Here is a 523,914-nt window from a genome sequence, read left to right as displayed (position 1 = left end):
GTAAAAAAATAAATTACTGTTTTATTAAGAATGTCAAGGTGTCGCCCAGTGCATTTTTTGTCTTGTTTGTGTGTCATCTTACAATGAATAGCTAATAATCAACCTTCTGGTTACTGATGACTGACTTAGTTGTTGTACAATTACGAAACATGCTGTATCCAGGATATAGAAATGCCAAAACCATGTATCTCTCACCTCAATCTCTGTTTCCTGTACTTCACTCTAGGATCAACAAAAACTGAATTGACATACACTAAGCTATTATATTTACTCATAGGTACGGTTTTGCGCTCCAAAAGTATTGGGGTAGTGACACATTTTGTGTTGTTTTGGCTCTGTACTCAAGCACTTACGATTTGAAATGATACAATGACTATGAGGTGCGGACCTTAATTTGAAGGTATTTTCATCCATATCGGGTGAACCGTTTAGAAATTATAGCACTTTTTGTACATAGTTCCCCCATTTTAGAGTACCAAAAGTATAAAAAATTACTCTGGTACTAAATAGTACAGCATGTTGCTTGTTTCAATGAATCCCTAAAACACAAAAATCCAAAATGCAGGTAGTAGTAAGCTACCACCACTTTACTAGCCTGGGGAGAAGGTTTAAATACCTGGGGCATCATTTATAAACCATGTATGTACAGTGAACAAAAATATAAAGTAAAGTGATGGTCCCATGTTTCATAAGCTGAAATAAAAGATCCCAGAAATTATTCATACGCACAAAAAGCTTATTTCTCTGAAGTGCACAAATGTGTTTACATCCCTGTTAGTGAGCATTTCTCCTTTGCCAAGATAATCCATCCACCTGACAGGTGTGGCATATCAAGAAGCTGATTAAACAGCATGATCATTACACTGTGCACCATGTGCTGCGGACAATAAAAGGCCACTAATATATGCAGTTTTGTCACACAACACAATGCTACATATGTCTCAAGTTTTGAGGGAGTGTGCAATTGGCATGCTGACTGCAAGAATGTCCAACAGAGCTGTTGCCAGAGAATTGAATGTTCATTTCTCTACCATAAGCCGCCTCCAACATCGTTTTAGAGAATTTGGCAGTACATCCAACTGGCCTCACAACTACAAACCACGTGTATGGCTTGAAAATCAACAACCAACTTGACAGAGCATGGAGAATTTTTTTAAGAATAATGGGCAAATATTGTACAATCCAGGTATGCAAAGCTCTTAGAGATTTACCCAAAAATACTCACAGCTGTAATCATTGCCAAAGGTGATTGTAACATGTATTGACTCAGGGGGTTGAACACTTATCTAATCAAGATATATTTGTGTTTTATTTTTCATAAAACATTTTAATCGTATAATTTTTATTCCACTTTGACATTACAGAGTATTGTGTGTGGATCGTTGGCAAAAAATGACAAATCAATTTTAATCCCACTTTGTAACATAACGAAATGTGTAAAAAGTCAAGGGATGTGAATACTTTCTGAAGGCCCTGTATACACAATCACACACACACTACACTGACACTCACACAAAACCCAAACAGATTCACATACACACACACACATACCGACAACACACTTTTACACTCATCATACGCTGCTGCTACTCTGTTCTTTATTTTACTCTTATTATTATCTATCCTGATGCCTAGTCACTTTACCTTGCCTTCATGAAAAATGTATGCACTCACTAATTGTAAGTCGCTCTGGATAAGAGCGTCTGCTAAATGACTAAAATGTCAATTGGATCACAAAAAAAAATGTCAAGTCGGAAGTTTACATACACTTAGGTTGGAGTCATTAAAACTCGTTTTTCAACCACTCCACACATTTCTTGTTAACAAACTATAGTTTTGGCAAGTCGGTTAGGACATCTACTTTGTGCATGACACAAGTAATTTTTCCAACAATTGTTTACAGACAGATTATTTCACTTATAATTAACTATATCACAATTCCAGTGGGTCAGAAGTTTACATACACTAAGTTGACTGTGTCTTTAAACAGCTTGGAAAATTCCAGAAAATGATGTCTTGGCTTTAGAAGCTTCTGATAGGCTAATTGACATCATTTGAGTCAATTGGAGGTGTACCTGTGGATGTATTTCAAGGCCTACCTTCAAACTCAGTGCCTCTTTGCTTGACATCATTGGAAAATCAAAAGAAATCAGCCAAGTCTGGTTCATCCTTGGGAGCAATTTCCAAACGCCTGAAGGTACCACATTCATCTGTACAAACAATAGTATGCAAGTATAAACACCATGGGACCACGCAGCCGTCATACCGCTCAGGAAAGAGACGCATTCTGTCTCCTAGAGATGAACGTACTTTGGTGTGAAAGTGCAAATCAATCCCAGAACAACAGCAAAGGACCTTGTGAAGATGCTGGAGGAAACAGGTACAAAAGTATCTACAGTGAGGGAAAAAAGTATTTGATCCCCTGCTGATTTTGAACATTTGCCCACTGACAAAGAAATGATCAGTCTATAATTTTAATGGTAGGTTTATTTGAACAGTGAGAGACAGAATAACAACAAAACAATCCAGAAAAACGCATGTCAAAAATTTTATGGGAGACCCATGGGGCGGCGCACAATTGGCCCAGTGTCGTCCAGGATAGGGGAGGGAATGGCCGGCAGGGATGTAGCTCAGTTGGTAGAGCATAGCGTTTGCAATGCCAGGGTTGTGGGTTCGATTCCCACGGGGGGCCAGTATGAATTTATTTTATTATAATAATGCATGCACTCACTAACTGTAAGTCGGTCTGGATAAGAGCGTCTGCTAAATGGCCTGCTAGCTCCCCTACCTCTACAGAAGCACAGTTCCCGCTCAGCCCAGTCAAAGCTATTTTCTGCTCTGGCACCCCAATGGTGGAACAAGCTCCCCCACGATGCCAGGACAGCGGAGTCACTGACCACCTTCCGGAGATACTTGAAACACTACCTCTTTAAAGAATACCTGGAATAGTATAAAGTCATCCTTCTACCCCCCCCATGAAAATAAAATAAAATAAAAAGTGGTTGTCCCACTTGCTATCATAAGTTGAATGCACCAATTTGTATGTCGCTCTGGATAAGAGCGTCTGCTAAATGATGTAAATGTAAATGTACTAATTGAGTGTATGTAAACTTCTGACCCACTGGGAATGTGATGAAAGAAATAAAAGCTGAAATAAATAATTCTCTCTACTATTATTCTGACGTTTCACATTCTTAAAATAAAGTGGTGATCCTAACTGACCTAAGACAGGGAATCTTTACTAGGATTAAATGTCAGGAATTGTGAAAAACTGAGTTTAAATGTATTTGGCTAAGGTGTACGTAAACTTCCAACTTCAACTGTACATACTGTATCTACAGTACCAGTCAAAAGTTTGGACACCTACTCATTCAAGGGTTTTTCTTTATTTTTACTATTTTCTACATTACAGAATAATAGTGAAGACATCAAAACTATGAAATAACACATATGGAATCATTTAGTAATCAAAAAAGTGTTAAACAAATCAAAATATATTTTGTCACCCTTTGCCTTGGTGACAGCTTTGCACACTCTTGGCATTCTCACAACCAGCTTCACCTGGAATGCTTTTCCAACAGTCTTGAAGGAGTTCCCACATATGCTGAGCACTTGCTGGCTGCTTCTCCTTCACTCTGCCGTCCGACTCATCCCAAACCATCTCAATTGGGTTGAGGTCGGGGGATTGTGGCGGCCAGGTCATCTGATGCAGCACTCCATCACTCTCCTTCTTGGTAAAATAGCCCTTACACAGCCTGGAGGTGTGTTGGGTCATTGTCCTGTTGAAAAACAAATGATAGTCCCACTAAGCCCAAACCAGATGGGATGGCGTATCGCTGCAGAATGATGCTGTGGTAGCCATGTTGGTTAAGTGCGCCTTGAATTCTAAATAAATCACAGACAGTGTCACCAGCAAAGCACCCCCACACCATAACACCTCCTCCTCCATGCTTTATGGTGGGAACTACACATGCAGAGATCCTCCGTTCACCCACACCAAGACTCACAAAGACAAGCAGGCTTGGGATAAAAAGTGGGGTTCTAGGATGTACTGTAATTTTCTAGAAAAGTCATGAATGTATTCCCCACCAGTTACAAATAATAATGTGAAACTTTATATTGAATGTCCCTGACTTGATTCAAAAGAGAACAGAGGATAATTGAATAAGCTAGCAAATGTGCAGGCATGTTTATTTGATTAACTCACAGTTATAAATTCACCATAAGGCTATTTTGCAATAAATAGCCTAGAAAAATAAATCTCAATCTATCACTTCAAAAACAACCTGTGTCGAAGAGTAGGAGTTCGCATTTGAAACATCAACCCCGCCCAATACTGATGATAGCGAAGTCATGCGGTTTTGTGTTTCTGTTTAGGCCTCTCCTACATACTGTTTGGACTCATGCAATTTTTGACACTGACAGCGCTCATATTGGACCACACCACAGTCACCACTCCTACTAGCCAAAGTGAATGCGACGAGATAATGTTCAGCCACTGACTGTAAGCGGGTGGTGACTTGTGTGTACTGGAAGTGGATTTGGGGGGAAGCTGATACCGTATTCGGTTTCCCCCGTTTCGAGGAAATGGAGATTACGGCGGAGGCTGAAGCCGAGGAACGCAGGTGAGGGACTGGGTGGGGAATCGGCTAACCAAGCTAGCTGTTGATGTTTGCTAGCTAGCTAGCTTAGCTGGCTAGCTCGTTGGTTAACTAACTTGCTACATTAAGGTTGTTCACGATTGAAAACAAGTCTGAATTGGCCAATGAACTTCAAATGTTGTCCTCAGTTTCATGCCATATCCAATAATGTCCATGACAATATTTATTTGCTAACTAGTAACTAGCGTTAACTAGTTTGTTGACTAAATTAGCTATCGTTAGCTAGCTAGCTTGAGTTAGCATTATTAGCTAGACGTTAGCTTAATAAGTAACTAGCTAGCAAACTGGAAGGTAGTGCAATTTTGGTATGGCTAATTCCTTGTATGACAGGTGCTGTACAAGAGGGGTATTTATAGAGTTCACCGGGCGTTAGCCAGGTGCCCCGCTCTGTCCCGCGGCGAAATCGGCTGAAAACAAAAGTGGGATATTTAAACACGTATAGTAATGAGTAGGATTCTGCATTTTCCCATAGAAAAGCGATTGCTTTTGATTTAAAAATTTGAAATCTTTATCTCCTTCCCAATGAAAACTAGTTTGAAAATTCTAACATTTATTTTATACAACAAGAGTTGTGTGTTTCTGGATGATTCACTATGCTGTCTTGTTGACAACATGACGGAGAGGTGCAGATTACTGTTCGATTTAAGAAGGGCGATCCTCCTTTCCTGTTTTGGCCTGATGATGTGACTGGCCATATCACGGTGTACGCCGGGCCAGATTAATCTAACGCCTCAGTGATCGAGATACGGTACTGTAGGTGAGTGTCAACATGACATGGGCACTTTGGGGTGGACCCACCGGTTTCAATCAATGAGAGAATATTTCAAATAGATAAAATGGCGACGTACATATTGTTGGATTACTTCATGGACCAAAATGTTTATTTATTTTAATAACGGAGCATCTTCTAAATTCAAACGCACCACCTGCAACTGGACACATACATTTTAGAAGATACATGTTTGGCCGAGTCAAGAACGAAGATAGTATCGCCAAGTTAAGGTTGGTAGAAAATGATCTCAATCTGTGCTACACTAAACAGTACCTTACCTGTAACTCTCATTAATGGATACCAAAAAACGTTGGTTAAATCACTGTCTGGTATAACACTCTATAATCACTGACAGACTCCTTCAGTAGTCATGAAACAGTGGCACACACTTCAGTTGGTTCATCCTTAACCCCCTTTCTTCCAACCCTGTAACCTGACTGAGCCCTGGATTTTTTAGGCCTAATTTCTGTCATACTTTGCTGCAGATTTGAGTAATGTTTAGTTTTTCATAGGATACTTTTTACAAGGAAACTAGATCTTCCTAAAATCTTCCTTCTGGTATTGTTCTTCATTGTTCCTCATTACTCAAGACTATCCTCCCAAGTGTGTGTGGGAGAGTGTGTGTCAGCATTGAGTTCCAGCTAGCTGCTGACTTGAGGAAAAAGGAGGAAGTCCTGGATATGAGCTTGCACTTTGTCTGTTGGTCAAAGGGATTTCGGCTCAGCCTGATTTTATTTTCTCACCATCAAATAGGCTACTTTAAGGCATATATATTCACTTTTGATTCTGCTGCTCTTTCAATCCAAGTGGAAAGTGATACACAGTTCTATTCACTCACCCAGATCTGTTAACTCTTTGTACTCAATACTGTTGTTTTAAAGAGTTTGCCATTAGCCTATGTCCATTGGATGTTGTAGCCCACATCACCTTTACCTAGGCTATATAGGCTAGGCCTAGTGTCTTACCTACAGTGCATTCGGAAAGTATTCAGACCCCTTGACTTTTTCCACATTTTGTTACATTACAGCCTTATTCTAAAATTGATTAAATTGTTTTTGTTCCTCATCAATCTACACACATTACCCTATAATGACAAAGCAAAAGCAGGTTTTTAGAAATGTTTGCTTATTTATAAAAAATAAAAACCTGAAAGATGATATTTACATAAGTATTCAGACCCTTTACTCAGTACATTGTTGAAGCACCTTTGGCAGCGGTTACAGCCTCCAAGTCTTCTTGGGTATGACACTACAAGCTTGGCACACCTGTATTTGGGGAGTTTCTCCCATTCTTCTCTGCAGATCCTCTCAAGCTCTTTCAGGTTGGATGGGGAGTGTCACTGCACAGCTATTTTCAGGTCTCCCCAGAGATGTTAGATCAGGTTCAAGTTCAGGCTCTGGCTGGACCACTCAAGGACATTCAGAGACTTCTCCCGAAGCCACACCTGCGTTGGCTTGGCTGTGTGCTCAGTCTGAGGTCCTAAGCGCTCTGGAGCAGGTTTTCATCAAGGATCTCTCTGTACTTTGCGCCGTTCATCTTTGCCTCGATCTTGACTAGTCTCCCAGTTCCTGCTGCTGAAAAACATCCCCACAGTATAATGCTGCCACCACCATGCTTCACCGTAGGGATGGTGCCAGGTTTCCTCCAGACGTGACGCTTGGCATTCAGGCCAAAGAGATCAATCTTGGTTTCATCAGACCAGAGAATCTTGTTTCTCATGGTCTGAGACTCTTTAGGTACCTTTTGGCAAACTCCAAACGGGCTGTCATGTGCCGTTTACTGAGGAGTGGCTTCCGTCTGGCCACTCTACCATAAAGGCCTGATTGGTGGAGTTCTGCAGAGATGGTTGTCCTTCTGGAAGTTTCTCCCATCTCCACAGAGGAACTCTAGAGCTCTGTCAGAGTGACCATCGGGTTCTTGGTCACCTCCCTGACCAAGGCCCTTCTCCCCCGATTGCTCAGTTTGGCCGGGCGGCCAGCTCTAGGAAGAGTCTTGGTGCTCCAAACTTCTTCCATTTAAGAATGATGGACACCACTGTGTTCTTGGGGACCTTCAATGCTGCAGAAATTTTTTGGTACCCTTCCCCAGATCTGTGCCTCGACACAATCCTGTCTCTGAGCGCTACGGACAATTCCTTCGACCTCATGGCATGGTTTTTGCTCTGACATGCACTGTCAACTGCGGGACCTTATATAGACAGGTGTGTGCCTTTCCAAATCATGTCCAATCAATTGAATTTACCACAGGTAGACTCCAATCAAGTTGTAGAAACATCTCAAGGATGATCAATGGAAACAGGGTGCACCTGAGCTCAATTTCGAGTCTCATAGCAAAGGGTCTGAATACTTATGTAAATAAGGTATTTACGTTTTTTATCTTTAATAAATGTGCAAACAGTTCTAAAAACCTGTTTTTCCTTTGTCATTATGGGGTATTGTGTGTAGATTGCTGAAAAAAATAAATATTTAATCCATTTTAGAATAAGGCTGTAACGTAACAAAATGTGGAAAAAGTCAAGGGGTCTGAATACTTTCCGAAGGCACTGTATGCTCTGCACAGTCACACTGTTGTACCGAAGATATTCAACTACTACTTCCTCAACCACTAAGAAACACTTCTTTGCTAATAAAAACTAGGCTACAGTAACAGTATTAAAGACTTCCCCGGGATGCATTTCTGTTGCACCATTTAGGACACTATATGTCTATGGTCTCAGTATACTTTAGAATACTTAGCCTTTATCTACTTAGCCTAGTACAATGCATTTCATTGGGTGCTGTATATGCAGTGCACAGCCATTAGTTTGTAGTCACCATGGTTCATTCGCAGTCATTGCACTGTAGTTTGTTTGTTATGGCAGAATCTTACTGTGTGATTTCTTCTCAGTCAGTCAGTCAATGCTGGTTTTCATTTTTCTGCTCAACTGTCTACTCTTGAATGTTTGGGTGAGGCGCAAGTTCAGTCAAGCCTATACCTACCTCTTCACTCTTTTCCTCCCTTCCCTCCATTCTCTCTCTCCCTCCTCCCTCTCTCCTCCCTCTTTCCAGGCGGGAACACTGGAAGCTGCTCTCCAGTCTGAAGACCACGGTGGAGGGCCTGGTGTCCACCAACAACCCTAACGTATGGTCTCGCTACGGTGGTCTGCAGCGGCTGCACAAGGACATGAACCATATCCTCAGCCACGGCCTCAAGCACGAGCAGGTCAGTCCTCAGGAACAACTACTCTTTTACTTACTCTTAACTCTTTTACACTATCATTTGTACTTTTGAAAAAGGTAATAATAAGGCCTTATTATTTGGCTGTTTTTCAGCCTCTTTATTTAAATGCACTTATATTGTTGCTCTGGATAAGAGCATCTGCTAAATGGGAGTTCAGCGTTTGTTCCCTGCACTTTCTTTGAGGCTGCTGAGAATGAACATTTCATTATTCTACTGCTTCTTCTCTGAATCTGTTTTATGACATTCTGTTTTTATCCTGTCCTGGTAACCCAAATGTATGATGAATAGCACATTGTGGCCTTTAATCGGCCATAAGTAGGACAATACCATTGTACTGTAGTAAACGCCGGTTTTGTGTTGCAGGTGTACTACAAGCAGAAAGACTACTGGCCCTTTGTGTGGTGTGTCCGCTACATCAGCCCTCACCTGGCCTCACATGTAGAACAGGTATTGTACTCTAGCAATCTACCCTGATGTTATTCATGCCTATCTCTTTACAATGATTATTCATCCCGTGTATATGATGGGGGAGCCAGTACAGTTTGTTGTGACCACAGAGATTGGCTGCGTCCCAAATGGCACCCTATTCCCTACATAGTGGACTACTTTTGACCAGAGCCTAGTGCTGAGCAATTAGTGCTTTTTGAGGTCGGTTCGGTTCAGTCTCGGTTATAAAAAAAGAATCACGGTTTTCGATTTCGTGTTCAATATTTTTTTTTAAACATCAAATGCATTATAGAATAATGACAAATTATCTTGGAGCTTTTTTAATGGAAATCCCAAAGCCAAAAATAGTGAACATTCAATTGCTAAAACATTGAAAACATCCCATTGTCTTTGTCAGGTCCACATTGGCTAGACATCAATAGAAAAATAGGATATGACTATGAAATAAAATATTTTGGTTGTGTATATTACTTAGCTTTTATTTAATTATTTTTCATTCTTTAAAGGTGCACTATGCAGAAATCGCTCTGCCATTTCCCGGTTGCTAAAATTCTAATAGTTCACCTAATTTTAGTTTGTGACAAAACAAGTATAGAGAATCATTGTACCATCTAAACCGCTTTCAAATATATTTTCCATAACCAAAAATATTGTATTTTCAGCTGTTTGAAGCTGGTGTACAAAACCGAAAGTAAAAGACGCAAAAACAAAACTTAAGATTGGGAAGCATAGAAGTAGCGCACATAGAACAAATCTCCCGCTTCTTGCTGCTTTAAAGTAATCTCATCTCTGCTCAAGCAGTAGCAGCCAGACAACATTTCTACATTTACATTTTAGGCATTTAGCAGACGCTCTTATCCAGAGCGACTTACAGTTAGTGAGTGCATACATTTTCATACTGGCCCCCCGTGGGAAACGAACCCACAACCCTGGCGTTGCAAGCGCCATGCTCTACCAACTGAGCTACACGGGGCCCTACTGCCATCTAACATTATCTCTGTGCTCCCCATAGTAGCTGCCTAATTATTCTGCAGAGCTGTCTGACAAAATCATTTGACTAGTTCTTCAAAGTACGTAAGGCATACGTTCAAGACTGCTTATTACCAACTACAACTATCAATCGTGTTGAGCTACCTCACGAACTGTCTCTATCCCTCTCATCTCTGTGTTGTTTACATTCCTCTTTGTGTTGTTTACATTCCTCTCTCATGTGGTCTGTGTGTAGGCTATCAGTCTCCATCGAGCCGGGAAGAACATGCACAATGGATTATGGTCATTGTAGTTAATTACCACGTTTCTTTGCTGAACTAGGTTGAATGTTTGCCTAATGAAACTACTCCCTTCAGCTCCCTTCAGCCCTGCATCCCAGAAAGAAAGTTCTTGACTTAATTTATCTTGTGAATTATTTGATTTCTTTCTAGAGAAACAGCGCATTGAGCTCACAAAAAAATTAACTAAATGGAATTTAAGCAATTGAACTGATGTTTTTAATTTTTTATAAAGACCTTTTTACATCAGCAGATGTCACAAAGTGCTTATACAGAAACCCAGCCTAAAACCCCAAACAGCAAGCAATGCAGATGTAGAAGCACGGTGGCTAGGAAAAACTCCCTAGAAGGCAGGAACCTAGGAAGAAACCTAGAGAGGAACCAGGCACTGAGGGGTGGCCAGTCCTCTTCTGGCTGTGTCGGGTGGAGATTATAACAGTACATGTGTGAATTTAAGTATGCTCCCTCTAATTTTCTCTCTCTGTTCTGATTGTTCTTCAAGATGTTCAAAAATTGACCAGCAGGGGCAAATTGACCAGCAGGGTCAAATTAATAATCACAGTGGTTGTAGAGGGTGCAACAGGTCAGCACCTCGGGAGTAAATGTCAGTTGGCTTTTCATAGCCGAGCATTCAGAGGTCAAGACAGCTGGTGCTGTAGAGAGGGAGAGTCGAAAACAGCAGGTCCGGGACAAGGTAGCACGTCCGGTGAACAGGTCAGGGTTCCATAGCCACAGGCAGAACAGTTGTAACTGGAGCAGCAGCACGACCAGGTGGACTGGGGACAGCCAGGAGTCATCAGGCCAGGTAGTCCTGAGGCATGGTCCTAGGGCTCTGGTCCTCCGGGAGGGGAGGGAGGGAGGGAGAGAGAGAGAGAATTAGAGGGAGCATACTTAAATTCACACAGGACACCAGATAAGACAGGAGAATTACACTAGATATAACAGACCTAGCCCCCCGGCACATAGACTATTGCCCTCTGAGCCCTGGTCAAAAGTAGGGTACTAAGAGGGGTCGCGTTAACGCAGAATTATGTGTATTTCACACAATTAAAATATATATATAATGCATAAGAAATATCTTCCTGCGTTCTGTAAATGCAGATCTAAAGTGATTCTTATTGGAATTTCTGATTGGCATCAGACACATTTTGTGCTTCAGTTGCACTTCTCCACTCAGATGAGAGAACCAGCATTCTATCAGTAGACAGCACTCTGACTGATGTGTAGCTACTTTTCCTTCGGTACTTTTCTCAGTGTAGCCTGCCTACTTTTCTCTGGTAAAATGAAAGATTAACTTGAAGCAAAACTTTAGGAAATGTAGCTGACTACATTCTTTCTATGATAACATTAGAAATATGATGGCCATGCATCATTTAGCAAAAAATACCTTGCCTTTTCATTGTAAGCTCATTTACTTGTGTGGTTGCCAGCCAAATAGCGTTGCACTTCTGTTGTCATCAGTTGAAAATAAAGCTATTTTCTGCCAAATGTGTTGCACTAATGTATTTTCTTTGAAAGAAAACTGTAGTTGCACTCCCCTGCTCACTCTATACATTTTGTAAAACTATTAACATTCAATATAAAATCCAGGTGAAATGGTTTAAAACGTAGATTTTTGCAAGGTCTGCGTTTTGAAAATGCAGATTTCTGAACTCTAACGCGACCCTTACTATATAGGGAATAGGGTGCCATTTGGGAGGCAAAAATTGTTTTATCTATATGGTTGTGACAACAATACAGTGATTAGCCATTGTGTAGCCTAATGATAAGTAGTGGTTCTAAGTTGATGCTAAACCTGAGCTTAATGGTAGGCTGGCTCACAGTTGACAATGAGTTAAAAAGAGGCAAGGATAAGCTTTAGTGAATGAATAAACATATAACTTTCACTCAGTAACCTTTGCACTCTTACCAGGGTAATGCTTCATCAACACCCTTCTCACATGCTACTGTTGTGAAAGCCCAATGCCCTTTAACCTTTTAGCCCCTGACCTCTTTCCCCTCTTGTTGATGAGCTAATGTTTTTTTGTGGAAATCTGCTGTATCTTCACAAAACACTCTTGATGATCTCAGCTACCCCCTGTTACATTAACATAGACGGCACAAACAGATCTGGGGGGGCCAGCCAGCCAGCCAGCCAGCCAGCCAGCCAGCCAGCCACATGTTCACCTGTTATATTTAATGGTAATCTCTCACCATCTCTTCTCCCTATCTCTTTCTGTATTTTTCCTCACCCTTCCCCTCCCATCACTCCCCCTCGCCCTCTCCCCTTCGCCCTCTCCCCCTCACTCTCTCTCCCATACACTCCTCCTTCTATTTCCCCTATCCCTCCCCCCTCCGCTCTCTTTCTCTCACTCTACCCTCACCTCTCTCCCTCTCTCTCCCTCCCCTTTCTGGACCCTGTAGTTCAGTAAGCTGGAGCCCGTGCTGAGCAGTGGTATGCAGAGTGTTGGGGAAGGCTACAAGGCAGAGCGCTGGCTATTGCACAGCCTTCAGGTCCACCTGCTCTCCGCCCAGCTCAGACCCCTGCTCAAACACCAGGGACACACGCGCAAGTACTACAACGGTAAGGCTGCGTGTGAGTGTGTGTGCCCCGGCCAAACCAAGACCACTGTAGTTAAGTTTGTAGATTTGATGAAGGAATTATGTAATTAGGGCTGGCACAGTAATTGTATGATCGTGTAACCGTCGATTCTGGATGAAAATAAAATAACCTTTGTAACACTTGTTGTTTTTTGCTATACAAACGATTATAACGGTGACTGTGGTCATTTTACTGAGAAAAAAAAAGTCTTCCAAAAGTCCATGACCATCACAGCCCTAGACGTAATCAATGTTTTGGGCCTGTGATATCGATTGGACTATATCTGTGGTATTTCCTTGTCCTATTGACCTTCCCTTCTCGCTCGCTCTCCCTCTCTCTCTGTCTCTCTCTTTTTCTGTCTCAGAGGAGGCCTTTCTCCTGAAAGAGCCCCATGTGACGGCCATGTTTCAGTATCTGGAGGCCGTGGAGCAGAACAACCCCCGTTTGCTGGCACTCGTCGACACAGTCAGGGTGGGCACCTCTCACGCACACACACACACACACACACACACACACAGTTGAGCACCACACACCAATCATACTCTCTCTCTGTCTGTACATGTTAATGTCTGAAGTTCCTGTCCCTGATATCCACTTCAGCATTAGTGGCTGATCTCGCTCCCTCCATCTCTCTATTTGTCTTCTCTTTTCCGATACCTCTCAACCATGCCTGACACATAAATTGTGTCTCTTGCCATGTTGTTTTGGGTTTTTTCTTTCCCCATGTTTTTACTATAACTTTTTCCTATACCTAAGGTTCTGTGCCTGTGTTGATCTCTTACCATCTATCTTACTGTACCGCTCTTTCACTCTCTAATTTGTCTCTAATCCTCCCCCTCTGTTTTTCTCTTTCTTTCTCAGCTGTCCACTCTGAAGGGCCCTCAGTGCGTGGGGGGCCTGTTGAAGAGCCAGAGTCTGTGTGTGCTGCCTGGGGCCGGAGGAGGCTGGAGGGCCGGGCTGGGCAAGGGCCAGGGGCCCCCTAGGGAAGAGCTCAACCGCAGGCTCACCACCTCCCAGTGTTCCCTCCCCCACCAAGACAGAGGACATACACTGAACAGCATAAACACAGGGGTCATCTCAGAGAGGAACTCAGGTGAGGAGAGAGTGATGGGAGGGGTGGAGGGAGGATAGGAGAGCGAGAGAGACAGGCTCACCGCCCCCAGTGCTCCCACCGAGACGAAGGACACACACCCAGCAATAACACAGGGGTCATCTCAGAGGGTAACTCGTGTCAGGTGAGGAAATAGGGAGCTGAGGGAGGTTAGCGATGGGAGAAAAGGAAGAATGTAAGGTGAGGGATGGGAATGAGGGTGTGAGAGTGGGAAAGAGAAAGTGGTACCCAACACTGACACCACTACGGTCGGCCACATTAGAGAGCAACACAGGTCAGGAGAGAGGGGTAGGAAGGAGAGATGGAGGGATTAGGGTAGGGAGTGAGAACATGGGACAAAGAGCAACACCAACACAGATCAGGAGATATTGGGTGTTGGAGGAAAGCAAAGGGATTGAGTGTAAGGAAGGCAGACCAGAAAGAAAGGGGAGGAGTAATAAATGAAACAGATTAAAGCAGGGAATTAAGTAGAGGTGGATTCTGAGAAGGAGAGGAGCAGCATTGTGAATGGAGGTTAGGCAGGACGTGCCTCGTGTTATCGCATTATCATTTCAAAAGGTCAATGTCCACAATAAGTCACAATAGCTGAAACATTCAGAAGGTTGAAGATAGAATTGGGAAGTATAGAAGTGACACTGAGAATTATGTCTGCTCTGTTATGTTACAGTTTTAGTTGAAAGTCTCAGAAAATGTCAACCACCTTATATAAGCGGCTTCCCCTGATGCCTAAATTCCCTAGTATCTGCTTTTGAGTTCACCGAGTCTACACCGACATGATTGTGTAAGGAAATGCGATTTGAATAAAGCATTGAAGAAGTTTCTTCGAACAATCAGTCTAACTGAAACTCTCTTCTTGTTCCCCCTCTACAGACACTATTCCATCAGCCAGCGCCCCGGGAGCCCCCTGGGGGTGCGTGTCAGGGTCAGGGGGGGAAGGCGAGCGGGGCGTGACTCCTCCTCCCGGCCCCTTGGCAGCTGTCCCCCGCATCGCCCTGACCGAGCCTGCCTCTCCAGGCCCTGTCCACTCCGACACCCTAGACTCCGGCGAGGGCGACGACGGCCCAGAGTACCTGGCCATCGGTAACCTGGGGCAACGCTGCAATCGGCGTGAATCCCAGAGCTCCACCCCCGGCCACGAGCCCAGCAGCGAGCCTAGCGGCGGTGGCGAATTAGGTGGCGAGGTTCCGGTCCAGCCCCCTAGGCGGAGCTCCCTGGCTGTGGTCCCGCCCTCTGCTCCCCGAAGGTCATCCTTCTCGGAGGGACAGAGGGGGCAGGGTCGGGGGGGCAGCAGGGGGCACATCCGCTCGATGTCTGACACGGGGATCAACCACAAACATAGACATGGTGAGCATGTGTGTTTGCTTGTACAGCAGGTGAGAGGCTAGGGTATGTTTGCTGAGCATGAGTGCAAGCCAATAAGTGTATGTTTTAATTTCAAATAAGTCATTCAAATGTGTTTGCATGCAGCAGGTGAATGGCTGCAAGACTAGTGTTTGTATAAGAGTGTGTGTATGCAGCAGGTTAGCGCCTGGGAGAGAGAGAGAGAGCTTGCGCGTGTGTGGGGGTGTGTAGGTGTAGGTGCAGTGTTATGCGACATGGACCACATCCAGCACATTTGTCTTTCTCTGATGCTCGGTTGCCAGTTGCCACAGTGCTTTTTCCTTTTCCTCTATTTTCTCACTGCTAACCTCTCTCTCTCTCTCTCTCTCTCTCTCTCTCTCTCTGCGTGAAGGAGGGGGCCACAGGAAAATCACCATTATAATAGAGGACCCTGTAGCAGGTTGGCAGTGCAGTTCTTCTGTGCTCCATCTCTCCCTCTCTCATCCCCCTTTCCCTGCATGATAATTCCCTACTTCCCCTTCTCTTATCTCTGGCCTTGCTTTTGGTTCCTCATTTGTGCTGTTCTTGGTTGCTGTTTTGGTTGTTGTTTGGTTGGTTTTAGGTCAAACCAAGGTCACTCAAGACCCTAGGCCTTTGGTTAAAGTTTGGCTAGTTTTAGGTCCAACCAAAATGAAGACCCTAGGCCAAAACAGCTTGCCATGTTCATTAATTGTGTTGGTTAAGGTTTGAATCCACGCTACTTTCATTACATTGTGACGTTTTGATGTTGTTTTTTTGGTCATTCAGTGAATGCATCATGATTTTACTATACATTTTTACGAATGTTTCCATTTCTCTGTTTTTGATTTCTAAGGTCAGTATAACTTTAATTTATTAGTTGCTAATGTGGTCAGAAACACTGTCAGCAATCATAAGCTTATCATCACAATATTCGCCTTGGATTTGCAGTGGAGAGGAGACCATAGTACTTCATATTTGATAGATTTTTCATTGATACATTTACTTTCGATACATCCTTTGTGGGTGTCTGACTGAGCATATCTCAACATGGATATTAAAGTTGAAATCTCAAGACTACTACGACACTGTTCAGTTAAGTCTGTTTTTGCTTTAGCCAACTTTAGCACAAATGTTGAATACAGAAAAAATCTGGTAACCAGGCTAGTTGGCCCTTGATGATAAGACACTGATCTTTCTTCATTTTTGTGGTCAATCTAACGTCTGCTGTGTGTTCTGTTTGTCAGAATCGTTGGTTGGAGAGGACTGCTGTGTGAAGGCCTACAGCCCCTTCTGCCCTGTCATCAGTGATGTCAGCACACCCAGCTCCCTCTATTTGGAGTCAAGTGAGTACACTGGTTCAAACATAATAACTACCTAGCTGGCAAAAGAATATGAATTGTCACTATCCATCACCTTACCTGAGGTATATATTCCTGTGACACCAATACCTTCAACATACAGTGTTTGAGGCTTGTGTCTTTACTGAAAGTGTGTGTGTGTCTCTGCATGTGTGTGTGGTCTCTCTGCAGATGGCTCCCAGTACAGCGGTATTCCAGACGGCATGTTCCGGAAGCCGTCAGAGGGCCAGAGCCTCATCAGCTACCTGTCGGAGCAGGACTTCGGCAGCTGTGCTGACCTGGAGAAGGTGAGCCTGGGGAGGGTTCATAATCCCACATCATCTGACCCCTGACCTTTGAGTGATTAGAATCTAATGTCTAAACATTCCAATTCTCCCGAAGTCCTTTTAAAGGAAGTGTATGAGTGCACACTAAGGACAGAATAAGCAACATGGTCGAAGAATGTACTGGTTGGCAAGGAGGATGGGTTTCTTTGATGAAATCAATAATCTAATACGATTGGATTGGTATCATTTAAGAGACCCTTACTCTGTTAAATCAATCATAACTTCCTTTTGAAAGTGTTACAGCAAGGCCTCACTCTCCCCCCGCTTATCTGCATGTCTCATTCCAGGAGAATGCCCACTTCAGCATCTCTGAGTCTCTTATTGCCGCCATCGAGCTGATGAAGTGCAACCTGCGGCGGCGGCGGGAGGAGGAGGAGGATGGCGATGACAGCGACTCAGAGATCCAGCAGTTAAAACAGAAGATCCGCCTGCGCAGGCTGCAGATCCGACGCAGCTGCCTGCCGCTCTCGCAGCACTGTAAGAGCTTACGCATGGCCGGACATACACTTGCACGGGTGCATGCACACGCACACACACACACACACACACACACAACGACTCCCAAATTAGTCCCCATGTCATCGCTTTGCTGGTATTGATTTTAACCCTGTCTCCCTTCCTCCAGTGTTCCACTCCACAGACAGCGGAGGCTCCCGCAGGAGCTCCCAGGATTCCTTTCACATGTCCGACTCGGGCTCTGCCGAGGAGGTGGAGGAGTGCGAGCTGAGAGGTAGAGAGAGGGAACGTTAGGAAGGATGAGTGTGGACTTGGAGGGAGGGAGGGAAGAGGTTTACATTATACACATATCATGCAAGCTTTGTGGGAAGTGGTGTCATTTTTAGTTTGTGTGCCATTTTTAGTTTGTGTGCCATAAGTTCACAACCTCATTGTCATGTGCCCCATATCATTCATCCACCCACCAAGGCTGGAAACATCTCCCATTTTTAATGGTAGTCATTAACATTGCTCTCTCGACTGTTGGGGCAAGGTAGCTAGGTCGTTGGTAAATGTGTTGGCAGGGTAGATAGGTGTGTGTGTGTGTTTGCCTGTGTGTTTCTAAAAGTAGCCTTCATGCATGTGTGTGACTACGTCCTCCTGTTTATGTGTGCGTATAGACAGTACTACTGTGTGTAGTTATACAGTGCATTTGGAAAGTACTCAGACCCCTTGACTTTTTCCACATTTTGTTACGTTACAGCCTTATTCTGAAATTAATTACATTAAAAAATGTTGTCATCAATCTACACACAACACCCCATAATGACAAAGCAAAAACAGGTTTTTATAAATGTTTGCAAATGTATTAAAAATAAAAAACAGAAATACCTTATTTAAGTAGTCAGACTCTTTGCTATGAGACTCGAAATTGAGCTCAGGTGCATCTTGTTTCCATTGATCATCCTTGATGTTTCTACAACTTGATTGTAGAAATTTACCTGTGGTAAATTCAATTGATTGGACAAGATTTGGAAAGGCACACACCTGTCTATATAAGGTCCCACGATTGACAGTGCATGTCAGAGCAAAAACCAAGCCATGAGGTCGAAGGAATTGTCCATAGAGCTCCGAGACAGGATTGTGTCGAGGCACAGATCTGGGGAAGGGTACCAAAAAATGTCTGCAGCATTGAAGGTCTCCAAGAACACAGTGGCCTCCATCATTCTTAAATGGAAGAAGTTTGGAACCACCAAGACTCTTCCTAGAGCCTGGCCTAACTGAGCAATCGGGGGAGAAGGACCTCTGGTCAGGGAGGGTGACCAAGAACCCAATGGTGACTCTGACAGAGCTCCAGAGTTCCTCTGTGGAGATGGGAGAAACTTTCAGAAGGACAACCATCTCTGCAGCACTCCACCAATCAGGCTTTTGTGGTACAGTGGCCAGACGGAAGCCACTCCTCAATAAAAGGCACATGACAGCCCGCTTGGGGTTTGCCAAAAGGCACCTAAAGACTCAGACCATGAGAAACAATTCTCTGGTCTGATGAAACCAAGATTGAACTCTTTGGCCTGAATGCCAAGTGTCACATCTGGTGGAAACCTGGCACCATCCCAACGGTGAAGCATGGTGGTGGCAGCATCATGCTGTGGGGATGTTTTTCAGCGGCAGGGACTGGAAGACTAGTCAGGATCGAGGGAAAGCTGAATGGAGCAAAGTACAGAGAGATCCTTAATGAAAATCTGCTCCAGAGCGCTCAGGACCTCGGACTGGGGTGAAGGTTCACCTTCCAACAGGACAACGACCCTAAGCACACAGCCAAGACAATGCAGCAGTGGCTTCAGCACAAGTCTCTGAATGTCCTTGAGTGGCCCAGCCAGAGGCCGGACTTGAACCCGATCGAACATCTCTGGAGAGACCTGAAAATAGCTGTGCAGCGACGCCAAATACAGGTGTGCCAAGCTTGTAGCGTCATACCCAAGAAGACTCGGCTGTAATCGCTGCCAAAGGTGCTTCAACAAAGTACTGAGTAAAGAGTCTGAATACTTATGTAAATGTGATATTTCCGGGGGGGTTTGCTGTTTTTACCTAGTCATTATGGGGTATTGTGTGTAGATTGATGAGGAACAAAAACAATTTAATCAATTTTAGAATAAGGCTGTAACGTAACAAAATTTGGAAAAAGTCAAGAGGTGTGAATACTTTCCGAATGCACTGTATATAGTATATGTGGTGTGGGGCCAATGCTGAGTGTAGTCTCTGTCTCTCAGATGGCTGTGAGGGCCAGTCCCTGATGGATGTGTCAAGGAGCGGCCTCTCGCTGTCGCTCGCCTCGCTCTTCTCAGGTATCTGGGCTGGTGGGGAGGGACAAGAGACAGGGCTAGGGGTGCAGGGGAGCTATGGATGTGGGAGGCTGGACAAATGTAGCTGGATTCCATGGCTCTTTCTCAATGAATCTTTCTGCGATTCCTCCCATCCTATCTCTTCAGCTCCTTCTCAACTGTATTGAAGGAGAAGATTCGAGGTCCTATTGAAGGAGAAGGTTCAAGGTCCCTCCCCTCTGAACTTCTTCTCCAATGTGTTTTGAGGAGGAGGCGTGGAGAGGAAGCGAGGAATTTTGGAGAGATGAATTGAGGAAGAGCCCTTACCAAAAAATGTATTTCCCTTTACTTTCTTTTTTTGAGTGATTGATGTTCACGGTTAGCGTCATATACCTTTTTCTTTGAGCTTTCATTTTAATTTGGTATAATTTCTACCAGATTGCTGCCCATTGGTACCTAGTCATTTAAGAGGTTTTCAGTTTGGAATCCAGCTAGATGCTGGCCTGGCTTGTGTGCTTTATATTGCCTTTGCTGCTCCAGGGTTAGGGAGACCGGCGATGAGTGTGAGTGTATGTACATCTATGGTTTGATGGGGGTTAGGGTCTTCAGTAGACTAGTATATTTGCTGGCAGCAGTGTATAGCTACTGCTGCTATTGGTCATTCATTCCATTCCATTCATTCATTCCTTCATTCATTCATCCATCCATCGATTCACTCAACAATTAATTTAGGCTTTCTGTGTGCATGAGATGGCATCACTGATGCACATCCAGTGGTGTTAGTACTCAACACGGTCTCACTGCTTTTGAGTTCCCACTAGAAACAGGAACTACTTAATATTAATTCCACCTTGCCAAGTTTCCCATTTCTATCGTGCTGCAGTGGTAGCAATGAAATAGTCTGGCTTGCATTAAAAGAAACATCAGATATTACACGTGAGACTAGATTTAACGGCTTAACAATGAACTGCAAACAAAATTACTCCCACCAAATGTTATTATATATAAGTATAGCTATTGATAAGATTATAATTAATTTGTGTGAGATGCTGCTGCATGGTATGCTTTCATAAGACAAAGGACACTTGCTGAATATGTCCTCATTTGTTGCAGCCTAAAATTCTAATCTAGCATCCCTTTGGCATATTGTTGTTTTGAATCTTGCCAGAAGGGCTTTGGATTTGCATCGACTGCACAAACCCACATATGAACGTATTTTGAAATAGACAAAACATAGTTTTAGACTGAACCCCTGGACTATATTGGTCAGAAACTGGGTTGCAGTTGTACAATGCAGTTGTGGATTTGAGATTGGGCCATTGTCTGCTGGCCTGCCTGTCAATGACATATATTGAATATGCTAGTTCTTTCATCCCCTAGCCTAGTGATCCATAATAGCCTAGTTTCCATTAGATTTTCCCGAGGCTTATAGCTCTTTATCAGATTCATGTTCTTCGAAATCCCTCATGTTTTCAACTAGCCAAGGCTTTCTGGCTCCAACGTCCCATAATATTCCACCCGAAATCTCTCACCAGCAGCACACTAATATGACTCCTTTTAAAAGTCCCTATGTGAACTCTCTGCCACACATTTAATGTCTGATGCTTTTGTGCCTTCTCTAGGACTTGTCATATCTAAGACACATTTTTTTTCTCCTGAAACACCACCCTCAAATTTTAGCTGTACATGTTTTTCTTTGTGATAGTAGTGTGATTGATGTGCTTTAAAAGAACTGAGCCTAACCTCTCTCTCTCTCATACAGATGCAGACATAAAGCGCAGTGTGACTTCCAGTGGCCGCTCATTCCTCAGCTCAGAGTCTATGTAATAACTGCCCCCCCCCACACACACACACACACACACACACACTCTAGCCTTATAGATGTAGGCCCAGTCCCAAATTGACCCTATGTCTTGTCTTGTCTGCTGATCTGCCTGTCCATGTCAATGACATATAGGTCATATGCTAGTTCTTTCATCCCCTGATCCTAGTGATCCATAATAGGCTTGTCCCCTGTAGCTCAGTTGGTAGAGCATGGTTCGTTTCCCACGGGGGGCCAGTATGAAAATGTATGCACTCACTAACTGTAAGTCGCTCTGGATAAGAGCGTCTGCTAAATGACTAAAATGTAAAATGTAGCTTCCACAAATTTTCCCCAGGGCTTATAGCTCTTTACCAGATTCAGGATCCTCAACCTCTCATGTTTTCAACTAGCCAAGGCTTGCTGACTCCAACATCCCATAATTTTCCACCTGAAATCTATCACCAATATTGAATATTTTGACATTGATTGCACGTGTGAATCTCCTGCATCTCACCTTGGCCACACCCTTTCTCCCATTGGCCCAATGAAGAATGGTAGTCCGTGGAGTGGGCCGGACTATAGACAGAATGTTTAGGTTTCGATCAAGCCCATATCAAGCACAGAGGTAACAGTAGAAAAAGAAAAGGCATGGTAGTTAAAATTAGGCTATTGTTCACGGTAGTTGAAATTAGTCTATTGTTCGCGGTAGTTGAAATTAAGCGATTGTTCATGGTAGGCTACTTGGAAACTATGCTGTCATTTGCGGTAGTTGAAATTAGGCTGTTCGCGGTAGTTGAAAAAAAAGGCTATTGTTTGTGGTAGTTGAAATTTGATTATTGTTCGTAGTAGTTGAAATTAGGCTATTGTTTGTGTTAGTAGAAATTAGACCATTGTTTGTGATAGTGTGGCTATATTTTGCAGTAGTGGAAATGTGTTTGGGATATGCTTCTTTACTCTTCCTACTATCACTTTCTCTCTCTCTCTCTCTACTCAGCTCTCCGTCGTTCCTCCAGTCTAACTCGGCTGAGTCGGTGGCCATGGGGCTGCTCAGGCAGTTTGAAGGCATGCAGCTCCCCGCAGCCTCGGAGCTCGACTGGCTGGTCCCAGAGCAAGACGCACCGCAGAAGGTACTCTCACACAGACACACACACGCAGACACATACATGCGTGTATAAACACACACACACACACACACACAATATCCCCCACACATACACTCACACAAACTAACCTGTATTCTCCCTCTACCCTTCAGCTCCTGCCCATCCCTGACTCCCTGCCCATCTCTCCTGATGATGGAGAGCATGCTGACATCTACAAGCTGAGGATCCGGGTGCGAGGGAACCTAGAGTGGGCACCGCCCCGACCCCAGATCATCTTCAACATCCACCCCGCGCCCAAGTGAGTCCTTAACACACACACACAGTGACTTCTCACTATTCTCTGTCTCTCTCCCCCTTCTTGTTTGCCTCTCCCTCTTTTTGTTTGCCTGTCTGTCGCTCTAACCCTCCTATATCTCTCTGACTGTCTCCCTCTATTTTTGTTACTCTGCTTGTCTGTCTGTCTCTAACCATCCTCTCTCCCCCTTTTTCTCTCCATCAGGAGGAAAATAGTTGTGGCGAAGCAGAACTACCGCTGTGCAGGCTGTGGGACTCGCATAGACCCAGGTATAAACCACATTGAAGACCCCCCACTCCCCCTCCAAAACACAACCACCCATGTTATCCTTATCCCACGGTGGTCATTTTGTGTCAAACCTCACCCCTGCCTCACTCTGTTACCTCTACTCCCCTTCACCGGACAGACTACATTAAGCGAATGCGCTACTGCGAGTACCTGGGCCGCTACTTCTGCCAGTGTTGCCACGAGAACGCCCAGGCAGTGGTGCCGGGCCGCGTGCTGAGGAAGTGGGACTTCAGCAAGTACTACGTTAGCAACTTCGCCCGGGACCTGCTGGGCAAGATCGCCGGAGACCCCCTGTTCAACCCCAACGACATCAACAGTGGACTCTACAAGAAGAACAAAGCCCTGGAGACTGTCCGGGTGAGAGGACTGGACCTGAGCCTGGTTTAGTTTGGATTAGTCTAGTTTGATGCTTATCTTATCTTTTAGGTTTGGTTTGTTAGGTTTTACAGTATTTTATTTTACTTTAGTTTAGCCTACTTTAGTTTAGCCCACTCATACTAGAAAGAAAATGTGTTCCGGTTATGGGTTGTGGTTTGAAATGTGTTCTATGAACTAAGTGCATTTTCCTACTATTCTTCAGGTTTTGAGGGTCCAACTCTTCCACATGAAAAACCTCTTCAAGACATGCCGCCTATCTAAAGAGTAAGTTGTGTGCGTGCATGTGTGTGCCTCCTCCTGCAATGAATGGTATTGTTGGTATGTGACAGTCCCTTTCCTTTACATGTGTTACATGCCTCCTAAAATATTCTTCCTGTAATGAACTGTGCTATTGCTATGAGACGACACTGTGTCTGCACTGTCAGGTAAATTATTGCAGTAATGGATGGTATTGCTGGTAGGAGTTCCCCTCACGTGTGTCTTTGCGTTTGACCCCATAGCGTGCTGGACCAGTTTGACAGCCTCCCAGGTCACCTGACTGAGGACCTGCACCTGTTCTCCCTCAACGACCTCAGTGCTGTGCGCAACGGAGAGCTGGCCACCCGGCTTCGAGAGCTGCTGAAATTGGGTTCTATGCACGTGGCTGGCTGTGTGGTGAGAATGCGTTGAATTATCCTGAACTACATACTCTTCCTGTAATAGAGACATTCATTTTTATACTGTGATGTACATTTTGAATTGTCATTCTATACAATAGCAAATATGAGTCAAATGACAATTTGCGCCATGTGTTACAGTGGACTTGAGGGTGTCATAAAGTGACATTTCCATTCTCAGTGCATCCCCTCAATGTCAATGTCTTAATTTCCTCTCTCTCCCTCTTTGTCTCTCACAGCTGTGTCAGGCCAAGGGTTTCGTGTGTGAGTTCTGCGGCAACGACAAAGACATCATCTTCCCCTTTGAGCTGAACAAGTGCACGCGCTGCGAAGGTGAGCCCCCCCGTATCCAGATTGTCATACCTTCATACTGACCTTGTGCCATCCCAGGATATTCGGTAATACCAGCACGCTATTTTCAATCCAAAGGTTAGCAATGCTAATAAGTATATGTAAAATCCCATAGTGAATGCTAGCTAAATGCTAACGAATGCATGCAAACATTTTATACAGTCTCTGACAAACTATTTGCAGGACAGACATCCCAGCACATAAAGTTCTACAAGTAACTAAAAAATGCTACTCACAGTTTAGCTGACAAACATTTAGTTGTGAATTCCATATTGTAACTAGATCACCTGGCGCGTGCTGCACAACAGTCAGTGGGACTCATGAGGTTCTGTTCTCTCACCGTGACTGGACTACCTGTAAGCTTCATACTGAAAAATTATACGACCGGTGACATGAAGAACACCTAAAAAAAGAAGAAAAAAAAGAAATGAAGAACGCAATCTGCTTTATCTCCTAACGTATTGCACAAGTTGACTGCAGATATTTACTTAAAAAGTAGCTACAAATATCAAATAAATAGTTTCAGTGCTATTGATGGTATTGATAAACCATCCCGTGACTATTTCCAAATACCCCGCTATACGGTATATACGGTATACCGCTCAAGCCTAATCCCAAGACAGGAGAGAGGGAGTGGGAGGAGGGGAAAAGAGTGAGGAAAGGGAAGCTAGTAGTGAGGGAGCAGATGACCAAAACAAAGGGACTGGAGAGGGAGAAGAGGAGGGAGAGACAGGAGAGGAGTCTGAGAAGGGGAGAGGAGGATGTTATTCAAAGCTATCAAACAGGGAAGTCTGGTCAAGGCATTTTGAATTAAAGGAAGGGAGGAAGATGAGGAGGAGATAAGAGAAGAAGAAACCGAGACGGGGACAGGAGTGAATGAGGAAGGAAAGCATGAAACTGAGGAGGTGGAGGACAAAGAAATTGAGTAGAGGCCAGGCCTTAAATATGGCAGAAACAATCGGGCCTGGGTAGGGTAGGGCCTGAATGTCGTGGGCATGGTTATGACTCGGGTTTAAAATTCATGCACGTGCAGGGCTCTTAATAAGGATATGGGCCTATTTCATATGTATGTAATGGCAGGATGAATTGGAGTGATCAAAGGTGTTTTTTTTCTTTTGTGCGCCTACCTGTTCACATTATTATTTAAGCCTCAACTTCTCTGTGTGAATGTAAAATAAACACATTTGTGAATTTCAGTTGCTTTGTCATTTCATTATCAAGGGGACAATATATTCATTTGAAAATGTAGTAATAAATATGTACAATTGAAGCTTCCACACAGGTGTTATCTGAAATGGTTCAGTCACACATTCATAGCTTTAGAAGCTGTATGTCTCTTTTGGGAATAGGCTTCTCATTGTGGTTGTGTCTGAACTGGTTTGAGTGGTGCACTGACTCTTTGCAAGTTTCTCTGCATTTTACCACTCCTCTCCTCCCTTCTGCCTTGCCACCCCGCCTCACCTCTTCTTTTATAGTCCCATGTCACCCCTCCCCCTTGCTTCAGAGACTATCATTGGCTATTCTGCCGTGACATCACAGCACCTCAGTCCTCTTCCCATTGTGAACAATGTTGTCAAACCGGTTATTAGTGTTGTGGGAGCACTCCCCCATGTTTGCTTAGAGCTGGTTAACAGGTGAGTTATGGGGTGGAACATCCCTCTAGGGAATTAGGATGTTGTCCATATATCTTCATGCGTCTTTCTTCTACACATCGACAAAACAATGTATTTTTGAACAGGACTCCACCCATGTTTGTGTGTCTGTATCTTTTATATAGCGTTTCAGTGTGGTTGCTTTTGCATTGACATTTCTCTCTTGTGTTGTCTTGTCTTTCAGAGTGCAACGCGTGTTTCCACAGCAAATGTTTCCAGGCAGGCAAGGAGTGCCCGCGATGCCAGCGCCTGGCAGAGAGGCGGGAGAGGATGGCACGCAAGAACATGGAGGAGCAGGAGGATAAGGAGGAGGACGAGGGAGGCGGGAGCTAGGATGACGAACTGAGAAACAAAGGAGCGAGGACTGGAAAAGAAAGACGGGGGAAAAACGAGAACACAACAATGATTTTAGTGACTGACAGTGACCCTTATTCTTTCAACTCCTCCCGCCATCCCTCTCTTTTCCCTGAAATTGCAGCTTCTGGCTACTGGACGAGCTCTGATGATTTTGTTTTTCGGTAGCTTTAGTGAAAGATGAGATTTTTTCCTTCTTCACCCAAACTGACAGGATACTTTATTTTGTTTTTTGAACGCATTGTCAATATGCTAAATAGCATATTATATTAATATATTGGCTTTATTTTTCTGCTTTTATGGTTTGCTGCTCTGATTCCAAGTGCAGATATCATAATATGATAGTCCTGCCATGTACAGTATGTAAAGAAGTGATCATTTTTAAATAGAACAAGGTAGGTAGAAGTACTGAAATGTAAGTACTTATTACTCTAACTCCATCCCATTTTATGCTATTTTAGCCAAGCCTATGTGCCTCTGTCACCAATGTTCTTGTACTGGCAGAGCTAGTGCCCCATTGGTTGTTTAAGAGAAGTTGGAATGACAAGTCTTTAGAGGAGGTCTCTCAATCAGTGTTGCACAGAGTTGTGAATATTTTAAGACGAGGCAGTGGAGACGGCATGTTTGTGCTGCTTTATGTGTGCGTGTGTGAGAGATGTATGCGTGTGTGCATCTACTAAAAAGGCGTGTGAGCGGAAGTACTATGGAGTGTGTGTGTGTGTGTGTCTCTGTACCTACTGTATATGCATCTGTGCAGAAACGTTTTGCACCAGCCTAATCAGGCACTTAATATATCACTTTTTGTCTTTGTGTAAAATATGAAGCCTGTTTATTTTGTTTTATTGCACTGGTATGTCTGGGGTTGTGGAGGTGGCAAGTCACTCTCGGGGGTATTGTTCATCTCACACAAAGCACATAGGGCTTTCACATTTTATAGTACCTTTCTCACTCTTCTTACTTACCATCCTGATCTCGTGAGCTTACATTCTGTATTGCTACATGGATTAAACTTTGGCCTCTTCCAAAATGTCATCCTTTCCTAATATTTCCTTCATGATTGCTGTCTTGAATGGGCATAATGGGTTTCCACACTGTGTAAACCGATCATCCTTTCACCATTTATTGGTTATGATGAGGGAAAGGAGATAAGGAACGGTGTCCATTGAAGAGTTTTGGTACAGAACGGGGCTTGAATGGCAGTCTATGGCAGGAGTGGCGCAAACAGATGCCGGTTTTAATTGGCTGATCTGTCCATCACCATCTAGCACCTCCCCTTCTGGCTACTGGACGAGCTTTGTGGGCAAGTAATGCGCTAAACAAAGAAGTGAGTTTGGGAAATCTGAAAATAAATAGTTTTCACATATACATTTTATATGCCTGAACACAGAACCAATCGATTTTCTCCATCTAATACAGCTGTAGTCCCAATTTGTTGCACAGTGTTACCAGGCTCTATGTGTCAGCAATTCGAGCCTTGGGATGAGGTTAGCTATCCCCTGACTGTCATAGACAATGACAGTGTGTATGGGGCATATGCACGTTCACAAGACTATTATTAAGACTCTACATTTTGGCCTGGTTTTCCAGACACAGAGGGAACTTAGTCTCTGACTAAGTTCCATTAAACAGGCTTTCTGTGTCCGGGAAACTAGCACATAGATCACAGGACTAGTATTCAGAAAGTATTCAGACCCCTTGCGGGCTGTCATGTGCCTTTTACTGAGGAGTGGCTACCGTCTGGCCACTCTACCCTAAAGGCCTGATTGGTGGAGTGCTGCAGAGATTATTGTCCTTCTGGAAGGTTCTCCCATCTCCACAGAGGAACTCTAGAGCTCTGTCAGAGTGACCATCGGGTTCTTGGTCACCTCCCTGACCAAGGCCCTTCTCCCCCGATTGCTCAATTTGCCCGGGCAGCCAGCTCTAGGAAGTCTTGGTGGTTCCAAACTTCTTCCATTTAAGAATGATGGAGGCCACTGTGTTCTTGGGGACCTTCAATGCTGCAGACATTTTTTGGTATACTTTCCCAGATCTGAGCCTCGACACAATCCTGTCTCGGAGCTCTTCGGACAATTCCATTCGACCTCAAGGCTTGGTTTTTGCTCTGACATGCACTGTCAACTGTGGGACTTTTATATAGGCAGGTGTGTGCCTTTCCAAATCCTGTCCAATCAATTTAATTTACCACAGGTGGACTCCAATGAAGTTGTAGAAACATCTCAAGGATGATCAATGGAAACAGGATGCACCTGAGCCCTATTTCGAATCTCATAGCAAAGGGTCTGAATACTTACGTAAATAAGGTTTTTATTTTTATTTATAATACATATGCAATTAATCTAAAAACCTGTTTTCACTTTGTCATTATGTGGTATTGTGTGTAGATTACTGAGAATGTTATTTTTTCAATCAATTTTAGAATCAGGCTGTAACATAACGTGGAAAAAGTCAAGGGGGTCTGAATACTTTCTGAAGGCATAGCTCTGTTAACACATGAAACCGTATCCACAAAGCGACTCAGAGTATCAAATTGGTCATAAGTGCTGAGAATAGAGACCTTTTACTCCTACTCTAATGGGTAAAAATAAAAGCTATGCATGAAGCCTCTTTAGTCATAACACTCCCACCTAGTCAACATATATTTAGGACACCTCATAAGGTGTCCTAACCAGTTAAGAGTTACCAGCAGGTGTCTTCATAATAGAAAAAGTAGTCAGTGGTTCCTGCACCACATGCAATTTCTGTAGAGTTGTTGAAAGAGTGTTTTGATATTTCTGTATGATCAATCCATAAATAATCTAGACCTACATGCTTTTGAAAATGATTTCACATTATATACCAAAATACTTAACTACATAGGCTAATAATCATATTTTTCTATCAATTATTTAATTAACCAACATGTTATTTCAAGTTATCCCTTAGTGGCGCAATAATGTAAAAAAAATGTAATGCCGAAATTGGGCATGCATATAAATTGGGCTATTAAAGGCACCTAGGGCCTATGTTAACTTTGATTGTGTTCAATGAGCCCGTATACACAAAGCATCTCAGAAAAGGTCCTAGGAATTCTGTTAAAACCTGTTCTAAGACTAAAAAAACTCCCAGCTCAAGAGTAGGTTTTAGGATGATGTTAAGACGCTGCCCAGACAAGAGCCAGGACAACTCATAAAGTTTCTCAGCTGGTAATCACGACAGTTTGAGGTTCCACAAAGGAAAGAAAGTAATTACGCTGATTGACGTTGTTGCAAATGATGGGGAATAACCAAACGCTTCAGACAACCACGGCGAAGATGACTGTTCAACAAATGTTGCAATGGTAAAACGTTTGATATCATTTTCGCCTGACACGATCATTTAGCCTAATATGTTACCATGCATAACCTTTTATTTTATTTATTTTTCGACCAATTCTGAATATTACCGTTAACATATATCAACACACAACTCTAAATCGCTTTGCCACAGTAGGCATCAAGTCACTTGCCAATAATGTTGCATTCAACGTTTGAAAGCTCTATCATTTTCATCGAACAGAATCAAAGTTAACATAATTCCTAGATGCCTGCAATTGCCCGACCTATAGGCATGCCCAATTTAGGCTTTTATTTATTTTTATTTTTACATGAAGTTGCGCTCCAAAGGGATAACTTGAAATAACATGATGTAGGTAATTAAATAATCGAAAGAAAAATGTGTTTATTTATTGGTTATAAGTATTTAGGTATATCATGTGAAATCAAGAGATACTGTTGCATGTAAGTCGAGATTGATTAGTCATATAGAACTCAATTATCAAGACACCTTCTGGTAACTCTGGTCTCCTAAATATCTGTCGACTAGGTGGGACTCTTGGGACAGCTCATGAAGTCTCCTAAATATCTGTCGACTAGGTGGGACTCTTATGACTAAAGAGGCTTCATTAATAGCTTTTATTTGTACCCTTAAGAGTAGGAGTAAAATGTCTCTATTCTCAGGATTTACGACCAATTTTCTACTCTGAGATGCTTTGTGGATATGGCCCCAGATCTCTACTTGATTCTACTGATGGCCTCCCCGACCCAAGCACACTCCTTATTGAATATAACAAACTGCCTTTTTATGTAGAGGTTGCGCGTGGAGGTTTAAGTAATTCTTATATTATGATGACAATAAAAGACTGGTCAGACTGTTTCTACTGGTGTCATTGCTGGTTCCTGGGGGATTATGGGATGGATGGGTGGTTTGTACCGTGACCCTAAGGGGCAAAGTAGCTTTGGGTTGTATCCCAATAATCTCTTCTTTCTCCTGAAGTGTGCACTGGTTCACTTCACTCCATGGAATTGAAAGGAATTGACTTCTATATGGAAACTCCCTCTAGCCAATGCCTACACATTTCCAATGCTTTTAAACGTGTGGGGAGTAGTGAATGAGTGAGAAGCAACCATGGCTTGTGATGTTTTTCTACCAGAAGACACTGCATCTTTATTTAGACACAGGAGGCCAAAGAAGCGAATGGAGTCATGCAGACCGCAAGACACTTAGGAGCTGTTTTCCATGTTGTTATTTAGCAGCCTTGCAGGTTGGTAGAGATGTGATCTACACCTCGATTACGCTGATAGAAATCCTCATTATTTTGTTTCATGATTTTCAGTTTGAGTGTCATTATTTCTATATAGGCTACACGTTCTCGTTCTGAACTTCTAACACGAGTGGGGTGGGTGTGGCTTCGTGACAATGATCACTAGAGCAGCTGCTCCAACGCAGTTCCACCGCCAAAACATCAGCTATGCAGGTGTCGGCTATCGCCGGTTAACGCTTGATCTGATTGAATCTAGTCCTTAGTTGTGCAAGACATTTTATAAATATACTGTAAACGATAAGTAGCATATTGTTTTTAAACGTGTGCATGCTTTTCTCCTACAAAACAAAAGCTGATTCAAAGTGGGTGTGGAAGATTTCAAAACTCATCAGCGAAGGACTCCGGTAGGATAAACATGACTACTAACGAATAGACATCTCTTCGACCACTTGTTGGTTTCCTGGTCATGGAGGATAGAGCACGGAGGATGGACTTTTGCCCAAATGAGAAAAGACACACAACACACACACATACACAGAGAGAACACACACAAAACACAGATCTCACAGTGAAGATGAAACTGTTTAGTTATTGTTCAGAATGTACAAAATGTATTCAGACTTCAGGGCTCATACTATTTCAGTGGGGTGTTATTATTGGTGTAGATAGTATCATTTCACAAATCTCCACATACAGTGTAGAAAGTATTCACACCTCTTGACTTTTCCACATTTTGTTGTGTAACAGCCTGAATTTAAAATTGATTAAATTGAGATTTTGTGTCACTGGCCTACACACAATACCCTATAATGTCAAAGTGGAATTATGTTTTTAGAAATGTGTACAAATTAATAAAAAACTTGTCAATAAGTATGGAACCCCTTTGTTATGGCAAGCCTAAATAAGTTCAGGAGTAAAAATGTGATAAAAAATGTAATAGTGTTTAACATGATTTTGAATGACTACCTCATCTCTGTACCTCATCTCCCACACATACAATTGTCTGTAAGGTCACTCAGTCCAGCAGTGAATTTCAAACACATATTCAACCACAAAGACCAGGGAGGTTTTCCAAATCCTTGCAAAGAAGGGCACCTATTGGTAGATGGGTAAAAATAAAAAGCAGACATTGAATATCCCTTTGAGCATGGTGACATTATTAATTACACTTTGGAGGGTGTATCAATATACCCAGTCACTACAAAGATACAGGCATCTTTCCTAACTCAGTTGCCGGGGAGGACGGAAACCGCTCTGGGATTTCACCATGAGGCCAATGGTGACTTTAAAACAGTTACAGAGTTTAATGGCTGTGATAGGAGAAAACAGGATGGATCAGCAACATTGTAGCCAGTAGCGGTGCATGGGTAACATCACTGGGGAAGCCAAGCCAGGGAAAAAAGCCATATTGTGATAAATGCGTTGTTTGCTCTATAACCTGTTAGTTCATATGCTTTGCACTGTGATATATAGGCCTAAGGCAGAGAATAAGAAGACAGTGGCAGAACAAATTCAACCACACCTTTGTTTCATCACAAAATCGGAGAGCAACATCTGTCCTGTGGAGTCCACAAAGCATATTGCATGTAACAAACAGTTAAATGACCTACAGTATGGTCAATCAAGTTAATGTTTCCGACATTTTCGGACTACTAAACAACTATTGATTTAGAACAAATACCGCAAATCGCAAAGAAAACAGGAGCTGGCTTCACTATTCCAGCACCATTTCAACTTCAACATTTAAAGTAGAAAAAACATGTTGACTCACCCTACTTGTAGAGAAACGCCAATACCATCCTCCTCTCTTTCATGTTACCGAAACGGTCTATGACTGTCATACAGTACACGCTTTTAGTTTTTGTTGTCCTAGGCTACCTGGTTAAAATGCTTGCTTGCTAGCCTAACTTCCTTTCATGGGCAACGATTAGTTAGCTAGTTAACATTAGCCTACCACATATAGCTACATATTGAACTTCCATCCTATCAGGCCAGAGGCACAATGTATGAATTTATGGTTGGATCAGAATTGCCATTATAATAATTGGCCAGTACCGATAATTAAGTAAAACCACAAGTCCAAATCCCTATCTCCCTCCATGGCTAATTTAGGAAAGGGCCAATTTTAGCTAGCTAGCAACTGGAGCACAATAACACAACGAGATGCAACAATTCAAGTTTTTGACAATGACTTTTGGCTTGATGTGATGTGATTGGTGTGAAGCCAAATCCAAACTGGCTTCCCTTGACACTTTTTTTGGTGCACCAGGACCATTCAAGGTTGAGCTCACTCAGTTTAGCTCAACACTGATTGGCTATTATTGTATAAAAAAATTATCAAGGGAGGCCAAATGCTCGCTGGCTTCCCTTGCATTCAATGCTACGGGCGCAACAATATCATACTCTTTTTGACCAGACAGCATCAAATAGATGAGCTACACATACAGAGACAGAGGGGCGCTGTTTCGCTCGCTCGGATGCTTTATCCGGTGAGATACATTGTCTCTTGCGAATTTAAGCAAAATTATGAAACACAGAGAGACGGAAGATATTATTTTCTTGGGGGGGGTGGCTGGGTTCCCTTGGCATCCATGAATACATGCCACTGATTGCAGTTACTCCACAATTCTAACCTAAATGACGGAAGGAAGCATGTACAGAATACAAATATTACAAAACATGCATCCTGTTTGCAATAAGGCACTAAAGTAAAACTGCAAAAAAATGTGGCAAAGAAATGAACTTTATGTCCTGAATACAAAGCATTATGTTGGGGGCAAATATATCACAACACATCACTGAGTACCATTCTTTATATTTTCAAGCATGGTTGTGGCTGCATCATGTTATGGGTATTCTTGTCATCAGCAAGGACTAGGGAGTGTTTTGGGGTATAAAAATAAACGGAATAGAGCTAAGCACAGGCAAAATCCTAGAGGAAAATCTGGTTCAGTCTGCTTTCCAACAGACACTGGGAGACAAATTCCCCTTTTAGCAGGACTATAACCTAAAACACAAGGCCAACACTGGAGTTGCTTACCAAGACGACATTGAATGTTCCTGACCTGAGTGGCCTAGTTACAGTTTTGACTTAAATCGGCTTGAAAATCTATGGCAAGACTTTAAAATGGCTGTCTAGCAATGATCAACAATCAACTTGACAGAGCTTGAAGAATTTTTAAAAGAATAATGTGCAAATATTATACAATCCACATGTGCAAAGCTTTTAGAGACTTACCCAGAAAGACTCACAGCTGTAATTGCTGCCCAAGGTGATTCTAACATGTGTTGACTCAGGGGTGTGACTACTTATGTAAATTAGATATTTACAGTGAGGGAAAAAAAGTATTTGATCCCCTGCTGATTTTGTACGTTTGCCCACTGACAAGGAAATTATCAGTCTATAATTTTAATGGTAGGTTTATTTGAACAGTGAGAGACAGAATAACAACAAAATAATCCAGAAAAACGCATGTCAAAAATGTTATAAATTGATTTGCATTTTAATGAAGGAAATAAGTATTTGACCCCTCTGCAAAACATGACTTAGTACTTGGTGGCAAAACCCTTGTTGGCAATCACAGAGGTCAGACATTTCTTGTAGTTGGCCACCAGGTTTGCACACATCTCAGGAGGGATTTTGTCCCACTCCTCTTTGCAGATCTTCTCCAAGTCATTAAGGTTTCGAGGCTGACGTTTGGCAACCTCGAACCTTCAGCTCCCTCCACAGATTTTCTATGGGATTAAGGTCTGGAGACTGGCTAGGCCACTCCAGGACCTTAATGTGCTTCTTCTTGAGCCACTCCTTTGTTGCCTTGGCCGTGTGTTTTGGGTCATTGTCATGCTGGAATACCCATCCACGACCCATTTTCAATGCCCTGGCTGAGGGAAGGAGGTTCTCACCCAAGATTTGATGGTACATGGCCCCGTCCATCGTCCCTTTGATGCGGTGAAGTTGTCCTGTCCCCTTAGCAGAAAAACACCCCCAAAGCATAATGGTTCCACCTCCATGTTTGACGGTGGGGATGGTGTTCTTGGGGTCATAGGCAGCATTCCTCCTCCTCCAAACACGGCGAGTTGAGTTGATGCCAAAGAGCTCAATTTTGGTCTCATCTGACCACAACACTTTCACCCAGTTCTCCTCTGAATCATTCAGATGTTCATTGACAAACTTCAGACGAGCCTGTATATGTGCTTTCTTGAGCAGGGGGACCTTGCGGGCGCTGCAGGATTTCAGTCCTTCACGTCGTAGTGTGTTACCAATTGTTTTCTTGGTGACTATGGTCCCAGCTGCCTTGAGATCATTGACAATATCCTCCCGTGTAGTTCTGGGCTGATTCCTCACCGTTCTCATGATCATTGCAACTCCACGAGGTGAGATCTTGCATGGAGCCCCAGGCCGAGGGAGATTGACAGTTATTTTGTGTTTCTTCCATTTGCGAATAATCGCACCAATTGTTGTCATCTTCTCATCAAGCTGCTTGGCGATGGTCTTGTAGCCCATTCCAGCCTTGTGTAGGTCTACAATCTTGTCCCTGACATCCTTGGAGAGCTCTTTGGTCTTGGCAATGGTGGAGAGTTTGGAATCTGATTGATTGATTGCTTCTGTGGACAGGTGTCTTTTATACAGGTAACAAGCTGAGATTAGGAACACTCCCTTTAAGAGTGTGCTCCTAATCTCAGCTTGTTACCTGTATATAAGACACCTGGGAGCCAGAAATCTTTCTGATTGAGAGGGGGTCAAATACTTATTTCCCTCATTAAAATGCAAATCAATTTATAAAAATGTTTACATGCGTTTTTCTGCATTTTTTTGTTGTTATTCTGTCTCTCACTGTTCAAATAACCCTACCATTAAAATTATAGACTGATCATTTCTTTGTCAGTGGGCAAACGTACAAAATCAGCAGGGGATCAAATACTTTTTTTCCCTCACTGTATGTATTTCATTTTCAAAACATATTTTCACTTTGTCATTATGGAGTGTTGTGTGTAGATGGATGAGCAAAAAAATATGTAATCTATTTTGAATTCAGGCTGTAACACAACAAAATGTGGAATAAATCAAGGGGTATGAATACTTTCTGAAGTCACTGTACATTTATAACTGTCACGTTAGATGTTTGTTTCCTTACATTTTGCATAATTCCGTTACATCATTAGTTTAAATATATTTTCTCCGTCACGTTCGTGTCGTTGTTCCTGAGGATCGCTAGCAATAGTGGAACATATTAGGCTAATGTCGTGTATTAGGATTATGCCTTTGTTAAATGTTTTTCATGAAGAAATGGAATGTTGTTTATGTTAGGTCAAATGTGGCGTTTGTGGGGTGACGCCCCAGGGGAGACTGGTGATTGGCCAGAAGAGGGAGCACCCATCTTTTTGCATTGTTTATAAGTAGGGGCTAGACAAAGAAAGGGCAGAGCGACCATTGCAATCCGGGCCGTCGCTCTCCGGATGTCATGACATCTGTCACTTATGCTGAAGCTTGTGATATGAATAAACCTTATGATCCAAGTTCAGTATGAGCGGACTCCTTTGTTCATCAGCAATAATTGCCAGCTTCACCCGATACGACAAATGGCGCCCAACGTGGGGCTGGTCTGCAAATCTCCTTTGCTTCATGCGTAGCCGCCAAGCTAACTCGATCTGAAGTGCCAGAAAAGGGTGAGTTTTCCTCACAGCTTTGGAGGTTGTTGGTTTGGATGCTATGTGATTGTACACTGGAGAAATGTACCATACGACCGTGCCTCGTGTGGCGTTATTGCTGATAACTGGGGGTCTGGCTAATCATTATAAAAAATTTAAAAACAGCGCAAAAGTGGGTAGAGCTTATGGATTGTTTATAGAGATGTGTTGCTTGAATAGTAAGTCAAGAACAATCGGGGCCAAGATATGTATACAAGTTAGGACATTGCAGGATTTGATAAGCCCTCGGAACGAACGAGGCGACCCCTATGGTGGGCCATAAATCCTGGTAACGCGCTATGTGTTGTCAGGTCAGTCTTGAACTGGAGTTTGGTTGTAGATTTAGTGGGGGTTGCTTGCCCATCTTCTATTCGACGGGATATCTGCTTGGGGGGGGACCGCTCATAAAATATCCAGAACTCACGGCAGCCTAAAGTTGGAAAAAAGGAAAAAGTAATTAAAGACGCAATGTCAGGTGCATTGTTTTTATGCTACATGGTGCATACAGGCTAAGGCTAAATGCTAATGCTAAATGCTAATATGCTGCATGCTAACATGTGACCGTAGAGGTCCACTGCGATGGGAGAAAGCCTCTTAAATTATGTTTGTCTGTGGAATTTCGGTTCTATGTTTTGTGAGCGCTGTTAAATGTTGTTTGACTATGAGGGGGAAACGGAGGTACAGCAGGACTGTTAACCGTCTATTTGGGGTTGGGGAGAGATCTAAGAATCTCCCTTCCACGGTGAAAAAGTATTTTTGAATGTATCGCGCATGCGTGGGATTTTACTAAACAACACATCTGTTACACTGCAGGGGGAGACAGGGAGACACAGACGAGGGAACAAAGAGGAGAGATTTTAACACGAATCTTATAGTTTTAAAGCGGCTGGTGTTTGAACATGAAACTATTTGTTGAGATGTAGTGAATTTATACATTAAATATATGTTGACGGAGTATAATGAATTAAATTAAATGACGGATTAAAAGAAAATAAAAATGTTTTTGAGCGATCTATTTAGTTCTGAGTTCAGTCTTATAGCGAATGTGAACGAAGGAATATTGAATATGGTTGAAATAACTCAGTATTGCATTAACTACTAAAATCTTTTTCTGTGTATGTTCTTTTGTCATATGAGAGGAGCAATAGGACGATACGACAGGAGAGAGAGAGAGAAAGAGAGGGGGTGCTGACGTACACGTCACGTGACGCGACAGAGGATCAAGTCAAAAAGGTTTTGGTACTGATTATGGTTACAAAATCTTCCCCTACAGGATATTTGATGTTATGACAATTTCACATAGGCTTGGCAAATAAAAATTGCATTTTGGAGGCTATGTGCATCACTGGGGTTGATTGGAGTTGTGTTGGGAATCAAGGACTGACATTATTCTGTAAATTTAAGATAATTAGGTGCGTATAGAGCATGGGGGTTATGGGAATTGTAGTAATGGTAGGGTTACAGGTTTTGTTTATGGGTATTGTAGTCTGAAGTTGACTACTTGCATTTGATGGGTTGTGGTAAGATACCACTAATTGATAAATTGGTGACATAGGATGTAGAAATAAAAAATTTGTTTTAATTATTCATAATTTTTAATTGAGTTTTTAATTGAGTTTTTATTTTAATTAGAAATGGTTTTTGAATAAAAATTTTAATTGAATTTTTTCATATTCATATTTTTATTGATTTAATTAATATTTTTTGGGGGGGGTTGTTAGGTTTATATTAATAATTAAAGGGGGGAAGCCATAGGCTATATAGTCTAAAATAAAATAATTCACGATAAAGGAATATAAAAGGGGTGACTGTTATTCTGGGTTACATTCTTACACCAAGGGATTTCAGGCTAGGCTAAAAGGTGTTTAGTCGTTTGCCAAGTCTGTGTGTAAAGAAGTCAGAAGCATGTGGGGACTTTCCCGATCACATATTCTAAAAATTGGTGGTAAATGGATTTTGTGAATAAATCAGTGGAAAAGGTTTTTAAAGGTTAGGAGAAAAGATTAGATTAAAAAGTTAGGAGAACTAGGTTGAAGGAACTCTAAGACAGTAAGCTAAGTTTCAAAGTTAGTAGTAAGAGAGAGAGAACAGTGGTGAAGGACATTTTAGAGTAGGAAGATCAAGGTAATTATAGGTGTATTTTTTATAATCAAAAGTTTGAAAGTCAGGGATTAGAGGTAGGACTGAGAGTTGGGAAAAAGTGACACTAGTGGGGATAGATGGAAGTACAAGCAAATACTTCAAAGCTTTGGGGAAAATGGATGAAGTAACTAAGGACATTAACACTTCAGTCTATTAAAACAACAGTGAGAAGCAATTTAACTCTTTCAACATTGATAGTTATTAAAGCCATAAATATATCGCATTTGATTATAAGGGAAGCAATAGCTCCAGCACCAATTTTAGACGAAAATACTTATTAGGGTTAGGATGGGGACGTTCCTCCCACATGGAGAGATAATTATGGAGAAGAAGTATTGTTATCAGGACCAGATGTAGAAGCGGTGTCCCCTAATCAAAGGAGGTATAGTTTGTACAACAATATGAAGTGGAAGAGGTTATGAGTGATTATTCACTTATTTTGCGTAATGTTACAGAGAAAGATCAGGGAGAATATATGTGTACTTATCTAGTGCAAGCATTAAAATTTGTTCCGGTTAAGAATTATTGGTTAAAAGGCTATGTAATTCGTAAAGTGACGCTTATAATGGAAGATTTGAAGTCTGTTGAAGTTTCCGCAGTCACCGAGGGAGTTCAGGAGGAGTAGATTACAGTAGTCACTCCAACAGTAAATAATGCACATAGGATATCGGTAGCTTTCCCACTAGAAGTAGTTAAGAGTGTTAATACATCAACTAAATCAACTACTTTAATGGTAACTTTGGAAGGAATTAATGATACGATGGCAATAGCAAATGTAGGAAGTATGACACCGACAACAACTTTTCTGAAATTAAAGGGGGTAGCAAGAAGGACTCAGGGGTTTATGATACGGATAGAGAGTCAATACAGATTCATCTGAAATAGTACAGGATACTATCATGGAGGTACAGGATGAGGTCTTTGATTTTAATGACAGACAAGGAGAGGTATCTGATCAGTACCGCTCGTTGGGGAAGAGAGAAACTATATGCATGTGGTTTGATTCTTCTGTTGTGAAAATTAGAGATAGATGGGCAGCTCATTCTGTAAGATCAGTGAGGAATCTTGAGGGTCCATGTCTGTTGAGAATTCCAGCACCAAACATGTTAGAGACGGTCGCTTTGTCATGACTGTTGTATCAGCAACAACAATCAGTAACAGATAAAATAATGTCGTTGTCAAAACATTTGTTTAAGCCTAGGTTTAAGGGTTATTGGGTTAAGTGAATTAACTTGTGTGAATTTGTTAGATGTGAAGGAAAGTCAGGTAACAGCGAACCCTGAAGCATTTGAGGTGAAGCAGTGAGGGCTAAAAGTTGTTTGGTTCTAATAAAACATATGAGGTAAGGGGTATGTTTATGGGAATATCAGATTGTGATGATTATATGATAACTTTGGGTAAGCATGACCTTAAGGGTAGTAATGAGAAATATAATGTTACTTTTTATGTACCAGGTAGTAAGAAGAGCAGGACTTTGATGGTGAAAGATCAGCTTTTGCCTGACAATGTGACTATTGGGAATGTTAAAGATATTTAGAGGGTTTGTGGTGATAAAGCATATATATTCTTACCCTATTGATGGATAGGATGTTGTTACATGTCAACGTTGAAGCTTCCATATGAGGTTTTTACCATTAAAAGAGGGGTAGCACCGGACACAGATAAAGCTGAAGCTAGGTTTGAAATAGGGTGGGAAAAAGACATGGCTACATGTCATAGTCTTCAAGCCTATCATTGAAGGATAAAGTTAAGGGAGAAGGGGGGACTTTTTCCATGGTATGGTGTAACATTTGGGAAGATCCTATTGATAATGTTAGTTATACTTTGAGTCCAGATAGTTCAGATATTATCACTAGGGTTATATATGCATTGAAGAATATAAGGGATGCATTTGGTAGATCTGAAGGAGCGGAAGTCAGCGAAGACTTGGTTGCAAGATCAGGTAGGCCCAGTAGGGGCAGTGATGGTTCAGATTTTAGTTGCAGCTTTGATAACACTGTGTGTGATGTTTGTAATTTGTTACTGACCTTTGAGAAAGCTATGATATTGAGATAGGTTGGAGAGTGATGCCTGGAGACAACACTCAGATGCCGGTGTTGACTGTTCCTGATCTGGATGAAGATGGACAAGTGGAACTGAATGGATAAATATCATTTTTGATGATTTGATCATTTTCCAATTTTTTTTCAATATTAGGGTGATTTTAGTATGATTTTATGAATCAAAGGGGGGAAGTGGGTTAATGTGATTCATACATCATTTATATATCATTTTTATATTCTTAGTTGATCTTGATGTTTAATTTGAAAGTGTTGTTTTGCAAAAGATACTGTTTGGTCTTTTATTTTCTTCCAGAAGCATTTGGGGGAACATGTGGAGATTGAAATACTCAAACAAGGACAATATGAAGGGACAATATGAAAGGACAATGACTGGAGGAGATGAAACAAGAAAGGTGTGGAGAGATTCCGATTCCATCATCAACAATCCATTGGAAGTCGAGACTACGGGGAGATGAAGTGTAGTGGACTACATTCCAGTGTCTGCAATGGAATATAGACATATTTGCATGTGTAAATACATAATTTGTGTCATATTCTTAGGTGTTAATTTTTGTAGAATGATATTTGATGTTTTTGAATACATGTGAGGATCTTAGATGTTTTTGTTTATTTCGTGAATGCTTAGGGACAGGGAGTCTAGGCAGGGAGAGGTCCACTGTAGGGTCCAATGGGTTGACCAGCCTTAGAGTGGATATTTTTTGGATAGGATTTTGTTTGCAGGGGCTTACATGTGTATTTAATTGCATCATAGTTTCAAATGCATTTACATGGTTTATGAGTTTATCTGGAGTATCTAGGTGGTTGCCTGGGGCAGAGGGACCGTGAGAGAATTTTACTGTCTTGATTGATAACGAAGGTTGCCGGACAGGTTTTTCGCTCTCACACTCCATAAAGATTTGTTCATATTTCATAGTAATGTTTTTCATGAAGACACACTTCATAAACAGTTAGTCATATTTCATAGAAAGGTATTTACACTCTAGAGGAGAATGTTTTTGGTTTAAGGTTAAAGATACTCAATAAGATAAATTGTTACTTGTCATAATCCTATTCTGTTTGTTTTCGAGACTGTTTAGTCTCGAAGGGGGGAAATGTCGTGTATTAGGATTATGCCTTTGTTAAATGTTTTTCATGAAGAAATGGAATGTTGTTTATGTTAGGTCAAATGTGGCGTTTGTGGGGTGACGCCCCAGGGGAGACTGGTGATTGGCCAGAAGAGGGAGCACCCATCTTTTTGCATTGTTTATAAGTAGGGGCTAGACAAAGAAAGGGCAGAGCGACCATTGCAATCCGGGCCGTCGCTCTCCGGATGTCATGACATCTGTCACTTATGCTGAAGCTTGTGATATGAATAAACCTTATGATCCAAGTTCAGTATGAGCGGACTCCTTTCTTCATCAGCAATAATTGCCAGCATTCACCCGATACGACACTAACGTAATTTGGGACATGTTGCCTATTTGAATCATTATGGAATGCAGACCATACATAGCAGTTTAAACCTGGAGCCTGGTGCACGGTTCATGACGACTGGACCATTATCATCACAGTTCCATGATTAGTGAGGATTATTAGGGTAGATTTATAGAACTACTGTTCAACCCCTATTGTACACTTTTCTCAATTGAATATGGCAACTTCAAACCATTCTACTTTTTATTCATCAATATATTTAGTGCATAAAGGCTCTCCAAACCTTTAAAAAAAATTTCTTATTATTTATTATTCATAAATACTTCCCTAACCCCCCCAAAAAGATATACAAGATCAGAGTATTTTTAAATCTATCAATTGGTGCTGAAAAGGAGACGAATATGCATGTATTTACATGGCTTTCTTTCATTGCTCGCTAATATTCTGAACTGTTCTCTCCATATACTCTCCATGGTGAGTCTGCTGAGAAAAATCGAATTAAAGGTACAGGGATGGCTTTAGATAAATGTACTGAAAACCCTATTGAATGAAAACTCGACGAGATAATCTGTTGCCCAGATTAAAAACTCTGTTGGCCAGAATAAATTACATTTACTCAGCCCGTGCAAGCGAACCACACCTGCAAAGCCTGTTATTCACCTGCATAAAATAAATCTGAATAACAACTACTGAGATGTGTATAGGAAAGGCATGCGTAGGAAAAGCGTACATTTCCTAAGCCTGAATCCGTCCCTACTTGATTATCAATTTACAGCAGTCGAATTAAGTAATAGTCAAATGTATTTTAACACATGACAAGACAATCATATCAAAAGTAATGTGAGCATTGCATTGTGAAAGCAATTACTTTATTTGAACATGTATTGCAATGTAAAACATGTATTTCTAGATGAAACACTGATTAAGTTTGGTGAAAAAGTGACTGTATGATTTTATGTGTTGAATTTACTCAATTGAAAATGTGCTTAGTGTTTTGAAACAACCGCCTTTTTGATGATCTGTTTTGAATTTTGTACTAAGCTAAAATGTACCACATACTTGTGAAAATTGCACCAAAGAGTTTGAAAAAAATTGTAATTGCCAGAATCATCAGTATCCCTTTAAGACCAATGGAATCCAATCAAATGTATTGGTCATATACACAGATTTGCAGATGTTATCGCAGGTGCATGAAATGCTTGTGTTTCTAGCTCCAACACTGCAGTAATAACTAGCAATAAAAAAAATCAATACACACATAATCCAGAAAAAATAAAAATAATAAGTTACACTGCCTTCGGAAAGTATTCAGGCCCCTTGACTTTTTCCACATTTTGTTAGGTTACAGCCTTATTCTAAACTTGATTAAATAGTTTGTCCCCCTCATCAATCTACACACAATACCCCATAATGCACAGCAAAAAAAGTTTTTTAGAAATGTTAGCAAAAAAATACCCTGAAATATCACATTTAAATAAGTATTCAGACCCTTTACTCAGTACTTTGTTGAAGCACCTTTGGCAGCGATTACAGCCTCGAGTCTTCTTGGGTATGACGCTACAAGCTTGGCACACCTGTATTTGGGGAGTTTTTCCCCATTCTTCTCTGCAGATCTTCTCAAGCTCTGTCAGGTTGGATGGGGAGCGTCGCTGCACAGCTATTTTCAGGTCTCTCCAGAGATGTTCCATCGGGTTCAAGGACATTGAGACTTGTCCTGAAGCCACTCCTGTGTTGTCTTGGCAGTGTGCTTAGGGTTGTCCTGTTGGAAGGTGAACCTTCGCCCCAGTCCGAGGTCCTGAGAGCTCTGGAGCAGGTTTTCAATAATGATCTCTCTGTACTTTGCACCGTTCATCTTTCCCTCGATTCTGACTAGTCTTCCAGTCCCTGCCGTTGAAAAACATCCCCAGAGCATGATGCTGCCACCACCATGCTTCACCGTAGGGATGGTGCCAGGTTTCCTCCAGACGTGACACTTGGCATTCAGGCCAAAGAGTTCAATCTTGGTTTCATCAGACCAGAGAATCTTGTTTCTCATGGTCTGAGAGTCTTTAGGTGCCTTTTGGCAAACTCCAAGCGGGCTGTCATGTGCCTTTTACTGAGGAGTGGCTACCGTCTGGCCACTCTACCCTAAAGGCCTGATTGGTGGAGTGCTGCAGAGATGATTGTCCTTCTGGAAGGTTCTCCCATCTCCACAGAGGAACTCTGGAGCTCTGTCAGAGTCACCATCCGGTTCTTGGTCACCTCCCTGACCAATGCCCTTCTCCCCCGATTGCTCAGTTTAGCCGGGTGGCCAGCTCTAGGAAGAGTCTTGGTGGTTCCGATCTTCTTCCATTTAAGAATGATGGAGGCCACTGTGTTCTTGGGGACATTCATTGCTGCAGAAAATGTTTGGTACCCTTCCCCAGATCTGTGCCTCGACACAATCCTGTCTCTGAGCTCTACGGACAATTCCTTTGACTTCATGGTTTGGTTTTCGCTCTGACATGCACTGTGGGACCTTATATAGACAGGTGTGTGCCTTTCCAAATCATGTCCAATCAATTGAATTTACCACAGATGGACTCCAATCAAGTTATAGTAACATCTCAAGGATGATCAATGGAAACAGGATGCACCTGAGCTCAATTTCGAGTCTCATAGCAAAGGGTCTGAATACTTATGTAAATGAGGTATATTTTTTAAATTATTTGTTAATACATTTGCTAAAATTTTAGAATAAGGCTGTAACGTAACAAAGTGGAAAAAAGTCAAGAGGTCTGAATATTTCACAAATGCACTGTATACGGGTATGTCTGGATGTATTGTGATGGAAGGTGTGGTGTGCGTTTTTGTGTTTGAAAAAGTGTGGCGTTATGTGAGTGAGAAAGGAAATGGTTGCATATCCCGGAACCAATGTGTGTCTGTGAGCAGGGTTTGTGAGAGAGGGCTTTCAATTAGATGTGTACATCTATTTATTAATTTTTTGGAACGGTCCCCAACCCTATATCCTAGACACCCATTTGAGTTACCCATACACATTTACATTTACATTTTACACCAAAGAGAAGTCCACATCTGTTTTATGGCCCTGCTGTAAATTGCCTATATGCAGCCAAAACAGAAAGATAAATGCAGTCAGAGACCTACTAGAGCAGCACCACCCCCTCAAGATTCTGAGCCTGTCTGGCAGGGTTGGTCCTACAAAGCCAGAGCCCCCTGATGGGAGAGCATAATATACAAGGACATTCTCAAAGCTAATAATGAGAACCTTGACGACCTTTTACCTAGCCGGTGGGGATTCCGGTGCGGTACCCCCACACAGGTAGTGGCAGTGCTGGCAACACTGGCTGCAGTAAACCATGGGGAGGGGGACACATTCGGACAATCATAGAGGGGGTATATTATTGTGGCCCTGGTGGCACAAAATAATCAAAGGTCTGACTACACGGAGATGCTTGGGAAAATGGTTACAACGGGGGACTAGAGTGTGTGTGTTTCAGGGGAAGAGGGTGGATCTGATCTCCATCACCTAGGACTTGACATAGGTTAATCAGATCTCACATTTTTGTCAATTTTTGCTCAATCTTGCATGCTTTCTCAAACAGCTGTAACTGTATATGCATTCGTAAATGAGGTCCTTTCTTGAGTTGGCTCTGGGACCAAACAACCGTTGAGCATCTGAGCTTATGGTTGATTGTGGAGGAAAGGGGTTGAGTGTGTAAGAGTGTGTGTGTATGTGTGTGTGTGTGTATCCCACATCTGTTGCAAGGGGGTAAGGATGTTAGGGAGTATATAGGATGAACCACAATAATTGTTTGCTAAAATAATAATTGCTTGACAAAAATGTAATGTAATGCAATGGCAATCCGGATTATAGGTAACAATCCTTCACATGAACTGCTGACATAATTACACATATTAATTGATAATGATAGAAATTAAGATATGAAAGATATTTGAATAGATATATATTTTTAATAGCTATATATATATATATATATATACAGTGGGGGAAAAAAGTATTTAGTCAGCCACCAATTGTGCAAGTTCTCCCACTTAAAAAGATGAGAGAGGCCTGTAATTTTCATCATAGGTACACGTCAACTATGACAGAAAAAATGAGGGAAAAAAATCCAGAAAATCACATTGTAGGATTTTTTATGAATTTATTTGCAAATGATGGTGGAAAATAAGTATTTGGTCAATAACAAACATTTCTCAATACTTTGTTATATACCATTTTAGTCATTTAGCAGACGCTCTTATCCAGAGCGACTTACAGGAACAATCAGGGTTAAGTGCCTTGCTCAAGGGCACATCGACAGATTTTTCACCTAGTCGGCTTGGGGATTAGAACCAGCGACCTTTCGGTTACTGGCACAACGCTCTTAACCACTAAGCTACCTGCCGCCCCATATACCTATACCCTTTGTTGGCAATGACACAGGTCAAACATTTTCTGTAAGTCTTCACAAGGTTTTCACACACTGTTGCTGGTATTTTGGCCCATTCCTCCATGCAGATCTCCTCTAGAGCAGTGATGTTTTGGGGCTGTCGCTGGGCAACACGGACTTTCAACTCCCTCCAAAGATTTTCTATGGGGTTGAGATCTGGAGACTGGCTAGGCCACTCCAGGACCTTGAAATGCTTCTTACGAAGCCACTCCTTCATTGCCTGGGCGGTGTGTTTGGGATCATTGTCATGCTGAAAGACCCAGCCACGTTTCATCTTCAATGCCCTTGCTGATGGAAAGAGGTTTTCACTCAAAATCTCACGATACATGGCCCCATTCATTCTTTCCTTTACACGGATCAGTCGTCCTGGTCCCTTTGCAGAAAAACAGCCCCAAAGCATGATGTTTCCACCCCCATGCTTCACAGTAGGTATGGACTCCCGAGTGGCGCAGTGGTCTAAGGCACTGCATCGTAGTGCTAGCTGTGCCACTAGAGATCCTGGTTCGTATCCAGGCTCTGCTGTAGCCGGCCGCAACCGGGAGACCAATGGGGCGGCGCACAATTGGCACAGCGTCGTCCAGGGTAGGGGAGGGTATGGCCGGCAGGGAGGTAGCTCAGTTGGTAGAGCATGGCGTTTGCAACGCCAGGGTTGTGGGTTCAATTCCCACGGGGGGCAAGTATGAAAATAAAAAAGTATGTATAATAAATATAATAAAAAGCATAATAAAAATAATGTATGCACTAACTGTAAGTCGCTCTGGATAAGAGCGTCTGCTAAATGCCGTAAATGTAAATGTGTTCTTTGGATGCAACTCAGCATTCTTTGTCCTCCAAACACGACGAGTTGAGTTTTTACCAAAAAGTTATATTTTGGTTTCATCTGACCATATGACCATATGACACAAAAGGCAAGACGTCGGGTAAGCTTGGCTTTATACATAGCTTGGGCTTTGTCGAGTAAGGCTTAAACTATGTATTTAGATTGTAGTTAGGTATTGTAGGTAGTTATCGTGGGTTGTTGTATGTAATTATTGTAGGTTAGTATTGTATTCGACTGTGCCCGGTGTAGCACGAAGCTAGCTAGCTAACCCACCACCTGGACTAGCTGGCGAGTAGCTATTAGCAACGGTATAGTTGTTTCACGCCTGAGAGTGCCTGTAATTACGCCTGCTGGCTGCCTACAATAATTACATACAATAATTGCCTACCATTCAGCTGTTTTCTAACCTCATTGTCTGAACCGTTAACGTTAGGTAGCAAGTGGCTACTGTGCTTGAAATTTAGCTAGCTTGTTGCTACCTGGATAGCTACTAGTAAACAATAGCTGGAACGACCTAGCGAACAGACGCGAACTGGCTGAGTCAATTCAGTGGCTAGCTTTGCACTTGGCTAGCTAACAGTAGCTGCTAGGGGTAAGTCATAACCTACATTTGTGTTTTGTTTTTTACATAGTGGTAGCCCGAGTCGTTCAAGGAATTCGGGACATGGGTGACTAGTTAACGTTAGCTTGGCTCTCTCTGTGTTCGTGCCGTGAAAGGAGGGGTTCTTCTTTGTCTGAAAGCAATGGCTAGCTAGTTTGCTAACTATTCTAGCTAACTAACTGGCTGAATAAGTTGACGACGGACTCGCTCAAGCTGTCGGGACTAACCCACAACGTTAGACACGGACACGAACGATCTGCTTGCGTGTTGATACACTGGTGGTTTGTTGTGGCGCTAAAGTATTGGCGCTAAACCTTGTTGTTGGAGTCCGGCATGCTAGCTGGCTGTGGCGTCTTATGACTAGGTGCCCGGACGTTTTTCACGGAATAATACTGTACCTAGTTAGCTAGCTGAATAAACTAAGTTAGTCTATTTCTAGAAAACATTAAACCGCTGTAGTTTACAACAATTATAGTTTCTGAGGTGGAAGTTGGGAGAGTTATATTTGGGAGTTGTGGTGAGGGAGGCCCCGCTCTCTCCTTTCCCAGATGTTTAGTTCATTTCATTCCGATCTCCTCTGCATTATTGTAGCCATTTGCTGCAGCCTGTCAACTATGCCTCTGCCTATCCCTGTTCTCTCCTCTCCGCACAGGCTATACAAACGCCTCACACCGCGTGGCTGCTGCCTCTCTAACCTGGTGGTCCCTGCACGCACCACCCACGTGGAGTTCCAGGTCTCAGGCAGCCTCTGGAACTGCCGTTCTGCTGCAAGGCAGAGTTCATCTCAGCCTATGCTACCCTCCAGTCCCTTGACTTCTTGGCGCTGACGGAAACATGGATTACCACTGAAAACACTGCTACTCCTACTGCTCTCTCCTCGTCTGACCATACCCCGAGAGCATCTGGTCAGCGGGGTGGTGGCACAGGAATCCTCATCTCTCCCAAGTGGACATTCTCAATTTTTCCCCTGACCCATCTGTCTATCTCCTCATTTGAATTCCATGCTGTCACAGTCACTAGCCCATTTAAGATTAATATCCTTGTCATCTATCGCCCTCCAGGTTCCCTTGGAGAGTTCATCAATGAGCTTGACGCCTTGATAAGTTCCTTTCCTGAGGATGGCTCACCCCTCACAGTTCTGGGGGATTTCAACCTCCCTACGTCTACATTTGACTCATTTCTCTCTGCCTCCTTCTTTCCACTCCTCTCCTCTTTTGACGTCACCCTCTCACCGTCCCCCCCTACTCACAAGGCAGGCAATACGCTTGACCTCATCTTTACTAGATGCTGTTGTTCTACTAATCTCACTGCAACTCCCCTCCATGTCTCCGACCACTACTTTGTATCCTTTTCTCTCTCGCTCTCCTCCAACACTACTCACTCTGCCCCTACACAGATGGTAATGCGCCGTCGCAACCTTCGCTCTCTCTCTCCCGCTACTCTCTCCTCTTCCATCCTATCATCTCTTCCCTCTGCTCAATCCTTCTCCCTCCAATCTCCTGATTCTGCCTCCTCAACCCTCCTCTCCTCCCTTTCTGCATCCTTTGACTCTATGTCCCCTATCCTCCCAGCCGGCTCGGTCCTCCCCTCCAGCTCCGTGGCTTGATGACTCATTGCGAGCTCACAGAACAGAGCTCCGGGCAGCTGAGCGGAAATGAAAGAAAACTAGACTCCCTGCGGACCTGGCATCTTTTCACTCCCTCCTCTCTACATTTTCTTCATCTGTTTCTGCTGCTAAGGCCACTTTCTACCACTCTAAATTCCAAGCATCTGCCTCTAACCCTAGGAAGCTCTTTGACACATTCTCCTCCCTGCTGAATCCTCCCCCCCTCCTCCCTCTCTGTGGATGACTCGTCAACCATTTTGAAAAGAAGGTTGACGACATCCGATCCTCGTTTGTTAAGTCAAATGACACTGCTGGTCCTGCTCACACTGCCCTACCCTATGCTTTGACTTCTTTCTCCCCTCTCTCTCCAGATAAAATCTTGCGACTTGTGACGGCAGGCCGCCCAACAACCTGCCCGCTTGACCCTATCCCCCTCCTCTCTTCTCCAGACCATCTCCGGTGACCTTCTCCCTTACCTCACCTCGCTGATCAACTCATCCTTGACCGCTGGCTATGTCCCTTCCGTCTTCAAGAGAGCGAGAGTTGCACCCCCTTCTCAAAAAACCAACACTCGATCCCTCTGATGTCAACAACTACAAACCAGTATCCCTTCTTTCTTTTCTCTCCAAAACTATTGAGCGTGCCGTCTTTAGCCAACTCTCTTGCTATCTCTCTCAGAATGACCTTCTTGATCCAAACCAGTCAGGTTTCAAGACTGGTCATTCAACTGAGACTGCTCTTCTCTGTGTCACGGAGGCTCTCCGCACTGCTAAAGCTAACTCTCTCTCCTCTGCTCTTGTCCTTCTAGACCTGTCTGCTGCCTTTGATACTGTGAACCATCAGATCCTCCTCTCCACCCTCTCCGAGCTGGGCATCTCCGGCGCGGCTCACTCTTGGATTGCGTCCTACCTGACCCGTCGCTCCTACCAAGTGGCGTGGCGAGAAGCTGTCTCCGCATCACGTGCTCTCACCACTGGTGTCCCCCAGGGCTCAGTTCTAGGCCCTCTCCTATTCTCGCTATACACCAAGTCACTTGGCTCTGTCATATCCTCACATGGCCTCTCCTATCATTGCTACGCAGACGACACACAACTAATCTTCTCCTTTCCCCCTTCTGATAACCAGGTGGCGAATCGCATCTCTGCATGTCTGGCAGACATATCAGTATGGATGACGGATCACCACCTCAAGCTGAACCTTGGCAAGACGGAGCTGCTCTTCCTCCCGGGGAAGGACTGCCTGTTCCATGATCTCGCCATCACGGTTGACAACTCCGTGGTGTCCTCCTCCCAGAGTGCGAAGAGCCTTGGCGTGACCCTGGACAACACCCTGTCGTTCTCCGCTAACATCAAGGCGGTGACCCGATCCTGTAGGTTCATGCTCTACAACAATTGGAGAGTACGACCCTGCCTTACACAGGAAGCGGCACAGGTCCTAATCCAGGCACTTGTCATCTCCCATCTGGATTACTGCAACTCGCTGTTGGCTGGGCTCCCTGCCTGTGCCATTAAACCCCTACAACTCATCCAGAATGCTGCAGCCCGTCTGGTGTTCAACCTTCCCAAGTTCTCTCACGTCACCCCGCTCCTCCGCACACTCCACTGGCTTCCAGTTGAAGCTCGCATCTGCTACAAGACCATGGTGCTTGCCTACGGAGCTGTGAGGGGAACGGCACCTCCGTACCTTCAGGCTCTGATCAGTCCCTACACCCAAACGAGGGCATTGCGTTCATCCACCTCTGGCCTGCTGGCTCCCCTACCTCTGCTCAGGCATCCCAATGGTGGAACAAGCTCCCTCACGATGCCAGGACAGCGGAGTCACTCACCACCTTCCGGAGACATTTGAAACCCCACCTCTTTAAGGAATACCTGGGATGGGATAAAGTAATCCTTCTACACCCCCTTACCCCAACCCACCCCCCCACCCCCCCCAAAAAAAACATTAAAAAAAAAAACACATTGTAAAGTGGTTATCCCACTGGCTATAAGGTGAATGCACCAATTTGTAAGTCGCTCTGGATAAGAGCGTCTGCTAAATGACGTAAATGTAAATGTAAAAAATCTCCCAATCCTCTTCTGGATCATCCAAATGCACTCTAGCAAACTTCAGACGGGCCTGGACATGTACTGGCTCAAGCAGGGGGACACGTCTGGCACTGCAGGATTTGAGTCCCTGGCGGCGTAGTGTGTTACTGATGGTAGGCTTTGTTACTTTGGTCCCAGCTCTCTGCAGGTCATTCACTAGGTCCCCCCGTGTGGTTCTGGGATTTTTGCTCACCGTTCTTGTGATCATTTTAACCCCATGGGGTGAGATCTTGCGTGGAGCCCCAGATCAAGGGAGATTATCAGTGGTCTTGTATGTCTTCCATTTCCTAATAATTGCTCCCACAGTTGATTTCTTCAAACCAAGCTGCTTACCTATTGTAGATTCAGTCTTCCCAGCCTGGTGCAGGTCTACAATTTTGTTTCTGGTGTCCTTTGACAGCTCTTTGGTCTTGGCCATAGTGGAGTTTGGAGTGTGACTGTTTGAGGTTGTGGACAGGTGTCTTTTATACTGATAACAAGTTCAAATAGGTGACATTAATACAGGTAACGAGTGGAGGACAGAGGAACCTCTTAAAGAAGAAGTTACAGGTCTGTGAGAGCCAGACATCTTGCTTGTTTGTAGGTGACCAAATACTTATTTTCCACCATAATTTGCAAATAAATTCATAAAAAATCCTACAATGTGATTTTCTGGATTTCTTTTTCTCAATTTGTCTGTCATAGTTGACGTGTACCTATGATGAAAATTACAGGCCTCTCTCATCTTTTTAAGTGGGTGAACTTGCACAATTGGTGGCTGACTAAATACTTTTTTTCCCCACTGTAAAGCAAATTGAGGTGAGAGCATTGGAAATGCTTTTGGCGGTTGACCTGCTTCTGTTTTGTGGGTGGCACTGTGTGCTGTTTTGGAAGGATGGGTCCTGGCCTCTCGGGGGGCCTAGGGATCCAGGGGGACAGGGGGGGTCTGCCGATCACTGGGATGACAACCCAACTTGGGACGGGAAGGCGCTTTAGCGGGGGGAATAGTGGAGAACAATTGGAGGTTTATTTAGTAGCAATGCAAATATCATGGTACGGCTATATGGACACTCAATCACTATGGTACTTTTTATTGGTAAATTTACAAACATATATTATGATAAATAGATTTGAAACTTATCTCATTATGGTAAGTGGTGAAATAAGTATAGCCAGTTATAATTGTAATGGCTTAGCAGATAATAAGAAAAGAAGAACAATATTTACATGGATCAAAGAGAAGGAATATAATATCTATTGTTTTCAGGAAACTCATTCAACAATTCTAGATGAAGTTGTGTGGAAAAAGGCCTCTGGAAAAATTGTGTGGAAAAATTGCCCATGGGCAATTAAACTCAAAAGGGGTGATGATATTAATTAACAGTAATTTTTATCCGAATGTGCAAATTGTCCAAACAGATCCGCTAGGTAGATGAATGATTTTAAATATGTTATTGGACCATAAACAGATATGGCTCATTAATCTTTACGGACCAAATAATGATGATCCACGCTTCTTTGACAATATATATAATACATGATCAACCCTGCAAGCAATACAAGACCCTATTATTATGGTGGGAGATTATAATAATGTTTTAAATAGCTCAATGGACCATAAAGGGAATCACACTACAAACTATCACCCTCATGCTCTTAAGGAAATCATGAATGTCATGGATACATTAGAAATAGTGGATATATGGAGGCTTAAATATCCTGACCTAGTGAGATATACATGAAGGAGACTCAATCAATCTAGTCGTCTTGACTTCTTTCTTATGTCATTCTCGTTGGCACCAAAAGTTTAAAAAGTGTTGATAGGGGACAGAATGCGGTCGGACCATCATATAATTAGCATTTACATTACTCTTACTGAATTTCCACGCGGGCGAGGATATTGGAAATGTTATCAAAGACTATTGGATGATAACTTGTTTTTTACTAGGACAGAGGAATTTATAACTGAATTTTGCCGACATAACATAGGTACAGCAAATCCCCTTATTGTATGGGACACTTTTAAATGTGCCTTTAGAGGCCACAGCCTCATAGAGGATCTAGATACATTTTCTAACCTCTCTGGATTACAACCAAATTATGATAAATGTACTATATTATGTATTGGATCATTTAAAAATACAATTTTTACATTACCGTGTAGTTTACCAATAAAATGGTCTGATGGTGTTGTGGATATATTCGAAATACATATCCCAAAATAAATAAATGATCTCACTCCAATTAACTTTAATAGAAAGTTAGCAAAAATAAATAAGATCTTGCTACCTGTCTATTTGTGGAAAAATCACCCTGATTAACTCTTTTAGTATTATCCCAGTTTACCTATTTGCTTATGGTCTTGCCTATGCCTAGCGAACAGTTTTTTTAATTATATGAGAAAAAAATATTCACATTTATTTAGAATGGCAACCCAGACAAAATTAAACGGGCCTATTATTCATATATAATGAATATGAATATGAATATGAATGGACAGAAATGATTAAATATTAAAGCATTAGACCTATCACTAAAAGCTTCAGTCATACAAAAGTTATACTTAAATCCGAACTGGTTCTCTAGCAAATTAGTAAGGTTGTCTCACCCCATGTTCAAGAATGGCCTTTTTCCCTTTATTCAGATTACAACCTCTCACTTTCAGTTATTTGAAAATGAAATCATCTCCCAAATATCACTATTTCTAAAACAAGCCATAGAAAGTTGGTTGCAATTTCAATTTAATCCTCCAGAAACGACAGAACAAATAATGCAACAAATATTGTGGTTAAACTCAAATATACTAACAGATTTAAAAAAACATTTATAAAAAAAAAAAAAAAAAAATGTATAATCTTCGTAAATGATATCATAGGTAGGACTGGTGGAGTTATGTCGCACATGCAGCTAACAAAACATATAGAAATGTCTGCTCTACCCAAAATTACAATCAAATAATTGCAGCATTACCGCAAAAATGGAAGAGGAAAGTGGAAGGGGGAAAAAGTAAGGAACTTGTCTGTCGGCCCTGCATGAAAGACCATAATTGGTTAAAGAAGATTGTGATGAATGTGGTCCTCTGTAGCTCAATTGGTAGAGCATGGCGCTTGTAATGCCAGGGTAGTGGGTTCGATCCCCGGGACCACCCATATGTAAAAATGTATGCGCACGTCGCTTTGGATAAAAGCGTCTGCTAAATGGCATATTATATTATTATTTTGAGACGCGAAGTTGAGCCAAGGTGCATCCTGTTTCCATTGACCATCCTTGAGATGTTTCTACAACTTGATTGGAGTCCACCTGTGGTAAATTCAATTGATTGGACATGATTTGGAATGGCACACACCTGTCTATATAAGGTCCCACGGTTGACAGTGCATGTCAGAGCAAAAACCAAGCCATGAGCTCGAAGGCCAGGTTGTCTGCTGCAGCACTCCATCATTCTCCTTCTTGGTCAAATAGCCCATTACACAGCCTGGAGGTGTGTTTTGTCAAAAGTCCCACTAAGCACAAACCAGATGGGATGGCGTATCACTGCAGAATGCTGTGGTAGCCATGCTGGTTAAGTGTGCCTTGAGTTCTTTAAACTTTAAAGTTACACTATGCATAAATCGCTCCGCCATTTCCTGGTTGTTAAAATTCGAATAGTTAGCCTAATTTCAGTATATGTGACAAAACAAGCAAGTATAGTGTAGATCATCATTGTACCATCTAAACCGCTGTGAAATATATTTTCCATAACCCAAAATCGTGTATTTTCAGCTATTTGAAGCTGGTGTACAAAACCAAAAGTAAAAGACACAAAAACGAAACTTGAGAATGGGAAGCATAGCAATAGTGCGCATAGAACATGTCTAGAGTTGCTTTCAATGAGAATGACAGATCTATAACTCACATTTCTATGTGAATTTAGTGGGGTCACCAGAAAAATTGCTGACAGTGAAACTCAGGAAGCCCATCTGTCCTTTCTTAGGCAAAAACGTCTCAAACATCAGTAGTACTGACAAGCTTCCACTCCTCTGCCCCTCTTTCTTACTGAACATCATTTTGGCCTCAACCACTGTACCTCCCTCTACATTTTATTTTATATAATCTATGGACATAGATAGTTGAACCCCAGAAATGACCCCTCTCAACTTAGCAGAAGCTCCAGGGACATGTTCTTCTTCCCATTGAGAGTTTTCATTTGAAGAATCTTCCCTTGCTGAATGGCTAGCACAGAATATTAACAGTCTACCATTACCATTGAGCCGGGCTAGTTTGACTTCACCTATCTCTTTCTTTATGACATTGGTTAGACTAAGAGGTTGTAGATGAGACCCTATGGTCGCATCAAACACTTTTACAACTTATCACTCTGACACTTCATTACTTTTGTTATTCACTACCTTCTTCACGCTCTCTACACTAGAAGCGCCACTGCTGTCAGTAACGCTTGAAGCAGGACCATTATTTTTACTTTTACCTTTCACCACAGCCCATCCAGGTCCTTGACTCTACTCATCCCCACCCATACCATCAGAACTATCATCCATGTGAACAATATTGAACGATTGATTCTGTTTCGTTTCTCAACAAACACTCAAATTTCCCGCTCCCCTCTGCAGAGGATTAATGGTCATGCAATTTATAGATATTGTAATTATGTCCCCCAATGACTGCAATGATAATGTAACTGTTCACATCCCTGACATTGCTTTCCCATACATTGTGTTTGCACTGTGCATGTTTCAGCCATTGGAGTCAGTGGAGTAGTAGACAATAACAGGGCATATCAAAGTCCATTGATTGCCAAAATTCACAAATTGCATAGGAAAGAAAGTATACCCTGCCTTCAATGCGAAGACTTAATCATAAAGGCTCAACCTGAAAAATATGTCATTTTCTGATAATAAATGAATAGCCTATGGCCCCGATTCCGACCCGAGTTAAGGGTGCGTAAATGGAACATAGTTCAATTTTTATGCACTTTTCTCCTTATGGGTATTCTGGCCTTGAACTTAAGCATGAGAACAGCATGCTATTCAGCCGCTATTTGTTTGGGGTGGAGATCTAAGAAATGAAGGTGTGGCAGAGGTGTGTAGAGATAAGCCGTATTCTGACCTTGACTTAATTCCCTCATAATTCCACCACCTTTACGCGTGAGGAAACCATGAATAAGGTCGAGCGAACCTGCCGGTTCCAAGTGGAAAAAGGATATATAATAACAGCATTGTCCGTGCACTGTAATTTATAAATGGATAAGAGCTATTGATAAGAGCAAGGTAAATGAGTCATCCGTTTGGAGAAGGGGATTGTAAATACACATAGCAATTGTTTTAGATAATTTTTCCTTATGATTCCTAGAGATGAATGTGAAACCAGCCAGCAAACTGAAAATCATATCAACATGACGTGCATTGCGGACCCTTTTCCACAGTGAAATAGGCTATAAATAGCTGTGCCGTTTCTCAGAATCTTAATTGTGTGCCCTCATAATTTGCGTGGGCTGGACCTGCTGAGTTGATGTAGAATGTTTTAATTATAGCCTATGCCCGGGCTTTTCTCCATTTTATTTTATAATTTGTATCATGTTAAATATTAGCCACTATCGGGAGCCACCCTCAGTAATACCCACATACATTCATAACTGTCAATTTAGTGTTAGTTTCCTTCAATTTGTAGCTTACATTTTGCATCATTCCATTCCGTTTACCTTTCTTTCCTCTGTCATGTCCGTGTAAGTTGTTCCTGAGGATAGCTAGCATTAGTGGATCATATTAGGCTAACGTTGTGCAATAATTTGGGACATGTAGCCTATTTGAATCATTATGGAACTTAGACCACACTAAGCAGGTTAAACTGGGAGCCTGGCACACGGTTCACGGGTCACGATGACTGGATTGTTGTCATACAGTGAGGGAAAAAAGTATTTGATCCCCTGCTGATTTTGTACGTTTGCCCACTGACAAAGAAATGATCAGTCTATAATTTTAATGGTAGGTTTTGTAGTGTCGAGTCAATGCTGCTAATTATTGCTGTGAAACAAAGAGTCCGCTTATACTGTACTTTGATTATAAGTTTTATTTATATCACAAGATTTCAGCATAAGTTTACAGACGCCTGCAGTGTCTGGAGAACAGTGTCCCAAAATAATATGTCTGTTCTAACGTCCTTTGTCTCTAGCCTATACTTATAAGATATACAAAAATATGGGTGGCTCCCTCTACTGTCCAATCACCTGTCTCCAACGAACAGGGGTGTCACTACAAAATGGCTCCCTCTACTTTAAACATTAGCAAAGTCATACTTCTTCATATACCATATTCCCCCCTTCGAGACTAACTAAAAGTCTCGAAAACAAAAAGAATAGGACTAGGACAAGTAACAATTTATCTTATTGAGTATCTTTAACAATAAACCAAAAACACTTTTCTCTGGAGTGTAAATACCTTTCTATGAAATATGAACACATCTTTATGAAGTGTGAATACATTACTATGAAATATGAACAAATCTTTATGGAGTGTGAGAGCGAAAAACCTGTCTGGCAGCCTTCTTTCCAAATATCCATCCATCAATCAAGACAGTAAAATTCTCTCACGGCCCCGCTGCCCCAGGCAACCACCTAGGTACTCCAGATCAATTCATAAATCTTTATCAATGCATTTGAAACTATGATGCAATTAAATACACATGAAAGCCCCAGCAAACAAAATACTATCCAAAATGTCCACTCTCAGGCTGGTCGACCCATCGGACCCTACAGTGGATCTCTATCCCTGCCTAGACTCCATGTCCCTAAGCATTCACGAAATAAACAAAAACATCTAAGATCCCCACATGTATTCAATAACATCAAATATCATTCTACAAAAATTAATACCTAAGAATATGACACAAATTATGTATTACACATGCAAATATGTCTATATTTCATTGCAGACACTGGAATGTAGTCCACTACACTTCATCTCCTCCGCAGTGTCGACTTCCAATGCATCTTCGATGATGGAATTGGAACATTTCCACACCTTCCTTGTTCCATCTCCTCCAGTCCCTTCATATTGTCCTTTCATATTGTCCTTGTTTGAGCATTTGAATCTCTACATATTCCCCCATATGCTTCTGGAAGAAAAGAAAAGACCAAACAGTATCTTTTGCAAAACAACACATTCAAATTAAAACATCAATATCAACTAAGAATATAAAAATGATATAGAAAATGATATATAAATGAATCACATTGTATTTCCCCCCTTTGATTCATAACAAAATACTAAAATCACACTAATATTGAAAAACATTTGAAAAATGATAAGATAATCAAAATTGATATTTATCCATCAATACTCCATCCAGTCCCACTTGTCCATCTTCATCCAGATCAGGAACAGTCAACAACATCATCTGAGTGTTGTCTCCAGGCATCACTACTCCAACCCATCTCAATATCATAGCTTTCGCAAAGGTCAGAAAACAAAGTACAAAAGCAAAACATCACACACAGCGCTATCAGAGCTGCAACTAAAATCTGAACCATCACTGCTCCCACTGGGCCTAACTGATCTTGCAACCAAGTCTTCGCTGACCATCCAGCTCCTTCAGATCTACCAAACGCATCCCTTATATTCTTCAATGCATCTATAACACTAGTGATATTATCGGAACTATCTGGGATCAAAGTATAACAATCATCCCCCGTCAGATTCATAGCCAAACATAAGCCACCTTGTTTTGCTAAAATATAGTCAAGAGCCATGTCATGTTTCAACAGCGTCAGTCTGTGACTTCTTTGAGTATTTGACAGAAGGTTAAACCCTCTTATTGTTTCATTTGCAAACCCCTGCAAAGTATAGGTAATATTATCAATACGATCTGGCAAAAATTTTACACCATACCATGGAAAAAGTCCCAGTCCCCACTTCTCTCCTAGACTTATCCTCCAATGGTAGGCTTCAAGACTATGAAATGTTGCCATGTCTCTTTTCACCCTATTTCCAAACCTAGATTCAGATTTATCTGTGTCCGGTGCTACCCCTCTTTTAATGGTAAAAACCTCATATGGAAGCTTCAACGTTGACATGTAACAACATCCTGTCCATCCATAGGGTAAGAATATATATGCTTTATCACCACAAACCCACCAAATATCTCTAAAATTCCCAATAGTCACATTGCCAGGCAAAATCTGATCTTCCACCATCAAAGTCCTGCTGTTCTTACTAACGGGAACATAAAAAGTAACATTATATTTCTCATCTCTAACCTTATGTTCATGCTTACCCAAAGTCATCATATAATCATCACAATCTGATATTCCCATGAACATACCATTTCCATCATATGTTTTATTAGAACAAAAACAACTTTTAGCCCTCACTGGTTTCACCTCCAATGCTTCAGGGTTCGCTGTTAACTGATTTTCCTTCCCATCTAACAAATTCACATAGGGTAATTCATTTAACCAAGAACACCTAAACCTAGGCTTAAACAAATGTTTTGACAACGACATTATTTTATCTGTTAATGATTGTTGCTGATACAACAGCCATGACAAAGCATAAGATTGACACGTACTTGATAGAGGTTGAGCGACCGTCTCTAAAATGGAACCCCACGTGCCTGGTGCTGGAATTCTCAACAGACATGGACCATCAAGATTCCTCACTGATCTTACAGAATGAGTTAACTGTTGGAACCAAAGATTCCTACCTGCCCATTCATTTTTAATCTTCAAAACAGAAGAATCAAATCCATATGCCTTCCATTTAGTTTCTCTTTTCCCTAACGAGCGGTATTGATCAGATGTATCTTCCGATGTTCCGTTGAAATCAAAGAACTCATCCTGTACCTCCATGATAGTATCTTGCACTATTTCAGATGAATCTATATTCTTCTCTACCACCATCTGCTCTCCTATTTTAACCCTTTCCTTACTACCATTGACAGCACTCTCCATCCGTATCATAAACTCCTGAGTCACTCTTGCTACATCCTTTAATTTCAGAAAAGTTGTTGTTGGTGTCTGTGTCATACTTCCTACATTTGTTATTGCCGTCGTACCATTAATCCCATCCTCGTCGCCAATTGTAGTGTCGAGTCAATGCTGCTAATTATTGCTGTGAAACAAAGAGTCCGCTTATACTGTACTTTGATTATAAGTTTTATTTATATCACAAGATTTCAGCATAAGTTTACAGACGCCTGCAGTGTCTGGAGAACAGTGTCCCAAAATAATATGTCTGTTCTAACGTCCTTTGTCTCTAGCCTATACTTATAAGATATACAAAAATATGGGTGGCTCCCTCTACTGTCCAATCACCTGTCTCCAACGAACAGGGGTGTCACTACAAAATGGCTCCCTCTACATTAAACATTAGCAAAGTCATACTTCTTCATATACCATAGTTTATTTGAACAGTGAGAGACAGAATAACAACAACAAAAATCCAGAAAAACGCATGTCAAAAATGTTATAAATTGATTTGCATTTTAATGAGGGAAATAAGTATTTGACCCCCTCTCAATCAGAAAGATTTCTGGCTCCCAGGTGTCTTTTATACAGGTAACGAGCTGAGATTAGGAGCACACTCTTAAAGGGAGTGCTCCTAATCTCAGCTTGTTACCTGTATAAAAGACACCTGTCCACAGAAGCAATCAATCAATCAGATTCCAAACTCTCCACCATGGCCAAGACCAAAGAGCTCTCCAAGGATGTCAGGGACATGATTGTAGACCTACACAAGGCTGGAATGGGCTACAAGACCATCGCCAAGCAACTTGGTGAGAAGGTGACAACAGTTGGTGCAATTATTCGCGAATGGAAGAAACACAAAAGAACTGTCAATCTCCCTCGGCCTGGGGCTCCATGCAAGATCTCACCTCATGGAGTTGCAATGATCATGAGAACGGTGAGGAATCAGCCCAGAACTACACGGGAGGATCTTGTCAATGATCTCAAGGCAGCTGGGACCATAGTCACCAAGAAAACAATTGGTAACACACTATGCCGTGAAGGACTGAAATCCTGCAGTGCCCGCAAGGTCCCCCTGCTCAAGAAAGCACATATACATGCCCGTCTGAAGTTTGCCAATGAACATTTGAATGATTCAGAGGAGAACTGGGTGAAAGTGTTGTGGTCAGATGAGACCAAAATCGAGCTCTTTGGCATCAACTCAACTCGCCGTGTTTGGAGGAGGAGGAATGCTGCCTATGACCCCAAGAACACCATCCCCACCATTAAACATGGAGGTGGAAACATGCTTTGGGGGTGTTTTTCTGCTAAGGGGACAGGACAACTTCACCGCATCAAAGGGACAATGGACGGGGCCATGTACCGTCAAATCTTGAGTGAGAACCTCCTTCCCTCAGCCAGGGCATTGAAAATGGGTCGTGGATGGGTATTCCAGCATGACAATGACCCAAAACACACGGCCAAGGCAACAAAGGAGTGGCTCAAGAAGAAGCACATTAAGGTTCTGGAGTGGCCTAGCCAGTCTCCAGACCTTAATCCCATAGACAATCTGTGGAGGGAGCTGAAGGTTCGAGTCAGCCTCGAAACCTTAATGACTTGGAGAAGATCTGCAAAGAGGAGTGGGACAAAATCCCTCCTGAGATGTGTGCAAACCTGGTGGCCAACTACAAGAAAGTCTGACCTCTGTGATTGCCAACAAGGGTTTTGCCACCAAGTACTTAGTCATGTTTTGCAGAGGGGTCAAATACTTATTTCCCTCATTAAAATGCAAATCAATTTGTAAGATTTTTGAAATGCTTTTTTCTGGATTTTGTTGTTGTTATTCTGTCTCTCACTGTTCAAATAAACCTACCATTAAAATTATAGACTGATCATTTCTTTGTCAGTGGGCAAACGTACAAAATCAGCAGGGGATCAAATACTTTTTCCCTCACTGTACAGTCCATGATTATTGAGAATTAGGGTAGATTTATAGGGCTATTGTTCAACCACTATTGTAAACTTTTCTCACCTTCCAATATTTAATGGATTGAACTTGAATATGACAACTTTCAGGTAGAATCAAACCACTGTATTATTTCATTCATCAATATATTTAGTGCATGAAGGCTCTCTAAATATATCAATTTTTTTATGATTCATACATACTTTACTAACCCTAAAATGTGCCTAAATAATCTAGAAGATCAGAGTATTTTTAAATCTCCAGTTGGTGCTGAAATGGAGATGAAGATGCAGAGATGGCATTCTTTCCTTGATCCTAATTTTCTGAAGCCGTTCTCTCGATGTGTTCTAGTCTGTCGACAATTTTTTAAATTAAAGGTACATTGTATTTAAAGGGATGGTTTAAGATAAATGTACTGAAAACCCTATTGAATGAAAACTCCACGAGAAAATCAGTTGGCCAGCAAGTGGGAGAGTTTTAGGCTGTTGAATTACATTTATTCAGCGTGCGCAAGGGAACCATGCCTGCAAAGCCCATAACGCACCTTCATAAGGTAAGTCTGAATACCAACTACTGAGAAGTGCGTAGGATAGGTGTGCGTAAGAAAGGCCTAATTTCCTAAGTTGGAATCGGCCCCAAAGGCATAGACAGTGCACAGACCATTTTTAAAGGCCCTAAGGGTAAAATAAGGGTTGATTTTAGTTATTGGAGTATATCGCCATAGCAAGCAAAATATAATTGTTTCTGACCTTTTATCACAAACCATAATCATATAACTAAAGCAATCCTCAGGAGTATCAATACTGAGGCAGCAGAAGATAATCAATGACCTTGGTTTCTGTCGACTGATTATCTAGTGAAACAATTGATATGACAATTGAGACACACAACACACTTGAGGCCATGCTTCATTTTATTCAATGCTAAAGAGAAACAAACAAACCTACAATGTTCAGCAATATGTTGAATGACAGCACACAGTCTAATAAACAAAATGGAAGCAATGCTTCATCAGGAGGATGGACAGATGAACTTACGGCAACACTGTACAATGTCCACTCATTTATAAATAAATAGCCATTAATCTTGGCCTTAAACAGCCAAATAAGACAACTGTAACAGCAGTCCCATAGCAATATCATTTTCTACAAAATTCCTGGAACTTCGTCATATTAATGTTTACATTTCCAGAGACACATAGAACTTCTCTTTTGGTAATTCTAGAAATATACCCCAATGAAAACCAAACACCAATGTTTGTATGTTTGAACCGTATAGGGTGTGTGTGGAGTACTGTATGTTTGTGTTATCTTCATCCCTTAACCCCAACCTACACAAGTTGTTGCTCGAGGAGGAAAGTGTTGACGCTGGTGGGAGACAGTAAGAAGCCTCTACCCGTATGGAGTGACAAACTTTGCCACATTCTGCCTTCAGTAAGCTATTACAGGAAAAAAACCTGAATCTTTGCCTTACAGATCATCAGTCTGGTTTCCATGTGTGCAGTAGATGTGGGGTCTCTAAAAATTTACTCATACCAAAGTACTTTATCTTACCAAATGAGTATGGCACCTACCACAAAATGTGATACATAATTGTCTTTAAATACTTAAATGCAAATTAAATAAATATCTGTATTTTTCTATACCTGATAAGTATGCAAAATAATACAAAGCTGTGTCAAGTCTCACTGTCAAGCAGTATCCTATAAAAAACTTTTGACAAGGAATTTGACATTATGTAATTCTGAAAACATTTTAGATCAACTTAACTAAAACAGAATCAACAATAATTACTGTTTATGTTATAATAAATAATAATGGTACCTAACTAGGGTTGTAGTCCATTTTCATAGTCCAAAATCTAAATCACAATCCTTAATAACAATTTATTTTTCTATATCATGGGTTTATATCCATAATTATGATACTTAGCATTTTCAAATGGCCCAAATCATTACAGACAGACGTGGACAACACTAGCTGTATGCTTGTTGGTAGTTTGCTCTTCTTTTTTGGCCCTCAATGTTGTGTATAGCTTACGCAGACTTATTAGGTTGCATTTGAACCGAAAACATGGAAAAAGCGTTCTCACCTCAGCATACAAAAGTCTCTCTAAAGTATAGCTTTACAATCAGCTCATTGCACTGACATACAAAAACAAAACAAGCGTAAGGCCACACATGTTAACTTATAAGCAAAATTCCGTCTATACAGATGAGTAACATTCAGTGCTTCAGTGTGCCAAATAAAACATATGGCATTCATACCTTTTCTTTTTTGTCCCTCTTTTGGCATATACAAAACCACATACACACACTTGCTGTAATAAAATGACTAAAATAAGACAATCTCTTGTACTAAACACATCAGTGATATCTATTTACAACTCTTAATTAAATAGTGTTTTACATTCCAGTTGTGCATATCTTTAACTGAGTCCCCATGTCCAGTTTGGAATTTTAAAGGAAAATTAACAGGAATGAAAAGAGATAACAAAACAACAAAACAGAAGTATGCATTAATCTAACTGGCATTGCAGGTGCTGAATCCTCATGGATATGTAAAGTGAAGTGCACATTGAATGTGGACTGTTCCATTTGAAGGGAAATGGCGGGGGTGGCTGGGAGTGTACGGTAAGTTCCATTAGGACTTGGCAGGTACCACTTTCTTCGGGGTGGCTGGTTTCTTGGTTTGCCACAGGTGGCCGTAGATCGTGATGGCGTCCACGCTTGCCGACATGGTCTTGGCGGGGATCTGGCTGAACTGCTTCCTGTCTGAGTTGTACTTGTAGAGGCCCTCGATCATCTTGCGCATGATGCGATTGGGCCCGATGCCGGTCAGCTTGGTGGCCTCGTCCGTCTCGGGGCAGTACGTGTACAGAGAGCGGAATTGGCAACCCCCGTCCCGGAACAACACCAGGAAGTTGTTGGCCTCGGATTTCTCCATTTCCTGCAAAAAGGGAGCAAATAAATTATCATTGTCCTCATACAGCATAATAGAAGACAACAGACGTGTCTAGCGGTTAAGAGGGTTGGACTAGTAAACGAAAGGTCACTGGTTCGAATCCCCGAGCCCACTAGGTGAAAAATCTGTCGATGTGCCCTTGAGCAAGGCACTAAACCCTAATTGCTCCTGTAAGTCGCTCTTGTTCAGAGCGTCTGCTAAATGACTAAAATGTAAACAATTTAATGATAATAGCTTGGTGACCAGCAGTTGCTGCATAAAAAATAGATCCCCTATGAACATATTCCTAGTAAACATCACCATAATCAAATTAATATAATGTTAAGAAAACATTCATCTGAGATGTTATTTCATTGTATTGAAGTACTACCAACACCGTAGAAATAGAATGACCAGATTGTAGAGAACACATTACCTCTAGAATCTTGCTCTTCTGGCCTTCGTTGACCTTGCCTGCCAGGCAGCAGTGGGCCAGTGCGTTCTGGATGATATGCTTATTCGATTTGGCACTCGGCTCCTTGTACAATTTGGGCCCTGTGCAAACATAGGGAAGATGATCAGTCGTCATAGCAACCATTCTATCTGGGGCCTCTGACTTGTCCCAGCAGTCTGTGAGTAAATCATTTATAGGTATTATCTTAACATTACTCATCATGGAATCTTTAGACTAAGGGCCCACTACGCAATCATCATCTGATAATTTCTGACTGAAATTTCGCTAAGAGTTCATTTCGCTCCTCTGTTTTGATTGTCTCAAGTCAAAAACATAATCATTAATGCTGAGCAATCATGGCATTAGATTCAACATGTTACCCAACCAATGTGCAGAGTGACAAAAACTGAACCTGTTAAGAGTGGTACTTCCAACTTTAAAGGGTCTCTTGGTAAAATGCAACCCCCTTGTGGAAACTAGGCGAATTGCAACAACACAGCCTGAACTGAAACAACTCTCCCCTGCCTTGAAGCTGCAATATGTAACTTTTTGGGCGACCAGACCAAATTCACATAGAAATGTGAGTTATAGATCTGTAATTGTCATTGAAAGCAAGTCTAGGAAGCGGTAGATCTGTGCAATGTGTGCTAGTTCTATGCTTTCTGTTCTCACAGTGGGGAAAAAAATAATTTAGTCAGCCACCAATTGTGCAAGTTCTCCCACTTAAAAATATGAGAGAGGCCTGTAATTTTCATCATAGGTACACGTCAACTATGAAAGACAAATAGAGAAGAAAAAAATCCAGAAAATCACATTGTAGGATTTTTAATGAATTTATTTGCAAATTATGGTGGAAAATAAGTATTTGGTCACCTACAAACAAGCAAGATGTCTGGCTCTCACAGACCTGTAACTTCTTCTTTAAGAGGCTCCTCTGTCCTCCACTCGTTACCTGTATTAATGGCACCTGTTTGAAGTTGTTATCAGTATAAAAGACACCTGTTCACAACCTCAAACAGTCACACTCCAAACTCCACTATGGCCAAGACCAAAGAGCTGTCAAAGGACACCAGAAACAAAATTGTAGACCTGCACCAGGCTGGGAAGACTGAATCTGCAATAGGTAAGCAGCTTGGTTTGAAGAAATCAACTGTGGGAGCAATTATTAGGAAATGGAAGACATACAAGACCACTGATAATCTCCCTCGATCTGGGGCTCCACGCAAAAATCCCAGAACCACACGGGGGGACCTAGTGAATGACCTGCAGAGAGCTGGGACCAAAGTAACAAAGCCTACCATCAGTAACACACTACGCCGCCAGGGACTCAAATCCTGCAGTGCCAGACGTGTCCCCCTGCTTAAGCCAGTACATGTCCAGGCCCGTCTGAAGTTTGCTAGAGTGCATTTGGATGATCCAGAAGAGGATTGGGAGAATGTAATATGGTCAGATGAAACCAAAATAGAACTTTTTGGTAAAAACTCAACTCGTCGTGTTTGGAGGACAAAGAATGATGAGTTGCATCCAAAGAACACCATACCTACTGTGAAGCATGGTTTGGGGCTGTTTTTCTGCAAAGGGACCAGGACGACTGATCCGTGTAAAGGAAAGAATGAATGGGGCCATGTATCGTGAGATTTTGAGTGAAAACCTCCTTCCATCAGCAAGGGCATTGAAGATGAAACGTGGCTGGGTCTTTCAGCATGACAATGATCCCAAACACACCGCCCGGGCAACGAAGGAGTGGCTTCGTAAGAACCATTTCAAGGTCCTGGAGTGGCCTAGCCAGTCTCCAGATCTCAACCCCATTGAAAATCTTTGGAGGGAGTTGAAAGTCCGTGTTGCCCAGCGACAGCCCCAAAACATCACTGCTCTAGAGGAGATCTGCATGGAGGAATGGGCCAAAATACCAGCAACAGTGTGTGAAAACCTTGTGAAGATTTACAGAAAACGTTTGACCTGTGTCATTGCCAACAAAGGGTATATAACAAAGTATTGAGAAACTTTTGTTATTGACCAAATAATTATTTTCCACCATACAGTGAGGGGAAAAAAGTATTTGATCCCCTGCTGATTTTGTACGTTTGCCCACTGACAAAGACATGATCAGTCTATAATTTTAATGGTAGGTTTATTTGAAAAGTGAGAGACAGAATAACAACAAAAAAATCCAGAAAAACACATGTAAAAAATGTTATAAATTGATTTGCATTTTAATGAGGGAAATAAGTATTTGACCCCTCTGCAAAACATGACTTAGTACTTGGTGGCAAAACCCTTGTTGGCAATCACAGAGGTCAGACATTTCTTGTAAGTGGCCACCAGGTTTGCACACATCTCAGGAGGGATTTTGTCCCACTCCTCTTTGCAGATCTTCTCCAAATCATTAAGGTTTCGAGCCTGACATTTGGCAACTCAAACCTTCAGCTCCCTCCACTTGTCTATGGGATTAAGGTCTGGAGACTGGCTAGGCCACTCCAGGACCTTAATGTGCTTCTTCTTGAGCCACTCCTTTGTTGCCTTGGCCGTGTGTTTTGGGTCATTGTCATGCTGGAATACCCATCCACGACCCATTTTCAAAAACCTGGCTGAGGGAAGGAGGTTCTCACCCAAGATTTGACGGTACATGGCCCCGTCCATCGTCCCTTTGATGCGGTGAAGTTGTCCTGTCCCCTTAGCAGAAAAACACCTCCAAAGCATAATGTTTCCACCTCCATGTTTGACGGTGGGGATGGTGTTCTTGGGGTCATAGGCAGCATTCCTCCTCCTCCAAACAGTGCAAGTTGAGTTGATGCCAAAGAGCTCCATTTTGGTCTCATCTGACCACAACACTTTCACCCAGTTCTCCTCTAAATCATTCAGATGTTCATTGGCAAACTTCAGACAGGCCTGTATATGTGCTTTCTTGAGCAGGGGGACCTTGCGGGTGCTACAGGATTTCAGTCCTTCACGGCGTAGTGTGTTACCAATTGTTTTCTTGGTGACTATGGTCCCAGCTGCCTTGAGATCATTGACAAGATCCTCCCGTGTAGTTCTGGGCTGATTCCTCACCGTTCTCATGATCATTGCAACTCCACTAGGTGAGATCTTGCATGGAGCCCCAGGCCGAGGGAGATTGACAGTTATTTTGTGTTTCTTCCATTTGCGAATAATCACACCAACTGTTATCACCTTCTCACCAAGCTGCTTGGCGATGGTCTTGTAGCCCATTCCAGCCTTGTGTAGGTCTACAATCTTGTCCCTGACATCCTTGGAGAGCTCTTTGGTCTTGGCCATGGTGGAGAGTTTGGAATCTGATTGATTGATTGCTTCTGTGGACAGATGTCTTTTGTACAGATAACAAACTGAGATTAGGAGCACTCCCTTTAAGAGTGTGCTCCTAATTTCAGCTCATTACCTGTATAAAAGACACCTGGGAGCCAGAAAATCTTTCTGATTGAGAGGGGGTCAAATATTTATTTCCCTCATTAAAATGTAAATCAATTAATAAAAACTTTTACATGTGTTTTTCTGGATTTTTTTGTTGTTATTCTGTCTCTCACTGTTCAAATAAACCTACCATTAAAATTATAGACTGATCATTTCTTTGTCAGTGGGCAAACGTACAAAATCAGCAGGGGATAAAATACTTGTTTCCCTCACTGTAATTTGCAAATAAATTCATAAAAAATCCTACAATGTGATTTTCTGGAAAAAATTCTCATTTTGTCTGTCATAGTTGACGTGTACCTATGATGAAAATTACAGGCCTCTCTCATCTTTTTAAGTGGGAGAACTTGCACAATTGGTGGCTGACTAAATACTTTTTTCCCCACTGTAAGTTGAGTTTTTGCATCTTTTACTTTCAGTTTTGTACACCAGCTTCAAACAGCTGAAAATACAATATTTTTGGTTTTGGTCTACACTATACTTGCTTGTTTTGTCACATAAACTGAAATTAGACTAACTATTAGAATTTTATCAACCAGGAAATGGAAGAGCAATTTCTGCACACCAGTTTCAAACAGCTGACAATACAATATTTTTGCTTATTGAAAATATATTTCACATCGGTTTAGATGATACAATGATTCTCTGCACTATACATTGCTTGTTTTTCCTCACATAAACTGAAATTAGGCGAACATTATAGAATTTTAGCAACCAGGTAATGGTAGGGCAATTTCAGGGGGTCCATACTTGCGAACATCAGAAAAGGTTTCAGTTTAAAATGCGCATCTGCTGATTAAAATCGCCGACGTAGTTGCATGTGATAAAACGCTACATGTTAGCTGTTCCCATTGGATAACCTGGCACATTTAGCCCTATGCTAACCTGACCAGCTGGCCATGATTGAACACTTGTTCATGAAAGCGTCCTTAACAGAAGTCCAATGTCACGTTCTGATAATCAAAGAGGGTCAAATATCATATGTCCAAGAAATGCGAACCTCTCACCATTACAAATAACAGGGGAGGTCTTAGGGGTATGATCTTTGACATTATTCACAATTCATTCAGGATTATCCGTAATCATGGTAGCATCCACATTAATGTAGAAGTGTTTAGAAACATATTCTAATCTTATTTACAATATGTGACTCCAAAATGACACAATACATGATTTACCATACATTTCTATTGGGCACAAAATAATCTGAAACACAACCAAAACTAACTGCAAATGCATCCAACAAGTTTGGAGAGTCAAAAGCTTGATGTAGTCATTGCGTGATAGGAATATGGGACCAAATACTAAACTTTTGACTACTTTATTTATAAGAATCTTTAGGGGTGTCAATAATTTTGATGCCTACCTTTTACCATTTATTGTATTTCAAAAGAGATATTGAATTGTGTTTGGTTGTCAATGCAACCAGGAGCGTCATGCACCAATTATAGGGAACATGAAGTACATGTGGATGGGGGGGGGGGTCCGGAGGGGGGCTGATGTTGGAGAATATAGCATTTTTCAAACAACTGAAACAGCTTTTTCCCGCAATCTAGAGCCATAATCATTATGCCAAAACAAAATGACAAATCTGAGGGGGGAACGTGCCCTTGTGCCCCCTATGTACATGATGCCTCTGAACGCAACCAAATATCAACAAAGAATAGGACTAAATGTAGACAAACTGGAATTAAAGCCAGAGTAAGTTTGTGGCACAGATGGAACTATTCAAGCAGAAAATACATCTCCTTCAAATGTTACTATTTGACCAAACACATTTCAATGTCACTAAATATCTTTAAACTTGAAATCAACCACAGCTTGAAACCCTAGGCCTATGTATTGTCTATTTTTAGTTTAATCCTAGGTTTAATTAAACAATAGTTGTTGATGACATTGTAAATGCTATATAGGCCTAAATAGCATCATTGATGATATATGAGTGATAAAGTATGGTCACATTTAATTTGCTCTGTAAAACCTACACTTTGGAATGACTTTGATAGCAACAGTGAATCTATTTAGTTTATAAGTGGAGATCTCTCAACAATCATTCTTACCATAGCACATTGGTAATAGTCAGTGACAAATTTCATAGCAAAGTAAGGCTTGGTTAAAACCCTGGATGGGATACCAAAGGGTAGCTGTAGATAGATCAATTCTCCAGTAGGAGGTGATGCCCAGCCTATTGTTTTTTTTTCTGATAGTGGATATAACGTTAAAGATATGACATTGTTTTAAAAGGTACAAATTCAACATATTTAATACAAGATTTTTCTATGTTGAAATTTGGTTAAGTTTAGTAGACACTCTTACCCAGAGCGACTTACAGGGGGAATTAGGGTTAAGTGCCTTGCTCAAGGGCACATCGATAGATTATTCACCTTGTCGGTTCGGGGAATCGAACCAGCAACGTTTTGGTTACTGGCTCAACGCTGTAACCGCTAGGCTACCTCTTTTCCATCCAACCTTTTTATGCGAGTGAAGTCTGATAAACATTTCACGACAGGCCTGATAGAATTTATCGGTAAACTTTCCAAATGTCGACAAAACAAAATATGCTAGACAAGGTGGGATTTTTTTGTGTTGGTAAAATTAATTATGCAAGAAATGGCGGTGGAAACGCTTTTACAATTGAAGTCAGAAGTTTACATACACCTTAGCCAAATGCATTTAAACTCAGTTTTTCACAATTCCTGACATTTAATCCTAGTAAAAAAATCCCTGTCTTAGGTCAGTTAGGATCACCACTATTTTAAGAATGTGAAATGTCAGAATAATTGTAGAGAGAATTCTTTATTTCAGCTTTTATATCTTTCATCACATTCCCAGTGGGTCAGAAGTTTACATACACTCAATTAGTATTTGGTAGCATTGCCTTTAAATTGTTTAACTTGGGTCAAACGTTTCAGGTAGCCTTCCACAAGCTTCCCACAATAAGTTGGGTGAATTTTGGCCCATTCCTCCTGACAGAGCTGGTGTAATTGAGTCAGGTTTATAGGCCTCCTTGCTCGCACACGCCTTTTCAGTTCTGCCCACAACTTTTCTATAGGATTGAGGTCAGGGCTTTGTGATGGCCACTCCAATACCTTGACTTTGTTGTCCTTAAGCCATTGTGCCACAACTTTGGAAGTATGCTGGGGGTCATTGTCCATTTGGAAGACCCATTTGCGACCAAGCTTTAACTTCCTGACTGATGTTGCTTCAATATATCCACATAATTTTCCTTCCTCATGATGCCATCTATTTTGTGAAATGCACCAGTCCCTCCTGCAGCAAAGCACCCCCACAGCATGATGCTGCCACCCCCATGCTTCACGGTTGGGATGGTGTTCTTCGGCTTGCAAGCAACCCCCTTTTTCCTCCAAACATAATGATGGTCATTATGGCCAAACAGTTCTATTTTTGTTTCATCAGACCAGAGGACATTTCTCCAAAAAGTACGATCTTTGTCCCCAAACCGTAGTCTGGCTATTTTATGGCGGTTTTGGAGCAGTGGCTTCTTCCTTGCTGAGCGGCCTTTCAGGTTATGTCGATATAGGACTCGTTTTACTGTGGATATAGATACTTTTGTACCTGTTTCCTCCAGCATCTTCACAAGGTACTTTGCTGTTGTTCTGGGATTGATTTGCACTTTTCGCACCAAAGTACGTTCATCTCTAGGAGACAGAACACGTCTCCTTCCTGAGTGGTATGACGGCTGCGTAGTCCCATGGTGTTTATACCTGCGTGCTATTGTTTGTACAGATGAACGTGGTACCTTCAGGCGTTTGGAAATTGCTCCCAAGGATGAACCAGACTTGTGGAGGTCTACAATTTTTTTTCTGAAGTCTTGGCTGATTTCTTTTGATTTTCCCATGATGTCGAGCAAAGAGTCACTGAGTTTGAAGGTAGGCCTGGAAATACATCCACAGGAACACCTCCAATTGACTCAAAGGATGTCAATTAGCCTATCAGAAGCTTCTAAAGCCATGACATCATTTTCTGGAATTTTCCAAGCTGTTTAAAGGCACAGTCAACTTAGGGTATGTAAAGTTCTGACCCACTGGAATTGTGATACAGTGAATTATAAGTGAAATAATCTGTCTGTAAACAATTGTTGGAAAAATTACTTGTGTCATGCACAAAGTAGATGTCCTAACCGACTTGCCAAAACGATAGTTTGTTAACAAGAAATTTGTGGAGTGGTTGAAAAACGAGTTTTAATGAATCCAACCTAAGTGTATGTAAACTTCCGACTTCAACTGTATGTGCAAATATTGATATAATAACGAAATAATCTTGGAGTAATGCGATGACATGTTGTGTGTCCTCCCACTACGGCTTGAGAAATTATGATGAATTTCATAGGGTGATGAAGGTGAAAGGTGATGAGCTTGATTCTGGTGACATGATGATCGATGCTTGGCTGCCGTTTGACAAATAAAAATAATCTCGCTCTTTTGTCCATAATAATCTCATCATGTAGGCTATACCTGCACTGTAACTGCGAGCTGTTGGCTAAGGCAATAACAGAGTGGGCACATTTGCTATATAACACAATTGTTTTGGTGACAAAACAATCAGAAGAGTTGAAAATGAGATGGAAACCCATTTAAACCCCCCATTGGGTATCGTGCAATTTATGTATTATGGTGAGTGTGGAATGTACAGTGTCTATTTTGTATACAGCAGTACTGTGTCTCTAAGACAATTACCCCCTCAGGGACATTAAAGTTAATCCTATATCCTATCCCATATAATAGCAGCTTAGATTGATGAATTGGACCCAAATCAGATATCTTAAAAGCATGAAGTACACTCAGTTAGCAAAGCCAATCACAAAGAATTATAATACAGCTAATAAAAATAATACAATAATGTGTCACTGGTGTGTGTAATGAGTTGATCACCCACCTGTGTACTCTGTGTTGGATTTAACAGACGAGGTGGTGGAACCGTTCTCCCAATCGTCCTCCCCATTCCGGCTCCCAGATCGACAAGGGGACAGAAAACCATCTGCAGAATCAGGCCTGACACACAGACACACACACACACACACACACACACACACACACACACACAGAGAGAGAGAGAGAGAGACACAGGCACTTAGGTCACCTCTTTCCATGGGTACTACAGTTTTGTTACCACATATAGAATGATGTGCAAGGACTTCCCGCTTTCCATGGGAAAACTGTACAAGCTATTTGTGTGCACAGTACAAACAGTGTGTACCCAAGTAAATTTGAACATCGCTAACAGGGATTGGCTTTGGATACTACGGTTCTTTGCTTATCAAAACCTTAAGTTCAAGCTCTCTAAAGGGCTTTTCAAACAACTGAACCAAACCAAGCTATACTGAGCTGGCCTGATTACGCATCCACCATAGTTGCTGGAACCATACTGAAAGGGAAAATGTGTAAACGAAATATCTGAGCCAGCACAATTTGGTTTGGGTCGGAACGATAGCGTGAAAAGGGTATATCTTTACTCTCATACAAGCATGGGTAGCAGTGAAGCAATGTGACGCAATCAAGTGTTCTTGAGGGATAGATACTACAAGCACCTATATCTCGAAGCATCTTATCTAGATACACTTAACATAGGGAAGAGGTTACGAAGCAGCAGGAATATAGGCAGTGACAATGTGACATAGGGAAAACAGAACAATTGTTCTGTGTAGTGCATTGGGGAAAATGCATTTACGCAGGGGTTGATGGTGAGATCTCTGTCACATTGAAGGGGGGTGGTGGGACCATGAAGCATCACATGGGTCGTGTTCATTAGACACCAAATGGAACGAAAACGGACTAAAACAGGGAGGGGACTACCTGGACTTGTCCAATAAGAAACACCTTTTTTTGTTTTCTGTTGCAAAAGGTTTTCCTTTGCGTGTCCTAATGAACAGGACCCTGGACTTGGTGTTGCCCCAGTGTCTTAAGACTTCCCATAAGAACTCTCGTTCTTATGCTACAGAAGCTGGGACAGTGAGGTGGATTCAGGGTTAAACTACTACACAGGAACTAACCTTCTCCTTCTCAGTTTATGAGAGCTCAGAAAGAAGCACAGACTGCCAGAGTGTAAGCTAGCACTTCTGACAGTTCCAAAACATTAGGAGAGAGTGAGATAGTAGGTAGGAAAAAATTGTGTAGAGAATACAGAAAATGTTAGGTTAAAAGCCATTGGCTAGAGAGAGGGTTAAAAATCAGGTCAGAAGTGATACTCAAGTTCAATGAAACAGATTATAAATAAACATTTTGGGATTTTTTTTTAACTTAAGTAAAATGGTCACCCATTGACATCAATGCATGACTAAGTGAAAATGAAACTTAAGTCGAAGTTACGATTCACCCCTTAAAGTAGAATAAATGTTAAGATGAAATTCATGTAGGCGTATGCAGAAGTGTGTTTCATATACTGTTAATAGAAAGGAATCTTACCTTGGTGTTCTCTTCTCAGAGTGCACACTGTCACTGTCTCCCAGGTTGAGCGAGGCCAGAGACAAGCTGGAGACTGAAAAAACACGAGGTCGTGAACCTGGATGTGAAACACAAGTTTTGCACAAGATGGGACAACACCGTTACACCACGACCACAACAACAACACGAGTCCGTCCACAGTACTTTGTGCCCACCTTGTCACAGCTATCTGCAGCATCATTTGATGTGTGCAAACACACACACCTCTGTATTTTGATTTTGAGTTCCTTTTCATAGTCAAAGACTGATGATGGTTGTCATGGAAACCATCCAAAGTCCCACATAGCATAATGAGATGTCCTTGCCAAGCTATCAGAGATCGATTCAAGCTACACATTGCATTACAAGATCAAATTGGTTGAATTGGTTTGGCAAAGCAGTTAAGAAATCAGGCAGGGTTAGCTACTGAATTGAAAATAAGTTGCTTTCATAATGAAGCAATTTCTTAATAGTACTAGTTGGCATGCAGATCTCAACCAGAACTAGTACACTCTGTAGTCTACCATAAGAACCCACGCTGAGCTGCAGAGAAACAGTGTTTTATCGCAAGTGGCACAAAGCTAGCTGTGGCGCCAGACGGCGGCACATGGGCGGCACATGGGCAGACACACCACACCAACACGACACCAACAGTGATCCCTGAGAGAGGTTTCCATGGTTACCTGCCGCCCTGGCCAGGGTTCTGGGGGAGTCCATGCTGTCCCGGTGGATGGACTTGGGCCGGGCTCTCCTCTGTTTGGCGCAGGCCAGTCGCGGTTTGATCACTGTGTCCATGTCCTCCATGAGCTTGAGCTGCTTCCTCCTCATGTACTCCTGCTTGATGAACTCCCGGCGGGCCTTCTCCTCCTCCTTCCTCACGCGCTCCTCCTCTGCTTTTACTCTGAGAGGAAGTGGAGAGGGCAAAGGAGACATAGTAGATGATGACCAAGAATCAAGAACATCTCAAACTATGACCGGGAGCAATCAGATGGTATGCAATTGATCAAAGTATGTGAATACTGATTGATGCACATTACCAGACAATCAGTAGTAATGTACTTTTGCTAATTGCATTAGCATTTGATATACTTTGACAAATACAATTTGATTGACTAACGTAAAACAACACGATACTATGTGAGGGGCTTTTAAAATAGCTCAAGTGGGAGTGTCTGTACGTGGGTGTGAGTATGAATACATACCGTGCCTCCTCCTTCTTCTGCTCTAGCTCCGCCTCCTGCTGCAGCTTCTTCTGCTGCGTCTCCTTCTCCCTCCTCAGCCTCTTCTCCACGAGAGCAGCCCTTTTCTGAGCCATGTTGTCCTCCCCCTTACCGTCATCCTGGGGACAGGTACACACAAACAGTCAGTGGTATTCTTTCATAACCAATGATGTACAGTTACAGGATCCCTCAGGACTTCCCTGGTTAATGTGAGATGTTGTTTCTTCTGGTACATTTAAAGGGGCATCTGCACAGACCAAGATTATACCTACTACTCTGGACTTGAAAGCACTTTTAGTGGAGACTTTTCTTTGAACATGCTAGCACTTTCAATGGAGACTATTAATTGAACATGGTTTTTAGTCTAAGAGTAGGCTGCCCTAGGTTTAATCTGAGTCTGACCAAAAGCCACTTGCTCTGTGTATTTCCTAAGTAACTTTACAACTAAACTGGGAGCGGTGCTCTCTCTAATAGCAACACCCCTCTACTGACGACTATTTCTTACTATGGCACACAAGATCCAATACCATGTGCAAAATCTGATAATTTGATCTGAATGCTGAAAATTGCATGTGAACCTCATCAGAACTATCCTACAACTAGCTCAACATCTCTACGAACCCACTTCTCAGCAGCTGCATTTGAATTATTTACAAGCTCCAGTTTCCTGACCTAGATAAAGGCACAGACGACTGTAGCTAGCTAGATACCCTCCCCACAACAGGAAAGACCATGTTGTCCTCGGCTTGACCTATTTAAAAAATCATGAATCATCTCATATTAAAAACAGAGTATTTCCTTCCAAAAAACAAAGATGGCCGCCAACAGAACCAAAGCAAATTTGCTTTTGTTTACAGTGAGGGAAAAAAGTATTTGATCCCCTGCTGATTTTGTACGTTTGCCCACTGACAAAGACATGATCAGTCTATAATTTTAATGGTAGGTTTATTTGAACAGTGAGAGACAGAATAACAACAAATCCACACTTTGGCCAGGGCCGTGTGTTTTGGGTCATTGTCATGCTGGAATACCCATCCACGACCCATTTTCAATGCCCTGGCTGAGGGAAGGCGGTTCTCACCCAAGATTTGACGGTACATGGACCTCCCATCGTCCCTTTGATGCGGTGAAGTTGTCCTGTCCCCTTAGCAGAAAAACACCCCCAAAGCATAATGTTTCCACCTCTATGTTTGATGGTGGGGATGGTGTTCTTGGGATCATATGCAGCATTCCTCCTCCTCCAAATACGGCGAAATGAGTTGATGCCAAAGAGCTCCATTTTGGTCTCATCTGACCACAACACTTTCACCCAGTTCTCCTCTGAATCATTCAGATGTTCGTTGGCAAACTTCAGACGGCCCTGTATATGTGCTTTCTTGAGCAGGGGGACCTTGCGGGCGCTGCAGGATTTCAGTCCTTCACGGCGTAGTGTGTTACCAATTGTTTTCTTGGTGACTATGGTCCCAGCTGCCTTGAGATCATTGACAAAATCCTCCCGTGTAGTTCTGGGCTGATTCCTCACCGTTCTCATAATCATTGCAACTCCATGAGGTGAGATCTTGCATGGAGCCCCAGGCAGAGGGAGATTGACAGGTCTTTTGTGTTTCTTTCATTTGCGAATAATTGCACCAACTGTTGTCACCTTCTCACCAAGCTGCTTGGCGATGGTCTTGTAGCCCATTCCAGCCTTGTGTAGGTCTACAATCTTGTCCTTGACATCCTTGGAGAGCTCTTTGGTCTTGGCCATGGTGGAGAGTTTGGAATCTGATTGATTGATTGCTTCTGTGGACAGGTGTCTTTTATACAGGTAACAAGCTGAGTTTAGGAGCACTCCCTTTAAGAGTGTGCTCCTAATCTCAGCTCGTTACCTGTATAAAAGACACCTGGGAGCCAGAAATCTTTCTGATTGAGAGGGGGTCAAATACTTATTTCCCTCATTAAAATGCAAATCTATTTATAAAATTTTCTACATGCGTTTTTCTGGATTTTTGTTGTTGTTATTCTGTCTCTCACTGTTAAAATAAACCTACCATTACAATTATAGACTGTTCATTTCTTTGTCAGTGGGCAAACGTACAAAATCAGCAGGGGATCAAATACTTTTTTCCCTCACTGTAAGACAATAGTCATTCTTGGCAGTCAAATGTCCAGAATCTGCCATTTACACACTAATGAAATGGCTAAAATAACACACTAATGTAATAGCTATTATTTTGGAGATTATTCCCAAACATAAAAAGGTCCCGAACAAAAAAGTGGTCTCTTGGCACAACTTACCCCGGGTACGGGGTAAATTGAGTGCGGGAAAGGGTAAGTAAAGCTGCTTTTTCTGTACTGAATGAAATATTACCAATACGTTTTTAAAACCATGTCTATTTTTATTTCCCAAACACAATTCAACATAATCACAATAGCTTTTTTGTCTTTTAATAATTTTAAGCAACTTTTAACACAGGCTTAACACCTAACAAAAATGTTGTACTTTTTTTTTTTTACACTTTTAACACATGCCAGGCCCTATTGTTACCTCATATCCCAGCGATAATGTCTTTCAATTTGTTCAACTTGCCATTGGCTCAACTTACCCCAAGGCAAACATTTTGACTATATTAGCCGACACAGCTACAAGGATGACTTTCATGATAGGTTTAGGACCTCATTTGTAGCTTATAGAAAGCCCAACTGATGTATAGAACAATCTTAAAATTATCTACTTTGATTAGATACAAGCATCATAAAAAAATCAGTTTTTTGTCTTACCAATTTTTCCATGTGTTTTTTTTTCTTCACAGACTCCATGAAATGATGACCTCTTCCAAAATATTTGGTCAAATGATTCATTTTGTGTATGGTTTCATAGAAACAAGGGTGGCTCAACTTACCACTTTGGCTCAATTTACACCACTCTCCCTTACACACCACGTATTTATATAAAGTATTTCACTGCACCTGCTAGAACACCTGCAAATCTGTGTACGTTACCAATAAACTTTAATTTGATTTGAAATTGGATGATATTTGGATGAAACCAGATCAAAGTAGGATGACCAAAGTATGAAAAATGACTGTTGCTTCTACATTGATAAAGTTTGATCATAAAGTTACTGGTCCCATCCCCCATGTCAAACACTTCAATTCAGGAGGCATGATTATGAAGGGCTTTTTGTGACATCACAATAAGCCTCTCATTTTAAAACACAAATGGTAATGTCTTAACCTCTTACCTCATTTAAATAAGTACCACCTTGTAACCAACATCACAGAAGGTGTGTTTGCAGAGGGGCGTTGTTTACATAGCTAGTTAGCTAGTCTACTGGTGCCAAAATGTTACTGCAGCGTGTCAGCAAATATAATAAGAGGTTTCCCCTATTCATCTAAGGCAAAAATATGCTTTAATCTGTGTTTGGTGTTAGCTAGTAACTGGCTAGCTAGGTCTTCTGCCAGGGGCCCTAAGATAGATTTGGTTGGGGGGCCCCCCACCTCACAGTAAAACATTTTAGTGGCACCCCTCTTGAAGGTGGATAATTTGTTTTGATTTAAAGTTAATTTCCTGCAATTCTACACATTTTGCAATTACTTATACCATGTTAATATGATATCTGAGTGAGAATGACTAACAAAATCAATGGGGGCCCCCTGGAGGTCAGGGCCCCTGGGCACGTGCCCTGCGTGCCCGGTCGGTATTCAGCCATGATTAATACAAGTTTAGAAAGCTGGCTAGACTAACTACCAATCAAACAATTGTTAGCTGACATGGCTAATTCAGTGACTGTCAGTGACTGACAGAATCGGATATTACAAGCCACATTTCAAACCATCTTCGTAGGTGGTTTGAAGTCAGATACAAATCTGATTCCTGGCCATGCGACTTGTGTATGAATGGTCAAATCTGTTGCTTGCTAGCTACTCTGTTGACAGTTTGACAAGAACATGACGTGGTAGCTAACTAGCTTATAAATAAATTAGTGAATGTGCTAGAAAGCTAAACACAAACCTAGCTAGCTAGTTAGAGTGCTCTGGCTAGCCAAAAATGAATAGTTTTGAAAGTTGGATCATCTTATCCTGAGAAGCTTTAAAAGTGTTCTTACACTATGATTTTGAACATTCAAAGCAACAGGGAAACATCCATGGCAGGCAATGTTGTCACCTTAGCTTGTGGTGGTGCTCGTGTTAGGAAGCACGAGCACCACCACCAATCAGCCCACACCACTGTGCACACACCCGTCATCACTATGACAACTAGCGCAGCCATTTCAGCAAATGTCTGAACACACACAAATCCGATTTGGTCACTTGCTGTTTGGACAGTCAGTATTCCAAAACGGATTTGAAAAACAAAAGTGATTTGAGCATTAAGGCCTGCAGTGTGAACGAGGCTTTAGTGGCCTCTTATGTCGCTTGTGCCTGGAACCGGCCCTATCAGCCAGCATGGAACAAAAGCGGGGGAAGGGTTGCCCAAAACTCAGATGCAGTTGTCATGTCATTACATCAAGAGACATGCCAAACGGGAGATTCATACTTCTTGACATCATTGATAGTCATGATACAGTATATGAACATTGTTTGGCAGTCAATATATATATATTTATTGAAATGTACCCAGACCTTACCCTGTAAAGTTTCAACTGAAATTGTTCAAGATGAACTAGCTAGCTAGCTAGCTTGATAAACAGTGCTGACAATTCCATTTGGGCTAGCTAGCTAAATTATACGGCCAACATTTTGTCTATATTGATACTGTTACAATAACCAAACAGTTGGATAAACAAATCATTTGTGAAATCATGAATTTATGTATGACAGAAACTGTTGTTTGAGTTGCTTTGTGTATTAGCAAATTTGCTTGAGATAATCTCAGTGCAAAAATGCTCACTGCATGTTGCTTGAATAGGTGTTTTCAAAGAACCATCATTCAAGGTGAGCTCCCTGCCCACTCAGCCTACCAACTCCCCGCTCACTCACTCTGTCTTTTCAGACTTCCTGATAGTTTGACATGAGAGAAAAATTACTTTTTCTAAAATGTTGAGCATTTATATCGGGAAGAAATATTATGGGTGATGTTTTAGTCACTCAAAAGGCTATTTTACATAGAAATCAGAATGACTGTTTAAGAGGCTGTAAAGAACTTTTGCCTTGGAGTACTCTTGAGCCAAAAGGGTTCCCCTAAATGGACATAAATATTGTGTAGAGATTAACTCACAACTATTAGCAACTAAACTTCTATCGTGTATCTTTAACTTCCTACCTTAAAGAAAAAGCCACAGGAATTTTTTTTGTCATCGCCATAGGTCCCCTCCATGTCTCCACTCTCCTCCATGCCTTCTCCCTCAAGTGGCTTGAGCACGTACAGAGGCACCTCAATCAGGTTGCTTCTGGCACCGCCAAAGAGGTCTGAGATAAGGGGGGTCTCGGTGGGGGTGACCGTAAAGGTCTCTTTCACTGGCTGGGCCAGCACTTCAGATACAGTCGACACTATTATGGGTTTGATCTCATCCATTTTCACCTGCTTCTTCTCCTCTACTTCCATCTCCTCATGTTCCTCCGCTTCATCCTTCTTGGCAATCTCTCGGGTCCCTTCTTGTCTTTTCTGGTTGTCTTTGGCTGGGGAGGCACTACCAGCCTCTCCCTCTGGGGATAGCAGGGGTTCAGTGTCCATGTCCCTATCCTTGTCCTCGGTCTCTGTGGTTTGACCGGTGGGTTTCTCCCCCATGTAGGCAAAGGCCATGGGCTGGAATGGGGAGAACCGGCGCAGGCGGGGGAGGCTGTCCACGGACTGGGGCGCTGTCAGGCAGCGGTTATAGGGGGCCAGCTTGAGCTCGCTGGGGCGTGGCGTGCGGGGGTTCCGTGAGTGAAAGGAGGCCGACTTCCTCTTGATGCTGGTGGGCGAGCGGTGGGCGGAGTGGGGTGAGTCGGCCGGGGAGGGTGAGTCGGAGGAGCGGGCGGAGGTGCGGGTGTATTTCTGGGGCGAGGTCTGGGGAGGGGGGATGACCCAGGCCTTTTGTTGCTTTTGTTCTCTCATGGCCATGATGACCTCCTGTTGTTGGGCCAGGCGCTGCATCTCCATCTGCAGGAAGCCCAGTGAGTGGTTCAGCTTCTCAATGGAGCGTGTGTATTCAGCTAGATCCACCTCACCGGGTCCTTGACCTCCGACGGGACCTTGACCTCCCTCTTCTCCTCCTCCTCCTCCTCCTCCTCCTCTTCCTCCTCCTCCTCCGGAGGAGGATTTCAGCCAGCGGGCTCCGGAGGGTCCATGCCCCTGCTCAGCCCCGTCGGGTGTGTCCGCTTTGCTCCTCCCTATTTTCCTTTCATCCTCCGTTGTCGTCTTCCCCCCTTCCTCCTGTCCTCCTACCCCCGAGGCGCCATCACCCTTCCTCTTGACCACGTCCAGGAAGGCGGAGCGGCCCATCCTCTGGCGGTGGCGAGTGAATGCGGCCTCCACCTTCTTCTTCTGCGCCTCAATGGCTTTTCGCTTCTCCTCTAGGCGCATGCGCAGCTCCACCATCTCCGTCGCCATGGCCTGGGCCGGGTCACTAGGGGGAGGGCCCTGGGCTGGCCCAGTTGGAGGGTCTTGGGTGAGGGGCGCGCTCTGTTGATGGACGGGGCTGTGTTCCAGAGTGGGTGCCCAGGAGACAGACAGCGGGAGGCCCAGTTCTGAGCCCTCGGGGGTGGTCTTGAGGGAGCTGCCGCCCCCGCTGCTGCTGCTTCTCTCCCCTGATTCGGGGACACTGAGCTTCCGGAACTTCTGCTCGGCGAAGCTGGTCATCTTGGTGCCGGAGCTGGTGGAGGGAGATTTGGTGTAGCCGGAGCTGCTCGGGCAGGGGCTGGGCGTGTCCATGTCCAGTTCCATGCTCAGAGCTTCCCTCAGCGATGAGTCCTCGTCCAGGGTCTCGGCGATGTCCTCGGTCCTCACGTGGATGCCCGTGTCCACCTCCGTGGTGTCCATGATGCTCAATGAATCCAGGTCGCTGTTCTCCGGTCGAGCATTAGGGTCCAGGCCGACTACGCCACCTCCTCTGCCCTGGTTTGGACTGTGCAGGAAGAACCCGTTTTTGATGTCCTCTGCCAGGGAGCACTGTGGGAGCTGCCTACCGGTGTTGTGGATGATCTGAAGGGCTTCCTCCATGCTGGGGGTGGCGGTGCTATTTCCGTGCCTGTCCAGGGTTGCGCCGCCGTTGGGGAACCTCAGTGGGCCTCCAGGGGGTTGAGGCCTGCCAGGCTGTCTGGGCAGATCGGGCCCTGCCAGGCTGTCCGGGAGGCCCTCCTCCCCGATGCCCACACCCTGCCCGTTGATGGGCTGGAAGGACAGGTTCCTCTTCATGCCCCGGGGCATCTGTTGAACCTTGAAGACATCTGTGCTGGTAGAGCGAGTCATGCCACGGCCGGGGGGAGTGGACGTCTGGGCGTTGTCTTTGTCAAAAGGGATGTCGAAGGATACCCCGTAAGGCCCAGACCTGGCAAAAACAAACAGTCAGTCAATCAGTCAAATGCTATTGGTATTGCACTTTTTTTACCAATACGTTATGACAATCATGTACCAAACAATAATTGCCTATTTAAAAGTATTTTGTCTGTTAAAAATCATTAATTGACTTGCTACATGACACTAACCTTTTCTCCTTGGGCCAAGTTCCTACACAGCCATCCACAAAGGACATTGAGGTTGATCTCTTTATTTCACCTGGATGAGAATAAGCATCTCATATCAGATCCATCAATTTGTATGATATTTTAATCTATTTAATGATCAATTGGTAGAAGCCAAAACATCTAGTGATCTAGTTACCTGAGTTCCTAGGTTGGGGTCGGAGAGGCAGGCTAGAGGGAGGAAAAATATATAAAATATAATTGACAATCATGAACACATACAAAGGTGAAAACATACTGGTTTCGAAATGACCAAGACATTATCACCTCTGTTGAGAGATCGGAATGGGGTCTTTTTTAAGCTTGGCACCATAGCTTGAGCGCTGTATGTACAGTATGCGCCCACCCCAGACTACTTAATACATTCCAGATGGGTTTGCTAAACCTCTGATCAGTATCCCCTGCAGATGGCTTTGACAGCCAAGATAACCACATCAAAATAATCCTGATGGTCAGAAGAGATTGGGCGTTCTGTACTGTACTATAGAGTCATTCACAGGTCCAAAAAGTTGGATCTGTTCCGAAATGGACCTGGGGCTTTCCCACCCAGACCCGATATGCATAAATACATTTGTTAAATATAGAGACCCGTTCCAACTAGACTTGTTCCGTAAAGACCTTGTCGGATCCAGACCCGGTCCAATCTGAGTGAGGGAAGCAGCAGAAAAGTCCATTTTTAAGCTACTTTATTAACTGGAGCTGATAAAGCGCGAGGGAGAGGAGGTAGAGAGATGTGACGCTCTAGCAGGGGCCATTCTTACAATAACAGGGGAGATTAGCATTTTTGGGGGGGTATGATATTTGTGCATCTGTAACTTTCTCACTCATCATTATTCACGATTCATTCAGGATTACCCGTAATTATGATAGCATCCACATTCCTGTAGAAGTGTTTAGAAACACAATTATATTCTTATTTAAAATAAAAGTGACTCCAAAATGACAAAATACATTATTTTCCATTAATTTTTATTGGGCACAAAATATTCTGAAACACAATCAAAACCAACAGCAAATGCATCCAACAAATTTGTAGAGTCACAATATAATGTAGTCATTGCGTGCTATGAAATTGGACCAAATACTTAATAAGTGAATTTGTCCCAATACTTTTGCTACCCTAAAATATATATGTGTGTATACATTTTCGTATGGGTGCCCCCAATGGGAATCGAACATGACGTACCAACTGAGCCAAACGGGACCATAAATTAATAACAAATATTACCTGGGTTGTTCTTGGCTGGGCGGTCTCTCCATGAAGCTCTTCTTGGTGACATTGGAGATGGGAACAGAGGGCATGTTCCTTAACGACGTAAGGGCTGGCTCTGAAAACCAAACACAAACACTTTACTCTCATTAAAGGCCCAATACAGCTGTTTTTATATCATTATCAAATAATTTCTGGATAACAGTTAAGTACCTTACTGTAGTAGATTTCCATTAAAATGGGCAAAAATAGTTTTTTTAGCAACAACAAAAAAAGAATTTTGCTAGGACTGTCTGGGAGTGGTCTGAGCGGGGAGGGGAAAACTGAAAACTAGCTGTTATTGGCAGAGAGGTTTGGAAATGTCTTTGTTATTGGTCTATTAACTAATTTAGATTAGAAGGTCCTGTGTAGATTGTATTTTCAACCAGCAACTACCAGGAAATAACACTGATAAAATTGTTTCACAGTTTTACAGTGTTAGTTTCATCAGCTGTTGTACAATATGATATAAAATACAGGAAAAGACTGTACTGGGCCTTTTAAACCAATAAATAGAACAGGAATTATTTAACCGAGCTGTCTGAAGGTTTGCAAAAATACAAAACAGTTCTGAAGTACAAAAAATTGCTTCGCCTGACTTACCTTCAGTGTCCAGAACTCTTGGTTGTACAAAGGAGGGCTTCACCACTTCAAACCACCAGAACAGCTCGGCCATGAACACAAGGTAGTTATTCTGGAAAATACAAAAACAGACAGGATATGGTGGTAAGGCTGAGGTTAATAGAAACAGTACTGCAACATCAACATTTCACACCAGGCAAAAGACTACTGCAACATAAACTCTTGGAGAAAAGCATGACAGTTCAAAACTGTCAAATGCAGTATACCTGAGCTTCCACAAGATGTCTCTGTTAACTTCAAAAAGACAAACCCTTGCAGAAAGGTAGTTATTTTTTTTATCTGTCAGTGCACATCACAAATACTTTGAGATCAGTCAGTTAGTACATTTACATTTTCTTAACAAAAACCTTCATAGACCAAAAATAATCCAACTGGTTAGAGTAAAGAGTGAGCTAATTTAGTCACTTCGCTTACCTTGTTTATACAGTGTTTCCCCCATCACTTTAATCACCATCAAAACAGAGGTGCTGTTTCACATTTCTCAAGGGGTCACATTATTTTACAGTACACAGCCAGATCCCTTTAGTTAATACGTCATTTACATAATGGTATGTGGTACTGTTGGTACTAGAATGTGCCTGTGCATGAAAAAATAACCATTAGCCTAGTTTCTGCTCCTCTCGAGATGGGCTAGGGAACCAATTAATACGTTTGACCCACAAGGACCTGTTTGGCCAGATCACCTGTACACAAAGAGCGGAAAGCTTTTTTTCCTTTCCCTTGCTATCCTTATATCGGATTGTTACACCATTAGAACTCATGCCCTGGTCAGAAACCAGGTCAGAAAGAACAGTGGCAGAGAAAAATCCACAGAGACCTAAATATATTCAAAGAGCTGCTGTCAAAAATATTTACTCATGACACTTTCGAATTATGATAAAACACAATTTTCTTCATCATACATGTTGAAATTGAAAATCAACGAATCCCAGAAATGGCATATGATATAGGCCTAGTACACACTTAGATTGTCACGGTTTCGGCCGAGGCTGCTCCTCCTCCTTGTTCAGGCAGGCTTCGGCGGTCGTCGTCTCCGGAGTACTAGCTGCCACCGTTCTTTGTTTTCGATGTTTGATTGGTTTGGTCTGTTTAGTACACCTGTTCATGTTTAGTGTTGATTATGTGTCCTATAAGTTCTCGTTGTTTCTGTCATGTGTTGTGTGTAATTGTTTTTCCTGTCTGTTGGTGTTCTACTGTTGTTTGGACAGACGCTAGTTATTACCGTCGCACTTTTGTTCGTGCGTAGTCGGTTTTTGTATTTTACGCACTGTTGCGTATTGTTCGCCTCCGGGTTAGTTTGACCCGTTCATTTTGTGCCTTTCCAGTAAAGTCAAGTTTGACTGAGCTCATGTGTCCTGCACTTGATTCCACACCACATTCACATCAGAACCCTTGACAGAATTACACACCATCTATGGAATCAGCAGGAGCGACAGCAGCGCCTGAGTCGTTGGAGGAGCGCGTCCGCAGCCAGGATGATCAGATCCAGCGAATGGGGACCGCTCTGCAGGACGTCATCAACACCTTGCACCGATGGGAGTCCAGAGGGTTACCCACACCTCCACCTACCTCACCACCACCATCGGTCAGTCCGGCCGCCCAAGTTCCGGAACCCAGTGGGATTCGGCTCTCGCTCCCGAGGGCGTATGACGGCACAGCTGCCGGGTGTCAGGGGTTCCTCCTGCAGGTGGAGCTCTACCTGGCCACTGTACACCTGGTGCCCTCGGGACACGAGACCGTTTCCGCCCTCATCTCCTGTCTCACCGGCAAGGCGTTGGAATGGGCCAACGCCGAATGAAGGAGGATAGACGCCACCACCATCTCCTATGCGGAGTTCTCCCGTCGCTTCAGGGCCGTGATCGACCATCCACCTGAGGGGAAAGCGGCGGGGGAGCGTCTATTCTACCTCCGACAGGGGAGGAGGAGCGCCCAGGAGTTCGCACTGGAGTTCCGGACTCTAGCGGTAGATGCAGGGTGGAATGAACGGGCCCTCATCGATCACTTTCGATGTAGCCTACGGGAGGACGTCCAACGTGAGTTGGCTTGCAGGGACACCACCCTTACGTTCGACCAGTTGGTCGACATGTCCATCCGTCTGGACACCCTGCTGGCCACCCGTGGACGTTCCGAGTGGGGTCCGTCCATTCCATCCTCCAGCACCTCCGAGCCGAGCCCTATGGAGCTCGGAAGTGCTGGCGCTAGAGAAAGGAGGAGAAGGAGCCCGAGGGAGGCTGTCCCCTGTACCACTTGTGGCCGTGGAGGGCACACTGCGGCCAGGTGCTGGGGAGGGTCTCCAGGGGGAGGGGACAACAGGCCACGCACTGGGGAGCCATCCCAGGTGAGTAGACGCCCCACTTACCCAGAGCTTTCTGTTGTACATTTTTGTATACCTGTAAGTTTTCCACAGGTTGCACCTCATTCCCAGCATAAGGCGCTAGTAGATTCAGGCGCAGCTGGGAATTTTGTTGATCGGAAATCTTGTTTAGATTTAGGGATTCCCCTCCTTCCGGTTGACGCTTCATTTCCCGTTCATGCATTAGATAGCCGCCCGTTGGGTTTGGGGTTGATTAGGGAGGTCACAGCACCACTTAAGATGTGTACGCAGGGGGGTCATGAGGAGAATATTCAGCTATATCTGATCGACTCTCCTGCGCACCCGGTGGTGCTGGGAATTCCCTGGTTAAGTACCCATAACCCTTCCATTTCGTGGCAACAGAGGGCTCTCAAGGAGTGGTCTGCTCAGTGTGAGGGGCGATGTCTGGGTGTTTCCGTGGGGGCGACCTCGGTGGAAAGTCCAAACCAAGTGCCCGCAATGCACATTCCCCCTGAATATGGGGATTTGGCACTTGTGTTCAGTAAATCGAGAGCGACGCAGTTGCCTCCTCACAGACAGGGGGATTGTGCGATAGACCTCCAGGCAGGAGCGGCGCTCCCGCGGAGCCACGTGTATCCGTTGTCTCAAGAGGAGAAAAGGGCTATGGAGACTTACATAGCCGAATCTTTGAGACAAGGATACATACGGCCCTCCACTTCCCCTGCGTCCTCAAGCTTCTTTTTTGTGAAGAAAAAGGATGGAGGGTTGCGCCCGTGCATTGATTACCGTGGTCTCAATCAGATTACTGTGAAATACAGTTATCCACGCGTTTCTTCACAAAACTGGATCTCAGGAGCGCATATAACTTGGTGCGCATTAGGGAGGGCGATGAATGGAAAACAGCCTTTAGTACCACCTCGGGTCATTACGAGTATCTCGTCATGCCATACGGGTTGATGAACGCTCCTTCGGTCTTCCAATCCTTCGTGGATGAGATCTTCCGGGACATGCAGGGGCAAGGTGTGGTCGTGTACATTGATGACATTCTGGTGTACTCTCCTACCCGAGCCGAGCATGTAGCCCTGGTGCGTCGAGTGTTGAGGAGGCTGTTGGAGCACGACCTGTATGTCAAGGCAGAGAAATGTCTGTTTTTCCAGGAGTCGGTCTCCTTTTTGGGTTATCGGTTGTCCGCGTCAGGGGTGAAGATGGAGGTGGACCGTGTGTCAGCCGTGCGTAATTGGCAAACCCCAACCACTGTTAAAGAGGTGCAGCAGTTCTTGGGCTTTGCAAATTACTACCGGAGGTTTATCCGGGGTTTTGGACAGGTGGCAGCTCCCATCACGTCTCTTCTGAAAGGGGGTCCGGTGCGCTTGCAGTGGTCAGCTGAGGCGGACAGGGCTTTTGGGAAACTGAAGGGCCTGTTTACTTCGGCCCCGGTGCTGGCGCATCCGGATCCCGCCTTACCATTTCAGGTAGAGGTGGACGCGTCTGAGGCCGGTATAGGGGCTGTTCTATCTCAACGGTCCGGCACGCCACCTAAACTCCGCCCCTGTGCTTTTTACTCTAAAAAGCTCAGCCCGGCGGAGCGAAATTATGACGTAGGGGACAGGGAGCTGTTAGCCGTGGTACAGGCCCTAAAGGTGTGGAGGCATTGGCTTGAGGGGGCTCAACACCCTTTCCTCATTTTGACTGACCATCGGAACCTGGAGTACATCCGGGCAGCTATGAGACTGAACCCTCGCCAGGCTTGGTGGAACATGTTTCTAGCCAGGTTCGTATTTAAAATCACGTACATCCCTGGGTCCCAGAACGGTAAGGCAGACGCCCTGTCCCGGCGGTATGATACAGAGGAGAGGTCCGTTGAGCCCACTTCCATACTACCGGAGTCTTGTCTAGTGGCACCGGTTGTGTGGGAGGTCGATGCTGAACTCGAGCGGGCATTGCGTACCGACCCTAGCCCTCCACAGTGTCCTGTGGGTCGGACGTACGTTCCGCTCGAGGTTCGGGATCGACTCATTTATTGGGCTCACACGTCACCCTCCTCTGGACATCCTGGTATTGGCCGGACAGGGCACTGTCTTAGTGCTAAGTACTGGTGGCCCACGTTAGCCAGGGATGTGAGGGTTTATGTCTCCTCCTGCTCGGTGTGCGCCCAGTGTAAGGCGCCTAGACATCTGCCTAGGGGTAAGTTACAACCCCTGCCCGTTCCACAACGACCATGGTCTCACCTCTCGGTGGACTTCATCACTGACCTTCCCCCCTTGCAGGGGAATACCACTATACTGGTCGTTGTGGACCGGTTCTCTAAGGCCTGTCGTTTGCTCCCTATGCCGGGCCTTCCTACTGCCCTACAGACCACCGAAGCGCTATTCACCCACGTTTTCTGGCACTACGGGGTACCCGAGGATATTGTGTCTGATCGAGGTCCCCAGTTCACCTCCAGAGTCTGGAGAGCATTTATGGAGCGTTTGGGGGTCTCGGTGAGCCTTACCTCGGGTTACCATCCTGAGAGTAATGGGCAGGTGGAACGCGTGAACCAGGATGTGGGTAGGTTTCTTAGATCATACTGCCAGGGCCGGCCGGAGGAGTGGGCACGGTATGTTCCTTGGGCAGAAATGGCCCAGAATTCCCTACGCCACTCCTCAACTAACCTAACCCCTTTCCAATGTGTGTTAGGTTACCAGCCGGTTCTGGCACCATGGCAGCAGAGCCAGATCGAGGCTCCTGCGGTGGATGAGTGGGTGCGGCGCTCGGAGGAGACGTGGAACGCTGCACACGTCCATCTGCAGCGGGCCATCCGTCGTCAAAAGGCGAGCGCCGATCTCCACCGCAGTGAGGGGCCGGTGTACGCACCTGGTGATCGAGTCTGGCTCTCTACCAGAAACCTGCCCGTTTAAAGTCCTGAGAAGATTGAACGAGGTGTGTTACAGATTACAACTGCCTATTGAGTATAAGAATATTAACCCCTCGTTCCATGTGTCTCTTCTCAGGCCGGTGGTAGCTGGTCCACTCCAGGAAGATGAGATCAGAGAGACTCCTCCGCCCCCATTAGACATCGAGGGGGCACCGGCGTACACCGTGCGGTCCATCTTGGATTCGAGACGTCGGATGGCGGGTCTCCAATATCTCGTGGAGTGGGAGGGGTACGGTCCGGAGGAGCGGTGCTGGGTGCCGAGGAGGGACATCTTAGACCCGTCTCTTCTGACTGAGTTCCATCGTGGTCATCCCACGCGCCCTGCTCCGCGTCCTCCTGGTCATCCTCGAGGCCGGGGTCAGCGCACGCGCGCGTCAAGGGGGGGTGAGGCTGCTCCTCCTCCTTGTTCGGGCAGGCTTCGGTGGTCGTCGTCTCCGGAGTACTAGCTGCCACCGTTCTTTGTTTTCGATGTTTGATTGGTTTGGTCTGTTTAGTACACCTGTTCATGTTTAGTGTTGATTATGTGTCCTATAAGTTCTCGTTGTTTCTGTCATGTGTTGTGTGTAATTGTTTTTCCTGTCTGTTGGTGTTCTACTGTTGTTTGGAAAGACGCTAGTTATTACCGTCGCACTTTTGTTCGTGCGTAGTCGGTTTTTGTATTTTACGCACTGTTGCGTATTGTTCGCCTCCGGGTTAGTTTGACCCGTTCATTTTGTGCCTTTCCAGTAAAGTCAAGTTTGACTGAGCTCCTGTGTCCTGCACTTGATTCCACACCACATTCGCATCAGAACCCTTGACATAGATAGATTGGAAAATAAACGATGGCCACATCCTCATGACCAGTCATGGTGTGTTATTGTTATTCCTTTGTTACCATCCTCACCCACTGACACTTAGCCCAAAGTCATGTTCATAGCCACCAAATAGAAGAAAACACACTGCAACAGGGACTACCTTGACTTGTCCAATAATAAACGCTTATTTCCATTTTCAGTTGCTAAACGTTTTGCGACGGTTTGCCCTAATGAACATGACCCAGGGTTCCCCAAGGAGGCTTGCACACACACGTGTTCCGATATGACCTTGAGTATCTGCGGTGTTCATCAGGTCAGCAACACAATTTCAGACAAAAGGAACATTCCCTTACTCAGTGCAAAAGCAGTGTGTGTGCGTGCGCATGTATGTGTGTGTGCGCATGTGTGTGCGTTTGTGTGTGTGTGAGTGCATGTGTGCGAGTGTGTGTGTGAGAGATTCACCCCTTCAGCAATATTTACCCTCAGCCATTTAACAGTATGTCAAGACAGCAGAAGCAGCTAACTAGAGGTGACTCCCCAAAGTGACTACGCTGCATTTTAAATGATTGGTACCGTGAGCAGTTTTTGGTCATGCAGAGTATAGCTCCCTGAGATAGCATGTGTCCATATCAGAGCACAGCCTATTCTATTGTTACAAAGCCAATAATCTCTGCAATCCAAATATACAGTGACGCAAAACCAGCGCACAGGAATCATCTTTGCTCATATTCCAGGGTGTTATGTCATAACAGACATTTTAATGTTTTCTTCTGTCATGACAGACTATACAGTTGCCAAAACACTGACAAACGACCATCCAGCCAGAACACTGACAAACACACAATTATCCAATGTCAAACTCTGTAGCAACTGAACTACAGTAAATTATCAAAATAACTATAGCAATCTTTAATCCTATCACTCCAACACTATAACATACAGTATAGCAAACAATCACAACAACCATTTTTATAGCCTGGTTACAAATCTGGTAATGTTGTTTTGCCAACTCCTGTCTCACCAACACCAGATTGCAAGACAGCACAAACAGATCTGGTACCAGGCTACAATTTCTATTGCAGTGAGCTACAGTAGCCTACCCCTAGGTCTGTTCAGCTGCAGCATGAGTGGGGTCCTCCCAGTCCCAGTCCGATAGAGAAACGATAAATAAAAGAGAAAGAGAAATGGTCTCGCATAGCCCAGATGGCAAAAGCCTGTCCTCTCCCTCCATCTGTCTGTCTACCTGCTTCCTCTCACATTAGATTGGGAGCGTTATCTCTCCTAACACCCCCGCCAGTCAAACATCCATTCTGTTCTGCCCCCGATTTTCTCCTACTCACAACACTGCAACCCTGTCGCCTGATATTACCTTGCCCAGTTGCCAGATTGTCCGATTTTACTGTCACTTACTGTTCTCTGGCGGGTTGCCAAGTTTGGAGATTGCAGCGTGTCACTCCATGTCTGAGATGAGAGCTCATTGGTGCTGACTGCAAACAAAGCTGACGCTAAAGCGGGGAAATTGATAATCTGTTTAGTAGGGACCACACTGGCAACCCCGCCCCCCTCAGTCCTCAGTGGGTGCCTTGGCTACCATGGGCTATGATGTCATTAATCACTTCACATTAGCCAAGGGGCTGATTAGACCAGAGACCTGTGTGTCTGAGGCCGTATTCATAGTCTCAGGTCCCCCATGTCCATAAATGATATGATCTCTCTCTCTCTCTCTCTCTCTCTCTCTCTCTCTCTCTCTCTCTCTCTCTCTCTCTCTCTGCTCATAAAAGTAAGAGGTTTGGGCTGGGTGAGTGTGAGATTTTGGGGTCACACAAGCTGCACAGAAATAGCAACTAGAAGCTCAAACTCCCAAGAAGAGGTTCAAATGAAGTGCATATCTATGGCTTTTGTCAGTGGCTAGTATACAGGTTGTTGTGGCCATAGAAATAGAATTACTAGAAGGGACAAGCCTCTCAGACTACAGCAATTTGACTGGAACACTCATGGGTACACTCAATATGGCCGCTGGTCCACCTATCACAGAACATTGACTTCAATGGGAATGTAGTTCTAGTAATTATATTTCTATTGTGGCTAGCATTAGCCCAATGTTAGTGTCATGATAGATGCAGTAGGACTTTTTTGCCTCTTCAGCCCAAGGGCTCTGTTTTACCTGGCCCGCAGCCTGAACCAACTCCTTTCCAAGCCTTCTGTGAAGTGACTTATTCAGGATCTGCCATTGTGTCTGGGGTTGCTTAAAGGGACGTGTCAGACACAGCTGATTCCAGCTCACTACTATTCACCCACCTTGTGAACTGTGTGCTTTAACAGCTACTAGCAACACTTCTCCACCGAAAGGACCAGCACAACTGACAGCTGGGTAGACTCCAATACTCAACACCCAGACAGGGCCAGTGGTACACTGTTGTTTGCAGCACTCAAGGCACACACACACACAACACACACACACACACACACTCACAACCACATTTGAACTCACCCCCAACTCACCTTTCCTCCATTATGACACTTCTCTGCCACAAAAAGCAACACATACCATTTTTCAGTACAGTACTTGTGAGACCATACTGTACAAGAATAGAGAAAATGGGGAATGCAGAGCTGTTTGTTTCCCACCAGTTTCTATGACTGTCCCAATACATTGGCAACAACACACGTGACCAACACCCACTATTCACAGCCTGGGAGCCAACACAAAGACACAAGCCAAGTGTTATGTGTTCATCCATACTGTACATGAATACAATACATACCTATATAATAGCTTCCAGTGAAAAATTGAAAAAGAGAGGAGAGAAAGAAATAAAGAGAGAGAGAGAAGAGCGCAGAAGAGAGAGATGAGAGAAAGGTATATAATGAGAGGAAAGAAGGAGAGAGGAGAGAGGAAATAGAGAGAAGTAGGGAAGGCAATACAGACAAAAGAGAGGGACAGACAAAACAGACACACATCTAGCTCAAACAAACCAGATACTGTGGTTTGTGAGGACAGAGAGTTTATAGGACCTATTTAAGACAGATCCCATTTTCCACCAGGCTTTCTCCAGCTGTATTACATAATATGAATATACACGACTCACCAACTCTGGCAATGCTGCACACACTGTAGCTGCCAATACTTCTGCCTAGTTTTACCCATTGTCCTTAGCTCTTTGGACTATCTTCCTTCCAAATTGATTATTTTCTTTGCAAAATGTCTTAGAACTTTTGCTGCCCTTTAAAAATCAACAATTCAAACCGAGTTGGCTGTAACCACGCCAGTGCAGTAATACCCTTTTCACACTACTGAGCTGAGCCAAGCCATGCTGCGCTGTACTGCGCTGGCGTGGTTACACATGCAACCTAGTTGCTGGAACGGTGCGGGAAAGGACCACGTGAAAAGGAAATATCCCAGCCAACACTGTATGGTATAGACACAATAGTGTGAAAAATATAAAAATGTGTACCTCAGAGATTCTTTCAAAACACACTTAAAAGCCGTAACTTTGCCTTGTGGACTTACTTTGACTGAAGAGGAGGCGTAGACCATGTCCTCCAGACTGAAGTGGCAGCAGCGGTTGAGGTGCTCCTGACAGAACTCCTGCACCAGCTGAAGGTTGTACAGGCTGTCCACCAGCGACATGCTCTCCTTAAGGCAGATATCTGACAGGGACAGGCCACAAGGACACATCATTGGCTAAGGTGGTTAAAGGGGGTCTGAGAGACAAGTGCTGCACAAATCCCTTGGAAGTGAATCAGGAAGTGAATGTCCATTAGGAGTAAGGCGGCTGGAGGTATTTGTAAGGTATTTGTCCCTTTTTATCTGGGATTGACCAATCAGGGATCAGGATACTGTATGTTTTCCAGAAGGTACTCAAGACATTTTGATGCGAAAACAGAATCTTATGGAGTGCCTTTAAATCAATCATTACTCTGAGTTTGGGGTACTGAGCCGTGTGTGTGTCCATATCAGATCCCATCCACTTCATCAGTGGGTTGATGAGATTAAAGGTGAGTTGATTATGAGGTTTGATGTTCATCACTAATGGATGGCTGATGGCTCACTCACTCCTCCTGGGACATGAAAGGCTAGCCAGGGGAGAGCCCTTAACACCTCCAGACTAAGTGATGGAATAACTCAGACAGCTATAGGCCTCTCATACATACATACATTGGTCATTTAGCAGACGCTCTTATCCAGAGCGACTTACAGGAGCAATTAGGGTTAAGTGCCTTGCTCAAGGGCACATCGACAGATTTTTCACCTAGTCGGCTCGGGGATTAGAACCAGTGACCTTTCGGTTACTGGCACAACGCTCTTAACCACTAAGCTACCTGCCACCCACTCTCGATAGGGTAATGTGTTGATAGGGAACCACAGACACACACACCACACACACCCCCCCCCCATCCCCACGGTCAGAATACAGTTTAGTACTGTCTAGTTAGTGTACCTTCCAGTCTGACTAGCTGTGGGCAGTAGAAGTGCAGCAGAGTGGCCAGGGCGCAGCCGTCAGTGGTGTCCTTCAGCAGGTTGTCCACAGGGGGGATCCAGGGCACCTGCTGGGCCACCGCATGCTCCTTCCTGTAGCGAGCCTGGAGCACCACAGGAAAGACAGACAGACAATGGGTCTTGGCAGGTAGAGAGATGGGACAAGGGAGATTCATACACACACGGACAGACAAAAAAATACACTGACAGAGGCAGACACGTGGGAATGCAGATTACCATATCGATGGAGTGCATCTCTCATTGGAGATGAACAATGATGATATTGCATCATGCAGGGACTAACGACACACAGACCATGGGAATACTTAATCGGACATCAAAACATTACAATGTAATATCAAGTTTATAATAGAGAACATCACCATGCATCAATCAGATGTTCAGTAACCTCCAAGTAACTCAAATAATCTTTATTAAATCAAATTCAGGGAAACTGAGGGAAACTGAGTTAACCGCACAAAAAAGCGACACCAATAACTGCAATCACATGTTGACGTTCACTTGTAGAATGATAACATTTACCATGGGGACAGTCACCATGGAGACATTATGGAGATGGCGGTGAGAGACATTCACTATGGAAATGGACAGATGAAAGAGGGATATATAAGTGTAGCGCTGGTCAGCTGACTTACAGGCACCAGTTTCATGTACCATTTGGTCGGAGACTTCAGGAGCCAAGACAGGAAGAGAGAGAGAGAGAGAGAGAGAGAGAAGAAAAGACAGAGACACATAGGAGAGAGAGGAGATAGAGAGAGATACATGGACAGAGGAGGGGCATAGAGAGAGAAAGAGAGAGAAAGAGAAACAAACAAAGACAAGTAGAGAGGAACAATCCAGTCAGCATTGGACTTTGGGTCTAAGATGTCAAAGAGAGGATTCTCTCATGTCAAACTGACATCTTTCCTTGAGACAGCTAGTAGAGTACACCCACAGCCGCAACCAGGGGGATTTGTTGTGAAGCCTAAAACGTGACTGTTCTCCCAGTTGAAAAAACAACAACATGTTTGTGTATTTGTACTTTGTTTGTTTGCCTGAATTGGTGTTGAAATTGCTTTGTGCTGCCTTCATTGACATTGGCCCTTTTTGTGTCTGTTTCTAAGAGACAAGTAAGCTAAGTTAAACCCAGTATTACAGTACATTGGCAATAAGCGCTGACTGAGTTTCCTTTAAAGACACGTTTGTAAGCACCATTCCTATTGGGTGGCAACTGCTTTCTTCAAACACCAACCGTCAATGGTAGCAAAACAACTAAGCTACAGTACATTTTCAATGTCGCAGTTCCAGGTTGATGAAAAGGTCAGATTTTTGCAGTCCTGGCTGATTGAATAGCACTGTTCTTTGAATGCTAATGTGAGTCATTCATAGACTGTCCTCAAAGGCTCACAATAAGAGATACAGTGGGGAAGAAAAGTATTTAGTCAGCCACCAATTGTGCAAGTTCTCCCACTTAAAAAGATGAGAGAGGCCTGTAATTTTCATCATAGGTACACGTCAACTATGACAGACAAATTGAGAAAAAAAAATCCAGAAAATCACATTGTAGGATTTTTAATGAATTTATTTGCAAATTATGGTGGAAAATAAGTATTTGGTCACCTACAAACAAGCAAGATTTCTGGCTCTCACAGACCTGTAACTTCTTCTTTAAGAGGCTCCTCTGTCCTCCACTCGTTACCTGTATTAATGGCACCTGTTTGAACTTGTTATCAGTATAAAAGACACCTGTCCACAACCTCAAACAGTCACACTCCAAACTCCACTATGGCCAAGACCAAAGAGCTGTCAAAGGACACCAGAACCAACATTGTAGACCTGCACCAGGCTGGGAAGACTGAATCTGCAATAGGTAAGCAGCTTGGTTTGAAGAAATCAACTGTGGGAGCAATTATTAGGAAATGGAAGACATACAAGACCACTGATAATCTCCCTCGATCTGGGGCTCCACGCAAGATCTCACCCCGTGGGGTCAAAATGATCACAAGAACGGTGAGCAAAAATCCCAGAACCACACGGGGGACCTAGTGAATGACCTGCAGAGAGCTGGGACCAAAGTAACAAAGCCTACCATCAGTAACACACTACGCCGCCAGGGACTCAAATCCTGCAGTGCCAGACGTGTCCCCCTGCTTAAGCCAGTACATGTCCAGGCCCGTCTGAAGTTTGCTAGAGTGCATTTGGATGATCCAGAAGAGGATTGGGAGAATGTCATATGGTCAGATGAAACCAAAATAGAACTTTTTGGTAAAAACTCAACTCGATCGTGTTTGGAGGACAGAGAATGCTGAGTTGCATCCAAAGAACACCATACCTACTGTGAAGCATGGGGGTGGAAACATCATGCTTTGGGGCTGTTTTTCTGCAAAGGGACCAGGACGACTGATCCGTGTAAAGGAAAGAATGAATGGGGCCATGTATCGTGAGATTTTGAGTGAAAACCTCCTTCCATCAGCAAGGGCATTGAAGATGAAATGTGGCTGGGTCTTTCAGCATGACAATGATCCCAAACACACCGCCTGGCAACGAAGGAGTGGCTTCGTAAGAAGCATTTCAAGGTCCTGGAGTGGCCTAGCCAGTCTCCAGATCTCAACCCCATAGAAAATCTTTGGAGGGAGTTGAAAGTCCGTGTTGCCCAGCGACAGCCCCAAAACATCACTGCTCTAGAGGAGATCTGCATGGAGGAATGGGCCAAAATACCAGCAACAGTGTGTGAAAACCTTGTGAAGACTTACAGAAAACGTTTGACCTGTGTCATTGCCAACAAAGGGTATATAACAAAGTATTGAGAAACTTTTGTTATTGACCAAATACTTATTTTCCACCATAATTTGCAAATAAACTTCATTAAAAATCCTACAATGTGATTTTCTGGATTTTTTTTCTCAATTTGTCTGTCATAGTTGACGTGTACCTATGATGAAAATTACAGGCCTCTCTCATCTTTTTAAGTGGGAGAACTTGCACAATTGGTGGCTGACTAAATACTTTTTTTCCCCACTGTATGTGCCTCACTTCGTGATGTAGAAGTTTAGAAGGTATAATCTCATTGATGGGCAATCTGTTGATCACGCTGATCTTTCATAGTATTTGCTGGAGAATTTATTCAACTACACTACATCCAAGCCAAGGTCTTGAAAAGCCTTTTGGTTTGGCAGTGTTACTTGTCAAACACTAATCAGTATTTATGATTTCAAACAATTTAGCTACATTTTCTGTTTTTTGAACAAAGTATACAGAGATCCTTAAGGTTTAGTAAGAACAACTTAAATAAAAAAAAAAAAAAAAATTTTTTTTTATTATTTAGCAGACGCTCTTATCCAGAGCGACTTACATGAGCAATTAGGGTTAAGTGCCTTGCTTAAGGGCACATCAACAGATTTTTCACCTAGTCGGCTCGGGGATTAGAACCAGCGACCTTTCGGTTACTGGCACAATGCTCTTACCCACTAAGATACCTGGTGTCTGAGTGAGTCAAGACAGTGAGAGTAGGATTGCAGCGACACATAGTGGCAGAGCATAAGGACTAGCGATAACTTAGTACACCTTTATCCAAAGAGATACAGTTAAAATGTATCAAACCCACAACTCTGGTATTGCAAGCACCATGCTGGAACCAACTGAGCTATTGAAATCATAATTGGCTAGCAGGCCTTACTTCACCTCTCCAGGCACAAATGGCCCATAACATACTGCTACCCTTACATGACACAGCAGAATAAACACAAGCTGAACATTTGCAGGGGGAGTCTGGGGAGTGTGTGTGGGAAGGGGGGTTGGTGGTGGTTATGGAGTGCCAGTAGGCATGTCCCAGCAATGTCCCAGGTTGTGGGACTACGGCAGGGAAGGCTATAGGGCAGGGCTATGGCAGGGCTATGTCAGGGCTAAAGCACAGCTAAAAGACAGGGCAGCCAAGACCACCACTAAATCCCCCTAAAGAGCATTTAGGCTTAGCCCCAATCCCAAACTTCCAACTCGCTGTCCTGACAGTGTTCTCCCTCTATGACAAATCACATCCTGTCCAACCAGACATGTTCAATTCATCCCTGCACAGATTTGCAACTTAAAAGGGATTACTTCTCTTAGTTTCTTTTGTTTTTTTTACTTCTCTGCCCTGCCATTGCCTTTGACTCCACATTGACCACAAGTGTTTGTTGTGTTTCGCAGCATACTGTGCTGCAGCTTAAAATAAAACCTGGGTCGCCCCACTCAGCTCTTCTTTGTTCCGATGACTGCAGCACATCTGTCCGTGGAGGGTACACGTCCCTCAACGAAATCAGCGATTCAAAGAGCGTGACATATTTTGGGAGTGTCTGGAGCTAGCATCCAGGTCACAGTGCTGGGGGGAGGTCGGAGAATGTGTGTATTTTTACTGAATGTGGGCTTTTTAACTGAAGAATGTGTTTGCTTCATATGACTGTTTTGCTTTTCGTGTTTTGTATTTGCTTTTCATGTATTGTGTAATTGATGTGTATATAGATACAATATGTATTGTGTAATTGATGTGTATATAGATACAATATGTATTGTGTAATTGTTGTTTTTCGATGTTTTCATGCAGGGCTCATCTGCGAAAGAGACCGTGGTCTCAGCATGACTCCCTGCTTAAATAAAGGTTAAATAAAAATACCAAAAATGTAGCAGACATTACAGGTCCAGCACAGCCAATTGTGCCCTTGTGTGCCATGGCTAGCCTGTGATGCCTCATATACAGTAGCTGCTTAATAAACTCTGCTTACTCTATTAGTCATCTAGGCTTAAACTTACATAATGTACAAGTACGATGTTACATTAACATGGTTAATATACAGGGCTATAACAGGGCTATAACAAGACTCAGAGGTGCTTTTCATGAAGACAGAGGGGTTAAAGTGAGTCATCTACAGTGCTGCAGTCATGTTCAATAGAATATCCTAACATCATGTCACATACAATATATATACAAACGTTTGTGGACACTGCTTCAAATTAGTGGATTTGGCTATTTCAGCCACACCCGTTGCTGACAGGTGTATAAAATCGAGGACACAGCCATGCAATCGCCATAGACAAACATTGGCAGTAGAATGGCCTTACTGAAGAGCTCAGTGACTTTCAACGTGGCACCATCATAGGATGCCACCTTTCCAACAAGTCAGTTCCTCATATTTCTGCCCTGCTAGAGCTGCCCTGGTCAACTGTAAGTGCTGTTATTGTGAAGTGGAAACGTCTTGGAGCAACAACGGCTCAGCCGCGAAGTGGTAGGCCACACAAGCTCACAGAACGGGACCGCCGAGTGCTGAACCGCGTAGTGCGTACAAATTGTCTGTCCTCGGTTGCAACACTCACTACCGAGTTCCAAATTGCCTCTGGAAGCAACGTCAGCACAAGAACTGTTAGTCGGGAGCTTCATGAAATGGGTTTCCATAGCCGAGCTGCCGCACACAGGCCTAAGATCACCATGCGCAATGCCAAGCGTCGGCTGGAGTGGTGTAAAGCTCGCCGCCATTGGACTCTGGATCAGTGAAAACGCGTTGAATCACACTTCACCATCTGGCAGTCCGACAGACGAATCTGGGTTTGGCGGATGCCAGGAGAACGCTACCTGTCCCAATGCATAGTGCCAAATGTAAAGTTTGGTGGAGGAGGAATAATGGTCTGGGGCTGTTTTTCATGGTTCGGGCTAGGCCCCTTAGTTCCAGTGAAGGGAAATCTTAACGCTACAGCATACCATGACATTCTAGACGATTCTGTGCTTCCAACTTTGTGGCAACAGTTTGGGGAAGGCCCTTTCCTGTTTCAGAATGACAATGCCCCTGTGCACAAAGCGAGGTCCATACAGAAATGGTTTGTCGAGATCAGTGTGGAAGAACTTGACTGGCCTGCACAGAGCCCTGACCTCAACCCCATCGAACACCTTTGGGATGAATTGGAACGCCGACTGCGAGCCAGGCCTAATCGCCCAACATCAGTGCCCGACCTCACTAATTCTCTTGTGGCTGAATGGAAGCCATCTCGTCCAAAAGTCCCCGCAGCAATGTCCTTCTATTAAGGCAAGTTGTCCAGATCCTGAGGCAGCAAAGCATTCCCAAACATCACACTACCACCACCATTCTTGACCATTGGTATGAGGTTCTTACTGTGGAATGCAGTGTTTGGTTTTCACCAGACATATTGCGACCCATCTCGTCCAAAAGGTTGACTCAAGTTTGCCAAAAAGCACCTGGAAGCACCTGGATGATCATCAAGACTCTTGGAAGAATGTGCTATGGACATATGAGTCAAACATATAACTTTATGGACGACAAGGTTCCCATTATGCCTGGCGAAAACCAAACACTGCATTTCACAGTAAAAACCTTATACCAACGGTCAAACATGATGGTGGTGGTGTGATGGTTTGGGGATGCTTTGCTGCCTCAGGACCTGGATGACTTGCCTTAATAGGAACCATGAATTCTGCTCTGTATCAGATAATTCTACAGGAGAATTTCAGGCCATCTGTCTGTGAGCTGAAGCTGAAACGCAGCTTGGTCATGCAGCAAGACAATGATCCAAAACACATAATCAAGTCTACATGAAAAAGGCTAAAAAGCAACACATTTGAAGTTTTGGAATGGCCTAGTCAAAGTCCAGACCTAATCCCAACTGAGATGTTGTGGCAGGACTTGAAACGAGCAGTTCATGATGGAAAACCCACAAATGTCGCTGAGTTAAAGCAGTTCTACATGGAAGAGTGGGACAGAATTTCTCCACAGCGATGTGAGAGACTGATCAACAACTACAGAAGCGTTTGGTTGGAGTCATTGCAGCTAAAGGTGGCACAACCAGTTATTGAGTGTAAGGGGGCAATTACTTTTTCACACAGGGGCAAGGGGTGTTGCATAACTTTGTTTGTAAAATAAATGAAATAAGTATGTAATTGTGTTATTTGTTCACTCAGGTTCCCTTTATCTAATATTAGGTTTTGGTTGAAGATCTGATAACATTAAGTATCAAAAATATGCAAAAGTAAAGAACAGTTGAAAGGGGACAAATACTTTTTCACAGCAATGTATGTACAAAATGACCAAGTGGAGACCTGGATGGCAAGACAAATCAACGTAACATAATCATGTAAGAAATGGTCTGATATCAAACTCTTGGTTCCGAACTTTAGGAGACCTAACTTAAATCACTGTCCTACTCCCTATCCCTGCCACTGGTAATCCCTGTCCCTCTCCCTGTTGTTGTGTTGTTCAGTTCAGGCATTTGGGGGAGCAGGAGACAGCCTCTGTACACTGACGGCTCACATCAGCATCAAACAGCAACACAGCAGCGTGCAGTTAGCTCAGCCTCGGGACAGGGTGGAGAGGGGAACACACGCATACGCTCATATTCATGCACACTCCCGCGCATATGCATGCAAACACGCAGACACACAAGCACAAGCACACACATTGGCAATGTAAATTAGCTGTCAGCTAAATTTGGTGCAACGCATCACTTCTCATACTCTGAGACTTATGTTTTGTTGTATATTGCCCTGCCAAACACACACACACACACACACAGCTGTGTGTCCCAGCCCGACAGCCTGTCAGGCAGCACTTCATGCCAGGTCTCTGCAGGCACATACACGTTCCTTCTGGGATGGGACATCTGCTTTGCCGCATTGGCATTGCCTCCTGGGAACTATCTGAGATTTTTCTCAAGGCTCCTTTATAGATGTAACTTCTCTCCAGGTTCACCAAAGGTCTTGTGTCATAACTACCACTAGTGACACAAACTGTGCCCTCCTCTGGATGGGAGGCCCAGCCACAGTATGAAAAGAAAGAAAGTTATGTTCACAACGATTTAATGGGTAAGCCAACATTTCGGCACACTGTGCCTTCTTCAGGCTTTCTTAAGGACCAGCCACGGTAAAATGATGGCGTGTTTAGATGGGCAAGCAAAGAAGAGAGAGGAGGGGATGGGGGAGATGAGAGGAGGGGGAGAGAAGAGAAGGGGAGAGGAGGGAAATAAGGAGAGGAGAAAAGGAGTAGAGGACAGGAGAGAAGTGATCAAGAAAAGAGCAGAAGAGAAGAGAGGAGGGCAATAGAGTGGAGAGAATGACATCATCTCTCTCTCTCACCAGTTCTGCTGTGTCAGAGGCCATGTTTCTACGTCAACCCTGCTGCTCGGCAGACCATAATACTGAACCAGCCTGCTTGTGATGACAGAGTATGATTCAGCTGGCACAACAGACACACAAACAACAACCTGTCATAAGGCATTAGAGTCTGCATGTAGCGAGACGCGACAACTCCTAGATAGGTAGCCAGTTTAGTTTCTGACCGGTGTGACCCCAGACTAAATAACAGTTGTCTTGTAAAAAGGACTTGACTGAAAAAATAATTGCTGTGTGGGGTGTGAAGAAAGTAGGCGAGAGAAAGTATAGTATCTGTTTGTGCCAATGGCATGACAATTAACATCTGTCTGTACTGGGTCTGAAGTTCAAATGTATGCAGATGATACAGTGATATATGTGCATGCAAAGAGCAAACAACAAGCTGCACAATAACTCACTACTATAAATGGTCCAGGTTACAAAGTGGCTCAGTGACTCATGTTTGCATCTCAATGTGAAAAAAACGGTCTGCATGTTCTTCACAAAGAGGGCAACTGATGCTACTGAGCCAGATGTCTTTGTGTCAGGGGAGAAGCTCCAATTGGTATCTGATTTTAAGTACCTTGGCATCATACTTGATTCCAACCTCTCTTTTAAAAAGCAGGTGAAAAAAGTAACTAAAATCACCAAGTTCAACCTAGCTAATTTCCGATTCATACGAAATTGTTTGACTACAGAGGTAGCAAAACTGTACTTCACTGCTATGATACTCCCCCACTTAACATACTGCTTGACTAGTTGGGCCCAAGCTTGCTGTACAACATCAAAACCCATTCAGTCTGTCTACAAACATGCTCTCAAAGTGCTTGATAGAAAGCCCAATAGCCATCATCACTGTTACATCCTCAGAAAGCATGAGCTCCTGAGTTAGGAAAATCTTGTGCAATACACCAACGCATGTCTTGTATTCAAGATCCTAAATGGCCTGGCTCCCACTCCACTTAGTACTTTTGTTAAACAAAAAACCCAAACCCATGGCAGCAGATCCCCAAGGTCTGCCATGAGAGGTGACTGTATAGTTCCCTTAAGGAAAAGCACCTTCAGTCAATCTGCTTTCTCTGTGAGAGCTTCCCATGTCTCGAACACACTGCCATCAGACACACACAACTGCACCACCTATCGCACCTTCACAAAAAACATTAAGACATGGCTAAAGGCCAAACATAATCCCTAGCTGTGTATTGTCGCTTTCCATGTTGTCTGTAGCTTGTGAGGTGTGGAAACACTTTGTTGCTTTTATGTGTTTTGTTTTGTTGCTTTTTGTGCTATTGCTCTGTCTGCGTGCTAAATGTTGCTTGTCCTATGTTGCTCTGCATGTGCTTACTGCTCATTATTTGTCTGTATTGTTATTGTAATTGTTTTTAATAACCTGCCCAGGGACTGCAGTTGAAAATTACAGGAACGTTGATTAATGTGCACTGTCCCTGTAAAAATAAAAATAAACTCAAACTCAAACATAGGACTTAGCAGGACAGCACAAACAGATCTGGGATCAGGCTGAGAAAGGGCATTGCACAGAAATATTATGCTGTTCATGTTGACACTGAGTTTGCCAAATGCTGCTATGTAACATACAGTATAAACATTGAGGCATAAATATGGTGTGACATACACTGAGTATACAAAACATTAAGAACTCTTTCCATGACATTGACTGACCAGGTGAATTCAGGTGAAAGCTATGATCCCTTATTGATGTCACTTGTTAAATCCACTTCAATCAGTGTGGGTGAAGGGGAGGAGACTAGTTAAAGAATGATTTTTATGCCTTGAGACAATTGAGATTGTGTATGTGTGCCATTCAGAGGGTGAATGGGCAAGACAAAATATTGAAGTGCCTTTGAACGGGGTATGGTAGCAATGGCGAACTTGATCAAATGTCTGGAGGTGTTTGCAGAATGTTTTCTTTTGCAGTGACATTTGCTGTATCTGACCGTTTCTGAAAGACAAAAACAGTTGCAAATTGTTGTCGACCTGTATACAGATAGTTTGAATTCAATAATGTTTCGCATGTACTTATTCCTGAACCTAAATATGCTGCACTGCCTGCAAATTCTGAAACATTGTCTACTCTGATCTTTTTTTTAAACTACAGTGTGCCTACTTACAGTGGTAGCCTACACACTTCAATGCAAAAGATCAACTGTTATTTTACCTGTTAAATTCTACTGTAGCCTACAGTGCATTCGGAAAGTATTCAGACCCTTTGACTTTTTCCACATTGTTACATTACAGCCTTATTCTAAAATGTATTAAATAGTTTTTTCCCCTCATCAATCTACACACAGTACCCCATAATGACAAAGCAAAAACAGTTTTTTTTAAATGTATTAAAAATAAACTGAAAAATTACATATACAGTGGGCATAGAAAGTCACTCAAGGACATTCAGAGACTTGTCCCGAAGCCACTCCTGCGTTGTCTTGGCTGTGTACTTAGGGTTGTTGTCCTTTTGGAAGGTGAACTTTCGCCCCTGTCTGAGGTCCTGAGCGCTCTGGAGCAGGTTTTCATCAAGGACCTCTCTGTACTTTGCTCTGTTCATCTTTCCCTCGATCCTGACTAGTCTCCCAGTCCCTGCCACTGAAAAACATCCCCACAGCATGATGCTGCCACCCCCATGCTTCACCGTAGGGATGGTGCCAGGTTTTCTCCAGACGTGACGCTTGGCATTCAGGCCAAAGTGTTCAATCTTGGTTTCATCAGAGCAGAGAATCTTGTTTCTCATGGTCTGAGAGTCCTTTAGGTGCCTTTTTGCAAACTCCAAGCGGGCTGTCATGTGCCTTTTACTGAGGAGTGGCTTCCATCTTGCCACTCTACCATAAAGGCCTGATTGGTGGAGTGCTGCAGAGATGGTGGTCCTTCTGGAAAGTTATCCCATCTCCACAGAGGAACTCTGGAACTCTGTCAGAGTGACCATCGGGTTCCTGGTCACCTCCCTGACCAAGGCCCTTCTCCCCCAATTGCTCAGTTTGGCCGGGCGGCCAGCTCTAGGAAGAGTCTTGGTGGTTCCAAACTTCTTCCATTTAAGAATGATGGAGGCCACTGTGTTCTTGGGGGCCTTAAATTCTGCAGAATTTTTTTGGTACCCTTCCCCAGATCTGTGCCTCGACACAATCCTGTCTCGGAGCTCTATGGACAATTCCTTCGACCTCATGCCTTGGTTTTTGCTCTGACATGCACTGTCAACTGTGGGACCTTATATAGACAGGTGTGTGCCTTTCCAAATCATGTCCAATCAATTGAATTTACCACAGGTGCACTCCAATCAAGTTGTAGAAACATCTCAAGGATGATCAATGGAAACAGGATGCACAATTTTGAGTCTCATAGCAAAGGGTCTAAATACTTATGTAAATACTTTATAAATGTTCAAAAATGTCTAAAAACCTGTTTTTCACATTGTCATTATTTTTATTTTTTTATTTTTTTATTTCACCTTTATTTAACCAGGTAAGCCAGTTGAGAACAAGTTCTGATTTACAACTGCGACCTGGCCAAGATAAAGCAAAACAGTGCGATAAAAACAACAACAACACAGAGTTACATATGAAATAAACAAATAACACAATAGAACATCTATTGATTTGTAGTAAGTTATGGAGGTAATAAATAGGCCATAGTGCAACATAATTACAATTTAGTATTAACACTGGAGCAGGGGCGGTGTGTTCATTAGGGCGATATGGGCGACGCACTGCCAAACGGGAAAAGGAAGGGATTTTTTTTCTAATCAATTATATCACGGCAACAGTAGTTATCAGTGTTCTAATCTAGACGTCTGATCTGCCACTAAATGTCCAATCAGGCTAAAGTCATGCTTCAAATGGCCCCGCCCCTTTTGGGGCGATTTCAGTCAGGTTGAAAATCGCCCAGAAGTGTCTCATAGCCTCTCATGTAAAATCTTTTTTTTTGAAATATCAGAGCTTTCAATACAATCTCTATGGGTTTCTGAGGGCTTGCACTTACGCGCTTTCGTCATACGTAACATAACCATGAACGTAACTAAGAAAAGAGCGGGTAGCAGCGTCAATCAATTCACGTACTACTATCAAGATGGCTAGCGTTCAGTGCAACTCGATTGTCTCTTTGAAAGAAGTTCACATCAAAGACCATTCAAAACGAGCTACTGGAGTGTATGCTAGCGGTCATGAGGGAACATATTGTGGAGGAGGTGAAGTCGGCGAACTTCGTAGCTATCCAAGCTGACGAGACCACGGACGTTTCTACACAGACACAGCTGGTGCTTGTGCTGAGGTACATAGATAGCAACCACAAAGTGCAGGAGCGCTTTTTGAGTTCCTTCCCATCTCGGAATCAACCTCAGTCTCAATCGCCAGTGTGCTTTTGGAGAGACTGAACGGTCTTTTTGCCGACGACGAGAAAGTCAAACTGTGGTGCACTGGCACTGTACCAGGTTCTCATGAGCTACAACCTCCAGGGAGACGTTCTCTGAGACTGTGACTCTGTTGAACATCCTCATAACTACTCCCATGACAACAGCTGAAGCTGAGAGATGTTTCTCAACTTTGACACGAGTTAAGACATTCCTGCAAATTCAATGGGCCAGGAACGTCTGAATGCACTGGCCATGCTTTCCATGGAGAGGGAACTAGTCCTCAGCATGCCTGATTTCAATGAGAAAGTCATTGACCGCTTTGCTGCATTGAAAGAGAGAAGAGAACAGTTTCAGTACAAGTAATGTAGCCTCTCTCTCTCTTTGTCCCTCCCTGTCTGTCTCTTTAACACACACACGCCCAAATCAGTTCACAGTTGATGTTGTTTAAAATAGTTATTTTTCATTAAAAAAAAGTAAAAAAAAAAAATAATCTGTTCATGTTCATTTTTACAAATCTATACAATTGGCCAGAATATGGTTGTTCATATTTACAAATCTATACAATTGGCCAGAATATGGTTGTTCATTTTTACAAAGCCATACAGATAGCTGTGTTTACCTTTTCTATAAATTATTTTCAAATTCTGTTTTCAGGCAAAATGTCTATCACTGTTCATTTTCACAAATCTATACAAGAGGGCAGAATATGGAAGTCTATAAAAATTTTCTTATTACCAATAACTTGCATCAATGTTTTCAGTAGCCTCTATCAAAAGCTCCTGCTTGCTTGTTGTGAATTATGCTCAGGTGCACATATTTCCAATTCAACCATGAGGCAAAAAATGTGGTAAAAGCTCTTGTTGATCCTGCAATCTGAACAAATACCAAGATGCTGTATTTTCAGCTGATATTTCATTTGTTTATGGAAATGCATATTGTTTATGCAGTGTTGAGGAATGTGAAAGAACACCCTTGATTATTTTTACTGTGATAACTTATTTTGCTTTTGTAAGCCAACACTTTTGAGATCAGTCAATAAATGCTTCTGGCATTGACTTATATGCTGCCCCTGTCTTCATGTTGTTGCTGGACATATCTTTTTTAAAATGTGTGTAGGTCACCTAAATCATCAGAAAAATTGCCCCCCCTGAGAATTTTTTCAGGAGCCGCCACTGCACTGGAGTGATAGATGTGCAGAAGATGATGTGCAAATAGAGATACTGGGGTGCAAATGAGCAAAATAAATAACAATGTAAATAACAATATGGGGATGAGGTAGTTGGGTGGGCTAATTACAGATGGACTGTGTACAGGTGCAGTGATCGGTAAGCTGCTCTGACAACTGATGCTTAAAGTTAGTGAGGGAGATAAGTGTCTCCAGCTTCAGAGATTTTTGCAGTTCGTTCCAGTCATTTGCAGCAGAGAACTGGAAGGAATGGTGGCCAAAGGAGGTGTTGGGGTATTGTGTGTAGATTGATGAGGATTTTTATTTATTTAATCCATTTTAGAATAAGGCTGTAACGTAACAAAATGTGGAAAAAGTCAAGGGGTCTGAATACTTTCCGAATGCACTGTATGTTATAAACCACACTCTCTTTCGGATGCATAGAGCAAAAACTTGAAATTATAATAGCCTAGATCTAATAGGCCCAATTAAACGAAAGATGCGCATGGTAATTTGTTTTATGGCTACTTCGGGAATATGAACTCATCATGGCCAGAAAAGGTGAGGAATTTATTCTGCAATGATCATGGAAATAAATAATAGGAAACAGATGCCTAAAAGATCAAATCGATTTTCGCTTTTCTTGTTATGAATAAGAGTGTCATTATACACTGAGTGTACAAAACATTAAGACCACCTGTTCTTTCCATGACATAGACTGACCAGGTGAATCCAGGTGAACGCTATGATCCCTTATTGATGTCACCTGTTAAAACCACTTCAATTAGTGTAGATGAAGGGGAGGAGACAGGTTAAAGAAGGATTTTTAAGCCTTGAGACAATTGAGACATTGTGCAAGTGTGCCATTCAGTCAAGTTCAGTTTTTATAAATGCCAACTTTTCCATGAAAACTGGCGCATGCATGTTTTGGGGCATATTTTGTGAGTACGCACCATTTATAAATGAGGCCCCAGGAGTGGTTCTTTCTAACTCCCTTTCATCTGTGGTTCTAGCTTGTTTAAACGTTTTTTTGTGCAGAAAATAAAGGCCTATGTTTGAAAAAAACAAATGTTCTGTGCACGGCACTGCATACATTGAATTTGAAACAAGTGCTTATTTAATTGTAAGACCAGGTCATTCAAATGTAGAAGACGCTCCTAAAACTAGAATTAAAAGAGAGAGTGGAGTGGGTAGGGGGAAGGAAGAAGACATAAGAAGAGAAGAGAAAAGAGGAGAGGGAGGCACTCACCCCTGGCTTGCCAACAGGCTCAGTACTCTGCATCTCTCTCCTCAGCTCCTGAGAGATGATATCTTTCAGATACTCATTTACCTGGTTAACGAAGGACAGATAGAGAGAGGGAAAGAAAGAGAGAAAGAAAGATATAGAGAGAGGGAGCGAGAGAGAGAGAGTGAGAGAGAGGGGGGAGAGAGAGAGAGCAAAAAAGAGAGAGAGCAGGATTCATTACAAAACTCATTACAAACGGCAACAGAAAAAGATACATCTAATCAGTTATTCAATGTTCTCATAACGTAACATCTATCTTGTAAATTGGAGGGCTTCCACATTAGACTGTATATAATCTAGTTTTACAACATAATGTATGTCAACTGAAAATATATTTGTGGATTCTTTTTATGTTATTTCCCATTTTTTATTTTCTTATTGTGAAGTAACAATATGATTTAAGAAATCTTTACAAAAACACAGTCCCTTCAAAACCTTTCGAGCATTCCAGCAATTTCCTTGATTTGAGTATTGGAGTTCAACGTTTCCTGGAGACTCCCACAGTTTGTCAACGTCTGCAGTGTATACCACATGGTTCCCCCGAAAGGTTCCATGACAACACTAGTGTGTCATGTGTGTGTGTGTGTTGTGTCATGTGTTTGTGTGTCATATATATACTGTATGTCTGTGTACAGGTGTGTAGAGGTGTCTGTGTGCATCTGTGAATAGAAAGTATAGAATCTATGACTGTGTATTTTTGTGTATTAGTCTCCAGCAGGCCAGAGCTGGCAGCCCCCAAGTGTTCCCAGCAGTGGAATGTAAACAACAGCCTGTACTGGGCCTTATGGATGTGGAGTGTCTCCCTTTACTGGTTCAGCAGCACTCACTGTTGTGTCCCAAATGGCACCCTATTCCCTATATAGTGCACTATTTTGCCATTTGGGACACACACTAACACCCCCCTTCTACTGTCATACTGCAGAGCCAGCTGCATAGGGACAGGCTCAGGGCAAGACCGCCCCCTCACAGGACAAACACGCTCAGGCGGTCCCAATTCACCCCTAGCTCTTCTCCTTTGATTCATGTAATTTGTTTATACAGGAAAAAATAATGCCAAAAAGAATGGCAAGTATACAGTTACAAATAATACTTCAACTCTTCTCAGTAGACCTACTGATTTTCAGTGGGTTCCCTGTCCTACAGAGGGGAAAGAGAGAGGCACAGAGGCAGAGTAGTAAGAACCAGTGCAGTACAGATTGGCTTAGCTAAACTCAGTTCGGCTCAGTAGTGTGGGAACAAATGTATGGTGTCCAGCTGGTCTAGACTGAAAATGGTCCTACTTGTGTGTGTGTGTGTGTGTGTGCATTGGAATGCCATGCAGGTGTCTACCTTATTGATCCAGCTGGTCATGGCATTCTCTGTGTCGTACGCCGTGTCGGCGTCTTCGTCGTGGTGGGAGGAGTACTGGAGGACGCACGCCACCACCTTCTCCAAGCTCACAGTCTCCACCGTGTACGCCATCATCAGCGTGTCGATCACCGCCAGGTGGGCGTTCTGAAAGGGGACACAAGAAACAGAATATGAGCTCATTATGTACCGTGGAGTCATGGACCTCATTCTAATCTGGTTACTCATGTAGCTGCCTTACTCCCTCTGCACTTGTCAACTTGGTTAACTGGTACCATAGCCCTATACTTTTTTTGGGGCCAGGCACAGAAACACAAAGCAGCAAGGTAAAACCTACACAAAGCACCAGTGTAAAACCCCAAGCACCAGTGTGAAACCCCATATAAGAGTTTGGAATATGGTGGAAGCTACAGTAGACCAGGCCTATCAGAAGGGTGTGGCCATCTATTGCCATCTTGATTAGTCCTATCCAATCTACGAGGAGGCACAAACAAGGATAGAGGGAAGGGAGCGAGTCATTGGAATGGAATTGAACCATGGAGTGCTATTCATTTTTACATTTGAGTCATTTAGCAGATGCTCTTACCCAGAGCAACATACAGTTAGTGAGTGCATACATGTTCATACTGGCGCCCCGTGGGAATCGAACCCACAACCCTGGCGTTGCAAGCACCATGCTCTACCAACTGAGCTACACGGGACTATTCCTCCTCCACATATTGCCTGGCAGATCTCTGTCTCCAGTTGGCCGCTCCCCGTTGGCTGTTGCCCTGGAAACAGTTGGGTCCATCCCTCGTTGTGCGACCCAATTAAATTTGTGTTCACACAAACTGACAGGGAGAGAGAAAGAGAGAGAGCGAGAGAGAGGCCTACACCAAGCCTGCAGCCTGAGTCTGGAGTTGAGAGTGTGTCTCCGTCTCAACCACAGACTGAAACAGAACAGTAATATAATGTATCTCTATGGTCTTAACATCCCACTAAATAATATTAATATCATCATTCCTATTCATATTGCTTCTATGAAATATAGGATGCTGGCGACACGTTTAGAGTGCATAATAAAGCTGTTGAAGAATTACTATCATAAACACAAATCAAAAGAGGCAATCCTTGCCCTGAGACATGGCTGTGTAGACTCATTAGAAGCCATATACTGCCATGTTTCAGGGCAATGGCTATACCAGGAGAATGTGGCGTATAGTACAATGTCCCTACAGGCACTCCACATGTCCGTTCAGCTCAAGGGCTTGACTGGCTCTTATTATAGCCATGTGCAGGTGCATTCAGTGGAGTACACACACACAGAAACACACACACACACACGCTAAAAGCAGAAGCCGCCCACGCCAACGATAGAATTCCCAATGAATACACAGAGGCAATATGCTTGACACACACACACATACATACCCCCCCTCCACCCACACACACACACACACAGTTGAAGAGGGAGCCAGAAGAGCTGGATAATAGAATGGGGTGTTGAGTGGGATTTTACAAAGATCACTCGTCATCCTGGTGTCCATGTGTACAGGAGGGTCTCCTATGTTCGGACTCTGTCATACAAGAGCAGTATCCTGAAAGCCCTATAATGACAAAGACACTGGCTACACTGTAATTATGTTATTTGAAGTCCCTCTGCACTGTAGCCAGGTCCCAGATCTGTAGTATGTTTGACATGACAATGACCAGGAGCTGGCTATACATCACAAATAGATCTGGGACCAGGCTACGGATAATCCTGAATGAATCGTGAATAATGATAAGTGAGAAAGTTAGAGGGTCAAAGATCATACCCCCAAGACATGCTAGCCTCCCCTGTTATTGGTCATGGTGAGAGGTGTCTTGGGGGTATGATCTTTGACCTTCGGTAACTTTCTCACTCATCATTATTCACGATTCATTCAGGATTATATGTAATCATGGTAGCGTGCTAGGAATATGGGACCAAATACCACTTTTGACAACTTTATTTATAAGAATCTTTAGGGGTGTCAATAATTTTGACCCCTACCTTTTTGAGAATATTTTCTATTACTTGCTTTCTCTGAGCAAATTTCCCACTTTTTTTAGCTCAGTATTTGAATTATTTAAATTATACAGTCATTATTTCTCATCTTTATCAAGAGTGTCAATAATTTTGGACCCCTCTGTATACAGTATGAAAATGTATGCACTCACTAACTGTAAGTCGCTTTGGATAAGAGCGTCTGCTAAATGACAAAAAAAAAAAGAAGTAAAATACTATCTGGGATGATGCAATACACCAAGGGGAAGCCAAATGAAACCACTCAGGGACAAAGAGACCTGAGTCATGGGTTAGGATCATGTTCATTAGGCACCAAACGGAAGAAAACAGACTGAAATAGGGAGGGGCTACCTGGATTTGTCCAATAAGAAACACTCATTTTCGTTTCTCATTGCAAAACATTTTCCATTGTGTGCCCTAAATGAGATGTTGTGGAATACTCAATTCGGCTTCATTTCATGTTGGAAAATTATCTGTATAATGTATATAATGTATACCGGTGAATTTCCATATAAGGCCTTGGGATAGGGTTTGGAATAGTGGGTTAGGATTAGTCTGGGCCATATAGATTACGATTTAATGGAAACTGTTAGCTAAGTAATCCCATTTCTCAGCGGCCATATGAAACACATCCCCCTAATGGTGAAGGTGAGTTTTGGGGGTAGGGTAATCTGATCCCATATCTATGGTTAAGGACAATTCCTGCTAAAGCTAGCATTTCTATTTGCTAACACTAACACTACTTCTATATGCAATCAGCACATGCTAACGCTAGTAGCCTTGCAGTAGCCTAGCCTGCGCTCGCATCTGTAGCAGTTTGTTACTGACCGTGACACCCAGTTAGTGTACTAGCTAGCTATATAATTACACACCACTCCAACCTAGCAACCGAAACGCCCCCATTGAAGGAATTTAACCCCAACAGCATTTAATAACATACCATGAAGACACTTTGTAATGCCCTCAATTTAGCCATCTAAACAGAAGGGCAACAACACACTACTCTTCACACACATCCCTCATTACCGAAGAGAGCACAGCGCAGTGAGAAATGAACCTGGCATCTCAAAACAAATTAACAGCCTAGACCGGCCTCATCTGGAAAGGCCAAAAGAGAAATGTCATTTTTCAAAGGGCTTTTTCCCTTTTGTGCAGCCAGTGGAAGGATATTGATTTTGATCTGCTTTGTCCCCTGCTGCTGAGACAAAATGACAACAATAAAGACTGATCTTGTTATGTTGCAGAGAGTGTCTGGGATCGCTTGGGGGAATATTGCTATCCAATATGAATAGGTTCATAAAAACATCTGCAGTACTAACAAGGGTGGTATTACTATGTGTGCATCCAAAATGGGACCCTATTCCCTATAGTGCACTCCTTTCCACTTAAAAGTAGTGCAATGTAGGAAAGGGTGCTATTTCAGACACAATCTATGACTCTTGCCCATTGATATCAAGGGCAAGGTTATTTGAGTGACAGCCAATGTGTTGTTTACCTATGCTTTTAAGTGTTTACTTGGTAATCCTGACACGTCACTACTAACGTTACTGTTATGTGGACCCGTGACCCACAAGTCTCCTTGATCACAGCAGCTATGAAAACTGACATACACTACCAGTCAAAAGTTTGGATACACCTACTCACTATAGGGTTTTCTTTATTTTTACTATTTTTTACATTATAGAATAATAGTGAAGACATCAAAACTATGAAATAACACATATGGAATCATGTAGTAACCAAAAAAGTGTTAAACAAATCCAAATATATTTTATATTTGAGATTCTTCAAATAGCCACCCTTTGCCTTGATGACAGCTTTGCAGAAGATAGCCCTATTTAAGTCCAGATTATGGCAAGAACAGCTCAAATAAGCAAAGAGAAACGACAGTCCATCATTACTTTAAGACATGAAGGTCAGTCAATACGGAACATTTCAAGAACTTGCAGTCGCAAAAACCATCAAGTGCTATGATGAAAATGGCTCTCATGAGGACCGCCACAGGAATGGAAGACCCAGAGTTACCTCTGCTGCAGAGGATAAGTTCATTAGAGTTACCAGCCTCAGAAATTGCAGCCCAAATAAATGCTTCACAGAGTTCAAATAACAGACACATCTCAACATCAACTGTTCAGAAGAGGCTATGTGAATCAAGCCTTCATGGTCGAATTGCTGCAAAGAAACCACTACTAAAGGACACCAATAATAAGAAGAGACTTGCTTGGGCCAAGAAACATGAGCAATGGACATTAGACCGGTGGAAATCTGTCCTTTGGTCTTATGAGTCCAAATTTGAGATTTTTGGTTCCAACCGCTGTGTCTTTGTGAGACGCAGAGTAGGTGAATGGATGATCTCTACGTGTGTGGTTCCCACCATGAAGCGTGGAGGAGGAGGTGTGATGGTGTGGGGTGTGCTTTGCTGGTGACACTGTCTGTGATTTATTTAGAATTCAAGGCACACTTAACCAGCATGGCTACCACAGCATTCTGCAGCGATACGCCATCCCATCTGGTTTGGGCTTAGTGGGACTATCATTTGTTTTTCAACAGGACAATGACCCAACACACCTCCAGGCTGTGTCAGGGCTATTTTACCAAGAAGGAGAGTGATGGAGTGTTGCATCAGATGACCTGGCCTCCACAATCCCCCGACCTCAACCAAATTGAGATGGTTTGGGATGAGTCTGACCGCAGAGTGAAGGAAAAGCAGCCAACAAGTGCTCAGCATATGTGGGAACTCCTTCAAGACTGTTGGAAAAGCATTCCAGGTGAAGCTGGTTGAGAGAATGTCAAGAGTGTGCAAAGCTGTCATCAAGGCAAAGGGTGGCTATTTGAAGAATCTCAAATATAAAATATATTTGGATTTGTTTAACACTTTTTTGGTTACTGCATGATTCCATATTTGTTATTTCATAGTTTTGATGTCTTCAATATTATTCTACAATGTTGAAAATAGCAAAAAAGAAAACCCTTGAATGAGCAGGTGTGTCCAAACTTTTGACTGGTACTGTATATCCGGTATTTATCTGATAGTAGGCTAAATAGACCTATCTTTCGTATTAAACAAACATAATGGAAATCATATCGGGCCGTTCCATTTGATTTCAATCTCTTTTTGACCGCACCCCTTTTGATTTAAATGAAACTTTCAATACATATTTGCCAATGGTAGAAGTGGTCAGAAAGGGACTTTTTGGACCTGAATGCCATAACATTTAGGAGATAGAAGTGCTCAAAGTTGACCCGTTTCGCATACCCCACCCTTCCATGAGACATTCATGTCTTCATCACTAGAAAATAAAAAAGGTTGAGTTTAATATAATTTAAAAGCTTACAAACAGGGTTGTCAAACTATTTTGTGTCTCAATCCACCGCATCCACCTATGTCAGCCTTCTGCATCTGGGGTGGAAGGTGGCCGACCTACAGTGGTGTTTGTCAGACCATGAGACATCCCGAAAATCAGTCTACTCACAGAAACGTCTGTAGCGTCCGAACGGTTTGGCCTACAAAATATTACACTCTATGGAAAGGGGAGAACACGATGGTGTTCTCTGTTTTGCTCTACGACCCCCACAAGTATCACGGGACTGATCTGAAGTCAGTAATGCTGATGTGCCAACTTCTGTCTGTAGCGTCCGAATCTCCGTTTTGCTCTACGTGTCACGGGACTCGTCTGAAATTAACCCATACAAACTGATGGAAGTATGGAGGTAGTTTTGTGCCAACAAAAATAAGGGGTTAAATATGTGTCCAAAAAACAAAAAATATTTCCGGAGCTTTCTTATATCTCCTAGACAGACACTTTAAAACCGTATTCCTTATGACAGTTTTTTGACTGTCTTTTTTATTCTTCCATTTATGAATGTGTTATTCAATGCGTTTTTTCTGAGCTATAGTAGTAAAGGCCAAATTCAAAATTGATACCCAAAGGGGTCCTAAAATTCTACATCAAATAGCTAAATGATCCATGGTATGACCATCTTTAAAAAAATCCAGATGTTAGCTTAGTACCTTAGGAAGGTATAGAAGCAAAGTAGACAACCCTCTATTGAAATCAGCTTAAATTGAGCACAAATGAGGGACAAATATGTACAGTCTCAGTCTCCCATGTAATCTGGGTGATACACAACAATGTTTAAGTGCTTGATCAACTATTTGTTGCGTAAGAGGCCTGACCTGATTGTAACCTCCATTCGGAGAGCTGTAACCTGCTTGTGGAAGATTAAGATAGGGCCTTACACATCAAGGACTGGCTGGCTCTCGAAGCACACTGTGCCAGGATGAGGAAACAGTATCACAGTATGTACTGTATATAATATGGTCATTTAGCAGATGCTTTATCTAAAGCGACTTGCAGTGAAGTCATATCATGCAGGAAACTCTTGCGGTGTTGCAAGCACCATGCTCCAACCAGAGCCAAATATATATTGGCTTCAACCAATTGAGCCATTGGAACCCACATTGTGCCAGTACTTTCCAAACAGCGGGTAGCAGCCAGTCCCCCTTGGGCCGCTCCTAAACACTGAACACTGAGTGGTTGCTTACTAGAAACATGTTTCAGTCTATTTGGGGACTAACCAGGAAATGTAAAAGGTTAGGTGATTCACGAGGCAAAAAAGTTTGGGCATCCTATGCAATGCGTGCAGAAAGCTGCCACTGACACAGGCACACACTAAAACAGATCTATAATGCAGTGTGGGGATTCAATACTAGCAACCAAAACTGATATAATATTGAAATATGGACTGGTTTTAGCACTAAAGCTTTTCTTGGGTAAAGAGCAGTCAATAAATGACTTGTCCATGTCCAAAGGCTCTCTCTCTGCCCGACGGGTTTCTAAAAATGGAATCCGTCTTATTCCACGTAACCATGGCAATAGCTTCACGCCATCTCGACTCGACACAGAAAAGCACTCAACGTTGGACGTCTGCAAGTCATCAGTATGGTAGGAAAAAGCTGTGCTATAGACGGGTTGGTTGTTTAGCAACTAAACAGGGTTGGCTTAGATTGTTGACAACATGTAAACTATATTTTGTCTCCAATGTTTATTGAAAACATAAATACATTTGCACAATGAGCACTTGTTGTCTCTCAAATACATTGTTACAGTTGTTGGTTAGCTAGCTAGTGAATTTGAGCCAAATTAGCATAGACGTGACATCAGTAAAAACACCTCAAAATGAGACATGGTATCAAGAACAAGATAAAACTAGCTGAAACAAGCCACCTACGATTCCCCACATCAGCTTCTTGTCATTGTTGCTAGCTATCTGGCCATCCAGAATCACAACAACAATCAGCCTTCTGCCCCATTGAAGCGCGCACATCGGTTTCGTGACGTTGTCAACTAACCTGTCTATTGGAAGGCTTGAAACTGCTAGTTTGAGAGTTGAAGAGGTTTGAACTGCTCAATACAACATTTTAATAAAGACAATATAGAGAAAGACAATATTATTCAATACAGCATCCCACTAATTAACTGCTAACTGCGAGAATCAAGAGTCTCACAGGTGGTAATACACTTCCCATAGATGAGATTATAAAGAGTAATGAACATACATTTCATTTTGGAAGAATTCCACCACTGGGCATCAAAACTCTTTGTAATATATAGATATCTTTATCTCTCTTTTTCCCATTGAAATAGAGTGATGGGATGGATCCTTTGGATACACACACACACACACACACACACACACACACACACACACACACACACACACACACACACACACACACACACACACACACACACACACTGCAGGAAATAGGCCCACTGTGAGAGACAGGTGAAGACCAGTGTGCAGGATTGTTCCTTTATAGTGTATATGAGTAGACAAGGCCTTCAGTGAGGGTTTTATAACAAATTGGGTAACATGGTTCATCCGCGCATCTCAAGAACACATTTGCCTACTGAGCTAAAGCCTATCAGCTTTGGGAAGCAACATCACGTAAGAATAGTTGACCAAACATCATAAATTACAGTTGGAAGGTCCACAGTGCCAAAGTGAAGAGAAAGGAGAACAGTGTGTTATCTAAAAGTATGCTGTTCAACCAGTCCCAACCTTTTCATGTCCTTCCTTTGTAATAAGATCAATTAGAGGAAATCTTCCCTGATCTAGCAAAAATCCTCTAATCTGATTTCAATAGAGTGATGGGAAAATGACAGGTACTACAACCAGCTTAGCCTACTGCGGTATTACTATGGATCAGATAAAAGCTTTAAGAATGCAATACTATAGTTCTCTCTAGGTACCAACAGATCATGAAGGAAGAAGTTGTCAGATAATACATTACAGTGATGTTAGCAGTTGGAATTTTTTATTCGAAATTCCAGGTAACAACAGATCATGTTATGTATCTTACCACTTCCTTCTTCAGTATGAGGGTGTTGAGAGAGAGACAGTTAGGTTTATCAAACAGCTACTATCAGGATTTTCCATTATGACAGTACTAGTCAAGTTCTATTCCAGTCTTGGTGCCACACTACAACCAAACCTTCAGCTCCAGTGCCATACACTTTATGCTAGCTGGCTCTGAAACCTGGGCCTTGTTCATTAGCCATAAATGGAAATCGTGAAAAAGATAGGTTCTATTGAACAAGTTCAGGTATCCATGCTTCCCGCTTGAAAACGTTTCCTTCCATTTGGTGTTTACTTGGACAAAAAAAGACTCCTTTCACTCAGGGGCGAAGCCACGGCAGGGCCTGGCAGGGGCCAGTTTTAATCCAGGCCCAGCCAATCAGCTATAGTAGTTTATTTGCCAATAAGTGCACTTGGTTCAGCTGCCCTGCATGCCAGGTAGGCGAAGTGTTCCCATTTTGAACCATTTTATTTGTCTGAAGATACAAACTACGCCTACCCGGCGGGCCCAGAGAGCTAAATCAGGTGCACCTGTAAGCATACCGCTGGTCAATATGATAGCTAGATCACCGTGTCTAAAGCAACTTCCACAAGCCTACAGCAAAGTTGATACTGCCTGTAGAGCAAGTTATTGTAAGATTTCAAAACCATGCCTAGAGAGTAGTCATTAAAGAATCATGTTAAACACTATTTCTGCACACAGAGTCCATGCAACTTATTATGTGACTTGTTCAGTGGCGATTTTAGCATGTAAATCTTGGTGGGGCAAACAAAGCCAGCAAAGCCACTACACAACACAACACTAAACAATACATTAATTGCACTATAACGGTGACAAACGGTACCCACAAACTGTTAGCACCTACATAAAGCTGTCCCAACAGCAGAGCTTTCTTTTCAGCACCATGGAGTGAATCCTTACCACCGCTACACTTGTCTGGCAGTGAAACAGTTCATTCAGCCTCATTTATTGCCTTTAAAAAAAAACATAGCTGATATGGATGACTTGCTTAAACAGATGTGGTTTCTACTGACAATTGAGATGTACAAACTCTGGCACAATGACGAGCGGATAACGACGACCGGATAAGAGGCAATCCGTAATTTCGATTAAGACATTCATGAGCGAGCTAGGACGGACGTAGTCAATATAACTATATGTTCAGCACTTTTGAAATGTACAGCGACATAATTCAGAACATGGGCCGTTTTTACAGTATTCTCCCTGTACACCAAGTCAGAACCGTAGGATAAATAAAGGGGGCATATGAGCAGACAATGAAAGCTCTTACAATATTCGATGATTACATTTCTCTAAAACAGGCTATAGGCTACATGTGCACCACCAAGTCAGAACACTATGCTAAGTTATGAGGGGGAAAGGGACCAAATTATTAGGGTGAGGCACATGGGCTACTAACAGCTTACTAAACAACATACACTTAGTATTACTTTCTTAGCTACAGTATACATATTTACTGCATGACATAAGTATTTGATCACCTACCAACCAGTAAGAATTCCGGCTCTCACAGACCTGTTAGTTTTTCTTTAAGAAGCTCTCCAGTTCTCCACTCATTACCTGTATTAACTGCACCTGTTTGAACTCGTTACCTGTATAAAAGACACCTGTCCACACACTCAATCAAACAGACTCCAACCTCTCCACAATGGCCAAGACCAGAGAGCTGTGTAAGGACATCAGGGATAAAATTGTAGACCTGCACAAGGCTGGGATGGGCTACAGGACAATAGGCAAGCAGCTTGGTGAGAAGGCAACAACTGTTGGCGCAATTATTAGAAAATGGAAGAAGTTCAAGATGACGGTCAATCACCCTCGGTCTGGGGCTCCATGCATGATCTCACCTCGTGGGGCATCAATGATCATGAGGAAGGTGAGGGATCAGCCCAGAACTACACGGCAGGACCTGGTCAATGACCTGAAGAGAGCTGGGACCACAGTCTCAAAGAAAACCATTAGTAACACACTACGCCGTCATGGATTAAAATCCTGCAGCGCACGCAAGGTCCCCCTGCTCAAGCCAGCGCATGTCCAGGCCCGTCTGAAGTTTGCCAATGGCCATCTGGATGATCCAGAGGAGGAATGGGAGAAGGTCATGTGGTCTGATGAGACAAAAATATAGCTTTTTGGTCTAAACTCCACTCGCCGTGTTTGGAGGAAGAAGAAGGATGAGTACAACCCCAAAAACACCATCCCAACCGTGAAGCATGGAGGTGGAAACATCATTTTTGGGGATGCTTTTCTGCAAAGGGGACAGGACGACTGCACCGTATTGAGGGGAGGATGGATGGGGCCATGTATCGCGAGATCTTGGCCAACAACCTCCTTCCCTCAGTAAGAGCATTGAAGATGGGTCTTCCAGCATGACAACGACCCGAAACACACAGCCAGGGCAACTAAGGAGTGGCTCCGTAAGAGGCATCTCAAGGTCCTGGAATGGCCTAGCCAGTCTCCAGACCTGACCCCAATAGAACATCTTTGGAGGGAGCTGAAAGTCCGTATTGCCCAGCGACAGCCCCGAAACCTGAAGGATATGGAGAAGGTCTGTATGGAGGAGTGGGCCAAAATCCCTGCTGCAGTGTGTGCAAACCTGGTCAAGACCTACAGGAAACGTATGATCTCTGTAATTGCAAACAAATGTTTCTGTACCAAATATTAAGTTCTGCTTTTCTGATGTATCAAATACTTATGTCATGCAATAAAATGCAAATTAATTACTTAAAAATCATACAATGTGATTATCTGGATTTTTGTTTTAGATTCCGTCTCTCACAGTTGAAGTGTACCTATGATAAAAATTACAGACCTCTACATGTTTTGTAAGTAGGAAAACCTGCAAAATCGGCAGGGTATCAAATACTTGTTCTCCCCACTGTATATACAGTACCAGTCAAAAGTTTGGACACACATACTCTTTCAAAGGTTTTACTTTATTTTTTACAATTTTCTACATTGTAGAATAATAGTGAAGACATCAAAACTATGAAATAACACATATGGAATCATGTAGTAAGAAAATAAGTGTTAAACAAATCAAAGCAGCCACCCTTTGCCTTGATGACAGAATTGCACACTCTTGGCATTATCTCAACCAGCATCACCTGGAATGCTTTTCCAACAGTCTTGAAGGAGTTCCCACATATGCTGAACACTTGTTGGCTGCTTTTTCTTCACTCTGCTGTCCAACTCATCCCAAACCATCTCAATTGGGTTGAGGTCGGGTGATTGTAGAGGCCAGGTCATCTGATGCAGCACTCCATCACTCTCCTTCTTGGTCAAATAGCCCTTACACAGCCTGGAGGTTTGTTGGATCATTGTCCTGTTGAAAAACAAATGATAGTCCCACTAAGCGCAAACCAGATGGGATGGAGGATCGCTGCAGAATGCTGTGGTAGCCATGCTGGTTAAGTGTGCCTTGAATTCTAAATAAATCACAGACAGTGTCACCAGCAAAGCACACCCCACACCATCACACCTCCTCCTCCATGCTTCACGGTGGGAACCACACACGCGGAGATCATCCATTCACCTACTCTGCGTCTCACAAAGACACAGCGGTTGGAACCAAAAATCTCAAATTTGGACTCATCAGACCAAAGGACAGATTTCCACCGGTCTAACGAACATTGCTTGTGTTTCTTCGCCCAAGCAAGTCTCTTCCCATTATTGGTGTCCTTTTGTAGTGGTTTCTTTGCAGCAATCGACCATGAAGGCCTGATTCACGCAGTCTCCTCTGAACAGTTGATGTTGAGATGTGTCTGTTCCTTGAACTCTGTGAAGCATTTATTTGGGCTGCAATTTCTGAGGCTGGTAACTCTAATGAACTTATCCTCTGCAGCAGAGGTAACTCTGGGTCTTCCTTTCCTGTGGTGGTCCTCATGAGAGCCAGTTTCATCATAGCACTTAATGGTTTTTGCGACTGCACTTGAAGAAACTTTCAAAGTTCTTGACATTTTCCGTATTGACTGACCTTCATGTCTTAAAGTAATGATGGACTGTCGTTTGTCTTTGCTTATTTGAGCTGTTCTTGCCATAATATGGACTTGGTCTTTTACCAAATAGGGCTATGTTCTGTATACCACACCTACCTTGTCACAACACAACTGATTGGCTCAAACGGATTAAGAAGGAAAGAAATTCCACAAATTAACTTTTAACAAGGCACACCTGTTAAATGCATTCCAGGTGACTACCTCATGAAGCTGGTTGAGAGAATGCCAAGAGTGTGCAAAGCTGTAATAAAGGCAAAGGGTGGCTTCTTTGAAGAATCTCAAATATAAAATATATTTGGATTTGTTTAACACTTCTTTGGTTAGTACATAATTCCATATGTGTTATTTCATAGTTTTGATGTCTTCACTATTATTCTACAATGTAGAAAATGGTAAAAATAAAGAAAAACCCTTGAGTGTCCAAACTTTTGACTGGTACTGTATATATACAGTGCATTCAGGAAGTATTCAGACCCCTTGACTTTTTCCACATTTGTGACTCGTTTCAGGAAACTAGGCATATGTCGCGGGTCACTACTTCACAGGAGAGCCATTTGAACATAAACTTTTTTTTTAAATCAAAATGCGTTTTTTGGCAGAAATACCTTCTGGAACATGTGAACTTTAATGTGCCTTAATAACAAACTTGTATGCCATCAGTAAATACGAATACGATTGCTAAATTACAAGCCTAGTTGGTTTAGCCACAGACAGTATGAAAAATGTATGCACTCACTAACTGTAAGTCGCTCTGGATAAGAGCGTCTGCTAAATGACAAAAATGTAAAATGTATACGGGTAAGATAGTCTAGCTAGCTACATTTATAGATATTACACTTTTCTAATTTTGATAGAAAGTCGTTTTCATTTCAAGTTAAAGGGTACTGTTAGCTAGCTAACATTAGCTGGCTGGCTCGCTAACTAACATTACGTGTATGATCTTATTATTCGTATCTCAGAGCCATTTGCTTTGCTAGTTATAGCCTAATGGTAGCTAGCTAACATTGAACCTGGTTGGTTAGCTACCTGCAAATTCATGCAGGGTAGTAACGTCATGAGTTGGGATTATGGTTCATTGTTTACCTAGCTAGCTAGCTACATGTCTTAACAAAAGATTCCACTATGCAAGTAACCATTTCAATAGAATGTCTCAATTGTTAATAGAAGTAGCTGGTAAATTTGCTCTGGCTATCTACTCCGATTTCAGAGCACTCTCGTCTGAGTGTGCCAGAGCGCAGAATAACTGATGAATTTACGAACACTCAACACACGATGAATATGGCCGGTGTCAGTAAACGTTGGCAAAAAAGTGTAAATTGTTGCCAGCAGCACAGTTGCAGTCACCAATGCTCTGGATAACATAAAACAGCCTAACCAGCTCTGCTAGGGCGAGTAAAATGGTCAGTGAGCTGTTCTCTCATTTGTGTCTGGAAGTAGCTAGCAAGCTAGCCAACGTTAGCCAGTTAGCTTGGATGCTTGACTGCTGTTGTTAGGACAGAACGCTCAGATCAACCCTTAAGAGATGGGTGGGGCTAAAGCTTAAGAGGGTGTGAACAATGCTGAATGGGTGTAGACAAAGAAGAGCTCTCCAGTAGGTACCAAAACATTCAAAGGCCATTTTCTCAAAAGTGAGGTTACAAATTGATCAACTTTCAAAGCAGAATTACTTTCCCATTGTTCCTCAAATGCAGTGTATGATATACCATTTTGTAGCTCTGTGTCTCTGCTTTTATCCAATGTAAAAAACCGAATCAAGTCGGTCGGTCACATTTTCAGGTCTCTCCAGAGATGTTTGATCGGGTTCAAGTCCAGGCTCTGGCTGGGCACTCAAGAACATTCAGAGACTTGTCCCTAAGCCACTGCTGCATTGCTTTGGCTGAGTGCTTAGGGTCGTTGTCCTGTTGGAAGGTGAACCTTCACCCCAGTCTGAGGTCCTGAGCACTGTGGAGCAGGTTTTCATCAAGGATCTCTCTGTACTTTGCTCCGTTCATCTTTCCCTCAATCCTGACTAGTCTCCCAGTCCCTGCCGCTGAAAAACATCCCCACAGCATGATCACCGTAGGGATGGTGTCAGGTTTCCTCCAAACGTGACTCCAGGAACTCTGGAGCTCTGTCAGAGTGACCATCAGGTTCTTGGTCACCTCCCTGTCATTATGGGGTATTGTGTGTAGATTGATGAAAAAATAAATAATTTAATCAATTTTAGAATAAGGCTGTAACGTAACAAAATGTGGAAAAAGGGAAGGGGTATGAATACTTTCCGAATGCACTGTATATATATTTTTTTGATTTTTGCTAAACAGGTGAGGCTCAAAACAGGTGGGGCTCTGAAATGACGAGTCACCACTGGACTTGATAAGCAAATCTTTATTCCTGAACTTATTTAGGCTTGCCATAATAAATGGGTTGAATACTTATAGACTTCATTTTTAATTAGTACAAATTTCTAAAAACGTAATTCCACTTTGACATTATGCGGTATTGTGTGTAGGCCAGTGACACAAAATCTCAATTTAATCAAAATTTTTATTCAAGCTGTAAGACAGCAAAGTGTGGAAAAGGGGTGTGAATACTTTCAGAAAGACACAAACAGTCAAAGTAATGAATACATACATAGACATATTGAAATTAAAATGAGACGCTGACAAATATGAAAGTCTGGCATTCTTGCATTCAGAACTGTAGTCCATCGCTTCTTAGGCACTAAGGACTTCTGGTGTCTCACAGAACAGATTAAAATGCGACCATAATATGTGTTTACTTGTCCATACTGTCCTATTTCAGAATAGAGAGAGAGAGAGAGATACCAGGGGGCGACGGCTATAGACTACTCATCCTCTCTCACTCACCTTTCTATATACTGTATCTCTGGTTCAATGGAATGAGTCACTAATCTCAAATTAGCAGCCCCAAGCTAAGGCCTTCCTTCAAACTCTTCTGCTTATGGACTCATTCAACATGCATCAGAAACACTCATATATTATCAATCTTCATGACTTTTGCTATTAAAACTGATTACAATCCATATGCACACCACCACTTGATAATCTGCAGGGATATACAATGAGTATACCACACATTAGGAACACCTTCCTCCCTTTTGCCCTCAGAACAGCCTCAATTCGTCGGGGCATGGACTCTACAAGGTGTCGAAAGCGTTCCACAGGGATGCTGGCCCATGTTGACTCCAATGCTTCCCACAGTTGTGAATGTCCTTTGCTTGGTGGACCATTCTTGATACACATAGGAAACTTTTGAGCATGAAAAACCCAGCAGCATTGCAGTTCTTGACACAAACCGGTGTGCCTGGCACCTACTACCTACCCTGTTCAAAGGCACTTCAATATTTTGTCTTGCCCATTCACCCTTTGAATGGCACACATACACAATCCATGTCTCAATTGTCTAAAGGCTTAACAATCCTTATTTAACCTGTCTCCTTCCCTTCATCTACACTGATTGAAGTGGATTTAACAACTGACATCAATAAGGGATCATAGCTTTCACCTGGATTCACCTGGTCAGTCTATGTCATGGAAAGAGCAGGTATTCTTAATGTTTTGTACACTCAGTGAATAATAGCTATCTTTAAATCTAATGGTATGTTTACTGAATACATCAAATGCTCAGTCATTTGCGTATTATCACTGTACCCAACAAGTATGTAAACACAGATCCTCCCACTCCTATAGAATAGTAGTGAATTAATGAATGCCTGCCCACGGAACATATGGAACAATGTTTACACCCAATGTACAATGGTTACAATGGTTACACTATAAGTAATGCACACTGCACCTGGGTTGAAATAGGAGAACATTTGGTCTTTTGGAGTACCTTTAACTTTCAGTACGGACTGAGCTACCCAGAGGGCATTGGGGCCATATGAAACTGACAAGAGAAATCAGGAAGATGTCATAACAGCATTTGATTACAGCACAAGTAACATCATTTGATTACAGCACAAGCCATAATCCTGATGTTATCAAGATCGGTCAAGATTGAGGTTGTGTTAGACATTCCCATGAGGCCAAATGACATGGTCAAATCCCCTCTATTAATTTATTGAGAACTACTGCTGTCAGGGTTGTACAGTATTTTTTCCCCCTCTCTTAATTATTATTTTTTGGTTATACTATTTTGATATTGAATACTGCACTGTTGGGAAAGGCTTAAAAGTTAAGCATTTCACTGTACTTGTGCATGTGACAAATTTAATGTGAAACTTGAAACTATGCCAAACACAGCTAAATTACCTGATTGGTCCATTACACAACGCTACTACTTGATATGTATGTAATCCGATTACAACAAAACTGGAACTGTAATCAATTACGTTACCAGCAAAAATATTGTAATCAGATTAGAGATACATTTGTGAAAAACTAGATTACTTCTTGGATTACTTTTCAATTCAGAACGAATGTTATTATGAAATAATACATTATGGCACCTTTCTATTTTCTCAGCGCAAGTTTAAGTTTGTTCTAGGCCTACCTGAAAGAGTCTGACCACATGTCAGAGAACACTATGATGACACACCCAATGCGTTCAATGGATCCTTTGTAACTGAAAGTAATCCGATTACATTACTGAGTTTGGGTAATCCAAAATTACGTTACTGATTACAATTTTGGACAGGTAACTAGTAACTGTAATGGATTACATTTAGAAAGTAACCTACCCAGCCCTGACTGCTGTGTAGTAGTAACCATTACATTCACTGAACAAATACAGCATCCCCCATTATTCCAGTATGCACAAATATTTAATAAACCTGCAGTTTCAATATACACACAGCAGATAAGGACAACGGCTACATCTAAGAATGTAACACCACCATCTCAAAAACAACACAATGTCACTAACTACTTTGTAATGATGTATGGCTAGCAGACAAAATGCAAGTCTTACTAGAGAAGACCTACTTATACCTAACCGTACATAACCTGTCATACATATCCTAGCAGCACCCCTTCTAGCAGATAGAGCAACAGAGAAACCATATAGCTATATACAGTACTGCATGCTTACAGTAGTCAGAGCGGTATCCATGGTGATAGAGGTGACAGGGATCTAAAGTATAAATCGGAGCATACTGGCAAGGATAATGACCTATGTGCTACTCCCTCTTTAAATATGAAACATATCCAAGGTATTAGTGATTTAGAGCGGCTTATTATCATGATATCCATCTTCACAATGAACAGAAAAAATATATATATATATCGATGGGGAGGATAAATCTGGTGCTTGGCTGGGAAGAGGCTTGACGCACACACACACACACACACACACACACACACACACACACACACACACACACACACACACACACACACACACACACACACACACACACACACACACACACACACACACACAGTCTCCTTGTGCCAACCACCTGGTCTATACCACACTTTCTACTACAGGGACCACTTCAAACCCCCTTAACTGTAGGCAATAACAGTCCTATAGAATACAATACACCCACACACCACTCTGCTATCAGTCACTTTCTCCTAATCCCTGCCTACATGTACATATCTACCTCAACTACTCCAGTATCCCTGTACTTTGTAGATTTGGTACTGGCACTGACCCTGTATATAGCTTACATTCAAATTTTTTTCTCTCATATTTCTCTTTTTTTTTTAGTTATACTTTTGAGCCCTAGAGATGGTGGAGAGTTCTTCTCCCTGTAAATACAGCTTCACTGAGGTGTAGGGGCCTGGGTTGGCTGACCAAAGTGTAAATGTGGAATTGCTAGCTAGTTAGCTGTATTCATGTGCTAGTAACGTCCACCCGCTCTGAGACCAAGAAGTAGTTGTTTCCCTTGCTCTGTGAGGGCTATGGTTTTTGTGGAGCGATAGGTAACGCAGGTTTGTGAGTGTGAAGTGTTGTTGTGCAGAGGGTCCCAGGTTCGTGTCCAGTGAGGGAGAGGGACGGAATTTACTCTGCTACAAAAGCATAGCCTTAGTTAAACTTGCTCGCAGTGACTTTAAACAACCAAACTACAGCTATAATCGCAGACCACCTAGGAAAAGAAGGGTCTTCATAACATATCAAACCTTTTCAAAATACAAAAAATACTTTCCTTCCCATGTCAGCAAAACCGGTAGGAATTGTTACAGTAGAGATGCTATTTAATTGGTATTCTTTGCACACACAGCAAACCAAAAAGGCCTGACAGAGAGCAGAAAAACTTCTGGACCCAGCCTCAGCAACTTCTCAAATGTCATTAGAGCTTAGCATCCATCCTTTCATCCGTAGACAGAATTGTCAAGCTCTGTCCCATTGTCTTTCCCACTGCTAACCCTCCTTCAACATGGCATGGGGAATGCTGAGTTACAATTCAAATAAAGTAAGCTCTTTCAAACTATTTTCAGTGTGGACCTACTTTATCTTTTGTGTATCTAACTGTAGCGTGTCCATATTAGGATTGAGTCTGTCCTATGGACACCGTTGTGAAATTGTCAGGTATTACTTATTAGATATTACTGCACTGTCGGAGCTAGAAGCACAAGCATTTCGCTACACCCGCAATAACATCTGCTAAACACGTGTATGTGACAAATAACATTTGATTTGATTAGAACTGGTTTTATACACAAAGTAAGAAACCCTTTGGGAGAGTCCAATGGGTTCCATTGATGAGTTGAAATCATACAAAGAGATATTGTGACAATATAAATAATGTACTATAGGATGTCCAAAAGCAGAACACGTTGCTCAAATGTAGCAATGACCTTGATCTACAGCTGTTGGTCATCAATTCATATGATATGACATGTAGGCTATAATGCACGTCATTACAGTAACATGCTAGATTTAGACCGGACATGAGTGTGTTTGTGTATGTGTGTGTATGTGTGTGTATGTGTGTGTGTGTGTATGTGTGTGTACCATAAGTGTGTGAGTGGCAGGAAATGTACAATATGTGTGTACCATAAGTGTGTATGAGCACCAGAGTATGTGTGTGTCTACCATAAGTGAGTGAGTAATACAGTATGTGGGTGTGTGTGGGTGGGAGGCAGCTGCAATTTGTAGCGAATGTCTTCAGATGTGTGAGTCCATCACAGAATCAAAGAAAGGAGGGAACAACAGAGAGAGAGAAAGATGGAGAGAGAGAGAGACAGACAGAGAGCTGCATTGCGGAGAACTTCTGTTTGCCAGATCAGCAGAACATATAGTCAAATCTGTTTAACACGACGTATCCCGTTACATAAGAGATCACAGCATCACATAGCAGATAAGGACAACAGCCGCATCTAAAAATGTAACACCACTTCTCAAAAACAACACAATGTCACTAACTACTTTGTGAGGAAGTATGGGTATAGTAGAAAAAACACAAGTCCTATAAAGAAGACCTATTTGATGCAATACGTAGCTGACGCAATACATGACCATAGGTGACCAAGTAGGCTGGATTACCAATGTATTTGGCTCTTTCTTTATTCCTCTGTTGTATAAAGAAACTGTCCTTTGGGTAACCTGGATTGTACAATATTTGCACATTGTTCTTTTTACAATTCTTCAAGCTCTGTCAAGTTGGTTGTTGATCATTGCTAGACAGCCATTTTAAAGTCTTGCCATAGACTTTCAAGCCGATTTAGGTCAAAACTGTAACTAGGCCACTCAGGAACATTTAATGCCGTCTTGGTAAGCAACTCCAGTGTATTTTTGGCCTTGTGTTTTAGGTTATTGTCCTGCTGAAAGCTGTCTGTTGGAAAGCAGACTGAACCAGGTTATCCTCTAGGATTTTGCCTATGCTTAGCTCTATTCCATTTATTTTAATCCTAAAAAACTTCCTAGTCCTTGCCGATGACAAGCATACCCATAACATGATGCAGCCACCACCATGCTTGGAAATATGAAGAGTGGTACTCAGTGATGTGTTGTGTTGGATTTGCCCCAAACATAAAGTTAATTTCTTTCCCACATTTTTTGCTGTTTTAATTTAGTGCCTTACTGCAAACAGGATGCATGTTTTGGAATATTTTTGTACTGTACAAGAGTCCTTCTTTTCACTCTGTCATTTAGGTCAGTATTGTGGAGTAACTACAATGTTGTTGATCCATCCTCAGTTTTCTCCTATCTCAGCCATTAAACTCTGTAACTGTTTTAAAGTTAACCATTGTCCTCATGGTGAAATCCCTGAGCGGTTTCCTTCCTCTCTGGGCAACTGGAAGACGCCTATATCTTTGTCGTGACTGGATGTACCATCCAAAGTGCAATTAATAACTTCACCATGCTCAAAGGAATATTCAATGTCTACTTTATTTATTTTTACCCATTGATAGCGGGGTGAACAGGCAGTGGCTCGGGTTGTTGATGTCCTTGATAATCTTTTTGGCCTTCCTGTGACATCGGGTGCTGTATGTGTCTTGGAGGGTGAGTAATTTGCCCCCGATAATGCGTTCGGCAGACCGCACCACCCTCTTGAGAGCCCTGCGGTTGCGGGCGGTGCAGTTACCGTACCAGGTGGAGATACAGCCCAACAGGATGCTCTCAATTGTGCATCTGTAAAAGTTTGTGAGGGTTTTAGGTGCCATGCCGAATTTCTTGAGCCTCCTGAGGTTGAATAGGCTCTGTTGCGCCTTCTTCACCACACTGTCTACGTGGGTGGACCATTTCAGTTTGTCGGTGATGTGTACGCCAAGGAACTTTAAGCTTTCCACCTTCTCCACTGCGGTCCCGTCTATGTGGATAGGGGGGTGCACCCTCTGCTGTTTCCTGAAGTCCACGATCATATCCTTTGTTTTGTTGACGTTGAGTGAGAGGTTATTTTCCTGTCACCACACTCCCAGAGCCCTCACCTGCTGCCTGTAGGCGGTCTCGTCATTGTTGGTAATCAAGCCTACTACTGTTGTGTCGTCTGCAAACTTGATGATTGAGTTGGAGGCGTGCTTAGCCACGCAGTCATGAGTGAACAGGGAGTACAGGAGGGGGCTGAGCACGCACCCTTGAGGGGCCCCAGTGTTGAGGATCAGCGAAGTGGAGATGTTGTTTCCTATCTTCAACACCTGGGGGCGGCCCGTCAGGAAGTCCAGGACCCAGTTGCACAGGGCGGGGTTCAGACCCAGGGCCTCGAGCTTGATGATGAGCTTGGAGGGTACTATGGTGTTGAATGCTGAGCTATAGTCAATGAACCGCATTCTTACATAGGTATTCCTCTTGTCCAGATGGGATAGGGCACTGTGCAGTGTGATGGCGATTGCATCGTCTGTGGATCTATTGGGGCGGTAAGCAAATTGAAGTGGGTCTAGGGTGACAGGTAAGGTAGAGGTGATATGATCCTTGACTAGTCTCTCAAAGCACTTCATGATGACAGAGGTGAGTGCTATGATAGAGGTGATAGTCATTTAGTTGAGTTACCTTTGCTTTCTTGGGTACAGGAACAATGGTGGCCATCTTGAAGCATGTGGGAACAGCAGACTGGGAAAGGGAGAGATTGAATATGTCCATAAACACACCAGCCAGCTGGTCTGCGCATGCTCTGAGGACGCGGCTAGGGATGCCGTCTGGGCCGGCAGCCTTGCGGGGGTTAACATGCTTAAATGTCTTAATCACATCGGCCACGGAGAAGGAGAGGCCACAGTCCTTGGTAGTGGGCCTCGTCAGTGGCACTGTGTTATCCTCAAAGCGGGCGAAGAAGGTGTTTAGCTTGTCTGGAAGTGAGACGTCGGTGTCGGCGACGTGGCTGGTTTTCCTTTTGTAGTCCGTGATTGTCTGTAGACCCTGCCACATATGTCTTGTGTCTGAGCCGTTGAATTGCGACTCCACTTTGTCTCTATACTGATGTTTTGCCAGTTTAATTGCCTTTTGGAGTGAGTAGCTACACTGTTCTGCCATATTCCCAGTCACCTTGCCATGGTTGAATGCGGTGGTTTACACTTTCAGATTGGCGCGAATGCTGCCATCTATCCACGGTTTTTGGTTAGGGTAGGTTTTATAAGGCATTCGGTGGAAAGAGCGTGTATATGACGAGCTTCTGGTCAGACATGTATGGGACACCTTTCTTTGGAGAATCCATGTCACTGGATCACTTCAGAGAGATCATGCGTTACCGTTATGATGACAAAGAAACGAGAACATGACGCCTGGAAACAGACACATTTGCCATGGTGTCCGACATTTGGAACACGTTTGTACAGAACAGCATTGCATGTTACAAACCAGGAGGGAACATCACTGTTGATGAACAATTGTTCCCAACAAAAGCTTGTTGCGGAACAATTGGAAACCCGACAAGTTTGGAATTAAGCTTTGGTTAGCCGCTGACGTCGACACCAAGTACATGCTGAATGGCTTTCCATACTGTATCTTGGAAAATATCCACATCGGGCAGCAGAGTGTCGTAGAATGTGGCGATGAGGCTTGTGGAACCTTATGTTGGCAAGGGGAGAAATGTCACCATGGACAAATTGGCGAAGAAGTTGCTTGCAAATAAAACAAGCCTAGTTGGCACCATGAACAAAGCGAGACGAGAGCTCCCTCTGCGCAAAATAAGGCACCTGCACAGCCATTGTACTCCACAACGGTGCTGAAGAATGACAACACTCACACTATACCAATGCAAGGCAAGAAATAAAGTTTCTGTCATGAGCACCATGCATCCGACAGTTGCCATCGACAGGGAAACAATAAAGAGAAAACCGGATACTATTACACACTTCAACCAAACAAAGGTATGTCACTATTACAAAATACGCATCGCAAACTTATACAATTCGTTATGATCTTCTGTATAACAAGTGTTGTTTTTCTATGGGAAAACAATCCTAATGTGTTTTTTTATTTTTTTACATTTAGCCTACAGTAACATAAACTGATGAAAAGGCTATTTTGTTATTTGAAATGAAAGAAAAAAATTGTATTCTAATGTTACCTACTAGGTAATACCTACCACCTTCATGAACACGACCAAATGATTATTTTAGCAATAGCACATATGAAATATATTAATTACACTGTTAGAATGTTGCAGTCAGAATGACTGCTCGTTAGCTTGAAGCGGGGTCCCTTGAGGCCCACCGATTTTAGTGTTAAGCAAATGTTTACTCCTGAACTGGATTTACTCCTGAACTGGATTACATCTTCAAACTAAGGGCAACCATGGCACCCCGTAAGGGAGATGCGTCCATCCATGATGTATATGGGTAAGACAGTCTAGCTAGCTACATTTTCAGATATTATATGTTTCTGATTTTGACAGAAAGTGGTTTAATTTCAAGTTAAAGTGTACAGCTAACGTTAGCTGGCTGGCTCGCTAGCTAACGTTACGTGTATAATCTTATTAATCGTATCTCAGAGCCATTTGCTTTGCTAGTTATAGCCTAATGTTAGCTAGCTAACATTGAACCTGGTTGGTTAGCTACCTGCAGATGCATGCAGGGTTGTAACTTCATGAGTTGGGATTATGGTTCATTGTTTACCTAGCTAGCTAGCTACATAGCTAGCTAGCTACATGTCTTAACAAAAGACTCCACTATGCAAGTAACCATTTCAATAGAATGTCACTGCGACAACTGTTGATAGACGTAGCTGGTAAATTCGCTCTGGCTATCTACTCCGATTTCAGAGCACGGGTAAAATAGTCTAGCTAGCTACATTTTCAGATATTACACGTTTCTAATTTTGACAGAACGTGGTTTCATTTCAAGTTAAAGTGTACTGTTAGCTAGCTAGCTAACGTTAGCTGGCTGGCTCGCTTGCTAACGTTACGTGTATGATCTTATTATTCGTATCTCAGAGCCATTTGCTTTGCTAGTTATAGCCTAATGTTAGCTAGCTAACGTTGAACCTGGTTGGTTAGCTACCTGCAGATTCATGCAGGGTAGTAACATCATGAGCTGGGATTATGGTTCATTGTTTACCTAGCTAGCTAGCTACATGTCTTAACAAAATACTTCACAATGCAAGTAACCATTTCGGGTGCATTCATAAATTCAGTCTTAGTATGCCAGAGCGCAGAATAACTGATGAATTTACGAACGCTCAACACCCGTTGAATATGGCTGGTGTCAGTAAACGTCAGCAAAAAAGCTTAATTAAATTGTTGCCAGCAGCACAGTTACAGTCACCAACGCTCTAGATAACATGAAAACAGCCTAACCAGCTTTGCTAGGGTTAGTAAAATGGTCAGTGGGGTGTTCTCTCATTTGTGTCTGGAAGTAACTAGCAAGCTAGCCAATGTTAGCCAGTTAGCTTGGGTGCTTGATTGCTGTTGTGAGGTCAGAATGCTCGGATCAACCCTACTCATCCAGTGTGCGCTCTGAATGCTCCGAGAGCGAAAGCTTAATTTGGTGTGAACGATGCTGAATGGGTGTAGACAAAGAAGAGCTCTCCAGTAGGTACCAAAACATTCAAAGGTCATTTTCTCAAAAGTGATGTCACGCCCTGGCTCTGGGGACTCTTTAATGTTGAGCCAGGGTGTTAGTTTCTATGTTTAGTTTTCTAGGTTTATGTTCTAGATCGTGTGGATCTATGTTGGCCAGGGTGGTTCCCAATCAGAGGCAGCTGATTCTCGTTGTCTCTGATTGGGAACCATACTTAGGCAGCCTGTTTGGCACAGTTAATTGTGGGATCTTGTTCTGTATTCTATGACGTCACGAGAGGCTACACAGCTTTCAGCGGGATTGCTCAAGTAGTGCAAGGAGACAAGGTTCAAACAAAACAAGGATTTTATTATAGGTCTTGGGAAATTAACGAAAATATAACAAAATTCTGTTCTCTTGTGGCTCTTTAAGGGTTAACAGTTCAGGGATGTCTCTTCCACATCCAAAATCATAATTCTCACTCGCTCAGATAACTTTTCCCCAGCCTTACTGTAGTCCACGTTGCAGCTAGTGGCCAACCCAGCAAAAAGTCCTTCCAAATGTCTCTCACGTATTTCCACAGGTGCATATATCCAAAGGTGAGTATTTCCCAAAGGTAAGTATCTCCAAATCCTTATATTCCTCATGGAAGTGGACGTGCAGCACTCTTGTCCTCCAGAGAGCCCAGGTTGGAGACTGTGTCTCTTCACCCCCACACACTCACCCCCAGTGTGTCTCTTCCCTTCAACAAACCTTCAGCTCATCAGCTCCTCATTTGTTTCAGCTGCGTGGGAAGATTGGCCATAGAGGGGTGGAGTTCCCGACCATACCAGCAGATGGAGCCATAGCTGTCTGGGTTTGCAGCCACCTCAGGGGGATGTAACGTCCCTCCAGGACACAGCCTCTCGTGACATCACACATCCCCCTCCTCGGGACCGACGTCCTCGTCGGGGTAAAGGCAGCGAAGAAGGCATCACGCCGGGAGAGGGCGTCCGCATTGCCGTGGTGCTTGCCAGACTGCTCTCTCTTCAACTCCTCCAACTCTAGGACCAGGGACTCAGCCTCCTGTTGTCTCTCCTTGAGTTTCTTACTGAACGCATCAGCCTTGGTTTTAGCAGAGTTTAGCTTCTGTTGAGCAGCTTTCAGTTCCTTCTCTCTCTCTGCCTCCGCATTCTTCATCTTGTTCTCCAACACCTTGTACTTCTCCTCTGCCTTCTTCTGGACCTCCTTACTACTGCGCAGGGTCTCCTCACACTCCTCGATGGTCCTGCGCAGCATCTCCAGCTCCTCCTGTTGCTTATGGAAGGAGCTCTGTTGGAGTTTAGCCTGGAGGATATCTAACTCTTCTGTCTTCATGTCTAACTGTTGCTTTAACAAACGATACCTCTCAGCGGTCCCCTTCAGACCAGACAGTTCTTTGTCCAGATTCTGTAGCTCTGTCTCTGTGTCGGTCTGGGCACCTGCCATCCCTATCAGAGCCCGGGCGGGAGTGAGTAATTCGGAGGATTGCACCGGAGCCTTCCCAGGATGAGTCTTGCCTCTCCGTTTCCGAGGTACTCGGGTTATCCTCTCCTGAGACTCTCTCCAGAGTGGGTAAAAGGCTGGGCAGTCTCGTCCAATTAGGACAGGGACGGGGAGGGAATCAACCACCCCCGCCGTCGTGTGTATGGTTCCCCGTGTGCTGGTCATTGTAAGTTCAGTAATGGGGTATTCTCTGGTGTCCCCATGGACACAGGAAACTGGGAGGACTTTTCCCGGGGGTCAGACACGTTGGGCCCACCAAATCCTTACGCACTAGGGTGGCCCGGCTACCAGAATCCAGTAAGGCCTCCACATCATGGTGATTCACAGTTACCGGGCAGGTGGGGGGTCGATCTGGGCCGCCATCTACGACTCCCAAGAGCGAGGCAAAACGGTGTGTGGGTGCTGAGCTGGAGGACTCCGCAGTGGGCATAGGTTCATCGGCTGGTTTCCCACACTGCCAGGAGATATGTCCCATCTCCCCACACCGGTAACACTGTCGAGTTTCCCCCTCCTGGTGTACTCTTCTTGGACCCGCCTGGTTTCTGGCTCCCCCTGGAGCCGGGATAAGTCCTGACGTGGCTGGGTTCGAGACCTTGGGGTCCTTTGGACGGGTTCTTCCCATTTGTGGTGGGGCCGCACTCCTGGGGTCTTTTCGGGAAGCATTCAGCATCTCCGCTGTGGCCTGGTACTTTTCCACAGCTTCCACGGTCAGATCAGCCGTGGTCAAGGCCTGTTGACTGATGAACCGTTTTGCCTCATAAGGCAGGGCGCGTAGGTAACGATCCACCACAACGGCCTCCACCACCGCCGCTGCTGTATTCCTCTGCGGATCCAGCCATTTCCTTGCGATTCGGACAAGTTCATGCATCTGCGCCCGAGGAGGTTGGTCTGGTTGGAAGGTCCAGCTGTGAAAGCGCTGGGCCATACCAAACTTTGTGAGTCCATATCTGCTGAGGATCTCAGACTTCAGGGCATCATAGTCAGTAACCTGGTCAGGGCCCAGGTCCCGGACAGCATTCAGCGATTCCCCGGTTAGAAAGGGGGCTAACAGACCAACCCACTGTTGCTTGGGCCAGGCTTCCCTAGTGGCCGTGGCCTCAAATGCATGCAGGTATGCCTCAATGTCATCGGTAGCTCCCATCTTAGATATAAAGTCACTTGCCTTTCTTGGGCGGGTATTTTGGACCACCCTCTGTCTCTGCAACTGCAATTCCTCTGCCTTCAGAAGGTTGGCTTTCTTTTGCTCCTCCAAGAGAGCCACGTTTGCTTGCATCTGGGCGTGCTGGCCAGCAACAAGGGCTTTCAATATGTCCTCCATTTCAGTCGGCGGGGAGCCTACGGCCAACTTGGAAAACTGGGTGATCAAACCTTCGGTATCCTCCTCTGACATGCACTATTAACGCTTGAGCGTGCCCGTATTCTCCACCATCTGTGACGTCACGAGAGGCTACACAGCTTTCAGCGGGATTGCTCAAGTAGTGCAAGGAGACAAGGTTCAAACAAAACAAGGATTTTATTATAGGTCTTGGGAAATTAACGAAAATATAACAAAATTCTGTTCTCTTGTGGCTCTTTAAGGGTTAACAGTTCAGGGATGTCTCTTCCACATCCAAAATCATAATTCTCACTCGCTCAGATAACTTTTCCCCAGCCTTACTGTAGTCCACGTTGCAGCTAGTGGCCAACCCAGCAAAAAAGTCCTTCCAAATGTCTCTCACGTATTTCCACAGGTGCATATATCCAAAGGTGAGTATTTCCCAAAGGTAAGTATCTCCAAATCCTTATATTCCTCATGGAAGTGGACGTGCAGCACTCTTGTCCTCCAGAGAGCCCAGGTTGGAGACTGTGTCTCTTCACCCCCACACACTCACCCCCAGTGTGTCTCTTCCCTTCAACAAACCTTCAGCTCATCAGCTCCTCATTTGTTTCAGCTGCGTGGGAAGATTGGCCATAGAGGGGTGGAGTTCCCGACCATACCAGCAGATGGAGCCATAGCTGTCTGGGTTTGCAGCCACCTCAGGGGGATGTAACGTCCCTCCAGGACACAGCCTCTCGTGACATCACAATAGGTTTGTGTTGGTGAACCTTTAGACTTCACGTATCGTTTTGTTGTTTTGTTGTTCATGTATTAAGTACTCATTAAAAGATGTACGCCTATCACGCTGCGCCTTGGTCTGGTTCTTACAACGATCGTGACAGAAGATCCCACCAAAGAAGGACCAAGCAGCGTGTTCAGGAGCAGACACCGGGAAAGGAACTGGAGAGGTTGGTGATGTCCCAGGTGGGCGAATGGTGGTCTTGGGAGGACATGTTTGCGGGCAAAGGGCCATGGGCAAAAGTTAAAGCCCTGGCGAGAGAGGAGGTACGGCGCCAACCGTGCCGTCGTCGGACAGGCGAGAGGCAACCCCAATAAAAATGTTGGGGGGGGGGCACACGGCATGGACGACGGGGCTGCTGGAGGCAGCTACAGGGCGAGTTTTTGAACTAGAAGAGGAGGCCACCAGGTTACGGGGGCCATTGGTCATGAGGGGGAAGGAGAGTGTAGAGGCACGGCGAGAGGTACTGGGGTGTGTAACCAGTCCGGTCCGGCCCGTTCCTGATCCCCGCACAAGGCCAGTGGTGTGTGTTCCCAGTACGGTCCGGCCTGTTCCTGTCCCTCGCACCAAGCCTGTGGTGCGCGTCGCCAGCCCGGTCCGGCCTGTTCCTGTCCCTCGCACCAAGCCTGTGGTGCGCGTCGCCAGCCCGGTCCGGCCTGTTCCTGTCCCTCGCACCAAGCCTGTGGTGCGCGTCGCCAGCCGGTCCGGCCTGTTCCTGTCCCTCGCACCAAGCCTGTTGTGCGCGTTGCCAGCCCGGTCCGGCCTGTTCCTGCTCCCCGCACCAAGCCTGTGGTGCGCGTCGCCAGCCCGGTCCGGCCTGTTCCTGCTCCCCGCACCAAGCCTGTGGTGCACGTCGCCAGCCCGGCCCGGCCTGTTCCTGCCCCTTGCACCAAGCCTGTGGTGCGCGTCGCCAGCCCGGTCCGGCCCGTTCCTGCTCCCCGCACCAAGCCAGTGGTGCGCGTCACCAGCCCGGCCCGGCCTGTTCCTGCCCCTCGCACCAAGCCTGTGGTGCGTGTCGCCAGCCCGGTCCGGCCCGTTCCTGCTCCCCGCACCAAGCCTGTGGTGCGCGTCGCCAGCCCGGCCCGTTCCTGCTCTCCGCACCAAGCCAGTGGTGCGCGTCGTCAGCCCGGTCCGGCCCGTTCCTGCTCGCCGCACCAAGCCAGTGGTGCGCGTTGCCAGCCCGGTCCGGCCTGTTCCTGCTCCCCGCACCAAGCCAGTGTTGCGCGTCGTCAGCCCGGTCCGGCCCGTTCCTGCTCCCCGCACCAAGCCAGTGGTGCCCTTCGTCGGCCCGTTCCCGGGGGGGGTACTGTCACGCCCTGGCTCTGGGGACTCTTTAATGTTGAGCCAGGGTGTTAGTTTCTATGTTTAGTTTTCTAGGTTTATGTTCTAGATCGTGTGGATCTATGTTGGCCAGGGTGGTTCCCTGGCCATAAATACTTATGTCATGCAATAAAATGCAAATTAATTACTTAAAAATCGTACAATGTGATTTTCTGGATTTTTGTTTTAGATTCCGTCTCTCACAGTTGAAGTGTACCTATGATAAAAATTACAGACCTCTACATGCTTTTTAAGTAGGAAAACCTGCAAAATCGGCAGTGTATCAAATACTTGTTCTCCCCACTGTATATGTGGTATATGGCAGTGGTATTTACAGCATATGGCTATTATTAATTGAAGTACATTTTGTTTAACTTGTAAACCAGATTGTCATGGTTACATTACATGATGTCACATGTACTGTATGTCTCAGGAAGCAGTGACATCGGCAGATCCCATGGTTATTATTGATTAGAGGTGTATCCAAGTTAATGGACTGTTTGCTAAGCCCCGCCCCAGAATTTTGGGTGACCAATCGCAGCGCTCCAATGGACAACAACTGTCGTCGAGTCCGACACCTCGGACAAGCTCACGTTAGAATCACATGAAAGCCAGTGAGGGTAGTGGGAAAAACAGTTTTCTTCAAAAAATACATTGTTTAAATGGTTAAATAATTGAAGAGTGCACCAGCGCTACTTGCTACTGGGATTCCTGAAATGCAGAGCCTGTTGGGAGTATTTTTTAAATCTGAAATTATACGTTTTGTTACATTGTTTGCTAGTTCAGCTGGATAGCTAGCTCTCAGTCTCATTGACCACCAAATGTTGCTAACGCTAGCTAGTTAGCCACTTAATATAACTTGATTTCTCTAAATGTATGTTAGCTAGCTAAGTTAGCCATGTTATTAATACGATTCCCATCTCATATTGACATCAGGATACGATTTGAGAGCACTAGTTAGCTCCAAATGTGGTTAGTAGCTTTGACTGCATGCTGACAGTTAATTCAGAGCCATTCAGTGGCTAGCCACACTACAAACATACCAGGTTCCTGTGAAGCAATTGTAATGACAGTCCACCACAACATACCCGAGAGTTTCCTGATTAGCAGGGTCATCTGTGTTTAATTTCATTGTGTATTAAAGTTTGAGATCATTGTGAGGGGATTTAGCCAGTGGTTCGTAAGGGGAAATGGGCTTAACGGGAAAATTTTGTCCGAGGTTGCAACAGTAACCAAGGGGGAGTGGGGCTTAGCGAAGGGTTAATTATGTTTACCTCTCTGGATTTTCATGGTTGCAATACATGATGTCATGGTGACATAATCAAATGGTTATTATTAACATGGTTATTATTGCTGTAAGGTCAAATACAACATGATGTGTCATTACTGATGTAAAACTGTGACATCACAATGGTGTTGACACAGAAGGCTGATGTTGCAGGGAGACATGATATCATAATGGGTGATATACAGTGCATTCAGAAAGTATTCAGACCCCTTGACTTTTTCCACATTTTGTTACATTACAGCCTTATTTTAAAATGGATTAAATAAATAAAAATCCTCATCAATCTACACAAAGTCAAAACAGTTTTTTTGAATTTTTTTCACATTTATTACAAATAAAAAACAGAAATACCTTATTTACATAAGTATTCAGACCCTTTGATATGAGACTCGAAATTGAGCTCAGGTGAATCCTGTTTCCATTGATCATCCTTGAGATGTTTCTACAACTTGATTGGAGTCCACCTGTGGTAAATTCAATTGATTGGACATGATTTGGAAAGGTACACACCTGTCTATATATGGTTCCACAGTTGACAGTGCATGTCAGAGCAAAAACCAAGCCATGAGGTCGAAGGAATCGTCCGTAGAGCTCCACGACAGGATTGTGTCTAGGCACAGATCTGGTGAAGGGTACCAAAACATTTCTGCAGCATTGAAGGTCCCCAAGAACACAGTGGCCTCCATCATTCTTAAATGGAAGAAGTTTGTTACCCCCAAGACTCTTCCTAGAACTGGCCGTCCGGCCAAACTGAGCAATCGCGGGAGAAGGGCCTTGGTCAGTGAGGTGACCAAGAACCCGATGGTCACTCTGACAGAGCTCCAGAGTTCCTCGGTGGAGATGGGAGAACCTTCCAGAAGGACAACCATCTCTCCAGCACTCCACCAATCAGGCCTTTATGGTAGAGTGGCCAGACGGAAGCCACTCCTCAGTAAAAGGCACATGACAGCTAAAGGACACTCAGACCATAAGAAACATGATTCTCTGGTCTGATGAAACAAAGATTGAACTCTTTGTTCTGAATGCCAAGCGTCACGTCTGGAGGAAATCTGGCACCTCCCTACGGTGAAGCGTGGTGGCAGCATCATGCTGTGGGGATGTTTTTCAGCAGCAGGGACTGGGAGACAAGTCAGGATCGAAGGAAAGATGAACGGAGTAAACTACAGAGAGATCCTTCATTAAAACCAGTTCCAGAGCACTCAGGACCTCAGACTGGGTCGAAGGTTCACCTTCCAACAGGACAACGATGCTAAGCACACAGCCAAGACAACGCAGGAGTGGCTTCGGGACAAGTCTCTGAATATCCTTGAGTTGCCCAGCCAGAGCCCGGACTTGAACCCGATCGAACATCTCTGGAGAGACCTGAAAATAGCTGTGCATCGACGCTCCCCATCCAACCTGACAGAGCTTGAGAGGATCTGCAGATATATATCCCAAATACAGGTGTGCCAAGCTTGTAGCATCATACCCAAGAAGACGTGAGGCTGTAATCACTGCCAAAGGTGCTTCAACAAAGTACTGAGTAAAGGGTCTGAATACTTGTGTAAATGTGATATTTCAGTTTTACATTTTTAATGCATTTTCAAACATTTCTAAAAACCAGTTTTTGCTTTGTCATTATGGGGTATTGTGTGTAGATTGATGAGGGAAAAAAACAATTTAATCAATTTTAGAATAAGGCTGTAATATAACAAAATGTGGAAAAGTCAAGGGGTCTGAATACTTTCCGAATGCACTGTATGGTGTTTCCTATTGCCCTGGAAGAAGTGGTCTTCACTAATATCTCCCTTAAACAATGTAAACTACGCTTTGGTACTATTATTGCTCACACAATTTGTATTTGGCGCAAAATGTAAAAACAATGTAACTGGGAATCAAAATGGCATGCCCATATTCCAATATTTCACAATAATGCCTCCAGATCGGAGGGCGGCCTTTTGCATCCCCCCCAATGGTCCAAATGTGGAATCTGTACCCTTATCGATATCATGGACAGTAATGGTTTGAGAAAATTCCAAGATTTGAAAGATACATACACACTACCAAGCAATCCTTTTTTCTATATTTATAACTTAGGTCAGCTATGCTGGCCTATTGAGTCCCTTGGGAAACCCAATTACCGAACCATCCAATGCTTTCTTCAGGTGTGGGGTTGTGGGGTAAATGTTTTACATACAGATCTCATATTACTGTATTGATAAAAAAATATAGCATTTTGCAAAAAAACATGATTATTTGTCTCTCTTAAATGAAACCATCAAGTGATAGATTTTAATCAAATACATGTCTGTCATTCAACAACCCCATGCCATGATTAGATAGTGAAAAAACAAACCAATCTCTTTCATAATTTCTTTAAACAATAAAATCTAATTTATCAGCATTTCTGAAAATGGATATATAGCATCTAGGAATGAAACTCTTCACTTATTTCTACATTTTTCTAATTTCTTTATGCATTTAATGAATAAAATCAATTTCTTGGCATCAAAAGTTTGCGTGTGAGAGTTATTTTGTGCGTCACATCAACAACAATGCTGTTTTAGAGGAGTTAAGGGGAAGAGGAGTTAAGGGGGAGGGAGGGGAGGGGAGAGAAAACTAACAGCAGCAGCTCCTGTACTAAAATGAAGAACATTTATTACTGGCTACTGAGGAAAATGTGAAGCAATAGAGCAATACACACACAGCATACTACAGAAATGTACTACAGGGTGTACGGTCTGTCCATAAGGTGTATAGTCATCGCAGTGATATCTCACAGTCCATATGGAATAATATAAAATCTCTGAGTGATTCCACATGATGCTGGCCCATGTTTACTCCAATGCTTCCCACAGTTGTGTCAAGTTGGCTGGATGTCCTTTGGTGGGTGGACCATTCTTGATACATACGGGAAACTGTTGAGCGTGAAAACCCCAGCAGCATTGCAGTTCTTGACATAAACCGGTGCACCTGGCACCTACTACCATACCCCATTCAAAGGCACTTAAATATTTTGTCTTTCCCATTCACACTCTGAATGGCACACATACCCAATCCATGTCTCAATTGTCTCAAGGCTTAAACATCCTTCTTTAACCTGTCTCCTCCCCTTCATGTACACTGATTGATGTGTATTTAACAAGTGACATCAATAAGGGATCATAGCTTTCACCTGGATTCACCTGGTCAGTCCATGTAATGGAAAGAGCAGGTGTCCATAATGTTTTGTACACTTGTATATTTGACATTTGTATCTAAAAGCATAATTGAGACATAATCTCATTCCATCTCAATAGGGCTGCCTGCCTAGCCTAGTCACTTCTGTAGTGCCTCAACAAAGCATCACAATAAGAAGCAACATACCATCTGAGTCCCAAATGGCACCTTCCCAAAATAGTGCACTACTTTTGACCAAAACCTTATGGAGAGAGGTAGAGAGAGAGAGAACTGAGGTAGAAAGTGGGAGAAAGATAATGAAAGATAAAACAGGGGAATAGAGAGAAAGAGCAGTAGAGAGAATATGGGTGGATGGACAAAAAGACAGCCACAGTAGTGGGGACAGGGAGCAAAACAAAAACACAGTGACAGTCAGACAGGGTTCAAATTCCACATAAACTCTGGGGAGGACCCTAAAAATAGTGGGGCTGGATTTGAAATGATTAGGGGGATTCCCATTCTAATGCTTATGATGGTGTCCTGATTCGTCATGGGAGGGAACCCCTGTCAATTAAACCCTGCAGATGGAGACAACACACTGATAAAACATAGAGGCTATAGAGATGTACAAAGATAAGAGAGAAAAGGGAGAGAGGAAGATATACAAACGCACAGACACACACACACAAGCTTTTATTTTCCTTACATGCTGACCACACTGCGTGCGTGCGTCTGCGTGCGTGCGTCCGCGTGCACCAACGCGCGCATGTTGATTTTGTCCATCCACACCAGACGCAATCAGGACACGCAGGTTGAAATATCAAAATGAACTCTGAACCAACTATATTAATTTGGGGACAGGTCGAAAAGCATTAAACATTTATGGCAATTTAGCTAGCTAGCTTGCTGTTGCTAGCTAATTTGTCCTGGGATATAAACATTGGGTTGTTATTTTACCTGAAATGCACAAGGTCCTCTATCCGACAATTAATCCACAGATAAAAGGGTAAACCAAGTTAGTTTCTAGTAATCTCTCCTCCTTCTGGGTTTTTCATTTTTTTTGTACTTTACATGGCGGTTGGCAACCAACTTTAAGGTGCATTACCACCACCAACTGGACTGGAGTGTGGACCTCAGTTAATCTTTCAATCACTTTAGGATATATGCTCCTAAAAACCAATGAGGCGTAATTTGCAGCACGTCAAGCGTCAAAAATATAACCAAGTTCTATTTTAGCGCATGGCTACGCAGATGCTCGTTGACGCACGCGAGCAGTGTGGGTGCAATGATTGAATAACATGTATGTGTACATTTATTTTGCGATGCTCACACATGCGACGCAGGCGGTGTGGTCAGCATGTTAGGGTGCTTTTTAGTCATTCAGTTTTTATTGTTATTATTTTGTTTTTTATCCTCTTATGTTTGTTGTGTAATAAATATTTCAGTTTTTATTTACATTGTTTTTATTTGTTTTTTCCTGTAAAGCACATTGTGTTGCATTCCATGTCTGAAATGTGCTGTATAAATAAAGCTTGATTTGATTTGATCTGATGTGAAAGAAATCCACAGTAGCTGAACCCACAACCAAAACAAAGATGGCCCCCTATCCTCCACTATCACACACTATACCCCACCCCCAAACCCTCAACCCAACACCTCTTTCTTACCATCTGTATGGGCCTCTTACGAAGGTCTCGCTCTGTGACCAGCCTCTCCTGGTCTGTGATGTAGAGGCCCTTCAGAGCCAGGGCCTGGATGACATCATCGTGGCCAATGAGGGGCTTGGTGGCATCACTCTTCAGGATGAGGCTCCCGGCTCTACAGTAGAGATCAGCAGACAGCAGCAGGTTGGCCACTGGAGGCTTCAGGTGCTCCTGCTCATACTGGTCTGTGTAGAAGGGCTCCTTCAGGTCGGCTGGCACACTGTCTGCATAGGAGAGAAGAAGGAGACAGAGAGGGAGAACGGTTCAAAATGATGAATATGAATACGACTTTTGTATCCAAGTCAATTTTAATTTATTAACACTTAACAGTATGTGAGAGAGAAATTAAGGAATTATACAGAGAAGGAGCTTCAGTTTCAGAGCATGCAGGCATAAACAAAGTGGAAGGTCAGCCTAAACCACCTCATATTACCTCATAGTGTATTTTTGTCACATTTCTAATATGATGAGAATCAATCTATTAGTGAATCTAGAAGATCAGCACGTTTGAAAGGGTTATTTGAAGGTTTGATATTTCACTACATGACTGATGGTAATTCAGTGTTTAACTGTGGCAAGTCTACTTCATTCTTTCCTCATCCAAAGACATGGGCGTGATCTCCATAGGAGATACACTATGGATGGACCGCACGGTGCGTTACCATGGAAACTACAGTAGAAGAGGAACCTGATCGATTCATGTGCACTCCATATCTCTCTAACTTCCAGGGAGCTTCCCTCAGTCTGCTTTATCAAAGAGAGAGATGGATAACACAGGAGTGTGTGTGTGTGTGTGTGTGTGTGTGTGTGTGTGTGTGTGTGCAGGCGGGCACACACGAGCTGACAGATATGAGTGGGCCTGACTTCAATAATTCAGGGTGTTGAGAAAATGAGGAAGGTATAAAACCAGAGACTCTGAGATTGCTCAAACAGCTACGAAAATAACCAGATTTTCACACCACTCAAGTGGCTGCACATTAGAACAAACTAAGTGTGGTTAAAAGGAGATTGACCCCAACCCTGTAATGCTACATGGTGTAACACTTTTTACAATACTCCCGCACACATAGACACATGCACGCACGCACACGCACACACAAACACACACACCGATCTCCGGATATGCAACACACCCATATCAGAAGGAGCAGATGGGTGTTCATGAAGATGAGGGTGTGTAAAGCCACAGTGACCGAGGCTTTCGCAGCTTCACACTCCTTATCCCACCCTCACACCACTCTGCGAACCATATCAGACAGGCCAAGTCAGCAGCTCATAACAGAAACACGCGATCTGATCAACATCAAGGTCACCAAAGGGTCCTAGAGGTAGAAGTTTCTCTTGACCGCAGATCTAGGATCAGATTACCCTATCAATAATCCTCACCTAAACCATTATGTGGATGTAGAATAAATCTGAACTGGTATCAGTGGTTACATTTGGGGCAACTTTGACCTACGCCTTGAGGAGAACGCAACTGAACAAAGGACCAATAGGAGGGGTGGTGGGCGTGACTCCCACAGAGGTGAGGACAGGGCCATGTTCAGTATGAAAACGTTTTGGAACGTTGCAGATAGAAATGCTATGATTAGAGCCAACGTGATTCTTCATTCTAGATGTCAGAGGCATTTTCGTTGTTCTAGATAGCATAATTATATCTGAACATAAAACGTTATGCCTTAGGTTTAGAGGTGGGGCTAGAGCCCTTCGAGAGGATTACACCAAAATGCCCACCTTGATCAAAGAAGCATGATGCTGCCACCCCCGTGCTTCACAGTTGGGATGGTGTTCTTCGGCTTGCAAGCATCCCCCTTTTTCCTCCAAACATAACGATGGTCATTATGGCCAAACAGTTCAATTTTTGTTTCATCAGACCAGAGGACATTTCTCCAAAAAGTACGATCTTTGTCCCCATGTGCAGTTGCAAACCGTAGTCTGGCTTTTTTATGGCGGTTTTGGGGCAGCGGCTTCTTCCTTGCTGAGCGGCCTTTCAGGTTATGTCGATATAGGACTTGTTTTACTGTGGATATAGATACTTTTGTACCTGTTTCCTCCAGCAACTTCACAAGGTCCTTTGCTGTTGTTCTGGGATACACTTTTGTATATATAGTGTATATTTCCACACTGAGGTTGGAATAATACTGTGAAATTGTGAAAATTATGATAATGCCCTTTTAGAGTAAGAGCTGTTTGAAATCAGCCTGTTTTGGTGGGATGGAGTTTTGGCCTGCCTGGTGACATCACCAGGCGGTAAATTAGTTAACAGACCAATAAGAAAGAGAGTTCCAAACCTCTCTGCCAATAAGAGCTGGTTTTCAGTTTTCCCTTCCCCACTCAGACCACTCTGAGACAGTCCTAGCAACATTTGCTAAGAAGCTATTTTAGTTTATTTTTCACCATTTTAATTGAAAACAATCACAGTAAGGTACTTAATTGTTACCCAGAAATGATTTGATATTGAGATAAAAATGGCTGCATTGGACCTTTAAAGGAATACAAAACAGATGTCTTGTTGAGGTTCAGTGCTAGTTTCAAAGCACATTGGTTTATAGAAGTGCTCATACTCCATGCAAGTCTCCCAAAAGCACACATCTGGATGTATTTGGTCCAGATTTCATGATCATTCTAAAGATCTAATTTAACTGTACTATATATAAGAATACGAATATGTATATAGTGTGTAAATAGTATTTTTGTAACGATCCCGGCTGTCTGAGTCGGGTCCTGGCTGGTGACTAGTGTTCCTGTTCGTAATCTCCAGTTTCCCGAGGGTTCGGGAACGCTCCGGGGAGCGCTCTTGTTTTCCGCACCTGCATCCCATCAGCAATCTGCACACCTGGTCCTGATCATCACCCTTCTTAGGCTCTGGCCTAACATCCAGTTCCTGCCGGATCGTTAGCTATGAACAGTATGTTTGTCAGCGTATCAGCCTCTGAGCCATTAGTGTTAGTTTTGTTGTTTTGCACCTTGTGACTTGCTGTGTACTGACCTCCGTTTTTGTTCTGTCTGCAGTCTCTCACCCGGAACCTTCACCCAACCTCTGCCTGATGGTCGGCGGCTGCCCGAGCCAGTACCGACCAACCACTGCACCCTCAACAACCCATCCACGCCACCCGCTCTGTTCCCTGGATTATTCAGCCTCACTCGGAATCGATTAAATAAACACTCACCTTTCTCTCAACGTACCTTGTCCTGGTCTGCTTCTGGGTTCGGGCTTAGTAAACCGTGACAGAACGATCCGGCCAGTAATGAACCCAGCGGACCTGGACTCTGTTCGCCATGCTATTACCCAGCAGGAGAAGATGTTGGGCCATCATAGCACGGTACTACAGGAGATCGCATTGTCAGTTCGGAACCTTTCTACCGGTCTGACGGAGGTCCAGAACCAACGCAAGTGTCCGGTGGAGGATCCACTACCGGTTTCACCCATCTCGCCTGCCGCTTCTGAAGCTGTGTCCATCCGTGAGCCCAAGGTTCCGACGCCGGATAAATATGAGGGGGAGCTGGGAAGATGCCGTTCCTTCCTTATGCAGTGTGGATTAGTGTTCGATCTACAGCCCTACTCTTATGCCACAGACAAGGATAGGATAGCCTTTGTGATTGAGTTGCTGCGTGGTCGAGCGCTGGAGTGGGCTTCAGCCGTTTGGGAACGACAGGATCCCTGCATGGCTTCATACCAGGGGTTCACGGCCGAGATGAGGAAGCTCTTCGACCATTCCGTCCGAGGGAGGGACGCAGCTAGGCGCCTGTTTTCGCTTCGCCAAGGAACTCGCAGCGTGGCCGACTTCGTGATCGAGTTCAAGACGTTGGCTGTGGAGAGTGGGTGGAACGAGGAGTCTCTGCAAGCGGCCTTTTACCAGGGTCTGTCGGAGCAGCTCAAGGATGAGTTGATCTCCTATCCGGAGCCTAGTGACCTGGACAGCTTGGTAGCCTTGTCTATTCGGGTGGATAATCGAGTCCGAGAGCGAAGGAGGGAGAAGCAATGGGGTCCGTCCAATCGATCAGCTTCTCAGTTCCCAGTCGGGTCGGGTGGTGGACCAGAACACGTCGATCATTCTCCACCACAATGGATTAGTGGAGAGGTCCTCTCTCCCGATTCTGAACCCATGCAAGTGGGGGCGGCACGGGTTAACCAAGGAGGAGCGTCAACATAGACGTAAGACCAACTGCTGCCTCTACTGTGGTAGCTCGGGACATTACATCTCCACTTGTTCCCGGCGGTCGTCAAACTGCCCGGCTCGCTAAAGTTGGGAGGACTTTTAGCGAGCCAGTTTCAACCTCTCAGTACCTCTGTCAGACCCCGTTTCCCGGCTACCCTTGTGAACAGGAATCAGAGCTTAGCGCTTAACGCCTTTATCGATTCAGGTGCCGATGGAAGCTTTCTTGATGCCGAAGTTGGTGGAACAGCTGGGGCTTTCCAAGGAGCAATTGCCGGAAGCCATTGAAGCGACCACTCTGAACGGCAGTAGTCTGGCACGTATCACGATGAGGACTGAACCGGTTAAGATGCGGTTGTCGGGGAATCATTCTGAGATGATTTCATTCTTCATTCTGCCGTCTTCCCATGTTCCTCTGGTCCTTGGATACCCCTGGCTGAAGGAACACAATCCCACGTTCGATTGGGTGACGGGCAAGGTAACGAGTTGGAGCCTTGATTGTCATGCTAACTGTCTCAAGACTGCCTGCCCCCATTCGGTTCCCAGTCAGGTGATTGAGGCTAAACCCCCCAGATTTGTCCCTGGTTCCCGAGACATATCACGATTTGGGGGAAGTTTTCAGTAAGCAGAAGGCTCTGTCACTCCCTCCCCACCGACCATATGATTGTGCCATCAACCTGGTCCCTGGAGCTGTCTACCCCAAGGGAAGGTTATACAGTATCTCCCGACCTGAACGTGAGGCGTTGGAGACCTACATCAAGGAGTCCCTAGCTGCTGGTCTCGTTCGTCCCTCGTCATCACCCCTGGGGGCAGGATTCTTCTTTGTGGGTAAGAAGGATGGCTCTCTTCGACCGTGTATTGATTATCGGGGGTTGAATGACATCACGGTCAAGAACAAGTATCCCCTGCCCTTGATGAGTTCTGCCTTCGACTCCTTACAGGGTGCTACGGTGTTCACCAAGCTAGACCTACGCAATGCGTATCACCTGGTCCGGATCAGAGAGGGGGACGAGTGGTTGACGGGTTTCAATACACCGATGGGTCACTTCGAGTATCAGGTGATGCCGTTTGGACTGACCAATGCTCCAGCGGTATTCCAGAGTATGGTGAACGACGTCCTGAGAGATATGATCGGTCTCTTTGTGTTTGTTTACCTGGATGACATTCTGATCTTCTCGAAGGAACCTTCCGACCACGTCCAGCATGTCCGGCAGGTTCTGCAGCGATTGTTGGAGAATCGCCTGTTCGTGAAGGCCGAGAAGTGCGAGTTTCACGCCCACACGACATCCTTTCTCGGGTACATCATCTCCAGGGGAGAGATTAGGATGGACCAGGAGAAGGTTAGAGCGGTTCTGGAATGGGCCCAGCCCGGTACGAGATTGCAGCTCCAGAGATTTTTGGGGTTTGCGAATTTCTACCGCAGATTCATCCGGGATTACAGCCGTGTGGCCGCTCCGTTAACTGCCTTGACTTCCAGTATCAGGACCTTCAAGTGGAATCCGGAGGCGGATCGAGCGTTTCTGGATTTGAAGAGGCGATTCACCAACGCACCGATTCTCTCTCAACCGGACACGGCCCGTCAGTTCGCCGTTGAAGTGGACGCGTCTGATGTGGGAGTTGGCGCCATCCTGTCGCAGCGATGCTCCACGGACAGTAAACTCCATCCCTGCGCCTACTACTCCGTCGCCTTTCGCCTGCGGAGAGGAATTACGATGTGGGTAACCGGGAGCTTCTCGCGGTGAAACTTGCCTTGGAGGAGTGGCGCCACTGGTTGGAGGGGGCGGAGCAACCGTTTATTGTCTGGACTGACCACAAGAATCTTGCTTACGTGCAATCGGCTAAACGTCTCAACTCCCGGCCAGGCCAGGTGGGCGTTGTTTTTCGGACGATTCAAGTTTGCCCTGACGTTCCGACCTGGATCTAAGAACGGCAAGGCGGACGCCTTGTCCCGGATGTTCTCCAAGACGGAGGAGAGTGGGTCCAAGACCGAGACAATCCTCCCCCGGAACTGCGTCGTGGGAGCAGTTATGTGGAGGATTGAGGAGGAGGTGCTGGCGGGCCTTCGGACTCAGCCCGGTCCCGGTAACGGTCCACCCGGTCGGTTGTTTGTGCCTGAGTCGGTTCGTCCTGCTGTCCTCAAATGGTCCCACGCCAGCAAGATGGCTTGTCACCCTGGCGTGGCTCGGACAATGGCGTTTCTTCGCAGACGCTTTTTGGTGGCCTGCCATGGCCGAGGATACTCGGGGTTTTGTTGCTGCCTGTCCAGTGTGTGCGCAGAATAAGAGTACCAATCGGCCCAGCTCTGGACTACTTCACCCCCTTCCTATTCCCCGCGACCATGGTCGCATCTGGCCCTGGACTTCGTCACTGGGTTGCCCGCTTCTGAGGGGAACACGGTCGTTCTGACTATCGTGGACAGATTCAGCAAGTTCGCCCACTTTGTGCCTATTGCCAAGCTTCCCTCTGCCTCGGAGACGTCCGAGATCCTGGTTAGGGAGGTTTTCAGGGTCCACGGTTTGCCCAGTGATATCGTTTCCGACCGTGGCCCTCAGTTTACCTCTGCTGTCTGGAAGTCCTTCTGTTTGGCCATTGGAGCTACAGTCAGTCTCACATCTGGTTTTCACCCCCAATCCAATGGTCAGGCGGAGAGAGCCAACCAGAAGATGGAATCCACGCTACGCTGTCTGGTCTCTTCCAACCCCACCTCCTGGGTCTCTCAGTTGCCTTGGGTTGAGTATGCCCACAATACTCTTCCTACATCTGCCACTGGGATGTCTCCCTTCCAGTGCCTGTATGGCTACCAACCTCCCCTGTTTCCTTCTCAGGAGAAGGAGCTCTCAGTGCCTTCTGTTCAGGCCCATATTCGCCGTTGCCACCGGACCTGGCATCGGGCCAGAAGGGCACTCCTTAGAGTTTCGGACCGGTATCAGCTCCAGGCGAATCGTCGCCGGATCCCCGCTCCCACCTATACCATCGGAGATAGGGTTTGGTTGGCCACACGGGATCTTCCGTTACGGACTGAGTCTAGGAAGTTGTTACCGAGTTCATTGGTCCGTTTGTGGTGGAGAAGGTGATCAATCCAGTGGCAGTTCGACTCAAACTACCGAGGACGCTCAGAGTCCATCCCACCTTTCATGTCTCCTGCCTCAAGCCTGTCTTCCTCAGTCCTCTGTTGCCTCCTCCGCCTCCTCCTCCTCCTCCTCGGATGATCGGAGGTGGTCCTGCCTACACGGTGCGTCGCATCATGGATTCCAGACGGCGGGGCCGGGGTTTCCAGTATCTCGTGGACTGGGAGGGGTATGGCCCTGAAGAGAGGAGTTGGATTCCGCGGCGACAGGTCCTAGATGCGGACCTCATCAGTGACTTCTACCGCCTCCATCCTGGCGCTCCGGGAGTCCGCCCGGTGGCGTCTGCCGGAGGGGGTACTGTAACGATCCCGGCTGTCTGAGTCGGGTCCTGGCTGGTGACTAGTGTTCCTGTTCGTAATCTCCAGTTTCCCGAGGGTTCGGGAACGCTCCGGGGAGCGCTCTTGTTTTCCGCACCTGCATCCCATCAGCAATCTGCACACCTGGTCCTGATCATCACCCTTCTTAGGCTCTGGCCTAACATCCAGTTCCTGCCGGATCGTTAGCTATGAACAGTATGTTTGTCAGCGTATCAGCCTCTGAGCCATTAGTGTTAGTTTTGTTGTTTTGCACCTTGTGACTTGCTGTGTACTGACCTCCGTTTTTGTTCTGTCTGCAGTCTCTCACCCGGAACCTTCACCCAACCTCTGCCTGATGGTCGGCGGCTGCCGAGCCAGTACCGGACCAACCACTGCACCCTCAACAACCCATCCACGCCACCCGCTCTGTTCCCTGGATTATTCAGCCTCACTCGGAATCGATTAAATAAACACTCACCTTTCTCTCAACGTACCTTGTCCTGGTCTGCTTCTGGGTTCGGGCTTAGTAAACCGTGACAATTTTTGTTGTCGCTTGGTGTCTTTCCTATATATAACTATTATAAAAATAAAAACAATTGAGTGTAATATAATATCTTATGTTGTTCTTGTCTATTACTTTCTGTATTTGTATGTTTTATGTGGACCCCAGGAAGAGTAGCTGCTGCATGTGCAGTAGCTAATGGGGATCCTAATAAACTAAACTAAAACTTTAGCTTTACACGCAACCTAGCAAGGCTCAAGCCATGCCCACCTGAGAATACAGCTCTGTTCAGCTTTCATTTGGCTGAGAAGTGGATAATGCATTTGTCAACTAATTGTCACTTCTCTGATTGCTTTCAAATAGAAACTGACAATATTCATACGATTACTTGTGCAAATCACCTTTTCTCTTGGACTTTTCTATCGGGGAAAAGTGTGAAACGATGTCTCAAAAGGATGGGGATATCATTGGAAATCGTAGATATGGGACTAAAAGGTTTTGACCCACGTGTTTATCAAAGTTGATTTATCGATGGGGATTAAATGCACTGACACGGCAACTACATGAAAAGAAAGAAGAGAAAACGGTCTAGTAAGTGTTCCCTTTCGTGGGATAGAAAATTAGATTACAATGTTAACAGTCACCACTCAGAAAAGAAAGCCGACATGAAAAATCCACATATCTAAATCAATCGCACAACTTTTTTATCTTTCCCCTATTGTCAAATAAATATGCATTGGTTAATTCTAAAGTGATATATGTTTATGCTCATAACAGGTGGGTACTATTTTGGTACAAAACATTTTCGCCTTGTTTAATATTCTAGATGACATCAAACATGAATAAGTAATGTCGCACGTCTTTGGGAGAAAGCCATGGTGAAAGTTGATGGGAGATTGTGAGGGGCGTTACAAATTCACTTGGGGTGGTACCTTAGAAAGAGCTGATTGGATAGAGAGTTATTTCATGCTAATTTATGAAATTCTGCCTATATGTAGATGGGAATTAGGGTAACACTTTACTTGACACCCAGTGTCATAACACGTTATGACATGGTCATAAACATGTCGTAATATGTCATAACACTGTCATGACCCATATATTTACACCTCTTGTGACATATATTGTGTTATTTTATGGCTGGTTATGACACCTACATAATACTATCAAACCCCACATTTATTCAAATGTGTTTTTTCCCTGCCAAGAAGTTTCCTTTCATTTGAAAGTTTGTTTCTCAAATCCTTTGTTGTTGTTGTTGTAATGAATTCTTTACAGTCATGTTTTTTTTCCATCATATTTTAACTAACTTGTAGAAAATGCACTTTATGACACTATCATGAAGAATTACGACCATCATAATCACATAAGCCAGATAGGCCTATCACGTACATGCCCTTATGTCAGTCATCAGTCAACAGAGCATTGGGGTATGTGCATGTCTGACATCAATGTGTAAGCAATTACAATGATAATTGAATATTGTAAATTTCAGAAAATGTTATATAACATAAACATACTGTTGAGAAGTAGGCTATGGTGTAATGGAATGTTTTGCCTTGTGTGGTAGGTTTTGTGGGTTTTGACATTCTTATGTAGGTGTCATAACCAGCCATAAAATAACACAATATATCTCACAACAGGTCTAAATATGTGTCATGACAGTGTTATGACAATATTATAACAGGTTATGACAAGTTATGTCAGCTGTTACGACACATTATGACATGGTTATGACAGTGTGTTACCCAAATTAGTTGTTATTTTCAAACATTATTATTCTAGCAATATAATAAAATAAATATAAAAAGGCCATCTGTCATTTAAAAATGTTGCCATGTATCATTTCAAAGAAGAAGAAAAAAAGATATTTGACATTCAATTGAATACCTTAAGTCCCACCAAAATGTCTGGATTCCATAGATTTTCTGTCTCTCATTATACAATTGTTTATGTGCTATGCACAGCTTCAAGAAAGCGGTCACTTTCAAACTAGGGATTTCATGGCTAATTGAGGTAAGACTGTAATTCTGTCAATAGATTATGCATGTATGAACTACACATTGACACATCCAGCCCAAAGCAGGAGGTAAAAAAAAAAAACATTGTTGCCAACATACCGGAGCATGTCTTTGTGGTCCTCTGTAGCTCAATTGGTAGAGCATGCGCTTGTAACGCCAGGGTAGTGGGTTCGAACCCCGGGACCACCCATACGTAAAAATGTATGCGCACATGACTGTAAGTCGCTTTGGATAAAAGTGTCTGCTAAATGGCATATTATTATATTAAACACAATTATATATTTGTTCCTCTAGCGAAGTAATCTCTGCCTCTGCTATATGCCCATCAATTTAGTAAACAGTAGGTTTGAGTACACCGAGTACAGCACAATCCTGAGCCTCTGGCAAACTGCTGGCTATTACCAAAAACAAAACAAAACGAAGGATCAAAACAGATCAAATAAGTATAAGATAGGAACAACTTTTATATCAGAACATGTGCTGTTAGAACTGCTTTCAAACGTCAGGCATTGTCCCCTTGACTACCAGGCTTATAGCAATACCACATGCCTTGGAATGACACTCAATGACACTGGAATGGGCTCCCGAGTGGCGCAGTGGTCTAAGGCACTGCATCTCAGTACTTGAGGCGTCACTACAGACCCCCTGGTTCGATTCCAGGCTGTATCACAACCGGCCGTGATTGGGAGTCCTATAGGGCGGCTCACAATTGGCCCAGTGTTGTCCGGGTTTGGCCGGTATAGGCTGTCATTGTAAATAAGAATTTGTTCTTAACTGACTTGCCTAGTTAAATAAAAAATAAACTCAAGGTGCAGTAACTAAAATGCATTGCAAAGCCCCCTAGGGCCATTTTCCCAGACACAGATTAAGCCTTGCCTAAAATGCAGTTTCAGTGGAGAATCTCCTACTATTGAACATGCATTTTAGTCCAGGGCTACTCTCAATTTGTATCAGGGAAACCAGCCCCTACATTCCACTTTATTGAGCTGGGCCTTGCTGCACAGATGAGTCAGAAGCTCTCTATTATTTTCTTCAGTGACCATTGAGACTCAATGCAATTTACAGCAACGGACTGAGGTGGAAAACATTTGGGCTGCGATGATTCACATCAGTCTGTTTGAGTTTATATAAAAAATAACTTATTTGGTCATACCACCACATTAATAAAACAACTGTTGTCTTTATTGAAGAACCTATTGGCCATCCAAATGTGACTCCTATTACTCTTCTAATACTTTGAACTATGTTAAACAGTCATAAAAGTAAAATTTGTGGCTAATTCAGTAGTAGGTCTACTGTAGATATAGGCCTAACCCCAAATATGAACCCTATTAGGTACTATTTCATTACTATTATGTAATATGAGTCACATTTGCCTACTGTAAGCTTACTGATAACCATGGTACAACAATAACCATGTGACAATGAATGTTACTACATTATGCCCATCTAGATATGATGTTATGGAGTGGGCCTGTCATACTCAGGGTCACAGCTCTCAAGCAGGAGACATCCACAATCTGTTGAGATTGATGAGATCATTTGTGGCATCCCTTCACACCTTAATGTTTATAGCCCACTGCTACTGAACTGAACTAGATAGGAAATTATCATGCAACAGTTATTTTTCTTAGCATAGGTCTCTTTGGGAATTACATATGTGTGTTTGTTATGGAAGGATATTCTCCTCTTGGGGAATCTAAATAAAGTGGTTCAACATTTATTTATATAAATACTACATATAAATCAATTGTACAACAATATACATTATTAATATACATACATATACATATTGTAATATACATACAATATAATTGTACAGTATTATATTGCAAGCTTGAATGGTGTGTGATGTTATTTGTATAGCTGAGCGATAATATTGCAGGGAATAAATATTTAAACCACCAACCTGTCCCAAATGCTTTGGCCACTAGCCATGTGAGACTACAGCAGATTTTTGCTCGTGAAAAATCATAACGATCAAAAGACTTTATTGCGGGAACAATAAAGGTATTTTTTAATTCCTTGGCGTCGGTCACTTCACCCATCATAACACCCTGAAGTGTCAATACCAGCCGTCGGAAACCCAATGGTTACTATGTAGCAATAGAAGTCGATGACATCCCACCAAAGGAATTTAATGCACCAAACTGGACTTGATTTGCAGCCTTCAATGCCTACGTCAATTTACAATTCGTTGGAGGAGACATGGAGAATTGACTGCAAGCCATCGGTAAGGTATTGTCCTACTCCTTTGAGTCAAAATGAATCGTGGAAGCAGTGGCTCTCCTTGTATTTTCCATCCATTCTGCTGCTACCATTTGAAATGGGGCTCGCTGAATAGCTGTCAACCTATTTCTGAATCTCAGAGAGAAAGACGCATCTTTTCTTCAGATAGAGAGGAAAAAACATTCCCATTCTTCAAAGTCTTTGTTCTTTTCATCTTCCTTTACATTTTCCCAATTGGATAGCTTTTTTTCTCCACTATTCAATGTATGCTTTTCTTCGCTTGTTACGGTTTTCCTGCCGCACTGTGGCTATAAAAAGCTGCACTATTGCGCATGCGCATACCACCCAGCCACTTATGCACCACATGCAAAAGAGGACAGCATGCCTTTACTACAGTGTAAATAGAACAGAATGTACGCATACATAGTTTGATTTGTTTGGATAAAATGCTGTGTCTGTTTATATGTAGAATGTACACCTGGATATATACAAAATGTAACTTTCAGCAATGAGATTGATTATTTAAGAGTGTCTTAGTCAGGAGTTATTCTCATAAATAGATGGCTCTCATAAATAAATGTATTTGCTTAACATTTTGTGGTAGGTTGGCTTTGTGTTGTCAGTTGCAAGTATACATGGTATGATTAATGCATCACTTCTTTATTATATGGATTTGTAGTCCTAATATTCATCACCATTGAGTAGAGACTTGTTGAATTCGACATTGATTAACTGAAATCATGTTGATGTGATGTGCAGCTTTATGTCAACATGTCGATTTGCTTCAGACATGTTTGTAAATTAGATTTAAAAAAGCTACAAATCCAACATGCAGAAGCCTACTTGTTTATTGTTGTGAGAATATTTGGCCTGAACTACATTACCCATCATGCACTTCAATGGAGGCGTCATCAACATTAGTCTGCGTTCTGAGTGAGTGGACGGGGGACAAGAAACACTACATGACCAAAGGTATGTGGACACCTGCTACTCGAACATCATCATCCAAAATCATGGGCATTAATATGGAGTTGGTCCCCCATTTGCTGCTATAACAGCCTCCACTCTTCTGGGAAGGCTTTCCACTAGATGTTGGAACATTGCTGCGGGGACTTGCTTCCATTCAGCCACAAGAGCATTAGTGATGTCAGGCACTGATGTTGGGCGATTAGGCTCGGCTCGCAGTCGGCGTTCCAATTCATCCCAAAGGTGTTCAATGGAGTTGAGGTCAGGGCTCTGTGCAGGCCAGTCAAGTTCTTTCATACCGATTTCCACAAACCATTTCTGTATGGACCTCGCTTTGTGCACGGGGGCATTGTCATGCTGAACCGGGAAAGGGCCTTCCCCAAACTGTTGCCACAAAGTTGGAAGCACAAAATTGTCTAGAGTGTCATTGTATGCTGTAACGTTAAGATTTCGCTTCACTAAGGGGCCTAGCCCGAACCATGAAAACAGCCCCAGACCATTATTCCTCCTCCACCAAACTTTACAGTTGGCACTATGCATTGGGTTAGGTAGCATTCTCCTGGCATCCCCCAAACCCAGATTCGTCAGTCGAACTGCCAGATGGTGAAGCGTGATTCATCACTCCAGAGAACGCGTTTCCACTGCTCCAGAGTCCAACGGCGACGAGCTTTACACCACTTCAGCTGACGCTTGGTATTGCGCATGGTGATCTTAGGCTTGTGTGCGGATGCTTGGTCATGGAAACCCATTTCATGAAGCTCCCGACGAACAGTTATTGTGCTGACGTTGCTTCCAGCGGCAGTTTGGAACTCGGTAGTGAGTTTGTAGTGAGTGGTAGTGAGAGTGTTGCAATCGAGGACAGACAATGCTTCAGCACTCAGCGATCCTGTTCTGTGAGCTTGTGTGGCTTACCACTTCGCGGATGAGCTGTTTTTGCTCCTAGACGTTTGCACTTCACAATAACAGCACTTACAGCATGGCTGTGTGCTCGATTTTGTATATATAGTGTACTTTATGCTACAGTCTGGGTGTTTCTTTCAATATCTGCGTGTTTTTTCACCAGAAATGAATAGCCTATTTTGTCAGGTTACTTGTGTTTTAATATCATGTAAGGTAGTTATCGATTTGGTCTTAGTATCGCAAAGCGCCAAAACCTGCTTTTGTGGTAGCTATCGCTAGATGGTCCAGCCAGTGGCGACCCGTCATACATCTTGCCTGTTTTGCATGTTATTTTGGCATTAATACGTGTCACATATCAGTTTGCAATGTAAAAAAACAGCAACAAAAACATTGAGTTAATAAAGCCACATACAAACATGGTCTCTTTTTTGCTTTCTTGAGTAAGGCAGCTCCAAAATGCAGGTGTTTCAGCCTAGCTCAGTGCTTGATTACTAAGTTTGATGACAAAATTGTCCACAAAGGACCGCCGCGCCACCTTCCTGTTCAAGTGAGCACAACAAGGTGAGTCCAAAAATGTTTTGTATGCTGCTGCCTAAATGATGTAATATGCCAGGGAGATATGTATACTGTAGCTAAGAAAGTAATACTAAGTGTATGTTGTGTAGTAAGCTGTTAGTAGCCCATGTGCCTCACCCTAATAATTTGGTCTATTTTCCCCTCTTAATTTCGTCTACTGTTCTGATTTGGTGGTGCACATGTAGCCTATAACCTGTTGTAGAGAAATGTAATCATCAAATATTGTAAGAGCTTTCATTGTCTGCTCATATGCCCACTTTATTTATCCTACGGTTCTGACTTGGTGTACAGGGAGAACACTAAGAACAGCCCGGTCTGGCTCAGTAGTGTGAAAAGCCCTTTAGTGTATCTCTAGCCTTGGTTTTATGGTTGTGAAATACTGGAATGATTTCTCACAATATCAAGCAGCAAAGGAAGAACATTTCCCTTTTTTTAAACAAAAATGGAAACAAGAAACAGGCACATCAATGTTTCTCAGAAAGAACTTTAGAAATGTAAACAGTTTGCTGCTTTGCAGCCTCACTGCACACACCTCAAAGTACAGTGTTTCCGCGATATTCATTTAAATCATTGCCGCCACTCCAAAAAATATTATTTAAAGGGGAACTGCACCTGCTGATTTGGCCTGTTTTTTTGGGCTTACTCCTCAAGAAATGCTGGCGGCAATGACAGAAGGTTTGATGTGGGTGTTTCTTGGGTGTGCCCTTGCCACCACCTCTGTCACCCATCTGACAGAACCTTGCCCGCAGCGGTTTCCCCCCACTCAATCACAACAAACAAACCTCCTGCAGGTTGAGTTCAATAACAGACAAATGTATGGTGAGATGCTGGAGGAAGCTTTTATTTATTTATTCTTTATTTATTGAGGGAAAACCCATTGAGACCAGAGTCTCATTCACAATGATGGCTTGATCACAACAATCAAACACAATATGAAACAAAACAGCAATCAAATGACAGCAAATTACCTTTGAATAGGTCAGTAGCCTACAGAGTAATATGAGAAGAATGCAATTGCTGAATTTATGTAGATATTCTAAATTAAGTGGTTTAATCACTTTCAAATGAAGTAACAGGTCCATGTAGGCTAAACCACCCTTTACATAATACCATAGAAGCAGTTTTCTGCTAATATAACAATGTGCACCTTTCATTGTCATTCTCAATCGAAACAGATACTGTGCCTATCAGCATTTTGTCAGGTGGTAATGGGGCTACCTTGGCAAACATGTCAGTGGTCATACCTTCCTTTGTGGTGTCCCGTATACAACAGGAGTTCCCTGATCCTGGTTCAGAATACACAGTGTTTCTCCCTCCCCATATTGACTGCCAATAAAGACAATACAAGTAAAAGTTGTCTAGTAAAATGTTAATGCCGAGTGCCAGTTCTCTCTCCATTCAGAGACATCAGTATCAAGCCCATCTGTCAGTCTGGACTTCATCACATCATCTAGCAAGTCTCCATGTGCTGGCTCCATACATGTTTCTGTGAACACATACAGTGAAGGAAAAAAGTATTTGATCCCCTGCTGATTTTGTACGTTTGCCCACTGACAAAGACATGATCAGTCTATAATTTTAATGGTAGGTTTATTTGAACAGTGAGAGACAGAATAACACAAAAAGAATCCAGAAAAACGCATGTAAAAAATGTTATGAATTGATTTGCATTTTAATGAGGGAAATAAGTATTTGACCCCCTCTCAATCAGAAAGATTTCTGGCTCCCAGGTGTCTTTTATACAGGTAACGAGCTGAGATTAGGAGCACACATTTAAAGGGAGTGCTCCTAATCTCAGTTTGTTACCTGTATAAAAGACACCTGTCCACAGAAGCAATCAATCAATCAGATTCCAAACTCTCCACCATGGCCAAGACCAAAGAGCTCTCCAAGGATGTCAGGGACATGATTGTAGACCTACACAAGGCTGGAATGGGCTACAAGACCATCGCCAAGCAACTTGGTGAGAAGGTGACAACAGTTGGTGCAATTATTCGCGAATGGAAGAAACACAAAAGAACTGTCAATCTCCCTCGGCCTGGGGCTCCATGCAAGATCTCACCTCATGGAGTTGCAATGATCATGAGAACGGTGAGGAATCAGCCCAGAACTACACGGGAGGATCTTGTCAATGATCTCAAGGCAGCTGGGATAAGTCACCAAGAAAACAATTGGTAACACACTACGCCGTGAAGGACTGAAATCCTGCAGCGCCCGCAAGGTCCCCCTGCTCAAGAAAGCACATATACAGGCCCGTCTGAAGTTTGCCAATGAACATCTGAATGATTCAGAGGAGAACTGGGTGAAAGTGTTGTGGTCAGATGAGACCAAAATCGAGCTCTTTGGCATCAACTCAACTCGCCGTGTTTGGAGGAGGAGGAATGCTGCCTATGACCCCAAGAACACCATCCCCGCCGTCAAACATGGAGGTGGAAACATTATGCTTTGGGGGTGTTTTTCTGCGAAGGGGACAGGACAACTTCACCGCATCAAAGGGACGATGGACGGGGCCATGTACCGTCAAATCTTGGGTGAGAACCTCCTTCCCTCAGCCAGGGCATTGAAAATGGGTCGTGGATAGGTATTCCAGCATGACAATGACCCAAAACACACGGCCAAGGCAACAAAGTAGTGGCTCAAGAAGAAGCACAGTAAGGTCCTGGAGTGGCCTAGCCAGTCTCCAGACCTTAATCCCATAGAAAATCTGTGGAGGGAGCTGAAGGTTCGAGTTGCCAAACGTCAGCCTCGAAACCTTAATGACTTGGAGAAGATCTGCAAAGAGGAGTGGAACAAAATCCCTCCTGAGATGTGTGCAAACCGGGTGGCCAACTACAAGAAACGTCTGACCTCTGTGATTGCCAACAAGGGTTTTGCCACCAAGTACTAAGTCATGTTTTGCAGAGGGGTCAAATACTTATTTCCCTCATTAAAATGCAAATCAATTTATAAAATTTTTGACATGCGTTTTTCTGGATTTTTTTGTTGTTATTCTGTCTCTCACTGTTCAAATAAACCTACCATTAAAATTATAGACTGATCATGTCTTTGTCAGTGGGCAAACGTACAAAATCAGCAGGGGATCAAATACTTTTTTCCCTCACTGTACACACAGTCTCTGTTCTATTACCAATAGCAGTTAGGATAGGTAATATCTGACACACAAACAAGTACTACGTTGAAGTTTGAACAGGTCAGACTAAACCTACCTAATTATGTTCTCCCCATCGACGACCGTTGGTGAGCAGGCAAGAGATGGTGAGGTGAGCTTTGCCATAGCTACATTGATGGGCATAGCAGCGTAGATCAGCTCCTGGCCCCTCATCAAAGATACTGGTCGGTCACTCAAACACACACACACACAGAACACTGATTACATTATCAATGGTGGTTATCATTAGCCTGGTGGAACCAACCTGATCATTGCGTTCACCTTTCTATTTCACTTCAGAAAAGCAACAAATAATGTCAGTTTACATAAATTATGCTTCACAATTGGGTTATCAAATGTATCAAAGTAATGAAGTGGGTTACCTTCTCTGTATTTGTACAAATGATGAGCCTGTGAAAGCTGTTCCCACTGAAAGGTGAAGGTTGCTGGCCGGATAGGCTACTTGCCAACATGTGGCTGACTGTTCCATTCATAGGAATGCTCACAGCGAGGGCATGTTTCTGCATGATGCTGATGATGCTGCATTGCTGATGAGGGCCCCCTTGCTGGTCTTCTCTATGCTGCATGTTCGGCTGCATCTCTCGAACAACTGCAGCAGGCAATCTTATGAGGTGGTGTTTACTGGGAGGGCCTGTGACAGGGTGATATAATAGACAGCCAAGTGGTAAAGAAAGGAAAAAGCTTTTTGCTAATGCACTTCATAACCAAAACGACTCTACTAGTTGTATATGCTTGGCTGGGGAATTAACCTATTAGTTTATCAAGCCAGGTATTTTTTAATACAACTTTTCACATTTCACATAACACACATTACCTGTCATTGTTGCTGAAGCCGTCTGTGTCATCAGGGCAGTAACTCAAGTCACTATCAAAATCGGATGTTCCGGTTTTCAGGGGAAATGGAAAGAGAACCTGTGAAGCGACTTCTGCTTTTGAACGTTAACAAGGCGACACTCCATCTTAACTCCTCCTCCACATTTACTGGATTGGTTGAACAGTGCAGAAAATAACCTCCCCCAACAGTTATTTTTCTTCTCATCAAGACCAGTATGTACGGGATCTAGTTTCAGGCGTTTATTTTACGCCTGCTACGTTAGGTTACTATCAGAGGCCTCATGATGGCATGTCCTTTTCATAGGAGTCGAGGGAGACTGGCAACAACGGAGGAAGTGTCACAAGGGTACTTGTGTTGCATGACACACTTTTATTCTGAGGTTTTGCCTGACAAGCTGTGAAAAGATTTTTGGAGGTCGCTAAACCATTGCAATCACATTGCTGGACATGTTATGATACCCACCATTGCTCCTTCTGGTAGCTCCTGGCATCCGTTCATGACAAGGGGATCAGTCTGGCACCCAACTGTGCACTTTGTCTAACAGAAAAACAGGGTGAACGGTTTTCATCATCCCTCAATTATAGTTAGCTAGTACCACAATAGCTGCATCCAATATTTATTTGTGCCCTAGACATGTGTTGCACCTTGAAGGCTACTGTGACTGTTTTATCTAAATTACACTAACTTAGAATGACTTTACCATTTTATGATGTCATCAAATTTACTTTAGAGAGATGGCAATTTTGCCATTACTGTTACTAGCAAAGTTTGTCTGAAAATGTCCCAGTTCTTCCATGGCCTGCATATTTACCAGAAATGTCACCCATTGAGCATGTTTGGGATGCTCTGGATCGACGTGTATGGCAGTGTGCTCCAGTTCCCGCCAATATCCAGCAACTGCACACAGCCATTGAAGAGGAGTGGGACAACATTCCACAGGCCACAATCAACAGCCTGATCAACTCTATGCGAAGGAGATGTGTCGTGCTGCATGAGGCAAATGGTGGTCACACCAGATACTGACTGGTTTTCTGATCATGCCCCTACCTTATTTTTTTAAGGTATCTGTGATCAACAGATAAATATCTGTATTCCCAGTCATGTGAAATTCATAGATTAGTGCCTAATTAATTTATTTCAATTGTCTGTTTATATGAACGGTAACTCAGTCAAATCTTTGAAATTGTTGTATGTTGCATTTATATTTTTGTTCAGTATATATGAAAACTGTTAGTTTTTTCTTCAGTGCACTGGGTCTTGTTCATTTGGCACCAAACAGAAGAAAATAGACTGAAATGGGGAGGGGCGTGTCTGCAAAATTATTTATAATGTTTTCCGTTGCGTGCCCTCATGAACCCAACCCTGGTGTAGATTTTATTTCATGTTAATTTAAGTTTCGGGTTTGGTCAGTAATTTCTGTATAGTGTCATAAAGCAGACGCTCTCAGAATGGAGTATTATTAAGTCTGATTTTTTTTAAATTCCTGCTGTAGCTCTTAAAGACTACTCCCACTGGACCATATTTAGAAAGCCGTCGCTGCAGCCCTGCCCCCCTCTCCAGAGGAAATGGGTTGGCCCTCAGCCATGGCCCCGCTCCAGGAAACTGAGCAACGATTTATACCATCTATACAAGGCAGGGAGCTGGAAGAGGCAGTTCTTTCATAGACCCATTGGAGAAATGGCATTACTGCACAGTAATCAGACTTTTTTTTGTCATACAGGGGGATATTGACTTGCACTCCTGCATTTTACCTGCAACCCACACAGTCTGTTGACCAACAATTCTGAAATAAAATGTAATTATCATGTTATTTTATAGGTTTAGTTTTATAGGTTTTAGCAGACAGTCTTATCCCAAGCCACTTACATTACATATGATTACTTATAGTAAATGCACACAGAGTGGTGAAACATCAGCATAAAACATCAACAAGCATAATAAATCAACTCTTCCTTAGATGTAGGAAGTAATGTTTTTGTGACGGAGCTGGCCATCATATTTTGTATAACACCACTGACCTGTGTGTTTATCTTGTATGCGCCCAGGATGGGAAACTGTACCAGCCTCCGGTGGTGGTGTTTTTAGACTGTAAACTGGGGGCAGACCTGCTATGTGAGGCCGTGAAGTAGGTCATGGGCCTCAACACGGTGGTCATCCACTCCGACAAGACCCAGTGGGAACACAACCGCATCCTCAAGGTGAGGCCAATGGCAGCCAGGTTTGGTTCATTAGGCACCAAATGGAAGAAAACTGACTGAAACAGGGTGGGAGTGCCTGGACTGGTCCAATAAGAAACACTAATTTTCATTTTCCTTTGCAAAACATTTTAAAACATTCTCTTTTGCGTTCCATAAAGAGTATTATCCCTTTAAGCTGTTTTGTACTCTCTCCTCAGGGTCTACTTGAAGGGTACTTTGAAGTGGTGGTCAGCACTGGCGTACTGGGCAGAGGGCTCAACCTGGTCAACGTCAAACTGGTGGTGAACTTTGACATGCCACTCAACATGGACGAGTATGTTCATCAGGTAGGTGAATTTGCAATTGTTGTGCATGGGAAAATCTGATGTGTTTTTGTCATATACATTTTTGAGACAATGCCTTCTCGCATCTTGGCGGGAGCATCTTGCACAGAATAGTTTCTGTATAGTATAGTCTACAAGTGTGTGTGTGTGTGTGTGTGTGTGTATTGCCACTCATTTGGTGGCAACACACACACACACAAGCCATTTTTTGTATCCTGTCACTCCTTCCTCACAGCTGGGTAGAGCAGGCAGACTGGGCCACTGGGGCACTGCCATCATGTTGGTCAACAACAACAACAAGCGTCTGTTCCTGGAGGTGGTGAACCGGGTGAAGCCCACGGGCTCCCAGCTGCCCCCACCCCAGCTCCTCAACTCCCCCCACCTCCAAGAGCAGCAGAGGAAGGAGAAGCAGAAAGCCACGCAAAGGGGCGAGGATGATGTCGTGGTCACCAAGACCAACCTCCTCGACATCATCCGGAAACACAACAGGAGCTTAAAAAGATAGAAACAGTTCGACAGATGCACTTGTTATTGTTACTTTGTTTTTATAACTGGGTAATTTGTCATTTTTTTATGAATTAATATGAGAACTTGATTGAGTTGTCATTTGGATTCGACCCTCTTTTACATGCAATATGGTGATATACACGATATATATACAAAGTATGTGGACACCCCTTCAAATGAGTGGATTTGGCTATTTCAGCCACACCCATTGCTGACAGGTGTATAAAATCGAGCACATGGCCATGCAATCTCCATGGACAAACATTGGCAGTAGAATGGCCTTACTGAAGAGCTCAGTGACTTTCAACGTGGCACCGTCATAGGATGCTACATTTTACATTTACATTACATTTTAGTCATTTAGCAGACGCTCTTATCCAGAGCGACTTACAGTTAGTGAATACATATTTTTTTTTTACTGGCCCCCCGTAGGTCATGGGCCTCAACACGGTGGTCATCCACTTACAGTCAGTTCATCAGATTTCTGCCCTGCTAGAGCTGCCCCAGTCAACTGTAAGTGCTGTTTTTGTGAAGTGGAAACGTCTAGGAGCAACAACGGCTCAGCCGCGAAGTGGTAGGCCACACAAGCTCACAGAACGGGACCGCCGAGTGCTGAAGCGCGTAAACATTGTCTGTCCTCGATTGCAACACTCACTACCGAGTTACAAATTGCCTCTGGAAGCAATGTCAGCACAATAACTGTTCGTCGGGAGCTTCATGAAATGGGTTTCTATGGCTGAGCAGCCGCACAAGCCTAAGATCACCATGCGCAATGCCAAGCGCCGGCTGGAGTGGTGTAAAGCTCGCCACCATTGGACTCTGGAGCAGTGGAAACGCGTTCTCTGGAGTGATGAATCACACTTCACCATCTGGCAGGCCGACGGACTAATCTCGGTTTGGCAGATGCCAGGAGAACACTACCTGCTCCAATGCATAGTGCCAACTGTAAAGTTTGGTGGAGGAGGAATAATGGTCTGGGGCTGTTTTTCATGATTCGGGCTAGGCCCCTTAGTGAAGGGAAATGTTAACGCAACATCATACAATGGCATTCTAGACGATTCTGTGCTTCCAACTTTGTGGCAACAGTTTGAGGAAGGCCCTTTCCTGTTTCAGCATGACAATGCCCCCGTGCACAAAGCGAGGTCCATACAGAAATGGTTTGTCGAGATCGGTGTGGAAGAACTTGACTGGCCTGCACAGAGCCCTGACCTCAACCCCATTGAACACCTTTGGGATGAATTGGAATGCCGACTGCGAGCCAGGCCTAATCGCCCAACATCAGTGCCCGACCTCGCGAATGCTCTTGTGGCTGAATGGAAGCAAGTCCCTGCAGCAATGTTCCAACATCTGGTGGAAAGCCTTCCCAGAAGAGTGGAGGCTGTTATAGCAGCAAATGGGACCAACCATATTAATGCACATACTTTTGGAATGAGATGTTCGACGAGCAGGTGTCCACATACTTTTGGTCATATAGTTGTGCATTTTGGAACGTCGAAGCATTTTGTTTAGATGTTGGAGCTAGTCTCAAGCGTGGAAATACTGCCATCTACTTTTCAAATACAGGCTCTGCATTTATTTTGTTCTGCTGTGGACGATGACGTAATTTGTGTCTAGCCAATAGCACACCGCTGATAGGAGTTTGAAATCGACGCGGGGCAGAAGTGGAAGAGATGTCAACCACGACAGTGAAAGGGTAAACAAACCCACAAAAAAATGTGTTCAATTCTTCTATTTTGAGAAGTAGCTGGCAAATATAAATGTTTCACGTTTAAGAAGTAAATTGATCCGATTATCATTTTCAGCTTTGCAATGTTTTCTAGACAGTTAGCTAACGTCAGCTGGCTAACTTAGCTAGCTAAGCTAACGTCGCAAAACAACTTAACTAAAGTTAAACAACCAAATACCATTGCATGCATTGTTGTCTAGCCAGCTCCTGTTGTTTCATAACATGTCCGAATTATCCATTTCTAAATAAAACTAACGTTAACTTTAAACTTTTTGCAGGGGAAGATGTGCACATTCATTGATTTGTATACAGATAACGTTGGAAACATTTGAAAAAACATTTTCTTTTGGAATTGACTTAGGATTTTAATATATTTATTTTATATATATTTTTTTTACTCAGTCATGTCTTTATACTCGATATCTGTGAAAAAGCACACATCTTTTTATGACAATTTCTTGACACCAAGGGTTCCTGACACAAAAGACCGAAAAGGATCAAAGATAAGCGTGGAGGAAGTTGCGCGAGGAACGATCAAAGGGGACGATACGAAATTATTGACATTGGATAAAACCAAGGAGATAAACACTACCTATGTTAACTCAGCGCTGTCAAAAAGCGGAGGTCAGAGGAATTGCACCCCCGGTCGAGGTCGACTCACTCTACAGAGGAAAACGGGTGCAAACGGCGACAAAGCGATGAGTGAAAACACAATGGAAATCACTCAGAATAGGACACCTGTACCTGAGAAAAGACTGACGTTGCAACGCAGAACCAGGACTGGTTCAATTGACAAAAGCGCAAGTAATGACACCAGCAAAGCAACCGAGAGCTCGAGACAACGCTGGGTCAGCGGTACCGACACCCATCATTCCAAAGTTCTCTCAGAATCAAACCCTCGAACGCCTGTTAGTGCAGTTGTATTGCGGTCATTCAGTCTGAGGGACAGCTCATCTAGAAGTAAATCAAGAGAAGTTGTTAATCTTTTAAACACTCCAACTAAAGGAGTCAAACGATTTGCACCAAAACAGCCAGCAACCCCGGGTAAAGTAGATGTGACAAAACCAGAGGACCATACCAGAACTTTTTCAACACCCACGAAAAATACTCCATTCGAGAAAATCACGGCAAAGAAGGATGCCTTTGAGAGGTTGGCTGGGAAAGAGATCCCAAAGGTGGTGACAGTAAAAACGGTAGGCCTAGAGAGGCCGAAGACACATGCACAGGTGACTGTGGAAGCTGCAAAGCCTGTTGCAACTCCCCATACTAACAACTTTCTGGTCAGTAGTCAAAGAGCAAACGTGACCTCCACCTTGCCGCCAGGGCAGGTGAGAAAGAACTCAATCCATGGCGACGTGACCATGGCTAGGTCCTCGACACCTGCCATCTCCACCGAGCCTTTGCTCCGACCCAGTGCGATGCTAAAGCACGAACAGGATACCCTGAAAATGGAAAACAGTGCAGTGACAGTTGCGGTCAGAGTGAGGCCATTCAACACCAGGTACAAATATTTAGCATCTGTTTGTGATTGATTGATTGTTAATTGAAATCGCATTCAGCCAGCTCTAACTACATTTCTAGTTTGGCATAAATATTGCCGTCTTTGAACTACAACAATAGTCCACACTTGTATTCACCCTACTAATTTGCTTCTACAGTTATCCATAAACAGCGATGTTAATAAATGAAAATTAAATATGTATTTCGTTCATATTCAGGGAGAAGAAAGAGAAAGCATCGCAGGTGATCTTCATGGATAACCAGGAGACTCTTGTCCAACATCCAGACACCAAGCAGAGCTACTCCTTCGCGTATGACTTCTCCTTCTGTTCCGTCGACAAAAGTGACCCCGGCTTTGCCAGCCAGCAGACGGTGTATGAAAAACTAGCTAAGCCACTTCTGGAGAAGGCCTTTGAGGGCTTCAACACCTGTCTGTTTGCATATGGCCAAACTGGATCTGGGAAGTCTTACACGTAAGACTCACTCACTCTCACTCACACACACACAACTTGAGAAGAAACACTCAAATCGTATAATGTATTGGTCTAATGCAGGGTTGCCCAAACTCGGTCCTGCCCCCCTGGACTAATGTAATGTTCCTTTGTGAAGCAAGCCTAGTTAACTGGTTGCATCCATATGTTCAATTTGACTGTATGTTCTTCTGTTACTCTCCTGCAGTATGATGGGTTTTGGGGAAGAGGCAGGTGTAACACCAAAATTCTGCGAGGAGCTCTTCTCTAGGCTGTCTGTGGTTGAAAATCAGGAGGTACCCTATTAGCTATTAATTCAGATAATATTCCTACCAAGATGCACATATTGTTGACGCTGTTCAGTTATCATTCAATGCATTTTTTATGTGGCTGTTGATGTGTTACAGGTGACATGTCATCTGGAGATGAGCTACTTTGAGGTGTACAATGAGAAAATCCATGACTTGCTCATCGCCAGGAATGAACAAAACCAAAAGAGGTTGCCTGTGAGTAGGACAAACTGCCTAAAGATAACCGATATGAATTGAAACATGACATTGCAATCCTGTCATTTCTATTGAATGGTCCTATGAACTGCATTTTTTTCTGTGTAGTTTCTCAATGCCATTTTACATTCTACATCAATGAGCTTAATAATGACCAAATGCTCTGTTTTTGTAGTTGAGGGTGAGGGAACATCCAGTCGACGGGCCTTACGTTTCTGAGCTGTCGACGTGAGCAAACTTATTCTTTCCATTTTTAACTTGTTAAATGTAATGATGGATTGCTAGTCTTATGGATTCACTCACTGACTGTATGTTTGCTCACAGGAACGTGGTGAGCTCCTATGTGGACATTCAGGTAAGTTGCTTTGCAGACACTTTCTGAACACTGGGCCACGTTCAGTTACCAAACATTGTTGAACGTTGCAGATAGAAATGCCATTAATAGAGCTGATGTGATCCTTACTCAACATGACAGAAAGGCATGTCTGTCTACATGGCATATTTCTATCTGAACGTTCCAAAACGTGTCCTGCTGAATCCGCCCCTGATATGTAGCGAGCTCTTTTGAACACTGCTTAGTAAATGTTTTGTGAATACACACTCTTCCCAGGGTTGGCTGGAGCTTGGGAACAAGCAGCGAGCCACTGCAGCCACGTGCATGAACGACAAGAGCTCCCGATCCCACTCCGTATTCACTCTGGTTATGACCCAGACCAAGGTGAACCTCCCCTCCTTGTCTCTTTGTTTGTGTGTGTATGCTGTTAGTTACTTTGCATCTAAATGCATATTATCCACACACTGATGACCAATGATTTGTTTCTTCTGATGATGATCTGGGTCTGTTTGTCTTGTGTCCTTTGTGTTTGTGGTTCTTTGTGCCTCTGTTTTTATGCACACTTGTTTCATTTGTGTGTCTGTTTGTATACACACATACAGGTAACTGCCCAAATAAAGGAAACACCAACATAAAGTGTCTTAATAGGGCAACCACAATCCAGAACAGCTTCAATGCACCTTGGCATAGATTCTACAAGTATCTGGAACTCTATTGGAAGGATGCAACACCATTCTTCCATGAGAAATTCCATAATTGGATGTTTTGTGTTTGGTGGTGGAAAACACTGTCTCAGGCGACGCTCCAGAATCTCCCATAAGTGTTCAATTGGGTTGAGATCTGGTGACTGAGACTCCCATGGAATATGGTTTACATAATTTTCATGCTCATCAAACCATTGTGACCACTCTTGCCCTGTGGATGGGAGCATTGTCATCTTATGGGACCTTAGCAATGGTAGCCAAAATAATGGCCTGCCCAGCATTTTTATATACAGTGGGGAAGAAAAGTATTTAGTCAGCCACCAATTGTGCAAGTTCTCCCACTTAAAAAGATGATAGAGGCCTGTAATTTTCATCATAGGTACACGTCAACTATGACAGACAAAATGAGAAAAAAAAATCCAGAAAATCACATTGTAGGATTTCTAATGAATTTATTTGCAAATTATGGTGGAAGATAAGTATTTGGTCAATAACAAAAGTTTCTCAATACTTTGTTATATACCCTTTGTTGGCAATGACACAGGTCAAACGTTTTCTGTAAGTCTTCACAAGGTTTTCACACACTGTTGCTGGTATTTTGGCCCATTCCTCCATGCAGATCTCCTCTAGAGCAGTGATGTTTTGGGGCTGTCGCTGGGCAACACGGACTTTCAACTCCCTCCAAAGATTTTCTATGGGGTTGAGATCTGGAGACTGGCTAGGCCACTCCAGGACCTTGAAATGCTTCTTACGAAGCCACTCCTTTGTTGCCCGGGCGGTGTGTTTGGGATCATTGTCATGCTGAAAGACCCAGCCACGTTTCATCTTCAATGCCCTTGCTGATGGAAGGAGGTTTTCACTCAAAATCTCACGATACATGGCCCCATTAATTCTTTCCTTTACACGGATCAGTCGTCCTGGTCCCTTTGCAGAAAAACAGCCCCAAAGCATGATGTTTCCACCCCCATGCTTCACAGTAGGTATGGTGTTCTTTGGATGCAACCCAGCATTCTTTGTCCTCCAAACACGACGAGTTGAGTTTTTACCAAAAATTTCTATTTTGGTTTCATCTGACCAAATGACATTCTCCCAATCCTCTTCTGGATCATCCAAATGCACTCTAGCAAACTTCAGACGGGCCTGGACATGTACTGGCTTAAGCAGGGGGACACGTCTGGCACTGCAGGATTTGAGTCCCTGGCGGCGTAGTGTGTTACTGATGGTAGGCTTTGTTACTTTGGTCCCAGCTCTCAGCAGGTCATTCACTAGGTCCCCCCGTGTGGTTCTGGGATTTTTGCTCACCGTTCTTGTGATCATTTTGACCCCACAGGGTGAGATCTTGCGTGGAGCCCCAGATCGAGGGAGATTATCAGTGGTCTTGTATGTCTTCCATTTCCTAATAATTGCTCCCACAGTTGATTTCTTCAAACCAAGCTGCTTACCTATTGCAGATTCAGACTTCCCAGGCTGGTGCAGGTCTACAATTTTGTTTCTGGTGTCCTTTGACAGCTCTTTGGTCTTGGCCATAGTGGAGTTTGGAGTGTGACTGTTTGAGGTTGTGGACAGGTGTCTTTTATACTGATAACAAGTTCAAACAGGTGCCATTAATACAGGTAACGAGTGGAGGACAGATGAGCCTCTTAAAGAAGAAGTTACAGGTCTGTGAGAGCCAGAAATCTTGCTTGTTTGTAGGTGACCAAATACTTATTTTCCACCATAATTTGCAAATAAATTCATTAAATATCCTACAATGTGATTTTCTGGATTTTTTTCCTCAATTTGTCTGTCATAGTTGACGTGTACCTATGATGAAAATGACAGGCCTCTATCATCTTTTTAAGTGGGAGAACTTGCACAATTGGTGGCTGACTAAATACTTTTCTTCCCCACTGTATGACCCTAAGCATGATGGGATGTTAATTGCTTAATTAACACCTATTTTATATCCCTCATTTACTCAAGTGTTTCCATTATTTTGTCAGTTACCTGTATGTTTCACGTGTGTGTGTGTGACTGTTCTTCCTTTGTCTGTGTAGACTGAGTTTGTGGAAGGGGAAGAACATGACCACAGGATCACCAGCAGGATCAACCTGGTGGACTTGGCAGGCAGCGAACGTTGCTCCTCAGCCCAGACCAGCGGAGACCGCCTCAGGGTAAGCGCTGGTAATAGAGGTCTGCGCGGGACTGATTTCTTCATCCTGCTCCCGCAGCTTTTAATACCGCTCCTGCTGACTTCTTGTCCGACTCCCACCCGCTCCCACAAGAACTGGTCCCGAACCCAACCGCAGTCCCGCAATGTTCTTTTAGGTGTAGCCTATGTGACGCAGCACCAGTCCCAGCAATTTTGCCACCCTAGGCAATATCAAAATGTGCCATAATAGCATAAGAAATAGGTTAAAATACCAGAGATTTTAACAAATAAACGTGTTATCAATATTTATTTCAAGTCAATGTCGGAGCCTAAACTATAGCCTATCATATATTAGGAAGTGAATTTCCTTGGAAAGACATTTCCCACTTTTTGTCATTCCTTTTTTGCAAAGTTCAGAACCAGTGAAATTGGAGCCAACCTGTTATCTCTATCAAATCCATCCAGCCTAACTGTATCCTATTCCCCTGTATCCCAGGAGGGTTCCAGCATCAACAAGTCGCTGCTGACCTTGGGGAAGGTGATCTCTGCCCTGTCTGAGCAGGCCCAGACCAAGAGGAAGGTCTTCACCCCATACAGGGACTCTGTGCTCACATGGTGAGTGAGAGAAACTTCACTGACAGACTAAAGAGATGAATGCCTGTTATACAGACACTTGGGATGGGCTCCATTCCATTATAATCTAGTCGATTGAGAGATTGAATTGAAATGGAATCGACCCCTACCCTGCCACAGATTTACATTTTAGTAATTTAGCAGACACTCTTATCCAGAGCGACTTACAGTTAGTGAGTGCATACATTTTCATACTGCATATATTTTCACACCACAGTATTGTAAACTACAAACACATTTCATCAAGCTTTTGAAACTAATGAGGAGATATTGAGATTTACATTCCTCAATAGAATACATTGGTACTATTTAACATTGATAAACTGTGTGGGGAAAAGATAATGGTTTGTGTTGGTGGTAAAGTAACTACCTATACAAGATATCCTTATGAAATTGCGAGAGGTTGGTGAAGTAAAGTAAGAAGTTTGCGAAGTAAGTAGTTTTGTCGAGAGGGAAACTGAATATCGTTTGTGTCGCCCGTGTGTGTCCAGGCTGCTGAAGGAGAGCCTGGGCGGAAACTCCAAGACGGCCATGATCGCCACCCTGAGCCCGGCGGGCATCAACGTGGAGGAGAGCCTGAGCACGCTGCGGTACGCCAAGCAGGCCCGCATGATCATCAACGTGGCCAAGGTCAACGAGGACACCAACGCCAAGCTCATCAGAGGTCAGCCTCACTCTCCCTCGCCATGCCACCATCCATCTCTCTGCCTTTCTCTCTCTCTTTTTCCTATCTATCCATCACCAGATTCTATTAGGTAGCCCGGCTCTAACCTTGCCTACGGGACATATTTATACACTGTCACATTACACGGGGCTAAGTCAACTGTCATGCAGGTATTATTGAAAGGAGATTGCTGCGCCACATTTCCTGGTTTGTGGTGCTAGGGGGAGCTCTTGCAAAAGCTTTATTTGACCAGGGAATGGGAAACAGTGCAGAGATTTTGAGACCATCTACCGTTTGTGGTTTGTCACCATATTATGTGTATTAAAGGGTAGGTTGCAAGTATAAGTTGCCTTTTGACAGTCATACATGTGATCGTTATGAACAAAAGCTCATACAAAATGGCACCTCACTTTTCTGTTATAGCGGAAATTTAACAAACTATGTTGTGCGTCTTTGTTTACTAGAGCTGAAAGCTGAGGTGGAGAAGCTGCGGGCTGCACAGATGAGCTCTCAGGGCATCGAGCCGGAGAAAATGCGCCTCTTCCAGCAAGAGATCTTAGCTCTGAAGAGCCAGTTAACCCAGCAGGAGAGGGAGATGGCCGAGGCCCACAGGTGACCACCATAAAACCTCCACACATCTTAGGCACTAGTCCCAGAGAGGGTCTGTGATCTAGGTAGGAAATTATGAAAATGGATCCGAACAATTGTTTTAGTCTTGGTTTGTTACTTTAATCGGATTTCTTTACCTCTTGTCAGAGCATGGAGAGAAAAGCTGGAGCAGGCGGAGAAACGCAAACGTGAGGAAACCAAAGCATTACAGGTCAGTTTTAGTTAGGTTATAAGCTAACTGAAAATGACCTTTAGCTTCATAACTAGGGTTGCAAAGGGAGCGTATATTACTGGAAACTTTTTAAGTTAACAGTGAACTACCAGAATTTTGTGAACTTTCATGTTTTTATTTTATCAGATCACATCTTGTGGCCTTTTTGGGTACTTCAGATTACCACAGGTGTCTGTAATTATCTCTGGCCCTCTATGTGGCCTTATCACATGTAAAATAATCAAATAAGATTTTTTTAAAATAATTGTATAAAAAAGCTGCTATCCTAAATATAAACCAACTCAGGGAATACCATTGGTGTTTTAATATGAGGGTTTCAGCAATATTTGTTGTAAATGTTTTCAAAATCAATTCTCTCCTATATTTGTCTGCTTCCCTCTCCCCGTCTCCCTCTCAGAAAGCGGGCGTCATGTTTAAGGTGGACAACCGGCTGCCCAACCTGGTAAACCTGAACGAGGACCCGCAGCTGTCAGAGATGCTGTTATACATGATTAAGGAGGGACAGACCAAGGTCGGCAAGCACAAGTCAGAGTCCGCCCACGACATCCAGCTGTCTGGGGCCCTTATCGCTGACCACCACTGGTGAGGAGAACTGACCCACCGCTTCTTTTGTTTTAAATAGCCTCTTTTAATAAGGGGAAGCACCGTAGCCTCGTTTAGCCTACTAATGAGTCCTGTCTGTCACGTGCTTATATTTTCATGTTTGTTTGACATAGTGTAATTTGTTGTCATTCTTGACCTGTCTGTCCTTCTGTCTGTCCGTAGATTTTTTTTCTGCAGTTTATTTAATAGGAAACACCCCTATTCCAGTGCCCTTTTGTTGTCTTTCTTGTATGGTTTCAGTTGTTATGGCTAGAATTGACTAAAATGTTCCTTTCCAGTGTCATTTCCAATGTGAATGGTGAAGTCAGCATCATCCCCATGGAAAACGCCAAGACCTTTGTCAACGGGAACCTGGTCTCTGAGACCACTGTGCTGCATCACGTACGTATTGTGTACACACATACAATTAATAATAAAAAGCACAATATTAGAAACCTGACTGTGAGCTCAATCATGAATCACTCATTTTTTGGGGGTCTTTCTCTCTGTGGTTTCCAGGGCGACAGGGTGATCCTGGGCGGGGACCACTACTTCCGCTTCAACCACCCGGCAGAGGTGCAATCTGGGAAACGCGTGTCGTGCTGGACGGGTGACGGCGATGGCCGTAAGGACTTTGAGTTTGCCAAAAACGAGCTGCTCTCCGCGCAAAGAGCACAGTGAGTCGACCACAAGATTCAGAAACTATTTCAATATGATTCCTATCACACGTCAATGTGAATAACTGAAAGTCCCATTTGTACTCTGTGAAAAGATTTTTAGATCACATTGATGATCAATACTGCAGTCGTTCGGAAACTTGTTAATGCAACTAGGCGGCCATTTTGTTTCTATCTAGACTGGAAGAGGAGATTGAGGAGGCCAGGCTGAAGGCCAAGGAGGAGATGATGCAGGGGATCCAGGTGGCCAAAGAGATGGCCCAGAAGGAGCTGTCTGACCAGAAGACTCAGTATGAGAACAGGATCAAAGCCCTGGAGAGAGAACTGGTACGCCAACCATGGCTTTACGGACATGTAGGACTAATGTGTATGAAAACACTGACAAATTTAGGGCACTGCCTTCACATCAGACCTCATGTAAAGTACAATGGTGTCTTCACTGTCTTGTATAAAGTGAGTCATTTGGTGTAACAGTGTCATGTCAGGGCTACTGAATTTACCAATGACCAGCTAAATCAGACGCACCACAAATAGTTTTAAGTATTTCATATGCATTTGACGTGTTGGCTACTTATCCGTCACTCGGTGTAACATTTTGTAGTCATAGTCATAAAACTAAGTGTTTTCTCGGGCCAATTTAATTTGTAAATAATTTTCAAGAGGAGCGCCTCTTTTCGGTTGGTGACCGTGCCATTGGCCACTGCCATGCCAACGCCTAAGCTCCGTTTTGATTCAGAAAAAACCCTGCAACGGTGTAACATTTTGTAGTCAGTCGTTCAGTATAACATTTTGAAGTCATTAGCTCCAACTGCTGACAGATTTCAATGCGAATGTAAAAATGTTTTCCCACCAGAGATGTTTCCATCAAATTGACTTGTTGCAGAAAAAAGCCTGTTCGTGATGGCGTAGTACACATCAAAATTACTTTTGCGGTTAAATTCCCATGTACTGAACAAAAAATACAAGTTAAATGGGTTTCTATCGCATTTTCAACTTTACTGATGGTTTTGTCTCAACAAATGATGCGTTATATAGCGAATTTACCCACTTTGGTCTTGGCACATGCGCTCTAGCCAACAGCTTGCAGATACAGTGCGGGTAGGCTACCTACATGATGAGATTATTATGGATAAGAGCAGCCAAACAGCAGCCAAGCATCAGCCAAGCATTGATCATGTCACCAGAATAAGACCCTCAACATTTAATTGAAAGGAGCATCAAGCTTCTCACGTGCACTTTCACCACCCTGTGAAGTTAATCTGAAGCCTAATAAACTGCATGCTTTCCTGAGTCGTAGTGGGAGGACCACAGAACATATAATCGCATGATTAAGTTTATTTCAATATGATGGTTATTAAATCAGTATTTGCGCATACATTACACCATTTCTCATAATACATTTTACAGAACCAAAAAGATCCCAACTTGTCTAGCGAAAGTTTACCAAAAAAATTGCTGTTTCCATCAGGCCTGTCGTGACATTAAAAGGTTTGATGGAAACCTGGTTACAGACAGTCCTACAACGGTGTAACATTTTGTAGTCATAGTCATACAACGGTGTATGTAAGTTTGCTTTTTTACAACCAAATCTCTATTGTTTATGTAAATATAATTTTATAGAAGGGTTCAGACACTTTTAATTTTTTTGATTTCACTTGTTGAGAAACTTACACCAACCAGCGATTCACTTCCTCAGCCTAGTTCTGCAGTATGTGGGCTCAGAAAATACATAAAGCAAATGCTCCAAAAACACCCAACTATGTCCTTTTAGAAACGGAAACACTCTCAGTATAGCGAAATTGTCATTCCGAACTTTATCTGCAACGTTATATTCCATTTTGTGCGACTCGAGCTGTTTCCCTTTTCCAGCTGTTCCATTCTCAGTGTAGCCTACTGCTAGAATGTACAAAGAGGTATCGCTCGAGTCACAACAAAATGCAGTATAATGTTGCGGATAACGTTCGGAATGACACAATTTCATGTGTAGAACATCATAAGACCTGCATCATTATACTGAGCTTTTCCGTAAGTTTCTCAAAAACAAGTGAAATCGAATCCTTCTATAACATGCCATTTATTTATATATATATAAATAAATAAATGTGGTTGTAAAAAAGCTACATTCTCATTTAAAGGGCCAGTGCAGGCAAAATTTAGTTTTGCTTTTGTTTTGTATCATATTGTACAACAGCTGATGAAACTAACACTGTAAAAGTGTGACATTGTTTTGACCAGTGTTATTTCCTGATAGTTGCTGGTTGAAAATACAATCTGCACAGGTTTGTATGGGTGGGAGTTTCGGCTTTCGTGGTGACACGGAATAGACCAATATCAAAGAATTCCAAACCTTTACCAATAACAGCTAGTTTTAAGTTTTCCCCACCCCACTCAGACCACTCCCAGACAGTCCTAGCAAAATTCTTGCTTGAGAAATAGTTTTTTGCTAAAAAGGTATTTTTACCCACTTGAATGGAAATCTATTACAGTAAGGTACTTAATTGTTACACAGAAATTATTTGATATAAAAACAACTGCATTGGACCTTTAAGACCTTTTACTCATCACAACGGTGCTTTCCTTCCCGCAGGAGGAGGAGAGCGAAAGGAAGCGGTGTCAAGAAATGGACCAGCAGCGGGTGGTCTCCAAGATGGAGGAGCTGCAGTCTGCCAAGGTGGAGCTGGAGCAGGAGGTGGACACGCACAAGACACGTCTCCGCCTCCACATGGAGGCCCAGGCCACACGGCAGGCCATGGCCGATCACGGTGTCCGGCAGGCCAAGGTGGTGGAGGCCCTTGAGGCAGAGAAGAGGAAGATCGGCAAAGACCTAGAGGATATGCAAAGGAAAGTGGCGCAGAAAGGAAGCCAGACTCTGAAAAACGGTAAACCATTGTTGGGAATTTTCATCTTCTGTGTTGTATTCACGAGAAATCGCAAGGAAGTGTATGAATCAGAGATTAGATCGGACAACAATGTAAATAGGAAAGGTTTAACTAATAGCTAGCGTTGTGTTGTGAAGATAATTGTTGTTTCCATTACGTCACAACATGGTTCTGGTGTTGTAGCTAGTTACAGTTCTGGTGACCTGGGGTGTATTCATTAGTCCACACCATAGCAAACCATAGAAAAATGTTATGCAAAGGAAACGAGAGTTTCCATTGGACAAACTCAGGTAGGTCCCTCCCTGTTTGGTTCTGTTTGCTTTTGTTTTGTTCCTAGAAAATACACCCATGCTGTGTGGTCTGTTGTTTAAGTCCCTCCACAGTGGGACGCCATGAAGTTGTCTCTGATGATCGAAGAAGCCAACAAGATCAGTGGCAAACTCATGAAGAACACAGTTTTCAGCAGGTACGAGTGGAGATAATCAAAATCTTTAGATCCCATTTTATATAAAATAGTTATTTGTTTTGCTGCATATTGAGATAGATCTAGCAGGAAATTATTTCACTCATTTTATTTCATTTATTTAACCTTTATTTAGACAGGGTGAAGTCCCATTGAGTCCAAGGTCTATTTTTTCAAGGAAGCCCTGCATTATATGCCATCCCTTATCTTGTCATCTACTTTTTAGATTGATCTCAATCTTAATTTTGTTTTTAGACACGAGGAGTCTGAGAAGGAGGGCGGAGGGGGAAAGGGAGAGCTGCAGGTCCAGGTGCAGAACACCAAACTGGGCATCTCCACCTTCTGGAGTCTGGAGAAGTTCCAGAGCAACCTGGCCGCCATGAGGGAACTCGAACAGGTCAGTAACAGACATTGAGTTATTCCTTGCTACTAATGCATATGTTGTCCATTTGAATTTAAAGAGCTGTGTTTGGTGCATTAAAAAAATAAATGTGGATGCTCTCTGGTTAATCTAGTTGGTAGTTATCATACCACTATCAGGTCGATTTAGACTGCGTTCTCCCACCCTGTCTGTCTCACACTCAACCAGTGGAACAGTAAGTCCGCCCTTTGTGGATTCTGCCGGTGCACACCTAATTTACAAAACGATTGTTTATGCATGAGGGGCATCCTCCGTTCCTGTAGTTTCTCATTAAGCTGAATAAATGAGACTGGGGTTAACTGAGCAGTCATTTATTCTCCTTCCCCAGGGTGACAGCAGCGCCTCTAAAGATGAAGACGTGTTTTACGACCCCAATGATGAGTGGGAGCAAGATATATCGGCTTCCTCAACCGCCTCCTTTTCACGCAGAAGGTAATTTCTAATGTACGTCCCAAATGGCACCCTATTCTCTATATAGTACACTACTTTTGACCAGGCCCCATAGGGCTCTGGTCAACAGTAGTGCACTATGTACAGAATAGGGTGCCATTTTGGGACACAAACCTAGTCTCTCCTCTTTACAATTTGTCTATCCTCCTCAATTGAACTCAAACACTTGCAAAAATGTGTCAAAGTAAGTTGAATATGATGAATGTGGAAAACCGTGTTTTTGAGCTCACTTGAGAGCCAACATAGAAAACTATAATTTGTTGAACATATGGAACGTGTTGGGTTATTTTTTTTTCTACAGCGCTCTTATTGATATTTCCACTCTGTTGATTTACTACTTGGCACATCCTGGAAGTTCAATGTGTCATTTTTCTTCACCTCAGTGTGAAATAACCACACAGAAACATTTCCCTAATTTCTTCCCCTCCTAGAGAGCGAGTGTTTTTTAAAAACTTTTTGGGAAAGGCCAGCCAGCATTCCTATGTTCTCTCTCCACTGCCCACAAACCTCGCAGTGACTTTTTTTCCCCACTTTATTTTTCTTGTTGGACATGTTTATGGGCTTGGTGGTGCCTGCGGTGAAGGAGAGGAGGCCAAATGAAACATGGCAAATGTCTCGGTCTCTCTCGCTACTCACTCTCACCTGAATCCTCTGGAGCTTACCCTGAACCCACTAGCAGCCACAGCTAGTGCTCTGTCTGTCTCTGTCGGTCGGTCGGTCTGTCTGTGTGTCTCTCTCTTTGTCTCTGTCTGTCTCCCATAGCCCTGCTTTTCCCGAAGTGTGCACTTGCACACTCCCCGTCATGGATTTTAAAAGCTTTGGATTTTCTGTAGGCCTTAGCTGGAGGGAGTTCACCATTTTTTAAAATCCATGACAAGAGTATACAAGTGTAGGGAATCAGGACGCTGCCCGAGAGAACACTCACATTCTGCCGACAATGTTTGGATCTCAGTTATTGAAAATGGCCTCTCTTGTCCTGTCTCCTCTCCTTCATCTGCACTGATCTGATAACATAGGATTGGTGAATGAAATGAGGCTGGTGCGTGGTGCCTATCAGACATGAATTTGCTTTCAGATCAGTAAAAGTTGGTGATGAGGCAACGCTGTTTTAGACTGTTGAGATCCATTCCAAGACACATTAGTAATGTGTGCTTTTTGTTGTTTGTTCCCCACCATTATAGGAGCAGAAGCCTGTTGAAGAGCAGGAGGATTTCAGGGCGTCTCTACGAAATCAGAGTGCACCCTATTCAAAGCCTTCATAAAAGTAACACCTCACAGTCCTCTGGTATGTGTGTGTTGTGTTGTGCGGTCCTGCGTGTGTGTGTGTAAGACAGTGAAGGACTTTTAGTCTCTTTTGCCAGACTACCGCATATACAGTTGAAGTCGGAAGTTTACATACACCTTAGCCAAATACATTTAAACTCAGTTTTTCACAATTCCTGACCTTTAATACTAGTAAAAATTCCCGGTTTTAGGTCAGTTAGGATCACCACTTTATTTTAAGAATGTGAAATGTCAGAATAATACTAGAGTGATTTATTTCAGCTTTTATTTATTTCAGCACATTCCCAGTGGGTCAGAAGTTTACATATACTCAATTAGTATTTGGTAGCATTGCCTTTTAAATTGTTTAACTTGGGTCAAACGTTTCGGGTAGCCTTCCACAAGCTTCCCACAATAAGTTGGATGAATTTTGGCCCATTCCTCCTGACAGAGCTGGTGTAACTGAGTCAGGTTTGAAGGCCTCCTTGCTCACACACGCCTTTTCAATTCTGCCCACACATTTTCTATAGGATTGAGGTCAGGGCTTTGTGTTGGCCACTCCAATACTTGACTTTGTTGTCCTTAAGCCATTTTGCCACAACTTTGGAAGTATGCTTGGGGTCATTGTCCATTTGGAAGACCCATTTGCGACCAAACTTTAACTTCCTGACTGATGTCTTGAGATGTTGCTTCAATATATCCACATCATTTTCCTTCCTCATGATGCCATCTATTTTGTGAAGTGCACCAGTCCCTGCTGCAGCAAATCACCCCCACAGCATGATGCTGCCACCCCTGTGCTTCACGGTTGGGATGGTGTTCTTTTGGCTTACAAGTATCCCCCTTTTTCCTCCAAACGTAACGATGGTCATTATGGCCAAACGGTTCAATTTTTGTTTCATCAGACCAGAGGACATTTCTCCAAAAAGTACGATCTTTGTCCCCATGTGCAGTTGCAAACCGTAGTCTGGCTTTTTTATGGCGGTTTTGGAGCAGTGGCTTCTTCCTTGCTGAACGGCCTTTCAGGTTATGTCGATATAGGACTCGTTTTACTGTGGATATAGATACTTTTGTACCTGCTTCCTCCAGCATCTTCACAAGGTCCTTTGCTGCTGTTCTGGGATTGATTTGCACTTTTCGCACCAAAGTACGTTAATCTCTAGGAGACAGAACGCGTCTCCTTCCTGAGCGGTATGAATGCTGCGTGGTCCCATGGTGTTTATACTTGCGTATTATTGTTTGTACAGATGAACGTGGTGCCTTCAGGCGTTTGGAAATTTCTCCCAAGGATAAACCAGACTTGTGGAGATCTATAATTTTTTTTCTGAGGTCTTGGCTGATTTCTTTTGATTTTCCCATGATGTCAAGCAAAGATGCACTGAGTTTGAAGGTAGGCCTTGAAATACATCCACAGGTACTCCTCCAATTGACTAAAATGATGTCAATTAGCCTATCAGAAGCTTCTAAAACCATAACATAATTTTCTGGAATTTAACAAGCTGTTTAAAGGCACAGTCAACTTAGTGTATGTAAACTTCTGACCCACTGGAATTGTGATACAGTGAATTATAAGTTAAATAATCTGTCTGTAAACAATTGTTGGAAAACTTACTTGTGTCATGCACAAAGTAGATGTCCTAACCGACTTGCCATCCTAAGTGTATGTAAACTTCCGACTTCAACTGTAGATATGAAAGAATGGTATAACGTTAGGTGTAAAAAAAAATGGCCTACAGTTATTGCTCTCGTAGTCCACATGGAGTTTCCTTCATATTTCACGTAATGATTTTGGCCAACTTGTCTGTCTCCGTTCCAGGTCTGATGGGTGTGGCCAAACCGCCCTCTCTGCATCCCAGCTCATCAGACTCCACCCTGCCGGGGATCTGCAAAGATTTTATTGGCCAGACGGTGGGCCAGCTGCACGGGTGTCACAACTACGAGGAGAGCATGGCAGACAGGCTGACCTCTGACCTCTACTGTGTGTACACGGCCGTGACGACCATCTCCGGCCTGTACGACGGCCTGGACGATGACCGTCAGGAGAGCGGTAAGTCTGCATCTCAAAATTCACAATGTTCCATGGCTCAATGTTCCATGGCTCAGTAGGTTATGTGCTGGCAACACCAGGCGCCGGTTGCACCAGTTGGTTGTAAGTGGGTTGTAAATTTACGTCCAATGTAAAATGTGCTCTACGCTGCACCTAAAAATGATACCTGTTGCACCACCTGGGCGTAAGCCCTAATACGAGCTACGCCTAGGCGTAGTCTACTCGGTGTAGAATCTACCTTCATCATGATATGCACAGAAAATAATAGCTATCTATATTTTCGAAAGGATGTGAGTCTCGTGTTTATATTTCACAACCTCCGCTGGCTTTTTGAGTTGTCTAAGCGCGAGTCAATAGCAAAATAATACACTTGATTTATACTACATTATAGCATGCCTAATGTGTCTGATCAGATATTAGCAAACTAATAGATGCGCTGCCACCTCCACTTATTTGCCCAGCCAGAGATCAAATAACCAAATATACAGACAAAAATCACATTGATTATCAGAGAAGTCAAGGGCTTTTAGTCAGGGTTATAGCCTAGGCTACTATGTGAGTGAAGAGCAAAATAATCACCTCTTATACTACGCTAGCGTAGGCAAAACATTCTAGCAAAATGTTCTGATAACACTGTTAGAAGAGCAAACTAGACTTTTGCTCTAGGATTTTGCCTGTGCTTAGCTCTATTTCATTTATTTTTATCTTTAAAAACTCCCTACTCCTTGCCGATTACAAGCATACCCATAACATGATGCAGCCAACACCGTGCTTGGAAATTATGAAGAGTGGTACTCAGTGATGTGTTGTGTTGGATTCACCCCAAACATAAAGTTAATTTCTTTGCCACATTTTTTTGCTGTTTAAATTTAGTGCCTTACTGCAAACAGGATGCATGTTTTGAAATATTTTTGTTCTGTACAAGCTTCCTTCTTTTCACTCTGTCATTTAGGTTAGTATTGTGGAGTAACTACAATGTTGTTGATCCATCCTCAGTTTGCTCCTATCTCAGCCATTAAACTCTGTAACTGTTTTAAAGTTAACCATTGTCCTGAGTGGTTTCCTTCCTCTCTGGGCAACTGGAAGACGCCTATATCTTTGTAGTGACTGGGATTTGCCCCAAACATAACACTTTGTATTCAGGACATTAAGTAAATTTCTATGACACATTTTTTGCAGTTTTACTTTAGTGCATTATTATTATTATTATTATTACAGGATGCATGTTTTGGAATATTTTTTATTCTGTACAGGTGTCCTCCTTTTCAGTCTGTTTTTTTGGTTAATATTGTGGAGTAACTGCAATGTTGTTGATCCATCCTCAGTTTTCTCCTATCACAGGCAATACACTCTAACTATTTTATACTATTTTATAATCCCTGAGTGGTTCAAAACAAATTGTATGTGTCACATTCTTCGTAAACAACCGGTGTAGACTAACAGTGAAATGCTTACTTATGGGCCCTACCCAACAATGAATAGTCGAAAAAAAAGAGTAGAAAACATATTAAAATAATAACAAGGAATAAATTGAAAAGCTATTTGCGGTCATAGGAAACGATGGCGGAAACATTATGTACAAAAAAAGTTAAGATCAGCACAAAATAGCACAATTGGTCAGGAGCCCCTCTCAGACAACTGAGTTTGGAAGGACGCCTGTATCTTTGTAGTGACTGGTGTATTGATACACCATCCAAAGTGTAATTAATTACCTTCACCATGCTCAAAAGGATATTCATTGTGTGTAATATATATATATATATATATTACACACAGTACCAGTCAAAAGTTTGGATACACCTACTCATTCAAGTTTTTTTTTCTTTATTTTTACAATTTTTTACATTGTAGAATAATAGTGAAGACATCAAAACTATGCCACCATTTGCCTTGATGACAGCTTTGCAAACTCTTGGCATTTTCTCAACCAGCTTCATGAGGTAGTCACCTGGAATGCATTTCAATTAACAGGTGTGCCTTAAGTTAATTTGTGGAATTTATTTTATTCTTAATGCATTTGAGCCAATCAGTGTTGTGACAAGGTAGGGGGGTATACAGAAGATAGCCCTATTTGGTAAAAGACTAAGTCCATATTATGGCAAGAACAGTTCAGATAAGCAAAGAGAAATGACAGTCCAACATTACTTTAAGACATGAAGGTCAGTCAATGCGGAACATTTAAAGAACTTTGAACGTTTCTTTAAATGCAGTTGCAAAAACCATCAAGCGCTATGATGACTGCATCTCGTGAGGACTGCTACCGGAATGGAAGACCCTGAGTTACCTCTGCTGCAGAGGATGAGTTCATTAGAGTTACCAGCCTCAGAAATTGCAGCCCAAATAAACGCTTCAGAGTTCAAGTAACAGACACATCTCAACATCAACTGTTCAGAGGAGACTGTGTGAATCAGGCCTTCATGGTCAAATTGCTGCAAAGAAACCACTACTAAAGGACACCAATAAGAAGATGAGACTTGCTTTGGCCAAGAAACACAAGCAATGTACATTAGACCGGTGGAAATTTGTCCTTTGGTCTTGAGTCCAAATTTGAGATTTTTGGTTCCAACCGCCTTGTCTTTGTCAAACGCGGTGTGGGTGAACGGATGATCTCCGCATGTGTATTTCCCACCGTAAAGGATGGAGGAGGAGGTGTTGTGGTGTGGGGGTGCTTTGCTGGTGACAATGTCTGTGATATTTAGAATTCAGGGCACAGCTAACCAGCATGCCTACCACAGCATTCTGCAGCGATACGCCATCCCATCTGGTTTGGGCTTAGTGGGACTGTCATTTGTTTCTCAACAGGACAATGACCCATCAAACATCCAGGCTGTGTAAGGTCTATTTTACCAAGAAGGAGAGTGATTGAGTGCTGCATCAGATGACCTGGCCTCCACAATCCCCGACCTCAACCAAATTGTGATGGTTTGGGATGAGTCGGACTGCAGAGTGAAGGAAAAGCAGCCAACAAGTGCTCAGCATATGTGGGAACTCCTTCAAGACTGTTGGAAAATCATTCAAGGTGAAGCTGGTTGAGAGAATGCCAATAGTGTGCAAAGCTGTCATCAAGGTAAAGGGTGGCTATTTGAAGAATCTCAAATATGAAATATATTTTGATTTGTTTAACACATTTTTGGTTACTACATGATTCCATATGTGTTATTTCATAGTTTTGATGTTTTCACTATTATTCTACAATGTAGAAAATAATAAAAATAAAGAGAAACCCTGGAATGAGTAGGTATGTCCAAACTTTTGACTGGTACTGTGTGTGTACACTACTGTTAAAAAGTTTGGGATCACTTAGAAATGTCATTGTTTTCAAAAAATTAAATAAATACAAAGTTCATTAAAATAACATCAAATTGATCAGAAATACAGTGTAGACATTGTTAATGTTGTAAATAGCCATTGTAGCTGGAAACGGCAGATTTTTTTATGGAATATCTACATAGGCGTACAGAGGCCCATTATCAGCAACCATCAGTCCTGTGTTCCAATGGCACGTTGTGTTTGCTAATCCAAGTTTATCATTTTAAAAGGCTAATTGATCATTAGAAAACCCTTTTGCAATTATGTTAGCACAGCTGAAAACTGTTGTTCTGATTAAAGAAGCAATAATACTGGCCTTGTTGAGTATCTGGAGCATCAGCAATTGTGGATTCGAGAACAGGCTCAAAATGGCCAGAAACAAAGAACTTTCTTGTGAAACTATTCTTTCTTCAGTCTATTCTTGTTCTGAAAAATGAAGGCTATTCCATGCGAGAAATTGCCAAGAAACTGAAGATCTCATACAACGCTGTGTACTACTCCCTTCACAGAACAGCGCAAACTGGCTCTAACCATAATACTGTAGAAAGAGGAGTGGGAGGCCCCGGTGCACAACTGAGCAAGAGGACAAATACATTAGTGTCTACACAGGTCCTCAACTGGCAGCTTAATTAAATAGTACCGGCAAAAGAGGCGACTCCGGGATGCTGACCTACTAGGCAGAGTTGCAAAGAAAAAGCCATATCTCAGACTGGCCAATAAAAAGAAAATATTAAGATGGGCAAAAGAACACTGACACTGGACAGAGGAAGATTGGAAAAAAGTGTTATGGACAGACGAATCAAAGTTTGAGGTGTTCGGATCACAAAGAAGAACATTTGTGAGACGCAGACCAAATGAAAAGATGCTGGAGTAGTGCTTGATGCAATCTGTCAAGGATGGTGGAGGCAATGTGATGGTCTGGGGGTGCTTTGGTGGTGGTAAAGTGGGAGATATGTACAGGGTAAAAGGGATATTGAAGAAGGAAGGCAATCACTCCATTTTGCAACGCCATGCCATACTCTGTGGACGGCGCTTGATTGGAGCCAATTTCCTCCTACAACAGGACAGTTACCCAAAGCACAGCTCCAAACTATGCAATAACTATTTAGGGAAGAAGCAGTCAGCTGGTATTCTGTCTATAATGGAGTGGCCAGCACAGTCACCGGATCTCAACCTTATTGAGCTGTTGTGGGAGCAGCTTGACCGTATGGTACGTAAGAAGTGCCCATGAAGCCAGTCCAACTTGTGGGAGGTGCTTCATGAAGCGTGGGGTGAAATCTCTTCAGATTCCCTCATCAAATTGACAACTAGTATGCCAAAGTTCTGCAAGGCTATAATTGCTGCAAATGGAGGATTCTTTGACGAAAGCAAAGTTTGAAGGACACAATTATTATTTCAATTAAAAATCATTGTTTCTAACCTTGTCAATGACTACATTTCCTATTCATTTTGCTATATTTCCTATTCAAACTCATTTCATGTATGTTTTCATGGAAAGCAAGTACATTTCTAAGTGACCCCAAGCATTTGAACGTTGGTGTGTATGTATGTGTATATAAAGCTGCAAATCTTTCTTAAATCAGCATCTCTACATGTATGACAGACATTCCATTCCAGTGTCTGTTGAATTCCAACACAGGCACACCTCATTCTACTGAATTAGGTACAGATTAGGTGATCACATTAACCAAATCTTATTTAACGAGGAAAAGTATAAAAACCACTGCTGTTGTCATCACTATCCTCTTGCAATAGGACCAGCTGGATGGCAAAAACAGTTCTAATAGTACCTCAAAAGTAATATTAATCAAAAAATAACTATTGACCATGCCAAAAGAGTTGAAAAGGAACGTTTTGAGTGAGGAAAAGAAGGGTTCAATTCTGGCTTTACTGGCAGAGGGATACAGTGAGCGTCAGGTTGCTTCCATCCTTAAAATTTCAAAGATGGCGGTTCATAAGAACAAGATCAAGCAGCAGACATTGGGGACAACAAAGCTACAGACCGGCAGAGGTTGAAAACGACTCTCTACTGATGACCGCCAACTCATTCGAATGTCACTCAACAACCGTAGGATGACATCAAGTGACCTACAAAAAGAATGGCAAACGGCAGCTGGGGTGAAGTGCACGGCGAGGACGGTTCGTAACAGGCTCCTAGGGGCAGGGCTAAAGTCGTACAAAGCTAGAAAAAAGCACTTCATCAATGAAAAGCGAAGAAGAGCCAGGCTGAGGTTTGCAAAAGACCATAAGGATTGGACCGTAGAGGACTGGAGTAAAGTCATCTTCTGAGTCCAATTTTCAGCTTTGCCCAACTCCTGGTCGTCTAATGGTTAGACGGAGACCTGGAGAGGCCTACAAGCCACAGTGTCTCACACCCACTGTGAAATTTGGTGGAGGATCGGTGATGATCTGGGGGTGCTTCAGCAAGGCTGGAATTGGGCAGATTTGTCTTTGTGAAGGACGCATGAATCAAGCCACGTACAAGGTTGTCCTGGAAGAAAACTTGCTTCCTTTTGCTCTGACATTGTTCCCCAACTCTGAGGATTGTTTTTTCCAGCAGGACAATGCGCCATGCCACACAGCCAGGTCAATCAAGGTGTGGATGGAGGACCACCAGATCAAGACCTTGTCATGGCCAGCCCAATCTCCAGACCTGAACCCCTTTGAAAACTTCGGGAATGTGATCAAGAGGAAGATGGATGGTCGCAAGCCATCAAACAAAGCCGAGCTGTTTGAATTTATGCGCCAGGAGTGGCATAAAGTCACCCAACATCAATGTGAAAGACTGTTGGAAAGCATGCCAAGACGCATGAAAGCTGTGATTTAAAATCTGTGTTGTTCCACCAAATATTGATTTCTGAACTCTTCCTAAGTTAAAACATTACTATTGTGTTGTTTAAAAATGAACTTATTTTCTTTGCATTATTCGAGGTCTGACAACACTGCGTGTTTTTTGTTATTTTGACAAGTTGTCATTTTCTGCAAATAAATGCTCTAAATGACAATATTCTTATTTGGAATTTGGGAGAAATATTGTCAGTAGTTTATAGAATAAAACAAAAATTATTTTGTACGTTTGCCCACTGACAAAGAAATGATCAGTCTATAATTTTAATGGTAGGTTTATTTGAACAGTGAGAGACAGAATAACAACAAAAAAATCCAGAAAAATGCATGTAAAAAATGTTATAAATTGATTTGCATTTTAATGAGGGAAATAAGTATTTGACCCCTCTGCAAAACAAGACTTAGTACTTGGTGGCAAAACCCTTGTTGGCAATCACAGAGGTCAGACGTTTCTTGTAGTTGGCCACCAGGTTTGCACACATCTCAGGAGGGATTTTGTCCCACTCCTCTTTGCAGATCATTAAGGTTTCGAGGCTGACTTTTGGCAACTCGAACCTTCAGCTCCCGCCACAGATTTTCTATGGGATTAAGGTCTGGAGACTGGCTAGGCCACTCCAGGACCTTAATGTGCTTCTTCTTGAGCCACTACTTTGTTGCCTTGGCCATGTATTTTGGGTCATTGTCATGCTGGAATACCCATCCAAGACCCATTTTCAATGCCCTGGCTGAGGGAAGGAGGTTCTCACCCAAGATTTGACGGTACATGGCCCCGTCCATCGTCCCTTTGATGCGGTGAAGTTGTCCTGTCCCCTTAGCAGAAAAACACCCCCAAAGCATAATGTTTCCACCTCCATGTTTGACGGTGGGGATGGTGTTCTTGGGGTCATAGGCAGCATTCCTCCTCCTCCAAACACGGTGAGTTGAGTTGATGCCAAAGAGCTCCATTTTGGTCTCATCTGACCACAACACTTTCACCCAGTTCTCCTCTGAATCATTCAGATGTTCATTGACAAACTTCAGACGGCCCTGTATATGTGCTTTCTTGAGCAGGGGGACCTTGCGGGCGCTGCAGGATTTCAGTCCTTCACGGCGTAGTGTGTTACCAATTGTTTTCTTGGTGACTATGGTCCCAGCTGCCTTGAGATCATTGACAAGATCCTCCCGTGTAGTTCTGGGCTGATTCCTCACCGTTCTCATGATCATTGCAACTCCATGAGGTGAGATCTTGCATGGAGCCCCAGGCCGAGGGAGATTGACAGTTACACTGCTCAAAAAAGGGAACACTTAAACAACACAATGTAACTCCAAGTCAATCACACTTCTGTGAAATCAAACTGTCCACTTAGGAAGCAACACTGATTGACAATACATTTCACATGCTGTTGTGCAAATGGAATAGACAACAGGTGGAAATTATAGGCAATTAGCAAGACACCCCCAATAAAGGACTGGTTTTGCAGGTGGTGACCACAGACCACTTCTCAGTTCCAATGCTTCCTGGCTGATGTTTTGGTCACTTTTGAATGCTGGCGGTGCTTTCACTCTAGTGGTAGCATGAGACAGAGTCTACAACCCACACAAGTGGCTCAGGTAGTGCAGCTCATCCAGGATGGCACATCAATGCGAGCTGTGGCAAGAAGGTTTGCTGTGTCTGTCAGCGTAGTGTCCAGAGCATGGAGGCGCTACCAGGAGACAGGCCAGTACATCAGGAGATGTGGAGGAGGCCGTAGGAGGGCAACAACCCAGCAGCAGGACTGCTACCTCCGCCTTTGTGCAAGGAGGAGCAGGAGGAGCACTGCCAGAGCCCTGCAAAATGACCTCCAGCAGGCCTCAAATGTGCATGTGTCTGCTCAAACGGTCAGAAACAGACTCCATGAGGGTGGTATGAGGGCCCGACGTCCACAGGTGGGGGTTGTGCTTACAGCCCAACACCGTGCAGGACGTTTGGCATTTGCCAGAGAACACCAAGATTGGCAAATTCGCCACTGGCGCCCTGTGCTCTTCACAGATGAAAGCAGGTTCACACTGAGCACATGTGACAGAGTCTGGAGACGCCGTGGAGAACGTTCTGCTGCCTGCAACATCCTCCAGCATGACCGGTTTGGCGGTGGGTCAGTCATGGTGTGGGGTGGCATTTCTTTGGGGGGCCGCACAGCCCTCCATGTGCTCGCCAGAGGTAGCCTGACTGCCATTAGGTACCGAGATGAGATCCTCAGACCCCTTGTGAGACCATATGCTGGTGCGGTTGGCCCTGGGTTCCTCCTAATGCAAGACAATGCTAGACCTCATGTGGCTGGAGTGTGTCAGCAGTTCCTGCAAGAGGAAGGCATTTATGCAATGGACTGGCCCACCCGTTCCCCAGACCTGAATCCAATTGAGCACATCTGGGACATCATGTCTCGCTCAATCCACCAACGCCACGTTGCACCACAGACTGTCCAGGAGTTGGCGGATGCTTTAGTCCAGGTCTGGGAGGAGATCCCTCAGGAGACCATCCGCCACCTCATCAGGAGCATGCCCAGGCGTTGTAGGGAGGTCATACAGGCACGTGGAGGCCACACACACTACTGAGCCTAATTTTGACTTGTTTTAAGGACATTACATCAAAGTTGGATCAGCCTGTAGTGTGGTTTTCCACTTTAATTTTGAGGGTGACTCCAAATCCAGACCTCCAGGGGTTGATAAATTTGATTTCCATTGATAATTTTTGTGTGATTTTGTTGTCAGCACATTCAACTATGTAAAGAAAAAAGTATTTAATAAGATTATTTCATTCATTCAGATCTAGGATGTGTTATTTTAGTGTTCCCTTAATTTTTTTGAGCAGTGTATTTTGTGTTTCTTCCATTTGCGAATAATCACACCAACTGTTGTCACCTTCTCACCAAGCTGCTTGGCGATGGTCTTGTAGCCCATTCCAGCCTTGTGTAGGTCTGCAATCTTGTCCATGACATCATTGGAGAGCTCTTTGGTCTTGGCCATGGTGGAGAGTTTGGAATCTGATTGATTGATTGGTTCTGTGGACAGGTGTCTTTTATACAGGTAACAAGCTGAGATTAGGAGCAATCCCTTTAAGAGTGTGCTCCTAATCTCAGCTCCTTACCTGTATAAAAAGACACCTGGGAGCCAGAAATCTTTCTGATTGAGAGAGGGTCAAATACTTATTTCCCTCATTAAAATGCAAATCAATTTATAACATTTTTGACATGCGTTTTTCTGGATTTTTTTGTTGTTATTCTGTCTCTCACTGTTCAAATAAACCTACCATTAAAATGATAGACTGTTCCTTTCTTTGTCAGTGGGCAAACGTACAAAATCAGCAGGGGATCAAATACTTTTTTCCCTCACTACACCTACAGTGGGGAGAACAAGTATTTGATACACTGCTGATTTTGCAGGTTTTCCTACTTACAAAGCATGTAGAGGTCTGTAATTTTTATCATAGGTACACTTCAACTGTGAGAGACGGAATCTAAAACAAATATCCAGAAAATCACATTGTATGATTAAGTAATTCATTTGCATTTTATCCAGGCTCTGCTGTAGCCGGCCGCAACCGGGAGACCAATGGGGCGGCGCACAATTGTCCCAGCGTCGTCCAGGGTAGGGGAGAGAATGGCCAGGCAGGGAGGTAGCTCAGTTGGTAGAGCATGGCGTTTGCAACGCCAGGGTTGTGGGTTCGTTTCCCACCGGGGGCCAGTATGAAAATAAAAAAGAATAATGTATGCACTAACTGTAAGTCGCTCTGGATAAGAGCGTCTGCTAAATGACGTAAATGTAAATGTTATTGCATGACAGAAGTATTTGATACATCAGAAAAGCAGAACTTAATATTTGGTACAGAAACCTTTGTTTGTAATTACAGAGATCATATGGCATATTATTTATTATTTATTTATACGTTTCCTGTAGGTCTTGACCAGGTTTGCACACACTGCAGCAGGGATTTTGGCCCACTCCTCCATACAGACCTTCTCCAGATACTTCAGGTTTCAGGGCTGTCGCTGGGAAATATGGACTTTCAGCTCCCTCCAAAGATTTTCTATTGGGTTCAGGTCTGGAGACTGGCTAGGCCACTCCAGGACCTTGAGATTCTTCTTACGGAGCCACTCCTTAGTTGCCCTGGCTGTGTGTTTCGGGTCGTTGTCATGCTGGAAGACCCAGCTACGACCCATCTTCAATGCTCTTACTGAGGGAAGGAGGTTGTTGGCCAAGATCTCGCGATACATGGCCCCATCCATCCTCCCCTCAATACGGTGCAGTCGTCCTGTCCCCTTTGCAGAAAAGCATCCCCAAAGAATGATGTTTCCACCTCCATGCTTCACGGTTGGGATGGTGTTCTTCGGGTTGTACTCATCCTTCTTCTTCCTCCAAACACGGCGAGTGGTGTTTAGACCAAAAAGCTCAATTTTTGTCTCATCAGACCACATGACCTCCCATTCCTCCTCTGGATCACCCAGATGGTCATTGGCAAACTTCAGACGGCCTGGACATGCGCTGGCTTGAGCAGGGGGACCTTGCGTGCGCTGCAGGATTTTAATCCATGACGGCGTAGTGTGTTACTAATGGTTTTCTTTGAGACTGTGGTCCCAGCTCTCTTCAGGTCATTGACCAGGTCCTGCCGTGTAGTTCTGGGCTGATCCCTCACCTTCCTCATGATCATTGATGCCCCACGAGGTGAGATCATGCATGGAGCCCCAGACCGAGGGTGATTGACCGTCATCTTGAACTTCTTCCATTTTCTAATAATTGCGCCAACAGTTGTTGCCTTCTCACCAAGCTGCTTGACTATTGTCCTGTAGCCCATCCCAGCCTTGTGCAGGTCTACAATTTTATCCCTGATGTCCTTACACAGCTCTCTGGTCTTGGCCATTGTGGAGAGGTTGGAGTCTGTTTGATTGAGTGTGTGGACAGATGTATTTTATACAGGTAAAGAGTTCAAACAGGTGCAGTTAATACAGGTAATGAGTGGAGAACAGGAGGGCTTCTTAAAGAAAAACTAACAGGTTTGTGAGAGCCGGAATTCTTACTGGTTGGTAGGTGATCAACTACTTACAGTGGGGGGAAAAAAGTATTTAGTCAGCCACCAATTGTGCAAGTTCTCCCACTTAAAAAGATGAGAGAGGCCTGTCATTTTCATCATAGGTACACGTCAACTATGACAGACAAATTGAGGGAAAAAAATCCAGAAAATCACATTGTAGGATTTTTAATGAATTTATTTGCAGATTATGGTGGAAAATAAGTATTTGGTGACCTACAAACAAGCAAGATTTCTGGCTCTCATAGACCTGTAACAACTTCTTTAAGAGGCTCCTCTGTCCTCCACTCGTTACCTGTATTAATGGCACCTGTTTGAACTTGTTATCAGTATAAAAGACACCTGTTCACAACCTCAAACAGTCACACTCCAAACTCCACTATGGCCAAGACCAAAGAGCTGTCAAAGGACACCAGAAACAAAATTGTAGACCTGCACCAGGCTGGGAAGACTGAATCTGCAATAGGTAAGCAGCTTGGTTTGAAGAAATCAACTGTGGGAGCAATTATTAGGAAATGGAAGACATACAAGACCACTGATAATCTCCCTCGATCTGGGGCTCCACGCAAGATCTCACCCCGTGGGGTCAAAATGATCACAAGAACGGTGAGCAAAAATCCCAGAACCACACGGGGGACCTAGTGAATGACCTGCAGAGAGCTGGGACCAAAGTAACAAAGCCTACCATCAGTAACACACTACGCCGCCAGGGACTCAAATCCTGCAGTGCAAGACGTGTCCCCCTGCTTAAGCCAGTACATGTCCAGGCCCGTCTGAAGTTTGCTAGAGTGCATTTGGATGATCCAGAAGAGGATTGGGAGAATGTCATATGGTCAGATGAAACCAAAATAGAACTTTTTGGTAAAAACTCAACTCGTTGTGTTTGGAGGACAAAGAATGCTGAGTTGCATCCAAAGAACACCATACCTACTGTGAAGCAGGGGGTGGAAACATCATGCTTTTGGGCTGTTTTTCTGCAAAGGGACCAGGACGACTGATCCGTGTAAAGGAAAGAATGAATGGGGCCATGTATCGTGAGATTTTGAGTGAAAACCTCCTTCCATCAGCAAGGGCATTGAAGATGAAACGTGGCTGGGTCTTTCAGCATGACAATGATCCCAAACACACCGCCCGGGCAACGAAGGAGTGGCTTCGTAAGAAGCATTTCAAGGTCCTGGAGTGGCCTAGCCAGTCTCCAGATCTCAACCCCCATAGAAAATCTTTGGAGGGAGTTGAAAGTCCGTGTTGCCCAGCGACAGCCCCAAAACATCACTGCTCTAGAGGAGATCTGCATGGAGGAATGGGCCAAAATACCAGCAACAGTGTGTGAAAACCTTGTGAAGACTTACATAAAACGTTTGACCTGTGTCATTGCCAACAAAGGGTATATAACAAAGTATTGAGAAACTTTTGTTATTGACCAAATACTTATTTTCCACCATAATTTGCAAATAAATTCATAAAAAATCCTACAATGTGATTTTCTGGAAAAGAAAATCTCATTTTGTCTGTCATAGTTGACGTGTACCTATGATGAAAATTACAGGCCTCTCTCATCTTTTTTAAGTGGGAGAACTTGCACAATTGGTGGCTGACTAAATACTTTTTTTCCCCACTGTATGTCATGCAATAAAATGCAAATTAATCACTTAAAAATCATAATGTGATTTTCGGGATTTTTGTTTTAGATTCCGTCTCTCACAGTTGAAGTGTACCTATGATAAATTACAGACCTCTCCATGCTTTGTAAGTAGAAAAACCTGCAAAATTGTCAGTGTATCAAATACTTGTTCTCCCCACTGTATAAATAGTAAAACCAGAGAAACTGATAATTTTGCAGTGGTCTCTTAATTTTTTCCGCAGCTGTGTGTATGTATAAGTATATATAATTATTTTGCCATCTACCAATAGGTGCCCTTCTTGGCGAGGCATTGGAAATGTCCCTGGTCTTTGTGGTTGAATCTGTGTTTGAAATTCACTGCTCGACTGAGAGACGTACAAATAATTGTATATGTGGGGTACAGAGATGATAGTGATTGAAAAATCATGTTAAACACTATTATTGCACACAGTGAGTTCATGCAACTTATTATGTGACTTGTTAGGCATATTTTTACCCCTGAACTTATTCAGGCTTGCCATAACAGGGTTTAACAGAATACTTATTGACTCAATACATTTCAGCTTTTCATTTTTATTTAACTTGTAAAACTAAAAAACATAATTCCACTTTGACATTATGGGGTTTTGTATGTAGGCCAGTGATGCAACATCTCAATTTAATCTATTTTAAATTCAGGCAGTAACACAACAATGTGGAAAAAGTCAAGGGGTGTAAATACTTTCAGAAGGCACTGTATATGTTATCCACCTGTCACTTCAGACAATAGACAACAGTATGCTGTGGATATTTTCTTGAAAAACTCAGTCTTGAAAAAATTCTACTGCGGACAGACAATGTTTTCCACAACTACTATGTGGGTGAAGGAAGCCCTGTTGTAGTGTTGTGTCACTAATAGGGTTTGGCGATGTCAACCGTTGTCCTATTGTGATTATGTACTAATAAAACATTGATCTACAATGGTATCGTCCCCTATTGTTGTTTTTACTCCGCTAAAACAACCGTTGGGCTATTGCGTTAAATTGCATGCTACAGCTATACGAATCATGGACTGAGATATTTTTTTTTTTACACCTGTAACTGCCATTTCCTGCAATCTAGAGCAAAACATTTTCTTAAATGGTAACAAATAAAGTAAAAAAATATTTATACAGTATACGTTTTTGTTTTTTACATAGTGGCGCAGCCAATCCAAAAGGTGCCGCAGCGTCCCTTTTACATTCTTTGGGGAGAACCCTGGGCAATTGTTTTTTTTCTAATCTCTTATAAAGCTGTGATTGTGAATGGCCTAAATACAGTGCATTCAGAAAGTTGGCTCAGTGTTCGGTCACTCAAGGGGACACTACGTCACTGCAAAATCTACGGGGAGAGCTCGAAAATTCAAGCCCCTTGGGTGCTGCCATAGAGTTACATTAGAAGTGCCCATCCAAGAAGGCTCAAGGTCATTTGCCACAGATAAAATGACGTCAAATAACGTTATATGTACCGTAGCTTTGATTGGACTGATCATGTCTTTCATCATACTTTCAAAATCTTAGCTAGCAGTCATCATCATGAACCAAGTCGACAATCTACTGGCAAATCCTTTTCAATCCTTGTCATATGAAGAGAAATAATGAAGAGAAATTATAGATAAAACGTATGGGTGCTCATCGGCCATTGGACATAAACATTACACAACAAGTTGGAAATTGCAAATTCAGCAATGAGTGGTTTGGAAGGAATCAGTGGCTAACTGCAAGTATTGCAAAGCAATCTCTAGCCTGCTATTCAGTTGAGTGGGTATGTGGACCAAGTCTGTGTTTAAGGGTCTCTTTTCCAAGCTTAAAAGGATAAACATTCAACATGACTTCTGCCGCAATCGAAACAACTGGGAAATCTCAGACTTCAGTGAATTCAAGACAACTGGGAACTGCTCCGACTGGGAAAATACGTTTTGAACAGTCATCCAACTCGGAATTCCAAGTCGGGAACTCGGGCCTCTTTCTAGAGCTCCGACCTAAAGATCACTGACGTCATGATTCAACCTAGTTTTTTTCTGAGTTCCCAGTTGTCTTGAAAACACCATAAATCCAGAGAATGCCAGACTTTGATGACAAAATCTGTCCACAAGAAGGACCGTCGCGCCACCTTCCTGTTCAAGTGAGCACAGCACAACAAGGTGAGTCCAAAAATGTAGTGTATGCTGCTGCATACATTATGTAATATACCAGGGAGATATGTATACTGTAGCTAAGAAAGCAATATTAAGTGTATGTTGTTTAGTTAGCTGTTAGTAGCCCATGTGCCTCACCCTCCCTTTTCCCCTAATAACTTAGCCTACTGTTCTGACTTGGTTGTGCACATTTAGCCTATAGCCTGTTTTATAGAATTGTAATCATCGAATATTGTAAGAGCTTTCATTGTCTGCTTATATGCCCCCTTTATTTATCCTACGGTTCTGACTTGGTGTACAGCGAAGAATACTGTAACAACGGCCCTTGTTCTGAATTCTGTTGCCGTACATTTCAAAAGTGCTGAACAAATAGTTATATTGACTACGTCCGTCCTCGCTCATGAATGTCTTAATCGAAATTACAGATTGCCTCTTATCCGGTCGTCGTCCCCTTATGCCATAGTTTGTACATCTCAATTGTCAGTAGAAACCACATTTGTTTAAGCAAGTCAGCCTTATCAGCTATGTTTTTTTTAAAGGCAGGAAATTAGGCTGAATGAACTATTTCGCTGCCAGACAAGGCTCTGCTTATAGCCAGGTCTACGTAGCAGTAGTAAGGTGTTGGGACTGCTGTTGGAACTTTGTTGGCCCTAACAGTTTTGGGCACCGTTTGTCATCATTATAGTGCAATTAATGTATTGTTTAGTGTTGTGTTGTGTATTTGCTTTGCTGGTATGCATAATTTTTTTGGGGGGGGGGGATTGCCCCACCAAGATTTACATGCTAAAATCGCCACTGGTTACAGCTCATTCTAAACTGGATTACATTGTTTTTTCCCCTCATCAATCTACGCACAATTACCCCATAATAACAAAGCAAAAACTGGTTTTTAGAAATGTTTGTAAATGTATTTAAAATAAAAGCGTGATATCACATTTACATAAGTATTCAGACCCTTTACTCAGTACTTTGTTGAAGCACCTTTGATGCTACAAGCTTGTCACAGCTGTATTTGGGGAGTTTCTCCTATTCTTCTCTGCAGATCCTCTCAAGCTCTGTCAGGTTGAATGGGGAGCATCGCTGCACAGCTATTTTCAGGTCTCTCCAGAGATGGTCGATCGGGTTCAAGGCCGGGCTCTGGCTGGGCCACAGAAGGACATTCAGAGACTTGTCCCGAAGCCACTCCTGCGTTGTCATGGCTGTGTGCTTAGGGTCATTGTCCTGTTGGAAGGTGAACCTTCGCCCCGGTCTGATGTCCTGAGCGCCCTGGAGCAGGTTTTCATCAAGGATCTCTTTTGTAAATTGCTCCGTTCATCTTTCCCTCAATCCTGACTTGTCTCCCAGTCCCTGCCGCTGAAAAACATCCCCACAGCATGATGCTGCCACCACCATGCTTCACCGTAGGGATGGTGCCAGCTTTCCTCCAGATGTGACGCTTGTCATTCAGGCCAAAGAGTTCAATCTTGGTTTCATCAGACCAGAGAATCTTGTTTCTCATGGTCTGAGTCCTTTAGGTGCCAAGCGGGCTGTCATGTGCCTTTTACTGAGGAGTGGCTTCCGTCTGGCTGCTCTAACATAAAGGCCTGATTGGTGGAGTGCTAATGAGATGGTCGTCCTTCGGGAAGGTTGTCCCATCTCCACAGAGGAACTGCTGCGGCGCCAGTCAAGTTCAAAAGGCTAAACCATCGTCTGTAACATCACAATGTCCTCACCATCGACGATGGCTGTCAAACATTGTCGATAGACGATACTATCGTAATATTTCCCAACCCTAGTCACTATACTCAGTTCAATCGAGGGCAGGCTTAACTGAATGAACAACAGAGACAAGATGCAAGTATAAACATTTTATTAAAATAGTTTGGGGAATGCCTTCGTCATTGATCCTCGGAGCCAGATACTGGTATACAGGTAGCCCTATGCGGGGCAGCTGGCATCAAAGCCACCCTGCTGGGAGAAAAAGGTTCCGATGATGAGCCTTCAGCTGCTGGAGGTGGAGGGTCGGTGGTGAAACTTTTGCTGTAAGACGTAAGTGAGGGAACAACACTAAGCTGTCATTTAAATACATCAAAATATGTATTCCCATTGGTGAGAAATCAAATCAAATTTTATTTGCCGAATACAACCGGTGTAGACATTACAGTGAAACGCTTACTTACAAGCCCTTAACCAACAATGCATTTTTAAAGATAAAAAAAGTCTTAAGTAAAACAAAATAGGCTAATAACTAAAGAGCAGCAGTAAAATAAAATAACAGTAGGGAGGCTATTTACATGGGGGTACCGGTGCAGAGTCGATGTGCGGGGGCACCGGCTAGTCAAGGTAATATGTACATGTGGGTAGAGTTAGTGACTATGCATAAATAATAAACAGAGTAGCAGCAGTGTAAAAGAGGGGGAAATAGTGCAAATAGTCCGGGTAGCCATGATTAGCTGTTCAGGAGTCTTATGGTTTGCGGGTAGAAGCTGTTGAGAAGCCTTTTGGACCTAGACTTGGCGCTCCAGTACCGCTTGCCGTGCGGTAGCAGAGAGAACAGTCTATAACTAGGGTGGCTGGAGTCTTTGACAATTTTGCGGTCCTTCTTCTGACACCGCCTGGGATAGAGGTCCTGGATGGCAGGAAGTTTGGCCCCAGTGATGTACTGGGCCGTACGCACTACCCTCTGTAGTGCCTTGCAGTCGCATGCCTGCGCAGTTGCCATACCAGGCGGTGATGCAACCAGTCAGGATGCTCTCGATGGTGCAGCTGTAAAACTTTTTGAGGATCTGAGGACCCATGCCAAATCTGTTTAGTCTCCTGAGGGGGAATATACTTTGTCATGCCCTCTTCATGACTATCTTGGTGTGTTTGGACCATGATAGTTTGTTGGTGATATGGACACCAAGGAACTTGAAGCTCTCAACCTGTTCCAATACAGCCCCGTCGATGAGAATGGGGGCGTGCTCAGTCCTCTTTTTTCCCTGTAGTCCACAATCATCTCCTTTGTCTTGATCACGTTGAGGGAGAGGTTGTTATCCTGGCACCACACGGCCAGGTCTCGGACCTCCTCCCTATAGGCTGTCTCATCGTTGTCGGTGATGAGGCCTACCACTGTTGTGTCGTCAGCAAACTTAATGATGGTGTTGGAGTCGTGCCTGGCCATGCTGTCATGGGTGAACAGGGAGTACAGGAGGGGACTAAGCACGCACCCCTGAGTGGCCCCCGTGTTGAGGATCAACGTGGCAGATGTGTTGTTACCTACCCTTACCACCTGGGGGCAGCCCATCAGGAAATCCAGGATCCAGTTGCAGAGGAAGGTGTTTAGTCCCAGGATCCTTAGCTTAGTGATGAGCTTTGAGGGCACTATGGTGTTGAACGCTGAGCTGTAGTCAATGAACAGCATTCTCACATAGGTGTTCCTCTTGTCCAGGTGGGAAAGGGCAGTGTGGAGTGCAATAGGGATTGCATCATCTGTGGATCTGTTGGGGCGGTATGCAAATTGAAGTGGGTCTAGGGTTTCTGGGATAATGGTGTTGATGTGAGCCATGACCAGCCTTTCAAAGCACTTCATGGCTACAGACGTGAGTGCTGCGGGTCGGTAGTCATTTAGGAAGGTTATCTTAGTGTCCTTGGGCACAGGGACTATGGTGGTCTGCTTGAACCATGCTGGTTTTACAGACTCAGTCAGGGACATGTTGAAAATGTCAGTGAAGACACTTGCCAGTTGGTCAGCACATTACACGTCCTGGTAATCCGTCTTGCCCTGCGGCCTTGTGAATGTTGACCTGCTTAAAAGTCTTACTCACATCGGCTACGGAGAGCGTGATCACATTGTCATCCGGAACAGCTGGTGCACTCATGCATGCTCATGTGTTGCTTGCCTCGAAGCGAGGATAGAAGTGATTTAGCTCGTCTGGTAGGCTTGTGTCACTGGGCAGCTCGCAGCTGTGCTTCCCTTTGTAGTCTGTAATAGTTTTCAAGCCCTGCCACATCCGACGAGTGTCAGAGCCGGTGTAGTACGATTCAATCTTATTCCGGTATTGACTCTTTGTCTGTTTGATGGTTCGTCGGAGGGCATAGCGGGATTTCTTATAAGCGTCCGGGTTAGAGTCCCTCTCCTTGAAAGCGGCAGCTCTACCCTTTAGCTTTGTTGCGGATGTTGCCTGTAATCCATGGCTTATTGTTGGGGTATGTACGTACGGTCACTGTGGGGACGACGTCATCGATGCACTTATTGATGAAGCCGTTGACTGATGCGGTGTACTCCTCTATGCTATCTGAAGAATCCCGGAACATATTCCAGTCTGTGCTAGCAAAACAGTCCTGTAGCTTAGCATCTGCGTCATCTGACCACTTTTTTATTAACCGAGTCACTGGTGCTTCCTGCTTTAGTTTTTGCTTATAAGCAGGAATCAGGAGGATAGAGTTATGGTCAGATTTGCCAAATGGAGGGCGAGGGAGAGCTTTGTATACGTCTCTGTATGTGGAGTAAAGGTTGTCTAGAGTTTTTTTTTTTTCCTCTGGTTGCACATTTAACATGCTGGTAGAAATTAGGTAGGACGGATTTAAGTTTCCCTGCATTAAAGTCCCTGGCCACTAGAGAAGAGAGCATGTTGATGATTGCACTGGTATGCAAATCAAATGTCATATAAAATGTATTTAAAATCCCTTTTTACATCAGCAGATGTCACAAAGTGCTTATACGGAAACCCAGCCTAAAACCCCAAACGGCAAGCAATGCAGATGTAGAAGCATGTTGACTAGGGAAAAACTCCCTAGAAAGGCCGGAACCTAGGAAGAAACCTAGAGAGGAACCAGGCTCCGAGGGGTGACCAGTCCTCTTCTGGCTGTGCCGGGTGGAGATTATAAAAGTACATGGCCATTAAGGCCAGATCGTTCTTCAAGATGATCAAACGTTCATAGATGACCAGCATGGTCAAATAATAATCAGTGGTTGTAGAGGGAGTAAATGTCAGTTGGCTTTTCATAGTCAATCATTCAGAGGTCGAGACAGCAGGTGAGGTAGTGATAGAGATGGAGAGTCGAAAAAACAGCTGGTCCGGGACAATGTAGCACGTCCAGTGAACAGATCAGGGTTCCATAGCGTCAGGCAGAACAGTGGTCCTGATGCATGGTCCTAGGGCTCAGGTCCTCCCAGTGGGGGAGAGGGAGAGGGCACACATATTTAAAGTCACAGAGGACACCAGATAAGACGGGAGAATTACACCAGATATAACAGACTGACCCTAGTCCCCCAGCACATAGACTATTGCAGCATAGAAACTATGCCTATAGGTTATTTAGCAAGTGTGATAAAGTTGCATTATTCAGCTGTGCTGATTGGCCATAGGGTAATAGGTGACTGACATTCCGCACATGGCTAATTGATAGTAAAGGAGGACGAGTGACATGATACTGTGCTGTTGATGAGAACATTCTAAACAGCAGATATACATTCCTGCATGTTCATAGTAAAGGACTATATAGTTTAGTCTCTGTGTTTTTCTTTTTTGCCATGGAATATCGCAGAGTATCTTGGTAGTATTGTGATACTGATATCCTGAAAACTTGAAAATAATTAATGAATTAACTTTAAACATATTTCCAGCGCGTATTCAGTAGGAACCAAACCGGAAGAACACATCTGAATTTGTCCAATAAGAAACTCTTGTTTTCGTTGCAAACAGTTTTGTTAAGGTGTGCACCACATAACATTTTCAAAATACTAAATCGACCTGTTGTTCTTTATTCTGTCTCTATGTCCCAGTGTTTGTGTTTGAAGCTGAGGCTCCGACACAGCTGGTGAAGGCCACCTCGGCCATCGAGAGAGCCGTGTTCATCACCATGCAGTGGGTGGCCAGCGTCAAGCCCAGAGCCGGTCCCCTCTACACCAACGCAGAGGAGCTCAAGACCCAAGTAAAGAGAATGGGTGGTTACTTTCAGCTTCTCATCCAGGTAGACATCTTTGTCAGCACTTTTTAAAATGTAAATACACCAGACAGAATGATCAATGTATCGGACTGTCTTGAAAAAGAGATGTTATCTTTATGAAACTGACCTGGATAAATATGTTGGATAAGGTATTACATTCCAAAAGGTACACAAAGGACACATCAGAGCATTGAAACTATTGAACACAGTATATTCAAAACAGTAGCAGCTGTATGTGAATGTACAACATACAGATAGAGCTATGCACCAACAACATTCATACGCACCTACTGTGCATTCGGAAAGTACTCAGACCCCTTGACATTTTCCACATTTTGTTACGTAACAGACTTATTCTAAAATGGATTAAGTTGTTTTACCCCATAGCAAAGTGTCTGAATACTTAGGTAAATAAGGTATTTCTGTTTCTTTGTATTTAATACATTTGCTAAAATTTCTAAAAACATGTTTTCGCTTTGTCACTATGGGTTATTGTGTGTAGATTGATAAGGGAAAGGGGTCTGAATACTTTCCAAAGGCACTATATGTACAGTACTACATATGCATTGTTGACTAGTTAAGTGCAAGTAATGTCATAGTGAATTACAGTAAAGATATTCTAGAAATATCCGTTTTTATCCCAGTTAAACTGAAAAAACTAAAACGCTGCAAAAGGAAAATCCTTTTCAATCGAGTCGGGTTGACACCTCACTGGCTCATCAAAATTCACCTCAGTGATTGACAGGTTTTAGCTTTGAGCTGTTTTGAGTGCTCGTATGGAAATGGCAGAGCGTAGGGGAATTCTCAACCTTGAGCCTCAAGTCCAACATGAATATGAATATATATATATATAAATTCTACACACCCCTTGCGCAGTCTTCACATTTTGCTGCCTTAAAATTATGGTTTAAAGAATCCTACTGACGTACACAACCTACTCCACATGTGAAAGAAAAATTGTAGAAAGTTTTCCAAATGAATAAAAAAAACTAAACAAAGATGTTTTGATTGCGCATGTCTTCACACCCCAGAGTTAATACTTGGTGGAAGCACCTTTGGCAGCCATTACATCTGTGAAACATTTTGAATATGATTCTACCAACTTTGCACAACTCTTAGGGCAGCATATAATATCCATAGTTTTTGTCAAAATCTCTCAAGCTCAGTAAATTTGGTTGGGAGTCAATGATGGACAGTAATATTCAAACCGTGTCTCTGATTTTCAAGCAGGTTTAAGTCAGGACTGAGACTGGACCTTTCAGGAACACTCAACACATCTTGGAAAGCCATTCTGGTGTGTTTTCTACATAGAAATGTGTGTAATTGTCCTGCTGAAAAATAAAACTATCCCAGGGTTAGGTATTCAGAAGGCTGAGGCAGGGTTTCCTCTTACTTTTTATCTGGGCTTTGCTCCTTTCATATTTATTTAGATCCTGACAAACTCCCCAGTCTCTGCCCGTGACGAGCATACTCATAACTTTATGCTGCCACCACAATACTTGACAAGACAGAGGATCAACAACATTGCATTCACTCCACATTATTGGCCTCTATGACAGTTTAAAAAATGAAACCTGTGTTAAATCCACTCCAAATCATCTCCACCTTTGAAAATGTGGAGTAGCTTGTGTAGATCGGTAGGAAAACAATAATATGTATTCCCTTTTGAGATTACATTTTAAGGCAGCAAAATGTGAAGACTATGCAAGGGGTGTGTAGACCTTCACTACATTTTTTACATTTTAGTAATTTAGCAGACACTCTTATCCAGAGCAACTTACAGGAGCAATTAGGGTTAAGTGCCTTGCTTTAGGGCACATCAACAGATTTCACCTAGTCAGCTAGGGGATTTGAACTAGCAACCTTTCGGTTACTGGCCCAATCTCTTAACCGCTTGGCTACCACCCAGCCCACACTAGTCACTAGTGACTGTATACAGTGCCTTCAAAAAGTATTCATACTAATTTACATTTACATTTTAGTCATTTAGCAGACGCTCTTATCCAGAGCGACTTACAGTTAGCACATACATTATTTTATCGAACCCACAATATACTCCTTGACTTTGTTGTTGTTAGAGCCTGAATTCAAAATTTATTTAATATTTGTTTTCTTTCTCCCCTATCTACCCCATAATGACAAAGTGAAAACATGTTTTTTGAAGATTTTGCTAATGTATTGAAAATGAAATACAGTATCTCATTTACATAAGTATTCACACCCCTGAGTCAATACTTTGTAGAAGCACCTTTGCAGGAATTACAGCTGTGAGTCTTTCTGGGTAAGTCTCTTAAGAGCTTTCCACACCTGGATTGTGACATTTTTACCCATTATTATTTTCAAAATGCTTTAAGCTCTATCAATTTGGTTGTTGATCATTGCTAAACAACCATTTTCAGGTCTTGCCATAGATTTTCAAGTAGATTTAAGTCAAAACTGTATCTTGGCCACTCCGGAAAATTCACTGTCTTCTTGGTGGTAAGCAACTCCAGTGTAAATTTGGCCTTGTGTTTTAAGTTATTGTCCTGCTGAAAGGTGAATTCATCCCCCCAATGTCTAGTGGAAAGCAGACTGGACCAGGTTTGATAAACTCCCCAGTCCTTAACGATTACTGGCAGCCACCACTATACTTGAAAATATGGAAAATGTGTAGTATTTGCCTTGTGCAAACAAGATGCATGTTTTGGAATATTTGTATTCTGTACAGGCTTCCTTCTTTTCCCTCTGTCAATTAGGTTAGTATTGTGGAGTAACATCAATGTTGTTATGTGACTTGTTAAGCACATTTGTACTCCTGAACTTATTTAGGCTTGCCATAACAGGGGTTGAATACTTATTGACTCAAGACGTTCCACTTTGACATTGTGGGGTATTGTGTGTCATCGGCCAGTGACCAAAAACTCTCTTTAATACATTTTAAATTCAGGCTGTATCACAACAATGTGGAAAAGGTCGAGGGGTATGAATACTTTCTGAAGGCACTGCATGTACGGCACAATCTAACATACCTAACCAGTGCCAGCAATAAACATTTTTAAACATTCCCCACCCTTCTCACCCTCCTTTCACACTACCGTATTTCTTAATTATTATTATTATTTTATTTTTTAACATTTGCATTTTTCCCTAGTTCATTTATGTATTCATTCAAATACAATATAATTTGACATTTTAGTAATTTAGCAAACTCTCTTATCCAGAGCGACTTGCAGTTAGTGCATTAATTTCAATTTGGCTAGGTGAGACAACTACATTTCAATCATATTAAGTACATTTTTCATTAATAAAGTAGTTGCGAGTGTTGGTGTTTTTTTGTTTATTTTATTCAAATAAAATACAATTTAATTAACCAATTATTTATTTAACATCCAATTCCCGTGTGGTCCCCAGGGCTGTGACTCTGAGATTTCGTCCATGGTGACCGAGGCCCACAGGAAGAGTGGTCAGTGTCTGGACACGGCACTGCTGGTCATCAGCCACCTGGCTGCGCTTACCGCCACCCAGCTCCACGTGACCGAGCTGGGCTCTGAGGCCACAGGCAAGGTAAATGTTACCACACCTGTCTGTCTGTTTCTCACTCACTCACTCAAACTCTCACCATGTACTGCCTTTCATATTGATTGAGAATGGATAAGATACTGGGCATGGTGGATAACGAAGCCATGATGCATCCTGCCTGGATGCTTCATCTCCACCCCCCCCACCCCCACCCACCAAGAAAGCGGTCTCTCAAAAGTTGTGGTTGTCGTCTCTCTTTCCCCAGCGGTCTGTGGCCCTGTCTCTGTTGGAGGGGACCTGTAAAGGGGTGCACTCTCTCCTGGAAGAGGGTCTGACTATCTCCAACGAGATGCTGAGAGATGCGCAGCTGGCCAATCCCAGGACTCCGGTACATAGCCACCATTTAGTCTTCCTCTGTATTCACGGTCTGTGACTTCTCTATATGAATTGTTTTGATATACCTTGAGAGGGATCCTTGAGGTTCTGTCATCAGAGAAATGTTATATTAAAAAGTAAGGTAAAAAATAACAACATTTAAAGCCATGAATGGCATCGATGATTTGCATAGGATTAACAATATTGCAATGATATTCTGGATTGTTTCTTTAGAATGCCTCTATTTTGTCTCTTATCAAGCATTAGTCTCCAAACAAGATACCATATGGTCTATGTTTCTGGCAGGTTTTGCAGAGCCTCAAGTCGAAGATGCTGGACCTGTCCTGTGCTCTCCAGAGCTACATCCACTGCCACATGACGGTGAGCACTGAGCGAACCATAACAAACCCAAACAGCCCATCTATCTTTCTTGACACAGGGTTAAACTCTCCAGATTAATAGCCCCTCCCACAGCCAGCCTGTTAAAAGGTGCGAATCAGCTTTTATGGCTCTTGTAAAGACCTTGCCACCCCTGTTGGCCTTATCGCCACAGTCTCATGTTGGGACCATCGTTCAGGTAATGGATGTGTTGAATGAAGTGCCATTAGTCACGTTAACGCGCTTGTTTGCCATTATCTGCCGCGCACAAACAAGCACCTTTGTTAGCGTCAATCATCGGCTGCGCTAGGCGATTGGGACAAAGGAGGGGACATCTTTCCCCCGGACCTCCACCCCCATTGTCGTCAAACAAAAGGGGTTGGACGGACAACCAGACACATGTTGAATCTCTGTGGGCCTCTGGGAGAGCCATGGTTTAATTTGTTGCTACTGTATTTTCATGACTGTGAAATGCAGATAGTCAGGTCCATAATTATTGGCACCCTTGATACACATTTATTTATACAAATACTGTGTATGCTCCAAAAAAATGATTTTATACTAATACAATTGTGCAAAGAAAGAGATTTTGTTTAACAACTAATAAAACAATCTAAAAAAGATAAGGGTCAAAATGATTGGCACCCGTTTTCAATACTCTAGCACCTTCCCCTTGCGAGGATAACGACACTGAGACGTTTTCTTAAATGTTTTATGAGATTGGAGAACACGTTGGGAGGGATCTTAGACCAGTCCTCCATACATAATCTTTCCAGATCCTTGATATCCTTTGCCTGCTTTTATGGACTTCCTTCTTAAATTCAAACTGCAGGTTTTCAATGGAGTTTAAGTCCGGAGACTGAACATTTTAGATTTTTGTGGTCAATTAACAATTTCTGTGGATTTTGATTAGTGCTTAGGGTTATTGTCTTGCTGGAAGATCATCTTGCGGCCAAGTTTCAGCCCCCTGGCAGAGGCAACCTTGTCTGGCTGACACCAGCTCTCAAAGTCTCCAGCCTTGAGAGTAGGGGTGTGAACGTTTAAACGTTAGAACATTAAGAAAAAATCCCTAACTGAAAAACTTTTTTTTAAACAACTACCTAACACAACAATGCTGTAACGTTAGTAGGAGGAGCTACTTTATTAGCAGAGCAGCAGCTCAAATGTGAGTGACGATGGGAGCGGGGATGGCAACTAAATCGACTCGCGCTGGTAGACAAATTTATTGCTAGTTATTTATCATCTCATCTGACTACATAGTACCTGACTTGACTGCATCAAACCGAGAGAAGCTAGTTAAGATGGCCAGCTAGCTAACGTTAGCTAGGCTAATTTAGACTACATAACTTCAACTGTACACTTTCTCCCCTTCTGAATCCTACAGTAACAACAACTCCATTCATATTATTAAGTAGCAGCCTACCTGGTGTTGTAGCCTGTCCTTCTCATTTAACTTTTAGTTCTGTCATTTTATTTTCCATCTCCCATTGATTAGCATACAGTGCCTCAGAAAGTATTCACACCCCTTGACCTTTTTCCACATTTTGTTGTGTTACAACCTGAATTTAAAATTGATTAAATGTAGATTTTTTTTGTCACTGGCCTAATGTCAAAGTGGAATTGTTATTTGAAATGTTTACTCATTTAATTAAAAATGCAAAGCTGAAATGTCTTGAGTCAATAAGTATTCAACCGCTTTGTTATGGCAAGCCTAAATAATTTCAGGAGTAAGTAAAAAATGTGCTTAACAAGTCACATACTAAGTTGCATGGACTCACTCTGTGTGCAATAATAGTGTTTAACATTATTTTTTAATGACTACCTCATCTCTGTACGCCACACATACAATTATCTGTAAGGTCTCTCAGTCAAGAAGTGAATTTCAAACACAGATTCAATGACAAAGACCAGGGAGGTTTTCCAATGCCTTGCAAAGAAGGGCACCTATTGGTAGATGGGTAAAAAAAAAGCAGACATTGAATATCGCTTTGAGCATGGTGAAGTTATTAATTACACTTTGGATGGTGTATCAATACACCCAGTCACTACAAATATACAGGCATCCTTCCTAACAGATGCCGGAGAGGAAGGAAACCGCTCAAGGACTTCACCATGAGGCCAATGGTGACTTTAAAACAGTTAGAGTTTAATGGCTGTGATAGGAGAAAACTGAGGTTGGATCAACAACATTGTAGTTACTCCACAATGCTAACCTAATTGACAGAGTGAAAAGGAAGCCTGTACAGAATATAATATTCCAAGACTTGCAACAAGGAACTAAAGTAACACTGCAAAAAATGTGGCAACGCAATTCACTTTTAGTCCTGAATACAAAGTGTTATGTTTGGGGCAAATCCAATAAAACACATTACTGAGTACCACTCCATATTTTTAAGGGATGGATGTTATGGATATGCTTGTAATCGTTATGGGCTGGGGGAGTTTTTCAGGATAAAAAATAAACGGAATGGAGCTAAGCACAGGCAAAAACCCTTCAGCAGGACATTAATTGAAAATACAAGGTCAAATCTACACTGGAGTTGCTTACTCAGAAGACAGTGAGTGTTACTGAGTGGCCGAGTTACATTTTTGACTTAAATCTACTTGAAAATGTATGGCAAGACCTGAAAATGGTTGTCTAGCAATGATCAACAACCAATTTGACAGAGCTTGAAGCGTTTTGAAAAGAGTAATGGGCAAATATTGCACAATCCAGGTGTGGAAAGCTCTTAGAGACTTACCCAGAAAGACTCACAGCTATAATCACTGCCAAAGGTGCTTCTATAAGGTATTGACTCAGGGGTTGATATATGACTTATTTTTTATTCTTTACAAATGTAAGAATTTTTCTTCCAATTTCAGATTATTTTGTGTAGTTTATTGACAAAAAATGACAATTAAATCCATTTTAATACCACTTTGTAACACAATAAATGTGGAAAAAGTCAAGGGGTGTGAATAATTTCTGAAGGCACTGTAGATATTGCCTAATAACTCTAGCTCTATCACAGTTTGATGACTTGTGATTGGAGGACAACAACAAAAGGGGAGGGGGAAATTTACAGGCTATGCTGGGGGTCATGAGTCCTGTGCTGAAGGGCAAGTGGGCAGGCATCGCCACAGACACCTACATGGGCATCTTTTGTTAAGTTAAACCACTTCTGCCAGTACATCTTGCAGTACTTGAGGAACACCTTGTTTCCATAAGCCATTCCATAGACATTCCCTTCCTAAACTAGACTATATAGTCTTCAGTCTCTCTATCTGTGCTGAGCGATTAACTGAAATGTTGGTTATTTTCCGTTTTCTTAACAACTAATTGACAGACATCTTGAAATCCATTTCATTCAGTTTTTTTCTGTGAACTCAATGCGCACATTGTGCTGCAGTTTCTCTAGAGATAAATCGGATCATGCCTGAACTGTGCGATGTAGTAGGGAGTTATAGTTTCCAACATGTTCTACATAGTTTAGCGCAGAAAACGTGATAATTGACTACAATGACCATAATCCATTGTGCGGCTACATGTCCTGCTACGAAAGAGGCAGAAGAATGCGCGATCAAGAGGGGATACATAGAGAGCAGTTTCTTCGAGGTGTGTCTACATGTTCTAAGTGATTGATAGTTGGTATTCAGGTGTCATAAAAAAAAGTATGCTTTTATTTACTTTGAACTACTAAAAGAGTGATTTTGTCAGACAGCATAGGCAGCAGCTCTGTAGAGAGGATGACTTTGAATGAAATAGTCATAAAATAAAACAAATGTAATATTCACAACAACTGAAATATTTAATTAAAGTAATGTGAATAACTGATGGTTAATAAGTGATAAGCAGTCATGGGCAGTCACTACCATCATGGGACTTTTATTGTTTTATTCTGTGTTACAGCATTCAACCCGCATAGTGCATTATTTTTATTTTATTTTTTTATTTTTTCAATCGGAAATTGTGATTATTTTTTTATATATTAGAACCGAAACTATGTCAAAAAGCACTAGTGTGTCTGTGTGCATGTCTGTGTGTGTCACTAGGTCATGCTGGCACTAGGATGACATTCTTTACCAACAGTATCATTTGTTGGCATTGGGAAATGACACAAAATGAACACCTCATTAAAATACCTTTTTCTGTTTTACGTTGTTTCACTTTGAAGACACTTTCTATGAGTGGTGATGGCCCCTAGTATAGTAGCTAGACAGTCAGCATGGGCTATAATCTATAGTGTAAATGATGCCTTCTCAACATGGCTCCTCATGTTTAACACACTCTGTCACTTAAATAATGTTGCCTTATACCACTTTTTAACATGTGCTCATATATAGTAATCTCGCCTTCTTTCACCAAAGAACGCAGTTCTCTAAGCTTGCTGAAACTCTCCCAAAATGCAGGTTTTAATTTTGAGCCCTACTATGCTAGTAGGTCTTGCATAAGCAAATGTTATGTGTGGGGTTCCCATAGTTTAATCCAGTTTAAGTACTTTCTAGAATGGCCTTACTGAAGAGCTCAGTGACTTTCAACGTGGCACCGTCATAGGATGCCACCTTTGCAACAAGTCAGTTCGACAAATTTCTGCCCCGCTAGAGCTGCCCCGTTCAATAGTAAGTGCTGTTATTGTGAAGTGGAAACGTCTAAGCGCAACAACGGCTCAGCCGCGAAGTGGTTGGCCACACAAGCTCACAGAACGGGACAGACGAGTGCTGAAGCGCGTAGCGCGTACAAATCGTCTGTCCTCGGTTGCAACACTCACTACCGAGTTCCAAACTGCCTCTGGAAGCATTGTCCGCACAAGAACTGTTCGTCGGCAGCTTCACGCAATGGGTTTCCATGGCCGAGCAGCCGCACACAAGCCTAAGATCCCCATGCGCAATGCCAAGCGTCGGCTGGAGTGCTGTAAAGCTTGCCGCCATTGGACTGTGTAGCAGTGGAAACACGTTCTCTGGAGTGATGAATCAAGCTTCACCATCTGGCAGGCCGATGGACGACTCTGGGTTTGGCGGACGCCAGGAGAACGCTACCTGCCCCAATGCATAGTGCCAACTGTAAAGGTTGGTGGAGGAGGAATAGTGGTATGGGCTGTTTTTCATGCTTCGGGCTAGGCCCCAGAGTTCCAGTGAAGGGAAATCTTAACGCTACAGCATACAATGACATTCTAGATGATTCGGTCCTTCCAACTTCGTGGTAACAGTTTGGGAAAGGCCCTTTCCTGTTTCAGCATGACAATGCCCCCTTGCACAAAGCGAGGTCCATACAGAAATGGTTTGTCGAGATTGGTGTGGAAGAACTTGACTGGCCTGCATAGAACCCTGACCTTAACCCCATCCAACACCTTTGGGATGAATTGGAACGCTGTTCACCCGACCTCACTAATGCTCTTGTGGCTGAATAGAAGCAAGTCCATGCAGCAATGTTCCAACATCTAGTGGAAAGCCTTCCCAGAAGAGTGGAGGCTGTTATAGCAGTAAAGGGGGGACCAACTCGATATTAATGCCCATGATTGAGATGTTCGACGAGCAGGTGTCCACATACTTTTGGCAATGTAGTTGTTAAAAAAGTGTTAAACAAATCAAAATATATTTTATATTTGAGATTCTTCTAATAGGCACCCTTTGCCTTGATGACAGGTTTTCACACTCTTGGCATTCTCTCAATCAGCTTCATGAGGTAGTCACCTGGAATGCATTTCAATTAACAGGTGTGCCTTATTAAAACTTGTGGAATTTCTTTCCTTAATGCGTTTGAGCCAATCAGTTGTGTTACAGTGGCTTGTGAAAGTATTCACCCCCTTGGCATTTTTCCTTTTTTGTTGCCTTACAACCTGGAATTAAAATTGATTTTTTGGGAGGTTTGTGTCATTTGATTTACACAACATGCCTACCACTTTTAAGGTGCAAAATATGTTTTATTGTGAAACAAACAAGAAATAAGACAAAAACGCCAGACATAGCATTTTCCTTGATGGCCAAAAAGCTCAATTTTAGTCTCATCTGACCAGAGTACATTCTTCCATATGTTTGGGGAGTCTCCCACATGCCTTTTGGCGAACACCAATTGTGTTTGCTTATTTTTTTCTTTAAGCAATGGCTTTTTTCTGGCCACTCTTCCGTAAAGCCCAGCTCTGTGGAGTGTACGGCTTAAAGTGGTCCTATGGACAGATACTCCAATCTCCGCTGTGGAGCTTTGCAGCTCCTTCAGGGTTATCTTTGGTCTCTTTGTTGCCTCTCTGATGAATGCCCTCCTTGCCCGGTCCATGAGTTTTGGTGGGCGGCCCTCTCTTGGCAGGTTTGTTGTGATGCCATATTCTTTCAATTTTTTAAAATAATGGATTTAATGGTGCTCCGTGGGATGTTCAATGTTTCAGATATCTTTTTATAACCCAACCCTGATCTGTACTTCCCCAAAACTTTGTCCCTGACATGTTTGGAGAGCTCCTTGGTCTTCATGGTGCCGCTTGCTTGGTTGTGCCCCTTGCTTACTGGTGTTGCAGACTCTGGGGCCTTTCAGAACAGGTGTATATATACTGAGATTGTGTGACAGATCATGTGACACTTAGATTGCACACGTGGACTTTATTTAACTAATTATGTGACTTCTGAAGGTAATTAGTTGCACCAAATCTTATTTAGGAGCTTCATAGCAAAGGGGGTGAATACATATGCACGCACCACTTTTCCGTTATTTTTTTTAATGTATTTTTTTGGACCAATTTTGACTATTTTGTGTATGTCCGTTATATGAAATCCAAATAAAAATCAATTTAAATTATAGGTTTTAATGCAACAATATAGGAAAAACAAAGCTCTGTACAACATGGTAGGGGGGTATACAGACCATAGCCCTATTTGGTAAAAGACGAAGTCTATATTATGGCAAGAACAGCTCAAATAAGCAAAGAGAAACGACAGTCCATCATTACGTTAAGACATGAAGGACAGGCAATACGGAAATTTCAAGTGCAGTCGCAAAAACCATCAGGCGCTATGATGAAACTGGCTCTCATGAGGACCGCCACAGGAATAGAAGACCCTGAGTTACCTCTGCTGCAGAGGATAAGTTCATTAGAGTTACCAGCCTCAGAAATTGCAGCCCAAATAAATCCTTCACAGAGTTCAAGTCACAGACACATTTCAACATCAACTGTTCAGAGGGGACCGTGTGAATCAGGCCTTCATGGTCGAATTGCTGCAAAGAAACCACTACTAAAGGACACCAATAAGAAGAAGAGACCTGCTTGGGCCAAGAAACACGAGCAATGGACGTTAGACCGGTGGAAATGTGTCCTTTGGTCTGGAGTTCAAATTTGAGATTTTTGGTTCCAACCCCAGTGTCTTTGTGAGACGTGGTGTGGGTGAACGGATGATCTCCGCATGTGTAGTGCCCACCGTATAGCATGGAGGAGGAGGTGGTATGGTTTGGGGGTGCTTTGCTGGTGACACTGTCTGTGATTTATTTAGAATTCATGGCACACTTAACCAGCATGGCTACAACTGCATTCTGCAGCGATACGCCATCCCAACTGCTTTGGGCTTATTGGGACTATCGTTTGTTTTTCAACAGGACAATGACCCAACACACCTCCAGGCTGTGTAAGGACTATTTTACCAAGAAGGGTAGTGATGGATTGCTGCATCAGATGACCTGGCCTCCACAATTCGTCAACCTCAACCCAATTGAGATGGTTTGGGATGAGTCGGACCGCAGAGTGAAGGAAAAGCAGCCAACAAGTGTTCTGCATACGTGGGAACTCCTTCAAGTCTGTTGAAAAGGCATTCCAGGTGAAGCTGGTTGAGAGAATGCCAATAGTGTGCAAAGCTGTCATCAAGGCAAAGGGTGGCTATTTGAAGAATCTCAAATATAAAATACATTTTGATTTGTTTAACACTTTTTTGGTTACTACATGATTCTGTATGTGTTTCATAGTTGTGATGTCTTCTATTATTCTACAAATGTAGAAGATAGTAAAAATAAAGAAAAACCCTTGAGTAAGTGTGTCCAAACTTTTGACTGGAACTGTATATATGTATGTATGTATGCATGTATGTATGTACAGTTGAAGTCGGAAGATTACATACACCTTAGCCAAATACATTTAAACTCAGTTTTCACAATTCCTGACATTTAATCCTAGTAAAAATTCCCTGTCTTAGGTCAGTTAGGATCACCACTTTATTTTAAGAATGTGGCATGTCAGAATAATAGTAGAGAGAATTATTTATTTCAGCTTTTATTTCTTTCATCACATTCCCAGTGGGTCAGAAGTTTACATACACTCAATTAGTATTTGGTAGCATTGCCTTTAAATTGTTTAACTTGGGTCAAACGTTTCAGGTAGCCTTCCACAAGCTTCCCACAATAAGTTGGGTGAATTTTGGCCCATTCCTCCTGACAGAGCTGGTGTAACTGAGTCAGGTTTGTAGGCCTCCTTGCTCGCACATGCTTTTTCAATTCTGCCCACACATTTTCTATAGGATTGAGGTCAGGGCTTTGTGATGGCCACTAAAAATCCTTGACTTTGTTGTCCTTAAGCCATTTTGCCACAACTTTGGAAGTATGCTTGGGGTCATTGTCCATTTGGAAGACTCATTTGCGACCAAGCTTTAACTTCCTGACTGATGTCTTGAGATGTTGCTTCAATATATCCACATACATTTCCTTCCTCATGATGTCATCTATTTTGTGAAGTGCACCAGTCCCTCCTGCAGCAAAGCACCCCCACAGCATGATGCTGCCACCCCCGTGCTTCACGGTTGGGATGGTGTTCTTCGGCTTGCAAGCCTTCCCCTTTTTCCTCCAAACATAACGATGGTCATTATGGCCAAACAGTTCTATTTTTGTTTCATCAGACCAGAGGACATTTCTCCAAAAAGTACGATCTTTGTCCCCATGTGCAGTTGCAAACCGTAGTCTGGCTTTTTAATGGCGGTTTTGGAGCAGTGGCTTCATCCTTGCCGAGTGGCCTTTCAGGTTATGTCAATATAGGACTCGTTTCACTGTGGATATACACTGCTCAAAAAAATAAAGGGAACACTTAAACAACACAATGTAACTCCTAGTCAATCACACTTCTGTGAAATCAAACTGTCCACTTAGGAAGCAACACTGATTGACAATACATTTCACATGCTGTTGTGCAAATGGAATAGACAACAGGTGCAAATTATAGGCAATTAGCAAGACACCCCCAATAAAGAAGTGGTTCTGCAGGTGGTGACCACAGACCACTTCTCAGTTCCTATGCTTCCTGGCTGATGTTTTGGTCACTTTTGAATGCTGGCAGTGCTTTCACTCTAGTGGTAGCATGAGACGGAGTCTACAACCCACACAAGTGGCTCAGGTAGTGCAGCTCATCCAGGTTGGCACATCAATGCGAGCTGTGGCAAGAAGGTTTGCTGTGTCTGTCAGCGTAGTGTCCAGAGCATGGAGGCGCTACCAGGAGACGTGGAGGAGGCCGTAGGAGTGCAACAACCCAGCAGCAGGACTGCTACCTCCGCCTTTGTGCAAGGAGGAGATGGAGGAGCACTGCTAGAGCCCTGCAAAATGACCTCCAGCAGGCCACAAATGTGCATTTGTCTGCTCAAACGGTCAGAAACAGACTCCATGAGGGTGGTATGAGGGCCCGACTTCCACAGGTGGGGGTTGTGCTTACAGCCCAACGCCGTGCAGGACGTTTGGCATTTGCCAGATAACACCAAGATTGGCAAATTGCCACTGGCGCCCTGTGCTCTTCACAGATGAAAGCAGGTTCATACTGAGCACATGTGACAGACGTGACAGAGTCTGGAGACGCCGTGGAGAACGTTCTGCTGCCTGCAACATCCTCCAGCATGACCGGTTTGGCGGTGGGTCAGTCATGGTGTGGGGTGGCATTTATTTGGGGGGCCGCACAGCTCTCCATGTGCTCGCCAGAGGTAGCCTGACTGCCATTAGGTACCGAGATGAGATCCTCAGACCCCTTTTGAGACCATATGCTGGTGCGGTTGGCCCTGGGTTCCTCCTAATGCAAGACAATGCTAGACCTCATGTGGCTGGAGTGTGTCAGCAGTTCCTGCAAGAGGAAGGCATTGATGCAATGGACTGGCCCGCCCGTTCCCCAGACCTGAATCCAATTGAGCACATCTGGGACATCATGTCTTGCTCCATCCACCAACGCCACGTTGCACCACAGACTGTCCAGGAGTTGGCGGATGCTTTAGTCCAGGTCTGGGAGGAGATCCCTCAGGAGACCATCCGCCACCTCATCAGGAGCATGCCCAGGCGTTGTAGGGAGGTCATACAGGCACGTGGAGGCCACACACACTACTGAGCCTCATTTTGACTTGTTTTAAGGACATTACATCAAAGTTGGATCAGCCTGTAGTGTGGTTTTCCACTTTAATTTTGAGGGTGACTCCAAATCCAGACCTCCATGGGTTGATAAATTTGATTTCCATTGATAATTTTTGTGTGATTTTGTTGTCAGCACATTCAACTATGTAAAGAAAAAAGTATTTAATAAGATTATTTCATTCATTCAGATCTAGGATGTGTTATTTTAGTGTTCCCTTTATTTTTTTGAGCAGTGTAGATACTTTTGTACCTGTTCTCTCCATCTTCACAAGGTCCTTTGCTGTTGTTCTGGGATTGATTTGCACTTTTCGCACCAAAGTACGTTCATCACTAGGAGACAGAACGCTTCTCCTTCCTGAGCGGCATGATGGCTGCGTGGTCGCGTGGTTTTTATACTTGCATACTATTGTTTGTACAGATGAACGTGGTACCTTCAGGTGTTTAGAAATTGCTCCCAAGGATGAACCAGACTTGTGGAGGTCTTTTTTTCTGTGGTCTTGGCTGATTTCTTTTGATTTTCCCATGATGTCAAGCAAAGAGGTACTAAGTTTGAAGGTAGGCCTTGAAATACATCCACAGGTACACCTCCAATTAACTCATATGATGTATATTAGCCTATAAGAAGCTTCTAAAGCCATGACATAATTTTCTGGAATTTTACAAGCTGTTTAAAGGCACAGTCAAATTAGTGTATGTAAACTTCTGACCCACTGGAATTGTGATACAGTGAATTATAAGTGAAATAATCTGTCTGTAAACAATTGTTGGAAAAATGACTTGTGTCATGCACAATGTACATGTCCTAACCGACTTGTGAAAACTATAGTTTGTTAACAAGACATTTGTGGAGTGGTTGAAAAAATGAGTTTTATTGACTCCAACCTATGTGTGTAAACTTCTGACTTCAACTGTATGTATGTATGCATGCATGCATGTACAGTTGATGTCGGTAGTTTACATACACTTAGGTTGGAGTCATTAAAACTTGTTTATCAACCACTCCACAAATTTCTTGTTAACAAACTATAGTTTTGGCAAGTCGGTTAGGACATCTACTTTGTGCATGACACAAGTAATTTTTAAAACAATTGTTTGCAGACAGATTATTTCACTTATAATTCACTGTATCACAATTCCAGTGGGTCAGAAGTTTACATACACTAATTTGACTGTGTCTTTTAAACAGCTTGTAAAATTCCAGAAAATTATGTCATGGCTTTAGAAGCTTCTTATAGGCTAATATACATCATATGAGTTAATTGGAGGTGTACCTGTGGATGTATTTCAAGGCCTACCTTCAAACTCCGTGCCTCTTTGCCTGACATCATAGGAAAATCAAAAGAAATCTGCCAAGACCTCAGAAGAAAATTTTGTTTATTTGGTTCATCCTTGGGAGCAATTTCCAAACGCCTGAAGGTACCACGTTAATCTGTACAAACAACAGTACGCAAGTGTAAACACCAAGGGACCATACAGCCGTCATACCGCTCAGGAAGGCGACGCGTTCTGTCTCCTAGAGTTGAACGTACTTTGGTGCAAAAAGTGCAAATCAATCCCAGAACAACAGCAAAGGTCGTTGTGAAGATGCTGGAGGAAGCAGGTACAAAAGTATCTATATCCACAGTAAAACGAGTCTTATACAGTGAGGGAAAAAAGTATTTGATCCCCTGCTGATTTTGTACGTTTGCCCACTGACAAAGAAATGATCAGTCTATAATTGTAATGGTAGGTTTATTTGAACAGTGAGAGACAGAATAACAACAAAAAAATCCAGAAACACGCATGTCAAAAATGTTATAAATTGATTTGCATTTTAATGAGGGAAATAAGTATTTGACCCCCTCTCAATCAGAAAGATTTCTGGCTCCCAGGTGTCTTTTATACAGGTAACGAGCTGAGATTAGGAGTACACTCTTAAAGGGAGTGCTCCTAATCTCAGCTTGTTACCTGTATAAAAGACACCTGTCCACAGAAGCAATCAATCAATCAGATTCCAAACTCTCCACCATGGCCAAGACCAAAGAGCTCTCCAAGGATGTCAGGGACAAGATTGTAGACCTACACAAGGCTGGAATGGGCTACAAGACCATCGCCAAGCAGCTTGGTGAGAAGGTGACAACAGTTGGTGTAATTATTCGCAAATGGAAGAAACACAAAATAACTGTCAATATCCCTCGGCCTGGGGCTCCATGCAAGATCTCACCTCGTGGAGTTGCAATGATCATGAGAACGGTGAGGAATCAGCCCAGAACTACACGGGAGGATCTTGTCAATGATGTCAAGGCAGCTGGGACCATAGTCACCAAGAAAACATTTGGTAACACACTACGCCGTGAAGGACTGAAATCCTGCAGCGCCCGCAAGGTCCCCCTGCTCAAGAAAGCACATATACAGGGCCGTCTGAAGTTGGCCAATGAACATCTGAATGATTCAGAGGAGAACTGGGTGAAAGTGTTGTGGTCAGATGAGACCAAAATGGAGCTCTTTACATAATCTCAACTCGCCGTGTTTGGAGGAGGAGGAATGCTGCCTATGACCCCAAGAACACCATCCCCACCATCAAACATGGAGGTGGAAACATTATGCTTTGGGGGTGTTTTTCTGCTAAGGGGACAGGACAACTTCACCGCATCAAAGGGACGATGGACGGGGCCATGTACCGTCAAATCTTGGGTGAGAACCTCCTTCCCTCAGCCAGGGCATTGAAAATGGGTTGTGGATGGGTATTCTATCATGACAATGACCCAAAACACACGGCCAAGGCAACAAAGGAGTTGCTCAAGAAGGAGCACATTAAGGTCCTGGAGTGGCCTAGCCAGTCTCCAGACCTTAATCCCATAGAAAATCTGTGGAGGGAGCTGAAGGTTCGAGTTGCCAAACGTCAGCCTCGAAACCTTAATGACTTGGAGAAGATCTGCAAAGAGGAGTGGAACAAAGTCCCTCCTGAGATGTGTGCAAACCTGATGGCCAACTACAAGAAACGTTTGACCTCTGTAACAAGGATTTTGCCACCAAGTACTAAGTCATGTTTTGCAGAGGGGTCAAATACTTATTTCCCTCATTAAAATGCAAATAAATTCATAACATTTTTGACATGCGTTTTTCTGGATTTTTTTGTTGTTCTTCTGTCTCTCAATGTTCAAATAAACCTACCATTAAATTAATTATAGACTGATCATGTCTTTGTCAGTGAGCAAACGTACAAAATCAGCAGGGGATCAAATACTTTTTTCCCTCACTGTGTCGACATAACCTGAAAAGCCCGTCCAGCAAGGAAGAAGCCACTGCTCCATAACCAACATAAAAAAGCCAGACTACGGTTTGCAACTGCACATGGGAACAAAGATTGTACTTTTTGGAGAAATGTACTCTGGTCTGATGAAACAAAAATAGAACTGTTTGGCCATAATGACCATCGTTATGTTTGGAGGAAGAAGGGGGTGCTTGCAAGCCCAAGAACACCATCCTAACCGTGACGCACGTGGGTGGCAGCATCATGCTGTGGGGGTGCTTTGCTGCAGGAGGGACTGGTGCACTTCACAAAATAGATGGCATCATGAGGAAGGAAAATTATGTGAAGCAACGTCTCAAGACATCAGTCAGGAAGATAAAGCTTGGTCGCAAATGGGTCTTCCAATTGGACAATGACCCCATGCATACTTCCGAAGTTGTGGCAAAATAGCTTAAGGACAACAAAGTCAAGGTATTGGAGTGGCCATCACAATGCCCTGACCTCAATCCTATAGAACATTTGTGGGCAGAACTGAAAATGTGTGTGTGAGCAAGGAGGCTTACAAACCGGACTCAGTTACATCAGCTCTGTCAGGAGGAATGGGCCAAAATTCACCCAACTTATTGTGGGAAGCTTGTGGAAGGCTACCTGAAACGTTTGACCCAAGTTAAACAATTTAAAGGTAATGCTGCCAAATACTAATTGAGTGTATGTAAACTTCTGAACCACTGGGAATGTTATGAAAGAAATTAAAAGCTGAAAAAAATCATTCTCTCTACTATTATTCTGACATTTAACATTCTTAAAATAAAGTGGTGATCCTAACTGACCTGAGACAGGGAATTTTTTTTAGGATTAAATATCAGGAATTGTGAAAAACTGAGTTTAAATGTATTTGACTAAGGTGTATGTAAACTTCCGACTTCAACTGTACATACATACACACACACACACAGTGCATTCGTCATGTATTCAGACCCTTTGACTTTTTCCACATTTTGTCGTTACCTTATTCTAAAATTGATTAAATAGTTTTTTTCCCTCATCAATCTACACACAATACCCCATAATGACAAAGCAAAAACAGATTAATTTTTTTGTGTACATTTATTATAAATAAATAAAAAACACATTTACATAAATATTCAGACCCTTTCCTCAGTATTTTGTTGAAGCACCTTTGGCAGCGAGTACAGCCTCGTGTCTTCTTGGGTATGACACTACAAGCTTGGCAGACCTGTATTTGGTGAGTTTCTCCCATTCTTCTCTGGAGATCCTCTCAAGCTCTGTCAGGTTGGATGGGGAGCGTCGCTGCACAGCTATTTTCAGGTCTCTCCAGAGATGTTAAATCGGGTTCAAGTCCGGGCTCTGGCTGGGCCACTCAACGACATTCAGAGACTTATTCCGAAGCCACTCCTGCGTCGTCTTGGCTGTGTGCTTAGGGTCATTGTCCTGTTGGAAGGTAAACCTTCACCTCAGTCTGAGGCCCTGAGCGCACTGAAGCAGGTTTTCATGAAGGACCTCTCTGTTCTTTGCTTTGTTCATCTTTCCCTCGTTCCGGACTAGTCTCCTAGTCCCTGCCGCTGAAAAACATCCCGACAGCAAGATGCTGCCACCACCATGCTTCACCGTAGGGATGGTGCCAGGTTGGCCAAACAGTTCAATCTTGGTTTTATCAGACCAGAGAATCTTGTTTCTCATGGTCTGAGAATTCTTTAGGTGCCTTTTGGCAAACTCCAAGCGGGCTGTCATGTGATTTTTACTGCGGAGTGGCTTCCGTCTGGCCACTCTACCATAAAGGCCTGATTGGTGGAGTGCTGCAGAGATGATTGTCCTTCTGGATGTTTTCTCCCATCTCCACAGAGGATCTCTAGAGCTCTGTCCATCGAGTTCTTGGTCACCTCCCTGACCAAGGCCCTTCTCCCCTGATTGCTCAGTTTTTCCAGGCGGCCAGCTCTAGGAAGAGTCTTGGTGGTTCCAAACTTCTTCCATTTAAGAATGACGGAGGCCACTGTGTTCTTGGTGACCTTCAATGCTGCAGACATTTTTTGGTACCCTTCCTCAGATCTTTGCCTCAACACAATCCTGTCTCGGAAGTCTACGGACAATTCCTTCGACCTTATGGCTTGGTTTTTGGCTTGGTTTTTTGACTGTTTGAGGTTGTGGACAGGTGACTTTTATACTGATAACAAGTTCAAACAGGTGCCATTAATACAGGTAACGAGTGGAGGACAGAGGAGCCTCTTAAAGAAGAAGTTACAGGTCTGTGAGAGCCAGAACATTTTTTTTCTCAATTTGTCTCATAGTTGACGTGTACCTATGATGAAAATTACAGGCCTTTCTCATCTTTTTAAGTGGGAGAACTTGCACAATTGGTGGCTGACTAAATACTTTTTTTCCCCCACTGTATATATATATATTTTTTAAATATGTGCAAAAAAATCTAAATCTGTTTTTGCTTCGTAATTATGGGGTATTGTGTGTAGATTGAGGAAAATTAATTGAATATATTTTAGAATAAGGCTGTAACGTAACAAAATGTGGAAAAAGTCAAGGTCTGAATACTTTCCGAATGCACTCTGTATGTATATATGTATATATAAAAAATCTAGCACTGAAACAAAACGTAGGCTGAAAAGATGTCATAGGAAAAGACACCGTATTCACACTGATTTGTCACTTCAAGCCCAAATATATCATACTTTGACTAAAACAATGTCTTATTGACTTAAATCGTTGTGCAACATCATGGGTAAGCTTTGGCCCATCGTCTTTCAGCTCGAAAAAGTGGATTTCACAAGGGCCCCAGGACCAGTGAATGCAAAATAACCCCATAACATCAAAGATCCACCACCATATTTTACCGTAGGCATGAGGTACTCTAATGCATATGCTTTATTTTTCAACTCCAAACCCACCTATGGTATGCGTGGCCAAAGACCTCTATTTTCATGTAATCTAACCATAGTACCGGTTCCAATCCAAGTGCCAATGCCGTTTATCAAACTCCACGGTGCTATGGTCAGATGACATGAAAATGTAGCTCTTTGGCCTCGCACGCCAGTGGTGGGTTTGGTTTAGAAAAACAGAAGCATATGCAGAAAAGTACCTCATGCCTATGGTAAAATATGTTGGTGGATCTTTGATGTTAGGGGTTATTTTGCTTCCGCTGGTCTTGTGGCCTTTGTTTAGGTAAACTTCATCATGAACTTTACCAGGATATTTTAGCCAAAAACCTGGTTGCCTTTGCCAGGAGGCTGACACTTGGCCGCAAGTGGGTCTTCCAGCAAGACGTTAACCCCAAGCACACATCCGGACTTGAACCCCATTGAAACCTGTGGTTTGAACTGAAGAGAGCATTTGTTACGTGAATTATTTAACAAACTATTTCAGTGTCTCTGTGCGTCTCCCAAAAGGTTGTAAGTCTTTTGGGATTTAAGTAACGGACAGAGTCTCGATCTGCATAGTCAGAGATTTATTCATTGAGAATTCTGCCATCACAATTTCAGAGTCCATCTTTCATCCTCCCCTCTGTAGGCGGGCTGTAGTTTTCCACTCTAAAACTGCTCTACTGACCATCAGTTCACACACACACATATACACACATGCATACACACATACATACACACACACACACACACACACACATAGCCTACTCCCTGCATTACTCAGTTATTGCCGTTCTCACAATATTCTGCACCATGTTTTCATAACAGTTTCTCTACTCCCTAAATTCCTCAGTTATCAGTTGCCTTTGTTGTCTGGCCTAACTCTTACTCACATTGCTAAATAGTGGCTCAATGCCATAGCCTTTACTGGTCCTACACTCACACATTTCTAACACATTACACACTGTTTCAGGGTGTAATAATTAGTCATTAATAATTCATCTATCAGCATTCCATAAGCGCAGATGAAGGATATCAAGGATCCTCGCAAAGGTAGGGTGCTGGAGTATTGAAAACAGGGCTGCCAATAATTGAGAGATTTATTTTATTTTATTATTTGTTAAACAAAATCTCTCTGAGCAATTGTATTAGTATAAAATAATATTATTTTCAAAAATGTTGCGCCTGCAATATAGCTCAGTATTTCTTTTTATTTTAAACCGGTTTTTTGCTCATCTTTATCAAGGGTGCCAATAATTATGGACCTGACTGTTGAAATTGTCACAGGTTTTGTCGTTGCACCATTGTAGTGAGACAGTATTTGATTGGAATCAACAGTATTTCTGCATCATTAGTGTATGGAGGAAGTGCTTTAATAGGGTTAGCTACAGTATGTGAGGAAAAGGGTACATCCCCTTGGAAAGGCACCATTTTCCAATTATATCAACTGTAACGTGTGTGTGTGAGAGAATGTGTTTTCCAATGACATTAACTGTAACATCTGTGCGTGTATGTGTGTACAGGAGAGGGAAGAAGGCTCCAAGAAGGGAGCTGAGGACCCTGATCCCTCACAGCTACACAGAGTGAGGAACACCGCAGCCAAGCTGTTCCAGCTCAACCAGGCCATCAGGCAGCTTCACGCTGCTCTCTCTCTCGCCCTCCGAGGTACTGACCGTCTGGCCTATGTGAAACCTTGCTACAAAAACACAATGCCTGTGATTTAACTGACCTAAATGGCTTCCTTTTGATTTCCTCTCATTTCCTTTTTATTTTGTGACTTCAACTTTGTGCTTGATAGATTTGAGCAATATTGTGGAACTGTAAACATGTGTTTCTATTATCTACCCATCATTAGTCTAATCATCCAGGAAAGCTAGATTCTGGCCACTATAGGGACCCAAAGAAATCAAACGACAAATGAAATACATGTATTTAACTCTTTCTCAGGTAAAAGCAGTGACTCCAGCCTCAGTGCCTGCCGAGAGGCTATCTCCACCTCCTCCAAGACCATCGACAAAGTCATTAACGGCCTCCCCAGGGGCGGCACAGGGGTGGCCACCGTCTCATCTAACCTACAGCTGCCCTGCCTGCAGACAGTCATGGCAGCCCGGGACGAGCTCCACTCTGCCCTGCAGTCCCTGAGTACTGCCTTCAACCCCCAGGGCCCTGAGGAGAAGAGGGGGTCTTCTGGCTCAGAGAAGAGCACACGGGAAAGGGGTCCGGTGAAGGAGGGGCCCCTGGTAGCTTCCGACATGGGAAGGAACAGAGGAGCCCTTAAGATTGTTTCTCTCTCTTCAGAGTTGTCTTCATCTAATGACGATGCACATTGGGTTTGATGCGCAGGCGGTTGATTAGCTGATCAGGGTCTTGTTCAGTAGGCATGAAACTGCCGAAAACAGGAAATGGGAATGTTGTACAATCTGAACTTGTCCAGTAAGGAACACTTGTTTTCGGCCAAAAAAAATTTGCTACGGTGTGCTCTAATGAACATAACCCAGATGATTGATGTAAAAGGTTACAGGCTCAATGCCATTAATAGAAAGAATCAACAATGAACTTTCTGTCCAATTGCACTAAAACCCCAGATGTATACACTGAACAAAAATATACTGTAGACGCAAAATGCAAGAATTTCTAAGATTTTACTGAGTTACAGTTCATATAAGGAAATCAGTCAATTGAAATAAATTCATTAGGACCTAATCTATGGATTTCACATGACTGGGAATACAGATATGCATCTGTTGGTCACAGATACCTTAAAAAAAAAAAAGGGGTGTGGATCAGAAAACCAGTCAGTATCTGGTGTGACCACCATTTGGCTCATGTTGTTCCGCTCCTCTTCAATGGCTGTGCGACATTGCTGGAAATTGGCTGGAACTGGAACACGCTGTCGTACACGTTGATCCAGAGCATCCCAAACTTGCACAATGGGTCCCATGTCTGGTGAGTATGCAGGCCATGGAAGAACTGGGACATTTTCAGCTTCCAGGAATTGTGTATAGATCCTTGCGACATGGGGCTAAGCATTATCATGCTGAAACATGAGGTGATGGCGGCGGGTGAATGGCATGACAATGGGCCTCAGGATCTTGTCACAGTATCTCTGTGCATTCAAATTGCCATCGATAAAATGCAATTGTGTTCGTTGTCTATATATTATGCCTGCCCATACCACTCTGTTCACAACGTTGACGTCAGCAAACTGCTCGCCAACACGACGCCGTACACGCTGTCTGTCATCTACCCGGTACAGTTGAAACCGGGATTCATCCATGAAGAGCACACTTCTCTAGCATGCCAGTGACTATCGAAGGTAAGCATTTGCCCACTTTAGTCGGTTACGATGCCAAACTGCAGTCAGGTCAAGACCCTGGTGAGGACAATTTGCACAGAGATGAGCTTCCCTGAGACGGTTTCTGACAGTGCAGAAATTCTTCAGTTGTGCAAACCCACAGTTTCATCAGCTGTCCGGGTGGCTGGTCTCAGACCATCCCACAGGTGAAGAAGCCGGATGTGGAGGTCCTGGGCTGGCGTGGTTACACGTGGTCTGCGCTTGTGAGGCCGGTTGGACATACGACCAAATTCTCTAAAATGACGTTGTAGGCGGCTTATGGTAGAGAAATGAACATTCCCAGGCAACACCTCTGGTGGATATTCCTGCAGTCAGCATGCCAATTGCATGCTCCCTCAAAACTTGAGACATCTGTGGTGTTGTGTGGCAAAACTGCACATTTTAGAGTTGCCTTTTATTGTCCCCAGCACAAGTACACCTGTGTAATGATCATTCTGTTTAATCAGCTTCTTAATATGCCACACCTGTCAGGTGGATGGATTGTCTTGGCAAAGAAGACATGCTCACTAACAGGCATTTAAACACATTTGTGCACAATTTGAGATATATAATTGAATTGCACAGCAGTGGATTGTAACTATTTGGGAAAGATCTTCTCATTCTTGGTAAACTGTCTTTTTATGTAGTCTGTTCATAATCTTGCATTCATTGTAAATGTAGGTGAAGGCGCAACAACATTCTGTATTGTATGTAGCTCACTCAATGCTGTTAGAGGTGTCACATATCACAACCTATTCTAAGGAGTGGTTTCATTCATTGGGTCAACTATAATTTGCACTTAAAACCTTGCACAAAGTCCTTGTAATTTTTTGTCTTCTCTCATTATATGACACTTTTGCATCTCTTGGTAAAGATTTGATACCTCACAATCATGTCACAATTTAAAAGTGAGTATAATAAATTCATAGTTCTGGACTTGTGTTTTTGTTGTTTTGTTTGTTTTTTCGTCTGGTCTCCATACATGCATATTTTGGTATCCTTTAATGCATATTGTGCAACAGCTTGTGAGTAAGCTCATTCTGTTTCTCTCGCGGAGCTAGAAACGTCTCTGTGCTTTTACACCCAACCTTCTCTCGCGCGCTCAGGCTCCGCATCACTTCATAAAATCTGATGTCACCTAGGAGGTTCCCTCAAGTTCATGAAATGTAAATCGAATGAGTAGTTTAGGGTTACAAACAACGACAGACTTGTTTTTGTTAATTACTTTTGTTGAGAAAATGTACTGCAGGAGGATTAATTGACAAATATTTCAATCGCACGACAGCTTCGAAATGTCGATGGAGGTGGACTAAAGAATACGCACGAAAACTTTTGAGTGTGAACGAATGGTGTCCAATCTCAGGTAGGTGTGAAGTACTGTTAGTCATTTAACTTAAATGTTAGTGTGAATATAATAATTATATCTGGACATGTAGCTTGTGCCTTTGGTGCAACCTTAAATTAAGTTGAATTAGATTGCCTTTATCGATGGATAAATTCTCAAGACCGTACTAACAATTTCACATTGACTTCCATTTCAAAGGATGCAGTGGTTTGGGATAATATACCCCAATTTACTTGTAAGTGCATTGTTTTCATTATTCTAGCGCATGTTTTATATACGAAAGAATGTGTTATTGAACTTTCATACTGCCTTTATAAAGGGTCCACCCTATGTTCCCTAAGACCTATGTTCCCTCAGTACCCACTGAACAAATGTCCATCATAATTGGCATCAATATTGGGGAATAAGGGCCTGATTCAGATTTAGGAAATTTATTTTGCAACGCTCGCTCACGCAACGTGGGTGGTGTGGTCAGCATGTTAGATTATTTTTTACCCTCCCGCGCCACTTTATACACAGAATATCTGTGCTAAACATAGAATCACATGGTTTGTCTCTGACCGCCAATAAATTCAGAACAAAGTTGACTACAAATACAAAGTTGCCAATGTCCTTGCAATTGATACAACCAAGTGATGTATAAAAAGATGCTTCAAATGAAAACCGAGAACTGCATTAAAATATAAACAGTAGGCTATAGGCCAATTTCAATCATATTGAAATACATTTCATGTTCAATCGATTTCTATTTTACTACTTGTACGCTACTGTTAGTAATTTGTCAAGCACCCAAGCTAACTGGCTAACTTTGGGTAGCTTGCTAACTACTTCCAGACACAAATGAGAGAACACCTAACTCTGACCATTTTACTCGCCCTAGCAGAGCTGGTTAGGCTGTTCTCATGTTATCCAGAACGTTGGTGACTGTAACTGTGCTGCTGGCAACAATTTAATTACGCTTTTTTGCCGACGTTTACTGACACCGGCCATATTCAACGGGTGTTGAGCTTTCGTAAATTATTCTGCGCTCTGGCACACTCAGACGAGAGTGCTCTGAAATCGGAGTAGATAGCCAGAGTGAATTTACGAACGCACCCTAGGTTAGAACGCTCTAATCAACCCTATTCCTCGGCCAGAGGGTCCAGTGTGCGCTTTGAACGCGCCGAGAGCGAAACGCTCTGAATTTATGAACCGACATTCTGACAACGCTTTGAGTTTACGAAAGCCCAGAAAACACTCTGGCACTCCAGATTAAATTAACAAACACACCCGTAGTATAAACCAGCCTTTAGTCTTGAAATCTTTGGTTGTTTAGTACATGGCCTCACATGTGAATCCTTAAAGTGATGGGTGGGGATAAAGCTTAAGAGAGCGTGAACGATGCTGAATGGGTGTAGACAAATAAGAGCTCTCCAGTATGTGTACCAAAACATTTAAGGGACATTTTCTCAGAAGTGATTTGACAAGTTTATCAACTTTCAATGCAGAATTACTTTCCCATTGTTCCTCAACTGTAATGTATGATATACAATTTTCTAGCTCCTCTTCAATGGCTGTGTGAAGTTGCTGGATATTGGCGGGAACTGGAACACGCTGTCGTACACGTCAATCTATAGCATCCCAAACATGCCCATTGGTGACATGTCGGGTGAGTGCAGGGCATGGAAGAACTGGGACATTTTCAGCTTCCAGGAATTGTGTACAGATCCTAGTGACATGGGGCCGTGCATTATCATGCTGAAACATGAGGTGAAGGCGGCAGATGAATGGCACAACAATGGGCCTCAGGATATCGTCACGGTATCTCTGTGCATTCAAATTGCCATTGATAAAATGCAATTGTGTTCGTTGTCCGTAGCTTATGCCTGCCCATACCATAACCCCACCGCCACCATGGGGCACTCTGTTTACAAGTTGTGCACTCGCCCACACAATACCATACACGTGATCTGCGGTTGTGAGGCCGGTTGGAAGTACTGCCAAATTCTCTAAAACAACGTTGGAGGGGCCTTATGGTAGAGAAATGGACGTTCAGTTCTCTGGGAACAGCTCTGGTAGACATTCCTGCAGTCAGCATGCCAATTGCACGGTCCCTCAAAACTCGACACCTTTGGCATTGTGTTGTGTGACAAAACAGCACATTTTAGAGTGGACTTTTATTGTCCCCAGCACAAGTACGCCTGTTTACTGTCTTGATATGCCACACCTGTCAGGTGTATGGATTATCTTGGCAAAGGACAAATGCTCACTAACAGGGATGTAAACAAATTTCTGCACAAAATTTGTGATAAATCATATTTTTGTGTATATGGAACATTTCTGGGATCTTTTATTTCAGCTCATGAAACATGGGACCAACACTTTACATAATAATAATATGCCATTTAGCAGACGCTTTTATCCAAAGCGACTTACAGTCGTGCGTGCATAATTTTTTTTGTGTATGGGTGGTCCCGGGGATCGAACCCACTACCTTGGCGTTACAAGCGCCGTGCTCTACCAGCTGAGCTACAGAGGACCACACATGTTACATTTATATTTTTATTCAATGTATATTCCACTAATTTCCCTAATGTGGACAGTTTGTGTTACTACCATACATTTTCTTAGAACACAGTTAATTTTCGAACTCTCCAATGGCACTGAAAATTTGGGGTGGTCTCTCTATAAAAGTCGCTGGCCACACACCAATACATGGGTTTGACAGTCAAACTGTGACTTTAAATGGTTTGTTCCCTTTTCCGTGATGGCAGCCTCCCGAAATCAACATCTGACATTCCAAAATATAGATATAAGCCTTCTACAAGTTCTCATTTAACCAACCATGTATAGGTTATTCCAAATTTCTGTGTGGCCTTTGAATATTGTTGGTTTAAACAGCGCTACACTGCAAACGTTTGTCTCCTGTTCTATTGATTTCAGCATGATATCGAGGAAGTGATTAACAAAAAAAGTGTTGCGTTACACTTCCCGCGTTGGCGGAAGTGCAACACTTCAAAATGTAGCTAGCTGTCATTTACAAATTATCCTCCAACCAGTGATGTACACATTATTCCCAGATTCCATGTGGTTTTTTAGCTGTTTTAACAGGAAGTGCAACGTCATCTCCCCTCTCTTCTCTCGTGCAATTGATTTCAACGTAATATGAGTGATTGACAAAACAGTGTTGCGTTTCTCTTCCTGTTTTGGTGACCCCTGTATCAAAATGTACAATAGCTGACTGTGTTCTGCAGGTTGTTGTCTAACCAGTGATGTAAAAATATCTCCAGTTTCCATGTGGTTTTTGAGTTGTGGTAGTTTCAACAGCGCACCCCCCCACCCCCCCATTGATGAGTTTTTGGTGTGTGCAGTTTATAAGGTGCCCGTTTAAAAAAAATACAAGTAATATGATAACTATTGTTGTATACAGTGGGGAGAACAAGTATTTGATACACTGCCGATTTTGCAGGTTTTCCTACTTACAAAGCATGTAGAGGTCTGTCATTTTTATCATACGTACACTTCAACTGTGAGAGACGGAATCTAAAACAAAAATCCAGAAAATCACATTGTATGATTTTTAAGTAATTCAATTGCATTTTATTGCATGACATAAGTATTTGATCACCTACCAACCAGTAAGAATTCCGGCTCTCACAGACCTGTTAGTTTTTCTTTAAGAAGCCCTCCTGTTCTCCACTCATTACCTGTATTAACTGCACCTCTTTGAACTCGTTACCTGTATAAAAGACACCTGTCCACACACTCAATCAAACAGACTCCAACCTCTCCACAATGGCCAAGACCAGAGAGCTGTGTAAGGACATCAGGGATACAATTGTAGACCTGTACAAGGTTGGGATGGGCTACAGGACAATAGGCAAGCAGCTTGGTGAGAAGGCAACAACTGTTGGTGCAATTATTAGAAAATGGAAGAAGTTCAAGATGACGGTCAATCACCCTCGGTCTGGGGCTCCATGCAAGATCTCACCTCATGGGGCATCAATGATCATGAGGAAGGTGAGGGATCAGCCCAGAACTACACGGCAGGACCTGGTCAATGACCTGAAGAGAGCTGGGACCACAGTCTCAAAGAAAACCATTAGTAACACACTACGCCGTCATGGATTAAAATCCTGCAGCGCACGCAAGGTCCCCCTGCTCAAGCCAGCGCATGTCCAGGCCCGTCTGAAGTGTGCCAATGACCATCTGGATGATCCAGAGGAGAAATGGGAGAACGTCATGTGGTCTGATGAGACAAAAATATAGGTTTTTGGTCTAAACTCCACTCGCCATGTTTGGAGGAAGAAGAAGGATGAGTACAACCCCAAGAACACCATCCCAACCGTGAAGCATGGAGGTGGAAACATCATTCTTTGGGGATGCTTTTCTGCAAAGGGGACAGGACGACTGCACCGTATTGAGGGGAGGATGGATGGGGCCATGTATCGCGAGATCTTGGCCAACAACCTCCTTCCCTCAGTAAGAGCATTGAAGATGGGCTGTGGCTGGGTCTTCCAGCATGACAACGACCCGAAACACACAGCCAGGGCAACTAAGGAGTGGCTCCGTAAGAAGTATCTCAAGGTCCTGGAGTGGCCTAGCCAGTCTCCAGACCTGACCCCAATAGAAAATCTTTGGAGGGAGCTGAACGTCCGTATTGCCCAGCGACACCCCCGAAACCTGAAGGATCTGGAGAAGGTCTGTATGGAGGAGTGGGCCAAAATCCCTGCTGCAGTGTGTGCAAACCTGGTCAAGACCTACAGGAAACGTATGATCTCTGTAACTGCAAACAAAGGTTTCTGTACCAAATATTAAGTTCTGCTTTTCTGATGTATCAAATACTTATGTCATGCAATAAAATGCAAATTCATTACTTAAAAATCATACAATGTGATTTTCTGGATTTTTGTTTTAGATTCCGTCTCTCACAGTTGAAGTGTACCTATGATAAAAATTACAGACCTTTACATACTTTGTAAGTAGGAAAACCTGCAAAATCGGCAGTGTATCAAATACTTGTTCTCCCCATTTACATTTTAGTCATTTAGCAGACGCTCTTATCCAGAGCGACTTACATTATCTTTTTATTTTTCATACTGGCCCCCCGTGGGAATCGAACCCACAACCCTGGCGTTGCAAACGCCATGCTCTACATCCCTGCCGGCCATTCCCTCCCCTACCCTGGGCCAATTGTGCGCCGCCCCATGGGTCTCCCGGTCGTGGCCGGCTACGACAGAGCCTGGATTTGAACCAGGATCTCTAGTGGCACAGCTAGCACTGCGATGCAGTGCCTTAGACCACTGCGCCACTCGGGAGACTTTGTCCCCACTGTATATACTGTATGTGTAGATAGTACATTTTATGTTTAGGTTTCCAATATATCACAAACTGTTTCTGCATATTGGTTATTGATTTGGACACTTTAAAACTGTGTTTTGACATTGAGGTATTTATCAAAATATTGTCAACAGGAAGCAGTGATAGCATCATTTTGAACTTAAGTTTTAGGAATATAAATTAAACTTTCAAAATTCATTTTCAATGGTATTGTACTTAATCGGGTAAATACTAATGAATGAGTCCAAAAACGTGCTCTGATTGATTTATTTTGATGATATACCAGAAATCACCAAAACGGGTTTGCCCTGCCTAGTATTGAATCATTGGTGACTGGAAGTTGAAAAATATCTCTTCCTTTCTATTTCATCGAGCTCTTTGGCATCAACTCAACTCGCCGTGTTTGGAGGAGGAGGAATGCTGCCTATGACCCCAAGAACACCATCCCCACCGTCAAACATGGAGGTGGAAACATTATGCTTTGGGGGTGTTTTTCTGCTAAGGGGACAGGACAACTTCACCGCATCAAAGGGACGATGGACGGCGCCATGTACTGTCAAATCTTGGGTGAGAACCTCCTTCCCTCAGCCAGGGCATTGAAAATGGGTCGTGGATGGGTATTCCAGCATGACAATGACCCAAAACACACGGCCAAGGCAACAAAGGAGTGGCTCAAGAAGAAGCACATTAAGGTCCTGGAGTGGCCTAGCCAGTCTCCAGACCTTAATCCCATAGAAAATCTGTGGAGGGAGCTGAAGGTTCGAGTTGCCAAACGTCAGCCTCGAAACCTTAATGACTTGGAGAAGATCTGCAAAGAGGAGTGGGACAAAATCCCTCCTGAGATGTGTGCAAACCTGGTGGCCAACTACAAGAAACGTCTGACCTCTGTGATTGCCAACAAGGGTTTTGCCACCAAGTCCTAAATCATGTTTTGCACAGGGGTCAAAAACGTATTTCTCTCATTAAAATGCAAATCAATTTATAACATTTTTGACATGTGTTTTTCTGGATTTTTGTTGTTGTTATTCTGTCTCTCACTGTTCAAATAAACCTACCATTAAAATTATAGACTGATCATGTCTTTGTCAGTGGGCAAACGTACAAAATCAGCAGGGGATCAAATACTTTTTTCCCTCACTGTAGGGCTGTGGGAACTGAGGGAACATAGGGCTGTGGGAACTGAGGGAACCTAGGGCTGTTGGAACTGAGGGAACATGAGGTTGAGGGAACATGAGGTTGAGGGAACATGAGGTTGAGGGAACATGAGGCTGAGGGAACATGAGGCTGAGGGAACATAAGGCTGAGGGAACATACGGCTGAGGGAACATACGGCTGAGGGAACATACGGCTGAGGGAACATACGGCTGGGGGAACATAGACATGGTCAGGCTACTCAGACCATGGATACGCTAGTGTACAGCATACATTGTTTTAAAACACCTAAATGGACACATTTTCTTTATCATAGGCTAGTTCAAAAGCACAAATATTATTCTTACCACAACATGTGTTTATATAGCTATATATAGTAGGGGTCCCCAGTATTCCACTAGTTACACTTGATAGCGATTTAGATAAGACATAAAATGTCAGGAATCAAATGATAATTCAATAACCTAGGTTTTGTTTTATTCCATAGATTTGGTTTCATCACTGTACATCAGGTAAGTAGTCTTTAACCTGTAGACATGTCAGTGATATATACTGAGTTAAAGCTGATAGTAACATTGCATAACAGCCACCATGAACTGTAACCTACAAGGCATGAATGACAAAGTTATAACCTATAGTTATTACTTGAGTTCTCGTACAATTGTAAGAACTCATGACTTCACCGCACTTAATGGGGGTTGAACCATAATTCTATCCTCCTGATTCCTGCTTACAAGCAAAAACTGAAGCAGGAAGTACCAGTTACTCGCTCAATATGAAAGTGGTTAGATGACGCGGATGCTACGCTACAGACGCGGATGCTACGCTACAGGACTGTTTTGCTAGCACAGACTGGAAAATTTTCCGGGATTGAGTTGAGGAGTATACCATCTTAGTCACCGGCTTCATCAATAAGTGCATCGACGACCGTACGTACACAGTGACCGTACGTACATATCCCAACCAGAAGCCATGGATTACAGGCAACATCTGTACCGAGCTAAAGGCTAGAGCTGCCGCTTTCAAGGAGCGGGACACTAATCCAGACGCTTATAAGAAATCCCGCTATGGCCTCAGATGAACCATCAAACAGGCAAAGTGTCAATACAGGACTAAGATTGAATCCTACTACACTGGCTCTGACGCTCGTCAGATGTGGCAGGGCTTGCAAACTATTACGGACTACAAAGGGAAACCCAGCCGCGAGTTGCCCAGTGACACGAGCCTACCAGACGAGCTAAATACATTTTATGTTCGCTTCGAGGCAAGCAACACTGAAGCATGCATGAGAGCACCATCTGTTCTGGACGACTGTGTGATCATACTCTCCATAACCGATGTGAGCAAGACCTTTAAACAGGTCAACATTCACAAGGCCCCGGGGCCAGATGGATTACCAGGACGTGTACTCAGAGCATGCGCGGACCAACGGCAAATGTCTTCACTGACATTTTAAATCTCTCCCTGACCGAGTCTGTAATTCCTACATGTTTCAAGCAGACCACCATAGTCCCTGTGCACAAGAAAGCGAAGGTAACTTGCCTAAATGACTACCGCCCCGTAGCAATCTCAATCGCACTCCACACTGCCCTTTCCCACCTGGACAAAAGGAACACCTGTGTAAGAATGCTGTTCATTGACTACAGCTCAGCATTCAAAACCATAGTGCCCACAAAGCTCATCACTAACCGAAGGACCCTGGGACTAAACACCTCCCTCTGCAACTGGATCCTGGAATTCCTGACGGGCTGCCACCAGGCGGTAAGGGTAGGCAACAATACACCTGCCAAGCTGATCCTCAACATGGAGGCCCCTCAGGGGTGAGTGCATAGTCCCCTCCTGTACTCCCTGTTCACCCACGGCTGCGTGGCCAAGCCCGACTCCAACACCATCATTAAGTTTGGTAACGACACAACTTTGGTAGGCCTGATCACCGACAACGATGAGACAGCCTATAGGGAGGAGGTCTGAGACCTGGCAGTGTGGTGCCAGGACAACAACCTTTCCCTCAACATGAGCAAGACAAAGGAGCTGATCGTGGACTACAGGAAAAGGAGGGCCGAACACGTGCCCATTCACATCGACGGGGCTGTAGTGGAGCGGGTCGAGAGTTTCATGTTCCTTGGTGTCCACATCACCAACAAACTATCATGGTCCAAACACACCAAGACAGCCGTGAAGAGGGCACGACAACACCTTTTCCCCCTCAGGAGACTGAAAATATTTGGCATGGGTCCCCAGATCCTCAAAAAGTTCTACAGCAGCACCATCGAGAGCATCCTGACCGGTTGCATCACCGCCTGGTATGGCAACTGCTCGCCATCCAACCGTAAGGCGCTACAGAGGGTAGTGCGTACGGCCCAGTACATCACTGGGGCCAAGCTTCCTGCCTTCCAGGACCTATATACTAGGCGGTGTCAGAGGAAGGCCCAAAAAATTGTCAAAGACTCCAGTCACCCAAGTCATAGACTGTTCTCTCTGCTACCGCACGGCAAGCGGTACCGGAGCGCCAAGTCTAGGTCCAAAAGGCTCCTTAACAGCTTCTACCCCCAAGCCATAAGACTCCTGAACAATTCATAAAATGGCCACCCGGACTATTTACATTGACACCGCAACCCCCCCACACACACCTTTGTTTTTACACTGCTGCTACTCGCTGTTTATTATCTATGCATAGTCACTTTACCCCTACCTACATGTACAAATTACCTCGACTAACCTGTACCCCCGCACATTGACTCTGTACAGGTACCCCCTGTAATAGCCTCGTTATTGTTATTTTATTGTGTTACTTTTTATTATATTTTTTACTTTAGTTGACTTAGTAAATATTTTCTGAACTCTATTTCTTGAACTGCATTGTTGGTTAAGAGCTTGTAATTAAGTTTTTCATGGTAAGGTCTACACCTGGTGAATTTGCTGCATGTGACAAATACAATTTGATTTGATTTAGCATGTGGTCTCAGTTATACTGTACGTCCAGCAGTCACCAGTTGCCTGTCATTAATCTCCCACTATGCTGAGATCATGCAAAATGGCCATTGTTGACCAAGAACATGGTTGACCAGCGGTCCAAGAAAGCCATAGCGCAATGACAGCCACTATAAGTCTCTGTATTTCCTAGCAGTGCATACGAATTCCTCGATAGTGAGCTCTGTTGTTAACCAGGGTTGTGTTCATTTGGGCACACTGTAGCAAAATGTTAGAAAACCTATTGCAATTTTTGGACAAGTTCAGATAGTGGCTCCCCATTTCCAACAGCTTTCCATTTTGTGAAAACGGACTGGAACAGTGAGGGACTACCTGGACCTGTTCAATGAGAAAAGCTTATTTTCTGATTTATTTGGCAAAAGGCTTCAAAACCGTTGGTACCCTAATGAACATGACCCCTCTCCTCTCATCAACCTCTCTTTGTGTTCTCTGGGCAGATACAGTTTTGATGTTGGAGAACAGGACCCTGTTCACATACGACGAGTCCTACTACGAGTACGTACCCGACAGGCTACAGTGGCATGGGGCCGGACGCCTCTGTAACCAGCGCTCAGGGGCCTTAGCCACGGTCTCCAACAACTTTGAGAACCGAGAGCTCACCACCTTCTTAAAGTCCCTGAACATAACCCACCCCGTGTGGATCGCCAGGAAAGTCATGACACACTTAAAGAGTGAGTTCAGTCACTATGCCATTGCCATATTTGACACTTTTGAGATTTCAGCACCTTCTCTGTCTCACAGTAGGGTCTTGGTGCCTCCAAAATACGGCAGACATTTTAAATTGGACTGACCACATGGCCATTGGCCTTACTATCCTGCAGTCTAGTGAATAAGTCTTTGCAACCTAAATATGACCACAATTGGAGTTGCGTAATATCGTTCTGTCCCTTTTATGTCTGTGTCCAAGTTGTACAGTGGCTTGCGAAAGTGGCATTTTTCCTATTTTGTTGCCTTACAACCTGGAATTAAAATGGATTTGTATCATTTGATTTACACAACATGCCTACCACTTTGAAGATGCAAAATAAAATAAATTGTGAAACAAACAAGAAATAAGACAAAAAAACGGAAAACTTGAGCGTACATAGCTATTCACCCCCCCAAAGTCAATACTTTGTAGAGCCACCTTTTGCAGCAATTACAGCTGCAAGTCTCTTGGGGTATGTCTCTATAAGCTTGGCACATCTAGCCACTGGGATTTTTGCCCATTCTTCAAGGCAAAACTGCTCCATCTCCTTCAAGTTGGATGGGTTCCGCTGGTGTACAGCAATCTTTAAGTCATGGGCTTTGACTAGGCCATTCCAAGACATTTACATGTTTCCCCTTAAACCACTCGAGTGTTGCTTTAGCAGTATGCTTAGGGTCATTGTCCTGCTGGAAGGTGAACTGAAACAGGTTTCCCTCAAGAATTCTGACCAGTTTCCCAGGCTTTGCCGATGAAGAACATCCCCACAGCATGATGCTGCCACCACCATGCTTCACTGTGGGGATGGTGTTCTCTGGGTGATGAGAGGTGTTGGGTTTGCGCCAGACATAGCGTTTTCCTTGATGGCAAAAAAGCTAAATTTTAGTCTCATCTGACCAGAGTACCTTCTTCCATATGTTTGTGGAGTCTCCCACATGCCTTTTGGCGAACACCAAATTGCTTTTTTCTGGCCACTCTCCCATAAAGCCCAGCTCTGTGGAGTGTACGGCTTAAAGTGGTCCTATGGACAGATACTCCAATCTCCGCTGTGGAGCTTTGCAGCTCCTTCATGGTTATCTTTGGTCTCTTTGTTGCCTCTCTGATTAATGCCCTCCTTGCCTGTTCCATGAGTTTTGGTGGGCGGCCCTCTCTTGGCAGGTTTGTTGTGGTGCCATATTCTTTCCATTTTTTAATAATGGATTTAATGGTGCTCCGTGGGATGTTAAACGTTTCTGATATTTTAAAAAAACCCAACCCTGATCTGTACTTTTCCACAACTTTGTCCCTGACCTGTTTGGAGAGCTCCTTGGTCTTTATGGTGCCGCTTGCTTGGTGGTGCCCCTTGCTTAGTGATGTTGCACACTCTGGGGCCTTTCAGAACAGGTGTATATACACTGCTCAAAAAAATTAAGGGAACACTTAAACAACACAATGTAACTCCAAGTCAATCACACTTCTGTGAAATCAAACTGTCCACTTAGGAAGCAACACTGATTGACAATACATTTCACATGCTGTTGTGCAAATGGAATAGACAACAGGGGGAAATTATAGGCAATTAGCAAGACACCCCCAATAAAGGAATGGTTCTGCAGGTGGTGACCACAGACCACTTCTCAGTTCCTATGCTTCCTGGCTGATGTTTTGGTCACTTTTGAATGCTGGCGGTGCTTTCACTCTAGTGGTAGCATGAGACGGAGTCTACAACCCACACAAGTGGCTCAGGTAGTGCAGCTCATCCAGGATGGCACATCAATGCGAGCTGAGGCAAGAAGGTTTGCTGTGTCTGTCAGCGTAGTGTCCAGAGCATGGAGGCGCTACCAGGAGACAGGCCAGTACATCAGGAGACGTGGAGGAGGCAGTAGGAGGGCAACAACCCAGCAGCAGAACCGCTACATCCGCCTTTGTGCAAGGAGGAGCAGGAGGAGCACTGCCAGAGCACTGCAAAATGACCTCCAGCAGGCCACAAATGTGCATGTGTCTGCTCAAACGGTCAGAAACAGACTCCAAAAGGGTGGTATGAGGGCCCGACGTCCACAGGTGGGGGTTGTGCTTACAGCCCAACACCGTGCAGGACGTTTGGCATTTGCCAGAGAACACCAAGATTGGCAAATTCGCCACTGGCGCCCTGTGCTCTTCACAGATGAAAGCAGGTTCACACTGAGCACATGTGACAGACGTGACAGAGTCTGGAGACGCCGTGGAGAACGTTCTGCTGCCTGCAACATCCTCCAGCATGACCAGTTTGGCGGTGGGTCAGTCATGGTGTGGGGGTGGCATTTATTTGGGGGGCCGCACAGCCCTCCATGTGCTCGCCAGAGGTAGCCTGACTGCCATTAGGTACCGAGATGAGATCCTCAGACCCCTTGTGAGACCATATGCTGGTGCGGTTGGCCCTGGGTTCCTCCTAATGCAAGACAATGCTAGACCTCATGTGGCTGGAGTGTGTCAGCAGTTCCTGCAAGAGGAAGGCATTTATGCTATGGACTGGCCCGCCCGTTCCCCAGACCTGAATCCAATTGAGCACATCTGGGACATCATGTCTCGCTCCATCCACCAACGCCACGTTGCACCACAGACTGTCCAGGAGTTGGCGGATGCTTTAGTCCAGGTCTGGGAGGAGATCCCTCAGGAGACCATCCGCCACCTCATCAGGAGCATGCCCAGGCGTTGTAGGGAGGTCATACAGGCACGTGGAGGCCACACACACTACTGAGCCTCATTTTGACTTGTTTTAAGGACATTACATCAAAGTTGGATCAGCCTGTAGTGCGGTTTTCCACTTAAATTTTGAGGGTGACTCCAAATCCAGACCTCCATGGGTTGATAAATTTGATTTCCATTGATAATTTTTGTGTGATTTTGTTGTCAGCACATTCAACTATGTAAAGAAAAAAGTATTTAATAAGATTATTTCATTCATTCAGATCTAGGATGTGTTGTTTAAGTGTTCCCTTTATTTTTTTGAGCAGTGTATGTTGAGATCATGTGACACTTTGATTATTTGTTTTTGTATTTATTACAGATCCCCATTAGCGGCTGCCAAGGCAGCAGCTACTCTTCCTGGTGTCCAACCACAATTTGCATATAATAAAACAATACATAACACAATACCTTATTACACACTACTCTACCATAACATATTTACAATACAAATTCAATAACACAGCAAAATAACAATATTAAAATGTGGTGTGTAGAGTGCATGTGTTAGCATGTGTTTGCGAATGCTGTGTGTGTGCCTGTGTGTGTATGTGTGTATGTGTCTCTTCACAGTCCGCGCTGTTCCATAAAGTGTAGTTTTATCTGTTTTTTAAATCTGATTTTACTGCTTGACAGAGTTACATGATGTGTAATAGAGTTTCATGTAGTCATGGCTCTATGTAGTACTGTGCGTTTCCCGTAGTCTGTTCTGGACTTGGGGACTCTGAAGAGACCTCTGGTGGCATGTCTCGTGGGGTATGCATGGGTGTCCGAGCTGTGTGCCAGCATTCCAAACAGACAGCTCGGTACATTCAGCTTGTCTACACCTCTTAAAAAAACAAGCAGTGATGAAGTCAATCTCTCTTCCACTCTAAGCCAGGAGAGACTAACATGCATGTAATTAATGTTAGCTCTCCGTGTACTTTTATGGGCCAGCCGTGCTGTCCTGTTCTGAGCCAACTGCAATTTTCCCAAGTCCCTCCTTGTGGCACCTGACCACAATACTGAACATTAGTCAAGGTGCAACAAAACTAGGGCCTGTAGGACCTGCCTTGTTGATAGTGTTGTTAAGAAGGCAGAGCAGCGCTTAATTATGGACATACTTCTACCCATCTTAGCTATTGTTGTATCAATATGCTTTGACCATGACAGTTTACAATCCAGGGTTACTCCAAGCAGTTTAGTCACCTCAACTTGCTCAATTTCCACATTATTCATTACAAGATGTAGTAGAGGTTTAGGGTTTAGTGAATGATTTGACCCAAATACAATGCTTTTTATTTTGGAAATATTTAGGACTAACTTATTCCTTGCCACCCATTCCGAAACTAACAGCAACTCTTTATTAAGTGTTGCAGTTATTTCAGTTGCTGTAGCAGCTGACGTGTATAGTGTTGAGTCATCCGCATACGTAGACACACTTGCTTTACTCAAAGCCAGTGGCATGTCGTTAGTAAAGATGGAAAAAAGTAAGGGGCCTAGACAGCTGCCCTGGGGAATTCCTGATTCTACCTGGATTAAGTTTGAGAGGCTTCCATTAAAGAACACCCTCTATGTTCTGTTAGACAAGTAACTATGTATCCACATTATAGCAGGGTGTGTAAAGCCATAACACATACGTTTTTCCTGCAGCAGACTATGATCAATAATGTCAGAAGCCGCACTGAAGTCTAACAAAACAGCTCCCACAATCTTTTTATCATCAATTTCTCTCAGCCAATCATCAGTCATTTGTGTAAGTGCTGTGCTTGTTGAATATCCTTCTCTATAAGCATGCTGAAAGTTTGTTGTCAATTTGTTTACTGTAAAATAGCATTGTATCTGGTCAAATCCAATTTTTTCCAATAGTTTACTAAGGGTTGGTAACAGGCTAAATGCACACAGGTGGACTTTATTTAACTAATTATGTGACTTCTGAAGGTAATTGGTTGCACCAGATCTTATTTAGGGGCTTCATAGCAAACGGGGTGAATACATATGCACGCACAACTTTTCCTTTATTAATTTTTTAGAATTTTTTGAAATAAGTAATTTTTTTCATTTCACTTCACCAATTTTGACTATTTTGTGTATGTCCATTACATGAAATCCAAATCCAAATCCATTTAAATTACAGGTTGTAATGCAACAAAATAGGAAAAACGCCAAGGGGGATGAATACTTTTGCAAGGCACTGTATATTGCATGCGACTGTTCTCTCTCTGTCCACCATGGAAAGGTTCCGCAGAGACCCTTATCCTGGAGTTTGACGGAAGATCCGACGTGAAGAACGCGCGCCTCCTGCACAAGTTCCCCACCATGTGCGAAGTGACCGTTTGCACCCGTGTCCGCTTCGATCCGGCCTGCTACGGATTTTCCACTGTCTTCTCTTATTCCATCCAGTCATTCATTAATGAGTTCCAGCTCCGCGCCAGGCTGATCCAGGGCCAGCCCGTCCAGCTGGCTCTGCTGGTGCATGGCATGCACGGGCCCTACCAGGAGGCCTTCCGCCATGACGGCTCCTGGCACTCGCTGTGCGTGAGCTGGTCGTGCCATGGCGGACGCTGGGCCCTGTTTGCCAATGGCCGCCCGGTCAACCGGGGCGACAGCCTTTACAGCGCAGGTGACGTGGGCCCCAATGGCCACTTCATCCTGGGCCAGGAGCAGGACTCGTTCGGGGGCTCGTTCAAGAGCGCAGAGTCCTTCTCGGGTAGTCTCACGCAGCTACACATTTGGGAGCGGGTGTTGAACGACAGCGAAATCCACACCATGGAAAAAGAGTGCTCACCCGCCTCGTCCGGGCTGGCGTTCAAGTGGAGCGCCACAGTCCTGGAAGTGGAGTCCTCCCTGAAGAGACTCTGGGGAGACTCGCCGTGCCAAGGTAAGGAGCGCGTGGGCGGACATGCTTGATTTAAAGCGGACTACCCCTGGAGCTAGGCTGGGCTGTCCCAGCATTCTTTCTCTCTCTCTCTCTGTCTGTCTATCTTTATAGCTCTCTCTCCCTGTATCTCTCTTTATCGATCCCTCTCTCTTTTCTCTCTCTCCTCTCTCTTCCCCTCTCTCTCTCTCTCTCTCTCTCTCTTTCTGCCTTACCCATTATGAGTTCAAGAGCCTGCATTTGGAGGTTCCCTGTCTTTGTCTCTCGGGCAGCTCCCTCTACCTTCATGAATAGGGGAGCAGATTGCCAAGTTGTAATTGGCAAACTCAGCCCAGTAATGGTTGTAAATATTTAATGTGCGTGGTCATTCTGAATCCCACCCTTCAAAACAAACTCTCCTTTCTGACATTGCCGTCCCCCGTGAGTAATGGAGTATCGCTGCCTGGGCTCTTGTTACAGAGAACGTAGGGAACGGGGTCCCAAATAGCACCCTATTCCCTACGTAGTGCACTACTTTTGACCAGAGCTAGTCAAAAGTAGAGCACTATATAGGGAATAGGGTGCCATTTGGCACGCAACAAAGGAGAACACACAGGCAGATGTTCTTTCTCCATATATATCAGACTCAGACAATACAGCCTCCTTCCGTTCCTTATCGGACCATTTAAGAATGTTGACTCATTCTGACATCATGTTAAACCCAGCACATTAGGAGTGCGCTCACTTTCTCTTTCTATCAGCTTTTTGACTTCCTAAAAGCATTGCATTCAGAAGAGGATGGTACCTCCCCTCTGAGCCTGGTTCCTCTCTAGGGGCTCTATTTTAACAAACCTAACGCAATGGCCTTGTGGTTAGTGTCCGCCCTAAATATGGAAGGTTGTGAGTTCGATCCCTGGCCGAGTCATACCAAAGACTGTACAAATGGGACCTGATGCCTCTCTGTTTGGCACTCAGCATTTAGGAGATAGATTGGGGGTAAGGCCCTGCGATAGACTAGTGTCCTGTCCCACGGGGTGTACTTGTACATCAAGCTGCCTCATGCTACAGAAACAGGAGATAGGCTCCGGCCCTATGAGTCGTTTCGGCTCAAACAAGCCAAGGCTCATGCAAAGCTACTTACTTACTAACTCAATGGTAAATCTAAGCGCTGGCGGTAGAGCTATAAGTCCAGAGGTGTGTCAGAAATAAATGTCAAGTGGTCTAAATACTTTCCAAATCCACTGTATGTGTGTATGTTTTAGGATGTGCAGTATATTTTCTATTCAAAGCACTTTGACTAAACACCTTTATGGATATGCTACTTTGCAATGCAAGGATAAAAAAGAAACAACACATTGCTGTTGAATGAACCAGCCTTAGTAACCTAGGCCTAGCGGAGGGCTTGATATGAAACAGAAAACAAGAAATCTGTTTTTTAAAACAACAACCATATTTCTACACAGGATGGGGTCAGAAGCATGATATCATAAATCGCTTCTCTCGTTCCATGGCACTGTGTGCACACGTAGGCCTAAAAACACTCACCTGTGCGATGCTGCTAAACCAGCCTTGATTAAGGGGAGGGTAGGTTATGCTTGGTTTTTAATCAAATTAACAAAATGGAGGGGAACCAATCGCTTTTTATCTTTCTAAATACTAGATTCACCGGCACAAAAGGCACATCTCTCTTCCATGGGCACTGTTTGTCATGGCTGGATAGGCTGCGTTTCCGCTCTCAAAATGCATGCCATTATCAGCTGCGTTACCATTAAGACCTTCTTTTTGTGAGTCTTATCTTCCCATTAGCGCTGCATAAAATGGTCACTTTTGCGCTTGTTTTTAAGGACACACCTCAAATATTTCCACCCCTCCCATCTCAACGCAAGCAAGTTGATTTTAGACAGATAAATTGCCGAACCTGGAGTTAGGGCTGGAAAATGGCAGTTTTTACATGACGAAATTGCAAACTGACGTGCGTTTGACACTTGTCTTCCTTCTAGGGAGTTTTTCCTGGACAATGTACTTCTGCTTTTGCTTGCGCTTTTGCGTTTAGGACAGGTTTTAGGGATGTATTCCAGAATTCCCGGTTGGAGGATTTCGTCCTTGGTCAATCCCTCCTGATTCTTGGAATCCTCCAACCTGGATTTCTGGAAAACCTGATAATTATTTAGCTAGTTACTGTAATTTTGCAACCCTCGACAGTTTAATGTAAAGCACTTGTGACATATGCTGATTTGAAAAGGGCTTTAAAAAATGCATTTGATTGATTGATGTACAATGGATATTCCTTATCTTTTTGGTGCCCTGTTTTTTCTGTTATTTCTTTCTTACCAGCAAACAGCAGTGACTTTGCCAACGAGTTCCTGTACTCCCTGTTGGATGCAGATGTGGTGCCATATCACAATTTCTCCTCCGAGGTGGTGGATGCACCTCAGGCTGGGGAGTGTGTCACCTTTGACCCCCTGAGTGGAAGCTGGGGCTTAGACGTTTGTGACAGTCAGAGAGGTGCCGTCTGCCAGTTTGAGAAAGGTGATCACTGAACAGTTAAATGTCATCAAAACATTATCTAATTATTTCTAAGCACACACAAATCATTCAAAGGGGGAGTACATGTTTTTCTTTGGATGAAACAACAACATCCTAGGTAAAATATGATACAACTTTTAAAAAGTGAAGTGCCACCTGTCTCAAATAGACTCTTGTTTTGTTATGGTGCCAATGTAATGAAAAACTCAAGGGCCCTGCTTGGGTACTTTCAAAATGAAACCTGGGATGTGTTCAGAAAGGTGATATGTTTAGAACGTTATATAAATGGGATTAAACGATATCTCTATCTTAAACAAAAGGATTTTGATGGGGATTTTGTTACTATGCTAATTTGATTTCCACTGGGGCGTGGACATCGACTCTAGGGGGTTGTTAATGTTTTATTCAGTATATCCCGAGATATCTCATACTAACATTGTTTAGTACTACCAAACTATCATGGTCCAAACACACCAAGACAGTCGTGAAGAGGGCATGACGAGGCCTATTCCCCCTCAGGAGACTGAAAAGATTTGGCAGGGGTCCTCAGATCCTCAAAAAGGGATACAGCTGCACCATCGAGTGCATCCTGACTGGTTGCATCACTGCCTGTTATGGCAACTGCTCAGCCTCCGACCGCAAGGCACTACAAAGGGTAGTGCGTATGGCCGAGTACATCACTGGGGCCAAGCTTCCTGCCATCCAGGGCCTCTATGTCAGAGGAAGGCCCTAAAAATTGTCAAAGACTCCAGCCACCCTAGTCATGGACTGTTCTCTCTGCTACCGCACGGCAAGCAGTACCGGAGCGCCAAGTCTGGGTCCAAAAGGCTTCTTAACAGCTTATACCCCCAAGCCATAAGACTCCTGAAAAGCTAATGAAATGGCTACCCAGACTATTTGCATTGCCCCCCCCCCCCACACACCTCTTTTATGCTGCTGCTACTCTCTGTTTATTATCTATGCATAGTCACTTTAACTATACCTACATGTACATACAGTGCCTTGCAAAAGTATTCATCCCCCTTGGCGTTTTTCCTATTTTGTTGCATTACAACCTGTAATTTAAATAGATTTTTATTTGGATTTCATGTAATGGACATACACAAAATTGTCCAAATTGGTGAAATGAAAAAAATTACTTGTTTCAAAAAAAAGAAATTGAACAGTGAGAGACCAGAAAAACGCATGTCAAAAATGTTATCAATTGATTTGCATTTTAATGAGGGAAATAAGTATTTGACCCCCTCTCAATCAGAAAGATTTCTGGCTCCCAGGTGTCTTTTATACAGGTAACAAGCTGAGATTAGGAGCACACTCTTAAAGGGAGTGCTCCTAATCTCAGCTTGTTACCTGTATAAAAGACACCTGTCCACAGAAGCAATCAATCAATCAGATTCCAAACTCCACCATGGCCAAGACCAAAGAGCTCTCCAAGGATGTCAGGGACAAGATTGTAGACCTACACAAGGCTGGAATGGGCTACAAGACCATCGCCAAGCAGCTTGGTGAGAAGGTGACAACAGTTGGTGTGATTATTTGCAAATGGAAGAAACACAAAATAACTGTCAATATCCCTCGGCCTGGAGCTCCATGCAAGATCTCACCTCCTGGAGTTGCAATGATCATGAGAACGGTGAGGAATCAGCCCAGAACTACACGGGAGGATCTTGTCAATGATCTCAAGGCAGCTGGGACCATAGTCAACAAGAAAACAATTGGTAACACACTACGCCGTGAAGGACTGAAATCCTGCAGCGCCCGCAAGGTCCCCCTGCTCAAGAAAGCACATATACAGGCCCATCTGAAGTTTGCCAATTAACATCTGAATGATTCAGAGGAGAACTGGGTGAAAGTGGTGGTCAGATGAGACCAAAATCGAGCTCTTTGGCATCAACTCAACTCGCCGTGTTTGGAGGAGGAGGAAGGCTGCCTATGACCCCAAGAACACCATCCACACCGTCAAACATGGAGGTGGAAACATTATGCTTTGGGGGTGTTTTTCTGCTAAGGGGACAGGACAACTTCACCGCATCAAAGGGACGATGGACGGGGCCATGTACCGTCAAATCTTGGGTGAGAACCTCCTTCCCTCAGCCAGGGCATTGAAAATGGGTCGTGGATGGGTATTCCAGCATGACAATGACCCAAAACACACGGCCAAGGCAACAAAGGAGTGGCTCAAGAAGAAGCACATTAAGGTCCTGGAGTGGCTTAGCCAGTCTCCAGACCTTAATCCCATAGAAAATCTGTGGAGGGAGCTGAAGGTTCGAGTTGCCAAACATCAACCTCGAAACCTTAATGACTTGGAGAAGATCTGCAAAGAGGAGTGGAACAAAATCCCTCCTGAGATGTCTGCAAACCTGGTGGCCAACTACAAGAAACGTCTGACCTCTGTGATTGCCAACAAGGGTTTTGCCACCAAGTACTAAGACATGTTTTGCAGAGGGGTCAAATACTTATTTCCCTCATTAAAATGCAAATCAATTGATAACATTTTTGACATGTGTTTTTCTGGATTTTTTTGTTGTTATTCTGTCTCTCACTGTTCAAATAAACCTACCATTACAATTATAGACTGATCATGTCGTTGTCAGTGGGCAAACGTACAAAATCAGCAGGGGATCAAATACTTTTTTCCCTCACTGTATACACCTGTTCTGAAAGGCCCCAGAGTCTGCAACACCACTAAGCAAGGGGCACCCCCAAGCAAGCGGTACCATGAAGACCAAGGAGCTCTCCAAACAGGTCAGGGACAAAGTTGTGGAGAAGTACAGATCAGGGTTGGGTTATAAAAAAATATCAGAAACTTTGAAAATCCCACTGAGCACCATTTAAATCCATTATAAAAATATGGAAATAATATGGCACCTCAACAAACCTGCCAAGAGAGGCAACAAAGAGACCAAAGATAACCCTGAAGGAGCTGCAAAGCTCCACAACTGAGATTTTTGTATCTGTCCATAGGACCACTTTAAGCCGTACACTCCACAGAACTGGGCTTTACGGAAGAATGGCCAGAAAAAAGCCATTGCTTAAAGAAAAAAATAAGCAAACACGTTTTGTGTTCGCCAAAAGGCATGTGGGAGACTCCCCAAACATATGGAAGAAGGTACTCTGGTCAGATGAGACTAACATTGAGCTTTTTGGCCATCAAGGAAAACGCTATGTCTGGCTGAAACCCAACATCTCTCATCACCCCGAGAACACCATCCCCACAGTGAAGCATGGTGGTGGTAGCATCATGCTGTGGGGATGTTTTTCATCGGCAGGGACTGGGAAACTGGTCAGAATTGAAGGAATGATGGATGGCGCTAAATACAGGGAAATTCTTGAGGGAAACCTGTTTCAGTCTTCCAGAGATTTGAGACTGGGACGGAGGTTCACCTTCCAGCAGGACAATGACCCTAAGCATACTGCTAAAGGAGCACTTGAGTGGTTTAAGGGGAAACATTTAAATGTCTTGGAATAGCCTAGTCAAAGCCCAGACCTCAATCCAATTGAGAATCTGTTGTATGACTTAAAGATTGCTGTACACCAGCGGAACCCATCCAACTTGAAGGAGCTGGAGCAGTTTTGCCTTGAAGAATGGGCAAAAATCCCAGTGGCTAGATGTGCCAAGCTTATAGAGACATATCCCAAGAGACTTGCAGCTGTAATTGCTGCAAAAGGTGGCTATATTTTGCATCTTCAAAGTGGTAGGCATGTTGTGTAAATCAAATGATACAAACCCCCCAAAAATCAATTTTAATTCCAGGTTGTAAGGCAACAAAATATGATAAATGCCAAGGGGGGTGAATACTTTCGCAAGCCACTGTATTACCTCAATTACCTCGACTAAAGGGTGCCCCTGCACATTGACTCTGTACCGGTACCCCCTGTATAAAGCCTCGCTACTGTTATTTTTACTGTTATTTTACTGCTTTTATTTTTTACTTATCTGTTGTTTACTTAACACCTATTTTTCTTAAAACCAAATTTTTGGTTAAGGGCTTGTAAGTAAGCATTTCACTGTAAGGTCTACACATGTTGTATTTGGCGCATGTGACAAATAAAATTTGATTTGATTGTTTTATCCTCTCTTTTTTTCATTCCAGAGGGGTTGGACATCTTTGGCTTTCCCAAGACAGCGTTTTTCAGTAAGGTGAGCAAGGATCCTCTCGCCAAGCCTGTAAGTTGGAAGGTTCACCCAGCTGTAGCCTATTAGTTTCACGCCATCACCACCATTCAAATGCAGCTTCATCGGTCCTGATTCTGCCTCCAACCACCGCAAGCCAATGACAGAAGTAATATCCATCTCCTCTGGGCCATTTAGCCTGCGTCCCAAATGGCACGCAGGCTAAATGTAGTGCACTACTTTTGACCAGGGCCCAAGGAGGCGAGATCAGGTGTGTGACCATTCTTGCTAATGAGAGGGCAGATACGCGTGTGAACAACAGGCACAACTCCGATATAGTTGTTTTTTTCAAAGCTGCCGAAATGTAATGTGCATCCACTAATATCAGTGCATTCATAATCCAACCATTCCGAAACTTATATTCGATCAAATAGGCCTCACGTACCAAATTAGCAATAAAAAATGGTTGTTGAACAAATTCGACACCCATTGACCTCCATTTAAAAAAATCCTTACTTCGTGGTCTTATTGACGTAGACAGATTTTGGACGGAGTTATCCCTCTTGCTTCGCCGCTTCCTCTCTGGTCACATTAAGCTATTTGGATACAATTTCTGTTTCAGCTGCAAGTGACATCTTCTCTAGCAACTTTGCTGATACATGAAGCAATTCAAATGCAATTGCATGCAATATCCAATCCTGTCATACATCACGGTCTTATAAATGATTTGTTTATCCAAATGCTTGGTAATTGTAACATCATCGATATAGACAAAATACCGGCTGCACAATTTAGCCAGCTAACCAAAATGTTGCCTATTTGCCAACTATGTTTTACCAAGCTAGCTAGCTAGCTAAACAAGCAGTTCATGTTGGACAATTTCAGTTGAAACTGGAGAGAGAAAGGTCTGGGTTCACCAGACCATGTACATAAATCATGACAAGCCATGGTGTCTAGAATTGTTTATACATTTCCTATTTGGCATGTCTCTTTTGTTGTAGTTTGCAGCAGCACTGACAGCTGTGTTGACATGACAACTGGGTCAGAGTTCCGAACAGAACAATATGACGAGTCATGTAAACCATTTTCTGCTCACTGGTTGGACATTGCATACAGTCAATTGCAATGCAACTAGACATAGATGACGCTAAAAATCTTTACGTAGTTGGAGCACTCTACATAATGTTGTCGTCCTGAAGTCTGCAACCGGTGTGCTCACATTAGATGAGTTTGCTGACATTGTGACCTGTCTAGACCCCTCCCTGTCCTGCGATTTTCAGGACAGGTACTATTTTAGCCGTCTTATGCCACGATTTTGCTGTCCCAGACAAAATTTCCACATCGTGGGCAAATTCTAATTGCAAGTCGCATCGTAGCACCCCCATCACTTCACCAGACATTTTCTGTCATGTCAGAAAAATAACCAGGACCTAAGATGCATATTGGGAGAGTGAAAGATGCATAGTCGCATGTCATTCACCCCCTTTCATTATGCGACCTACGACGTCTTGTCGGAGCATATGACATTAGGATTTACCTGCGATCCCAGAAATTTGTCGTGGATCTCAAATCGTGGCAAAATCGCAGTTTAAAATCTTGTAATGAATTATACATTACACAATGGTGACACACTGAGCAACCCAGATCCAACTTTGTTGGAAGCAACAAACAGTGCCTTCAGAAAGTATTCATACCCCTTGACTTATTCCACATTTTTTTGTGTTACAGCCTGAATTCAAAATTGATTAAATATTTTTAAAAAAGTGTCATAGATCTGCACACAATATCCCATAATGACAAAGTGAAAACATGTTTTGAGAAATGTTTGCGAATTTATTGAAAATGAAGTACAGAAATATCTATTTTACATACAGTACCAGTCAAAAGTTTGGACACTTCTACATTGTAGAATAATAGTGAAGACATCAAAACTATGAAATAACACATATTGAATCATGTAGTAACCATAAAAGTGTTAAACAAATCTAAATATATTTTATATTTGAGATTCTTCAAAGTAGCCACCCTTTGCCTTGATGACAGCTTTGCACACTCTTGGCATTCTCTCAACCAGCTTCATGAGGTAGTCACCTGGAATGCATTTCAATTAACAGGTGTGCCTTGTTAATTTGTGGAATTGATTTCCTTCTTAATGCGCTTGAGCCAATCAGTTGTGTTGTGACAAGGTAGGGTTGGTATACAGAAGATAGCCCTATTTGGTAAAAGACCAAGTCCATATTATGGCAAGAACAGCTCAAACAAGCAAAGAGAAACAACAGTCCATCGTTACTTTAAGACATGAAGGCCAGTCAAGCGATATGATGAAACTGGCTCTCATGAGGACCGCCACAGGAAAGGAAGACCCAGAGTTACCTCTGCTGCAGAGGATAAGTTCATTAGAGAGTTACCAGCCTCAGAAATTGCAGCCCAAATAAATGCTTCACAGAGTTCAAGTAACAGACACATCTCAACATCAACTGTTCAGAGGAGACTGCGTGAATCAGGCCTTCATGGTCGAATTGCTGCAAAGAAACCACTACTAAAGGACACCAATAAGAAGAAGCGACTTGCTTGGGCCAAGAAAAACGAGCAATGGACATTAGACCGGTGGAAATCTGTCCTTTGGTCTGATGAGTCCAACTTTGAGATTTATGGTTCCAACCGCCGTGTCTTTGTGAGACGCATAGTAGGTGAACGGATGATCTCCGCATGTGTGGTTCCCACTGTGAAGCATGGAGGAGGAGGTGTGATGGTGTGGGGGTGCTTTGCTGGTGACACTGTCTGTGATTTATTTAGAATTCAAGGCACACTTGACCAGCATGGCTACCTGTGAGAGTGTGATTTGAAGGAGTCAGGCGCAGAAGGGTAAATCACAGAATACAGAGTTTATTCCGTAGTACACAGTTACGCTGGATAGCGTCAACAGTCCAGTGCGCAAAACAGGCGCACTGGAACAAATACAGGAAAACAGGGAAAATATACCCCAGCAATACAAAGTACAGGTAGCTCCATCGAGCTACACTCATCTCACATGAAACAATCACCCACAAGGGCAAGGGGGCAGAGGGAACACTTATACGTGTATCAATGAGGGGAATATGAACCAGGTGTGTGTAATTGACAAGACAAATGGAATGATGAGATATGGAGCGGCAGTGGCTAGAAGGCCGGTGACGACGAACGCCGAAGCCTTCCCGAACAAGGAGGGGAGGCAGCTTCGGAGGAAGTCGTGACACTACCACAGCATTCTGCAGTGATACGCCATCCCATCTGGTTTGTGCTTAGTGGGACTATCATATGTTTTTCAACAGGACAATGACCCAAAACACACCTCCAGGCTGTGTAAGGGCTATTTGACCAAGAAGGAGAGTGATGGAGTGCGCATCAGATATCCTGGCCTCTACAATCACCCGACCTCAACCCAATTGAGATGGTTTGGGATGAGTTGGACCGCAGAGTGAAGGAAAAGCAGCCAACAAGTGCTCAGCATATGTGGGAACTCCTTCAAGACTGTTGGAAAAACATTCCAGGTGAAGCTGGTTGAGAGAATGCCAAGAGTGTGCAAAGCTGTCATCAAGGCAAAGGGTGGCTACTTTGAAGAATCTAAAATCTAAAATATATTTTGATTTGTTTAACACTTTTTTGGTTACTACATGATTCCATATGTGTTATTTCATAGTTTTGCTGTCTTCACTATTATTCTACAATGTAGAAAATAGTACAAATAAAGAAAAACCCTTGAATGAGTAGGTGTGTCCAAACTTCTAACTGGTACTGTAAGTATTCACACCACTGAGTCAATACTTTGTAGAAGCACCTTTGGCGACGATTACAGCTTTGAGTTGTCTTGGGTGTGTCTGTATCAGCTTTGCACACCTGGATTTGGGGATTTTCTCCCATTCTTCCTTGCAGATTTTCTCAAGCTCCGTTAACCCATTACAGTGTAATCCCTGTCTAAGACGGGGAGGGTTCTACTAAGCTATATGGAATTGTTTTAAGAAGGTCATACCAAGGATCATTTTGCTATTTGATTTGGAATTTTATGACCCCTTGAAGAATCAAAAAATATATAAACAAATTATTTGATGAAAATGTTTATTTGGCGTTCCTGCTATTAGCCCATACAAACGCATTGAATAGCAAATTCACTACATGGAACAACAGATAGTCCCCCCCAAAAAAACAAAAGGAAGTTTGTTCTGAAGTGTCTGTCCTATATCTGAGAGATATACAGTGGGGAAAAAAAGTATTTAGTCAGCCACCAATTGTGCAAGTTCTCCCACTTAAAAAGATGAGAGAGGCCTGTAATTTTCATCATAGGTACACGTCAACTATGACAGACAAATTAAGAAAAAAAATTCCAGAAAATCACACTGTAGGATTTTTAATGAATTTATTTGCAGATTATGGTGGAAAATAAGTATTTGGTCACCTACAAACAAGCAAGATTTCTGGCTCTCACAGACCTGTAACTTCTTCTTTAAGAGGCTCCTCTGTCCTCCACTCGTTACCTGTATTAATAGCACCTGTTTGAACTTGTTATCAGTATAAAAGACACCTGTCCACAACCTCAAACAGTCACACTCCAAACTCCACTATGGCCAAGACCAAAGAGCTGTCAAAGGACACCAGAAACAAAATTGTAGACCTGCACCAGGCTGGGAAGACTGAATCTGCAATAGGTGAGCAGCTTGGTTTGAAGAAATCAACTGTGGGAGCAATTATTAGGAAATGGAAGACATACAAGTCCACTGATAATCTCCCTCGATCTGGGGCTCCACGCAAGATCTCACCCCGTGGGGGTCAAAATGATCACAAGAACGGTGAGCAAAAATCCCAGAACCACACAGGGGGACCTAGTGAATGACCTGCAGAGAGCTGGGACCAAAGTAACAAAGCCTACCATCAGTAACACACTACGCCGCCAGGGACTCAAATCCTGCAGTTCCAGACGTGTCCCCCTGCTTAAGCCAGTACATGTCCAGGCCCGTCTGAAGTTTGCTAGAGTGCATTTGGATGATCCAGAAGAGGATTGGGAGAATGTCATATGGTCAGATGAAACCAAAATAGAACTTTTTTGGTAAAAACTCAACTCGTCGTGTTTGGAGGACAAAGAATGCTGAGTTGCATCCAAAGAACACCATACCTACTGTGAAGCATGGGGGTGTAAACATCATGCTTTGGGGCTGTTTTTCTGCAAAGGGACCAGGACGACTGATCCGTGTAAAGGAAAGAATGAATGGGGCCATGTATCGTGAGATTTTGAGTGAAAACCTCCTTCCATCAGCAAGGGCATTGAAGATGAAACGTGGCTGGGTCTTTCAGCATGACAATGATCCCAAACACACTGCCCGGGCAACGAAGGAGTGGCTTCGTAAGAAGCATTTCAAGGTCCTGGAGTGGCCTAGCCAGTCTCCAGATCTCAACCCCATAGAAAATCTTTGAGGGAGTTGAAAGTCCGTGTTGCCCAGCGACAGCCCCAAAACATCACTGCTCTAGAGGAGATCTGCATGGAGGAATGGGCCAAAATAGTGTGTGAAAACCTTGTGAAGACTTACAGAAAACGTTTGACCTGTGTCATTGCCAACAAAGGGTATATAACAAAGTATTGAGAAACTTTTGTTATTGACCAAATACTTATTTTCCACCATAATTTGCAAATAAAATCATAAAAAATCCTACAATGTGATTTTCTGGATTTTTTTTCTCATTTTGTCTGTCATAGTTGACGTATACCTATGATGAAAATTAAAGGCCTCTCTCATCTTTTTAAGTGGGAGAACTTGCACAATTGGTGGCTGACTAAATACTTTTTTTCCCCACTGTAAGAAAGATCAGGAAACGTTTGTTATTATTATTATTTGTTTTATTTATTTTTATGTGTGTTTAACCACTTATTTTTTTAACTAAACAGTCTCCATATATACTTCCATACATTTTTTCAATTGGTCCCGGGGGACCTTTAGACAAGTCTTGTGAAGCCTGTGGGCATCCTATAGCAAAACAACTGACATGTACGTGCTTGTGAGAGTATCACCTTTCCACAGATGGGTCATATTAGTGTAGCCCAAACTGTTGGAACGCTACAGACAGAAGTTGGCAGATTGTCTGTACCGACTTCAGACGAGTCCCAAGACGCTTGTGGGGGTCGTAGACCAAAACATTCGGACGCTACAGACAATTTAGTGAGAAGACCGATTTTCAGGATGTCTCATGGTCTGACAAACACCGCTCTAGCTCTATCACCTTTCACCACAGTATATTTAGCTTAAACAGATGGATTTTTTGTATTATTTTGCTAATTAGATTTCCACTGGGGCACGGACATCGATTCTAGTGGGTTAAGTTAGATTGGGAGCGGCGGTGAACAGCAATCTTCAAATCTATCCACAGATTTTCAATGGGATTCAAGTCTGGGCTTTGGCTGGGCCACTCAATGACACATTCTTGTTCTTCGCCCCAGTCTAAGGTTGTTTGCACTCTGAAGCAGGTTCTCATCAAATATTTACTAGTATTTGGCTCCATTTATTGTTCCCTCTATCCTTACAAGTCTCATCCAGTCCCTTCAGCTGAAAAGTATCCCCATAGCATGATGCTGCCACCACAATGCTTCAGGCCAAAGAGTAACATTTTGGTCTCATCAGACCACAGAATCGTTTGCCTTATGCTCTGAGTCTTTCATGTGCATTTTTGCAAACTCCAGGCTTCAGTCTGGCCACTCCAATAAAGCCCAGATTGGTGAAGTGTTGTAGAGACTGTTGTCCTTCTGGCAGGTTCTCCCATATCAGCCAAGGAACTCTGTAGTTCTGTCAGAGTGGTCATTGGTTTCTTGGTCACCTCCCTGACCAAGGTCCTTCTTGCCCGGTTGTTCAGTTTGGTCAGACGGCCAGCTCTAGGCAGAGTGTGGGTAGTTCCATATTTTTTCAATTTTCAAATGCTGGAGACCACTGTGCTCTTGAAAACGTTCAACACTCTAGAAATTGTTTTTTAACCTTCCTCAAATAAATGCCTCATTACAATTCTATCTCAGAGATCTATGGACAGTTCCTTGGATTTTCTGCTCTGACATGCACTGTCAACTGTGGGACCTTATATAGACAGCAGTGTTTCTTTCTAAATCATGTCCAAACAATTGAATTGGTCACAGGTGGACTCCAATCAAGTTGTAGTCACATATCAAGGATGATCAAAGGAAATTGGATGCACCTGAGCTCAACTTGGAGTGACATAGCAAAGTGGCGTTAATACGTATGTAAATAAGATATTTATGTATTTCAATAAATTTGCTAACATTTCTAAAAACATGTTTTCACTTTTTCATTATGGTGTATTGTGTGTAGATGGGTGAGGCGGAAAAAAATCTGTTGTGTTACAGCCTGAATCTATAAATTCAGGCTGTAACACAACAAAATGTGGAATGTGTCAAGGGGTATGAATACTTTCTGAAGGCACTGTAAATTGCATTCAGATTGATTTAGACTTCTCAGAGTGTATATTAAGGCAGAGTGGTAAATACTTTCATCCTGTTGTCGTGACATTTCCCTCTGTAACCTCTGACTGTGTGAGTTACATTGTAAGGAATTAGAAAAATTACACTGCATGTGAATCAATCTGCTGTGAGCTAATGGGTAGATTCTATCGCAGTACCATGAATGTTCCTACTTTTGAAGGTATTGAGGTTGCTTGGTCCTCTGGTCATATGCTCTCACTATTAGTCTGCAGAGTGTTAGCTAAATGACAAACAGGTACAGTATAGTTAGAAATGTAGTCTGTTTTTGTTGTTTAAGACACCTCACTTTGTCGCTGTCATGCCAAACATGACAAAAGAGTTGGCCTGTTGATAAAAAACTAACTGGTACTCGTGCTAGTTATAAAGTCACCACAGGGCATGAGGGCAATGTCATATTTGGCAGATATTTCTGCCTATCAAGCATTGATATCAAAGGCAAATTTGAGCTACCTGTGGGTCTTAGCTCAGGATTTACGCGGTAAACCTATGCATTCGGGAAGTATTCAGACCCCTTGACTTTTTACACACTCTAAAATGGATGTAAAAAATCAATCTACACACAATACCCCATAATGACGAAGTGAAAACAGGTTTTTAGATTTTTTAGCAAAATTTATTTTTACTTATTTGTTAAAAATATAAAACAAAATACCTTATTTACATAAGTATTCAGACACTTTGCTATGAGACTCGAAATTGAGCTCAGGTGCATCCTGTTTCCATTGATCATCCTTGAGATGTTTTTACAACTCGATTGGAGTCCATCTGTGGTAAATTCAATTGATTGGACATGATTTGGAAAAGCACACACCTGCCTATATAAGGTCCCACAGTTGACAGTGCATGTCAGAGCAAAAACAAAGCCATGAGGGCGAAGGAATTGTTCGTAGAGCTCCGAGACAGGATTGTGTCGAGGGTACCAAAACGTTTCTGCAGCATTGAAGGTCCCCAAGAACACAGTGGCCTCCGTCATTCTTAAATGGAAGAAGTTTGTGGAGATGGGAGAACCTTCCAGAAGGACAACCATCTCTACAGCACTCCACCAATCAGGCCTTTATGGTAGAGTGGCCAGACGGAAGTTTGGAGTTTGCCAAAAGGCACCTAAAGGACTCTCAGACCATGAGAAACAAGATTATCTGGTCTGATGAAACCAAGATTATACTCTTTGGTTTGAATGCCAAGCGTCACGTCTGGAGGAAACATGGCACCATCCCTACGGTGAAGCATTGTGGTGGCAGCATTACGCTGTGGGGATGTTTTTCAGCGGCTAGTCAAGATGAACGGAGCAAAGTACAGAGAGATCCTTGATGAAAACCTGCTCCAGTGCGCTCAACACCTCAGACTGTGGTGAAGGTTCACCTTCCAACAGGACAATGACCCTAAGCACACAGCCAAGACAACGCAGGAGTGGCTTCGGGACACGTCTCTGAATGTCCTTGAGTGGCCCAGCCAGAGCCCGGCCTTGAACCCGATCGAACATCTCTGGAGAGACCTGAAAATAGCTGTGCAGCGACGCTCCCCATCCAACCTGACAGAGCTTGAGAGGATCTGCAGAGAAGAATGGGAGAAACTCCCCAAATACAGGTGTGCCAAGCTAGTAGCGTCATACCCAAGAAGACTTGAGGCTGTAATCGCTGCCGAAGGTGCTTCAACAAAATACTGAGTAAAGGGTCTGAATACTTGTGTAAATGTGATATTTCAGTTTTTGTCTAAAAACCAGTTTTTGCTTTGTCATTATGGGGTATTGTGTGTAGATTGATGAGGGAAAAAACCTATTTAATCCATTTTAGAATAAGGCTGTAACGTAACAAAATGTGGAAAAAGTCAAGGGGTCTGAATACTTTCCAAATGCACTGTAAATAGGCCCAGCACTGACTTTAATGGGACATTCCCATTCAAGTCAAAGTTTTCTAATGTTCTAATAGTTACAGTGGGGAAAAAAAGTATTTAGTCAGCCACCAATTGTGCAAGTTCTCCCACTTAAAAAGATGAGAGAGGCCTGTAATTTATATGAATTAAAAATCCAGAAAATCACATTGTAGGATTGTTAATTAATTTATTTGCAAATTATGGTGGAAAATAAGTATTTGGTCATCTACAAACAAGCAAGATTTATGGCTCTCACAGACCTGTAACTTCTTCTTTAAGAGGCTCCTCTGTCCTCCACTCGTTACCTGTATTAATGGCACCTGTTTGAACTTGTTATCAGTATAAAAGACACCTGTCCACAACCTCAAACAGTCACACTCCAAACTCCACTATGGCCAAGACCAAAGAGCTGTCAAAGGACACCAGAAACAAAATTGTAGACCTGCACCAGGCTGGGAAGACTGAATCTGCAATAGGTAAGCAGCTTGGTTTGAAGAAATCAACTGTGGGAGCAATTATTAGGAAATGGAAGACATACAAGACCACTGATAATCTCCCTCGATCTGGTGCTCTGTTATGATTTAACTGGATAAGAACCCAAATGCAGACAAGTACACCAAGCCAGAGAAGTTTTAACAGGTTTATTTACAATGTTCAAAGTCCAGGTTTCCAAATATATGGGAAGAGCAAGTCCAGGTACAGGGAGGGTAACAGATCCAGATCAGGGCAGGTGTGGTACCGTAATGTCCTAGTGTCCGTGGTGAGTCCAAAAGAGAGGTCCGGTAATGGAGAGCAGGATGGTGGTGGCAGGAGTGAAGCGGAGGCAGGAGTCAGGTTCCAAATATCTGTGGCACAGGAGAAAAAGTAAATAGAACAGACCAAAAACACAAAGAGCAAAAATAACCAGGTTGAGTCGACAGCGAGACTAACATGGTCGTCTTGACTATGATCTGACGATGAGTGGTAAGTTTGACCGGGTCTTAAAGGCTGAGGTGATATGGTGAATGAGCTGCAGCTGGAACCCTGACTCCCGCACACCAGACTTCACTCCTGCAATCAAGGACAGACAGAGGGGAGGGAGAGAGCAGAGAGAGCTACCTATCAGCAGTAGGCCTAACAGTACCCCCCTCTACGGACGCCACCTGGCGGCCGACGGGGTTTATCGGGATGTAACCTATGAAACTCTCGGACCAGATCAGGATCCACAATGAAGCTCCTGGGCACCCAGGAACGTTCCTCGGGACCATAACCCTCCCAATCCACCAGGTACTGGAAACCACGACCTCGGCGGCGAACATCCAGAAGTCGCCGGACAGTGTAGACCGGACCCCCACCCACGATCTTGGGCGGAGGAGGGGGACGAGAGGGCGGGCACAAAGGCTAACCGACACAGGCTTAATCTGGGAAACATGAAAGGTGGAATGAACCCGTAGGGAGGCAGGAAGCTGTAGCTTAACCGCGCAGGGGGTTAACAATAGACAGTATCTTGAACGGTCCTATAAAACGAGGCGCCATCTTCTTAGACTCCACCTTCAATGGAAGGTCCCGTGACTTCAGCCATACCTCTTGACCAGGAGAGTAACCGGGAGCCTGGGACCGGTGACGGTTGGCTTGCCTCTGCATGTACGCCGAAGCTCGGGACAGAGCTACCCTGGCCTTCCTCCAGACCTTGAAGCAGCGGCGCATGTGGGACTGCACCGAGGGTACCGCAAGTTCCCTCTCTTGGGAAGGGAACAGGGGAGGTTGATAACCCAGAGCACACAGAAAAGGAGACAAACCAGAGGAAGCGTTAGTCAAGGTGTTATGAGCATATTCCACCCAGGGGAGCATGGAGCTCCATGACCCAGGGTTAGACCCAGTGACACAGCGAAGAGCGGTCTCCATCTCCCTGGTTCGCTCTCTCGGCTTGCCCGTTGGTCTGGGGGTGATATCCAGAGGACAGGCTGGATGTAATGCCCAAAGCTTTACAGAAAGCTTTCCACACCTGGGAGACAAACTGGGGACCCCTGTCCGAGACAATATCCGTGGGTAGACCATGAGAGCGGAACACATGTTCAACCAAAATATCAGCCGTCTCTCTGGCAGTGGGCAGTTTAGGTAGGGCCAAAAAATGAGCGAACTTAGAAAAACGATCAATCACCGTAAGAATGACAGTCTTACCAGATGAGGGGGAAGTCCAGTGACAAAATCCATAGCGATATGCGACCAGGGCCGGCTGGGTATAGGTAGAGGTCGTAGATGACCAGCGCTGGCCTGGGTGGAGTTTTTACTTCGTGCACATACCGTACAAGCAGCAATGAAGGCTCGAGTGTCCGCCTCCATCGTGGCCCACCAGAACTTCCGTCGCACAATGTCAAGGGTCCGCGAAACTCCAGGGTGACAGGTAAGGGGAGACGAGTGAGCCCACTGAAGTACCTGGGAGCGAGCAGACTCAGGGACAAACATCCGGTTAGGAGGACCCCTCCCAGGGTCAGCTTGATGATGTTGAGCCTGTCTAACAATCCCCTCGATGTCACATGTGATGACTGCAATACTGCAGGTAGGAGGCAAAATGGGTTCAGGGTTACTACCAGTATCAACAGCCGAATGAACACGAGACAGGGCGTCAGGCTTGACGTTGCGTGACCCAGGACGGTAAGACAGAGAAAAATTGAATCTCCCAAAAAATAGTGCCCACCTGGCTTGACGGGGGTTGAGCTGCTTCGCTGACTGGAGGTAAGCCAGATTCTTATGATCCGTCCAAACGATGAAGGGTTGTTCCGCCCCCTCCAACCAATGTCGCCACTCCTCGAGAGCCAGCTTAACGGCGAGCAGTTCACGATTTCCAACATCATAATTCCTCTCTGCCTGAGAAAGTTTCCTTGAGAGAAAAGCACAGGGATGCAGTTTGTTATCTTCAGGAGAACGTTGTGACAACACTGCACCTACCCCAGTGTCGGATGCATCCACCTCCACGACAAACTGGCGGTCGGGGTCCGGCTGCATCAGAATGGGAGCCGAGGCGAAGCGATGTTTCAGTTCTTCGAACGCTGATTCGGCCCCTTCATTCCAAGCGAACGGTCGTGAGATGGAGGTGAGAGCGGTGAGTGGCGCCGCAATGCGGCTGTAGTCCTTGATGAACCTCCTATAGAAGTTCGCAAACCCCAGGAATCGTTGAAGTTGTTTTGCGGGTAGAGGGAGCTGGCCAGTCCGTGACAGCAGAGATCTTAGCTGGGTCCATCCGCAGCTCCCCCTGAGCTATGATGTAACCCAAAAAAGAGGTCTCAGACACATGAAATTCACATTTCTCCATCTTCACAAACAGCTTGTTCTCCAACAACCTTTGCAACACCTGGCGCACATGCAGTTCATGTTCCTGGGAGGACTCTGAGAAAATCAAGATATCATCCAGATAGACAAAAACAAACCGATTCAACATGTCCCGAAGGACATCATTGACTAGTGCCTGAAAAACAGCAGGGGCATTAGACAACCCAAAAGGCATAACCCGATACTCAAAATGTCCCAAGGGTGTGTTGAAGGCAGTCTTCCATTCATCACCCTTACGAATGCGCACCAGGTGATACGCATTTCGTAGATCCAGTTTCGTAAAGATGGTAGCACCATGAAGGAGGGAAAAGCAGAATTAATCAAAGGCAGAGAATACTTGTTCTTAATGGTGATGTTGTTAAGTCCACGGTAATCAATACAGGGTCTGAGGGTCTTATCCTTCTTAGCAACAAAAAAGAATCCCGCTCCTACAGGTGACGAGGAAGGACGCATAATACCTGCCGCCAAGGAGTCCCGAATGTAGTTCTCCATAGCCTCCGTCTCCGGCCGGGAGAGATTGTACAGGCGACTGCTGGGGAGCGGGGCTCCTGGCTGGAGGTCAATGGCGCAGTCGTAAGGCCGGTGAGGAGGAAGAGAAGTAGCTCTGTGTTTGCAGAAAACGGATGCCAGGTCATGATACACGTCAGGAACAGCAGAAAGATCCATGGACTCCAGTGGAGGTTGAGGCACAGTACTGGCAGGAGTCTGAGCAGAACACAAACAATTCACATGACAAAATGTGCTCCATGAAACAATGCTACCTGTCACCCAATCAATGTGTGGATTGTGTTTTATGAGCCAGGGGATACCAAGGACCAGGGAGTCTGTGGGCAGTCGATAATATGGAATTGAATGTTCTCCTGATGATTTCCCGACACTCTAAGACAAACAGGAACAGTCTGATGGGTAATGCGGGTCAACAATTGTCCATTTAGACCCTTAGCCTGCAGCGGACAGTCCATAGGAACAGTCTCCAAATCCATTTGTTGAGCCCACTCTCTATCCAAAAAGCTTTCTCGGCACCAGAGTCAATCAGCGCACTAACAGAGAAATTCTGGGACTGCCACTGGAGGGATGCCTGGAGCAGAATGCGGGGAGAAGAGGAAGAATCCGCTGCTCGGCTCACCAAAACTTCTCCCATTAATGATGAGCCGGCCCTTTTCCCGGACGGACTGGGCAGGAAGGAACGAAATGACCAGCTTCTCCACAATACAGGCAGACCCGAGCCTGAATACGACGTGCACGCTCCTCTGAGGACAACCGTGCACGACCCACCTCCATGGCTTCGGGTTCAGTGCTCCTCGTATCGACTCGGGAAGACACGGCTCTCTCCGTAGGGACGATGCAGGGAGGAGTTTGTTGATGACAGACAGGTTGCTTGGAACTAACACTCCTCTCCCCGGCGGCGCTCCCGAATCCGATTATCCAACCTGATAGTGAGTGAAATAAGATTATCCAGCGTAGGCGATTCATCATATGACACCAATTCATCTTTTAAGGTCTCAGACAAAGCATTGATGAACACTCCTTGTAATGCCTCGTCATTCCAACCACTCACTGCTGCTAAAGTCCGAAACTCCACTGCCATCTCCGCCACACTACGAGCCCCCTGCCGAAGAGAAAACAGCCGTTTCGCAGCCTCCTTGCCTCGTACGGGGTGGTCAAAAACCTTCCTCATCTCCGTGGTGAAGGCAACGTAAGCGTTGCAAATGTCCGACTGACTCTCCCAGACCGCGGATCCCCAGGCACGAGCGGAACCGCTAGTAGAGTTGATAAGGTAGGCAATACGGGCTCTTTCTGAGGCGTAGGTGAGGGGCTGTTGTTCAAACACTAACGAGCATTGAGTCAAAAATCGCCACAGGTTCCCATGTTCCCGTCATAGCGCTCTGGAGCAGGAACAAAAGGCTCTCTGATCTGGGCTGAAGGGGTAGTAAGGGCAGATACTTGATTGGAGAGTAATTGAACCTGATTAAGCAGCACCTGACTGTCCTCAGCAATCGTTTTAAACAGGGTATCATGTTGGCCAAGTAAAATGCCCTGATTGGCTATGGCAGTCCAAATTTGAGTGCACTCTGGGGTGGTATCCGAGCTACTGTCTGCTGGGTTCATGTTGGTCAGATCATACTGTTATGATTTAACTGGATAAGAACCCAAATGCAGACAAGTACACCAAGCCAGAGAAGTTTTAACAGGTTTATTTACAATGTTCAAAGTCCAGGTTTCCAAATATATGGGAAGAGCAAGTCCAGGTACAGGGAGGGTAACAGATCCAGATCAGGGCAGGTGTGGTACCGTAATGTCCTAGTGTCCGTGGTGAGTCCAAAAGAGAGGTCCGGTAATGGAGAGCAGGATGGTGGTGGCAGGAGTGAAGCGGAGGCAGGAGTCAGGTTCCAAATATCTGTGGCACAGGAGAAAAAGTAAATAGAACAGACCAAAAACACAAAGAGCAAAAATAACCAGGTTGAGTCGACAGCGAGACTAACATGGTCGTCTTGACTATGATCTGACGATGAGTGGTAAGTTTGACCGGGTCTTAAAGGCTGAGGTGATATGGTGAATGAGCTGCAGCTGGAACCCTGACTCCCGCACACCAGACTTCACTCCTGCAATCAAGGACAGACAGAGGGGAGGGAGAGAGCAGAGAGAGCTACCTATCAGCAGTAGGCCTAACATGCTCCACGCAAGATCTCACCCCGTGGGGTCAAAATGATCACAAGAATGGTGAGCAAAAATCCCAGAACCACACGGGGGGACCTAGTGAATGACCTGCAGAGAGCTGGGACCAAAGTAACAAAGCCTACCATCAGTAACACACTACGCCGCCAGGGACTCAAACCCTGCAGTGCCAGACGTGTCCCCCTGCTTAAGCCAGTACATGTCCAGGCCCGTCTGAAGTTTGCTAGAGTGCATTTGGATGATCCAGAAGAGGATTGGGAGAATGTCATATGGTCAGATGAAACCAAAATAGAACTTTTTGGTAAAAACTCAGCTCGTCGTGTTTGGAGGACAAAGAATGCTGAGTTGCATCCAAAGAACACCATACCTACTGTGAAGCATGGGGGTGGAAACATCATGCTTTGGGGCTGTTTTTCTGTAAAGGGACCAGGACGACTGATCCGTGTAAAGGAAAGAATGAATGGGGCCATGTATCGTGAGATTTTGAGTGAAAACCTCCTTCCATCAGCAAGGACATTGAAGATGAAACGTGGCTGGGTCTTTCAGCATGACAATGATCCCAAACACACCGCCCGGGCAACGAAGGAGTGGCTTCGTAAGAAGCATTTCAAGGTCCTGGAGTGACCTAGCCAGTCTCCAGATCTCAACCCAATAGAAAATCTTTGGAGGGAGTTGAAAGTCCGTGTTGCCCAGCGACAGCCCCAAAACATCACTGCTCTAGAGGAGATCTGCATGGAGGAATGGGCCAAAATACCAGCAACAGTGTGTGAAAACCTTGTGAAGACTTACAGAAAACGTTTGACCTGTGTCATTGCCAACAAAGGGTATATAACAAAGTATTGAGAAACTTTTGTTATTGACCAAATACTTATTTTCCACCATAATTTGCAAATAAATTCATTAAAAAAAGATTTTCTGGATTTTTTCTTCTCATTTTGTCTGTCATAGTTGACGTGTACTATGATGTACTATGATGAAAATTACAGGCCTCTCTCATCTTTTTAAGTGGGAGAACTTGCACAATTGGTGGCTGACTAAATACTTTTTTTCTTCACTGTATTCTATTACATATGGTTAAAACCACCATGTTTTTTCACCAAGGTGATTGAGGGGATGAGCATGAACGCATCATCCGAGAGAGACCTGGCGTCGCTGAGCAGACTGACCACCATGCTGGTCAGGGTCCTGGAGGCCAGTCCGGACATCCTCACATCCACCGACGTCCTCTTCCTCACGGAGATGATGAAACTGGACTCCACCACCACCACCACCCAGGAGGTCAACCATGCCCAGGGGAGCCTAGACTCTGCCGAGGCCATGGTCTCCATTGCCACCAACTACCTGAAACTGGCCAGTCTCATCCTGGATCCTAAGATGGCCGCCCAGTGGCTAGGTCGGCCGGAGGACGTTGTACGTGTTCAGTGTTCACACGTTTATATCATGTATTATACCAGCAAACAAAACTGGTCAGGTTGTATACTGGTCGTATAAGGAAATACTGGTTCTATAAGGAAGTTGTAATCTGACCACATAACAACAGGAACATTATGTATTTTTCATGACTTCTTGATCTTGTCGTGAATAAATATGTCATTACCTGGTTGTAACAGAGACCAGTTCGTTGTATTCTGGTTGCATGACCAGTTTTCAACCTGAAAATCCCATTTTGGTAATATGTTTTTGTTTCACACAAATGCGAAGGTTTTCAATATGCTCACATTGAAGCTGTTGCTTCTTTATTGACTAAGTTGATGTATTTTTTTCTTCCATACAGGCTACTGTGGGACCATTCACTGTGGTGGAGAGCATTGATAAACTGACTGGAGCTTTAGCAGATGTGCTATTTGCAGAGGGGAAAAGCTTTACACTCTCAATGGAAAACATAGGTAATGATATTGCTTGCATCAGTCTTTTTATAGTGTTGCTAAACATCTTTAAAATGAGGTCTTATTAAGGATAAAATGTATGTGGTTAAGAACTGGAGATAGAAGCAAACGAACTAGAGAATAGAGGTGATAGACAAGACATGACAAAGAAAAGGAGTTCACTTTGCAGTGGTATTGTCACGATCGTTATGAGAAGCGGACCAAGGCGCAGCGTGATAGGCGTACATACTTTATTAAAGTGTACACAACACGAACAAAAACAACAAAACGATACGTGAAGTCCTAGGTAATACAACAAACCATACGGAACAAGATCCCACAAAACTAAAATGCCAAAAGGCTGCCTAAGTATGGTCCCCAATCAGAGACAACGAGCTACAGCTGTCTCTGATTGGGAACCACCCTGGCCAACATAGAAATAAACGATCTAGAACAAATCCCATAGAAAACTAAACATAACAAGTCCACACCCTGGCTCAACATTTAAGAGTCCCCAGAGCCAGGGCGTGACAGGTATTAGATGACTCAGTCTGTCGGAGTATAGTATTTGAATCAAATCAAATGTTATTTGTCACATGCAGAGAGAAAGAAAATAGAGAAATAATAGGAAAGTTATAACATGTAATAATAAAAGTAATAATATATACACAATGAGTAACGATAACTTGTCTATATACAAGGGGTACAAATACTGAGTTGATGGGCAGGGGTACGAGGTAATTGAGGTAGATATGTACAGATAACTAGGAACAAAGTGACTAGGCAACAAGATAGGTAATAAACAGTAGCAGCAGTGTTTGTGATTAATCAAAAAAAGTTAGGGTAAATGCAGATAGTCCGGGTAGCTACAGTGAGGGAAAAAAGTATTTGATCCCCTGCTGATTTTGTACGTTTTTCTCACTGACAAAGACATGATCAGTCTATAATTTTAATGGTAGGTTTATTTGAACAGTGAGAAACAGAATAACAACAAAAAAATCCAGAAAAACGCATGTCAAAAATGTTATAAATTGATTTGCATTTTAATGAGGGAAATAAGTATTTGAACCCCTCTCAATCAGAAAGATTTCTGACTCCCAGGTGTCTTTTATACAGGTAACGAGCTGAGATTAGGAGCACACTCTTAAAGGGAGTGCTCCTAATCTCAGCTTGTTACCTGTATAAAAGACACCTGTCCACAGAAGCAATCAATCAATCAGATTCCAAACTCTCCACCATGGCCAAGACCAAAGAGCTCTCCTCGGTACCGCTTGCCGCTCAAGTTTTCCGTTTTTTTGTCTTATTTTTTTTTGTTTCACAAGAAAAAATATTTTACATCTTCAAAGTGGTAGGCATGTTGTGTAAATCAAATGATACAAACCCCCAAAAATCAATTTTAATTCCAGGTTGTAAGGCAACAAAATAGGATAAATGCCAAGGGGGGTGAATACTTTCGCAAGCCACTGTAGATCATGGGAAAAGGCCGCACTTGACCGTTGCACTTGAATCATTCCCACGGTGAATGGCTAGGCCCGCTACGCTGTGAAAACACATACTATTGCAGAGACTTTGATATTTCTGGCCGCAATTGAACTGTTGAAAACAATGTGTGGGAGGCAGAGGCACAGAAACTCACATCAATACCTTTGTCAGATAAGACTGTTGAACAAATAATGTATTATATTGTTAGCAATCAAGAGGAAACTGACTCAACGACTCAAAACTCCCCAGCTTATGCTCTCCAAATGGACGTTAGCTGTGAGGGCCGAGATGCCCATGTGTTGACTTTTGTCTGCTATACATGTCAGGGGATGCTATTCACGAGGACATATTGTTCTGTCTCACGATTCCCGAGCATGGAAGAGCACAGGGGATGTTCAGTGTGCTGCGTGCCTATATTGACGAAAAACAGAATCCATGGGGTCGAATGGTGGGCTTTTGCACAGATGGGGCTCTATCTATAGCGGGATGGCGGGCAGGCCTCTGCACTCTAGTTATGAATGTGTCTCCCTCTGCCATATGGACACATTGTATGATACCGAGAGCAACTGGCAGCAAAAGAGCTGAGCACAGAACTCTGCAGCAGGTAAGCACAGATATACTGCAGCAGGTAACTTTGATTGTAAACTACATCAAACCACATCCACTGCACGCCTGTTGAAAAGAAAATGTGTTTCCTTGCCTATGTAACAGACATATTTGGGAAACTGAACAAACTGAAGGCAGGGGAAATGCAGGGGAAATACAAAAACATTATACTGATGAGTGACCGAATCAATGGATTCAGAGGAAATAATTCTTATTTGAGAGAGTATTTCAAAAGCGAATCACTCAGCTGTGCATGTTTCTAACAGAAAACAGCATCAGTAAGTGCCCCACACGAGTGATGACTGCTCACCTCCAACGCTTGGAAGAGAACTTTGGGACCTACTTTCCATTCCGTTTGACTGTGATACTGGCTCAGTTGACATGCCGGTAAGTGAAATGGAACAGCTGATCGAGCTGTCATGTGACCGAATGCCTTCACAGGTCAGTTTTGGTTATTGACTCAAAGGGAATACCCTGCCGTCTCCCTCTGAGCATTAATGCCACGATCAAAACAACTGGGAACTCGGAAATCTCAGACTTCAGTGTGTTCAAGAAAACTGGGAACCCTGACAGGGATCTTTTTTTTTTTGGAACAGTCATCCAACTCGGAATTCAAACTCAGGAACTCGGGCCTCTTTCTAGAGTTCCGACCTGAAGATCACTGACGTCATGATTTGACCTCGTATTTTTCAGAGTTCCCAGTTGTCTTGAAAGCACCATAAAACTCATAGTACCCTTCGCCAGCTCTAATCTGTGAAGCTGGTTTCAGTGCTCTCGTCTGCATAACAACCAAATATCGATTCAGGTTGGATGTGACAGAATAGATGAGGTGTGTGTTGCCCTCTGACTTTGAGAAGCTCCGACGCAACATGCATCAAGCACACCCATCTCCTTAGCGGTGGTGAGGTATGATACATTATGTCAGACTAATTTGCAATTGACTGTCATAGCCCCACATTAAAAGTATGTGATGGTTGTGTTGAGAAGACAATCAGAAATACTGTTAGAATGTTTTTCAATTGATTGCCATAGCCCCAAATAAAAAGTAAACATTGGCTGTTAATTACATACACTACATTACCAAAATTGTGTGGACACCTGCTTGTCGAACATCTCATTCCAAAATCATGGGTATTAATATGGAGTTGTCCCCCATTTGCTGATAAACAGCCTCCACTCTTCTGGGAAGGCTTTCCACTAGATGTTGGAACATTGCTGCGGGGACTTGTTTCCATTCAGCCACAAGAGCATTAGTGAGGTCGAGCACGGATGTTGGGAGATTAGTCCTGGCTCGCAGTCAGTGTTCCAGTTCATCCCAGAGGTGTTCGATGGGGTTGAGGTCAGGGCTCTGTGCAGGCCAGTCAAGTTCTTGCGCACCGATCTCAACAAACCATTTCTGTATGGACCTCGCTTTGTGCACAGGGGCATTGTCATGCTGAAACAGGAAAGGGCCTTCCCCAAACTGTTGCCACAAAGTTGGAAGCACAGAATCTTCTAGAATGTCATTGTATGCTGTAGCATTAAGATATCCCTTCACTGGAACTAAGGGGCCTAGCCCGAACCATGAAAAACAGCACCAGAACATTATTCCTCCTCCACCAAACTTTACCGTTGGCACTATGCATTGGGGCAGGTAGCGTTCTCCGCCAAACCCAGATTTGTCTGTTGGACTGCCAAATGGTGAAGCATGATTCATCACTCCAGAAAATGCGTTTCCACAGCTCCAGAGTCCAATGGCAGCGAGCTTTACACCACTCCAGCCGACGCTTGGCATTGCACATGGTGAACTTAGGCTTGTGTGCGGCTACTCGGCCATGGAAACCCATTTCGTGAAGCTCCCGACTGTTAGTCAAAGCTCAAACCAAGTTTATTCACCCACTGGGTCAAACAGCTGAAAAGACAAAGACATGTTTCTACCAGCACAAGTATTTATACCCTCCTTTAGGCGGAGTCTCCTGCTTGCATCTCTAAACATTACATCTTTGTTGCTGGGCAGGAAGTTAAGTGGTGTGTGTAATAAAACGGTTCCTCCTCCCTTCATCTGACCTGACCTCAGCCCACATTCCTCACTAATCCACAGCTATCCAACCTTATCAGTGACCGCAACCAAGTGATTGCCGTTTCCCTCACTTAGTAACTTTCCAGACCCATACTTCTTATCCAACCTCCATTGACCCCATCATATACATTGCTCATACAGTGGGGAGAACAAGTATTTGATACACTGCCGATTTTGCAGGTTTTCCTACTTACAAAGCATGTAGAGGTCTGTAATTTTTATCATAGGTACACTTCAACTGTGAGAGACGGAATCTAAAACCAAAATCCAGAAAATCACATTGTATGATTTTTAAGTAATTAATTTGCATTTTATTGCATGACATAAGTATTTGATCACCTACCAACCAGTAAGAATTACGGCTCTCACAGACCTGTTAGTTTTTCTTTAAGAAGCCCTCCTGTTCTCCACTAATTACCTGTATTAACTGCACCTGTTTGAAATCGTTACCTGTATAAAAGACACCTGTCCACACACTCAATCAAACAGACTCCAACCTCTCCACAATGGCCAAGACCAGAGAGCTGTGTAAGGACATCAGGGATAAAATTGTAGACCTGCACAAGGCTGGGATGGGCTACAGGACAATAGGCAAGCAGCTTGGTGAGAAGGCAACAACTGTTGGCGCAATTATTAGAAAATGGAAGAAGTTCAAGATGACGGTCAATCACCCTCGGTCTGGGGCTCCATGCAAGATCTCACCTTGTGGGGCATCAATGATCATGAGGAAGGTGAGGGATCAGCCCAGAACTACACGACAGGACCTGGTCAATGACCTGAAGAGAGCTGGGACCACAGTCTCAAAGAAAACCATTAGTAACACACTACGCCGTCATGGATTAAAATCCTGCAGCGCACGCAAGGTCCCCCTGCTCAAGCCAGCGCATGTCCAGGCCAGTCTGAAGTTTTCCAATGACCATCTGGATGATCCAGAGGAGGAATGGGAGAAGGTCATGTGGTCTGATGAGACAAAAATATAGCTTTTTGGTCTAAACTCCACTCGCCGTGTTTGGAGGAAGAAGGATGAGTACAACCCCAAGAACACCATCCCAACCGTGAAGCATTGCTTTGGAGATGCTTTTCTGCAAAGGGGACAGGACGACTGCACCGTATTGAGGGGAGGATGGATGGGGCCATGTATCGCGAGATCTTGGCCAACAACCTCCTTCCCTCAGTAAGAGCATTGAAGATGGGTCGTGGCTGGGTCTTCCAGCATGAAAATGACCCGAAACACACAGCCAGGGCAACTAAGGAGTTGCTCCGTAAGAAGCATCTCAAGGTCCTGGAGTGGCCTAGCCAGTCTCCAGACCTGAACCCAATAGAACATCTTTGGAGGGAGCTGAAAGTCCGTATTGCCCAGCGACAGCCCCGAAACCTAAAGGATCTGGAGAAGGTCTGTTTGGAGGAGTGGGCCAAAATCCCTGCTGCAGTGTGTGCAAACCTGGTCAAGACCTACAGGAAACGTATGATCTCTGTAATTGCAAACAAAGGTTTCTGTACCAAATATTAAGTTCTGCTTTTCTGATGTATCAAATACTTATGTCATGCAATAAAATGCAAATTAATTCCTTAAAAATCATACAATGTGATTTTCTGGATTTTTGTTTTAGATTCCGTCTCTCACAGTTGAAGTGTACCTATGATAAAAATTACAGACCTCTACATGCTTTGTAAGTAGGAAAACCTGCAAAATCGGCAGTGTATCAAATACTTGTTCTCCCCACTGTACATGTACCCATTAACTTCTAGTATAGCAAGTTTTTCAAATTACAACCCAACACCATGAACGGTTCTTGTGCTGACATTGCTTCCAGAGGCAGTTTGGAACTCGGTTGTGAGTGTTGCACCTAAGGCCAGATGATTTTTACGCGCTTCGGCAGTCTCGTTCTGTGAGATTGTGTGGCCTACCACTTCGTGGCTGAGCCGTTGTTGCGCCTAGACGTTTCCACTTCACAATAACAGCACTTACAGTGAGGGAAAAAAGTATTTGATCCCCTGCTGATTTTGTACGTTTGCCCACTGACAAAGAAATTATCAGTCTATAGTTTTAATGGTAGGTTTATTTGAACAGTGAGAGACAGAATAACAACAAAGAAATCCAGAAAAATGCATGTCAAAAATTTTATAAATTGATTTGCATTTTAATGAGGGAAATAAGTATTTTTTCCCTCACTGTATAGTTGACCAGGGCAGCTCTAGAATGGCAGAAATTTGACGAACTGACTTGTTGGAAAGGTGGCATCCTATGATGGTGCCACGTTGAAAGTCACTGAGCTCTTCAATAAGGCCATTCTACTGCCAATGTTTGTCTATGGAGATTGCATGGCTGTGTGCTCGATTTTATACACCTGTCAGCAATGGGTGTGGTTGATATAGCCGAATCCATTCATTTGAAGGGGTGTCCACATACTTTTGTATATATAGTGTACTTTTTTTCACATGGTTGGTGTTCAGATAATTTTTTGATATCGAAATGGGGTCATGGGCCAAGAAAGTTTGGGAGCCCCTGGTCTATGACTTGGGTGGCTGGAGTCTTTGACAATTTTCTGGGCCAGGCACCGCCTGGTATAGAGGTCCAAGGTGGCAGGGAGCTCGGCCCCAGTGATTTACTGGGTCGTACTCACTACCCTCTAGCGCGTTGCGGGCGGATGCTAAGCAGTTGTCATACCAAGTGGTGATGCAGCCAGTCAATATGCTCTCAATGGTGCAGCTGTAGAACATTTTGAGGATCTGAGGGCCTATGCCAAATCCTTTCAGCCATCGTAGGTGGAAGAGGCAGTTCGTGCCCTCTTAATGACTGTGTTGGTGTGTGTGGACCATGATAAATCCTTAGTGATGTAGACACCAAGGAACTTGAATCTCTCGACCCGCTCCACTACAGCCCCGCCGATGTGAATGGGGGCTTGCATGGCCCTCCATTTCCTGTAGTCCAAGATGAGCTCCTTTGTCTTGCTGACGTTGAGGGAGAGGTTGTTGTCCTGGCACCACACTGCCAGGTCTCTGACCTCCTCCCTATAGGCTGTCTCATCGTCGTCGGTGATCAGGCCTACCGCTGTTGTGTCGTCGTATACTCCTGAGTGGCGCAGTGGTCTAAGGCACTGCATCGCAGTGCTAACTGTGCCACTAGAGATCCTGGTTCGAATCCAGGCTCTGTCGCCGCCGGCCGCGACCGGGAGACTCATGGGCGGCGCACAATTGGCCCAGCGTCGTCCAGGGTAGGGGAGGGAATGGCCGGCAGGGATGTAGCTCAGTTGATAGAGCATGGCGTTTGCAACGCCAGGGTTGTGGGTTCGATTCCCACGGGGGGCCAGTATTAAAAAAACATGTATTCACTAACTGTAAGTCGCTCTGGATAAGAGCGTCTGCTAAATGACTAAAAAAATAAAAAAACGTAATGATGGTGTTGGAGTCGTGCGCGGCCACGCAGTCGTGGGTGAACAGGGGTACAGCACGCACCCCTGAGGGGAGCCGTGTTGAGGATCAGCGTGGCAGATGTGTTGTTGCCTACCCTCACCACCACACATCAGGAAGACCAGGATCCAGTTGCAGAGGTAGGTGTTCAGTCCCAGGGTCCATAGCTTAGTGATGAGCTTAGAGGGCACTATGGTGTTGAATGCTGAGCTGTAGTCAATGAACAGCGTTCTCACATAGGTGTTCCTCATGTCCAGGTGGGAGAGGGCAGTGTGGAGTGCAATAGAGATTCGGTGGTATGCGAATTGGAGTGGGTCCAGGGTGTCTGGGATGATGGTGTGGATGTTGCCTGTAATGCATGGCTTCTCGTTGGGAAATGACAGTTACGATCACTGTGTGGACGACGTCGTCGATGCACTTATTAATGAAGCTGGTGACTGATGTGGTAAATTCCTCAATGCCATCGGATGAATCCCGGAACATATTCCAGTGTGTGCTATCGGAACAGTCCTGTAGCTTAGCATCCGCTTCATCGGACCACTTCCACATTGGGCGCGTCAGTGGTACTTCCTGTTTTTGCTTGTAAGCAGGAATCATGATGCTAGAGTTATTTGGCAGATTTGCCAAATGGAGTGTGAGAGAGAGCTTTGCATGTGTTTCTGTGTGTGGAGTAATGGTGATCTAGAGTTTTTTTGCCTCTAGTTGCACAGGTGACGTGCTTGTAGAAATGAGGTAAAATTGATTTCAGTTTCCCTGCATTAAAATCACTGGCCACTAGGAGCGCCACCTCTGGATGAGCATTTGCTTATTTGCCTTTGGCCCTTTACAGCTCGTTGAGTGTGGTCTTAATGCCAGCGTCGGTTTGTGGTGGTAAATAGACACACTGTTTTTTCACAGAAACATTTTGCACAAACACAGTCTTTACAAAATGATGTCCTGAATGTGAGCAGTTTATTTTTGGATGCATTGTTCAGCCATTCACAATCATCCAAACCGGAAAATGTAGGCTACATTAGTCCTAGCGCTAACTGAGGAAAGATTGACGTAACACAAGCGGTCATATTTAGCTAACTCTCGGCTGACAGAAACCACAATATGAATTAGCTAATAGCAATTACTATTTACAATTCATCACATCACGGGTGAGCTCACCATTGATCGAAATAATTGAGCAAAACACTTTCTAAAAATCGAAAGTAATCCGATGATGGGTAGTGTGTGCGCGCCACAATGTTTTTTTCCCCCACGTCAACCAAAGATAAGAAGAGGAGACAAGATTAGTTTTGTCTGTTTGCAGTACGCATGTTGAAGGGGGTGTGTCGTCTACGATCATTCACTTTGCTTCATTCACTTATGGAAGTTTACTCGAAAGATGAGTGAACCATTCCTTCACCTCATTATAACATTGGTATAACAGATGTTTACGTGACACCCAGAATGCATTGTATAATGTCAACAAACATGGCGCAACACATAGCTGGCAGATAGCTTAGCATTAGCTCATTGTAATCAGTACAACCTATTTTACACACATCATAGGTGTCCATTACAATCTATTCAATAATTGGAATGCATTATTTGTCACCAGTACTTGAAAACATGAATAAAACTGTAAATACATTATGCTCCATACATACATACGATATACAGAAAATAAGGCACATACTTTGATAGGAATGCACACATGTCCAAAGTTATTATTTCTAAGGAAAACAACAATGAAGGCAATGCGAGCGCCAGCCAAAAAATTTGCCAGTTCGTGCAAGACTGCGCAAATGTCAGCATACTGGATCTGAGGAAACACTGGGGAAGTGCTTGGGCTCTCCTCAAAGAGAGAAGTTTGTCCGGCACAGTAAAGCCTCAAACATAAATTGTCCGCAACAGTGAAATGGGCTACTTCTATGTGAATTAATGAGGAGGCGGAACACACCTCAATTCAAACTGTTAGAAAATAAAACTTCTTAGAAAATAATTCAAAATAATTAGAAATTAGAAACATAGCCTATAGATAATTAGCAGGCAGCGCGTGTTAAATGTCCTGTTGCGTAACAATCACATTTTGGAACAGTGAATGCATTCTTATTTTCAATTTTTTTTTTTTTTTTTACTTTTTACCCTGTTTTTCTCCCCAATTTCGTGATATCCTTTTGGTAGTTACAGTGTTGTCCCATTGCTGCAACTCCCATACGGACTTGGGAGAGGCGAAGGTCGAGAGCCATGCGTCCTCCGAAACACGACCCGCCAAGCCGCACAGCTTCATGACACACTGCACGCTTAACCCGGAAGCCAGCCGCACCAATATGTCAGAGGAAACCTGCATGTGCCCGGCTGCCACAAGGAGTCGCTAGAGCGTGATGGGACAAGGCCATCCCAGCTGGCCAAACCCTCCCCTAACCCGGACGACGCTGGGACAATTGCTTGCCGCCTCATGGGTCTCCCGGTCGCGGCTGGCTGTGACACAGCCCGGGATCAAACCCGGATCTGTAGTGATGCCTCTAGCACTGTGATGCAATGCCTTAGACCGCTCCCCAGTGAATGCATTCTGACATCACGGGCATAAAACAACTCATGCTGGGGTGACCATTAGAGATATTTGGAACTCAAGTGTGAAAAGGTTAATATTAGAGATTGTGCACCAGCTGTTGTTAACAAAGAGACACACCTCCCCCCTTGAGCTTACCCTAAGCTGATGTTCTGTCCTGCCAATGCATAGAACAACCAGCTAGATGTACTGTATATTATCCATGTCCTTGTTCAGCCACGACTCTGAGAAACATAGGACGTTACAGTTCTTCAGGGCCCGTTGATAGGATAGTCTCAAACGGAGCTTGTCCAGTTTGTTCTCCAGTGATTGTACGTTCATCAATAGAACAGAGGGACAGAGTTGTGGGTTTTTGGGCCAAATATATGTGAATTATAAGTGAGCTTGGACAAACACACGTGTTAAGCCCCTAGAGTCAATGTTTGCGCCCCCGCGGAAATCTAAGTAGCATAATAAAATAATCCCCATCAAAATCCGTCAGTTTAACCTAGAGCAGTGATTCCCAACTCCTCGAGTACCCCCAACAGCACACACTTTTGTTGTAGCCCCGGACAAGCACACCTGATTCAACTTGTCAACTAATCATCAAGCCCTCCATGAGTTGAATCAGGTGAGTTTGTCTGGGGCTACAACATAAATGTGTGCTGTTGCGGGTAGTCGAGGAGTTGGGAAACACTGAGCTAGAGATATCTCAATCCACCGCATCAGCCAATGTTGCCCTTCCCCATTTGCGGTGAAAGGTGGCATAGCTAGAGCGGTGTTTGTCAGACCAGGAGATCTTTTCACAAAAACGACCGTAGCGTTGGAATGGTTTTGCTTACAAACTATGGCCCCTCTCTGGAAAGATGAGACTCACAATGGTGTTCTTCGTTTTGCTCTACGACCCCCACAAGCGTCACAGAACACGTCTGAAGTTGGTACAGCCGATCTGCCAACTTCTGTCTGTAGCATTCGAACAGGTTGGGCTACACACTAATAATAATAAAATGTCTCTCAGATATAGGACAAACACTTCAGAACAAACTTCCTTTTGATTTGTTGGGGGACTATCTGTTTATCAATGTATGAAGCTGTTGAATGAATGAATTGGTCATTTAGCAGACGCTCTTATCCAGAGCGACTTACAGGAGCAATTAGGGTTAAGTGCCTTGCTCAAGGGCACATCGACAGGTTTTTCACCTAGTCGGCTCGGGGATTAGAACCAGCGACCTTTCGGTTACTGGCACAACGCTCTTAACCACTAAGCTACCTGCCGCCCCTGTTATTCAATGCATTTATATGGTCTATTAGCAGTAAGGCCAAATTCAATGTTTCATCAAAAAAATATAACATATATATTTTTGATACCTTAAGGGTTCCTAAAATTCAAAATCAAATAGATAAATGATCCTTGGTATGATCATCTTAAAACAATTCCATATGTTATCACGAGTCCAATTTCTCTGTAATGTTCCTGTATTATTTTATAGGAGTCCAATTTCCCTGTATTTCCTTTGTTCCCAGATGTGCACGTGGAGGCACGGAAGCTGTCCCAGATGAGCTGCAGCTGTGTGTTTAAACCGTCAGTTTTTGGCGGCCACAGTAGCAGTAGTGGCCAGGACGAGCTGCTCATCCCGGACACGGAGGTCCAGAGACTACACGACTTGGGTAACACTCATTCATGCAGATGAACACACACACACGCAAGCGCTCACAAACACACACACACACACAGACACTCACACTAGGGTTTAACTCTAGAATCAGTACCCACTAGAGAACGTTGCCAGGCGTCACTTTAGCATATGCATCAGATGCATATCAACCCGCAAGGTGCAGCAAACATAAGCACCAAGTCTTGATAAATAGAGCATAAACTATTATAAAGGATTAATTGCATGAAGAAATATTTGTGGAAATAAATAAATAAATAGTTATTTGTTTAGATAGAGTCAAGGATATGTTTTGTATAATTCTACAAAGTCCTAGAAAAAACGGAGGCCTATAGTGTCAGGGCGTGTTGTAGGTGTAGTGTAGGAATCAAACGCAGGACGCAGACTGAATGTTCCAAAGGCTGTATACTGGCCCAACACAGGCAACAGGACAACTAAGCCCGACAGCAAAACCCGCACGAAGGCGAAAGGTAAATGCGCACTAACAGGTGCGACAAAATGTAACGGTGCACACACAAGTGCAAAAATAAGCTCCAGCACAGTGGAGACAATACGCTCAACCGAGCAAAACACAACACTGACGGAAACAATCACACACAACACTAGACAAACACAACGAGAAACTTATAGGACACTAATACGTCAAAACAGAAACAGGTGTGTAAACAAACAGACAAAAGCAAACGAACATGAAACATCTAGCGGTGGCAGCTAGAATTCCGGAGACGACGAACGCCGAAGCCTGCCCGAACAAGGGAGAGAGGCAGCCTCGGCCGAAACCGTGACAGTACCCCCCTTGACGCGCGGCTCCAGACGTGCGCGCCGACTCCGGCCTCGGGACGACCAGGGGGACGCGGCGCAGGGCGCGTCGGATGCCTCCGATGGAACTCCGTCAGGAGCGACGGGTCCAACACGTCTCTCCTCGGCACCCAGCACCGCTCCTCCGGACCGTACCCCTCCCACTCCACTAGATACTGGAGACCCCCATCCGACGTCTCGAATCCAAGATGGATCTTACGGAGTACGCCGGTGCCCCTCGATGTCCAACGGGGCGGAGGAGTCTCCAAGATCTCATCTTCTTGGAGTGGGCCCGCTACCACCGGCCTGAGAAGGGACACATGGAACGAGGGGTTAATACACTTATACTCCACAGGTAGCTGTAATCTATAACATACCTCGTTCAACCTTCTCAGGACTTTAAATGGCCCTACAAACCGCCGACCCAGTTTCCGACAGGGCAGGCGGAGGGGCAGGTTTCTGGTAGAGAGCCAGACTCTATCACCAGGTGCGTACACCGGTGCCTCACTGCGGTGGAGATCAGCGCTCGCCTTCTGACGTCGGAGGGCCCGCTGCAGGTGGACGTGTGCAGCGTTCCAAGTCTCCTCCGAGCGCCGCGCCCACTCATCCACCGCAGGAGCCTCGATCTGGCTCTGCTGCCAGGGTGCCAGAACCGGCTGGTAACCTAACACACATTGAAATGGAGTTAGGTTAGTGGAGGAATGGCGTAGGGGAATTCTGGGCCATCTCGGCCCAGGGAACGCACTCTTGACCACTCCTCCGGCCGGTCCTGGCAGTATGTTCTGAGAAACCTACCCACATCCTGGTTTACGCGTTCCACCTGCCCATTGCTCTCCGGGTGGTAACCCGAGGTGAGGCTCACCGAGACCCCCCAACCGCTCCATAAACGCTCTCCAGACTCTGGAGGTGAATTGGGGACCCCGATCAGCCACAATGTCCTCGGGTACCCCGTAGTGCCGGAACACATGGGTAAACAGTGCCTCGGCAGTTTGCAGGGCCGTAGGAAGACCCGGCATGGGGAGCAAACGACAGGCCTTAGAGAACCGGGTCCACAACGACCAGGATGGTAGTATTCCCTTGGGAGAGGGGAAGGTCTGTTATAAAGTCCACTGATAGGTGGGACCATGGCCGTTGTGGAACGGGCAGGGGTAGCAACTTACCCCTAGGTAGATGTCTAGGCGCCTTACACTGGGCGCACACCGAGCAGGAGGAAACATAAACCCTCACATCCCTTGCCAACGTGGGCCACCAGTACTTGGCACTAAGACAGTGCACTGTCCGGCCGATACCCGGATGTCCAGAGGAGGGTGACGTGTGAGCCCAATAGATCAATCGATCCCGAACCTCGAGCGGAACGTACTTCCGACCCTCCGGGCACTGTGGTGGACTAGGGTCGGTGCGCACGCCCGCTCGAGTTCAGCATCGACCTCCCACACTACCGGTGCCACCAGACACGACTCAGGCAGTATGGGAGTGGGCTCCACGGACCTCTCCTCCGCTCATACCGCCGAGACAGCGCATCTGCCTTGCCATTCTGTGACCCAGGGATGTACGTGATCTTAAAAGTAAACCTGGTCAAGAACATACTCCATCTTGCCTGGCGAGGGTTCAGCCTCCTCGCCGCCCGGATGTACTCCAGGTTACGGTGGTCCTTCAAAATGAGGAAAGGGTGTTGAGCCCCCTCAAGCCAGTGCCTCCACACCTTTAGAGCCTGTACCACGGCTAACAGCTCCCTGTCCCCTACGTCATAGTTCCGCTACGCCGGACTGAGCTTCTTAGAATAAAAAGCACAGGGGCGGAGTTTAGGTGGCGCGCCAGACCGTTGTGAAAGCACGGCTCCTAAACCGGCCTCCGACGCGTCCACCTCTACTTGGAACGGCAAAGAGGGATCCGGATGCGCCAGCACCGGGGCCGAGGTAAACAGGTCCTTCAGCCTCCCAAACGCCCTGTCCGCCTCGGCCGACCACTGCAGACGCACCGGACCCCCCTTCAACAGAGACGTGATGGGAGCTGCCACCTGTCCAAAACCCCGGATAAACCTCCTGTAGTAATTTGCAAACCCCAAAAACTGCTGCACCTCCTTCACAGTGGTTGGTGTTTGCCAATTACGCACGGCCGACACCCGGTCTACCTCCATCTTCACCCCTGACGCAGACAACTGATAACCCAAAAAGGAGACCGACTCCTGGAAAAACAGACACTTCTCTGCCTTCACATACAGGTCGTGCTCCACCAGCCTCCGCAACACCCTGCGCACCAGGGCCACATGCTCGACACGGGTAGGTGAGTACACGAGAATGTCATCAATGTACACCACCACCCCCTGCCCCTGCATGTCCCTGAAGATCTCATCCACAAATGATTGGAAAACTGATGGAGCGTTCATCAACCCGTATGGCATGACCAGATACTCGTAATGGCCCGAGGTGGTACTAAAGGCTGTTTTCCATTCATCACCCTCCCTGATGCGCACCAAGTTGTACGCGCTCCTGAGATCTAATTTCGTGAAGAAACGCGCCCCATGCAACGACTCAGTCATGGTCGCAATCAGCGGGAGTGGATAACTATACTTCACCGTAATCTGATTGAGACCACGGTAATCGATGCACGGACGCAAACCACCATCCTTTTTCTTCACGAAAAAGAAACTCGATGACGCGGGGAAGTGGACAGCCGTATGTATCCTTGTCTCAGCGATTCGTCTATGTAAATCTCCATAGCTTTCTTCTCCTCCTGAGACAGAGGATACACATGGCTCCGTGGGAGCGCAGCTCCTGCCTGGAGGTTTATCGCACAATCCCCTGCCTATGGGGTGGCAACCGCGTCGCCCTCGCCTTACTAAACGCAATAGCCAAATCCCCATACTCAGGTGGAACGTGCAATGCGGGCACCTGGTTTGGACTCTCCACCGAGGTAGCCCCCACGGAAACGCCCAAACACCTACCCACACACTGAGCAGACCACTCCATCAGAGCCCTCTCCTGCCACGAAATCGCTGGGTTATGGGTACTCAACCAGGGCATGCCCAGCACCACCGGATACGCAGGAGAGTCAATCAGAACAGCTGAATCATCTCCTGATGATCCCCCCTGCGCACACATCCTAAGTGGCGCCGTGACCTCCTGATTAAGCCCGTACCCAACGGACGACTATCTAGGGCGTGAACGGGAAAAGGAACATCAACAGGAATGAGGGGAATCCCTAACGCTAAACAAAACTTTTTTATCAATAAAATTCCCAGCTGCGCCTGAATCTACCAGCGCCTTATGCTGGGAATGAGGTGCTACCTGTGGAAAACGTACAGGCATACAAAAATGGGCAACAGTGAGCTCTGGGTGAGTGGGGCGCCTACTCACCTGGAGGGGAATCCCCAGTGCGGGACCTGTCGTCATCTCCCCCTAGGAGGCCATCCCCAGCACCTAGCCGCGGTGTGTCCTCCCCGACCACAGTTGGTGCAGTGGATGGACCCCCTAGCCTGCCGACTCCTCCTCTCTCTAGCGCCAGCGCCCCCAGAGCTCCATAGGACAAGGCTCGGAGACGCTGGAGGGTGGAATGGACGGACCCTCCGCAGGGCGTCCGCGGGTAGCCAGCAAGGTATCCAGCCTGATGGACATATCAACCAGCTGGTCGAAAGTGAGGCTGGTGTCCCTACAAGCCAGCTCCCGACGGACGTCCTCTCGTAGGCTGCATCGGTATAGATCGATGAGGGCCCGATCATTCCACCCTGCATCTGCCGCTAGAGTAACGGAATTCGAGCGGCGAATTCCTGGGCACTTCTCCTCCCCTGCCGGAGGAAGACCAGACGCTCCCCGCCGCTTTCCCCTCCGGGGATGGTCAAACACCGCCCTGAAGCGGCGGGAGAACTCGGTGTATGTAATCGTCGTGGCGTCGATCTTCCTCCACTCCGCGTTGGCCCACTCCAACGCTTTTCCGGCCAGGCAGGAGATCAGGGCGGACACGCTCTCATGCCCTGAAGGTGCCGGGTGCACTGTGGCCAGGTATAGCTCTACCTGGAGCAGGAATCCCTGACACCCAGCCGCGGTCCCGTCGTAGGCCCTCGGGAGAGATAGTCGGACTCCTCGAGATTCCGGCGCTGGAATGGGCGGGCTGGCCGATGGTGCTGGCAGGGCGGGCGGCGGTGGAGGCGAACCCCAGCCTCGGAGTGTGGTAATCACCTCCTGCAGGGCGGTCCCCATCTGCAGGAGCTGCTCTTGCTGGTCCCGAACCTGGGCTTCCAGTCTCGTCTGGGCTGCTTCGGCTCCTGCTGATTCCATTGTTGGGGTGTGTGATTCTGTCAGGGCGTGTTGTAGGTGTAGTGTAGGAATCAAACGCAGGACGCAGACTGAATGTTCCAAAGGCTGTATACTGGCCCAACACAGGCAACAGGACAACTAAGCCCGACAGCAAAACCCGCACGAAGGCGAAAGGTAAATGCGCACTAACAGGTGCGACAAAATGTAACGGTGCACACACAAGTGCAAAAATAAGCTCCAGCACAGTGGAGACAATACGCTCAACCGAGCAAAACACAACACTGACGGAAACAATCACACACAACACTAGACAAACACAACGAGAAACTTATAGGACACTAATACGTCAAAACAGAAACAGGTGTGTAAACAAACAGACAAAAGCAAACGAACATGAAACATCTAGCGGTGGCAGCTAGAATTCCGGAGACGACGAACGCCGAAGCCTGCCCGAACAAGGGAGAGAGGCAGCCTCGGCCGAAACCGTGACATATAGCCTATTTTTGTTTCCCTTACAATAAAAACATTATAGTGTATTCCATTTGATTAACTTTATTTGTAGATTTGATTAGTAATAGAGTTACAGTAATTAATAAAGTCCAGTTACAGCTTCTTTTGAGAAAGTAGAAACGAAAAAGGTAATACAAATATAACCAGCCAGGTGCACAGGTGAAATTATTTGTCGTATTCCTAAACAAAAGCACCAGTGCATGAGGATTGTAAAGGATGAATTGCATAAATACATATTTGAGGAAATACTGTTTATTCATGACAAGATATAAAAACACTAACTTGTTGATTGTATCGGACACTGTATTGTGCCCTTACGCATGAATCAATCTCGTCTTCTCTTTATGCTTCTGTCCACAGTCAGCACACAGCTTCGAGGCTTTGTGTAAGAAAGCCCCACAAACAAATTGGTTGCACTGCACACAGTTTAAATGGGCCTTGTTTTGTATGCACCTCTCTGTATAGGTTGCGTGGCATGGTCTCTCGGATAAAGTCCACTCCATACCTATCAGACCAAAATTACTCTACATCCATGCTCTTTCCGCCGTACGCCCCGCGGACATACAAGAGTGCAATAAATGCTTAGAGTTCATCCATAGACATGTCCCACATACTCTTTCTTTTTCTTTGCAAATGAGCAACAGTACAATCTCTGATGTGCTGCGACATCTGCATGTCACAAACTCGTCACTCTTTTCTACCCAAACCGTGCCATCCCTCCCAGACTCCTGTCTCACCGTGGCAGTTGGGATCACCATCTCAGTTGGCTCTGTTCTGGTTTTTCTGCAGTGAGGCTCAGTCATCGGAGGCGGAGGCTCGAAGTCAACATCAGAATCAGATGAAGACTCTTCATCAGCAACGTCAATTTCAAGCTCAATATCTGATCCTCTATCCGACTCCAAATCTAAATTCTGCAGTATTTGCAATGCTGTCAGTGCGTCCATTCGTTTGGTTTGGCTTGCCGTTTTGAACTACACACATTGTATGTTGTACTCAGTGTCTGATTTGAATCTCTGAGGGGAAATTATATACCTTTTCCAGCCTTTTATAATAAAATAATTAGACCGCCCACAATTCTTCATCAATACACTGTTCTAAATTCAATCATCCTCTTCACCCTCATCATTCAGATCAATCAAATTCAATCACCCTCTTCACCCTCCTCATCATTCAGTTCATTGAAGTCACATGCACCATTTTTTTCTATCTGGTTTCTTTCGCCCATTCATCCATTGACGACAGAATAGCACATTTAAAATTTACATTTATTATGTTACTAGTTTTTGCTTAGTAGCTAGATCAATGCTGCGGTGTGAGTGGTCATGTGCTGAATGTGGACAGCACGGATATTCTTGGAAAAAGTTACATTTGGAAATAGAGCTGCACCTCTTGAATTTTGAGTTATTTGACAAAGGTAAGTGTCATAGAAAGTGCAAAATATGCTCTTTCTGATACTATATAGAAATCAAAATGTTTTACCTGCAAGTGACTCGTAAGAACGATTTGATAAAGTGATGCTCCTTTCCCTGCATCTCTAAATTACAAGATGCGCCCATCTCTTCCTGTACAACTTTGACAACTGATAGGCCTAATATTGTCACTCATCAGATTATTGTGAATTTGATCTTGTCTATAGGCTAACTCATATGATGTGTGAAATTAGTTTCGGTATAGTTTAGTTGTAGATTTGATGGGCCGGCTGTTCAGGCTGACTGGCATCGTTTGTTTCCCGCTCATCAACTTGGCTGGAGTCAAGGATATGTTTTGCATTATTCTAAAGGCCTACTGCAACACATAGCATGTTTTCGTTTCCCTTACAATACATTTGATTAGTAATAGAGTTATAGTAAATAAAACGGTCCCATAACAGCGTATTTTTACAAAGTAAAATGTAAAAGAGAATGGTAACAACCCCCAAGGCGCACTATCAAATGATTTGCTGCTGATAAATAGGCATAACACAAACTCATCATTACACTATTGTCTTTCTAAATTAAACCAACCTCTTCACCATCCTTATCTTTCAGTTAGGCCTAATTTAAATTCAATTATGAAGCATCGCCAAATCATCCATTTGTCATTCATTCAGTGAAGAGTGAGAGACGCGTTAGCACATTGTCTTGGCGGGTTAAGTTGGGAATAGGTGTGAAAAAAAACAGATATACTGAACAAAAATATAAACACAACATGTAAAGTGTTGGTCCCATGTATCATGAAGATCCCAGAAATGTTCCGTACACACAAAAAGCTTATTTTGCTCAGATTTTGTGCACAAATTTGTTAACATCCCTGTTAGTGAGCATTTCTCCTTTGCCAAGTTAATCCATCCACCTGACAGGTGTGGCATATCAAGAAGCTGATTAAATAGCATGATCATTACGCAGGTGCACCTTGTGCTGGGGACAATATAAGGCCACTCTAAAATGTGCCATTAAGTCACACAACACAATGCCACAGATGTCTCAAGTTTTGAGGGAGCGTGCAATTGCCATGCTGAGTGCAGGAATGTCCACCAGAGCTGTTGCCAGATAATTAAATGTTAATTTCTTTACCATAAGTTGTTTTAGGGAATTTGGCAGTACGTCCAACCTGCCTCACAACCGCAGACCACGTGTAGCCACGCCAGCCCAGGACCTCCACATCCGGCTTCTTCACCTGCGCAGGGGCAGTCATGTGACAAAAATTCAGACAAAAGAGGGGTTCCCTCAGACGATCCCTGTCACGTTCGTTGAATACAGGATTGGACCAAGGCGCAGCGTGGAATGCATACATGTTTATTCACTAAGATAACACACGACAAAACAACAAAAGCAACGTAACGTGACGCTCACAATGGCTACCAACAAGAGTCAAGATCCCCAATCAGAGACAACGATCGACAGCTGCCTCTGATTGAGAACCACACCCGGCCAACATAGAAATACCAAACATAGAATGTCCACATAGAAATACACATACATAGATATTCACACTCTGACCAAACCAACTAGCGAACTCTATGTCAGGGTGTGACAGTACCCCCCCAAAGGTGCGGACTCCGGCCGCAAAACCTAACTTAACAGGGGAGGGTCCGGGTGGGCATCTAGCCTTGGTGGCGGCTCCGGCTCCGGGCATGACGTCCTCTCCCTTACTGCCTCCCCGTTGCACCGCTGGTCCGGTCTGGATCTCGGCGCGATGCTTCCCCTCTCAGTCCTCCCACGAAGCACCAAGCCCTGTCTGGGCCCTGGTGTGGGAGACCCCAACCCTGGAGAGGGGCTGACGTCTGGGCCTGGACCGGAAATCCCCCCGCGATGCACCAAGCCCTGTCTGGACCCTGGTGTGGGAGGCCCCGACCCTGGAGAGGGGTTGCTGTCTTGTTCTGGAGTGTAGCCGCTGACCGGAGCTGAACTGGACCCCGGTGGAGCGGACTGCTCTGGCTCTGGACTGGAGCAGCTGACCGGGGCTGGACTAGGCACCGGTAGAGCGGACTGCTCTGGCACTGGAGTGGAGCCACTGACCAGAGCTGGCCTGTGCACCGGTGGAGTGGACTGCTCTGGCACTGGAGTGGAGCAGCTGACCGGAGCTGGACTGGGCACCGGTGGAGCGGACTGCTCTGGCACTGGAGTGGAGCAGCTGACCGGAGCAGGACTGGGCACCGGTGGAGCGGACTGCTCTGGCACTGGAGTGGAGCAGCTGACCGGAGCTGGACTGGACACCGGTGCAGCTCCTCTCTCCGTGCATCCACTAATTCCTTCTCCCTAAGGGCCTCCTGCAGCGCCTCCTTTTGAAGGGAGCTCTCCTGCTCTATCCTCGCTATCAGCCCCCGTAATGTGGTGGCCTCCTCTCTCAAACTACTGATCCGCAGGTCTTGGAGGACCTCTAAAATAGCGGCCTCCTCTACAGTCAGCCCTTTCATGGCCTCCTGCTGCTTCGTCGACCACCCCGTGTGCCCCCAATTTTTTTTTCTTGGGGTTGCCTCTCGGGTCTCCTTCGTCGTTTCACATTTTGGAGTCGCCGTCTTTTCTCCCTCGCTGCCTTGTTTGCTCCCAAGGAAGGCGATCCATACCATCCTGGATCTCCTCCCATGTCCAGGTTTCCTCCTTTTCCTGGCCACGCTGCTTGGTCCGTTGGTGGTGGGATCTTCTGTCACGTTCGTTGAATACAGGATTGGACCAAGGCGCAGCGTGGAATTCATACATGTTTATTCACTAATATAACACACGACAAAACAACAAAAGCAACGTAACGTGAAGCTCACAATGGCTACACACAAACAAGAGTCAAGATCCCACAACATAGGTAGGCAAAATGGCTACCTAAGTATGATCCCCAATCAGAGACAACGATCGACAGCTGCCTCTGATTGGGAACCACACCCTGCCAACATAGAAATACCAAACATAGAATGTCCACATAGAAATACACATACATAGATATTCACACCCTGACCAAACCAACTAGCGAACTCTATGTCAGGGCGTGACAATCCCGCAGGTGAAGAAGCCGGATGTGGAGGTCCTGGGCTGGCGTGACTACACGTGGTCTGCGGTTGTGATTAGGGTCTAATTTATTTATTTCAATTAACTGATTTCCTTATATGAACTGTAACTCAGTAACATTTTAATTTAAATTTTAGTCATTTAGCAGAAGCTCTTATCCAGAGCGACTTACAGTTAATGAGTGCGTACATTTTATTTATTTTTTCATATTGGTCCCCCGTGGGAAAAGAACCGACAACCCTGGCATTGCAAACGCCATGCTCTACCAACTGAGCTACACTTAGAAATTGTTGCATGTTGCATTTATATTTTTGTTGAGTGTAAAAAGGCTCTAAATACTTTTTTGTTTGTGATTTCAAAATTCTGACAAATGTGCAGTGTAAAATACAAACATTTAGGAAAATTCAGGTAAGGAGCAGGACATGGGATTTTTTGGGGGCGTTTTTATTTTATTTACAAAATCAAATGTCAGTGGCCGTTGGCCTAGGGTGGTTCTAATGTTAATGGCGAGAACCAATTTACTGGGATTTCCTAACCCAAACGCACTCCCTTTTCCCAGGATAAATAATTGTGAGAAACCGGTAAATTATAATAAGTAATTTCTATGAGCAGCATGACGTGAAATGGAACTGTTAAATTATATGCAATGTCTAAATCTGTCTTCATACAGCCTTCTCTGCTCTTCTATCTGCATGATTAATAATCAATGCTCAGGGTGTGTGTGTGTTGTTGTAGACTACCGTATTTACTTACACAAAGTCACCATAAATTCAAAGCTCACGCATTGTTTATGCTGAAACTGTTCACCCGACCTTGAAATGCAGTTAGTACGGTAACAAAATTGGCTCCAACTTTTGAGCTACCGGTAAGCCTCAATAGTGTGTGATTGTAGCCCGAGCATCCCATTGGTTCCTGCATGAACGACCCCCCCCTCAAGCATCCGATTGGTTCCTGCATGAACGCCCCCCCTCGAGCACGCCATCTTCATGCTTGTGTGACACTTTTGATATTTTGGATTTCCCCTGATTGTCTATACAATTAAAATGTGGGTCCAAAGGGAATAAAATTATTATCTGAGTTTTCTGGGGGGCGAAGGACACTGTCTACCGGTGTCACTCCCGACTCATCTTCTGTGGGGTTTATTGACGGTTGGCATCCAACGTTACGGTGCATTACCGCCACCTACTGTACAGGAGCGCACCCGCCTCCCTCTGCCTACCGGAGGCCTAGCTTAAAAATGGACCAATAGAAGTATAAAGAGGGGTTCCTGCAGATGCAGGAATGCCCACAAGCAGGAACGCCACAATTACAGCCTTCTCATAGGCCTACCTGCTTTTATTAATTCAATTTGTTTTGTCTGTGTGGCAAAGCTTTACAAAAATGAATGCCAACAAGGCCGAATGCAAAAGCCGCTGAAAATCCTGTAAAGGAATTCAGCCTGTTTGAAGCAACAAACAACCGGTCACGATAGCCACGATCTAGGCCACCTCCGTGGCGGCCAAGAGTGCTTTCTCAGTCTGTGGCCAATTTGTGACGAAGATCAGATACCGCCTGAGTCTGGGAAGTATTGATGCACTGTGCTTTTTGAGAGCCCACTTCAGCAGAATTTTTTTAAGTTAAACAGGTACGGCCTATAGCCTATGCAAATTATTTTTTTGTTTGCTACAGGGTAGGGTTACCAGGTTATTTTACATAGCCTATAGCCTAAGTTTGTGTGTAGAATGTTATTCTACATTTGTTTGGCTGGGTCTTGAGAATCAGTCCGCTACAATTACAGTTAGGCCTACTTACAATTATAGTTAGGCCTACTCTGTTTCTGACCAAGTCTGTTTTCCATGTTGAAAAATAATGCGAAAACCGGGGGTCTTTTAATGAACTCAAATTGAAGAAGCAAGTTTTATGAAAATGTTTGTTTTTCTGTCCTGAATAAAAGTAATAATGTAAAAGAATAATGGCTGGGTCTTCACTTGTTTATTGAATTTTATTATATAGTCTACTTTTGTGTAGCCAAGAGCTCACATTTCATTAATTTTATGCTGTGACTAAATAAACATTTTAAAACCTTCAGAGATGATCATATACTTTATTGCTAGAAATTGGCCTATCGTTGATTTTTAGGCTAACGAATGATAATGAATGCAACAAATAAATGTTAGCTTTTATGTAAAATATAGCATACCTTAGAATGCCACATGATTCGCGGCGGGTTTAGATGTGCGGCCAATTGATCAACCGTAGTGCTATCCATGGTGCTGAATCTCCATTACAGTTTATCTGTTTGATTAGCGGAAAATCAGATATGTTCTCTCTAACAAAATCACCACAATAAGCAAAGTAAAAACAGCCACAACCTTCCCAAATTCTCCCGATAGCCATTAACAAGGGGAGAGAAAAAGACCAAGCTGCATCGTTCAGTCAAAGCTAGGCTACAACGAATGTAATTTTCACTAGACTGTATTAACCCAATAATATTTTTATTATTTTTTTCACAGTGGTATAATCATTTTTTCCCCCACTGGTATTATATGCTTTTAAATAGCACTTCCGGTTTGAACGGGAATAGCGGGAAACTAATTTAACTAACACTCGCGTCAGTGATGTATTTTATGATGACATTTCTTTTATCACCCATTTTGTTTGGCAGGTCACAAGGAAGTAATGTTCATCCATACGTACTACAGCCATCTCATGGAGATCCAGTCTAGGATGGAGCTGAACACTTCTCCAGAAGACCAGAATGAAAACACAAGGTCTGGTTTCCTTACACCTCCAATTTGACATATTAGTAGAGAATGTCATCCAATACAATGAAGGACAATGCTTTGACATAATTATAGTCAACTCTTCAGAACCTCCAGATCTTTTGGGGAATTAAAATGCTACTCCTACATGTGGAGAATACATAGGGAATACATTATTGGATTATATCTGAAAACAATCTTTATCTACAAGAAAAATGACCAATGTTTTCTACACTTTACACTTCAAGTAGTCTGATCTTAATCGGATAAGATCTGATTTTGGTTGCTAACTAGCTCACATGAACAGAAAGGCCTAAAGGTTACATCTACTGGATGATTGCTCCCCGCAGTATCCTCCCTGGTTGCCTGGCCACTGCAGTCATCTCAGCCACCGTTCGAGACCCCTCCAAGGCCCAGAACATCCCAGTGGCCATCCACTATACTTTGTCCTCCTCACACATGGTAAGATCAATGTGTGCATCCCAAATGGCACCCTATTCCTTTTATAGTGCACCCTATTCCCTTTATAGTCCTATGGGCCCTGGTCAAAATTACTGCACTATATGGAATAGGGTGCCATTTCGGACATACCCATTACTGTATATGAAGGGGATAAACCCCACTGCTACACACTATGCTACTGCCTGCATGCTGATTCACACTATAGGGCCAACCTGAACCATAGAGTACTGGCTTGGATATTTTCATTTCACATTGTCCTTTCCAGCTCTGCTCCAGCAACTATGGTGATGAGTATCCAGGCCAGCCAGTGCAGCTTGGTTTGGCTTGGCTTGGCTCGGCTCTGCTCAGTAGTGTGAAAAGTGTATACATGTATGGGTGTGTGGTGTAACGTTGATGTGTATGTATTGTGTCTAGTGTGTGATATATGAGTTGGTGGCTCTCCTCCCAGACTTTTTCTTAGGCGGGGTTGCCAGATTCTCAAGAGCCTCAGAATCGTTGGGTTTCACTAACAAATGGTGCAATTCAAACCAATCATGGTCATTTTTACAGTGGTTGGATGTGGTTGGGAATAGGGTGAAGTAATGATTGAGGGAAACATAACGTTGTTATAGAAACTCTACAATACAGTACGTGTCATTGATTTTACATCTATTCACAAAGTCAAGAGTTGGCCCAGGTCTTTCTAGTAAGTTCCCTGGCCCGATCCCGTGTTGCTTTTGGCGCGTCCTGTCAAAGGGTGCGAGGAGAGAGAATGAGAGAGAAAGAGGGTGAGAAACATCTGTTTTTTGTTCTAGGTGGAGTATTCGCAGCGAGTCACGCCTGTTTGCGTGTTTTGGAATTTCACCCTAATGTAAGTATGACCACACAGTGCAGCTAAGTCAGACATCCCTAGAGTACATGTCAGTAGCGATAAGTCATAACATAACGTTGCATAGGGTTTGTATGTACAGTGGGGAGAACAAATATTTGATACACTGCCGATTTTGCAGGTTTTCCTACTTACAAAGCATGTAGAGGTCTGTAATTTTTATCATAGGTACACTTCAACTGTGAGAGACGGAATCTAAAACAACAAATCCAGAAAATCACATTGTATGATTTTTAAGTAATTAATTTGCATTTTATTGCATGACATAAGTATTTGATACATCAGAAAAGCAGAACTTAATATTTGGTACAGAAACCTTTCTTTGCAATTACAGAGATCATATGTTTCCTGTAGGTCTTGACCAGGTTTGGCCACACTGCATACAGACCTTCTCCAGATCTTTCAGGTTTCGGGGCTGTCGCTGGGCAATACGGACTTTCAGCTCCCTCCAAAGATTTTCTATTGGGTTCAGGTCTGGAGACTGGCTAGGCCACTCCAGGACCTTGAGATGCTTCTTACGGAGCCACTCCTTAGTTGCCCTGGCTGTGTGTTTCGGGTTGTTGTCATGCTGGAAGACCCAGCCACGACCCATCTTCAATGCTCTTACTGAGGGAAGGTTGTTGGCCAAGATCTCGCGATACATGGCCCCATCCATCCTCCCCTCAATACGGTGCAGTCGTCCTGTCCCCTTTGCAGAAAAGCATCCCCAAAGAATGATGTTTCCACCTCCATGCTTCACGGTTGGGATGGTGTTCTTGGGGTTGTACTCATCCTTCTTCTTCCTCCAAACACGGCGAGTGGAGTTTAGACCAAAAAGCTCTATTTTTGTCTCATCAGACCACATGACCTTCTCCCATTCCTCCTCTGGATCATCCAGATGGTCATTGGCAAACTTCAGACGGGCCTGGACATGCGCTGGCTTGAGCAGGGGGACCTTGCGTGTGCTGCAGGATTTTAATCCATGACGGCGTAGTGTGTTACTAATGGTTTTCTTTGAGACTGTGGTCCCAGCTCTCTTCAGGTCATTGACCAGGTCCTGCCGTGTAGTTCTGGGCTGATCCCTCACCTTCCTCATGATCATTGATGCCCCACGAGGTGAGATCTTGCATGGAACGCCAGACCGAGGGTGATTGACCGTCATCTTGAACTTCTTCCATTTTCTAATAATTGCGCCAACAGTTGTTGCCTTCTCACCAAGCTGCTTGCCTATTGTCCTGTAGCCCATCCCAGCCTTGTGCAGGTCTACAATTTTATCCCTGATGTCCTTACACAGCTCTCTGGTCTTGGCCATTGTGGAGAGGTTGGAGTCTGTTTGATTGAGTGTGTGGACAGGTGTCTTTTATACAGGTAACGAGTTCAAACAGGTGCAGTTAATACAGGTAATGAGTGGAGAACAGGAGGGCTTCTTAAAGAAAAACTAACAGGTCTGTGAGAGCCGGAATTCTTACTGGTTGGTAGGTGATCAAATACTTATGTCATGCAATAAAACGCAAATTAATTACTTAAAAATCATACAATGTGATTTTCTGGATTTCTGTTTTACATTCTGTCTCTCACAGTTGAAGTGTACCTATGATAAAAATTACAGACCTCTACATGCTTTGTAAGTAGGAAAACCTGCAAAATCGTCAGTGTATCAAATACTTGTTCTCCCCACTGTAGCTATTCACCCCCCCAAAGTCAATACTTTGTAGAGCCACCTTTTGCAGCAATTACAGCTGCAAGTCTCTTGGGGTATGTCTCTATAAGCTTGGCACATCTAGCCAAGCTTATTGTTCTCCCCACTGTATGTATGTACAGTTGAAGTCGGAAGTTTACATACACTTAGGTTGGAGTCATTAAAACTTGTTTTTCAACCACTCCACAAATGTATTGTTAACAAACTATAGTTTTGGCAAGTCGGTTAGGACATCTACTTTGTGCATAACACAAGTAAGTTTTCCAACAATTGTTTACAGACAGATTATTTCACTAATAATTCACTGTATCACAATTCCAGTGGGTCAGACGTTTACATACACTAAGTTGACTGTGCCTTTAAACAGCTTGGAAAATTCCAGAAAATGACGTCATGGCTTTAGAAGCTTCTGATAGGCTAATTGACATAATTTGAGTCAATTGGAGGTGTACCTGTGGATGTATTTCAAGGCCTACCTTCAAACTCAGTGCCTCTTTGCTTGACATCATGGGAAAATCAAAATAAATCAGCCAAGACCTCAGAAAAAATATTGTAGACCTCCACAAGTCTGGTTCATACTTGGGAGCAATTTCCAAACGCCTGAAGGTACCACGTTCATCTGTACAAACAATAGTACGCAAGTATAGCCAGACTACGGTTTGCAACTGCACATGGGGACAAAGATCGTACTTTTTGAGAAATGTCTTCTGGGCTGATGAACAAAAATAGAACCGTTTGGCCATATGACCATTGTTATGTTTGAAGGAAAAAGGGGAAGGCTTGCAAGCCAAATAACACCATCCCAACCGTGAAGCACGGGGGTGGCAGCATCATGCTGTGGGTGTGCTTTGCTGGTGCACTTCACAAAATAGATGGCATCATGAGGAAGGAAAATTATGTGGATATATTGAAGCAACATCTCAAGACATCAGTCAGAAAGTTAAAGCTTGGTCGCAAATGGGTCTTCCAAATGGACAATGACCCCAAGCATACTTCCAAAGTTTTGGCAAAATGGCTTAAGGACAACAGAGTCAAGGTATTGGAGTGGCCATCACAAAGCCCTGACCTCAATCCTATAGAAAATGTGTGGGCAGAACTGAAAAAGCGTGTGCGAGCAAGGAGGCCTACAAACCTGACTTAGTTACACCAGCTCTGTCAGGAGGAATGGGCCAAAATTCACCCAACTTATTGTGGGAAGCTTATGGAAGGCTACCCGAAACGTTTGACCCAAGTTAAACAATTTAAAGGCAATTGATACCAAATACTAATTGAGTTTATGTAAACTTCTGACCCACTGGGAATGTGATAAACTAAATAAAAGCTGAAATAAATCATTCTCTCTACTATTATTCTGACATTTCACATTCTTAAAATAAAGTGGTGATCCTAACTGACCTAAAACAGGGAATATTTACTAGTATTAAATGTCAGGAATTGTGAAAATCCGAGTTTAAATGTATTTGGCTAAGGTGTATGTAAACTTCCGACATCAACTGTATGTGTGTGTGCGTGCGTGTTTGATTTCTGGGTGTTTGTGCCACAGGACTGGGCATTTCAACGGCTGGTCCAGCGAAGGTTGCAGGGTGACTCACACAGGCTCTGATGTCACTTCCTGCTTTTGTAACCACACCACCAACTTCGCCGTCCTGATGAATTACATGGAGTCCAAGGTAATGAATAGCATGGTCATCCCAGAGTCTGCAACACCACTAAGCAAGGGGCACCACCAAGGAAGACCAAGAAGACCAAGGAGCTCTCCAAACAGGTCAGGGACAAAGTTGTGGAGAAGTACAGATCAGGGTTGGGTTATAAAAAAATATCCGAAACTTTGAACATCCCATGGAGCACCATTAAATCCATTATTAGGATTATGGAAAGAATATGGCATCACAACAAACCTGCCAAGAGAGGGACACCTTTTGCAGCAATTACAGCTGCAAGTGTCTTGGGGTATGTATATATAAGCTTGGCACATCTAGCCACTGGGACTTTTGCCCATTCTTCAAGGCAAAATTGCTCCATCTCCTTCAAGTTGGATGGGTTCCGCTGGTGTACAGCAATCTTTAAGTCATACCACAGATTCTCAACTGGATTGAGGTCTGGGGTTTGACTAGGCCATTCCAAGACATTTAAATGTTTTCCCTTAAACCACTCAAGTGTTGCTTTAGCAGTATGCTTAGGGTCATTGTCCTGCTGAAAGGTGAACCTCCGTCCCAGTCTCAAATCTCTGGAAGACTGAAACAGGGTTTCCTCAAGAATTACCTGTATTTTGCGCCATCCATCATTCCTTCAATTCTGACAAGTTTCCCAGTCCCTGCCGATGAAAAACATCCCCACAGCATGATGCTGCCACCACCATGCTTCACTGTGGGGATGGTGTTCTCGGGGTGATGAGAGGTGTTGGGTTTGCGCCAGACATAGCGTTTTCCTTGATGGCCAAAAAGCTCTATTTTAGTCTCATCTGACCAGAGTACCTTCTTCCATATCTTTGTGGAGTCTCCCACATGCCTTTTGGCGAACACCAAACATGTTTGCTTATTTTTTTCTTTAAGCAATGGCTTTTTTCTTGCCACTCTTCCGTAAAGCCCAGCTCTGTGGAGTGTACGGCTTAAAGTGGTCCTGTGGACAGATACTCCAATCTCTGCTGTGGAGCTTTGCAGCTCATTCAGGGTTATCTTTGGTCTCTTTGCTGCCTCTCTGATTAATGCCCTCCTTGCCTGGTCCGTGAGTTTTGGTGGGCGGCCCTCTCTTGGCAGGTTTGTTGTGGTGCCATATTCTTTCCATTTTGTAATAATGGATTTAATGGTGCTCTGTGGGATGTTCAAAGTTTCTGATATTTTTTTATAACCCAACCCTGATCTGTACTTCTCCACAACTTTGTCACTGACCTGTTTGGAGAGCTCCTTCGTCTTCATAGTTCCGCTTGGTTGGTGGTGCCCCTTGCTTAGTGGTGTTGCAGACTCTGGGGCCTTTCAGAACAGGTATATATATACTGAGATCATGTGACAGATCATGTGACACTTAGATTGCACACAGGTGGACTTTATTTAACTAATTATGTGACTTCTGAAGGTAATTGGTTGCACCAGATCTTATTTAGAGGCTTCATAGCAAGGGGGGTGAATAAATATGCACGCACCACTTTTCCGTTATTTATTTTTAGAATTTTTTCAAACAAGTTATTTTTTTTATTTCACTTCACCAATTTGGACTATTTTGTGTATGTCCATTACATGAAATCCAAATAAATATCAATTTAAATTACAGGTTGTAATGCAACAAAATAGGAAAAACGGCAAGGGGGATGAATACTTTTGCAAGGCACTGTAGTGTAACTAGGGCTTTGCAATGATGGTGAAAACTTCGAAATGTTGGGGTTAAGTAGGTTAAAATATTCCTAGAGGTCACAGAGGATCCACAGAGGGACATGTCAAAATGCAGAATTTCTTCACTTTAGCAAGTCTTCATTCATATAAAAATATATATGTTAATTGAATTTTCCATATGGTCTATATTAAAGGGCACTTCATTTAATATAACAGGCTTTTAAAATTAAAATTTTTCCACAACTTCTACTTAAAATATCAAAGGGACGCAAAAGGCACTCATTTCGTGGAATGACCCAGAATGATGAAGGATTTATGTTTGATAAGAGAAGAGATAAATCGAAAGTATAGAGGGTGTGAATTCTCAGTCAAAACCATTTAACATTGGAATTAGTTATCAACTGATTTGAGATGTAATTAATATTTGAATGGAAGTGGTATTTTTCAGTTCTGATATCTCACCAAATAATTTTGTACACATGCACACACACATGTTCATGCATGCATCCACGCACAACTCCAGCAACTGGTGGATTTCGTAGCCAGGCCAGCGTAGTACAGCTCGGCACTGCTCTGGCTAGTAGGGTATTAATGTTGTGTCAAGTATTCCTCAAGTCAAGCTTGTCTAACATCAGTCACTTGCTCTTATTGCCATCAGATGTTGCAAATTCGCATTGTGCCACATTGCCCAGTAGATGTCACTGTTAGTATGGAGAACCATAGGCCTCAGGCCATGTAAGAGTTAATCAGCTATAATATAGACTCTTTGCTAGTGATCAGTACTCAGTGGATGATAACAATACTTTTGTGTTGACTGTGTTTTGACTGGCCTGTCCTACTCTGTATATGCGTGTGTGTGCTTCTCTCCCTCTCTCTCCCCAGTGGACTCAGGAGGAGGAGGATATTTTGACGAAGCTGACGTTTATCGGCTCTGGGGCCTCTCTGTGCGCACTGGTGGTGACCTTGATGCTGTTCACCGTGCTGGAGTGAGTGTTTTATTAGCCAGTCACCTAGCTGCTACTTTAGAATAAACACCACCGCTGTGAAACTGGGGAGAATTTGAGCCAACATAGCCTCATTGGAGACATTTGTTCTCTCTAACTTAGCTTCGCCCTCCAAAGCGAGCATGGCCCATTTCTTAGTCAGCACTCACTGGAATATTATATCTTAGCCATGCAAAAGCAAACAACAACATTTAATTAAAGACAGTAAGAGAAAACAAACATCGTAGGCAAGCTCCTTTAAAAGCAATCCAAGCAGTAGCTACATTCACAATGAAACCTTATTTAACAGCAGAACTTCTCAACAGTAAGTTGCCACATCCAGAGTTCGGGGGTTAGCTCCATTTTAATTTATTCAATTCAGGAGATTCATTGAACACGTTTCTCATTATTTCCAATGAGGAGTTGTCTGAATTGAAATGGAATCAACCCCAACCCTGGTCACACCAGCCAGCAACATACCATTGGAATCGTAGAGATACAGTTACTAGAATGGACATTCCCATTCAAGTCAATGTCCTGTGTTCCAGTAAAATTCCCATGAGCTCAAGGACTTTGCCCCTTCTAGTAATTATATCTCTATGGTCGGAATCCTCCCTAGTCATCATTTATGCTCTGTTTTAAGAGGGATCAGTATTTAACAGTGCTAATCTAGTTATTAGTAGTGTCTGTGTGTGAGTACACACTGAAGGTTTATGGTGGCATTACAGGGCAGCTAATTAACTCACCAAGGGAGATCCAAATCAGGGATTGGAATAGCCGATTGGTCAATCGACTGGGGATGGGAATAGCGGGAATAGGCGATTTGACAAGGAGATTTATGAGCCGGTCACACCTAAATCATCCCAGACACACCCAATAGCACACAGATGAAAACAAGTCCGAATTTAATAGAAAAGCGTCAGAAAACAAGAGATGGCTGGTTATTCGTTACTACTTCATTTGTAACAACAAAACAATAGACCCACACTTGGTTTGCTATAAAGCTGAGGATGGGGTTGGAGAAATCACAGAGTGGGCCTTTAAACCTATTCTATTGCTGCTATTACTTTCTTTCTCATAGACATTTTGAAAGTATACTTGTGAAATGTGTAATTATTGCAAAGACACTTGATTGGGGTTTTATTGTTATGTCGTCGTGTTAGAATATTCATTTTGTTTCTCCAAAGAAATGTTTTTAACACTACATCTTTTGATTCTTTCCAGCATTCCCAAATCGGAGAGGACGTCTATCCACAGGAACCTGTTCATTGCGCTGACCTGTGCCCAGATAGTCATTCTCTGCAGTGGCTCAGCTGTCAACAATAAAGTAGGCTAACCATCTTGGCTAACTGTGGGGCAAAATAATTAACTTTACAGTTAGTTAGCTACGGCACCTCTCTTTGCTAGGAAACCGCTACCTCTGAAATGGATAGGGTGGCTCCACTAATGTTGACATTTGGACAGTTGTGACATATCCTCTTACAAAGCGTATTGGTCTGTTGTTTATCTGACCCTTGACCCTGTCAGGTGGCCTGCACCCTGGTGGCGGCCCTGCTGCACCTCTTCTTCATGGCTGCCTTCAGCTGGATGCTGGTGGAGGGACTGCTTCTCTGGAGCAAAGTGGTGGCGGTCAACCTGAGCGAGGACCGACACATGAAGTACTACTATCTCATTGGCTGGGGTATGACACAGAAGAACAAGATAGAAGAAGATTACCTTAGTTCATTTACTACATGAGCAATGGAGATTTGTATTTTCCATATCCCATTCTCCCCAGTAGACTTACTGTACACGTACACATACACATATACTGTACATATACTGTACAGTCAGGTCCATAATTATTGGCACCCTTGATAAAGATGAGCAAAAAATACTTTATACAATAAATAATACAAATACTGAGCTATATTGTATGCACAAATAAATGGGAAAGTATATTATTTTATACTAATACAATTGCTCAGAGAAAGATATATTTTTACAAATAATAAAATACATTTTTAAAAGATAGGCCTCAAAATTATTGGCACCCCTGTTTTCAATACTCTAGCACCCTCCCCTTGCGAGCGTAATGACACTGAGCCTTTTTCTAAAATGTTTTATGAGATTGGAGAACACATTGGGAAGGATCTTAGACCATTCCTCCATACAGAAATAATATTTCCAGATCCTTCATATCCTTCATCTGCTGTTATGGACTGCCCTCTTCAGTTCAAACCACAGGTTTTCAATGGGGTTCAAGTCCGGAGATTGTTGATTTTGTGGTCAATTAACAATTTCTTTGTGGATTTTGATTAGTGCTTGGGGGTTATTGTCTCTCTGGAAAATCCACTTGTGGAGGCAACCAGGTGTTTGGCAGAGGCAACCAGGTGTTTGGCTAAAATGTCCTAAAATTGAAGAGGGCAGTCCAAAAGGGCAGACAAAGGATATCAAGGATCTGGAAAGATTCTGTATGGAGAAATGATCCCTCTCAATGTGTTCTCCAATCTCATAAAACATTTTTGAAAAATCTGTGTCGTTATCCTCGCGGGGAGAGTGCTGGAGTATTAAAAACAGGGGTGCCAATAAATGTGATATTACTTGTTAAACAAAATATAATTCCCCTAGCAATTGCATTAGTGTAAAATAATATAATTTTCCTTTACTTTGTTTTAGCATACAATATAGCTCAGTATTTGTATTATTTATTTTATACAGCCAATAATTATTTACCTGATTGTACATACACAAACACACACATACAGTACATATACACACACACTCAGGAAGTACTGATCTCTCTTGCTCTAGCTCTGCTCTTTCTCTCTCTCTCTCTCTCTCTCTCTCTCTCTCTCTCTCTCTCTCTCTCTCTCTCTCTCTCTCTCTCTCTCTCTCTCTCTCTCTCTCTCTCTCTCTCTCTCTCTCTCTCTCTCTCTCTCTCTCTCTCTCTCTCTCTCTCTCTCTCTCTCCCTCCCTCCCAGGTCTGCCAGTGCTGATAGTCACCATCACCCTGGCCTCTGCCTCAGGGAAGTACTCTGCTGATGGCCACTGTTGGCTCAGTGTGCAAAACGGGGTCATCTGGGGCTTCGCAGGCCCTGTTATTTTCATCATTATGGTGAGAACACATACACACATGCAAAAATTTTTTTTCTTGCAATTAATTGCATTGTCTGAAAGCATTGAAAATACACTGAAAACCTCCCACATACATCATCTATACAGCTGAAATCTACAATGCCATGTAAAAACAAGTTGACATTGAGGTTAAATAAAGTGTGCTTTCTCAAACCGTTACTTTAGACAAAATCAAGACATCAATATTATTGTAATGTTTTTTGTATGAAGAATCTTGAATTACAGCTCACTTTGAGCAAATCCTGCGAGTTAACGTGATTAAATGTTTTTGTTTGCCAGCCCTAATTATTACCTCCAAAAAATTATACTAATTTAACTCTAACAGATGACAATACAATGTTTTAGATACAGTAGGCTTACTGAATGCAAACAATACCTCTCACATGACTTGCATGTTCTAACCAATTATTTACTGTATTTACACTGTTGAAATGTATGTGAATATATTGTATGTCTCTGTCTAACCGACAGTGTATGTGTGTCCTCTCATCAGGTGAACATCATGGTTCTGACGCGGGTAGTGGTCATCACCATCTCCACAGCCAAGAGGAGGTCCATCATGCTGGCAATGGATAACAGTCCTGTGGAGCAGGCCTACGAGCAGATCAGGTAGACACCACACGGGGGCGCCATTTCATTACAGTTACTGCCACAGACTATTACTAGACAATACTAATGTAGTTGTTCTATGCCTTTGCAGAAGTTCCATGGTTTGAGGTTGGTTTTGTAAAAAGCCAGCAGCTATAATACTTTATTACTTGTTATAAGCATGTATGAGGCTTTATAATCACTTATAAAAATGACTCTATGTATATAATAACTCTATGCATTTTTTGTCTTACAAAACATTATGGACATCTGTTCTTTCCATGACATGGACTGACCAGGTGAAAGCTATAATCCCTTATTGATGTCACTTGTTAAATCCACTTCAATCAGTGTAGATGAAGGGGAGGAGATAGGTTAAATAAAGATTTTTAAGCCTTGAGACAATTGAGACATGGATTGCGTATGTGTGCCATTCAGAAGGTGAGTGGGCAAGACAAAAGATTTAAGTGCCTTTGAATGGGGTATGGTAATAGGTGCCAGGCGCACCGGTTTGTGTCAAGAACTGCAACGCAGCTGGGTTTTTCACGCTCAACAGTTTCCCGTATGTATCAAGAATAAGGACATCCAGCCAACTTGACACAACTGTGGGAAGCATTGGATTCAAAATGGGCCAGCATCCCTGTGGAATGCTTTCGACACCTTGTAGAGTCCAATGCCCCGACGAATTGAGGCTGTTCTGGGGGGGGGGAGGGGGGTGCAACTCAATATTAGCAAAGGTGTTCCTAATGTTTGGTATACTCAGTGTACATGTTAACTGCACTGAAAGATATTAACTGCACTGCAAGAGGTGAGGTAGAGTAAAGTGTATGGTGTGTTGGTATTTTTCCCTTTGTTGTTTCCTTTACCCTTTGTATAGGATACAGTGTATGAAATTTGAGTGTAATTATTCATTCCCTGAAGTGCTGTTTACAATCTATCAGTGGAAATCATTTCAACGTGTAAATGTTTTTCCTGCGACTCAGCTGCGCTGGTCACAATAACAACTCTGTGGAGGAGGAATATCAATGTTGGTGTTGAGCGTCAGCCGGCCGGCCCGATGGCAGCCAGAGTGGAAACTTAAACACATTCCTCCGCTGAATAAACTAGAGCCCTCGCCCGCCCCACAGCTGGTGCGGTTTAGCGGTCACCTGAACTGGAAGGTAATTTTATCCTAAACAGAATTAGGGAGCGATTTAGTGTGGAAATTGTCACAATATGAGACTAACCAGCCTCCCCTGTTGTGCTTGGGTCGACCCTCCTGCCAACCTGCCCCATTTGGCCCAACCACGTCCAACCAAGCCCATAGCGTTGCGCACGGATCCGATCCAGAATGGATGGGGAGTTTCAGTGTGAGGTGCCTGGGTTGGGTGGGTAATGGGGAAACTGTCTACTAGCATGGTGCCCAGTCCTTCAATTTGTGTCGATTGGCTTGTGGTTGCTTTCTCTCAGGGCTGCGGTGAAAGCAGTGCTGGTGCTACTGCCAATCCTGGGCCTGACCTGGCTCTGTGGCGTCCTGGTGCCCTTCTCCATAGTCATGGCCTACGTCTTCATCTTTCTCAACTCACTGCAGGTACTGGCCACATACTCTCACTTATCTAAAACACTTCTCTCTCTTTCTGTTGTTCTTATCTTTTCTCCCGTTCTCTCTCTGTGTTCTCTCTATTTATCTCACTCTTTCATTCATTCTCTGTCTTTCTGTTGTTCTCTTCCTCTCCCTCAATGCCTTTCTCGTTCTCTGCACTCTCCCGTTCTCTCTCTTTCCCTGAGATAACTCCACCTTTTCCAATGTGTTATACAAGTATGACTGTATTCGGTGTTCTGCATGTATGACTGTATTCGGATGTGGAGATTATAGGCCTATTTCGATGGAGGCCTACCCAGTAGAGGGACATACTGTGTTGTAGATGTTGATTGGAGAATTAACAAGGATTGAAAGACCACTAACCACCAATAGAGACGGAAGTGGCTCAAGTTTCAGTTGAGACCGTTGTTCTTTGAAAGGCCTCTGGTTTCGCTGTGAGTGAATGGGGTGCTGTATTAGAACCAAGCTCACAGATGAAAAAAGGGACACAATCACATTTTTACCATTATGCATTCTCGTGATTCTCTTATTCTGACTCTGAAAGAGAGCAACAAACTCTCAAGGTTTCAGTTTGTGTTTGTTGGAGACAAGGTTGACTTTGACAGGAAATGAGTAGCGCTCTGCTTGTGTTAAACAGGTGCTTCTGTTTATCAATGAAAGTGCAACGTTACAAAATGGTTTCATGAGCTACTACAGAATTTACAGGCTGGCATTTTGATTGTCAATTGTGTTAATTTTTTTTAATTTTTTTTAAATTAAATGTTCAGCTATAAAAATACATGTTTTTGTTCTTTTATTTATAGTGAACAATTTACAGTATTTCAGTCAAATTTACCACAGCGTATCATGTTTTTGATATTTGATTCAGTAGTCATGTAAATAAAATATTTTTTTTAAACAGTGAAATAAGGTATTTTTCTAATTACATTTCATAAATATGACACATACAACATTCTGAAAACATAAATACGTATTTTCTTATGTTTTATCTCAGCAGTGTTAGCCTACATTTTACTTCCAACCCATAATTAACATCAACTTGAGAAATATTGGTTTTCACATGAAAACATTAATTCCAGTGTAACTTAATTATCTTGCTTGCCTGTGAAAATAGGACAGAGAGAGGGAGAATCATGTAATGCTCTGATTGCGGTCTACCCTGGTGTGCAGTACTCACATCCTGCTTGGCAATTTGTAGTCATCTTTAATCAGTTGTATCTTTATTTGAGCCGTATATTTAACAAGAAATCAATAGAGATTTAGCCCGAGTCAGATCATTAAGAAAGCCCCCTCTCTCTCTAACTATAAATAGTTATGTTTCTCCCACATCTAATTACATTTTTTATCACAACAATAATTCATGCAGGCTATCTTATTAGTTGGGGTGGAGTCACATAGCTTCGGTGGACGGCTTCCACTTTAACAGTACAGTAGAAACACAAAAACAACTTCCTCATAGTTTTTCCTCTGAGCCCTGCTATAAGCAATAGAGCAAACTGAATGAAGAAATGTGAGTCCTTCAAGCTTCCGTACCTCACTAACATGCAACATGACTCCTTTAACATCATATTATTCATGTGATCTCATAGCAGATTAATTATAATATTTCTATGTCCATATTTGCATTTCCGAGAGAACACATACAGTTGAATAGCTCAGATACAGGTAACAAACGTTCTGTACAACTTTCTGGTCAGGACAGTGTTTTTAACTGCCTGTGTAATATCAAAATAGGCATGTTTGCAGTTTAGATTCAATGTTAGCGGTCATCGTGCCTTGAGAAAATCATCATACACATAATCACTGTCTGTATTTATCGCACCAAGAATCCCAGCCCCTGTTTATTGTGTCAATCTTAAAATAGCACTAACCTGCACCTTTTTGTAATTCACCAGTCAAGTACAGATTTTTTGATGTGACAGTGTGAGTGAGTACTTCTTGAACAACTTCAATCAATGCTAAATAATGAAATGAAACTAAATGAAATGCCCATACAAAAGGGGGATATATTCATTTTTCAAACGACTGCATATTGTCCAGTCAGGAGAGTGGGGTCAGGCTGGTCAACAACCGTCGCATGAGGAGGAATTAATGAAGTGACGGGGCGCTCCGTGTCAGTCGGCGTGGCGATGGGGGCCCTATAATAGCCAGCTGCTCCTGAATTCCTTAATGGGCCCTGCTTTAAAGGCTTTGACTGTAGAGAATAGGGCCAGACCACCCCTGCTATGCAGAAAACTTGTCCCCCGTCACTAACTGTGACCTGGCATTCAGCGTATTGTCCCTTATTAGATAGACCTTGTTATTCGGTATACAGGCCTAATTACTTATTAGATTATTGCTGTTCAACTAGAGAATCACTCATGTATGGCATAATTCTTGAAGTATATTATTCAGTATTTAGGGACTGTTAAAGCTGAAAATATCACTAGTTACTGAATAGATCGCTAGATACTAGATATTTGCTCCATATGCTTTGAATTCTTAACAAAGAATTACGGCTTCAGAGGGTGGACATCCGGTGAAACAAGAGGAATCATACAAATAAAAAGCATTTTTGAAAATATTAATTGCTTTGTTGGGAATTTGCGTATCCAACTGGAATGCCAGCTATTGATGTAAGCTGTTTGGAATCCGAGGGTAGAGTTGAGTCTTTGATTTGATTGTCGCCACCGCTCTGTTTTTAGTATTTTAGGAAGTATCGCATTTGTTTGATGGCGAGGGGACAGAAGTCACCGCAACACAATTTCGGTGAGTCACAGAGACGGTTCTCAGCACTAGGCCCAGCGCAGAGGAAACATCCTGAGTGCTTTCTGTGATCTTCTAATTGTACTGAGAGTCTTTTCGGCCCAGTCTTTTCCACTGGAACATGAAGAAAATAGACGTCCCCTGTGTACAATTTAAAATGGATTCATCTGTTTTCCTGATGATTTCTAGGCCCATGTGGTGCCCCCTTTCCTCTCTTTCTCTCTCTCCCTCTCCCTTGTAATGCAAGCAAGGCTCAGGCTTTGGAGTAAAATCTTGGGGGCCAAAACATTTCTCTTGTTTTTGCAAGTTTCTCAATTTTTCTTCCACGTTTTGTCAGCCACTTTTTGTGATACATTTTAATTTGGTGTCATCATTAGTGACTACTTGATGCATAACATAGGCCTATACTGCTCTCCAGTTCTGCTGGAGATGTATCTAACTACAGTATATCCTCGTTCAAATGACATTGATTTCTTGGCGAGGAAAAACCTACTTGAACATTATGAAATTCTAATGGCCGCCCATAAAGATGATGAAATGCAGGAAATACATAATAATGCACGCAAAACCTCAAGTGATTCCGGCAGGTGATAAAAAGGGACGTTTTAAGGAGTTTTTTTTTATTTGTGGCTATTGTATTTTCAGTGGGGTGGCCAAAGCAACGTAACGCTTAAGCTGCTGGCCTTTACTGTTAAATCAATAAAGCAGATAATGTTGACAAGCCTTTTTCATCGCTCATCGCACACCTCCCCCGTATTGGGCGCTTGAAAAGATTGAGTATTTACAGTGTTGTTCTTTTTTTTAAGTTTTGTTTGCAGACATTAACCGACCATAATAAACAAACGAACGAACACGATCATGCATTTTCTTCCACACCAAATACTTCACTGTATTTCATTAGGGTTAGCTCATAGACCCATTTTTTTTTTAAAGTGCAACATCTGGGAGTGTGTGCGTGCGTGTTTGTGTGCGTGCGCGCATGTGTGTATCTTTGTGTGTGTCTTTGTGTGGTTTTATACCCTAGCATTTCCTGAAATATCAGTTTTGTTGTTGTAGTTGTTGTTTTTGACTCATTTGATGTTTTTCATCAAGCGCAAAATCACATGATTTGTTTGGTAGATTCTCCATTTTCTCCATTTTGTTTAAGTACCCATTGGTTCTGATATTATTTACTAGTCCATGTAATTGGTCCTTGGTATGTATTATAATATACTGAACAAAAACATAAACGCAACATGCAACAATTTCAAAGATTTTACTGAGTTACAGTTCATATAAGGAAATCAGTCAATTGAAATAAGTTAATTAGGCCCTAATCTATGGATTTCACATGACTGCGAATACAGATATGCATCTGTTGGTCACAGATACCTTTAAAAAAAGGAAGGGGTGTACATCAGAAAACCAGTCAGTATCTGGTGTAACCACCATTTGTGTCATGCAGCGCAACACATCTCTTTCGCATAGAGTTGATCAGGCTGTTTATTGTGGCCTGTGGAATGTTGTCCCACTCCTCTTCAATGGCTGTGCGAAGTTGCTGGATATTGGCGGGAACTGGAACACGCTGTCGTACACGTCGATCCAGAGCATCCCAAACATGCCCAATGGGTGACATGTCTGGTGAGTATGCAGGCAATGGAAGAACTGGGGCATTTTCAGCTTCCAGGAATTGTGTACAGATCCTTGCGACATGGGGCTGTGCATTATCATGCTGAAACATGAGGTGAATGCGGCGGATGAATGGGCCTCAGGATCTCATCACGGTATCTCTGTGCATTAAAATTGCCATTGATAAAATGCAATTATGTTCATTGTCCGTAGCTTATGCATGCCCATACCATAACCCCACCGCCACCATGGGGCAATCTATTCACAACGTTGACATCAGCAAACCACTCGCCCACACGACGCCATACATGTGGTCTGCGGTTGTGAGGCCGGTTGGATGTGCTGCCAAATTCTCTAAATCGACATTGGAGGTAGTTTATGGTAGAGAAATGAACATTCAATTTTCTGGCAACAGCTCTGGTGGACATTCCTGCAGTCAGTATGCCAATTGCACGCTACCTCAACTTGAGAGATCTGTGGCATTGTGAAGTGTGACAAACTGCGCATTTTAAAGTGGCCTTTTATTGACCCCAGCACAAGGTGCACCTGTGTAATGATCATGCAGCTTCTTGATATGCCTCACTTGTCAGGTGGATGGATTATCTTGGCAAAGGAGAAATGCTCACTAACAGGATGTAAACACATTTGTGTACAACATTTTAGAGAAATAAGCTTTTTGTGCGTATGGAACATTTCTGGGATCTTTTATTTCAGCTCATGAAACATGGGACCAAATCAAATTTTGTGTTTTTGTTCAATGTTCCTTTTTTTTTTTTTTTTTTTTACATTTTACAGTATATCGAGTATATCTGAATTAAGCCAGTGGGGAGTCGTACAATAATCAAATGACACACAAAGACAAAAAAGTATCTCCTTCAAATTTCAATTGGCCACCAAACTCCTTCATACACTATATATACAAAAGTATGTGGACACCCCTTCAAATTAGTGGATTCGGCTATTTCAGCCACACCCGTTGCTGACAGGTGTATACAATCGAGCACACAGCCATGCAATCTCCATAGACAAACAGGCAGTAGAATGGCCTTACTGAAGAGCTCAGTGACTTTAAACGTGGCACAGTCATAGGATGACACCTTTCCAACAAGTCAGGCGGTATGCAAATTGTTGATCCAGGGTGTCTGGGATGATGGTGTTAACGTGAGCCATGACCAGCCTTTCAAAGCTTTTCATGGATACTGATGTGAGTGCTACGGGGTGATTACCTTGGCATTCTTGGGCACAGTTTCCCTGCATTAAAATCACCGGCCAATAGGAGTGCCGCCTCTGGATGAGCATTTTCTTGTTTGCTTTTGGCCCTTTCCAGCTTGTTGAGTGCGGTCTTAGTGCCAGCGTCGGTTTGTGGTGGTAAATAGAAAGTTACGGAAAATATATATGAAAACTGTCTTGGTAAATAGTATGGTCTACAGCATATCATGAGGTATTTTAACTCAGGCGAGTAGAACCTCGAGACTTTCTTAATATTAGAGATCGCGCACCAGCTGTTGTTAACAAAGAGACACACACTTTCCCCCTTGAGCTTACCCTAAGCTACCATTATGTCCTGCCGATGCATAGAAAAACCAGCTAGATGTACACTATATATACAAAAGTATGTGGACACCCCTTCAAATTAGTGGATTTGGTTATTTCAGCCACACCCGTTGCTGACAGGTGTTTAAAATCGAGCACACAGCCATGCAATCTCCATTTTACAAACATTGGCAGTAGAATGTTCTTACTGAAGAGCTCAGTGACTTTCAACATGGCACTGTCAATGGATGCCACCTTTTCAACAAGTCAGTTCGTCAAATTTCTGCCCTGCTAGAACTGCCCCGGTCAACTGTAAGTGCTGTTATTGTGAAGTGGAAACGTCTAGGAGCCACAACGGCTCAGCCGCGAAGTGGTAGGCCACAAAAGTTCACAAAACAGGACCGCAGAGTGCTGAAGCACATAGCGCGTAAAAATCGTCTGTCCTCGATTACAACACTCACGACTAAGTTCCAAACTGCCTCTGGAAGCAACGTCAGCACAATAACTGGAGTGGTGTAAAGCTCGCCGCCATTGGACTCTGGAGCAATGGAAACGCATTGTCTGGAGTGATGAGTCACGCTTCACCATCTGGCAGTCCGACGGACTAATCTGGGTTTGGTGGATGCCAGGAGAACGCTACCTGCCCGAATGTATAGTGCCAACTGTCAAATTTGGTGGAGGAGGAATAATGGTCTGGGGATGTTTTTCATGGTTCGGGCTAGGCCCCTTAGTTCCAGTGAAGGGAAATCTTAATGCTACAGCATACAAAGTCATTCTAGACGATTCTGTGCTTCCAACTTTGTGGCAACAGTTTGGGGAAGGCCCTTTCCTGTTTCAACATGACAATGCCCCCATGCATAAAGCGAGGTCCATACAGAAATGCTTTGTTGAGATCGGTGTGGAAGAAATTGACTGGCCTGCACAGAGCCCTGACCTCAACCCCATGGGATGAATTGGATCGCTGACTGCGAGCCATGCCTAATCGCCCAACATCAGTGCCCGACCTCACTAATGCTCTTCTGGCTGAATGCAAGCAAGTCCCCGCGGCAATGTCACAACATCTAGTGGAAAGCCTTCCCAGAAGAGTAGAGGCTGTTATAGCAGCAAAGGGGGGACCAACTCCATATTAATGCCCATGATTTTGGAATGAGATGTTTGGCGAGCAGGTGTCCACATACTTTTGGTCATGTAGTGTATATCCCCAGAATATGAGAGGATTTTAACTCCATCCCGGCCGTCTTTATGAACTTGTGGACCATAAATACCACCATGCCTCATCTGTTCTCTTATCAAGCTGGAAATAAATAGCATGGATGGGGGCTTCACTTGGCCATAAATCGCTCGACCCTCCGTCATCCAATCTCTGTGCAATGTCATTCAAAAGCTCCCTGCTATCCATTACCTGGGCATAATGGGCTCCTGGCCATGCATTGTCCGTTGTATTATTAGCCCATAACTTCTAACTATCAATAACTTTTGAGCGCGGTGGGAGAGAGGGAGCAAGAGAGAAGGGGAGGAAGGGAGAGAGAGAGAGAAAACAAAGGGGCTGGGGCTTGGAAGTTGGAACTTTGTGAGTTTGCTAATTGGAAATAAGTGTAGAAGAAACTACAATATTAGTTATAGAATAGTTGTTGCATTTAAAGTTATTGGTGTTTTAAGGTTTTGTTTTTGTGAAGCTGAGGTTATAAGGCAATTAAAATGTCTGGTTTTGAGCCAGAAGAGGGCAGTGTAATTTCAGTCCTTCCAGTTTTTACTATTACGGTGGGGAAAAGATGATGAAATCAGTAATTGTTTTTATTTGTGCACGTTCTTGTCAAGCTCTTTAATTAGAAGTTGCTGATGATGACAATAGCATTTACATTTCCTTTGAAATTAATAGTCGGTTGCTGGATAGAAATTAAATTCAACAGCACTTCAGAAACTGTTTACTTAATCATTTTAATCATGTTTAATGCTGAAGGAATATATTTGATAAACTAATCTAATGATAAGATGTAATTGATCAGATTAATTGTGGAATTAAGTTTAAGCATGTTTAAAGAGGCTACTTTCTGATACATAAGATAACAGATATTTCCCAATCTTAACTTCAGTGCCTAAACCTAACATCTTATTTTTCTTATTAAAATATGTTGTATTCCCTGGGCATTCTGTCAAAATTATATTTAATTAATTTAATGAGATATGTGGTGTCATATATAATATATTGTCATTTGTCATGATGAGGTTTCTGAATAGCCATACGGTGTCGAAAGAACCAATAGAATTTGTGATTTACCATAACATGATTGTTGCTCAGTCAAAGATGACACCCAATCAATTCATCAATATTGGTTCTATACACATTGGCTGTCCAAATGTCATTTTAGAAGCCAATGGAACAAATTACATTTAAAAAATATGTTTTAGCCAACATGGCTGCGTTTACACATGCAGTCCAATTCTGATAATTTCTTTCACCAATTGGTCTTTTGACCAATCAGATCAGATCTGAAAATGATCTGATGTGAAAAGATCTGATGTGACTAGTCAAAAGACCAATTAGTGTAAAAAAAAGATCAGAATTGGCTGCCTGTATAAACACAGTCTCAGTAGTCGGAATCAGTGCTTTGGGCTTTTTGTCGACCTGGGCCAAAGACATAGTCATAAGAGCATAGCGTTTTTAGACACTCAAGATGTTCTAATTAAAACTCAGTTCAAGAATGTTTCCCTATTCATTGAATGTGACTTTTTTCACGTTTTCCTTTGACGGGTTGTTTTGACATTATTTTGACTGATTGTTTGACTGATTGTAGCTGTTTTGACAGGCCCTTTGAGCTAAGCCTTTGACTGGGGTAATTGTAGGCAGGGATGAGAACTTTCCCTTCTACCCGACTTCTAGGGCTGTCAAAACTTTAAATAAGTGTTAAGGCTTGATGAAGCCTTTATAAATCCTTTATAAGGCATATAAAGATGTTTCTGAAATCATTCATTAGCAAACGTCATGATACAGTCTATTAAGGGTGGCAAAACGGTCATAATGCAATATTGGGCAAAGCACCAGGTGGAATTAGCTTTTATATCATCCCTTATGTAGTATAACATTGCTTATAAATGATTTGCAAAGAGTATATTTAGTGCTTATGAAGCCTCTATGACTGCTCTGTAAAGCCTTTATAAGCACAGGAGGCCTATCATAAGAACTGGACATTTCTCACATGGTCTTGTGGCGTTGTTACTCAATAGGCCCTGGGCCTGTATCTCTAGGAGTTACACTTGTGCAGGATCGGGGTAGGTTCCTTCTCAAATTCTGCCCACTGATATTTACTCAAAATGCGTAGTCACAATGGACCATTGCTCATGATTTTCTAGTCACAGACTGAATTTTGTGTCATCCTCTGAATTCTGCCCTTGACATGAACTCGAAATACAACTCATAAACAAGATATTTCTAATCATTTTCTACTCAAGAAGTGAATTTGGTGTCATGGCTCTGAATTGAGTGGATTCAAATGGATTGAATTGAGTTGACCCCCCAGTCCACTGGCTGGTGATTGTCTCTGATGAATGGTGGTTGTGTTGAGGTCCAGGAGGAGATCAGGGGGGCCGTTTACACTCCTCTCAGCTGTCGCAGCTGTGTGTCACGCTTCAGTTTCCCCCCACACACTAGCAAATCACCCCCCCGATCCGTCCGGAATTTGTTGGCCATCCGTACGCTCACTCGCGTGGATGCCAAGATGCCTACATTGTGGGCGCCCTGGGAGTGGGCCTGGGTCATGTTCTCTGTGTGTGTGTGTGTGTGTGTGTGTATGTGTGTGTCTATATGTGTGTCTCCAACTCCCGTCACCTCCCCGTTTCCCACCTCAGACAAAGGGGAGACCGGTTATTTTAAATCGCAGCGCACGACAAGGAACAAAAACGCGAGCCCAGCTTCCCAGGCAGTTGTCCAGTCAGTCCAACTCACATGAACTCTCCAGGTTCTCCGGGGCAGTGCCAGACACACACACACACACAGTGACTAGTTACCTGTCCAAAAGTTTGGATTACCCAACTCAGTAACGTAATCTGATTACTTTCAGTTACTTTTGAATTACTTTCCCCTTAAGAGGCATTAGAATACGTGTGTCAAACTCATTCCACGGAGTGACGAGTGTCTGCGGGTTTTCGCTCCACCCTTGTATTTCATTGATGAGTTAAGGTCACTAGTTAGTAAGGAACTCTCCTCACCTGGTTGTCTAGGTCTTAATTGAAAGTTAAAACCCAAAACCTGCAGACACTCTGCCCTCCGTGGAATGAGTTTGACACCCCTACATTAGAAGGAGACAAAAAGGATTCATCAAATGCCTTTGGTGTGTCATCACAGTGGTCTCTGACTTGTGGTCAGACTCGCTCAAGTGGATCAAATTTAAACTTGCGCCTTTTTTCAATGCTGAATTGAATGTCATTGAGAAAACAGAAAGGTGTCAATGTATTTTTTTGCATATATAAAAGTAATCATCTAATCATCTACACAAACACACACACACACACACCAGGGAAATGTTTTTCATGTTGAATTGTTTGAGACGGCAGCAGGCATGAACACTATCCCCCTAGGTATCCAGTGCCTTTGTGAAGTTCAAAGACACAGCCCCTACTCAGTGTGGAGATATCTTGTATCACACGCTAACTGAAATAATGCTAATAATGCTAATATTTGCTGTTTGCCCATGTTTAGGTGTAATACACAACTGTACTTTTTCAGGGTAAACTAAAACCTTTGGTTACACTTCATGATAGCTTTCAAGAATAAGCATTAATAATACATATTATAAACTATTGATGAATATTAATTTCTGGGTCCAAATTATAGTTTAAAAACATGTATTGATAAATAGTTGAATAGGTATTACATTCATTAGACACTGTGTATCACTATGTAGCAACAGGTAATAGGGAACTTGTCGTGTCAGATACATACAAGTGCATTAAAATAATTAAAAACACACATAACAATGGATTTCATTCAAATATAACAGGGCATGCGTATATCAGCGCAATATAATACAGTGCAAGAGGGTGTATTCATAAATGTATCCATAAATCTAAAAAAAATACATGGTGCCTGAGAGGACAGGGTTGAGGGCAGGGAGGACAGAGTGCAGACAGGTCAGAGTCAATTCCTTGCTTTTTTATTTAACCAGGCGAGTCAGTTATTAACTCTTATTTACCAGCACAAAACAATGTTAAACAAGATTTCAAGGTCAGTGTTGTCTCTTACCATGAATTCCTAAGAAGATGGCATTTGCAATTAGGTCAGTGTGCTTTTTTAAGTAGTATATTTTTTGTGCGTTTTCCTCAAAGTTGTTATTGTTATTTTTTCTGTCTCTTTTCATCTTACTTAACTTTGGAAGTAGATAAGTGTTGTACACTACGTCTAAGGAGAACACTGACACATTTCATATTGTATTTCCACAACTTCTTATGGAAAGAAATGAATGTTTGATTTGATCTTTAGCAATAAAATATCAATTCCTAAAAACCCTTGTCAAAGTCTCACAAATACAATTGACAATTGATAAATTACATTTGGGTTAATTCAATAAATATATTTTTTAAGTCCAATAGACCAGCAGTATATAAGTGAGCAATGTGTGGTATTTAAGAATAAAGAATGGCCTCATTTTGAACCAAACGCCATCCGAGCGAAACCCAAAAACCTGACTCTATATCGGTGCTGCTGGGAAAATAAGCCGGGGAGAATAATATGCTTCCTGTCAAAAGGAGAGAGAATTCTAAATTCCTGCCATTACTCACGACACCACCACCTCAAAAAATACCCTTTTTTGTATTAAGCCCACTAGCATTTATTTGCTTTAGAATTTACCTGCCAGCTCAATTTAGTAATAGCCTCTGTCATATGAAAGCAAACCATAGTACAAGCCCATGACCCGAAACACATGATCAGCTGACTCTGACTTCATGACCCTTTTTATAATAACACGACCCCGCCTTCCTCTGCTGTCCCCCTGCCAACCACCCACCTACCAGTGTCAGGAACCTCTCCGACGACTCCGACACTGAAATAACAAGTTCAGAACAATGACCATTCTATTTATAAGTTCAACCACTTCTTTGCCTTCTCCGACCTGTTGTGAGATCACAGTTCACACAGACGTGCTCGTCTGGCTGTGACAGTGAGATGGGGTTGGGTTGTTGGATTAGTTAGTCAGAAAGGGGAGCCCTCAGCCCAGACCACATTGCAGTCAGATATTTTAAATGGGTTTGAATCTATCTAAGTGCTGCGGACTGTTTGGCCTGCTTTGATGCCTACTTTATAGATAATTAGTGAGAACTGGGTCAGCATGGGGCAAGGCAGCGGCATCTTTTAAATATTTTGTATGGTGGGGTGGGGTGGGGGTGTGAAGGCCGTCAAATACACATGCCAATTTGCGAGTGAGCTATTCGCTTATTTTCTCACATATGTGAATTCAACCAAAATAAACAGCAATGTATTATTCATGAGCCTTGTCTGTGTAAATCATTATTCCTTTTCGAAAGAAAGCTTAATTGTATGTCACAGCTATTATTGAACAGAGAGAGGAAAATTCTATCTGTCGGTTTGTCTAAGAATTCCGACGTTTACACTGAAAAGGGATGCTATGCATTTAAAAAAATGTTTTGCATAAAGATTGCCCAGACTTAAGAGCTTGAAATTCCTGATTGCTATCAACCCAGATATCTCTTAGCTTTGATTTTCCGATTTTTGTTACAAAGTAAATTTGCTCAAACCAATCTGCCCAGAGTTGATTTATTAACATTAGGGGGAACTACCTGGGTATTTCAAACATTACAGCATTGTTGTTTCAATGTTACAGCAGCATTGTGTAAAGTAAACATGTCGCGGAGTCGCAGACAGAGAGAACAACGGCAGCAAAGGTGATGTCGCTCAGCCTCAGCCCCGTTGGCCTTTTGCCCTTCCTGCCATGGCTGTGCTGTCTCACACACACACACAGGCCAGGGCGAACCACACACACACACACACACACACACACACACACACACACACACACACACACACACACACACACAGGACAGGGCGAGCCGCCTGGCCCTAATGAGTGTTTACAACGACATGCTGATTCCTATTAATCTGGTTCTTGTCGATTGGAGGGAGGGAAGAAGAAGGGAAGGGTGGAAGGAGGTAGGGAAGGGAGGAGGTAGGGTTTGTGTTAGAATGGGCCCGTGCCACTGAAGGTGGGAAAAAGAGTGCGCTCCCTCTCTCTCTCTCTGACAGATCGGGGCAACACCACCTCCCTTTGCTCCGACGTTACACTGAGCAGATGTGGTTCCCCAGTTGTTATTCCTAGTAATTATCCTCATTAAGTAAAAGCATGTGCCAATCAAATGCCTTTGAGAAGGGCCCTGGCCGGAGCAGAATATCGCTCTAACACCATCTCGAGAACGTCAAGCCTGTGTCATTTGGACTCATTAGTAGGCTAGATTAAAGGGGTTAGCCGACCAGGATTTGAGAGAGAGAGGCGCGCGGAATGAGCGGCTAAAGCAGAAACGTTATTGCGGCTCGTTTCACTTTCTAGTGGTTGATCAATTTGATGATTGTCACGTTGCCATGCTCAATCACATGAAAAGGCCGAAAAGTCATATGAGCCTTTTTTAATCCCTTTAAAAAAAAAGACTTCTTAGATAATTACTCCTTAAAAGTAATGAAATAAATATACATGAAAAACAACTCCAAATTCAATTAGTTGAGGATTTTTGTAATAAATTCAGGTATAAATTATATTTTACGAAATTGTTGAATAATTTATTCTACAGTAGGAACAGGGGAATATTTTATGGCATCTTAAATAGGGACACAAAACACAGAGCCATACAAAAAGGAAAGAGAAAAAAAGACAAGTCCCCCCCCCAAAAACAAGATATATGAAGTCTTCATGTCGATGAACTACCATTCGTTTTCACTCTGAAGTCCCGCGATCCGTAGTAAACTGTGATTGCATGTGACAGTCTCCGGGTCCCCTGCTTTATCATGATGGATACTCCGGCAAAGTGCCTGAGCCCCTGCTGGCTCCACACGTCACCGCCGATGGCATATGCCATTAACCCCAGCTCGCCTCACCTCAGATGGGGAAGAGGAAGAGAGGAAACACGTCCCTAGGCTCCAGGAATTGGGATAATCCTTTTTTTTTCTCTCCCTCGCTAACGCAACTTTCTCTGAGTTTGCATATCAGTGCGTTTTATTTATCTTTGTTAGTGTTAGTGTGATTTTGCTCCGGTGTGTTGTTTGGTGTTTCTAATGCACATAGAAGCTTGTTTGTGTGTATCCACCAGTTACTACACAGTCCTTTCCTTTCAGACTACCCAAAAAGTTATCAATGGAGTTTTAGGGAAGTTTAAAATTTCCCATTAATAAATGGAATGACATGTAAGAAGTAGCTTGAGCTGTTGCAAATAGCATCTGCTACAAAGGGTAGCTACCATCTAGGGCAAATATAAACTGTTATTTTGATCTTAATATAATAAGCCCAGCACAATACAGTCAACACACTGTGCCTACATAGGAGACTGACAAAGAGAAATAGCAAGTTGACCTTCTCTCCCCTTTTTTCACGCCATGAAATTGAAGGTATCCTGCAAAGTATCAAATTTTCTGCATTCAGTAGGTGTTAGTGTAGTGATGATGGTAGGAGCGTGCCTGATTCTATCCACAGTCAGTTGGAGTATTCTCTCTCAGTTCAGGGCTGAGAGCGGAGTGTTTGTGTGTGAGGGAGATTCCCAGCCCAACCCAAACTCCAGCTGCTCGCTGCTTCTCAGAGATGTAAGTTCGTTTTCCACATTCCCCCCAGTGGAAAATGTGTAATTAAAATATGCCCCAAGATTGACAGTGGGGTCTCATGCAATTTGACAAGGGGGCGCCCAAAAATGTCTGTTGGATACCTAAGTATTGTTAATTAAACAGCTTTCTGGCACTCAGGCTGCTCTCTCCCTCGCCAGTTCAAAGTGTCTGGTTTGACCCATGTGTTAAAAGTTTGTATCAGTTTTCTGCGAGTATGTTTTCCTTGGCGCTGGGAACACGCAACGCCAAATTGTCTTGTTTAAAAGCGTGTTTGTTTACAGTTCATTCTTTCGCCCTTATTTTCTCCCACATGTGTACGCTAGGATAAATCCGGGTGTACGGTTACACACTCAGTTGGATTCAAATCGTATTGTAACAGGCAGATTGGTGTAAACGTTCCAGAATTAAGTTAATACGCCAGACAAAATCAGTACATTAGTGAATGGAAAAGCTGCCACTCGAGTGGTTTCGGTCGGTGTACTTAAACATGTAAGAACAAGTACAATAGTGCTCTCATCCGTTACCAAAGGAGGTTCATCAATAACATTTGGCCCTCTGATGTAAAATCAATACAACACACACTGACACAATGTTAGACCGATGGCAAATGTTGTAACATCTGTCATCGACTGGCCATAAAGATATGTCACCATTGATTTTACCGGGATCGTTTTTTTCACCTTTCTGTCCCTCTCTCTCTCGTAGTTGTTAGGGTGTAATGGAAAAATTACACCCTAACAATGTCATTATGAATGAGGCATGGTCAGCCCTGCCAAACTCAATTAATATTAGAGAAACAATGGGAGAAAGAACACTGTGATTAGATCTCTCTATTTTCCATGGGATGCTTTCCTGGCAGTTTGAAAAGGGGGTGGGATTTTTTGGGGAAAGAGTTTTGTTCAGCGCTCGCTCGATGTTTTCACTGACCTTCCAGAACTAGCCGACAGAGAGGGCTGCCTTGCTTCTAGCTCTTAGGAAACTCTGCAGTATTTAGTTTTTTATGTATTATTTCTTACGTTATTAGCCCAGAAAATTGTTTGTGTTATTACATACAGCTGGGAAGAACTATTGGATATCAGAGTGGCGGTAACTCACCAGCACTACCAGCATTACGACCAGGAATACGACTTTCCCAAAGCGGATCCTTTGTTCGCACCACCCAGAGCAATTGAACTGATTCCAGAGGCCGACCCAAAACTCGGAGCGGTCTTCTAGTCCGACTTAGGAGGCGTGCACACCACCCACCGCTTCCGAGTATATTACTCGCTAATGTTCAGTCTCTGGATAATAAAGTTGACGAGCTCAGGGCGAGGGTTTCTTTCCAGAGAGACATCAGGGATTGTAACATACTCTGTTTCACGGAAACATGGCTCTCTCGGGATATACTGTCCGAGTCGGTCCAGCCAGTTTTGTTCTCAGTTCATCGCGCAGACAGGAATAAATATCTCTCCGGGAAGCAGAAGGGCGGAGGTGTATGTATGAACTTCACTGGATTTTATGGAAACTGGAAACCACACATCCTGAGGCTGCATTTATTGTAGCTGGGGATTTTAACAAAGCAAATTTGAGGAAAAGGCTGCCGAAGTTCTATCAACACATCGACTGTAGTACTCGCGCTGCTAAAACACTCGACCACTGCTACTCCAACTTCCGGGATGCATACAAGGCCCTCCCCAGCCCTCCTTTCGGCAAATCTGACCATGACTCCATTTTGCTCCTCCCTTCCTATAGGCAGAAACTCAAACAGGAAGTACCCGTGCTAAGGACTATTCAACACTGGTCTGACCAATCGGAATCCACGCTTCAAGATTGTTTTGATCACACAAACTGGGATATGTTTCGGGTAGCTTCAGAGAATAATATTGACGTATATACTGATACGGTGACTGAGTTTATCAGGAAGTGTATAGGAGATGGTGTACCCACTGTGACTATTAAAATCTACCCTAACCAGAAACCGTGGATAGATGGCAGCATTTGCGCAAAACTGAAAGCGTGAATCACCACATTTAACCATGGCAAGGTGACTGGGAATATGGCAGAATACAAACAGCGTAGTTATTCCCTCCACAAGGCAATCAAACAGGCAAAACGTCAGTATAGGGACAAAGTGGAGTCGCAATTCAACGGCTCAGACACGAGACGTATGTGGCAGGGTCTACAGACAATCACGGACTACAAAAGGAAAACCAGCCACGTCGCGGACACCGACGTCTTGCTTCCAGACAAGCTAAACACCTTCTTCGCCCGCTTTGAGGATAATACAGTGCCACCGACGCGGCCCGCTACCAAAGACTGTGTGGGCTCGCCTTCTCCGTGGCAGATGTGAGTAAGACATTTAAGCGTGTTAACCCTCGCAAGGCTGCCGGCCCAGATGGCATCCCTAGCCGCGTCCTCAGAGCATGTGCAGACCAGCTGGCTGGTGTGTTTACAGACATATTCAATCTCTCCCTATCCCAGTCTGTTGTCCCCACATGCTTCAAGATGGCCACCATTGTCCCTGTACCCAAGAAAGCAACAGTAACTGAACTAAATGACTATCGCCTTTTGTCATCATGAAGTGCTTTGAGAGACTAGTCAATAATCATATCACCTCTACCTTACCTGCCACTCTAGACTCACTTCAATTTGCTTACCGCCCCAATAGATCCACAGACGATGCAATTGCCATCACACTGCACACTGCCCTATCCCATCTGGACTAGAGGAATACTTATGTAAGAATGATGTTCATTGACTATAGCTCAGGATTCAACACCATAGTACCCTCCAAGCTCATCATTAAGCTTGAGGCCCTAGGTCTGAACCCTGCCCTGTGCAACTGGGTCCTGGACTTCCTGACGGGCCGCCACCAGGTGATGAAGGTAGGAAACAACATCTCCACTTCGCTGATCCTCAACACTGGGGCCCCACAAGGGTGCATGCTCAGCCCCCTCCTGTACTCCCTGTTCATCCATGACTGCGTGGCCAAGCACATCTTCAACTCAATCATCAAGTTTGTAGACGACACAACAGCAGTAGGCTTGATTACCAACAATGACGAGACAGCCTACAGGGAGGAGGTGAGGGCTCTGGGAGTGTGGTGCCAGGAAAATAGCCTCTCACTCAATGTCAACAAAACAAAGGAGATAATCGTGGACTTCAGGAAACAGCAGAGGGAGCATCCCCCTATCCACATCGACGGGACCGCAGTGGAGAAGGTGGAAAGCTTCAAGTTCCTCAGCGTACACATCACTGACAAACTGAAATGGTCCACCCACACAGACAGTGTGGTGACGAAGGTGCAACAGGACAATGACCCAACACACCTCCAGGCTGTGTAAGGGCTATTTTACCAAGAAGGAGAGAGATGGAGTGTTGCATCAGATGACCTGGCCTACACAATCCCCCGACCTCAACCCAATGGAGATGGTTTGGGATGAGTCGGACCGCAGAGTGAAGGAAAAGCAGCCAACAAGTGGTCCGCATATGTTGGAAAAGCATTCCAGGTGAAGCTGGTTGAGAGAATGCCAAGAGTGTGCAAATCTGTCATCAAGGCAAAGGGTGGCTATTTGAAGAATCTCAAATATAAAATATATTTTGATTTGTTTAACACTGTTTTGGTTACTACATGATTCCATATGTGTTATTTCATAGTGTTGATGTCTTCACTATTATTCTACAACTAGAAAATAGTACAAATAAAGAAAAACCCTTGAATGAGTAGGTGTTCTAAAACTTTTGACCGGTAGTGTACATAGATTAGAAATCACTGGCCACTTTAATAAATGGAACACTAGTCACTTTAATAATGTTTACATATCTTGCATCACTCATCTCATATGTACAGTGGGGGAAAAAGTATTTAGTCAGCCACCAATTGTGCAAGTTCTCCCACTTAAAAAGATGAGAGAGGCCTGTTATTTTCATCATAGGTACACGTCAACTATGACAGACAAAATGAGGAAAAAAAATCCAGAAAATCACATTGTAGGATTTTTTATGAATTTATTTGCAAATTATGGTGGAAAATAAGTATTTGGTCAATAACAAAAGTTTCTCAATACTTTGTTATATACCCTTTGTTGGCAATGACACAGGTCAAACGTTTTCTGTAAGTCTTCACAAGGTTTTCACACACTGTTGCTGGTATTTTGGCCCATTCCTCCATGCAGATCTCCTCTAGAGCAGTGATGTTTTGGGGCTGTCGCTGGGCAACACGGACTTTCAACTCCCTCCAAAGATTTTCTATGAGGTTGAGATCTGGAGACTGGCTAGGCCACTCCAGGACCTTGAAATGCTTCTTACGAAGCCACTCCTTCATTGCCCGGGCGGTGTGTTTGGGATCATTGTCATGCTGAAAGACCCAGCCACGTTTCATGTTCAATGCCCTTGCTGATGGAAGGAGGTTTTCACTCTAAATCTCACGATACATGGCCCCATTCATTCTTTCCTTTACACGGATCAGTCGTCCTGGTCCCTTTGCAGAAAAACAGCCCCAAAGCATGATGTTTCCACCCCCCATGCTTCACAGTAGGTATGGTGTTCTTTGGATGCAACTCCAGCATTCTTTGTCCTCCAAACACGACGAGTTGAGTTTTTACCAAAAAGTTCTATTTTGGTTTCATCTGACCATATGACATTCTCCCAGTCCTCTTCTGGATCATCCAAATGCACTCTAGCAAACTTCCGACGGGCCTGGACATGTACTGGCTTAAGCAGGGGACACGTCTGGCACTGCAGGATTTGAGTCCCTGGCGGCGTAGTGTGTTACTGATGGTAGGCTTTGTTACTTTGGTCCCAGCTCTCTGCAGGTCATTCACTAGGTCCCCCGTGTGGTTCTGGGATTTTTGCTCACCGTTCTTGTGATCATTTTGACCCCACGAGGTGAGATCTTGCGTGGAGCCCCAGATCGAGGGAGATTATCAGTGGTCTTGTATGTCTTCCATTTCCTAATAATTGCTCCCACAGTTGATTTCTTCAAACCAAGCTGCTTACCTATTGCAGATTCAGTCTTCCCAGCCTGGTGCAGGTCTACAATTTAGTTTCTGGTGTCCTTTGACAGCTCTTTGGTCTTGGCCATAGTGTAGTTTGGAGTGTGACTGTTTGAGGTTGTGGACAGGTGTCTTTTATACTGATAACAAGTTCAAACAGCTGCCATTAATACAGGTAACGAGTGGAGGACAGAGGAGCCTCTTAAAGAAGAAGTTACAGGTCTGTGAGAGTCAGAAATCTTGCTTGTTTGTAGGTGACCAAATACTTATTTTCCACCATAATTTGCAAATAAATTCATAAAAAATCCTACAATGTGATTTTCTGGATTTTTTCCCCTCAATTTGTCTGTCATAGTTGACGTGTACCTATGATGAAAATGACAGGCCTCTCTCATCTTTTTAAGTGGGAGAACTTGCACAATTGGTGGCTGACTAAATACTTTTTTTCCCCACTGTATATACTGTATTCTATACTATTCTACTGTATCTTAGTCAATGCCGCTCTGACATTGCTCATCCATATATTTATTTATATATTCTTAATTCCATTGCTTTACTTAGATTTGTGTGTATTGGGTATATGTTGTGAAATTGTTAGATATTAATTGTTAGATATTACTGCACTGTTGGAGCTAGAAACACAAGCATTTCGCTACACCCGCAATAACATCTGCTAAACACGTGTATGTGACCAATAAAATTAATTTGATTTGATTTGACAACTCTCTCCTGAAAACCAGAACAGTATTTGGTGTTTAGGGTCCTCTGTGAAATTGAAAGTATTTTTCTAGGCTACTTTGAATTCTTCAACAACTTTGAATTTTGGCCATGGGATCCGTGGAATAAGTTTAGATGGTGTAATACAATGTAATATTATTAATCTTAAATGTATGTTTTTAACCATTGGTAACATGGGCCTGGGATGCTCACAGGGATATTGGTATCCACAGTACTCCACCAATTATCAAATGTTCAACTCAATAGTTCTTGTATTCCCCCCCCCCAATTTGTTTTGTTTTGTGGGGGACATAAATGCACTGGAATTTGACTTTAAAACTGCAAAGTTTTCTCTCTGCCTCATAGCAAAATGTGTAGAATTGCAGGATATTATCTTTAAAGCTGCAACAACAAAAATCTGTTCCCCATGACAAAATGTGTAGAATTGCAGGAAATTAGCTTGAAACTGCAACATTTTCTCTCTGATGCCAAGAGATGCGGCCCTTTAAAATATTCCTTCCCAGTGCCCAAGACTTGGTTCTTCCTGCCATGTAGTGCCGAAGTCATAGTAAAACTTGAGTTTATTCAAATTATTTTGCTATCACAAAAGGGGTCCCAGCCCCAAAAAGTTTGAGAACCCTTGCTTTAAATCTTGCTTTCTCCTGAAAAATTTAATATCTGTTGGATGTAAATTGTTTTCATGTTGAAATTAGTAGAAATCCTCTAGTATATATTTTGTATTATGTGTGATCCATTTTATTCAAAATGTATTTTGAATTAGTTGATAACTTGTTCTATTTGGCAAATATCAGTTTAGAATATTAATCCAATACCAAATGATCAATAGAGAAACAGATGAATTTAGATAAACATGCCATATGTTTAATACAAAGGTATGAACGTGATATACTAAAGATGTGGTGTGTCTGTGCGTGCATGTGTGTACAAAGCGCTTGTGCATGTGTGTGTATCACAATTTGCCATGGGTTTGTTTCTTGCTGTATACCTCGTTGCGCCAGTGGTAGCAAGCAACATCTGTTTCGGCTTGTTGTTCCTCTTCGTTGCTTTTCAATTGGATTTCCTCAAGCAGGTCCAAAAGCTGTCACCTCTGCTAGGCTCTGCTAGCTATCAGCGCTGGCCCCTATATTAAGTAGGTGTTTCAGGGCTAAGCTAATAACTCTCCCTCCTCTCCTGAGTGATCACAGTCAGCACTGCCCCTCTCTGGGCTCAGTTTACCCCCCGCTCCACAGGGGTGGCTGGCCTGGGTGTCCCCCCGTTCACTCTGACACTGTGTGTGTCTGTGGTGTGTGTGTGTGGGGGATGGTGTGGTGGGATGGGACGGTGTGTGTGTGGGGGGGATGACCACACGTGTGTGTGTGTGTGTGTGTGTGTGTGTGCGTACACAACCTGTGCGTTAGGGCTGGCACAATTACCATATAACCGTGTAACCGACTGTTATGGATGACGACATTCATGAAAATAAAATAACCGTCAAAACCGCCCAAAAAAATATATACAGTACCAGTCAAAAGTTTGGACACACCTACTCATTCAAGGGTTTATCTTTATTTTTACTATTTTTTACATTGTAGAATAATAGTGAAGACCTCAAAACTATGAAATAACACATATGGAATCATGTAGTAACCCAAAAACTGTTTATATTTATATTTGAGATTCTTCAAATAGCCACCCTTTGCCTTGATGACAACTTTGCACACTCTTGGCATTCTCTCAAACAGCTTCATGAGGTAGTCACCTGGAATGCATTTCAATTAACAGGTGTGCCTTCTTAAAAGTTAATTTGTGGAATTTCTTTCCTTCTTAATGCGTTTGAGCCAATCAGTTGTGTTGTGACAAGGTGGGGGGCGGGGGGGGGGGTTATGTTGTGGGCTACCACAGCATTCTCCAGCGATACCTCGGACAACATTGACCATTCAACTACTGGCGAAATCTCCTCACTATGATTTCAAACTGTGTTTGTATTACACAATGAAATTAAACACAGACTACCCCTTGCTAATCAGGAAACGCTTGGGTATGTTGTGGTGGACTGTCATTACAATTCCTTCATGGGACCCTGGTAAAATGATATTTGTAGTGTAGCTAGCCACGGAATGGCTCTGAATTCACTATCAGCATGCAGTCAAAGCTATAACAAAATCGTATCCTGTTGTCGACAACAGATAGGAGTTGCATTCATAACATTACTAACTTAGCTAGCTAACATACATTTCGAAAAAACAAGTTATATTAAGTGGCTAGCTAGCTAGCGTTAGCAACGTTTGGCGGTCAATGAGACTGGGAGCTAGCTAACCAGCTGAGCTATCAAACAGTGTAACAAAAGTATAATTCTAAAAATACTCCAACAGGTTCTGCATTTAAGGAATCCCAGTAGCAAGTACTCCTGGTGCACTGTTAAATTATTTACCCATAAAAAATAAAATGGAAGAAAACTCTCTGTTTCTGCCATAGCCTACACTGGCATTCATGCGATTTAAACGTGAGCTTGTCCAAGGTGTCGGACTCGACGACAGTTGCTATCCTTTGGAGCGCTGCGATTGGTTGCCCAAAATTCTGGAGCGGGGCTTACCGACAGGTCAATTTGACTTGTAAACTCATGGGTACACTCGCAATGGCTGCCTTGTATTGTGATGCAATAATTTCCATGGTAATGTAGAATGTTAATTAATTATGTTAAAGGATGTGGCTCATGCAATGAAATAAATTTTTTGTAAATGTCAGTTGAGTTGAATCAACAAATCACAGCACATATTGATGGGTACACTTCCTGCTTTTACTTCCTGCTTTGCTCCTATGGGTACACTCGCAATGGCCACCAGTCCGCCCATTATGCCATCATTGACTTGAATGGGACACCCATTCTATTCATTCTATTTCTATGGCTGCACATGCAGTCAGGAGTTTTTTTGTCGGTTATTACGGTGACCGCGGTCATTTGGCTGGCCAATAACCGTCATCCAAAATTCCATGACCGTCACAGCTCTAGCATGCGTGCGTTGTGTTGTGTTGTTACCACTGTCCTCTCTCCACTCTTGGCCTACATCAGATCTACAGCATGGTGCAGGCTCTGACACAATTTATTTCCTCAGCCATTATCACTTAAATTTTTTAGGTACATCACTTTTATACATATGGTATAAACAATATAAAGGCTTGCCCATTCAAATAATGATTTATCATTGTAGAATCGAGGCTATAATCTGAAAAGAGTTTTGATGGCCTGTCCCTAGTGCAAACTGGCACTGTGTTGACGGCTGAAAATTACATTCAGAGTGGTATATGTTCTGCCATCATTATAACAGCAACTGAGTGCATAATTAATATGGCTTTTGGCCCAGAATGAAATCCAACCAACATATGTGAGTGATGTAGAAATGCCTCACCCAAGGAAAATTTGATTTGTTTTAGAATACTGTAGTTTACGTAATCCCTGAATGCCTGTTAGGCTGTGTGTGTGTGGACGGACTAAGGATTGTTGTTTTTTATTGTAACAATCACCCTAGGCAAACCACTGTTAATCTACCGGTGTCATCCAAAATGTTGCAGATAAAATGTTTGGTATGTTGTTGAGATCCATTTATTTTATCCAAAACCTTAAAACTTTTAAGTATCGTCTTAATTATATTCTTTTCAGAATGTTGAAAAAGTGATTCAGTTGAAAATATGGAATTTTTTGCAGTCGTTCATTTGGTTATATCAGCAAAATTAATAATAGTATTGAATATGTCATATTTTTCCCCATTATGCTTAATGCGCCAGATTTGATCACAAGTTTTATCTTCAAGCCTTTTCGATCAGGAGAGTTGGTAGTTGGCTCTCTTTCTGACAGAGCGGCTGCCTGCCGGCATCCCAGCTGGACGAAATACAGAGAAGTTTGATCTAAATGTGAGGACCTGCAAAGCATCAACTTCGAGGGCTCGGGGCTTTGACGGACAGCTTTATTTGACAGGCCGTGAGCGGTTAAAGTGAAAGTTATGTATACAAGTTAATTAAACTGTTTTTGTGTAGAGGGGTCATAGACATTAGCAGGTATCCTCCGCAAAAAGTGTGAACCTTTTTTTCACACAGTGTTTTAACCTCTTCTGTCTCTCATTTAACGTAATGACTGCCAGGTGTGGTGGGATTTTCCAACCTCTGCCAAGCTACGGACAGGGCAATCGCTCGGTCTGTGAAAAGATTTCAAGTGATGTAGAAATTTTACGGATATAACTTTTGTAATGTGTCATTTGTTGCTAAAGCATAGCTTTTTGACAGAGCACCAATGCCTGAAATTTTCTGTTGGACTGACCTTAACATTGTAGATGACTGAGTTTGTGTCGTAATTGAGCTATAATGAGACTTGGATGATTTCTCTGAGTTGCTGTAGCTCAGAACGTCTCGATAGTGTTTTGCTCGGAAGTTGAACAGTTTTATAAATCAAATTATGATCAATACATACAATACTAACAGCCAAAATACAGTGATGAAAGCTGTTTTGAAACCTATAGTTGGTTGTATTTAAATGGAAAGTTTTGTTTCCTCTCACTTTATCTAGATCATTTGAATGCAATTGTCATAAAACCCTGTGACAACTGTCCTTGATCAGTCTGATGGCACATTCAATCAAAATAAATATTTTTCAAGAGGCCACAAAAAAGAGGAGGTGGTCATCTGAAAATATTCACACAAAATAATCAGGAACAATAACATAATTAGAAGGACGTAACATCACGATAACCTTAAGGGAACATTCCATAATGTCCAGGAAACCGTTTGAGCTCATCAGACGGTGGCTTAAACCTGATGGAAGGGCTCCACACCTTGCTGACTTCTCTCCCATCATCAGGCAGCTATGGTGGCCATGTCCATTTGGTACAGAAGTGGTGTCAGGAGCCGTTATATATTCTGCTGCGGGAAGTAGAAAGCTGCCCGCCACTCGCCTTGCTCAGACACTGGCTCTCCTTAATCATAGTTTTCATTTCAGTACATTTAGATTTCGGTTCCCAAGGACAATGTCATCAATAAAACAGGCTTTGTGAGATTTTTACCTGCTGCTACCTAACTTTGCACATTAGGGAGGGGCCACGGGAAAAAGAGGAGGTGGTCATCTGTGAACATTTATAATAATTTGTTACGTAGGCTAGGGGGCTTGAGCCGAGCAGGGATGTAAGGGAGAAGCATGAAGGCACACACATCCATAAAGTGGGGCAGGAGGACTCCTAAATGAATGTCAAGTGAATTTCTGTTTCTTGTCACAAAGTAATGAGGAGCTAGGGCCCTTCTTCATTGTGACGTACACGGCATTCGCTCTCAATCTGAGGGGGAACTCTTAACTGATGTATGGCCTCAAATTGGAGAGGAATTTATCTGTGCTCAACGCAGGGCTGTCGTGTCGGGAGGGTGAAGGGAAGGGAACATGCTTGGATGGACTCGACTCGTCACGAGGGTTTTTGCAGTAGTGCTGTCTCACTTTCTTATTCTAGCTGTCAGTACAAGTATTTCTTACATTAGTTTGGTATCCCACTTTGCCGACTCAATGTCCTAAGCCAGGGCACGTATTCAAATGCTGATATAGGATCAGGTCTCCCTCCCCATCCATATAATCTTATTCATTATGATCTAAAAGGCTAAACTTATCCTATATCAGCACATCTACTGAGCCTTTATGTATACGGGCCCAGGTGTGAGGGTCTACTTTATCAAAGTTATACATTTGTTCTGACTGCAATGTTTGAGAGTAGTTGATTTGGTTTTGACCCCTTCTAATGAATTGTGTGCTGCTGGGATTTTGACTGCCTACTTCTCTAGCTAGCACACATAGCATTTCCCCACTGTTTATTCAAATCACATGTTATTTTTTTGTATTCCGATGCACCACACTGCATTTCTCAAGGGTGATATATGTTTTTGCAAACACAATGTTTGTTGGCTTTAACTTTTTAAACATACAATTGTTCCCTAATTAGTTTGGTCGTAATTAATTCAGGCATTTTGTTTGATGTATATGTAGCAATACTTTGAAAGCAACTATGCCAATCCTTTGCATAAATTTGTACCATTTTACTGCAGAGTTCAAAAGAAACCGGGCTCTGTTTAGAAAAGCGCACAATGCATTTAAATAATACACTCCATTTTTACAATGTTTGTTTTTAACAGAAAAATGAATGAATTAACATTTTAAACAATCCATCATCATTGTTTTGATGCCACTTATTTTTAACTCAATTATATTCTAATTGATCATTTTTCGTAATGTGCGAGAGATGTTTTCCCACTTTGTTCGCTACACAACAAAAGATTAATTGCAAATAAAAGAAATGATCAAAAACATGATAATTAATTTGTAACAATAAGGAGGAATTTGCGATTCTAATGCAATACAATGTGTTATGTGTTGCAAATTACCTCCTACTGTCTCTGGGTATTGTTTTTTTGGTATGTGTGGGGTACATTTTCAGTGCTGCACTTCGATACAGAGTTTTAAGGGCAACCTTTTGTGTCTTAACTATAACCACACCGTCATATAAACAAGCTTATGTACAGGATGATATTGCCAAGTGGGTTAAAATGCACCTTTCTCATGATCTCATAATATAATTTTTTATACTTTTGTGTTTTAGAGGCAGGTAATGAAATAGTTAGATTGAAAGTGACACCTCCTGGTGCATCCATTTTGTTTTGTGTGTGTGTGGCCATTGGAGTGGCTGGATAAAGAGGACAGATGTCCTAAGATGGCACCAGACAGACAGAGGGCAGTCCATAGGGGACATAAGCAGGACCAGAGGAGTTGGGTGATAGCCCGGGTTGGAGGTGCCATCGTACAGGCCATCAAGCCTGTCACCGCGAATGGGGCCCCCAAATCATGTTGTCAATGGTGATGCATCGAGATCTTGCTCTGGCAAATTGGATGTTCCAAACTCGCGCTTGATTGATGCCCTGACCACGTCGCCTATTCAAGAGGTGTCATCTAACCGCCGAAAGATCAGGAAAGAGAAAAGAAGCAAGCAAGAAAAAACAACAATATGTTATTTTGAGTGCCGGGGTTATGCAAAATGATAAAAGTTTGTACTGTGAGTAGGACTCGAAGAGTCTGCCCTCGTCTGACATTAGGCCCAAACTCACGACAGCCTTGGAATTGATAGGACAATTCCGCAGTCCTCCTTTGTGAATCATGTCTCTTCACTGTGCCTATTAAGGTTAGAGGACTGCATTATGGGGTGAAGGTGAATGTACAGCTTGTACATTCAATAAAGACAACAATGGGTTAATGAAAAATCACAACTTTTTCACGGCCAAAAAATTTGCCCTTTATGTGCCCAAGGGCATTCCATTCTTGTGCGCACAGTACTAGCCGCAGAGTTTTGTGAACCTGAAATATCTTTCTTTATTTGCCTTTTCTTTCATTCCTTCACTCGCCTCCTCGACTGATTATTCTCGATAAACTCCTACGTGTGTATGTTTTTGTGTGTCTGTCTGTTTGTGTATGTGTTTGTCTGAGTGTGTCTGCGTGCCTCTGTCTGCCAGGGAATACAAATTGAACATGGCCACTTGAGGGTGAAATATTTCTGTTCCGTAAAGCCAGAGGAAACCTTGGGTTTCAGGCTTTGATCGGCTCGAAGCAGAGATGCTTTTCTCACAGAAGTGCCCCAGTTTAAAGAAGTTCTCCACTCTCTTAAGTCCTCCAAACCCACTCTGTAGGGCTCGCTAGAAACAAAACAGCCTTTTGCTCAGTCCACTTTTCCCTCTCCATAGAGCGAAATATGTGTAAATACGTTGAAATACTGTAGGTATAGAAATACATTATGTTATTCATGACGCAAGATAATAAAAGAGAAAATGAGAAAAAAGATTGTAACAACTTTTTTTTTCTTCTGTGTGTGTGTGTGTGTGTGTAGGGCCTGTTCATCTTCCTGATATATGGGGTGTGCAACACAGAGGTAAGTCTGCATTGTGTCTCAAGGCTGTCGCAGTGAATGAGAGAAATGACACGTTTCTGATGGGCTCGCTCTGCTTAAAAGGGGGGCGACGGATTGAAGGAAGGGGACTAGGGAGCGGGGGGAGGCTTTCCACATGAGCGTCCCACTGCCCTTCATGCTTGAGCTAACTTATATGCATCCAGCCATCGCCATTAAACACTGACACGGCCGGTACTCAGCGTAGTCATTCCTCACCCACATTGGCTAATATTTCACTGCCTCTTTAAGTTTTTTAACTCACGGTCCTCCATTTAGCATCCTGACAATAGGGCTACTCCGCCACTGGAGGAATAGAGGGACTGGAGGATCTAGCGCTTTGTCGATGGGGAAAAACAATATGCAGCTTGAGGAATGGGAGGGAGTGGCGAGGTATCATATTGAGATGGTTGGTTATTACCATTTAGATTTACTTTGGGATACAAAGACGGGATGAAAAAGGGGGGAATCTGACTTTATGGATGAGGTTCAATTGAATGAATCACTCTTGGTCAAATAGTTATTTTTTTCTCTATTGCCATGTAAATAGGGCGGGAGTTGAATGTGCATAAGCAGATATCACACATTATAGTCGCGCTGAAGTGGAGCCTAATTATTTCTGAAGTCCAATTGCTCATTTCAAGATGTTAACCTTGCTCTGCCTAGAGATGCTTTTACATTCAGCAAGACTGAATGGAAATGGATTTCTTCTCACTGAGGAGATTCAAATGTTTGAAATTAAGCTCACTTCTGATTTGCTTTTGACCAAAGTAATGGCCTGCAATTACTTTGATATGCTATCACAATACAGTAAGTAGCCTGTTGTTGTACTTCACAGTGACGTATTTGTTTTCACTAAAATAATACTTCCCTGTAAGAAACCCCCCCGAAAAAACAAAATAATTACTGACCAGTTTGTTTAACACTTTTGCTACATGATTTCAAATGTGTTATTTCATAGTTTTGATGTCTTCACTATTATTCTACAATGTAAAAAATAGTAAAAATAAAGAAAAACCCTTGAATGAGTAGGTGTGTCCAAACTTTTGACTGGTAGTATTATATATATACAGTGGGGAGAACAAGTATTTGATACACTGCTGATTTTGCAGGTTTTCCTACTTACAAAGCATGTAGAGGTCTGTAATTTGTATCATAGGTACACTTCAACTGTGAGAGACAAAATCTAAAACAAAAATCCAGAAAATCACATTGTATGATTTTTAAGTAATGAATTTGCATTTTATTGCATGACATAAGTATTTGATACATCAGAAAAGCAGAAATTAATATTTGGTACAGAAACCTTTGTTTGCAATTACAGATATCATACGTTTCCTGTAGGTCTTGACCAGGTTTGCACACACTGCAGTAGGGATTTTGGCCCACTCCTCCATACAGACCTTCTCCAGATCCTTCAGGTTTCGGGGCTGTCGCTGGGCAATACAGACTTTCAGCTCCCTCCAAAGATTTTCTATTGGGTTCAGGTCTGGAGACTGGCTAGGCCACTCCAGGACCTTGAGATGCTTCTTACGGAGCCACTCCTTAGTTGCCCTGGCTGTATGTTTCGGGTCATTGTCATGCTGGAAGACCCAGCTACGACCCATCTTCAATGCTCTTACAGAGGGAAGGAGGTTGTTGGCCAAGATCTCGCGATACATGGCCCCATCCATCCTCCCCTCAATACGGTGCAGTCGTCCTGTCCCCTTTGCAGAAAAGCATCCCCAAAGAATGATGTTTCCACCTCCATGCTTCACGGTTGGGATGGAGTTCTTGGGGTTGTACTCATCCTTCTTCTTCCTCCAAACACGGCGAGTGGAGTTTAGACCAAAAAGCTCTATTTTTGTCTCATCAGACCACATGACCTTCTCCCATTCCTCCTCTGGATCATCCAGATGGTCATTGGCAAACTTCAGACGGGCCTGGACATGCGCTGGCTTGAGCAGGGGGACCTTGCGTGCGCTGCAGGATTTTAATCCATGACGGTGTAGTGTGTTACTAATGGTTTTCTTTGAGACTGTGGTCCCAGCTCTCTTCAGGTCATTGACCAGGTCCTGCCGTGTAGTTCTGGGCTGATCCCTCACCTTCCTCATGATCATTGATGCCCCACAAGGTGAGATATTGCATGGAGCCCCAGACCGAGGGTGATTGACCGTCATCTTGAACTTCTTCCAATTTCTAATAATTGCGCCAACAGCTGTTGCCTTCTCACCAAGCTGCTTGCCAATTGTCCTGTAGCCCATCCCAGGTCTACAATTTTATCCCTGATGTCCTTACACAGCTCTCTGGTCTTGGCCATTGTGGAGAGGTTGGAGTCTGTTTGACTGAGTGTGTGGACAGATGTATTTTATACAGGTAACGAGTTCAAACAGGTGCAGTTAATACAGGTAATGAGTGGAGAACAGGAGGGCTTCTTAAAGAAAAACTAACAGGTCTGTGAGAGCCGGAATTCTTACTGGTTGGTAGGTGCTCAAACACTTATGTCATGCAATAAAATGCAAATGAATTACTTAAAAATCACACAGACCTCTACATGCTTTGTAAGTAGGAAAACCTGAAAAATCGGCAGTGTATCAAATACTTGTTTTCCCCACTGTATATACCTTAGAACTGGGTGACTTCTCTCAATGCATCAAGGATGCATAAAGAATATAATCTTCTGATGCTATGACTTAGTGGGCAAGGTCATTGTCACTGGGGCACAGTATAATGTCCACTCTTCCTCTCCATCACCCCCCTCTCCATCCCCGTCTTCTGCCCCCCTCCCTCCATCACAGGGGTCCACGCAGTACGTGACCGCAAGAGTTAGGACACCTCTCCTCTCTCTGCTCCCTTAGTTTTTTATCATTCTGCTCTACAGAGAGGTGTGAAGAGGTGTCCCTGAGTCATAGCACTGCATTGACATAGCAGACGCACGGGCCTGACCCCCCACATTGTAAAATAAATCATTGTCGCATTCTTGCTTAAGTGGCATTTTTAGTGTGCAGGAATCCATTTTCTTACTTCATGTTCTCCTTGACCTCTGGGTCTTCACAATTTGTGAGCAACCAATGTACACGTTCTGCTTTTCAAAAGGGGTTTTGTAAATACTAAACGTAATAATCTTCCCTTTTTTTCTCCCTCTTTTATTTTTTGCTTTTCTTGCGCTTTGTCCTTTTTTGCTTTTTCGACGCCGCTTGAAGGTGTGACAGAAAACACTGGCAGCTTCACGTTTCGCCCCCTGACATCCAAAGGAAATTTAATAGAAAAATTGCAAAAGCTGAATAGAATGATCAAAGTTTTTGTGTGTGTGTGACTAGGGGTAAATCAGATCATTAAGGAGCGGAAAGGAGAGGCCAGAGTGAGACATTCTGTTCTGTCTGCTCTCGTTTAAGCAAACCAGCCCAGATCACCAGGGAAGGTAACATCCAATGACCTCACGTTGGATTAAATTATCGCAGATGTGACGAGACAGAGAGAGAAAGTTTAGTTTATTAGAATCCCACTTAGCTACTGCACATGCAGCAGCTACTCTTCCTGGGGTCCACATAAAATGTACAAATACATGACAAAGTACAGAACAGTAATAGACAAGAACAACATAAGATATTATAAGGGACAACAAAAATACTATTTACACACTATTCATATATACATATGTATGTTCTTATATACAGTACAGTTAAATTAGATCTTTAGAAAGAGGACAGGCGCTGTGATATGTTTTTTTTTTTAAATCTGTTTTTTAAAGCTAAACTTGCTTTTTACCTGAGTAAGCGCTGGTGGCAGAGCATTCCACGATGACATGGGTCTATACATAACTGAGCGATGCATTAAATCTGTTTTTGTTTTATGTACCGTGAAGAAACCCATGGTGTGGTGTCTGGTGGGGCATGTACAGTGCCTTCAGAAAGTATTCACACCTCTGACTTTTTCCACGTTTTGTTGTGTTACAGCCTGAATTTAAAATGTATTACATTGTGGTTTGTGTCACTGGTCTACACCCAATACCCCATAAGGTCAAAGTTGAATTATGTTTTTAGATTTTTTTTTACAAATTAATAAAAAATGCAAAGCTGAAGTGTCTTTAGTCAATAAGTATTCAACCCCTTTGTTATGGCATGCCTAAATAAATTCAGGAGTAAACATGTGCTTAACAAGTCACATAATAAGTTGCATGGACTCACTCTGTGTGCAATAATAGTGTTTAACATGATTTTTGAATGACTACCTCATCTCTGTGCCCCACACATGCAATTATCTGTAAAGTCCCTCAGTCGAGCAGTGAATTTCAAACTCAGATTCAACCACAAAGACCAGGGAGGTTTTCCAATGTCTCACAAAGAAGGGCACCTATTTGTAGATGGGTAAAAAAAAAAAAAGCTGACATTGAATATCCCTTTGAGCATGGTGAAGTTATTAATTACACTTTGGATGGTGTAGCAATACACCCAGTCACTACAAAGATACAGGCGTCCTTCCTAACTTGCCGGAGAGAAAGGAAACCGCTCAGGAATTTCACCATGAGGCCAATGGTGATTTTAAAACAGTTACAGAGTTTAATGGCTGTGATAGGAGAAAACTTAGGATGGATCAACAACATTGTAGTTACTCCACAATACTAACCTAATTGACAGAGTGAAAAGAAGGAAGCCTGTACAGAATAAAAATATTACAAAACATGCATCCGGTTTCCAATAAGGACCTAAAGTAAAAGTGCAAAGAAATTATCTTTATGTCCTGAATACAAAAGTGTTTATGTTTGGGGCAAATCCAACACAACTCATCACTGAGTACCACTCTTCATATTTTCAAGCATGTTGGTGGCTGTATCATGTTATAGATATGCTTGTCATCTGCGAGGACTAGGGAGTTTTTTAGGATAAAAAGAAACGGAATAGAGCTAAGCACAGGCAAAATCCTAGTGGAAAACCTGGTTCAGTCTGCTTTTCAACAGACACTGGGAGATAAATTCACCTTTCAGCAGAACAATAACCTAAAACACAAGGCCAAATCTACACTGGAGTTGCTTACCAAGAAGACATTGAATGTTCCTGAGTGGCCTAGTTACAGGTTTGACTTTAATCGGCTTGAAAATCTATGGCAAGACTTTAAAATGGCTGTCTAGCAATGATCAACAACCAACTTGACAGAGCTTGAAGAATTGTTTTATGTGCAAATATTGTACAATCCAGGAGTGCAAGGCTCTTAGAGACTTACCCAGAAAGATTTTTTTTTTGAAATATGTTAAGGGGTATGAATACTTTCTGAAGGCACTGTATGTCTGTTTGAAGAGTATGCAAATAGATTATACAAGTGGTTATGCATTTTCAAAACACAAATGTTTCTTAAGAAGAATAGAAGAGAAGTAGTCAATTTTCTCTTCAACCATGAAAGACTACCATGCATATTGTTGATGTTAGTCCTGTGTGTACAGTTAATGGCAAGGTCTTTCTTTGCTGCACTTGACCATATTACCGGACAGTAATCAAGATGGGACAAGATCAAAGCCTGACCAACTAGTATAGTTGATCTTTGTGTCAAAAACACAGAACATCTTTTTATAACAGACATACTGTACCTCTCCCCATCTTCACAACACCTTTGTCAATATGACTTGACCATGATAACTGACCATCCAATGTTACTCCTAGGAGTTCAGCTTCTTCAACTTGTTCAATGGTCACACCCTTTATGCACAACTCCAGTTGAGGTTAAGGTCTAAGAGAATGCTCTGAACCTAATACAATGTCTTTGGTTTTAGATGTACAGTTGAAGTCGGAAGTTTACATACACCTTAGCCAAATACATTTAAACTCTGTTTTTCAAAATTCCTGACATTTATTCCTAGTAACAATTCCCTGTCTTAGGTCAGTTAGGATCACCACTTTTATTTTAAGAATGTGAAATGTCAGCATAATAGTAGAGAGAATGATTTATTTCAGCTTTTATTTATTTCATCACATTCCCATTGGGTCAGAAGTTTACATACACTCAATTAGTATTTGGTAGCATTGCCTTTCAATTGTTTAACTTGGGTCAAACGTTTCGGGTAGCCTTCCACAAGCTTCCCACAATAAGTTGGGTGAATTTTGGCCCATTCCTCCTGACAGAGCTGGTGTAACTGAGTCAGGTTTGTAGGCCTCCTTGCTCGCACACGCTTTTTCAGTTCTGCCCACAAATGTTCTATAGGATTGAGGTCAGGGCTTTGTGATGGCCACTCCAATACCTTGACTCTGTTGTCTTTAAGCCATTTCGCCACAACTTTGGAAGTATGCTTGGGGTCATTGTCCATTTGGAAGACCCATTTGCGACCAAGCTTTAACTTCCTGACTGATGTCTTGAGATGTTTCTTCAATATATCCACATAATTTTCCTTCCTCATGATGCCATCTATTTTGTGAAGTGCACCAGTCCCTCCTGCAGCAAAACACCCCCACAGCATGATGCTGCCACCCCCGTGCTTCACGGTTGGGATGGTGTTCTTCGGCTTGCAAGCGACCCCCTTTTTCCTCCAAATATAACGATGGTCATTATGGCCAAACAGTTCTATTTTTGTTTCATCAGACCAGAGGACATTTCTCCAAAAAGTACGTTCTTTGTCCCCATGTGCTTTTTTTATGGCGGTTTTGGAGCAGTGGCTTCTTCCTTGCTGAGCGGCCTTTCAGGTTATGTCGATATAGGACTCATTTTACTGTGGATATAGATACTTTTGTACCTGTTTCCTCCAGCATCTTCACAAGGTCCTTTGCTGTTGTTCTGGGATTGATTTGCACTTTTCGCACCAAAGTACATACATCTCTAGGAGACAGAACGCGTCTCCTTCCTGAGCAGTATGACTGCTGCGTGGTCCCATGGTGTTTATACTTGCGTACTATTGTTTGTACAGATGAACGTGGTACCTTCAGGCGTTTGGAAATTGCTCCCAAGGATGAACCAGACTTGTGGAGGTCTACAATTTGTTTTCTGAGGTCTTGGCTGATTTCTTTTGATTTTCCCATGATGTCAAGCAAAGAGGCACTGAGTTTGAAGGTAGGCCTTGAAATACATCCACAGGTACACCTCCAATTGACTCAAATGATGTCAATTAGCCTATCAGAAGCTTCTAAAGCCATGACATCATTTTCTGGAATTTTCCAAGCTGTTTAAAGGCACAGTCAACTTAGTGTATGTAAACTTCTGACCCACTGGAATTGTGATACAGTGAATTATAAGTGAAATAATCTGTCTATAAGCAATTGTTGGAAAAATTACTTGTGTCATGCACAAAGTAGATGTCCTAACCGACTTGCCAAAACTATAGTTTGTTAACAAGAAATATGTGGAGTGGTTGAAAAACGAGTTTTAATGACTCCAACCTAAGTGTACGTAAACTTCCAACTTCAACTGTATTTAAGACCCTTTTATTGTTAATTACCCATTTTGAAACTGACTGTAACTCCTTGCTAAGAGTCTCAGTGAGCTCACTGGCTATAGGAGCTGATGTGTAGAGTGTGCTTCTAGCTTCTTGTAAGACAAGTGGAAAATAATTTGTAAAATAGAGAAGAGTAACGGCCCAAGGCAACTGCCCTGAGGGATGTACATATCTGACGTTAGAAAAGCTTGCATTAAAGAATACTCTCTGAGTTCTATTGGATAAGTAACTCTCCAACCGTTTGATGGCATGTGATGTAAAGCCATAACAAGTTATTTTTTTCAAAAACTAATTATGATCAATAACATCAAAGGCTGCACTGAAATCTAAAAATACAGCTCCAGCTATCATCTTATTGTCATGTATTTTAGCCAATCATCAGTCATCTGAGTCTTTGCAGTACAATTTGAGTGCACTTCCCTATATGCATGCTGAAAGTCAGTAGTTAACTTGTTCTTAAAAAAATAGCATTGTATTTGTTCAAACAAATACAATGAGAGAGAGAGAGAGGAAGACGACGAGAGAAAGTGAGAGAGAAGGAGAGAGCACGTGTATGAATTTGACTCTAAGTGTTGACATTCATCTCTCTTCTTCCGATAAGTGGAGAGTTGCCCGATTATTTATTCATTTTAATAGGTTGGGACCCGCGGTCCATTGGCCTCGTTACATTCATTTTCTAATAGCAACATTGGTGTAGGCATATAATTACATATAGAATCAGGGATATCTGTGGGATCTCTATGGGTGTACACACCATTTTACATTTTTTAAACATTTTTAGTCATTTAGCAGATGCTCTTATCCAGAGCGACTTACAGTTAGTGAGTGCATACATTTTCATACTGGCCCCCCATGGGAAACAAACCCACAACCCTGGCGTTGCAAGCGCCATGCTCTACCAACTGAGCTACAGGGGACACCAGTGGATTATATTGAACCTTCTTATATCACTGTACAGGAGTAGGTAACACAATATAATAATGTTCAGTAATAAAATGTTTATTATAAAGTGTTACTCAGCATTATTCTTTGAGAACATAGATAGATCATATATATCTGATCTATATTATTTGATTAAATGTGTCCCTTAAATCTAAATATGAATATGAACAATTACATCAATGAGTAGTGTGCTTTTTATTGTCAATTAGAGTTACATGTTACACAGATTGCAATGAATAAAAAAGTAGAAAAGATTAAATCAAATTCTAATTTATTCTGAAATATGAAAGTTACCAACATTTCAAGCAAAGGCGGAAAATACTCTTCTTGTTTGCAGGTTTCATAATTAGGAAAACACGATGTTGCATATATCATACCCGCTGATATTACACTCCATTGCGACATATATTTAATTACATGAATGAATGATTACATGATTTATCCCAATTAACTTTTTCTCCTTGGTCACCTCTTCATCCTCCTCTTTAATTACTTTTTATTTTAATAAACTCCAAGGATGTCGGCAGGTGTGTGTACACGCACGTCTTTCATGTGCTAATCGTTTTTCGCCCATTTATATCGGAGGCCCGCGGTTGCATCCCTGTGAAACCTTCAGGCAACAGAAAGCCTTAACCGCATAACAATCGTCTAAAACAAGGCCCTTCCCTTCATTGTCAAATTATTAATTAAGTCAATGTCACCTAATTGCCTCTCACCTTTTCTTTTATGCAAACAAAATAACCAGGATTTCACCTTTAACAGCGCTTGGTAAATGTTATCTAAACGCATCTCAAACGCATTTCAAATGCTCGGCAAGTCAATATCACGTAATTGCCTCAGCTTTGATACGAACAAAAACACCAGTATTCCCCCTGAATATCGCTTAGTAAACATTATCTAAACTCATCTCAAACGCTCGCCACTCCTCATCCCGTCAGGATTAATAGGGGTGTGGAATATGACACTGCTCTGTTGATTCTGCCTGTCAGGAGCCTTCTGCTCTCTTCATTATGGGCCCACTCAGCGATTGTGTGCATGCAAAACATCCCCCTGTCACACACACATATATACACACACACACAAACACACTATTTGTGTGTGTGTGTGTATTTCAGTGTGGCGTCATAAATTATGACGCCGCGGCCTAATGAAGCCATAAGAAATAATGCATATTCACTAATGGGGTGGGCTGCCCCTGGGCGTGCCGGGCTGAGTGCAGGAGCCCGTTATAAATGTACAGTGTATGGTGACAGCAAGCAGCCTCATTGGAGCAAACGGCATTGGACGTAAATGGTTCACAGTTACAGTAGTAAACAGGATCGATAGAATACAGATCAGTAAAGCCTGCACTTATGTTTTTGTAGTTGTTATAAGCATGCATGAGCCTTTAAAATGTGTTGTAAGGCGTATAATATTTAATTATGTCTCTCCATCTAGGACGTTATAGACTACAGATTTGTAAAGCCTAATGCTTATTTAGTCGTATTATGTCTCTCCATGTAGGACATTTTTAACTGACTCAAACTAGTTTTAGTCAAGTTGATAACGAGACATAAGGGGTCATACATACTTATGCCAAGTCTTACAATGCATAGTAACAGCATTGGGATGTATTACTCCTGCAGGCTTAACATAAAGTTGTACATTTGTATGATTAAATTATATCACACAAAATATATTATGAATAAAAAAAGTAATATTAAAGCATTCCATTGGAAAAGCCCCCCCCCTCTTTTACGCTGCTGCGAATCTTTGTTTATTATCTATGCATAGTCACCTTAACGCTACATGTACATATTACCTCAATTACCTAGACTAACCTGTGCCCCCGCACATTGACTCTGTACCGGTACCCCCTGTATATAGCCTCGCTACTGTTATTTTACTGCTGCTCTTTAATTATATATATTTTTTTGTTTTTTTTGTTTATTTTTTACTTATCTATTTTTTACTTAACCAACAATGCAGTTTTAAGAAAAATAAGTGTTAAGGGCTTTTAAGTAAGCATTTCACTGTAACCTGTTGTATTCGGCGCATGTGACAAATAAAATTTGATTTGATTATCTATCAGTAATTCACTCTATGACTTTCGAGTGTATCCTTGCCTTGCTATAGTTACTTTAGTAGCTCCATTTTCATGTAAACCAAATTCTACTGAAACAATAAATCATGTGTTTTTTTAACAAGAAATTGTCCACAATGTAATGTAAATTCATGCTGTAAATATACCCTGCCCAAAACATTTAACCACCAAAAAAAGAGATGTAATCTATGTGTGCGACACAACTGCACTATTGGATACTGTTCCACACTGCAAATGTAATCTGTTCCCCCCTTGCCATGTGACAGATGATAGCTGAAAGTAGTCTCCTTAGTTTGCTGGCTCTATGTGTCACTTTCAGGTTCCATTACCCCTGACAAACTGGAACATTTCTGTTTTCCCCTCTCCAGTGCTGCTCATTGGCCTAAAACAATGTGCTGCTTGCTTTGTCTCTCTCTCTCTCTCTCTCTCTCTCTCTCTCTCTCTCTCTCGCTCTCTCTCTCTCTCTCTCTCTCTCTCTCTCCACTTTCTGTTCTTTATTTTGAATTTCCACACTTTGGTTGCGTCCAGATGCAGGGAGATGCTTTTGAAGGATTTTTTGTTTAGTTTTTGTAAGTGTTGTACTCTCCCTAAGTCAAGAACAGACTATGGGAGGCGCACAGTACTACATAGAGCCATGGCTACATGGAACTCTATTCCACATCAGATAACTGATGCAAGCAGTATAATCAGATTTTAAAAAACAGATTGAGTAGTGGCCTGAGGGAACACACTTAATGTGTTGTGAAAAGTGTTATGAAATGTAATGTAATATTTTAAATTGTATATAACTGCCTTAATGTTGCTGGACCCCAGGAAGAGTAGCTGCTGCCATGGCAGCAGCAAATGGGGATCCTTAATACATACAAATACAAATACAGCACGGTATGTTCTGTGTTAAACTCTCTTATTGCCCTCTCTCCCTCTCTCTTTTTCTATCTCTCTTTGCTGCAGGTTCGGAGCACAGTTAAAAGGATCAAGGAGAGAAGAAAAGCAATACATTTTTCAGTATGTAACCTAGCATTCCTTTTACGTGTGTGTGTGTACAGTATGTGTGTACAGATTCACATAGTTCACCACATAGTTCATACATAGTTCACCATAGTGCACACACAGTGTTCTTTCCCACATCAATGCAGCAATGTCAGTGAGAAGTAGCCGCTGAGCAATGCTTCTAGTATCGCTAGTGGACAAGCCCCATGTTAGATGCCCTTATACATCAAACATGCACCTCTGTAATAGCCCCTCTGCCGCACGCCGGCCCAGAACCTTCATCCCAACCAATGTCACCCGCACCGCCGGGGTTACAAGTTTCTAATCCTGGACGAGCTGTCCCCTGACATTAAAGTGTCAGGCCACTATTTATACTGTTCCCTCCTGCTCCCTGCGATCACTTAGCTCCGGCAAAGCGCTTTAAAAGTAGTTAATAGCCCCCCTCCACCCACACACACACACACACACACACCAACCAAAGCCCCCCACCCTCCTTCACACACAACCACTGTCCCCTCTCCTCTCCCCCCTTCTGCAACTCGTCCCTTATGAGTGATCACATTAACTCCCCACCCGGGTTGTCACGCTTTATGGCTCATAGCAGTTTGTGCCCCAGTCCAGTCCCCCCCCCCCCAACCATCAGGTCGTTGAGAAGGGAATCAGACAATTTTTAAAGGCAGATTGATTTTAGAATATCGCCCCTTCTTCCTTTTTGACCCCGTTACAGTTCCTGACACTGTAAAGATTGTGACTAGTAAAAAATGACTCGGGGGGGGGGGGGGGCAAACAAACCCCAAGGTAGCTGATATACCGTGCAGCTGTATTATCAGTGTGGGGGTGCTCCTTTTAGTGCTCTCTGGCAATTTTCCAATCTCAAAGTCCGCCATCCAGTTTGCCCATGCAGCGGATGTTTTTTAGCTAATGCTATTTTGCCCCATAAATCCCGCTGAAATACAGTATCTACCTGTCTGTCTGGAGATAGGAGACATTTGGCTCTAGATGACCGAACATGCCCTATATCTCCCCAGTTGTAAAATATAGGATTCAGTATCGTCTCTGGTGGAATGGACAAATACGGTTCTTCGCAGCATACCGTTACTGCATATGGTACTTCAGAAGATAAATTAGACATAAAAAATTATGTTTTAGATAAAAGGCTTTTTAAGAATGTTTGATAAGGTTGATGTAAAATGATTTTGTGACGCATAACCAGATATACTAGAATGAAGCACGCTGTTCATTTCCGCTCTGTTTTAAAAATGGCCATTAGTTTCTCAGAATACACATCAAAGCAAATATTGAAATAAAAAGAGGAAAGACAGCACAACGTTGTTGTTCACATCTCTTAAATGATCCGGCGCCGCATTCATATCAGCATAGGTATAGTGCAGCGAAGCAAAAAATGACCTCCAATCATTACATCTAATGACATTCTGTCATTGTTCATTTAATAATCCTATTGACTGCTTTCTCGAGCTGTTCAGCAGCCCCTACATGCAGTAGGTTGTGCAAACAGCCCTTTTAGACCTCCGGGGGTCCCCCCTCCAGTTATTTATACACAAGCTCTAGACCAATGTTGCCTGCCTGCTTGATACCAACTGCCTGGTGACCCTCATGACCCCCCACTTGTACACACACTGCCAGATTGCTTTGTGAAATAAAGCAGTCAGTTGCACCACCCAAATAAAAAACAACCCCTTCTCAATAGTTGGAGTTCCGTGGCTGTGACAGCACTGAAATATAGATATAAAATGGAACTGGATTAGTAAAAAAAAAAATCTTAATTCAAGTTTTGACAAGATATAGGAAGCAGGGGGCGAGCGGCGTGTGTGTGTGTGTGTGTTTCAGTGTGGGTGCGTGCGTGTGATTCCTGGAGATCTACATTGAGTAGGGGTTGTAAAAGAAGTGGCAGGCATAACTTTGAGTGTTTGTTCAGAGGTCTGTGATGCTAGGCATTCCTTCATGACAGACATATGTAATACAAGAGGCCGAGCCTATGGAAGCGCCCTGATGCTCTCTGAAGTCTGTTTAATAGCTGTGCAAACAAATGGGATTCAATGATTGGAGTTTATTTTGGTCTCTTAGAGAGATTCCTTGTTTTAAATGTGTTAAAATTGTGAAATGTGTCACCCATAGAGATGGATAGAGGGTGCACTTGCCACAAAATACTTTGATAGCATGCACAGTGCCATGGAGGACATTCACCATTTTAACTGGGTGGTCAACTGTCAGCCAATGGTCTGCGCATGGTCTTCTTTCTTAAATGGGTTTGTTTATAGTTTGTAAGGTTTCCATCCAGGTCAGTAGGAGAATCTGCCAATGAATAACAAGGAGCAGAAGGAGGACGTGACGTCAGGTCGTCGGCTAGGACAGCTCTCCATTTTGTCTGTTGGCTGCACTCCCCTCCTCTAAGCCCGCCTCCACATCAAAACCCCAAACAAGAATAAAGAAGACTTGAGAACAGAGGGGAAAAAAACATGTAAACTCAATGAGAAGAATCGAGAGCGAGAACAAGATATTTGATAAACTGAATGCTTTCAAAAGTATTCAATATTATTACGTTTGAATATTAATTTTGGATTACAAATCAGACGTTTTTATTTTTTATTTTTTATTAATACATTTATTCTATTTATTTTCTGCACACATTTTGTTCTGTTTTTCTTAAAATATAAGTATTATTTTTGTTTACGGTTTTTGTTCTTTCTAAGTCAATCATTAAGTCCTTGACTCCTTACTCTTCTCCCTGTGCCCCTCCAGAACTGTGCCAGCTCCAGACCCTCCAGCTCATTGACCAGCTCCCGGCCCGCCAGCTCCCCCACGCCCTCTCCCCAGGGCCCACAAGGCCCCAGCCTGGACGAGGGGGGGGACAAGACCTGCTCCGGCAAGCCTAGCCCGCTCCCCAACCCCACCTACCCCTACACCCCAGGCCTTGTAGAGGAGAACGCCAACAGAGGTGAGTCACAAGCTCCCTCACCCACAGTTCCGATGACAATAATACCTACAGGGGTGAATCGATTACTACCTCCGTCAACACTCTCTGACCCTCACCCTGAATGCTGCATTTCTGTGTATTGCGTACCATGGTCTGAGAGCAGAATGAAAGGGGGGAAACGACAGCTGGAAGAATATGCTCAAGCTTTTAACAAAAAAATCTAAATTGTCCCAAAAATATTTAGACACTCATTCTTCACTTCAAAAACATATTACCCTGTGTGAGAGTGTGGCCAAGTGTAGTTTGTAGTGCTGCAGACTCCCATGCACATATTGCCCACAGCGGCATTGGTACGAATCTCACCCCAATCTGTACTTTCTTGCTGTCTTCCCTCTACAACCTGTACCCTGCCTACCTTCCAACTGACTAAGTAAATGTGAAAAATTACGAAAAGGAGGACAAAGCTCTTGTTCTCCTTTTTGTCAATTAAATAAAAAATAAGCATATTACTCAAATGTTGTACAACTTCGAGAGGCAATCATGAAATTCAGGAAGAAAAATAAAACAAATAACCTTTGCTGATTTTTCTAAACCAACAATAGTTCCTCTTAGAGGATTTTGAGTAGCCTATGTAGTTAGCAGAGTGCACCCTGTCAATTCTGTGGACATAGAAACATGGAGCTTTATTCAATCGAAACCTGAAACCAGATCTTGGTTCAACAACCAAAAAGAGTTTGGAGTCATTTCATCAACAACAAAGTGTTTTTATATGACATAACATGTCAATTCAACCTCACATTTACTCAAACCATCTTCCTCGAGAACAATCTCATCCTAGTCTTACTGCGGAAACCTGCGTATCGGCTTTGATTGAACAGCGAATCTGCGATGCATTAGGTTGTGAATGAGGAATAGTGCTTGGCACAGAGAGTGAACCCAGACGTGACAGCTCCTCTGTAGGACTCAAACACTGTCCAGACCGCACAGACTGAACAGCTTTAATGCAGTTCCCTGACCCGCGTATCACTGAGTGGAGTCAATGTAATTGAAGGGGAGGAAAACACACACGATAACACACAACACAGCATACATGCACGCACACACATATGCACGCATGCACACACAAACACACACATGCATGCACGCACACACACACACACACACACACACACACACATACACACACACACACACATACACAACACAGACACACACACACAGCAGAGGAACATTTCAAAGCAGTGAAAATAGGGGGGCTTAATGACACAATAGGCAGCAATCCAGGTACAATGGACAGTAGAGGAGTGTGTGTGTGTGTACATCCGTGTGTGTGTGTATGTGTGTGTGTGTGTGTGTGTGTGTGTGTGTGTGTGTGTGTGTGTGTGTGTGTGTGTGTGTGAAAGTTGGCTGTACTTTTGCTCTACTCTTGCAGCTAAAAGACGGTCATGTGTCCCAATGTAGTCAAGAAAGGCACATTTCCTATTTATTTATTGAATTGTACATTTTTTGGAAGTGTAGTTTATTAAAATACAGATATTTCATTTGTAACCGCTCTCTTTTTCATTACAGTTTTCCATTAGGTGCCCTATTTGACGTTGTCGAATCACTTATTCTTTAACAGTGTGTTATGACCGTGTACTATCTAGGTCATTTGATGGAGTGTTGTTCTTTCTTGTAGCTGTATGTTCATATTCAAAGCTTCTCATGGTACCTTCCAGTCTCATGTTGTGCAAACAGACAGTTTACAGCATCTCCTTTGTAAGTGACTCAAATACAGAGTCAAGCTGTTATATCTTCTCATTTCATTAAAGGGGCAATCTGGTATTCAAACTACTGCACACCCTGACACTTTTTTGGTAAACTGGTGAGGGATGGGTTCAAGGACTTACCATCCATTAGATCAAAATTATGTTTTAACCATGTTTTGAAGCTATACATTGTTTACACACAATGGAGTAAAACTAGCTCATATTTGGGGTTCTGACAGAGAAAAACAGTCTAAGCTCATGAGGCATTTTTATGTTATATTCTTCAAGAATCAATGGCTATAAATCATTATTTTAAAATTCCAAAAATGGATGTAGCAATCATAGATTGCACCTTTAATATTACACACACAGTGCATTCAGAAAGTATTTATACCCCCTTGAATTAATCCACATTTTGTTGTTACAACCTGAATTCAAAATGGATTAAATATAATACTTTTTTTACCCATCTACACACATTACCCCATAATGAAGTGAAAACATGTTAGTTTTTTTGTGCTAATTTATTGAAAATGAAATACAGAAATATCTAATTTACATAAGTATTCACACCTTTGAGTCAGTACTTTGTAAAAGTACCTTTGGCAGCGATTACATCTATGATTCTTTCTGGGTAAATCTCTAAGTGCTTTCCACACCTGGATTGTGCAACATTTGCCCATTATTCTTTTAAAAAAATATTACAGCTCTGTCAAATTGGTTGTTGTTCATTGCTAGACAACCATTTTCAGGTCTTGCCATAGATTTTCAAGTAGAATTAAGTCAAAACTAGGCCACTAGGAACATTCACTGTCTTCTTGGTAAGCAACTCAAGTGTAGATTTGGCCTTGTGTTTTAGGTTATTGTGTTTTAAGTTAAGGTGAATTCATCTCCCAGTGTCTGGTGGAAAGCAGACTGAACCATGTTTTCCTCTAGGATTTTGCCTGTGCTTAGCTCCATTTCCGTTAATTTTTTATCCTGAAAAACGTCCCATTCCTTAACGATTACAAGCATTCCCATAACATGATGCAGCCACCACTATGCTTGAAAATATGGAGAGTGGTACTCAGTAATGCATTGTATTGGATTTGCCCCAAACATAATACTTTATATTGAGGACAAAAAGTGAATTGCTTTGGCACATTTTTTTGCAGTATTAATTTAGTGCCTTGTTGCAAACAGGATGCATGTTTTGAAATACTTCATTCTTTTCCCTCTGTCAATTAGGTTAGTATTGTGGAGTAACTACAATGTTGTTGATCCATCCTCAGTTCTCCGGAATCCCTCAGTGGTTTCCTTCCTCTCTGGCAAGTTAGGAAGGATGCCTATATCTTTGTAGTGACTGGGTGTATTGATACACCATCCAAAGTGTAATTATACTGAACAAAAATATAAACACAACAATTTCAAAGGTTTTACTGAGTTACAGTTCATATGAGGAAATCAGTCAATTGAAATAAATTCATTAGGCCCTAATCTATGGATTTCACATAACTGGGAATACAGATATGCATCTGTTGGTCACAGATAACTTTTTTTTAAATGGGCCTTGCAATGGGCCTCAGGATCTCGTCATGGTATTTCTTTGCATTGAAATTGCCATCGATAAAATGCAATTGTGTTTGTTGTCGGTAGCTTATGCCTGCCCATACCATAACCCCACCGTGCACTCTTTTCACAGCAAACTGCTCGCCACACAACGCCATACACATGGTCTGCGGTTGTGAGGCCAGTTGGACGTACTGCCAAATTCTCTAAAACAACATTGGAGGCGGCTTATGGTAGAGAAATTAACATAACATTTTCTGGCAACAGCACTGGTGGACATCCTGCAGTCAGCATGCCAATTGCATGCTCCCTCAAAACTTGACATCTGTAGCATTGTGTTGTGTGACAAAACTACACATTTGTGTGGCCTTTTGTTGTCCCCAGCACAAGATGCACCTGTGTAATGATCATGCTGTTTAATCAGCTTCTTGATATGCCACACCTATCAGTTGGATGGATTATCTTGGCAAAGGAGAAATGCTCACTAACAGGGATGTTAACAAATTTGTTTTAAAAAATTGAGAGAAATAAGCATAAAAAAAAAATATGGGATATTTTATTTCAGTTCATGAAACATGGGACCAACACTTTACATGTTGCGTTTATATTTTTGATCAGTGTAATAACTTCACTATGCTCAAAGGGATATTCAATGTCTGCTTTTTTAAATCTACCAATATGTGCCCTTCTTTGCGAGGCATTGGAAAACCTCTGGTCTTTGTGTTTGAATCTCTGTCTCACTGCTTGACTGATGGACCTTACAGATAATTGTATGTGTGGGGTACATAGATGAGTCATTCAGAAATCATGTTACACACTATTATTGCACACAGTGAGTCCATGCAATTTACAGTATTATGTGACTTGTCCGTCAGTTACAACAAGCGAGGGGGCCCACGAAACGCAGCCGAGGCCAATTTTATTTATTTATTTGTGAAGCACAAACAGAAATATTGATAGTCAGCCGTTATTATCCAGCTAATTTCCTGTGCGGTACCACCTCCCATCTCAATGCTAACTGGATGCAAATGTGCTCCGCTCTGCATGATTGAGTGTCTAGTGAGCTTTGCGCTAGCACTGTACTGCTTTAATCTACTGTATGCATATGCGGTGCTCAGCGGAGCCCCAGCGCTCGCACAACCACTGTAACTAATCATCTTGACGAGCCCGCCCATAATCCAACGCAACATGAGCAATGATTTAATATTTGTTTCTGGGCCTTTTTTTTTTGCGTCAGCGGGTAGTGGGTAGGGCACCCCCCTGACCGCCAAGGGAGCAGTGGAACTAGATAATGTGAGGAGGACAGAGAGAGATAGAGAGAGATTTTGGGAGGGAGAGGGAGAGAGAGAGAGGAGATTGAGTATAGAGAGAGAGAGAGAGAGAGAGAGAGGAAGAGAAAGACATCATGGGCTAGATAGTGATAGAGAGACAGGGTGATTAAGGATGGAGTTTAACAAATGAAAGAGAGAGATCGAGAGAGAGCAAGTGAGGAGAGATTCGGTTGATTGTTTGCACAGTTTGTGGGTGTTGTTGTATTGTGTATATAGTACGTACGCGTTGAGATCTAAGGAAGTGTAAATTGTAAAGCGTGGCTCTCTATCACTCTATATAACAAAATGAACGTTACCCAATACCAATACATTTTAGCCAAAAACCTGGTTGCCTCTGCCAGGAGGCTGAAACTTGGCTGCAAGTGGATATAGAATTGCGCCGGAGGAGATGGCTGCCGATTTACGGGCTCCTAACCAATTGTGCTATTGTGTGTGTTTTTTCGCGTTATTTGTAACTTATTTTGTACATAATGTTTCTGCCACCGTCTCTTATGACCGAAAAGAGCTTCTGGATATCAGGACAGCGATTACTCACCTCGTACTGGACAAAGATGTTTTCTTTAAGAGTCGGACGCGAGTGATTTACTTCAGACACCCGACAAGGCCCAAATCCCCGTCATTCGCATGAAGAAGAGATGGAGATATCGGGGACGTAGGTCGGGGTGCTTCTAAAGATCCGACAGCAAGTGGGTAATCTGCCTCTACCATCAGTCCTATTAGCCAACGTACAATCATTGGATAATAAAATGGATGAGCTCCGATCAAGAATATCCTACCAACGGGACATTAAAAACTGTAATATCTTATGTTTTACTGAGTCGTGGCTTAACACGACATGGATAACATACAGCTGGCAGGTTTTCGGTGCATCAGCAAGGACATTTGCCTCCGGTAAGACAAGGGGTGGCGGTCTGTGTATATTTGTAAATAACAGCTGGTGCACGAAATCTAATATTAAGGAAGTCTCAAGGTTTTGCTTGCCTGAGGTAGAGTAACTTATGATAAGCTGTAGACCACACTATTTACCAAGAGAGTTTTCATCTATATTTTTCGTAGCTGTCTATTTACCTCCACAAACCGATGTTGGCACTAAGACCGCCCTCAATGAGCTGTATAAGGCCATAAGCAAACAAGAAAATGCTCATCCAGAGGTGGCGCTCCTAGTGGCCGGGGAATTTAATGCTGGGAAACATATCCGTTTTACCTAATTTCTACCAGCATGTTAAATGTGCAACCAGAGGAAAAAAACTCTAGACCACCTTTACTCCACACACAGAGTACAAAGCTCTCCCTCGCCCTCCATTTGGCAAATCTGACCATAATTCTATCCTCCTGATTCCTGCTTACAAGCAAAAACTAAAACAGGAAGTACCAGTCACTCTGTCAATACAGAAGTGGTCAGATAACGCAGATAATAAGCTACAGGACTGTTTCGCTAGCACAGACTGGAATATGTTCAGGGATTCTTCTGATGGCATTGAGGAGTACACCACATCAGTCACTGGCTTCATCAATAAGTGTGTCGATGACGTCGTCCCCACAGTGACCATACGTACATACCCCAACCAGAAGCCATGGATTACAGGCAACATCCGCACTGAGCTAAAGGGTAGAGCTGCCACTTTCAAGGAGTGGGACTCTAATCCAGACGCTTATAAGAAATCCCACAATGCCCTCCGACGAACCATCAAACAGGCAAAGCGTCAACACAGGACTAAGATTGAATCGTTTGGGGTCACTTAGAAATGTTCTTGTTTTTGAAAGAAAAGCAATTTTTTTGTCCATTAAAAAAACATAAAATTGATCAGAAATACAGTGTAGACATTGTTAATGTTGTAAAAACACCAGTCTCAACATCAACAGTGAAGAGGCGACTCCAGGATGCTGAACTTCTAGGCAGAGTTGCAAAGAAAAAGCCATATCTCAGAATGCCCATCTTAATCTTTTCTTTTTATTGGCCTGTCTGAGATATCGCCTCTTCACTGATAATAGCCCCCCACTGACATTGAGACTGGTGTTTTGCGGGTACTATTTAATTAAGCTGCCAGTTGAGGACCTGTGAGGCGTCTGTTGAGGACCTGTGAGGCGTCCTCTTGCTCAGTCGGGCCTCCCACTCCTCTTTCTATTCTGGTTAGAGCCAGTTTGCGCTGTTCTGTGAAGGGAGTAGTACACAGCATTGTACGAGATCTTCAGTTTCTTGGCAATTTCTTGCCTTCATTTCTAAGAACAAGAATAACTGACGAGTATCAGAAGAAAGTTATTTGTTTCTGGCCATTTTGAGCCTGTAATCGAACCCACAATTGCTGATGCTCCAGACACTCAACTAGTCTCAAGAAGGCCAGTTTTATTGCTTCTTTAATCAGCACAACAGTTTTCAGCTGTGCTAACATAATTGCAAAAGGGTTTTCTAATGATCAATTAGTCTTTTAAAACGATGAATATGGATTAGCAAACACAACATGCCATTGGAACACATGACTGATGGTTGCTGATAATGGGCCTCTGTACGCCTATGTAGATATTCCATAAAAAAATCAGCCGTTTCCAGCTACAATAGCCATTTACAACATTAGCAATGTCTGCACTGTATTTCTGATCAATTGGATGTTATTTTAATGGACAAAAAAATTGTTTTTCTTTCAAAAACAAGGACATTTCTAAGTGACCCCGAACTTTTGAACGGTAGTATATAACCGGCTCCGACGCTCGTTGAATGTGGCAGGGCTTGCAAACTTTTACGGACTACAAATGGAAGCACACCCACGAGCTGCCCAGTGACACGAGCCTACCAGACGAGCTAAATTACTTCTGTGCTCGCTTCGAGGCAAGCAACACTGAAGCATGCATGAGAGCATCAGCTGTTCCAGATGACTGTGTGATCACGCTCTCCGTAGCCGATGTGAGTAAGGGCCAGACGGATTGCCAGGACGTGTACTCCGAGCATGCGCTGACCAACTGGCAAGTGTCTTCACTGACATTTTCAACCTGTCCCTGACTGAGTCTGTAATACCAACATGTTTCATGCAGACCACCATAGTCCCTGTGCCCAAGAACACAAAGGTAACCTGCCTAAATGACTACTGACCGTAGCACTCACCTCTGTAGCCATGAAGTGCTTTGAAAGGCTGGTCATGGCTAACATCAACACCATTATCCCAGAAACCCTAGACCCCAACAGATCCACAGATGATGCAATCTCTATTGCACTCCACACTGCCCTTTCCGACCTGGACAAAAGGAACACCTACGAGAGAATGCTATTCATTGACTACAGCTCAGCGTTCAACACCATAGTGCCCTCAAAGCTCATCACTAAGCTAAGGACCCTGGGACTAAACACCTCCCTCTGCAACTGGATCCTGGACTTCCTGACTGGCCGCCCCCAGGTGGTAAGGTTAGGTAACAACACATCTGCCACGCTGATCCTCAACACGGGGCCCCTCAGGGGTGCGTGCTCAGTCCCCCTCCTGTACTCCCTGTTCACCCATGACTGCATGGCCAAGCACGACTCCAACACCATTATTAAGTTTGCTGAAGACACAACAGTGGTAGGCCTGATCACCGACAACGATGAGACAGCCTATAGGGAGGAGGTCAGAGACCTGGCCGTTTGGTGTCAGGATAGCAACCTCTCCCTCAACGTGATCAAGACAAAGGAGAGAATTGTGGACTACAGGAAAAGGAGGACCGAGCACGCCTCCATTCTCATCGACGGGGCTGTAGTGGAGCAGGTTGAGAGCTTCAAGTTCCTTGGTGTCCACATCACCAACAAACTATCATGGTCCAAACACACCAAGACAGTCGTGCCCTCACGACAAAGCCTATTCCCCCTCAGGAGACTGAAAAGATTTGGCATGGGTCCTCAGATCCTCAAAAAGTTCTACAGCTGCACCATCGAGAGCATCCTGACTGGTTGCATCACCGCCTGGTATGGCAACTGCTCGGCCTCCGACCGCAAGGCACTACAGAGGGTAGTGCGTACGGCCCAGTACATCACTGGGGCCAAGCTTCTTGCCATCCAGGACCTCTATACCAGGCGGTGTCAGAGGAAGGCCCTACGAATTGCCAACGACTCCAGCCACCTTAGTCATAGACTGTTCTCTCTGCTACCGCACGGCAAGCGGTACTGGAGCACCAAGTATAGGTCCAAAAGGCTTCTTAACAGCTTCTACCCCCAAGCCATAAGACTCCTGAACAGCTAATCAAATGGCTACCTGGACTATTTGCATTATTTTTAACTTAACACTTATTTTTCTTAAAACTGCATTGTTCGTTAAGGGCTTGTAAGTAAGCATTTAAAGGTCTACACCTGTTGTATTCGGCACATGTGACAAATAATATTTAATTTGTATCTTCCAGTAAGACAATAACCCCAAGCACCAATCAAAATCCACAAATAAATTGTTAATAGACCACAAAATAAAAGTCTCAGTCTCTGGACTTGAACCCCATTGAAAACCTGTGGTTTGAATTGAAGAGGGTGCAGACAATGGATATCAAGGATCTGGAAAGATTCTGTATGAAGGAATAGTCTAAGATCTCTCCCAACGTGTTCTCCAATCTCATAAAACATTTTAGAAAAAGGCTGTGTCGTTATCCTCACGAACCTTTTGGCACCCTTGATAAATATGAGCAAAAAATACTGTATAAAGTATATAATACGAATACTGAGCTATATTGTATGCTGATTTTTTTTTAAATTATATTTATTTATACTAATACAATTGTTTAACAAGTAATTAAAAAATATATATTGTGTGTTGTTCATACAGAGACGCACTGTTGACATGTTTCAGGGCTTTCGCAACAACTTTATGTTGAATATTACAGTAGAAATATAATATAATTCTATAAGTTCTAATAGAAAATGTTTTAGTAAAATAATAGGGTTAAGTCAATAGAAACAAGGGTTCTAATGGTCAGATTTTCTCCTTCAGCATCTGTTGTTGCTCTTTTATTTGTGCACCACATTTTTTGAAAGCTGTTTCACTTATAATACTCAGAATGTTGTTGTTTCAGCTCCCTTATTTTAATAGACTTACTGATAGTCAATGTTTCTTAAAGCAACTAAAAAAATTCTAAATAATAACTGTGAAAGTGACAAAAAAAAGTTCATTCCTTTCTACAGAAATATTGAAGATTTGTGCATTGTCCCTGGCGAATAAATCAAAGAAAGTAAGTCAAGGGTATGCTTCCTAAATGATCCCCTATTTCCTATATAGTGCAAAACTGTTAACCAGGGCACATAGGTCTCTGATCAAAAGTAGCGCACTATATAGGGAATAGGGTGCCATTTGGATATGTTGCTTAAGTGAAGTTGTCAGTGCGCAGCCTGCCAGGATTCTATCCACATAGGACTCTAGTAAAAAGTAGTACACTATATTGGGTGTAGGGGGCCATTTGGGACTCAGCCAAAGTCAAGTTGTCAATGCGCAGCATGCCATGATCCGATCCCTAGTGCTGTCTGTCGTCTCTGGGTATAGGCCCATCTCCTGTAGGTGGAAGAAAAACCATATGGCTGTACTGCTGACATCTGACTCGCTCCCCTCTTAACATGTGTTTCTCAGCATCAGCTGCAATTAGGGGCCTACCAGTGCGTCTAAATAAAGGGGCTCGTCTCTCTATCGCATGCAGCCGCAGATTACCCCCAGATCTCCCCACCAACACCAATGTGGTGCATGGGGATGGGGGGATGACTTCTCCTCACTCCATCCCTCTTTCATTCCCTCCCTCCTGGCCCGCTGCTTGTCACGCATGTTTAGCCTGATTCATTGACACGCCACAGGATCTGGGGCCTCCCAAAACGCCCCAGAGACAATGACAGCATCAACTCCTCTCCTTCACACTCATCTGTAGTACACCTTTCTAGTCCTCGTTCACCTTGTTCAATCAAAAGCTGCATGTGGAGGTATCTGGGGTGGTGCGGGAAAATTTCAGTTTGTGTGATTATTAGCACAATATTGATGTTGTGAAGCTAAAAGGAACACCAGAGCGCTCTCTCGCTGTTGTTTTGCCTCACTGTGGGAATTTCCATATACCGGTTTTGATTGAATAGTGCAAGAAAAAAATTATTTGGAAAACGGGATAAAGTTATCGTTTCCAGCTAGCCATAACATAGCATCGCGATTTTTAATCCACTGTTATCCGTATTGTTTTAGCCTGTTTTCTGTTTTGTCTGCAGTGTTCCAGCAAGGCTAGTTTGTGGAAGTCACCCTATCACAGAAACAAGATATATTGGCAGGTAGCTTAGTGGTTAAGAGCGTAGTACCAGTAACCGAAAGGTCGCTGGTTCTAATCCCGAGCCGACTAGGTGAAACATCTGCCGATGTGCCCTTGAGCAAGGCACTTAACCCTAATTGCTCCTGTAAGTCGCTCTGGATAAGAGCGTCTGCTAAATGACTAAAATGTAAGTGTACTACCAATTTTTTATTTGGCTGATTTTACTAAGTTGATTTATACTGCAGCTCTTGAAAGACGATAACTTGAAACATCATTGACGCTTTTCCCTATTTATCCGTGTAAAAACAGAAATGCTATGTTTTCAATTACTGATTCCAATTGGAAAAACAGCTGGGCACAACTATCCAGGTATATGCTCCTATTTTCTTGAGGAATGCGTCACATCGATAATTGCACTAGCAGAATTACAGACACCAGCAAACCCTGGTGCGGCGAGAGGGAGGTGTACTCTCTATGGTGGCTTATGGTCAACGTCTCGCTGATGCAAAGTGATGTGTACTAATTCTACATCTGGTCAAACAAAACAGGCCCAAGAAGTTCAGCCAATACAAAAATCACTTCCCTTTCTCTCTTCCTTTCCTTCTTTCCTCCTGCCCTCTCTTTATTCAAGCCATTTATGCATCTTTATTCATTTTTCCCCCGTCCACAATGATTGACAAATAACTGAGGGTGACCTTGACGGTTGTATGCTTTGAGCTTTGGCTTGCTCTGCCTTTGTTTAGTGGATCTGTGGCGAGGTATCAGGGCCTTGTCATTTGGACCGAGGCTTTGAGGACTTGATTGTAGCCTACAGTGTAAATACCCAAACAAACAGCTGGGGCCAAAATGTGCTATTGGTTTGCTGTGTATTTACATTCCTTCCTTCTTCTCACTCTGTCTTTCTACATCTCTCTTTCTTCTGTGTTTCACTTTTTCTCTCTTTCTTCCTCGCTCGTCTCTTTCTTGTCTCTCTCTCTATCTCTTCCATCTTTTCCTCTCTCTCTCTGTCTCTTCTCACTCACTCCTCCGCTCCCTCTATCTCTGAATGGCACATGCAGGATCTCTGGCCTAGAGTGTTATGGTTACACGAAAACCAGTTTGGGGGAAGAAATTACATTTTAAGATTTCAATTTAGGAATTCCATTTTCTTTTCTTATTTTAGCTTGGGCCCGTATTATGTGATATCTGTAATTCATTCTGAGGGAAACTTAACTCTGGCACTCGCATGTTCTTGCACTCATGCTCTGGCACTTCATATTTATCAGACACACACAGCCAATGAACAAAGCGAAAGCTGAAATATTGAACGTGTTTTGTCGCTCTTTGGGCGCTTTAAGTGTGAATGTTTATGCATATGCACTCGACTGTTTCAAAGCGTGCCTGGTTCCAAATTTGTTTTCCTACTCGTTACGCATACGGCTTGCTTGAGCAAAGTCGGGACAGAAATCTATTCATAATTCAAAGAAACAACAACGGTGAGTTGTCAGCTATAACAAATTGGAGGGAAAAGTTGAATTTGTATCTTCTTAGGAGGCTCACTGCATAATACATATGATGGATGGCCAACCAGCATAGACTCCCATTCCTTCTCTTTGCTATTCATCTGTTTATTTATTTATTCATTTCTTCCGTCACCCAGTGAGACCCAGACTAACTGTGGATTTGGCCCGGGCTCTGGAGGGTTCGCCTTAAGTGGCCTTAAAAGGATAGTTCACCCAAATTACACAATAACATATTGGTTTCTGTGGGCTCTGGAGGGTTCGTCTTAAGTGGCCTTAAAGGGATTGTTCACCCAAATTACACAATAACATATTGGTTTCTGTACCCTGTTAGCAGTCCATACTTTTGTTTTGTGTACCTGGCCACTGTCTTCAAATGTGTCACTTTGTAATTTGGGTGAACTATCCCTTTAACATGGTTGTTTATCGATAAAAGGATGGATACTGCAAATTACTGTAGATCCTGTAGGGCGTTTTGATGTTGAGTGGCACAAGGTGCAGTGTGGCTTCGGCTTCCTCAAAACGGATTTGATGTGGTTGCTGTGAGCCCATAAGTTAAAGGTACAACTGCCTCCGCTAATCTATTGTGCCAAACAACACCCCTTGGCTGTGGTATATACTGTACTGTATTCACGATATTCCATGCCCCCTCAGGCCTTATTGCTAAAGTACCTCATACAACTTTAATACTTTGTTGAATCACAATACATTAACAATCAATGTCTGGACATTGTACCTGTCTTGTAGATTATGCACTCTAAAAAATGTACTTTAGAAGAGTGTACTGTACATACACCACTACAACCAGACAAGTTGTTTCTCAAGATGTCGTCACTCTAGCTAGCCAACCTCAACCTAAAGAAGTGAAAGCCTCAGGGTGCAACCGCTGACACCAATTGATGGAGCAGCGCTCCTTTGTACTTGTGTTTTGTATTTTATTAGGGATCCCCATTAGTTCCTGCCAAGGCAGCAGCTACTCTTCCTAGGGTCCAAACACATTAAGGCACTTACATCACACATAAAACAAAAGATAAAACAGTACATCATAGAACATTATTACACCACCTCATATCTACAATACCACCATACAACAATATTACAATGTACGTGTGTGTAGAGTGCGTGTGCTAGCGTGAGTGTGCGTATGCGCGTGTCTGTACCTGTGTGTGTCCCTTCACAGTCCCCGCTGTTCCATAAGGTGTATTTTGTATCTTCTTTTTTTAAAATCTGATTCTACTGCTTGCATCAGTTACCTGATGTGGAATAGAGTTCCATGTAGTCATGGCTCTATGTAGTACTGTGCGCCTCCCATAGTCTGTTCTGGACTTGGTGATTGTGAAGAGACCTCTGGTGGCATGTCTTGTGGGGTATGCATGGAGGTCCGAGCTGTGTGCTAGTAGTTTAAACATACAGCTCGGTGCATTCAGCTTGTCAACACTTCTTACAAAAACAAGTAGTGATGAAGTCAATCTCTCCTCCACTTTGTTAGCTCTCTGTGTACATTTAAGGGCCAGCTGTGCTTCCCTGTTCTGAGCCAATTGCAATTTTCCTAAGTCCCTCTTTGTGGCACCTGACCACACGACTGAACAGTAGTCCAGGTGCGATAAAACTAGGGCCTGTAGGACCTGCCTTGTTGATAGTGTTGTTAAGAAGGCAGAGCAGCGCTTTATTATGACCAGACTTTTCCCCATCTTAGCTACTGTTGTATCAACATGTTTTGACCATGACAGTTTACAATCCAGGGTTACTCCAAGCAATTTAGTCACCTCAACTTGCGCAATTTCCTGACTTTACTCAAAGTAAAGATTGAACAAAGTAAGGGGCCTAGACAGCTGCCCTTAGGAATTCCTGATCTTACCTGGATTATGTTGGAGAGGCTTCCATTAAAGAACACCCTCTGTGTTCTGTTAGACAGGTAACTCTTTATCCACAATATAGCAGGGGGTGTAAAGCCATAACACATGCGTTTTTCCAGCAGCAGACTATGATCGATAATGTCAAAGCCATCCTGAAGTCTAACAAAACAGCCCCCAGAATATTTTTATCATCAGCCAATCATCAGTCATTTGTGTAAGTGCTGTGCTTGTTGAATGTCCTTCCCTATAAGCGTGCTGAAAGTCTGTTGTCAATTTGTTTACTGTAAAATAGCATTGTATCTGGTCAAAAAAACTACTTGTTTACTAAGGGTTGGTAACAGGCTGATTGGTTGGCTATTTGAGCCAGTAAAGGGGGCTTTACTATTCTTGGGTAGCGGAATTACTTTTGCGTCCCTCCAGGCCTGAGGGCACACACTTTCTAGTAGGCTTAGATTGAAGATATGCCAAATAGGAGTGGCAATATCGTCCACTATTATCCTCAGTAATTTTCCATCCAAGTTGTCAGAACCCGGTGGCTTATCATTGTTGATAGACAACAATACGTTTTTGACCTCTTCCACACTAATTTTATGGAATTCAAAATTACAATGCTTGTCTTTCATAATTTGGTCAGATATACTTGGATGTGTAGTGTTGGCGTTTGTTGCTGGCATGTCATGCCTAAGTTTGCTAACCATGTCAATGAAAAAATCATTAAAGTAGTTGGCAATATCAGTGGGTTTTGTGATTAATGAGCCATCTGATTCAATTAATGATGGAGCTGAGTTTGCCTTTTTGCCCAATATTTAATTTACGGTGCTCCAAAGCTTTTTACTATTATTCTTTATATAATTTATCTTTGTTTCATAGTATAGTTTCTTTGTCTTTTTATTCAGTTTAGTCACATGATTTCTCAATTTGCAGTACGTTTGCCAATCGGTTCTGTCAAGTGCAGCAGCTGGTTGCTTCTCATTGCACACCACAGACCAGCAAATATTATTTAAATCATCAACAGAGGAATTACTGCAAAATGCCTTGTATGACCTCTTATACACTATATTAGGCCCAGCCTTTGGAACTTTGGTTTTCCTAGATATGGCTACTATATTGTGATCACTACACCCGATGGATTTGGATACTGCTTTAAAGCAAATTTCTACAGCATTAGTAAAGATGTGATCAATACATGTTGATGATTTCATTACTGTGCTGTTTGTAACTACCCTGGTAGGTTGACTGATAACCTGAACCAGGTTGCAGGCACTGGTTACAGTTTGAAGCTTTTTCTTGAGTGGGCGGCTTGATGAAAGCCAGTCAATATTGAAATCACCCAGAAAATATACCTCTCTGTTGATATCATGTACAATATCAAGCATTTCACACGTTATCCAGATACTGACTTTTAGCACTTGGTGGTCTATATCAGCTTCCCACAAGAATGGGCTTTAGGTGAGGCAGATGAACCTGTAGCCATATTACTTCCACAGTATTTAAACATGAGATCCTCTATAAGCTTTACAGAAATGTGGTTCTGAATATAGACCACAACACCGCCCCCATTGGCATTTCTGTATTTTCTGTAGATGTTATAACCATGTGTTGCTGCCACTGTATCATCAAAGGTATTATCTAAGTGAGTTTCAGAGATAGTCAGAATATGAATGTCATCTGTTACTAGCAAGTTATTGATTTCATGAACCTTGTTTCTTAGGCTACATATGTTAATGTGGGCTATTTTTAGCACTTTTCTGGGATGCTTGATTGTTTTCATTGCTTTGCTGGTAAGCTTATCAGAAGTAGACATACTCATGTTATTTATGTTTGAGCTGATAGTGCAGGATGAGCTGACCACAGTGGACTTCCTACTAGGGCACACCACCTCAGTGCTAACAGTATAACTCTGGTTCATAGGCACATTATTACTGCATACAATAGCTGTAGGATCAACAGAGGCAAAAACCCTGGCAAAAATCTCCAGGTCCCCTCATCTTCAACCTTGTTTTTGGTCCCAATCAAGGGCGTCGCTCAGGGACCGTGTTGTCCCCCCTCCCTTACCACTCCGCTGGGGGTGACCTCTCACGTCCCGGCCGCACCGCTGCTTGTACAGGCCCCTGGGAGATGAAGGGGATGGAGGGGTGAAGAGGGAGTGGAGGGGGGCACAGGTATAGCATAGAGGCAAGGTGACAGCACTCTAAACCAATGGCGCATCAAGACACTTCTTCCCCGGGCAGCAGGACCGTAGATCAGGCCAGGGAGGATGGCGGAGCGACTGAGGGTGACAGGGGAATAACATCCCTTTCTCCTCAATCGACAGGGACCATAACTCCTGCTTCTCCAGGGACAGATTGAGAAAGGCAATAGCCAGGGGCTGTGAAGCACGGATGCTTAGGAGAATTGAAAGTTAAAGAAGCAGCGGTTGGGAATTTTCGTTATTCTCTTTTTTGTCCCTTTTTTATGTATATAAAAAAAATCCAGATAAAACTATCGAACAATAAATCCTGTGGGTTCTTGCAAATCACCCCCCCCAAAAAAAAAAAAAAAACATACTTTTTAATATACACTGAGTGTACAAAACATTAAGAACACCTTCCTAATATTGAGTTGCACCTCCCCTTTTGCCCTCAGAACAGCCTCATTTCGTCGGGGCATGGACTCTACAAGATGTCGAAAGCTTTCCACAGGGATGCTGGCCAGTGTTGATTCCAATGCTTCCCACAGTTGTGTCAAGTTGGTTGGATGCCCTTTCTTGATGCACATGGGAAACTGTTGAGCATGAAAAACCCAGCAGCATTGCAGTTCTTGTATGTTTCAAAGTATGTTTTGCTACTTTTTGATATATACCACGGTCTCTTAGATTCTGTAGAGCAAGACCAGGATATTTGAACCGAACTGAGTTTCCTTCTGAAGCTTCATTTCCTGGTCCAGGCTTAGTGGTTTTCTGATTGTGATACTGCTTGGTGTGTTGTAGTGTATTGTATATTTTAGAGTACTGTGATGAGCTGGTACTAATGATAGTGTACTGTTATGAATCATTGTGTTACGTGGTGTTGTGTCTCTCAGAGCCTGTATGGTTACTGCTGAATCAGGTCTGAGCTGTCTCACTCACACCGTCTCTCCTTCTTCCTCTATCTCCCTCCCTCGCTCTCTCTCTCTTCCCCTCTCTGTCTTTCCTCTCCTCTTTCCTTCTCTTCCTCACCCCCCCATCCCTGTCCTCGTCCCCCTGTCTCTCCCTCTCTCCATCCTGCCCGAGGCGAGAGCCTCCTCCTTCTCCATGCATGGCCACTTTTCCCCGGGGAACAGCTTTTATAGACAGATCAATTTCACAGTAGCTTATTGAATGCCTTTTAATGGTTTCTTTATTTTCAATTATAACACACTGTGTCTCGCATGACAACGTGGCGACTGACGACGACCCAATGTACTCACCGGAGATCATTGACATTTTAAACCACCATTTTGAGAAATTACGAATTTTTTATGTGTTCGATGTCATGTGTTTGGGACTTTTATTGTCACGCTGTGATAATATTGTCCTAAACTGTGTGGGGGGAAAAAGATTGACTGGTCGAATAATAACCGAGTAATCATTTGTCAAGATATTATACCAATAGTGAGAATAAAGAAACACTACACAACAGAAAACATCCGTCAAATCACATTAAATGAATGAATATTTGTGCTGGTTGAGATGTAGGCCTAATACATTCCACCATAGAGTAGCTTGCGATTTCCAAGCCCAGTATGGTCACTGGGTGGACGAGGGGAAGGTTACATTTCAATGTGCATTGGAGATTAATCGGCGGCATATAAAAAAATCTGGGTTGTTAAATTTAACTCACCTCCAGGCACTGTCATCAAGTTGATGAAGGCAAACACCGATATGTCTGGCAAATACAGTGAATGAAAAAAAAAAAGGTTGGGGGGAGGGGGATTGTGTTTGTGCGTGCCTGCCAGCCGACCAGGTTACCAGGCACCTGCTCCACTGAAGGTGAAAGAAGTGCTCACTTGAGCTCATTGAAAAGTAGATGTGACAGTAAATTTTTCAGCCTCCCGAGATGGGAGATCTTGTTATAGCAGTCAGGATGGGGGTCAGGGCAGTGGCTGTTGATGATTGAGGAAAAGAGAAGTAAATTCATTCTGCTTCAGGCACTTTGTCAAGTGCCAGTAGCTTACCGTTGAGAGCCACTCACCCATCACTGTGTTACTGCCCCAGAGGTCACCCTCCCGTCGTAAATCAGAGTCACCTCGCCTCGGCTGCTAAACCTATTGCCTGCTCTCCTATTGCTGCTCCCCCTGCTCCTGGAGAAATGAAAAAGGAAGATCAGCCAAACCAAGTTGCTGCTGCTGTATTGAAGAACATAATGGGCCTGCACGTAAGGATATGACTGGGACTGGGAAATAACTGTCTGGGAGCACTCCTCCACGCCCCATGTTGCAACTGTTTCATAAAGTCCACCTCTCTTTTCTCTCTCTCTCTCTCTCTCTCTCTCTCTCTCTCTCTCTCTCTCTCTCTCTCTCTCTCTCTCTCTCTCTCTCTCTCTCTCTCTCTCTCTCTCTCTCTCTCTCTCTCTCTCTCTCTCTCTCTCTGTCTCTCAATTCAATTCAATTCAATTCAATTCAAAGGGCTTTATTGGCATAAAACATATGTTTACATTGCCAAAGCAAGTCTCTCGGTCTCTCTCTTTTTCTCTCTGGGTACATATTGATCCTCAGGTATCAAGTCATTAAAAAGTTTATTTTCTTTATTTTTTTTATTTTTTCAATTGTTTATGGGAATGAGGCAATTCATTGGTATGTTTACGTTTGAACAACCCGTTATTGGTTGTTTATGATGAAGTGTATAGATTTTTTGCTGCCATTGCATCGCCGGCGTTGCATCGCCATCAGTGACAATGTTTTTGATTACTCCTGACGAACCTCCTTGGAGTGTTAATAAAAAATGGCAGCAGATGCACAGGTGTGGGAGATCATTAGGAGACACAGGGCCCCCTTGTTCACACACACAGACTTGTCCTGCCACACCCCAGTCCAGCGTACACACGCTTGCACACACACAGGCCTCCACAGCTCAGAGGAGAAGATATCAGAGAAGAGGAGAAGAGTATGAGAAGGGGAGAGGAGTGTGAGAAGGGGGGAGGTGGTAGGAAAGGGGAGAAGAGAAAAGGAACAGAGAGGAGAGGAGAGGAGCAAGGGAACCTAAGAAGACAGGGAAAGAAACAAGGTGAAGAATAATGGTGAGCGGAAGGGAGAGGCGTGGAGAGAATAGAAGGACGGAAGATGAGCGAGAAGAGGAGGGGAGAGGAGAAGGAAGGAGAAGAGGAGAAGAAACAGCCCTAACACCTTCATCTGCCAGACAACAGATAGAGCCAAACCAGAAGCATATCCAAAGCTAACTCAACCAGCAGGTGCCTTAATAACAGACAACCGTCAATCTTACACACCAACAAACTGTTCTAGGATCAGCATTAGACAGCCCTGCAGTATCCAGTATCTCTCACTTTGGGTTTCCATGTCTGAGTGATGGCGCTAAATGCCCCAACACAGCTGCAAGCAGCACGAAAGCTATCAGCAGAATATCCCCCAAAGTGCGAAAGGTCTGATGATACTCAAGCATGCAGTGTTAGTTTTTCTGGTGAAATGTAAGCTCCAGTCTACAGAAGGATTCCTTCATTTTTCAGAGTCTTTGCTCGCACTGCCAGCACGGTCCAGAGCTTTGGACCCAGCCAGGACCCAGGGCTGGCCTCACGCAACTCTACATACAGACCTTCACAGGGTGCCTCCAAACCAAACATCAAATGTATGAACGCAAACCCCCAAAGGCTCCCTTTCTTTCAACCTGTTAATTTATATATTATGAAATTATTGATATCTTGTGTGGCCATGTGCAAACATTTTTCTGGGATGGTGGGAAAGAGAGAGAGAGAGACAGAGAGAGAGAGAAAGGAAAAGGGATCCGGTGTGTGTGTGTGCACTGCTGTTTTTAATATTCCTTCTTATTAGGGTGTGATTATCCTGCCACGCCTGGCTTCTCTCACACGATGACTGGAAGAGGAGCGGGGAGGCCAGGAGAGAGGACTCTGAAAACCTGCGTTTTCACCTCTAACTTTACACTTTCATTTCAGCTTTTTCCTCAGTGAATCAGCCTTTTTTTCTTAAAAAGCTCTGAATTCTGACTGGCAAATAACAAAGATGGTTGATTAAAAAAAGTATTTGTAGAAAAATTGTGTCTGTAAAATAGCTATTTATATATATGGATACTAGCCTATAATGGATGTTCAGGGGTTGTTATGGGCCCCGTGTAGCTCAGTTGGTAGAGCATGCCGCTTGCAACGCCAGGGTTGTGGGTTCGATTCCCACGGGGGGCCAGTATGAAAAAAATTACAAATAAATAAAAAATGTATGCACTCACTAACTGTAAGTCGCTCTGGATAAGAGCGTCTGCTAAATGACTAAAATGTAAATGCAAATGTTGTTTAAATATTAGGCAATTTTGAGTATTACTGCTCTTGCATCCCTCGAGAAGAGTCATTGGTGTATTTGTTGATGGTATCATGCCAAACATTGTCGATGACCTCTGAAGACTCCCACAGTTTAACAGGCGCTAAGATCAGCCGTAAGCGAACGGTTAGCCTTTTCCAGCATCTCTCTCCCAGGATGTTTATGCCTTTATGTTCGCCTCCTCTTCACACATACACACACACACTTGCGTCCAAAGGTCTCTCCAGTCAGCCGATGCTCCTCACCGTCTTCAACATACTCTGGCACAGTTTTGCTAACCTTACAAACAGAAAATGGCCCCCAGTTCCACCCTTTGATGCAAATCGCCAGAGCAGACTGGCTACATGCCACTTAGGATGCAGGCGACCGTGCTATGTTCTGACGGAATATTCTGTGCACCGAGAGAAATTTTTTTTTACAAAAAAGATAGAAAAGAAACGAAGGATGGAGGGAGGAGGAGAAGAAGAAAAAAGGCAGAGAGAAACTGTGCAGAGCAGGTCTCCGGGGCCCGACCAGGCACTTTGTATCGTACATATATCAGCTGTCAACCACGGGCTCTAAAGAGACACACAGAAACACAATGGAACTGACAGATGGTCCAAAACAAACCAAACCTGGTTTTGATGCTATTAAAAGCTGTTTACCTCGGCCAGACGGCTGCCTGTGTGTGTGCGTACGTGTCTGTGTGTGTATGTGTGTGTACAGTATGTGTGAGAGGGTGTTTGTGTTTATTCTGTGCGTGCGTGTGTGTATGTGCTGTTCCTTAGCTCCCAGCATTTCATCCAGCTCACTGTTATGTTAGCAGCTCCCAGGCGGCAGTTCTAAGGCCAAATAGTGCAGTGTGTGTGTGCTTGTGTGTGTGTAGGAGCTGTACCAAAATTAAGATAAAACAAAAGACACAACATAGTGAAACTCAGACATTCTCACTGATTGCTATGGTTGTTGTTGGACACCAGCTAAACTCTCTTTAAGTACTGACTGATTCCCCCAAGTGAAGGGTAAGAGAGTGTATCCCCCTTCCTTGTCCCCCCTCCTTCATCCCATCCTCCCCTCCTCTAAAGAGGTCTGACACCTTAGAATGATGAACTCCTTAAATGCACTGACCTTTCTCCTGTGGACTGCCCCCCTTCCCTCCCCTCACTCCCCCCCCCCACTCTCTCCTGTCCATGTAGATGAGACAGAGACAGATTAAGATATTTCTGATGGGGAGCAATTTGAGCACAACACGCGAAATGAGTTCTGGCGGAAGCCAGCCCACCTTCTAGTATAGGAGATTATTACTGACACAGGGCCACATTGAGACCATGACAACTGTGAGAGAGGAGAGGAGTTGACAGGCCGTGCGTGTTCGTGCGTATGTGTGTGTGGGTATAGGTGTGTGTGGAAGTGTGATTACTTTGCAAGAATAATGTGTTACATTTACTGTATCAGATGCAGCTAATGCGCAGTCTCAGTTGCAGTTATAATTTCCTATTCAATTGTTTATTTAAGACAGCATCCAATTAAATGTGATGATGGACTTTGGGCTCATATGGACTTCTGAATATCTGAATTTTCTCCATTATTACAAGAGCATCAATAGTCATTCAGAGCTGACAGCCGTGTGTGTATGTTTAATTTAGGAAATAATTAATGATTACTTTGCCCCATAACAAAGTTTAATAGGCATTGCATATTACAGTATCCTGATATTAGGAACACCTTCCTAATATTGAGTTGCACCCCCTTTTGCCCTCAGAACAGTCTTAATTCGTCTGGGCATGGACTCTACAAGGTGTCAAGTGTTCCACAGGGATGCTGATCCAATGCTTCCCACAGTTGTTTCAAGTTGGCTGGATGTCCTTTGGGTGGTGGACCATTGTTGGTACACACGGGAAACTGTTGAGCATGAAAAACTCAGCAGCGTTGCAGTTCTTGACACACTCAAACTGGTGCGCCTGGCACCTACTACCATACCCCGTTCAAGGGCACTTAAATATTTTGTCTTGCCCATTCACCCTCTGAATGGCACACATAAACAATCCATGTCTAAAGGCTTAAAAATAACTTAGGCTTTAACCTGTCTCCTCCCATTCATCTACACTGATTGAAGTGGATTTTACAGGTGACATCAATAATGTATTTATTTAACCAGGAAAAGCCCATTGAGATCCAGAGTCTCTTTTTCAAGGGAGACCTAGCCAAGAAAGCAGCAACAACCATTACATCACAGAATTAAAACATACAACAATACAATACAATTCAACAACATGATCCAGCCTAAAAAAAACATTTACACTCCTCTGTAACAGAGTCAGGGATCATAGCTTTCACCTGGATTCACCTGGTCAGTCTATGTCATGTTTTGTACACTCAGTGTATGCATTACTGTTTTGCCTGTCTATGCTCTGATTGGCTCCAATGACCGCCATTGGGTCATCCCTTGTGTTTGGTCTGTTCCATTCTGATTGGTCGGTTTAGAATTGATTAGTCAGACATTTGAGTCAGAGATAATTTTGTTTTAGATGCAGACAACCTTTTGACATCTGAGTTTACACAAAACACACTGGAATAAGCTATCTATGAAAAGTTGAAAAACTTTGGAGTATATGATAAAAACACTGACAAAAGCATAGTCTAAAACTACTGGTCCTGAGTTGTGTATCATTTATATTGTATCTTATTTAATTTTTGCTTGGATATGTCTGTTAATGCATTTCGATTCCCTGCATTCTGTAATTCAGAGGTTATTGTGGTTGACAATTATTTTCCACAATTTTCAGAAGATGTGCTGTTCACCTAGGATTATCTATACCACATACCCTGTAAAATATGTTCCCTATTGGCAATTTTTGCTAAACAAATGTAAATAGGAATGAATCTCCTTCTTACAAAAGCCTCAACTTGTAATACCCCACACATATTTTCTTCCCCAAACAGTCCAAGTGGTTCCATGTTTAGTATGTTTGTAAAGCGGTGTGAACGGAGATGTGGGACCGCAGAGGCCTCCCTCGGTGGTGGAACTATGCCTGTTGATTTAGCATGCTACGGTTCCCATGGCATTACAGTGAAAAGTATAGGAGTGTTATACGAGTATACTGTATGACATTCCACAATTGTGTACGGGCGTGCGTGCGTGTGTGTGTTGCTTCAAACATACTTTTTATGGAAGCACAAGAACCAAAATATCCAGGAATGGATAATAATGTGGAAACTGAATTGAAGAAAAGTTGTTACTTTGTGTCGCTTCTGTAGAAGTCAACGGCAGTCCAACTCCTTTTGCATTTTTTCATGTTTATCAGATAGTATAGATAGGAGAGTGTGTGCTGAAATAGCAGTGGGCCGGAATCGAACCCATGCTGTCAGTGGTATACAGTATGTGTGTTCAGAGGCAGCGGCTTAGACCACTAGACCACCCCAGGCCATTCAGACAATATCCTTATCTGTTGTGAAAATTGTGGTCAACAGTGACCATTTCCTCATAAATATACTTTCCTGTTTGTAATTTAATTCACTCTTAGAATGAAATGTCCCACCCACATGTTCCTCCATAATCTAGGGCCCTATAAAATCTGCGTTGCGGAGAACGCGTACAGAATCACGGTATCCAGACATTAAAACAGAATTCAACAATATTCAAAAATGTATTGAACTTAGTAGGAAATCTACTAAATGCGTTGAACTTATTAGAAAATGCATTAAATTGCCCAAGATTATCATAAGACCTGAACATTATACATCAGTGATTCGTATTTTCCTTCAACTTCCTGAAGAGGCAATTGCACAGGAATGCCCCTGTCTGTTGTGAGTGCGTGTTTGTCTATCACTGTGTAGCCGTTAGCGATGATGCTAGTGTAATTACAACCGACTTCTGGTAGATGGAAAGGCTTTTCCAAAAACCTTCTCAAATAAATGTTAACTACAAGTAGCCTATGCGTACCTGGCAGAATGATATTATGATTATTTGCATCAATCCAGTGTCCACTCTGCAATCACGTGACCGCTACAGAAACATTGCTAATGAAACAATGGTATCTGGCTGGGGTGCAGTAAAATTACACCCAAGAATCGACATTTCTTAGATTTTTCCCAGAGCTCAAAAGTGATCTCCTGATGTGGTTTAAGTATTGTTGTGGACATACAAAATCCAATGTGGTTGTTTTTCTATTGAAAAATTGTGATTTTGAGAGCAAAAACCTGGAAAAAAAGGGGAAAACTGATACCTGAAAAAACAGAATCTACCTCAATCACTCACCCCAACTACCTCGTACCCCAGTACACTGACTCGGTACCGGTACTCGTAAGTAAGCATTTCACGGTAAAGTCTACACTTGTTGTATTCGCCGCATGTGACGTAACATTTGATTTGATTAGATTTAAACTATTTCTTGACGTCTAAATCAATGAAAAGTGAACACAGTAACTGTTTTCAATCAAAATGCATTTGTGTTTTAGCTGGCAAAATTTTTGTTGTATTACAATATTGTTATATACAAACGACATGTAAAAATGACACTCACAGTTATCTCCAGGAACAGGGTAGCCTACCCCTGGCGTAGACTGAAAGAACAGTTATTGGGAGCGTCCACATTTTTATATAATTTTACATTTTGGGGGCTACTAATTTTAATACTCCATGTATTACATAATATGTTTTCAACCCTCCTTGGCTGACTGATGTGAGAGGTAGACGAAACAAGACTGGTGAACCAGACAAACTGACAGTGTGTGTGTGTGTGTGTGTGTCTGTTTCCTTCAGGTCAGGTGTCAATTCCTTGTGTCCCAGAGAGCCTGCAGGATTCGCCCAGTCATGCTACGGGTGCCCTGCTCCCCAGAAAGGTAATAACACACATATACACACATACACATACAGTGCATTCGGAAAGTGTTCAGACCCCTTCACTTTTTCCACATTTTCTTAAGTTACAGCCTTATTCTAAAATTTATTATTATAAATGTTTTCCCTGATCGATCTACACACAATACCCCATAATGGGAAAGCAAAAACAGGTTTATAGAAATGTTTGCAAATGTATTAAAAAATACAAAATAGAAATACCTTATTTACATACAGTACCAGTCAAAAGTCTGGACACACCTACTCATTCAAGGATTTTTCTTAATTTTTTACTATTTTCTACATTGTAGAATAATAGTGAAGATGTCAAAACTATGAAATAACACACATGGAATCATGTACAAAAAAGTGTTAAACAAATATATTTTATATTTAAGTAGCCACCCTTTGCCTTGATGACAGCTTTGCACACTCTTGGCATTCTCTCAACCAGCTTCATGAGGTAGTCACCTGGAATGCATTTCAATTAACAGGTGTGCCTTGTTAAAAGTTAATTTGTGGAATTTCTTTCCTTCTTAATGCGTTTGAGCCAATCAGTTGTGTTATGACAAGGTAGGGGTGTTATACAGAAGATAGCCCTATTTCGTGAAAGACCAAGTCCATATTATGGCAAGAACAGCTCAAATAAGCAAAGAGAAATTACAGTCCATCATTATTTTAAGATATGAAGGTCAGTCAATACGGAACATTTCAAGAACTTTTAACGTTTCTTCAAGTGCAGTCGCAAAAACCATCACGCGCTATGATTAAACTAGCTCTCATGAGGACCGCCACAGGAAAGGAAGACCCAGAGTTACCTCTGCTGCAGAGGATAAGTTCATTAGAGTTACCAGCCTCAGAAATTGCAGCCCAAATAAATGCTTCACAGAGTTCAAGTAACAGACACATCTCAACATCAACTGTTGAAACCACTACTAAAGGACACCAATAAGAAGAGACTTGCTTGGCCAAGAAACACGAGCAATGGACATTAGACCGGTGGAAATGTGTCCTTTGGTCTGATGTCAAAATCTGAGATTTTTGGTTCCAACCGCCGTGTCTTTGTGAGATGCAGAGTAGGTGAATGGATGATCTCTGCATGTGTGGTTCCCACTGTGAAGCATGGAGGAGGAGGTGTGATGGTGGGGGTGCTTTGCTGGTGACACTGTCAGTGATTTATTTAGAATTCAACGCACACTTAACCAGCATGGCTACCACAGCATTCTGCAGCGATACGCCATCCCATCTGGTTTGTGCTTAGTTGGACTATCATCTGTTTTTCAACAGGACAATGACCCAACACACCTCCAGGCTGTGTAAGGGCTATTTGACCAAGAAGGAAAGTGATGGAGTGCTGCATCAGATGACCTAGCCTCCACAATCACCCGACCTCAACCCAATTGAGATGGTTTGGGATGAGTTGGACCGCAGAGTGAAGGAAAAGCAGCCAACAAGTGTTCAGCATATGTGTGAACTCCTTCGAGACTGTTGGAAAAGCATTCCAGGTGAAGCTGGTTGAGAGAATGCCAAGAGTGTGCAAAGCTGTCATCAAGGCAAAGGGTGGCTACTTTGAAGAATCTCAAATATGAAATATATTTTGATTTGTTTAAAACTTTTTTGGTTACTACATGATTCCATGTGTTATTTCATAGTTTTGATGTTTTCGCTATTATTCTACAATGTAGAAAATAGTAAAAATAAAGAAAAACCCTTGAATGAGTAAGTGTGTCCAAACATTTGACTGGTACTGTAAGTATTCAGACCCTTTGCTATGAGACTCGGAATTGAGCTCAGGTGCATCCTGTTTCCATTGATCATCCTTGAGATGTTTCTACAACTTGATTGGAGTCCACCTGTGGTAAATTCAATTGATTGGACATGATTTGGAAAAGCACACACCTGTCTATGTAATGTCCCACAGTTCACAGTGCATGTCAGAGAGAAAAAAACAAGCCATGAGGTCGAAGGAATTGTCTATAGAGCTCCGAGACAGGATTTGTCGAGGCACAGATCTCCGGAAGGGTACCAAATCCTTTTCACAGCATTGAAGGTCCCCAAGAACACAGTGGCCTTCATCATTATTAAATGGATGAAGTTTGGAACCACCATGACTCTTCCTAGAGCTTACCGCCCGGCCAAACTGAGCAATCGGGGGAGAAGGGCCTTGCTCAGCGAGGTGACCAAGAACCCGATGGTCACTCTGACAGATCTCCAGAGTTCCTCTGTGGAGATGGGAGAACCTTCCAGAAGGACAACCATCTCTGCAGCACTCCACCAATCAGGTATTTATGGTAGAGTGGCCAGATGGAAGCCACTCCTCAGTAAAAGGCACATGACAGCCCGCTTGGAGTTTGCCAAAAGGCGTCATGTCTGGAGGAAACCTGGCGGACACCTGGCACCATACCTACGGTGAAGCATGGTGGTGGCAGAATCATGCTGTGGGGATGTATTTCAGCGGCAGGGACTGGGAGACTAATCAGGATCGAGGAAAAGATGAACGGAGCAAAGTACAGAGAGATCCTTGATGAAAACCTGCTCCAGAGCACTTAGGACCTCAGACTGGGGCAAAGGTTCACCTTCCAACAGGACAACGACCCTAAGCACACAGCCAAGGCAACGCAGGAGTGGTTTCGGGACAAGTCTCTGAATGTCCTTGAGTGTCCCAGCCAGAGCCCGGACTTGAACCCGATCGAACATCACTGGAGAGACCTGAAAATAGCTGTGCAGCGACTCTTCCCATCCAACCTGACAGAGCTTGAGAGGATCTGCAGAGAAGAATGGGAGAAACTCCCCAAATACAGGTGTGCCAAGCTTGTAGTGTCATACCCAAGAAGACTCGAGGCTGTAATCGCTGCCAAAGGTCGTTCAACAAAGTGCTGAGTAAAGGGTCTGAATACTTATTTAGATATATTTCAGCTCTTTATCTTTAATAACTTTGCAAAAATTTATAAAAAACTGTTTTTGCTTTGTTATTATGGGGTATTGTGTGTAGATTGATGAGGGAAAACAATTATTTAATCCATTTTAGAATAAGGCTGTAACAAAATCTGGAAAAAGACAAGGTGTCTGAATACTTTCCAAATGCACTTTAAACACCATTGTTAGATCTGTCACTCCCTCCTCTGGGCCATTTGGGTTTCCTAACTGGCTAAATACTGGAGGTCAGGCTGTGGCAGTTGACCTTTGAACCCAAGACAAAAACAGCTTGAGCTCCCGGCCAGGTGATTGCTGAGGAGCGCTACCGTATTCTAACTGTCAGGGCAGCCCAGTAATGTTTTGGTCTCCCCCTCGGCCCCTTTCCCTCCCTCCTGTCCTCCACTACTCATTCCCCACAACCTCCCCCATCTTTCAGGTCTCCCCCACATGCATGACTCCCCCTTCTTTTCATGTCTACCCCTTCTCTCTCTCATTTCGCTCTCTCCTGTCCTCCCCTACTCAATCCCTACAACTTTTACCATATTTCAGGTCCTCCCCATGTCTGCCTCTCCATCTCTCTGTCTCCCCCTTCTTTTTCCCCTGGTCTCTGACCCTACCAGTAGGTTTCCCATGTCCTCCCCCTTTCTCCCTCTTCCTGTCTCCCATGTCTTCCTCTGTCTGCTGTCTCCCCCGTCTTCCTCTGTCTGCTGTCTCCCCCTTTCCCTCCCTTCTCTCTGCTGGTGTCTGATCCTACCAGAGGTCCTCAGTCAGCACAGCAAGCCTCTGTGCTGGAGGTCAGTGAGAGGCCTAATGTAAGGTGAATTTCTTAGGGCTGAATAGCTAAGACCCAACTGGTGGATGTACAGGGCAGTACAGGGGTCGTATGTATCAAACGTCTCAGGGTAGTAGTGCTGCTCTAGGATCAGGTCCACTCTGTCCATGTAAACTTATTCTTTGTGATCTAAAAGTCATAGCTGATCATAAATCAGCACTCGTACTCTGAGAATCTTGACTGATGGCCCCAGAGAACAGGCCATCTACTTTGACTCAGACATTGACTTTTGATTCTCAGTACTGAAGCAAGCTAGTTGTTTCAAGTCCCCTTTAAGTTCTGACTGGGGCAGGGATCATCAACTAGATTCAGTCGCAGGCAGATTTCTTTCTTGAGCGGATGGTAGGGGGCCGGAACATAATTACAATTCATTTGTAGACTGCAAATAGACCACTAGAAGCCCAAACAGATATAATATTTGACTAAAACATAATCATTTCAAACTTTCTTACATTTGTATACGATCACGTGTATCTCTATAATGCTGAACAGATTTCCAAAATTAAAATCACTTGGAGCTGATTTCTTGGTGTTTTACAATATTTTATGTCCAACAATGTAGGCCGTCATTGTAAATAAGAATTTGTTCTTAACTGACTTGCCTAGTTAAATAACAGTAAAATAAAATAAACAATGAAAATTCACAACAACAAAAAAAAAGATTTTATTTATTTTTGCTTGGAAAACTTGGGAGGCCAAATAAAACTACCCGCTGGCCGCCAGTTGTGGAACCCTGGACTAGGGCATGCCGTGTGGGACGCCTCCACATACATGACAGCATATCAAATACACACTGGTTGCCTCTTAAATGGCACCCTATGCAGTGCCCTACATAGGGAATCGGGTGCCCATTTCAGCAGACACTGGTGCAATGTAATGCTGTGAAAACAGATCAAACAAATGAAACAACAAACAATGAGGTAAAAGTGAGTTTGATTTGAATATAGATTGTGATAGAAGTTACAGGGAGGAATAAAGATTGCAGAGCCCACATCAGACATACTGTACTACTGTACTATAGGCCCCCTGGTGGACAGTGGTGGGAGAGCATCAGTCGTCACATCACTGTCTTTCATCCCTGGCTAACCCATGGCTGTTTGTGCAGTGTGTTTGTGCTTGTGTGCATGCGTGCGTGACTTTGCAGTGTGTTTGTGTGTGCGTGTGTGTCCTGTGGATAGTGCTGTGTGTGTGTGTGTGTTTCTAGCTGATTGTGCAGTGTAGGTGTGTGTATGTCCAGCGCAGCGTAGAAACGGTTACTGTCCCATTTCTGATATGATCATGCTTGACTTTGGCCCCTTTGCTCTGTTTGGTTTGGTTTTCAGTTGGGTGGTCCAATCGATCCATGTGAAGTGTGTATGGCTGTTGAACTTGTCTGTTTCTCTGTGGGGCCTGGTGTGGCCTGAAACCTAATACTTAAGTACACACAATTAAGTTCACACCAGAGGTTACATGGGGAAATAGGCCCATTCCCAGAGGTGTGAATCAGTTCAACCTGTATACAAGAGCCAGAGGCTTCTCACCACTCACGGTTCAAGGTTAAGACATGGGCGGGGCTTCTCTGAACTTCTTTGGTTGGAAAAGAGGTGGGTCTGAGACCTGGTTGGCTGTCCCCGTGGAGACGGTGCCTTGACAAGCAGAATTGTCCAATCAGAGGCCCTGCTCTAGGAGTTGTTCTGATCAGCTGTGGTGGAAATCCATGTGGTAAAAATATCTCACTCTGCAGTAATGTGAAGGGTGTTTTGATAGTTTAGACTGCCAAGTGACTACCAAAATAACGGAAACACCAACATAAAGTTGGGCCACCACGAGCAACCAGAACAGCTTCAATGCACCTTGGCATAGATTCTACAAGAGTCTGGAACTCTATTGGAGGGTTGCGACACCATTCTTCCACGAGAAATTCCATCATTTCGTGTTTTGTTGATGGAAAACACTCAGGCACTGCTCCTGAATCTCCCAGTTTTCAATTGGGTTGAGATATGGTGACTGAGACACAGACAAATAAACACACACACACACAACCCCATATGCTCCTTTGAGACCCCTCTTTCAAAGTCACTTCTTCTAGCCATGGTATATAAATGGGTGACTGGGCATCTCCCTAAGCATGATGGGATGTTAATTGCTAAATTAACTCAGGAACCACACCTGTGTGGAAGCACCTGCTTTCAATATACTTTGTAACCCTCATTTACCCAAGTGTTTCCTGTAATTTGGCAGTTGCTTGCAAATGCAGTGCATTCGGAAAGTATTCAGACCACTTGACTTTTTCCACAATTTGTTACATTAAAGCCTTATTTTAAAATTTATTAAATTGTTTTTTTCACTCAATCTACACACAAGACGCCGTACTGACAAATCCAAAGCAGGTTTTTAGAAAATGTTGCTAATGTATAAAAAAAAAAAAACTGAAATCACATTTACGTACGTATTCAGACCCTTTACTCAGTACTTTGTTGAAGCACCTTTGGCAGTGATTACAGCCTTCAGTCTTCTTGGGTATGACGCTACAAGCTTGGCACACCTGTATTTGGGTAGTTTCTCAGATTGTTCTCTGCAGATCCTCTCAAGCTCTGTCAGGTAGAATGGGAAACGTCGCTGCACAGCTATTTTCAGGTCTCTCCAGAGATGTTTGATCGGGTTCAAGTCCGGGCTCTGGCTGGACCACTCAAGGACATTCAGAGACTTCCCCGAAGCCTCTCCTGCTTTGTCTTGGCTGTGTGCTTAGGGTCGCTGTCCTGTTGGAAGGTGAAACTTCGCCCCAGTCTGAGGTCCTGAGCACTCTGGAGCAGGTTTTCATCAAGGATCTCTCTGTACTTTGCTCCGTTCATCTTTCCCTCGATCCTGACTAGTCTCCCAGTCCTTGCCACTGAAAAACATCCCCATAGCATGATGCTGCCACCACCATGCTTCACCGTAGGAATGGTGCCAGGTTTCCTCCAGACGTGACGCTTGGCATTCAGGCAAAAGAGTTCAATCTTGGTTTCATCAGACCAGATAATCTTGTTTCTCATGGTCTGAGAGTCCTTTAGGTGCCTTTTGGCAAACTCCAAGTGGGCTGTCATGTAGCTTCCGTCTGGCCACTCTACCATAAAGGCCTGATTGGTGGAGTGCTGCAGAGATGGTTGTCCTTCTGGAAGGTTCTTCCATCTCCACAGAGGAACTCTGGATCTCTGCCTGTGTGACCATTGGGTTCTTGGTCACCTCCCTGACCAAGGCCCTTCTCCCCCGATTGCTCAGTTTTGCCGGGCGGCAAGCTCTAGAAAGAGTCTTGGTGGTTCCAAACTTATTCCATTTAAGAATGATGGAGTCCACTGTTCTTTGGGACCTTCAATGTTTTGCTACCCTTCCCCAGATCTGTGCCTCGACACAATCCAGTCTCGGAGCTCTACGGACAATTCCTTTGACCTCATGGCTTGGTTTTTGCTCTGACATGCACTGTCAACTGTGGGACCTTATATAGACAGGTGTGCCTTTCCAAATCATGTCCAATCAATTTAATTTACCACAGGTAGACTCCAATCAAGTTGTAGAAAAATCTCAAGGATGATCAATAGAAACAGGATGCACCTGAGCTCAATTTCGAGTCTCATAGCAAAGGGTCTGAATACTTATGTCAATAAGGTATTACTGTTTTTGTTTTGTTATAAATTTGCAACAATTTCCAAAAACCTGTTTTCACTTTGTCATTATGGGGTACTGTGTGTAGATTGATGAGGGAAAAATATAATTGAATCAGTTTTAGAATAAGGCTGTAATGTAACAAAATGTGGAAAAAGGGAAGGGTTCTGCACACTTTCTAAATGCACTGTACATGCACAGACAAACGCGTGTGAGCACACACACACACACACATAAATCCTGCTTTGACACGGTGCACCTCACATAGAATTCATTTGCCATTTATTTAGTTTTGGTGCGTTCTTCATCCACACGTAATGAGTGTTGTAGTCACATTGCTGGTCAATCTTCCCAATGTAATCTAGTACAATGTCATGCAGTAATGCTGTATTATGTCATGTACTTGTCCCCCCAACCCTTTTGGTACGGTATGAGGTGTCTTCAAAAAGACAAACAAAATAAATAAATATGATTATGTACACTACACCTGCTCGTCGAAAATCTCATTCCTTATGGGCATTAATATGGAGTTCATCACCCCTTTGCTGCTATAACAGCCTCCATTCTTCTGGGAAGGCTTTCCACAAGATGTTGGTATATTGCTGCGGGGACTTGCTTCCATTCAGCCACAAGAGCGTTAGTGAGGTAGGGCACTGATGTTGGGCAATTAGTCCTGGCTTGCAGTCTGCGTTCCAATTCATCCCAAAGGTGTTCGATGGGGTTGAGGTCAGGGCTCAGTGCAGACCAGTCAAGTTCTTCCACACCGATCTCGACAAACCATTTCTGCATGGACCTTGCTTTGTGCACGGGACATTGTCATGCTGAAACAGGAAAGGGCCTTCTCCAAACTGTTGCCACAAAGTTGGAAGCACAGAATCGTCAAGAATGCAGCTCTAGTATGCTGTAGCGTTAAGATTTCCCTTCACTGGAACTAACCAAACCATGAAAAACAGCCCCAGACCAGTATTCCTCCTCCACCAAACTTTACAGTTGGCACTATGCATTCGGACATTTAGCGTTCTCCTGGCATCCGCCAAACCCAGATTAGTCCGTCGGACTGCCAGATGGTGAAGCATGATTCATTACTCCAGCGAACGCGTTTCCACTGCTCCAGAGTCCAATGGCGGTGAGCTTTACACCACTCCAGCCGATGTTTGGCATTGGGCATGGCGAACTTAGGCTTGTGTGCACCTACTCGGCCATGGAAGCCCATTTCATGAAGCTCCCAACGAACAGTTATTGTGCTGACGTTTCTTCCAGAAGCAGTTTGGAATTCGGTAGTGAGTGTTGCAACTGAGGACAGACGATTTTTACGCGCTACGCGCTTCAGCACTCGGCGGTCCCGTTTTGTGAGCTTGTGTGGCCTACCACTTCGCAGCTGAGCCGTTGTTGCTCCTAGACGTTTCCACTTCACAATAACAGCACTTACAGTTGACCGGGGTAGCTCTAGCAGGGCAGACATTTGACGAACTGACTTGTTGGAAAGGTGGCATCCTATGAAGGTGCCACGTTGAACGTCACTGAGCTCTTCAGTAAGGCCGTTCTACTGCCAATGTTTGTTTATGGAGATTGCATGGCTGTGTGCTCGATTTGGTATACCTGTCAGCAACGGGTGTGGCTGAAATAGCTGAATCCACTCATTTGAAGGGGTCCACATACTTTTGTATATATAGTGTATCTACAAATTCGCCTTAAACATGATTGTTAACAAGAACCTGTAGGCTACAAGATATGGCAACCCTCCCAGAACTAGTATACCCTTTCCCCAAAAAAGTCAAATAAAATAAATATGATTGATTTGTCAATATAATCTAACACATTAGCCTAACTGTAAGTCTCTCTGGATAAAAGCGTCTGCTAACTGACTAAAATGTAAATGTAAAATGTATTCAGAAAGTAATCACATCCCCTTGACTTTTTCCACATTTGTTGTGTTTCAGCCTGAATTTAAATTGGATTATATTGAGATTTTTTTTGTCACTGGCCTACACACAATACCCCATACAGTACCAGTCAAAAGTTTGGACACACCTACTCATTCAAGGGTTTTTCTTTATTTTTTACTATTTTCTACATTGTATAATAATAGTGAAGACATCAAAACTATGAAATAACACATATGGTAACCAAAAAAGTGTTAAACAAATCAAAATATATTTTATATTTGAGATTATTCAAATAGCCACCGTTTGCCTTGATGACAGTTTTGCACACTCTTGGCATTCTCTCAACCAGCTTCACCTGGAATGCTTTTCCAACAGTCTTGAAGGAGTTCCCACATATGCTGGGTCATTGTCTTGTTGAAAAACAAATGGTAGTGCCACTAAGCCCAAACCAGATGGGATGGCGTGTTGCTGCAGAATACTGTGGTAGCCATGCTGGTTAAGTGTGCCTTGACAGTGTCACCAGCAAAGCACCCCCACACCATAACACCTCCTCCTCCATGCTTTACGGTGGGAAATACACATGCGGAGATCATCCGTTCACCCACACCGCCTCTCACAAAGACACGGCGGTTGGAACCAAAAATCTCCAATTTGGACTCAAGACCAAACAACACATTTCCACCGGTCTAATGTCCATTGCTCGTGTTTCTTGGCCCAAGAAAGTCTCTTCTTCTTATTGGTGTCCTTTAGTAGTGGTTTCTTTGCAGCAATTAGACCATGAAGGCTTGATTCACACAGTCTCTTCTGAACAGTTGATGTTGAGATGTGTCTGTTACTTTAACCCTGTGAAGCATTTATTTGGGCTGCAATTTCTGAGACTGGTAACTCTAATGAACTTATCCTCTGCAGCAGAGGTAACTCTGGGTCTTCCTTACCTGTGGCGATCCTCATGAGAGCCAGTTTCATCATAGCGCTTGATGATTTTTGCGACTGCACTTTTCCGTATTGACTGACCTTCATGTCTTAAAGTAATGATGGACTATCGTTTCTCTTTGCTTATTTGAGCTGTTCTTGCCATAATATGGACTGGGTCTTTTACCAAATAGGGCTATCTTCTGTATACCTTGCCACAACACAACTAATTGGCTCAAACGCATTAAGAAGGAAAGGAATTCCACAAATTAACTTTTAAGAACGCATACCTGTTAATTGAATGGCATTCCAGGTGACTACCTCATGAAGCTGGTTGAGAGATTGCCAAGAGTGTGCAAAGCTGTCATCAAGGCAAAGGGTGGCTATTTGAAGAATCTCAAATATAACATATATTTTGATTTGTTTAACACTTTTTTGGTTACTATATGATTCCATATGTGTTTTTTCATAGTTTTGACATCTTCACTATTATTATACAATGTAGAAAATATATAAAAAATATATAAAAACCCTTGAAATAGTAGGTGTGTCCAAACTTTTGACTGGTAGTGTATATTAAAATGAAAAGCTGAAATGTCTTGAGTCAATAAGTATTCAACCCCTTTGTTATGGCAAGCCTAAATAAGTTCCGGAGAACAAACTTGCTTACTAAGTCACATAATAAGTTGCATGGACTGTGTGCAATAATAGTGTTTAATATGATTTTTCAATGATTACCTCATCTCTGTACCCCACACATAGTATTATCTGTAAAGTCCTTCAGTCTAACAGTACATTTCCAACACAGATTCATCCACAATGCCTCGCAAAGAAGGCCACCTATTGGTAGATATATGTATTTTTTAAAGACATTGAATATCCGTTTGAGCATGGTGAGGTTATTAATTACACTTTGGATGGTGTATCAAAACACAGAGTCACTACAAAGATACAGGCATCCTTTCTAACTCAGTTGCCTGAGAGGAAGGAAACCGCTCAGGGATTTCACCATGAGGCCAATTGTAACTTTAAAACAGATAGGAGAAAACTGAGGATAAATAGTTACTCAACAATACTAATCTAATTGACAGAGTGAAAAGAAGGAAGCCTGTAAAGGATACAAAATATTCCAAAACATGCATCCTGTTTGCAACAAGGTATTAAAGTAATAGTGCAAAAAATATGGCAAAGCAATTCACTTTTTGTCCTGAATACATAGTGTTATGTTTGAGGCAAATCCAATACAACTTATTACTGATTACCACTCTCCATATTTTCAAGTATAGTGGTGGCTGCATCATGTTATGGGTATGCTTGTAATTGTTAAGGACTGGGTAGTTTTTCAGGATAAAAATAAAAGGAATGGAGCTAAGCACAGGCAAAATCCTAAAGGAAAACCTGGTTCAGTCTGCTTTCCACCATACACTGGGAGATGAATTTACCTTTTGGTAGGACAATAACCTAAAACACAAGACCAAATCTACTCTGGCGTTGCTTACCAAGAAGACAGTGAATGTTCCCGAGTGGCCGAGTTACAGTTTTGACTTAAATCTGCTTGAAAATCTGTGGCAAGACCTGAAAATTGTTGTCTAGCAATGATCAGCAACCAATTTGACAGAGCTTGAAGAATTTTGAGAAGAATAATGTGCAAATGTTGCACAATCCAGGTGTAGAAAGCTCTTAGAGACTAACCTAGAAATACTTACAGCTGTAATCGCTGCCAAAGGTGCTTTTACATCTGCATTGCTTGCGGTTTGGGGTTTTAGACTGGGTTTCTCTATAAGCACTTTGTGACATCTGCTGATGTAAAAAAGTCTTTAAATAATGTTGATTTATAAATACATTTGATTGAAACTAACACGTATTGTCTCGGGGTTGAATACTTCAAGATATATTACTATTTTATTTTTCATGAATTTTTTACAAATGTTAGAATTGTTCTTCCACTTCGACATTACAAAGTATTTTGTGTAGATCATTGACAAAAATTACAATTAATGTGGAAAAAATCAAGGGGGGTGAATACTTTCTGAAGGCACTGTATAGATGATTTGAACTACAAGACATGGACTCGTATCTGCAAACAGTGAGCCGACATTACTTTTCTTTTTCTCTACAGTGGCTCTTCTTTTTGTCCAGCTTCTATGCACAGTTGTATGTGTGTTTGAGTAAATATCTCTCCTCTCAGTGATATTGTTGTCCCTATCAAACCAGTGCAGCTGATGTATCTCCCCCCTGCCTGTCTGTTAATTGGACGAGTGGTCAGACACTGAGCAGCGGCACCTCTGTGAGGCATCACACGCGATAGGGACCCCCTTGGCAGCCCAGGTGGCCCCTCCACTCAGACACAGCCAGGGGCCGGGCCCTGTGGGGCCTCCCTGGCCCTCCACTTGTCAATCACGAGGGCAGCTTGTCAATCACTAGGGGAGCGCTGGGGCTTCCTGTTTTAGCCCGGGTGCTGTGACACATCCTGGCAGGGGGCGGCTGGTGTCAGCCTGTCAACTGGAGGGGGGCTGTTGGAGCACACACACACGCACAAACATATACATGCACACACACTCTCTCCCTTAGGGATGTCCTCTACTCTCTATTGCTGGTGACTCCGCAGCAGAGGCAGGGCCCTAGTTCCTGTTTTACCTCACACACACACACCTGCAGGCTGCCGTTAGTGCAGTCGGTGCTGTCGTTGCAGAGGTCGCACGTGCCACAATCCGACCTCATTAAGAGCCCTCTAAGAGCCGGGGAAAAGAACATACAATTTCCTATCACCAGAGAACTCACCGCTGAATGTAGCCATTTTTCACCCGCAGCTGGGTTTAAGACTCAAACGCACCCCTGTGACCTCAGGGTTTCAACAGCAATTAAAACCAGCTTTAGCGCCTTTAGTGCCACACCGGCTCTGGAGCAGGGCTCATGCTCCCTACTGTATCTCCCACTGTGCCAACTGACAGACGCATGCATGTACACACACACACACATACACATCTACGCCCATCTTCAAAGAAGAGGTCAGGCTTTGTGTGTGTGTGTTTGTTGTACTGTAGTTAAATGAACTAACGAACTGTAGCTAAATTAACTAAATGTATCTAACAAACTGTAGCTAAATTAACAAATTGTAGTTAACAAACAAGCTAAATGAACTAACTGTAGTTAAGTTTTATTTTGATAGGTAAAGTGTGTGCATGGCTGACAAGGAACATTCCAACCATTGTCTGGTCTCTGTCAGGCCCTGTCTATTGTAGATATGTCCTGAAAAATAATGGACGAATGCCACTGTGAGGTAATTTTTTATATCAAAATATTTAGCCGTAGGGACAACAACCAAAAACAGAAAGCCGTTGAGGTGAAGTGCAGACAGACTCACCTTTCTCAAACCACTGTAGCGAGGGCCATTGTTTAACTCCAACAATTGTCATTGAATTAAAAGTGTTGCTGTCTTTTGTTCTGGCGACGTGTGCTGCTGTCAGGGGTCCTGTCGTTAATGTGCCATCACCACGCCTCATATCCTCATTAGACACCGCTGCTGATGTTATTTCCTCTGTGTGTGTGTGTCTTTCTCTCTCTGTCCTACATATCCCTCAGCAGGAGAGGAAGAGCGGAAGAGCATTACGGTAAGAGGCAGTGATGTTCTGAGAGACCTGGGGCTCTGTGATACATATGCACACACACACAAGTACATATTGTATACATTATACACACGCGTGCTCGCACAGACACACACACTTACACTTGAGAGACCTACGCCCCGTTTCCTTGCAGTTGCCTAATAGGAATGGAGATTTTTTAAATCACTACAGTTGGATTCAGATGTTTTACATTTTAGTCATTTAGCAGACGCTCTTATCCAGAGCGACTTACAGGAGCAATTAGGGTTAAGTGCCTTGCTCAAGGGCACATCGACAGATTTTTCACCTAGTCGGCTCGGGGATTAGAACCAGAGACCTTTTGGTTACTGGCACAACGCTCTTAACCACTAAGCTAACCTGAAACGGTTACCTCTACCTTTTCTGTGAATGAGCAGTCTTTCCTTTTTGGATTTGGGTGTGGAACTATACAGCATAGTGAATAACATGTCCTTGAGCCTGCAATGCTTCAGTGAATGGGTGTTGGCCAGGCAGATAGTGAGACAGACAGGAAAGGATCATCACGGTGTCACCACCACTTGACTTTTTCGACATTTTGTTGTGTTACAGCCTGAATTTAAAAATGATTAAATTGAGATTGTTTTTTGTCATTGGCCTACACACAATAATACCCCATAATGTCAAATTGGAATTAGTGTTTTTTCCCAAAAAAATACAAATTAATAACAAATGTAAAGCTGAAATATCTTCAGTCGGTAAGTATTCAACCCCTTTGTTATGGCAAGCCTAAATAAGTTGAGGAGTAAAAATTTGCTTAACAAGTCACATAATAAGTTGCATGGACTCTGTGCAATAATAGTGTTTAACATTATTTAAAAAATGACTACCTTGTGTATGTACCCCACACATACAATTATCTGTAAGGTCCCTCAGTCGAGCAGTGAGTTTCACACACAGATTCAACCACAAAGACACGGGAAGTTGTCCAATGCCTCGCAAAGAAGGGCACCTATTGGTTGATTGGTTAAAAAAAAAGCAGACATTGAATATCCCTTTGAGCATGGTGAAGTTATTAATTACACTTTGGATGGTGTATCAATACACCCAGTCCCTACAAAGATAAAGTCGTCCTCCCTAACTCCGTTGATGGAGAGGAAGGAACCCGCAGAGGGACTTTTAAAACAGTTAGAGTTTAATGGCTGTGATAGGAGAAAACTGAGGATGGATCAACAACATTGTAATTACTCCACAATACTAACCTAATTGACAGAGTGAAAATAAGGAAGCCTGTACAGAATACAAAATATTCCAAAACATTAACCTGTTTGCAATAAGGCACTAAAAGCAAAAGTGCAAAAAATGTGGCAAAGAAATTAACTTTATGTCCTGAATACAAAGCGTTAGGTTTGAGGCAAATCCAACACAACACATCACCGAGTACCGCTCTTCATATTTTCAAGCATGGTGGTGGGTGCATCATGTTATGGGTATGCGTGTCATCGGCAAGGACTAGGGATTTTTTTTAGGATATAAATAAATGGAATAGAGCTATGCACAGGCAAAATCCTAGAGGAAAACCTGGGAGACAAATTCACTTTTCACAATAACATAAAACACAATGCCAAATATACACTGGATTTGCTTACCAACACGATATTGAATGTTCGAGTGGCCTAGTTACAGTTTTGACTTAAATCGACTTGAAAATCTATGGCAAGACTTGAAAATGGCTGTCTAGCAATGATCAACAACCAACTTGAGAGAGCTTGAAGAATTTTTTAAAGAATAATGTAAAATATTGTACAATCCAGGTGTGTAAAGTTCTTATAGACTTACCCAGAAAGACTCACAGCTGTAATCACTGCCAGGGGTGATTCTAACGTGTTGACTCAGGGGGTTGAATACTTATCTAATCAAGATATATTAGTGTTTTATTTTTCATATGTATTTTTTTTTACAAATGTAAGAATTGTTTTTCCACTTTGACATTACAAAGTACAAACAATACCAAAAATGTAAATTAAATCCATTTTAATCCCACTTTGTAACACAACAAAATGTGGAAAAAGTAAAGGGGTGTGAATAGTTTCTGAAGGCACTGTAACATTATATTCTCTCCCTCTATATCTGACACACACAGATGTTCTCTCTCTCTCTCTCTCTCTCTCTCTCTCTCTCTCTCTCTCTCTCTCTCTCTCTCTCTCTCTCTCTCTCTCTCTCTCTCTCTCTCTCTCTCTCTCTCTCTCGCTCTCTCTCTCGCTCTCACTCTCTCTCTCTCTGGCACATACACACACAACAACAACATCCCTCCTCCCCCGTCTCTCTTACGTACACACTAACACACACTAGTGATATGTCCACTGAGGTGACATTTCCGGGCGGTGTGGGCGGAACAGAGGATGACACCCGTGTCCACCCCGGCTCGAGAGGAAGTGCATATCAGAACACAACAGGAAAGACCGAAAAGAAAAACAAGTGGACATCTTTTTGGACATTAAATCACTTCCTTTAGGGCCCTGCGGCTGACCCCTTTCGCAGGTTTACCGCCGGCCATCCACTTGCTGGGCTAGGGATCATTGTGTGTGCTGTCTTATTCTTTTTTTAAATCTTTTTTTTTAGGGGGTAGATCAGCTTCAATATTGCAGGCTTTAATCTGTGTAATTGTCTGCATCATTTCCAATTCCCCATATATTTTTTGTAAATATATACAGTACCAGTCAAAAGTTTGGACACACTCATTCAAGGGTTTTTCTTTATTTTTTACTATGTTCTACATTGTAGAATAATAGTGAAGATATCAAAACTATGAAATAACACATATGGAATCATGTAGTAACCAAAAAAGTGTTAAACAAATCAAAATATATATTTTTGATTTTTGATTCTTCAAAGTAGCCACCCTTTGCCTTGATGACAGCTTTGCACACTCTTGGCATTCTCTCAAGTTAATCCATTTTAGAATAAGGCTGTAACATAACAAAATGTGGAAAAAGTCAACGGTTCTGAATACTTTCCGAATGCACTGTATGTGGCACAACTGTCAATGTTTTGTTCCTTAAATGAAACTGGTATACTTTTTTATTTGTCACAATTTCGTTAACCAATTTTGGTCTTTAATGCAGGGTTTAGACAAGTTCCTTACTTTTCCGCCCTTCCACTTGCGTCTTCCATTTTTGTGGTAATGCTGCAATTAGTTGGTTGTAATTTTGAGTAGAGCAGACATTTCCATATATTTTTGTTAGCTACATGTGTGACATAACTCCACCAGTCCTATTTATGATATCATTTACAAAGATTATACCTTTTGTAAACATTTGTAAAAAAAAAATATGGCTTTTTATCAATTAGTTTATTTGAGTTTAACCACAATATTTGTTGTATTATTTGTTCTGTCTTTTCTGGTGGATTAAACTGAAATTGCAACTAACTTTCTATGGCTTGTTTTAAAAATAGCAATATTTTGGAGATTATTTCATTTTCAAATAACCGAAAGTGAGAGGTTGTAATCTGAATAAAGGGAAAAATGCCATTCTTGAACATGGGATGAGACATTCTTACTAATCTGCTATAGAACCAGTTAAGATTTAAGTATAACTTTTGTATGACTGACGCCTTTAGTGAGAGGTCTAATGCTTTAATATTTAATAATTTCTGCCCTCCGAATTAATATTAATTATATAAATAGGCCTGTTTAATATTGTCCGGCTTGCCGTTCTAAATAAAATTGAATATTTTTTGTTCATATAATTTTAAAAACAGGTCGCTAGGTGTAGACAAGACCATAAGCAAATAGGGAAATGACTAAAGAGTTAATCAAGGTGATTTTTCCACAAATAGACAGGTATTTTCCTTTCCATGGTAGCAAGATCTTATCTATTTTTGCTAACTTTCTATTAAAATATATTGGAGTGAGATAATTTCTTTCTTTCGGGATATGTATACAAAGTATGTCCACATCACCGTCAGACCATTTATTTTTATTTTTTTGTGATCCAATACGTAATATAGTACACATAATTTGGTTGTAATCCAGAGAGGTTAGAAAAGTATTTAGATCCTCTATGAGGCTGTGGAGGGATCCAAATTGTGTATTTAAAAGAAAACATGAATCATCACCATACAATGACACGTTTGTTTTTAAGCCCTGGATTTCTAACCCCTTGATATTATTGTTGGATCTGATTTTAATAGCTAACATTTCGATGGCTATAATAAATAGATATGCCGATAGTGGACAACCTTGTTCCACTCCTCTTGACAGTTTAATACTTTCTGAGAAGTAGCCATTATTTACTATTTTACACCTAGGGTTACTATACATACCTTTAACCCATTTTATTAGAGATTCTCCAAAATTGAAATATTCCAGGCATTTATATATACATTCCAGTCGTACTATGTCAAAAGCTATGAATACATTTACATTTACATTTACGTCATTTAGCAGACGCTCTTATCCAGAGCGACTTACAAATAGGTGCATTCACCTTATAGCCAGTGGGATAACCACTTTACAATGTTATTTTATTTTATTTTTTTAATGTTTTTTTTATACCAGGCCTAGTGTTCTAGTGTTTCCAGTACTTGACTTACAGTGAGGGAAAAAAGTATTTGATCCCCTGCTGATTTTATACGTTTGCCCACAGAAAAAGTATGATCAGTCTATAATTTGAATGGTAGGTTTATTTGAACAGTGAGAGACAGAATAACAACAAAAAAATCCAGAAAAACGCATGTCAAAAATGTTATAAATTGATTAGCATTTTAATGAGGGAAATAAGTATTTGACCCCCTCTCAATCAAAAAGATTTCTGGCTCCCAGGTGTCTTTTATACAGGTAACGAGCTGAGATTAGGAGCACACTCTTAAAGGGAGTGCTCTTAATCTCAGTTTGTTACCTGTATAAAAGACACTTGTCCACAGAAGCAATCAATCAATCAGATTCCAAACTCTCCACCATGGCCAAGACCAAAGAGCTCTCCAAGGATGTCAGGGACAAGATTGTAGACCTACACAAGGCTGGAATGGGCTACAAGACCATCGGCAAGCAGCTTGGTGAGAAGGTGACAACAGTTGGTGCGATTATTCACAAATGGAAGAAACACAAAAGAACTGTCAATCTCCCTCGGCCTGGGGCTCCATGCAAGATCTCACCTCGTGGAGTTGCAATGATCATGAGAACGGTGAGGAATCAGCCCAGAACTACACAGGAGGATCTTGTCAATGATCTCAAGGCAGCTGGGACCATAGTCACCAAGAAAACAATTGGTAACACACTACGCCGTGAAGGACTGAAATCCTGCAGCGCCTGCAAGGTCCCCCTGCTCAAGAAAGCACATATACAGGCCCATCTGAAGTTTGCCAATGAACATCTGAATTATTCAGCGGAGAACTGGGTGAAAGTGTTGTGGTCAGATGAGACCAAAATCGAGCTCTTTGGCATCAACTCAACTTGCACTGTTTGGAGGAGGAGGAATGCTGCCTATGACCCCAAGAACACCATCCCCACCGTCAAACATGGAGGTGGAAACATTATGCTTTGGAGGTGTTTTTCTGCTAAGGGGACAGGACAACTTCACCGCATCAAAGGGACGATGGACGGGGCCATGTACCGTCAAATCTTGGGTGAGAACCTCCTTCCCTCAGCCAGGTCTTTGAAAATGGGTCGTGGATGGGTATTCCAGCATGACAATGACCCAAAACACACGGCCAAGGCAACAAAGGAGTGGCTCAAGAAGAAGCACATTAAGGTCCTGGAGTGGCCTAGCCAGTCTCCAGACCTTAATCCCATAGAAAATCTGTGGAGGGAGCTGAAGGTTCGAGTTAAAAAACGTCAGCCTTGAAACCTTAATGAATTGGAGAAGATCTGCAAAGAGGAGTGGGACAAAATCCCTCCTGAGATGTGTGCAAACCTGGTGGCCAACTACAAGAAACGTCTGACCTCTGTGATTGCCAACAAGGGTTTTGCAACCAAGTACTAAGTCATGTTTTGCAGAGGGGTCAAATACTTATTTCCCTCAATAAAATGCAAATCAATTTATAACATTTTTGACATGCGTTTTTCTGGATTTTTTTGTTGTTATTCTGTCTCTCACTGTTCAAATAAACCTACCATTAAAATTATAGACTGATAATTTCTTTGTTAGTGGGCAAACGTACAAAATCAGCAGGGGATCAAATACTTTTTTCCCTCACTGTATATTATCTCCAATGTATCGTCCATGTAAAAAACCTGTCTGATTAAAATGAATAATGTCCAACAAAACCTTTTTAATTCTATGCGCTATACATTTTGCTATAATTATTTTAATGGACTGGATCTTTATATTTACCACTTGGATCCTGTTTCAGTAATAATGAAATCAGACCTTGTTGAGTTTCTGATAATCTACCATTTTTATAGGAGTGGTTAAAACATGCTAATAACGGTCCTCTGAGTATATCAAAAAAGGTTTGGTATACCTCCACTGGTATGCCATCCAGCCCTGGAGTTTTCCCGGACTTAAAGGCTTTATTTCCCGGACTTAAAGGCAACTAGGGTAATTGGTGCAGAGTCAGGAATAAAATTTCAACTCTGAAAACTGAATTGATGCCAACCCTGGTGGTTTCACCTGATTATTGCTGTAGCTAGTATACAGTACATGTGCTATCAGTTTAAGTTTAATTACAGGTGGTAAGGCAGAAGCTCTATGAGCAAAAGCCGTTGAAAATACGTATTTTTGGCTGAAAAGAAGTTGAGACGTCTTTCAACGTCTTGTGCTCACTGACATGCCTTTGATCTGTATCCGAGGAAAAGGCAACGGTGAAAGAGACAATAGTTAGTTTAAGTCCTTATCGGTAACTTGAGCAGGAACAACGATGCCATTTAAAACCGAGCTAGAGACAGGAAGATCCATGACAACCGACCCACTCACCTTTGTAGTATATTTTAAGTGTTTATCATATCAGACATTGTTTTGCACATAGTTTTTCTCAATAGAAACTCAATTTATTAATCAATGTCATGAAAGCGTATTCGAGTACAACCAAGCAAATTGTCACCTCACACACATCGACAGACACAGCTCTCCCTTCGTAGCATCAGTCTATACATTGTCGCCGTCCCTCCAAACACCCAGCCGTAAAAAAATATGACTTCCTTCCTTCCCGTGGGCATTTTCCTGTTTACGTGTGGATGTGGGTCAGGAGAGAGATATAGTGTCTTCCAGTCCCCTCTGACCTGAGCTTAGCCTAAAGGTCAGCACAGCACAGGTCAAATGGGTCATGTGTGTGTGTTGTCATGTCTTGCATACATGTAATCATCACAAGTACACACAAAGATGCCCTCTGTCCCAAAACAAAGACATCAAAGGAAACTCACATAACGTTCATGTTCGGGTTTACCATACTGTACCAGACAAGGCTGGTAATTGTCAGCGAAACACCAAAATGTCTCAATTGCATGCATAGGCTACTGTACTGTAAAAGGTTCTTTGTTTTATTCCTGCTGATTTCCCTAAAAGAGGTGACTGCTGTGAATGTTTAATTTAAAAGCTCCTGTTCCTCACAGTACAACATTGCTGGGTTGGAGCCTGTGTGTGTGTGTGTGTGTGTGTGTGTGTGTGTGTGTGTGTGTGTGTGTGTGTGTTAGAAAGTAGCTTGCTTTATTATTTATGACTTTACCAATTCAAATTGACATTTACAGTTGAAGTCGAAAGTTTACATACACCTTAGCCAAATACATTTAAACTCAAATGTTCACAATTCCTGACATTTAATCCTAGTAAAAATTCCCTGTTTTAGGTCAGTTAGGATCACCACTTTATTTTAAGAATGTGAAATGTCAGAATAATAGTAGAGAGAATGATTTATTTCAGCTTTTATTTCTTTCATCACATTCCCAAAGGGGTCAGAAGTTTACATACACTCAATTATTATTTGATAGCATTGCCTTTAAATGGTTTAACTTGGGTCAAACATTTCGGGTAGCCTTCCACAAGCTCCCCACAATACGTTGGGTGAATTTTGGCCCATTCCTCCTGACAGAGCTGGTGTAACTGAGTCAGGTTTGTAGGCCTCCTTACTCGCACACGCTTTTTCAGTTCTGCCCACAAATGTTCTATAGGATTGAGGTTAGGGCTTTGTGATGGCCACTCCAATACCTTGACTTTGTTGTCCTTAAGCCAAGCTTCAACTTCCTGACTGATGTCTTGAGATGTTGCTTTAATATATCCACATAATTTTCCTTCCTCATGATGCCATCTATTTTGGGAAGTGCACCCACAGCATGATGCTGCCACCCCCGTGCTTCACGGTTGGGATGGTGTTCTTTGGCTTGCAAGCCTTCCCCTTTTTCCTCCAAACATAACAATGGTCATTATGGCCAAACAGTTCTATTTTTGTTTCATCAGACCAGAGGACATTTTTAAAAAAAAGTACGATCTTTGTCCCCATGTGCAGTTGCAAACCGTAGTCTGGCTATTTTATGGCGGTTTTGGAGCAGTGGCTTCTTCCTTGCTGAGCGGCCTTTCAGGTTATGTCGATATAGGACTCATTTTACTGTGGATATTGTCACGCCCTGACTCAGGGGACTCTTATATGTTGAGTCAGGGTGTGAATATTCTATGTTGTGTATATCTATGTGAATGATCTAGTATGTGTAGATCTATGTTGGCCGGTGTGGTTCCCAATCAGAGGCAGCTGTCGCTTGTTGTCTCTGATTGGGGATCATACTTAGGCAGCCTATTGGCACTCGTTAGTGGTGGGATCTTGTTCCGTGAGTAGGCTTGTTTTGTGTGTTAGCCTTAGGACTTCACGTTTCGTTTGGTTTGTTGTTTTGTCGTGTGTTTATCAGTTAAATAAACATGTACGCATTTCACGCTGCGTCTTGGTCTGACCCGTCCTTAAACGAACGTGACAGATATAGATACTTTGTACCTGTTTCCTCCAGCATCTTCACAAGGTCCTTTGCTGTTGTTCTGGGATTGATTTGCACTTTTCGCACCAAAGTACGTTCATCTCTAGGAGACAGAACGCGTCTCCTTCCTGAGCGGTATGACGGCTGGGTGGTCCCATGGTGTTTATACTTGCGTACTATTGTTTGTACAGATGAACGTGGTACCTTCAGGCGTTTGGAAATTGCTCCCAAGGATAAACCAGACTTGTGGAGGTCTACTATTTTTTTTCTGAGGTCTTGGCTGATTTCTTTTGATTTTCCCATGATTTCAAGCAAAGAGGCACTGAGTTTGGAGGTAGACCTTGAAATACATCCACAGGTACACCTCCAATTGACTCAAATTATGTCAATTAGCCTATCAGAAGCTTCTAAAGCCATGACATCATTTTCTGGAATTTTCCAAGCTGTTTAAAGGCACAGTCAACTTAGTGTATGTAAACTTCTGACCCACTGGAATTGTGATACAGTGAATTGTAAGTGACATATTCTGTCTGTAAGCAATTGTTGGAAAAATTACTTGTGTCATGCACAAAGTAGATGTCGTAACCGACTTGCCAAAACTATAGTTTGTTAACAATACATTTGTGGAGTGGTTGAAAAACGAGTTTTAATGACTCCAACCTAAGTGTATGTAAACTTCCGACTTCAACTGTATGTTAGCCACTGTGTTACTGGTGTCTGGCTTGGCATCGAGGGTTGGACTGAAGGAAAATTCTGCTCTTGGTATTGTAGAGCAAGCACTTGATTAAAGCAATGTGTTAGGGAGCTTTTTTACTCTATGAATGGAAGGTTTCATTCTTCCCTGCTGTTAGCTATGATTGTGATACTCCCTCTGAAGAATACAAGAGGATTCAGTGGAATGTATGTCTGTCTGTAGCGGCCAATCACCTGAGACTCAGGATTTCATAATATTTACACACTCAAAAGAAATGGTAAAAAAAAAAAAAGCTGGTAGCACTAACGGCAGCCTGCAGGTGTGTGCACGTGTCACCTCCTTGTGCGTGTGTGTGGGCACACACACATTTGTGTGGACCGAGAGAGGCTTGAAATTGTTTCATATTGCGTTTATATTTTAGTTCAGTATATTTTCGAAATGTCGCATACTATTAAACTTTCTATTTTCGCATGCTCAAACAGCCTACTATTTAGGATACAAGTATGGGTATTCGGATATGGCCTCCTCTCCCTCTCTCCCTCCACTCTCACCACCTCCCCCCCCCCTCTCTCTCTCTCTCGCCCTCTCTCTCTCTCCCTCCATCTCTCTCACCCTCTCAGGGGAGCCCCTCTGGCTCTGAGGCAGTCTCTGGTTGCACGTGATATAGATCTGATCCACCTGCTAGACTCTGTGGTCCTGCCTCAGGCATACTCCAGCCTTTACACCGCTCCATACCGCATTGTTTCAGTGCTAACATTCATACTTGACTTGGAAAGTTGGTTGGAATGAAATGTAGAATCAGTGTCTAATATCATACCCAGTCCTCAGAGAGACTGGGTAGAATGGCAGTCAATTGGAGGTGCTTTAGCCGAACATGCTCTTGCCGTCAATCTCGTATCGATCCCTGCGTTGAAGACACAATGGAAGGGTATCTGTCAGTATGCGTTTCTATCAGTGTTCTGTTCTCCCCTATACCGCAATTTGTGAGTGTAGTGTGAGGACATCCCCAGTATTTCAGACACAGAGACACACACACACACCCTCTTTTACACACACCCTCAGCGGCATTGTTATGTCAGGAGTAGCGTGCTTGATCCTCCACAGGTCAACGAAAGCTTGACAGGCTGTCGTTGTCTGAAGGTGACGAGAAGCAGCTCCCTGCCGACACACTCAACCTCTCCTCTCCCCTCTTCCTCCTCTTCTCACCTCTTCTCTTTCTTTTCCCCTTTCCTCTCCTCTCCTTTCTTCCCTCATCTTTTCTCCTCTCCATCGTGACCCTAACAGATGCAGAGCCCTATTCACCGAACTCTTGTGTCCACAGGCCCTATGATGTGCTTTCTCTGTGTAAGTGTGTGGTTTTCCTGGGCCTCTGATGGCGTGTGGCTGCCGTCAGGGACCCGGAGCCCGGGATCTTACTGTGGTTCTCTCTTGGGGCCTCTTGGGACCTTGCGGCAGCCAAAATAAATGATGTTTCCCATTAGAACTACCTATCTGCTGCTGCTAGGAACAGCTGTTTGGATCTGAAGGCCCGCCAAACATTGTTCTGTGTCGCGAGAGAGACGGGGGGAAGGAAGAGTGAAGGAGCGAGGGAATGAAAGGAGAGATACTGTTGTTGGAGGTTGTGTTGTGGCAGTTTTTTCTTTGTCCTTAAGGTGTCTCTGTGTTGGTCGGTGCCTCGCACACATGCAGGCACACATCAAACGTACGTACACATGCACACACACACACACACACACACACACACAAACACACCCAGACACATGCATGCGCACACACACCACAACATACCTCCCATCCCCCATTCCCATCTTCCCTCCAGATTGGGAGGTTGTGCACGTTTTTGTTTGTCACACAAAGCGTCAAAAACGCTTCTCTCATGACTCAAGGACAAACAATATTTAGCTGCTGTGGTGGTGGTGGCTTAAAATCACCCACTTCAAAGTACCAGACCAGACAATGTTAATTTGTTTCACCTTTATTTATGCAGGCAAGTGCATCCTCTGTAGCTCAATTGGTAGAGCATGGCGCTTGTAATGCCAGGGTAGTGGGTTCGATCCCCGGGACCACCCATACATAAAAATGTATGCGCACATGACTGTAAGTCGCTTTGGATAAAAGCGTCTGCTAAATGGCATATTATTATTATTAAGAATGGATTCTAATTTGCAATACCGACTTGTCAAGAGACGACCACAGCAGCAACATTTCATTTTTGCTTTAACAATGTCACTTCTTTCCAAAATGGCGGCTTAATTGACCGCATGTAGATGGAGTCCAGACCCTTCCTGTTGACTTCTGACTCAACAATGTCACTTCTCCCCAAAATGGCGGCTTAGTTGACTGCATGTAGATGGAGTCCAGACCGCTCCGGTTGACTTGTGTGAGTGGTTGCGTTGCTTTAGTTTCTCACAGCAGGTTTGTTTATGGTGTTTGACTTGGGGTGTGAACCCTTCTGCTCCCCTGCTCTGTGTTAATTCCCCAGCTCACCATCAGCCAGTCCCCATTCAATCTGGAGTAAGCCTGGTCCCAGATCAGTTTGGGCCTTATAGCCGACTCCTTGTTTATTGTCATGCCAAACATGCAAACAGGTCTGGGATCAGGCTACGTTGGAGTGGTTTCTCCAGTAGGTTTCTGTTGCATTGGAGTTGGCCTGTTCCCAGATCAGTTTGTGCTCTATAGCTAACTATTATGGTTGTTGTCATTCTAAACATACAAATAGATCTAGGACCAGGCTACGTTGGAGTGGTTTCTCAACCAGGTTTCTGTGTATTGCGTTTGGTTGTGTTAGGGATGGCCTGGTCTCAGATCAATTTGTGCCTTATAACCGACTCCTATGGTCGGTGTCATTCTAAACATAGGGGAGAGTGGGGTATTGTGAGCCATTTCTTACATTCAGCATCACTACGTCAAGGGAAATATAGTATTCTTTTTAACAAAGATATCTACATATATTCCAGGATGTTGTGTATCCCTGGAAATAATTAGAATTCATGTTAACATAACAGTTTTGAAAACATAACTTGTCAAAAGAAAAGTGGTCTCTTGGCACAACTTACCCCCGGTATGGGGTAAGTTGAGCATAAGGACTGGGTAAGATGAGCCACCTTGGGGTAAGTGGTTGATGGTGTCCTGTGACAGTGGATGTTGGTGCTGGTAGTTGTCTGGGACAGGGATGTTGTTTCGATGTTCCAATTCGCAGAGGTGGGACCAAGTCTCAAGTCTCAAGTCACAAGGTCCGAGTCTCAAGTAGAGTCCAAAGTAGAATGGGTCGAGTCTTGAGTCAAGTCACACGTTTTTTCAAATCAAGTCTCAAGTAAAAAAAATAAAAATCTATACATGCAATGGCTTGTTCAACTACAAATCTTTATCTATTTATTGAGGCTACCAGACAGCCCACACATTTTCCAAATGCAAGCTTCATAAGTAAATGATCAATTTCAAGCAATTTTGACATACCAAAAGACTAGTAGGCCTATGCTAGTAATTGTTGCTTGATGGCCCATTGTTGGTGAGCATGCAAAGTAAACAGTTAATATTCTTGATTACCATTTTCTTTTGGAGCTGCATATTTATTTATGGAAATCCTCTCTCCCTACAATTTGACATTTGTGCTGCACCCGATCCTACAACAAATCTGTACATCAAATCAGCAATCTGTTCACTAGCTCAGTGGTTCACAAACTCTTTGAACCAGGACCCCCAAAAAGGAGTGGTTCGACGCTTGTGACCCACACGCACACACACGCGCATGCCCGTGCGCACACACGCACACAATCGCTGTGCAAATGTGGCCTGTCATTACAGCCATAAATGGTGATGCATTTCCAAAACTCAAGATGCAGAAATAAACTGCACCTGCATTTTGAGCTGAAAGTCATTCATGTTAGCAGTCAACATCAACTAGGGATATCATGTCACATTATCACATCTCTGGAGTACAGAGCAAGCAGGTTCAAATGGCCTACCTGTGTGCAGCGGAGGTTGCAGGATCGGATAGAAGGCATGATCAGTCTGTAGACTTTTTCTTACAAATATTGTAATTAATTTGCCAGAATATGTTACATCTTCATCCCATAAGTATTGAAGGTAGTGTGATGTTACAGCTATCTTTGGACATATAGCTAGTACCCACCACTGAGGTATACAATTATAACCCACCCAAACTAGGCCTATCTGAAATATGAAAATTATTAATGAAATCACCAGGTAGGCAGGCTATTGTTCTGGCAAAGATGCGTCCGTAGCAGATTGCTAAACTGTATTTTATATGGATAATATAAACGTAGGTAGGCTACTCTGTTTTTGGCAGGCTAAACTGGAGAAATTTTAACAAGCGCTTTCTGGTCACTAATCTGGATATGTGCGCCCGGCTTTGCGTGCCGTGCAATATTGATGACTGGTCATTGGTCAACACTCAAGATGCGCAACTTTTTGGTTTTGAAGCACAGATTAGATATTTTTGAAATAAGAATTTGGTGCAATGCCGTAGGCCTATGTTAGTGACTAGATCAAATAAGCAAAAATATATACATATAACACAAAAAGGTAGGCTATACAGTGCCTTGCAAAAGTATTCAGCCCCCTTTGCGTTTTTCCTATTTTGTTGCATTACAACCTGTAATTTAAATGGATTTTTATTTGGATTTCATGTAATGGACATACACAAAGTAGTCCAAATTGGTGAAGTGTAATGAATTTTCTTTTTTTACAGAAATGTGGTGCGTGCATATGTATTCACCGCCTTTGCTATGAAGGCGCTAAATAAGATCTGATGCAACCGATTACCTTCAGAAGTCACATAATTAGTTAAATAAAGTCTATATACACCTGTTCTGAAAGGCAGAGTCTGCAACACCACTAAGCAAGGGGCACCACCAAGCAAGCGGCACCAGCGGGGGTGAATAGCTATGCACACTCAAGTTTTCAGTTTTTTTTGTCTTATTTCTTGTTTGTTTCACAAAAAAAATTATTTAGCATTTTCAAAGTGGTAGGCATGTTGTGTAAATCAAATGATACAAACACCCAAAAAATCTATTTTAATTCCAGGTTGTAAGGCAACAAAATAGGAAAAATGCCAAGGGGAGTGAATACTTTCGCAGGCCACTGTATGTAGCCTATTAAAATATGTTAGAAATGATTACCTCTTCCTAAATATTTGCTAACATGATTCATTTTGTGTATGGTTTCCTAGAAACAAGTGGTGTTTCAACTAATCATTTTGCACAACTTACCCCACTCTCCCCTACAAACAAATCTAGGATCAGGCTCTGTTGGAGTGGTTTCTCTACAATCTCTTGCAGGTATGCGTTGGAGTTAGCCTGGTCCCAGATCAGTTTGTGCAGTATAGCCAACTCCTATGTTCATTCTCATGCCAAACATACAAACAGATCTGCTGCATTCAGGTCTGTGTATTGGGTTTGATTTGAGGTGCAGGGTGTTTTAGTGTGAACCCTGCCTGGCCTGCTTGCTCTCTCTCCCCTCCCCTCTCCTGCCTGCTGGTCTGTGTTATTTCTGTGTTATTTCCTCAGCCCTCCATCAGTTGGTCACAATTCAAGGCTGCAGGGAGCCACAGGAGACAGAGGCCTGCTCAGGCCAGAGCTGCAGTACTGGGTTCCCTCAGAGTTCACTTCCCCCACTACCATACAGTACATGTGGGGTATGGGTATGTGGGGAAGGGGTGGTAGGTGGGTGAGGGTAGAAGTGTGTTTGTGTGCCTCTTTGTGTGTGTAAGGTGGATGGGTGGGGGGATGTGTGTGTGTACGTGCTTCATGAAGGGAAAAGGAGATGTTTCTAGTGTCAGTGAGTCAATCAGCAAGTGTTTCTTTGATGAAACTGGTTACCTCCATTCATATGACGTTATGTTATTTTTTGTGTCTGTCTGTGATCATTTGTGTGTCCAGTGTGTGACTATTTGTTTCCCTTTTTCTCTGTGTGTGTGTGTGTGTGTTAGTGTGCGTGCATGTGTCTGTGCATGCGTGTTTGTGTGTGTGTGTCTGTGTTTCACTCTCCAATAAACTGGCAGATGTGACCTTGAGTGGCATCCCCATGCTGATTTATCAAATGTTGTCTCCACAGCCCAGTCTATTGTCATCTGACAAAGGCACATTTCCCAACTAAACAGGGGCTCTTAGTTAAAAAGCTATAATGGCTCACTGTCCTTCCACACACAATGCATCTGGAATTATCAGTGTAAGGATTAACCTGTTTAGGTTAATCAATCTCCTCAATAGAGTTCTAGCTCTGCTCTAATGTTGTAATGGTATGGTTTGATGTCTATATTTGATGCACTAAATCAGTGTATTTTCAAGAGTCAGTGTGTGTTGAAAAGTGTTTATTCAATATAAAAAGGAGTTCAACAACATGAGTTCAGCCAAAGCATAAATGTTAAGAGGATGTCACAGCTTTCAGTTTGTCACTTATTTCATCGTTACATATATTTTACTTCTCGCGGCACTCTTCTCGCCGTTGGCAAACCAAAGGTCAGATTCCCACCATGACCGTTATTGTCCACAGGCACTTGTCTGAGGCCTGGTGTGATTATGTATTTGTGCCTATTGTCCCTACATGGGATGAGTTTCATGTATTTTACAAAGGAGTGAGGCAAACGAGGAGAAAACAAGTTTTCGGAAATACTTTGACTTTGGCCATTTTAACAGCGCAACGACATGTTTGAATTCAATGTTCTGTCCGTCTCTCTCGCTAAATGGATTTCTGAAGTGCTCATCGGCTGGGGCTTTCAATTGAACGTAACCTTGAGTTATTTTTTATGTCGGATTTAAGTGCCGGTATGACATGAACAGGACTGAATGCATGCTCCTCAATTTTCTAAATTGAAAAATCTCCATCCGATACTACGCCATTGTCCAGGCAATGAATGGAATGCTGCAAGCGAGGTTCAGGTGCTTAAATAAAAAATTTAAAAAAATGTATCCCTGTTTTTTTCCTTACCCTTTTTTCGACTTAATGACTAATAAGGATAATAATAAGAAAAACACAGCTTAATGCTGTAGGGTCCCTACTTCATGCGTATTTATGTATTATGCATGCATATATATGAATCGGCCGCCTCCTTCGGTCCATTCCGTTTCAAAACCCGCCATATTTGTTTGTTAAGGTGAGGGTTTTGCATAACAATCAGCTAAATCCTATTCAAACGTTGGCCTATTAATTTGAGTCGTACATTTTATGAGTTTGTCTAAAGGGCTGCTAACAATAAGCCGCAGTCTGGGTTTCTCGTAAACTTGGCTAATTGGTCCTCAGAAGAGTTCAGAAATGTTTGGCCTCTTTCTCTTTCTGCTATTCAGTGAGATTTTATTTTAACCATTAAACCCTCTACCAGATATACTGTATCTGGTCGTTTTCTGGTACAGTATATGGAACTGGCTCAGAAAACAGTTCTGACATGATTGTTCACTTAGAGGAGCAGTACTATAATGCTGTTTTACATTGCTGCCTACCACTTGTTTGTTTTTCTTTTGGAGGACAGAGGGCGAGGGTCTTTGTGAGTGAAAACTCAAAGAAGAAGAGGTTAATGTGCCCTGATTGGTGTTAATCGAACGACAGGTGTTTTTATGTGTTTGCTTTGAGACACGATTTTGTATCTAGCTTGTAATGCTACGACAGAGGAAGACAATCAATAGGAGTGCAGCTTTTAAGGGGCAATCTGCAGTTGAAACAATGAATGGGAACTCCCCGCCACTGTTTCGGTAAAAAGCTTAGGCTGAAGAAATGTAACCACTCTCAAATTCATAGACAGAGCTATGGATGCAAGGACTGACCATCCATGATATCAAAATGATAGTTTAACCATGTTTTGAGGATATACAGTGTTTGTTTACATTGACTTTGTTTACAAACATTGGAGTAAAACAAGCTTATATTTTGGGTTCTGATGGGGTACGAGGAATTTATAAGTTATATTCTTCAAGAATCAATGGTTACATTATCATTAATTCATGGATGTAGCAACTGCAGATTGCCCCTTTAAGGCACTTTTCTTGCAAAGACATCCAATGGAACTAAAAGTAATGTAATCTAACGTGAATGCTCTGTCATCAACAGAACACTGTGAGAAACTCATGCCACCACTATGCACTAACACATCCACTAAACTGCATATGTGCCAACTAGACCTTGCCACTGTGGTGGGGCTTTTTCATGGCAGGGCAGAGGGCGATATACCACGCGGGTGGCGTAACGCAGCGAGAACAGAGCCCTCCTGTAAACGTTGTGGCTTGGCTGCCCTGTGTGCCTCCAGGGTAGATAGAGGAGGCTGGGGAAAGCAGGACCAGATGCCTGCTCTGGGTTTTCACTCCTCCCTGTCTATTTCAAATGGCTCTCTTCTGTTGAGTGGCATCTTCTCCCACTCTTGGAGGAAGTCCAAGTCCTTTCTCCCTGCGGCCCCTTCTGGTTGACTTAGTGTTGTGGAGGTGCCGGGAACATATGAGAAGAACTAGCCAACATGCATGATGTGGTGCCATATTCTTAAGTGGTTGAGATACGAGTGAGCAAAGATACAACTCCGGGGTGTTTCGACATTGAGGGTGGGAGGGACACTTGTTAGAAACTGACAGTGGTGTGTATGCGTGTTAGAGAGAGGGAAACTGTTTCTTTTTGTTGCTTTTGGCAATCTATTCATTTGTTTATTTTTTTCCTGTCTTAGAGTTGGAGCTTAGAGTTTTTACTACTGCTACCTTCAGGGATGCGAGTAGCATACATTTGTGAGTCTTTTTTACCTGAGGCTGCCCTTGTTAGTGCCTGTGTATAAATGTATATACATTATTTATTAAAATTCACAGGGAGTGAAAAAAGGTTTAATACATTTACAGACAGTAGAGAGAACAAGCACTGCAAGCAAAGCTGGGAGTTAGTTTACATAGTAGTAAGGAGGGTTCTATTGCTAGTAGACAGGTGGTTTGTGACCAGCATGTGCAATTTCATCGTACTAATGATAATAATACTAATATTACTATAACCACAGCTACTAATAGATATTTAATGTGTCTATTTGATTGGGATGGGTAGAATTGAACAGTGACACATGGAATCGTCAGTCAGATTACACTGTGCTAATACAACATCAGTCATTTTAATAATGCCAATAGTAGAAATTAGTAAAGGTTATTAATATATCTTTATGTGTATACAAAGATGTGTCCATTTGTGCGTAAGGGGTACTTTATGTTTTAAAAACCATGTCTAAAAGGGAAAATCACACATCGTCATGTTGATGCAAAATGCATCTAGAAAACTTGCAAAAAAAATTGGGACTGTATCAACAGTGGACTAATTAACAAAATACTAAAAGTGGATTTTCCCTTTAACCACACACACACACCATTCACTGTGCCTTCTTCCTCTTTTGACAGGATAACCCTCCCAAAGCCATGGAGGCCATGCCAGGTGGATGTAGCCTTCACGTACCCATGATGGACGTCGAGCTCACGTCTTGTTTCTCCCTCCCAGAAACCCTAACCCCCAGAAAACCTACAGCCTTGTATATTTAGACTAACCCGTCTGTGTCCCTTATTACTGCTCTGCCATTTTGCTGTTGTTTTTCTTCTTTGTCTGCTTGTCTCTTGAGGTGGTGTTCATTTTTATATATATTTTGTATATACTGATTCCACATTGTCTCTGTACAGAATGTCATTACATTTTTTACTTTTTGTAATGTTTTGTTGAATGACGGACGTGTTGTTAATTAGGTAACAAACGATAAGAGAATTCAAGGCTGTAATATATGCATATATCGAAAGAATAAGGCTGCACTTTCTTTTACCAAGTAGTAAAGACTAGTGATGTCAATGTCTCCAAAAAAATTGTTGTTTAAAAATAAACATACAGTACTCTTCACTGTTAAAAAAATCATTTTCAGCATATTTGCTTAAAATGATAAAATGACCGGGAATGAAAATATAACCTCCCCATTAAGTGAACCATGGTGCATTCTGATTGAATTAACATTCCTCTGTGTAAAAATGAATGAACGGTAGAGTCACCTGCAGGAAGTGACAGCAAGGCATTGTTGGCATATAATTATTTATTGAAATATGAAGAAAAAGTCCATCAGCTTTGAAAGAAACTCCCCAGAACAGGAAGTGTCATGACATGGTGTCAGTATGGACAGCAGGGGGGCATAGGTCATAGACGAGCAGAGGGTCAGCATGTTCAGGAGGAGGAGGGGGGTTGGGGTTGGGGTTGGGGTTGGGGGGGGGGTGAGAAAGAGCGAGTGTTTGAGGACTTCCAAGGCAGCTGTAGAACTTTACCAGAACACACAGAATGAGATGGGGGACTGATCGAGACTGTCATTCAATACACACACTTAATCAAGTACGGTAGCGGATTCATGCCAAAATAAAAACATAAATATTAATTTATTTTGGAGTATTGTTTTTCGATATCCGTGTTTTTTTCCACCATAGTGCATCGCATTTGTAATGACGTGCGTCTATCGTGACTACATTTGTATTTGTTTTGGCATGAATTTGCTTCAATAGTTATAAGCAGGGAACGAGAAGCCAAAGGTTTAGCTAAAATAGCTTTTTTCTGTCTTCTTTTAAAAATCGCACTGCTCAGAATGGATACTGAATCAATTATTTAACCAACAACTAACACTTACAAAAACAGAAATGTATGTACTGTAAATACAAAAAAAATAATTGAGTCACAGGCTAATGTGAAGTGGATGATGTGATGGTTTTGAAGTGTACATTATAAGGGAAGGAAAGAGCAGAGGTTCCATGCTGTTAAAAATATTTGTGGCTCAATTCAATCCATAGCGCTGAAGAGCAGCACTGTAGCGCAATTTAAATTTGAAGTTTCCGATTCAGCTGACATATTCAGCGTTTACCGTGAATGCAGTCTCCGCGAATGCGGGAACAATGCCTTTAAATTTCTACTGCGCTGTACCGCAGGTCTTCAACGCTACTGATTGAATCGAGCCCTTGATCCATTTTGACGTAGATTACTTACAAAATGTAGACAGGCAGACTGATATATACTTGACAGGTTTGTGTGTATCACAAATGTTTGGGGCCTTATTTGGTAAAAGTGTGTAAGACAACAATGTAATTCCACAAACGGACAGTACGGAATGCCAAACTTCTGGACGGCTGGGGGGAAAAGCTGTTTGTTCGTTCAGTTATGACACATCACAGGTAACCACAGCTCATGGGACAGATGCAGTCTTTGGTATCGAACAAACAGGGCTGAAATGTGAAGCTAGTTGAAATTCAATGATAAGAAACAATTGATGCAAGGACAGTATCAGTCACACCCATTAACTTAAATACAATACTTATATTTTTTTCCAATTTACAGCTCGGAATCCCATAGACATTTAATTTTAAAAAATGACGATAATTTGTAAGATAATTGTTTTGTTCCTGAACTGCATCAATACATTTAAAAAAACATGCGACAGTAAACAAATATATTTGGCTTTGTCACCTTGCGCCTATAACACACACAAGAACAAAACCCAGGGCTGGATTCAATCTGTATCGCTGAAGTATCGCGGAAGATCTGCGTTAAAATTGAAAGGTAATTTCAGATTGAGCCTACATATGCAGCGTTTACTGTGAATGCAGTCTCCACGACCGCTGAAACGTTGCCTTTAATTTAATTTGTGCTATAAAGTGGATCTTCAGCCCTACGAATTGAATAGAGCCCCAAGATGCAATAAATTATTTTCATTTTTAAGCGTAACCAGTGACATACATCGAAAGGTAGAACATTGAAAAACAATAAAAACAGTTCTAAATAAAACAAGTGTCTGAAACTGAACTCTAACACAATATGCAATTTTTTTGAATGCCAACAGAAAAACTGTTAGAAATTAAATGTTTTAAGTGAGATTCCTTTCTGATTTTAGTGTCTCACGACATAATTAAGTACTGGTCAAAGAAACAAAGAAAAAAGTTAAACACTGTACACACCAAAAATGCAAACCAGAGGAATCTATTTTGTGTTTTTAGTTTTTAGGAAATCATTGCTTTGCAATTTGCCTTGTCACAGTTCTCTCCCACGGGACCGCTTGAATGTAAACACCACTTGAATTATTATTTTTGTATTTTTTTTTACATTAATAGTTTATATATATATATATTTGTACATATTTTCATTCACATCTGCACGGTTAGCTAGCATGGTAATGAAATAAGGCAAGACTCACATAACTGTGACATCACAAATTTATAATACTGATACTTAAGGTTTTGTTACTTTTTTGTTTGATGTTGTTCTGCAGCAGGCTTTGGTCTGTTTGGACAAAAGGCAACGTTTCTCAAATCTAGAATCATGCTTTCTTTCCAGTTCTTAATGAAAGGGATACATTTTTGGGGGGAAGGGGGGGACACCATATGTGTCTATGCAACCACAAAATAGCCATGTAGAACTTTCAAATAACTTATCTATGGTGTGTAAAACACATTTTACTGAGGTAAATGGTAAACATTGTTGATATGAGATCCTTTTGGGAAGGTTCGGGGGCGCTTACAGGGTGGATTACAAAGAGGAGCCTCAGAAAAACTAATGTTTTCAAAAATAGTTTTTTTGTTCTCTTCTTTTGTTCTGTCATGTTTTAATTAATTTGGTTCATCTGTTTTTTTCTTCATTTTTTGGTGATGGGGGCTGCACACAAGTCTCTGTCAGGTTCTGACGTTTTCACCAGTTCTTCATTGCTGTCTGTCTGTCTGGCCTGATAGCCATGCAGCTTGTGTATCTCTTTGAAGCCGGTAGCTAAAGAGACTCTTGTCCAGCTGACAGTCTGCTCTGGTCTGCCCAATGCAGTCAGCTAATACAGTACCAACACTGACAAGCATGGGCCGGTCTAAAGAGATCGAACCACCCGCACGCCTTTGGCCAAAGTCACTGCTCTCCTCTGAAGCCCTCACCACAGACATCTTAGGGTGGCTGGCACTCTTCGTTGCTCAAAACCCTTCGACAGTATGGGAGGTGCAGAATACTCATGGTTTGCTTGTTTGTTACATCAGTTACAGTCTGCCAGTCCCTGCATCACCTTGATGGTTTGTGTTTTTATTAAAAGCAGAAAAAAATGATCTCCCATGTACAGAGTCCAATGTACAGTTTTCAAGCGTTTCCGCTGTTTCTCTCCATCTCTTGCAGCTTTACCCAGGGCCCCAGACACGCATGTCTTAGAGTAAAGGGATTTGTGTGTGTGTATATATGTAATATGCATATTGTATGAATTTGTGTTTGTTTGTGTGTGTGTGTGTGTGTGTGTGCATACACAGCATTTGTAAGTGTGGGTGTCAGTTTCTGCATGTGCTTTTTCCTGTGTGTGTGCCAGGATGGTTGATCATTAAGTAAAAGGACTGATGCCTCCCGCCCCAGAATCACAAACATGGGCAGAGTTTGTTTTGAGTCGGGTAAGGGCTGGAGTCTCAACAAACAAAACCGCAAAAACGAGTTGAGTTCAGGGTCCAGCGTCCCGCCTGCAGTCTCATCAGGCTCTCTTGGCGTGTAGCATCTCGATGAGCAGGTTGTTGCAGGGCACGTCTCCGTTCAGGTGCTTGTAGTAGAGGTACTCCTCGGCCTGGAGGCTGATGGCTCGGATCTCAGGCAGCCGCAGGAGCAGCTGGCCAAACTTGTCTGTCTGCTGCGGGTAGTTGCACATGACGTAGTCCAGCAGTGCCGCGTTCACCTGCTCCTGGACGCTTTCCACCAAGTGGAAGTTCTCCAGGTTCTTCACGTCTGGAAAGAGAAAGAGGGGGGAACAGGAAATGGTGGTTAGCATTTGGAGGTAACCGAAATGGTCAGTATCAACACATCAGAGTGGTTTGCGTGTATTTATTATTTGTGATATGTCACGAGTTGAGGATACCTGTACACTAATTTTAGGCCCTGAAAAGTACACAATATGTACACCTTCTCTTAATGACATGATTGAAGAGGCTAACATGCCAACAATGGAAAGTCATGGCAAGCAGCCAAGAAACTTATCTCAAAATTTGTGCACAAATTTGTTTACATCCCTGTTAGTGAGCATTTTATCCTTTGTCAAGATAATCCATCCACCTGACAGGTGTGGCATATCAAGAAGCTGATTAAACAGCATGATCATTACACGCCAGCCAAGGACCTCCACATCCAGCTTCTTCACCTATGGTGCTGAGGAGTATTTCTGTCTGTAATAAAGCCATTTTGTGGGGAAAAACTCATTCTAATTGGGTGGGCCTATGCCCTCACAGGCTCACCCATGGCTGTGCTCCTGCTCAGTCATGTGAAATCCATAGATTAGGGCCTAATGAATTTATTTCAATTGACTTATTTCCTTTCATTAACTGTAACTCAGTAAAACTATTTTAAATTGTTGCATGTTGTGTTTATATTTTTGTTCAGTATAAATGGACGACGTCATATTTACATTTAGTTCACATAACATATATTACATTTTCAACACTTAGCAGATGCTTTGATCTAGAGACTGAAACAAGGGGGTAACGTGGTACTCTAGATGCTTTATCCAAGACAGATTCAAAAGATTCAAAATTCTCCCCCCTGTATATTTCTTTGCTCCGGATTCTCTTCAAGAGAATAAAATAGAAAGAGAATCAAATAAGAAAAAACTCTCCTCTGAGAGATTCTCCCTAGGGGTATATTAATTATTTAGGGCAGCATTACAGCGATGGAAGACTCTTTAAGATGAGTCCTTCCCCATTTAAAATGAAGCACCTAGACTACTTTACTGGTGTGTACTTTACACTTTTGTGTGGGCATGGCCACATTCTTTATTTAAATCAAACTTGGTAAAGAAAGCTTATGTCCAGTGACAGATTTTCGTGTTAGCATTTGAAAATATTGAAAGAATATTAACTTTTTACTATTAAAGTTAGAAAAATATATTTACTGTTTCGTACAGTGGCGGCTTTTCCATGTGCACTACAGAGTTTGGATTCTGTGATGGATCAGAAATAAATACAGTATGGCCACCTGGCTAAATGAATGTCAGTACACTACATCGTAATGTATGTGCACCTAATGTATCTGTGTTACAGGGCTATATTTAATTAAATACAGAGAGAGGTGTGTGCATGGATGTTTGTGTGTGCGCCCAGTGGCTATGTGTGTGTGTGTGTATCTGTGGGTGTGTGATCTTTTATTAATCTTTGACCCCAGGTTGAGTGGGCTCTGGGAGCCCCTGTGCTCTCTGTGCTAGTGGAATGTGACGGGGTCCCCATGTTGCTAGTGGAATGTGACGGGGTCCCCATGTTGCTAGTGGAATGTGACGGGGTCCCCATGTCTGGCTGACACACACACTTAGAACAGACCTCCCACCCGCCCAGCCAACTCTAAGAACCTGAAATGATCTGCCTCCTTGCTACCGACACACACACAGGCTCCATTGTTGTGAACACAGACACGCATGCACGCACCCCCAAGACACATTTGGGCTGTGAAGCGGAGAGAGAAAGCGTGAGAGAGAGAGAGAGAGAGAGAGAGAGAGGAGGAGGAGGAGGAGGAGATACATCAGCGCCTAATGAGGTCTAGAGAATGAGAAGTCATTCAAGGCACCTCACTCATTCAATGATGCTCTGCACAGCTCTACTACAATGTGTGTGTGTGTGTGTGTGTGTGTGTGTGTGTGTGCCTGTGTGTGTGCGTGCCTGTGTTTGTGTGTGTGTGAGTGTGTGTGTGAGTGTGTGTGTTCACCCTGACCCCAGTGTGACACAGCTAAATAAGGCCAAGAGGAGGGCAGGAAGAGGGATGAGGGGGAGGAGAGGCTCTGCAAGTGACAACTGACCCTCCAAACAGACATTTGCTTTTTCCTGCCTGCTGCCACTCTGTGGTCTGTCTGTCTGACCTCACATCAGCCTCATCAACTCCTAAATCAGCTCAATCCAATTGACTCGGTCAATATAAAATAGGACTGTGTAGTATGGTGTCCATATTAGGACATACGTCACTCTGAGTGAGTCTGACACAACTTCCATGGATGTGTCCTAATATGGACACCGTAGTGAAGAGATTCAATTATGTATGGACAGTGATGATGTATGCTCTATTTCAATTACCCCTTTTTCAGGGTCATGTTCATTAGGACACACCGTAGCAAAACTTTTAAAAACATTTGTCAACAGAAAACTAAAACTTAAGGTTACTTTATAATCCCAGTTTTCTGATAATATGAGTGAGATGTATCACATATGGGGATTCGCCAGGATCACCAATACTCTCAGAAGGACCTATCAAAAGTGTATTGTGGAGACAGACAGGTATAGTGGTGAATGAGGTGAGCCCCTCATCACCTTATAAGGAACCACACTCCTACACTCTGGTCATTCTCAAGCACGCTTCTCTTCCTCGCGCTCTTGTGAGCAGGGGAATGCGGTGATACATCTCAAAACATGCTCTCCAAAGCCAGGGTAGTCCCAAAATCAGCAACACTCAGAGGCTTCGAAACTGAGGGAGTACGCACCAAGAAGGTGCAGAAACAACCTGTCGGGAAAAACATCATAACAAAGTGAGGGGAAGCCCAATATGTGGCACACAACAGCTCAGTTTAATGAGATACACTACATGACCAAAAGTATGTGGACACCAGCTCGTCGAACATCTCATTCCAAAATCATGGCCATTAATATGGAGTTGGTCCCCCCTTTGCTGCTATAACAGCGTCCACTCTTCTGGGAAGACTTTGCACTAGATGTTGGAAAATTGCTGCGGGGACTTTCCTTCCATTCAGCCACAAGAGTTAGTGAGGTCGAGCAATGATGCTGGGCGACTAGGCCTGGCTCGCAGTCTGCGTTCCAATTCATCCCAAAGGTGTTCAATGTGCAGGCCAGTCAAGTTTTTCCCCACCGATCTTGACAAACCATTTCTGTATGGACCTCGCTTTGTGCACATGGGCATTATCATGCTGAAACAGGAAAGGGCCTTCTCCAAACTGTTGCCACAAAGTTGTGAGCACAGAATCGTCTAGAATGTCATTGTATGGTGTAGCGTTAAGATTTCCATTCACTGGAGCTAAGCCCGAACCATGAAAAATAGCCCCAGACCATTATTCCTCCTCCACCAAACTTTACATTTGGTACTATGCATTGGGGCAGGTAGCGTTCTCCTGGCATCTGCCAAACCCAGAATTGTCCGTCGGACTGCCAGATGGTGAAGCGTGATTCATCACTCCAGAGAATGGGTGTGGCTGAAATAGCCGAATCCACATACTTTTGTATATATAGTGTATATCCCAAAACCAGAGCCCAAGAGGTAAACTCCTCTGTAGATAAGGGCCCTTTCAGGCCCCTCCGAAGGCTGTCATGCTCGCCATCATAAATCAATATAATAGTTCCCATGATCCGGCATGATATCGTCGGAGAAGAGCCCATCCTCTTTCGAGGGTAGCTGCTCAATGAGTGAAGAGCATAACACCCTTGCATGACCTCTCGTTCATTCCAAGTAGATTTGCAACCCATGTACACTACCGGTCAAAAGTTTTAGAACACCTACTCATTCAAGAACAGCTCAAATAAGCAAAGAGAAAAGACAGTCCATCATTACTTTAAGACATGAAGGTCAGTAAATCCGGAAAATTTCAATAACTTTGAAAGTTTCGTTAAGTGCAGTCGCAAAAACCATCAAGCGCTATGATGAAACTGGCTCTCATGAGGACCGCCACAGGAATGGAAGATCCAGAGTTACCTCTGCTGCAGAGGATAAGTTCATTGGAGTTACCAGCCTCAGAAATTGCAGCCCAAATAAATGCTTCACAGAGTTCAAGTAACAGACACATCTCAACATCAACTGTTCAGAGGAGACTGTGTGAATCAGGCCTTCATGGTCGGGTTTCTTAAAAGAAACCACTACTAAAGGACACCAATAAGAAGAAGAGACCTGCTTGGGCCAAGAAACACAAGCAATGGACATTAGACCGGTGGAAATGTGTTGTTTGGTCTTGAGTCCAAATTTGAGATTTTTGGTTCCAACCGCTGTGTCTTTGTGAGAAGCGGTGTGGGTGAACGGAGGATCTCTGCATGTGTATTTCCCACCGTAAAGCATGGAGGAGGAGGTGTTATGGTGTAGGGGTGCTTTGCTGGTGACACTGTCTGTGATTTATTTAGAATTCAAGGCACACTTAACCAGCATGGCTACCACAGCATTCTGCAGCGATACGCCATCCCATCTGGTTTGGGCTTAGTGGGACTATCATTTGTTTTTCAACAGGACAATGACCCATCAAACATCCACGCTGTGTAAGGGCTATTTTACCAAGAAGGAGAGTGAGGGAGTGCTGCATCAGATGACCTGGCCTCCACAATCCCCCAACCTCAACCAATTTGAGATGGTTTTGGATGAGTCGGACTGCAGAGTGAAGGAAAAGCAGCCAACAAGTGCTCAGCATACAGTGATGGAAAAAAGTATTTGATCCCCTGCTGATTTTGTACGTTTGCACACTGACAAAGAAATGATCAGTCTATAATTGTAATGGTAGGTTTATTTTAACAGTGAGAGACAGAATAACAACAACAAAATCCAGAAAAACACATGTCAAAAATGTTATAAATTGATTTGCATTTTAATGAGGGAAATAAGTATTTGACCCCCTCTCAATCAGAAAGATTTCTGGCTCCCAGGTGTCTTTTATACAGGTAATGAGATGAGATTAGGAGCACACTCTTAAAGGGAGTGCTCCTAATCTCAGTTTGTACCTGTATAAAAGACACCTGTCCACAGAAGCAATAAATCAATCAGATTTCAAACTCTCCACCATGGCCAAGACCAAAGAGCTCTCCAAGGATGTCAGGGACAAGATTGTAGACCTACACAAGGCTGGAATGGGCTACAAGATCATCGCCAAGCAGCTTGGTGAGAAGGTGACAACAGTTGGTGCGATTTTTCGCAAATGGAAGAACACAAAATAACTGTCAATCTTCCTCTGCCTGGGGCACCATGCAAGATCTCACCTAGTGGAGTTGCAATGATCATGAGAACGGTTATGAATCAGCCCAGAACTACATGGAAGGATCTTGTCAATGATCTCAAGGCAGCTGGGACCATAGTCACCAAGAAAACAATTGGTAACAAACTACGCCATGAAGGACTGAAATCCTGCAGCGCCCGCAAGGTCCCCCTGCTCAAGAAAGCACATATACAGGCCCGTCTGAAGTTTGCCAATGAACATCTGTATGATTCAGAGGAGAACTGGGTGAAAGTGTTGTGGTCAGATGAGACCAAAATGGAGCTCTTTGGCATCAACTCAACTCGCCGTGTTTGGAGGAGGAGTTGCTGCCTATGACCCCAAGAACACCATCCCCACCGTCAAACATGGAGGTGGAAACATTATGCTTTGGGGGTGTTTTTCTGCTAAGGGGACAGGACAACTTTACCGCAACAAAGGGACGATGGACGGGGCCATGTACCGTCAAATCTTGGGTGTGAAACTCTTTCCCTCAACCAGGGCATTAAAAATGGGTCGTGGATGAGTATTCCAGCCTGACAATGACCCAAAACACACGGCCAAGGCAACAAAGGAGTGGCTCAAGAAGAAGCACATTAAGGTCCTGGAGTGGCATAGCCAGTCTCCAGACCTTAATCCCATAGAAAATCTGTGGAGGGAGCTGAAGGTTTGAGTTGCCAAACGTCAGCCTCAAAACCTTAATGACTTGGAGAAGATCTGCAAAGAGGAGTGGGACAAAATCCCTCCTGAGATGTGTGCAAACCTGGTGGCCAACTACAAGAAACGTCTGACCTCTGTGATTTCCAACAAGGGTTTTGCCACCAAGTACTAAGTCATGTTTTGCAGAGGGGTCAAATACTTATTTCCCTCATTAAAATGCAAATCAATTGATAACATTTTTGACATGCGTTTTTCTGGATTTTTGTTGTTGTTATTCTGTCTCTCACTGTTCAAATAAACCTACCATTAAAATTATAGACTGATCATGTCTTTGTCAGTGGGCAAACGTACAAAATCAGCAGGGGATCAAATACTTTTTTCCCTCACTGTATGCTGAGCACTTGTTGGCTGCTTTTCCTTCACTCTGCAGTCCGACTCACTGTGGGAACTCCTTCAAGACTGTTGGAAAAGCATTCCAGGTGAAGCTGGTTGAGAGAAGCCAAGAGTGTGTAAAGCTGTCATCAAGGCAAAGGGTGGCTATTTGAAGAATTTCAAATATAACATATGTTTTGATTTGTTTGACACTTTTTTGGTTACTACATGATTCCATATGTGTTATTTCATAGTTGATGTCTTCACTATTATTCTACAATGTAGAAAATAGTAAAAATAAAGAAAAACCCTTGAATGAGTAGGTGTTCTAAAACTTTTGACCGGTAGTGTACCGGACAACAATGGGGACGCACTTCTGGGGAAGGTAACAGACGAAAAGCCATAGGCTCCAAGGTGCGACAATGACAAAAAGTTGACCAGGGCCAAAGGCTGGGTTTAGGTACATTAATCTGAAAAAGCCCTGGGCAGACTGCGGGCGTGAACAGTGGCTGTTATAGCACAGTCCACACACTCGCTTAGGGACGCCAAGGGCAGTAGTAAAGCAAAAGATGGAGGAATATTACATCTCCACGCTTATCAGTGGCTAGCAGCTGCTGTGAAAATATCTTAAGCACAATAGATATGTCCCAGGACAAGCTAAGACTTAGAGACTGGGTGTAAGCGATGTGCCCTCCTAGAAACAACATTAAAGTTATGTATAAACTGTACTACTGTCGGGGCCTTGGCAGGCCGAGAAAGCGGCTAGAGGACCTTAGCAATGACGAAACCTTCTCTCTGTCCAAAAAAGTCTGGCAAGGAGCATAAGACCATGGAAAACGAAGAGTGTAGGCAAGAACAATCTGTTTAGTCATACCAATTCTCCAAGAAAAACGCAACAACTGTAAAACAGAGAGCGTGTATAAGGGGGCTGGCACTCTCTTCCAAGAGTCCCAGGCCCTATTCCCTTGCTCTGTGTAGAAAGAAAAGGGAGGGTAGGCAACATAGGAGGAAAATAATATGGCATCACACTATTTTCATGGGTGTGTCAGCTCTCCCACCCCTCTCCCATTCCCATAGCTCTCACAGGGCCGTAGCTTCTACCAGGATGCAGCAAGTCAGTCCGCCTAGATGCGGGAAGCGGGCTCTCTCGGGAAGTCAGGCAATATAGCCGGAGGAAGAAGGAAACGACTGCAGCGCAGTAATCCTAATCATGGGGCATAGGTGCCTGAGCAATGGAGAAAACAAAGCAGTTGCACCCCCACTTTCAAAATATGGGTGCACCCCCACTTTTTTGCCAGAAAGTTATCATGATCCATTGGGCAAATTTGTCATTTTCAATGATTAGTAATGTTTTGAGCTAGTCTGTATTAAAATAGTTATGTCCATTTTATATATGATATAATAATTAACAGATTCTATTTTGCACCCCCTCCCCCATTGCCAAAAAGATGAATGGTTTTGACCACTCAAAATAAAGTTTTGCTTCACTCCCGTTGCCACTGTTTTGGTTCAGTGCAGTTAGAAAGCACTAGTTGGACCACTGGTGTTTAAAATATAAATGTTTTCTCTATTTTGTTGTGCTGTTGCATTTGTATCGTTGTTTCATGTCTGATGGTGTTGGTCAAATGGTGTTGTTACATATCATTTGAGCTGCGTGCACCATGAGCAAATTCATTGTATCATTTCACTTTGCCTGTAAGAACCATGATGCACACATTCTGATTAGGCTTTGCTGTCTCTGACTCTGAGTTTTTGTATTTGTATTTCTTATGGAACCCCATTAGCTGCTGCCTTAGTTTTTACAGTCATGCTTATTAGTTACTGGAATAAGCATTTCATAAGTCAAGTGCAGTGTCTGGTTGGTCCTCATTACACAACACAGACCAGCAAATATTCTTTACATCTTCAACATAGGAATCACTACAAAACGTATTATATGACCTATTATACACTACATTAGGCCCAGCCTTTGGAACTTTGGTTTTCCTAGATATGGTACTATATTATGATCACTACATCCAATGGATTTGGATACTGCTTTAGAGCAGATTTCTGCAGCATTAGTAAAGATGTGATCAATACATGTGGATGATTTCATTCCTGTGCTGTTTGTAAATACCCTGGTAGGTTGACTGATAACCTAAACCAGGTTGCAGGTACCGGTTTATTTTGAAGCTTTTTCTTGAGTGGGCAGCTTGATGAAAGCCAGTCAATATTTAGGTCACCCAGAAAATATACCTCTCTGTTGATATCACATACATTATCAAACATTTCAGACATATTATCCAGATACTGACTGTTAGCACTTGGTGGTCTATAGCAGCTTCCCATAAGAATGGGCTTTAGGTGAGGCAGGTGAACCTGTAGCCATATTACTTCAACAGCATTTGACATGAGATGCTCTCTAAGCTTTACAGGAATATGACTCAATACGACCTCTAATGCAAATAGCGAGTTGAAACCACTTGCAGCCTTCCATCATCCTTCAAACGGTTGCGCCTTAGCAGAAAACTGCATGTCCGGTAGTTTGCGGGCTGTCAATGAGTAGCTAACAAGTAGATAGTTTGAAATAATCAGTAGGCCTAATATTACATTATTAAAATCTGTGAAATACAGTGGCGGTCAGTGCTGTTTAAGATGAGGGAGGACGATTTAATTTGTTCATGAGCATGGCCTTTTCTATTACAGCACATTGGATGACTGTCATTCATATTCCATTCACTCAGTTCAATGTAACATTGATAGGTTTAGGCTACTACATGATAGTCTACTTTTCCCTATACCCATCATGAGGTTGCTACAACCTAGCCTATGAATGAAAGTTTACAACGTAGGTGCACACAGGTCAAGAGAAAAAACCGCCTTGCACACTATTGCCTGCATCTAGCTGATCTAGGGTGTAATCATTAGTCCAACAGTTGCAAATGAGAGTTTCTATTGGACAAATTCAGCTATGTTTATACCCATTTTGTTCCGTATGTTCCGTTTTATGAAATGTTTTTCAACAGAATCAGCAGAATTAATACACCCCTGATCACACGTAAACTCAGTTCACTTTCATTGCAGCCACGTTGTATTCCTTCTCTCATCTATGTGTGCTCTCCTCCTCTCACCTTTTCCCTTCGCTTGTGGACTTCATTGTACAACACATCAGCTGTATGTGACCAGGCGAAATAAACTTTCCAAGCCAAAACTTAACATAACTGCTATACACAGTTTACATCGTTGTCACCATATTAGCTAAAGTAACGTCATAGTCAACATAGCTAATAGAACGAATGTGTTAGTAAACCCGCTACAATCATGCAGTAATGTTAGTGTACAGTCAGTAAGCAGTTCAGTAAGCAGTTTAGTAGTTACTCTGGCGGGCCCCGTGGCAATAAATTAGTAAAACCAAAAGCGTACCTTGACTTGGAAGAGTTCCAGTGTTGTGGTGGATAGTCATAGCCAGCTAGTTAATATAGCATCCCTCTGTTTGAGCTTGGTGTTTGAGTAGGTTAATCTAGCTAGCTAGCTGCATTTGCTAGCTAAGTAAGTGAAAGTGAAAAAAAAAGACAAAATATAGTTATCTTTCTCTCTGTTGCTTCTCCTTCATTTTTGAAAAAATGTATTTGTTCAAAACTCTTTCTCTCTCTTTGAGTCAACTACTTACCACATTTTATGCAGTGCTAGCTAGCTGTAGCTTGTGATTTCAGTATTAGTTTCATTCTCTGATCCTTTGATGGGGTGGACAACATGTCAGTTCATGCTACAAGAGCTCTGATAGGTTTGAGAGGGTGAGAAACATGAGCCTCCTAGGTTTTGTATTGAATTCAATGTACCCAGAGGAGGACGGAAGCTAGCTGTCCTCCATCTACACCATGGTGCTACCCTACAGAGTGCTGTTGAGGCTACTGTAGACCTTTATTGCAAAACAGTGTGTTTTAATAAATTATTTGGTGACATGTGAACATATCTAGTATAGTTTTATCTAAAAATAATAACTTTTTTAATGTTTTATTATTTTAATTTTTATGAAATTCACTGAGGAGGATCGTCCTCGCCTTCCTTCTCTGAGGAGCCTCCAATGGTGAAATAATTTTCCTCGTCAAGCTGTTTACAAGCAGTTAACGGCATTCAGCATTTTTGCCATCTATTTTCCCAACTTAAATTGGTTAAATCACATTGTTAAAATGTTTTCATTCAGTTACATAAAAGTAACAGTCCGTGCTGAGCCCCATATGGCCGCTTTGCGGTTACAATGTAGCCAAGCTGTGTCTGTATGCGCCTATGCACCAAATGAGAAAGCACAGGATATTTGTGTTTTGATAAAACAGCTCTGCTTGGCTTGGTAAGTAATACTGACCAAATAAGCCATTTCTACCCTCGTTGCATCAAATAAGTATGCTGCTGAGACAAGTAATTTTTTTACATTTTCATGGTGACAGCACTTCAAACAACAGCGCCCAAAAAAAGTTTATGTGGAGGAAAACCATAACGGTCAATTAATGTGCTTGCTTAGATCGCACTTTTGTTATTCCTCATACTTGTCATGACTATTCTGTTTCTTCAGGATTTGTTGTCAAATATGTAGCCTACTCACTGTGGTTGTTGTTCAAAAGGCCACTATTAAACAGAATGACAATTTAGTATCCTAGTCCTTCCTGCAGGCTACAGATTTGTTTAAATGTAAAACCCTTTTATTTTCTCTCATCTTAAAAAGGCAAGATTCTCAAGGTACACTACCGGTTAAAAGTTTTAGAACACCTACTCATTCAAGGGTTTTTATTTATTTTAACTATTTTCTACATTGTAGAATAATAGTGAAGACGTCAAAACTATGAAATAACACTGAATACCAAAACAACAACAGTCACAAATTGCCCTACCCCTTAATCCTGGCTGATGTGTCAACAATCAGATGCAAGTTATGAGCAGTCAGCAGTTCACACACCAAGTAGGCTACTGGGAAGACAGAGAGCACTTAAAGTAGATGGCCCTAGCTAGCAAAAAGACAGTACTAGACAAAACAGATTAAGACACAAATTATACTTACCACTCCTGGAGATATCAGGAGTCCTCTAGCTATAGATTGAAGCACCTTTGTCTGTTAAACTGGATAATCTCAGCCAAAGTGCCCTTTCTCCCACTACTGCTAGGCTCATGGTACGACCACAGCCTTAAATGGCACTATGGGACGCACACAGGTTTAGGTCTGTAATCATACAGATCTGCTCCCAAGCATCTGGATCTAAGGTGTCCAAGGCAGTTGTTTCCCCACCTCCTTCAGTAGCGCAGCCTGATAAGCCAACAATACAGAGGTCACATTGAGAGCTCTGATTGCTTGGGTCCAGGCTTTGTACGTCTTCTTAAAAATGGAGGCAGTAAAGCTCTCCATCTTTCTAGGGAGTGAGGTGCCGGTGTCGTTAGTAACATGGCGTGAGGGGCTGAGGTGTTAAGCCAGTGACGGCTCCACTGTGGGAGGGTTGCCAAACCCAGATTCCTCCATATTGTGCATGTCCAGGCTCTGGGTGCCCCTAGCAAGAATCTTGCTATTGAGGGGTTTGTCCCACAAGCTCTTAGCTTCCCTGAGGCAAGCTGGTACTGTGGGGAGCAGTTGTTTACCAGGACTGTATGAGACGGGAGTCTCTTCCTGTTGTATAGGTCCCTTAACGTATAGGTCCCTATGGGAGACAGCCACTCATATCGAGTCTGGCCGCGGCTCGCTTGCAGACATGGAGGAGCCCAAACTCCATTGTGAGGAACAAGGCTTGCTACAAGGACTAGTTAGAAGCCTTGCAGCTGGTGGCTAGCAAACTGTAGTTTCTGTACACGGCGTTATAAGCTAGCTAATTAGAAGCCTTGCATCTAATAGCTAGCAATAATCAGAACAGTAGAAAGCCATAGCCGCAAGGCTAGTGGGGCGTTAGCTAGCTAGCAGCTACCTCATGGTGAAGGTGTGCCGTAACTAGCCCAGTGCTGGCTGAAGGAAACCGCGTAGGGGCAGAGTTGGCCTTCAGGTAGTGTGCTCCTATGACCGAAAGAGACAGTCGGTCTAGTTAACACAAATGGGTGAACATAGGTTAAGCTATATGAGAGAAGGGAGCAAGCAATGCTACCATGTTGCAGGTAGGGTATGCTAGTGAGGTTAGCTTGCCTCTCAGAGAGCTAGCCAAGTTTGCCTACGCCTTGCAGCATGGGCTAACCGAGTCTCAATAGCTAGCCATGAAGCTAGCTACCAATGGAGACTGAGAAGTAGAAAATACATTTCTACACAAAGCAAAAACCTTTCGGTCAACCTCTCGACAGGGTCTGAAGACCTACGCTAGGCAGCGATATCCTTCACGGTTCACTTGTGAGCAGTTAAGCAGGAGTCGTGGGGAGAGCTAGAGAGTAATGCTCTTTGTGAGGAAGAGAAGTGAGAATGACCAGAGGGTGGGAGAGTGTCTCCTTATTAGGAGGTGAGGGTCTCACCTCATTCGTCACTCTACCTGTCTGTCTCCAACAGACGCTTTTGATAGGTCCTTCCGAAAGTATTGGTGATACTGGTGAATCCCCATATGTGATACATTGAAACAAGTCCAGGTGTTACAATCCATTCTCTTCCGTTTGGTGCCTAATGAACACAACACAGCTTTCCTTGATGAGGACATAGCAATACTGACAATGCATTAACTATATTGAATGTATGTAAAAAATTGACAATCTCTATTGACAATATGCTGTATCATTGTCTGTTTATTGATTACATTTTCTTCCGTCCGTTTATAAATGTGATTTCATTGATTTAGAGGGGACATGACAGGGTTAGCTGGGATCACTGCAAAACAAGACACATTATATGTTGCCATGGTTTCATGGTAAGACTTTTCTCTGTGTGTGCGTGCGTGTTTGTGGAGTGTGTGTATGTGTATGTGTGTGAGGCCCAAAACTACAGAGATGTACAGCCCAATGTCTCTGTCAGGCTAATTAGAGAAAGATGAGGCAAAAAAGGCACATTTTAATTGCTAATTATTATCAGGCTCCTTTTGAAAAAAGAATGAAAGGGGCTCAAAAAGCACACTGATGTTCGATGACAATAGCTTGATCTCTTTTCCCCTGCAAACAAAACACAGGTTTGCCACAAAAGGAATTATCCCAATTTTCGATAATAATTTATCGGCAGCGAAAAATAGGGTTTGATGACGCTATGGCGATAAAGGGAGTAGGGTGATGGGGTTGTATGGTTGAGTCATTCTGATTAACACACTAGCCCAAATGTCAGGTTGGAGCTAAGTACCACGGTAAGTATCTCCTCCTCCTCTCCTCAATCCCTCCATTGAGTCACTAAGGGACTAATTATCAACTTTTTTTCACATGAAACAGGCTCAGTGTGCTCCAGCGCCGTGCACAGCACTAAGATGGAAACCCTGAGGTCCCTTGGAATATATTGTTTCATTTGACTAGCGATCCACGCCGGAGCCCGATGACCCTACACTACACTACACTCACACACACACGCAAACACACACACACACTGTACAGCCTCTCAATATGCCACAATGCCTTTTAATTACATTGGATCAGCTCTGCCTGGATTGACTCAGAATGGGGGGAAGGAGGAATGTGCCTGTATGTGTACATTTCTGCTGTAGGATAGTTTACCAAACATATGAATGTAACAATAAAGGACAGAAGAACAGGACAGATCAAGAGAGAAACAGTAATGACTCCAGCAATCAACTCATGCATCACAAGCAAATATGATACTCACTACCTAATCTTTAATCCTTTAGTCACAAAAATGACTGTCAATACCTAACTTGTAACAGTGATGTATGTCCTATAACCAACTAAACGCGTGAGTGAACAATGAGCCAATCCGTTAGAGCCATTCAGGGGGCGGGACTTGGGCTAGATCATCCAATCCCTGTTAGGATTTACATGATTGTTTTACTACTACTAGGCTATCGCCGCGTTGACACAAAGGCCAGAAAGTAGTGCTGGGGAGTGTAGGAGTCCATGGCGTGTTACTCCTCTTTACAACTTGTAGTTATATGATATATCACTATATATGATCCCACTATCTCACTCTGTCCACTATCTTCCAAGCCACAGCTGTCAATCTCCCGTTTATTCATCATTAACCTGCTGGCCTGACTTTCAGCAAGGCTCCAATCAGGCTGGGGGGGCAGTCCTGTCAGGGAACCCACTGACCCCAGCACCGAAGTGGGGAGAGGTAGGCCCTGGGACTGCCACACCTGTGGATGGGTTGGTTGAGTGAGGGGAGGAGGAGTATGTGTGTGTTGGGGGGTGGTGGGATTCTGTGTGTAAGTGTGTGTGTGTGTGTGTGTGTGTGTGTGTCTGTGTCTGTGTCTGTGTGTGTGTGTGTAAGTGTGTGTGTGTGTGTGTGTGTGTGTGTGTGTGTGTGTGTGTGTGTGTGTGTGTGTGTGTGAGTGTGGAGCTGATGCTGGAAACAGGGCAGTAAGAGGGGGGCAATGGCCGCCCGGTCAACTCTATGGGCCAGTTTGATAATACTTCTACTGCTGAGTCACTGGGTGAGTAGTTAAGTGATAATGCCAGAGAAGCCGGTGTTTGGAGGATATATTGGCCAGTCGTTCGTTCTAAATGTTCCATTGCCATACTGGCTGGCAACGCTCTTATCCCTTGCTAGCTAGCTAGCCAACTACGGCTAACTTACAGTCACGTCAAAAAGTGAAGCCAGAATAACAATAAAGTAGCTGCATTTGCATTTGTTTAAGCTGTTTTCTAGTGACATTTATTTGGATACATCCATAACAATGAGCTAATGAGGCGGGATTTTGCCTGGCATAAAATGTTGCTCACTCATCAGGACACTGTTGTTCAGATGAGTTAGCCAACAACACAGCTAACACAATCACTTCAAACTGAAGCTGCACTTCGTTTCATTTTACCTTTTTTCAATTGACATTTCTTTGTAAATATCCATAAAAATGATGCCAGCTGATTCATGATTTCGACTGGCTGTCTCATCCCGACTCCTGACACGTTCATTACTATGGGACAGCTGGAGATCGAATTTGAATATTGAAACAATGTTGCAAATGTCGTAGAGACAGACAGCAAGGTTTATACAAATCTCCGCTGTTGAAAACTAAATGTTAGTCTAAAAGTGAGATAATGTCTAGATGCTTTTTATAGTGGAGATCAAGTTTATAAATTGCTTGGCTGGGCTGATGAGACAGTGGATTGCGCAGTCAGATGGAACAGAGTAAACGTCATAGATTTAGCCGGTGGTAACTTGTGGAATAGACACCGGCTGGAATATGGTTCAGGATTAGACCCACCCGTTGTATAATACTGTACACACACCCTATGTTTGTACCCACTAAACGGAAGTGTTGTGACGGTTGAGAAATTTTTGGTCGAACCAGACAGTGTGTTATCAATGATGCATTAGCATTAGCTCACAACACTTCCTGGTTCTTAGAGTGGGGGGATGTGTGATTGGCCTGTTGATAAGCCAGTGGAGACAGGCTTTTGTGTGTCAGAATAAGGCAAGAAGGCTCAATTTGCTCGCCCCTCGTCAACCCCGAAGACCGCCGGGACCTGCGCCGGGAGGCTATGAAAGAGAATTAAACAGGAACGGCGTCCATTCGGGGATATATTAAGTAAAATCCGACTTAAAGCCGGCGCCAGTTGTTGTTACTAAGCAGGTAGCCGAGGAGGCAGGTCCCGTCGCCCAAGGACAGGTCGGTCGGTCGGCGAGCTCGTCAGGCGCTCCGAAGACGCAGAGAGGACAGGAAAGGCGCCTTAGGTCTGATTAAATAAACAAGAGAGACAAGGCTCGCCGGCGGATCACAGAGCCGTCTTGTTACTGATGCTAGCTGAAATGCACTAGGGTCTGGTGAAGGGAAATACATTTAAATCCATTGATTCTGTCTGTGGCATGACGATGTCAGCGTTATTAAGTGCCAGGGCAGTGGAGGACATACAGCGGCAGAGGGGTTATATCCACAAGAATAATAAAACAGAAGATTGCACAGTGTGTCTGGTACATTCATGTAGGTGCACACACACCTACAGTTTGTATTGGTAGATTCTTAATTAATCTCCCTCCGTCTTTCTCCTTCTGTCTCTCTCTCTTGTTTCCACTACAGGTCAAAGCCTCCTGCTTTTTTTTGCCAGTTCAAGACTGGGGTGAAATTCTATCCAAACCACACTGCAGTAACAGTGCTGTACAGTGGCTTTACATAGGCAGGTAGGGCACACTCTCCACTCCACTACTGTGAAAGCGGACACTAAGGAGTTGCATTAGCCATGAGTAGGTGCCTGTGTTTTGGTTAATCATGTCAAATGACCTGGATTTTTACCTTTATAACAGAAATTAGAATTGGACCAGAAATTAAAGCAATTGTCTGAGGATGGTGCTGGACCATCTGACATAAAAAGAAAAGGGGACAGTTTGATGTAAAAGCTTTAAATAAAGGTAAAAATCCAGGTCATGTGACATGATTAACCAAAACACAGAGCCCATGAGCCCCTTTCCTCACCCCTTCTGGCCTCCTTTTCCCCTTTTTCAGCCCCCCTCCAGGCGGAACCAAATGCCTTTCAATGAATTGACCTCAAAGGGCACAGCCACACTCCCAGGCCTGTGCTCTCTCACCTCTCTAATGCCATCAGAATTGCCTAGCGCTAACACAGCTAGCTAGCACTTCATGGTTAGAGTTAATATACAGTGAGCCATTCTGAAAAGAAGCACGTGCTAGGCAGTTTGGAGCAATGGTATTGACAGAAGCATACGACATTTGAAAAGAAAAAAATTATAAAAAGTAGGTCAAATAAATGTAAAGGTGTTGTAAATTTGGTTGTCTCTCTGATGTAACCTGTGTTTTGTCTGTCTTTAAAGCTTTGAGGAGTTCATATGAAGAACAAACAACAGACTGGTCCGCTTCTCTCCTCTACTCTCCTTCATCTTTTCCCTTTCCTCCCTTTCCCTCCTCTCTTGCCGATGGGTAGTGGTGGTTCTGGTGATGGTACTGCTGGCGCTGGTGAGGGGAGTAACTGGTTTGCATTCAGCATGTACTTTCACAGCCCTGCTAATTACATGCAAGCGAGAGTGAGCGGGGGCACGTCAAAACCTGCTTGTTTATGATAAAGTGACAGAAAATCATTGGGGGGTCAAGTATCCCCCTCTCCTCCTAAACTCCTGGAGCAGTAGGAATCCCGCCCAGAGTGGAAACCTCGACACCTAATGAGACCATTAAAGCCGAGCTCTCATCAATATATTTCTCTCATTCTTTTTCTGACAAAATTTGAATTAATAATTCAACAAGAGTGCTGGGGGATGTATATTTTCTGTGTGAAGGACAGTTAATCCATAGTGTCATTTTTCCCCTTCATTTTTTTCTCAATCCCTCTCTTTTTCTCTATCTTCACACATTCCATTCCCCGTCTTCTTCCTGCCTCCCCTGTTTGATGATGGAACAGACAGAGTAGAGTGCTGACTAAAGAAACTGGTTGTATCTTTATCACCCCTTTTATCTCTCTCTCTCTCTCTCTCTCTCTCTCTCTCTCTCTCTGTGATTTTACTCCTCTGTCATTGTAAATTGGAGGTTAATTAATTTGGCTACGTTAGCCGTTGTCGTCTCCTGTACTAAGTAACATGGCAATAAGTAACATTGCATCCCACTGGGCACACACTGGTTGAATCAATGTTGTTTCCATGTAATTTCAATGAAATGACGTTGAACCAACGTGGAATAGACGTTAAATTGATGGCTGTACCCAGTGGGATGTTTTTGCGTTGGATTGATTTACAAGAGCATTGCTTCATTGAATCTTTCTCGTGTACTGAAGGGTGGAAATAATAATGAAACAGCATAAACAGGAGGAGAAAGAACACCATTTTGAGTCAATCAGTCTTATTCAAAACAGATGCATCCGTCTCTCTTGCTTTGTTATCGATTGGTTGTCGGGAGCTGCGTTGAAGGGGAAAAGTCTCGCAAAGCTGTCTGAAATAATTTCCCCAATCAGAACAGTTTCGCTCTGGTGCTTTGCAATAGCGAAGACAGTGGGTTGAAAGAAGCTCTATCAGGAATGAGGGTTCAGAGACAGGGCATAACAGTGCTGACTACTTGGCAGAGGAAACTCTCTTATTTATATATCCTATAACACTGGCCACAGTATTGAAGTGAACACTCCTACACTTCTAAAGAATGTATGGGATCCCAAATGCCTATGGACACCAATGACATCCATGGCAGGTGCCACCATAGCATGACTCTGCTTTAAAACAGCTTTAAACTATCATGTCCAAATGTGGGTATGATCAAGTCCTAATACATACACAACCCTTTAGTGAAGGAAAATTGAATTCCACTCTCCCTTCATATGCGATCGATTTTATTGACAGAGAGATATGAATGAGAGGAAGAGGGAGAGGCAATTGAGAGAAATACAACAAGGAAAGTGGTAGACCCAGGATTCGAGCCCCCCACCTAGAGTGGCAATGTGTTAGTCCGGTGTCGGCAGCTCTAGCACTAGACCAGACTCCTGGCAGGAACCTGGCACCCCCATTAAAGTTATGTAAAGTTGCATTATTCCGTCGATGGACACATGGCATGGCTTTTGTCCTCCCCGCGACCTCTAACCTTACCAACAGTCAACCATTTTGACATGCAGGGGTGTCCATTTTGGCTCTCACTGTGTTTTGATTGATTGATACCCCCTTTGTCTAAATGCGTCTCTCCCCTCTTGGCCCTCCTGGCCCTTGTTTCCAACACCTGCCCCGGCCTGCAGGTTTACGTTACACTCACCGAAGAGTGATGTGGAGAATTTTTTTCCAGAGGGGGGTGAGAAGACAGTGAGCTCCACAGACGGCTTTGTTACTTTAAATACACCAGCACAAGCGGGGCAGGGCAGGAGGAGGTGTGTTTGTGTGTGTGTGTGTGAGTGTGCATGTGTGCATCCGTGCGCAAGTGTGTGTGTCCAGAGAACAAGAGATACGGCCAGAGCACCTGTCGGATCATCTGTGCTTAAACTGTTTAATCACTGTCTCCAGTTACCGCTGTTCCTTCTCTGTTCTCTGCCGGGATCCTATAACCGCATTGTGAAAGGGAACCGTCATGAGCCGACCGGCACAAAGAGCAAAGGGAAGCAGTGGCAGGCCTTTACAGTATCCGGCCACCTGACTGCCATAGCTCACATCACATTGGCCACATGGATGCCCTTATATACAATCACCCAGGGTGGGCACTCACTGGGCAGGCCATGGTGGCATCCACACACGCCAGCTGGCAGGGACTCGATGCCAGGGTGCCGATTTGTGATGCGCCAAGGGGCGCATCACGTTAGGAAAAGTCCTTAAATAAACAACTTAATTTACACCATGGCTTTCGTCGATAACAACAGGCATTCCGAATTTCAGTCTACATGCGTCAGTATGTGTTTTTAAAAATAATGATCATGATGCGATAGTTCTCGTGTGCTGTTGCTGTTTATGTGTGTGAGTTGTACTTTACTCCTTTACAGAATGTTGTCACTCATCTATCTCCATATGCAACCTTCTTTTCATGTTTCGGAGAGAACTATTTTACTGTCAAATTATGCAGTCAAATTACATTAATGACTATTCAAACAATTCATGTTAGCGTTGATAAGCAACTTATCCAGAATATTGTACAATAATGAATAATGTACAAATACTATCAGCTAATATTTGCACAAATGTAAATGGCTACCATTCACATTTATTGGGCTTGACAAATGATTGACAGACTTGCGTCTCTATTCAATCAGATCCGCTTTAGCTGACATCCGCATAGCGGTTGTTTTGGCAGTGTCGGAGGTGGAACTGTGTTAGAGCTGTCAAATCCTCAAGCGGCTCCTGGCATTATACCTAAATTGGACATTGCCACTGGTTGCACAAGTTCGAACACTGGAATGTGAGATGCAATCTACACCTCAATTAGGATTAGGATTTCAATTTGAGAGTGGGGTGGGGGTGTGGCAAGTGTGGGGCGGGTGTGGCTTCGTGACAATGATCGCAAGAGCAGCTGCTGACCGATTGACGGCTCCAACACTGTTCCATCTCCAACATCGCCAAAACATCTGCTATGCGGCTGTCTGCAATTGTCGGTTAACGCTTGATCTGATTGAATTTAGGCCTTGGTTTATATAGCCATGGTCTATTTCATTGCCGGTGTGTTTTTGTGCATTTGACCTGGGTTACACTACAGCAGCCCCTGAGGCCATGGCCGCCTTTGGCCTGAATGTTGCTGTGTGTGTTTGTGTGTGTGTGAGAGAGATTGTGTGTGTGTACGTTTGTGTGTGTGTGTGCGTATGTGTGCAGAATGAGCGTGTGCATGCCTCTGTGCATGTGTGTGCATGCCTCTGTGCATGTGTGTGCATGCCTCTGTGCATGTGTGTGCATGCATGCCTGTGTGTGTGTGCGTACATACTCGTGTGTGTGTGTGTGTGACAGAGACAGCTTTATAGATGGCCACGGCACAGAAATCCCTGGGAGGGATCGATGGAGAAATGACAGCTCTTTATGGAGGGCTTGTGTAACTCCTTATCTGTGTTTGTGTGCAATGTTTAAATAAGGCCTGGCTGGCTTACTGATCAATACGGATCCTGACCGTGGCAGTTGCTCTTTCTCTCCCCTTACATCGGCCATGCTGCCTAACACTATACTCCTGGGAGAGGAGATACGCCGTAAAACACAAAGTTTATATACCAGTTTTCTCCCACAAGTATATAAATATATCCACAAGATCATCAGGCGCTAATTTAATTAATTTAGATAAAAATAGGTAATATTATCTGCTTCCAATGGGTAAGAAATTCTGACTAGGTAATGTGAGATAATGTGAGATAATAAGTGTATTTTCATGATAAATGTACCGGTTTCACGAATGTACAAGGTCACGAGGCTTTTTCCAAGACAATCTAAACTTAGTTTTTAAAAAAGTAGGTTAGAATTATTTGCTTCCAGTGGGGTAAGAAATTCTGACTAGGTAACATAAGATAATGTTAAAACAATCAAATTAAAACAAAAATCATTGTTTCAAAACAGCTAGCATTGTTATTATTTGTATTATTTAAATTATTTTGCTCCCTGCTCTCCACTGGGCCCTGGGTAGCCCATCCTCTCCTCCATGCCCTGGCAGGCCTCAGCCTCTAATTGGTGGAGAGCAGCAGCTAGCGCCTTGGCCATACTAGCGCTGCTGCTGCACCCATGGTGAAACATTCGCATCATAGCGGATACCATGTACTGTACATAATGATAACCTCAAGCTGGGGCTACAGGGACCTCCAGTCATGTAAACAAGCATTCTGATGCTGCCCTATAGACCCACTACAGGGCCCCTCTCCTCCCTACACACATGCACACAAACACACGCACGCTAGGCGTTGGACGGCTTGTGTGTGTAATGAACTTAAGTCCATTGATCGGGAATGAGAGGTGTTGCGAGCAGTCTGCTTGTCCCAGCAGGACATGCGCAGCGCTCATAAATGTTTGAGTGGGTCCATGCTCCGCTCCTCGTGCACTACTGTTCCTGTTTAGGTATCCGCTTCAAATGAATCAGCTTCAATTCAGGTGATAGACAGCTCGGAGTTAGGAGGAGTGATTATTTCAATATTTCTCCCTAATTCTTGTTAGAGGCAGGGTGGGTTTGAGGAGACTTGTTTCCCTGCAATGTTGTTCTCTCATGTTCTCATACAAACATGGATTCTGTGGACGGCTGCCCAGAAGTCCCAAAAGCCCCACCCGAAGAAATGCATGATTGATATTTCCAATGCAGAATAGGTATTATATTATATCGACGAACGATGGTGACGACATCGTGATGTGACAGACAATGGTTTAGCGCAGGGGTAAGCCAAACTGGATCTGGAGTGCCGCAGGCACTTCATGTTTTTGATTTAACTGACCTGGAAGACCAGGTGTGTTGAATTTAGGCAATCATTGAACTGATCAGTTAACTCAGTTGGTCAGGTGTGGTGGCTAGTTGGAACAAAATCCTGCAGTACCTGCGGCACTCCAGGAACAGGGTTGCCTACCCCTGGTTTAGACTATTTGAACTTGACTGGCACCGTGCAGTAAAGAACGGAGTTCTATCTCAAAAAGGTTGTTTGAATAGCCTGAAAACGTAAGGTAGCCAGGGTACTAATAATGAGAGAGAACAAACAATATCAATACACTATGACAAGTTTCTTATTAAGAAATAAATTATCCATGCAGGCCAGGAAAATCCTTCCATGCAAGGTTGAAAACCAATAACCTATCCTTCTACTAGGCCTATCATAAATGCTTTAAGACAAGTTACAGTTATGAACAGTTGCTTATTTCCCAAATATTCTAGCCTAAGAAATTGCCGCTTTTAAAAATAACAAGAATGAAAGTCTATAGCCTAAGCATAGGCATTGGGCATAGGCTCCTAAAACTCAACTCAACCTTGAAGCCAGTTCGACTGCGTTTATTCATTGTTCCCCTCTAATCAGGGACTGATTTAGACCTGGGACACCAGGTGGGTGCAATTAATTATCAGGTAAAACAGAAAGCCAGCAGGCTCCAGACATTGTAGGGTAAGAGTTGAATACCCTTGGCATAGGCTATCCTCAATTACAGCTTTATGAGATAAAACAAACAATATTATTTATTTACTTTATTTTACCTGGAAAAAGTATTATCCAGTTCTGAAGACGGTAGACTGCTTCCATCCAGCCCATTTTTTTGTGAACAATAATTGTTATTATTTTCTATATAAGACAACACATATTGTACATACAAGCAGTATCCACGGGAAGCAACCTCACACAAAAAAAGATGAAGAAAAAAAATTACGAATAAAAATAAAGAGAATGTCTTGAGTCAATAAGTATTCAAACCCTTTGTAATGGCACGCCTAAATAAGTTCAGGAGTAAAAATGTGCTTAACAAGTTACATAAGTTGCATGGACTTGTGTGCAATAATTGCGTTTAACATGATTTTTGAACGACTACCTCATCTCTGTACCCCTCACATACAATTATCTGTAAGGCCCCTCAGTCGAGCATTGAATTTCAAACACAGATTCAACCACAAAGACCAGGGAGGTTTTCCAATGCCTCGCAAAGAAGGGCACCTATTGGTAGATGGGTAAAAATTTAAAAGCAGACATTGAATATCCCTTTGAACATGGTGAAGTTATTAATAACACTTTGGATGGTGTACCGATATACCCAGTCACTACAAAGATACAGGCGTCCTTCCTAACTCAGTTGTCGGAGAGGAAGGAAACCACTCAGGGATTTCACCATGAGGCCAATGGTGACTTTAAAACAGTTACAGAGTTTAATGGATGTGATAGGAGAAAACTGAGGATGGATCAACAACATTGTAGTAACTCCACAATACTAACCTAATTGATAGAGTGAAAAGAAGGAATCCTGCACAGAATAACAATATTCCAAAACATACATCCTGTTTGCAACAAGGCACTGAAGTAAAACTGTAAAAAAAATTGGCAAAGCAATTAACTTTCTGTCCTGAATACAAAGTGTTATGTTTCGGGCAAATCCAATACAAGACATTACTGAGTACCACTCTCCATATTTTCAAGCATAGTGGTGGCTGCATCATGTTATGGTTATGCTTGTCATCGACAAGGACTAGACAGTTTTTTAGGATAAAAAGAAACGGAATGGAGCTAAGCACAGGCAAAATCCTAGAGGAAAACCTGGTTCACTCTGCTTTCCAACAGACACATGAGAAACGAATTCACCTTTCAGCAGGACAATAACCAAAAACACAAGGCCAAATCTACACTGGAGTTGCTTACCAAAAAGACAGTGAATGTTCCTGAGTGGTTGAGTTACAGTTTTGACTTAAATCTGCTTGAAAATCTATGGCAAGACCTGAAAATGGTTGTTTAGCAATGATCAACAACCAATTTGACAGAGCTTGAAGGATTTTGAAAAGAATAGTGGGCAAATGTTGCACAATCCAGGTGTGGAAAGCTCTTACGCAGAAAGACTTGCAGCTGTAATCGCTGCCAAAGGTGCTTCTACAAAGTATTGACTCAGGTATGTGAATACTTATGTAAATGAGATAATAATCACGATAGGACAAAGGTTGATACCGGCCAACCCTAGCGCAGCTATCACTTAGGAAGCACCTGACATGTTGGGAGCATGTTCTAGGGGCTCACGTTGATGCAGGGGTCTAACCGGGAGGCAAACACAGCCTTATGCAGCCCTGGTAATAAAAGTTGAGCATTGATTTTCTGTAGCTGCTTGTAACTGTTAATGTTGATACATCAATAGCCGCGGAAGGAAAGCACCAGAGCTTAATGGGAAGGCCGAGAATGTTGGAGATATGGCGGAGGTGTCTGCCACTAAATCACGGAATCTATCCCGACGATCGATAAGACAGTAACTACAAGTGTCCCTCTGCTTTCCTAATGTTTTATAATAAACTGACAGGCTTGTAATAAGGCCTAGGACAGAGGGAGCGCAACGGTTTCTCCCTGCACCAACATCTATAGCTCACTCGCCCCTAAATCACACCCAGCGGAAGGAAGAGGAGGAGAGAAGGAGAGGGAAGAAGGGAAGAGGATGGTTTTTCATAAGAAAACTTTACAGGGCATCCGTCTGCTCAGTGTGGCCCCTGCATGGCCCACTAAAGCTGGACAGTGTGTTGATGAAAGCGGACAAAGATTACAGGACATTCGCTGTAGTACTCTCTACCTGTCGTCTGTAGTGTGAGTTAAGATTGCGTTATGGTTGTGTTGTATAGGCCTCCAGTTCTCATCAGTTTTTTTGTGGATGGGATTGTAGTCCATTCTACACACTAAAGTAGCAGTTCCTGAAACTGTTAGGGAGTTAATGTAGCAATGTTTTTGTCTGTTTGTGTCAGAGGTTGGAACCAAAATTATTTTCCAATTGTTTAGTTCTAAACAGAACCATAATCTTTTTTGTTCCGTTCCACTGTTCCGACCAGCAAAAAAAGTTCTGAACCGGTTCGAACCAAAAAAAGTTACGGTTTATATTGTTCCTTTCTGTTCCTTTATAAACCTCTGAAATCAACATTATTTTACATTACATTTCTTCACCAATGGATAGAGCAGCTTGCTTTGGAGCGGGCAAAGTATATACAGTGCATTCGGAAAGTATTCAGACCCCTTTACTTTTTCCACATTTTGTTACGTTACAGCCTTATTCTAAAATGGATAACATTTTTGTTTTTCCCCAACAATCTACACACAACACCCCATAATGACAAAGCAAAAACAGTTTTTTATAAATGTATTAAACCCTGAAATATAACATTTACATAAGTATTCAGACCCTTTACTCAGTACTTTGTTGAAGCACCTTTGGCAGCGATTACAACCTCGATTACAGCTTGTACATGGCACCGGAGGGGATGGCTGCCGTTTTTTTTTACTCTTAACCAACCATGCTATTTTGTGTGTTTTTTTTGCATTGTTTGTAACTTATTTTGTACATAATGTTGCTGCTACCGTCTCTTACGACCGAAAAGTGTTTCTGGACATCAGAACAGCGATTACTCACCTTGAACTGGACTAATAATTTTTCTTTAAGGAGTCGGACGAGAGAGATTTGCTCCAGACACCCGATAGGGCCCTCATCCCCGTCATTCGCAGTAGAAAGAAAATGAGATATCGCGGAAGGAGATCGGGGTGCTTGGTAAGGAGCCGGCTACGAGTGGCTAATCTGCCTTTGCCATCGATACTATTGGCCAACTTACAATCGCTTGATAATAAAGTGGACGAACTACAGGAACAAATATTCTACCAACGAGACATTAAAAACGAATATCTTATGTTTCACCGAGTCGTGGCTGAACGAAGACATACAGCTGGCGGGTGATACACTGTATCGGCAGGATAGAACAGCAGCCTCTGGTAAGACAAGGGGTGGCGGTCTATGTATATTTGTAAACAACAGCTGGTGCACGATATCTAAGGAAGTCTCAAGGTTTTGCTCGCCTGAGGTTGAGTATCTCATGATAAGCTGTAGACCACACTATCTACCAAGAGAGTTTTCATCTATATTCTTCGTAGCTGTCTATTTACCACCACAAACCGATGCTGGCACTAAGACCGCACTCAATTAACTGTATATGGCCATAAGCAAACAGGAAAATGCTCATCCAGAGGCAGCGCTCCTAGAGGCCGGGGACTTTAATGCAGGGAAACTTCAATCCGTTTTTGCCTCATTTCTACCAGCATGTTAAATGTGCAACCAGAGGGGAAAAAAACTCTAGACCACCTTTACTCCACACACAGAGACGCATACAAACTCTCCCTCGCCCTCCATTTGGCAAATCTGACCATAATTCTATCCTCCTGATTCCTGCTTACAAGCAAAAACTAAAGCAGGAAGCACCAGTGACTCGGTCAATAAAAAAGTGGTCAGATGAAGCAGATGCTAAGCTACAGGACTGTTTTGCTAGCACAGACTGGAATATGTTCCGGAATTCTTCTGATGGCATTGAGGAGTACACCACATCAGTCACTGGCTTCATCAATAAGTGCATCGATGACGTCGTCTCCACAGTGTCTGTACGTACATACCCCAACCAGAAGCCATGGATTACAGGCAACATCCGCACTGAGCTAAAGGGTAGAGCTGCCGCTTTCAAGGAGCTTATAAGAAAGCTTGCCCTCCAAGGAACCATCAAACAGGCAAAGCGTCAATACAGGACTAAGATCGAATCGTACTACACCGGCTTTGACGCTCGTCGGATGTGGCAGGGCTTGCAAACTATTACAGACTACAAAGGGAAGCACAGCCGCGTGCTGGCCAGTGACACGAGCCTACCAGACGAGCTAAATTACTTCTATGCTCGCTCCGAGGCAAGTAACACTGAAACATGCATGAGAGCATCAGTTGTTCCGGACGACTGTGTGATCACGCTCTCTGTAGCCGATGTGAGTAAGACCTTTAAACCGGTCAACATTCACAAGGCCGCAGGGCCAGACGGATTACCAGGACGTGTACTCCGACCAACTGGCAAGTGTCTTCACTGACATTTTCAACCTCTCCCTGTCTGAGTCTGTAATACCAACATTTTTCAAGCAGACCACCATAGTCCCTGTGCCCAAGAACACTAAGGTAACCTGCCTAAATGACTACCGACCCGTAGCACTCACGTCTGTAGCCATGAAGTGCTTTGAAAGGCTGGCCATGGCTCACATAAACACCATTATCCCAGAAACCCTAGACCCACTCCAATTTGCATACCGCCCCAACAGTTCCACAGATGATGCAATCTCTATTGCGCTCCACACTGCCCTTTCACACCTGGACAAAAGGAAGGCCTATTTGAGAATGCTATTCATTGACTACAGCTCAGCGTTCAACAACATAGTGCCCTCAAAGCTCATCACTAAGCTAAGGACCCTGGGACTAAACACCTCCCTCTGCAACTGGATCCTGGACTTCCTGCCGCCCCCAGGTGGTAAGGGTAGGTAACAACACATCCTCCACGCTGATCCTCAACATGGGGGCCCCTCAGGCGTGCGTGCTCAGTCCATTCCTGTACTCCCTGTTCACTCATGACTGCATGGCCAGGCACGACTTCAACGCCATCATTACGTTTTCAGATGACACAACAGTGGTAGGCCTGATCACCGAAAACGACGAAACAGCCTATAGGGAGGAGGTCAGAGATCTGGCCGTGTGGTGCCAGGACAACAACCTCTCCCTCAATGTGAACAAGACAAAGGAGATGATTGTGGACTACAGGAAAAAGAAGAGGACCGAGTTTGCCCCCATTCTAATCAACGGGGCTGTAGTGGAGCAGGTTGAGATCTTAAAGTTCCTTGGTGTCCACATCACCAACAAACTAACATGGTCCAAGCACACCAAGACAGTCGTGAAGAGGGCACGACAAAACCTATTCTCCCTAAGGAGACTGAAAAGATTTGGCATGGGTCCTCAGATCCTCAAAAGGTTCTACAGCTGCAACATCGAGAGCATCCTGACTGGTTGCATCACTGCCTGGTATGGCAACTGCTCGGCCTCCGACCGCAAGGCACTGGGGCCAAGCTTCACTGGGGCCAAGCTTCCTGCCATCCAGGACCTCTATACCAGGTGGTGTCAGAGGAAGGCCCTAAAAAATGTCAAAGACTCCAGCTACCCTAGTCATAGACTGTTCTCTCTGCTACCACATGGCAAGCGGTACCGGAGCGCCAAGTCTAGGTCCAAGAGGCTTCTAAACAGCTTCTACCCCCAAGCCATAAGACTCCTGAACCCCTGCTGCTCTTTCATTATTTGTTACTTTTATTTCTTATTATTTTATATTGTATTCTTGGTGATTTTTTGGGGGTATTCTTTCTTAAAACTGCATTGTTGGTTAAGGGCTTGTAAGTAAGCATTTCACTGTAAGGTCTACACCTGTTGTATTCGGTGCATGTAACAAATACAATTTGATTTGATTTGATTTGATTTGAGACTTCTTGGGTATGAACCTACAAACTTAGCACACCTGTATTTGGGGAGTTTCTCCCATTCTTTTCTGCAGATCATGTCAAGCTCTGTCAGGTTGGATGGGGAGCGTCGCTGCACAGCTATTTTCAGGTCTCTCCAGAGATGTTCGATCGGGTTCAAGTCTGGGGTCTGGCTGGGCCACTAAAGGACATTCAGAGACATGTCCCAAAGCCACTCCTGTGTTGTCTTAGCTGTGTGCTTAGGGTCGATGTCCTGTTGGAAGGTGAACCTTCGTCCCAGTCTAAGGTCCTGAGCGCTCTGGAGCAGGTTATCATCAAGGATCTCACTGAACTTTGCTCCGTTCATCTTTCCCTCGATCCTGACTAGTCTCCCAGTCCCTACCGCTGAAAAACATCCCCACAGCATGATGCTGCCACCACCATGCTTCACCATAGAGATGGTGCAAGGTTTCCTCCAGACGTGACACTTGGGATTCAGGCCAAAGAGTTCAATCTTGGTTTCATCAGTCCAGAGAATCTTGTTTCTCATGGTCTGAGTCCTTTAGGTGCCTTTTGGCAAACTCCAAGCGGGCTGTCATGTGCCTTTTACTGAGGAGTGGCTTCCGTCTGGCCACTCTACCATAAAGGCTTGATTGGTGGAGTGCTGCAGAGATGGTTGTCCTTCTGGAAGGTTCTCCCATCTCCACAGAGAAACTCTGGAGCTCATTCAGTGTGACCATTGGGTTCTTGGTCACCTCCCTGACCAAGGCCCTTCTCCCCCGATTGCTCAGATTGGCCGGGCAGCCAGCTCTAGGAAGAGGCTTGGTGGTTCCAAACTGCTTCCATTTAAGAATGATGGAGGCAACTGTGTTCTTGGGGACCTTCAATGCTGCAGAAATGTTTTGGTGCCCTTCCCTAGACCTGTGCCTCAACACAATCCTGTATTGGAGCTCTACAGGCAATTCCTTCGACCTCATGGCTTGGTTTTTGCTCTGACATGCACTGTCAACTGTGGGACCTTATATAGACAGATGTGTGCCTTTCCAAATCATGTCCAATCAATTTAATTTACCATAGGTGGATTCCAATCAAGTTGTAGAAACATCTCAAGGATGATCAATGGAAACAGGATGCACCTGAGCTCAATTTCGAGTCTCATAGCAAAAGTTCTGAATACTTATGTAAATACGTTTTTTTTTCATTTGGAAGAATTTCTAAAAACCTGTTTTCGCTTTGTCATTATGGGTAGATTGATGAGGAAAATGATTTTAGAATAAGGAAAAATGTGGAAAAAGACAAGGGGTCTATGCATTGGATAGACCAGTGTAGTGTAGGGTGCGAGTTGCGACTGAAATTTTGCGGGTGATGAGAGCACTGGGCATGAAGCGCTGTTGTTATGACATGCATTATCTGAATTAGGCACACAGAATTATACCTACGGAGGAACGGCTTCTATGAAGGAACTTTGAATGCCTTTGAACATCGGAGAGTTGGCTTAACTAACACTGGAACAGAGTTAGGCCTTGATCATGACTCTCAGATCCATTACGTTACACATAATCCCACCTAGCGTTTTCCTGAACTAGACCAGACCTAGCTAAATTAGCTAGCTAACAAGCTTGTGTGTACAGAGCGGCACCAGAATGAAAATAAACATTTTTGTAGTTAATAAATCAAATGTGAAACTTGATAACTATAGTATCATTACCTAACATTGAAAAAGTTAATCCATTCTTCTCTAATAAAAAATCTCTCTCCCTAATTTCTGAATCATGCTTGTAACATCAGTAGCTACAGTAGACTATGCTTCGGATGGAGGGGACGGGCAGGTAGCCTTCACACACACACTGGCAAAGATTTTCAGCTGGCAGGCAGGCAGACACTTGAATACGTTTCTGAGTGACAAAGTGAGGGCTTTGCATAGGCGCTTTTGTGGGACTGGAAAAAAATGCCCAGAATGTAAAAGAATGTCATGAACCTTTCCCATGCTTTTAAAATAATGGCTCTGTTCCGGAACAGTATAGATCACTTTCGTTTTCGGTTCTGGTTCTGTTCCTCAATTTTATTTTACAGTTTTCGGTAGTGTTCATTGAACCGGTTCCAACCCCTGGTTTGTGTTATCATACAGTATCTTCACTACATTTAATGGAAAGGAGTGTTTAAAACAGGCTGTACTTGTATTCATTCCCAGAGAATTTGCACAATCTAAGAATCAAATGCATAATGTATTTTGCTAACACACTGAACTAGGCTTCATTCTTTCTCTCAGGACCCCCTTGTAACACAATTATCACAACTTTATCAGCAGTAAGTGCTAGGTTCTAGCGTTGTACAAATCCTTCTAAACAAACTCTCAGATTCTTCTGGTCAAATTTCTGATAATCTTATTTGTTTGACGAGCGAAAAAAACGTGTCAACATAATCACGGAATAAAGACCAGTGGGGTAAAAGCGGGGTAAAAAGAGAGGAAAAGGGTAGAGCGATAGTTGTAGATAAGAGTTATACATAGGGAGATACAGGTAACTGCCAAAATAAAGGAAACACTTGAGTAAATGAGGGATAGAAAATATATTGAAAGCAGGTGCTTCCACACAGGTGTGGTTCCGGAGTTAATTAAACAATTAACATCCCATCATGCTTAGGGTCATGCCCAATTGCCCATTATTTTGGCTACCATGGCTAGAAGAAGAGATCTCAGTGACTTTGAAAGAGGGGTCTCAAAGGAGCATAGGGGGTTTAAAGGGTGTGTGTGTGTGCGCGCGTGCGTGCGTGTGTCTGTCTCTCAGTCACCAGATCTCAACCCAATTGAACACTTATGGGAGATTCTGGAGCGGCGCCTGAGACAGTGTTTTCCATCACCATCAACAAAACACCAAATGATAGAATTTCTAGTAGAAGAATGGTGTCGCATCCCTTCAATATAGTTCCAGACACTTGTAGAATCTATGCCAAGGCGCTCCAGAATCTATTCTGGCGGCTGGTGGTGGCCCAACATCCTACTAAGACACATGATGTTGGTGTTTCCTTTATTTTGGCAGTTACCTGTAGGAGCCGAGTATTGAAATTGAGGCGGAATCGGGGCTTAATTTCCAGAGCGTTCTGAATGTAAGGCAAGAGCTACAATTTCGCCCCAAACTCCTATTTAATCAACAACAGCCTGAATCTGAATCTGAATCTGAATCTGAATCAGTAATGGCCATTAATAGTGGCAACACGGAGATCTGGAGCTTTTAAAGCTAGATAAAGTGTGAAAGCCTTTTAGAAGCTATCATTACAGAGCTTGCTTTTCAAAGTGGGGGCCCGACAACGAACAACTGTGTTCCCAAGGGGGACTAGTTCGTAAAATATACACTCACTACTGTAAGTCACCCTGGATAAGAGTGTCTGCTAAATATTTTTTTTTTTTAAGTACCAAAACTGAAGAGAAGAGGGAAGCTTCCTGCCATCCAGGACCTCTATACCAGGCGGTGTCAGAGGAAAGCCCTCAAAATTGTCAGAGACTCCAGCCACCCTAGTCATAGACTGTTCTCTCTGCTACCGCACGGCAAGCGGTACCGGAGTGCCAAGTCTAGGTCCAAAAGACTTCTCAACAGCTTCTACCCCCAAGCCATAAGACTCCTGAACAGCTAATCATGGCTACCCAGACTATTTGCACTGCCCCCCCACCCCATCCTTTTACGCTGCTGCTACTCTGTTAATTATTTAAGCATAGTCACTTTAACTCTGCCCACATGTACATATTACTTCAACTACCTCAACTAGCCGGTGCCCCCGCACATTGACTCTGCACCGGCACCCCCCTGTATATATAGCCTGCTTACTGTTATTTTATTTTACTTCTGCTCTTTTTTTCTCAACACTTTTTTTTGTTGTTGTTTAATTTTTACTTTTTTGTTAAAAATAAATGCACTGTTGGTTAAGGGCTGTAAGTAAGCATTTCATTGTAATGTCTGCACCTGTTGTATTCGGCGCATGTGATTTGATTTGATATTGAGGGAATATGTTTGAGAAGTGAGCACACACACCCTATCATGGTTTATATGTGTATTGATCACGTTGATGCCACACACGACTTCACCGCCTCCGAATGTTAATCAATCCTGACCGAATTCCAAATGATTTTATTCGTTTAAGGAAATGAATATTTGCGGGGCATTATGGGAGCACGGGTTGCGCATGCATTAGTGAACTCCCCAGCTCATTGGCCGGGATCAGAGCATTGATTGGGAAGCAGCGGAGCCGGGCTGGTAGCTTAATTAGGACATACCTGTCTGGGAATTACGTTTTTTCTTCTCGCTTTCAGGGAGCAGTGTATGTGTGTGTGGTGTGTGTGTGCGTGCATGCGTGTGTGAGAGAAAGAGAAAATTAGTTTTTTCTTTCCAACAGGGTTTACCACGTTTGTGATGTTTCAGCAGATTGGTGTCTGACCTCGTGGCACCCAGAGCTTGAGGCTTCACGTGACGTGCTAAACATGTTAATGAGAGATGCTAGCTAGCACAGGGGAGAGGGTGGAAGGGTGGAGGGGATGAGAGGAAGGGAGGGAGAGAGGGATAGAGGAGAGGTGGGATGGGATGGGTGGAAGGGTTCAGAGGAGGAGAGGATGGGACAGGGGAGGTCAGATGGGTGTTAGGGAGGTTGGAAGGGGTGGAGGTGGTGGAAGGAGGGTACGAGCGTCTCTTCAGTGACACTTCAGTGCCCGACATCGGTCCACGGACTGGCGCAGACCTCAGATCTGCTATCCCTCACCCAACTCACTATCCAGCCCCAACACAGGTTATTCCAGAACTGATTTCAGATCAGATTTTTAGTCAAACGTCTGAAGAGAGAAGGAAACTGTATGTTTAAAGTCCCATTGAAAGTGATTCAGTATTGTTTTCTTTTTAGGTGGGAGGATCCCCAAATCAACAGCAAAGGCTGCCAACATGCCCCAAAAAACATTATCTGAGAGCAATTAGACTCCAGCTCATTCGGCAAGGGTGCAAAGGAGACTATCTAGATGGGAAGGGACCCGCCTACATATACTAGTAGGGTAAACACTCCTCGTAAGACTTGAATGGAACACAATCAGTCATCTGAGTACCTTTACTCCTATAGGTTTTTCTGGCTCTTTTAGAAAAGAAGCAGAAAAAGGCCCAGATTGAAGTAGTGTTATTTACATTTACATTTTAGTCATTTAGCAGACGCTCTTATCCAGAGCGACTTACAGTTAGTGAGTGCATACAGTTTCATACTGGCCCCCCGTGGGAAACGAACCCACAACCCTGGCGTTGCAAGCGCCATTCTCTACCAACTGAGCTAAACGGGGCCTATTTAGTGCTCTGCCCACAAATCTGGCCCCCGTTGGGAGCACTTACCAGCGCAGCCTGGCTTTCCCTGGCTTTCCTTGCCTCTGACAAGTTATGACTGGGGTGGCCTCACACAATTACACATGACAGAGGCTGACCTCGAGACCTGGGGTCACTGCAGAGCTCCCCTAACTGCACTCTTATGCCACTATTGCCGCATCTGGCATGTAACACACACACACACATACACACACATATACACAAGAACGTATGCAAGTATGTATGCAAGCAAAATGTGCACGCACATGTGCGCACGCACACACACAGACACACACAGTGTTTTGCACATGCACGCAAGCACACACACTAACCGTGCTTACACCTTGCATTAACATGTGGTTGTCGTCATCCGATCAAGACGATCCGATCACTATCTGATCGAGATTTGTTGCGTCTAATAAATTGTGTCTCTTATCTGCCCACTTCGTCCATATTGTGACCAGATTCCCTGGTTCCTCCCTGTATGCAAATTAATCCAACCTGCCTTGGACCTCCCGTTATGACACAAGCTGTATAAACCGACAGAAAACAACACACTTTTATAGTCAATAGTTTTATACTGTAATCATTACAGCCTACTTTTGTTCTCCAACGATTTAAGACTCGGCGTAATAGGCTACTGTCCCGATAACCTCGACCTGTCCACAGCTGTACACATAAATATTCGGAGAATCCCTAAAAAAGTCACCACACAAATGAGCTGAGGATTTGTGTACAAAATACAATTATTACACTTAGGTCCTAATGCACACAGTAAGCCATGCCTCATTGCCCGTCCAACATTTCCTCATCTCCCACCCCTGCTAATGCAACTAGCCCCGATGCTCCTCCCTCTTTTTCCCCTGCCCCGCTACAAAGTTTCTCCCTGCAGGCAGTCACTGAGTCTGAGGCGCTAAAGGAGCTCCTTAAACTTGACCCCCAAAAAACATCTGGGTCAGATGGTTTAGATCTTTTCGTCTTTAAGGTTGCAGCCCCTATCATTGCCATCCCTATCTCTGAACTTTTTAACCTGTCTCTCCTCTCTGGGGAGGTTCCCATTGCTTGGAAGGCAGCCACGGCCGAGGCTGCTCCTCCTCCTTGTTCGGGCAGGTTTCGGCGGTCGTCGTCCCCGGAGTACTAGCTGCCACCGATCTATGTTTCATGTTCGTTTGGTTTTGTCTTGATGTTGTACACCTGTGTCTAGTTAGTCCTCATTAGTGTCCTATTTAGTTCTCCTTTTTAGTTCTCGTTGTGTGTGTCAGGTGTTGTGTGTGATTGCTCTTCTGTTTGGTGTTCTGAGCTACGTGTTTCCCTCCGTTGTTTTGGAGAGGTTTTCGCACATGTTAGTGCGCCTATTGTTTGACGCCTGTGTGCGCCTTTATTTCGCCTCCGGGCTTGTTGTGCTCGTGTACTACGTGAATATTTCACTAAAGTCTTTTGGACTTAGTTTCTGCGTCCTGCGCTTGATTCCTGCACCACACCCACCTTCAGCACCCCTGACAGTGTCCTTTATTTAAAGGGGTGATCAAGCTGATCCTAACTGTTATAGGCCAATTTCATTTTGCCCTGTTTGTCAAAAGTGTTGGAAAAACTTGTCAATAATCAACTGACTGGCTTTCTTGATGTCTATAGTATTCTCTCTGGTATGCAATCTGGCTTCCGCTCAGGTTATGGATGTGTCACTGCAACCTTAAGGGTCCTAAATGATGTCACCATTGCCCTTGATTCTAAGCAATGTTGTACTGCTATTTTTATTGACTTGGCCAAAGCTTTTGATACGGTAGACCATTCCATTCTTGAGGGCCGGCTAAGGAGTATTGGTGTCTCTGAGGGGTCTTTGGCCTGGTTTGCTAACTACCTCTCTCAAAGAGTGCAGTGTATAAAGTCAGAACATCTGCTGTCTCAGCCACAGCCTGTCACCAAGGGAGTACCCCAAGGCTCAATCCTAGGCCCCACGCTCTTCTCAATTTACATCAACAACATAGCTCAGGCAGTAGGAAGCTCTCTCATCCATTTATATGCAGATGATACAGTCTTATACTCAGCTGGACCCTCCCTGGATTTTGTGTTAAACGCTCTACAACAAATCTTTCTTAGCATTCAAGCTTTCTCTGCCCTTAACCTTGTTCTGAACACCTCCAAAACAAAGGTAATGTGGTTTGGTAAGAAGAATGCCCCTCTCCCCACTGGTGTGATTACTACCTCTGAGGGTTTCGAGCTTGAGGTAGTCACCTCATACAAGTACTTGGGAGTATGGCTAGATGGTACACTGTCCTTCTCTCAGCACATATCAAAGCTGCAAGGTTAAATCTAGACTTGGTTTCCTCTATCGTAATCGCTCCTCTTTCACCCCAGCTGCCAAACTAACCCTGATTCAGATGACCATCTTACCCATGCTAGATTACGGAGACTGTCACGACTTCCGCCGAGGCTGCCTCCCCTCCTTGTTTGGGCAGGCTTCGGCGTTCGTCGTCACTGGTTAACTAGCCACTGCCGCTCCATATACAGTGGGGAAAAAAAGTATTTAGCCAGCCACCAATTGTGCAAGTTCTCCCACTTAAAAAGATGAGAGAGGCCTGTAATTTTCATCATAGGTACACGTCAACTATGACAGACAAAATGAGAAAATAAAATCCAGAAAATCACATTGTAGGATTTTTTATGAATTTATTTGCAAATTATGGTGGAAAATAAGTATTTGGTCAATAACAAAAGTTTCTCAATACTTTGTTATATACCCGTTGTTGGCAATGACACAGGTCAAACGTTTTCTGTAAGTCTTCACAAGGTTTTCACACACTGTTGCTGGTATTTTGGCCCATTCCTCCATGCAGATCTCCTCTAGAGCAGTGATGTTTTGGGGCTGTCGCTGGGCAACACAGACTTTCAACTCCCTCCAAAGATTTTCTATGGGGTTGAGATCTGTAGACTGGCTAGGCCACTCCAGGACCTTGAAATGCTTCTTACGAAGCCGCTCCTTCGTTGCCCGGGCGGTGTGTTTGGGATCATTGTCATGCTGAAAGACCCAGCCACGTTTCATCTTCAATGCCCTTGCTGATGGAAGGAGGTTTTCACTCAAAATCTCACGATACATGGCCCCATTCATTCTTTCCTTTACACGGATCAGTCGTCCTGGTCCCTTTGCAGAAAAAACAGCCCCAAAGCATGATGTTTCCACCCCCATGCTTCACAGTAGGTATGGTGTTCTTTGGATGCAACTCAGCATTCTTTGTCCTCCAAACACGACGAGTTGAGTTTTTACCAAAAAGTTCTATTTTGGTTTCATCTGACCATATGACATTCTCCCAATCCTCTTCTGGATCATCCAAATGCACTCTAGCAAACTTCAGACGGGCCTGGACATGTACTGGCTTAAGCAGGGGGACACGTCTGGCACTGCAGGATTTGAGTCCCTGGCGGCGTAGTGTATTACTGATGGTAGGCTTTGTTACTTTGGTCCCAGCTCTCTGCAGGTCATTCACTAGGTCCCCCTGTGTGGTTCTGGGATTTTTGCTCACCGTTCTTGTGATAATTTTGACCCCACGGGGTGAGATCTTGCGTGGAGCCCCAGATCGAGGGAGATTATCAGTGGTCTTGTATGTCTTCCATTTCCTAATAATTGCTCCCACAGTTGATTTCTTCAAACCAAGCTGCTTACCTATTGCAGATTCAGTCTTCCCAGCCTGGTGCAGGTCTACAATTTTGTTTCTGGTGTCCTTTGACAGCTCTTTGGTCTTGGCCATAGTGGAGTTTGGAGTGTGACTGTTTGAGGTTGTGGACAGATGTCTTTTATACTGATAACAAGTTCAAACAGGTGCCATTAATACAGGTAACGAGTGGAGGACAGAGGAGCCTCTTAAAGAAGAAGTTACAGGTCTGTGAGAGCCAGAAATATTGCTTGTTTGTAGGTGACCAAATACTTATTTTCCACCATAATTTGCAAATAAATTCATAAAAAATCCTACAATGTGATTTTCTGGAGAAAAAAAATCTCAATTTGTCTGTCATAGTTTACGTGTACCTATGATGAAAAGTACAGGTCTCTCTCATCTTTTTAAGTGGGAGAACTTGCACAATTGGTGGCTGACTAAATACTTTTTTCCCCCACTGTATCATAATTCCATTTGTCTTGTCTTGTCAATTACACACACCTGGTTCATATCCCCTCATTAGTCCGTGTATAAGTGTTCCCTCTGTTTTATGTGAGTTGAGTGTAGCTCGTAGAGCTACTTGTACCTTGTATTGCCGTGGTAGATTGTTCCCCTGTGCCTGTATTTTGTTGTCGCTATCCAGCGCAACTGTGTACGATGGAATAAACTCTGTATTTTATAGATCGGCAGGTAAGGGTGCTCTCGAGCGGCTAGATGTTCTTTACCATTCGGCCATCAGATTTGCCACCAATGCTCCTTATAGGACACATCACTGCAGTCTATTCCTCTGCAAACTGGTCATCTCTGTATACCCGTCGCAAGACCCACTTGTTGATGCTTGTTTATAAAACCCTCTTAGGCCTCACTCCCCCCTCTCTGAGATACCTACTGTAGCCCTCATCCTCCACATACAACACCTGTTCTGCCAGTCACATTCTGTTAAAGGTCCCCAAAGCACACACATCCCTGGGTTGCTTTGCTGCAGCTAGCGACTGGAACAAGCTGCAAAAACCACTCAAACTTGTTGTTTTAGGTCTCTCTTTATGTAGTGTTGTGGTGTCTCTCTTGTCGTGATGTGTGTTTTGTCCTATATTTTTATTTTTAATCCCAGTCCCCGTCCCCGCAGGAGGCCTTTTGCCTTTTGGTAGGCCGTCATTGTAAATAAGAATTTGTTCTTAACTCACTTGCCGAGTTAAATAAAGGTTAAATAAATAAAAAGAACAGAAACAGGTTAAGTTACAGAGTAGGCTACAACGTGCATCTCTGAATGGTGCAACACATTATCCAAACAGGTCTGGACAGGGTTTACATACACAAAAGTATGTGGACACCCCTTCAAATGAGTGGATTCGGCTATTTCAGCCACACCCGTTGCTGACAGGTGTATAAAATCCAGCACACAGCCCTGCAATCTCCATAGACAAACATTGGCTTGAATGGCCTTACTGAAGAGCTCAGTGACTTTCAACGTGGCACTGTCATAGGATGCCATCTTTCCGACAAGTCAGTTCGTCAAATTATGCCCTGCTAGAGCTGCCCCGGTCAACTGTAAGTGCTATTATTGTGAAGTGAAAACGTCTAGGAGCAAAAAAAAGGCTCAGCCGCGAAGAGGTAGGCCACACAAGCTCACAGAACGGGAACGCTGAGTGCTGAAGCGCGTCTGTCCTCGGTTGCAACACTCACTACCGAGTTCCAAACTGTCCCTGGAAGCAACGTCAGCACAAGAACTGTTCGTCTGGAGCTTTATGAAATGGGTTTCCATGGCCAAGCAGCTGCACACAAGCCTAAGATCACCATGCTTACTGCCAAGCGTCAGCTGGAGTGGTGTAAAGCTCACCGCCATTGGACTCTTGAACAGTGGAAACGCGTTCTCTGGAGTGATGAATCACGCTTCACCAAGTTTGGTGGAGGACGAATCTGGGTTTGGCGGATGCCAGGAGAATGCTACCTGCCCGAATGCATAGTGCCAACTGTAAAGTTTGGTGGAGGAGGATTAATGGTCTGGGGCTGTTTTTCATGGTTTGGCTAGGTCCCTTTGGTCCAGTGAAGGGAAATCTTAACGCTACACCATACAATTACATTCTAGACGATTCTGTGCTTCCAACTTTGTGGCAACAGTTTGGGGAAGGCCCTTTCCTGTTTCAGCATAACAATGCCCCTATGCACAAAGCGAGGTCCATACAGAAATGGTTTGTCGAGATCAGTGTGGAAGAACTTGACTGGTCTGCAAAGAGCCCTGACCTCAACCCCATCGAACACCTTTGGAGTGAATTGGAACGCTGACTGCGAGCCAGGCCTAATCGCCCAACATCAGTGCCCGACCTCACTAATGCTCTTGTGGCTGAATGGAAGCAAGTTCCCGCAGCAATGTTCCAACATCTAGTGGAAAGCCTTCCCAGAAGAGTGGAGGCTGTTTTAGCAGCAAAGGGTGGACCAACTCCATATTGATGCCCATGATTTTGGAATAAGATGTTTGACGAGTAGGTGTCCACATACTTTTGGACAGTGTTTGTACGTTGTCTTTATATTATTGTAAATTTGTATTGTAAATAACCTTTACCAAAGGAAAACGAAAGTGACATGCTAGGAGAACGCCCGTGGTTTAGTTAAGTGATAATGCCTGTGAAGCTGGTGTTTGGAGGATATATTGGCACGGATGTTGTTAGGCCCGAGACGAAGTCGAGGCAAACCGTGCCAATATATCCTCCAAACACCGGCTTGGAGGGAATTATCACTTTTATACAACGGGTTACCAACATATTCAAACGATGATTTACATATTTTCATAAAAAACGTTATTTTGATGAAATTATTCATACTATTTCATCCTTCCACAAGATAAAGTCCCGACACAAATCTAGGGTTGCTACCCAAGCCGACTGGTCGTTCGTTCTATCGGTTCGGTTGCCAGAGACGCGACCCAGTCGTTAAGTATTTTTGTTCTGTATCTATGGACGTTCAGTCGTTCATTCTAAATGTTCTATTGCCATACTGACTGGCAACGTTCTTATCCCTTGCTAGCCAGCAAACTACAACTAACTTACAGTCATGTCAAACAGTACAGCCAGAAAAACAATAAAGTAGCTGCATTTGCATTTGTTTAAGCTGTTTTCTAGTGACATTTATTTGGATACATCCATAACAATGAGCTAATGAGGCGCCATTTCACCTGGCATAGAAAATGTGTTCTCTCATCAGAACACTGTTGTTCAGAGGAGCTAGCCAACAACACAGATGAAACAATCACTTCGAAACTGAAGCTGGAAAGACTAGAAACTAGCTGCACTTTTTTTTCGTTTTACCTTTTCTTTGTATATATCCATAAAAATTATGCTGATTCATGATTTAGACTGGCTGAGAAAAGCTGCCTGCCTGTCTGTCTCATCCCGACTCCCGACTCCCGACTCCCGACACGTTCATTACTACTATGTGACAGCTGGAGATCGAATTTGAATATTGAAACAATGTTGCAAATGTCAGAAAGACAGACAGCAATGTTTATACAAATCTCCGCTGTTGAAAACTCAGTGTTACTCTAAAAGAAATGTGAGATAATGTCTAGATGCTTTTTATAGTGGAGATCAAGTTTATAAATTACCAGGCTGGGCTGACGAGACAGTGGATTGCACAGTCAGATGGAACAGAGTAAATAGGCATTTTAACGTCATGGATTTAGCCCATGGTAACTTGTGGAATAGACACCGGCTGGAATGCGATTTTAACCAATCAGCATTCAGGATTAGACCCACCCGTTGTATAATTTCCAAATCATTGATCAGTGATAATTCGCTAACAGAACCTCAATATGATAACCTATAACAAGTTCAATTATGAAAATGCATGGATAAAAGCGTCAATTGATATAAAGTGCAAAGGAGCACGCATGTAAAGCAAGGCTTTATAAAATAATAAAGTGTAAATCTAAAAGGAGCCTAAAAAGCTCGTATTGAAGCCTACATTAGCCTATATTGGACAGTGGCTTCACTCATGTTTACAGAAAGTTATGCGCCTTTACGCGTCAGTTTGGACATCTTCTGCACTTTATTGATAGCTGGAAAATGCTCAAAGATTAACAGAATATAATATAATAGAATATAATCGAATTGAAAAGGATTGCATTATAATAACAATTAGTATTATTTTCATATCTGATATAGCATCTGAAATGAACTATTCACCGTGAATAGCCCACCGTTCTGGCTAGAGCTAAAGGTACATGTGGAAAATTAGGCCTACACAATATACATTGCCATACACTTGTCATGCACCGCTCTCTTCTGCTGTGAATCCATCATAGTCCGTCCCATGCGTCCCCAATAAATTTACATTTTAAATTCTGCTTACAGTCCTTGGCCTTCCTGTAGCCTACGATGTTTTCAAATATTTGATTTTGCACTGGCATTGGAAGTGGGAACGGGAGAACACTTTTTCTCTAATTCTGGACAATATCTCTTCATAAATATCTTTATTTCTATATGCCCATTTTATTCAGAGCTGGACGCGGTATTGGACTGTTGCATATCCGACCACTGTGCCAGTAGGCACTTGGTTTCTAAAGACGATGATCTTAACATTATCCAGAGCGACTTACAGTTAGTGAGTGCATACATTTTCATACTGGCCCCCCGTGGGAATCGAACCCACAACCCTGGCGTTGCCAGCGCCATGCTCTACCAACTGAGCTACACGGGGCCCGCACATGCACGCACGCGCACACACACACACACACACACACACACACACACACACACACACACACACACACACACACACACACACACACACACACACACACACACACACACACACACACACACACACACACACACACACACACACACACACACACACACACACACACACACACACACACACACACACACACACACACACACACACACACACAGGCTCTCTTTCTTGACACCCCACCACCCACCAAGACAAGTTACACTTCCCAGGTCAAAAGTGATGGTCTATCCTCCTCTTTATCGACAGGCAGTTTTACAAAGAGTCCGGTGGTGAGCGACATTGACTGATCACGCTAGAGTCGGCGCGCTGATAGAGAGCTCTGGGGTTAGAGCTATGGGGATAGGCTCATGTCAGGCCAGGGGAAATGTACCTTTGATTTCCTTTAAAAGGCTTCATTTGTAATGGGCTTAAGAGAGGGCTGCGTTTAGGAGAAAAGGCCTGTCCAGGATTGATGTCTGTGTGTTCATCGGAGCTGCATTTGACCTTGTGTGGCAAGCTTGAGCAGTGTGTGTGTGTGTCTGTGTGTGTGTGTGTGTGTGTGTGTGTGTGTGTGTGTGTGTGTGTGTGTGTGTGTGTGTGTGTGTGTGTGTGTGTGCTTGCGTATGTGGGTGTGTGCATGTGTGTGTGTGTGCACGCGTGCGTGCGTCTGTGTGTGTGTCAAATCAAATCCAAATCGAATTTACTCGTCACATACACAGTTTACAGCAGGTATAAAAGGTGCAGCGAAATGCTTATGTGCTGGATCCCTCAACAATGCAGTAAATCAATCAATGATAACAATGAAAAGAGTCAAGTAAAAAATAACAAGTAGTAGAATTAATAGAAGTATGTGGGTGCGTGCATGCGCGTGTGGTTAACCCGTCTCACACACACTCGGCCTTGGACTGACTGGTGCTTTTACCTCACATCGATCTCTACCTTTCGGTGATCAGAATTCTACCAGGCATCTCTGAAAAAGAGATATCCTGACAAAAAGCCTTTAAAATATGTCTATAAATTGAAATTCAATTCAATCTAATTCTGATTAAAGATGCTCTATTTGCTTGGATACACTTGGATTGTGTAACACTAATCTAAACTAGAGAATTGACTGTCAAACCACAAGGGAATAAAAAGTTGGAGTAACACCAACTACTGTATATTATAAACCGGGTGGTTCAAGCCCTGAATGCTGATTGGCTGAAAGCTGTGGTATATCAGACCGTATACCATGGGTATGACAAAACATTTATTTTCACTGTTCTAATTATGTTGGTAACCAGTTTATAATAGCAATAAGGCACCTCTGGGGTTTGTGGTATATGGCCAATATACCACGGCTAAGGGCTGTACCCAGGCACTCCGCGTTGCATCATGCTTAAGAACAGCCCTTAGCTGTGGTATGTTGGCCATATACCACATCTCCTCGGGCATTATTGCTTAATTAACTTGCTACCATGTAAGCAGTGCACATATGTCAAAACACAAATGCACCCATGCAGTTCTGCCAATTTGATAGCTAGTCAAAATTTGCTGGTCAAAACGTAGCTGCTCAAAATTTGTGATGTGCAGCTGACAAAAAAGTGTGCTCCACTTGATAGCTTATTGGTGCAAGTGATGGTCACCTATCTATGTAAACACACCCATAGTAGGAGGAACTTGTGATCCTGTACAGAACCAGTATTCACAAAGCATCTCAGAGCACGAGTGCTGATCTAGGATCAGGTCCCTCCCTGTCCATGTAATCTTAATCATTATGATCTAAAAGGCAAAACTGTTCCTACAGTAGATCAGCACTCTTACTCTGACATGCTTTATGAATACGGGCCCAGGTAGCATGTATCAGCGCTATAGGACTAATAGAGAGAGAGTGTTTCACCTCATGTTGCCTTCTGTATTCACCCAGCAAGGCACGGGAGTAGTTTCATGCCTCATTTCATTAACTCCCTATTAATTGGCTCCTCAACTGGAGTAGATTAACTCTAGTACACACAGTATACAAACACACAGAGACACGCACACACTTTATAGTAACACATACACCTACACACACACGCGTGCATTCACCCATATATAAAAACACACACACACGCACACTCCTCTCGACTGTGGGATGATATTAATCAGAGCACTTCTAATCTCCTGGCTTAATGTTGGTTTCCCGCTCTCTCTCCGTAGCGGAGCGTCTAGCGTTCACGGGGGCCCAGGCAGCGCGGAGAACACGCACTGCCGGGGGCGATACACATCCCTCAGGTGAGCCTTTCATTATGGATGATGTTTCCGCCAAATTATTTAGAGCATCAACCCCCCAGACCCCCCATCACACCCTCCCAGCCTCCCCTTTCACCCGCCCCTCTGCCACAAACACCCAATAACACAAACATTAATCTCACTAGCTCTGAGCACGGCAAGTCGGCCAGGTCGAAAGCATTTCATTAAGGGGCTTGTGTGATGGTTGGGGAAGTAAATCCCTTTTCCAGGTGGGACTGAAGCGTGGGGAGGGAATGGGGAGAGGTGGAGGGGTGCAGAGTGTCTGAGTTTATTCAAAGGCTTGCTGTTCACTTAGCGATTCCAGGTGGTCAACATAAGCCCCTTGTAAATTGGAGGCGAGAACACGCGCACGCGCACGCACACACTCACACACACCTATGTGCTGAGATCAGATGTGGAAATGCAAGTGATATGATAATACTTGTTGACAAACAGCCGAGTACATTACCATTCCTGGTATTAACCATCAACCCTGGAAGTCTGTCTTTGATAGGAGGAACCAGTGTCCACAGTGGGGCTAGGCTGAGCATATTACCTTGACTTCAAATGACTTCATTAATGAATGATGTTAAACTACGGGAGTGAGGAGGCGCAAGTTATGAAGGGGAAATGGTGAGGAGTCCCATGGCTGACCAACAAACACACATACAGAGAATATGAGAATATTGAACCTGCTTTCTTGTGTGGTGTGTTTGTCTGTGTGTGTGTGTATGTTTGTCTCTCTGTGTGTGTGTGTGTGTGTGTGTGGGGGGGTGTATTGTGTGTATGTATGTGTCCTGCAGCTGCCACAGTACCATGACCACACCGCAACCTGCCATCAGGACAGACCACTGCATCTGCAACCCGTGCGACTGACCAAATGGCAAATCGGTTCCAGATAGGGTAAGTGTGTGTGTATGTGTGTGTGTGTGTTTGTGCATGATTGCATGTGTCTATGTGTGTGTGTTTCTATGCAGGGCCGGACTACCGCATTTGGGGCTACGGGGCATTGCTCACCTTTTGTAGGATTTTAGATTTTTTGGGGGGGAAAACAGCTATCTTTCTGCATTTGAACATTTATGGTTGAATAAATGTGCAGTTTTATAATGGTCACTCGAAACACACGTCGATTTCGGACGTTTTAAAAGGTCCTGAGGACGTTTTAAAAGGTCCTGAGGACGTTTTATATGCCGTCCTTGGCGCTCACCAAAAAAATTAACGGTGGCACAGCACAGGTCTCAAACTCACAATGTTTAGAGCCAGAGCACACTGCTTAGACCACTGCGCCAAGGCAACTCACAATGCCTTAGCAAGCAGGCAGAGTAGTTAATGATACTAAATGGAAACAGCACATTTAAAAAAATTATTTAGTTTTATGTTTTCCCCAAACCATAGCCCTAACCTTAACCCCTCGGAATTAATACCTAAACTTAACCCTTTGAGTTGTTTCTGTTTTAACCCTGTAACCATGCGTAATGAAAATCGACGTTCATCCAATTACATCACATCCTGAAATGAAACTATGAGATCAGGTTGATTCTATACATTTTTGTCACGAGGCTAAGAGAAAATGTTGCAGTTTTAAAGCTAATTTCCTGATATTCTACACGTTTTGCCATGGGTCAGAGAGAAATATTTGCTGTTTTATAGCTAATCCTGCACTATTGTTCACATTTTGCCATGAGGCTGAAATAACATTTTGCAGTTTTAAAGCAAAAGTTACTACTATTCCTTACATTTTGCCATTAACCTGAGAGAGAATTTAGCAGTTTTAAAGCTAATTTCCTGCAATTCTACACATTGTAATTGGGTTGTTCCCCCTGGAGGTCGGGTGCCCCGGGGCACGTGCCCTATGTGGCCGTTCGGTAATCCTACCTTGTTTCTATGTGGCATTCATGACCAGTGTGTTTTAGTCTCGTTATCAGATAGGGGAGAGTGATTATTTATTTTGTGGCTGATACTGACCTTGTGAAGCAGTGTGTAATGTGATTGGTAGAGTGCAGAGGGACACTTTTTGGTAACCCCTCACTCCCTCTCTCCCCTTACATCTCTGGCTCCATCTCTCCCCCAAAGTCATCCATACCTCACCTCACCCCTCCCACCCCATCCCTTATCCTAAGGCTCCCAATCACTCACAAACTACCCTTTCCCTCCTCTTCCTGCCTCACCCATTCTCCCCTGTCCTTCCTGTGTCCTACCTCACCCATCCTCCCTCCCCCTTACCTTTAACCCCCTCCCGAATGTCCCTCCTCTCCCCCCTTCTCACTTCTAATCCATACCCCTATGTCCCCTCCCCCACCCAGCATCCCTTCTTCCCATCCCTGGTACTCACCCACGCTGAACAACTCTCTCCCCTCCCGACCCGTTCAGCCTCCACCCTCTCCTCCCTCAGCCACCCCTCCCTCACCCAGCCTCCCTCACCCAGCCCCCCCTCCCCTACCCAGCCTCCTCCCCACTGGTACTCACCCAAGCTGAACAGTACCAGGAATTTGAGGCAGACAAACTCCCTCTGGTCCAGCTGCAGAGAGCGCAGCTTGCCCACCAGCTCCTGGGCGTGGCTCATCAGGTTGTTGAGAGTGGCTCCGGCTTGGGAGGCAATTACAATGTAATCCACCTGCAGGAGAGGGGGGAGGTGGAGGAGGAGGGGGGGCACACACACAAGATGTTAGACACTGTGGTGTACACACCAGGGGCGGGCCTGGTAAACTAGGCCTCATAGGACACACATATACGGTATCGGTATATATACAGATGTAGGATCTTAATTTGATCACTCTTTTGTTGCTGAGAATTCTCCTTGATCTCATTCAATTCAATAGCATTCCCATAGAATATAACACACTCCTATACAGTGTGTGCTGAAGTTGAGGTGAGATAAAGGTCTTGTCTTTGCTTTTCATGTGTTGTGTTTTGTATAATAAAGTGTAATTTAATGTGTATATGGATGTGTAGTTTAATGTGTATATTGTATCTTGATGTGTATTGTTGTGCTTAACAGGGCTCATCTGGAAAAGAGACCCTGGTCTCAGCATTGTCCGTTTTAGAATGGATGGCCAATAATAAACTGGTCCTGAACATATCTAAAAATAAGAGCATTGTATTTAGTACAAATCATTCCCTAAGTTCTAGACCTCAGCTGAATCTGGTAATGAATGCTGTGGCTGTTGAGCAAGTTGAGGAGACTAAATTACTTGGTGTTACCTTAGATTGTAAACTGTCATAGTCAAAACATATTGATTCAATGGTTGTAAAGATGGGGAGAGATCTGTATGTGATGAAGAGATGCTCTGCTTTTTTGACACCACACTCCACAAAGCAAGTCCTGCAGGCTCTAGTTTTATCTTATCTTGATTATTGTCCAGTTATATGGTCAAGTGCTGCAAAGAAGGACCTAGTTAAGCTGCAGCTGGCCCAGAACAGAGTGGCACATTTTTCTCTTCCTTGTAATCAGAGGGCTAATATCAATAATATGCATGCCAGTCTCTCTTGGCTAAGAGTTGAGGAAAGACTGACTGCATCGTTTCTTGTTTTTATAAGAGTTATAAAAGTGTTTGCATAGTCAACTTACACACAGCACTAACACACACTCTTACCCTACCAAACATGCCACCAGGGGTCTTTTCACAGTCCCCAGGTCCAGTACAAATTCAAGGAAACGTATAGTATTATACAGAGCCATGACTGCATGGAACTCCCTTCTATCTCATATAGCGCAAGTGAACAGCAAATTTGTTTTCCAAAACCAAATAAAGCAACACCGCATGGCACAACGCCTCTCTCCCATGTGACCTACTTTTTGTGTGTATGCACTGACATGTATGTATAACTGATAGATGCAAAAACACACGCACACTACATGTTAATGTTTTTAAATGTATGTAAAGTGTAAAGTATTTTGTCTGTTATGTCTTTTTCGTCATGTGTCGGACCCCAGTAAGATTAGATGTCGCCATTGGTGTCGGCTAATGGGGATCCTAATAAAGTTAAATTAAATTGACTCCCTGTCAAAATAAAGGTTAAATCAAATGTTTACATTTAAATACCTTGACTGGTTTTTGAAAGTAAAACCAATTGGGATTTTGTAGTTTACTGGCAGCTCAGATGATGCCTCACTATACTACAGTATGCCTTCTACAGTATATGTGTATGAAATTTCGCTTTGGTCAATCTGACAATTTAAGTTCTAACTCACTATGGGCACAGTTAGGTTGTCGTTAGTACACAATAAGACAAACAACAAAACAAACAAGCAGGTAAACCCTTATAACTGTGTATCCATAGAAATGAGGAAGAATACAGTGTATGCCTTATAACAATACAGGGCCCTATGTGTCTAACATCAACAGCCAAATGCATCCTCTCCATCAGCATACAGTAGGCTGGCTATCAGGAGAGTTTCTCTCCCTCTTTTATGGAGGCTTATCTCTCTCACTGAACCTCTTTCATCTTTCTCTTTCTCTTTCTCTTTCTCTTTCTCTTTCTCTTTCTCTTTCTCTTTCTCTTTCTCTTTCTCTTTCTCTTTCTCTCTCTCTAGTATTGAGGTATATCTCTCTTTTTGCTAACTTCTTTCCTACTTTTATTTTATTTATTTAACCTTTATTTAACTAGGCAAGTCAGTTAAGAACAAATTCTTATTTACAATGACCCAGACGACACTGGGCCAATTGTGCGCCGCCCTACTTGCTCCCTCTTTCTCTTTCTCTGTCCTCCTGATTCCTCTCTTCCTGAAGCCTTTCTAATTTTCTCCCTCTTTCTCTCGCTCCTCGCACTGTAGCCCAGCACACTGTGGATTGCCAGCACAGCAGGGAAAGAGAGACAGGGAGTGAGGGAGAGAGGGAGGGAGAAAGAGAGAGGGAGGGAGAGAGAGGGCCGAAAGGCCGGGGCTGACTCCTGAATCATAATCACCTGCCGATAAACAGGGGAGACACCCACCTCTCTCCTCCCTCTCTCCCTCCCCCTCCTCTCCCCTCTGGACGCGGGGTATGGAGGCGGGGGCCGAGAGGGGCGAGGGGTGAGAGCGTGTGGGCCCCCCCGGACATCCCCCAGGACCCCCCCTCATGCTCTGGCCCCGGCACTGGCCCCATTGGCCCACCGCAAGCCCTTTCAGGTGCACTTAATATCTGCAGCAGCAGCAAATTTGTCTAGGAGGCAAGTCCTTAGCTGCCACTCACAGTAAGCAGGCCATATTAAATTTTTATATTTATTGACAATTCATTACCATAATTGACTGAGCCAGGGTTTCTCGGGGAAGGTAGACGGCTGCCTCCTAGGCTCGGGGAGGGGTCCCCGCGAGCCGCATTTGCAATTAAAAATGCCCCAGATCGGAATTTATTTATTGTGTAAATAACGATGAGTATAATTTTTTTAAGCATTGGGCTGGGAGGATTGTGAGATGTGCGGCAGCTTTTTTTCCCTGCTTCTCGTTGTTTCTCCATCTCTCCATCTTTCTCTCTCTCTCTCTCTCTCTCTCTCTCTCTCTCTCTCTCTCTCTCTCTCTCTCTCTCTCTCTCTCTCTTCCTCCCCCACTCCCTCTTTCCTTTTTTGAAGTGGTGAAAATTAAGAGTCAGTGAAAAGTCAACGCCCCTCCCTAAAATGTCAATCAATTTACATAATATCAACTGTGCATGAAATAACTTCAATAAAGGATTGGATTGTTGATGGCAATGCCTTGTGTTATGGTTTCCTAGCCTTAAGTTATAAAAAAAACAGTGACAATACACGTATCTATCATCTCTGTGTTTGCATATTATAAACATACATAGGTCAACCTGTCATTAATACATTAACAAAGGCTAACCAAATTACCATGGTTGCCAAATGACAAACTAGCATAAAAATGGGTAAAGATGGCAAATACGGTTGGGTGACTCATATGGCTCAGTAAATTGGGCCATATAATAACAAAAATGTCTACAGTTAATTGTGTAAATTGTACAGAAAGTTGGATTAAAGAGTCTGCTAAATGACCACATTCTACTAATAATACTATGACTCAAAGAAGACAAGTTAGTTTAAAAAGACAATGCCATTGAATAGTAGTGTAAACCTACCGAATAAATTAGTTCAGAGAAGATTTGTTGAGCAATGCTTTAACATTTGCCTTTCATGTGCAAGTGCCATTGATATCAAGTAATATCATAGACTTATCTTGCCGAGAAATGGCGAGACCTTGCTTGTACATTCATACTCTTCTAAACTCTGCCATACAGTCATTACCCTGTGTTTTCACATGACACTGGCAGTCACGTCTTGTGTTTGAGCCAAAGACAGTTCAGGTCAGTACAAGACAGGCCAAAGAGCTGTATAAATTAGACGTGAACGTTGTGTGATTATACAGTATATTGTATCTGTTGCTACATCAGATTCCTCAGAAGGCCTGTGTACTGTGACTAAGGCTACCAGCTGACAGACCGGAGAAAGGAGGGCGGTAAGGGGAGGAAGGGACAGTGGCATGTTCTGAAGCCCGTCCTTCCGAGGTGTCAGATGTCGCTCGCATTTCTCCATTAATCCCCCATGGTGCACTTGGGCCATTCCGACGACGGCGGGCAAAGCGGCCAAGACACAAACGCTCACGCAATGAGGTAACAGCCTGGAAGTGGTCGGCACGCCCAAACAGGTCACGGTGCCCTGGCCTGACCCAATCGCCCACCCAAAGATCCTCAAAATATTTATGCAGAAATGACACCCCGCGATCAACCCAACCCCATCTCTGTTGCGTTATCTGAGAGATATCGTAAGAGGCTGTTGAGTTCTGCCATAGTAACCTTATCCATCCGAATTAATTGTCTTGGCGTTCCTACTATGGACACTGTACGGGTGTGTGTTTTTGGTGGAGGTGTTGCTGGTAGTGATGGTGGTTGTGGTGGTGGGCCTTGGCTTTAAAGCAGTGCTGCTGTCACCCCTGGCTTCATGGAGAATAATAGGAGATAATGAACGGTTTGAGAGGCACTCCCCCCCTGTCTCCCACACCGGCCCCCCAACACCAGCTGTTCATTAACCAAAATATGCAAACGAGACCTGGTCCTAACCTCCCCTGACTCTTCCCCCTCCTCCTCCTCCTCCTCCTCCTCCTCCTCCTCCTCCTCCGCACCCTCCTTCACTGGCTCAGCCCTGCTCACAGCCAGCCCTCGCTAATCAAACACAGAGCAGCGGAGACACTGCTGGGAGTACGAGCCACCGCTCGGCACTCTGCACTGGATGTGGGGGGAGGGGGAGGCAGTGACTCGGGGCACTCTGTGTGTGTCTGTGTCTGTGTGTGGGTTGGTGTATGTGTGTGTATATGTGGTCTGGTAAAAGAGCAGTGATATGAAAACTCCCCCTCTCTTGCTCTTTCTCTCTTTCTGTTTCTCTGTCTCTCTCTGTCTCTCTCCTTACATGAACTTACACAAACAACAACTTCAACTTTCTGACCACTAATTATTGGAGTTCATCGGGAGAACCACTCTTTTGTCCCTCCTCTCACAACATCCTCTTTTCCAAATCAAGTGAGTAAAGCTCATCTACAGTAAGTCTGTAACTGTAAACAAAGGTAAAAACAACACTCCCTAACTCCACTCAGACCCTCCTCGCTTTGCCTCAATAGTAATGCCCCCATCTGTTGTTGGAGAACATTTTGTTGAAGAGCAACGTTTTGGAAACACCGCCCCATCAATAATTAAGCGTGCTCGTCTTGCTGACAGGCGTGCCGGGCGTTCAGAGCCATTTTCATAACGAGGAATTTCATCCCTCTCTCCCTCTCTCTTTTTCACCCTCTCTCTCTCTGCCAGTGGAGAAACAGACTGAGGAATCATAAGTCCACTCTGTGTTGAGGGCCTCGTCAGGAGCCTCAGGCATCGGCTCTTGCCGGCTCCTCGGGGGCCCTGCAAAGGTAAATCATCATAGGCTTTTTTTTCTACCGCTATGACTCTACCGGCATGCTTAACCAAGCGCTTTATTTATTCGCCGTTAGGAGTCTTAAAAATAATAAAAATAAATAAATAGAAAATGCTTAATTGATTATTCTGGTCACATTAGCTTATAAGCGTAATCTATTTTTAATGGAGAGGTGACTGTGCGGGGGCCGGCACGGTCGATAATGCTTTAAAGGGTGTTGATGTGCTCATGCTGAGTGGCTGATGAGGTCTATGGGGAGGGTGTGGGGAGAAGGGGCGGGGCGGGTGGGGCAGGAAGGGGGGGAGGGGGTGATTGGGGGAGTCAGGTGACTTACCTGTTGGCCGGTGACCAATAGGATGGAGCCTTCCTTGGCGTGCATCACCTGACGGAAGATGTAGTCAAGGATGAGTAGCTCGCTCCAACAGTTCTGGAGGAGCTTCATTTGGTCGTCCACCTGTTTGTGACAAAAGGTAGAGAAAGAGAAGATGAGGTCAGTTGTTGATGTTGATGCTAATGTATGTGCATAGCTCATGCTATGCTAATGTGTCATGCTACGTATATTTCCCCTCTGAATAAAAAGGATACAAAATGATGAATAAAAACAGCTCCTTGACAAATGGTTAAAGCATTACGATGCTGCATTATTCTCTTAGTGAAAAGTTTTTGGGTGAAGCTTTACCACTTTTGTGGTTTGACAAGTAGACACATCTCGGGGTAGATTGACTCGTATTGATTACTATGCCACAGGTGGAGGAAGACAACTTCACACGATACTAGAGTTTCACATAGCCGTCCCCTACTCCCCCTTTCCCGTATAAACACATCCACACCACTGCTTTCTCATGTGAACTTGTCCACATTACACTCTCTCAAAAGCCCAGGCACGTTCCAGTTTGTCAGCATTACTGGTTAGCTGTTTGCCTAGTGCTACCAGTATCTGAGTGATTTCACCGTTCCCAGTGATTAAGTAGTGAGTTTCTGCGCAGTACTGCGGCCGGTGACTCCCATCCCAGTGGCTGACCTCCGCCAAAGGGTAGTCTGATACACTGCAACAACCGTCCATTGTGAACCGCTGCAACTTCCCAGGGCTCACCGCGTTAATCATTACACACTGTAGCCACACACACAGAAAGGCCACATTCAGAAGAGAAAGAATGAGGAAAAAGACAGGGAGATCCTCTCTCACCCCTCCTTTTTTCCTCGACAAACATTGTCACCCTCGATACTATTTATCTGACTTGCGGAATGATGTGGCTTCACAGAATTCTTCGGTATGTGTTGTTGTGGTGAAATGTGATTTACATGAGTCTGAGAGAATCCTTGGGTTGACAGTTACAATCTGTCACGTTGCACTCGAAAACGTCCATGAGGATTAGAGAAGAATGCGTAAATCGATGGTATGTGTAAACTACCTCACTAACAGGTATGGTACAATTGCCGGAGAAAGGAATGCTATTATCCATATTGGAACTTTGTAAAAGAGGCCATTTGTTTCAATCGAAGCGCTGTGATATCACTGACCTAACAGATGTCTACTGTATGTGAAATAGTTTATTACCTTGAATGACAGTGTGGTAGTTTCAGCACAACTGTTGTTGGCGCTGATTGTTTTGACTGCAGAGGGGTTGTTTATTCTCCAGCTAGTCATAACAATGGCAGTATCACTGAGAGCTCGCTTGGCGGTGCCGGGTCATGGAACCTCATAGTCGAGACTCAAACCAAGTCTGTCTGTCCGTCTCTGTCTGTCTGTCTTTCTGTATCAAACCCAGGAATGCTGACATGATGTTTCTCATTCCTCTTTTTATCAAAATGAAATACAACAAAATACAGCAAAGCCGCTGTGACCATTCCCACAACTTTTGAAAGTCGGGTGAACTTTTCTTCTCTCATCCTTCCTTTCTGTGGGGTGGGTGACCAGAGGCGACATGCGAGAGCAAAATTCAAATGCCATCATTAAAACCATCAGAAAGTGAGGGAGGGCGAGAGGGAGGCGATGGTGAACGAGTGTACTCCTTACTGTCCTTTAACCCCCCACACTCCCCCATCCCTGTCTTCGTCTCAGAGCCCCAGCATTAGTAATAAAATACCCTCTCAGAGAGAGAGAGTGAGATTGAACGAGAGAGAGATAGAGGGAGAGAGAGAGTGTAAGAGAGAGGTGGTGGGGAGGGATGGGCAGCTAGACCTCGCTCTTCAAAGCAGGCCTGTCAAGGGTTCTGGCGAGCGCCGGGGTCCTTATCAAAGGGAGCCGTCCTCACGCTGCCTGCCTGGCAGCATCACTCCCGACATAGCTGGGTCATCAAAAGGGGACAAGGGGAGATGAGGGCAGATGTGGGGAACACGAGGCGGGAGCAGGAGACACCCGCACAGCGACCGAGACAGGACAAGCATAGTGAGGCGGGGAGAGGGATCGCCGACCCTTTAAGTGCCAGTGACACTGGCTGTTTCCCTGACAAGATTTTCCTTTGCACTGTCACATGGTTGAACACGACAGGCCCTGTATTTCACAAATCCATCTGTCTGTCCACTGAGATATGTGGAGTGGTCTGACTAAAGGGAGGGGATTGTTCGACTGTCTCTTTCTTTTATGTATTCTGTTCACAGTATTGAGTTGAGAACAGGAATATATTGTGAACGTGTTGTAAATAAAAAAGTATGCAGCCAAAGCCAAGCCAACAGAACAGAACGTGATCTTAGACAATGAGGTTTATTGAGTAAATGGCCTAATAAAGTTTCAATTGATGTTAGGCCTATTGTTCATCGAACTATAGGGGAGCAATACAACTGGCTGGTTAATGTTTATCATACCAAGTAGTCATGGAAACTGTAGATAACATGGATGATAGGCAGTCAGTTGCTAACCACAATCAATGTACTACTTCATTGAAAAGATTCCAACCTTTTCTGATGACCAAACCCTTACAATTGAGACATCTTGGAGTTATCTAGTAATTTTATGTTAGTAGAATCAAGCTTCATCCGACTGCAGAAAACAGACTTCACAGTTTCATCATCAAAACTATACAACTGACCACTATCAGTAAAACAAGTACATTCAAATACCGGTTTCATTGTGAACAATATCAGCTATACAATGCATTAATGGTCTATCCTGAAAACAGTTGGCAACTTAACTTCATAGTGTATATTTAAGTACTCTACTTTTCAGCACCATAAGCTGTAGCACAATTAGTAGAATGTTAGGGCTCTATTCAATCAGATCCGCTTTAGCCGACATCCGCATAGCGGTTGTTTTCGTAATGTCGGAGGTGAAACTGTGTTAGAGCTGTCAAATCCACAAGCAGACATTGCCATTGGCTGCACGGAGTCACAATAACAGAAATCCCATGCAGCCCTGTTTACAAATTTAAACACTGGAATGTGAGATGTAACCTACACCTTGATTAGGATGATAGAAATCCTCATTATTTAGTTGAATAATTTTTCAATTTGAGCGTCATTATTTCTATATAGCCTACACTTTCTCGCTCTGAACTTCTAACGCAAGTGGGGTGGGTGTGGCTTCATGACAATGATCGCAAGAGTAGCTGCTCACCGATTTAATGGCTCCAATGCAGTTGCACCTCTGACACCGCCAAAACATCCGCTATGCGGGTGTCTGCTATTGCCGGTTAATGCTTGATCTGATTTAATCTAGGCTTTAAACTACCTATCGCTTTCTATGGTCTGACTTGAACCCGCCAAGCAACAGTGATCTATCCTTGAAATCATGAAACAGTCATGACAAAGGCTTTAGCTTGTTAGCTTTGGGTTTGGCACTTATAGTGGTTGAATAGCCCCCCTAAGAAGAGTATTATACCTCTGATAGGCCCAAACTATATTCAAACACACATTTAAATGTATTTTCAAGGTGTAATTTTTCTATAATTTAATATCATCACTGCTTTTTTCTTACTTTCAAACAGGAAATTCTCTCAGTGCTTGTAATGAAAAATACATATTCTCCCAGAAACCAATTTAACACCTTTATGGCCATTCAGGAGAGGGGGATCAATGCCCAGATCAATCGCTTTGCCCATAGCTTTTGTTGAAAACCACAAGCGCAGATTAACGTTTTCTACTTCACACAGAGAGAGAGAGTGAGAGAGAGCGAGAGAGAGAGAGAGAGAGAGAGAGGAAGAATAAGAGGGGGAGTGAGATGGAGAGAGAGGACTTAAGGGTTTAGAGAAAATAAAATATAGTGATTAAGAAAATACAATGTCCCCCATTTTTCAGGAATGTAAATTAATTGGGAATGGTGTGTTTGGAGGACCCAACAGCAATATTTATTCATCGTCCCATGCTAAGAAGAGGCCACTGATAATGTTGATAATGGTCTGGAGTCAAAACCGGCAAATGTGGCAACGCGTGTTATTTTTCCTCCCCACCCCTTTTTTTTGTTGCTGTTTTTGGTTGAGTGCCACAAGCATTGTTAAGCGTGGTGGGTATCGCGGCCTAACGAGGGTACACAGCTGGATCTGATTTTAATAAGTAGCTCCATTTTTGATGTGGCCTAATGAACAGATTAATAGAATCTCCTTCAGTGCCCCTTAATGAACAGAATTAATTGCATTATTTCTGCCCACGAACGCAGCGAGTTCATATTCCAAAATGACATTTACATAAAACAAGATGCGCCTCTGATTTCTCTCTCTTTTTCACTACTTCTCTCTGTCTTTTTTCTCCCTCCGACTAGCTGGATGTGTATCAATGTTCTCTCTGAGAACTACAGGTGAGGTTTGAAGTTCACTTCAATGACTCTCGAGCATGGAATCGTTTGTGTTGTCTTCTGTTGGCATCTGTTCATCTGGTGGCGAACAGGCCTCGTGTACGGTACTATTCACTTGGGGATAGGAATTAATCAGCCTTCTTCACTTCAAAACACATTCTACCCTAGACATACAGTACTTAGGTGTACAGTCGTGGTCAAAAGTTTTGAGAATGTCACAAATACTAATTTTCACAAAGTCTGCTGCCTCAGTTTTGATGATGGCAATTTGCATATACTCCAGAATGTCATGAAGAGTGATCAGATGAATTGCAATTAATTGCAAAGTCCCTCTTTGCCATGAAAATGAACTTAATCCCCAAAAAACATTTCCACTGCATTTCAGCCCTGCCACAAAAGGACCAGCTGCCATCATGTCAGTGATTCTCTCGTTAACACAGGTGAGAGTGTTGACGAGGACAAGGCTGGAGATTACTCTGTCATGCTGATTGAGTTAGAATAACAGACTGGAAGCTTTAAAAGGAGGGTGGTGCTTGAAATCATTGTTCTTCCTCTGTTAACCATGGTTACCTGCAAGGAAACACGTGCCGTCATCATTGCTTTGCACAAAAAGGGCTTCACAGGCAAGGATATTGCTTCTAGTAAGATTGCACCTAAATCAACCATTTATTGGATCATCAAGAACTTCAAGGAGAGAGGTTCAATTGTTGTGAAGAAGGCGTCAGGGCGCCCAAGAAAGTCCAGCAAGCGCCAGGACTGTCTCCTAAAGTTGATTCAGCTGCGGGATCGGGGCACCACCAGTGCAGAGCTTGCTCAGGAATGGCAGCAGGCAAGTGTGAGTGCATCTGCACGCACAGTGAGGCGAAGACTTTTGGAGGATGGCCTTGGTGTCAAGAAAGGCAGCAAAGAAGCCACTTCTCTCCAGGAAAAACATCAGGGACCGACTGATATTCTGCAAAAGGTACAGGGATGAGTCATTTTCTCTGATGAATCCCCGTTCCGATTGTTTGGGGCATCCGGAAAACACCTTGTCCGGAGAAGACAAGGTGAGCGCTACCATCAGTCCTGTGTCATGCCAACAGTAAAGCATCCTGAGACCGTTCTTGTGTGTGGTTGCTTCTCAGCCAAGGGAATGGGCTCACTCACATTTTTGCCTAAGAACACAGCCATGAATAAAGAATGGTACCAACACATCCTCCGAGAGCAACTTCTCCCAACCATCCAAGAACAGTTTGGTGACGAACAATGCCTTTTCCAGCATGATGGAGCACCTTGCCATAAGGCAAAAGTGATAACTAAGTGGCTCGGGGAACAAAACATCAACATTTTGGGTCCATGGCCAGGAAACTCCCCAGACCTTAATCCCATTGAGAACTTGTGGTCGATCCTCAAGAGGTGGATGGACAAACAAAAACCCACAAATTCTGACAAACTCCAAGCATTGATTATGCAAGAATGGGCTGCCATCAGTCAGGATGTGGCCAAGAAATTAATTGACAGCATGCCAGGGCGGATTGCTGAGGTCTTGAAAAAGAAGGGTCAACACTGCAAATATTGACTCTTTGCATAAACTTAATGTAATTGTCAATAAAAGCCTTTGACACTTATGGAATGCTTGTAATTCTACTTCAGTATACCATAGTAACATCTGACATCTGAAAAATATCTCATAACACTGAAGCAGCTAACTTTGTGGAGACCAATACTTGTGTCATTCTCAAAACTTTTGACCACGACTGTAGTTGTTTAGATTAGGGTTTTCTTTGTAAAGCATTTTTCATAACCATGGAGAAAGCCATGCCCAAATATAATATAATCGATAGTGGTTGATATTTACAAGAAAAATCTGTAAGTAATATGTCACCTCATATTGCACACGACCACTAATGCTTTAAAACAACATTTAAAAAAACAACACACAAAATAGAGAGGTGTAATAATCATAGAAATGTAATGGCAGAACATTGACTTGATAGGGAATGTCCTTTCTAGTAGTAATATTTCTATGGTAATAATGGACGGGCAAAATAGCCTAAGTGAGTGAGTAAATCCCTGGGATGTGCTAAGTATGTGACCTAGGGGGAGCCAGCCAGCTAGTCTCTCCCGAGAGACAGGGCCTATTTATCCTATCCCTGATCCTGTGGAAATATCCCGGTCTGTTTATCATGGCACAGCCTCCGTTTGGGCCTCGGTCTCTCCCCTGCTGTGGCTAGTGGTGATAAGCATGCTGGGAAAATCCTTGGGCCGTATGTGGGCTGCATATATGAAGTGGGTGTGATGTCACTGAATTGGTTTTCAGCTAGAAAGGGAATTTATATATACAGTACATACACTATATATACAAAAGTATGTGGACAGCCCTTCAAATTAGTAGATTTGTTGACAGGTGTATAAAATCGAGCACGCAGCCATGCAATCTCCATACACAAACATTGGCTTGAATGGCCTTACTGAAGAGCTCAGTGACTTTCAACGTGGCACTGTCATAGGATGCCACCTTTCCAACAAGTCAGTTTGTCAAATTTCTGCCCTGCTAGAGCTGCTCCGGTCAACTGTAAGTGCTGTTATTGTGAAGTGGAAATGTCTAGGAGCAACAATGGCTCAGCCGCGAAGTGGTAGGCCACACAAGTTTACAGAATGGGACCACTGAGTGCTGAAGAGCATAGCGCGTAAAAATCGTCTGTCCTCGATTGCAACACTCAATACTGAGTTCCAAACTGCCTCTGGAAGCAACGTCAGCACAAGAGAGCTTCATGAAATGGGTTTCCATGGCCGAGCAGCCGCACACAAGTCTATGATCACCATGCGCAATGCCAAGCGTCGGCTGGAGGGGTGTAAAGCTCGCCGCCTTTGGACTCTGGAGCAGTGGAAACGCATTCTCTGGAATGATTAATCACGCTTCACCAAGTTTGGTGGAGAAGGAATAATGGTCTGGGGCTGTTTTTCATGGTTCGGGCTAGGCCCCTTAGTTCCAGTCAAGGGAAATCTTAACACCTACAGCATTCAATGACATTCTAGACGACTCTGTGCTTCCAACTTTGTGGCAACAGTTTGGGGATGGCCCTTTCCTGTTTCAGCATGACAATGCACAAATGCACCGTGCACAAAGCGAGGTCCATACAGAAATGGTTTGTCGAGATCGATGTGGAAGAAGCCACCACAGAGCCCTGACTTCAACCCCATCGAACACCTTTGGGATGAATTGGAACGCCGACTGCGAGCCAGGCCTAATCGCCCAACATCAGTGCCCGACCTCACTAATGTTCTTGTGGCTGAATGGAAGCAAGTCCCCACAGCAATGTTACAACATCTAGTGAAAAGCCTTCACAGAAGAGTGGAGGCTGTTATGGCAGCAAAAGGGGGACCAACTCCATATTAATGCCCATGATTTTGGAATGAGATGTTCAATGAGCAAGTGTCCACATACCTTTGGTCATGTAGTGTATATGTTTTTATTTTCACATACACAAGATGGGTGGAGTGAAATGCGTTGTTTTACAGGTACATCCATAGTAGTACAGCACCCCTGGAGCAAATTAGGGTTAAAGGGACATATTCATCATCTCCAGCACCACCCCAACATCAACCTGAAAATGGCGCATTTCTATGTTTTGTGGAAAAAAAGATTGAGGAAGATACATACCAATGACATCATTGGTGTGCATCATGTGATTTTAACCAATTATGAGTAGGCATTGCCTACTAATTGTCTACTAATTGGTTGATGATGTCATTGGAAACGCGTATCTTCATTTTTATACTACAAAACACTCATCTTCATCAATCTTTTTTACTATAAAACATAGAAATGCACAATTTTCACATTTGTTGATGTGGTGCTGGATCTGACGAAGTTGACATGCTCAAGGGCAGATCGACAGATTTTTCACCTTGTCGGCTTGGGTATTCGAACCAACAACCTTTCAGTTACTGGCCCAATGCTCTAACTGATAGGCTACCTGCCACCCTTTATACAGTGGATGTGGTTGTAATATTGCACAGGATGGAGGATTTGTTCTGTTCCGTACAGTCTGTTTGTATCTGAAGCATTGATTCTCGGTCATTGGCAATTGCTTCCAATTCTCTGTCTGTTTGTCTGTCTGTCCATTCTAGTCTTGGTGCCAGACCGGTCAGTCTACAGAAATACAGTGTGGAATAGAGGGGGGCGTATGGTAGGTAGAACACACATGCTTGCACTTTTTCCTCCCTCTTGCACCTGTTTAGAAGTCACTTAGATCTAGATTTTATATCAGGTAACTTAGCCAATGTATGCAGGCCTATCACCTGACCACACAGAAACCCTATACAGATATTATGTCTCTAAACAGCAATAGAAATACCAATGTCCAAACTAAGCCTACACAATGGGCCAGAGAAATGATAACTCAGCCCCCCTCAGACTATGTTGTTTTATCTGTTCTAGCCTTCACACATTTTCTCTGTACCATGGAAAACCGCAGAACTTTCACATTGAAGTTGACTTTTTACAAGGCAACAAGTTAAGTGTAAATATATGCATATATAAATATATATATATATATATATATAAATGTATAGGCCTATACATTATTAAGATAACGGAATAAAGAAGCAGTGGCTGAGGCTTCTGACTGGCTACTTGGGGTAAAGCAGACCGTCTGCCTTTCTGAGTGGCCGGGGAAAGGGGGGGGGAGCGTATGTGTGTGTGTCTCACAGAGCGTCGGATTGTGATCGATACTGCTGAGGCATGGAGATTGATAAGTTCCCATGGTGACCACATTAACAGACTCAGGAAGCTGACCCCTGAACTATAGAACACACTGTGTTCGATTAGCCTCCCACCCCAACCCCTTCCTCCCCTCCTATCCTATGCCCAATGGCAAAGAAAAAAAAGTGCCGCTAATCCTGCTCTAATAAGGTCCTTCCTGTGCGGACCACACCTCATCACGCCTCAGCACTGATACGGATCTGCTGGAGAAATTATAGATGCATCTCTGATGGAGGGATATCTGCCATTTTTAGCTATTGTTAGCCATTTTTTGCTATTGTTAGCCATGTTAGCGGACATTGTTTACATACTATATATTTTGTGTTCTGATGGGGTACGACAGTTGAACTAAGTTCAAGAGGCATTTGTAAGTTGTATTCTTCAAGAATCAATGGGGGAAGTGAGGGAAAAAAGTATTTCATCCCCTGCTGATTTTGTACATTTGCCCACTGACAAAGAAATGATCAGTCTATAATTTTAATGGTAGGTTTATTTGAACAGTGAGAGACAGAATCACAACAAAAAAGTCCAGAAAAACGCATGTCAAAAATGTTATAAATTGATTTGCATTTTAATGAGGGAAATAAGTATTTGACCCCCTCTCAATCAGAAAGATTTCTGGCTCCCAGGTGTCTTTTATACAGGCAACGAGCTGAGATTAGGAGCACACTCTTAAAGGGAGTGCTCCTAATCTCAGCTTGTTACCTGTATCAAAGACACCTGTCCACAGAAGCAATCAATCAATCAGATTCCAAACTCTCCACCATGGCCAAGGACAAAGAGCTCTCCAAGGATGTCAGGGACAAGATTGTAGACCTACACAAGGCTGGAATGGGCTACAAGACCATCGCCAAGCAGCTTGGTGAGAAGGTGACAACAGTTGGTGCGATTATTCGCAAATGGAAGAAACACAAAATTAACTGTCAACTCCCTCGGCCTGGAGCTCCATGCAAGATCTCACCTCGTGGAGTTGCAATGATCATGAGAACGGTGAGGAATCAGCCCAGAACTACACGGGAGGATCTTGTCAATGATCTCAAGGCAGCTGGGACCATAGTCACCAAGAAAACAATTGGTAACACACTACGCCGTGAAGGACTGAAATCCTGCAGCGCCCGCAAGGTCCCCCTGCTCAAGAAAGCACATATACAGGCCCGTCTGAAGTTTGCCAATGAACATCTGAATGATTCAGAGGAGAACTGGGTGAAAGTGTTGTGGTCAGATAAGACCAAAATCGAGCTCTTTGGCATCAACTCAACTCGCCGTGTTTGGAGGAGGAGGAATGCTGCCTATGACCCCAAGAACACCATCCCCATCCTCAAACATGGAGGTGGAAACATTATGCTTTGGGGGTGTTTTTCTGTTAAGGGGACAGGACAACTTCACCACATCAAAGGGATGATGGACGGCGCTATGTACCGTCAAATCTTGGGTGAGAACCTCCTTCCCTCAGCCAGGGCATTGAAAATGGGTTGTGGATGGGTATTCCGGCATGACAATGACCCAAAACACACGGCCAAGGCATCAAAGAAGTGGCTCAAGAAGAAGCACATTAAGGTCCTGGAGTGGCCTAGCCAATCTCCAGACCTTAATCCCATAGAAAATCTGTGGAGGGAGCTGAAGGTTCGAGTTGCCAAACGTCAGGCTCGAAACCTTAATGACTTGGAGTAGATCTGCAAAGAGGAGTGGGACAAAATCCGTCCTGAGATGTGTGCAAACCTGGTGGCCAACTACAAGAAACGTCTGACCTCTGTGATTGCCAACAAGGGTTTTGCCACAAAGTACTAAATCAGGTTTTGCAGAGGGGTCAAATACTTATTTCCCTCATCAAAATGCAAATCAATTGATAACATTTCTGACATGCGTTTTTTCTGGATTTTTTTGTTGTTATTCTGTCTCTCACTGTTCAAATAAACCTACCATTAAAATTATAGACTGATCATGTCTTTGTCAGTGGGAAAACGTACAAAATCAGCAGGGGATCAAATACTTTTTTCCCTCACTGTATATTATTAATGTATAAGTCCAAAAGTGGGTGTAGCAACTAAGGATTCTAGCATTAAAGAGGGAAAACATAACTTTTATCAGAAAGGGACGCACCTCCCCACACCAATAGGCAAAAGCATAAAACTAAGGCCCAAAACTAAGGGTTTGTGTGGTTTAATGAATTAAGAAATCATAATAGTATATTATACATATGTATATGAATCATACTGCCAACATTCAAGCCCAAATTCTACGTAAACAATTAGCAACTAAACTTGCATAGTGTATCTTTAATGGGGCTCAGTCAAAGATTCCACACATCCAAAACAGACACTGAATTAATTGGATACATGACGGACAGCAGTTGTCCGTACTAGTTGTCCGTACTAGCTACATACAAACAGTTAAAAGAGCGAACTACAAGGACAGTTGGCTGACACAGAGAAGAGGTAAATACAAACTATCTCTTTGGTGTGTGTTGTTGGGAGAGTGTCTTGTTGTTTTCAAGGTCACTAAAGAAAGTAACGAACCCTTCCTCTCAGATTTCAGACAGGGATTCGCAGACCAAATCAGGTATCCCAACTTATGTATTCCTTTTTCCCCAATGAATAAGCATATGAAAGATATGAAAAATCAATAAGGCAAGAGAGGAACTGACCAGAGAGATGCTAGTCATGAATTTCAATAGACATATTTATATGGTGTACTTATTGTTGACTAGTTTGAGGTTCACCATACTTCTTAAATTAAACCAGTGGGGTACACTGGCGTCAACTGGATAGCCCTAAAATAGATTAAAATGTATGTATGTATGGAGCATAATGTATTTAGTGTTTTATTCACATTTTCAAGTACTGGTGACAAATAATGAATTGCGATTCTTGTATAGATTGATATGATGTGTGTAAAATACCTTTTGGAAGGTTGTACTGATTATGATGAGTAAATGCTAAGCTAAATGCCAATAATGTGTGCCGCTATGTTTGTTGACATCATACAATGTATTCTGGTCACGTAAATGTCTGTCAGACCAAAGATGACAAAACAAGGTGAAGGAATGGTTCAATCGACTGATTTAGATTGTAACTATCGTTACTCATGGTTGCCAGCTCAGACCCCCCTTCCAGTGTTTAATTTTTATTTAGTTTATAAACTTCTACTGTGTTTGCCCCCCATTTATTGATAAATCCCCCATCATAGTAATATTTCCTGCATCATATCCCCCCATGATACCTTCCCCATTTCTACCCGCCATGGACTTGAAATCCACCACATATTAAATGAACCATCCCACAAACCCCCCTAAAAACGTTTCAACCAAATCTGGCAACCCTGTTCAGCTTTCACACTACGATTAGGCTAGGCAATATGCTTGTATTTGGGGTGAAGATCTATGAGGTGATGAAATTTTATTTGCCATGTGATTTTTCAAAAACTGTAAATGACTTGTCAAGTCATGTGCTCCGGTTCTTGTATACACTGTTAAAAAGTGGCCAAACTTCATATTTTTCGGGCAATGGGCGCAGCCATCTTTGACTTTGACTTTGTTTATTTGCGTCTTATAGTGATTGGCATTCTGGGATTAGGGAGCTTTCGCTTGTCAAACATAAACAAACATGGCTGACATCATAAAGAATTCAGCTGAGTTTGGCTGTGGGTGTGTTCCGTGTGATGCTTGGATGCTGAAATTCTCATTTATCTTTTACAATAAAAGGTGAAACTGAGGAAAAAAGTTGTGAATACCTTTATTTCCCATCAGTAAAAAACATTTTTTAGATGCTTTTCAGACAACAATGCCGTTTAGACACGTTTGTTGCATCATATGTTCTGGTTGCTACTGTTCCAATCACATATTTTGCGATGGTATGCTGCAGGGACCACTCAACAATTATCACAAATATGTGATTGTACGCGTCAAAGGGCTAATGATTAGTAAATGGTTTATAAGGACCTATATTAAACATCTTATGATCGGAGTAATGATTATTAAATAATAAATAAACGATTTACTAATCCATTATAAATGCTTTATTACGTGGAGTTATTGTAAAGCACTACCAAATAAAATATTCTAGACATCTTTGATTGCTGGGATATCATGTCAGGATATGATAACGTAGAATCAAATGTTCAGCATTGAGCAGGAATGCATTTTAGAGAAGGCAAACTGTTTGTAGCCTGGTCCCAGATCTGGTGGCATGCCACAGTGGTATGCCACGGCTATACAGCACAAACAGATCTGGGACCAGGCAAACACAAGGCAACATCCACACAAAAATGAGGTAATGAGAAAGAAACACAGTTGGTACAGCTGCTTCATTTCTGGAGTTAAAATAGTCAGCTAAGTGCATGGTGTAGACCACTATGAGCACTGTTGTTGATACGTTCATAATACATTAAATAAAATTGCCTCGGAGTTTGCTGCATGGGATCTTGAGGGCTTAAAGCTAAGAAGCTATCAACTAATTATCAAAAACAGAGAGGCGTAATCAATTACTCAAATTAACTCCTAATATACATGAAGCCAGGGGAGCAGGAGCGTCCAAAAGTAACCCTCTCTGAGACACACACACACACACACCCCTTAATCCCCCCCCACAAACACACTCCGATTTCATCCCCACCACCCCCCAACCAAACTCCCTCCAAACTGAAATACAGTGAGAAAATAATGACTTCCAAATGTGAAATGAGTTTGTGCTCTGTAAGACTAAGGGGCTGGGTAGTATTGATCTGTTCCACAGTGCTCAATCTAGCAGGCAATACTCTGCATTAAGCCTGAGCAGCCGATCCCTGAGTGATCTGTGGCTCATTTGATTTTCATTCCATTCCTTGTTTGACTTGATTCTACGATTTATGGCTATAGGCTACTTTATGGTAAGGAGGGCTGTCGATATTGTGTGTGTGTGTGTGTGTGTGTGTGTGTGTGTGTGTGTGTGTGTATGTATATGAGTGTTTGTGTGGGAAATGACACACACACACGCAGGTACATGGGTATAGACTAGTCTCCTTTATAATGCAGTCCAGAGGAGATACACTTCCCCAGCCTCGTTGAGTAGACAAGAGTGTTTTAAAATGCACAGACAGATGCTTCTCTCAGTCTGAAGAGGAGACATACATTCCCATTAGTACTAACAGACTGTCTGACTCTGGCACCTCACAGCTGGGGCCACTCAGAAACCCACTTTGATTGGGGCTTTGATATGAAATTAACATCTGAATTAAACGAATTGATCTATGGATGTGTGATCTAAACACAAACAATTAGTGAGATGAAATTGAATGACTAGGCTGTGAAAGGTTGTATCTCTTGTGGATAGTGAAAAGCCTTCTTTATCAACAGACCATTGTGATGAATGTATCAGGGAGAGTGTGTTTGTTTGTGTGTATCACCCTTACATAACTCTATTGAGAGACTGAAGGCCGCTACAGTTCTTATGTCTGTCTGTGTGTGTCTGTGTGGTGTGTGTGTGTGTGTGTGTGTGTGTACCTGCGTGCGCGTGTGTGTACCACTGAAACAATCTGTCTATCTATCAACCTCTCTCAATTTAATGCCCCTGTCGACACCCCTAGAAGGGCAGGTTCTGAGGCAGTTAAAAAGTGCTGGGACTTGAGTACATTCTGAATATTTGTTTTTTATTTTTCATTGTTTCAGTGATCATGAAAAGTGCCCTTTTATCCCCCTTTAAGTGCGCAATCCGAAAAGAACGCAGTCATAATAACTATTATTAGACTATATATTTATTTAATATGTATGGAATAATTTAGTTCTGCGCCATGCCAGGTGCTGAGTTAAGGAGAGAGAGAGAGAGAGACAGAGAGAGAGAGAAATAGAGAGAGAAATAGAGAGAGAAATAGAGAGAGAGAAAGAAAGAAAAAGAAAGAAAGAAAGAAACATTATAACGAACAGGTGGTTTTGTCCTACTATAGCGGTCCGTGATGCTAAAGAGATTTTAAGGGTGCATGGTGAGCCTCGTGAATTTCTCGCCCGTCGTAACTAATGCTCAAGTCTCCAGAACCCACATGTCATTCATCAGAGTACAAATCTAATCACCCCTACGTTGGTTAAATATAAGTTCCCCCCGACCCCACCCCCCGTTGTAAGCCTGCACGCTCTCTGTATCCTTTCATCCCATTGCTTATCTATTGTCTTTGGTCTCTCTCTCTCCCTCTCTCTCTTTCTCTCTCTTTCTCTATTTCTCTCTCTCAGCGAGACCCCTCTGTCCACTGTGTCCAGAATAGCCAACCATAAATAAGCAGCAAAAATAGACGTCGAGGACAACTGTTGACAGGTTGTGTGACGAGGGCGGCAGACCTCAGCCAGCCAGCCAACCTCCAGCCAGCACCCCAGATTACAAGCAGATACTTAAGGGCTAACAATGGAGAGTGAGACCTGCAATCTTCCTTTTATAAAGCCTGAATCATGATTGTAGGAGAGAGACAAGGCCCTGTTGTAGTTACGCATGTCGGACATATTGAGATACATGAGATGTATCTTTAGATGGAAAACAAGTGTATGGAAAACAAGGCCTATGTGAGGGATAGAAACGTCAGTAACACTTCATAATAACTTTCATGACTAAGCATTCATACATTATTTATAAATAGTGTAAATACAATTGAAAATGAGTATTGAATTTATTCATAAGCATTTTATAAACATGTATTTAAGCAATTATAAGGGCTTTTTCATGAACGTTATTATAAAGTCTATAAATCCCTTGAAGTGACCACATGGCTTTGTGTAGTGAGTTTAGTTTGGAGATGGCAGGGGCAGGGCAACATGATGCCAGAGCCACACCTTAGCCCCTTTGACCTAAAGGAAACTCTTGAGTGTTCAGGGAGTAAATACTAGCGCTTGGTGTGTATATGTATTGCCTGTGACAACACATTACCAGTTGACCTGCAGTTAACAATGCTTTACTGGAAGCCACTTGTTTTCTCTCAGCTCTTGTGAACACTGAGCAATATGTTCTTGCCAAGTCTTTTGATGGATGACACTCTGGAAAGTGTGTTCCCTCCGTATGCGCTATTGTTTTTAATGTCGGCTCATAACAATAGTCACGGCTGAATGAAAGGTGGAGAAGTAAAATCTAGGGGTGTTGTAGATGGAGACGCCGCCCGAGTTAGCGTTAGCGTCAGAGCCGTTGAGTTGATTTGTTAGCAGGCTAGCCGGCTAAATCAACTCCCAGTATCCACTATGTTTTCCCATTTCACCACCACTCGCTTGCCCGCTGATTTTGCACGTCTAGTCGTGGGCGGCGTCGTGAAACTGCACAGGAGCAGAGTGTGGGCCCCTGCGCTAACAGCATTGCAGAGCGTCCGCAGACTCCACACCTTAACCAGCACCCTGACCTGCCATTAAAAAGGCTCTTACCCTGATCATCCATAAATAAGACTTAACATGGACCTGCTCTCTTCACTTACACTAACAGAGAAGCCAAAGTGCTCACAAATGCGAATTCCAATCCGCAATGTTAAACTTTGGAAAAATTGCGAGTGGGGGGAACATTATATTTTTGTTCCTTTCCTAAAGAAGCAGTTGAAGAGTACAAGGAGGAAGAGGAGGAGGAAAAGGAGGAGGGGGGGAACAGCGAGACCGCAGAAGATTCGGGGCAGATGAGTATCAGCGAATTCTGCAATGTTTCACTTCTGAAATTGTGTGTGTGGGGGGATGATTCTTTTTTCCACTTCTTCCTTTGCATATTCCTTTGCCAGTCGAAGAGGAAGAGAACGAAAGGAAGGAGGAGGGGGGAAAACGGCAAGCGCGGAAGAGAAGAGTCTGAGGCGGATGAGTCTATCAGCCTCTCCTCCAGGAACTTGTAGTTCATGACAGCCTTTTATCCACCATCAAAGCAACAAGTGGATGAGCAGACTCAGCGAATCCTCGAAGCTCTCCCCGATGTCTCGTTCTCCGCCCGTCTGTAGGGATTGCCGGCCCTAAATCTTTCCTTTTAACAAGTGCCTCCGCTTCCTTCCGGTCCCGGGGAGAGTCTCAGAGGACTACCGGGGCTCTAGGATGCTACGTTCTGGACTTGTCCAGACTTGTCTTCTGGGCCGGGGCTATTGGTGTCCAGGGACCGAGGGAGGACCGACATTGGGAAGTAATGGTCAAACAGGACAGACAGGGGGAAAGAGCGTTCCATAGTGGTTGTCAATGGTCAAATGGGGCTAAAGCGACTCTAAAGCGACTAGGCATGAAAAAACACAGACATGGTTCAGCAGTAAATAAACGGCGTGAGTGATCTGTCAAATGTCGATGTAATTGTGTGTATATCCTGGATTCTTGTAGTAGCTCAAGACTTTAAATGGTTCCATTTTGAGAACCTTGCTTGGCAGATGTCTATACGCTCTCTGTCTAAAATCCATAATTTTATCCGGAGCATTTTTTTCTTTAAGCGCTGACACTATATAGAAAAAGAACAATTTCGGCATATATTGGAATTATCGGAAAGCTAAAATATGGTGCTTTTTCAGTATTTATGGAAGAGAGAGTATTTTTTTGCCCGTTGTTCAATCATTTATGACTGAAAATAGGCCTTTGTGACCCTCCTCGCGCTCCATCCTGCCCTGATCAAACAGATATTGTTACCACTAAAATAGCAGCTTAAAAAAACAGGCTGCCAGCAGACTTCAGCCTGGGACAGAGACAAGAGAGAGGGTGGGGAGGGTGGACAGAGAGGGGGGGGAACTAGAGTGAGTGAGCAAGAGTGAAGTTTAGTGAGAGAGAGAGTGGGAAGTGAGAGAGAGAGAGAGAGAGAGAGAGAGAGAGAGAGAAAGAGAGCGAGCGAGCGAGCGAGAGAGAGAGAGAGAGAGAGAGAGAGAGAGAGAGAGAGAGAGAGAGAGAGAGAGAGAGAGAGAGAGAGAGAGAGAGAGAGCAAAAAAAATATGTACAGGAGCAGGCCCTTACAAAAACTCACACGCCATCTCCAATTGTGGCTGCCTGGCTGGGCACGGCGGGGGGATATCATCTATCAGTGGACAAATGCAGGGACCGAGAATGCTGCTCCTCAAATGAAATAATATATCTTTGAAAACCTATGCCTGCACCAGGCCCAGGGCCCATATATCAAGCCTGAGCGTCTGGTGGATCCGGTCCAGGCCCATTAACCTTCCACCTGTTTCCCCCCTTGTCCTTCACCATGCACCCCTGCCCTTGGTGTGCCTCTCCCCGGCCCTTGTTCATCTTCCCCCTCCTCCCTCCTTTTTTCTTCTCCATCACTCTCTCGCTCTCCCTCTTTTTGACTCTCTCTCTCTTTTTCTCCCTTTCACTCATTCTCTCTTTCCCTCTCTCTGGGGCACTAATGTAAAGCGATAGAGAGAGAGAGGGAGAGAGAGAGAGAGAGAAAGAGAAAGAGAGACGGGGGGCTAGCCTGTGGAATAATTCAAATGCAATGGACCAGGGACACAGTTACAAATCTCTGCCAGCTGGGACGCCAGTGGCGCGCACGCAGTTTGTCAGAGCTGACCTCAGTGACAAGAGCGCAACGAGAGGGAGAGTGGGGGGTGGGACGTATGGCTTGGGGATGGCAGTGGGATGGCGGGGATGTGGGTGAGGGGTTGTAGATATAAATCCGACCCCCCTTCACCTCCATCCTGCCTTTCACCCCTCGAGTTCACAGATCACACCTAAAACGCCTTATTAATTTCCCCCGGTTATGGGGTGTAAAAAAACACAATCAGGGTGTGTGTGTGTCCCGCCTGCACCTTGAAATTGGACTGCTCCGAGAGGTTGCAGTGTGAGGGGAGAGAGGAGAGAGGAGGGGTCGATTGGGGAGAGGTTGTAGAAAAAGGCTGCAATTTCACAAAAGTAAATTCATGTAATATTTATGGCTGGTGAAATTATGCAGCTTTGTGGGAAAGCATCAGATCAGTACATTATACACTCAGGTAAATCTATAAATTGAGAATATTCAGGTACGTTATAAAACCCCCGGGATTCTGACTGTCGTCCTGCGAGATTGACTGACGTACACGCTATAAAAAATGTATGTTCACAAACACACTGCACACACACACACACACACACACATCTATGCCCTGTAGACTATAGAGGGACGTATGAACGGCAGTACACAGAGTAAGCACTGTAAATAATTCCATTGCTGATATATATTTTTCAATTGGATAAATGTTTTTGGCGATTCTATCTCTCTTCTTTCACATAGTGACAGGGTAGTGGTAGACCATTCATAGCTTAGAGTAAATATTGCTGTTGCTTACATTTTATGTGTATACATCTTTACCCACTGGGCAAAAACTGGTTGAATCAATGTTGTTTCCACGTCATAAAATAAATACATCTATGTGATAACATTGAATCAATGTAGAAAACTGATTGGATTTGCAAAAAGTCATCAACGTAAGGGATTTTTTTCTTTTTTTCACTCAACTTTTAATCTAAATCCAATGAAATGGTGACATGTTTTGTTGATATCATGTTGAATTGACTTTAGTTGACAAATCAACCAAATGTAAAAGAAAACTGTGCCCAGTTGACTAAATTAATTGGAGCGATCTTTAAGTCTCCAGTACCCAAAACAAAACCATTCAACAATTTAATTCAACCACATAAAATAATATGTCTACATAATACTGTATTAACACTGCAATACTTGTTTGATTGAATGGAGCATTTAAGTCAAAAACAAGTCGTAAAGTCAAGAGGCAGACTGAGGCTCCTCTCCTCTCCTCTCCTCTCCTCTCCTCTCCTCTCCTCTCCTCTCCTCTCCTCTCCTCTCCTCTCCTCTCCTCTCCTCTCCTCTCCTCTCCTCTCCTCTCCTCTCCTCTCCTCTCCTCTCCTCTTCTCTCCTCTCCTCTCCTCTCCTCTCCTCTCCAGCTGCTAATCCAATAAGGACCAGGGCAGCACAGCTGGGTATGGGCCCAGAAACAAGGCCCTAATACAGTCCCCCCTCACTTAACGGCAGGTCTGGTATTGTCATCGTCATTACCTCGGAGGAGAGGAACCCTGAAGCCCAAGCTGTCCCAGAACAAATGTGAAAGGACTAAAATAAATATTGGCGCCACATGTCAAAGCGTCATAGGCTTTGCCCAGTTGAGTTTTATCAGGTCGATGGACTAAATCTATTTGTTATGTTACAGTGCGTGTTTGTGTGTGCGTGCATGTGCGTGTGTCGGGTTCATTTTAACTGTAGTATAAACAAGTAAGTTGTCTTGTCACAACACAATTATTCTGTGGTGGAATAATAGCGTAATAATAGTGGGGGTATAAGTATCAGGGGATAAAAACACGACTAGAAGCTGGGAGGAATAATAGAAACATAATAGAAACATATGAATCAATAACCACAATTGGAGACTTAATTCGGTCCCATTGTGTTGGTGGGAGCTAGAGGAAAAGCGTGGCTCACGCATCCTCTCCCTGGAACAATGGAGGAAAGGCCCAGGAGCCGAGGTGGTTCTCTCCATGGACCCCGGTATGAATCATTCCTCAGCTCATGGGCAGAGCGGCAAATGGCAGACACACACAATTTACATTTACATTTTAGTCATTTAGCAGACGCTCTTATCCAGAGCGACTTACAGTTAGTGAGTGCATACATTTTCACACACTCATGCACATACAGACAAACTGACATACACACATGCATGCACGCACAGACACAGACAAACTGACATATACACAGAAACACATTTACAAAGCCACACATATAGTAAACACACACAGACGCACGCATGCACACATGCACACACACGCAGCATGAGTAAGTCTGATCGTTCCTGTGAACCCAATGGCAGTTTGGCCCTGAGAATAGACACACTAATAGTCTGGCTAATGATTGGTTGGAACCAGCTCTTAAGCGGGAGGGACTGCGTTTGTCAATTAGTAATTTATTACCATTACATGCCACAGGTTGGTGTGATTGGGTGTTTATTAAATGGTGCCTGGCATAAAGGCTTGCCAGGCTATGGGAGGAGTGTCACAGACACACGCTAACCCTGCTGTGCCACCTCCTCAGTGACAGCTAGCCACAGTGAGCCACACATCTGTTTCCCTCTGTGCCCAGAGCGAGCCCAGCAATAATAGGGAGGGACGCTACTGCTAAAACACACACACACTTGCTACCAAAATGACATTCACATGTAAAAAGCCACCCTTCCCAAAACTCCATGCTTTCCCCGCTCATATTACCATTTACTACAGTAATAACCAAACCAGGACACCTGGCTTCAAAAAGTCTGAATGTGAAACGAGTTAAGACTGAGGTAGGTAGGGCTGGAACCAAAAAATATACATAAAAGTACAGTTAAAGATCTAATCCAAAGGTGTGAGAATTGTGAAACGATTCTTGGCCAAGTGTCTTTCTTCTCCGGCTGCTCAGTTGCAGAACAACACAATGGGCTCCTCTATTCAGTGATATCTAAAGGCTAAATATTTATGACTCCTGTAACCAGGTCCAACTTATGGAAACTAAATCTTTAAACACTTTTGGCAGAAGCTTCTCACCACTTGGCTCCATTACCAGAGAAATTATTTTATTCTTACCAAGCTAATGATAGGGGCCTGTAGAGGGAAGGGTATTTATAGTGCCCTCGGAGCCGGGGTCTCAGACCAGCTTTTATTCCATGTGTATTTCCTGTGTTTATCGCCCGCTCTCGTCCTCATTTTGAAATTATTTATATATTAGATGTAGCGGTCTACAGAGTTCACCAGTAGTAGTATTTGAATGTCTCACTGAGATATGGTGAATTGCAGAAATGCACATGGACACACGCATACACACATTTTATGATTCTGACACTGATGAACACAGATTGAGTCAAATCACCAGAAAATTTGTCTGAAAACACAATTTTAAATAATTGAAAAAGTATGAAAACACAGTACAAGTAAATTTAGACATCTATCTTCCTACAGTAGCATGTGTGGGTCAGTGTGTTGAAAAGGCCAAAATGCAGGGGGGCAACATCCCACAAAGCCTCTCTGCCTACTGTCTCAGTAGCTGCCTTAGCTTAGCAGAGCTCCAATTTGCCAGCGCTTGTGGAAACAATGCAGGGCCTACACAGGGCTTTTCTCCAATCACCACCACTAAGCTTTATGCTCAACAATAGCTGAACAAGTATCTACTAATTAGAAACAAGAGGAGGGTGGGGTCTAGAGTACAGTGAAAGCTGTCAGTGCCTGCCTGCTAGCACATAATTCTTCAGCCCTGCTAGGCAAGCTGCTTTAGTCTAAACTAGAGTAGCTAGATGAGGTAGTGTAAAAAATGCACCCCCCGCCCCCCCACACTCCGTGGCCCCGCCTGTTACCACGTGCCCCCGTCCCACTCCAGAAGGGGTGGCGGATACAGGAATATGGGTACAGGAATTAGCCCCCACATTTACCGGGGGTCGTTCTCCACAATTTTAACACCCGAGGCTCTGTTCCAATTAAGTCTATGAGTAATATGGACAGACATTAGCTTGGACATAATGATATTTCATTCTGAAGTGAACGAGGGGCGACATCTACAAGTGGATATAGGTAATTGAATTCGAATGGAGAGTTTGGAGAGGTATGCTGCTCCACTCACTGCACAATGATCATTCAGTGGCTTAAATGGACAAAAGAACATGTACAACCACACCCGACTCTCCATTCCATGTATTCAGTGAAGTACTGTACAATAAAACATTTTTATTTTATGCTAATTCAGATATAGACAATGTCAATAGGGATTGGCTGCGTAATAAATGTCAACGTGTTTTTGAGAGCTCTTGCCCCGAATACAGAATTGGATTGTGTTGAATATTTCATTTCTATTTCCCTCCCCTAAAAATTCAGACGACTGCAATGGGGGTCCTAGTACATTAATATGCAGTCATGCCTTTGGCTACGGAGTAAACAGACAAAAGAGTGAGATAAGAGAGGGGGCAGAGAAAGCGAATTAAAGAAAAACAGGTGATCCACACAGACTCATCAGAGCCTTTTCATGTTGCTCTCCGCATATTAACCTTCTCTACTGAACAAATAAACCTCGGAGCAAACGAAACCACGCTGGAAACATTCCCCGTTCCTCTCAGGGACAAAAAAATGAGGAATAATCAGGTTTTTACAGGAAGACTCATCGTTGGCCATCTAGGGTTGTTTTGGTGGGCAGCTGTTAGTGATTGGTTGACAAAACACTACAAAGTATGTCAACCAAACTTTACTTTGGCTCCAAACTGGCCAGGAAAACTGTCTACTGCAGTATCCTCAATGAAAGCGGAGCTTTCGGAACAGAGTTCGATAACATATCAATGAAATTTTAATACTTCAATTAAGCATGCATTACTACTAAATGGGTTGATAGGATGAGAATATCAATATCATAATTCATTAATTCATTATCATTAATAATAATAGGGACATATGGACTGCATTTTTCAAGTATTTTCCATTGACCTCTGCCGCTGTGATGCATGCATTGTGGGCCTATGATCATATTTTATTTGTATTTCAATATTTTCATACAGTCCCTGCCTACTTAGATCTCAAAGATGATACAGGGAAAAAGGGCACATTAAATCCAAAATCAAATCCAAGAGCAGGGCATCCCGCTGCTTTGAATGAAAAGAGCCTGAAGGCGGCCAGTCAAAGTTTTCCTAACCCATACCCGAAATGTGTCACAGCGTGTAAATAGGGCTGGCTACTGAATTTTGATCAGGATGAGAGATAGACGGCTAAAGCTACACCGTAGCCCTCCCTCTCAGCTTCGTACACATTGCATTAGTTTCGAGCGGACACATAAAAGGGAAAGATTAAAGGCGGGTGAAGATAAATATTAGGGTGGGTTTGACGAGGAGTGAGTTCACAGGGGTGTGTGTGTGTGTGTGTGTGTGTGTTAAACTGTCAATTTTGGATAACAACATTGGGTTGTAACATTGAACGCTTGGACAAAATGCAGGAGCATTATGCAAGGCCACAGAAAGAGGGTAGGTATAACGATTATATTGTCTATTCATCAGAAAAAATGTCAAGATATAATACATGTATATGACCGAGTTTGATATGTGTAATATGCATGACTTGTTGTATATTGTAGTTAGCTAACCAACATATCTAATTTCATTCACATCATCAGTAGTTTAGCAACCACTAAAAATGATTTATGTGAAACATTGTGAAAATATAGAAAACCAATGTACTGTATATACAATACAGATGTACTGTTTATGTGTTTGACTAGTGTTTGTCTATATGCACGTTAAACCTTCTGAATGATGCACATGATCAATTAAAACAGACATACAGTATACAGTGTGAGTGTGTGTAAAATTCAACATGGTGTCTGTGTGTAGTGACCCCACGTACCTTGAGCTCGCGGAAGAAGATGCTGCTCCGGGCCCACTCCACAATGGAGAACAGCGTCTGGTCGGCCATCTTACACATAAGGCCGAACGTGTTGAGTTTCTCGTGCTTCCCCCGGCTGGCCTGCTCCTGCTGCAGATAGGTCAGGATCTTGGCCTGCACCTGGGGCTCGTCAGGCTCACACTTCAGCAGCTCCACGATGAGGTGCGGGAAGTTGGGCGGCGAGCCCGTCTGGTACGCGTCCATATACGGGTTGTAGCCCATGATGGACTCGGGCGAGCTGGTGTACGGGTCCGGGTACTCGGACTTGATGGTGCGGGTGCTCTGGAAGTGGCCGTAGGCCGCCTGGTAGCCCTGGAGGGAACCGGCATGGGGGGGCATGGCCATGCTGATGGGCGACGTGACGAAGGGGCTGCGGTCGTAGTCTGTGTGGGGCAGGGCGGCGTGGTGCGGGTGACCGTGGTGGCTGAGCGGCAGTCCCTTGGAAGCTGCCTGGTGGATGTTCTGGATAGCCGAGGAGATGGTGAGGTCGGTCGGCACCGCCTGCATCACCTGGGTCATGGCCTCGATCTTCAGGCCGTTGGCGCGGATCAGTGCCTTTTTCTGCTGCTTGAGCGCCCGGTCGCGCTTGTACATGGGGCCGAACTTGTTGCGGCCGCCGCGCATGCGGTCCGCCCTCACAGCTGACGGAGACAGACAGACAGGAGAGGAAGGACAGAAGAAGAGGACGTTAGTGACATGATAACATCTACATGTATTTCCATTTATTTTAGCAGGTAAGCTGACTAGGAACACAATATCCTGGCGGGAGTTGCAGGGGGAAGGAGAGAAAAAGATATTAGCAATATTGATAAACTAATTAAATAAAAATGTATTGCAGTCTATTTAAGCCAGTGTTCTGAAACTTCCGGCCCGCGGGCCACAAAGAGGCAGCTCATGGGCCAGGAGTTTGAAACCTCTGAGCAAATGTCATTCATGACTCCCATGTGTTCTTGACAAGAACCCACACCAAACTATTAGCATTGATGAATCATAGAGATATCAACAATGGCCATTTAACACAGATCTCCCTTTCATCTTACAGTTCATGCATAAAAGGAAAAAAAACTAAAAAAAGAACTTGGTTCAAGGACATAGATTTCATCAATGACTACTAAACTTTGTGTTGACCTTTGCACTCGAGAACTCGGATGTCTCAGAGCAGGGAAATACAGCCTTGTCACTCAGCTTGACAAGTTGTAAACGCTAGTTACTCATTGACCTGAAACAGTAACTATTATGAACCTATGTAATACTGATACGTACCAGACAACAAGGCTATTAGTCATTTCTCCAAGCATACAGTCAGTCCAAATTAGCAGAGTGAGGTCAAAATCAACATTATTTAGGCCTACACTCATTCAAAACACTGAAAAGTGTTTACACTGAAAATGATTTACCCTCATTTAAAACACTGGAAAGTGTTAGCACTGAAAATGACATTCATTCAAAACACTAAAAAGTGTTAACACAAAGAATTACACTAATTCAAAACACTGAAAAGTGTTAACACTGAAAATCTAACCGGAGTACAAACATGACAAGAATGTTACATTTCCTAATGATCCCAAAACATCATATGAAAACCCCAGCAGAATCCCGAATGATCCCAAGATTCCGAGGATCACGGCTTCATTCAGGCTAATGAATGAGACTGTCTCCATGGTGCACGGCGGACCATGTATGATCTGAACCATGCATGCCAAGGGGGAAGAATGTCTCTCTGCCTCTCTCTCTCGGGTGCCCCCCTGTTAATTATTTATGCTTAATTAGGTATCTCTTATGCCCGGCCTGTGGTGGAGTAGAGCAGGCAGCAGACTGGCTAGGCTGGGCTCAGTGGGAGAGTGAACCAGGCGGGACCCCCCCACAATACTGGGTCAGGGCGGACACACCGTCAGGCACTCAGGCCTCTAATATCTCTAGTAGGGAGTAGGTATTGAAATACATTAAGTGATTAGAAGGGGGCTGGACCAACAGCTGCCTTGGGAGTAGTTTTAATGGTCTCTGTCACAGCAGTGTCTGTCACAGTGGTGGTGATCTGAGAAAGGGGCCGAGAGAGGCTTAGAGGGGAGAGCACAGGGGCCGCAGACACAGTACAGAGGGTATCACACACTGACGCAGCACTGATCAGAGAGAGAGGTAAGGGGAGCACAGAGGGTCCGCAGACAGTGGCACCTAGAAGAAGAGCCTGGCTAAGTGACACACAAAAAATATATATATACTGTACAGTGGGGAAAAAAAGTATTTAGTCAGCCACCAATTGTGCAAGTTCTCCCACTTAAAAAGATGAGAGAGGCCTGTAATTTTCATCATAGGTACATGTCAACTATGACAGACAAAATGAGAAAAAAAAATCCAGAAAATCACATTGTAGGATTTTTTATGAATTTATTTGCAAATTATGGTGGAAAATAAGTATTTGGTCAATAACAAAAGTTTCTCAATACTTTGTTATATACCCCTTGTTGGCAATGACACAGGTCAAACGTTTTCCGTAAGTCTTCACAAAGGTTTTTCACACACTGGTGCTGGTATTTTGGCCCATTCCTCCATGCAGATCTCCTCTAGAGCAGTGATGTTTTGGGGCTGTCGCTGGGCAACACGGACTTTCAACTCCCCTCCAAATATTTTCTATGGGGTTGAGATCTGGAGACTGGCTAGGCCACTCCAGGACCTTGAAATGCTTCTTACGAAGCCACTCCTTCGTTGCCCGGGAGGTGTGTTTGGGATCATTGTCATGCTAAAAGACCCAGCCACGTTTCATCTTCAATGCCCTTGCTGATGGAAGGAGGTTTTCACTCAAAATCTCACGATACATGGCCCCATTCATTTCTTTCCTTTACACGGATCAGTCGTCCTGGTCCCTTTGCAGAAAAACAGCCCCAAAGCATGAAGATTCCACCCCCATGCTTCACAGTAGGTATGGTGTTCTTTGGATGCAACTCAGCATTCTTTGTCCTCCAAACACGATGAGTTGAGTTTTTACCAAAAAGTTATATTTTGGTTTCATCTGACCATATGACATTCTCCCAAACTTCAGACGGGCCTGGACATGTACTGGCTTAAGCAGGGGGACACGTCTGGCAATGCAGGATTTGAGTCCTGGCGGAGTAGTGTGTTACTGATGGTAGGCTTTGTTACTTTGGTCCCAGCTCTCTGCAGGTCATTCACTAGGTCCCCCCGTGTGGTTCCTGGGATTTTTGCTCACCGTTCTTGTGATCATTTTGACCCCAACGGGGTGAGATCTTGCGTGGAGCCCCAGATCGAGGGAGATTATCAGTGGTCTTGTATGTCTTCCATTTCCTAATAATTGCTCCCACAGTTGATTTCTTCAAACCAAGCTGCTTACCTATTGCAGATTCAGTCTTCCCAGCCTGGTGCAGGTCTACAATTTTGTTTCTGGTGTCCTTTGACAGCTCTTTGGTCTTGACCATAGTGGAGTTTGGAGTGTGACTTTTTGAGGTTGTGGACAGGTGTCTTTTATACTGATTTCAAGTTCAAACAGGTGCCATTAATACAGGTAACGAGTGGAGGACAGAGGAGCCTCTTAAAGAAGAAGTTACAGGTCTGTGAGAGCCAGAAATCTTGCTTTTTTGTAAGTGACCAAATACTTATTTTCCACCATAATTTGCAAATAAATTCATTAAAAATCCTACAATGTGATTTTCTGGATTATTTTTTCTCAATTTGTCTGTCATAGTTGACGTGTACCTATGATGAAAATGACAGGCCTCTCTCATCTTTTTAAGTGGGAGAACTTGCACAATTGGTGGCTGACTAAATACTTTTTTTCCCCACTGTATATAGTGCACTATGGGCCCTGGTCAAAAGTAGTGCACTATAAAGGAAAACATTTGGAACGTGGATCCCGTGTATCCATTATACATTATTGTAGCGACTTTAACCATTAATGACTCAGAGCAACAGGGTAATTAATGAGCTGAAAATTAATAGTCGGCCCTTTTGGGAAAACACAATTAGGTCTGAACCTGGGACTCACATCATGAATACTGGAGCATTTTTGATAGCAGCTTTTTTTGTGTCTAATTAAACAAGGTTATTTACATGCATGTTGTACAGATTAATCTGGGATGGGGCTCAGGGATGGGGCCTTAGCTGGGGGATTGGGGTTTAGGGCTAGCTGGGGTTGGGATTGGGGTTTGATACTGGGGAGCATACTGTACTGTATAAGGCAGGAGCTGAGGTATAGGGCTGGAGCAGGGGCTGTGGTATAAGTTAAGAGTATAGGATTATAGTATAAGGCTGGGGCTGAGGTACAAACACACACACACACACTCTACACTTCATCCCGGGCCCGGCCCGCTGCGGCACAAAGGGCTCTGCTTATGGTCTGATTTATGAGTGTTTAATATACAGGAATATTAAGTGAGCGTAGGTGTGGATCCCTGTCGGGCAGCAGCATATTAATGGTTCCCCTGGCCGGGTTCTGACACCCTGTTTGTCATGTCTGCCCGGTCCCCACTCTGGATGCGCGCTACCCCACGCACACACATGAATACCTATGATACCTATGCATAAGTAATGGGACAGGAGACTGGCTTCCGGTCCGTCCAGGTAGAAAGGGAAACAAGACAGGGCAGGGAGAAAGGGAGGAGGAAAAAAAGGAGAGCGGCGGGAAAACACAAACACACGGGAGACAATTCCGTTTATCTATGTGGAAATATTAGGATTTGGCAAGGGTTCAATCAAACCTGCACTGCAAAAAAAAGTTATGTTTTTCCTTAACAGCGATATTGCATGTTACAGTGAGAATCTAAATGGGATAATATGTTTTGTTTAAATGACTGAACAGTACTTACTATAAAGTATACAGTGAAGGAAAAAAGTATTTGATCCCCTGCTGATTTTGTACGTTTGCCCACTGACAAAGAAATGATCAGTCTATAAATTTAATGGTAGGTTTATTTGAACAGTGAGACACAGAATAACAACAACAAAAAAATCCAGAAAAACGCATGTCAAAAATGTTATAAATTGATTTGCATTTTAATGAGGGAAATAAGTATTTGACCCCCTCTCAATCAGAAAGATTTCTGGCTCCCAGGTGTCTTTTATACAGGTAAAGAGCTGAGATTAGGAGCACACTCTTAAAGGGAGTGCTCCTAATCTCAGCTTGTTACCTATATAAAAGACACCTGTCCACAGAAGCAATCAATCAATCAGATTCCAAACTCTCTACCATGGCCAAGACCAAAGAGCTCTACAAGGATGTCAGGGACAAGATTGTAGACCTACACAAGGCTGGAATGGGCTACAAGACCATCGCCAAGCAGCTTGGTGAGAAGGTGACAACAATTGGTGCGATTATTTGCAAATGGAAGAAACACAAAATAACTGTCAATCTCCCTCGGCCTGGGGCTCCATGCAAGATCTCACCTCGTGGAGTTGCAATGATCATGAGAACGGTGAGGAATCAGCCCAGAACTACACGGGAGGATCTTGTCAATGATCTCAAGGCAGCTGGGAACATAGTCACCAAGAAAACAATTGGTAACACACTACGCCGTGAAGGACTGAAATCATGCAGCGCCCACAAGGTCCGCCTGCTCAAGAAAGCACGTATACAGGCCCGTCTGAAGTTTGCCAATTAACATCTGAATGAGAACTGGGTGAAAGTGCTGTGGTCAGATGAGACCAAAATCGAGCTCTTTGGCATCAACTCAACTCGTCGTGTTTGGAGGAGGAGGAATGCTGCCTATGACCCCAAGAACACCATCCCCACCGTCAAACATGGAGGTGGAAACATTATGCTTTGGGGGTGCTTTTCTGCTAAGGGGACAGGACAACTTCACCGCATCAAAGGGACGATGGACGGGGCCGTGTACTGTCAAATCTTGGGTGAGAACCTCCTTCCCTCAGCCAGGGCATTGAAAATGGGTCGTGGATGGGTATTCCAGCATGACAATGACCCAAAACACACGGCCAAGGCAACAAAGGAGTGGCTCAAGAAGAAGCACATTAAGGTCTTGGAGTGGCCTAGCCAGTCTTCAGACCTTAATCCTATAGAAAATCTGTGGAGGGAGCTGAAGGTTCGAGTTGCCAAACATCCGCCTCGAAACCTTAATGACTTGGAGAAGATCTGCAAAGAGGAGTGGGACAAAATCCCTCCTGAGATGTGTGCAAAACTGGTGGCCAACTACAAGAAACGTCTGACCTCTGTGATTGCCAGCAAGGGTTTTGCCACCAAGTACTAAGTCATGTTTTGCAGAGGGGTCAAATATTTATTTCCCTCATTAAAATGCAAATCAATTTATAACATTTTTGACATGTGTTTTTCTGGATTATTTTGTTATTATTCTGTCTCTCACTGTTCAAATAAACCTACCATTAAAATGATAGACTGATAAAATAAAATGTAGACCTCCACAAGTCTGATTCATCCTTGGGAGCAATTTCCAAACGCCTGAACGTACCACATTCATCTGTACAAACAATAGTACGCAAGTATAAACACCATGGGACCACGCAGCCGTCATACTGCTCAGGAAGGAGACGCGTTCTGTCTCCTAGAGATTAACGTACTTTGGTGCGAAAAGTGCAAATCAATCCCAGAACTTCTGACCTTGTGAAGATGCTGGAGGAAACAGGTACAAAAGTATCTATATTCACAGTAAAACGAGTCCAATATCGACATAACCTGAAAGGCCGCTCAGCAAGGAAGAAGCCACTGCTCCAAAACCGCCATAAAAAAGCCAGACTACGGTTTGCAACTGCACATGGGGACAAAGATTGTACTTTTTGGAGAAATGTCCTCTGGTCTGATGAAACAAAAATAGAACTGTTTGGCCATGATGACCATCGTTATATTTGGAGGAAAAAGGGGGTTGCTTGCAAGCCAAAGAACACCATCCCAACCGTGACGCACAGGGGTGGCAGCATCATGCTGTGGGGGTGCTTTGCTGCAGGAGGGACTGGTGCACTTCACAAAATAGATGGCATCATGAGGAAGGAAAATTATGTGGATATATTGAAGCAACATCTCAAGACATCAGTCAGGAAGTTAAAGCTTGGTCGCAGATGGGTCTTCCAAATCAACCCCAAGCATACTTCCAAAGTTGTGGCAAAATGGCTTAAGGACAACAAAGTCAAGGTATTGGAGTGGCCATCACAAAGCCCTGACCCAGTTACACCAGCTCTGTCAGGAGGAATGGGCCAAAATTCACCCAACTTATTGTGGGAAGCTTGTTGAAGGCTACCCGAAACGTTTGACCCAAGTTAAACAATTTAAAGGCAATGCTACCAAATACTAATTGAGTGCATGTAACCTTCTGACCCACTGGGAATGTGATGAAAGAAATAAAAGCTTAAATTAATAATTCTTTCCACTATTATTCTGACATTTCACATTCTTAAAATGAAGTGGTGATCCTAACTGACCTAAGACAGGGAATTTTTACTAGGATTAAATGTCAGGAATTGTGAAAAACTGAGTTTAAATGTATTTGGCTAAGGTGTATGTAAACTTCTGACTTCAACTGTATTTACTGACAATTTAGCGTTGGGAAATAAAACAAGAATTAACAATTCCCACCATACTTAACAAAGTAATTGATCCAAATTAGATGAATTTCTGATTTTAGTAAGTATGGTACATTTTAACACTAATATGTTTTAAAACATGTTAACTCATTTTAACACTCATCAATGTCAAAATACCTGTGCCAATGCACTTTTTCAAGGGAAAATAAGAGTGTAATCTGTACATTGCCCATTCACACTAAACAGGAAAGACACAACAACAGGAAAAGTGAATCTGAAATCAGATCATGAGCCCTGACCGCACATTAGGCCAAAGGTAAACCATAAATATACAACAAAAGGATATCTCACGGCGGCATTATGTTTTACTCCTTTTCCTCCAGGATAGATAGGCGTCGCCATGCTTTTATCAGTCCAGATAACAGGGACTGAATCTCTCTATGGCAGACATGTCAGACTCAGGATACTGTCTGTGTCACTCAGATATGACTGCCTGTATTTTCACCTCTATTTACAGCCCCAGCCCAACACTGTACTGGATATCGACTAGGTCTATTGACTTATCGGTAAACAGGAACAACTTCCGACAAGCAAAACAAACAAACCCAAAAATTATCCTACCTTTTAAAAATGGATTTAACTGCAATTCGACATTTTATTTTTTATTTTTTATCAGCCCAAAATTAAGGACTGAATGGGTCTAGCTGTAAACACCTTTTTTTGGTCCATCTGAATATATTTATAATATATTTATGTGTTTACTGGAAAGCTGTGTCTGGAAGATCAGGTTTCTAGCTCTGTGCTCTTTACAGGTTGTGGCAACTCTCCACACTGCCTCCCTGCCTGTCCACCCGCCTGCCTGCCCGGCTCTGCCCCTGGGCTGGAGTAGACAGAGCGCTGCAGGGCCCCTCCGCCCAGCTGCTACCGTATGAAAACAAATCACGCCGTAGTAAGCTGTAAAATGACAGGCGTGGAAATTCTGCCCCGCGGCCATTCACAATTAATAGTAATTAAAACCACACTCCTGCGGGCTAAGAGGAAAAGACTCCAAAAAAAGAACTGCTATCTTAAAAATGCTTAAAAGTACACACGAATATGGGATGGTTTTATGAAGGTGGTGATTCAACAAGGAAAGGTTTAGGCTAAAGACTGAGGGCCCAAGCAAAATAAAGGTAGATAACAGTGTCAGGGGTAAGACAAGACAATGTTGCTTTTCACTTCTCGCCCCTCTGTGTACCTGCAGGACATGTTTGGATTATCTCTACAGATTAGGTCGAATTTGGCCCTCATCACTGATACAGGGTCAGATATTTGTTCATCCCCCTAATCCTAACCTGGCAAAAGTTAGGATTGGGGTAGGAGTATCTCATCCGTGATCTGTGGTTTAGGGCAACTTCTACCTCAATCTATTTCTATACAACAACAGTAGAAACCTTTGAAAACCATAGGAGATACACATTCAAACGTGTTTGTTTTTCCTTTGCCCCAAAACTTCCACATAACAGTTTTGTTTGAATAGGGCTGTAGCGTTCCAATTAACTCTAGGGAGCCAAAGATAGTGGACTGGAGAATTTCCACATCTTTACTGATTATTTGGGTGCCCATGCTAAATTCCCACTCCAAGAAGCGTGGTCTGTGCACCAGACTCTGGGCTCAAATAGTATTAGTTTTCTTTCAAATACTTTAGCTGGGTGTGACTGAACTCGCCTGGCGCAATGGAACCAATGGAGTAGTCCCAAAAGTGCAAAACCCGAACATCTGGCACTCTGCAAAATGTTATCAAAACCCTCAAAGTTTTTGAAAGAGAAACAAATACTACTTGAACACAAGTCTGTCATGCACCAACGTAAGTCAAACCCTGACCCTAATTTAGTTGTCCTATACTATGACCTTGTCTTATTGTTTTATAATCTTATTAACAAGAGCTGTCCTTACCTTCCAGCTTCATACCGACGGTGAGGCACTTCTGGAAGCGGCAGTAAGGGCAGCGTTTTCTTTGTGTCTTGTCGATGGCGCAACTCTGGTTCTCTATACATGTGTACCGCTTGTTGTTCTGAACCGTGCGCTTGAAGAAGCCCTGTGGAGAGGCAAGAACTAAGATGTCAACACTTATGACCCCAACGTTTGTAATTGCTCTATTCACACACACACATACTAGAGCGTGCCGCACACACACGCAGGCATACAATGGGAAGCAATCACAGGCACAGGCATATACACAGTGGTATGAACACTAAAGGAATCACAGAAAGGAGGCACAGAAAACACAACCAAAACTATATTCACACAAAACAAATATAATTGTGTGTGCATGATAAACGGACTATTTATACACATAATTCCAGCCATAAATACACATAAATTATCCCAAACAGACTCGAGGGCACACACACACAAATACAACATTTCTTGACACCAGCTCCTGTTCATGACAATGATATGAGAATTGGGCTTCACAGTTCAATGTCTGGTACTCAATTAAACTGAACTGAATAGTGAAAATGCTGATATCAAATGTTTACACTGAAGAAAGCTTAAAACCCTAACAAAGCAGAAAACCCTAAATCTGATATAGCCTACTTGGTATAGCACATACTAATTATTATTCTTATGCGATTAACATGCTAACATCACCCTACTGATTTTCAGTGTTAATGCTGAATTTTTACCCACATGAAAGCAATAATTTTCCCCATACATAAATATGTACTTCGGGTAAGTCTTGAGACAGATGCATGAATATGATTGCCATGTTACTTATACTTGAATTAGTGTTTGATGAAAAGTATAGAATATACTTCTGTTCTCATTATGAGTTTAAACATAGAGTGTTATTACAATATTATGAGTAACATCATCAGATATGTGATCAGTATTTTCATGAAGCAACCTGTTGCAATTCCAGCCATATAATACTTTAAGAACTACTATACATTGGTATTCATACTTACACTACCTATGAAGACTTCAGAATTTACTTGTAAATCTCCTCTATCTATCTCTCAACTCAATTATTTAAAAATATGAGCGTTAGAGTAAAAAATCCAATAAATTATATCCATAATTTACAGATCCGGGATTACACCGTTCTACTTGCACCATTGAATTAATTTTCAGCAGCAGCAGGAAAAATCTAATGGGAAAAAGGTATTAACGTATTCCCGATCCATACCAGCAGGAGAATCCCCTAAACCTGCCCATTTAAAAGTAAAACGATCAATATTTCACCAAATTCCAAACATAGAATTAATGTACAATCTGCATTGCTTGATGCAGTCTCGTGACATAAAAATAAAACCGCACTAGACCAGAAACTAGATACAGTGGACAGACAGTCTACTGACTTCAGCCAGACAAACACGCATCAATGTAATTTTGATTTAGTTTTTCCCAATTTTCCATTGAGTATATGCGCGTTCTATAAACACGTAAGGCCCCAAACAGAGCGTGGATACCAACAACTCAATTTGCGTAAAACCGCAAGATATCACTTCAGTGTCCAGGGTGTCCCAACTTCTCATTTGTGTTTTGTGTACAGTATGTGGCCTATGATGTATTTGTGTGTCTGTACACTGTATCTGTGTCTTTATCCAAAGCTAGACTTTTCCCACAGTTTCTGTGTCTAACAGCGGTTATGGGAAAAGACTAATGCAGACCAGTTTAAATTTATTGCACTCATTTTCAAGTCTGTGATTGTGTGTGCGAGTGTGTGCACGTGCATGTGTGCATGCATTCTGCTTGCCTGCGTGTGTGTGTGTGTGTGTATGTTTGTGTCCGCTTGCATGTGCCTATGTATGTGTGTGTGCGCGTGTGTGTGCGTGTCTGTACAGGTTTAAAGCAGACTAACACTGTATTACTTTGTGTGCGTTTAGACATTGAGTCCTGATACCACCCATCTCAGACCCACGGCAGTGTGGTAGACTGGCGAGAAACGATAAAAACGCTCCAAACCCAATCTTTTTCCAGTCCAAAACACAGCTTCCGTTGAAATAACTACATAGTACACAAATTACACCCCAAATCTGTTCCTGAAACACAGATCCCATTTAGAACTGTGCTGGTGGAACATTTGCCACAGCTTATCGCAAATACAAGATGATTTCGCTGAAGACACTCATTTGAGATCTCATTTGAAGCAATGTTGCTACGGAAGGTATCCTCAAAGCAAACATGTAACATCTCAAGGTCAGAAAACGGCTAAAATCTATAACACCTGTTTTAAATAATGTCAGCATAGGAAGAAATATGTACCGCATATACAGAATGGCTAGCTATACACAAATTGACGTTTAGAGATTTAAAAAAAAATATATATAAATAAAATAGGCTACTTGAAACTTCATAAAGCAAACAAATGTAGAAGTTAGCTGCTTATAGGCTATGTTCAAGAGAATCACAGATAGACAATCTGATGAAAGGGTAGAAAAGGGGTAGGAAAAAATAAGAACAAACCTTGCAGCTTTCGCAGGTGAGTAGCCCATAATGGTATCCAGAAACCTTGTCGCCACAAACAGGACACATCTCATCCAAGTCTTCGTCATAAGAGTAGTCCATCATTTTATAGTGTGGGGCTGCAATAGACAAAATACACACATGAGCACACAAAGAAGACTGTTTATTTTGAAATGCCATCTCTGCCTAATGCAGTTATCTTTAACGTATACATCTGAATAACTTTACAATGACCTTAGGTTATGGAATATTTTTTGACATCCATAAAATGTCGAATATAATTTTAATTTTAATTTTAAAGCTTTATCAAAAAAGGACATTTGACAAAACAGTCATTTTTGAAAGAATAATGTTATTTAATGGAGCTGAAAGAAAATATACCTATGTATCCCTCTTTGCAGCACTCACTCTTGCTCGCCAGTCGCAGACAGGGCAAATATATGAAACTGAGCTTCATAAATATTCATGATTTTAAGTTGTGAATTCATCCGGGAAATGGTAAAATAGAGTTAGGGATTCGAGAAGAAAATGTTACCGCCCACAGACAAATGAAGACATACAGTGTAACCTTTCCCTCTAACAGGCGAAATAAAAATACAAAACTGATTCTGAAATTGAACTTACAAATGCTCTCATTGAATCGCTATTGTTCCTATCTGTATGTGTAGGCCTACATTTGTATTGACTTTCCATAAGCCCCTGCTTAGCCTACATTTTACGCGCATGAATACTGAAGCCAATAGTTGCATTGATGAGCGGATATATGACAGTGCTAAGCAAACAGCTTGACTGACATTTACAATGGTTACAAAATGATTTATTGTTCTTATAAAAAGTGGCAAACATCAAACAGAAAAATCTCAATGAATTCCAAAAATAAATTATTTTGCGGATATTAGTCTTATTTTCTATATAAAATAATGTAGGCAAACTTTCAATTGCAATCGCATCTTTCTGCCTGTGCCTGCTGAATTTTTTCTCCATTGACCCTTTGATCTCTCAGCGTTTATAAGCGCTGAATATTAAGTTGAAAGGCAAAAAGTCCTCTTGTGTTTTGTAGTTCTGCAGTGCACTTTTTTTTTTTTACTGTTATTAGAGCATTAACTGATAATGTAACCTATTACTTACTATATTACAAACATATCTGCCTGCACGAAAATTCCCTTAGATATGAAATTGTCAGGCCTCGTATTTTCATGACAGGAGAGCAGAACCCATGGATAGCCCAAGTTGTTTGCCAACTCTGAGCCGTTCGGATTTTTGCCAAGTTCAGACAGCTTTTCTGTAACCTAAGGATACACCTAAGCTATCGAATCTTACCTCGGGTTTCTTAAGCACGTGCAGCCTCAAAACTATATCCAGTTAAAATGTTGATATTTTTAAATATATGTTTAAATGAATTGGAGAGAGGCATTTGCTTGTGCACTCACACAGAGAAACTACCCGTGCAAAATCTAGCAGAATATCAGATAGAAATTCTAGCCCTCATGCCTTGAGGGTTGTGTTCCATTATCAGATGTTTTTTTTTATCAAAACCACATGAGACTTGATTTTAAATAAAATTGAAATATGTAATTGGCAAAATGAAAGGGATTTACAGATAATAATTCGATAGGCCTCAAATTCTCATCGAAAAGAGATATTATATTTCCATAGCTTATCAAACTTTGGGAAATTCAAGCAAGCACTAGTCTAGCATTATGAGAAGTAACACCAAAACTAAATTGCAACAACCGGTTATAGGTGACAATTTGTAAACTGAACAAAAATGTATCCAAGTAAAATGTATCTAACCCAACTGGGTATTTTTCAATAATTACATAGGCCTACTTTTGCCAGAAAAACATTTTTGTTTTAGGACTATTCCTACTCTGACACAAATAGTAAGCTATCTGATTTACACGCTTGCATTTGCATTCTGGAGTAAAGGTTCTACATGTATCACCCTTTTTTATATCAACTTTCAACTTTTGACAAAAACGTGACGTTAAATAAAATATTTTATCCAAAATAAAACAGTTATTTTAATATCACTGACATAATTTTGCATGGTGGTGAAATCGAGGTTTAAAGATAATAGCCCAGAGTTAGTGACATTTTGGGAATTCACATTTTTCAGGTTTCAACAACTGCTGGCGAATCAGATCATGCATATTACGCAAATGGTAGATATCGGGTGAGCTTTCGGATGGTTTACTCATTAGCCTAGTAAAATACCATCAGATGACTTTGGCTATATGATAGATAAACTGTGGCCTTTAATTTCGTAATATGGCGGAATAAAAAACAATTAATTAAACCGAATGATATCTGACTAAGTGAATTGGGATTTTAATGAATTAATAGAGTGCACAATGCAATCATTTGGCATGCACTATTTGGAGAAAGTCGGTGATAGCAACGCTGATCCTTCGGATCGAATTTGGGTAGGGCGAATTCGCAAGTGCAACATCTTGACCGTCCCTGCATAGACCCTAATATTGTCAGCAAATACGTGAACTATGTCAACTTGAAAACAGAATAAGCGCGAGAGGCAAGACGAGTTTGTTGTCTCTTTCTGTCTAACACTACCAGGTCTTTCGCCTGTTATTGTGCACAAATGACACGATTCGCGCTTGTGATAAGGCACAAAGGACATGCGATCTACAATATTGCGTAAATCGGTCTCAATCTCTTACCTTGCATATTCCTTTGCATGTGCCCCTGTTCTCCATGCGATCGAACGAGTCCCAGAGATTCCGTGTCGGCTTTGGGCAGCATGACAGCTCCGCTGGGCTGAGCGGGAGACTCAGCTCCGTCCGGTGGACCACCTGGACGGGAGAGGGTCACCACAGGTTCTCTCACACACACACCGGAGAAAAGTGACTTCCCAAATCCTGCGCGCTCACTGTGTGGCTCAAATGCAGCGGGCTCGGTTTAAACTGACATTGTATGTTTAGGCTACATACCGGTGGGTAGCCTGCAACGGCGAGACCAATGTAAATTAATTCTGAATAGTGCTCTTGCATAAATTGTAATACGGAGCAAGCTGAACCTAGTATATGAGCATGGTTTCGCCGCGAAGTTGAGGAGTGGAGCGCACTGATTTCGAGTTCTCTCTCTCTCTCTCTTTAGCTCGCTCTCTGTAATGAAAATAACAAATCTACCCGGACAACGATACATCTATCACTGGCCTTTCCACGTCTTTTGACAAGGTTCTTAAAAGTGGAGTTAGCGAACTGTCAGGAACTTTCGGGCTGGATGGCAAAGACTGTCACGCCTGCCCCTCCTTCGCGTAAAGTCGGACTCGGTCTATCTGTGATGTAGTGGGATGTGAAGTTCAGACCTCTCCTTGCTGCTTTGTTTACTCCACACTGACACCGCTGCCTCGCGCCAATCAGGGGCTCATGGACTCTGACATCACACCGTTAGCTCCAATCGCGTGCGGAGATTGGCAACATCACTTCTAACCCGTTTTCCACACGCTGTCCAAATCACAGCTGTTTATACGGTTTATAACAGACTTTAATAAAAGCAGGGGAATGAGTGAATGTTAAAAACGAGCTTAGACACAGAGGAGCAGAATATAAATAGCCTACACAAGGTGGTATAGTATGTCGTTATGATAATAGTAATGAGTTATAACTTATTCGTTCTAATTAGGGTTTTTATAAGAAACAGGTAGACGATACATTACTGGAAAACAATGAGCGCAAACGTGCCATTTTACTGAGACCAAATGCCATATTCGTTTTAGGCTTGGATGCATAAATTCTAAAATATTGTCTATATCCATCCGATGCAATTGTGACCAAACTGTACATTTGACCAAAATGTTCCTTGTTTTAGGCTAATATCCCAAAACATGTTGGCATGTCTTTGGCAAAATATTGGCATTTTAAAAAGTTGCAAAGTTATAATATGCTATATTGCTTAAGGCAAAAGGTATTTGCGTTTTTTAAATAGGCTACCAAACTTTCTCAATTACCTGTATAAATGATCTAATTTCTCTCCTTAATATTTGCAGAAATCAATACAGGACGGGAAGTATCAATTCATGTAGGCCTACACTCTAAACTCCAATGTGCTGTCATTACTCAAAACTTTTGAGGAAACCTGTTGTGTTTAATATATCTGAGTACCAGAGGAGGCTGGTGGGAGGAGCTATAGGAGGACGGGCTCATTGTAATGGCTGGAATTAATGGAACGGTATCAAACATATCAAACATATGGAAACCACACCTTTGATTCCGTTCCATTTTTACCATTCCAGCCATTACAATGAGTCTGTCCTCCTATAGCTCCTCTCACCAGCCTCCACTGCTGAGTACAGTTACTTAAAGTGGTTTTGTAGTCATTACTCACATTACTCAAACCAATAGAGTCACTGTGACCATGTCGGGCACATGTGTCAAATTCGTTCCATGGAGGGCCGAGTGTCTGAAGGTTTTTGGTGCTCCCTTGTACTTGATTGATAAATTAAGGAACTCCCCTCACCTGCTTGTCTAGGTCAGGGGTTCTCAAACTTTTTCACTCAGGCCCCCCTTCCAGTATTGTGATATTTGAGTGACTCAAACATTACTACAAAATCTATGGGCTAAAGAACCTAGCTAAAAAACGTTAGCTGACATGGGCTAGTTGATCTGGATATATATCTGACAAGTTATACTGAACAAAAATATCAACGCAACATGTTGGTCCCATGTTTCATGAGCTGAAATAAAAGATCCCAGAAATGTTCCATACGCACAAAAAGCTTATTTCTCTCAATTTTTTTGCACAAATTTGTTAACATCCCTGTTAGTGAGCATTTGTCCTTTGCCAAGATAATCCATCCACCTGACAGGTGTGGCATATCAAGAAGCTGAATAAACACCATGATCATTACACAGGTGCCCCTTGTGCTGGGGACAATAAAGGCCACTCTAAAATGTGCACTTTTGTCACACAACACAATGCCACAGATCTCTCAAGTTTTGAGGGAGCGTGCAATTGGCATGCTGACTGCAGGAATGTCCACCAGCGCTGTTGCCAGAGAATTGAATGTTACTTTCTCTACCATAAGCCGCCTCCAACGTCGTTTTAGAGAATTTGGCAGTACGTTCAACCAGACTAAATACCGCAGACCACGTGAAACCACGCCAGCCCAGGACCTCCACATCCGGCTTCTTCACCTGCGGGATCGTCTGACACCAGCCACCCGGACAGCTGATGAAACTGAGGAGTATTTCTGTCTGTAATAAAGCCCTTATTTGGGAAAAAATTAATTCTGATTGGCTGGGCCTGACTCCCAAGTGGGTGGGCCTATGCCCTCCCAGGCCCACCCATGGCTGCACCCATGCCCAGTCATGTGAAGTCCATAGATTAGGGCCTAATTTATTTATTTTAATTGACTGATTTCCTTATATGAACTGTAACTCAGTAAAATCTTGAAATTGTTGCATGTTGCGTTTATATTTTTGTTCAGTATATAAATAGCTCTCTAAAGTATGCAATGATTGACATGACAAGAGGAAAACTGATTATGCACTACCCAATTTCGAAATTGCACCTTGTGCATTCTACTATTACAACTTTCAAGAGTAAGTTGATGTGACTTCTCATTTAGTTATGAGTAAGTACCACATAAACATTTTAAGTAATACTTAATTTATTGTAATCATGAATGCATGAACTCATGGCTCAAAGTGGAAGAGAGATTGACTTCATCACTACTTGTTTTTGTAAGAAGTGTTGACATGCTGAATGCACCGAGGTGTCTGTTTAAACTACTAGCACACAGCTCGGACAAACATGTATACCCCACAAGACATGCCACCAAAGGTCTCTTCACAATCCTCAAGTCAAGAACAGACTATGGGACGCGCACCGTACTACATAGAGCCATGGCTACATAAAACTCTACTTCACATCAGGTAACTGATGCAAGCAGTAGAATAAGATTTAAAAAACAGATAAAAATACACCTTATGGAACAGCGGGGACTGTGAAGAGACACACACACAGGCACAGACACACATACACCTGATAAGACACGCACTCTACACACGTACACATGGATGTTGTATTGTAAATATGTGATAGTGGAGTAATGGTCTAAGGGAACACACTAAATGTATTGGGTAAAGTGTTGTAATGTAATATTTGAAATTGTATATAACTGCTTTAATATTGATGGACCCCAGGGAGAGTACAAATACAAACACAAATACACATGCATGCACACGAACACACACACACACACACACACACACAAACACACTGATTTCATTATACCCTATCCATTAGACATTATCTTTTAATTCAAATATAATTATATTTTCTTACATAAATTACAATGTAATAATTATTTCCAAACTATCAAATAGGCAATACTACTAATAATTGTTGGAATTATGGTGTTTTATCATTCTAAATAACTTGAATTTAGTTGAATTTCTCATGCATATTGTTCATGCGGTGATAGCCTACAGTGTAAAGGGGTTACTGTGAATTTGACAGTACCTTACAGGCAGCTCAATGGGAAGTAACATTCTGTATTTCATATTACAGTACACCTACAGTACAGTACACTTGCACTTCTAGAGGCCTTAATAAAGGCTTCCAAACTGGCAGCGACTACAGGGTAAAATAGACCAAAAGGACATGGCAAACTGCTCAACCATTTAAGGTTCAAGTCTTGCTGCCACTCCAATCTGTCCCCTATAAAAATTGATGGAGCACTATAACCATATAGGAGTTAAATTGGTAAATTGGTATGTTAATGAGCCAGTACCATGTGCCCGCTAGTGGTCAAAAGGTTTTTCGCACTGCAAAGAAAACAGAATGGTACTGTATTCTGTGGGGTGGAATTACAGTACTATTCGAAATACAGCAATTATTTCCCCGCCCACAACATTTTCCCACAATGCACCATAATTTACAGTAAGCTGCAGTAAAACATTTCAGAGTATTTTACTGTTGATAATACCCCAAATTACCATATAATTTAAACTTTTCAGTTTTAGTGTTTAATGTTGATCATTTCCGATCATAAGGCTACTCTGCAATTATTTCATCTAGAGAATTAACATTTAAACTGTACACTTACACACGTACGTCTAAAAACACATCAAAATGTCAGAGCAGTTGTAAAACACAATAGCCTCATATAACGCTTTGACTGTAAAGTGTTGGGCAACTCGTTTCAGTCAGATTGCTGGAATGCTTTTGCCTGTTATATATCGATTGGAATGCACCAATTATTTACTTTAAAAAATCTACTAAACTTTGAATACTAAGCACTGTTGAAAAGCTCATCATCTTGTCAGATATTTTCCTGAAACAAATGCAAGCTGTAGCCTATCGATGATGATGCCCGACCTGTTGCACACTAAACCACACGTTGAAGTTACCTCATTTGCAACAATCTGTTAAATTCAGTTCCTGAAATTGTCATTCCTTATCTTTAACCTAAATGACTATTTTATACATATAAAAACCAGTGGCGGCTGGCCGATAGAGGGCGCTAGGGCGCCGCCCCCTTAAATAAAATTATTTAAAAAAAAAATAATAATAAAAAAAATAAATAATAATAATAATAATAAAAACATCAGTATGTCAATATTTGTGTGTTTGAAATATGGAATGCACACAGTAATATGTGTAAGATATGATAGAAAATCATATTCGCAACCTTTCCTCTGCCTGTCAAACGCCTCGTCAGCTCTGGGCGATACAGAAAGTGCCCCGAGGAGGCGGGTCTACGTAGCAGTTAAGCCAATTGCTAATTTAAGATATGAATGTATGACATAAAATGTAGCCAATCAGCGATCTTAAATCGAATCCAAGGAGGGCGATTATTTTATCGCCCCAAGCTCGCCCCTGATAAAATAAGGACCGGGCTCCAGTGGCGCCATTTTTACTAGACGACAATGGCGAGCGCAAACGCGTTACTCCTCCAAGACCCAACCCTAACTCGGTGAAATCTCTCCTCCAAGATCCGTTTGAGAGGAGAACTTTGTCAGAGAAAGTTCGGGTGAAAGAGCTGGGCCCAGATCAACCTGACCTCTCAATCAGACAGCAGGCTAGCGAGAAAGGGAAGCAGTATATGCGCGGCTTCTCCCGTAGCTGGTACACCAGGAAGGCTTGGCTAGCTGGGTGCACTGATGCTAATGCTTTATTTTGCTTTCCGTGCTTGCTTTTTAAAAGCAGCGGGGTCAGATTCAGCATGGACAGGTACCGGAGTGAGGGATATGAAGCACCTGTCAGAGAAGGTAAAGAAACATGAGAACACCAGGGCACACATGGAAAACTCTGTAAAGCTAGCTGTATTAGGAAGGGTGAACATTGCTACGCAGCTGGATGACGGCCACAGGATTGCGGTGAGGAAACACAATGAGGAGGTGGATAAAAACAGGCACATTCTATCCAAAATTATCGATTGTGTGAAGTTCTGTGGGGCTTTTGAGTTGGCCTTGCGTGGGCACGAGGAGACTGACTCCTCGGACAACCCCGGCATTTTCCGGGGCTTAGTGGATTTTGTTGCCTCCCTCGACAGTGTGCTGGAGGAGCACCTGAAGACAGCTACCGTTTTTAAGGGCACGTCAAAGACGATACAGAACGAGCTGTTGGACTGTATGCTGTCAGTGCTTAAGGATTACATCCTGGAGGAAGTAAAGAGTGCTGATTTTATCGCCATTCAAGCTGACGAGACGACTGACGTTTCCACCCACTGCCAGTTGGTGCTTGTGATACGCTACATCGATGCTAAAAGTAACGTCCAAGAGCGTTTTTTTTTTTTTTTTTTGATCGAGAACGCAACCGCCGACACCATCGCTACAGCGCTGCTGGAGAGGCTCAGCACCATACTCTCACATGGACAAAAGGCCAAACTTATTGCCCAGGCTTACGACGGAGCAAGTGTGATGAGGGGAGCCACCGGCGGAGTGCAGCGTAAAATAGTGGATGTGTACGAAAATGCGCACTACGTCCACTGCTATGCACATCAGCTGAACCTCATCATGCAGCAGGCTACTTCACGCATCCCCAGGATCGGCACTTTCTTTTCCGACCTTGCAGGATTTTCTGCTTTCTTCTCCAGGTCTCCCAAGCGAACCACCGTGCTTGACGAAGTGGTTGCGCATAGACTCCCAGAGCCTCTACAACACGGTGGAACTTCCACAGTCGCGCTGTAAACACTGTGTACGAGTACAGGGATGACCTCCTAACGTGTTTCCAGACCATCAGAGACTCTGGGAACTTTGATGCCCCGACTGTCAGAGAGGCGGGGGCTTTGTGAGGATGCTCGAAGACGAGGCTTTCTGTTTTTTCCTGGCACTGTTCCACAAGATCATGCCAAATGTGGACATGCTTTTCAGCCAGCTGCAGAAGAGGAACATCGACCCTGTCTTCATTAAAGCACTTGTCCAGAGGTTCACAGACAGCATGCTAACAATCAGGTAAATAACTATATTTACTATTGGCTGATAAAGATGTTGTTAGAAAGATGAATAGTTCACTTACAACAGTTTAAAAGCCTAAATGTGTCTGGTCATCAAAGTGAGTGATTATCATAGAGCCGTCACAATTATATTTGTTTTAGTATTTTAAAAGGAAAGAGAAGACACAATCAGACGTTGATAATAATGCAGGAAAGTACTACACAGTTTGTAATAATTATTCAGGTGTCCACCAGGTCAATTTCTAGAAGAGGCCTAGTTGTTATTGAAGATTAACTTTATTGCTAAGTGCACAGCAGAACAAAATGATGTTGCATCCCTCTCACAAATGTAATAGAAAAAGGCTTTAAAACGTAATAACATCAGTTAATTATGTACATCACAGGTTAAAAGCAGTTACTAGACATAGTTTGTGTGTATATACACACTATCTGTCTGTCTGTCTGTCTGTTATATATATATATATATATATATATATATATATATATATATATATATATATATATATATATATATATATATAAAAGTCACTGGTTGTGTGTTGAGGGGTAATTACAGTGAGTTAAGAAGTCTGATTGCAAGTTATCAAATTAAACTTTATTTTTGGACCCAGGGCCTCAATTCCCTCTTTGTGTGGGGACAGCGCATCTGACGAGCAGCAACAGCCCATCAAGCGACGGAGGATGCTGGGACCAGGAGAACAACAGAGGTTGGCTATAGAGGTAAGTTGTGATGTAATTGTCAGTGTTTCCCCCTAGAACTTTTTTCAGGCCTGGTAGTATGTAGCCAAAACCCTGAACAATCAGCACCTTGGTAATCATATACTTGAGTTGGACATAGGCATGTGTCAGTCAGGATCACTTGCATCAAAATAGCTTAATTGCAAATTAAAGCTGATGATGTATCTTTTACAGGTATGTGATACCATCCTGAGTCATGCCAAAGAGAGGTTCTCCTTCACCCAGCACCTCATCAGCGCAACACTATTGCACGGAGAGTTGTTCCCACAACACAGTGTGAAGTTCCCCGATACAGCGCTTGAAACAACCGTGGAGGCGTACCCCATGTTGAACAAGGCCAAGCTCAAAACCGAACTGTCCCTCATCTATGAGAACAGTGAGTTCAAGGCTTGTAGTGGTGCAGTGCCCCTGTACCAGTTCTTCATGGAGAACAACCTTCAGAGCACTTTCACAGAGACTGCCAGCCTCCTCAAGATCCTCATCACCACACCCATGACAACTGCTGAGTCAGAAAGGTGCTTCTCTACACTGAAAAGGATCAAGACCTTCCTGAGAAACAGCATGACACAGGATCGCCTGAACGCTCTGGCCATGCTCTCCATGGAGAAGAAACTTGTCAGGGACATTCCTGACTTTAATCAAAGGGTCATTGAGAGGTTTGCCACTCAGAAGGACAGACGGGCAAAATTCCTGTACAAATAAGATGACAGACACACACACACAGAGCAGCTCTGGCCGCATGTTTCTTTGTATATAGTTGACCTTAGCATAAAAAATCCAGTTATATATGGTACTCTAGAAAGTCTTAATAGTGTCTTTGCTAATATTACTGTATATATGTTGTTTTGTATCAATTAATTGTTGCAGTTCTGGAGCACATTAACAATTAGTCACATTTAGTATGATCATAAAATACTGTATGCTATTCTTCCAGTCAAAGGTTTGAGTTCATCCACTTGATATCCATTTCTATATTATACATCCTTTTATACAGTGTAAGATTTCCTATAAACTTTATAATAATTTCATGTTATTGTCCACTTTCCACTCTGTTCTGACAGCATGCCTGTTGCGTTGCCTGTTTACTACCAATGGTGAAAAGTTCACTTTAAATGCAAATGAAAGGCTTGGGTTTGTGTAATATGTTTTTGTGTAAGAATGCCTCAACTTTTTAATATTGGCATTAAATAATTACTGAATGTTTCACTGAGCACTGCTGTCCTGCAGTTTGTGTTAAAATATATCGCGATGGTTACAGGAAAAAAAAAGTATGGCACAGCCCCACCGAGAATATTTTTCACCAGCCGCCACTGATAAAAACATAGCAATACATTGTCTGAACATTTGTACACGGAGCCATGTTACAACACATCAGTCATTACTCACCTGCACCAGTCAGGTCCTCTGTAGAAAAATAAATGTATGCACTCACTAACTGTAAGTCGCTCTGGATAAGAGCGTCTACTAAATGACTAAAATGTCTAAAATGTAAAGTGAACTCTCCCTGGGAAACAAACCTCCCTCCCTCCCTCCCTCTCCATCCCTCCCCACTTTCAAACACCCCCCTTATACACACACACACAGTGCCTGCCCCCCCATCCAATCCATGTAGTGACCTGCGTTAAACTAGAGCGGCCTCCTATCTCTGAAGCGCTAATCAACAGTATTCAAACTGCTGGGCCGGGATTGGTCCTGGGGTAGTCAGGTGGTTGATAAGGGCCGGTTATAAAGTGACACAGATAAGGGGTCACTGGCAGATCTTTGCTGGAATGATTAACGAAAGAGAGAGAGAGAGAGAGAGAGAGAGAGAGAGAGAGAGAGAGAGAGAGAGAGAGAGAGAGAGAGAGAGAGAGAGAGAGAGAGAGAGAGAGAGAGAGAGAGAGAGAGAGAGAGAGAGAGAGAGAGAGAGAGAGAGAGAGAGAGAGAGAGAGAGAGAGAGAGAGGTGTACATCTGAAACAATCTGTCTATCTATCCATCTTTCTCAATTTAATGCCCCTGTCGACACCCCTAGCAGGGCAGGTTCTGGGGCAGTTAAAACGTGCTGGGCCTTGAGTCCATTCAGTATATATATATATATTTTTTTTCATTGTTTCAGTGATCGTGAAAAGTGCCCTTTTATCCCCCTTTAAGTGTGCAATCCGAAAAGAACGCAGTCATAATACCTATTGTTAGACTATACATTTATTTAATATGTATGGAATAATTTAGTTCTGTGCCATGCCATGTACTGAGTTAAGAAGCGAGAGAGAGCGAGAGAGAGAGAGAGAGAGAGAGAGAGAGAGAGAGAGAGAGAGAGAGAGAGTTGACGGTGTGTATGCAGGAAGAGTTGGTAAAAGCGAGATCAAAAGGATATGCTGGAGTGGCAACCTTTGAACTAATTCCCCTCCACATTAGAGTTTTACATTTTTGTTAAGACGTTTGGCTTTTTTACACTAAAATCACCCTTCCTTATCATGCCTAGTCTTTTTATTCATGGAAGAGATGAATGTGTAACTTCAACTTTAATGTCATCCATGCATTGATGTCAATGCAAGAGTTGGGCACTCAAATTGTATTTCAAGATAGGATATTGGCCCTTTCAAGAATGTGGCTTGAGTTGTCTCTAAATAAAAGATGAAATAGAACTAATTCTTACAAAGGTTGCAATTTGAGTATGATCCATAATCATAATGTCATAAAATAAACAAAGTGGCTGCGGATCCAACTTTTCTGGACGCCTCTTCCTGACACTAACCCACTGGGAAAGGTCCCGAAGCTTCCGCGCATGTGCAGGATTCTCTACTTCTGCTCTAATAGAGAACAGTCTACTAGTGAATGGTGCTTGTATAATAAAGTTAGATCAAAGCTGAATCAATGTCTGCAAGATCACATAATGATAGTATTCTACATAACAAAATGGAATATTATATAATAATAATATAACATATAATATAACATGACCGTAAGACAAATAACATCACCTAATTTCTTATGAGATTTTAGGATGATGGTGCGAATGGTCGCATTTTTCTCCCATGTGCACTCTAAAAAAACACATAATTTGGGTTCTTTGGTAACCCAGTGCTGGGTAAATATTGGATAGAACACATGCTAGGTTGTTTTTACCCCGCCAGTTGGGTTGCGTGAATAACCCAATATGTTGGGTTGTTGGGGATTACCCAAACATGGGTTAATTTAAACATCAGTTATTTTCAGGAGGTGTGGCTTATTAGGGGAGTGGCTTTCAGATATATATTATTGGCCACCCGTGAGAGTAAATGTCATTCCTGCTTATCGTGTTAAGTTTAGATACTGCAAATATCATCCTTCTAGAGTATCAAGATTATTTATTACATATTATAATAAGGTGGTACCTATCCCAACAATGGGATTTGCAAAGGCTTTTAAGGAACTCGACACAGATAGTGTTAATGTCTGTCGGTGATACTTGCTGAACTGAGAAACGGGGGAGAATCCTCCAATTCACTGGATTAGTGTCACTTTTGTCAAAATCCTGAATTCCCAGAGGTCTTGCTTGAAGTCGAGGCGGTGATTTTAAGCATGGACTGAAAATACAGGTGGACTTTCGGAAGGGGAGGGGCTGGGGGCGAGCTTTGGCATAGACTTTGAGAGGGGTAGAGACTAATCTGCTGTTCCTGTCAGTTCAGACTTGAACAACTTCACCCCAAGCATCAAATCAAGTAGCTAGCTAGCGATATTTGGCTCTGGGCTCCGAAATTATTCCAGATACAAATGAAAGAAGGGGATGAAAAACCCAAACTATCTCCTGGGACACATTACTTTCCTATCTGGCAGGGGGCAACACGTGCTTACACCAAACCCTGCAGCAGGTTCCATAGACCTTCCCGATCTGATAAGGAACTAATTATAATGGCCTGAGTCCAACAACACTGCCCAGCATCATTAAAGTCTAATCAACTGCTCCTAGCGCCTCATATCCAGGAAACCAGATCACTCCGCTCGTTCTCTTCATCCGCTGGACAATATAAACATTCAGTTGCTTCCAAAAATACAGTCCAAGATCGGCATCCATTGTGTCGTTCTCAGTTGAAATACTGTATCAGTAGGTGAGTGGACAAAGTATTGTAGTGAAGTCAGGGGGTAGTCCTGACCGGGGCGTGAACCCAGGCCTTGCAACTGTCAACCCAACATGTTAGCTGTTAGGCCAAGACATGAGATCCTCTTGATGAGGTCAGTAGGTGTTGGGTTAGGGTCATTACAGTATCAACCAACACAAGTCAAGGTTTATTCTTATTTTAAAGACATCCTCCAGTGATTTTTGAACTTTTCCTGTTGTATAAATACAGTAAAGTACACACACTAAATAAAGGGTAAAAAATATATATTTTGAGCAAAATAGTGTTTTTTTAGACACAACTGCAAACTTCAAGGAGTAGGGCATTCAAGGAGTTGGGCTGATGGGAAGTCGTGATTATTATATTGTTATACCATCGGCCTCCCCCCTTGCTTGAGGAACGATAGAGGAGCAATAGAGAACAAAAGAGGAAAGGCCCACAGCCCCACTTGGTGCAAAAGTTCAAGAATAGCGGGAGTGCATCTTTAACCATCCTTTAACCAGGCAACTCAATTGATAACCTGTTCTAATTGTGTTTGGAGGTGGAGTAAAATGGAGCTTCCGCAAAAAATCTGAAACATTGTCTTCAATATACCCAAGATATAATATACCAAACAAATACCCAACTCTTCCTCGTTTTACACAACATATCTGATTAGCAGTTATAAACATTGATTCTATTTAAAATCACTCTTGTCCTATAGGGGGTCCATTCTCCATTCCATTGTCACCTGTGTTCATTGTGGTAAGAGGGTCTGTAAAATCAGTCGTTTCTGACCAAACGAGATGTTAAGTCTGTCAACAACATGGCGTTTACATTGAAGGTCAAGAGATAAACCCTTGTGGGACAAGTGGCCAAACAAAGGCTGCCCTATTGACTGAAGAAAGGCGCCCTGTGACCCGAAGTTGCTTAGTCGCCTCTGGTACAACTGACCCCTCTCTCCGTGTCCTGACTATCATAAGTGGACGTCTGCTGATAACGCCAAAGGAACACAGTGAGAGCGCTTTGCTTACCTAGAAGATTTACATCACACACACACTCACACACACACTCAAGCAAGCAGGCACTTACACACACAAACACACGTCTGCATGCACCCTCTCAAATTCAGGAACACACACACGCAGACACGCAAATGCAGACGCTCAGAGACACACATCTGCATGCACATGCTCAAATGCAGGAACGCCTGCACATACACACACACACACACACACACACACACACACACACACACACACACACACACACACACACACACACACACACACACACACACACACACACACACACACACACACTCACACACACACTCACACAGAGCATTCTGGGAAGACGTGTAGCAAGTTGTGTTTGGAGCGAGTAGTTAAACTCGTCTGTGAGCAATTTTATCTTCATTTATAGGCTATTTTATACTTTAATTACTTGAGTGTATCAACCGACAGCCTGTACAGGTCCAGACCGATGCAGTAATCTTTCTGTTTGTTTTTGTAACCTGTTTTTTGCTCTTCAAGGAACGCATGCCTTACAGGACTTTTTTAAACTTTAAGCTAGCGCTGCTAGCTGTGGCTAGCCTGCTTTGTTTTTAGCATCATGGCTACCAACGGCTATCCAATGGATATCAATGGCCAACCATTGACTGTCCATTGCTACCGCTGTGAAATGTTAACTAACCAGAGGGACAGAGTGGAAGACCGAGCGCATACGGAACAGGGGTATGTCTGTAAAAAGTGATTTTGGTGTGACCGTATGATGGATGATATCGAGCTGCTGCAGAAGGACGTTCAGAGGCTATCTGATGAGCTGAAGCAGAAGGAGAGTCTCGGTGACGAGTTCACCAATGTACCGTAGCTAGAGCCCAGGCTAAACATATCTCGGCACAGAACATCTGTCTTGCCCAGGGTGGTGGAGAGTTGGGCGAAGTTGATCTGTCCCACATCTCAGAGCAGGTGGCTTGTTCAACTCCACTTCACCACAGAGACTGGGCCGAGGTGGTTAGGTGAAAGGGCCCAAGGGAGCAGCCACCTGGGTGGTTATTTCCTGCCTTGCAGGATCCGCTCCACCTGGCAAACAGCTTTGCACTGCTGGAAGTGGACTGTCCGCCACCAGGAACCCGCTCTGGTCCCAGAGACCCGATCAGAGGATGTGAGCGGAGCGGAGCTGGAGTGGAGCAGAGTGTGCCCTATTTGACTGGAGCGCAGAGCGAGCTTCCCAAAGGCTGGAGTGTCGGCTCCAATAGCGCACCAGTAGCACTCACTTCACGAGCTCAGGGGATGCAGGTGCAAAATCAAGGTGACTTACAAAGATGAGGACCAAGAGCAAGAGAGGGAGTGCGATGATGTAATGTCCACAACTAAAGAATCATTGTTCAATCTAAAAATACACATATCCCGAAAGCATGATGGGGTACTTAATACATTCACATGCTAAATGAAATGAATGAGGTGGGTAGCTAATTAAGTGTGTCATTGTAGCAAAGTATTTATACAGTTTTTTACAATCACTTTGGCACTAATTTCAGAACCTTTACGTAATTTTTCAAACCTCTAGACACAAAACTGAAAACGGTCATCACTTGTAACA

The 523,914-nt window shown here is 43.2% G+C and overlaps 5 protein-coding genes, 1 non-coding gene and 1 pseudogene across 17 annotated transcripts; 4 read left to right on the top strand and 3 right to left on the bottom strand.

The window, feature by feature from the left end:
- Positions 1 to 4,366: 4,366 nt before the first annotated feature.
- LOC121533775 (run domain Beclin-1-interacting and cysteine-rich domain-containing protein) lies at positions 4,367 to 27,753 on the top strand. Of its 4 annotated transcripts, XM_041840011.2 has the most exons (23): positions 4,367 to 4,625; positions 5,291 to 5,663; positions 8,481 to 8,634; positions 9,016 to 9,099; positions 12,771 to 12,930; positions 13,313 to 13,419; positions 13,810 to 14,041; positions 14,930 to 15,403; positions 15,792 to 15,839; positions 16,645 to 16,743; positions 16,930 to 17,045; positions 17,372 to 17,561; positions 17,710 to 17,814; positions 19,790 to 19,864; positions 21,603 to 21,663; positions 22,639 to 22,771; positions 22,900 to 23,045; positions 23,247 to 23,311; positions 23,449 to 23,687; positions 23,911 to 23,972; positions 24,209 to 24,362; positions 24,604 to 24,697; positions 26,552 to 27,753. In XM_041840011.2, the coding sequence occupies exons 2-23, from the start codon at positions 5,620 to 5,622 to the stop codon at positions 26,698 to 26,700; spliced, it is 2,991 nt and encodes a 996-aa protein (XP_041695945.1). In that variant the 5' UTR covers positions 4,367 to 4,625; positions 5,291 to 5,619; the 3' UTR covers positions 26,701 to 27,753. The 4 variants fall into 4 exon arrangements, with proteins under 4 accessions (XP_041695945.1, XP_041695946.1, XP_041695947.1 ...); XM_041840012.2 differs by lacking the exon at positions 5,291 to 5,663; XM_041840013.2 differs by lacking the exon at positions 15,792 to 15,839.
- Positions 27,754 to 63,904: 36,151 nt separating this feature from the next.
- camsap2a (calmodulin regulated spectrin-associated protein family, member 2a) lies at positions 63,905 to 162,256 on the bottom strand. 8 transcript variants are annotated; one of them, XM_045205283.1, is made up of 19 exons: positions 161,622 to 162,256; positions 149,573 to 149,832; positions 113,793 to 113,957; positions 112,428 to 112,508; positions 98,188 to 98,220; positions 97,494 to 97,635; positions 96,563 to 96,702; positions 86,991 to 87,081; positions 86,367 to 86,466; positions 85,278 to 85,309; positions 85,103 to 85,172; positions 82,740 to 84,945; positions 77,477 to 77,613; positions 76,958 to 77,175; positions 76,257 to 76,353; positions 75,845 to 75,910; positions 74,731 to 74,846; positions 66,388 to 66,506; positions 63,905 to 65,957 (listed from the first exon to the last, which is right to left on the bottom strand). In XM_045205283.1, exons 1-19 carry the CDS (start codon positions 161,761 to 161,763, stop codon positions 65,652 to 65,654), a joined length of 4,521 nt encoding a protein of 1,506 aa, XP_045061218.1. In that variant the 5' UTR covers positions 161,764 to 162,256; the 3' UTR covers positions 63,905 to 65,651. The 8 variants fall into 8 exon arrangements, with proteins under 8 accessions (XP_045061218.1, XP_041695949.1, XP_045061222.1 ...); XM_041840015.1 differs by having other exon boundaries at positions 76,257 to 76,329; XM_045205287.1 differs by having other exon boundaries at positions 82,998 to 84,945.
- A 5,339-nt stretch (positions 162,257 to 167,595) lies between these two features.
- Positions 167,596 to 171,413, top strand: LOC121532945 (annotated as a pseudogene).
- Positions 171,414 to 173,074: 1,661 nt separating this feature from the next.
- On the top strand, positions 173,075 to 233,935 carry kif14 (kinesin family member 14). The gene is made up of 29 exons (XM_041840016.2): positions 173,075 to 173,108; positions 173,611 to 174,642; positions 174,860 to 175,114; positions 175,320 to 175,407; positions 175,519 to 175,617; positions 175,793 to 175,845; positions 175,942 to 175,972; positions 176,228 to 176,335; positions 178,692 to 178,808; positions 179,283 to 179,401; positions 179,911 to 180,083; positions 180,548 to 180,695; positions 180,840 to 180,903; positions 181,322 to 181,506; positions 181,806 to 181,908; positions 182,026 to 182,183; positions 182,363 to 182,510; positions 184,771 to 185,062; positions 185,435 to 185,528; positions 185,781 to 185,922; positions 186,275 to 186,378; positions 187,578 to 187,681; positions 189,476 to 189,706; positions 210,426 to 210,613; positions 213,980 to 214,132; positions 214,353 to 214,475; positions 214,769 to 214,843; positions 232,808 to 232,949; positions 233,232 to 233,935. The coding sequence occupies exons 1-29, from the start codon at positions 173,086 to 173,088 to the stop codon at positions 233,618 to 233,620; spliced, it is 4,941 nt and encodes a 1,646-aa protein (XP_041695950.1). The 5' UTR covers positions 173,075 to 173,085; the 3' UTR covers positions 233,621 to 233,935.
- A 1,811-nt stretch (positions 233,936 to 235,746) lies between these two features.
- On the top strand, positions 235,747 to 414,393 carry LOC121533778 (adhesion G-protein coupled receptor D2). 2 transcript variants are annotated; one of them, XM_041840018.2, is made up of 25 exons: positions 235,747 to 235,981; positions 236,162 to 236,198; positions 242,922 to 242,946; positions 245,863 to 246,096; positions 253,984 to 254,178; positions 258,270 to 258,316; positions 274,755 to 275,063; positions 275,428 to 275,539; positions 287,122 to 287,265; positions 299,954 to 300,059; positions 300,401 to 300,512; positions 301,307 to 301,362; positions 304,602 to 304,728; positions 307,267 to 307,370; positions 308,592 to 308,694; positions 308,895 to 309,048; positions 310,331 to 310,464; positions 310,978 to 311,093; positions 312,522 to 312,642; positions 340,944 to 340,985; positions 352,370 to 352,423; positions 355,169 to 355,364; positions 380,781 to 380,860; positions 394,608 to 394,636; positions 413,568 to 414,393. In XM_041840018.2, the coding sequence occupies exons 1-25, from the start codon at positions 235,965 to 235,967 to the stop codon at positions 413,626 to 413,628; spliced, it is 2,715 nt and encodes a 904-aa protein (XP_041695952.1). In that variant the 5' UTR covers positions 235,747 to 235,964; the 3' UTR covers positions 413,629 to 414,393. The 2 variants fall into 2 exon arrangements, with proteins under 2 accessions (XP_041695952.1, XP_041695951.1); XM_041840017.2 differs by lacking the exon at positions 394,608 to 394,636.
- Positions 414,394 to 414,412: 19 nt separating this feature from the next.
- On the bottom strand, positions 414,413 to 518,718 carry nr5a2 (nuclear receptor subfamily 5, group A, member 2). The gene is made up of 8 exons (XM_041840019.2): positions 518,641 to 518,718; positions 509,774 to 509,905; positions 507,096 to 507,214; positions 504,579 to 504,720; positions 495,108 to 495,787; positions 470,689 to 470,808; positions 464,949 to 465,096; positions 414,413 to 417,912 (listed from the first exon to the last, which is right to left on the bottom strand). The coding sequence occupies exons 2-8, from the start codon at positions 509,853 to 509,855 to the stop codon at positions 417,665 to 417,667; spliced, it is 1,539 nt and encodes a 512-aa protein (XP_041695953.1). The 5' UTR covers positions 509,856 to 509,905; positions 518,641 to 518,718; the 3' UTR covers positions 414,413 to 417,664.
- On the bottom strand, positions 460,123 to 460,198 carry trnaa-ggc. Its single transcript has one exon. It is a non-coding gene; the product is annotated as a tRNA-Ala (tRNA).
- Positions 518,719 to 523,914: the final 5,196 nt, after the last annotated feature.

Source organism: Coregonus clupeaformis, chromosome 20 (assembly GCF_020615455.1).
Source record: "Coregonus clupeaformis isolate EN_2021a chromosome 20, ASM2061545v1, whole genome shotgun sequence".
Lineage (NCBI taxonomy): Eukaryota > Metazoa > Chordata > Actinopteri > Salmoniformes > Salmonidae > Coregonus > Coregonus clupeaformis.
This window is presented reverse-complemented; position numbering and strand designations above follow the sequence as displayed.

Excerpts from the sequence above, each read along its gene's own strand:
- LOC121533775 (XM_041840011.2), top strand. The coding sequence starts at position 5,620 with ATGTTTGGCCGAGTCAAGAACGAAGATAGTATCGCCAAGTTAAG. Across the intron at positions 17,562-17,709 it reads CCTGCCGCTCTCGCAGCACT|TGTTCCACTCCACAGACAGC; the intron begins GTAAGAGCTTAC and ends CCCTTCCTCCAG. Across the intron at positions 24,698-26,551 it reads CAAGTGCACGCGCTGCGAAG|AGTGCAACGCGTGTTTCCAC; the intron begins GTGAGCCCCCCC and ends CTTGTCTTTCAG.
- camsap2a (XM_045205283.1), bottom strand. The coding sequence starts at position 161,763 with ATGATGGGTGAAGTGACCGACGCCAAGGAATTAAAAAATACCTTTATT. Across the intron at positions 112,509-113,792 it reads TGACCAGCTGGATCAATAAG|GTAAATGAGTATCTGAAAGA; the intron begins GTAGACACCTGC and ends TTCGTTAACCAG. Across the intron at positions 77,614-82,739 it reads CCTGTGGCTTTTTCTTTAAG|GATGACGGTAAGGGGGAGGA; the intron begins GTAGGAAGTTAA and ends ACCTGTCCCCAG.
- kif14 (XM_041840016.2), top strand. The coding sequence starts at position 173,086 with ATGTCAACCACGACAGTGAAAGG. Across the intron at positions 187,682-189,475 it reads TAACACCTCACAGTCCTCTG|GTCTGATGGGTGTGGCCAAA; the intron begins GTATGTGTGTGT and ends TCTCCGTTCCAG. Across the intron at positions 214,844-232,807 it reads ACATCCACTGCCACATGACG|GAGAGGGAAGAAGGCTCCAA; the intron begins GTGAGCACTGAG and ends ATGTGTGTACAG.
- LOC121533778 (XM_041840017.2), top strand. Across the intron at positions 301,363-304,601 it reads TTTTGGAATTTCACCCTAAT|GACTGGGCATTTCAACGGCT; the intron begins GTAAGTATGACC and ends TTTGTGCCACAG. Across the intron at positions 310,465-310,977 it reads CTGTTATTTTCATCATTATG|GTGAACATCATGGTTCTGAC; the intron begins GTGAGAACACAT and ends TCCTCTCATCAG.
- nr5a2 (XM_041840019.2), bottom strand. The coding sequence starts at position 509,855 with ATGCTGCCCAAAGCCGACACGGAATCTCTGGGACTCGTTCGATCGCAT. Across the intron at positions 507,215-509,773 it reads CATGCAAAGGAATATGCAAG|CCCCACACTATAAAATGATG; the intron begins GTAAGAGATTGA and ends TGTCTATTGCAG. Across the intron at positions 470,809-495,107 it reads TCTTCTTCCGCGAGCTCAAG|GTGGACGACCAAATGAAGCT; the intron begins GTACGTGGGGTC and ends TGTCACAAACAG.